Source organism: Anolis sagrei, chromosome Y (assembly GCF_037176765.1).
Source record: "Anolis sagrei isolate rAnoSag1 chromosome Y, rAnoSag1.mat, whole genome shotgun sequence".
NCBI lineage: Eukaryota > Metazoa > Chordata > Lepidosauria > Squamata > Dactyloidae > Anolis > Anolis sagrei.
The window spans coordinates 15,095,817-15,668,293 of NC_090035.1; the positions used below are offsets into that span (position 1 = coordinate 15,095,817).

At 42.4% G+C, this 572,477-nt stretch overlaps 15 protein-coding genes and 1 long non-coding RNA gene across 22 annotated transcripts in view; 7 read left to right on the forward strand and 9 right to left on the reverse strand.

Moving 5' to 3' along the window:
- The window catches only part of LOC137095309 (mismatch repair endonuclease PMS2-like), a 25,488-nt gene extending 129 nt beyond the window's left edge, over window positions 1-25,359 (reverse strand). Inside the window, exons 1-15 of the mRNA XM_067461781.1 lie at window positions 25,154-25,359; window positions 23,477-23,616; window positions 22,713-22,799; window positions 21,764-21,866; window positions 21,373-21,556; window positions 20,053-20,220; window positions 18,837-18,934; window positions 16,632-16,731; window positions 15,391-15,475; window positions 13,708-13,860; window positions 11,303-12,143; window positions 8,875-9,042; window positions 8,065-8,165; window positions 4,140-4,309; window positions 1-484 (exon numbers count right to left, since the gene is read on the reverse strand). The exon at window positions 1-484 is cut by the window's left edge and continues 129 nt beyond it. Of these exons, the coding sequence (XP_067317882.1) occupies window positions 341-484; window positions 4,140-4,309; window positions 8,065-8,165; window positions 8,875-9,042; window positions 11,303-12,143; window positions 13,708-13,860; window positions 15,391-15,475; window positions 16,632-16,731; window positions 18,837-18,934; window positions 20,053-20,220; window positions 21,373-21,556; window positions 21,764-21,866; window positions 22,713-22,799; window positions 23,477-23,616; window positions 25,154-25,170 (2,559 nt within the window). The 5' untranslated portion in view covers window positions 25,171-25,359 and the 3' untranslated portion in view covers window positions 1-340. The remainder of the gene's footprint in view (window positions 485-4,139; window positions 4,310-8,064; window positions 8,166-8,874; window positions 9,043-11,302; window positions 12,144-13,707; window positions 13,861-15,390; window positions 15,476-16,631; window positions 16,732-18,836; window positions 18,935-20,052; window positions 20,221-21,372; window positions 21,557-21,763; window positions 21,867-22,712; window positions 22,800-23,476; window positions 23,617-25,153) is intronic.
- A 4,954-nt stretch (window positions 25,360-30,313) lies between these two features.
- On the forward strand, window positions 30,314-35,715 carry LOC132782031 (aminoacyl tRNA synthase complex-interacting multifunctional protein 2). 2 transcript variants are annotated; one of them, XM_060786672.2, is made up of 4 exons: window positions 30,314-30,565; window positions 33,002-33,208; window positions 33,964-34,195; window positions 35,201-35,715. In XM_060786672.2, exons 1-4 carry the CDS (start codon window positions 30,413-30,415, stop codon window positions 35,584-35,586), a joined length of 978 nt encoding a protein of 325 aa, XP_060642655.2. In that variant the 5' UTR covers window positions 30,314-30,412; the 3' UTR covers window positions 35,587-35,715. The 2 variants fall into 2 exon arrangements, with proteins under 2 accessions (XP_060642655.2, XP_060642656.2); XM_060786673.2 differs by having other exon boundaries at window positions 30,315-30,427.
- Window positions 31,699-33,038, reverse strand: LOC137095453 (uncharacterized). Its single transcript, XR_010908847.1, has 2 exons — window positions 32,900-33,038; window positions 31,699-32,203 (listed from the first exon to the last, which is right to left on the reverse strand). It is a non-coding gene; the product is annotated as an uncharacterized lncRNA (long non-coding RNA).
- A 130-nt stretch (window positions 35,716-35,845) lies between the features above and the next one.
- Window positions 35,846-62,378, reverse strand: LOC132782030 (eukaryotic translation initiation factor 2-alpha kinase 1). The gene is given in 17 exon segments (XM_060786671.2): window positions 35,846-36,045; window positions 36,849-37,082; window positions 37,881-37,960; window positions 38,076-38,196; window positions 42,449-42,555; window positions 44,155-44,263; window positions 44,809-45,088; window positions 45,585-45,642; window positions 46,022-46,121; window positions 46,494-46,574; window positions 49,955-50,054; window positions 50,785-50,816; window positions 54,690-54,826; window positions 57,452-57,610; window positions 62,126-62,248; window positions 62,251-62,329; window positions 62,331-62,378. Coding segments are annotated over 17 exon segments (1,980 nt in total). The 3' UTR covers window positions 35,846-35,913.
- Window positions 39,935-41,623, forward strand: LOC137095452 (ankyrin repeat domain-containing protein 61-like). Its single transcript, XM_067462131.1, has 2 exons — window positions 39,935-40,030; window positions 40,684-41,623. Exons 1-2 carry the CDS (start codon window positions 39,951-39,953, stop codon window positions 41,570-41,572), a joined length of 969 nt encoding a protein of 322 aa, XP_067318232.1. The 5' UTR covers window positions 39,935-39,950; the 3' UTR covers window positions 41,573-41,623.
- Window positions 62,379-73,920: 11,542 nt separating the features above from the next.
- LOC137094710 (ubiquitin carboxyl-terminal hydrolase 42-like) lies at window positions 73,921-115,151 on the forward strand. 2 transcript variants are annotated; one of them, XM_067461303.1, is made up of 17 exons: window positions 73,921-74,069; window positions 85,363-85,612; window positions 86,642-86,842; window positions 87,447-87,557; window positions 88,305-88,407; window positions 88,521-88,588; window positions 88,994-89,064; window positions 90,324-90,406; window positions 91,689-91,800; window positions 92,722-92,862; window positions 95,963-96,063; window positions 97,448-97,601; window positions 99,669-100,415; window positions 102,433-102,524; window positions 104,770-106,053; window positions 110,883-111,205; window positions 113,661-115,151. In XM_067461303.1, exons 2-17 carry the CDS (start codon window positions 85,372-85,374, stop codon window positions 113,711-113,713), a joined length of 3,885 nt encoding a protein of 1,294 aa, XP_067317404.1. In that variant the 5' UTR covers window positions 73,921-74,069; window positions 85,363-85,371; the 3' UTR covers window positions 113,714-115,151. The 2 variants fall into 2 exon arrangements, with proteins under 2 accessions (XP_067317404.1, XP_060642652.2); XM_060786669.2 differs by having other exon boundaries at window positions 110,883-111,201.
- A 1,445-nt stretch (window positions 115,152-116,596) lies between these two features.
- Window positions 116,597-264,743, reverse strand: LOC132782028 (cytohesin-3). Of its 2 annotated transcripts, none has more exons than XM_067461305.1 (13): window positions 264,620-264,743; window positions 166,884-166,966; window positions 165,984-166,048; window positions 163,601-163,667; window positions 157,495-157,613; window positions 150,839-150,919; window positions 149,363-149,475; window positions 145,970-146,118; window positions 141,953-142,064; window positions 125,200-125,276; window positions 125,033-125,104; window positions 122,047-122,201; window positions 116,597-120,101 (listed from the first exon to the last, which is right to left on the reverse strand). In XM_067461305.1, the coding sequence occupies exons 1-13, from the start codon at window positions 264,648-264,650 to the stop codon at window positions 120,029-120,031; spliced, it is 1,197 nt and encodes a 398-aa protein (XP_067317406.1). In that variant the 5' UTR covers window positions 264,651-264,743; the 3' UTR covers window positions 116,597-120,028. The 2 variants fall into 2 exon arrangements, with proteins under 2 accessions (XP_067317406.1, XP_060642650.1); XM_060786667.2 differs by lacking the exon at window positions 264,620-264,743 and adding an exon at window positions 206,135-206,265.
- LOC137095084 (nuclear envelope pore membrane protein POM 121-like) lies at window positions 215,617-242,002 on the forward strand. Its single transcript, XM_067461304.1, has 12 exons — window positions 215,617-215,963; window positions 225,191-225,310; window positions 227,603-227,776; window positions 228,286-228,447; window positions 235,287-235,457; window positions 237,393-237,467; window positions 237,571-237,697; window positions 239,242-239,321; window positions 239,535-239,572; window positions 239,660-239,781; window positions 239,901-240,057; window positions 240,311-242,002. The coding sequence occupies exons 1-12, from the start codon at window positions 215,650-215,652 to the stop codon at window positions 241,786-241,788; spliced, it is 3,018 nt and encodes a 1,005-aa protein (XP_067317405.1). The 5' UTR covers window positions 215,617-215,649; the 3' UTR covers window positions 241,789-242,002.
- Window positions 264,744-272,806: 8,063 nt separating the features above from the next.
- Window positions 272,807-299,880, forward strand: LOC132782027 (nuclear envelope pore membrane protein POM 121C-like). Its single transcript, XM_067462120.1, has 12 exons — window positions 272,807-273,258; window positions 283,946-284,065; window positions 286,362-286,535; window positions 287,045-287,206; window positions 288,836-289,006; window positions 290,938-291,012; window positions 291,116-291,242; window positions 297,528-297,607; window positions 297,826-297,863; window positions 297,951-298,072; window positions 298,192-298,348; window positions 298,602-299,880. The coding sequence occupies exons 1-12, from the start codon at window positions 272,945-272,947 to the stop codon at window positions 299,663-299,665; spliced, it is 2,604 nt and encodes an 867-aa protein (XP_067318221.1). The 5' UTR covers window positions 272,807-272,944; the 3' UTR covers window positions 299,666-299,880.
- Window positions 299,881-301,969: 2,089 nt separating this feature from the next.
- On the reverse strand, window positions 301,970-328,140 carry LOC137095444 (cyclin-dependent kinase 4 inhibitor D-like). Its single transcript, XM_067462121.1, has 5 exons — window positions 328,053-328,140; window positions 314,785-314,885; window positions 305,828-305,987; window positions 304,717-304,897; window positions 301,970-302,219 (listed from the first exon to the last, which is right to left on the reverse strand). The coding sequence occupies exons 3-5, from the start codon at window positions 305,828-305,830 to the stop codon at window positions 302,050-302,052; spliced, it is 354 nt and encodes a 117-aa protein (XP_067318222.1). The 5' UTR covers window positions 305,831-305,987; window positions 314,785-314,885; window positions 328,053-328,140; the 3' UTR covers window positions 301,970-302,049.
- Window positions 328,141-336,956: 8,816 nt separating this feature from the next.
- LOC137095291 (nuclear envelope pore membrane protein POM 121C-like) lies at window positions 336,957-364,519 on the forward strand. The gene is made up of 12 exons (XM_067461750.1): window positions 336,957-337,270; window positions 346,513-346,632; window positions 348,929-349,102; window positions 349,612-349,773; window positions 351,403-351,573; window positions 353,505-353,579; window positions 353,683-353,809; window positions 360,095-360,174; window positions 360,393-360,430; window positions 360,518-360,639; window positions 360,759-360,915; window positions 361,169-364,519. The coding sequence occupies exons 1-12, from the start codon at window positions 336,957-336,959 to the stop codon at window positions 363,274-363,276; spliced, it is 3,648 nt and encodes a 1,215-aa protein (XP_067317851.1). The 3' UTR covers window positions 363,277-364,519.
- Window positions 364,520-365,566: 1,047 nt separating this feature from the next.
- LOC132782024 (small integral membrane protein 10-like protein 3) lies at window positions 365,567-393,263 on the reverse strand. Of its 4 annotated transcripts, XM_067461680.1 has the most exons (6): window positions 393,036-393,123; window positions 385,396-386,297; window positions 380,538-380,638; window positions 369,367-369,526; window positions 368,255-368,435; window positions 365,567-365,816 (listed from the first exon to the last, which is right to left on the reverse strand). In XM_067461680.1, the coding sequence occupies exons 2-6, from the start codon at window positions 386,218-386,220 to the stop codon at window positions 365,647-365,649; spliced, it is 1,437 nt and encodes a 478-aa protein (XP_067317781.1). In that variant the 5' UTR covers window positions 386,221-386,297; window positions 393,036-393,123; the 3' UTR covers window positions 365,567-365,646. The 4 variants fall into 4 exon arrangements, with proteins under 4 accessions (XP_067317781.1, XP_067317782.1, XP_067317783.1 ...); XM_067461681.1 differs by lacking the exons at window positions 365,567-365,816; window positions 369,367-369,526 and having other exon boundaries at window positions 368,327-368,435; XM_067461682.1 differs by lacking the exons at window positions 365,567-365,816; window positions 368,255-368,435; window positions 369,367-369,526 and adding an exon at window positions 370,341-370,790.
- A 5,533-nt stretch (window positions 393,264-398,796) lies between these two features.
- Window positions 398,797-429,402, forward strand: LOC132782023 (ras-related C3 botulinum toxin substrate 1). The gene is made up of 6 exons (XM_060786662.2): window positions 398,797-399,050; window positions 414,002-414,073; window positions 415,429-415,546; window positions 423,786-423,848; window positions 426,002-426,161; window positions 427,765-429,402. The coding sequence occupies exons 1-6, from the start codon at window positions 399,016-399,018 to the stop codon at window positions 427,893-427,895; spliced, it is 579 nt and encodes a 192-aa protein (XP_060642645.1). The 5' UTR covers window positions 398,797-399,015; the 3' UTR covers window positions 427,896-429,402.
- A 1,680-nt stretch (window positions 429,403-431,082) lies between these two features.
- Window positions 431,083-465,060, reverse strand: LOC137095154 (diacylglycerol lipase-beta-like). Its single transcript, XM_067461472.1, has 16 exons — window positions 464,850-465,060; window positions 461,499-461,626; window positions 457,718-457,869; window positions 456,516-456,690; window positions 455,444-455,705; window positions 448,702-448,827; window positions 447,382-447,509; window positions 445,714-445,840; window positions 443,833-443,916; window positions 443,028-443,105; window positions 441,986-442,066; window positions 441,747-441,874; window positions 440,735-440,803; window positions 440,567-440,639; window positions 437,172-437,425; window positions 431,083-432,893 (listed from the first exon to the last, which is right to left on the reverse strand). The coding sequence occupies exons 2-16, from the start codon at window positions 461,591-461,593 to the stop codon at window positions 432,698-432,700; spliced, it is 2,028 nt and encodes a 675-aa protein (XP_067317573.1). The 5' UTR covers window positions 461,594-461,626; window positions 464,850-465,060; the 3' UTR covers window positions 431,083-432,697.
- Window positions 465,061-468,015: 2,955 nt separating this feature from the next.
- Window positions 468,016-488,068, reverse strand: LOC137095196 (ER lumen protein-retaining receptor 2). The gene is made up of 5 exons (XM_067461576.1): window positions 487,850-488,068; window positions 479,580-479,680; window positions 474,898-475,056; window positions 471,964-472,216; window positions 468,016-469,133 (listed from the first exon to the last, which is right to left on the reverse strand). Exons 1-5 carry the CDS (start codon window positions 487,938-487,940, stop codon window positions 469,099-469,101), a joined length of 639 nt encoding a protein of 212 aa, XP_067317677.1. The 5' UTR covers window positions 487,941-488,068; the 3' UTR covers window positions 468,016-469,098.
- A 17,960-nt stretch (window positions 488,069-506,028) lies between these two features.
- OTOA (otoancorin) lies at window positions 506,029-563,334 on the reverse strand. Its single transcript, XM_067461751.1, has 25 exons — window positions 563,278-563,334; window positions 563,047-563,178; window positions 561,493-561,728; window positions 559,365-559,468; window positions 559,010-559,110; window positions 557,562-557,701; window positions 554,725-554,848; window positions 552,940-553,155; window positions 548,968-549,135; window positions 547,736-547,876; window positions 547,009-547,064; window positions 546,065-546,182; window positions 544,079-544,152; window positions 542,742-542,877; window positions 541,857-542,044; window positions 539,738-539,831; window positions 539,180-539,312; window positions 533,173-533,360; window positions 530,496-530,651; window positions 524,426-524,568; window positions 523,076-523,212; window positions 518,671-518,768; window positions 512,339-512,531; window positions 506,549-506,635; window positions 506,029-506,307 (listed from the first exon to the last, which is right to left on the reverse strand). Exons 1-24 carry the CDS (start codon window positions 563,332-563,334, stop codon window positions 506,550-506,552), a joined length of 3,219 nt encoding a protein of 1,072 aa, XP_067317852.1. The 3' UTR covers window positions 506,029-506,307; window position 506,549.
- Between the last annotated feature and the right edge of the window lie 9,143 nt (window positions 563,335-572,477).

A 572,477-nucleotide genomic window follows, 5' to 3' on the forward strand; every position in this document is an offset into this window, starting at 1 on the left:
CTTTTTCTGCCCTCCTCACCTCTAAATCGAATATAATCACCCCTTAACTTCCCTGTTCTCACTAATGGAGCCAGCAAAAAGCAACCTTTACTGTGGATGCCATTTCAATCCATTGCACATAATAAAAAGGGGACAGCAAAATCACATTTTCCCCAAAAGTATAAACACAACCAAGGAAAACGACTTTGCATCTTTGCTGCCGACATGATACCATCTTGAGCCACCGCTTAGTCAGAATTACGAGTTTCATGATCAACCAGGATTCCAAAAAAACATTCAGAATGGCTTTCGGAATAAAGAAAATGGCTATGTTTCAAAACGAAACGGAGAAAGCTTGTTGTTATTCTTGCGAAATCAAGTCCAAATTGGCGATATGCCTGATTGTAGGCCTTCCATGGGGACAGTTCCAAGGATGCTCAATCTCACCCATGTGGACGATCAATTTCTTCATTTCCTTCGCATTAAGTGCTGTTCCAACCATCACCTGAGGAAGGAAAAGCAGTGAGGACAAGGGCCCAGGAATTCTTTGATCTATGATGTGATCTATATATATAAATTTGTTAGGGGCATCCAACGAGGAAACAAAACTCAAAAAACCCCCAACGAAACTTAACCAAAATTCCCATGCCCATAACACAACCCACAAGGTACAAACATATCTACTCAAAATGAAAAACAACACAACAACACACTCACAAAACGGCAAAACAACAAAACTCAAAAATCCCCCAACGAAACTTAACCAAAATCCCTGTGCCCATAACACAACCCACAAGGTACAAACATATCTACTCAAAATGAAAAACAACACAACAACACACTCACAAAACGGCAAAACAACAAAACTCAAAAATCTCCCAACGAAACTTAACCAAAATCCCCATGCCCATAACACAACCCACAAGGTACAAACATACCTACTCAAAATGAAAAACAACACAACAACACACTCACAAAACGGCAAAACAACAAAACTCAAAAATCCCCCAACGAAACTTAACCAACATTCCCGTGCCCATAACACAACCCACAAGGTACAAACATATCTACTCAAAATGAAAAACAACACAACACACTCACAAAATGGCAAAACAACTGAGCATGCGCATTGGCGCCTAGCCGCAAGTTCCATCGCGCGCGCACATGGCCTTCCAGCCAACGTTCCCTCTGTGGAAACCATGCCCACTCCAAGCCCCGCCGCGCCGCTTCCCGCACACACACACACCCTGCCGCACACACACATGCAACCCCACGCTCCATCACTCCCCCCGCCGCCGCACACACACACGCAACCCCACGCTCCATCACTCCCCCCACCGCCGCACACACACGCAACCCTACTCCCCCCGCCGCCGCACACACACACGCAACCCCAGGCTCCATCACTCCCCCCGCCGCCGCACACACACACGCAACCCCACGCTCCATCACTCCCCTGCCCCAATCTTACCTCCTTTTACTTCAGGCCACCTCCAAACCCCACCCCGCCCCTTCCCGCCCTGTCAAAATCTAGGAAAGACAGGAAGGAAGGAAAGAAGGAAGAAAGAGAAAGGGAGGTAAAGAAAAAGGGGGAAGGAAGGAAAGTTAGAGGAAGAAGAAAAGGAAAGGAAAGGAAAGATGGAAGGAAAGAAAAGAGAGACAGCAGAAGAGAAAGAAAAAGGGGGAAGGAAGGAAAGAGATAGAGAAAGAAGAGGAGAAGGAAAGATGGGAAGGAAGGAAGGAAGGAAGGAAGGAAGGAGGGAGGGAGGGAAGGAGGGAGGGAGGGAGGGAGGGAGGGAGGGAAAGAAGGAGAGAAAGAGGAAAGATTGGCCACAGCAACACGTGGCGGATAAAGGTTGTTATTTCTATTATTATTATGATGATGCTATTGTTCCTATGAGACCCTTTTAGGGGGAATGGGAGAGGTGTCAGGTCCCAGAGGCAATGCATTGCATTATTGTTATTGTTATGATGGTGGTGAAATAAAAGGAAATAAAAAGTGAAAGAAGGAAGCAAACAGGGAGGGAAGAAAGGCAAAGGAAGAAAGGGGGAGGGAATGAAGGAAAGAGAGAAGGATGAAACCAAGTAGTGAAAGAAGGAAAGAAAGAAAGAGGTAGAGAAGGAAGAAAGGAGAGAAAGGGGGAGGAAAAGGGGGAAGGAATAGGTAGGTACCTCTCTTTCATAATAGTCCAGATATCTACCTCAACTTTGATAAGTTTTACTATAGGCCACAGCAACGCGTGGCAGGGCACAGCTAGTACTATATATACAGTTATTTACTCTTAAAAGGAATGCACTTTGATCCGGGATCTTGGTCTCTGGTCTCCTTCCCTATACAAAACTTAATTCTTGAACATAGAATACAAAATTGTCAGAGGAAAGGCTTCCAGTTAATTGGAACAGTGTTTGGACTTCCAAACATTTTGGACTTCAGCTCCCACAATTCCCGACTCTTGGTCAAGGCAGCAAAGACTTTTGGGTGTTAAAATGCAAAGAGAACTAGGCATCAAACATAGGAATAGGCTCTGTAAATGACTCTGGGCATTTGACTAAACTATTAATACAATTTAGAAAGTATCCATTCTATTCCTAATGAACATACCCTATTAACTCAAATCTAATGCTCACCTTTTTAGGTTAAATGACCTTGCCCAAATTAAGGTACACATTAGATTCGCTTTTCATACGGGGCCGCAGATGGCACAATGGGTTAAACCCTTGTCCTGCTGAACTCCTGACCTGAAGGTCGGCAGTTCTACTCCGCGAGATAGGGTGAGCTCCCGCTGTTAGCCCTAGCTCCTGCCAACCTTGCAGTTCAAAAACATGCAGATGTGAGTAGATCAATAGGTACTGCTTTGGCGGGAGAAGGCAAAAAAGACGCTCCATGCAGTAATCCCAGCCCACACAACCAGGAGGTGTCTATGGACAACACAGGCTCCTCAGTTTGGAAATGGAGAAGAGCACCTCTCCCAGAGCCGGAGATAAGCATCACCTCCAGAGCCGGAAATGAAAGGAGAAGCCTTTGCCTTTGTCTGTGTATTTATGTCTTGTTGTATTTCATTGTAACAAGGCATTGAATGTTTGACTGTGCCTGTTTATAGGCTGCAATCCACTCTGAATCTCCTCGGGGGAAAGGGAGGAATATAAATTATTATTATTATTATTATTATTATTATTATTATTATTATTATCACCTTAGTGCTAAGCCAAAGCAAAAGGGGAAGCTGCTTCAGAAGCGCCTACTGAAGGAATATCATCTCTGATTTAATAGTCATGGTTCAATGCTATGCAATCCTGGGATTCATCATTTCATGAGGCATCAGCATCCTTCGGCAGAGAAGCCTTAATACCCCCAGGACTCCACAGCATTGAGCCAAGTCAATTAAAGTGAATTAATTCTACAGCATGGATACATCCCGGGCTTTAGCACAGTGGGTTAAAACTGCCAGCTGCAGAAAATCTTGCCAATTGAAAGGTTGACAGTTCAAGCCTGGGTTGAGGTGAGCTCCCAACTGTCAGCCAAGCTCCTGCTCACCTAGCAGTTCAAAAACAGTAATGTGAGTAGATAAATAGGTACTGCTTTGGCGGGGAGGTAATAATAAGTACCCATGCTGACATGCTGACAATTCAATTGGGAGAGCATCTGAAAACAAAAAAGCTCCTTGGCATGGAACATGGAGAGATAGCTGGAGTCGAGCAAAATCTCCAGATGCCGGAGATGGAAAAAGATGGGAAGCCTTTACCTCTGTTTATGTACTGTCTGTCTTTGTTAATTGTATAATGACAGTGAATGTTTACCGTATATGTGTACTGTAATCTGCCCTGAGTCCCCTTGGAGAGATATGGTGGAATATAAATGAAATATATTATTATTATTATTATTATTATTATTATTATTATTATTATTATTATCCTAAGGTTTTATATTCAATTGCTAGAAGGTTTGATGTTCTAATAGTTTTGTTTTGAAAGAAGGAATCACAAGCAGGCAGCAACAGTAATGCACACCTTTTGGGGCCAAATTACAATGAGCGCACTTTCTGCCGCTGTGTATTACATTCGGCAGCAATTTTTTTTGGTTTTGAAAATTTGGGTATGGCTTAGATTCAATGATCCATTAGACTCAAGCAAATACTGTCTAAAGCTAATCCAATACTTACAGACTTTCGACAAGCTCTAGAAGCAAACATCTGCCTGACTCTGGAAGGCCTGCACATCACTCCCGGGCTGTCACTCAACATGAAGATCAACTCCTCTATATCTTGGGGACCAAATGTCCAGTTTTTGCTCATTGGCAGAGAAATGAGTTTTACTCTTTGGGTTACAGGAGCTGAAAGGGTTCATGACAATTTGAAAATTCATGTTACATTTACCAACATACATGTTAACTTTTGACATTTCTATTAAATACAATATTTCCTACTTGCAATCTAAATCCTGAAGGTATTCATACCTAGCTCTTTAGCAAAAGGTACCCAAACTAACATGGTGAGTACAAAGTTGTGTGTTATGGGTATGATGCTCAGGCTTATCACAGCGGGTTAAATCCCTAAGTTACAGAAAATCCTGCCAATTCAAGCCCAGGTCAGGGTGAGCACCTGTCGTCATCCCCAGCTCCCTGCCCACCTAGCAGATTGAAAACAGAAATGTGAGTACATAAATAGGAACCACTTTTAAGTGGCGATTTGATCAGGAAGACGTCTAAGGATGACAAAGCTCCTTGGTATGGAAAGTGGAGTGACAGTATCTTCCTCTCCCATGTCCAGAGTCAAGCCTCCAGATGCCGGAAATGGAAAATATCTGAAAAGCCTAAAATTCTGTTTATGTATTGTCTGTCCTTGTTAATTGTATAATGGCACTGAATGTTTGAAGGATAAATGTTCTGTAATCCGCCCTAAGTCCCCTCAGGGAGATAGAGCAAAATATAAATAAAGTATATTATTTTTATCAAGAGGACTGTTTTGAATTTCAAATATATTTTTTAAATCGTTTCATTTTTACTTTGGTTTCACGGTTCTTGGTAATTCTGTTATTTAATTAAATCTCTTAATTAATTAATTCTGTTATTTAAATCTGTTAAAACTGCTGTGCAAAATGATCTATCAAGAGCACAGCACCAGCATTCATATCAGATTGTCCTAACAGTCTAAGACAGTGGTTCTCAACCTGTGGGTCCCCAGATGTTTTGGCCTTCAACTCCCAGAAATCCTAACAACTGGTAAACTAACTGGGATTTCTGGGAGTTGTAGGCCAAAACACCTGGGGACCCAATAGTTGAGAACCACTGCTTTAGACTATGGACTGCTGATTATGAGAAAGATGCCCTGTATTATCTGCACAGAGAAACTACTTCAAATTCTATCTGTAACTGGATTGATAAGCAATATACCTGCATACTGAATACATGAAGTTTGTGAATAAACCAACTATGTTACTTTTAAAGAAGTCTGCTTATCTCTTGAGAGCATGATTTAAATCAATATGTTTTAAGGAAGAGTAGACGTTTTTCTACTGAAACTCTTCTACCCCCCCCCCCCCCCAGATGTGTGTGTGTGTTTTTGTGGATTGGCATATCTTTGACCCTAACAGTTCAAAGAGATATCTAGGTAGCACACTACTGAGCTGCTGAGCTTGTTGCCTGAAAGTTCACAAGTTTCAAATCAGGGGAGCGGCATGAGCTTCCGCTGTCAGCCCCAGCTTCTGCCAACCTAGCAGTTCGAAAACATGCAAATGTGAGTAGATCAATAGGTACCGCTCCAGTGGGAAGGTAACGGTGCTCCATGTAGTCATGCCGGCCACATGACCTTGGAGGTGTCTACAGACAACGCCGGCTCTTCGGCTTGGAAATGGAGATGAGCACCACACCCCAGAGTCGGACTCAACTGGACTTACTGTCATGGGAAAACCTTTACCTTAACCTTATATCAGTTTAACAGCTGAGAAACCTAATTGCCTTGCATGAATACTAGTGGATATTTGCCATTAGGGAGAAGGCTGGCTCAAGCAAGTTTTTAACTCTTCTCAGGGAGATTTCTGATTTTCCCAAAAAGGTTATGGCAGAGGTTCTCAACCTGCGAGTCCCCAAATGTTTTGGCCTTCAACTCCCAGAAATCCTAACAGCTGGTAAACTGGCTGGGATTTCTGGGAGTTGTAGGGCAAAACACATGGGGACCCACAGGTTGAGAACCACTGGTTTGAGAAGAATTTTGTTCATGAAGTCAGTACAAACAGGGAGCAAAAAGGGTTTCACTTCCTCTTCTGTAGAACCGCATTGCCCAAAATAGATGTTTCACTGCCCAACCCCTCCTGAGATGAACCAAGTCTTTTCAAAAAGCGTTTGCATATCTCTTTGAAGTACAAGTTAGAAGTGAAAGGAGAGAGAAAGGAGAGAGAAAAAAGTAGAAGGAAGTACAATTCTTGTAGCACATAAAGTTGTTCTCAAGGTCAGGTGTTACTCATCAGCAAAGGATTCACTCCTTCATGCTGTGTTTCCTCCATACACCTAATAATATAACTAATGGACAAACAACATGTAATGCTTGCATTATGCCTTACCTGAATGCTGGCTACTTTTCCAATTCTAGCCTTTACAGATTCGAATGTATTAATTGCCCTCCAATTTTATTAAAAAGTTAACAGAAGGGCAAAAAAAAGTCCTATAGTTCCTTTCTCAAAAGTTGCTTTCTCAGGGCCCTTCCACACAGCCATGTAACTCAGAATATCAAGGCAGAAAATCCCACAATATCTGCCATATATCTCAGTTCAAAGCACATAAAGTGGGATATTATTCAACTGTGTGGAAGCAGCCTCCGAAAATGACTAGCAGACAAGCGACTAAAGCCCCATCTAGCTCAGGAAATACAGACAATTCACTACAGGAGAGATGATGAGAATTGACAAGACTTGAATAATTCAGAAATCAACAGAAAACCTGCCATTTTGGAGCATATAAAAATTGAGTCCACAGCAGACAAGATCACTCTGCTGGCTGTTGTATTGGATCACACATCAGACACTTCCCGAATGTCTAAGTCTGTGTGATGTATCGGCAAATGATGCGTGCAGATCCCAGTAAGGTGGCCTTCTGCAGCTGGCAGATGGTAATTTTGTCAGCGCCGATTGTGTTTAAGTGCAGGCCAAGGTCTTTAGGCACTGCACCGTGTGCTAATCACCACTGGGTTCACCTTGACTGGCTATTATTATTATTATTATTATTATTATTATTATTATTAGCATCCCTTGATTTTGGTATCTGTGAGGGATTTTGAAGCCTAGTGGGATATCTAGGGACAGCTATACTGCTATTTACAGTGCGTAGCAATTCTACTTGAAAGTTTCAAAATTAAAGCTTTTATAAGGCAAGACACCTGGCTTATTGTCCATGCCATCCCTAGAGCTTGCTAGTCCTCTTGCCTCATTAACTTTAATGGGTTTGATAAAGTTTTTCTGTGTGTTGCCTTGACATAATATCCCACACTGAGGAAGATAGGGTTGACTTTTCCCCTTGAAATCATCCTCTGAAAGACTTTCCAGTTCCATTAGGCTTGTCTGAATACATCTGTAGGAAGAGAGATTATGGCTCTTTCGATGCTGCCATATAATCCAGTTTATCAAAGCAGAAAATCCACATTATCTGCTTTGAAATGGATTATGTGAGTCTACACTGCCATATAATCCAGTTCAACGCAGATAATCTGGATTTTATCATTACATGTAGTCTGCCCATTGTTACTGTGCTTGTGTATATTGTGATTTTTATATTGTTATGTATTCATATGTTTTATGATGTTATTCTTTATTGTTTGTGTTTTCGGTTGTGTTTTGGTTTTTCTTTATTGTAATTGTCATTTGGGCTTGGCCTCATGTAAGCTGCTCCAAGTCCCCATCGGGGAGATGGTGGCAGGGTATAAAGATTATTATTAATTATTATTATTATTATTATTATTATTATTATTATATGGCAGTATAGAAGAGGCAGATGGGCAAAAGGTCTCAGATACTGGAACATTGAATCACAACGTGACTCATACTCTACTTGCATTAAAGTAAATCAATAAATGGTACGAATTTTAGAGTGGAACTCACCATCTTCATCAATGACAAAATCAAATCCATTTTTTCTGAAGATTTCCATGTTTTCTATCAAGATACTTTCATTTACAGCAGTTAAATTCAGATTCTGAGGCCTGGAAAAGTCCAAGAGACCAAACAGTGCAGAAACTTAGTGAGACAAGACTACTGCTATTGTCTATATTTGTTCTGGGAGGAATTCATCTGATTTGTTTGATTTTTATATATCTACTAACTTGGATATGAGTTAGTCCCATAACTCCCTCTAGCATGTTTGGGTGCCGACCAATTCCTCTCTGTTTGCTGTGCACCATAGGAAAGGGTTAAGGGAGAGTCGGGGGAATGCAAATTCCACACCAATGGAGAGAGAAAGGAACACTGGGATGCCTGGGGCAAAGGAAACACATAAAATCTAGGATGAAATTGTCTCCGTCTGAAAGCCTTCACTTCAGTAGTGGGCAGTATGGGGTTTGTGGAGGACACTGACAGGACTCTTGTCCATGTTCATGGCACTCACTATAACCTGCCATGTCAGTGGAGGGAGGGCCTTCGGTGTCTCCTCACAGGTGGGAGCTATAGCTCTTTGTGGAATTGGGAGCCTGTCTGTGAAAGTGGACACCCTGGCTGCATACATTTAATGTGTTTCCTTTACCCCAGACATCCCAGTGTTCCTTTCTCTCTCCATTCGTGTGGAATTTGCATGGCACACACATTTTCACCTTTATTATGTGTACAGATATATCAGAGGCTATGTAAAAATTGCTCAAGTGGAAAGGGATCATGAGTGGGAAAAGTGTAAGAAGCCCTGTCCTTTAACACACTTACGAGATGAGTCTCTGTCCCTGCAGAACCGTGTGCTCTTGCAATTGCTCAAAATTGTATTTCTCATCAGAAGCATGTTGATCAATGATGAAGAGGTCGGAGTTCAGCTTGGCTACGATAAATCCCAAATTGAACTGGCCAATGATTTCCATTTTAGCAAACATCTCTTTACTGTATACAAAGAGAAAACAAAAAACACAAAATAATGCAAGTTCTGCAGTTCTAGAATAATGTTAAATAAAAAAGTATGAATCCTAACAATCTTCCCTGTTACCCTGAAAACAATATTCCCTGTTACCACCGAGCCCCCGGTGGCTCAGTGGGTTAAATCCCTGTGCCGGCAGGACTGAAGACCAACAGATCGCAGATTCGAATCCGGGGAGAGGCGGATCAGCTCCCTCTATCAGCTCCAGCTCCTCATGTGGGGACATGAGAGAAGCCTCCCACAAGGATGATAAAAACATCAAATCATCCAGGTGTCCCCTGGGCAACATCCTTGCAGACGGCCAATTCTCTCACACCAGAAGCTACTTGCTCCTGACATGACAAAAAACAAACAAACAAACAAAAAACCAGAAAATAAGACATCCCCTGAAAATAAGACCTAGTAGAGGTCTTTGCTGAATTGCTAAATATAAGGCCTCCTCCAAAAGTAAGACCTAGCAAAGTTTTTTGTTGGGAAGCATGCTCCCCCTGGTGGCCGGAAGCTGCAATACTGTCTCTGCTGTACAAGTGGTCCAGAAACTGCTGTGGGAGATGATTGCAGTCTCTGGACAGTGTATGGGAGCCAGCTACTTCACAGCCCTGATCATGCTCTCAAGAGAGCAAAAATAGTCTTTGTTAAATAACACACTTGGTTTACTCACAAACTTCATGTATTCAACATACAGGTACTTTGCATATAAATCCAGTTACAGATAGGATTTGAAACAGTTTCTCTATGTAGATAACACAGGACATCTTTCTTATAATAAACAGTCCATAGTCTAAATCATCTCTCTGTTCTGAGAATCTAATATAGTCTCTGTCTAGTCTGAAAGTCCAATGGAGTCTCCACAGCAGCGTTTTTCAACCTGGGGGTCAGGACCAATAGGTGGGGGGTCGTGAGGGGGTGTCAGAGGGGTTGCCAAAGACCATTAGAAAGCACAGTATTTTCTGTTGGTCTTGGGGTTCTGTGTAGGAAGTTTGGCCCAATTCTATCATTGGTAGGGTTCAGAATGCTCTTTGATTGTAGGTGAACTATAATCCCAGCAACTACAATTCCCAAATGTCAAGGTCTATGTTCCTCAAACTCCACCTGTATTTACATTGGGGCATATTTAGTCTTCGTGCCAAGTTTGGTCCAAATCAAGTCCACAGTGCTCTCTGGATGTAGGTGAACTACAACTCTAAAACTCAAAGTCAATGACCACCAATCCCTTCCAGTTTTTTCTGTTGGTCACGGGAGTTCTGTGTGCCAAGATTGGTTTAATTCCATTGTTGGTGGAGTTCAGAATGCTCTTTTATTGTAGGTGAACTATAAATCCCAGCAACTGCAACTCCCAAATGGTAAAATCTCACACACCCCGCCCCCGCAACCAACCTCACCAGTATTCAAATTTGGGCATATTGGGTATTTGTGCCTAATTTGGTCCAGTGTATGAAAATACATCCTGCATATCAGATATTTACATTACGATTCATAAGAGTAGCAAAATTACAGTTATGAAGTAGCAACGAAAATAATTTTATGTAGTTCACCTACATCCAAAGAGCACTGTGGACTCAAACAATGATAGATCTGTACCAAACTTGGCAGAAATACTCAATATGACCTAATATGAACAGTGGCGCAGTTTGGGGAAAGTAGACTTATCATTTGGGAGTTGTCGTTTCTGGGATTTATAGTTCACCTACAACCAAAAAGCATTGTGAACGCCATTAACAATAGAATTGGGCCGAACTTCCTACACAGAACCCCCCATGACTGTGTTTTTTGATGATCTTTGGCGACTCCTCTGATACCCCCTTGTGACCCCTCCAGGGGTCCCGACCCCCAGGTTGAGAAACACTGATCTAGGGCAAGTATCCTCAGAGGTTAAGATCTCACAACCTCTGAGGATGCCTGCCATAGATGTAGGCAAAACATCAGGAGAGAATGCTTCTAGAACATGCCCATATAGCCCGAAAAACCTACAACAACCCAATACAGTAAGCATTTATAGACCTAACAAATAAATAATGGAGGCTTGAAGAAGATTGCTATTTCCAACACTATGATGCTATGATTCTGTTTTGAGATGAACTATGTAATAATAATAATAATAATAATAATAACATATGGCGGTGAAGACCCATATAATCCAATTCAATGCACTTAAACTGCATTCTACAACTGCATTCGATGGTAGTGTAAATGGTGCCAGAGAAACGAAAAGGCAAAAACAAATACCTTATCTCTTTTCTCAATTCATCCTCCGCTGTTTTATTTTCTCCTGGATTAATTTTGGCCCTAAATTTTCTGTAATGCAGGACTTCAGCTTTCTTCTCCTGCTGCACAATGAGTTTCTTTACTCTGTCCCTTAAGACGTTCAGAGAAAACTCCAGCGGCACCGTCCTCCTTGCCATTTCCACTGGGATGTCACATTGGGAAAGCAGCTCAGACATCTGAATGTCTTTTGTTTCCAAGGGAGAGGGGCTGATCTTCAAGCGCTTCACTTTAGGGGAATATCTGGGGATTTGTTGGGGCGACCCACTCCTATCCCTTTGGTCCGTGCCACATTCTGCTCTTGAGATAGGCCCATTCCTTTCAAGGCCTTCTCTTTGAGCGCCTTCGTCATGAAGTCGGGATTCTTCACCAAAAGAACTCGATGAGCTTTCACTATTGAAATGGTTCCCAATTGCTAGAGACCTTGAACCCATCTCTGATCCTGCCAAGGCACTATCGCCACCAGAATATGGACTTTCTGCCAATTTCTTGACTTTTCCATCAATGACGTCAGGCCTGCTTAAATCCACCACCTTTCCACTCCTGTCTACTTTCTCGGAGCCAGTTTCCTTATCTGGTGAATTCAAAACACTAAAAAACGTTGGGAGTTTTCGTTGTCCGTGAGAAGGGGACGGCAGATTGGGATTTTCAGTGGATTTTTTCACAGCGTAAAGGGAAAACGTTTCCCTAAGTCTGGCAGCCGTCACAGCGATTTTTGCATTTCCACTCCGATTCTGAGACAAGGAATCCCGTGTTTCCAAGGGAGGTGATTCCGCGTCATTTCGAAAAGTAGTTTTAAAGTTCCCTAAGAAAGCGTAAGGAAAAGGAGCAGTTTTAAGTAGTGATGAAAATTCCAAGTTTTAGCAACATAACAACTCTAATAACGCATACTCTCGTTACAGAAAGAAGAAGCAGAAGTCAGAAAACTGCCATAGACTGTGGCAATCCAGAGCTTGAGCATCTGAGGAGGAAAATGAAGGGGCCTGAGGCTGTTAGGAATCATGGGAGTTAAAGTCCAAAACACCTGGAGGAAGGGCCCAAGTTTGCCCATGCCTGCGTTAAACCAACTCCTTATGAGATAGAGAAGTATACATAAACAGTAATACTAAAATGCATGGGGATACAAGGGAGCCTCTGGTGGCGCAGTGGGTTAAACCGCTGAGCTGCTGAACTTGCTGACCGAAAGGTCACAGGTTCAAATCCGGGGAGTGGGGTGAGCTCTCACAGTTAGCCTTAGCTTATTTTTTTGTTTGTTTGTTTATTTATTTAGTTGTTTACAGTATTTCTATTCCGCCCTTCTCACCCCGCAGGGGACACAGGATGGATTACAATGTACATATACATGGCAAACATTCAATGCCATAGACACACAACATATATACACACACAGAGGCCATTTAACATTCCAGCTTCATGAGGGTATTCTGGCCAGGAGGGGAGCTGTTGCATCACCATCCATTTGAGACACCAATGGATTACTTCCTCATTCTTTGCATGCTTGCTGGAGATTTTTATGGTGTCGTAAATTAGTAAAATTAGCCTCCCTGCATATTTCCTGACAGTCGCAACTGTCTTTCAGGCTGCAATGGTCAACAGTGAGCTACACAATGGTCAGAAGCTCAGTCCGACCCAGGCTGGCTTTAAACTCATGACCTTTCAGTCAGTAGTGATTTAATGCAGTTGACTCCCAGCCAGCTGCACCACAGTCCCAGTGCCAATCTAGTAGTTCGAAAATATGCAAATGTGAGTAGATCAATGGGTACCGCTTTGGCGGGAAGGTAACGGCGCTCCATGCAGTCATGCCGGCCCATGACTTTGGAGGTGTCTATGGACAACAACGGCTCTTCGGCTTAGAAATGGAGGTGAGCACCAACCCTCAGAGTTGGACACAACTGGACATAATGTCAGGGGAAAACCTTACCTTACCTATGGGTTTACAACGTATCCCATGTAAATCTTGCATTTATATATATATATTTAAATGTATGATTTCTTGCTCATTTCATTTAGACTCATTACATTCAGGTGAAACATCTACAGACTACAGACTTCTGTGTACAACACACAGTTTGGGAAGCTCTGGTCTAGAACATTACTTATTATTATTTATTTATTTCGGACATTTGTATCCCGTCCGATCTCAACCTCCGCAGAGGGACTCAGGGCGGCTAACAACCAGCACACCATGGTGCTCACAACCAAAAGCATATACAATTTAAATAAAAACAATATAAAAACATTGAAACAGTTGCCGATTTAACTCATCGTCCTAAAACATCCTACACTTGGGCCACCAACCAGTTAGCAAAATACATTAAAAAGCCTCAGTATTCACAGGAAGGTTGGTAAATGGCTGTTGTCATTCTTACCTTCAGCATCTATCAACTTCTGATTGAGGACCATTTTGTTCACATCACTGCCAAACATTCCCATCAATGAAGTTTTCAGAATGGCCAGCAACAGCTTTTCCTCTTGCAGAAGTATTTGCCTTTTGTCAGGTGTGACATTGATGTCAACAGAGTCTAAATAAATCAAATGGTTTAAAAAAAATCAATGTCACAGAATGTCTACATATCTGTTGTTCTAAAAATCATCTTTAAGGGTTTTGTGTGTGTGTCAGGAGTGACTTGAGAAACTTCAAGTCATTTCTGGTGTGAGAGAATTGGCTGTCTGCAAAGACATTGCCCTGGGAATTCCCAGATGTTTTGATGTTTTATCATCCTTGTGGGAGGCTTCTCTCATGTCCCGCATGGGAAGCTGGAGCTGACAGAGGGAGCTCATCCACGCTCTCCCCAGGGTTCAGCCCAAAGCTTTGTAATATTCTTCCCAGGGGAGAGAGAGAGATACTTCCATCAAAACATTTTGAAATTACATTCACATGAAGCAGGGGTTTTGCTTACTCTCTATTTACCCCTTAGGCTCAGTGGATGTTTAATCTCTATGTCATGTCAGGAAAGTCTGGTTTCTATTAGGGTGGTGAAATTAGTTCCTACTGTTTCTACCATTTCTTTTGTGTCTTTTGTTTTTTTGGAAGCACAAAACAGGAAGCCCCCTCCCCATACGAAAATCTGCTTGGCACAAAAGCCTGCACGCCCCGCCATACATGCACTTTTGTTGAGTGTGGCGTGGCATGTGTGATGGGGCTAGCAGGCCCGGAGCATACCTGCAGCCGAGCTCCAGGCCTGCCTACCTGCACTCTCCGCCACGTACGCACTCTCTTTCCAAGGCAAGGGGGCAAGCTCGAATGCACACGAACACAGGCTTTCATGTCAAGCAGATTTTTATGTGGGGAGGGGGCTTCCTGTTTTGTGCTTCCAAAGAAACAGAAGACACGAAAGAAATGGTAGAAACAGTAGGAACGAATTTCACACACATAATAATAATAATACTTTATTTATATCCCAGCACCATCTCCTCAAGGGGACTCAGGGCAGCATACATGAGGCCACACCCAGCAATACAGTAAAACAATATAACACAGGAACACAGCATAAAATAAGAAAATAATAAACAACATAAGATACAAAAACCAATATAAATAAACAGAGCAACAATATAAAATCTGAACATTAAAACACAGAAAATTGATCACAGTGGGCAGGGCCAATTGCAAAGATTAAAATTTAAAACACTGCATGAGAGGGCAATGTAATGTATCAGGACAGGCAATCTGGCAGATAAGGTGGAGTTTAATTGCACTAACAGGTCAAATAAAGTACTTCTGAGGGCATTTTATGCAGAGTTTGGTCAGGGATTATTGACCTGAGGATGCTTGCCATAGATGCAGGTGAAATGTCAGGAGAGAATGCTTCTAGAACATGGCCATACAGCCCAAAAAGCCTACAACAACTCAGTGATTCCGGCCATGAAAGCCTTCGACAATACTTCTTAGTAGAAATAGGAATCAATTAATACAGGTTTACTCTGGGTTGTTGCGAGTTTTCCGGGCGAATCTGAGGTCGTGTTCGGATGCCAAAAACATATTTTGACAAATCAGACTTACATTTTTTTTTCATGAAACTCAGTTTTGTATAGAAATACAATTGACTCACCCGAGTCTGCACAGATGTTAAGAACTACAAACGGATACTGATGTCTGTTGTACATGTGATACACTTCATTCACAAGTTTGGAAACCTGTCCAAGAACAAAAATGCTATCACACAAAGATATTTGTACTCGTTATAATTATGGCTGTATTTAAAATAATCTTATTTTTTTTATTTTTTTATTTATTTATTTATTTCAAACATTTATATTCCACTCTTCTCACCCTGAAGGGTACTCAGGGCAAAGGACAACATATAAACAGCAAAAATTCAATGCTGGGACATAAATAAACAATAGATATACATAAACACTAAAACCAATTCCTTCCACTTTAAAACAATTGTTTAAAACCATCTCAGATCAGCCATACTGGATCCTATTGTTGCCTTACTGCACTGTCCCAAAGTCTTGATCTCACATCCAAGTTTTCACCATCTTTCTGAAGCACAGGAGGGAAGAGGCTGATCTAATCTTCCCAGAAAGGGAGTTCCAAAGCCGAGGGGCAATCACTGAGAAGGCCCTCTCTCTTGTCCCCGCCAATTGCGCCTGTGCTGGACCAAAAGCAGGCCTCCCTGGAAGATCTTAATCTCCACGGTGGTTCATAGAGGGAGATGCGTTCAGACAGATAAACTGGTAAAAAGGTTAAAAGTGCTGGCTTTGATCTATAAAATCCATTTAGGACTTTATAGGCCAAAGCCAGCACTTTTATGCAAATGGCAGAATGTAAACTATGGGCTCAATGCTAGAGGAAAATGTAAAACAATATGTCATTAAGAGAACTTTAAGGAAAGAATGCAGGGTGTGCTGTCTTTTATGTGGTTAAACAGGTTTTAAAAGGTTTTATTGCTTTAACTATGTATGCCAGACACATGACTTTGGAGGTGTCTATAGACAACGCCAGCTCTTCAGTAGAAATGGAGATGAGCACCAACCCCAGAGCTGGACTCTACCAAACTTAATGTCAAGGCGAAACCTTTACCTTTACTATCTATTTTTTAATAAGGCCTGTGTTCAATTCTACTTCAATGTTTGAATTTTGGTTTAAATATTGAATGATTTTTACATCACACAGTCCTAGAGTCACTTTTAGCCCCTTTGATTCGCCGATACATCACACAGTCCTAGAGTCTTGGGAAGTGTCTGACGTGTGATCCAATACAATAACCAGCATAGTGATCTTGTTTGCTGTGTCCTAATCTTGTTGTGTTTCTAATAATAATAATAATAATAATAATAATAATACCTTAGTTGGATCACATGGCCGCTGATTAATAAAGAAGAACTGCCGGTCTGTGGTGCTCCTCCCAATGCCATGATCACAACGGGAGACAAACCCTGTGATGCTGTTCAAAGTTCAAAACGTAAAGAAGAAAATCAGAAGAAAAGGAGGAAAAGCTATGGCAAGAATAATAATAAAAAGAATACTTCTTGGCCAAAGCATTCCGATTCCAAGATCTAAATTAATCAAGGTTTTTGACACATAGACAGTGGAGTGTATGGGGACATAGAACATTAGACCCTTTCTAGTGTATAGAAAGGTTAATAATAATAATAATAATAATAATAATAATAATAATAATACACTTTATTTATAACCCGCCACCATCTCCCCAAAGGGGAGTCAGGGCGGCTTACATGAGGCCAAGCCCTAAATAATACAACATAATAAACACACAGTAAGTAGAAAACTGAGAAATATTCTGGTATACTTTTTACAAAGCCGAAATGCAGTTTTAATGAGCTGAATGGAAAATGCTTCAGGTGCAAAGTAAAGACTTTCTGTATATATTTCAGATTTCAATATTAATGTAAAAATACGTAGCATGATTTTACATAGTAAAGTAAAGACAAATATCACTTAACTAAAATAAAAATTAAATATTATATAACCAGAAAAATAAAATAAGATGTAAACACTAAACTAATCTGGGAATCTGCTATTGCAACACATTCAATGAAGTGTTTAAAACCAGTATTAAAAAAGATTAGGACTAAGTATGTTCCAGTCTACTTGGAATACATGAAGCTCATTCCAGAAGTGTGTTTAAGAACTGGTATGCAATGCGGAAACTGGGCCTTTATGCCAAGTTCTAAAGCAGTGGTTCCCAACCTTTTTTTTGACCAGGGGCCACTCTCCAACAATTGTACCAAAAGGGTCAACTTTAGATTTGGTTTGCTTATTTGTAGTGCTTATTCAGAAAACTGCATTGGATAGACCACATCAGCTCTAGTTTCTGACACAGAACATATGCCACCCAGTAGTCACCATCTGCTCGCCCACAGAAAATCATATTTAATAATGTAGAGCTGATATGATAGTAATTATCTTATGTATGTAGTCAGCCTCTTCGCTCCCAACATCCCCATTGCCATAGTACTATATGAGGGTTTCACGAGACCAGTTGCTCTCATTGCCGCGTAGTTTTGAGGCAACCGTCTAGTAACGGTGAGGCTGCAGACCATATGTTCGTTCTTGCAGACCACAGGTGGTGCACGGACCACAGGTTGGGAACCATTGCTCTAAGGAAACAGGCATTCTCAGACACTTATACATACAGTTTTTAAAAATCTATATATTTATTAGTGTCATCACTATAATGATTTTGTTTATTGGAAAGTTTATTTTATTTTATTTTACTTATTTTTCTTTCATGTCATTTTGATAATGTTGTTGTTGTATGCTGTGTATGCTTTGATTTTATTGCTGTATTATGTTGTCCGGGCTTGGCCCCATGTAAGCCGCTCCGAGTCCCCATTGGGGAGATGGTGGCGGGATAGAAATAAAGTTTACTAATATTATTATTAAGCAATATAAATATTATATATATTTAGAAAGATTATTATTTCCTCATGTGACTTACATCGGGATACGCTTCATGTATGGACATAAAAAAATTAAATTATGTCCATAAAGTTCACAGCATAAACTCTGCCACAATGAGTCCAGAAAAAATTCCTATAATATTCATTCTTTTGATGCCAATGCTCTGGAGCCCCCGGTGACGCAGTGGGTTAAACCCCTGTGCCGACAGGACCGAAGACCAATAGGTCGCAGGTTCAAATCTGGAGAGAGGCAGATGAGCTCCCTCTATCAAGTCCAGCTCCTCATGTGGGGACATGAGAGAAGCCTCCCACAAGGATGATAAAAACATCAAATCATCTGGGCGTCCCCTGGGCAACGTCCTTGCAGACTGCCAATTTTCTCACACCAGAAGCAACTTGCAGTTTCTCAAGTTGCTCCTGACACAACAAAAAAAAGCCAATGCCCTTAAAATGCAGGGAATTAACCCTGAAAACTGAATCCTCCAATCATCTTTCCAGAGAAATATTTTAGCAGAACAGAAATGGCCAGTGTGCCACATCCAGGTCTTTCACCCTGTGCACTTTTCACTTAAGCCTCACTGCTGTCCTCCAGGCTAAAAGGCAGGACATACAATCTTCTACTTACGTATAAAGCCTAGTGGGAATATCAGCAGGATTCAGACCATATTCCTCACAGATATCATCACTAGGAGGCAGCTGAACAAATGGGATCAGGCTTTGCACCTACACAAGCAAAGGTAAGACTTTATTTATGCCTTTTATTATTTCAATTTTGTACCTTTCTGCCATGCTGAATCACACTACTATTTGTTCTGAACTCCTGTCTTTTCTTTCTGTATCATATCCCCTTTGTCTATAGTGCATTCAATGCTAAATTTTGGAAAATCAGGGTAACAAAAGACATTACTAATTCTATCTCTGAATAACAAACAGTGGCATCAATGGAATATATATAGATGTATACAATTTTACACCATAATCCATCAAGGGGTGCACCGTAAGTAACAGAAATTAATTCAAAAAGCACAAGATCCAGACAAATAGTATTCAGAACACAGTTCTTCACAAAGGACACACATGTCTGGAGACATACTGTAAGAGTATATCTCTTCGCTGCTGTGATGAGACTCATGCTTCCTTTTCCTTTATACAAGATAGTTTGCCGAAATGCAAACAGGGGACTTCCAGACAGGAAACAATCAGGGCCAGGAAGAAGCCAGGCTTTGAAGCTGTAAAGCCATTCAATGCTTATCAAGGCACCCAATCGTAACATTTACACTTGCCTCAAACAGACAAGAGTTCTTTCTCCCACCCTGGACATTCTACAGATATATAAACCCCACTTTCCTAGTTTCCAACAGACCTCACAACCTCTGAGGATGCCTGCCATAGATATGGAAGAAATGTCAGAAGAGAGTGCTTCTGGGACATGGACATACAGCCCAGAAAACGCACAGCAATCCAGTGATTCCCGCCATGAAAGCCTTTGACAACACATTTCTATTATCCTTCTGAAAACTAGCTAACGGCAGTTAAGCAAATTAAAGATTTCTTAAATTCATGCAATGCAATCTTCTTCATATTGAACGGTTTACATTTATGACTATAGGTTTCTAAAATTGAAAATCTGAGATGCCACAGCTCCCACGAAGATTCAGATCCATTCTTGAGATTTGTTTTTCCAGCAATGTTTTTTTCCAAAGAGAGAAAACTAAGTTCCCAAAAATTATTCCAATCTAAACATTAATGCTTATGTTTAATTAAATTCTAAGAACTATGGTAATGCAGAGGCAATTTTCCACCAACCATGACCTCTCAAAAAGTAACAATAGTGACAATACCTGCTTTTGCCCAAATACTGCTCCAATGTTTTCTTTTACTTTAGAGTTCCCGTTAGTGCATACAACAGGTTGCTTCTTCCCTTGACCAACCTGGTTGGTGCAAGTAATTCGAACTCCTGTTGAAATGATGCAATAGGCTTGCAATACCTGAACCATTTTTGCATACTCCTGGGGAAAATAAGCATAAAAGCATTGTTGTTTAAGGACTGCATCATGACAATCAAAAATACTATGCAACCAGGAATTACACAACTGTAAGTCCTTTTTACCCTATTGTGCAAGAAGAGGTGCTCCATATCCCAATAAGTAATGGTTTCTTCCCAGCTGCACAGTGGTTTTACACACTGCCAGTGTCAAACAGGATTGCAGTCACTTGAATTACTTTACCTCTTATATCAGGCATGGGCAAACTTGGGCCCTCCAGGTGTTTTGGACTTCAATTCCCACAATTCCTAACAGCTTTAGGCCCTTTCCTTTTCCCCCTCAGCTGCTTAAGCGGCACCTGGAAGGCCCAAATTTGCCCATGCCTGTATTATATGGTCTTGCTGGTGATGTAATAGACTTTAACATAATAATAAAGATCAATTTCTAAGGCAGGCTTCTATACAACAAAATTTTAATAGGATTCCTTTCTGGGAAGACCCTCCTCTCACTCCCACCACTGTCACAAGCACGGTTGGTGGGGAATGAGAGAGAGGGCCTTCTCAGTGGTGGCCCTCCGCCTCTGGAATGCCCTTTCTAGAGAAATAATACAGGCCCATCCCTCCCCTCCTTTTGTAAGAGCTTGAAGACCTGGTGGTTTAAACAAGCCTTTGAGAACGACTAGTTCTAGCTCAGCCCCAGATACTCTTGAATATGGCCATATCTTTTTCTGCCAGTTATGCAGGTCACTTCCTCCTATTAGGCCCCGGAAATGGACAGCCATAGACTACACCTATTATTGTTGTTGCCTGCTATAGCATTGCACCTAATTTCCTGGGCCCTCTAGAAATTGCACTAGCCTCAGCCCGGCCTTTTTAAATTGCCTTGAACAGGCAGGATTATTTTAAATATATATGTGCTATTGTGATTTTTTAATGCTTATATTGGCTTGTTAGTTTTATGTTTATGTTGTTTACTCTGTATGTATATTGATTATGTTACTAAGAAACCATTCTGCGTCCCTCAGGGAGATAGAGCGGTATATAAATAAAGTTTTGTTGTTGTTGTTAACTAGAGATGGCATCATGTCTCAATGCTAGAACAGAGGCAAAATGTTATGCTAAATGCCGGTGCCTAATTCGGCTGCCTGGAAGGCAGCTGCAATTCAACTAGCCTTACCTTCTTTATGTTGCGCTGAAATTCTTTATGCCGCACTGGCAATGTATGGAACAACTGCTGCACACTGACCGTTGTCCCTTGTTGACGGGGATAAGGGACCTTCAGGGTGATTTTCCCGCTGTGATCAAACACCAGGCGTGTTCCAACCTTTGCGGACATGTGACAGGTGAAAATGGAAACATCGCTGGAAGGAGGATAGGCATTTTCATTACCAGTAAATCAAAACTAAGAAAAAAAGTTAAATACAGATGTACAACAACACTGAGTTTTAAAACTCTGCTTTTCTTGTCCTTTTAACATGGCTTTCCATTCTCCTCCAGTAGTTCTAACAAAGGCATAAGGCTTACAAATACTTTATCTATTGCTTTGCCTTTCTAGAGAAGCATCTTACCTTAATGCACATAGAGAACTCAGCGCTTCACCTCGAAAGCCAAACGTTTCGACATTTATGAGGTCAGAGAAATCTTGTATCTTGGATGTATGATGTTTTAGAGCTGGAAGTTAAAACAAGAAATAGGGAATGTGTTTAGATTGCAGTTACTGGGTTGCTGTAAGTTTTCCGGGCTGTAGGGCCATGTTCCAGAGGCATTATCTCCTGACGTTTCACCCACATCTATGGTAGACATCCTCAGAGGTTGTGAGGTCTATTGGAAACTAAGCAAGTGAGGTTTATATATCTGTGGAAGAATGTCCAGGGTGGGAGAAAGAACTCTTGTCTGCTTGAGGCACGTGTGAATGTTGCAAATGGCTACCTTGATTAGCATTGAATGGCTCTGCACCTTCAAAGCCTTGCTGGTTGCTGCTGACTACCATTATTCCACAGCACTGGATTTACTGCCTCTGGTTAATAGGAATTCCAGTCCTGTAACATCTGGCGGACCACCTATTCCTCCCTCCCGTTTTAATGGTTTTATGGAATCCCTCTCTTTAGATTTAGAATAATTATGCATTACAGTAGGGCCTTGGTATCCACTGAGGTTTGGATCTAGGACCACCCATGGATAGTAAAATCCATAGATGCTTGAGCTCTATTATATTCAATGGCTTGATAAAATGGCAAAATAAAGGTTTGCTTTCGGGAATTTTAAACATTATTTTCAAGCTGTGAATGGCTGAATCCGTGGATACAGAGGGCCAACTGTACTTACTGAAAATGTGGTAATGCAGCTTTCCTTCTGCTCATTCTGATGATAATAATAATAATAATAATAATAATAATAATAATAATAATAATAATAATTTTTATTATTTATTTATATCCCACTTTTCTCCTTCATGGGACCCAAAGCAGCTGGGAAAATGAACTGATCTGCAGACCGAAGACATTAAACACGACTTACTTAAGCCAGCAAAGTTTTCCTCTTCGACACCACAACCGTTATCAGAAACTTCAATGAGATCTGTTCCATAATCTTTCAGCTTTACTTCTACAAAACATAAAGAATTTCAATTTTTAAAAAGTTAGAAGGCATCTGTAAACATACCTCTGTTGTTGACAATATGGTGGCAACTGAAAGCTTTTAAAAATTCAGCTTCACTTTTAGAATAATATCATAGGGGCAGCATTTTATTGGGGGGCAATACCCTTATATTTCTCCCTCCTTGCAGCCTTGTAGGTGTAGTTTGTCAGATATGAGGCCATAGCTCCCACTGGATCCAACTAGTCCAGTTATGTCCAACTCTGGGGGTTGGTGCTCATCCCCATTTCTAAGTCGAAGAGCCGGCATTGTCCGTAGACACCTCCAAGGTCATGTGGCCGGCATAACTGCATGGGCGCCGTTACCATTCCACCAAAGCTGTGCCTATTGCTCTACTCACATTTGCATGTTTTCAAACTGCTAGGTTGACAGAAGCTGGGGCTAACAGCAGGAGCTCACCTCACTCCCCGGATTCGAACCTGCAACCTTTCGCTCAGCAAGTTCAGCAGCTCAGCGCTTTAACCCACTGCACCACTGGGGGCTCCCACTGATTGTTGCGATCTTTAAAAATAGACCTAATATTATGCTATACCATAAAATACATTTTGTGTTGAATATTGAAATACAGTCATGATAAACAAGATTTCCTTTTAAAGCAAAGATTTCAAAATGACCCACAAACTTACCCACAGTCGTAGCACCAGCATCTATGCTATTTTCCACCAGCTCTTTCACCGCTGTACATAGATTCAGCACTACTTGTCCGGAGCAAATCTGGTGAACCGATCTACGGTCTATTGGCTTAATGGCTTTAGCAAACTCTGCCCTTTAAGCAAAAGCATGAACAGAGTTACGTTTCCAAGGTTGGCGAGACACAGAAGTAACAGGGTTAGAACTTTATCAAAGAAAACATGGTATGAGAGTTGGCAGACATACCCTCCTGACTTTCTGAAAAAAATTAAAGACCTGGATCTTTGAGCAAGCTTGTGAGAATGCAGCGGAATAGATAACATGGAACTATGAATTATGAACATAGAATGGCCAGACGATGTTACTGGATAATGTTTTTAACAGGACGACACCGATGACTATATGCTTTAACGGTTTTTATTTATGTTTTATATTATGTTTTTAATGGCACTTTTATGAATACCTGACATCGAATTGTGCCAATCTGTAACCCGCCTTGAGTCGCCGTATGGCTGAGAAAGGCGGGCTATAAATATAGTAAATAAATAAATAAACAAACAAACATTTTATGCAGCTGGCTTCTGCTAAAATCTTGCCGAAATGTGCATGATTTGCATTCATCTTATTCAAGCAGAAGAAACAAAAAATATCTAAATAGATTACCTCCCAGAACCTATCAATCACAGATCATCTGTAATTGGGTGAAATAAAAGGTATCCAATATATACAATATATACTATCGATATAAATAATAATGTAATGTTCATTTGTGGGATTGACATAACTCAAAAAACACTGGACAAATTGCCGCCAAATTTGGCCACAAGACACCTACTAACCCAAGGAGTGACCGTCACTCAAATTTTTTTGATGTTGTCATTTGGGAGTTGTAGTTGCTGGGATTTATAGTTAATCTACAATCAAAGAACATTCTGAACTCCACCAATGATGGAATTGAATCAAACGTGGTACACAGTACTCCCATAACCAACAGAAAACACTAGAAGGGTTTAGTGAGCATTGACCTTGAGTTTGGGAGTTGTAGTTCACCTACATCCAGAGAGGACTGTAGACTCAAACAATGATGGATGTGGACCAAACTTGGCATGAATATTCCATATGCCCAAATATGAACACAGATGGAGTTTGGGGAAAATAGACCTTGAAAATAGGAAGTAGCAGTTACTGGGATTTATAGTTCACCTACAAAGAGCATGCTGAACCCCACCAACGACAGAATTGAGGCAAACCTCCCACACAGAACCCCCATGACCAACAGAAAATACTTAAGGCCATCTAGTCCAACTCCCTTCACAAGGGCAAGAAAACGTAATCAAAACTTTCCTGACAAAAAGCCATCCAGCCATAGATATAGATAGATATATATGATTCACACACACAGATAAAGTATCATAGATAAAGAAGGACAATGATATGTTGCATGTTCCAGAGTAGTCAACCGAAGCAATCTCCACATCAACACTGACAAAGAAAGAGCAAGAAATAGTGTTTACCCACAAGCAGAAAGACATTACATATATTAGCAACCAACACTTTCTCATTACTTTATTTTCCAGATCAACAGACTGGGCCACAGCAACGCCTGCCAGGGTATGGCTAGTATATAAATTATAGATGCAGACATACAATACACACAACCACAATAACATTACCTTGGAGCAATCTCCATGATGTTGTTGGCTGTGACCAAGGGCTACAAGAAAGGGATTTCTGCCTTTTTCCCCACTTTGAAAAGAGAGTTGAATTTAAATATGCAAATTTTATGCAAATGAGCAACACTCATGCCATCTCTGCCCATCTCTGGAACTGTCTGTCCCTTCTGCAGTTCATTCTGCGACCTCCCAGTCTTCCCCCAGCAGCCCCGCCCACAACCTTTACGTCACTCCTTTTCCTCCAATCATCTTTGAAGGCTCCGGAATGTTGCTCTTCCATTGGCTGGTATGACCCACCAATGGAAGGAGAGCATAGGGTGAAGCTTCTATATAGATCCTATATCATGGGAGTAAAGAAAACAAAACCAGAAAGGGCGGGAAATAGATACTTTGACTTCCGGTTTGTTGTATAGCTAAACTTGTCAAGGAAATAGGGGGAAATATAGCTGTATAAGAACTATACAATGATGTATTGATTGCTTTAATCTATATTTAAATTAAATATACTACATATACTTAATTATGTATTTAAGTTAAATATACTAAATATAATTTATGCAATGCTTTTGCTATGAAATAAAATAAATGTATACTTATGTGTCATTTGTTTTTTAACTGATGGCATATATTGTGTTTTGATGTTTTTGTTCACTGCCTTGATCCAGGAAGAAAGGCAGGTAAGAAATAATAATAATAATATACAAAAATGTGTCATTTTACTTTGCAGCTAAACTTGCAAACTGGCTCTTTTCGTGACAATTTGGTCAGAACTTGTTAAGGAAATTATTGAACTGTGAATATAGTTCTACTCATCAATATTGATCATCTTCAATAAATATATGAATTATAGGGATTGTCATTTGTAATGAAATGGTATAAAATGTATTTAAAAAATTGATAAAAATATTGATCTTTTTCTTCCTAGCGTTTTCCCCACGAATTTGCAGGGTCCACTTGTTTGCTTCTTGTTCTCCACTTCATCCTATTGGTTACGTCTCTCATTGTGAGTCTTGCTTCAGCCATGCTGCGCATCAAACGATTGAGCCGACACATTTTAGCTCTGCCATGTGGCCTGGCACCTGCAACTTCCATATTCAGTGTGGTTTTAGCCACGGAACCGTCATCACTTCGTTCCACATGTCCAAACCATCTCAGACGGGATTCCTTCATCTTCAATATTACAGTAATGTCAGTCTATTATTAATCTTAACATATAAGTAAAGGTAAAGGTTTACCCTTGACATTAAGTCTTGTCAAGTCCGACTCTGGGGGTTGGTGCACATCTTCATTTCTAAGCCGAAGAACCAGTGTTGTCCACAGATGCCTCCTAGGTCACATGGCTGGCATGACTGCATGGAGTGCCATAATCTTCCCACCTGAGTGGTACCTATTGATCTACTCATATTTGCATATTTTCGAACTGCTAAGTTGGCAGGAGCTGGGGCTTACAGCAGGAGCTCACCCCGCTCCATGGATTCAAAAGGCTGACCTTTCGGTCAGCAATTTCTGCAGCTCAGAGGTTTAACCCACTGTGCCACCGTGCCCCCAATATTAACACATCATCATCCTCACTACCTCTGAGAATGCTTGCCATAGATGCAGGCGAAACGTCAGGAGAGAATGCCTCTAGACCAGGGGTCCTCAAACTAAGGCCCGGGGGCCGGATGCGGCCCCCAAGGTCATTTAGCTGGCCCTCGCTCAGGGTCAACCTAAGTCTGAAACTACTTAAAAGCACACAACAACAACAATCCTATCTCATCGGCCAAAAACAGGCCCACATTTCCCATTGAAATACTAATAAGTTTATATTTATTAACATTGTTCCTCATTTTAATTATTGTATTGTTTTTAAGTGTTTTTTGCACTACAAATAAGATATGTGTATAGGAATTCATTCATGTTTTTTTTTCAAATTATAATCCGGCCCTCCAACAGTTTGAGGGACTGTGACCTGGCCCTCTGTTTAAAAAGTTTGTGGACCCCTGCTCTAGACCATGGCCATATAGCCCGAAAAAACCTACAACAACCCATCATTTATTTGTTTACCATATTTATATACCACTATTCTCAGCCCGAGGGTGACCCAGGGCAGTTTACAAATGGCACAATTCGATGCCCGCAATAACATAAAAACAATTAAAACATTTAACATAAGTAAAATTCAATAAAATAATAAAACCAATAAAATATTAATTATATGATTAATATTAATAATATTGAAGATCTATGGGTTTTCTAATGATTATTATTTCAATGCTTGTCATGCGACACAACATGGAATGTAACTGACACCATCAGACAAGTATTTTCAGGTTGTCAAGCTGAATTATTCCTAAATATACCCTCATCCTGGCTTGATTTTAAGTCTATGTGTCAGTCTAGCATTTTCAGGGTGTCACGCTTAAATAACAATGGTTAATTATATAGCAAAGGTGGATAAATTATATAACAGTGATGTTTTTAAAATTGTTTTTAATTTTTAAATTGATTTGTTTTGTTGCTTTGTTGGTTTAATAGATTTATGTGTTTAATTATTTTAAATTTGTGAGTAGTTGTTATCATTTGCTATAGATGTTTTATTTGTTCATTTTGTATTGTTTTATGGCATTGAATGTTTATTGGAAACCGCCCTGAGTCCCCTTGAGGAGATAGGGTGGGTTATAAATAAAGTTATTATTGTTATTATTATTATTATTATTATTATTATTATAAATATTACTAAGAACTAGTTTTCTGAGATCTACAGAGATACTTGCAGGAACATCTCAGCAAGCGAGAGTCCAAAGGCGGCAGGTTAAAACCCGGAACCTCAAGCCATGGCTGATACCGAATGAGAGACTCCTCCCTGGGCACACAGAAGACTGGATGACTTGGAAGGTGCAGAACAGGCTGTGCTCTGGCACCACAAGATTCAGAGCAAACCTTAAGAAATGGGGCCACAAAGTGGAGTCCATGACATGCGAGTGCGGAGAAGGGGAAACCACAGATCACATATTACAATGCAGCCTGAGCCCTGCCGCATGCACAATGGAAGACAGTGGCCAGCTACTGATCAAAAGACATTTACCGTAGGTTTTTCAGGCTATATGGCCATGTTCTAGAAGCATTCTCTCCTGACCTTTCGCCTGCATCTATGGCAATCATAGTATTATAGAATCATAGAGTTGGAAGAGAGCTCATGGACCATCCAGTTCAACCCCCTGTCAAGAAGCGGGAAAATTGCATTCAAGCACCCCCGACAGATGGCCATCCAGCCTCTGTTTAAAAGCTTCGAAAGAAGGAGCCTCTACCACACTCTGGGGTAGAGAGTTCCACTGATGAACAGCTCTCACAGCCAGGAAGGTCTTCCTAATGTTCAGATGGAATCTCCTTTCTTGTAGTTTGAAGCCATTGTTCCTCAGAGGTTAACCTCACAACCTCTGAGGATGCTTGCCATAGATGCAGGCAAAATGTCAGGAGAGAATGCTTCTAGAACATGGCCATATACTCCGAAAAACCTACAACAACCTAGTGATTCCAGCCATGGAAACTTTCGACAATACAAAGGACATTTAGTATAATGCCAAGTTTTTATATTTTGTGTTTTTTAAAAATATATTACAACTTGGTCTGCTTCTGATACAATAAATAAAATATTATTATTATTTGAAACACAACAAAATGAGTCCCTAGCAGACACTCTGCTGGCTGTTGTATTGGATCACACGTTGGACACTTCCCAAGTGTCTAGGTCTGTGTGATGTATCGGTGAATAACGCCTGCAGATCCCAGTAAGGTGGCCTTCTGCAGCTGGCAGATGTTAATTTTGTCAGCGCCGATTGTGTTTAAGTGCAGGCCAAGGTCTTTAGGCACTGCACCCAGTGTGCCAATCACCACTGGGACCACCTTTACTGGCTTGTGACAGTCTTTGCAGTTCAATCTTTAAATCCTCATATCGTGTCAGCTTTTCCAGTTGTTTATTATTATTATTATTATACCCTCAGCCTTGCTTGACTTTAAGTCTATGTGTCAGTTTATCTTTAAATCATATCGTGTCAGCTTCTCCAGTTGTTGTTATTGGGTTGTTGTAGGTTTTTCCGGGCTATATGGCCATGTTCTGGAGGCAATTTTTCTCCTGACGTTTCGCCTGCATCTGTGGCAAGCATCCTCAGAGGTAGTGAGGTCTGTTGGAACTAGGAAAAATGGGTTTGTTTGCTGGGGCTAGCTGTGAATGTTTCAGCTGATCACCTTGATTTGCATTCAATGGCTTGGAAGCGCCTGGGGGGAATCTTTTGTTGAGAGTGATTTCATGTGCCTGTTTGTTTCCCCTCTGTTGTTTTGCTGCTGTAATTTTTGAGTTTTTTAATACTGGTAGCCAGATTTTGTTCATTTTTGTTCATTTGTTGTTATTATTATTATTACTATTATTATTAATATACCCTCATCCTCACTTGACTTTAAGTCTATGTGTCAGTCTATCTTTAAATCCTCATATCGTGTCAGCTTTTCCAGATGTTTTATTATTATTATTATTATTATTATTAATAATAATAATAATAATATACCCTCATCCTCGCTTGATTTTAAGTCTATGTGTCAGTCTATTTTTCATGCCTCTATAGTTTCTCCTTGCATCAGCTTTCCCTCAAGGTAGAACGAGATTCAAGAGGAATCCCCGCCAATATACCCTCATCCTCGCTTGACTTTAAGTCTATGTGTCAGTCTATTTTTCATGCCTCTATAGTTTCTCCTTGCATCAGCTTTCCCTCAAGGTAGAACGAGATTCAAGAGGAATCCCCGCCAATATACCCTCATCCTCGCTTGACTTTAAGTCTATGTGTCAGTCTATTTTTTCATGCCTCTATAGTTTCCCCTTGCATCAGCTTTCCCTCAAGGTAGAACGAGATACAAGAGGAATCCCCGCCTTTTCCACTCAGATCGACCAATAGGGAGAAGCCTAGCCCCCCGAATGACCAATGGGAGAAGAGGGGCGGGGCTGCGTAAGGGATGGCGGGCTGTGGGCCTCTCCTCCAATCGGCTTTAACCGCAAGATAGACTGAGGGAGAAAAGGAAACCCCGCCTTTTCCATCCAGTCGACCAATAGAACAAACTCTAGTCTCGAACTGACCAATAGGAGGAGAGGGGCGGGGCTGCGGAGGGGCGGGCTCTGGGCCTCTCCTCCAATCGGCAAGGCGGGGCGTGAGGGCCCTCCTCGTGGAAGTCAGTCGGGTGGGAGAGCGAGCACGCGCTGGCGGAGTGCTCGCCGCCTGTGCTCTTCCGATGCCGATGTACAAGGTGAGGCCCTTCCAGGGCGGGCCGGGCTCCGCGGTGCCGCCCGAGCACCTCCCCACTTGCATGTACCGCCTCGGCAGCGTCCACCGGGAGCCCAAGGCCGGCTCCTCGGCCTCCTCTCCCTTGCCGCAGGCGGAGCAGGTAGGAAGCAGGCCTCGGCCTTGGACGGGCCCCCCTCCCTCCCTCCCTCCCTCCCTCGCCTTCGTGGCGCTTTCGCTTTCAGTCCAGAGGCGGCCGTTCTGTGGCCTGTGTTTCTGTCTCCTTTGTAAACTAGGAGGGTGTTTTGTATACCTTTCATTTAATTGATGCAGATGGGTGCCTATATGTACCATATATGTGTGTGTGTACACGTGTATATGTATAGATATGTATAGGTAGATAAATTAACCTTCCCGATGCTATTCAAAAAACTACAAATGCACAATATAATGGTATAGTGCAATATAGTAATATTTAATACTGATAATGTACTATGCTAATAATATAATACATTGTATGTATATATATATAAATCTTGTAAGCCGCTCTGAGTCCTCTTCGGGGTGAGAAGGGCAGCATATAAATGTCGTAAATATAAATAAATAAATAAAACACAGAAATACACAAATACATACACACATGCACATCTATCTATCTATATGCAAACACACATATATACACAAATATATATACACACACACACTAGCCGTCCCCTGCCACACGTTGCTGTGGCCCAGTCCATGTATATGTTTTGTGTGTGTGTTTATATGTGTTTATGTTTGTGTATATATTTGTGTATATATGTGTGTTTGCATAGATATAGGTATATAGATGGGTGTATATGTGTGTATATATTTATGTATTTCTGTGCTTATATTATTTATTTACGACATTTATATGCCGCCGTTCTCATCCCAAAGGGGACTCAGAGCAGCTTACGAGACACACACACACACACAATATATTTTTGTGTATATATGTGTGTGTCTGTATGTGTATGAGTGTATGTGTATATATAGTTTTTGGGGGGGGGGGTTTAAGTCCGTTCTGCTGGGTTTTTGGTGTGTGTTTTAGGGATGGTGGACACTCATTGGCCTGATAGGTGTATTGTGTTCAAATTTGGTGTTAATTCCTCCAGTGGTTTTTTAGTTAGGTTAATCTCACAAACCAACATTACATTTTTATTTATATAGATATATAGATATATACACATACACACACACACACGGGTGGGTCAAAAGGTTTTGCCTCCTATGTTATGAATGAACATATAACAGCAGAAGTTGTACATATCATAGCCTGAACTGTTTGTTTATTTATTTCCTATATTTATACCCCACCCTTTTTCCCCCCAAAGGGGGATTCAGGGCGTCCTAACAAAAGCATCATACGATGCTAGCATCATAAAAACAACCACAGTACAATCAAAATATTAAAAATTAAAATAATTAAGACACATCCATTAAAACTGAAATCCAAAAAACCAGTCCGGGTCAATTCATTGCCGTAAGTTGTGTGATCTTCTTCCACATGCTGCCCACTGATCAAACGCTTGGTCCCATAACCAGGTATTGGTTTTCCTTCTAAAAGACAAGAGGGAGGTGGCCAATCCGATATCTCTAGGGAGGGCATTCCATAGGCTGGGGGCCACTGCTGAGAAGGCCCTGTCTCTCGTCCCCATCAACCGTGTTTGCGATAGTGGTCGGATCGAGAAGGGCCTCTCTTGAAGATCTTAAACTTTGTGATGGTTCGTGGCAAGAGATATGTTTGGACAGGTATCAGGCCATCACTCATAAAACACTGAAAAACACAGCAGAAGAGACTTTTAAAAAACCCAAAAAAATACATTACAATGCATGCGCAAAACCACATATATACACAAACACTTATATACACACATATACAGACTGGGCCACAGCAACACGTGGCAGTAGACTGGTAGTATATGTGTGTATGTGTATGTGTATGGCTGGAGTCACACTTTAAAAATGTACCTGTTCCAACTTGCATGCAAATTCAAATTCAGAACCTCTTGTTTGCAACTTGGGAATGCCCTGTATGTATACATTTAGAAGCTATACTTCAGTGAGAAATATGAATATATGGTCTGAAAGAGCTAGGTTGAATCAAGCAAGATCTGGTGTGAATTCTTCAAGAAATTATCTGGCTCGTTGACATTAAAACATATAGAAATCTAGCAAAAAGGTTTGATCTTCTTAATTGCATTCCTTTGGTAACACCCAGCTTTGAGGCAACTATATTGTTTAAAGCAGGCATGGGCAAACTCAACCCTCCAGGTGTTTTGAAGTCCAAAACACCTGAAAGACCGCAGTTAGCCGGTGATTGTTAATAGTAGTGTTAATGGTTGGGCTTATAATTTTAGTGAATAGCATCAACAGTTCAGAAGCAAGAATTCCTTATCTCTTTGATTAAAAGATGTAACATAAAACTAGACTTTCCTAGTGGATGTAAAACTTTAACTGCATCCTGACTTACCTATATTTGTTTGGTATATATCGACAGCAATTCTTCATGCCTTTATACACTATGGTGGCTGCAGTCTGAATTGAGTGAATGATAATCTAAATCTTAATTTAGGATGAAATTGATCCGTCCCTTCAAGCTCTTGAATCCCGCCAGGAAGAGATCTTAAAGCGTTTGTATGAATTGAAGGCAGCTGTGGATAGTCTCTCCAAGATGATCCAAACACCAGATGCAGATTTTGATGCTACAAACATAATCCAGGCAGATGAACATGTTCCTTTAACGGCCAGTTCTGCAGACCTGGATAATTTACTTGGAAAGGCAAGTCCAGATTAACCTTGTCGTGGGAGAGCATTTCCTGTCTAGTGAGTGGATTAGCTGGGTAGAAGCTTCTGTGTGAAGTAACGAGGCTTTGACATTCTAGGAAATTTTCAAATGTTTAGCATTTTGCTCACTCCCAGGCTGCCTGCTTCTGCTAAGTGACAGGTGTTTTTAAAGCAAGTGTCATTGTTTTGCTCCTTTATAGAATATTGTCACTTTATAAATTAAATTGCTAGTTTGAATTCTAAAAATCCAGCATTGAATGTGATAAATGGGTTGTGTCAAGACACAAGTGAATTGAATGACTCTTAGCTAATTTATTGACACAGTGAGAGGTCCAAATTCAATATTAAGCAGATATTAATAATAACAATAATGCCTAAAATTGGATTAAGCATGTGGATGGCTAGGGAGGGAGGAACATATCAAAAGCCTTCAATTTAAAACATATTCCTTTGGCTGTATCTGTCTCTTTAACAATTACTTCGAAGTTTTTAATAATAATAATAATATCTTTATACCCTGTCCTATGGAGAGCAGATATGTGAATGGTTTATGAACTCATGTTTTGCCAGTAGTAAAGATATGTCCCTTCCTACAGTAGTAATTGCACTATTATCATGAGAAATTACATATATAGTGCATTCTCCCTCTATATATACATATACATGTATATGTATATGTATATATAGAGAGGAAAAGCCTAAAATTCTGAAGGTTAAACAGTTTATTAATCATCCCTTCTTTTGATGCAGGACTATAGTGCACTAAAGGATATTGTGATTAATGCAAACCCATCACACCCTCCACTATCACTGTTAGTACTTCACAGCTTGCTGTGTGAGAGCTACAAAGTACTGTCAGCTGTCCATACACACTCATCTGTGAAGAGTGTGCCAGAGAATCTCCTGAAATGTTTTGGTGACCAGGCTAAGAAGCAATCACGTCACGAATACCAATTGGGCTTTACACTCATTTGGAAAGATGGTAAGTCTGACCCATTGGAAAAGAGGGGGATATTTATTAGTAACAGGCAGAAGGAACTCCTGCTCTTGATACTACAAGTAAACTATTTGCACCACTTCATTCAACTTGTTACTATTAACATAATTTGCAAACTTGATGACTGACTGAAATGGCAAGAAAGATAGATCAGGCTCTGGTTATGAATACTTTTAAAGAAAACATTACAGAGTTTTTGGTCTGCACAGTACATTTTTATATCATGCTCAAAATGAATGGAACAGACTTTGTCAAAGACCCTTTGCAACCAGATGTCTGCAACATAAAGAGCATTTTTGATAGGTTATACTGCGTAATTCAAATGGATTTGTTTTAATTGCCAAATTGTTTAGTTATTTTAAATCTTTAAATTGTTTTCAAAGTATTCTAAAATGATTTATCTGTACATGGGATAGAGCAGGCATGGGCAAAGTTCGGCTCTCCAGGTGTTTTGGACTCCAACTCCCACAATTCCTAACAGCCTACCGGCTCTTAGGAATTGTGGGAGTTGAAGTCCAAAGCACCTGGAGGGCTGAACTTTGCCCATGCCTGGGATAGAGGATAGGATGTAAATATTTTAATAAAATGCTGCATTCTTTTCTGCTAGAATCAGCATTCTCAGCTGTCCACAGCAGTTTTGGAACCAAGGTGACAATATGAGTCTGTACATACATCTTTCCAGGAATAGTTTCTAAAAGATTGGAAGCACTGGATTTGTTAATGAGATTGTATGACAGGGATGGAAATCATGGAGCTGTCTGGATTTTGTAATTTAGCCCATGGTGAACAATGCTGGGAGTTGTAGTCCTTCACTGTAGTCCTTCCCACCTGTTTTATGGAACAGTCGCACAAAAATACCTTAAGTAGACATTGATTTAAGCTTTCGTAGTTACCTAGGACTGCATAGATACAGTAACAATACATTATAAGCATATTTATCTGCTCCTTTGAAGCATTTCCTTTTGTCTAACGTTTTCATTATAATTTCAGTGTCAAAACCCCAGATGAAGTTCCGCATTCAAACTATGTGTCCCATTGAAGGAGAAGGAAACATTGCTAGGTTCTTGTTCTCCTTACTTGGTCAGAAGCACAATGCCGTTACAGCAACTCTGATCGATAGCTGGGTCGATACAGCCATCTTCCAACTGCAGGAAGGAAGCAGTAAAGAAAAGGCAGCCGTTTTGCGATCCATGAATGCAGCCCTTGGCAAGGCCTCCTGGCTGGTGGGAAACGAACTAACCTTAGCCGACATCGTGGCCTGGTGTGCAATTCAGACAACGGGGAGCACAAATGCTGTTCCACCTAATGTCCAAAACTGGCTGAAATCTTGTGAAAATCTGGCAGCTTTCAATTCTGCTCTCAAGTTACTGAAGTAAACCTGTCCGGTAAAAAGGGAGACAAGTTCGAGTATTTTCTACATCTTATTGTGGCTGTGACAGTGTGTGAAGTTTAAGACAGTAACTGTGAAATGTCTTAATGATGCTAATAAATTCATCAGAATTGCCTTTTGTGACTGTATTTTCAGTTTGTATTTTGAATCCTCACCTAAGTGGCCTCAGGGTTCATTCATTTAATGCGAAATATGACTTCTGTCTTCTTCGTGACCCAGACAAAATGACAGACATATGCACAAAATTGTGTGAGAGTTTTTATATAAAAATTAGAACATCTTTCAAAGCACCATATAAATATAGTTATCTGGTTTAAACAGGAGAGCCAAGTTCCTGACTTCTGTGTCTTTCCTCTTTCTCTTGCAGCAATAGCTGGACTCTTTCTTTAAGCAACCTGATTTCTTCTTCTTGCTGTATTACTTTCTGTTGCAGACTGCAAATAACCTAAAGATGAAGAATACAATGATTATATTTTATATCCTGAAGAGCGCCATATCTTAATATCAGACACTTTCTCCATAAAAGTCAGCATGCCAGGATTGTTTTATATAAGTCTAATTATGTACCCGTGGCAGGTGTTTTCAGTTAAATTACACTTACTGCCCCCAAAGGCATTTTTGTCAAATGCTAGTACTATGGTAACTACTAGTAGTTATTGACAAAAGTCAAAGTTCACACAAATACAAAGAAAATTATTCTCTAATTCCATTATGCTGTTTTGATCTTTTCCTTCCCATAGCTTCCTCAATTCGGAATTAAGCTAAATTAAGATGAATGTGTGATATCAAAGAACTGATAGTGAAGAAAGAAATTAAAGCTCTACTACCAACATGTCCACAATCCAGTATCATATAGGAGAAAGGCTATTTTCCTTTTGTAAAATCATGCAAGGAGGTGTTTTTATGTCACTATTTAAACTGACATCCCCCCCAATCTGATATGTGCAACTGACTGCCTGATGTACAGGCTTCTCTAGTTCTAGACTCCATGACAGCTGCAGATCCCTCCAACTATTCTTAACTGTATATAAAATGCCAGATGGTATACTGTTACAAGAAATTCTAGTTAGTTATTAGAAACAAGGTCATGAAGTAGTCAGTTTTATACAGTATCAGATATCAATGCTGTGTCTGATAGCACTTTCTACAAGACTGTAAATTAAACAAGTATATTGACAGCTGCTAAGAAGATTTAATTTGCATACAAGAATGAACTCTCAACTTATGCAAAAATAACTAAAAACATACATTTGCTGTGTTATGGAATAGTTCGCTTTCAAGAAGTTGAGCAGCAGTTGGTCTGTTTGAAGATTTGAGGCTGGTTAGCAGCTTAATGTATTTGGTCTGTACTGGCCATTTACTGCTAAAAGAGAGGGGAATGTTGCTATTCCTTAAGTCCATCAAAACTTTAGTTCTCTCCATTTCAGTTCCAAATGGCTGGAAAAGCTCAAACAGGATGACACCCAAGCTGTACATATCTGACTAGAGGCAGAAAAGAGAGGAGTTCAGTATTATCATAAAATAATGTCTAAAACTAAAGAAAAGGTTGTTCACAGCATATTAAGTACTGAAAATAGCTTCAGTTTAATTATAATACAATGAAAAATATGGGCTCTGCTAAATTTTGAAATCATTTGTGAAGATAGTATTTTAACTATAATTATTTGGGATTACATATATGAATGGATACTATACAAAGCTGACATTGTCACTGTATTGGCAAATAAGGAAGGAGACACTTGTTCCTTCCCTGGGAGGGAGTTCCTAATTGGCATGTAATTACCCAAATGGCTGCACTACACTTTTGTTTCCCCTTTCCAACATTTACTTTGACCAGCCTTTTGAACATGTATGCTGAAAGATAACAGTTATGCTTTCAACATAACAGAAGTACAGTAGAGTCTTGCTTATCCAACCTTCGCTCATCCAACATTCTGTTTTGTCCAATGCAGTCTGCCTCCTGCCCGGATATTGCAATTTTTCAATACACTGCGATATTTTGGGGCTAAATTTGTAAACACAGCAATTATTACATAACACTACAGTGTACTGAACTGCTTTTTCTGTCAATTTGTTGAAAAACATCTTTTGGTGCTTAATTGGTAAAATCATAACATAATTTGACGTTTAATAGGCGTTTCCTTAGTCCCACCTCATTATCCACCATTTTCACTTTTCCAACGTTCTGTCGGCCCGTTTATTTTGGATAAGCAAGACTACTGTACTGCAATTGAGATCACTTGAAGAAATGATATCTCAACTAGATTTAGGTTATTCTACCTTAACGTCATAGTGAGAACCTTCTAGTTGTTCGGGTGAAGCATACAAGCAAGTGCCAACTCCAGATGTATGCATTAGTTCTGTGCAAAGAAACAACAAAGGGACAATTTCAGGTTTACATTAAGAAAAGTATTAACCTGAAGCAGTATCATCTGAAACATTAATTTCCAATTCAAACCAAATCTTTGAAATTACCCGTTCTCTTCTTTGCACTTAGCAAGTGGATTGGATCTTCTTGTATAATGTCTCTACAGGCCAGCCCAAAGTCACCTATTTTCACATGGTAGTCAGATCCTTGTAGAAAGATATTTCTGGGCTGTAAAAGCAGGAGCTCTGGGTTAGTTGTTTCAGAAAATTTTGGCAATTTTTTACAACAAGAAATGCAAGCATTTTCCAGTCTCATGAAGGCATTTCCACCTATCTGCAAAAGCATGTTGGCTGCAAAAAGCAAAGGTAAAAGGTAAAGGTTGTCCCCTGACATTAAGTCCAGTCTGGGGTGTGGTGCTCATCTCCATTTCTAAGCCAAAGAGCCAGTGTTGTCCAGACACCTCCAAGGTCATGTGGCCGGCATGACTGCACGGAGCACCGTTACCTTCCCGCCAGAGCGGTACCTATTGATCTACTCAAATTTGCATGTTTTCGAACTGCTAGGTTGGCAGAAGCTCACTCCGCTCCCCAAAATCGAACCTGTGACCTTTCGGTGAACAAGCTCAGTAGCTCAGCGCTTTAACCCACTGTGCCACCGGGGGCTCCAGCAAAACTAAAAGCAAAACTAAACCACAAATCAGGAAATTATGTAAAAAAGACTTTTCTACACAGGTATTTCCTAGGTCCAAATAAGGTGTCATCCCTGCCAAGGCAGGAGAACCACTCAATCATCCAATTCAGGGTAGAAAATGTGTGACCGTACAGAAGCTGGACTACAACTCCCATTAGCCCTAGATAGCATCGCTGATGGTACAAGATGAAAAGTAATAGCCAAACATCTTGAAAGTTACACATTCCCTATTATTACTTTCATTGGTTCTAGAACTAGACACTGCATCATCACAAATAACTGCCGGTCCAAGCCCAGAATTCTGGACTTCATTTTCCTCAGACAAAGGATTCACAGTGAGGCATTTTCTCTCCTAAGATGGGCAATCTGACTGGAGGCTCCTTCAGGCAGAACAACAAGGTACCAGACAGAAATAACAAAAGCCATAATGACTAATGTCATGTTTCAAAATTCAGCCTATCAGCTTATTAGTTTCAGGGTCTACTTCTAAATGACCAGCATCAAAGTACCACAACTAGTTGTAGAGAGAGTTAATTTTGCTAAATCATACTAAATTCTTGTGAACGCATCCCTCTGTATATCAAAAATGTCAACTATATTTTGATAAAAACATCAAATCCAAGTGGTCAGTTTTTGCCAAATATTTGTCCCATCAGTTGATGTGAACAACCCCAGATCTAGAAATAGACAAAATTAAGGACAAATCGGAACTGAAAGTATCTCATGTTTCCAATTTTAATTCTGCTGCTCTTTCAGGTTACTATAGCTGTCCCCCCATATCATTGGTAGACTTCTTTTTTTTTTTGTGATTTGATTATTCACAGGTTTGTAGCTGCCACTTCCTCTTCACAATCACCTGGCCCTCCAACAGTATCTGCTAGATTTTAAACTGGCAGCCTTTCCATCTTGACCCACTCCTTTTCCACTCAATCCTCTCCTCCCAAACTCTGGTCCTTCCAAAAGACCCAGCCAGATTTTAAACTCCTATGTCTCCAGCTCTAGATTCTAAATATATAAAAATAATCAGAATACATCTAAAATTTAAGCTTTTGAAAACCATTTTTCAACCAACATATTTCTATGTCCACAGAACTATAAAGGCTTTGAATTGAGTCACATTTTATTTCAACTTCACAAAGAACTACAATTCAATTCAAGGGTTTCAGCTCGGGAAACTAACCCAATAAGATTATCACAGTCCTGCAAACATGTAAGAAAAACCATTGAGCAAGAACTTGCAAACCTAAACTTGTTTTTCATTATTATTTTAATTTCTTTCCTCTCTGGGATGAATGGCACAATCAAAGCTGACAAAGAAACCACGTGGAAGATGGATGAAACAAAATACACAGAATGAAGATCCTGAAATGAGGTAGTGTTTAATCAAAACTATAAAAGGCACTGGAATTCAGATCGGGTGGAAGACAAAAGAAAATCCCAAGGCCCTCAAACCCAGGATTGCGGCTTCATTCGCCCAGTATTTTGTGCTGTGCCTGGAACAGATTTAAAATGTATTTGGCATATCTTGCACTCCTATAACATACACCCCAAAGGGTATAATATAATTGCCTAGTAGAAAATGTTAACAACAGAGGTTCCCAACCTTTAGTCATCCAGGTGTTTGGGATTTAGCTCCCAGAATCCCTGATCACTGGCCAAAGTAGTTTAGACTTCTGGGAGCTGAAGTCCCAAACACCTGGATTAATAGAGTAACACTGGGCAATTCCATGAAAGAAAACTACTCCTGTTTACTAAAGGGGTAACGCTTAAAGGCGCATAAGAGGAAGAGATTGTCAATAGTACTGGATTGATATTTTACTGCAGGCCTCTTCAACCTGTGGCCCTTTCACGTGCCAGATTGAAGAGATCTGCCTGACAGGCTTTCCCCAATGATAAGGTGAGGAGGCTGTCTTCTAGATCAAATATCCCCAACCTAGTGCCATTCAGGGATGCTAACACATTGTAGCGCAGGAGAAATAGAAACTGCACATATGTCACCATCTACTTCTATCACTATCCACACAGTCGAGAGACAACGGGATGTTCTTCAAGCAAGCATCAAAGAACTGAGGAAAGCAATAATAAAGTTGCACTTCACCTCAAACTAAAGGAAGACTTCAACAAGACGAGGCCTCTGTTCCCTCCCCCTGACTACCATCCTCTTCATTTAGCAATCGTCACTGGATATCCTCACATCATACCAGGTTTGCTAAAGCGTGGGGCACAAATAAATGACAGAGATATGGCAGGACGAACTGCTCTCCATCTGGCATCCGAAGTGCTCAACCTAGAGGCGATGACACTTTTACTCCGCTGCGGAGCCAACGTAAACCTCATAACCCCTGCCACAAGAGAAACAGCACTCCATTTAGCAGTCCGGTCTTCCTCTTGCAAAGCCGGGATCATCTTAGCGGCAGGTAGCAAGTGTGTTGAGTTGCTGTTGTTTAATGGAGCAAACATACACATGAAAGACTGGAAAGGACAAGAAGCTATTCACAAAGCTTGTCGAAATGGCAGAGAAGATATCATTAAGCTTTTGTTCAATTATGGGGCGGATGTGAACTCTTTAACCCCAGAAGAGGAGTCTCCACTGTTTCTGTTCCTTGAAAAACCAAGCAATTTAAGGAAGCTAAATGTGCTGAGGGAGCTACTACGCCTAACCTATCCTTTGAAATTAATGAACTCCAAGGGCCATCTCCCCAAAGCGCTGTACAATCCCAGCTGTGAGCTACTGCATGACCTGCTCAGGGATATGGCTGCGCAAGTCTGGTCCTTGCAGGACATCTGCAAATTCAATGTCAGGAAAGTATATAGAGGAACCATGAAATGCTGGCTAAAAGGGATGATTCCGGCCCAGTTGTGGAACTCCATATATATTCGTCAAGAATATTCATATGCTTCAAAAATGAAATGATTAATTTACTTGAGGCCCAACATTCATTTTGGAACATCATTAAATGAGAAGACCAGAAACGGAGCTCCACTATGCTAGCTAAATAAATGAATGTAGAATTGCCTGCGCTTTCTCAATGAGTCCTAATTCTCTTGAATATTTCAGTAGTGTTTATTTACATAAAATAGTGAAGTAGTCCTACAACAAGACCACCGTGTTTAGAGATACATACAGGTACATTTTCATGAAAAAAGACAAGTTTTGTCTTTACTATGAAGGTACAGATGGTGACAATAACTATAATAACAATAAGATATAACAGAGCTTCAAGCAAGCATCAAAGAACTGAGGAAAGCAATAATAAAGTTGCACTTTATTTTTATAACAACAATAAGATATAACAGAGCTTATGTGAAGTTTGGAGTTATTTCTTGAGGGAAAAAAAGGAAATAAAGACATGGACAAACCTGTAACTGTAAAAGCAGCGACATGGTTCTAATTAGAAAGGATTGAACAAGAATATTCTATACAAAAGTATTCTAAATGTTAGTAGATCAACAGGTACCACTCTGGCGGGAAGGTAATGGCACTCCATGCATTCATGCATGCCACATGACCTTGGTGGCGTCTATGGACAACGTCAGCTCTTTGGCTTAGAAATGGAGATGAGCACCACACCCCAGAGTTGGACACGACTAGATTTAATGTCAGATGAAAGTTTTACCTTTACTATTCTATACCTTTCCTGGATCTAAGCCAGTATATTTAATCTTTATTTTATATATTTCAACTAGCATCTTAATTTTTAATTCACTGTAGAATGTGGGAACTGATTTCTCTTTACGAAGAAAGTTAAAGAGCCACAGTCTTCTGTCTGAAAAGTGTATTTTAACTTACTTTAATATCCCGGTGCATGATTTCCATACTGTGGATATAATACACTCCTTCAAGTAGCTCTTGGAAGATTTTTAATGTCCCTTGATTGTCTACGTGGTGATAAGGACCTTTAAAATGCAAGTAGTTATTGTTTTTCAATATGCAAAAACAATACAGAGCATCTGTCTATGTTAACAAACATATTCTATCCATGTTTAATAAGATATGACAGGTGAGCCTTTCAAGAAAATGTCAGTCTAGATTGGTCCAGTTCATGTTTCCTGTCAAAACAAGACTTAAACAGAAACTAATTTTATGAAATGTGAAGTTAAATAAAAGTGAAATAAAGAAGCAGATGAAATGGAAATAAAAAAGAAATGAGGTATATAAGTCAATACTCTAACTTAAGTGAATAATATATGCAGGACCTAGTGAAAGAGTTAAAGAATCAAAGAAATTAAGTTTGAATAATTCATTACAATGTGTCAATCTTACTTCTTTCATTTTTATTTAGGGAACGGGACCATATAATTCATGTTAAAATCATAGAGTTGGAAGAGACTACAGGGGCCATCCAGTCCAACCCCATTTTGCCATTAAAAAAAACAATGAAAGCCCTCCTGGCAGATGGCCATTCAACCTCCGCTTAAAAACCTCCAGAGAAAAAAACTCTAGTGGATTCCCAGGCAGCATATTCCACTGTTGAGCAGCTCTTACTGTCAGGAAGTTCATTCCAATGTTTTCCTGCCATCTGCATCCAGACTCATTTTACCAACAGCTTTTCTGTTCCATCTCAAACAGCCACTTAAAACCTCTGCAGTCATGATGTATGATCAATACTCATTAGATTATTCTGTGAAAGCAGGAGGCCTTAAGGATTTGTTGCACTATGCCCAGATCCAATTAATTTTTTCCAGTTATTCAAAGAGCTATCTATTTGAACAAAAAATTATGTTTAGATGGTCAAACAAATTTGGGAGGTAAATACTTGCATAACTGCAGGTAGGAAATACCATGTTTTTGGAGACATTCCCTTTTGCTTCAAGAAATGCCTTTTAAATATGGCACCTGCTCAAACAAAAATGAACTTCACCTTAAGGATAAGCACGCTCCCCTCTTCTTTAGAAAGACTTCCTTTCATATATAACTTCTTGAATTATTCAAAATGTTTTTGATCCATTAATCTGATAATAGACTTTCGATTTAGAAAGCGTCATTAACCAGCGATCTTTTTATTAATCTGGACAGGAAAGGATCGCAAGAGTTTTAGATTGCTGTGCAGCAGCAAATGCAGAAAACATCTAGTGGTCACATCAGGCAGACAGGCAACTCGAGATATACAGGTTGATCTCTGGGTGATTCACAGTAGATCTGCAAGGAGTTCAGACTCACAGTTGTTAAAACAGATGACTCTCTAACCGTCCATCCTACATTGTATGGATGAAGTTAAATTTAGGTAGCCAAGAATGTTTCTTTTTATGAATATACCTCTGTTCAGTTCCAATATTCAAAACAGATACTCAAGTTCAAAAATCCGTAACTAAATTGGCATGTTTTGCACATGAGTTTCAGGGTTCTACTGCAAGTAAAGTAGATCCCATAAAAATGGCACTTCTTTCTGCCCTGGAAAATAATGATCATTTAGATACAAATTCTACCATCAGAAGCGGAAAATAACATTTCAAAATCATGGCAATCTATTTAAAAAAAAAAAGTTTAAAGCTTACTGGAAGCATCCTCTGCTTTGAAACAGCTTTGATTTCGGTCGGCAATCCAGTCCCACAATGATATTTCACACAGCTGCATCTGTATGTGAAGCATCAGATGATACTCCATCTGAAAAGGAAGAATTAATAAAGGTTCTCTCAATGTGCTACATGTATATCCACCTAGGGCTGTATCCAATATGGTCTTTGTGCCTTCCAAAATCCTATGCCTCCTGCATCACTCTCCAATGCACAAAATCTCTTAATGTGGAGAACTGGACAAAAGCTTTTTAGTGCCATAGAAGGTTACCAGAGGGAACCACCTAAAAATCCTGGCACAGTTAATAGATAAGTATTTAAGGCATGGTACAAGGCATGTTCTGTAGCCCTGGCAGCTGCCCCACAAATTTCAGGCTACTCTGGGGCTCTATAATATCCCACCACAGATGCCATCTTATCAAGCAGAAGCAATGACACATCAAACCCAATTCAGAGCAAATTTTATTTAACACTGTTTCTGGGTGGCAGATGCTTGGCATTTTAAAACCAGAATGGGTTAACAGAACTGTCAGTTTTGACCAAAGACCTAAATCACCAGATGCTACCCGATCTTGGGGCTAAGCAGGTCCCGCCCCAGGCTGTTTGGAAACAAATCTGCTTACGTTCTGTATTTACCTCACACTGCTGCAGCAAAGAAACCCCTTTCTGGGATGATTGTTCATCACTGTAAGAATCATTTGTGCTCATGTTGTGTCGATCCTGATCACGGTGAGGCACAACCGATGCAGGGGTTTCACTGTATTTTAAAACACCAGAACTGTCATTTGAGCAGCTGTTTTTGTGCGATTTGTGTACAGCGTTTCTTTCAGAATTTCCATCAACAGAATCTTCAGGGTTGAGGTCGGCAAAGACAATGGAACTGCTGTCTTCCATATCCTGATCACAGCATGGATCTCTGCAAAAAATATGAGGGTGATCCTCAAACAGTTGCAGAAGTCCTTAAAAAAAAGTCTTCAACTCCCCTAAACCCTTTCACTAAAGTGTAATTTAACTGAGCTCACAGAATCCTCACTATTTGGAGAAAGAATTGAGACGAATAGGAAGACTTTCCACACTTGTGGGTTTAGCTTTTTCAGATTTAATATGTTCTGTCTAGTAATCTCTAGCTCTCCCATAGTGACTCTACGCTCAACTTTCACTGGAAGGTTTCAATTCATAGATTTTGACAGACAAAATAAACAGCCTCTACTTTTTTGTTAATACTATTTATGGAAACATTTGCTATTAATCGAGCATTGTGAAATACTTATCTTCTTCAATCTCCTAATTAAAAACAAAGATAAAAGACTTTGTTCTTCAGTATTACAATTCCAATTGTAATATTAATACCAATTCTCTGATATTTTTGAACATTCTAAAGAGCAATTTGATAACATATATGGAATACATACACAGAACTTCCTTGCTCAGAACACACTTTGAGTGATGGCAGATTTAGGTTTGGTTCACCTATAATTGAATGAGAAACATTACATTTTACTTTACAACATACCCCTACATTCATTTCTCCAACCTCAAAAGATGATGATGATGATGATGATTATTATTATTATTATTATTAATCGACTTTAAAAATGTATAGGAAATTAAAATACTAATACATTAAACTTCAAAAATTAATGTTATCTTCCCTAAAAAAAATTAAGGTAGCCACCCCCGAGTCCCTTCAGAGAGATAGGGCGGAATATAAATAAAGTGTATTATTTAGTCATGGCAGTTAAAGTGATTCTGCAGTGTAGATGCAACCTGGGATGCACTACATATTAACTCCTGCATGGAAGGGTACAAGTGACACACAGAAGCCATAACGTTGATATGCTATATTCACCTTTCATGCATGTCGGTTGAACATGCTCCATCCATGCAGTGTGGTAACCTACAATGTTTGGGTGCTGTAGCCCAGCCAACACTTTCACTTCCCGTAATACCTTAAAAAAGACCAAACACAACATACTGAATGCACTGGACTACCCAGCATTTAACATATTTCTAACAGTTCAGAAACTGGTACCGAAATAAAAGAAGAGGTACCCCACTTTTAAACCAATAAAAGTATAATTCTTGTGGTAAAGAGTCAAAGCGCAAGTCAAAGGACTTGCTTTCCATGCTGCTGACCCCAGAGTCAATTCTTGATGTCTCCAGGCTAAAGATCAGGTGGAAGATTTGGCAAGGTTATAGTAGGAACCTCTAGGGTAGATGGATAAATAATCCAATATAGAATAAGGCAGGTTCCGTTCATGTAACAAAAAAAGACTTCTTTTGATTCAGAGGATGTGAATGGTTGAGGCATGCATACATACCTTCATGCAGTCTCTTTTGGTGGCCTTCTTAATAAGAATCTTTTTAATTGCATAGAATTGACCATCAAGCTTGTTTCGGACCTGAAAATAGATTGCCCGCATGCCAATTAACATCAAATTTAAATAAAAATTAGCTAAATGATGTTCCATATGCACCTCCACTCTATATCACTTTTGTCCACTCACGATACTACAAAATGATTCCCTGAGCACTAATACAAAGAAAGGTGGGATAACAATGGAAGGAAACATAAGGCAAACTTACAGGCAGGTTTATCACCAAGAGAAGTCTTTTGGCTTCACCTTCTGCTTTTAACTCACCCACTGAAAACTCAGATTATTATCACAGCTGCAAACCGGGATAGTTGCTAAACAAGTGTAATATCCAAAACTTGTCCCAAGCAAGCTGATTTCATCCTTGTTTTATGAACAATACTTCTCAGCACAGTGGGCCCCACCCACTGTGCTGGACACACATTGGACTTGGTTTTCTGCCAGGGATGGGAGCAAGGTGGCGGTGTGGAGGAGTTGTCTATCTCTCCGTTGCCATGGACCGACCACTTCCTGATTGGATTTAGGCTCACTGCGCCCCCTAACCTCCGCAAGGGTGGAGGACCCATTAGGATGGTCCGCCCCAGGAGGCTAATGGATCCGAGTGGATTCCTGACGGCTCTTGGGGAGTTTCCCGCCACCGCGGTAGGTGATCATGTCGAGGCCTTGGTCGCTCTCTGGAATGGGGAGATGACCAGGGCTATTGACAAGATCGCTCCGGAACGTCCCCTCTCGAGTAACCGAGCTAAACCAGCCCCTTGGTTCACTGAGGAGCTGGCAGCGATGAAGCGAAAGAAGAGGGTTCTAGAGAGCGTGTGGCGCTCAGACCCAAGCGAGTCAAACCGAACACGGTTTGTGTCCTTTTTAAGGGCATATGCCGCGGCAATAAAAGCCGCAAAGAAAACTTTCTTTGCGGCCACTATTGCGTCTGCAAAAAACCGTCCGGCGGAGCTGTTCCGGGTTGTCAGAGGTCTTTTAACTCCCCCCACTTCAGGTGGGAGCCCTGACAATTCGGCAGCGCGCTGTGAAGCATTTGCTCGGTTCTTTGCAGACAAAGTCGCTTTGATCCGCTCTGGGCTGGACACCACATTAGATGCAGTCTCTGCGGATGTGACACAAGCACCTGCTTGTCCGATTTTGTTGGATTCTTTTCAGTTTGTGAAACCCGAGGATGTGGACAAGGTACTTGGAGGAATGAGACCCACCACGTCCATCCTAGACCCCTGCCCATCCTGGCTTCTGAAGGAGGCCAGAGGGGGATTGGCCGAGTGGGTAACGGTGGTGGTTAATGCCTCCCTTCGGGAAGGCAAGATTCCAGCGAGCCTAAAACAGGCTGTTATAAAGCCGCTGTTGAAGAAACCATCACTTGACCCCACTAAATTGGACAACTTTCGGCCTGTTTCCAATCTTCCCTTCTTGGGCAAAGTCATGGAAAGCGTGGTGGCCTCACAACTCCAGGTATTCTTGAGAGACACGGATTATCTGGATCCGGCACAGTCTGGTTTCAGACCGGGACATGGTACCGAGACGGTCTTGGTCGCCTTAGTGGATGATCTGCGCCAGGAGCTAGACAGGGGGAGTGTGTCCCTGTTGGTGCTCCTGGACCTCTCAGCGGCCTTCGATACCGTCGACCACGGTATTCTTCTGGGGCGCCTTGCAGAGATGGGTCTTGGGGGTACTGCTCTGCAGTGGCTCCGGTCATTTCTGGAGGGTCGTACTCAGAAGGTGTTGCTGGGGGACTCCTGTTCAACGCCACAGCCGTTGACCTGTGGCGTTCCTCAGGGTTCCATCTTGTCCCCCTTGCTGTTTAACATCTACATGAAGCCGCTGGGTGAGATCATCCGGAGTTTCGGGGTGCGGTGTCACCTGTACGCAGATGACGTCCAACTCTGTCACTCCTTCCCACCTGCTACTAAGGAGGCTGTCGAAGTCCTGAACCGGTGCCTGGCCGCTGTAATGGTCTGGATGAGGGCGAACAAACTGAAACTAAATCCAGACAAGACAGAGGTACTCCTGGTCAGTCGCAAGGCCGAACAGGGTATAGGGTTACAGCCTGTGCTGGACGGGGTCGCACTCCCCTTGAAGGCGCAGGTTCGCAGCTTGGGTGTGACCCTGGACTCATCGCTGAGCCTGGAGCCTCAGGTTTCAGCGGTGACCAGGGGAGCATTTGCACAGCTTCGGCTCGTGCGCCAGCTGCGCCCGTATCTTGGGAAGTCTGACTTGGCCACGGTGGTACATGCTTTGGTCACATCCCGCCTCGACTACTGCAACGCTCTCTACGTGGGGCTGCCCTTGAAAACGGCCCGGAAGCTTCAGCTAGTCCAACGCGCGGCAGCCATGTTGTTAACGGGAGCTGGACGCAGAGAGCATACAACGCCCCTGCTGTCCCAGCTCCACTGGCTGCCGATTCGCTACCGGGCCCAATTTAAGGTGCTGGTGTTATCCTACAAAGCCCTAAACGGTTCCGGCCCAAAATACCTTGCAGACCGCATCTCGGCCTACAAGCCCACGAGGGCCTTGAGATCATCCGGGGAGGCCCTTCTCTCGGTCCCGCCTGCCTCACAGGCACGTCTGGCGGGGACGAGAGAGCGGGCCTTCTCGGTGGTGGCCCCCCGGCTGTGGAACACTCTCCCGGTTGAAGTTAGACAGGCGCCCTCCTTGATGGCCTTTCGTAGGGGCCTGAAAACATGGCTCTTCGAGCAGGCCTTCAACTGAGTGTATCTTGAAATGACACTGGAATGAACTAGGACTATGAATTTTGGCTATGACCCCAGGACTTGACGAAGCGGATTTTTAGTATAAGTATATGTTATGTTGTATTGTCTGGTTTGTACTGTCTTGATTTATTGTACACTGTCCTTTTCTGTTGCTGTTCACCGCCCCGAGTCGCCCTCGGGCTGAGAGGGGCGGTCAATAAGTGCAAGAAATAAATAAATAAATAAATAATAAATTAATTTAGTGATTGGTTTGAAATTAGTTTATTCTGTATGGAATTAAGTCTATTTATACTCTTTATCTCAAAATGTCTCCAATATGAAATCCAGCCACAATACAGAGGGAAATACCTCCTTAATGATACAATTTTCATAGAAACATTAAAGAGGAAGAATCATAAGATGGCTAGGATGATGTGTGGTCAAACCAATCAGAAAAATATTATATAGAGAATTCTTTAGTCGAAGTGATCATGAAGATCAATGCCATGAATATTTGTTTAAAATGCTGTTTTAAGAAAACATACTATTAGGTAACTTACTCTGCAATCCTGTACAAATCTATCAAGAAGTAAATTGCCACTAAATTCAGTATGCATATCCTCAAATGATAAGGTGCAGGATTGTAATCCTACTTGTTCTTCATTTTAATGTAAATAGTTCTTATTAAGTTGCTGATATAGAGCATTAAAATACCTTGTACACTGTTCCATATCCTCCTTTTCCAAGTCTTGAAATCTCATCAAATTCATTAATGTAGCGAGAAGTCTGTGCTTCAAAAAGAATACTTTCCCTACTATAAAAAATAGACAAATTCAAAAATTTAAAGTCCTGAAAAAGACCCTTCTTTTAAAAGACTTTTACATTGTTTAGTACAGACAAATCATAGACACAGGTATGACATTACTAGATGCCAGAGACATGTTTTTATGTAAGATACACATTGACTTGTCTGATAAATAGCACCACTACAAGTCTCTACATTGAAATAGTAGTAATTCCCAAACATCTACATATATGGACTATCTATCCAAAACTCAGGAAGTTCTGCAGAATTAGTCAACGTCTTGACTCTCATGAGATATCACTATCCTTGTCAAAACAAGCTCACTAAGAACATGACAAAAAACAAAGCATGGTTTTGAATCCTGGTTTATTCTCAATACATAGTTGAAAGAAAATATAGTTCCCTGAATTCAGAACACCACAGGCAATTCTGCTATGTTTAAAACAAAAAATGAAGCTTTCAGTATTATCTTGGGATGCCCTGACATTTCTACAGCTTGGTACCTAACATTAAATTACTTTTTGTTCCAAGCCTAATACTAATTTGCATTTTATAACTGTGAAACAGAAAAGCTGATAATTATCTTAAATATATGCACCGGAAATAAGCCTTGCTGAGTTCAACAGATCCAATTTCTGAATAAAAAGACTAAACAACACATACAGTTGTCATAGTTTTCTGTTTATAACCTTTTAGAGTTTATAACTTCAATCTTGGTTATAGTTCTTTGATCTCTTACCTGTTTGTGCATGGATTGCCATTACCAAACTCCTGCGAAACATAACAAAAAGGAAACATTTCATAAAACAAATTGCTAAATAATGTATATGAATGATGTAGCACATGCAGTATATTTTAAAACAGCTACTTGTTTCCTCCTCTAGCAAAACTAAAATGAAACTGAAATCAAAGAAATGTCAGCCTTAAGCTTTGCTCATTTTTGTTTATATTTACATAAAATCTAGAATGTCCCAATACTCACTCTTCCAACCATATATCCTCTGTCTATTCCCCACTCCTCCAGTCCATTCTGTGAAGTGAAGGAGCAAGCTGGAATGCCGATTTTGTTTTCTCTAAACCTATACAATTTCACTCAATTTATAAACACATCTGTGAACTCCTACTGAGCAGGCCTGTAGCGAGGGGGTGGTTTTAGGGGTTCAAACTCCCCCCCCCCGAAATATTTCAGATTTTTTTAAAAAAAAACCTGGTTTACTCATGAATTTTAACTGGTTAACCAAATCCCCATGCTAAGTCTATGAGATGCAAAAAATTAAGAGTCCCCCCAAATATTGACAATTTATTCACACTGTCATTACTTGCAGCAATAGCCGATGTAGTGAAGCAACCAAGTTGGGAGTGTGTGTCTGTTGAATGCTCTCATGCTGCCAGACTTGGTGAGGTGGTTGACAGGGGCGGAGCTGCAGGCTATTGAAAGTTGCTCTGCCCCCTCCTGTGCTCTTTGCTTCAGCGTGAGCTAGGAGGCAGGTTTCAACCCCCCCCCCCCCTGAAATTTTCAACCCTCCCCGAAATTTTCAAACCCCCAGCCCCGAAATTTTCAACCCCCCTCCCGAAATTGTCAACCTTCCCCGAAATTTTTTTCTGGCTACGGCCCTGCTACTGAGTGCATTAATATCTGTCCAGACAAGACCAACAATATTAAAATGGATAATCTTTATAGCTCTCTCACCAAAGCATGGTCAGGGAAATCTAACTATAATTCTATAAGTCTTGTTTAATTTAAAGTCAAACAAGAGGAAGCAATGATGGGATTCATGGAGCAGCTATCTCAGCGGCAAAAAACACAGCAGGGCAGGGGCCAGTCATGTTATCTTGGGAGAGTACTGTTGATTCCAACCTGTCTTCTGGTTTCAATAATCAAAATAGCAATGGTAACACTCTTCTTGGGTTGAAAATTATGCTGCTCAAAACCAGCGTGTGAACAGGAAATCAATTACTATTCTGGATTTGATTCTGGGTGAGCATGTAGATCAGGCTCATATGACAGAGACATGATTGAATACAGCAGCCTTGCCAGCCATAATAACTTGTGCAGCAACCAAGGCTCGCGGGGGCGGGGGCGGGGGCAGGAATCCTATCACGATTCCCTCCCAATCTCAGCCTTAAGGGTTTAAGGGTGTGAATGTGAGAGTGGCAGCCAGGACAGAATAAGATTTCTGTCAGTTTACTGCCCATTCTGTTGCTTCTGTCCTGAGCTTGCCAGGGTAATCTCAGGGTTGATGTTGGAGTGCTCTTCAGTTTTGGTTCTGGGGGATTTCAACACCTCTTATGGCAGTAACGGCTCAGGACTTCCTCCCTTCTGTGGGAGAAGACAAAGGCATGTCTGGCTACACTCTGGATCTTGTTTTCCATGCCCAGTGAAGTGATGGGGATTTAGGAGTGGACAAATGTTCTATTGTTCCATTATCATGAACACTATCTGATGACATCAAGACTTTCTGGGAGCCAAGGCCTTTGCAAAGGTGGAGGACCTATTAAGACAATCCATCCCAAAAATGGATAAGATTCAGAAAGGTTCCTTGGTGGCTCTTGGGGACTTTCCTTTTGCCTTGGCAGGCAATTCTCAGGAATTGTGAAATGACAAGATAATGGATCTGCTCGCTCTTGAGCTTCTCCTCTCAAGAACTGAAGCAATCTTATTCTTTGGGAAATTAGCAGCAATGAATCAATTGAGACAAGAACAATGTTGACAGCGATATTAATAATCCAACAGAGCCTAGGCCACAGCCTACTTAAAGGCCTATTTTATGACTGTAGGTTTTTTTTAAAAAAAGTTCTCTACCACTACTGAAACTGTTAAAGGCCATTCAGTGTAATAGTTTTGACTGATCTCCTACATCTTGGCCCACAAGAGGAACAGAGAAGAATACAGACTGTGCAGGAGTGCTCTACTTCACAAATAGCATTGCTCAAATTTGTTCTGTTACTATAGTTAATCCAGGTTCAGCAGAGGTAACCTTGGCTCCTACTATGCAAGAAACAGCAGGGCTCTCAACAATCTTCTCCACAAGTGATGGGGCTGCCCCCAAATTAGATTTCTGAAGGAAAACTTTCCAAGTGATCAGCAAAATTATGAACCTAATCCCAAAATCAGGCTTCTGTCCCTATAAATCACATTTGTGTCACAATATACGCCACATTACAACACAAGAAACTAATTGAATTTTTGTGTCTCACAGCAATTGCTTTTCAATTGAAATCTTTACATAATTTTTCAGTGAACACATAAATGATGAGAATTTGGAACATTCCTGTAACGACGCCATCAGTTGAAGGGATGTTACTGATTTGTCAGGGTCTCCTACAACTTGTAATGAATCTACAAAATCGGTAACACAGTCACTAGCCTGTAATATGTTGTTTATCTTCCTTTGATGTGTAGCGCAGCTTGACTCAAAAGTATACAAAACAGAGACTTGGATTTAAGAGAAACTGTAATAAGTTTATTGAAGTATGGAAGTTTAATGGTTTCAATGTTTCTTAACTCCTAGAGGTACATTTCTTTAGTGGTTACATTTATAACCTTTCATAAAACAACTCTTAAGAGGACAGTTCTTTCCACTAGACAGGTTTTAAACTTTATTTATTCCCTGCAGTTCTCTGACCACAGACTATTTAAAATGCCTGCTCTTGCCAAGTGGCAGTTGGCTCCTCCCCTTTTTCCATGGCAACCCATCTCAGAGTGAGCTGAGCTGGCTATCATCCCCCTAGTTATGCTATTTTAAATACTTACCCCTTTAAACACCTATCTATAATTATACATGACTGTAGGTTAAAATTCACACTTCACCACAATTCCCTTGACAGAAAAACTATTTTTTTTATATTCATGACAGATAAGATGACCAGACAGATATAAGCTTTTAAAATATCAGTATTGTAAAAGATTTTGTTGCCCCCTGGGACACTTGCAGGATTATATTATAACAAGAAACCCTGTGACTTCTGCATAATCCACATTGGCAACCTGTAACAGGTGTCTGATGTAAGTAATTAACAAAATGTATGTGCCAGTTGCTAGCTATTAGGTTTTAAAAAATAATATTTGTGATCCTATCATTACCCAAAAACAAGAACTCTAGTTTATGTACATTTGTCAATCACCATTTGTATTAGCTGTTACTTCTCATCCTGGTGTGTTTCTCAACTGACGGATTATGATAACAGCCATTTTTCTATCTCCAGAGATTACTGAACCACAGGGATGAGAATGAATTTATGAGACGGAGCTATGAGAAAAAGGAGAAGGAAAGTAAGACAACTGTGCTGAACTATGTTTTACCCCTTTCGTGTTCAAAAATTAAAAACACACTTTCAGTTCAAAGCTGTAGCTGGAACAATTCATCATGGAATATGGTGTCCAAATGACCTGCAACATATTCTCCTCCCATGAAAGCGGCATTCCAGTACCATAAAATCAAAGTGTCAGAACACAGAGGAGGAATACTAATACAACAAAATTATCACATCTCCAGCATCCTGTAGCTTGTATATTAAAGCAAATCTGAAAAGATCTGAAATCTTATGGTTTGTATATTAAAGCAAACCTAGAAAGGTCTGAAATTCTATTCCATTTTTACTAATACTGACAAGTACAGAAAAAGGTAAGACAGGTAAGCTTACCTCATTTAGTATTTGTTTGTTCGCTGCTTTCATTAATGCGGCAATGGCCCTATTATGCTGCAGTCTCAGACTACTAAATTCTTCACATACAGCAAAATCAGATAGCAAGCGCATTTGAGTAAATGTCTTACACAGTACTGTAGAAACAAGATTAAAACACAAATACTTTAGAGAGGAAGGAAAAAACTTTTAGGTAACACTGAGACTCTTAAAAGCGCCATTATTTTTATGTCCTGATGCTTCAGAAATCGCTATTATTTTATGTGAAGGCTATCTTTAAGGGTGAAACTCTCATACATTAAAAAAGGTATTAAACACCTTGTAATACACAGGCAATAATAATAATTCATTAATTCAACCTCAAAATATTAAAATCTAGTGAGTAATAGCAGAAGGGGGGAAAACTAAAGAAAGTCTGTAAGGGTTTTCTAAATGCTTGTCACAATGAGGCCTGACATCTGCTAATATATTCCCAAAATGGAGACCAGCCATCAAAAGGATCAATAGTTTCAACAACTGATGCTACATAATAGATAATTGGAAATTGAACTGGCTTGATATTGACACAAAGTATTGCTGGCTATCAAAACAAATGTTAATAGATTATATATTGACCTTGGGAACTCCAGAGGTTACTATTAATACACCAAAGCTTTCAAAATGTATGTGTTTTATTTAACTGTTTGACTTTGTGTGTGTGTGTGTTTTTTCTTCACTATGCTGACCTGCTGGGCTGGGGAAAAGGCAAGGTGTAAGACCAGGCTGCTGGGAAGGACTTGCAGCCATTTCCGCTTGGCTGAAACTAGAAGGGAGATTCCAGGGTTCTTTCTGACAATGCACCCTTGTCTCTTCCTTTTCCCTTCAACTGCTGATATAGGACGGTTGCTCTGGATGGGTCTTCAGGGAGAAAGGAGGAGACTGCCGATTTGCTTTTTGAAGCTCCAAGATCCCCAACCAGGAGCTCTAGCTCCTTGGAAACCCATGGAGAACAATTACCCTAGGACTGAGGAGGTAGAGAACTAATAGGCAGGGGAAGCAAAGAAGAACATTGCCAGAATGCTGCCCAGGAAACACTTCCCATCATGAGACATGCAGAGGGGGCTTTACGTTTTTTCTAGCAGCCTGGTCTTGCACTTTTGCAAGGAGGATGTATGTGAACACAGGGTCCAAAGCAATTCCCCATATGGAGGAAGAACTGATGAAACTTGCTGTTTCGACACTCTGAAACGGTAGTACTGTACTGTCCTTTTTAAAATGTTAAATGTGTTTGGGGGCGGGGTAAGAAATGTGTGGTTTCCTCACTTTCATGGGGGTTTTGCACACCAAATCCCCGAATATGGAAAACCAGTTGTATACACATCAGGGACAAGGAGATGCACTGCCTAATCTTGAGAGTGGTACATGCACTCTGCATTCATCATTTTTGTCTCACACGCACCCAACCCTCCTTCCCACCAACACACATGCTTGCCAAAAATTGGGCAACTGTATACGAAGAAATCTAAAGGATACAACTGACTATTGATATTTTAGGATATTGGAGGGGGGGTTAAGCCTCTTTTAGACTAACGAGGATTTCCTTCAAAACCAGAAGGTTCCAGGGACATAACTAACAATTTGCAAACATGGGTATGATAATATAAAAAGTTTTGGGGCATCTTTTCTGTGTTTTTTAAAGGAATCAAATGACATTTAATAGCATTAATGGTGTTTTAAAGGAACGTAATGGCAGTACCACTTGAAGTAGAAAAAGCAATTTATCAATAAGCTTATGTCGGCAATTAATATAAACAAGATTATCATGGCTTGGGCAAGCAACCCAAGGTTAACCTCTTTATTCAGTAAAGTAATATAGTTCTTTATCAGTCTTCCTTGGAAGACATACCTATGATATATTTTTTTTTTAAAAAAAAAACCTACCACTATTTGGAATGCAACAGTTAAACTTTAGGGGAGATATCGTAAACATGGCTGCAATGTATGCTAAAGCAGTTAAACTGGATTCCTTTCTTGCCAAAACAGATTCTTCCCCATTAAGGTTCCAGATAATTTATCTTCCTTGAAAATGCATATTCAGGGCATATGTGAGGATAACTGGTTGTAATTAAAGAAGCCAATAAATGTTAGCGCTGTTATTGCCATTAATATTAACATTCAAGTATCAACACAAGCCGTTATAAAGTAAAACATGGCAATGTGCATATGGATCATTAAATCATCTGAGAGCGATGCTTCTACATGTTAACAATCATAGGATGCTGGGGATCACACACATAGCAAGAACTACCACTGAATGTTAACACCACATTTTGCCTTATGTGTTCCTGTGGCAGCGTTCTTTTGTTTGGGTTGATAAAAAATAATCTAGCATTATTTCAAGACAGCCAACGTGTACATCCTGGATCCCTTTATCACCAGTATCTACAACTGAGAAATCAACTTTAAACAATAGCTATATCCAAGGAGAGAATTCCTAGAAAATAAACCATTTTCACAATATGGTTAAACACAGACAAAGTGAAGTATACAGAAAAGTATAGTGACCATTCCAGGTGCAATCTGGATCATGTCAACTTGGAAGTAAACCCACTGCATTCAATGATGTTACTCCTTTGAAACTATGCCTAAGATTGCACCCTAATATTCTTACTTAATAAAGAGTATAATAAAATACAAAGATACCAGTGCCTGTCTTCAGTCTTATACTTCAGACACTGATAAGCATATCTGTACTAAGAAGCACAAGTAAAACTCTTACTAACATTGAAACAGGCGTCTAGAGCGCGTAGGATCTTGTGCGTAGATGTGGCAAAGATGTTCTAGTAGAGAAACAAGGAGTAGCTGGTTGGCAAATGATGATGTGATGTTCATTATCTTTTGAGAACCATTTAAACCTCGAAGCTCTGTAGGCCAATCAGAATCTGAAAATGAATGGGCAAAAATTGAAGCAGAAAATAATCAAATTGAAGAGACAGAAACACTGTGAAATTAAAGCAACGGTGTCCCAATATTTATTCTCCCCTACAGAACACGAGCAGACATAACTTCCAGACAGATGCTTGAGGAAATTTCTATGTTCACATAAATCCTTTTTTAAAAAAAAAAAACCCTTTAGAACCTATATTATGAAGAGATTGAGATAAATAAATAATACTTCGCTTATATACTGCAATTCTCAGCCCAAGGGCGACTCATTGCGGTGTAATGATCCAACAAGATATTCTGTGGACATAGAAATAACTGTTTGTATAGGGGAATGGAGTGTCCTCAAATAGAGCACGATTGAGTGGTCAACTGGTTCCCTAACTGGCCCTCCACACACTAACATTTTAGTTACAGATTCCACTTTTTAAGTGCAGTACATAGCAGAATTCTGCCTTCAACATGTAACAACAGTATTCAAGAGCAGCTTCTATTTAAGAATCAGCCTAGCTAAAGATGATAAATAACTTTGGAAGTAACTAAGTGGTTGAAAGAAAAGTCAATACAGGAATCCATTCATCCCTCTGCATCCAGCATAAATATTCAGTAGGAAACTGTAAGAGAAAGGCAGTCTCCACTCCAAATCTGCAGCACTGGACATTCTATTTTTTTCCCTTTAAAGTGCAAGTTTGTAAATTTCAAACAGCCTTCTAGAATGAGGAAAGTATAATATGACTGAAAGCCTCACCATCAGGGAGCAGTTAGCTATTATCCCTGTCTATTGTTCTGTTTCTTTTTTGCTTTGTTTCTGTATAATGTATCACCTCATTTTAAATGGGCACAGCATTAGAATTAAAAATAACATAGTTGGCTTCCATGTAATGCAAGGGGGGTGAGAATTATGTGACCTTCCAATTATCAAAAAGCAATCTCCAGTGTTCCTTCCAACATTTATTTGGCATGGAATACTGGGAATTCTTGTTCAACAGCTGAAGAGTCCCATGATTCCAATCCAAGTCTAATTTTAAAAAAAAAGAAACTGATGCAACAATACAGTACCCTAAAGCCCTGGAAAGAAAGCCATAAAACAGAATGGAAGAAATGATGAAACATCCCCATGCTTCTCTGTCTGAAGGTAAAGAAAACTGATGCAACTACATAACTCTTTGGTTATATAAATCCCTCTATTCTGAACACTGAGACTGTTAAACAATCTAGTTTGACTAGCAGCATGGAGCAGCATAAACAACATATCAGAACCTGTGAAAAACTCAAAAAAATATTCAAATATATCTGACCATTACATGTCCTAATGCTACCCTTCCGAACTGTTTAGGGCTTTATAGATGACTTGCACCTTGAATTTGGCTCAGCAACTTATCGCCAGCCAATGAAGCTGTTTTAATAGGGGCATTGTATGCTTCCCTATAGTTTGCTCCAGTAAGGAGCCTGGCTGCTGCCCATTGTACCAGTTGAAACTTCCGGGCCATCTTTAAGGTCAGCCCCACGTAGAGCGCATTGCAACAGTCCAGTCTGGATTTAACCAAGATGTGGACCACCCTGGCCAAGTCAGACTTCACAAGGTATGGTCACAGGTGGCGCACAAATTCAAGTTGTGCAAAGGCCCTCCTGGCCACCGCTGACACCTGAGCAAAAAGCGACAGCGTTGAGTCCAGGAGGACCCCCAAGCTATGGACCTGCACCTTCAGGGGGAGTGCAACCCCATCCAGCACAGGTTGCCACCCAATACCCCTCTATCTTGTCTGGATTAAGCTTCAACCTGTTAGCCCTCTAAAGTCTTCTTTAAAAATAACATCTCAGGTTTATTAACAAAGTTCTTGTATATATTCAGCATACTAATCCACAGTCCAATGTCTTTAAGCATATAGATATAGTCCAAACTACAGGGTGAGGCAGCATAACTTCCTTTTTTTAAAATGCGCGCCATTCAGTCAGTTGAAGACGTAGTGGAGCGCTAGTGGTCTCGTTTGAGAGGCGGGAGTATAAAGTTTTGTCCTGACACAGTTCAGTTGCCATCATGCGTTGGAACAGTGAGGAATGTGCTTTTGCCGTTGAGGCCTACTTTTCGAGCGGATTTGGAGTGGCCGGCCCACTCTCCAGATTTGGCCCCTTGTGATTATTTTCTATGGTTTTTTTTTTTTTAATCCTGTGTTTATGTGATCCGTCCAAGGATCCTTCAAGATTTGAAGACCAACATCCAGGAAGAAATTGCCAACATAATGCCTGCTATGCTGGAAAGAGTCATGACAAACGTCAGAAATCAGTTTACTCAGTGTATGGAGAATGGGGGATATCACCTACCTAATTTGATCTTCAAAACTACATAAAACAAAACTTTAGGTATGTACCTACATTATAAAAAAATAAAAAAATTCTGATTCATACAATGGGTTTTATTAAGTTTTGAAAAAAGGAAGTTATGCTCCCTCACCCTGTACATGGCTATCATGTCTCCTCTCAACCTTCTCTTCTTCAGGCTAAACATGCCCAGCTCTTTAAGCCACTCCTCATAGGCCTTGTTCTCCAGACCCTTAATCACTTTAGTCGCCCTCCTCTGGACACATTCCAGCTTGTCAACATCTCTCTTCAATTGTGATGCCTAGAATTGGACACAATATTCCAGGTGTGGTCTATGCTATTCCATAGTCTAATGTCTTTAAACATATAGATGTAGTCCAAACTGTATAACTGCACTCACTGAAGTTGAAAAGAGATAAACTGAATCCACCGCCGTTGAGGTCTAAAAGCTTACTGTATGACAAAAATTGAGTCCTGTGTCTGAAGCCCCTCCCACACCAAAGAGGTATAGTCAAACTGGCAAACCAAAATGTACGTATAATATAGGTTAAAATCAACAACAACAACAACAAGGCTCTGGTATAAACCAGTACAACAACAACAAGGCTCTGGTATAAACCAATACAGGTGGTCCCAGTGGTCATCGGCACACTGGGTGCTGTGCCAAAAGATCTCAGCTGGCATTTGGAAACAATAAACACCGGCAAAATCACGATCTGTCAACTGTAAAAGGCCACCTTATTTGGATCTGCGTGCATCATTCTAAAATACATCACACAGTCCTAGACGCTTGGGAAGTGTTCGACTTGTGATTTTGTGATACGAAATCCAGCATATAGATCTCGTTTGATGTGACATACTGTGCTTTTGTGTCAATAATAATAATCTTTATTTATAACCCGCCTCCATCTCCCCAATGGGGACTCGGGGTGGCTAATATGAGGCCAAGCCCAAAATAATACAACACAATTAGACAAAAAATAACAGAAAAAAACATCATAACAATATATATAAAACAACAGATAAAATAACAGATTTATTTATTTATCGTGTCATCAGCAACCATACCATTGTGTTACAATTCTAACAGAACAAAACAAACAAACAGATTAAAAAAAACAAAAAAACCCCCACAAATTTTGCAAACTTGGTAGCTGATTAAATGTCCTTTGACCAGTATCTGGCCACTTGGAGTGCCTCTGGTGTTGCCGCAAGAAGGTCCTCCATTGTGCATGTGGCAGGGCTCAGGTTGCATTGCAGCAGGTGGTCTGTGGTTTGTTCTTCTCCGCACTCGCATGCCGAGGATTCCACCCTGTAGCCCCATTTCTTAAGATTGGCTCTGCACCTCGTGGTGCCAGAGCGCAGTCTGTTCAGCGCCTTCCAAGTTGCCCAGTCTTCTGTGTGCCCAGGGGGGAGTCTCTCATCTGGTATCACCCATGGATTGAGGTGCTGGGTTTGGGCCTGCCACTTTTGGACTCTTGCTTGCTGGGGTGTTCCAGCGAGTGTCTCTGTAGATCTAAGAAAACTATGTCTTGATTTAAGTCGTTGACGTGTTGGCTGATACCCAAACAGGGGATGAGCTGGAGATGTCTCTGCCTTGGTCCTTTCACTATTGGCTGCCACTTCCCGGCGGATGTCAGGTGGTGCAATACCGGCTAAGCAGTGTAATTTCTCCAGTGGTGTAGGGCGCAGACACCCTGTGATAATGCGGCATGTCTCATTAAGAGCCACATCTACTGTTTTAGCATGGTGAGATGTGTTCCACACTGGGCATGCGTACTTAGCAGCAGAGTCGCATTGCGCAAGGGCAGATGTCTTCACAAATAACAGATAAATATTATACACATTTATAAACAGTTAGTGGAGGCTTGGAAGGTTGCGATTTCCAACAGAAAATTGCCAGAAGCACTTAAACACTTTGGCACTTTAACACTGCATCCATTTATTTTCTAACTTCTGTTTTCCAAACACAGGCCTCCCAGGTGTTTTGAACTTCAATTCCCAGAATCCTTGCTCATTGGCCAAAGCAGCTGAGGCTTCTGGGAGTTGAAGTCCCCAGCACCTGGAGGCCTAGTGTTTGGCATCGTCACCCTAACTAACTGCGAAGGCCATTCCCAACAGAGCTGGTTATGGCCTTATGAAACCAAAGCATTTCCAAGGTGGTTGCCCCGCCCCTTCATTCGACCCAAACGCACCGTCGAACTGCGGGCCCGCGGCCTGGTCGTCGGGGAACTCCAAAGCCGGGGGTGGCGAGGCATTTTCGGCTCCCCGGGGCCGCCTCTGGCCCCCTTTCCCTCGCCACATGGCGACCAACGTCTCCTCTGAGGCCCTGCAGGTCCCACTGAGGGAAGGTGAAGCAGACCGCGCAGGCGCAGACGAGGCACAGGTTCTTCGTTGGAGGGAAAACAGGGCCAATGGCGCCCCCACAGGCCGTTGAGGGAAGCACATGCTGCCCCTTCCACTTAATAAAAGCTGAATAAAATCCCATATTATTTGTTTTGAACTGGAATATGTGGCAGTGTGGACTCAAGACAACCCAGTTCAAAGCAGATATTGTGGGATTTTCTGCTTTGATATTCTGAGTTATATGGCTGTGTCGAAGAAGGGCCCTAATTGTCTTCCCTCAGAACAAAGGCCCCGTCTGTTTTGCCATAGTATGCCTTTGAAACTGCATTATGTGGTCAGTGTGGACTCATATCATGCGGTGTGCCGTTACACCCAGACGCTTTATAAAACAAACTAAGATGTGCTGTTCCTATGTCTGGGCGAACCGCTGGGGCTTTCTGGAGAAAATTGAGATAATAAAAACTGGAGTCCACTGCAAGGTCTAAACATCAAATAGGGGGATATTTATTTCAACAGTTGTTCTCAATACAATTGTTCTCTCAATAGTCAAACTTATCTCACTATACTTAATTAAATACTCCTCCATTCAATAGTTCTCAATTGTACTTAATTCTCAATAGCTCAATATTTATTTATTCTCAGTAGTAGGTAGTTGGTAGTTTTTGCGGTCGTTTTCTCTGGGCTGCCCTATTTGGCCCTCAGCACATCCAAAAGGCTTCTATGGAACTGAACAGGGTAGGGAGACTCCAAGAAGGAAAACTCTCCCCAGGAAAAAGGGCGGCCTCTAAGAGCTGCCCCCTAGGCCAATCACTGCAAAGAGTTTGCAGGCTGGTTCCCCTTTTTCCCGCCTTTGGCTGCAACTCCAGGACTTGCAAAGCTGCAGAAGCTTCTAAAAGAAAGGGCAAAGGCAGCCGAATCAAACAACCAAAAAAGGCAATAAACCCAGTCTCCTGGGAGACGGAACATGCGGTTTAAACTCTACACTGACATTGTAAGGATTACAATGTCCCGAGTAGATTACTGCAACGCACTCTACGTGGGGTTGCCTTTGAAGACTGTTCGGAAACTTCAATTAGTCCAGTGGCCGGCAGCTAGATTACTCACCGGAGCATCATACAGGGTCCCAAATCCACTTAATGTTTTGGTTTGGGTGCCTTTTTTGATGTATCTATTATGTTGTTTGTTATCACCCATTTAGGGACGTATGGTGAACCTGCCGCCATCACCCCTTGGGACCCCCGGGAAACCGACAGGCCATTTTGGTCCTTGATGAGATGGGATCTGGGGATCTTTGGGCATCAATGAGATGGTGGCAGCGATGTTATGGCAGCAGGGAGCCAGCTGGGCTCCATGTTGAGTTTTGGGGTGCAAAAAGGGTGGAGAGTTTAGCGGAGCAAAAGTGAGATAGCCATTAGTTTTAGAATTAGCCTAGGAGAAGAATGGCACCGATTTTGGAGTGATCCGTTGACCCACGGATACGGGGGCCCGATGGGTTCAGAGTAATGCAGTTTTGGCCTCCCCGGGATGCAAGAATCACATCCTGGGCAGGCTGGCAGCTGTCTGCAGCCGGAGAGAGAGAAAGTTCATGCAGAGAATAGTTGGAAGCATTGAAGGACACAAAGTAACACTATAGAGAGGAAAAAGTTACAATTAATTGATACTTTATTGGGGGAATTTGTTACAATGTTAGGTAGGGGAGGAAAGTGAAACAGAAAGAGAGTCTTGGGTTGAAGCTGTTGCTGTGGCCACATTCTCATGGAGGCTGGCCCAAGCGGGCAACTGAGAACTGCGGAACTCCCTGCTGCAGCTCAGATCAGCTTGAAGGCAGGGGGTTCTGGGTTGTTCCTTCTCATTACTTTCCGGATAACCCTCGTACATTATTGTATACTGCTTTCTTCTCACAATGAGACTCAGGTCTCTTCCACAAAGCTGTATAAAATCCACATTGACTGGATTATATGGCAGTGTGGACTCAGTTAATCCAGTTCAAAACAGATAACTGGGAGAGCAGTGAAAGAGCAAAATAAATTTTAATCTGCCTTCTCTCTGGTTGCATCTACAGTGACCACTTATGCCCCTTCCACATAGCTGAATAAAAACCCACATTATCTGCTTTGAACTGGAATATATGGCAATGTAGACTCAGATAACTCAGATCAAAGCAGATACTGTGGGATTTTCCACTTTGATTAATGTATAAATATGTGAGGGAAAGTCATAGGGAGGAGGGAGCAAGCTTGTTTTTTGCTGCCCTGGAGACTAGGACGCGGAACAATGCCTTCAAACTATAGGAAAGGCAATTCCATCTGAATATGAGGAAGAACTTCCTAACTGTGAGAGCTGTTCAGCAGTGGAACTCTCTGCCCCAGGGCCCTTCCACACAGCTCTATATCCTGGAATATCATGGCAGGAAATACCACAATATGTGCTTTGAACTGGGTTATCTGAGTCCACACTCAGATAATGTAAGATTTTCTGCCTGGATATTCTGAGATATAGGGCTGTGAGAAAGGACCCCCAGTTCTAAGCAGATATTGTGGGATTTTCTGCTATGATATTCCAGGATATAGAGCTGTGTGGAAGGGCCCTGGGGCAGAGAGTTCCACTGCTGAACAGCTCTCACAGTTAGGAAGTTCTTCCTCATATTCAGATGGAATCGCCTTTCCTATAGTTTGAAGGCATTGTTCTGCGTTCTAGTCTCTAGGGCAGCAAAAAACAAGCTTGCTCCCTCCTCCCTATGACTTTCCCTCACAGATTTATACATTAATAACACATTAATTAATCATGTTATTAAAATTTATTACTGCTTCTTACAGTGTTATCTTATATGTGTACAAAAACATGTTCTGTTAGATTAGAATGCGACTTCCTCCTAGGCTTAATGACTTCATTGTGAACATTATATTTCTGGAGGTCCACTCTGTAGCCAAGAAAGTAAATATAGCAACAGCCTTTTTTCTTGTAAAATCTCACCAATATTTTGCCCAGTAGCCATCTGTTTAATTAACAGGAGCCCCAATTTGCAGAATATTACGTTTTTAAAAAAACGAGCAAATATTAAACATAAAGGTAGCGAACTAGAACGTATCCTTTCCAGGTCCAAGTAATTGAACATTTCTGCTTGGAGTGTCTATCTTTCCATTATATGTTCTTTCAAAAAGCAGTATGGATGCTTCTGCTTCCCTTGATGTTTTCTGCTCAGTGTGGGTTTCTTTGACTTTCAACAGAGGCCTTTCTTCCCCCGTCAAAACTTTTCAGCTTTCAAAGCTTGTGCATGCTGAGTGCTATTTTTAGATAGTTGGAATTGCGAGGATTTGGAAGATCTAATTTCTCTGTATTCACCAGGTACCATTCCAGGGCTCAAAATCTTGACCCTTTTCCTATTAGTGATATACTTCTGAAGTAGCCATACAATTGGATGCCGCCCATTGAACTACTTCAGGAGGGCATCATTTCCTTGTGCTACTCATCAAACAATCTCTCTCTCCTCTCTCCACCTTTTCCATAACCTTGTGGTTTAGCAGTGACCTTGCTGAAATATCTATTCTGATTCCTCCTGCAAAACTGAAAAATGTTTCAGGGAAAAGATTTCCCTTACTGAAGAAGAGGGGAAATTATACTGCATCTCTGCATTACTAACTTTTTAAAATAAAATCACTAGCCTTCCCTTGCCACGTGTTGCTGTGGTGCAGTCTGTGCTTTGTGTGTGTGTATATATGTGTTTGCGTAGATGTGGTTTTGTGCATGCGTTGTTATGTAATTTGTGATTTTTGGCTTTTTAAGTCTCTTCTGCTATGTTTTTCAATGTTTTATATGAGTGATGGTCACTCCTTGGCCTGAGAGGTGTATTGTGTCCAAATTTGGTGTCAATTCGTCCAGTGGTTTTTGAGTTATGTTAATTCCACAAATGAACATTATATTTTTATTTATATAGATTATTTAAAATTCCCAAGCATATTAAATGTTTCAACAACAGTAATGTGTACAGAACAAAAAAAAAAGGAAAGAGTGCTAACCCCATTATCTGCAGAGGAGGATCTATCTATCTATCTATCTATCTACATAATAAAAGTGAAAATATGTATGTGTGGGGCTAGGGTGCCCACTTACTCAGTCTCCCACTTACTCAAACAGCTTTGATCCCCACCCATCTGGCACCACCAAAGACCCCTCCCTCCAATTACATTGCAGGTTATAGCAAGCACTGTGAACATATACACAAACACAAGACTGCCCACCACCCAAATTAATGCTTTCATACAGGGACACTTTAATCCTAGATTTTATGTGCTTCCTCCACCACAGACATCTCAGTCTTTCTGACTCTCAACACTGGTGTGGAATTTGCATGATCCCGCCCCCTGCCTCTCCCTTAACACTTTCCTATTATTTCCTATGGCACACAGCCAGCAGAGCAGAATTGATCATCAACTGAACATACTAGAAGGGTTTGGAAGCCTGATTCAACATGATGGAAGTTGTTGTTCACCCTGCATCAGGACAGAGCACTGTGACCCCCACCAGCAATGGACTAGGACCAAATTTGACACACAGAACCCCCATGACCAACGAAAAATACTGGAGAGGTTCGGGGGCAACTGACCTTCAGCTATAGGAGTTATAGCTCACATCCAGAGAGCATTATGAACCCAAAGAACAATACATCTGGACCAAACTTGGCACATATGCCCAATAAGCCCAAATGTAAAAAATTGCCCTTGACATTTGGGAGTTGTAGGTACTGGGATTTAAAGTTCACCTGCAAGAAAAGAGCACTCTGAACCCCACCAAAGATGGATCTGGACCTAACTTGGCACACATAACCCCCATGGCCCAAAAAATACTGGAAGGCTTTTGGGGGGGGGGGAGACTTCACTTTGATTTGTGGGAGTTGTAGTTCACCTACATCCAGAGAGCTCTGTGAACCCAAATGGTGACCAAACTTGGCACACATACCCAATACACCTAAATTTTAATACTGCAGGGGGGGAGGGTTTGGGAAAGGTTTACCTTTATTTCTGGGAATTGTAGTTCACCTACAACCAGAGAAACAATTAACCCCATCAACGATGGACCTGGATCAAACAGAACCCCCATGATCAATTGAACCTACTGGAGAGGTTTGAGTGGACTGACCCACCATGGTGGAAGCTGTAGTTCATCCTGTAGCCAGAGACCACACAGACCCCACCGATTATGCATCTAGAGAGCAAACTTGCCCAACATGACAAACTTTAAGCACTGATGGAGTTTGAGGGGGCATGATGTGAGTTGTAGTTCACCCACAACCTTATGCAGCACCAAAACATTGCAATGTATTGAAATAGATGAGATCTGGGTGGGAGACAAACTGCGTTGGATAATACAGAACGTTGGATGAGCAAAAGTTGGATAAGTGAGATTCTATTGTACATTATTATTTAATTATTACCTGGAACTTTACTACTAAATCGCCATCTACCTTTCACCTGAAAAGATTATTAATTTAAATACAATGCAAGATCATGACATTGACTGATAAATTATAAACAAGAGAGTTGCCACTTTTAATCCTGTTACTAATACCATTAACATCTATATAAATAAAAATGTAATGTTTGTTTATGGGATTAATATAACTCAAAAACCAGTGGGCCAATTGACACCAAATTTGAACAGCATACACCTAACAACCCAATGTATGTACTTCACTCAAACATTTTGATTTTGTCATTTGGGAGTTGTAGTTGCTAGGATTTATAGTTCGCCTTCAATCAAAGAGCATTCTGAACTCCACCAATTATGGCATTGAACCAAACGTGGCATACAGGACTCCCATGACCAACAGAAAACACTAGAAGGGTTTGATGGGCATTGACCTTGAGTTTCGGACTTGTAGTTCACCTACATCCAGAGAGCACTGTGGACTCAAACGATGATGGATCTGGACCAAACTCTACACAAATGTTCAATATGCCCAAATGTGAACAATGGTGGAGTTTGGGGAAAATATAATCTTAACATTTGGGAGTTGTAGTTGCTGGGATTTATAGTTCACCTACAATCACAGAGCATTCTGAATCCCACCAACGATAGAAATGGGCCAAACCTCCCACACAGAACCCCCATGTGGGCCACAGCAACGCGTGGCAGGGGATGGCTAGTTCCTAATAAATTACAATATTATCATTGTCACTAACTATTAATTTATACAAACATTTACTAATACTAATAATAATTATACTTAGGTAATAGTAATTATTAGCTACTATAATTTGTTGTTAATTCGTTCAGTCGTTTCCGACTCTTCGTGACCTCATGGACCAGCCTACGCCAGAACTCCTTGTTGGTTGTCACCACTCCCAGTTCCTTCAAGGTCAATCCAGTAACTTAAAGGATACCATCCATCCATTTTGCCCTTGGTCGGCCCCTCTTCCTTTTTCCTTCCATTTTCCCCAGCATCATTGTCTTCTCTAAGCTTTGCTGTCTTCTCATGATGTGGCCAAAGTACTTCATCTTGGCCTCTACTATTCTTCCTTCCAATGAGCAGTCAGGCTTTATTTCCTGGAGGATGGACTGGTTGGATCTTCTTGCTGTCCAAGGCACTCTCAGAACTTTCCTCCAACACCACAGCTCAAAAGCATCTATCTTCCTTCACTCAGCTATTATAATAATTTTGTAATTTATTTATTTTGTGTCAAAAGCATTACATAAATAGATAGGTTTAAAACTGATAAAGGGATTACAAGCTACTAAATAGATTTAGACCAAAAATGGGCAACAGTGTCCGCACTGTCTGTAGCTTTACAAAGTTCTTCCTCTGTGCATAAGGCAGGGCATAGTGGGCAATGATACAGATGCAGAGTTGTTTGTTCTGCTCCACAATCACACAAGGTGGAGGATTCTTCTAAGTTGTGCCATTTTGCTAGGTTGTCTTTTGAGCTTCCCACTCTGCTTCTAAGTCAGTTCAGGGATGCTTTTATGGATTTAACCTGAATGGTTTTGAATATTAATAACATTGAATGCGGTTTGAATATTTGGGTATGTTAAGTTGTATATACTATAATGCTTTTAATTGTGAGCCGCTTTGGGCCCTTCCACACAGCCATATAACCCTGAATATCAAGGCAGATAATCCACAATATCTGCTTTGAACTGGGTTATCAGAGTCCACACTGCCATATATTCCAGTTCAAAGCAGATAATGTTGGTTTTTTTTCCAGCTGTGTGGAAGGGCCTTGCGTATGGAGAGAAAAAGTAGGATATATTTTATTAATTATTTATTTACAGCATTTTTATCCCACTCTTTTCAGCCCGAAAGCAACTCAGGGTTGCGCATAGCTTGGCAACAATTAAGATGCCATAAACATACATACATACATATCAATTAAAAACATTTAATCTTTATAAATAAAATTGTAATGTTCATTTGTGGGATTAACAGAACCCAAAAACCACGGGACGAATTGACAGCAAATTTGGACACAAGACACCTAACAGGCCAAAGTATGTCCTTCACTCATAAAAACACTGAAAAACACAACAGAAGGGACTTTAAAAGCCCCCAAAAAGCTAAATGACAATATAGAAAAAAGGGAAGAAAGAGGGAGGGAAGGGGAGAAAAGAAAGAAAAGAAAGAGAGAGGGAAAGAAAGAAGGAAAGGGAGAAGGAAGCATGGAAGCAAAGAGGTAGAGAAGGAAGAAAGGAGAGAAAGAGGGAGGGAAAGAAAAAGGGGGAAGGAAGGAAAGTTAGAGAAGGAAGGAAGGAAAGAGGGAGAGAAAGAAGGGGGGAAGATGTAGAGAAAGAGGGAGGGAAGGAAAGAAGGAAAGAGAGAAGGAAGAAAAGAGAGTCAGAAGAGAAAGAAAAGGGGGAAAGAAGGAAAGAGATAGAGAAGGAAGGAAGAAGAGAAGAAAAAATGGGAAGGAAGGAAAGAGGGAGTGAAGGAAGGTGGGAAAGAAGGAGAGAAACAGGGAAGGTTGGCCACAACAAAGCGTGGCGGGTACAGCTAGCCTATCTAAATAAAAATGTAATGTTAATTTGTGGGATTAACAAAACCCAAAAACTACAGGACGAATTGACACCAAATTTGGACACAAGACACCTAACAACCCAATGTATGTCCTTCACTAAAAAAAAAATTGATGTTGTCATTTGGGAGTTGTAGTTGCTGGGATTTATAGTTCACCTACAATCAAAGAGCATTCTGAACCCCACCAATGATGGAATTCAACCAAACTTGGCACACAGTTCTCTCACAACCAACAGAGAATACTGGAAGGGTTTGGTGGGCAGTGTCCTTTGGTTTTGGAGTTGTAGTTCACCTCCATCCAGAGATCACTGTGGACTCAAACAATTTATTTGTTGTGTCAGGACAATCAGTGAAATTATATTACATTTATAACAGAACAAAGCAAACAAACAGACAAAATACAAAATTTGTGAGTTTGGTAGTTGATTAAATGTCCTTTGACCAGTATCTGGCCACTTGGAGTGCTTCTGGTGTTGCTGCAATAAGGTCCTCCATTGTGCATGTGGCAGGGCTCAGGGTGATTGCAGCAGGTGGTCAGTGGTTTGCTCCTCTCCACACTCGCATGTCGAGGATTCCACTTTGTAGCCCCATTTCTGAAGGTTGACTCTGCATCTCGTGGTGCCAGAGCGCCTTCCAAGTCACCCAGTCCTCTGTGTGCCCAGGGGGGAGTCTCTCATTTGCTATCAGCCATTGGTTGAGGTTCTTGGTTTGAGCCTGCCACTTTTGGACTCTCGCTTGCTGAGGTGTTCCAGCGAGTGTCTCTGTAGATCTTAGAAAACTATTTCTAGATTTAAGTCGTTGATGTGCTGGTGATATCGAGCTCTTTTGTGGGGGTCTCCCAGCGGGAGAGATCCCTGAAGACTGCTAAAGGGGTCCATTGACCTCGGTGAGCAGCCAGCGAAAGCCAATCCAAAGAACGAAAAAATATTAAAAATTAATCTCACCGGAGGCTGAAGAGGTTCAGTGACCGAGGCGTTTATTTCTGCGATTCAGCTGAAAAGGATGCGATTGCAGTGATCATTCACATACAAGCATGATTTTACAGAATTTTCCAAGCATTTTATAGGGTTCAGACAAAAGGAAACATTTTCAAAAATCCCGCCCGCCCTCCGCCGGCCGGCTTCGCTCTGATTGGCTGGTCATGGAACAGCTGGGAGGAGGCTTGGCGGCGCGCCTCACCTCCTGTCCAATCAGCGGGCTCTGCCGCCTCTAGGGGGCCAATCAGTGCCTTCCTAGCGCCTCCGAAGATGGACCAATCGGCAGCCAGGAGGTGGGACGAAGCCTGACAAAGGCTGAGGAAATGACAGCCTTTGGGGCATCTGTCAGCTGGAATGTGTGGCTTTGTCTTTGCACGGCGGGGTGTTAGATAGAAGAACAATGAGTTTCCTGGCCTGTGATGGGATTTGGGAGGAAGTATGGAAAGAAACTTTCGGCGGCATTTGGACCTCAAAAGGGGGATCAACAAAATACCTGAAAATGATTTAATCAGTCTTTTCTTCCTGAGTTTCTGTTGACTCCCCCTCCCCTAACTGTCTGCTCTGAAAGTCAGGACCTGGAGGAAATCATCAGCGCGGCCCATGCAAATGTAAACAAGGACAATTTTCGGGAGGATAGAGGAGTTCCTCTTTACAGCAATAATCCCTAGGTCACATTCCTTTTGGGGCAAGGGTCAAAAGGGGAAAGGCGGGAAAGGGGGCCAGAGTACATCCCATATGATATTTCATTATATACATTACATATATTTCATATATTTCATGAGCAAAATCCCATCCCCATCCCCAGCAAAGTTTATTAAAATAGTTGATTCATTTTATTATCAGGAGAAATTCATAGTCTTCTTGATGAAGGCGCATGGAGGCTGAGGCTGCTTGTTCTTTAAGGCAAGCCAGGTCTGAAGTTTGTGTCCAAAGATGCAGCAGGAAAACAGTCCGGGACGTGGGGGCAGAAAGTCAATAAGAGAGGGCAAAGGAGTCCGAAGAGGATTTCCGGGTTGTGTTTGATGGGGCAACGTCCTTTAGAGAACTACATCTCCCTGGTCAGAGGCTGGGACCCATGCCTGGCCGCCTCTCCGGGGCTCCTACGGGCGGCCGCCGTGGGTCCCTGATTGCTGGATTCAAATGGGAGTGAGCGCTGCCACGGAGAAGCGAAAAACCCGGCCAAATTGACAATCAGCTGTTTCTCTGCAAGATAAAATACTCAAACAAAACCAATTTATTCCTGGGTGTAGGAGCCCAAAACAGAAAAAAGGAGATAGCAGTTAGTCTTAAGATTAGTTGCAGAAAAATATAAAATTGGAACGGCGGTGATCCGCCATTTTATGTATTTTCGCGGATAAGGGGGTCTGTAATGGCGATTTCCGTATCCGCGGTTTAAACGGACGCCCGGAGGCGTCTCCCGTGGGCTCACGGCTCTCCGGAGCCCGGAAAAAGGTTTATTTTAGTGTTTGTTACAATTGGAGCCAGGAAAGATACAAAAGTATCAAGCGGAGAGAGGAAAAGTTGCAAGTTTCAAGTACCTTTATTAGGGAAATGATACAAAGTAAAAGGAAGGCTGGCTGCTGGGGCACATTTCATCTGTTGGTCCCAAAACTTGGTCCAGGAACTGCGGAACTCTCCGCTGCGGTTCACACCAATGTGAAGGCGGGGCTCCCCGCTGCGCTCGGGCTCACTGGCTGATACCCAAACAGGGGATGAGCCGGAGATGTCTCTGCCTTGGTCCTTTCACTATTGGCTGCTACTTCCCAGCGGATGTCAGGTGGTGCAATACCGGCTAAGCAGTGTAATTTCTCCAGTGGTGTAGGACTCCTCAGCTCCTCCTCATTTTCAGCCATCAAAGTGGGACCATCTGCATATCTAAGGGATACCTTTAAGGGAGAGAAAATGGTGTGCCCGGGGGGGGGGGGGGGAGAGTCTCTCATTTGCTATCAGCCATTGATTGAGGTTCTGGGTTTGAGCCTGCCACTTTTGGACTCTCACTTGCTGAGGCGTTCCAGCGAGTGTCTCTGTAGATCTTAGAAAACTATTTCTAGATTTAAGTTGTTGACGTTGACTCAAACAATGATGGATCTGGACCAAACTCGGCACAAATACTCAATATGCCCAAATGTGAACACTGGTGGAGTTTGCGGGAAATAGAATCTTGACATTTGGGAGTTGTAGTTGCTGGGATTTATAGTTCACCTTCAATCACAGAGCATTCTGAACCCCACCAACGATAGAATTGGGCCAAACCTCCATATATATATGTCTCACTGTAACAGGTATGGGCAAGCTTGGGCCCTCCAGGTGTTTTGGACTTCAACTCCCACAATTCCTAACAGCCTCAGGCCCCTTCCTTTTCACCCTCACGCTTAAGCGGCTGAGGGTGAAAAGGAAGGGGCCTGAGGCTGTTAGGAATTGTGGGAGTTGAAGTCCAAAACACCTGGAGGGCCGAAGCTGGGCCATGGCTCCTCTTGAGGAGAAGGCGGGTTGGGATTGGCGGCAGCAGCTGACTTCCTGTTCCTTCCACGAGGCCGCGCCTGCGCCGTCGCGTCACCCGGCGAGAACCGCCTGGCCCTTTGCGCATGCGCCCTCAGCCACGCCCCCTCCCCGCTTGGGCTGCAGTCCGTCCCCGCAGCGCCCCCTGCCGTCCGCCCGGGGAGCGCGCAGGGGCGGTGCTGGTCCCTGCGTGACCCGGAGCCCGCTTCGCCTTTCCCGGCTTCGCAGCGGGGGCCCCGGATGCTGGGACGTCATTGTTCCCCGACGCGGCGGAAAAGGCAGCCGGCAGCAGACACAGCGCCGAGCCAGGTAAGCAGCGGGGGCGCCGCCGCTCAGGCCGAGGCCCAGGCGTGAGGGAGGCCTCGGGAGAGACAATGGCGGGAGGCGAGAGAGCGAGCGAGGCCTGCTTCCAAGCAAGGCCCAGCCCACGCCGGCCGTTAGCCTGGAGCCCTCAGACCCCTCAGGCCCGGAACGTGCCTGCCCTCCTCCTTCCCCACTCACCTCGAGGCCTACTTAACTCCAGCATCCCTCTTCCCACACCTTGAGGAGGATTTTGATCTTTTCTCCCCCTTCATCTTACAGATTTACATACCTATACATACATATAGTCGACTCTCAGTTAACTGACACCCGTAGGTGCCCGTTGCTTGAGCGTTCACTGTTCAAAATAGACCCACATGTGTCAAACTATAGAATCCGAGCCCATTTTTCTGGTCCTCCAGATGCTGAAATATTTTTATTTATTTACTAGCGTTGCTGTGGCCCACTCTAGTGGTCATGGGGGTTCTGTGTGGGAGGTTTGGCCCAATTCCATCGTTGGTGGGGTTCAGAATGCTCTGCGATTGTAGGTGAACTATAAATCCCAGCAATTACAACTCACAAATGTCAAGATTCTATTTCCCCCCAAATTCCATCAGTGTTCGCATTTGGGCATATTGAGTCTTCGTGTAGAGTTTGGTCCAGATCCATCATTGTTTGAGTCCACAACGCTCTCTGGATGTAGGTGAACTACAACTCCAAATGCAAAGGACACTGCCCACCAAACCCTTCCAGTGTTTTCTGTTGGTCATAGGAGAACTGGGTGCCAAGTTTGGTTCAATTCCATTGTTGGTGGGGTTCAGAATGCTCTTTGATTGTAGGTGAACTGGAAATCCCAGCAACTACAACTCCCAAATGTCAAGATTCTATTTTCCCCAAACTCCACCAGTGTTCACATTTGGGCATATTGAGTCTTCGTGTAGAGTTTGGTCCAGATCCATCATAGTTTGAGTCCACAACGCTCTCTGGATGTAGGTGAACTACAACTCCAAAAGCAAAGGACACTGCCCACCAAACCCTTCTACTATTTTCTGTTGGTCATGAGAGAACTGTGTGCCAGGTTTGGTTCAATTCCATCATTGGTGGGGTTCAGAATGCTCTTTGATTGTAGGTGAACTATACATCCCAACAACTACAACTCCCAAATTACAAAATCAGTTTTTTTTAGTGAAGGACATACATTGAGTTGTTAGGTGTCTTGTGTCCAAATTTGGTGTCAATTTATCCATGGTTTTTGAGTTCTGTTAATCCCACAAATGAACATTACATTTTTATTTATATAGATTTACAGTATTTCTATTCCGCCCTTCTCACCCTGCAGGGTACTCAGGGTGGATTACAATGCACATACACATGGCAAACATTCAGTGCCATTAGACATACAACATATAGAGACAGAGGCAATTTAACATTCCAGCTTTCCGGCTTCATGAGGGTATGCTCATGAAGCCACTTCTTGGACACTTAGAGCTTGATGGAGTACTTCCTCATTCTTCCGAATGCTGCTGGAAGGTTTTATGGCGTCCTAAATTAGTTAAATTAGCCTCCCAACATAAAGCAGTACCTAAATTTCCTACTTGACAGATGCAACTGTCTTTCGGGCTGCATAGGTCAACAGCAAGCTAGACTATTAATGGTTAGGAGCTCCCTCTGTTCCGGGCTGGCTTTGAACTCATGACCAGTAGAGATTTAATGTAGCTGGCTACTAACTAGCTGCGCCACAGTCCAAAATGAATAAGTCTATAATTAGGAATTTTAACTTAACCTTAAACCATAAAATCCCTTTTGAAATTGCATTATATAAGCATAGCCTCCATTAAGGTAGTTAACATGCATTATATTGAGCCCTTTCAATATGAGTCTATGCCAGACATGGGCAAACTTGGGCCCTCCAGGCGCTCCAGACCCCAACTCCCACAATTCCCAACAGTGCTAGGCCCCTTCCCCCTCCCCACTCTTAGGCCCCTTTTATTCCACATAGCTGAATAAAATCCCACATTACCTGCTTTGAACTGGGATATATGGCAGTGTGGACTCAAACCCCTTCCAGACAGTCCTATAACCCAGAATACCAAGGCAGAACATCCCACAATATCTGCATTGAACTGGGTTATCTGAACTGGGTTATCTGAGGGCCTTTCCAGACAAGCTCTATATCCCAGGATCTGATCTCAGTTTTTGTTTGTTTATTTATTTATTTCAAACATTTGTACCCCATCCTTCTCCACCTCCAATTCGATGCCAAAACACATACAAACACAGTATAACATGATATCACACACTAGCTGTCCCCTACCACGCGTTGCTGTGGCCCAGTCTGTTGATCTGGAAGATAAAGTAATGAGAAAGTGCTGGTTTCTCATATATATAATTTCTTTATGCTTGTGGGTAAACAATATTTCTTGTTGTTTCTTTGTAAGTGTTGATGTGGATATTGTCTGGTTTGCCTACTCTGGAACATGCAACATATCATTGGTTTTCTTTAGGGGTCTCTTTCAAATCTATGATACTATATATCTGTGCGTGTGAATCATATATATCTATCTCTATATATGGCTAGATGGCTCTTTGTCAGGAGGGCTTTGATTACGTTTTTTTGCCCTGTTGAAGGGAGTTGGATTAGATGACCTTAAGTACACTTGCTGGAACACCTCAGCAAGCAAGAGTCCAAAAGTGGCAGGCTCAAACCAAGAAACTCAATTAGTGGCTAATACCAAATGAGAGATTGTCTGGTTTGCCTACTCTGGGACATGCAACATATAATTGTACTTCTTTAGGGGTTCCATTCAAATCTATGATACGATATCTGTCATAGATATATGTGTGTGTGCGTGAATCATATCTATCTATATCTATGGCTAGATGGCTCTTTGTCAGGAGAGATGGAGCTGACCTAACTTCACTGGGGAGCGTATTCCACAATTGGGGGGCCACTGCCAAGAAGTTCCTGTCTCTCGTTCCTGCCAAATTATCCAGCACTGGGGACTCATATAATCCAGTTTAATGCATAAGACCTGTCATGAGATCCTGGGGCCCCTCCACACAGCCCTATATCCCAGAATACCAAGGCAGAAAATCCCACATTATCAGAGTGTGGACTCAGAAAATCCAGTTCAAAGTAAATATTGTGGGATTTTCAGCCTTGATATTCTGGGATATAGGGCTGTGTGGAAGGGCCCTGAGATATAGGGCTGGTTTGGAAGGGTCCTGAGTCCACACTGTCATATATTCCAGTTCAAAGCATTTAATGTGGGATTTTATTCAGCAGTGTGGAAGGAGCCTCAGATAACCCAGTTCAAAGCAGATGTTGTGGGATTTTTTTTTTTTTTGCCTAAAAAGGGGATTTGTTTAGTGTTTCATCTACACTTTATATACCTAGCCTGGAAGTAATTGTATAGAATACACAATATTTTGTCCACAGAAGTAAAGTCTATGTACACTGAACTATCAGAAAATGAAGGTGGCACTATCTCAGCCATGCATGTGACACTTATGGATGTGAGGGTGTTTTAGATTTCAGAGTTCCAGATAAAGGATGGTTAACATGTACCCATATGTCATGTCCACATTCTGCTCCCTCTCCCCTCTATTTGTAAGGGTATTTTCACTTTCCTTTCCTCTGTGTATGTCCCCCCCCCTTGCTGTGGAAGGGGATTTGCTTGGGAAGTCTGTTGTCATTCCTTTACAATGTGAACTTCCCAGTGCTTGGTTGCCATGGACACTGCCTCTCAAACGAAGGATTCCTTTGCAGTCCCTTCTTCTCTTCCCTCCTTCTGTGGCAGAATTGGGCCTTGATGTGGCAGGGATGAGAATTAGCAGCAGCTAGCACTTGTGCCTTCTCCACTGTCTCTTGGCCTGAAGCTGAAACAGCCACCCTTTTCCTCTCCTGTTTGGCTCTTACTCCAGTTCAGCTGCAGAAACTATTGCTTTATTTGAGCAGCTGTCCTCATCTCCCATATGGATGCTCTTTTCCCTGAATGGACGCTGGCTGCTTGACCTGTTGACATCCAGGCTGTGTTGCTCTGTGTTTTGCGTGAGTGATATTATAGCACCAACACAATAGATATATTCCTGGCTAGCAGAGTTGGCTATCAATATGCCTGTTTCTTATAGAATCCATCTTCCCAAGTGAGGAATGTACCAAATGCTGTTGCCTTCCAGTACTGTTCATTTCTAGGGGCAAAGGAAGCAAATATTCATAGAGGTTGTGCTTTTTGTGCATACTGGCTAGCCTACCACTCCCCCCCCCCCCCACCTTTCAAAGGTCGTATTTAGGCTGTGCTGATGCTGACGTTATACTCTGTTTAACCATAAATGATGTTACAAACACCACAGTATCTTAAAATCACATTTAAAACAGGAAGAGCCTCTTTTGCAAATAAATTCCTTAAATTGGAAGATAGTGGAATAGATTATTTTAAGAAGACCAGTTAGTTGTAAAATAGTATCCTGCAATTAAGTTGAAAGGTTCAGGTATGAAGCCTGCAATAGAGAATTCAAGGACAGAAGCTTGGTATAATACCCTAAATTCTCATCTGCTGAGAATAGAAGTAGAGGATGGTGGGGAAAGATTCTGAATGTAAAGGTGCAATGTGCAAGCCCCCCTGTCCATTTACCTAGAAAACACAAAAACTTTATCTGGATGGGGGAATATGTCTCCCCTCAGATATTCCCTCACAGTCCCTGCCAGTAATGGTGGACAATAATAATAATAATAATAATAATAATAATAATAATAATGTTATCCCCGCTCCATCTCCCCCAAGGGGACTCGGTGCAGCTTACATGAGGCCACGCCCATCAGTACATTACACAAACAATATAACACGAGAACATAATAAAACCAAAAAATAAAATACATAAATGCAAAACAATATAATAGCAACAACAATATAAAATCAGACATTAAAACACAAAAGATTTCACTGGGCAGGGCCAAATTCAGGATAAAATTATAAAAATTTAAAACACTGGGAGATAGGACAATGTCAAACATCAGGAGGGGGGTCCGGGGATGAAGAAGGATTTAATTGCACGAACCATAAATAAAGTGCTACTGAGGTCATTTAGTGCAAAGCTTTTGGTCAGGGAGCACCTTACGTTCAATCACTGAAGGCACATTGAAATAACCAAGTTTTCAGATTCTTCCTGAAGATTGCCAGCATAGGGGCTTGCCTAATGTCTTTGGGAAGTGAGTTCCAGAGTCGAGGGAATAACATGATGGGAATTGTAATCAAAACTCTCTTGAGGGATATAGATTATTTCCCCTCTTGTTAGAGAGAACAAAGGGGCTGGCTGAGAAGAGTTCATGCAAGTATGGGCAATTCATGGTTCTCCAAATATATTTAGGCTGTCTCTGTGTTTTCTAGGTAAATGGATGGGGGAGGGGGGCTTGTTTTTTTATTATTATTATTCAGGGAACAGGAAGTTTGACCTTTGTTTCCTTCCTGTTGTTAAACATGGCTCTCTTGGGCCCAAACTGGGAATGTGGGAGTTGTACTCCATTGGTCCTGTTTTAACTGGAGATGTCAGTGATTGAAGGCTCAATCTTCTGAATTAAGACCATACACTATTTTTTTTGGGGGGGGGGGGGATTAGGATCTTTTTGTTGGAAAGGAGTAGCTGTTGAAGTATAATCTCAAACTCCTGACCTTGACTGCCACAGTTGGATCTGGAGCATCCCTTTTCATAGGTTAGGTAATGATTGTGAATGTTTGCAATATCTCCCATGTATGTAGCTTGACTCACTTTCCTGGAGTTACCTAGAGCTATGTAGGTGTCTAATTTTCTCCTCTTTGGTTGTGACATGCTGTATTTTACGTTAGGAGGATTACACTATACATTGTAGGATAGTTCTGCTTTGTAAGTAATAGGTTAGCAAGGCAATCGTTGTCAGTGCTGGAGAGTAGACTAAAATATTCAGAGTCTGTTTCCACTTCTTCTGTGAGAACATTGTGTATGAGTGTCAGCGTTAAATAATGGTTGGCATACTTATTTGAGGACTGAAGAAAACTCCCCAGCAGCTGCATGATTTTCTGTGTCTGATTTTTGGTTAGACATAACTTCTCAGTCTAATATAAATCACACTGTAGACCAGTGGTTCCCAACCTGTGGCCCGCAAGAACTAAAATACGGTCCACAACCTCACTGTAACTTAAACAGTTGCAACGAGAGCGACTGGTCTTGCTAAACCCTCTTATAGTGCCGAGGCTTATTAAATATGGTTTTCTGTGGGTGAGCGGATAGCGACTACTGGCTGGAATATGTTCTGTATCAGAAACTAGGGCTGATGTGGTCTATCCAATGCTGTTTTCTGAATCAGCACCCCAAATAACCAAACCGAATCTAAAGTTAATCAAAAACTGATTCATAACACCTTTGGTACTAATGTTGGAGAGTGGCCCCTGGTCAAGTAGTTCCTGGTGAAGTGGTCCTTGGTCAAAAAATAGGTTTGGAACCACTGCTGTAGACATTTTGTAAGAATATAATGAGAGGATGGAGTGTCTTTGAGGGAGAACACAGCTTTGAATTCAAAAGCAGGAAGTGAGCACATAAATGTAATAAATAAATATTCCAGTGTGTTCTACATTAGAAACAGGTAGTTTATAGTAATATGTAAATACAACACTTTATTTATTTATTTATTTATTTATGGCATTTATATGCCGCCCTTCTCACCCCAAAGAGGACTCAGAGCGGCTTACAAGATCTATATACATACAATATATTATATTATTAACAGAGTACAATATCAGTATTAAATATTACTATATTGTACTATACCATGATATTGTAATATTATTAGTAATACTACATGTAATATAAATATATAATAATATATTATATTATTATTATATTGCATTACATTATAATGTTATAAATATTATATGTATGTACAATATATTATATTATATTTTAGTCCCTTCTGCTGAATTTGCAAATAGAGTATACATTGGACTGTAGCCTTTCATTCATTTAATTGTATTTCTTGCCATTCATTCATTTGCATGGGTCTTGCTTAAGGAAAATAGTTCAGACGGCTGAAAAGAGTGGATGATATATTTGCTTGATGCCAGATGCCACTTACTGAGGGATGTCAGATACTTCTTTTTCTTATCACATTGGCAAGGTGTTTGACAACGTTCTGAAGAGAGAGTGCTTGCATAAATGCTGCAGTACAGCTAACATGATGTCCTGTTTCTTTTTGTTTTGTGGCATTTTCCTGTTTGCCTTTGATTTATTACTGTCACATTTCAAAAGTGGTGATGAAACATTTTCATTTTGTAGAGGAGGAAAGAGGGAAAAAAAACCTCTTCACGCACACCCATCCATTCTTTGAAGTTACTCTTTTGTCTGGGTTCACATCTGTGTTGGTTGTTGAATTATCTTATCTGAATAGCTGACAGTTCAGTGTTGGTTTTTTTTATTACTAGATTTGCTCCAGGTACTTTGAGGTTTAGGTACTTGAGTTGTGGTTTACTGTTGTCCAAATGAATTATGGCTGCTACATTTTTAGCTTTCTCCAAACGTATAAGATTTGCAAGTGAAATCTTTCCCTGTAATTGTGTAATTGATTTCTTTGTATGAGAACTTCTTGACTCTTCAGTCCACCTCCTTCACTCTCCTTTGCACATTGTACCTTTTGCTGATTAATGAGAGAGAGTGAGTTATATTTAAGACCTCCTCTGCTTCCATTGCTATTCAAATTAAGACCAAACAGGCACAAGCAGGAAATGAGTAAATACTCAGGCATGTTTAGTGTCAGTGCAGAGACGGTTTCCTTATGTTATTGGGCAATTACGGCGATTTGAGCCCTATAATTCTAACAGGAAACATTATTTAACAAGGACATTGGAGAGCTGATAGTTTTTGAGAACACTGAAGGATGTTACGTTTGGTTGATTTAATCTTCTGTGTGTGAAATGCTTCCACTGTTCTCCATTGCAGACTAGCAGTGATGATATTGCTAAGGGTGTCATTGTTGATTGGAGGCCGAGAGGTTAAGAGTTTCCTGGTGTCCAAGTATTGAGAATTACTACAGTAAAAGGCATGGCATCAGATATGCCCCAACACTGGCAGTCTTTAGGAGGAGCCTGAAAACGTGGTTGTTCCAGTGTGCCTTCCCAGAATAAGGAAAACTCTTAGCAATATGTCCTCAAATGCACTTTATTGATTTAGGATTGTCTGCGCACCCTCATCTTTCTTTGAAAACCCTATCCTAGTTATACCCTACCTTGTTCATGCCCAGCATTATTTTTAAATTTTAATTATTACATTTGGCCCGGCCATAGGTTTTAAATGCTTGTATGTTATTATTATTGTTTATTGTGTATTTTTTGTTTATGAGATTTATTTTAACTGTTTTGTATTGATTATTTGTTATTGCCTTTGTTGCGGGCTTGGCCTCATGTAAACCACACCAAGTCCCTTGGGGAGATGGTAGTACAAATAAAGTTGTATTATTATTATTATTATTATTATTATTATTATGGCACCTCCGTCATTTGACCAAAAAACACATTTGCCTGGGATTTCTTTGTCCGCTGAATGCTCCCTGTCTCCATTTCCATCCTTACTCCATGAGTCATCTGCATTGAATTTGTGTGTGTGTGTATTTGTGGGGCGACTTGAGAAACTGCAAGTCGCTTTTGGTGTGAGAGAATTGGCTGTCTGCAAGGATGTTGCCCAGGGGACGCCCTGATGTTTTTGATGTTTTACCACCCTTGTGGGAGGCTTCTCTCATGTCTACATGGGGAGCTGGAGCTGACAGAGGGAGCTCATCCATGCCCTCCCCAGATTTGAACCTCTGACCTGTCAGTCTTCAGCCTATTGCGCCACTGGATGATGGGGCCGTGTTTGTGTGTGACTCACTTTGCCATTTTGGGAAGCAAGAAACCATTGCTTACGTCTACATCTGAACTGCAGGATAGCCCTCCTTGTACCTGTGTTGTTTCTTCCAGCCTGGAGAAATACGGCACTGATAAATATAGTCTGCACTGTAACTTTAGTGGGCCAGTAATCTTTTCTCACCAAAAGTGAAAGTGCTGCAAACTGATAAGTGTAGCCCTACATTTCTCTGGGCAGCAAGACTTTTGGAGTTATGTCAACCTAGTTAAGCCAGAAAAAGTAGAGGTGCAAAGATAGCACTGCAAGTTGTGCAGACAATTCCTATGCCACTTATGCTCTTCTGTGCTGTGGCAGCTTTACCTCCATTCCTAATTTTCACATTGATTCCAGAGGGAAAGCCATAAATATCTGCTAAACTAGGGGTGGGAATTGTGCAGTCTGATACTGGGAACAGCATGATTCTCGCCTCTGTATACACTTCCCAACCTTCCCAGGTTGTGGCAGTGCTGTGTATTGCTGTGATTGGGAAGAACAGAAGGAAGCATTCAGATAGAACAGGCATGGGAAAACTTTGACCCTCCAGGTGTTTTGGACTCCAACTCCCAGAATTCCTAGCAGCCTCAGGCCCCTTCCTTTTCCCCCTCAGCCGCTTAAGCGGCTGAGGGGGAAAAGGAAAGGGCCTGAGGCTGCTAGGAATTCTGGGAGTTGGAGTCCAAAACATCTGGAGGGTCAAAGTTTGCCCATGCCTGTGATAGGACAATAGGTGAACCTCTGAGGTATACTTACATTAATGCAGGACTGCACCTGTATCCACAGGAGTTACGTTGTTGGGTTTCATGTGGATATGCAAAAGTGTGGATAATAGCAAACACTATTGAAGTAAAGGACTTTTGGCCCAAGAATACCATGGGGTCACTTTGGAGGGCATAGAAAACGGCTAGAAAATACATATTTTGTCACATATGGGTGAATGAAACTGCGGAGATTACTCCTGTGGGTATGGTGGTCACTCTGTACCTTATTAATTTTATTTAATAATTTGATCTAGTCTCAAGTAAACATGGTGCTTTACTCTTTGGTCTCAAGCTTCTTAACCTTCATCTGTTTCTAATAAACTGAATAAAATATATTATTGGAAATGGAAATTTATAAAACTACACTGATTCATAGAGCCTCCAGTGGCGCAGTGGGTTAAACCGCTGAGCTGCCGAACTTGCTGATTGAAAGCTTGCATGTTCGAATCCGGGGCGTGGCGTGACCTCCCGCTGTTAGGTACAGCTTCTGCCAACTTAGCAGTTCAAAAACATGCAAATGTGAGATCAATGGGTACCGCTCGGGTGGGAAAGTAACGATGCTCCATGCAGTCATGCCAGCCATGACCTTGAAGGTGTCTACGGACAATGCCAGCTCTTTGGCTTAGAAATTGAGATGAGCACCAACCCCCAGAGTCGGACAAAACTAAACTTAATGTCCGGGGAAAACCTTTACCTTTATCTATTCTGATTCACTGTATAGGAAAGATTGGGCATCTAAACATATTATGTTTATGCCGAGTGAGGAAGAAAACGAAATATATATTTTAGTTAGAAAATAGCAAAGTGTGTAAGTGAGCAGCTAAGCTGAAATGTGCTGGTCTAGGTGCATCTTTAGGCTTTTCTAATGAACATGGCAACTGTAGCTCTTTTTTGTATCATTGATCAATTTAGTTTCTCTGTGTTGAATCCTTGTAATGACTAGAGAAAGCTGTTGAATACTCTTGAACATTAGACCCTTCCTGCATCTGACCAGACACAGCTCAATAGTCCTGCACGCTGCCTCTGAAACTGGGGATAATGCATGTCCATTATGTCTCCTCTCTATAAATGTATCAAATCCCCTTTTAAAGATGTCTGTGTTGCTGGCCACCACTTGTAGAGATCTTTTCTCATTTCCTTTAGACAAAATGCAGCTTCTCTTCAAGTTGTTTACACCTGTCAAAATCATTTAACACCTCAGAAGCTTTTTCCAAAAAGTTGTATGCTATCCAAGAGTATTTCAAGATGATACTTGCCCATTCAGGCAGAAAGAAAACAGTTGCTGTTTTTTTTTAAAACTTATGTTTGTACATAATACATCAGTTGATAGAACATAATCACTTTAGGGTTGTGCCAAATGGATTTTCTTTATATTTCCATTACCATATGTCGTTATGTTCTCAAGGAGAGCGTATATGTTTTCGCTAAACAAAAATATTAACATTCCAAATGGGGTGAGATTTTGGGGGGAGAAATGCATGGTGACTGGCAAATGTACTCTTCTCCTTTTCTCATTTCCTTGGTGAATTTTCTTTTAATAGGAAAAAGAAGCATATTGTATTACTGAAGGTGAACTGAACTCTCTTCTAGCCATGCCATTTGTCAAACTGATGTTTCTCCCCCCCCCCCCTTTTGTTTCTCAGAGATGAACAATGACCATAGTTGACAAGACGTCTGAGTCCTCAAAGCCTTCGGCTTCTGAGAAGCAGCCTCTCAGCTCCGTGGCACCAGCTTCTGGAGATATGGACTCAGGCTCTGCAGGATGGGGTGCTGTGTCTTCTTCTCTGGAAGCGCCAAAACACAAAATCACGTTGGGACCAGTACCGGGAGCTGCTGTATATTCTAATTCATCTGTACCTGATAAATCCAAGGCCTCCGCTCAGAAAGATTTGTGTAAGCATTACTGTTTTCGTTTATTAAAGAGAAAACACTCCTGCTTTCGTTATATCATTGGGTTGTCATTGTGTGCATTCAAGTAATTTCTGACTTAGGGCAACCCTAAGGACAACATATTATTACTAGGGAAGGGGGAGGGGTGTTGGCAAAAATTGTTCAGAAGGGAGGCTGAGAGAGAGCAGCTTTCCCAAGGTCACATTTCAGGCAAAGTTTCCAGTCTATTCAATTTTTTAAATTAGGAAATAAAATCTATATAAATAAAAATGTAATGTTCGTTTGTGGGATTAACATAACTCAAAAACCAATGGATGAACTGACACGAAATTTGGACACTATACCCCTAACAGACCAACGAGTGACCATCACTCATAACCCCCCCCCCAAAAAAAGCAGAAAGGACTTAAAAAACCCCCAAAATTAAATGACAAAACCCAATGATGATACAGAAAAAAGGGAAGGAAGGGGAGAAAGAAAGAAAAAAAGAAAGAAAGAGAAGGAGGGAGGGCAAGAAAGAAGAAAAGAGAGAAGGAAGCATGGAAGCAAAGAGTGAAGGAAGTAAGGAAAGAGGTAGAGAAGGAAGAAAGACAGAAAGAAAAAAGAAGAAGAGAAAGAGGGAAGGCAAGAAAGAAAAGAGAGAAGGAAGCAAGGAAGGAAAGAGAGAAAGAAGTAGGAAAAGAGAAAGGGGGAAGGAAGGAAAGAGGTAGAGAAGGAAGGAAGGAGAGAAAAAAAGAAAAAAGAGGAGAAAGGGGAGAGGGGGCGAAGGAAGGAGGGAAAGGAGAGAAAGAGGGGAGAAAGGAAAGAAGGAAAGAGAAGGAAGGATGGAAGCAAAAAGAGAAGGAAGGAAAGAGGTAGAGAAGAAAGAAAGGAGAGAGGGAGCAAAGGAAGGAGGGAAAGAAGGGGAGAAAGATGGAGGGAAGGTTGGCCACAGCAATGCATGGTGTGTACAGCTAGTTCACTATATTTTTTTAAGTCTTTGAGTCGTTATACTTGTCATTATTTTAATTACTCTACTGTTCTCTTTGGCAGCGATTGGTGATGGCATCGCAGCACCCCAGAAGGTCCTTTTCCCAGCAGATAAGATCAGCTTAAAATGGCAAAAAATGCACAGAGTTGGAGCTGGTCTCCAAAACCTGGGCAACACGTGCTTCCTGAACTCAGCTTTGCAGTGTCTGACCTACACCCCTCCACTCGCCAACTATATGCTTTCTCATGAACACTCCAAAACATGTGAGTATATTTTGATAGTTGTTACATTTCTCTAAATATGTCAATAAAAAGCTGTTCCCTAGCAGGCACTATCCAAATATGTTGCTGGCTGGCAATGATGTGAGTTGCATTCTCATACATTTGGCAGCCAACTGGTTGGGAAAGGCTGGTGTTGAAGTTGAGAAAGGAATAGGCTGATTTGAGAAACCTTATTCCTTGTGTTCAGTTTATAAAAGAAATTATCAAAATCTTCCTCTACATCAGTGGTTCTCAACCTGTGGGCCCTAGATGTTTTGGCCTTCAACTCCCAGGTGTTTTGGCCTACAACTCCCAGAAATCCCAGCCAGTTTACCAGCTGTTAGGATTTCTGGGAGTTGAAGGCCAAAACATCTGGGGACCCACAGGTTGAGAACCACTGCTCTAGAGTTATAGTCTCATGCGGAATCAGATATTAATGGACTCTTAGCAAGAATACATCTTGCAACAGTAAATAATTTTATTTATTTATTTAATTCTGCTTTTTCTCCCATGGGTGGGATTCAAAATGGCGAACAGCAGTTAAAACAACAGAAATTACATGACACAAAAAACACAATATCATTCTAATTTGCCTTTCTCTCCACAGGTCATGAGCAAGGATTTTGCATGATGTGCACCATGCAGAGTCACATCACCCAGGCCCTTTCGAATTCCGGCAACGTTATCAAGCCAATGCCTGTCATAAATGACCTTCGACGTAAGCTTGTTTATCAGCTTTGACATGTAGTGCATGCAATATGGTTTGCTCCAAATTAGGCCTGCAAACACAATAACCCTTCACCCCCAGCCAGACCTGTCCTGTGACCTCTGTGTTGGGCCCTTTCCTGTTTGGGTAGTTCCTAGAAAGCAATAAATGCAGGAACTAAGCTATACTTTGAAGGGCATCATAGGTGGCTGGTGTGATGAATTCGGTATAGTAAGTCCTAAGGTATGCGGGTTTGATCTCCTTATAGGATGAGGAAGTCATGCCCTGGAGCCAAATTCAGACCTCCTCGGATTCCTACTTGGCCCTAAAGGGTTCCCTAGGTGAACATGTCCCTTTCCAGTTATAAAACTGTTGGGTTTCCTAGTCTCCACGCATGTTTTTCCTCATTTTAAAAGGCTGAAATGCTTTAAGCTAAAATAGACTGGTGTTTTTGGCTCCACCTTTTTGCCTTTGGCAATCCTCCATGTGCTCATCTCACGTTTTTATATGTTTCAATGTGCTTTACTTTTAATTTTAAATTTGGACTTAAACGTATTTTAATTGTATGTTGCACAAAGGCATTGTATAATATATGTAAAGCCGCCTTGAGTCCCCTTTGAGGTAGAGAAAGGTGGGATATAAATAGAGTAAATAAATAAATAACCTGAAATTGAATGTGGGAAACAGGTTCCCCATCTTGCTAAAAACATAAAAAAATAACTTAACTGTCTTGGTATAACAGTCGTTTTTGCTTCTTAGGGATAGCAAAACATTTCCGTTTTGGCAATCAGGAAGACGCACACGAATTTCTACGGTACACTGTTGATGCTATGCAGAAAGCATGTTTGAATGGTAGCAACAAGTAAGTTGTAAACACATTAATATCATTATTCCTATCCCTCCAACTATTTGTTTCTCTGTTATTTCAAGTATGTTTTGACTTCTCATTCATCTTCCTACTTTTACAATTTTCAGATTGGACAGACATACTCAGGCTACCACATTCATTCACCAAATATTTGGAGGGTATCTAAGATCTAGAGGTATGTCCCAAAATTGCTTTTAGGGTTTTTGTTGTAATGTTTACTTATGTTTTCGTTAAATATGTCTTATTGGATTGTTTTATTTTTAATCACAGTGCTTAATTCTTTGTCATAAGCTCACTGTTATTACTGTTGCTTTATTGTGTATTATTTTGATATGTTTGTACTCACCTCAGGCACTGAATGCTTGCCTTTTTGAATGTGTAAACATGAGTCCTTTTGGAGAGAGAGGGAGGTCTAGAAATAAAGTATTATTATAATTATAATTATAATTATAATTATAATTATTATTATTATAAAATAATCCAAATTCTGTCTGTTTTCAAAATTTATCAGGATGCTGTAAGTTCAAGTTTTTATTTTGTCATACTATGCTTATAGTATTATTTTTTCTTTGAATTCCAGTAAAATGCATGAACTGCAAAGGAGTTTCAGATACATTCGATCCTTATTTGGATATCACGCTAGAGATAAAGGTATGCTGATTGTGGGCAATTTTAATGCAGCTCTTCTACCACAGTGGAGTGATTTGGAGGGAGGGTGAGGTTTATACATAAAACACTTCATTGAAACAAATATTACCATGCATTTTATTTTCCAATCCAGAATATGGAAATGCTGCCAGATCATGAGCATGATCAATAAGCCACTGACAGACCAATCCTGCATGAATTTGTCTAATTCCGTCTAACCTTACGGGTGTCACCACATCATGTGACAGTGAATTCCATACATTTAATTATGCATTCTATGAAGAAATGCTTTAACTCAGGTGATTTCCAAAGGATTAGTTGTGTTTGTCAGTTGCAGCTAAACCAAAGTGCAGTGTCACCTTTTGAAAATATATATATATATCTGAAATTGCAGCCAGCCCTCCGCATTCACTGGGGTAAGGGGCACAGGATCCCACGAAAATAGAAAAAATACAAATAAAAATTGCTCTTCTTTCTATCACTCCAGGAATCTTGCAGACCTTCAGCATGACTCTATGATCAACTTCCAATAGAGGTTGACCATAGAGTTGCCCTGGAGGATCTAGAGCAGTGGTGTCAAACTGCGGTGTTTTGGACTCCCTGGATTCCAGCCCATTGGACAAGCTGGCTAAGGCTTCTGGGAGTTGGAGGCCCAAACATCTGGAGGGCCAGGGGTTTGACACCTCTGATCTGGAGATTCCTCGAAATAGCATTTTGATCATATCCATGAATAATAATATCTGCAAAAGTCAAACCCACTAATGTGAAGGGCTGACTGTACTCCGAAGTTTGTGTTATAGTAAATGTGTTGGTCTTAAAGGTGCCACTGGACTGTTCACTGTTTCAGGCAGCATGTGTCCTGGAAAAATAAAAACATGCTATGCCTATGACTAAAATAGAGATGGTTAATTTGCAACTCTACAGATGTTTCTGGATTGCAGCAGCCATCATCCCTCACCACTGGCTCTGCCAACTAGAGTTCATGGGTGTTGTAATCCAACAACTGATGGAGAGCTGCAAGTTGCACATCCCTGATTTATTACTGTGAATATGGGTTTACAAAATTTGTGGCTTGGTACAAGTGGAATGTGTTTGGTTCTTGTTTTGAAATCCCGATGCGCTGATTTAAAGCACTTGGTATGTGGAAGGGATCTCCATGTAATGAGTCAGCAGATCTTAGAGCTGTTGTTAAAGCGAGTATGTTTATTTATTGATGTGTGATGTGTGATACTCAATTCAGTTTTCTTTTCCTCTCATTTTAGTCTGCTCAAAGTATCAATAAAGCTCTGGAGCAGTTTGTCAAACCAGAACAGCTTGATGGTGAAAATGCCTATAAATGTAGCAAGTAAGAAGAATATTACTTTCTATCTCTATTAAAAGAAAAACCTGGATGGGTTTCTATGTCTTGCAGTTGGCCTTCCATATCCATGGATTCAAACATCCACTGCTTGAATTCCTTATATCCCCCCCCCCCCACATTCCCACCCACAAACCCAAACCTTGATTTTGCCATTTTCATAAGGAATAGCAGATACTAAGGGCTTATTGTGTTATGTAATAAATGCTCTTTTGGATGATATATCTAAAATAAAAAAGACCAGCCAGATTTCTAAACCTTATATGTGTATAATACAAAAATCCAAACCTTAATGGTATGACCCATTCTTGACAAATAAATGAGACATGGAGTGAGTTGCAAAAATAATTGTTTTCTGTTTGCTTGGGAGAGTTAACCCATTAGAACAGCGTTTCTGAACCTGGGGGTTGAGACCCCTGGGGGGGGGGGGAGGTCGTAAGGGAGTATCAGGGGTCACCAAAGACCATCGGAAAACATCATGGGGGTTCTCTGTGGGAAGTTTAGCCCAATTCTATTGCTGTGGGATTCAGAATGCTCTGTGATTGTAGGTGAAGTATAAATCCCAGCAACTACAACTAAATGTCAAGGTCTATTTTCCCCAAACTCCACCAGTGTTCACATTTGGGCATACTGAGTATCCATGCCTAGTTTGGTCCAAATCCATCATTGATTGAGTCTGTAGTTCTTTCTGGATGTAGCTGAACTATAACTCCAAAACATAAGATCAGTGTCCACCAAATCCTTCCAGTTTTTCTGTTCGTCATGGGAGTTCTGTGTGCCAAGTATGGTTCAATTCCATCCTTGGTGGAGTTCAGAATGCTATTTGATTGTAGGTGAACTATAAGTCCCAGCAGCTACAACTCCCAAATGACAAAATCAACCCACTCCCAACCCCACCAGTATTCAAATTTGGGCATATCAGATATTTGTGCCAATTCCGGTCCAGTGAATGGAAATACATCCTGCATATCAGATATTTACATTACGATTCACAACAGTAGAAAAATTACAGTTATGAAGTACGTAGCAACGAAAATACTTCTATGGTTGAGAGTTACCACAACATGAGGAACTGTATTAAAGGGTCGCAGCATTAGGAAGGTTGAGAACCACTGTTTTAGAATCAGCTATTTTGAACTGACATTATTTATTTATGACCGCTGGCATGTATACTAATGACAAATCACTGTGTAGACTGTAGAAAGAAAAATAAATGCAAAAGAAAATAATCCCGAAAGATGAAGAGGTTGTTCTCTGTGTAATGTTTTAGGTGTAAAAAAATGGTCCCTGCATCAAAGCGGTTTACTGTACATCGAGCCTCAAATGTCCTCACCTTGTCCCTGAAGCGATTTGCAAATTTCAGCGGTGGCAAAATTACGAAGGTAACAGTGTGCTACAGTTGTACCTCAATGACATGTTGTAGTGCTACATATGAATGTTAAAGCATGTTACAATCAACGTACTGAAAACGAATTTAAGCATCATCTCGGCTTTGAAGCTTCAAGGCCATTTGATGCTAATCAAGGTGGCCAACTGCCATTCGATGCTAATCAAGGTAGCCAACTGCAAAGACAAGAGTTCTTTCTCCCATTCTGGACATTCCACAGATATATAAACCCCATTTGCCTTGTTTCCAACAGATCTCACAACCTCTGAGGATGCCTGCCATAGATGTGGGTGAAACGTTAGGAGAGAATGCTTCTGGAACTTGGCCATACAGCCTGGAAAACTCACAACAACCCAATAGTATAAAAAGATTTAAAAATAAATCATATTTATGATAGGAGCATTGAACGCAACTAGCAACAATGTCCATTTATTATCTTTTCTTTCATTCTTGTTTTTGTTGTTCATCTGCTCTATGAGCAAGTGTTATGTATTATTTGAGTTAAAGTCCTTGGGCAGCTAAGTTGCAATCTTTGCTCTTTGTTTAGTACTTCATCTCCCAGAATCCTCTGCCAGCATGGCCAAGTATGACAGATTCCAGGAACTCAAGTCCAGAACATCTAAAGGGCCAAAGATTAGAAACCCCTTATATAGAACTTCTGGAAATGTAATTTTTTATAATGGCTTCTTTTTATGTATATGTTATTGGTTTGCATCTATTTTAATATACTGTTAATTTTGTTAATTGAATAGTTACTTTTTAATATCTCCCATTTATGATATTTTACACTTTATAATTTTTATGTCAAATAGAGACATACTTTTAAAGGATTTGTATTTTTAAACAGATGGTAAATGAATGATTTGTCCTACTGAAGTATTTCCCAAAAAATGCAAGTATTTTTTTTTCTCTTTAGGAGGTAAAATATCCTGAGTATTTGGATATTCGGCCGTATATGTCCCAGCCAAATGGAGAGCCAATTATTTATGCATTGTATGCCGTTCTGGTCCACACTGGCTTCAGCTGTCATGCAGGACACTACTACTGTTACATTAAAGTTAGTATACCTTTAATTTCCCCCTTCATTTATTCAATATTTTCTATGTGTAGCCTCTCTACGAAGTATTCAAGGCTTTGTAAGGTTGATGACTTGCCATCTTCAGAATATTGATTCAAGTGGAGAATAGTACAGAGACAGCAAACAATAATTGGATCCAGCTGTTTAGTGTTTTCAAGTTGTCCATGACTTATTACAACCCTAAGGTGAACTTATCACCAGGTTTTCTTGGGATGAATGGTTCAGATAGAGTTGCTATTGCCTTTTTCTGAGGCTCAGTGAATGTGGCTTGTTCAAGGCCACACAGTGGGTTTTCATGGCTGAGTGGGGATTCGAACCTGGTTTCTCAGAGTCCTCTATACAATATTGGTTTAGTTTCTAGCATACCATATAAAACTATGTGATAGTAGAATTCATTCCTGACTTCTTGGAATGAAGGGACTAAATGGTTGTCGCTCCCTTGCAGCCTAGCAATCTTGCAACCACCTCCTCCCACAAGTAGAACCAAACAAAATGACTGCTAACAGAGACACTTCTGGGAGACACATGGAAGTTAGCCCCACTGTCTAGGTTTTTAGAAAGTTACCACATAGAGCTGCCTCTCGCCCACACCTCCCCCCTTCATTTTGTTAGTGCTGTCTTTACTATAAAGCAGTGGTTCCCAACCTTTTTTTTAACTAGGGTCCACTTGGACAGGGACCACTCTCCAACATTAGTATCAAAAGGGTTATGAATCAGTTTTTGGTCAACTCCAGATTCAGTTTGGTTATTTGGGGTGCTGATTCAGAAAATTGCTTTGGATAGACCACACCAGCTCTAGTTTCTGGTACAGAACATATGCCATCCAGTAGTCACAATCTGCTCGCCCACAGAAAACCATATTTAATAATCCAGAAGCAGTATAAAAACAACCACACATAGTATAATATAAAACAAATATGTAACAATCATTTGTGGTCTGAGTAGTGCACAGTTCTGAGCTCAATTCAAAATTGGTAAGAGAGGAAGAAATAACATGGAAAGAACAGGTACAGATTTTAGGAACTCACCTATTTAATTAACTGAGGTATACCTGAGCAAACAAAATCTTCTAAGTCAGGTTTTGCTGCAGACAGGTTTTCCTGGACTTGGGGTATCCTACATGGATAAATGCTTAGAGAGAGATGAGGTTGGGGTTCTTTGGCTTTAGTGTCACCTGATTTGTGAAGGCCTCAATCGAGTGCAAGTTCACCCACCCACCAGTTAGCTGGTTTAAACCCATAGCTATATTGATTTGCAAGCTGCCGAGTCCTCCTACTTCTCTAAAATAGAATTACGTGGAAGACTGACTCTCTTCCTATGACAATCTCGTCCTGTTTTTGTAAACGGTTTTTAACTAATCTGTTAAGCAAGATACTTGTTATCTTGCCTTCTTTCACTACTTGCTCTGTAGTGATAATTTCATTGTCTTCTCCCACTAGAGGGCAGTTCATCTTGCTTCTGATTGCTTTCTTCAGAACATCAAGGCATTTTCTTTCTAATGTTCACAACCCTACTGGATGTTTAGAATTCTAAGCACATTGGATTGTTGTGAAATGTTAGCCATAATAATAATAATAATAATAGTTATTATTATTATTATTATTATTATTTAAAGATCAAACTGCAAAGACTCTGGCACAAGCCAGTAAAGGTGGTCCCAGTGGGCGCAGTGCCTAAAGACCTTGGCCTGCACTTAAACACAATCGGCACTGACATCATTACCATCTGCCAGCTGCAGAAGGCCACCTTACTGAGCCCCCCTAGGGGTGAGAAAAGCAGTATATAAGTACTGTAAATAAATAAATTAAAAAATCTGCACACATTATTCACTGATACATCACACAGTCCTAGACACTTGGGAAGTGTCCGACGTGTGATCCAATACAACAGCCAGCAGAGTGATTTTGTTTGCTGTGGACTCATCTTGTTGTGTTCCAAATAATAATAATAATAATAATAATAATAATAATAATAATATAAGAATTATATATTTATATTACATGCAATATTACTAATAATATTACAGTATAGTGGTGTAGTACAATATAGTAATATATAATACTAATATTGTGCTGTGCTAATAATATAATATATTGTATATACAAATAATATTGATAATATTATAATATAATAGAATATAATAATAATAATACTACAGTATAATAAATTATATATTTCATATTATTTGTAGTACAATATGGGGATGTATGGTACTAATATTGTGCTATGCTGATGATATAATATATAATATAACTTGTAAGCCTCTCTGAGTCCCCTTCGGGGTGAGAAGGGCTTCATATAAATGTTGTAAATAAATAAATAAATAAATACATTTTATTTATTACCCACCTCTCCTGATGACTCAAGGTAAGTTGCAACACATTTAAAAACATGTGAACATAAAACAATACAATACATTGCATAGATTAAAACACACGCACATATAATATAATGCAGAAGGGGAAAACGTTATCTGTTTCTTTAGTATTGGGTTTCAGCAATTTTCGTTTGACCTTTCCAAGGATCCCTTTGTTTTGCACAACCCTCCAAACTCCAGTAGCAGAAATTCCTTGTGTGATTCAGTGATAAAAATAGCACCAGAGATGTCTAGCTGAATAAGCCTGAATGCACTTGCTTTGTTCAGCTCCCCATGCAGATCATCCATGAAGATAGTTTCAGTCTACAAACCAAACAAATAACTAGATTGGGATGTTTCCAAAGAAGGACTAGAAACCATGCGATCCAGCAGATGATGTTGGTTTATGCTGACCATGATTGATGAGAGCTGCATTGTGACAGCATCTGGAGAGCCAAATGATCCCTACTCCAGATCTAGAATTCACTTTGAATTCAGCTGAATAAAAATCAGAAAACCACAGTTTTGTAATCAGTTAAGTAATACCAAAAGACTAGGCCAAGATTGTTGAGAGTGAGTTCCTCATCGGTTCTCTCTCACACACCACATTAACTCTCTAGTCTTCTATATCTTCTAAAAGGGTATATCATAACCAGTATCATGTTTTGCTCCTAAGGAATAATAAATTTGCAGATATAATGACTTCTTTTTTCCCTATTATAGGCCAGTAATGGGCAGTGGTATCAGATGAATGACTCCACGGTTTCAAACAGTGACATCAGAACGGTATTGAATCAGCAAGCCTATGTGCTTTTTTATATCAGGTAATATCAAATATTCCTAATGGTGCTTTCCTTTATACACTGTCTTTCTATAATTTCAGCAGGCAAAGTGGGGGGGGGGGGGGGGGGGGGAGAGACTATGGTAATAAAACAGCAAAAAGTCTTGAGGCAGTTTATGCATTTACAGGTTTTATTTGGCATAGCCTTTACCCTTTGTAAATGTACATCTGATTGAAGTGGGTTTAAGTGGACATGTATGAAAGCTGATGATAAACAAGCATGGGCAAATTTTCTAACTTGGTGCTGCATTCTAGGAGGACTGGCTGCCCGGGGATGGAAGGAAGGGAAGAAAGATGGGAAAAGAGAAGGAAGGACAGACGATAGGGAGGAAGGGAAGGATGGAAGGAGAAAGAGGGAGGGAAAGGAGGGAGGTAAGGAGGAAGGAAATACAAAAGGGAAGGAAGGGTGGAACAAAGGAAGGGAAGGAGGGGGAAGGGAAAAGGGAAGGAAGAAAGGAAGAGAAGAGTGGAATAAAGGAAGGAAGTGAAGGATAAAGGAAAGAGAAGGAAGGAAAGACAAAAGGAAAAGAAGGAAGGAAGGAGAAAGAGGGAGGAAAGAGGACAGGAAGGATGAAAAAGTGGGAAGGAAGGGAAGGAAGGAAGAAGGAAAGACAAAAGGGAGGAAAGGATGAAAGGATGGAAGGAAGGAAGGGAAGAGAAAAGGAAGGACGAAAGGTTGGAAGGGAATAGAGGGAGGGAGAAAGAGGGAGGGGAGGAGGAGAGAAGGAAAAAATACAAAAAGGAAGGAAAGAGAAAGAGGGAGAGAGGGAAGGAAGGATCAAAGGACGAAAGGGTGGAAGGTGAGAAAGGGAAGGAAGGAGGAAGGAGTGATAGGACGGTGAGAGAGGAGGGCCTGTGAAAAGAGCCCAAGGGACCGTATCCGGCCCCCAGGCCTGGATTTGCCCATACCTGCTTTAAGGTGCCATGAGATTATCTTGTTTTACTGTCTCACATCACATAACAACATGAGCCTACTACTAATTGAATCTAAAAAGTAAAAGGGACTTAGCCATGTATTAAATCCATAGTCTTTTTTCCTTACTGCCTTTTGTCACTGTAAAAGAAAAGAGTTAGTGGTGTAGCCTTAGAGTCATTAATTGGGTGTTGTGGTACCAGAATGATGAGTTTTGATAGGGATGAAACCTAGTTTCAGATCTTCTTTGTAGTAGTCTAGCTTTCCTTGTTGCTGTAAAGTGAAAACCCCACTTCACAACTCTTGGAGAAAAGGGTAGGATCCAAATGTGACACATTGAATATACCATTCTAGAAAACAAGATTGAATCATGTACAATAAGTACAAGGTTGTGCAAAAAGCTCAATGAAGAGGCTCAGTTAAGAAATTGTGTCTTTTTAATGTATTTCTTTAGGTCCCATGACATGAAAAATGGCGGCGAACACATTCATTCTGCTCACACTCCAGGGCAGTCTTCTCCCCGGCCGGTCATTAATCAGCGAGTGGTCAATAATAAACAGACTTCCCCAGGATTTATTGGGCCACAGCTCCCTCCTCACATGATTAAGGTAATTCTTTCTTGTGGAGATTGACATAACGTATGCTGGTTAAGAGAGCAGGTGTTTATTGAAGGCTTCAGTTTCTAAAATTGCATTATTGCAACTGCTACTCGTTGCAACATTGATGGAAAGCAGCAACACCTGGATGTATAGGTGATAAATCTGTTGTATATCTATCTGTGCTTTAATGAAAGCATTTGATATATCCAGTCCCCAACCTTCCTTTAATCAAGGATGTTCTGACTGCAAGGATACTTCTGCCTAAGGCAACTGCATTCTTCAGTGTAGTCATCCTCAGGCTACGAGGGATCGCCTAAGCAAGGAAGCTTCATCCAAAGGAGGAGATGCATTCAGAAGATCACATCTTGGTTTGGATTCCAAATGTATGGATATAGCCTTGCGATGGTGATAGAACTAAGCCACTATGACTTCTTAAACAAAGGAACCACAATTTCCTACTTTAAAGCTAGTGAACATAGCTTTGTTTTCAACCCACAAAGATTACATTGCTCTCTGGCAGCCATAGATCGCAAAAATACAACCACAGGGTACTCAAGAAACGAAGGATAAGCCCCCCCCCCCCCCCCCCAAAATACATTGGCATTTAATTTTTTTTTTTTTTTTTTTTTTTTTTTTGCATATGATATGGGGGTGGGAGTAGCTGATGACACTATTGCTGCTAGCTAGATAGACTCAGTTCTAGTTAGGAATAGTTTGCATGGATTTTCCTTTGAAAGTGTCTTAAACTTGAGTGAATGGTATAATATGTTACACTTACTTTGTACAAGTTGCTGTCTACATACAGATCTAGACATGTTCCAGTATTTCTGAATGTATATTTTCTGATTATGTATGAGATTATGTCAAATAATTAATTTAAAAAATATTAAAATATTTAAGAAAAAGAAAGAAAGAAATAGGATACAAATGTTATATAGTATGTTAATTTATAAGGTTAATCTAAAAAAGGATTAATATGTAAAAGAAAACAATCCTCATGGTGGTGGGAACTATAAATGTTGTGTATGTATTAAAATAAACATATATAATTTAAAAAAGAAGAAGAAAGAAATGAAGGATAGGATTGTGACTATACTGAAAAATGCAGTTGCCTTATGGGAAGTATTTGCCATGGAGCAGAAGTAGCAATCAATTGCCATTAATTAACAAGGAAGAAAATAGTCCCATTGGCTTTGAAGAGGCCTTGCTTCTTCCACCACATTCCTGACTCAACAACATTGAGGTGTCCATTACGTCATCGTGGAGGAGCCGTAGGATGCTCACAAATCTGTCAGGGCACTCGATTTTTTTAGAGGATGGTCCAGAGAGCACTGCGATTCACTGTGTGGAATACCTTTACAAGGTCAATGAATGCCATGTACAGAGGTTGGTTTTGTTACATGCATTTTTCTTGGAGCTGTCATGCAGTGAAGATCATGTCCACCGTTCCTCTGGAGGGGCATTCTGGGATTCTGGGAGGGTGTCTTCTGAGACAGGTCAAAGGCGGTTTGCAAGGATTCTTGCAAGGATTTTCCCAGCAGAAGTTAGAAGGGATGTTTCCCATTGTGGTCCCTATGAATCGCACATATGGTACTTTCTGTGCCTGTGCAGAATAGCTTCGGAACCTTCTAGACATTTATTAAACATTTTGGCGGTAGCCCTGCCCATTGTCCCCTTGCAAGCATATATAGCCAGTGGGAGGGGCTACTGTCTCCAGTTCTCTTCATCCGCCGCTTCAGTAGCAGCTCAAGAACCTTTGCTCAGACCAGCTTTCCTGTGTGTTTGACTCGGACTGCCTTGACTTACTCTATTCTCATTCACCCTTTGAGCCTCGACTTGGACTGTTTTGACCCCTTCTGCCTTCTTCAATCCTAGCATCACACCTAGTTCTAGTTTGTAAATCCAGAAAATGTGATAAACCACGGTGAAGAAATCTTAACCCTTGTCAGTAGCATTTCTGAATAAAGTAAATATGGGAGAAGTGAGCTGAGAATAAGCAAAACTACTAAATGTTTTGAAATGTTAGTTGTTACACTTTCGTACACTTTCGTAATGGTTGTTCTCTTATTATTGCAGACGTCCAATCATCTGAATGGAACGGGATCCCTAAAAGAGCCTGCCAGCAGTTCTGCGATTGCTAGCAATGCCACCCTCAGCAGGCCGTCTTCTGCCCCTCCGGCCACATCCATCCCAAACTGGACAATAAACAGGCCCGCCACTGCTACCGCGCCTGACCCTTCCAAAAAGCAAAAAATAACCATCAGTATTCACAACAACAAGCTGCCTGGTCGCCAAAGTGTCTCTCATGCCAGCTGTACCTTGGACAACCTCAACAAGCCAGCCCCGTCCTCAACCATTTCCAACCCTTCTGCCGTGCAATCTACCTCAAGTGCGTCGACAGCATTGGCTGCTACCCAGGTCCCCAAACAGACAGCTCCTAGCGAACCGTCTTCCAAGCTGGTAGTGAACGGCAAGTCCAAACTCAGCCCGAGCATGCTGGTCCCTTATGGGGCTGAGTCTTCGGAAGACTCTGACGAGGAATTGAAAGGACTCGTGAAGGAGAACGGCCACTCCAAACCTTTCAATGGCATTTCGAGTGAAAAGGCATCCGCTGTGTTAGAGAGCTCCTGTTCATCATTTCACAATCCTGAGAAGGAGGTACCGCCACATGAGCCATCCAAAAATATTACAGTCGTCTTTTCCATTAGTCTGAATGATTCCCCTAAACAAAATGGACAAATATGCAATGATTCCATTTGCCAAGCAAAGCCTGTGAAATCGTCAGAAAACCCATTCTCCAAAACGAATGGATTGCCTGGAAAAGTGAGTCCATTCCCACTCTGGTTTCTGTGATTCATTGGAGTTGTGACACTAGTTCCTAGCCATCGATAACACAGATTTCATGGTCCCAGCGTGTGGTCTTGGAAACCACACGATGCAGCAGTTTTGTTGGAGTTAATCAGATTTGTGTCTGATCTGATTTGTGTTAAATAGGAGAGTGCCTGGGAGGGAAGCTTCCATTCCATCTTGGACGAGAGAGTGCCATGGCAAAAAGGCATGGATATAAAAACAAATTAAAGCCACGCTCCTCTCTAGCTGTGCCTGCTCTAGACCACATTCCCACTTCCTTCTTTTGTCATTCTTGACCCAGGGTAAACTAATACCGATGGTTAACATCTATCCAATTCTGTCACAACTAGAGTTTGAAATCCACCTCAGCGCTGGCTACAGTTGAGCATTGGCCTGGTGGAGGGAATTAAGTTAGTCAGAGAACGAGTTAGTCAGGCTGGAAGTGGAGTGAGCATCCCTCAGGTTGGTTTCCAGTTTCTAAACCACCATGGAATCTCCCTCAGAGTTATGGCTTATCAGCCCAACAGATAAAAACCTGCAGGTGTTTAGGACTTTAAATATCTTGGCCAGTGCCCTGAATTCATATTAGAAGCATATTGGCAGTTCCCTTTAAAATAGATGTTTTTGAAGGGTGTTCCTGTTAATAATCTATCTACTGCCCCTGCATTACCTGGTGGGCCACGAGCCCTAAAATATATTCCGTGGCTGGAGGTGTGTTCCATGGTTGGAGGAGAGCGAGAGAGAGAAGAAAGGAAGGAAGGAAGCCAGTGCCGTTGCCCTCACCTTTTCATTACTTCCCCAGTGCCGTTGGAGTAGAGCAAGAGAAAGAAGAGTCCCCCAAGTAACTTGGAGGGAGCTAAATATTAATTATTATTAGCTCCCTTTGCCACACATCAGTTGTAATGGGAAAGCAGCCCTTTGTAAGACCCTGCTTAGTCCCCCGTAGAATAATAATAATAGTAATAATAATAATAATAATAATAATTATTATTATTATTAAAGCCAATAGAGACAGTTTCTTGGGTCTCACGCTCCACTTTTTGATTTTTTTTCAACTTCAGCCCCTTCTTTTTTTGACACAAGTGTTAACAAAATCCACTAATAATAACATAGCCCAACCAGAAAACCTTTTTTTCTTGGTGCCTTCATTTTTAGGTCTTTTCTTGGAATTATTTGGGGTGCCAATTCAGAAAATTGCCTTGGATAGACCACATCAGCTCTAGATTATTAAATATGGTTTTCTTTGGGCGAGCAGATGGCGACTACTGGATGGCATATGTTCTGTATCAGAAACTAGAGCTGATGTGGTCTGTCCAGTGCAATGTTCTGAATCAGCACCCCAATAACCAAACTGAATCTAAAGTTGACCAAAAACTGATTCGTAACCCTTTTGGTACTTATGTTGGAGAGTAGTCCTTGGTCAAAGTGGTCCCTGGAAAAAAAAAAAGGTTGGGAACCACTGCTGTAAAGGGAAGCCCCATGATGCAATGCATGTATAAGTCTAATTGGGAACCTAGTGGTACATATACTATTGTAGGTACGTTATTTGTCATCACAAAAGGCCATAGCTGGCAGGTCACTCAAAGCTGATACTCTCAGCCATTGAGTTGATCTGGTCTTTTGCTGCCATGAGAGGCTTTGTTGATACTCCTGGGTTATGCACCTTCTTCTTGGGGTGGATTCAGCCCTATCTTTGGCAGCCATTTACCCAGTTCCCAAATCTGGGAACTACCAATCCTCAGTGTCCGTACTGTTGGGAATCAGTTCCAATTTATCGCATTTTGTGTTAAGTGTCTTCCAGCCAGATGATGTCTTCTCCTTCATTAAGGCAATACGTTTTTATTCCGATAGTAATGCTGGACCACACAGCTGGTTTTATCTGCTGCCCATCTTCAGAGGGCAATTGTGTACTGTAATTCCGACCAGGCTCCAGAGTCTTCTTTGGTCTTTTCATTCTAGGTGCTAATCTTTCTCCGTTTCTAATTAACAGGGTGCGCCCACAGGTTTGACGCCAGTTCCTGAAGACAGGATCTTAGACTCTTTCAGATACAATCAACTGAAACCCTTTTCAGGAGACATAAGGTAAAAAAAACAACATCCATGCCTTTTCTGAATTAATTTCCTTGTATTATCTCTTAGATGTTCATCAGGGCTTCAGAATGCTTTTAGGAAGTTGTCACATTAGTGCAGTGGTTCCCAACCTATGGGCTTCCAGGTGTTGGACTTCAGCTACCACCATTCCTAACAGCTGGAAAGCTGGCTGGGATTTCTGGGAGTTGGAGTCCAAAACACCTGGAGGCCCAAAGGTTGGGAATCACTGACCTTTATTAATGCAAGTATACCTCAGAGGTTTACCTATTGTTCTGTCTGCATGCTTACTTCTTTCCTCCTCAGTCATAGCAATACACTGTACTGCCACAACCTGGGAAGGTTGGGAAGTGTATGTATAGATGAGAATCATGCTGTTCCTGGTGTCGGACTACACAATTCCCACCCCTAGTTTAACAGATGCCATATTCATGGCTTTCTCTCTGGAATCGATGTGAAAATTAGGAATGGAGATAAAGCTGCCACAACACAGAATATCCTGAGTGGCAGAGGAATTGTCTGCACGACTTGCACTACTGTCTTTGCGCTTCTACTTTTTCTGGCTTAAATATGTTGACATAGCTTCAAAAATCCTGCCTCCCAGAGAAATGTAGGCCTACACTTGATCAGCTTGTAGTGCTTTCAGTTTTGGTAAGAAAAGATTACTGGCCCACTAAAGCTACAGTGCAGACTATGTTTATCAGTGCTGTATTTCTCCAGGCTGGAAGAAACAACAGAGGCACAAGGAGGGCTACACTGCAGTTCAGATGTGGACATGAGCAATGGTTTCTTGCTCTCCAGAATGGCAAAGTGGGTCACCTACAAACAGGGCTCCATCATCCAATGCAGATGATCCATGGGGTAGGGATTTAAGTGGAGACAGGGGTCATTCAGTGGACAAGGAAATCCCAAACAAATGTGTTTGTTGATCGACTGATGGAGGTGCCACGCCTTTTACAGTAGTAATCCTCAATACTTGGACATCAGGAAATGCTTAAGTTGAAGCCCAAAACGTATTCTAGTCTTGCTTATGCCATGTAGGGAAAGGAGAGAGAAACGGTCTGTGCAAAATGATAGCACATTTCAGTTTATTAAAGCCTTCCCCAGCCTAGCACTCTCCCTATGTGCTGGATCGCAACTTGTGCCATCATCTCGAGAGTAACAGATGGGAGAAGGGCAGTCTGCTAGATACTGCATATCCCCCTTTTCTTTCACTTTTGATTTCTATGGAGCTATAAACTGCCCTAAGTCCCCTAGAGGAGATAGAGCAGCATATAAATAAAGTATTATTATTAGAGTTTTTGCCACCGCGGCGCTCTGAGGCACTTTCCCTCCCCAGTCCTCCCTCCCTCCCTTTAGCCTTGAAGGGCCTTTCCTTCCTTTCCTTCACTTTATTTTAAGTTTATAAAGACTTAAAATAGTGTACAACTACTAACATAATGTATAAATATTAAAATAAATATAGCATCCCTATATCAGTGTTTTTCACTTATTGCAGGAGGTCCTGGAACATAACCCCCACAATAAGTGAGGGAACACTGAATTATTATTATTATTATTATTATTATTATTATTATTATCTATTTATTTATTTGATGTTATTTATTTATTTACAGCTTTTGTATTCCGCCCTTCTCACCCCACATGGAACTCAGGGCGGATTACAGTGTACACATATATGGCAAACATTCAATGCCAATTTTGACATACAACATATACAGACATAGACAGAGGCTATTTAACTTTTTCTGGCCGCCAGGGGAGTGGTCGCTTTCATCGTCCATCTGTGACACTGATGAAGTACTTCCGCATTCCCTGCACACTTTTTGCTGGAGTGCTTGCTGGAGTCTTTTTTTTTAATGGCCTCATAAATTAGTTAATTTAGCCTCCCCACACTTTAAGGTGGTACCTAATTTTCCTACTTGACAGATGCAACTGTCTTTCAGGTTGCAAAGGTTGATAACAGGGTACACAATTGGTTGGAAACTCACTCCAACCCGGGCTGGCTTCGAACTCATTACCTTTTGGTCAGAGTGATCTTAATGCAGCTGACACTCAGCCAGCTGCGCCACAATCCCGGTGTTAAATTTTTGCCTCTACTGCTACATTGCTAGAAATATTCAAAGTCAAAATTATAGCTGTCAATCAGGAGGTGAAGAAGGTGTGTTTTCAAATCTGTCTCACTGCATTTTTTTTTTCTGGCCAGTTCCTAATCTCTCTCGTGCTCTCTTCTTTGCAGTGCTAGTGGAACAGAAAAGCCCTTGGAAGAGGGTGGCTCTTCTGAAGAGGTCCCCTGTCCCCTCAGCAATGATGTCCAGAATCTGTTAACCCCTTCGGACCCTGAAATCACTTCTACCACAGAAGACCCCTGCGAAAGGGTTCCTTCCCAAACAGACGGCGTGCCTCTTGAGAGCCTTGGGCAGCACAGCCTTCCTTCCATCCCCCTGGGAGCGAAAGAGGACTTGCCTGGAGAAAGTAAGGTGGAGGACCACGCAGAAAAGACGAGAGGACCAAAAGAAGGGAAGGCAACTTGGGAAAAGAGCTCCGAAGCTGCCGGGGGAAACGCCGAGGCAGCAGAAAAAGGGCCACAGAGCCCTCTTTTACGGACTGACAGTGAATGTAGTTCTCTAAAGCTTGTCGCTCTGAACGTGGCAGACAAGTGCCAGGAAACGCAGGACAATGTGAAAATGTACGCGGATGCCTCGCCTACTGAAAACTCCTGCACTTTGAGGCCAAATGTGGTTGGGGAGAGTTCAAAGGATGACCAAGGAGAGAATAGTGAACCGTTTAAAGGAAACATGGACAGGCAGGAACTGAGATCCCATTCCCCCTTCAGGGAGAAAGTTTGCACCTCCAGGAAAACTGACAAAGAGCACTATCGTTCCAAAAGGAAGCACTCGGAAAGCGAGGAGGAGGCCGAGGCGACAGGAGGAGCATCTTCCCGGAGCCAGGCGGAGGGGCACCACAACAAGAAAAGGTGTTCCTACAGCAAGGAGAGAGCGAGGCCACAGGAGCACTATTGGCGCGAGCATTACAATACGAACTATTACAGGTTCCCATGCAGCCCGGATCCCGGGAGGAATTTTGGGAAATACCCCCCTTATAGATCACACAGCCGAGGGAAAACAGAGTCTGAAAGGAGCAGACATTGTTACGAACGGTCGTGGAGTCGAGAGCGATATTATCCGGATACGCCCAGGAGATGGGAAGGCTGTCGATCTTACGATTACTTTTATCCTTCCCACGTCCCCAGGTACAATCAGGATAAAAAATTCACAGACTATAACAAGTCGAGTCATGTTTACAATAGCCCCTATAAGTATGATTATCACAAAAGCAGATGGACTCATGACCAGGAAAGGAAGAGGAAATGCCAGAGTCCCGAGGGGAGCCAGGGCACCCCGGAGAAGAGGCCCCAAAAGACCGTGCAGAGTGAATCTCTGGGTGAGCAGAAAGGGCGGAAACACAAGAAGTCCAAGAAGAAGAAGAAGTTGAAAGACAAACACAGAGAAAGAGATCACAGGTTAGTGGCATAGCTGGGAGCGGGGAAACCGGCATCTAGAAAGGGTTCTCGGGCCACTGTGGCTTATGAATCCCCTCCGGGAAGCGAGCCACTGCTGTACTGGTCTGTATGTTAGTTACTCTGCTGAACTACGGTTGCTTTTGGCCTGAATACCAGTGGGGTTTGGAGGGGATGGATTTTGTCGTTGTCTCATCAATGTTGGTCAGTGTTTCTCAAACTTCCTGATGCCGCGACCCCTTAATACAGTTCCTTATGTTGTGCTGACCACCAACCATAAAATTATTTTTGTTGCTATTTCACAATTGTAATTTTACTACTGTTATGAATTGTCATGTAAATATCTCATATGCAGGATGTTAGAGCTCTTGCTGGTGGCATGTAGCTTTTGTGGTCCCAGTTCACATCCACAGCAGAATGAGGCAGGGAAGTCAAGTGTTATTCTTGTTAACTGCAGTGATTTGCATAGACAGAAGCAATAACTAGGTTCTTGTGGGTTTTTTTGGGCTATAGGGCCATGTTCTAGAGGCATTTCTCCTGACGTTTCGCCTGCATCTATGGCAAGCATCCTCAGAGGTAGTGAGGTGGATGGTTGCCTCTGAGGATGCTTGCCATAGATGCAGGCGAAACGTCAGGAGAAATGCCTCTAGAACATGGCCCTATAGCCCGAAAAAACCCACAGGAACCTAGTGATTCCAGCCATGAAAGCCTTCGACAATACATAGAAGCAATAACTTTGGTAGAGTGCTTTGTTTTTTGTGGAGATAGATGCAGGTTCAGCTTTCGGCATCCCCATTGGAATGCATCAGGTAGAAGATGGTAGACCACCTGGCTATTTTTAATTGAGAACAAGCAAACTACAGAGTTAAATAATCTTGACCTTAGAAGAGGCACGGAGCTGTGTGATAGTGCATGAAAAAGGTCCTAGAATCCATCCCTTGTCATTTCCTGGAATACATTCCAGTCTGAGGCTTTGGGGAGCCTCTATCATTTGGTACTGAGTTGTTGTATAAGGAACAGTACTGCAAAATCCAGCAATAAAACAAAACAATACAGGAATACAGTTAATCAGCTGGCTGAGAAATGCGAAGAGAGGAAGAGTGGCTCTGAAAAGAAAGCAAGCGGAGAGGCTACTTGTGCTTCCCATAGGAAGATGTGCAGAAGATCTGGGGCGGATGCTGGGGCCTCTTCTGGTTATGCCAATCTGGTCTCTGCAAAAATTGGATCCTTAGCAGGGTCGTTTCAGCTGAGGAGAGGGATTGCTTTAGTGGATTGATGAAGTCAGTAGATCCTTGGACTGGGAGTGAATTAGCCTTACTTTGCAGACTGGGTTGAGATCTCATATGAACTGTGAACCAACTAAAAGGATATTACTTTTGGTTGTAGATCACCACTGCAGAACAAGAGAGTAGATGCAGAAGCATTTTATTTATTTATTTAATGTCAAAAGCATTGCGTAAATAAGTATAGTAAAGGTTTCCCCTGACATTTAAGTCTAATCATGTCCAACTCTGGGGGTTGGTGCTCATCTCCATTTCTAAGCTGAAGAGCCGGTGCTGTCTGTAGACACCTCCAAGGTCATGTGGCCAGCATGACCCCATGGAGTGCTGTTAGCTTCCTGCAGAAGCAGTACCTATTGATCTACTCACACTTGCATGTTTTCAAACTGCTAGATTGGCAGAAGCTGGGCCTAACAGCAGGATCTCACCCTGCTCCCTGGATTCAAACCACTAACCTTTCGCTCAGCAAGTTCAGCAGATCAGTGGTTTAACCCATTGCGCCACCTGGGGGCCTATAAATAAATATAGAACTGATAAAATAGAGGGAACACAGTTAAATAATTTTTGACCAAAAATAGGCAACAGCAACCACATTGTCTGTGGTTTTTCCTCTGTGCATGAGACAGGGCATTGTGGGCAAGCATACAGATGTGGAGTTGTTTGTTCTGCTCCAGTCACACAAGGTGAAGGATTCTTCTAGGTCGTGCCATTTTCCCATGTTGTCTTTTGATTTGCCCAGTCTGTTCAGGGACTTCCAAGTTGCCCAATCTTGGTTTGCCCCTGGAAGCAGACCCTCGTGGTGGGTCATTCATTTGGGATTTCCTGGTTTAGCTGCCCAGAGGGATACTCTTGCTGTTGCTGGGGGAACATATAGAGGAGTGGTGGTTCTCGTGAAGCTTTTCCTTGATTTGAGTCTACTGGGAGGAGGCTGATAACCATGCAGTGGGTGGCTTTCACAGTGTTCTACTTTATTTCTCTCAGTTAGCAGCAACTTCCCGTTGCACATTGGGGGGTAATGCCAGGTAGCTTGTAGAGTCTATCAACATGTGTAGGTTTAAGACATCCTGTGATTATTCTGCATGTTTCATTGAGTGCTATATTCACCTGCTTCGTGTGGGCAGAATTGTGCCAAACAGGGCAGGCATACTCAGCAGTCGAGTAAGGCAAGGCCAAGGCTGATGTTGTTATATTTTTGAGTCTGTACCCCAGGCACTATCAGTAAACTTCCATGGGATGCTATTGCGGGCAGCTATTTTGTGCTTGGTGTTCATACAGTTCTCCAAATGTTAGTGTGCATTCTAAGGTGATACTGAGATATTTAGGGTGGGAACAGTGTTTGAGCTCTTGGCCTTCCCGGGTAACTTTCAATTTCTTGTTGGCTTCACGGTTACGTAGGTGGAAAAAACACATTTTTTGTGCTTTATTGGTTTTATGGAAACATTGATCCTTACCTTGGCAGCAGTATCTAGGGGTCTTAGCAGGACACACGTTAAATATTCAGGTTGATGTGGCCACCAAAGAAAAAGCCAGTAAATTGCATCAACAGAAGTGGAGTTTACAGATCAAGAGAAAGAATAGCACCGCTCTGTTCTGGTTTGGTCAGATCTCACCTGGAGCATCACAGTTGAAGGAGATTTGACCAACTGGAATATGTCTGAAAGAGATAACCCAACATGGCAAATGGTCTGCAGAACAAGCCCTTTGAGGAGGAGCCGTTGAGAGCGTTGAGTGTTTTTAGCCTGGGGAAGATTGAGGGGTGATAGCCATTTTTAAATATCTGGACGGCTTTTTTTCCCTTTTTAATGTCACTTTGATAATGTTGTTGTTGTCTGTTGTATATATTTTGATTTTATTGCTGTATTATGTTGTCCGGGCTTGGCCCCATGTAAGCCACTCCGAGTCCTCATCGGGGAGATGGTGGCGGAGTAGAAATAAAGATTATTATTATTATTATTATTATTATTATTATTATTATTATTATTATTATGGGCTGTCTCTTACATTCTACTGCTCCAGAGAATAGGATCTGGATCAGTGAATTGAAATTATAAGGGAAAATATTCCGACCACACAATAGGAAGAAATTTGTGATGGCAAGAGTGGTTCTGCCAGGCAACCTGTCAGTGGGTGCAGCTGTAGAATCCTTAACTGGCAGCAAGTGCCAATGTTATGATTTGATGTTAACACTCTATGTTGTGGCTTTTTAGAATCCCAAAATGAGTTTATAGTGGTACAAAAGCATGTGTTCAGATCTATAGCAGAGGCTGACAAGCAGGTTATGTGACTCACAACAATATGAGTCATATTTCTTGCTATAGTCCCCCCTCTCCCTGTCAGCCTCTCTCTTTCAGAGCATTTAAGACTCCTAGGAAGTAGAGATGAGTAATAAAAGAGCTCCTGCCCTCAGGCTTACAAGACAAGGCACCAGTGGGAAAAGAAATGGGGAGGGAACCAAAATGAATAGGCCAATGTCTTCCCTGCCTTTGTGGTTCACCTTTAAAATCATCACATCACTACAAGTTGGAAGGCCAAACACATGGAATGCACATCCTCCTCCTCCTCCTCCTCATTTCCCCCCACTTGTGGGACTCCAGGCATCTTAAAAAGTAAAACAATTTTACATTAAAATAGGTAAGGTATTCTAATAAGCTGCACAGGAGTTTGCTGGCTGTTTAATACATACAGGACAAATCAGGAAATCATTAAAATGTACCTGACTCCAATGCATTGGAGTGGGAATGGCCATCACCTCTTATTCAAAAAAACCAAGACTAGAGCCTGGTGTCTAATGCCAGAAAATATTTAAAACAAAGTGCATCCCTCCAAGTGTGGTGGAGGCTCCTTCTTTGGAGGCTTTTAAACAGAGGCTGGATGGCCATCCGTTGGGGATGCTTTCAGTGCAGTTTTCCTACTTCTTGGCAGAATGAGGTTGGACTGGATGGCCCACGAGGTCTCTTCCAACTCTTATGATTCTATGAAATGTTGCTTAACTCTTAATTCCGAATCGTCCCTAGCAAGTATAGCCATTATTGAAGAATGATGGGAGTTGTAACCAATGTTCGAAGGGCCCTCCTATGACTTCTTCTCCTTGCATAACTACACCCAACAATTAGGATGATGGGATGATTTAGGAAGGATATAGGGTGAAAGGGATGCCTGTACACAAGCTCAGAAAGAATGCAATGGGACAAAAATAACAAGCAGGCCACACTCTCAACTTCAGAGAAAGTCAGTGGCAAACCCCCTTTGAAGAACTCTTGCCAGGAAAAACATAGGATAGAGTTTCTATGTAGGGAAGGGACATAAGGAAAAGCTAAGCTTAACTTATATGTACCAAGCTGACCTTGATGAGACCCAAAGAATGAAGTATAAATGCAAAAATAGGGAGCTAGGATGAAGCCATAGTGCATTTCTCACTTTTATGGCCCTGTCCCATATTTTGCAGTGGGGTAAACTGAAGTACTGTCTGCCACTTGCGCTGAGTCTGATGTTTGGAAAACAATGCTCTGCAGCATTGATTTTTCTTTTTTGACGCCTTTCTGCTTCTTCCAGGCATCGCCAGGATTCTGACCCGTCGGCATCCGGTTCTGAGGCTGAGGCTCACAGGCATAAACACAAGAAAAAGAAGAAGAAAAAGAAGAAGCGTACGAAGAAATCCGAAGACTGCAGTGAAACTCCAGTCTCTTCCCTTCCAAAGCCAACAAGCTTGGAAACCAAGAATCTCAAAACCTGGGAGGCGACACAGTCTTTTTTGGAGCCTTGTAGTAAGCATGGCAGGAGCCACCAGGATGGAGACACCGCTGTTTGCCAGAAAACAAAAAGTATAGAAGGCTGCAACAGAAATGGCTCCTCCCCTTCTACAGATCATAATGTAGGTAAGTGACTCAGAAGGAAACCCCACGAGGCATCCTGGGAATGGTTTTCTGTGTTCTCCCTCATTCAGATTCCTTATATTTATCAGTATTAGATTTATGTCCCTGCCTTAGGATTGCGCCAGAATTTGTTCCCAGGGTGTTGCTGCCAGGGTTGCGTCCGTAATGTCAGTCACAGCCTTCCACATTCCAAGCAAGGGCTGGGCATCCTTCATTCACCCCAGTGGATCATTCTCAGCAAAACCTGTTGCCGTTACTATCTAAAGTCAGTAAAACATTGGTAGGCACTGTACCAACAAACGATGGGCCTCACCCATAGGCTTACGGTGTAACAGACACAATGACAAAGGAAAAAAGAGATAGCAAGGGAACAGGTGAAGAAAATACTTTGGCAGTGATGCTTATGCTTACATAATATTTTTGTATGCTGGCCAGCTTGAACAAGAGATGGATGAGAACTTCATGTTTGAGAAGTTTGAGAAGTGTTTACCAAACATCTTCACAGTTGGTTTGCTGTAAATTTTTGGCAAGTAGGGATAACTGGAACTAGCCAAATGTAATCCTGGTGTTGTGTTGCAGGATTACGGTTGCCACATACGAGGGGCGTTCATTAAAGATTTCCCCTAACCCACTTCCTGTGGACTGAAAGCAATGAAACTTGGCACAGTTATGAGTCCTAGGTGACCTAGGGACACACTTCTCTCATCTTTTTAAGCAACTGTAAACACCTCGCTTGTAGAAGTCGACAGGTTGCTCCAAAAACCATGTTGTGACTTTAGAAATCAGAGTCTCGTCATCTGAAAAATGCATTCCCTTCAAAAATAACTGCATTATTGGAAAGACGTGGAAGTCTGATAGTGTGAGATGGGGTGAATAAGGATGGGGTAGAATTTCAAAAACATAGGAGCATGCTTCCATTTGGGCAACATGTGAGCTGTGAAGTGGTGCATTGTCTTGCAGAAGGCGGACACCTTTGGTGAGCATGCCACATTGTCTCTTGGTTTGAATGGCCTCCTGCAATTTCCACAACAGTGAAGTATAGTATGCCCCAGTGATCATGGTGCCATTTGCAAGGAAATCCATCCATCCTACTCCGTGCTGGTAAAAAAAACCCTGTGAGCATGACCTTGCCTGCCGAGAGTTGGGCACGTGCCTTCTTTGGAGGCAGTGAGTCAGGATGCTTCTATTGCATCGACTGGACTTTAGTCTCAAAATCATTGTGATGGGGCCAGTTTTCATCCTACGTGATCCGTCTGTTGAAAAACTCCTCCTGGTTTCCATGGCACATGTCAATAGAGCCTGAAAGCATTCAACTTGTTCCTACTTCTGGAAAGGTGTGACCAGCCGGGGGACCCCACGAGCGGATACCTTGTGCATGTGAAGATGGTCTTGGATGATTTTTTTTCCATGGACACCACACTAATCTTGACATTTTGGGCTAGGTGATGAATGTTTACACAGCGATTTTCCAAAATGGCGACCTCCACTTGCTGAATGGTGCGTCCATCAATAGCAGACCGGAGTCGCCCTGAAATTAGAGCTGTTTGCACCGAAGCCTGACCACATTGGAAGTTGTTTTTTTTTTTTGTGTCGTGTCTAGTGACCTGAGAAACTGCAAGTCGCTTCTGGTGTGAGAGAATTGGCCGTCTGCAAGGACGTTGCCCAGGGGACGCCCGGATGATTTATGATGTTTTATCATCCTTGTGGGAGACTTCTCTCATGTCCCTGCATGAGGAGCTGGAGCTGATAGAGGGAGCTCATCCGCCTCTCCCCAGATTCGAACCTGCGACCTGTTGGTCTTCAGTCCTGCCGGCACAGGGGTTTAACACATTGGAAGTGACAATGCCAGTTCTAGACTAAATCATAGGATGGAGAATCATCACCATGAACCTCTTTCATTTCATTTAACGTCTTTGGTGTCCGGCCTTTCAAGTCAAGGAACTTGAGGACTGCTGTGTATTCCACTGGGTCCATTCTCAAACCTCACATCACTTCAGCCCCTGTAAAATCAAGACTGTTATCAGTTCTGAGTTGTAAACTGGCACATAACCTATAGAGACTTATATCATTACACATGTGCAGTTTCAGCGTCCTATGATAAATACAAGTGGGTCAGGTGAAATCTTTAATGAAGCCCCTTGTAGAACTGCTTCTTTCCAGAAATATTGGGTTTTGCTGCTTGTTTCTGCCAAATTGCCCAGTGCGCATGGCTGATAATCTCATTTCAGTTTAGTTTGGATAAGAATTAGCTGTTTCGTATCTGATGCAGAATGTGAGGGTTTAAAACCATACTGCAGGATGTAAGGACAGATTTTCCCAGGATGAATAGAGACTGGTCAGAGAGAAAGGGCCCCAAATATCAGCTGGTCTCAGCTGCTGTTGCAGACTGTGGCATATGAGCCATAAGACTTCTATCAGGTCAGTCTCCAAAAATAACCTTATCTCCTTTGCCTTTCAGATCCAGAGTGTCCGCTGGAAGCCATTCCTCCACAGCTTGCAGGATATTTATAAACCGCAAAGCGATTAACTCTATAATTCATAATTGGTGCTTCAGAAATACTGTACAGGATTTTACCATGGAAACCCCCCCCCCACCTTTTTTTTTTAGTTTTTACTTTGAGACTTTTTTAAAAAATAACTGAAATCCAAAAAAACAAAAAAACTAAACACCGGGGAAACAAACAAGCAAACAAACAAAAGAAGATGGAAACTTTCTACAATGGGGCTGAATGCCGTGAAACTTTACCCTGTAAATGCAACCGTTAGGATTAATGCCCTGGGACAGAACATCTCAAATGCTGCTTCATTACAGACTCAGGTTGATTGTGTTCTTCATGTGCGATGGCTCCGCGTCTACATATCTGGTGCAAGGAGCGAGGAAACAACAGAATTATCAAGCTGCAATCGTCTTTATTTAATTTAAAGAATTGTTTTTTTAAAAAATCACACACAACTTAGGATTTTTGCAAGAGCTTCATCTGTTTTCTGTGATGTCTGCAACTAGAAACTCAACTTTGTTTCTTTCTTTCCCCCCGTTGGATTCCAGTCTCGGATTTTGCAAAGCGTGCTGTTTGGACTCTTGTTTTTGAATGTATCTCAGAACGTGTTCAAAGCCCCCTTTTTGCTGCTGCTCTGGATGGGGCCGCCTCCCTAGGAGGCCCTCAAAGGTCCCAAGGAGCTGCTGAATAGGGTTTGGATGGGGAGGCTTCTTGCCTTTCCCCAAAGGCCTTGGGACGGAGAGGGCTAGATGCTGGTCTCCCCGATTGCACTTCTTCCCCACTCTGCTCTTCCTGGCTCTTCAGCCAGGTTTCCCTTCACCATAGAAGGGTTTTTCTTTCTTCAAGTCATTGCCCCTTTTTGTGGCCTTCTGTGTTCCTCTCCATTCCCTCCATCTCCTTTGCTCCTTCCTAACCCCCCCCCCCCAACAGCTGTCCCTGGCTCCGTTGCGCTCTCTGGGCCCTCCTTCCGTTCCCAGGCTTTTGGGTGACGGCTGCTGCAGCTCCGAAGGCCTGACCCTGCCTCAGTCCGGCACCGGCCAGAAAGAGCTGCTCTCCCTCTCCCGTTGTTTTTAAATTTTGTTTTTATTATAATATTGTGATGTGATGGTTGTCTTGACGGATCTGAGTTTTCTGGTTCCTTTTTTTGTCCCTTCAAAGTTTCTAGTTTCAGACACATTCATACTGTGATTTAATTTTTTTTTAAAAAAATGATGAAACGCTATCAAACTGTGATACACTTAATTCACTGGTCCTGCATCAGGAGACGGAGTGGGGAAAACTGTATTAAATACAGTTCATCTGAATAATCTGTCTGGTTTATACAAGCTGTGTTGTTCAGAGGTGTCTCAAGTTTGATCTTTGTTTTTTTAAAGATAAAAGCACTTGCCCCACTTGTAAATATGGCATGTAAAATTTATATAGTATATAAATACAGCAAGTCAAAAAAGGTTTCCCGGTGTGTACTGTACACTTTCCTTTCTGCCTCAATTACCTGACTGGAGCTCATTTCTGTATACAAACACCTTGGCAGCGACATGTTTGACTCCATCCACATTTCACAGGCTCTTAGGTTTGGTCAGAAAGTGGTGACATTTGGATTTAAACCAATGATATGTATATCAAAAATCTTACATGTTGATGAGTCAATTAAGGATTTAGATCAGTGGTTCCCAATCTTTTTTGGGCCAGGGACCACTTTGACCAGGAACCACTCTCCAACATTAGTATCACAAGGGTTACGAATCAGTTTTTGGTCAACTTTAGATTTGGTTTGGTTATTTGGGGTGATGATTCAGAAAACTCCATTGGATAGACTACATCAGCTCTAGTTTCTGATACAGAACATATGCCATCCAGTAGTTGCCATCCGCTCGCCCACAAAAAATCTTATTTCATAATCTAGGACTGAAGTGGTAGTAGTAATTTTTCGTAGGTAGTCAGCCTCTCCCCTCCCAACATCCCTGTTCCCTCGGCACTAGTAACGGTGAGACTGTGGACCATATTTTCGTTCTTGGGGACCACAGGTTGGGAACCACTGATTTAGATTCTTGGATAACTATATGATGGTGTGTGTGCTTTCGTCTGTGGGGAACATACATTTTTGGTACAGTGAGGACATTCAGGGATGCAACTGTGCCACATGTCAATCAGGTTCTAGGTTGTGGGAGTATGATTTCAAAGCCCTCAAGGTTTTTCCTAATATACAATGAATGCACTGCAATATGCCCCTCTATATGTTGATAACCTGCTGCTTGTATCCTTTAGAGGAGATCTGGAATTTGATAAAGGTGAAGGGCTACAGCAAAGGTCTCCAAACTATGGTCTGTGGGCCAGATGCAGCCCCCCAGGGTCCTTTTATTTGGCCCCCTGCCCTAAACTTTAGACTTAGTGTTACCTTAAGTCTGAAATGACGTGAAGGCACACAACAACCATCCTAATTAACTTGACTCTCTCATCAACCAAAAGCAGGCCCACACTTCCCATTGAAAGACTGGGAAGTTTATGTCATTTAAAACAGTAATTTTAAATATTTATTTTATTTATTTTCTATATTTATACCCCGCTCTTGCCCCCGAAGGTAGACTCAATATTGTATTGTACCACTTCAGGTTGTGGCAGAACAATAGTATTTTGGAGAAGAGAGTCCTCCAAAATTACGGTAACACACAAAAGGCCTCTGAACAAATCTTGCCAAGAAAACTCCCCGAGAAGGTCACCATAGAACCGAACCTACTTGAAGGCACATGCGTGACCCAATGTTCTCACATTGTGGGCTGCTCCAGGAAATAGAGTCCTACAGTGAAAGTCACAAAAGGATTTTATCCCAAGATACATACTAAGACACCTGTAGCTCTGCGACTCTTCAAGCATTTGGGTGGTGTTTATAAAAATCCACTTTTGTAGAATGTATACTTTTATTTCTGAGAAGGGAGTCTCCGTGAAGTCTTTTCTTCAATCAATGCTCGCTGACGATGTAAAGCAGCCACACGAGAGGACTTCCACACATAGATATTGGTGTAACATAGATAACAGACTATTTCATGCAATTCGTTAGCGTACAAGATTAACAAATCTTCCAAGTTCAAATAATACACAGATGTACAGTATATACATTATAGCTTACATTTAAATGTCAATATAAGAAACATTCTCCAAGAAAAATACACACAAAGAGAGAAGTGGTGAGCCACTTGTTAGGTTTGCAGCATCTGGGCTTCAGAGGGCCAAGGCAAAGGCAGCCGTGGCCTCCTTCATACGTCGGGAGCAGAGGCTTCCTGAGCCATAGCCAGGGCTGGCCTTGGGGCCAAGGTCCAACTAGGAGATAGAGATGGGGGACAGGGCCAAATGTAACTCCCATTGTCACTCACCTTTGGCTGCACCAGCTCAGATGAGGGAGAACCCAACACTGAGATATGGCCATCTCCAGCCACCAGAAAGAAAGGGGGAATCGTACGGTGTTCATTGGATCTTGGTCTTGTAGACAGTCATATTAAAGGCAAGGCAATGTTACGGTCTCGCCAGATCCAACCCTTTCCTTTCGACTGCCACATTAGAAAGTTATGTATGTACTACGTTTTTTCAAAAATAAGAATTTATTTTAAAAATACGAAGTATTCTAAAAGTTTTTTTTAATTTTGTACCACACACTTCCATGCCGTCCAAAAACAAATCGTTGTGACAAGCACGTTGATCTCTTCCTCCCTCTCTTCTCGGGTTCAGCACTTGCCAGGCCAGCTGAGCTCAAAGTGCTTTACAACGTGCCCCTTCAAAACCCAGAGTCTGCAAGGTTTAAATAGTAACTTTGGAGAAAAGGCAGCCCGGTCTAGAACTGCTCTACTCTCATTGTGAGAAGAGATCAGAGGGAATGATGGGCTGACTCTTCTGGAGAAGTACAACCCACTCTGGAAAGTATGTTATGGATTCAGAAGAGGTCCTCTCCCTCGCTTCTTCCCACTTTAGGGAAGTGTTAGACTGCCTTTTTTATCTACTGGAGTGGTTCTCAACCTGTGGGTCCCCAGATGTTTTGGCCTTCAACCCCCAGAAATCCTAACAGCTGGTAAACTGGGATTTCTGGGAGTTGTTGGCCAAAACACCTGGGGACCCACAAGTTGAGAGCCACTGATCTACTGAATCTGGCCCTCATTGTAGGGTAACCTAGAAGTAGCTATATCTTCCTGTATAACTCCTTCAGCAGGACCCCAATAACTCTGCCATATTGGTGGCCAGAATAATCAAACTAGTCCCTGTGACCAAAGGGGAGCGCGGAGTAGGGAATTTTACCTCTTCATAAAAGTAGTACCTTAAGCAATCAAAAACCATTTCTCTGGTTTGAATCCCTGCTAATACTGTCACATACAAACATCAGCAGGCTTTCTATATACAGCTAGACAAAGAGCTACTCTTCCATTTAGCAAAAAGCTTCTGAGCACCAGACTTAGTTTGCATGCTCTGCACTGATGAGATTTTTCAGTGGGTGAGTTAGAAGCAGCAGTAATTGAGTTGTTGAAGGTTTTCATTTCCGGAATCACTGGGTAGTTGTGTGTTTTCCGGGCTGTCTGGCCATGTTACAGAAGCATTCTCTCCTGACGTTTCACCCACATCTATGACAGGTATCCTCAAACGTTGGCTCTGAGAATGCCTGCCACAAATGTGAGCAAAACGTCAAGAGAGAATGCTTCTGGGACATGGCCATACAGCCCGGAAAACCCATAGCAACTATGGCCATGTTCCAGAAGCATTCTCTCCTGATGTTTCACTCACATCTATGGCAGGTATCCTCAGATGCATGTCATAGATGTGGGCAAATCGTCAGGAGAGAATCCTTCTGGGACATGGCCATACAGCCCAAAAACTCACAGCAACTATGGCCATGTTCCAGAAGCATTCCCTCCTGACGTTTCACTCACATTTATGGCAGGCATCCTCAGAGGTTGCCTCCAAGGATGCCTGCCATTGATATGGGCAAAATGTCAAGAGAGAATGCTTCCGGGACATGGCCATACAGCAATGCAGCATGGCCATACAGCATGGCCATACAGCAATGCAACAGTAATTCTTCCCACATTCACGTTTGTCTAACATAATTCCTTGCCTCATGTTTTGGAAAGATCGGGACAAAAGCACTAATACTTTTTCCATGAAGGTTACTTTTGAATGACCAGAGTTGTGGGGTAAAATCCTACATCAGTATCTGCGATTGCAAAAAGGTAGATTATTGGCCAAAATGGATGAGCTCTCTCTACTCCACCGGACTCTACATCTTGGATGTGCCTCAGAAATTGACAGGAGAGGGTTCAGGGAAGGCAAAGTGCCACACAAAAACACACAAGGCAAAAGGATCAAAGAAAAGGAAAGCACTTGTAAAAAGACCCTACACCTTTCAGATGTATAACAGGTCACTCTTCATTAGCAAAATACTGGATTCTTCCTCTTTCTGACTTACAACACATTTAAATATTTACAGTGGGGAAAGGAGGGTAAGATCCCAAGGGGATAGAAAATTAAACCTGTAAATGGCAATAAAAGAGGAGAAAATTAAAGCTGGTTGTTTGCGAAAAATAACTCTGTGGCCATCTGCACAAATGGGCAGAAAAAGGTTGTTAAAGCAATGTTGTCTTCACAAAACAATATAAAACAGTGACTGACACCTGACATAACTCAGATTTGGAAGACATTTCAGGTTAACATCTGGAGAAGGGCAATAACACATTTCCAAGGCATCTAAGAACTCAAGATGAGCCGTAGCAATGCTTCCGAAATGCATGTTTATGACCTTTTTCGTCTTCGGGAGCTTCATGCTTTCAGTCCATGGCCAGATGTTTATGAGAAGGAGGTCTGTTAATCATATAGCTGCCAGACTAGCAGATTCTAAATGAAGTGCTGCAGGCTGGATGTGAGCTGTATGCAAAAACCATCCAGGCCCAAAAGGCTTCTGTGTTGCAAAGGCTAAGGAGAATTTTAGCAAAGGAGAGCAAAAGACATCTGCAATCATGGAAGGAAAAGGGACTCGCTCTGCTTGTTGGGAAGGCCAGACTCAGCAATCCTGGGCAAAGGCCCCACAGGGCAGGAGGGAGAGATCGCACACCCAGGTTCAACAACACAAAAAACAGCACACACTTCCTTCCAAAGTGTAAAGTTCATCTATAGATCAGTCCGTGAACTTGAAGCTTCTTCCAGCGTCTCATGGAATATTAATGAACGCTCACAGACTCCATATAAGCTGCAGGAAAGTGGCAACACTTCTAATACAAATCTTGTTTTCTGTGAACTTTACCTTGGCTTTATGATGCATTAGCAATTTGGCTTAGGTGGGTCCACAGGATTAGCGTTATTTTTTGTTAGCAATTCTTCTCTTCCTGGTCGCCAACATGTCATAAAAAGGGTCCTTGCTGATGCTTGCCCTAACAAGAAAAGAGACCGCCATTAGTTGTCAGCTTGCACACTTGTTAGCGCACTCTACGGACCTTATCATATTGTGATATCCTCCATTTAGATCAGTAAGGTTAAAGTAAAGTTTTCCCCTGACATTAAGTCTAGTCGTGTCCGACTCTGAGGGGTGGTGCTCATCTCTATTTCTAAGCTGAAGAGCCGGCGTTGTCCGTAGACACCTCCAAGGTCATGACTGAATGGTGCACCGTTACATTCCCGCAGAAGCTGTACCTATTGATCTAATCATATTTGCATGTTTTCAAACTGCTAGGTTGACCGAAGCTGGGGCTGACAGCAGAAGCTTACGCTGCTCCCTGGATTCGAGTCTGTGACATTTTGGCCAACAAGTTGTGCAGCTCAGCAGTTTAACCCACTGTGCCACCGGGGGCTAACTAGGTATTTTTAATTACAAAAATGTGAGTCAAGTATTAAAAGGGTTAAATGGATGCAACAACTCATCAAAAACTGTGCCTGTAGCTTAATAGGCCTCTGGGTTAGTTTGCTTCAGCGGAAGAAAGGTCTTAGTATGCAAGAAGACCTCACAGTGTAAGGTAGGCCTCAGTCTGTGAGAGAAGCCACTGTGTGAGGTAGGCCTTCATTTGTGAGGGTTTGCATGTTTTCGAACTACTAGGTTCTTGTTAATAGTACAACCATATTATTTTACTATACAGACAAGCCTCCTGTGGAAGAGATAACATTGATCTGATTTTGTTCTTTTTATCACTTTTGGCTGCTGGTGATGGGTCACATTGCTGCTGATAAGTTATTCTGCTGTTCATTGATAAGGAGGGTCTTTTGTTAATAAGCCCACTCATCCAACACTATCTTCAGTATTACTCTTCCCTTGGTTACGAGTTGGTGTTCCCTGCTCATAATGTGATATCAAAACCAGAGACCAGATGGCACAGATGGGATTGGAAATACTCTTCCTTCCAGTACAAAAACGGCTCCATGGGTTATGGCCGGCCTCATAAAATTCACAATAATTTACACTTCCCAACTAATGTGAAATAAGGTACAGGCATTTTAAAGCCAGAATTTTAGTGATATTCAATGGAATAACCTCTCTATGTGTTTTCAGGGGTTTTGTGGAAAGAGGTATTCCACATCTTGCATAGTAAAGGTAAAGGTTTTCCCTGACATTGTCCAGTCATACCTGATTCTGGGGATTGGTGCTCACCTCCATTTTTTAAGCCAAAGAGCCAGCATTGTCCATAGACACATCCAAGGTCATGTGGCTGGCATGACTGCATGGAACACCGTTACCTTCCCGCTGGAGCGGTAACTATTGTTCTACTCACATTTGCATGTTTTTGAACTGCTAGGTTGGCAGAAACTGGGGCTAATAGTGGGAGCTCATGCTGCTCCTCGGATTCGAACCTGCGACCTTTCAGTCAGCAAGTTTAGCAGCTCAGCGCTTTAACCCACTGCATCACTGGGGGCTCCATCTTGCATAAGTGCAATGGATCTTTGCCTCCCTAGATAATGATCCCTGGGCACTAACTGTCTTCTCTTTGACCCTTTTCCCACCCGATGCCTGTACTTATTTTCTTATTTTGCATTCCTTCTATCTGTTGGTGGAAAAGAAGAACTCAATAAATGTACAATGTTTTTAAACACTCAAAAATATTTCAGAAGTCAATTTTCAATTCGCCATCAAAATATTGCTCCCTTCTCTTTTGCTGATGAAATGGAAAATAATTCTTTATTAATTGGGTACAGACTTCCTACAGATAGTCATTAGGCCAGATGGCCCTCGTAGCTTGTGTTTGCGACTGATTCACGGTGCACTAAACACAAGGAAATGTGGAGTGGAGTGCCAGGAAGTGGCCAGAAAGCCCAGGATGGGAGCCTTTAATCCGGGATGCAACAGGTTTTGTGGGTCACCTGACAATTCTGCTTTAAAGAAGGACTCACTTGATGGATTTGATCCACTCTTCCTTCTCTTCTGGAGTGGGAGCAGATATCCTGTACACCACATGGTTGCCTTCGACCACTCTGCCATCGGCTTCTGTCTTGCAGGCTTTAATGACTTGCCCTTTATGGCTGGGGTTATACAGTTCAAAACAATTCTGGGGAAGAGAGAACAAGCTGGTATTGATTGACAGGGCAAAAGATGTCTTGCACCAATATCACAAGTTAGTACACACAGACCCAAAGATACAAACATCCGATTTGCATCCAACTCCGAGTTAAGAACAGAGGTGAGACAATAGGAAGAGAAATCCCTTCCTCAGAAGGGAAACCCACTCCTGAAAGGCTTATCATGGGGAAAAGGGGTCTCTACTGAAGCTTTATCATCAATCCTTGTTTCCACAACAAGCCAAATTTTAGAAAATCCAATTATCACATGGACAGAAAGTGAGGGGAAATCTTCTGTACAGGTACACAGACAGCAAAACAAACCCCACAGAGGTGTTAAGCCTTCCCTATGCTATCCAAAGCACGCACACACACATATATACACACACACTCACACTCATAGAGGACAGCCTGTATGTTCGTGTATAAGTCAAGGGCAGGTTTTGGGATCAACATTATGGATTTTCATATGACCCATGGATAAATCGAGGGTCATTCCACAACGAGGTGAAAGCATCAATTCCGACTAAGGATCAGCCAACGCTGATCAAAAAGGCTGTTGTAGGTTTTTTGGGCTATATGGCCATGTTCTAGAGCATTCTCTCCTGATGTTTCGCCTGCATCTATGGCAAGCATGCACAGAGGTTGTGAGGTTGTGAGGTCTCTGAGGATGCTTGCCATAGATGCAGGCAAAACATCAAGAGAGAATGCTTCTAGAACGTGGCCATATAGCCCGAAAAATCTACAACAACCCAGTGATTCCAGCCATGAAAGCCTTTGACAATACACTGATCAAAAAGGCCAGAAGCACTGTGCAGGGATTGATTGACTGGTTGGGAATTTTGAGACCCCTTTTCTTTATTCCACTGAGACACCAAAGCATTTTATGTTTGAGAAAATATGCCGTAATTTGATTATCTTGAAGCAACTGCTATTTTAATGTAATTTTTCTTGTCCCATATTATTTATTATTATTATTAACTTTATTTATACCCCGCAAAATCTCCCGAAGGACTTGATGGGGCTTACAAAGGCCAAGGCCGCCAACAACAACAACATACAATACACAATAAAACTCATAAGCAAATAATAAAACATCAAGCAAACAATAAAACAATAAAACAATGACACCATGACGCAATTAAAAACCTAGAGGCTGGGCCAAATGTAATGGACAAAATTTAAAAGCGCTGAGCCTGACAGGTAATATGTAGAGGTATTTGGAGGTAGGTGCAATGTGCAGATAATCCTGAATCTCTAACAAAGTGCATTTGGGACTTGATGCCAGGAGTTTCCTATTCTGGAAAGGCACACTGGAACAGCCAGGTCTTCAGGCTCTTCCTAAAGACAGCCGACGTTGGGGCTTGTCTGATGCCCTTGGGGAGAGAGTTCCAGAGTCGGGGGGCCACCACAGAAAAGGCCCTGTCCCTCGTCTCCACCAAGCACGCCTGCGACGCAGGTAGGACCATGAGCAGGGCCTCCCCAGATGATCAGAGGGAGCGTGCGGGTTCGTAAACGGAGATGTGGTCACGCAGGTAGGCAGGTCCCAAACCGTTTAGGGCTTTGTAGGTGAGTACCTGCACCTTGAATTGGGACCGGAAAATGAACGGCAGCCAATGGAGCTCCTTGAACAGGAGGGTTGACCTCTCCCTGTAAGGAGCACCAGTTAACATCCTGGCCGTCGCCACTGGACTAGCTGAAATTTCTGAGCCGTTTTCAAGGGCAGCCCCACGTAGAACGCATTACAGTAGTCCAATCTAGAGTAGTCCATATAGCTTGTACTGATCAGGAGTTCCTGACTCCATATTTGTATTGTTTTTTTTTTACCCTTTTAGTGCATTTTTAGACTGTTAAGCAGAAAGGGGGAGGGAGGGGGGCTTTTAGAAAACTTCAAATGAATACCCTCCTCACTTTTTGAATATTTCTTTAAATACTCAATGATGCAGATGCTGGTGTTTTACAATATCTCCGCCATATTCCTAACTCCATCAGGCTTCTCTGAAGGCATGAGTCCCTCTTGGGGGGAGAAAGGTGGGGTAAAAGTGTATGAAATTAATTAATTAATTAATTAATACAGTGGTTCTCAACCTTCCTAATGCTGCGACCCCTGAATACAGTTCCTCATGTTGTGTTGACCCCCAACCATAAAATTATTTTCATTGCTACTTCATAACTGTAATTTTGCTACTTTTATGAATCGTAATGTAAATATCTGATATGCAGGATGTAGTTTCATTCACTGGACTACATTTGGCATAAATTTGAATCCTGGTGGGGTCGTCATTTGGGAGTTGTAGTTGATGGGATTTATAGTTCACCTACAATCAAAGAGCATTCTGAACTCCACCAAAGATGGAATTGAACCAAACTTGGCACACAGAACTCCCATGACCAACAGAAAAAAACTGGAAGGGTTTGGTGGGCATTAACCTTGAGTTTGGGAGTTGTAGTTCACCTACATCCAGAGAGCACTGTGGCCTCAAACAGTGATGGATCTGGACCAAAATTGGCACAAATACTCAATATGCCCAAATATGAACACTGGTGGAGTTTGGGGAAAATAGACTTGACGTTTGGGAGTTGTAGTTGCTGGGATTTATAGTTCACCTACAATCAAAAAGCATTCTGAACCCCACTGATGATAGAATTGGGCCAAATTTCCCACACAAGAACCCCCATGACCAACAGAATAAATAAATATCCTATGTTTTCTGTGTTTCCCGACCCCCAGGTTGAGAAACACTGTCTTACTATGAGACTATTGTGGACTTGGGAAGCTTGCCTTCCTTTTGACAGAGCTTAACAAAGGAGAAAGCCTTACTGGTTTTCTCGGATCCTCCACTTCTCGTATGCTGAGGTTTTCCAAGGGTATAATCCCTCTGGGCTCCTTGTCCTAGAGGTTAATGAAAGATAACATTGAGTATACACTTTTGAGTTGTTTGGAACTAGGAGCAAAGGGAATTATGATTTGCAATACAACATACTCACTGTTGTGTATTCAAAATAATACAGGCAATTATCTGTCAGTATAAACCACCTCCTTTTCCACGTTTTCACTCTTCCGCCTGCAAGACACAAGGCATACTCCAGTTATATCAGCTCCGTTCCAAAGCCCCACGGATTGGGCAAAAAGGTTAGGTTGGTTACCTTGTTACTTCATTAAATGGTTAAGGCTCGTCAAAAAAGATGGTTTAGGTGGAAAACAGACATTTGAACCAAGGTTAAATGAACACAGGGGTTACTGGAAATGACATGTTGAGTCTAAGACGGTTTTAAAAGGTGATGCTCATCCTTTTTGGGTTCTTCCAGACACACGGTTCCTAGTGCCAGCAATAAAGGAGAAAGGTGGCTACCCAATAAAAGATTCAGCAGCAGTCTTCAGCCGAACGGTGAGATTACAAAACTTTCACATCAATAATGTGAAACCTTGTCTCCTGCGCTATGGTAATAACAGATGTGCCTGGCGGGGACGAGAGACAGGGCCTTCTCGGCTGTGGCCCCCTGCCTATGGAACACACTCCCAAATGAAGTAAGATCTGCTCCCTCCATCCTGGCTTTTAGAAAAAAATTAAAATCATGGTTTTGGGACCAGGCCTTTGGGCAGTAGAAGTAAATATATGCAGCATTTCAGAAAGACAATGACTGGAACGGCAATTTGACGGAAGAGACTGTTTTATTGTTTTAATGATTGTTTTATTGCTCATGGATGTATTTTTAATTTAATTTATGTCTAATTGTAGTGTATAATTGTAACTGTTTGTACTGGCATTGAATTTTTGCCATTACTTACGTGTAAACCGCTTTGAGTCCCCCTTGGGGTGAGAAAAGCGGTATACAAATACTGTAAATAAATAATATAATATAATGTAATATATTGTATATACATATAATATTTATAATATTATAATGTAATGCAATATAATAATACTAATAATAATAATAATGATATAATTATATATTTATATTACATGTAATATTACTAATAATATTACAATATAATCATATAGTACAATATAGTAATATATAATATTGATATTGTACTATGCTAATAATATAATATATTGTGTGTGTGTGTGTGAGTGTGTATACACACACACACACACACACACACACATTGTAAGCTGCTCTGAGTCCCCTTCGGGGCGAGAAGGACAGCATTTAAATGTAAATAAATACATAATTTTTTTCTATCTACCCAATGTTCCACTCATCCCCACATCACTATGCTCAAGACCTCATCTTTGTCATAAGAAAGATAAAAAAGATCAATTTTCTACAGTCCAAACTCATTCTCAGAACAGGCTCAGACAATCTCCCAAAAGCCCTGTTTCAGGAGAGACAGGAGGTAGAACATTTGGACATTCATCTCGGTAATACCCTCTTGCATTGTTGACTATCCCAGGTGCTACATGGATGATGTGATCCACTCCTTTACTTCAGGTGTAGAGCATGTCACCTTCGGAACAAGCCGAATCTGGAACCATTCATATTTGCCCTGGAGACTAGGACTCAATGGGGAAATGGGTTCAAATGACAGGAAAGGAGACTCCAGCTGAACATTAAGACTTCAGCAGTCACCAGCCAAACCCTCTCCAATGCCAGAAATACAGTTTAATGGTGTAACATTAGAAAATGTTGACCATTTCCACTACCTTGGCAGCCACCTCTGCACAAAAGTCAACATTGACACTGAAATGCAACACCGCCTGAGCTCTGCGAGCGCAGCATTTTTACGAATGAAGCAGGGTGTGTTTGAGGACCGGGACATCCGTAGGGATACCAAGGTGCTTGTTTATAAAGCTATTGCCCTCCCAATCCTGCTATATGCCTGCGAGTCTTACTGTCTACAGACGTCACATGCAACGCCTGGAATGATTCCATCAGTGCTGCCTCCGAAAAATCCTGCAAATCTCTTGGGAAGACAAGTGGACAAATGCCAACGTGCTGGAAGAAGCATTGAAGAGATGGTCCTCCACCATCAACCCCGCTGGACCGGCCACATTGTCCAGATGCCCGACCACCATCTCCCAAAGCAGTTGCTCTACTCTGAACTCAAGAACAGAAAACAGAATGTTGTTGGGCAGGAAAAGAGATTTAAAAATGGGCTCAAAGCCAACCTTAAGAACTCTGGCATAGACACTGAGAACTGGGAAGCCCTGGCCCTTGAACGCTCCAGCTGGAGGTCAGCTGTGACCAGCAGTGCTGTAGAATTTGAAAAAAGCACAAATGGAGGACGAAAGAGAGAAATGTGTCAAGAGGAAGGCGCATCAAGACAACCCCAACCAGGACCACCTTCCACCTGGAAACCAATGCCCTCACTGCAGGAGAAGATGCAGATCAAGAATAGGGCTCCACAGTCACCTATGGACTGACCAATACACTGATCTTGGAAGACTATCCTACTTGGACAATGAGGGATTGCCTAAGAAGAAGATTAAGATGAACTTCATGACAATAAGAAGGAACATGAAAGGCACTGCAGACTAACTACTTCATCACACTAGAGAATTAATCCATTTTAAATCTGGTTGCTGCCTCCTACAGAATTTGGGGTTTGTAGTTTAGGGAGGCGCCTTTAACAGCCTCATTAAACTACAAACCCCATGATTCTGCAGAAGGCAGAAACCGGATATAAAGTGGATTTATTCTCTAGTGTGATGAGGTTCTAATTCAACCTGAGAAGTCAGCCATAGCAGAGGGCCTGATGAACCAACCTGGACACAGCATATTATTTGAGAACACAGAAATGCTGGACCGCTCTCACAACCACCATATCAGAGACGCCATTGAAATCCATATGCATGTGGACAATTTCAACACAAACCATGAAAATGAACAAAATCTGGCTATCAGTATTGAAAAACTCTAAAATCAAGACAGTAAATAAAGAGCAACACTCAAAAGGCAGGGCCAGCTAACACCTCCAAACAAAGGATTTTCCCAGGCAGCAATCAGCCAGGCTGTGAAGCTATAAGACCATTAAATGCTAATCAATGTGGCCAATTGCAACATTCACACTTGCCTCAAGCAGACAAGATTTTTACCCCACCCTAAACATTCCACAGATACAGAAACTTCACTTGCGGAGTTTCCAATAGATTCCCTCAACCTCTGAGGATGTCTGCTATAGATGTGGGTGAAATGTCAGGAGAGAATGCTTCTGGAACATGGCCATACAGCCCAGAAAATTCACAACAACCCACGAGGTCTTGAAAAAGCCCACATTTCTGGAAAGGCGAAAGGAAACACAGCACAGATGGCGATCAGCTAGAAACGGCAAGGTAATTGGGAGCCACCCTAGCACCTCCTGCATGGGGAATTCAGGGCTGTAAATCAGAAGTGTTAGCTTTTGCTGGTAACAAACAACTCTGATGCTGATGTCTTCGCTCCAATTGTACCTGCTTCAAGTCTGCTTCTAAGGATTTAGTAATCATTGGCCGTTGTCTGATGTAAGACTGCTGTTTCTTTTGGACTTTATCAGAGACTTTAGTTTTGTGTCTGCATTAAGGCTTCCTTGCTTTCTTTTGCATTTTTCAACTGCATTTGCTGTTCTTTTGTGTTTGCTGAAGTAAAGCATTTTTCTTTTACTTTCAACGTTGTATTAAGGCTGTTCTTGAAGGGCAAATCAGGACACTTGACTTTCCAATAGACCCCCTCAACCTCTGAGGATGCCTGCAATAGTTATGGTCAAAACATCAGGAGAGAATGCTTCTGGAACATGGCCATACAGCCCAAAAAATTCACAACAACCCAGAAGAATAGATGTTCAATAGTGGAGTCTCGTGGAGGCTCCTTCTTTGGAAGCTCTTAAACAAAGGCTGCATGGCCATATGTTGTGAGGGATTAGGTTGTGTCTTCCCTGCCTGGAAGAAGGTGGTTGGGACTGGATGGCCCTTGGGGTCTCTTCTAACTCTATACTTCTATGAGTGAGAGAAAGGTATTGATACATACAAGACACAGCTTGAGACACTGATTTCCATAACCGTCTTTGGAGAGTGAGAAAGATCACAGATACCGGTCTTAATATGTGTTTTCTACTTAACTTCTCTATTCAAATAAAAACACAAAGGAAATACATGTCTAGCATGGCTTTTCCACAACGGCTATCCAACCCCAACAAACACCCACATTTTCACATTTGGGTAGACTGCTGGCCAGAACAGAGGAAACTCCTAATTTGAAGTCCAAAACAATAACATAAAACTGTGGCTACAGCGATACTCTCTGCTACATGCATTTAACACCCTTCCCTGAATGCGTATGTGTCTGCAACCATCTGTCAATGTATGGCAACCCCATGAATTCTATAGGGTTTTCTTAACCAAGATATTCCCAGAAGTGGTTTTGACGGCTCCTTCCTCTAAAATGTTGCACACAACACCTGGTATTCCTTGGCACTTTTCCATCCAGGCACTAACCAGGGCTGACCCTGCTTAGCTTCCAAGATGAGACAGAATCTGATGCCTTTGGGGTATTAAAACCCTCTGTTTTTCCTAGTTACTGCTTTACTCATCCACTCCATAGAGGCTTCTCCTCTGACATTTCAAAACAGCTGCTTTTGCCTGTCTGCCAAAAAAGGAAAAATGATATTCTCCAACTCAGAAAAGCTCTCACCGTACTTAAGACAATGTAGGTCTACTGAAGTCAATAGCAATTAAAATACCGAGTTAGTTATTGGGCTAAGTGAGAGCACTGAACCTCCAACGGGAATTCAGCTACCCAGTGACATTTCCCTTTACTCACCAAATTTTTAACTTAAACGCTCAGTTAACTATTTAGAAAATAGGGTTGAGATATTCCAAAGAACTGCACACATAGCAAAAAATAAGAGCTGTAGAAGTAAACTATGTTCAATTTTTTATTGAAGGCTTTCATGGATGGAATCACTAGGCTGCTGTGAGTTTTCAGGCTGTCTGGCCATGTTCCAGAAGCATTCTCTCCTGACGTTTCGCCCACATCTATGGCAGGCATGCTCAGAGATTGTGAGGTCTGCTGGAAACTAGGCAAGTGAGGTTTATATGTCTGTGGAATAATGTCCAGAGTGGGAGAAAGAATTCTTGTCTGTTTGAGGCAAGTGTGAATGTTGCTGCTGGCCACATGCTTGTGGTCAGAAATAGGAAACCATGAAAATGAACTAAATCTAGCTACCGGTATTTTGAAAAACCCCCAAAATTAGGATAGTAAAGGAAGAACACTAAAAAAACAGGGGAATTCCAGAGAGGAAACAATCGGGGCCAGCTTTGTTGTTGTGTATTCGTTCAGTCGCTTCCAACTCTTTGTGACTTCATGGACCAGCCCACGCCAGAGCTCCCTGTTGGCCGTCACAACCCCCAGTTCCTTCAGAGTCAAGCCAGTCACTTCAAGGATAAAGGATACCAGGGCCAGCTAACACCTCCCAAAAAAAGGGATGCCTCCAGGTAGGAAGAAGCCATACTTCAAATCTGCAAGGCCATTAAATGCTAATCACAGAATTGTAGAGTCGGACGAGGCCCCAAGGGTCATCTAATCCAACTCCCTTCTGCTATCTAAACCTTCATCCAATTGCAACATTCATACTTGCATTTAATAGACAAGAATTTGTTATCCCGCCCTGGACATTATTCCATAGGTATATAAACCACACTTGCCTAGTTTCCAGCAGACCTCACAACCTCTGAGGATGCCTGCCATAGATGTGGTTGAAACGTCAGGAGAGAATGCTTCTGGAACATGGCCATAAAGCCTGGAAAACTCACAGAAACCCTATGTTCAATTTCTTACTTTCTCCAATGACAGAAATCAAGGACAACTTCAGAGGGAGATGAAAATTTTTCATTGGGTTGTTGTAGGTTTTTCGGGCTAAATGGTCATGTTCTAGAAGCATTCTCTCCTGACGTTTCGCCTGCATCTATGGCAAGTATCCTCAGAGGCTGTGAGGTCTGAGGACCTCACAACCTCTGAGGATGCTTGCCATAGATGCAGGTGAAAAATTAGGAGAGAATGCTTCTAAAACATGGTCATATATCCCAAAAAACCTACAACAACCCAGTGATTCCAGCCATGAAAGCCTTCGACAATACAGAATTTTCATTGCTCTCATGTTTTCCTTTACCCATATCAATATCACAGAATTGTAGAGGTGGACGAGCCCCCAAGGGCCATCTAATCCAACCTCCTTCTGCTATCTAAACCTCATCCAAGTCACTGATAAAGCACTAGGCCCAGACAGAGCCCTCTTTATGGCACTCCACCAGTCACTTCTTTCCAGGATGAAGAGGAACCATTGGGGAGAAGAACCCTTTGAGTTTGGTCACTCAACCAATTACAAATCCACCCAACAGGAGTATTATCGAGCCCACATTTTACTCATTTGTTTGCAAGACAATCATGGGGGACTCTGCTATGCCTTTGGATCTGTTCTATGAACTGCTAATCAAGAGTTGAAGCACCACAGCAAGCAGAAATATGTACCAAATAAAATAATAATAATAATAATAATTATTATTATTATTATTTATACTCCGCCACCATCTCCGGAAAGGGGACTCGGGGCAGCTAACATGAGGCCAAGCCCAAAGATACAATACAGCAAAATAAAATGCAGACAACAAAAAATTACATCAAAATAAAATACGTACAATAGCAAAATAAAATAAATAAAACAAATTAACACAATATCAAATTGAAGAGAATACAGCCTTCCTCCATATTAACCAAGTACATGCAGTCCCTGAGTTACAAACATCTGGCTTACAAACGACTCATAGTTAAGTTCAGGGGTGAGACAACAAGAATTGAGAGAAATCTACATCTTGTTCACAACTTGGGGATTGCCTGTGGCTCAATTGTTATGCAGGAAATGACGTCGGAAATGTATATCCTTCCTTGCGCCACTATAAAAAGTTCTCTTTCTTCAAGCCGTAAGGGGAAAAACGGAAGAGATATGATTTTTGATGTTATCAATACGCAGGCCTGGTTTCTCTGCAGTTAAAGAGATTTCGAGTTGCATCATCCATTACTTTGCGATTAAATCTCATTAGCCTTCACTCTCAGTCAGGCTGATCTTGTTACTAAACAATACTTTGAACATCAGGCGCTCATTAAAGATATGGTTCACCCGAGGATTAATCATCTTAAATCAATCACGTTGCTCAAATCAAGGCAGGGGCATAAAAAGCACTTGCAGCTTCTACTTGGTCCAGAAAGGTTTGCATGCATGTGCTTGTCATTAGGGGGGGAAAGGCCCTCTGAAACTACGGAACAATTGCAGGAATGTGTTTTGCATCCTGGAGTTTTTGATCTACAGATCTGCAATGTAAACTCACAAAATGTTGTTGAAGGTATTGTTGAAAGCTTTCATGGCTGGAATCACTGGGATGTTGTATGCTTTTCGGGTTGTATGGCCATGTTCCAGAAGCATTCTCTCCTGATATTTTGACCACATCTATGGAAGGCATCCTCAGAGGTTGAGGGGTCTGTTGGAAACTAAAGCTTGCCCATGCCTGATCTAGAACCTCCTTATATTGTTATCTGGCTGAAAGCTGCAGGGAACCTACTGCATTGGGTGGCATACACAGCGAGAACTGGAGGTCAGCTGTGACTAGCAGTGCTGCAGAATTCAAAGAAGCACAAATGGAGGGCAAAAGGGAGAATCAGGCCAAGAGGAAGGCGTGTCAAGCCAACCCTGATCGGGACCACCTTCCACCTGGAAACTGATGTTCTCACTGCGGGAGAACATGCAGATCAAGAATAGGGCTCCACAGCCACCTACGAACCCACCACCAAAACACCAAACTTGGAGGACCATCATCCTTGGGCTATGAGGGATCACCTAACTACGTAAATAAGTAAAGATGATGGGGCATTTATTATCACCGGATGGATTTTCAATGATCAAGTGGCTTTGTTTCACTGGCCTAAATACTACTTGCAACTGCACTGAATAGATCCACTAAATAAACTGGCAAATAGTAAATTTATTGTTTATTTGCAATATTTGTAGCCTGCCTTTCTCAGCCATACCGCGACTCAAGGTGGGTTACAGATTGGCATAATTCGATGCCAGCCATTCATAAAAGTGCAATTAAAAACAGTCAACATTACAATATAAAACATAAAGCCAGTGCTTATGTAAATCCCAGTGATTCAGTAGGTCTAGTCAGATGGAATAAATGCCACTGGGAGGGTGAGAGCAATTTGACTTAAGAGTGTAGCTACACTGTAGAATTAATGCAGTCTGACACCATTTGAACTGCCATGACTTAATGCTATAGAATCCTAGGAGTTGTAGTTTTCCAAGGTTTGTAACTGGATCTGCTAAAAAAGCTGGTGCCTCACCGACTACAGACACCGTGTTTCCACAGCACTGAGTTATGGCAGTCAAAGTGGTGACAAACTGAATTAATTCCAGTATAGATGCACTCTTATTGCAGCTGGTTAATGAAAGAAGCGGAAAGGTGAGATCTCATCCTTCAAAATGTTCACCCATCAGTGTTTATTTACTATGAAAAGCATAGCCGGAACTCCCACAACAGTGTTCATGATACCTGCCATAATGGTACGTTTATGTGTGTAGTTGTATTACAATCGCTGCCACCTCTCCTTGGCCAATCCTGGCCACATTTCACAAAGCTTCCAATTTATGCAGATTTTTTTTCCATGTCAGAAGCGACTTGAGAAACTGCAAGTCGCTTCTGGTGTGAGAGAATTGGCTGTCTGCAAGGATGTTGCCCAGGAGATGCCTGGATTTTCCATTATGTTATTTCGCACTGATTATTTTACATGAATGTTTTATTTATTTTATTGTGATGTTATTTTTGTTGTTCATATTTTATTTTGCTGTAATGTATCGCTGGGCTTGGCCTCATGTAAGGTGCTCTGAGTCCCCTTTGGGGAGATGGTGGCGGGGTATAAATAAAGTTTATTATTATCATCATCATCATCATCATCATCATCATCATCCTGTGGGAAGCTTCTCTCATGTTCCCGCATGGGATGCTGGAGCTGATAGACAGGAGCTCACTCCATCTCGCAAATTCGAACAGCCGACCTTCAGGTCAGCAGTTCAGCCAGCACAAAGATTAAACCCATTGCACCACTGCAGTTCCTTCCTTTATGCAGATGGAAATAAATAGTACCACCAAACCACAAGTGGGTTGCTGGTCTACCAGCCACATGGTTGACATTGTTGATCTCTACCAACAGAATGGATGTTGCTCCACAGAAGGACATTGTTGCTCCCTCTTAGGACTCAAGGTGGTAAGTTGAAACATTCACACCTAGCTCCAACAGACAAGAGCTCTTTGTCCCACCCTGGTCATTCCACAGATATATAAACCCAATTTTCCTAGTTCCAACAGACCTCACAACCACTGAGGATGCAGGTGAAACATCAGGAGATAATGCCTCTAGAACATGGCCATATAGCCCGAAAATACCTACAACAGTCCAGTGATTCCGACCATGAAAGCCTTCAACAATACAATGTAGGCAAAGCTTAAACAAGCATAATTGTGGATGATGACATTGGCTCAGATACAACTTTCCCCAACCTGGTGTCCTAAAGTTTATTGGATTGCAGCTCCATCACATTTTCATCAGGTGGGGAGATGCTGCCAGATTAGAAGACTTCAGAGAAGGCAAAAACAGAACCAGATATTAACCTATTTACCTCCTGAGCAATAGAGGAAATAATTAAAGCCAGACCTTTGTTATTTACAACAAATTCTTGAGTACTAGACGGTTTAGCTGAGCAGCTGCCAGCAGACTCTTGTTATTGGAAGAAGAATAAATACAGACCAGAAGACTCACATCCTGGGATCTGTCGCCTGTAAAATCTTTGTCCAGCTGTAAAGTCTGCTAGGAAGGACACGGAGGAGGGATCTTATTTCAACCACCGCCTCCTCAATTTGCCCACAATTAATCCTTATGCAATGCCTTAAAAGTAGCCCAAAGTAAACTCGTGTCTGAATCTGTTACAGAGATCTTGGGTTAGCTTTCTTTGCCAATAGTTTACTCGCAAGACACACTTTTTCAATTGCCACACTTTCCAGAGGCAGCTGGTCTTAAGTGCATTGACACAGCTCTGAATAAACATATGCATGAATTCAAAAGTTCTCTGCAAGTTTTGGAAGTTCAAGAGGTCTGTTTGCTGGTATGATAAATTCAGCCTCATTTTAAAATTAGGATGTTAGCGTCAGAAATATTAAAAATTAACTAAAAGGTAAAGGTTTTCCCCTGACATTAAGTCTAGTCGTGTCCGACTCTGGAGGTTGGTGCTCATCTCCATTTCTAAGCTGAAGAGCTGGCGTTGTCTGTAGACGTCTCCAAGGTTATGTGGTGAGCATGACTGCATGGAGCGCTGTTACCTTCCTGCCGGAGCAGTACCTACTGATCTACTCACATTTGCATGTTTTCGAACTGCTAGGTTGACAGAAGTTGGGGCAGACAGCGGAAGCTCATGCAGCTCCCCGGATTCAAACTTGCGACCTTTCAGTCAACAAGTTGTGCAGCGCCGGCTGTTTAACTGACTGCGCCACTGGGAGCTAACTAGGGTTAAATGGATGTAATGGCTCATCATAAGCTGCAGTTCTATATAAGAAGGTGTGCCTGTAGCTTAGTAGGCCTCCGTGTTAGTTTGCCTCAGTGGGAGAAAGTTCTCAGTCTGTGAGAAGACCTCACAGTGTGAGGTGGGCCTCAGTCTGTGTGAGAAGCCTCTGTGTGATTGAGGTAGGTCTTAGCCTGCGAGAAGGCCTCATAGTATGAGAAACCCTGGTGTGAGAAGCTTCTGTGAGTGGAAGACCCTGGTTGAAGGCCTCGTGTGTAAAGCTACTATGTGAAGCTCCAGTGTGAAGGCTGCTGTGTGTATAAACCTACTGTGTGAAATTCCTGTGTAAATTTGGTGTGAGAAGAGGTTCTGTGAGAGCAAAGCTTTTTATCTGCATGAGAAAGAAGCCCAGCATGGAAGCAAAGAAGGAAGTAGAAAGAACTTTATTTGTGTTATGGAAATCTTACTCTTGTAAATAGTGCAACCATATTATTTTACTACAAAGAAAATCCTTCTAAGGAAGATGTAACACTGGTCTCTGTGTTTTTCTTCTTTTTATTACTTTGGGCTACTGGTGCTTGATCACGCTGCTGGTAATGTTACTCTGCTGTACATTCATGGGGAGGGTCGTTTGTTAATAAGCCCACTCACCCAACAGTTAGGAAAGGAGCTCAGGCCTCCCTCCCAACATTGAAGTTACCAAGGTTTTGAGATCGCAAAAAAATATTTTCCAGATACAGAGAAGACTGGAACAAAATTCAGCACTGCATTCCTCCTCTGTGTTTATGCCTTAACATTATGGATTATGAGGATAACAACAATTCAGTTAATGCAAACAGACCTCAGAAGAGGGAGTGAGACCAGAAGTGGATGAACATCCTGGGATGGCTTAGAAATGCATTATGGTTATTTTTATTTAAAAGACCTGTAGTATATTTAAAAAGTGAAGGACTACTCCCAGATGCCTTCAGGAGTAGCAAGTCACTTCTTTTGTTGCTGGCCAAAAAATAACAACAACAACAAAACACTTCTGTTGGGAAGTTTGGGGCTCCAAGAGATGCAAGAATGGCTTGGCAACCTGTATGGAGATCTTGAGATACACTGTGAACATCTTTGCTTTAAGGTGATGGTTTTCAAACTATGCTCCTCCAGATGTTTTGGACTTCAGCTCCCACAATTCCTAACAACTGGTAAACTGGCTGGGATTTCTGGGAATTGAAGTCCAAAACACCTGGAGGAGAACAGATTGAGAAACACTGCTTTAAGGAATCAGGAATTGTAGAAGAATGAATAAACAGAGAGATTATTTTATCCCCTGATTCCTAATATGGCTGGGAAGCCACTTGCAAAAAGTTGTTTGGTAAATTGATGTATAGGCATTCCCCAAGGTACAAACATCTGACTTACAAACAGTTAAGAACGGAGGTGAGACGACAGGAAAAAGCCCAGTTTTCCAAAATCCAATTCTTACAGGGACAGAAAGTGAGGTGAAATCTTCTCAACGGGGGCAGAGACAGCAAAGGAAACACTACAGGGCTGTTAACTTTTCCCTATTCTGTGCAAAACTTTTGTGTAATATATACATATACAAATGCATACACACACAAACACGCCTGGAGTTACAGTTTACAAAGTACCTGTTGCTATTTACAAACAAATTCAACTTAAGAATAACCTAAAGAACCTATCCTGTTCATAACTTGGGGACTGCCTGTATATACATCTTTTTTTCTTCCTCCCACCATTAGCAAGGAGAACACTAATTAATTCCAAGGTATCAGCAACTTCTGTTCACTTGCTAGGGGGCCTTATTTTTGCAAATAAGGGAGCAAATCCACGTTCTGGCTTCCCAAGAACTGGTATGTCAAGATCCCTGACAAGATCATGTAGAGAGCAAGGACTGCAACCCATACTGCCACTGAAAACATTTGGAAGATAGGGAGCAAGAAATTCTGGAAAGACTGTGAAGGCAAAACCGCCTTAGCCTGAAGAAAATACAAAACCGCCTTAGCCTGAAGAGACTCTGTAGCTTTCTGGAAGCATGAAATACTCCCCCCATTCCTTGCTAAATCCATGGCTCACCTGTATTCCTGAAGCAAACCTCCATTCCCTCTTTCCCCAACCTTAACAGAAAAGTACAGGCAGTCCCCAAGTTATGAACAAGATAAGTTCGTTAAACACACACACACTAGCCGTCCCCTGCCATGCGTTGCTGTGGCCCAGTCTGTGTATATGTGTTTTGTGTGTGTATATATGTGAATATGTATGCCTATATATTTGTGTACTCCAGCAAAGGATCACTGCCTTGTCGTGGCGCTGGAGCTTGAGCACCTCAATGATGTCATGAACGAAACCGTGAAGGGCCACCCAAGACAGGACGGTCGTGGCAGAGAGGTCAGACCAAACGTGATCCCTGGGGAAGGCAATGGCAAACCACCCCAGTATCCTTGCCAAGAAAACTAAATGGACCAGTACAGGCTGTGACAGACTTTGTATTTCTAGGTGCAAAGATTACTGCAGATGCAGACTGTGGCCAGGAAATCAGAAGACGCTTACTTCTTGGGAGGAGAGCAATGTCCAATCTCGATAAAATAGTAAAGAGTAGAGACATCAGACTGGCAACAAAGATCCGCATAGTCAAAGCCATGGTATTCCCTGTAGTAACCTATGGATGTGAGAGCTGGACCTTAGGGAAGGCTGAGCGAAGGAAGATAGATGCTTTTGAGCTGTGGTGCTGGAGGAAAGTTCTGAGAGTGCCTTGGACTGCGAGAAGATCCAACCAGTCCATCCTCCAGGAAATAAAGCCCAGCTGCTCACTAGAGGGAAGGATACTAGAGACAAAGTTGAAGTACTTTGGCCACATCATGAGGAGACAGCAAAGCCTAGAGAAGACAATTATGCTGGGGAAAGTGGAAGGTAAAAGGAAGAGGGGCCGACCAAGGGCAAGATGGATGGATGGCATCCTTGAAGTGACTGGACTGACCTTGAAGGAGCTGGGGGTGGTGACAGCTGACAGGGAGCTCTGGCGTGGGCTGGTCCATGAGGTCACGAAGAGTCGGAGACGACTGAATGAACAACAACAACTTTTGTGTATATATTTGAGTCACCTAAGGGCTGAGAAGGGTACTATACAAATATAGTAAACAAACAAACAAACAAATAAATAAATACAATATGTGTTTTTGCATATATGTGTGTGTGTGTGTGCCTGTGTTGTAATGTATTTTTTGTGGGTTTTTTTGCTTTTAAAATCTCTTCTGCTGTGTTTTTCAGTGTTTTTATGAGTGATGGTCACTCGTTGGCCTGATACATGTATTTTATCCAAATTTGGTGTCAATTTGTCCAGTGGTTTTTGAGTTATGTTAATCCCACAAATGAACATTACATTTTTAGTTATATAGATATATAGTTTTGAATAGCATAGGGAAGGGTGGGCATCCCTGTAGTGTTTCCCTTTGAGTCTGTGCCCCTGTTCACAATATTTCACCTCACTTTCTAGCCTTGTGACAATTGAATTTTGAAAAAAATGTCTTGTTGTGGAATCAGATTGGTGATAAAGTTTTTCCCCATGATAACTCTTCTAGGAGTGGATTTCCCTTCCAAGGGGCAGATTTCTCTCACTTCCTGTTGTCTCACATCTGTTCTTCACTATGAGTTGTTTATAAGTCAGATGTTTGTAACCCGGGGACTGCCTGTAGTTCCAAGGATGAAACACAGGCAGGGACCTATGTGGCCAGTGAGATTATAACTGGCCACTGCCATGTCAAGCTGTACACACACGGCTCTCCATCTTCTTTCTTTAGCACTAACTCTCCAGAGTCTCTGGTTTACGTACTGTATGTCTGCTCAACACAGTGCTGTTGCAATTCCCTCTGCTGCTGCTTCTGCTGTGCTGTGCTCCCTGATCCAAGACATGCAGACACAGAGAATCTGTCATCTTTGCTGGAGCAAGGAAGGGCAGCACAAATCGCTTTCGAATGTGGCCTCCCTTGGGCTCCCAGTGAAGGAAAGCAACAATGGTCATGGCAGAGCGCAGGCGAGAGGCGGGTGGGCAATTGCCCCCTCAATAATCACCTGCAAACAAGGTATACACAAGGAGAATACAAACAACAGGTTGACAGCCAATTCCACAATTCAAAAGGTGCAAAAGAAGGGTTCCTCTGCTGCCCACTTTAATGCAACAGCCACCAGCTGCCCTTGAGATCAATTGAAGTTAGGCCTCTAAATCAGCAATCATGAATAATGCGACACTGATGATGTTGTTTTTATTGCTTTTGTGATGTTTTATATTGTTTACTGTTTTTAATCTATATTATGTTTTATGTATACTGATTTGTTGGAAACTGCCTTGAGTCGCCAATTGGCTGAGAAAGGTGGTATACAAATACAGTAAGTAAATAAATAAATAAATCAGCAATCAGAATGTCTGATCAAACAAGCTACATTGGATCTCATCGAGGACATATTTAGACGGAAGAGTCTACAACCTCTTGGCTTTATGATATAGGTGAAGTAGAAATGCCTACTGAATATGGGAAGATGGCTCTGACATTCTGATATACAACCCTTCCTTCAAGAAGGCAATCTTTCCAAAGCATTCCCAAACTATGTTGTCGAAGGCTTTCATAGCCGGAGTCACTGGCTTGCTGTGAGTTTCCCAGGCTGTATGACCACGTTCCAGAAGCATTCTCTCCAATGATGGAATTGAACCAAAGGTGACACAAGGACTCCCATGACCAACAAAAAAACACTAGAAGGGTTCGGTGGGCATTGACCTTGAGTTTGGGAGTTGTAGTTCACCTACACCAGAGACCACTCAAACAATGATGGATCTGAACCAAACTTGGCACAAATATTCCATATGCCCAAATATGAACATAGATAGCATTAGGGGGAAATAGACATTGACATTTGGGAGTTATAGTTACTGGGATTTATAGTTCACCTACAATCAAAGAGCATTCTGAACCCCACAAACGACGGAATTGGGGTAAATTTCCCACACAGAACCCCCATGACCAACAGAAAATACTTAAGGCCATTCAGTCCAACTCTCTTCACCAGGGCAAGAAAATCTAATCAAAGACCTCCTAACAAAGAGCCATCCAGCCATAGATATAGATAGATATATATGATTCACACACACACACAGATGTAATATCATAGATTTGAAAGGGACCCCTAAAGAAGGACAATGATATGTTACATGCTCCAGAGTAGGCAAACCAGACAATCTCCACATCAACACTGACAAAGAAACAACAAGAAATACTGTTTATCCACAAGCATAAAGAAATTACATAGATTAGAAACAATTACTTTATTTTCCAGATCACCAGACTGGGACACAGCAATGCATGGCAGGGGACGGCTAGTACATAATATGAGGAAATAAAGTACATCACACCTGGCTACTAATTCCACAGAGTCAAAGATTTGCCAAACCAGGGCTGAACGTCAACGAATGTGAAGTATTTGGAGCACCTGAAGAAACAGTGATTGTTTGGGAATATTATAGACATGATTGGAAATCCATTGGCTTCACCCATCTCAAGTTAGTGTTATTAAATGACAAGCAGGGTAATCCCACAAATGCTAAAATGAAGGAAAGTGAGCAAAACAGGAGGAGGAAGGGGGAAAATAAGGAAAGAACAAGCAACAGAAGAAGAGAGGGGCTAGAAAGCCATCAGGTACGTACCTCCTAATGCAGAATAAGCAGAGACAGCCAGTCACAGAACAGAAAGGTGATAGGTCATAGGCCAAAAGGAAAACAAGAAGGCACATTTAAACCACTCATTTAAAAAATCATAGCCAAAAGTCACACCAACAGAAATTCACAAATATGGGAGTGAACCTAAAGACACACAGGAATAACCTTTGGAACAGACTGGAGCACTTCATTTGTGTTTGGAAGAGAGAGAAATCTCATGAAATACTTTATCACAGTAGTCTTTGGAATGGTCAAAAGTAAACATAAAGGTTATCTATTTGTCTTTGGTATTTCTGTAAAAGACAGAGATCCATTTTTACTGACAGGTTTAGCCACACAAAATTGCAAATTAGGAAGAGGTACAAAAATAATACAAAAATTACTTGGCGACATTTTGATCAGAAATAAACAGGAATCCCAATGCATTGGATTTTCACAAAAGCAGGATCAGGGGACAAAGCACAGGTGAATATAGAAGGCAAAAGGGAAATTATCCATCTACTGACCTAATTTCAGCAGCCAGCCTTCTCGGTCTGGGTTAAAAAACGTATGGGTCAAATCGTTCCCATCATCTTCTGGAATTTTAAAAGGCTCGTTTTTAATGCTTTCATATAAATTCTGAAAGAAAATGAGGAAAAGTTTAACCTCAGTGCTGGGAAGGCAAGAGATGGTTAATAGATTCTGTTGAAAGTTCTCAAAGAGACAGTGCTTTTCAGAGCAACAATCTGAATGACTGGGTTGTTGTAGGTTTTTCGGGCTGTATTGCCATGTTCTAGAAGCATTCTCTCCTGATGTTTCGCCTGCATCTATGGCTTAGAGGTCTGTTGGAAACTAGGAAAATAGGGTTTATATATCTGTGGAAAGTCCAGGGTGGGAGAAAGAACTCTTGTTTGTTGGAAGCAGATGTGAATGTTGCCACTGGCCACATCTTGTGGACAGAAAAAAGGCAACCATGAAAACAAAATCTGGCTACCAGTATTTAAAAAACTCCAAAACATAGTTAAGAAAGAACAACACTAAAAAAATTGGGAATTTCAGAGAGGAAGTAATCAGGGCCAGCTAACACCTCCCAACAAAGGAGGTCTCCAGGTAGGGAGCAGCCAGGCTTTGAAGCTGCAAGGCCATTCAACGCTTATCAAGGCCATTCAACGTAACATTCACACTTGCATTCAACAGACAATAATTCATTCTCCCACCTTGGACATTCCACAGGTATATAAACCCCACTTGCCTAGTTTCCAGCAGACTTCACAACCTCTGAGGATGCCTGCCATAGATGTGGGCAAAACGTCAGGAGATAATGCTTCTGGAACATGGCCATACAGCCCGGAAAACTCGAAGAACTCTTGTGTGTTGGAGGCAAGTGTGAATGTTTCAATTGGTTACCTTGATTAGCATTTGATGGCCTGACAGTTTTTAGATGTCGCTTGTTACCGCCTGGGGGAATTCTTTGTTGAGAGGTGATTAGCTGTTCCTGATTGTTTCTTCTCTGAAGCTCCCCTGTGTTTGAGTTTTGTTCTTTATTTACTGTTATAATTTTAGAAGTTTTTAAAATTGGTGGCCAGATTTTGTTCATTTTCATGGTTTCTTCCTGTCAAAAGCTTTCATAGCTGGAATCACTGGGTTGTTGTAGGGTTTTTTGGGCTATACGGTCATGTTCTAAGCATAAAAACACGAACCTCAGCTCAACAAGCTCCAGAAAGTTCACTTAATTTAAAATTCAAAGATTAGATTAAAAAAATAGGAGATAATGCCTCTAGAACAGGGGTCCTCAAACTTTTTAAACAGAGGGCCAGGTCACAGTCCCTCAAACTGTTGGCGGGCCGGATTATAATTTGAAAAAAACATGATTGAATTCCTATGCACACTGCACATATTTTATTTGTAGTGTAAAAAAACACTTAAAAATAATACAATGAAGAACAATTTTAACAAATATAAACTTATTAGTATTTCAATGGGAAATGAGGGCCTGGTTTTGGCTGATGAAATAGGTTTGTTGTTGTTGTTATTGTGTGCTTTCAGGTCATTTCAGACTTAGGTTGACTCTGAACAAGGGCCAGGTAAATGACCTGGAGGGCCGTATCCAGCCCATGGGCCATAGTTTGGGGACCCCTGCTCTAGAACATGGCCATATAGCCCAAAAAAACCTACAACAACCCAGTTCTTCCTTTCTGTTGAAATTGTTCAAGGTGGTCAATTGAAACATTCACATCCAGCTCCAACAAACAAGAGTTCTTTCTCGCACTCTGGACTTTCCACAGATATATAAGCCCTATTTTCCTAGTTTCCAACAGACCTCACAACCTCTGAGGATGCCTGCCATGCAGGCAAAATGTCAGGAGAGAATGCTTCTAGAACATGGCCATACAGCCCGAAAAACCTACAACAACCCAGTGATTCCAGCCATGAAAGCCTTCGACAATAATCTGAATGACTGTTTGCGCAAGCATTTTTCACTTTTCTTAGGCAGGAAGTACAAATATTTGCCTGATGATGCGTGATTTGCTCAACAGGCAGTTACACAGCACTTAAAAGGAAAGCATGGTTTGGATCACAGTCTGCAAACATGTCTGGTCGTTCAAAACACTCCAGGATCACACAGAAACCAAACGGATGCGTGGAATTCTCCGTGTTCCAAGAGCCTACGTTACAGAATGTTAAACAAAAAGATCTCTTCTAAAAATAAAGCATCCCCTTTGAAGAGCTGCAGGAAGATGCATCCATGCATAAGGCACACATCTTCTCCATCATAAAAGACTGATAAGCATCTCTCCAGATTGAGAAGGAAAAAAAATGCAAAACCACAGAACATCCGTTGCAACAGTAGGACAGAGACATGTCTCAGGATCTTATCAAGGTATGTTTTAAATCTCATTTCATTTGCATCCTGAGACGTCTCCTTTCCTTTGTGCGCTCCTATGTGTGGCCTTTGTTTTTTCATGTGTAGGTTCCAAATGTGAAGGTTATTAAACTATTTTGTGTCAAAAGCATTGCACAATTAAAGAAAGGTATAAAACTAATAAAAATAGAGGGTTTAACGCGCTGCGCCACTGGGGGCATATTAGGGCAGTATTTTAGGTAAATAACATGAATTATAATCTTAGTATAATTCTTTTGGGACTACATGGGGAGCTGTAAGCATCCCGCAGAAGCAGTACCTATTGATCTACTCATATCTGCATGTTTCTGAACTGCTAGGTTGGCAGAAGTTGGGGCTAACAGTGGGAGCTCAACTTGCTCCCCAGATCTGAACTGTCGACCTTTTGGTACGCAAGTTCAGAAGCTCAGTGGTTTAACCTGCTGTGCCACCAAGGGGCCCCTTGCATGTACAAGTTATGTTCAAATGTATAAAACATAGCAAGAATGTAGGACTATAAAAAGGGTGAAACAGCAGTTGAACCTTAATAGGTGCCACTCACTCACAGCCTGGCTGACTGATCGAGAGTTCCTTTGGGGTGGGCTTTGGGGTTTTTCTTACCCAGGACGCATATGGGAACTGATAAATCTTGTTAGATGGCAAAGAGAGAGATTGGGGGGCATTTGGGGGGGGGGGGGTTCAGGATGCACATGGGAACTGCCAAGACTGGACTGTGTGACTGTTGTTCCTTCAGGAGGAAGAAGAAGAGCGCGTCTGGGGTGGATTTTGGGGTGGATTTTGGGGGAGGAATGTGAGAACTAATAACATTTGGGGCAAGAGAGAGACAGACCCTTTTGCAGTGGTTTTGAGGGTCTTTCTTGTCCAGGATGCACATGGGAGCTGATAAAGCTTCAGAAGGAAGAATGAGAAAGAATATGGGAAACGACAAAACTTGAGGAAGAAAAAGGCCAAACGTCTTTTTGGGGTGGGTTTTGGGGGGCAAATGTGAGAACGGATAACATTTGGGGGGAAGAGAGAGACTTACTAATTGTATAACAGCATTGAATGTCATGGCACAGTGGGTTAAACCCCTGTGCCGGCAGGACTGAAGACTGACAGGTCGCAGGTTCAAATCCGGGGAGAGCGCGGATGAGCCCACTCTATCAGCTTCAGCTCCTTATGTGGGGACATGAGAGAAGCCTCCAAAAAGGATGGTAAAACATAAAAAAAACATCTGGGTGTCTCCTGGACAACGTCCTTGCAGACGGCCAATTCTCTCACACCAGAAGCGACTTGCAGTTTCTCAAGTCGCTCCTGACACGACAAAATTGAATGTTTGCTATATATGTGTTCTGTAATCCACCGAGTCTCCTCGGGGAGATAGAGCAGAATATAAATAAAGTATATTATTATTATTATTATTATTACTATTATTATTATGTTTATTATTATTTTAAATGGAGAAGAAAATGTGAATGAGTCTATGGGCCTTGAAAGATGGATCATTGTTGCTGTTATTGCTGCAGAAATGCACTGCCACATGAGAAATATCCTACGATGCTGGTTCCCATAGGGATCAGTGCCAGAACTGACACATGAATTCCCTGAGCAAACATCAAAGCAACAAGTCAGCAGCACACTGGCCACTTTAAAAGCAGCTTACCCGTAGTAATTCTTCTGGGAGGTCCCCGCCTTCATTAATGCCTCGATTCATAGATATAAATCGTTCTACTGTTGGTTTGTCTCTTACATTGTGATTGTGAAGGCTAGTGTTTAACATAATGATTGCAAAAGAGAGCACGTAGCATGTATCTGAAATGCAACATTAAAGTACATTGATTAGTCTTGGATGATCATTATAAAACCAGGCGACAACTGGTTATGAGTAAATATGCAAAGTCAGGAGATGCACTTGCGTATCCCTTAACCCTCCAACAAAGTCAAAATCTATATGCTGGATCCAAAAAGTTCAAGGGAAGAGAAAGTCAGATTGAAAATTTACAGGAAGTTGTTGTTTTAGAATTGGATGTAAAGAAGACTTAGAAATTATTCTCAACTTCCTGTAACATTAGCGAAACATCATTCAAAGGCATATTAAATGTGAGATGAACATCCTATTCAAGTCTTCTCTTGAAAAGAAGACCATGAGTTGGTCTGGATCCAATGACAAAGTTTCCAAAGTTAGGAGGAACAAGTGCCTGAGGTAAAAGTATAAGTTTCCCCCTGACATTAAGTTTAGTCGTGTCCAACTCTGAGGATTGGTGCTCATCACCATTTCTAAGCCAAAGAGCCAGCGTTGTCCGTAGACACCTCCAAGGTCATGTGGCCAGCATGACTTCATGGAGTGCTGTTGTCTTCCCGCCAGAGCTGTACCTATTGATCTAATCACATTTGAATGTCTTCGAACTGCTAGGTTGGCAGAAGCTGGGGCTGACAGTGGAAGCTCACGCTGTTTCCCAGATTTGATCCTGCGACCTTTCAGTCAGCAAGTTCAACAGCTCAGCAAGTGCCTGAACATGGTGCTTTTCATTGATTGGTGCTATATTTTTATGAGTTAATTTACCTAATATTTGTAATCTGGAAACAATGTGGTTTAAGTGATCGAAAGGACTCCTGGGTGACGTTTGAATCCCTGCTCGGTCATGGAAACCTAATGGATAACCTTGGGCAGATCACTCTCTCCCAGGAGCCCTGGTGATGCAATGGGTTAAACCCTTGTACCAGCAGGACTGCTGACCAAAAGGTAGGTGGTTCGAATCCAAAAAGTGTTTTTTTCTTTCTTTTTTCTTTGTGTCAGGAATCATAGAATCATAAGAGTTGGAAGAGACCTTGTGGGCCATCCAGTCCAACCTCATTCTGCCAAGAAGCAGGAAAATCGCATTCAAAGCACTCCTGACAGATAGCCATCCAGCCTCTGTTTAAAAGCATCCAAAGAAGGAGCCTCCTCCACCACACTCCAGGGCAGAGTTCCACTGTTGAACAGCTCCTAGAGTCAGGAAGTTCTTCCTAATGTTCAGGTGGAATCTCCTTTCCTGTAGTTTGAAGCCATTGTTCCACATCCTAGTCTCTAGGGCAGCAGAAAACAAGCTTGCTCCCTCCTCCCTATGACTTCCTCTCACATATTTACACATGGCTATCATGTCTCCTCTCAGCCTTCTCTTGTGCAGGCTAAACATGTTCGGCTCTTTAAGCCGCTCCTCATAGGGCTTGTTCTTCAGATCCTTGATCATTTTAGTCACCCTTCTTTGGACACATTCCAGCTTGTCAACATCTCCCTTAAATTGCGGTACCCAAAGCTGGACACAATGTGATTCCAGGTGTGGTCTGACCAAGGCAGAATAGGGAGGGATCTAGACATTGTTAGCTCATGTTTTCAATTATTTTTATTGAAGATTTTCAGGGATAATTTATTTTATTTATTTATTTATTTATTTATTTATTATTTGCACTTGTTAACCGCCACTCTCAGCCCGAGGGCGACTCGTGGCGGTGTATAAAACATAGAACATAGAAAAGACAACAGTTTACAATAGATCAAGACCATAACACAACATCTTACGAATACACAACTAATTAAACTAAAAATCCGCTTCGTCTTGTTTGGGGTCATAATCAATCTCATAGTCATGGTCCATTCCGGTGGTCATTCCAAAAACATAGCACTTAGTTGAAGGCCTTTTCGAAGAGCCAGGTTTTCAGGCCCTTGCGGAAGGCCATGAGGGAAGGCGCCTGTCTTATTTCAGCAGGGAGGGAGTTCCATAGCCGGGGGGCCACCACCGAGAAGGCCCGTTCTCTCGTCCCCGCCAGGCGTGCCTGAGAGGCAGGCGGGACCGAGAGGAGGGCCTCCCCAGATGATCTCAAGGTCCTCGTGGGCTCGTAGGCCGAGATGCGGTTCTCAAGGTATTTTGGGCCGGAACCGTTTAGGGCTTTGTAGGATAACACCAGCACCTTAAATTGGGCCCGGTAGCAAATCGGCAGCCAGTGGAGCTGGGACAGCAAGGGCGTTGTGTGCTCCCTGCGTCCCGCTCCGGTTAACAACATGGCTGCCGCGCGCTGGACTAGCTGGAGCTTCCGGGCCGTCTTCAAGGGCAGCCCCACGTAGAGAGCGTTGCAGTAGTCAAGGCGGGATGTGACCAAAGCGTGTACCACCGTGGATAAACATTAAAAGGAAGAAGGTCAAGAAAGGGGAGGTGATTGAGTTCGGATTTGGGGTGGAATCAGGATTTGGATAGTGGTACAGGTTGGGATAGGGAATCGAGTTGGGGTTTGGGGGGGGGGAATCAAGGGAGGGGTGGGAGGGAAAATAAAAACAAAAAAGAAACAAGAAAATAGAAAAATAGAAAAATGCAAAAAATACCAAAATGAAAAATGAAAAATGACAAATAAAAAAGGGGAGGAGAATGTAGTAAACTTCCATTCTTCCTTATAACTATTGAAGAAAAAAACACTTAAGATTTCCTTTCTTCTTCCTTTCATGTTTAACTTGTTGTCCATGAGGACTCCATGATCTTGTTCATGCATACTGCTCCCCTCATGAGAAGCTGGAGCTGACAATTGAGAGCTCACCCCGCTCAATTGGGACCTTTTGGGATAAGTGGGGTGAGCTCCCATCTGTCAGCTCCAGATTCCCATGAGGGGACATGAGAGAAACTTCCTACAAGGATGGTAAAACATCTGGGCGTCCCCTGCGCAACGTCCTTGGAGATGGCCAATTCTCTCACACCAGAAGCGACTTGCAGTTTCTCAAGTCGCTCTGATCGGAAAGAAAGAAAACACTCTCCCAGCTTCAGAGGAAGGCAAAAAAACCCTGAACAAATGTAGTTATTAAAACCCTACAACAGGGTTGCTGTAAGTCAGAAGACTGGAAGGGATACAGCAAATGTGTAAGCTGTCTTATAATATGAAGCTCTCTTGAGCAACTTCATCCTATGACTCCTCCTCATTGCCACAGCTCTGAGAATAAGGTTGTTACCAGTTTCATGCTTACTTTCTATAATTAATTTGTACCTGACTTTAGTGAGGAATAAACATGAGTGGGAGTCTCATCATTACTAACCTGTAGACTGGAATACTCCAGGGTTACAAAGGCAATAACGTGAAGCAAAAGCTTCCATCATACGATCAATTTTTTGAGCCTCTCCTGGAAGCCGGAAACTCCACAGGAACTGCCTGTAAAGATAGACAAGAAACTGCTCGAGTATCTTATCCTAAAACACATCTTTATCCAAAATTATGTAAAATACAGAAATGGTAGTATAGCACCACATTTCACAATTAGAGGTTTATTGTTTCAAATGTGTTGTAGACCAAAACACTAGCCTAGAGCTTCAAGCATTGCTTGCTGAGTCTATAAACAAAATCCCTTTCTTATCTCTCTACAGAGATTCTACAAATAATGTGTAAAATTGTCTTTAATTAAGGCAAAGCAAAGCAGCTTTTTCAAATCACAGCAGCACACTTCTTTTGAAATACATGCACCCATAGCAGCTATTAAATAAGATATTGTCTTTTTATTTATTTACAGTATAAATATATTCCGCCCTTCTCACCCCGCAGGGGACTCAGGGCGGATTACAATGTACATATACATGGCAAACATTCAATACCATAGACACACAACATATATAGACAGACACAGAGGCAATTTAACATTCCAACTTTTCATGAGGGCATTCTGGCCACCAGGGGAGCCGTCGCTTCACCATCCATTTGTGACACTGATGAAGTACTTCCTCATTCTTTGCAGACTTGCTGGAGATTTTTATGGCATCGTAAATTAGTTAAATTAGCCTCCCCGCGTAGGCGGTACCTAAATTTCCTACTTGACAGATGCAACTGTCTATCGGCTGCAAAGGTCGACAGCAAGCTACACAAATTAGTCAGACACTCACTCTGACCCGGGCTGGCTTTGAACTCATGACCTTTCAGTCAGTAGTGATCTTAATGCAGCTGACTGCCAGCCAGCTGCGCCACAGTCTCGGTAACTATGTCAACGTAGTTAAGAAAGGAGGGGCAATTCAAGCAACGTTCAGCACATTCAAGATCAATAAAAGATTTAAGCAAATGGAATTTGTTTATTACAGTCTACCTGAGTTTAGCTACCTCATTTTAAAATGAGAATGAATTGTCCCTCTTCTGATGCTGATGTATGTGACACATTTTGCTTTGCTACATCACCACCAGTTTGTGCACACTGCCATTGAGGAAACTTTACAGTTTTGAGTAAATTATGTCTGCCTTAGAGCCGCGGTGGCGCAAGTTAAACCCTTGTGCCGCCTGAAGGTCCATGAGATGGGGTAAGCTCCTGGCTGTCAGCTCCAGCTTTCCATGCAAGGATACGAGAAGGATGGTAACATATCAGGGCACCCCTGGGCAACGTCTCTGCAGACAACCAATTCTCTCACACCAATACAGTTTCTCAAGTTGCTTATGACATGATTAAAAAGAAAGTCTGCTTGACACAATACATATTCATAACATTTAAAAATAACCAAATATTCAGGAAATCTTTCGGCTGTTCTTATTAACTCACCTTAAGGCTTGTACAAGGTTAAGATCCGCAAACTCATGGAGTTCAACAAAAGCCTGAAGTACTTTAATATTAAAGTCATCCCTGTGAAACAAAACAAAACAAAACAAAACAAAAAGAAGTAAACTGGTGGTAACTTTTTATTTTAATATTCAAAATCATTTATATTTTAGCCTATATATTTCCAAGGCAGGACCTATCAATCATAAGTCTTACTTAATTCTACCCTGTCTCCCAGTTGCCTAGCTGGTACATACTGAGGTTAAGTAAATAATTTATTCTAAATAATTTATTCAAAATGAGTAATAACACAAAAAAGGCGCATTTAATGAATTGATTTTTCCAACCGTGAGGTACTCAACATATTTATGCTTGTGATATGTAGACAATATGCAAACAGTCACCAAAAGTCCCCAAAAAGTTTCTGCATTTTCAGTGTAGAAAAACCCGTTCTGGAGGTGAAATGGTAGTCAGATTGAGCCAAATAAGAGCTAGATTCTTTGTAATCACTGTTAAGAGTAGACAAAAGCCAAGAAGCAACTTGCATCTGAATACAATTTTCTTTATTCATTTAAGGCAGTGGGCGAGCAGATTGCAACTACTGGATGACATATGTTCTATATCAGAAATTAGATTTGATATGGTCTATCCAATGCAATTTTCCGAATCAGCACTCCAAATAACCAAACCAAATTTTAAGTTGACCAAAAACTGATTTGTAACTCTTTTGGTACTAATATTGGGGAGTGGTCCCTGGTTTAAAAAAAAAAGGTTGGGAACCACTGATTTAAGGAATGTCTGTATATATGCAACCCTTAAGACTACAAACTGAAAAATTAGAATGCTAAAGTACAGGACGAAGCTGTCATATTTTCAGTTTTAATAATGAGATTTAGAAACTTTGCCTTCTTTACGCCAAACCTGGAAATCTCCAGATCTAAGTGAAGCCAAAGGCTTTTTAAACCATATATTTACAGCTATGCAGCAGTACATCACAGATAAATTTAATAGGTTTGAAGTGTTACATTTCTTCTCCTGGAAATGTGCAAGACTCTTACAAAATAGACAGTAATGAAGCATGAGCTATACTAGATGATACACATATTTTGATTTTTACAAAGGGAAAAAGGTAGATTATAATATAACTAACACTATTATTCTGACTAGGCAACATTCTGAATTTTTGCAGCATTAGCACACATTGGTATGAATGGCTGCAATCCTCAGGGTGCGCTTGAAACACATCATTAAATTAAAATGTTGTAGATCAACTTCCATCTCAACAAGAAGTAGGTGGATTTATTTGGCAAAGACTTTGCCTCCATGATATCACCTCCTAAGTGAAACAAAACAAATCTTTTCCAGTATATTAATTAACACAATGAAACCCCTAATCATTAAATAGGATATGACTGTGTTTTTGATGTATAAATACTACAAGAATCCGTGCCAACGAGAAACAAGTAGATCAGCATGCCAAAGGAAGTGTTTTTGTTCCCAAAAGAATTATACTAAGGTAATAATTCACGTTATTTACCTAATATGCTCCCTAATATGCCCCCAGTGGTGCAGCACTGAGCTACTGAACTTGCTGACAGAAAGGTCGGTGGTTTGAATCTGAGGAGTGGGATGAGCTCCCGCTGTTAGCCCCAGCTTCTGCCAACCTGGCAGTTCGAAAACATGCAAGTGTGAGTAGATGAATAGGTACCACTTCTGCAGGAAGGTAACAGTGCTCAATGCAGTCATGTCAGCCACATGACCTTGGAGGTATCTACGGACAATGCCGGCTCTTCAACTTAGAAATATTGATGAGCACCACCCTCAGAGTTGGACTCAACTAGGCTCAATGTCAAGGGGAAACCTTTACCTTTACTCAAAAATAATCTTTTGGGGAATACCTATATGTTTTCTCTTTGTTCTATAATACACTTGCTCTTCCTCTCTTCTCTCCTTTCTCTTTCCCAGTCACATCACAGGGGGCCACTTCACCTAGCAGCACCCAATCCACTCTGATCCTTCTCTTTCCTTCAGCTCTGGCTCTAAAAGCAATGGCTTATTTAATTCAAACCACTCAATTATTTTAAGTAAATTAATGAAGAGTCTATGTGCCAAGTTTGGTCCAGATCCATCAAACCATGGAGGAACCCTTGGGGTACAAACGTACATCAATACATTCATAAGTACTCTGGCACATTCATTTGGAAAATGGAAACGAACAGTGAACACCTGATAGTTGGGGAGATCCCTTTAGAAAGAAACATCTGCTTCAGCAGCAGAACATGCATTTATTAAACTTCCTCAGCTGGAATTTCCCATGTAATACAATCAAATTATATTTCTACATATAGACCAGTATACTTCCCCCTTGTAAACTTATACTCCCCAAAGACAGGTGGACACAAAGGAATGTGTCTTAGATATATTCTTAGCACACATATAGGCATTTAACCAATGGAAGACATGACAGGAAAGAGAATGGAAAATTCCTAGACATTGCTAAAGTTAATACCCCCACTTGGTTAAAATTTCAGAGATGACGTATCGCAATAATAAGCTTTGTTGAACAAAAGAATGAATTCAGCAGGACTTACTTCCATGTAAGTATGGAAGTGCATGTGAACTAGACAAATGGATTAGATCCCAAAAGCAATATAACATGCATCTAAAAGAGAGTAACTGTGCATAACTGTAGCAATGTGGACTCAGAAGATCGCCAGCTGTACAAACTATTTAAAACTTGGCTATATGACTTCTGTGGGCAGTAATCCTGCGAGTAGCAAACATGCATGGAACTATATATTTGGACTTTCTAGCTAAAATATATTCCAAAAAGCAGACCTTGGTTAGCCATCACTTAGTCTACAGTTTTTCAATGCTGAATATGAACAATTCTATTGCCCAGTTTATATTAAATAATTTTGAAAACTTGTCGTGCATTCAAGAAGAGCTCTTTATTTCTGCAATTTTATGAATGCAACCGAGTTTGTCCCATATTCTTGTCTCTTAAAAGCATTACATCACAACAGGGCATCTGGTCTCTATTAAAGAAATTTCAAAGCTTGCCAAAGTCTGTACTATTTTGAGGCACTTAAAGGGGAGGCTGTGTTTGTGGGCCGAGCTGAAAACTGTGTGCCGACCAGGGAATCTAGTCGAAATTGGAGAAAAAAGTTCTCAAGACAGCTTAACTCTGCAAATATTCTTCTATTCTTTCTAAGCTATTTTCCTCATTGAGGGGGTTAGAACTGTGACTGTGGTTTAACAGGGCTTTGTTTTGGGCATCCTCAGGTTGGCAGCACACATGTCTTTGTTGATAATGTCCAGGGTTGTAGCCAGAAAAAGATTTCGGGGAGGACTGACAATTTTGGGGGGGGGGGGTTGAAAATGTTGGGGGGGGGAGTTTTGAAAATGTTGGGGGGGGGGGTTGAAAATGTTGGGGGGGGGGGAGTTGAAAACTGCCTCCTAGCTCACGCTGAAGCAAAGAGCACAGTAGGGGCAGAGCAGCCTTCAATAGCCTGCAGCTCCGCCCCTGTCAACCACCTCCACCCAGTCCGGCCTCCTTAATGAGAGCATTCAACACCCCCCACCCCAACTTGGTTGCTTCGCTATATCGGGTATTGCTCCAAGTAATGACAGTGTGGATAAATTGTCAATATTTGCTTGAGATAGTGCTTGCAGTTCTGGAGGGACTCTTCATTTTTTGCATCTCATAAAATTAGCATGGGGATTTGGCTAGCCAGTTAAAATTCATGAGTAAACCAGCTTTATTTTTTTTAACCTCTAAGATTTTGGGGGGAGGGGGGGTTGAACCCCTAACCCCCCCCCCCTCACTACACGCCTGATAATGTCCATCCATCTTTTCTTTGGCCATCCACCTGGTCGTCGTCCTGCAATCTCCAAATGCAGTGATGTTTTTGCAACTGATGTTGATTCTCTTCTCATGACATGGCCGTACCACCATAGTCTTGCTTCCTGCATTTTCTTGCTGATCGCTTTTATTCCTAGTCTTTGACAGATGTCACCATCTGGCACATGGTCAAGAAGTGTCAAGCCAAGCATCCATCTCAGCATTTTAATTTCCATTGTGTTAAGGGCTTGTTCATGTCACTCTGCCCCATAAAGGACTACTGTGTGAACAACTCTAGGTATTGTGTCACCATCTATGGAGACCAGTGACTCTAGATATTTAAACTGGGTGCCCTTCTTTAGTGCTTGTCCATTAATTCAAATTGTTTTTCCAGTTTGGAGGTCAGATTCCAGATACTCAGATACTCTGTGTATGTTCAGTTGAAGTCCATTTTCACTCAGTCTATCACTCCTTGTTGTTGGAGAGCTGCATGTGTTTGGTAGCCAAGTGCTATGTCATCTGCATATAGGAGTGTCCAGGGATGCATAGTTTGCAAATTTGCTGTAGCCGTGTCCATGCAGAGTATGAATAGTAGTGGTGAGAGTGATGTTGAAGGGTGGTGAAATCCCCTCAGGGCAGCAGACCATACTTCTTGTATTATTGTATAGTAGCTTTATCCATGTTACATAGTCTTCTGATATTCTATGTCACTGTAGTGCTCGCCAGATCAGGTCATGGATAACCTGATCAAATGCCTTTTTGAGATCAAGGAACACAAAGTGCAGTGGTTCCCCCCCAATGTTTTTCCATGAGTAACCAGGCAGTATATAGAAGTCATTGATTTTTATAGTTTTAAATTGTTTTTATATTAATTTTATTATGAGATTTAACCTGTTTTAAATGATGTATTTATATGTGTTCAGTATCTAATTGCCGCTGCCCTGAGTCGCCTTCAGGCTGAAAGGGGTGGGATAAAAGTGTAGTAAATAAACAAATAAACAAATTGCATCTATTGTGCCAAAAAGTGGAATCTTCACTCCACAGCTTAAACACTTCTTGAAAAAAAATCTTCAGGGCCATAAAATCCCAGAGAGAAGAAGGAATGATGAACTGATGAAGTGCCAAAACACAATTTCCTCTATGGTACTGACTGACAAGAAACTAGATGTTAACAGGAACACATGACTTCTATGAATGCAGTCGAGGAAGGAGTGGGATTGCTGCCAAAATGCAGATCTAGAAATTTCTGAATATCTCCACCGAGGTCCAGAATGACAGGTATGTGTGACTCAGGGACCACAAAAAAGAAATACTATTAATAAGTAGGCGATACCCTTGCTTATAACTAATAATTATAGCATAAACTCACTGAATACATGAGATTTATTTAAGACTCTCCATCTGATTAAATGAGCCTGTTCCAGTTGGGACTACGAATAGACTTTAGGCCTGTGGAATCAACTGCATCCTAAGATTAGCAATGGCTTTTCTCTCGTCTCTGTAATTCTGAAAATGCAGTTTGTTGGGTGGGTGGGTAGGAATACCCACGTCCAGAGACGTTCTTTCCAGTTGTTTTAAACCTGCTTTAAAGCCTTGGAGGAAGATGCAAGGAGAGAATAGTGGAGCTTCGGAAGACTTCCACTGTGTAGTTTTTGAATTGCTTAAAGCAATTTAAATATTATAATTATATATTTTATATTAAATGTAATATTACTAATAATATTACAGTATAATGTTATAGTACAATGTAATATATAATATTAATATTGTGCTATGATAATAATATAATATATTGTATTTACTTTTTACTTGTAACCTGATCAAATGCCTTTTTGAGATCAAGGAACACAGTGCAGTGGTTTCTTTCCCCCCCAATGTTTTTCCATGAGTAACCAGGCAGTATATAGAAGTCATTGATTTTTATTGTTTTAAATTGTTTTTATATGAATTTTATTATGTGATTTAACGTGTTTTAAATGATATATTTATATGTGTCAGCATCTAATTGCCGCTGCTCTGAGTCCCCTTCAGGGTGAGAAGGCGGCATATAAATGTCGTAAATAAATAAATAAGTAATAATAATATATGTTTATGAGATCATACGAGCTGTGTTGAAGCATATGTCTGGCACATGGAAGGTCCCATGATCAATTAGAAGGAGCACAGAGGAGATGGTGAGCATAGCCAGCATGGCACTATCTTATTTAGTCATTATTCTTTTAAACAGCCCCTAAACCAAACTTGTATGGATGGTTTACCACCATAATGCACTTGTGGATCAATACAGGAAAGAGATAACTAAATAGATGAGAGAAGGATCATAATTCTATGGTTCATCCATAGAATCCATAGAATGCTTAGCATTGCCAATTTGGAAGGTCAGGTACCAAGGAATGCGGAGGTCCCAACCTAAGCCAGTGGTTCTCAACCTATAGGTCCCCAGGCGTTTTGGCCTACAACTCCCAGAAATCCCAGCCAGTTTACCAGCTATTAGGATTTCTCGGAGCTGAAGGCCAACACGTCCAGGGACCCACAGGTTGAGAACCACTGAGCTAAGCAAAGAATACTGGGTTAGATGATCAAATGGTCTGTCCTAATACTAGAGCTTTCTAGAGAAAGAAATATGAGGATTTCATAAACTACAAAACCTATAATTCTATAGTATGGAGCTAGAACAGTCAAAGTGGCATCAAACTACTATAACTGTATAGCACAGACACATTCATACCCAAGGAAGAAGAGAACAAAATGGAACAAAGCAAGGCTCCCCACATCCTGTTTAACATCATACGAACTAGGTTTGGTGTCTGCTTACCTTTCGCCAAGATAATCTCCAATGACCGTTTTATTTAGCCCTTCTCCTTTATAAAGGAATTGTGCAATGTCTTCAGCCGTATTCTGCAAGAGGTCATTTTCTATCAGAAACTGGATTCCCTAAATGAAGAAGGAGAATTCAGTATTTTTCCCCTTGCCCAATGTTTGTTGTTATGTGCATTCAAGTCAACTTCTGGTGACTATCTTAGGGTTCTCCTGGCAAAATTTATTCAGTTGCCATTTTGTGGTTGATGGAAAATTCCTGAACAAGGTAATCCCCAGGTAAAAGGGAATTTCAACTCTTGCCCTAGTTCAAAATTCAAACGACTCCACCATTACTCAACCTGATTGTCAGTCCCAAGTAGATAGAAATAATGGAACATTCCTAGATCTTGATTTACCAAGTTGATTCAATGGATGGACCCTTGTTGGGACTAGAAGTTAGGTCATATCATGGAAATACTAGGAAACAAGCTATCTTATAGTAAGAGCTTGCACACAATTGACAAATACAGCATTATATTGTGTTTGGCGCAGCAAAGCCTCATTCACAGATGATGGCCAACTAGGGAGGGGGTGTCTGGCACAAGCAGCACAGCTAGAAAAGTCAAGCAGAAAAGCAATTACCCATTTCCTTGAACGTGGGAGTTCCAAGTTCGAGGCAAATGTGCAGGGCGCTTGTGCTGGAGACAGCCAAAATGAGTTCACTGACTACAACAGCCGCAAACACAGACATATAGACACCAGGCTGCCCTGTCTCTTCTGCTTCTCATTCAGAGGCAGAGACACAGAAGCTAATGTTGCCACTGACAAAGAACATTAAAGGGCAAGAGAATGATGATGATGATGATGATGATGATCCTGGGTTCATCACTGAGCCTGGAACCCCAGGTTTCGGCGGTGGCCAGGGGAGCTTTTGCACAGCTAAAACTCATGCACCAGCTGCGCCCGTATCTTGGGAAGTCTGATCTGGCCACGATGGTCCACGCTCTGGTTACATCCCGAATAGATTACTGCAACGCAGTCTACATGGGGCTGCCTTTGAAGACGGTTTGGAAACTTCAGCTAGTTCAACGGGCGGCAGCCAGATTACTAACTGGGGCAGCATACAGGGAGGATACCACCCCCCTGCTATGCCAGCTCCACTGGCTGCCGGTCCATCTCCGAGCCCAATTCAAAGTGCTGGTCTTGACCTATAAAGCTCTATACGGTTCTGGCCCAGCTTACTTGTTCAAATGCACCCACCCTTACGTCCCACCTCGTAATCTAAGATCATCCAGGGAGGCCCTGCTCTCGCTCCCGTCCACAGCACAGATGCATCTGGAGGGGACGAGAGACAGGGCCTTCTCGGCTGTGGCCCCCCGCCTATGAAGCACACTCCCAAATGATGTAAGATCTGCTCCCTCCCTCCTGGCTTACAGAAAGAAATTAAAATCATGGTTTTGGGAGCAGGCCTTTGGGCAGTAGAAGTAAATGTATGCAGCATTTCAGAAAGACAATGACTGGAACGGCGATTTGACGGAAGAGACTGTTTTATTGTTTTAATTATTATTTTATTACTTGTGGATGTAATGTTTTTAACTTGATTTATGTCTAATTGTAAAGTATAATTGTAATTGTTTGTACTGGCATTGAATTTTGCCATTACTTATGTGTAAACCGCTTTGAGTCCCCCTCGGGGTGAGAAAAGCGGTATACAAATACTGTAAATAAATAAATAAATAATAAAGTTCATAGAATCATAGAGTTGGAAGAGACTTCATGGGCCATCCAATCCAACCCCCTGCCTAGAAGCAGGAAAATTGCATTCAAAGCACCCCTGACAGATGGCCATCCAGCCTCTGTTTAAAAGCTTCCAAAGAAGGAGCATCTACCACACTCTGGGGCAGAGAGTTCCACTGCTGAACAGTTCTTCCTAATGTTCAGATGGAATCTCCTTTCTTGTAATTTGAAGCCATTGTTCCGCGTCCTAGTCTCCAGGGCAGCAGAAAACAAGTTCGCTCCCTCCTCCCTATGACTTCCTCTCATATATTTATGCATGGCCACCATGTCTCTTCTCAGCCTCTCTTCTTCAGGCTAAACATGTCCAGCTCTTTAAGCCATTCCTCATAGGGCTTGTTCTCTAGGCCCTTGATCATTTTAGTTGCCCTCCTCTGGACACATTCCAGCTTGTCAATATCTCTCTTCAGCAGAAGCTCACACTGCTCCCTGGATTTGAACCTGCAACCTTTCGGTCAACTAGCTCAGGAGCTCTGCGCTTTAACCCACTGCGCCACCGCGGGCTCCGTTCCTTTTTATATTTTTCCCTTATTTTTTAGTAATTGTTAAGATACAAGTAAAAACAGTTAACACTTGTGGTTTTGTTGAAGGTAATCATTAGAAAAATTCTAATAATAAATGAACTAGATACCGTATGTTATTATCTATTCCTTATGAGTCCTCAGATGCAAATTACAGAGTTAATCTGCTCATAATAGAATTGATGTTTGTACAGGCTAATGATCTGACAGACAGCTTGTTTTGGGAAATTTGACTAGAGAGAGAAGGAGATACCACCACATCATTAAAAAGCACATTATCAGATAAATCATTTATAATAATTGGAACCATGACAATCAACGCCAGCGTTATCTTCAACTGCATTTTAGTATCTTGACATTTACATGGGATTCAAAGTATAATGCATTGTACCATTATCTGAACATGTGCTTTTCTTTTGATAAGAATTACAGTCTGTTTGCCCTATTAAACATAGTGGCACTTATCTCTGAGTAAGACATATATCTATATACTCCAAACTAAAACATAGGATATGTATTATGGTAAGTCGTAAAGCCAGTAAAAGGAACTCTAGTTTCATTAGATTTTTTTAAAAAAAGAACAAACATAGAGGATGTTTGATAAGAATAAGAGTAACATATGGTGGTCTGGCTCTACATTCAAAAGGTAAGAACATGTTCTATACAAATTGCCTCAATTATTAATATTCTGTTGGGATATAAATGGTAAAGGCTTCCCCTTGCCTTTAAGTCTAGTTGGGTACGAGTCTGGGGAGTGGTGCTAATCTCCATTTCTAAGCTGATGAGCCAGCATTGTCCATAGACGCCTCTAAGGTCATGTGGCCAGCACGACTGTATGGAACATCATTACCCGAATTCGAACCACCGACCTTTTGGTCAGCAAGTTCAGCAGCTCAACCCCGCTGCACCACTGAGACACACAGCATAGTTTGAGTGTTGGACTATAGTTATGAAGATCTGGGTGGTTCTGTTGGGGTATAAAAGGTAAAGGATTCCCCTTGCCATTAAGTCTAGTCGTGTCTAAGTCTCTATTTCTAAGCCAAAGAGCCAGCATTGTCTATAGACGCCTCCAAGGTCATGTGGCCAGCACGACTGCATGGAACACCATTAGCTTCCCGCAGAAGCGGTACCTACTGATCTACGCACATTTGCATGCTTTTGAACTGCTTGGTTGGCAGAACCTCGCCTAGCAGGAGAAGCTTACCCCGCTCCCTGAATTCGAACCACCGACCTTTTGGTCAGCAAGTTCAGTGGTTTTGAGACACACGGTGTTCGATTATAGTTATGAATATCTGGGTTGTAATTCCTGTTTAGCCACAAATACACACTCTTTGAGCTTCAGAGGGAGGCAATGACAAAGCTGCTTTGAACAAATCTTGGGGGTTTGCCTTAGCACCACCATGAATCAGAAACTGCATGAAGGTACATAACAACAACAACGACCAGGTGGCTCAGTGTATTTTTAAAGACATTTAATTGGGATCTGCAGTGATTTTACTACTGATGTTGTAACTAATTTTAACCTTGAATAATAAGTTTCTAGTGTGGTCCTTTATTTTAAAAAACAAACAATGAAGGGTTGAAATGAGGCTTCAGATAGAAATAATAAAAACAAAATGGTTTTTGGCAAAATAAATGTATGTTTGGGCAACGCAGAGAGAGAGAGAGTTTATGGAAACAGCAGCAGCGGAAAACCATCCTGCCAAGCAAAGACAATGTGCTCAACAAATCCAACCTACTTTTATCATAAATGCCATTTAAACAGTCTGGGAGGCTATTTTGAGTCTGTGCAACAAATGTGCTTTATCCCCCTCCTCCTTGTTTCCATTCGCTTTCTCCTGGCCACTTTCTCTCTCTCTAAAGAGCCTGAAGACTGACAATCAGCCCCTCTTTGGAAATTACAAAGGGAGGAGGCACATTTTACTACCATGCATGCCAGCCATGTTTCCCCACATACTGGCAGCCATTAGCAGCTAAGGAACTCATTATAATCCTAACTCTCATACGTCAGCTCTATTTTCCCCATCTGCATGCTTCTAAAATTACTTTGTTTTTAATGCTTCCTGGATATTCAGCTGTTCCAAGAAAAAAAATTACCATCCTTCAAAACAAAGTAAGTAAACAGAAAACACTTGTTTTAACAAAAAGGCCAGCAAAATGATAATAGTCCTGCCCAAAGGGAACAAATGAGGAACAGGGAGTTAAGGAGGATTACATGTTTCATTTTCTCAAATCTGAACCTAAACTGAGCAGCTTTATTTGCTGTGCTTTCCAATAGGAAGAGTATTATGCACACAGATGGACAGAGTTATGAACAGTCCTAAAGCCAAACCCTCCAAAGCAGCTGCCTAGAAAAGCACAGGGCAAATGGAAAAACCCCTGACATGACAGCATCAGCCCCATCAAGGCAAATGATCAAAACATATATACAGCCCAGGCTTTGGGACTGACTGTTTTACCTAGGACTGCAAATGGTTTGATATTTTTCAGTTTTATATTATGCTGTATTTTGCAATTAATTTTTACTTGTCTATAAGCTACCTTGCATAGGTCCTACTCAAGTTTTTTACTGCTTGAGGTAAAGGATAAAATGCCACCCCTCTCCAATTGTATATATAAATGCCAACCAGACTAGGAACTGGAATACACTTCAACACTAAGTGACAGATTGTGTCGCCATGTTGGAGCACAAGGAGGTTTGTTCAAAGAGTGCACACAACCACCTTCCAACAGTGGGAATGGTGAGGATGCTTAAGAAAAATGGCTGTGAGGACTGCCACCCCATAACATGTGCCTCACTTTGTCTAATGGTATCACCAAAAGGTAGAATAGCCTGAAGAAATCATACAGCTATATAAAAATGTAATGTTAGTTTGTGGGATTAACGTAAGCCAAAAACCACTGGACAAACTGACACCAAATTTGGAAACAATAACACCTATCAGACCAGCGAGTGACCATCACTCATAAAAACACTGAAAAACACAGCAGAAGAGACTTAAAAAGCCAAAAAATAAAAAATACATTTACAACGCATGCACAAAACCACATATATATAAGCAAACACACATATATACACACATATACACACATATACTGTATATACTCGAGTATAAGCCAACCCGAATATAAGCCGAGGCACCTAATTTTACCACAAAAAACTGAGAAAACGGATTGACTTGAGTATAAGCCGAGGGTGGGAAGTGCAGCTGCTACAGGTAAATTGCAAAATAAAAATAGATACCCATTAAATTACATTAATTGAGGAATCAGTAGGTTATATATTTTTGAATATTTACAAAAATGGTAATTTAAGACAAGACTGTCCAACTCAGATTAAATGATTATTTACCTTCTTCAATGTAAATGTGCTTACGTATCCTTCCAATAATAATAGAGTAACATAATAAATGTAATAACAACAATAATAAAAAGAGTAAAATAATGAATGTAGCAATAACAACAATTATACAGTAAAATAATAAATGTATAATAATGAAGTAAAATTATAAATGTAATAATAATAAATATAATAAAATAATAAATGAAATGAAAATAATAATAACAGAGTAAAATAATAAATAACCTTGACTCGAGTATAAGCCGAGGGGGACCTTTTCAGTCTAAAAAAAGGGCTAAAAACTAGGCTTTTACTCGAGTATATACAGTATATATGTACACACACACAAGACACATATACACGGACTGGGCCACAGCAACAGCAACAGGTGGCAGGGGACAGCTAGTTAGTCAATAAGAAGCACAGTTTCTCAAGTGAGAAAAACAAACAAAACAAAACCACCCTACCTTCTTGGGATCCATGTTGAATTTTTTTCTTCCCATAGCAATTTGCTTATTTCTTTGGGTGGCTTTGCTGTTTTGAGGGTGATAGGAAAACAGAAGTTAAACATCTTGGATATTTAAATTTTACGCTTTTGTCATATGTTCATCGTTAGATAGCGAGAATGCAGAGGATGGCACAGCTAGGTATCCTACCTCAAAGGGAAAAAGAGATACATACCAGATAAAGTAATTCAAAGTAGCTTTTGTTTTATATCAGATGTTTATAAATTGTACTAAAATCCCCTGACACGTATTAGAGCAACAGAAAGATTAAGAAGAGGATAATGTTTATGGTTTCGACCCACAAACCAGTTAAACTAGATTATTTCAATCCAAGCCAATTGACAGCGTAATCTTTTGAGCCACTGCCCTGGCAAATAAGCGTTTGGAACTTCTGCTTTGCCAGCACATACTGTTGCAGTGGCTGAGCAGGACATCTGCCAATGAAGCCACAGGAGTCTCCTAAACTGTGCCACTTGTATCACACAAAAATGTTTTGCAGATCAGACATAAAGGGAAAAGATTGTGTGGAAGGCTGGGGATATCTGCACGGCATAACAAAGCAATAATTTATCATTTCATACCCATAAGTACCAGAGCAAAACACACAGTACTAGACAGAACACACTAATAAAAGTAAAGTGAACCCTTGGTATCTGCTGGGGTTTGGTTCCATTTAAGGTGGAATCAGGCGTCAAACAGGGATGTGTTATTGCCCCAACCTTATTTTCCATCTTCATCGCTATGATACTTCATCTTGTTGATGGGAAGCTTCCCACCAGAGTGGGAATCATCGGGCAGATGGCAAGCTATTTAACCTCAGCAGGCTAAAAGCCAAAACCAAGGTTACAACAACATCTGTTATAGAACTCCAATATGCCGATGACAACGCAATCTGTGTGCATTCAGAAGACGACCTACAAGCCACTCTAAACACTCATCTATCGCACAGACGACAAGCTATTTAACCTCAGCGGACTGAAAGCCAAAACCAAGGTCACAACAACATATGTTATAGAACTCCAATATGCTGATGACAACGTAGTCTGTGCACATTCAGAAGACCACCTACAAGCCACTCTAAACACCTTTGCAGAAGCATGCGAGAAGCTGAGCCTCTCATTGAACATTGAGAAAATCAAAGTGCTCTTTCAGCGGTCACCAGCCAATCCCTCTGCAATACCAGAAATATAACTGAATGGTGTAATGTTAGAAAATGTTGACCATTTCAGCTACCTTGGCAGCCACCTCTCCACAAAAGTCAACATTGACACTGAAATACAACACTGCCTGAGCTCTGCGAGTGCAGCATTTTTCCGAATGAAGCAGAGAGTGTTTAAGGATTGGGACATCTGTAGGGAGACCAAGGTGCCTGTTTATAAAGCCATTATCCTCCCAACGCTGCTATATGCCTGTGTAACGTGGACTGTCTACAGAAGTCACACTCAACTCCTGGAACGATTTCATCAGCGTTGCCTCTGAAAAAATCCTGCAAGTCTCTTGGTAAGAAAGGTGGACAAATCTCAGCATGCTGGTAGAAGCAAAGACTATCACCATTGAAGCAATGCTTCTATGCCATCAACTCCACTGGACTGGCCACTTTGTCCGAATGCCCGATCACTGTCTCCCAATTCAAGAATGGAAAACGGAATGTTGGTGGACAGGAAAAGAGATTTATAGATGAGCTTAAAGCTAAACTTAAAAACTATGGCATAGACACAGAGAACTGGGAAGCCCTGGCCCTTGAGCACTCTAACTGGAGGTCAGCTGTGACCAGCAGTGCTGTGGAATTTGAAGAGACACAAATGCGGGGCGAAAGGGAGAAGCATGCCAAGAGGATGAAGGCGCATCAAGCCAACCCTGACCGTGACCACCTTCCATCTGGAAACCGAAGCCCTCACTGTAGAAGAACATGCGGGTCAAGAACAGGGCTCCACAGTCACCTATGTATCCACTGCCAAGACACTACACTTGGAAGGCCATCATACTCAGGCAACGAGGGATCGCCTAAGTAAGTAAATAAGGTTCCAGGACCCATCATGGATGCCAAAATCCGTAGACCTTCAAGTCTCATTATCCACAATAGCATAGGAAAACCAGTGCTATATGGACATGTGGAGTAAACAAGTAACTAGACAATGGTATGTCAATTTCAATTAAGCTGTTAAGCTGCAGTGTGTCTCTTCTTCACCTCCAAAAGAGGCAAGACAGATAGTGTACTGGTGGCTATAAAGCCATGATTCTTCCAGGATCAAAAACAAAGAGGTTTCTGAAAAATCGTTTAAAAAGGTGTAAGGAACAAGATGCTACCTGTCCATAAAGGACACACACTGGAAATCAAGCTTACCTTTCCTCCACACTGGTTAGGTTATCGATTTCTGTCATAACCTCAGCAATTTCAAACTTTAACCGCTGTCAAAAATAGAGAAAAGTACAAATCAATATTGCTAGTTTTTCTAGCAAGGGCATAATTTTAAGATGACTATTACCTTAAAATTTAGCAATCATTAATGTAAAATTAAATTAAAAAATATATAGAGGACCCTATAAGATTGTAGAGAAGGAAGAAGCAGATGTAAAGTAAGAGTCTATGATATTTTTATATGTATTATTTAGATAGTAGACTGCGACCCCTTATCCGAAATACATTATCAGATAAATGATTATGGAACTATTAATAGATAGAAAGTATTGCACTGTATGCAACAAACACTTGCAAATGTATGTCTACTTAAATAAAATAAAATTTTAAAAAATTAGCAATCATATACAACCTAACACAAATATCTGCTCCAGTCTATCTACTTAAATTATTTTATTATATACTAGCCGCCCCCTGCCATGCGTTGCTGTGGCCCAGTCTGTGTATATGTGTTTTGTGAGTGTATATATGTGTGTATATATTTGTGTATGTGTATATATGTGGTTTTGCACATGCGTTGTAAAGTATTTTTAATTTTTTGGGCTTTTTAAGTCTCTTCTGCTGTGTTTTTCTGTGTTTTTATGAGTGATGGTCACTCGTTGTGTTCAAATTTGGTGTCAATTCATCCAGTGATTTTTGAGTTATGTAAATCCCACAAATGAACATTACATTTTTATTTATATACATGTGTCATGTCAATAACATTATCTTAACAGCAATTTGCATTTTAAACCTATGTCAATGTAACACAACTCAGCACATGGAGAAATGTGGTACCATTATTTGTAGTAGGAGAAATATTCTTTATTTAAGAAATACAATTACCTCTATATCATCAATTAGTTCTTTTTTTCTGCGTCGAATGTTTAAAAGCTCTTCCCTCTCCTCTACAGAAAGGTCACTGGGCACTAAGGGAAAAGAATATACACACAATTATATATAATTGATTTAGACTCTGTTCTACAAGAAAAAACCACATTCGCACCAACAGGGTTTATGTCAATGCAACACAGATGACATTCACAGCAACTAACCTTTAGCAAAATAGCAGTGTAAGTACATAGAACTATGAATTAATTAACAAATGCAGTGATCTCTTAAGGCTTGGAGGAAAGTCATGAGCAATTCTCCCACTACGAAAGGCAAAGTACATTTCATTTTATTCTGTGCTAGCTTGAGTTCCCAGCGTTGTCGGGGTTATTTGAAAAAGGCAATTTTTATTGTACAAAATGCATAAGGTCGTAATTTAACTACAACTGACATAATGGCAGGTTAACCCCAAGAAATTCCATCAGTACTTTGTTATGTTATGTTGGGCTAGTTTGCTCTAGATGCATCATCGATGGGGTTCAGTGTGGTCTCTGGCTGTATGGTAAACTACAACTCCCATTATGGTGAGTCAGTCCCCTCAAACCCCTCCAATAGGTTGAGTTAGTCATGGGCAGTGGTTCTCAATCTTCCTAACGCCATGACCCCTTAATACAATTTCTCATGTTGTGACGATGCCCAACCATAATTTTGCTACTGTGATGAATTGTAATATAAATATCTGAAATGCAGGATATTTTTTCATTCACAAGACCAAATTTGGCACAAATACCTGATATGCCCAAATTTGAATACTGGTTAGGTTGGGGGGCAGGACTGATTTTATCATTTGGGAGTACTTGCTGAGATTTATAGTTAACCTACAATCAGAGAGCATTCTGAACTCCACCAACAATAGCATTGGGTCAAACTTCCAGAAATATGTGTTTTCTGATGGTGTTTGGAGACCCCTCTGAAATCCCCTTGTGACCCCCCCCCCCAGGAGTCCCGACCCCATGACCATAACACTGGTCATGGGGGTTCTGCGTGCCAAGTTTGGTCCAGGTCCATCATCGGTGGAGGTCACAGTTTCCCTGGTTGTGGGTAACTACAACTTCCAGAAAGGAAGGTCAGTTCCCCTCAAACCCCTCCAGTAATCAAATTTCATCATATCAGGTATGTGTGCCAAGTGTGGTTCTGATCCATCTGTGTTTGGGTTCACAGTGCTCTCTAAATGTAGGTGAACTACAACTCCCCCAAATCAAGGTGAATTTCTCCCTAAGACCTCCAGTATGTTTTTGCTGGTCATGGGGGCCTTGTGTGCCAAGTTTGGTCCAATTCCATCTTTGGTGAAGGTTTAGAATGCAGGTGAACTATAAATCCCAGTGCTTACAAACTCCAAAATTACCAGGCTAATTCCTCTCAAAACCCACCAGTATTCAAATTTGGGCATATTGGGTATGCATGTCTAATTTGGTCCAGAGTCATCATTGTTTGGGTTCATAGTGCACTCTGGATGTAGTTGAACTACAACTCCTATAAATTCCTCTAAAGACCGCCAGTATTTTTTCTTGGTCGTAGGGGTTCTTGTGTGCCAAGTTAGTTTCAGGTCCATCATTGGTGGAGTTCAGAGTGCTCTTAGATTGCAGGTGAACTATACATCCCAGGACCTACAACTCCTATAAATCATGGTGAATTCTCCCCAAACCTCTCTTGTATGTTCAGTTACTGATCAAGTCCTCTGTTTGCAGTGTGCCATAAAAAAGAAGAAAGGTTTATGAGAGAGGCAGTGGGTGGAGTCATGCAAATTTAACACCAATGGAGAGAGTAAGAAACATTGGGGTGTCAGTGCTGGAGGAAAAGCAGAAAATCTAGGATGAAACTGTCCCCGTATGAAAGCCTTCACTTGGGTGATGGGCAGTATGGTGTGTGTGGAAGAGATTGACAGGGCTCTTGTACATGTTTATAGTGCTTCCTATAACCCACAATGTCATTGGAGGGAGGGCCATTGGTGTTTTCTGAGTAGTGGGAGTTATAGCTATTTGTGAGAGTGGGAGCCTGTCTGTGGAAGTGGGCACCCTAGCCACACATACATACATATCTTCACTTCTATTATGTGTATAGATTGTGTTCATATTACACTTATTATTCCAGAAATAAGGAAATACTGGAACATTCCTTCATCTTAATTCTATTATCACTCTGTTTTATATCCAACGCATAAGTTTTCCATTTAAGCTATTGCTAAAGAAACTAGAAACTGTTGTTAATTAGAGAAAATTTGGTTTGATTATTCCCATTGCAAAAGGGAGAGTAAAGAGGCTGCAAGTGTGGGTAAGAGGATCATACATATATATCATATGAATTAGAGTAGGAATTCTGTTGGTATGCATGACTAAACCACAGTTTAATATTATATGCACATGACTGTTCCTTTGGCCCCGGCCCCTGGCTCCTGTCTGAAAGGAAATGAAAACCATTTTCTCCATTTTAATTAACTACCATTTGCTTGGAGCTATGGCTATTTTTAAACATCATTATCAGACAACAAAACTTCACATAGCACATGGTTTGCTTTGACAAACTATAGTTAAAACCAAACATTGCGAGAAACCATCATTAGTTAGAAATATCTGCTTTGAAGTGGATTATCTGAGTTCACATTGCCATATAATCCAGTTCAATGTGCATTTTGTACAGCTGTGAGGGGCCTTAGAGTCACCCTAAGTCTGAAATAGCTTGAAGGCACACAACAACAACAATCCCAATTAATTTGACTATCTCATCAGCCAAAAGCATGCTCACACTTCCTAGTAAAATAATTGTAAGTGTATGTTGGTCAAAATCGTTCTTCATTTTAAATGTAGCATTTTATCGAAGGCTTTCATGGCCAGAATCACTGGGTTGCTGTGACTCTTCCGGGCTGTATGGCCATGTTCCAGAAGCATTCTCTCCTGACATTTCGCCCACATCTATGGCAGGCATCCTCAGAGGTTGTGAGGTCTGTTGGAAACTAGGCAAGTGAAGTTAATATATCTGTGGAATAATGTCCAAGGTGGAAGAAAGAATGCTTGTCCATTTAGAGGCAAGTGGGAATGTTGCTTTTAGTCACCTTGAATCAAGGAACATGAAAGGCAGACTAGATCTGACCATAACGTGAATTGCAGACTAGTTCAACCAGAGAAGTCAGCCATAGCAGAGCACTTGATGAACCAACCTGGACACTGCATGTTATTTGAGAACACAGAAATGCTGGCCCTCTCTAACAATGTCAGACTACACAGAGAAGCCACTGAAATTCACAAGCATGTGGACAATTTCAACAGAAAGGAGGGACCCCATGAAAATGAACAAAATCTAATTACCAGTATTTTAAAAAAACCTCTAAAATCAGAACAGTAAATAAAGAACAACACTCAGAAAATAGGGGAATTCTAGACATGAAACAATCAAGACCAGCTAACACCTCCCAACAAAGGAAGCAGCCAGGCTTTGAAACTGCAAGGCTAATCAAAGTGGCCAATTGCAACATTCACACCTACTTCAAACAGACAAGTGTTCTTTCTCCCACCCTGGACCTTCCACAGATATATAAACCCCACTTGCCTAGTTTCCACCAGACCTCACAACCTCTGAGAATGCCTGCTATAGATGTGAGCAAAATGTCAGGAGAGAATGCTTCTGGAACATGGCCATACAGCCCGGAAAACTCGCAGCAACCTAAATATAATGTTGTTCCTTAATGGATTTTTGGACTACAAATAAGGTATGTGAAGAATGCATAGGAATTTGTTCACTGGCCCTGCCCATCGTGATCGACTATTCTGACTTTATTTTGTATTGCGTGCTTATCTTATATCGCTTTATTATATTTTATCAATGTATTGTTTTATGTTGATGTATTTGTTGGGCTTGGCCTTATGGCCTTGGGGAGATGGTGATGGGTTATAAATAAAGTTTTATTTTATTATTATTTATGTTTTTCTTCACCTGTACTCTACCCACCCAACAGTCTGAGGGACCTTGAACTGGCCCTCGAATTTAAAAGTTGAGGATCCTTGGAATAAAGTATATAGATATCTGAAACTTTGGATAATTGCAAACCCTATATTTTGACTATACTTAGACTGGAACCATACTCTAGAACTTCACTGGAGGTCTTAAAGAAAACTATTGACACTTATGGGAGGGATATATATTTTTGAAGTGTGTTTAAGTGAAACTATGAGTATCAAATCTATGGATAAGGGAGTTATACTATACTTCTTAAAATAATACACATTGGCACAGCGTTCCACACAGGAATCTAACCTCAAGCATACATTATATTCTAGCTCCCAAACTGCTGCCAACCTTATTGTGGTCCAATTCATACCAGCAGGAAGTATTTCAGAGGAAAGGTCAAGGATGTTATTTTAGAAAAGGAACCGGCGATTTCCTGCACTTGGCAATAAGCTGTTTCAGTCCAAATGACCAAATAGATGAAGCATACCATGATGTTGACATGATGTTACATAAGGAGTTTCCATTTCTTTTAGTGCCAGAACTCACAACAAGTTATTTAATAGGATAAACGTAGTACAGTTAAACCCCTTTTTATTTTCATTCAGATTTCAAACCAGAAAACCACAAAAATCTTGAAAGTATTTGATTTTTATTCAGTGGCAGACTGAACTCTTCACAGTGTTTTTCGGGCTATATGGCCATGTTCCAGTAGCATTCTCTCCTGACATTTCACCTGCATCAATGGCAGGCATCCTCAAAGAGTTGTTCTGAGGTTTATTGCAAATGAGGTGTGTGTGTGTGTATCTGTGGAATGTCCAGAATGGGAGAAAGAACTCTTGTCTGTTTGAAGCAAGCGTGAATGTTGCAATTAGCCAACTTGATTAGCATTGAGTAGCTTTGCAGCCACAAAGCCTGGCTGTTGCTGCCTGGAGGTATCCCTTGTTTGGGAGGTAGTCTTATTTGGGTTTTAAATCATAATTATCTACATAATTATGATTTAATTATGTAGCCCCTGGTGGCGCAGTGGGTTAAACCCTTGTGCCAGCAGGACTGAAGACCGACAGGTTGCAGGATGAACTCATTCTGTCAGTTCCAGCTCCCCATGCAGAGACATGAGAGAAGCCTCCCACAAAGATGGTAAAACATCCGGGCATCCCCTGGGCAATGTCCTTGCAGACGGCCAATTCTCTCACACCAGAAGTGACTTGCAGTTTCTCAAGTCGCTCCTGACACACACACAAAATTATCTACATATGAGAAAATTAGAAGGACTAACTTAAGAGCAAATTACTTGCGGACACTTTTTAAAAGCTGCTAAAAGCTCCCTAAACCATTTTGCCTTATGATTACTTCTTCCCCCCTCCCCCAAATGAACTTTCACCAGCAGAAGCACCTTACAAACAACACATACAGTTCAGGATGTGATACATGCACTGTTTTGCGTATAAATTTTTTAAAAAGGTGGGTTGTAATGAAACTCAGTCTCTGCTAAAAAAAATCTGGAGAAGAAGATCTTGTTCCAAGGCAGCATATTTCCCTCCCAAATAGTTCTCACCATCAGGAAGTCCTTCCTAATATTTGTTACAGGATCAAGTATGTGTGTGTTAAAGAAAACCTTATGCTGTTAATTATTATGTGCAGCTGCTAATGTAGGTCAACTAGTAAGTTTGGACCACATCGGGTGGGATATAACTGTATAGTTTTTAGAATACAGTTCAGCTTTTGCTCTGAGGAGCCTTTGCTCAGGTATTTTGCTCAACCATTTTCTACTGCTCTCTCATTTGGATGAAGATGAAGAAGCCTTATTCTGTATTGCTTACAAAGACTTTGTAAGTTTGTTGCACTGTTTGTAACACTGCAAGTTTATGTTTTAACTCTACTGATAAGAGTCAGGTTCTTCTGTTCTTTTTCCTCTTGCCTGGGTGCAATGTTATTGTGTCTTCTGCATTGGTCTTGACTGAGATACGCTTAGCGCAACAATATTTACGTGGAATCTTTTTTTCTTGCAACTTGAATCCATTGATCTGTGTCCTACTTTCTAGAGCAGCAGAAAACAAACTTGTGCCTCCTCCACAATGTGGCATCTTTCAAGATGGTTTTGAGGTTGGTGAAAGGAGAGTGGCAGCATATTCCATTGTCTTGACCACTCCTTGTAGTATTTCCAAGTTTTGTTTCGCCTGGACAGAAAGGTTGGCTCTCATTCTTTCTCTCTTATTTATCTCTTGTGTATAAGCCATATCTGAAGGCGGTAGTACAGCAAACACAGAAACGTTCCACTTCAACATATGCAGAACTAATCTTGCTTGAAGTAACCTTCAAAAGCATCAGAGGGTACAGTCTGAAATCTTAATGTTGCAATGCCTAACAATAGATAAACCCTTAAACTACAGCAATTTTAAGATAAAACAGAATGTTTTAAAAACGTACATCTAGGCAGGTTTGTTTAAAATCTGTCAATAATACGAGGATGCTCCTGTGTATCACTATCTGCAATCTTCAAAACCCTGAAACTAGAAAAAAGTATCTGCTGCCTAATGTAATGCACAGTGGCAAAAAGTGCACTCTTTATCATTTGGCCAAAAGTGGTTGTCTATTTAGAATTTCTTCCTTTAAAACAAAAAGAACACCAAAGTTTCCAGCAACAAAAAGGAAGATCTTGGGGTGCATCTATGCTGTAGAACAGAGGTACTCAACCTGTGGATCCCCAGGTGTTTTGGCCCACAACTCCCAGCTGTGAGGATTTCTGGGAGTTGAAGGCCAAAACATTTGGGGACCCAAAAATTGGGAACCACTGCTATAGAATGAATCCACTTTAGTTGCCTTGGTTCAATGCTATTGAGTCATTGGGGCTGCAGTTTTACAAGGCCTTGGGCACAGTTTTACAAGGTTTAGCACAGCAATTATAAGATATATCAACCTAAAGGTTGCAAGTTTGAAGCCCCGGGTTGGCGTGAGCTGCCAACTGTCAGCCTAGTTCATTGTTTACCTAAGCAATTCGAAAACAGCTTCAGCTGTGATTAGAGAAATTAGGTACCAATAAAAGCGGGAGAGATGTTTTACGACACCATAAAAAAAGAAGATCAGAAAACGCTGGGTGACCAAAAGGAAGGAGGAAGTCCTGACACCTCTTCCGTCAAAGAGGATAGAACAACAGCATCCCCTGGACTCGAGCCCAACCTTCCATGACACCAAAAGCAGTTGGACACTGAGTCGAAACAAACCATCTCCTTCTGTTCTGTCTGTCTGTGTATTGTGTATACAAAGCAACATTGAATGTTTACCATGTATGTGTACTGTGATCCGCCCTGAGCCCCCTTCAGGGTGAGAAGGGCGGAATATAAATAATGTGTTGTTGTTGTTGTTGTTATATTATTATTCTCCTCTGCTAAAGAATGCTGATACCTCACCAGACTACAAGTCCCAGGATCGCATTGCATTGAGTCTTGTCCATTAAATTAGAGAGGATGTCCCTGAGATTGGAGCCTGAGGTGCAGCTCCTGAAACAGCTTCCTCCTTTAGCTCAGCACTAACATCACTGTATTATGCAAATCTAATGTGCACCCTTATTTGGTGAGGTAATAGACACAGAACACTTTGTAATATAGATGTGGTCATTTCCACCACTACCCCACTATTTCTAGCTGCTATTTCTTCTAGCAAATCTCATGATATTTTGGGTCAGCTTGAACGTATGCCCATTTGGAAGTTAATACCTACTTTAAACACAAACCTGACCAGTCCATTCTTCTGTATCTGTTCTCTCCTGCCTACTGTATCTTTCCGACCCTAATTAAAATAATAAATTTTATTTCTAACCCCCACTCTCTCCCCAGAGGGACACAGGGGAGACAAAAACAAAAATGGCAAAATTCAATGCCATAAACAAAAAGTATGTAATATACACATATTGTTATTGTTTATTCATTCAGTCGCTTCCGACTCTTCGTGACCTCATGGACCAACCCACGCCAGAACTCTCTGTCAGCTGTGGCCAACTCCAGTTCCTTCAAAGTCAAGCCAGTCACTTCAAGGATACCATCCATCCATCTTGCCCTTGGTTATTATTGGTTATTAGAACACAATTGGACAACTTTGGTAAAGATATAAACTAATCAGTTAGGTAACTCAGATAGTAAAATTAGGCAATTAAGCAATTAAGGCAATTAATTCTGTATAAAACAGAAAATAGAAAATTCCTTCTCGCTACACACTAGTGAGCGGAAATGGGTTTTTAAAGTTTTCCTACAGGAGAGGAGTGAGGGGCTGTTCTAATTTCCTGGGAGTTCTAGATGGAAGGGGCGGCTACGGAGAAGGCCCCCTCTCTTGTTCCCACCAGCCGCACTTGAGACGGGGGTGGGACCAAGAGGAGGGCCCCTTCCAATGATCCTAAGGTCTGAACAGGATTGTAGATGGGAATGCGGGTAATCAAATAGTCTGGGCCTGAACACTCAAAAAGGCATGTCCTTTTTACTTAAACATGGGAATCTCCAGCTTCCATAAAAACATTCATACCCAAAGCTGCAACCAATTGCAAAAAAAGCTTAAGAATTCACAAAATGTTCTAGAATAGCAGACTTCTAGTCAAGATTTGATTGTAGGATACTAATTTTTACAATTAATGCAACCCCAACTCAGTCATTCAACAAACTAGTCCGACTTCTTTACTCACAACACTCAGCTCAGTCATTATGCAACAGTCATATTGCAACACCAATAGAGCAAACTATAATTTATAGCCCAATCTCATAAATCAGTGTCACACAAAGCTAATTTTCTGGGCTCCCCAACATGGTTTATAGTGGGATCAACTCTTACCACTTGCTTTTTAACTACTAAAGACTTCTAAGGAAACCATGTGTTTATAATCCTCAGCAGAGCCAGCAATGCTATACACAGATTCCTTTCTCAAAGAGGAAGGCAGGAAGTCATGTATGGAACAGGCTCCACAGACTCTTTGGACGAGAGCCACAGGGTACAGATGCTGCTAGTTAACAAAAGACTTGATATACATGGTCTATTTTTGTGAAGTTCTCAGAAATCCCCTCCAGGCAGGCATCTCGTATTTTACTTTCAACCTCTGAATGCTCAGACTGAGAGCACAATTTGTAATATGGAAAACCTCCAAGGTGCACCACTACAATATATTCATATTCTCCCCCTTCTATTTGTTTTAGCCATCCCCACATCCACATATTTTCAACCTAATTCATGGTGTTACATAATTAAAGCTTCCTCTTAACCTTTTTGAAAACTTTCCACGCCTCATTCAGGATTGGCAGGCTTGTTATCGGATGCCTCAAAGGGTAGAACTAGAAATGCTGTGGTGGTTCGGAGTTTGAGAAGGCTCGTTTTCAATCCAACTTTAGAAGGAACATCTTGACAGTAAGAAATGTTTGGCAACAGAACCAATTGCCTTGAAGAGGCATCCTTCTCTAGATGTCTATGGACAGCTACCTGCTAGAGATACTCTGGATGGAGTTCCTGCATTGGGTATGCTTTAGACCTGAGGTGCCATCCAACTCTATCTATCTATCTATCTATCTATCTATCTATCTATCTATCCCATCCATCCATCCATCCATCCATCCATCTCTATCTATCTATCTATCTATCTAAATGCTCTGTTCGTTTTGAGTGACATCATCACTTAAAATCTGCTGGATGAATTGCCGCCAAATTTGGTCACAAAATACCTACTAACCCAAGGAGTGACTATCACTCAAAAATTGGTTTTGTCATTTGGGAGTTGTAGTTGCTGGGACGTATAGTTCACCTACAATCAAAGAACATTCTGAACTCCACCAATGATGGAATTGAACCAAACTTGGCACACAGAAATCCCATGACCAACAGAAAGCACTAGAAGGGTTGGTGGAGTTGTGAGTTTTGGAGTTGTAGTTCACATACATCCAGAGAGCAATGTGGACTCAAACAATGATGGATCTGGACCAAACTTGGCACAAATACTCCATATGCCCAAATATGAACACAGATGGAGTTTGGGGGAAATAGACCTTGACATTTGGGAGTTGTAGTTACTGGGATTTATAGTTCACCTACAATCAAAGAGTATTCTGAACGCCACCAACGACAGAATTGGGCCCAACTTCCCACACAGAACCCCTGTGACCAACACTGTGTTTTCTGATGGTATTTGGCGACCCTTCTGACACCCCCTTAGAAACTTGCTCTTCCTCTTTTCTTTCTTTTCCATTTAACCAGACTGAGCCACAGCAACATGTGGCTAGGTACAGCTACTGATTCTATAATATACATAATTCTATAATGAATACAGCACATACCTAGTTCTTCCAACTCATTAAAGACTGGTGGGACATGAAGGGAAAGATCATAATTTGCTTTTTTTTAAAAAATGACTTCATCAGTAAAACAATTTCCTTGAAAAGCATTTTCATGTTGTTTATGTCTTTAACATAGAGGTAAACAAGCCCTGAACTTAGAAGTTCCTTTCAACTCCTTACTTACGTCAATGACGGCAATATTAAAGTATTGAAAATATGTATTTAAGCAAATTGAATACATGCTTTCTATTCCCATCTACCTTTTTGCATCATGTTTTCAAACCTGTTACCAAGCATTTTTTTAAATCAGTGTGCTTTGTTGATTTTTCCCACAATGAATGGCGCACTATGGACATAAACGCATATTCAAAACATAATGAATGGACAGGAAAAAAATCCACACACATTCCCAAGTGACACCATTGAGGAAGTTATGCCTTTCACAAAGTTTATGTAAATGGACACACCCTGAGCTTGTAATATGTAGGCAACATTCCAGGTACAGTCTTTTAAAAAAGAGCCTCAAGCTATTTGTGTAATTTCAGATCATCAAAATATTGTCTGTCCAATAATCGTTTGCATTGTGATTGACAAGTTCTATATTAAAACTATCTCATAGTTTAACATTCCAAAGATGTGTGCAGTTCCACTTCTCCCCAGAGCCTCAGAATGATTCATAAGAAATAAAGAAAACTTGGTTTCCAGTTTTATTGTAGCTTGCGCTTGTTTCTGCTAACAACAACAACAACTATTATTATTATTATTATTATTATTATTATTATTATTATTATAGTTAGCCGTTATCAGGACCTCAAAATCGAACTGCAAAGGCTCTGGCATAAACCAGTACAGGTGGTCCCAATGGTCATTGGCATACTGGGTGCCATGCCAAAATATCTCAGCCGGCATTTGGAAACCATAAACATTGACAAAATCACGATCTGTCAACTGCAAAAGGCCATCTTACTTGGATCTGCGCGCATCGTTCGAAAATATATCGCACAGTTCTAGATGCTTGGGAAGTGTTCGATTTGTGATTTTGTGATGCGAAATCCAGCATATATATCTCATTTGCTGTGACATACTGTGTTTTTGTGTCAGTATAATAATATTTATTTATTTGACTAGTCATATGACCATTTCAAAATACAACATGAATAAAAGATAAGGCAAAAAGGAGAGGACAGCAGCAGCTGACCTTGTATTTGCTAACTATAGTTAAGATTAGTTATTATTTATATTTTGGCAACATGATAATCAGTGGTTAGTCCAAAATTGAAGCTTCCAACATCTCCACAGAGACCCAGGAGGAGAAAAGGAGAGTTACATGTGAACCTAAGGGACTGTTTTCATAACTCTAAATTGTACTTAGTAGTACTTTCAAATTTAGACCAATTCTGTGATAAATGATTCAAAAAAATACTGAATCTGGATATAGCTATGTTCTTAGTTGCATCTAAAATGAACTACTGCAATGCATTCTACATAGGGCTGCCTTTGAAGACAGCTTGGAAACTGCAGTTAGTGCAAAAGTTGACAGCCAGATTGTTAACTGGGGCTAGTTATAGGGAGCATACCATGCCACTATTAAAGCGGGCCCACTGACTACTTACTGACAAGCTTCCTGGCCCAATTCAAAGTGCAGATTATTACCTATAAAGCCCTTTACACTTTGGGTCCAACCTCTCTTCAATACTGCATCTCATTCTATGAACTGGCACAAAGATCTGCTGCGGAGACCCTCTTCTCGAGCCCACTCTGTCTCAAGCACAGTTGGTGGGGGCGAGAGAGGGGGCCTTCTCGGTGGTGGCCCCCCAAGCGTTGGAATGCCCTCCCTAGAAATTAGGTTAGCCCTCACTCTCCAAGTTTTCTGATCAAACCTGAAAACATGGCTCTTTAAACAGGTCTTCGACCATGATTAGAATCTTAATTCTTAAACTTGAAGGATTAATTTCACTTTGATTGCACTTTATGGGATTGATACTTGAATACAGCCTATTTTATATCCGCAGCCACTGCTGTGTTTCACTGGATTTTAAAATAAGGGTTTATATGATGTGTTATAGAAAACTGTTGTAAATTTAAATGGTCATTTTTTATACGCTCGCGTACTGTTGCGTTTTATGTGTGTTACATTTTTCAATGCATTTGCGAGCTGCCCCGAGATGGTGGTGGGATATAAAGTTTTTTTAAATTATTATTATTTATTCTCTATCTGTCTCTTGAAAAACAGAAGCCAAATTATGTATGTACAGGTAATCCCCAAATTACTCTGTAGGTTTGCTTTTAAGTTGAATTTGTGTGTAAGTCAGAACAGGTACATTTTAAGTGTAGCTCTAGTCAAATATATATGTTAGCTTTGGATAGCATTGGGATAGCACCCCTGTCATGTTTTCTTTGCTGGGCCCATGTTCAAAAGATTTCACCTCATTTTCTGTCCCTGTGATAATTGGATTTTGGGAAAGTTGGCTTCTTTTGGAAACAAAGATTGATGATAAAGCTTCAGTGGAGACACTCCATGATAATAATTCTTCCAGGGGTTATTTCCCTTCTGGGTGACAGATTTCTCTCACATCCTGTTGTCTCACTCCAGTTCTTAACTAAGAGTCATTTGTAAGTCAAATGTTTGTAAGTCGAGGACTGCCTATACATACTCTTAGGAATTAGAGAAGTTGATTGAGAAAGTCGTAATTCAAGGTATCTCCTATTTATAAACATTTGTTTTATATTTCTGTGCTGTGTTTACTAAGTGGCACTTAAATCTTTGTCAGGCTTTAAAAGTAGGACTCTGGAGAGCAGGATCCATATCCTCCTTCAGCCACGGAAACCCATTAGGCAAATCACTCTCTCTCAGCTTCAGAGGAAAGCAAACCTTCTCTGAACAAATCTTACCCAAAAAATCCTGTGATGGGTTCACCTAAGCATCACTATAAGTCAGAAAGAATGTGTAGACATACAGCAACAAATAAAAAGCATATAAGTGCTAGCTTTAGCATATAAAGCTCTAAACCGGGCATCCTCAAACTGCGGCCCTTCAGTTTAAGGATACCTGCCCTAAATGGTTCCGGCCCAGCTTACCTGTCTGAACGTATCTCTCCCTATGAACCAACTAAGAATTTAAGATCATCTGGGGCGGCCCTGCTCTCGATCCCACCTTCTTCACAGGCATGTCTGGCAGGGACCAGAGACAGGGCCTTCACAGTAGTGGCCCCTCGGCTGTGGAACCTCCTCCCTAGGGATATTAGATAAGCCCCCCTCCCTTCTGACCTTCCGGAAAAAAAGTAAAAACCTGGCTCTTTGAACGAGTCTTTGGAAATGCAGTGCAATAGACAAACACGGAATTATGTAAGTCTGAAACATGGAACGGCTTAGATGATGCTACTGGAAAATGAGATTAACAGGGCGACATTGGCTATTATATGTTTTAAATGGTTTTTATATTGTTTTTATGTTGTTTTAAATGTTTTCATTGTATATTGTGGAGTGTTATGGCATCAAATGGCTGCTAATTAGTAAGCCGCCTTGAGTTGCCTTTGGGCTTGAGAAAGAAGGGATAAAAATATCGTAAATAATAAATAAATATTTTAGCAACCAAAACATAAAGTGGCAGCATGGGCAAATAAGCAAGAAACTGTACTGTGCATCTCACTTCAAGAGATACTGATAATATAATGGGTATTATGGGAAGAGGGAAGGGTTTACTTAATTCATTGGAATGAATAAGAAATATTATGGGAAAGGGCCTCTGCAAATGCACCACCTAGGAGCTCAGAGTAATAACAAGGAGGTCCTTTCCCATATTGTTCCTTATTCATTCTGCAATGGGGGCAGTTCTCATGGTTCCATTGTGCAATAAGTTGCACAAGAATTTGTATAAGCTCGCTTCACCTATTTCTACTCATGCTGCAGCACATGAGGAGAGAGCAGTAGTCCTGCAACTCTGTGCCAAATCCATCTCATATTAAAATCCATCACACAGAAGACTGTTGTGAAGAAAAACTTGAAATACAACAGAGACATGCCAGAAAATACCGAACTGTCTTCTAAAATGAAACATCATGATAGAACAATGTCCATATAGAAAAGAAAATGGAAAGGGAAATAAAGGAAATGCTTTGGTCCTGTGCCAAGCTTTCTCTCTTGAGGAAAACAGGAAAAAATAAAACTCAAATGTTCCCATGTCCAAACATGTAAGATATGATCACCCCAAATGAATTTTTCATACTGAAGAGGAAGTGGGGAGATAAGCAATAAAGTGATCTTTTTCATCCAACTCCAACATCAAATGTCTTTGAGAGTGCCTAGAAGGGGTTGCTTCCTTCAAAAAGAAAGCAAAGAGTCAAAGAAAAATGAAGTAAGGGCATTGCAGCTATGAAACAGAAAAATACCATATGACAATGTAAACAATGACCAATAAATTAACAGTATACAGATGACACTGTGAACCACCCTGAGTCCCCTTCGGGGTTGAGAAGAGCATTATACAAATACTGCAAATTAACAAATAAATAAATAGAGTGAGCCCCCAAGTTACTAACAAAGTAAGTTGAATTTGTACTTAAGTTGGAACAGGTACTTTTTAAGCTTTGGGTAGCATAGGGAAGTGTTAAGACCCCTTTGGTGTTCAATGTGCTGTCAAAGGCTTTCATGGCTGCAATCACTGCGTTGTTGTAGGTTTTTTGGGCTGCGTGGCCACGTTCTAGAAGCATTCTCTCCTGGAATTCATCTTTTGGCTGATGCTGATATGTAGGTGAAACACTTCCTTGTCTGTCTTTGCGAGTTCTTTGCAGATGGTGTGAATTCTCTCTCGTATGAGATTGCGTTCCAGACAGCATAGATGAGCCTGTGGTGTTTTGAAGTTCTTTTGGCTGCGAGAAATTGTGGGATAGTATCTGTGTCTCTGCAGCATAGAAGGAAAGTCAGAGAGCACAGGAGATGTGCTTTCCTGGTCCTTAGTTTTTTTCCAATTTTTGTACGTCTTGAAGCAGTTTTTCCCCATAGAGATGTTCAATGTATTGTCGAAGGCTTTCATGGCTGCAATCACTGGGTTGTTATAGGTTTTTCGGGCTGTATGACCATGTTCTAGAACAGTGGTTCTCAACCTGGGGTCCCCAGATGGTTTTGGCCTTCAGCTCCCAGAAATCCTAACAGCTGGTAAACTGGCTGGGATTTCTGGGAGTTGACCAAAAACATCTGGGGACCCCAGGTTGAGAACCACTGTTCTAGAAGCATGGCCAATGCTCCTAGAAGCATGTCCTAATGATTCTAGAAGCATGTTCTAGAAGCATTAGGAGAGAATGCTCCTAGAACATGGCCATACAGCCCAAAAAACCTACAACCACCTGTGGTGTTCATTTTTCTGCCTGTGCCCCTGTTCAGAATATTTCACCTCACTTTCCGTCCCTGTGATGATTAGATTTGAAAAACTTGACTTGTTATGGAAACAAGAATTGGGGATAAAGCTTCAGTGGAGACCCTTTTTTCCATTATGGTAACTCTTTCAGGAGTGGATTTCCCTTCCAAGTGATAGATTTCTCTCACTTCCTATTGTCTTACCCCTTTTTTTCTTATCTATGAGTTGTTTGTAACTCATGGGAAATGTAGCTGCTGCATTTCCCACCCTTAGCTTATACTTGAGTCAATACGTTTTCCCAATTTTTTTGTGGTAAAATTGTGCCTTGGCTTATATTTGGGTCGGCTTATACTTGAGTATGTACAGTATGTGACATTTTATGATCTGTATTTTAAAGGAAAAATACTTTCAGCACAATCCTATTCTAAATCCAAGTGAAACTTGTAGGCTTTGTTGTTTAATTATTTCAATGTGTGAGTCGAAGAATATATTTGAAATACAAGCACTGGATGTACTGTTGCTTTTCCCAAACATTTTCACACCGCATCGTTTCTTTCCCACCCTACCCTTTTCCTTCACTGGATTTTTACACAATGACTAAGACTTGACCACTATCAGATCATACACTCACACACATGGAAAAACCACCCTTACAGCTGGATCCTGTGTTATTCCCAGATGTAGAATGACTATGTGGTACATTCACGAGAGCCAAGCAAGAAGTGGAAGAATTTTTACATCCTAATAAATTAATTTCTCCAACATGGAACCGAAGAGTTTGTGTTTTGACTCTCATCAACTCTTTCCTGAATTTAAGCTTCAAAATGCTGAAAGAACTTTTTTTTTAAAAAAGTAACAACAATAATGACTACAGAATGCCAAAAGGAAATAATCAGTTCCATATGGACTTTTAAATTTAGCACAATGAATGAATATGTGTGCCAAGTCCACCCACCATCAGCTCCACAGGCTGCTGAGAATTATGTTTTATTCATTTTGATTACCAATTCCTTTCAACCTCTCAGAACAATACATGGAATTTGATCAGCCCTTTAACACAAGTTTAAAAACAACACCTTAATTATTCTCCAAAGGTACACAAATATGGTCACATGTAGTAATAGACTAAGAGTGGGGTTTTTTGGCCATCATTGCATTAATAATATCTCTTTTTTTAAACATTCATTCATATGTCATTGTGAGAGAGCCTATTTACATATCCTGAGTATCCATGAGTATAACCCACATAAAATCATAAACAATTTCCTGGAAAGTTGAAAACCCTCCAAAGGTTGCTAAATGGCATAGGGAATGATGGGAGTTACAATCCCACAACATGGAGGATGTTCCTCAGCCCCGATCTCTAGTCTCAACAAATTAACTTGCTGAGACAGTGACTCATGCAGCATTGATAGAAGGGGGATGATACATCCTCTCACACAGATGTTAGGAATAGAGATGGACAGATTCATCTGTTTCTCATCTGTGCTATTTTTGCATGTGTTCATTCCTAAGACTCATTCCATTCTGCTTCTGTGTTCACTTGGGTTTTAAAAAAACTCTGTAAAATATATTTTTAATACATTTTATGTGGAATTTTGTATGTTTTCTATCTGCAAAAATACATTTTTGTGGTATTTTGTATGTTCCGACACTCATTGAACACGCCATACCTCCCTCTTGCTCCAAGGGCTTGGCACTAGGTAGAACATGTGGAACATGGGATTCAGAAAGAGCACGTGGCACAGCATTCTTCCTGCTGCTAGCAAGTATTGCTTGAAAGCTTTACCATGTAAAAACACAGCATAAAAGGTTACCAGTGCCCACAACTCATGGCAGTGATCTCCAGGTTGCTGGGGGGAATATGGCAGGAGGCTTCTTGCCCATACATGGACTTTCCACAGGCATCTGTCTCACTGGCCACTGTGAGAAATAGGATTCTGGAGTAGATAAGGCCCTTCTTATGTTCTGACTAGAGAAGCTGAATGTGTCAGGTGGTACACCTTACGGAGTGAAAAAGGCAAAAAAACTACTTGTTCTTCAGGTTGCTATGAGTTTTCCAGGCTGTATGGCCATGTTCTAGAAGCATTCTCTCCTGACGTTTCACCCACATCTATGGCAGGCATAGATGTGGGCGAAACATCAGGAGAGAGTGCTTCTGGAACATTTGTTTATTTATTTAAAACATTTATATTCTGCCCTTCTCATCCCAAAGGGGACTCAGTACGGAGCACAACACATATACGGCAAACATTCAGTGCCAGCGCAAAAACAAACTATAAACATACATAAACACTAAAATCAGTTATCTTCACGTTAAAATCAACTGTTTAAAACTGTCTCAAATAATCCATATTGAATCAAATTGGCTAGGAAGTTTCCTATTACTGCCTTATTGTACTGTCCCAAATGCTTGGTCCGTGGTCATACATAGCGATACAACCTGGAAAACTCACAGCGACCCAGTGATTCCAGTCATGAAAGCTCTCGACAACACACTTGTTCTTCTCTAATACCCTGACAGCACAAGGACTCTGTTATGAGGATTAAAGCACTTATCCGCCCCACAAATGAAGCATCCACCAGCCTCTTAGCTGTTCAAGATTTTGGCCTTAAGGAGAGTTTCCTCTCCAGTCATTTTTATATACTCTTACGCATTCACTCTCAATCATAGTAATTCCAGATGAGGTATATCTATATTTCAACCTCTCCAATAATGTCTAATTCAGAGTTTCTCAAACTGTGCTCCTCCAGATGTTTAGGACTTCAGCTCCCACAATTCCTAACACTTGGTGAACTGGCTGAGATTTTTGGGAGCTGAAGTCCAAAAGGAGGAGCACAGTTTGAGAAACACTGGTCTAATTCATTATCCTTCATCACACCTAATGCCAACATTAAAAAAAAACCCCAATCACTTAAATCTGCTTTAGAGAGAACAACAATGATGATAAAAATGACTGTTCAGAATTTTGAAATGTTTACATATTTTAATGAAACAAACTGTCCCCTTCTTTGACAAAGATGTAGACCCTTGTGCTGAACAAATGGAAACGTACAACGCAAACTCTGCAATGCACTCTACTTCCTAACAGCCAGCATCTGTTAATGTTTAGTTCTGCAAATGTGTTGCTATGGAACAAGAGAAGCAGCAACCAGAACTTCCTCTATGGCAAGCTATATCCCACGTTCTTACTAGAAGTACATTTTCCTAGTTACAGTCCCAAAACGTTTCTTAATTCACTTCAGGAAAAGTTAATCTGGCTAATTCTACTACAAAGTTGGACAAGATGGAACAACTACTCTGGCAGCTATGCTAGGATCAAGACTTACACACATATATTAGGGTCCTTTCACACTAGCACTATTATTTATTTATTTATTTATTTATTTATTTACCTTACTTATATACCGCTGTTCTCAGCCCGAAGGCGACTCACAGCGGTTCACAACAAATACGAACAGCAAAAATTCAGTGCTACAGTATAGAAACAGTTAACAACCTAACACATTACACAATTAATAAACAGTTACTACAATACCCATTCACTGTCGTCTCGTCATCAAAAACATGTTCCAGATTCGTCATCCATTGTTCCATTCCAGTGTTCATTAACCAATCATTGCACCAATTATTCGAACGCCTGCTCAAACAGCCAGGTCTTCACTTTTTTGCGGAATACCATTAGAGATGGTGCTAGTCTAATGTCCGTAGGAAGGGCGTTCCACAGCCGAGGAGCCACTACCGAGAAGGCCCTATCTCTCGTCCCCGCCAGCCGAGCTTGAGAAGCAGGCGGGATCGAGAGGAGGGTCTCCCCGGAAGATCTCAAAGTCCTGGTGGGTTCATAGGCAGTACCTGTTGATCTACTAACATTTGCATGTTTTCAAACTGCTAGGTTGGCAAAAGCTGGTGCTAAGAGCAGAAGCTCACCCCACCCCCCGGATTCGAACCGCCAACCTTTCGGTCAGCAAGGTCAGCTGCTCAGAAGTTTAGCCCACTGCACCACCAGGGGCTCCAACTATATGAGAATAATAATAATAATAATAAAAGTTACAGAGAATGAATATGTCAAACTCCTCTGGGACTTCCGGATTCAGACAGACAGAGTTTTGGAGCACAATACTCCCGACCTCACAGTCGTGTTAAAAAACTAAGTATGGATCGTCGATGTCGCAATCCCAGGTGACAGCAGAATTGCAGAGAAACAACTGGAAAAGCTGACATGATATGAGGATTTAAAGATCGAACTGCAAAGACTCTGGCACAAGCCAGTCAAGGTGGTCCCAGTGGTGATCGGCACACTGGGTGCAGTGCCTAAAGACCTTGGCCTGCACTTAAACACAATCGGCGCTGACAAAATTACCATCTGCCAGCTGTAGAAGGCCACCTTACTGGGATCTGCACGCATTATTTGCCAATACATCACACAATCCTAGACACTTGGGGAGTGTCCGACATGTGAGCCAATTCAACAGTCTGCAGAGTGTCTGTTGTGGATTCATCTTGTGTATCAAAATAAAATAATAATAATAATAATAATAATAATAATAATAATAATAGTAATTCTCCCTTCCTTTCTAGCAGAAGGGGGTGGTTTAATCTACTGTGCCACCAGAGGCTCTGCCTGAAAAGTTGCACTGGCACTTTCAGATTCCTATATTTTCTTCTAAGATGGGAAAGCATTACCTTTCTTTTTCTCCTTAATGTAAGCAGGCAAGGCAAAGAACCTGAAGAAGACCTCTGAGTACATAATGGAACCTCTCTAGCAAAACTAATGGATATGTTTTTTTTAAAAAAAAATAGATGCATATTCTGTTCGAAGCAGAAATCTACCTGGCCTGCTTAAGGAGGCTCTTTAAGGCAGGTTTGTATACAAGTAGGGCTCTGAAACATCACATGCCCCATTTCCTCTCTAGCCACAGGGAGGCAAAGGCAAGTCCTTTTCGTGTGAACTTTCAAAACACCACAGCTGAGCATTTCACAAGGCAGCCTGTCTGCCAGAATAAGGCCTTTCCTCCACAGAGCCAGGGCAAAGATCAGCATCTCTTCCAAATGTCGCCTGAGTATTTTCAGTTACTCCAGCTGCGTCGAACTTGTCCTCTTCCAGGTGCCCTAGCCTCGTATCGCAAAAAGAGATTAAACGAACAATTTTTCAATGGTGGAATGCTATGGAGTAATTTATACAAATAAATAATCTGATTAGATAGTGGCTAGGGACAGGGAACAAAGCACACAATCCTACCAGAAGATGAAGCGAGGAAGCAGATGCTAGAGGGATAGCATGAAAAGCTCATACATGAAAGAACGTCCTTTACATTCAGATCTGTGCTGCAATGTTAAATTTATAAACAATCCCTTTGAGCTATTTCTAGACATATGATTGCTCTAAATGCAGAAGTCACAATTAGACCACCAGATGGTTTGCAATGGCCTAAGTTCTGTACATTTTACAACAGCAACACTTTACACATACATATACTGCTAACCTATTTCAACTCAAACTAAAACACAGACATGTGCTTTTCACCTTAAGAACAGACAAGCATCCCGAGCTCTGAGGATTACCTGGGAAGGAATCCCACTGGAGCATTGCAGCGCACCCAAATACCTGGGAGTCACTCTGGACCGTGCTCTGACCTACAAGAAGCACTGCCTGAATATCAAGCAAAAGGTGGGTGCTAGAAACAATATCATACGAAAGCTGACTGGCACAACCTGGGGATCACAACCAGACACAGTGAAGACATCTGCCTTTGCGCTATGCTACTCTGCTGCTGAGTATGCATGCCCAGTGTGGAACACATCTCACCACGCTAAAACAGTGGATGTGGCTCTTAATGAGGCATGCCACATTATCACGGGGTGTCTGCGCCCCACACCACTGGAGAAATTACACTGTTTAGCTGGTATTGCACCACCTGACATCCTCCGGGAAGTAGCAGCCAATAGTGAAAGGACCAAGGCAGTGACATCTCCAGCTCATCCCTTGTTGGGTACCAGCCAGCACGTCAATGACTTAAATCAAGAAATAGTTTTCTAAGATCTACAGATACACTCGCTGGAACACCCCAGCAAGTGCAAAAGTGGCAGGCTCAAACCCAGAACCTCAATCAATGGCTGATACCAAATGAGAGACTCCCTCCTGGGCACACAGAAGACTGGGCGACTTGGAAGGCGCTGAACAGACTGCGCTCTGGCACCACGAGATGCAGAGCCAAACTTAAGAAATGGGGGCACAAAGTGGAATCCACGACATGCGAGTGTGGAGAAGAGCAAACCACTCACCACCTGCTGCAATGCAACCTGAGCCCTGCCACATGCACAATGGAGGTCCTTCTTGCAGCAACACCAGAGGCACTCCAAGTGGCCAGATACTGGTCAAAGGACATTTAATCCAGTACCAAGTTTGAAAACTTTGTGTTTTGTCTGTCTGTTTGTTTGTTTTGTTAAAAATGTAATACAAATGTCTGGTTGCTCCTGACACGATAAATAAATAAATAAATAAAACTCAAACTAACTCTTCACTGATATAGTAGTTGCTTTTTCAGAGAAGCACTCAGGTAGGAGGCAACTTGTGACTCTCCATGTGTTCCAGCTCCCATGTGCTCATAATACAAATCCCCTTTGCGAAAAGCCAATCTTCAAAAGCAAGTTAACCTAATTCAGTGCATATCAGTAAAATGTTTAGCTTCCAGTTTAATTACATGTGTTAAGAAAAATAATCAAACCAATACTAGCTGAGCTACCAGGCTTTTACATATAGATTCAGTTGGAAGAGACTGCATGGGCCATCCAGTCCAACCCCCTCCAGAAAAGCACAATCAAAGCACCCTCAACAGATGACCACCCAGTCTCTGTTTAAAAGCCTTGAAAAAGGAGCTTCCATCAGACTCCGAGACAGAGAGTGCCACTGTTGAACACCTCTTCTTGTGGTCAGGAAGTTCTTCCTAAGGTTCAGGTGGAATATCTTTTCTAGTCTTTTGAACCCATTGCTCCTAGTCTTCAGGACAGCAGATAAAGTACTGCTCCTTCTTCCTTATGACATCCTTTCAGACATTTAAACATGGATCTCATGTCTCCTCTCAACCTTCTCTTCTTCAGCTAAACAGACAGAGCTCTTTAAGATGCTTCTCAGAAGGATTCATGGTCTCCAGACCTTTGATAATTTTAGTCATGCTCCTTTGGACACCGTCCAGCTTGGTCACACATTCACCAAACTCCATACAATTAATAAAGAAATATCAAAGTTATATTGAAGACATTGCAAAAAAGGCACAGGCAGTACCATCCAACTTACACACAACTCATTGTTGGGAATAATAAATAATAATAATAAACTTTATTTATACCCCACCACCGTCTCCCCAAAAGGGACTCGGGATGGCTAACATGAGGCCAAACCCAAAGATACAATATAACAAAATAAAGTGCAAAATACAACAACAAAAATTACATCACAATAAAGTACTTACAGTGGCAAAATAAAGTAAACAAAGCAAAATAGTGTAATAGAAAATCAAACACAATGGGCAGGCCAAATGGATAAGATAAAATGATAAAACCCTGGATGAGGTAGGAGTAGAAAAAGTGTATTTGAGCCCAAAAAGGGTGAATAGTACAGTTAGGCCTTCAATTTAGGACGGGGGAAAGTGCATCATAAGGACAACACTGTAGATGGAACAGACAGAAATGGGATGAATGGTCACTTTCCAACGGTACTAATTGCTGGGTACTAATCTTGTTGTTATTGGGTCCCCAGGTGGTATAGAGGGTTAAACCGCTGAGCTGCTGAACTCAGAATGCGGCTGAGGTAAAAAGGAAGTGAGAAAAATCTGCCCCTCAGAAGGAAAATTCACTCTTGAAAGAGTTATGATGAAAAAAGATATCACCACTGAAGCTTTATCACTAATTCCTGGTCCCACAACAAGTTTTTTTTTTCTTTCAAAACCAGCCAGAAAGTGCAGTGAAATCTTTTGATCAGGGGGGCAGACAGCAAAACAAAGGGTTGTAAACCCTTCCCTATGCTACCCAAAGCTAAAAAAAAATCAATATTTTTGGCTGGAGTTACACTTTAAAAATGTACCTGTTCCGACTTACATTCAAATTCAACTTAAGAACAAACCTATAGAATGTGTCTTGTTCATAACTTGGAGGGTGCCTACAACTGGAATCATGTGTGGTTAACTTGTCAAAAATATGCTGATTTGGAGAGGATGTATTAGGATGGGTAAATCAAATCTTGAGCCAAAATGTCTCCTCTAGAGAGGAACTGTTATTAATTTCTACATTTGGAAGTTAAAATTAAATATGATTAAAGATTTATAGCACTAAGGTTAACAAAGGTAAGAAATAGGTAACGCTTGGAAAACATTAGAAAATTTCTCAGTGAAAAAGTGGTCAAATAGGATGTGGCCTATTGCTCTTTCAGAAATATTAATAAACTAAGAAGAGTAGCAAGAGGGGACATAAAAGAAAACTTTGATTACGTAGTTGCCATTTATTGCTTACATTACTCAAGGCAATAATGGATTTAAACCTCCTCTGAATCAAGGAGGATTTTGGAAAAGCAAGTATTAAAGGTCACGATTAACATACAGATAACATGCAGAGAGACCGCTAACAAACATCAGGTGCTATAGACTACATTTCAGAGGAAGAGACTAACAACACCATCTCTGAGTATTCGTTGCTTGAGAAAACCCTACGAAATTCAAGTGGTCACCATATCATGTGACTTGAAGGCCGATACCCACAATTATCTGGAAGACAAGTCATTTGTAAGTTGACAAAGAAAAGATTCATGGCTTTGTCATCTGAGAGAAGGGTAGAGAAAAGGGATGGAAAGAGAAAAAAGTGTTAATTATGATATCTTTATAGGTGGAGGAACTGCTATGTGTACTGGGATTTAAATTTTGGGTGGAAATAAAATCTTAAAATGAAAAAAAATGTTCAGAAAACAGATACATTAAGATAGGCTGCTGTCAATCCACTCTATTATTGTAAATTATACAGCTATTAGTCTAGCAAAGTACTATTAATCTTTTGTATTTGTTGCCACAATGTTAGCTGGGAAAAAGTGATTTTTCCCTACAAACAACTAGACCGAAAACGTATGAGCTGACAATGCTACACATGAATCAGCTGGTAGTTATTAGATAAGCAGACAAATGTCAGCATACTGGAAGAAGGAAAGACCACTATCATTGTAGCGATGCTCCTATGCCATCAACTCCACTGGACTGGTCACATTGTCCGAATGCCCGATCACAGTCTCCCGAAGCAGTTACTATACTCCCAACTCAAGAATGGGAATCATAATGTTGGTGGACTTAAAGATTTAAAGATGGGCTTAAAGCCAATCTTAAAAACTATGGCATAGACACTGAGAACTGGGAAGCCTTGGACCTTGAGTGCTCTAACTGGAGATCAGCTGTGACCAGCAGTGCTGTGGAATTTGAAGAGGCACGAATGGAGGGTGAAAGGAAGAAACGTGCCAAGAGAATGAAGGCACATCACCCTGACTGGGACCACCTTCCACCTGGAAACCAATGCCCTCACTGTAGAAGAACATGCAGGTCACAAATAGGGCTCCACTGTCACCTACGGACCCACCGCCAAGATACTACACTTGTAGGACCATCATCCGTGGGCTATGAGGGATTGTAAGTAAATAAGTTATTACTTGATATTATGCTAGATTGTCAGAGAAGACAAATAAATATACATGGGACCTTTGGGACATCCAATATAACGCTTTACATGAACTGAAGATCTGAAGATCAGAATATTAGGATATATTGTCAAAGGGTTTCATGTGAAGTCACAACCTCTGAGGATGCCTGCTATAGATACAGGCGAAACGTCAGGAGAGAATGCTTCTAGAACATGGTGATGCAGCCCTAAAAATCTACAACCCAGTATTAGGATAGTTTGGTAGCCTTAAGCATTTTCCTATAGACAAATAAAGAAGCGGAACAAATCAGATGTGATCTGACTACAATTTGCTCTCTCTCAACAAAGCTTCGCCATTACTATTGTGACCTGTGGCAATGGAGGGAAAACATACATGGCGATGTCCATCCAGTGGAAAAAGGCATCTTCACGCAACATGGTGTGACAAGTCCTAGAACAGTGTATTCTTTACAGATACGACCAGATTCACCACCAGTGTCCACTAATGTCTGGAGATTGGTTTCTGTATCCTGGGATGAAGCATCCACTCATGGTATTGATCCAACACCCTTTGGAGAATACCCACTAAAAATCATCCTCTCGAGGAAGATGGATCGCTGATACGATTATATTGCGTTCATTGCATCAGTCCTATAGGGACTAGGTCAGCTGGAGAAGCATGGTAGATTATGTGCCTCTGTTTACTGAAGGATATACATGATTGTAGTTGTTGGTCACCAACAACAACACCTTGCATTGAAGTAGAGACTCAAATGCATGAAATGCCTTCTTTGGGTGTTGTCCAAACCACACAGATTCCATATCCATTAGCTTATAGAAGGCCTCAATCTTTTTAGGAGGAGGAGGAACAGAAGCTGGAGTTGCCCAAGATTTACAAATTACTTTAAGCAGATAAAAGAGCCTAGGCAAGGAAGCAAGGATAGAAGTTTGAGACTGAAATCTGTGAAAGACTAATCTTAAAAAACTAGGAAAAACTATATAAAGCAAAAGAAAACATTCTCACATTGTGTTGTCAAGCTCTAAGCTATTTCAAATAGCTACACTACCAGAAGCCACTTTCCAATGGTGCCAGATCTTTACAGAAATGGAGGGAAATACCCATAAAATATGATGCTAACATCAATTAGGTCCTTAATCATTTTTAAGCCTCTTCAATGTGCTCAGTTTCCCCCCCAAACAACAAGCTACTCTTGTAAGTAGGAAATATATGTTCCACATTGTCCCGAATGTGCTTCTTGCCACAGAAATATAATGATCTAATAACCACCACTTTTACTGGATGCCAAAAGCATCCACGGGAAAACACACACAGAGAGCAAACAATACAAAGTACATTCCTTTCCTGCACAGAGATTATCTCTATGTTGGGAAAATATATGTGAGACTAACTTCAACCTATGCACAGTGTTCTGACACATGTTCTCTTAGATAAGAATATTGCATACCAAGGATGGGAAAGTGTGTTCAACCTGAGGGACAAATTCAATTTCTGAGAAGCCCTCCCCAGAGTACTGTAGTAGCAGTGAGGGGCAAAGACCAAAGGAGAAGAGCAAAAATGCCAGTCTGTTGAATCTTAAAGCTCTTGCGGGAAATAACTAAGCATCAGATGGGGGATTTTAAACTTTTAGAATTAGGAAAACATGCAGCAAAGCCAGGAAACCACAAAATGCTATGAAAAAGAGGGCATGGCCATCTAGGCAAGCAGATGAATGTAATTTAGGACTCTAATAGACTTAACTCAATGCTCTAAATTCCCCCTAATGTAGAATACAGACATGGGAATGAATGGGTTTGTGGGCATCCCACAACTACCACAAGACTATACATTGCAACCCTATCCCTGGCCACATTGACCTACAGACCACTGCAAGTGGCATTTCTTTCCCACAGTGCAGGAAATACATCTCTTGGCAGCCTTGTCTCTCCACTCCACCCTCTGAAAAGAAAACACTGAAATGTAAATCCTTACTCTTTGCTCAACCTGTTTAATAATTCAAATCTTCCGGAAGTGTCACCAAGGTCCTTCCCTATTCTGTCGCCTTCTCCTTTCAAGATCAGATGTGCAATGCATCCTACTGGATGCATCATTGGGATAGGCAATTTCAGCCTGAAACAGCACCAATATTTTAAATAATCTCCAAAAAAAGGGAATTAAATAAATGAAACACAGATGTTCACAAAGAAACCCAGCAAGTATGTTTTTACTTCATAGCAACTAAACAGGTCAAGCCATTTCCTCCCTCAGAGAAGTCTCATGGGACCACAGAAACACAAGAAGAAGGAAATACAGCTGTCCAGCAGTCTGCAGGGCAAATATTTTACACAACCAAAAACTGAATAGGATAACAGAAAAGATCCAAGTAACACTACGAGGATGAGTAATGACTGTCACAGAAGAACAAATCAAAAGACCATCCAAGCTGCAAGGAGAATCATTCAGAAATAAGAGATGCCAAAATGAAAGCTGCCAATGCAACTTTTTCTTGATCCAGTGATTATGTGTGCATTTTACATTAGGCTCCAATTACACAATCACTCATTATTATTGGAGGATGTCTGTCTAATTCAAATGAAGCGTTTATAATTGTCAGTGGATGATGCGGTTGTTAAATCTCCTTCATCCTCCACCTGAACACCCACATGCCTCCTAAGTTCTATTACATTTAAATCTTGCTGTATGACCACTTTACAAGTCATCTGGCTGAATGCCTTTCTGTTGGCATCAATGCTTCCTGGGAAACACCCCGAACTTAATTCTCCTCCCTAGGATAGCACAATTCTCCAGTTGGTCAATGGAACATATTTTCTTTGAAGCAGCAAAAAAAGAAAGAACAGCAGGAGGAAATGTTGACATTTATACTGAACCGTCCGTCCTCTGCCACGCGTTGCTGTGGCCCAGTCTGTGTATTGTATGTGTACATATGTGCAAATGTGTGTGTATATATTTGTGTATATAAGCCTATTTGTGTATATATGTGGTTTTGCACATGCATTGTGATTTTTTTGTTTTTTTATGGCTTTTAAGTCTCTTCCACTGTGTTTTTCAGTGTTTTTATGAGTGATGGTCACTCGCTGGCCTGATACGTGTATTGTGTCCAAATTTGGTGTCAATTTGTCCAGTGGTTTTTGAGTTATGTTAATCCCACAAATGAACATTACATTTATATTGATTGAAATGCAGATACTCGTTTTCCTACTAGAAATGGGTGAACCACATCCAGATTGTACAATAGATACTTATTAAACCTAAAAATCTTGCAATAGTAAACATTTTATCAATACATATATTATCAAATATAGTAAAAATGTATTGTCGAAGGCTTTCATGGCCGGAATCACTGGGTTGTTGTAGGTTTTTTTTGGGCTACATGGCCATGGTCTAGAGGCATTCCATAGATGCAGGCGAAACGTCAGGAGAGAATGCCTCTAGACCATGGCCATATAGCCCCAAAAAACCTACAACCACCTATGGTAAAAATGTTTGACCCCATTGTTTTTACCACTTTTACAATTTTTAGGTCAGTCTCTATTTGTTGATGAAGACACATTTTCTCAATTTCAAAACTATGAAACCAAAATCTGTATTGTTTGTAAGATGTATTTACAGGGCAGCAATATAAGTCATGGGCTAAAATAACACAACAATTGTGTAACATCTTTGCTTTAGGCTTTCAGATTTGCCAGATCTTATATTTTATATCCAACTCTGAAGTCAAACTAACTAAAATTAACCAAATTTAGGTCACTAATATTTCAAAACAGATTTAGAGTTGCTGGAGTAAATCTTCTCCATCTTGATTTACAAATTCAATGCATATTGTAACACAATGGGTGCAGAACAGGACTAAGGGGAAAAAAGCTAGGCTTAATAAATGAAGATTATTCATGGCACTCGTTCTGGAAATCCTCATTAAAATTCACTTCAGATAAATGCACAAACAATGGTTTAAAGCAGTGGTTCCCAACCTGTGGTCTGTGAACTACCAGTGGTCCTCAAGAACTAAAATATGGTCCGCAGTCTCACCAATACTACACCATTGCAACAATAGTCTCTCTTATAATGCCAAGGGAATTGTGATGTTAAGAGGGGAGAGGCAGACTACCCAGAAAGGTGTGACAACAAGCCTCCTGACTGCAGCTTTTCCTCCTTCTCCCTCCCCCTGAGTGGAGCTGTTCCTGGAAGCGGGGACAGTTTGGTGTCTTCATTTTTAGGCCTGTTCCTGGGCTTATTTGGGGTGCTGGTTCAGAAAACTGCATTGGATAGACCACATCAGCTCTAGATTACTAAATGTGGTTTTCAGTGGGTGAGCAGATAGCAACTAGTGGATGGCATATGTTCTATATCAGAAACTAGAGCTGATGTGGTCTATCCAATGCAGTTTTCTGAATCAGCACCCCAAATAACCAAACTGAATCTAAAGTTGACCAAAAACTGATTCGTAACCCTTTTGGTACTAATGACAGTGCATGGACCTTGATCAAAAAAAGTTGGGAACCACTGATTTAAAATTATTAATCTGTGATTTATAGTACTCTATTGGAACTCAGTTATATAAATAAGCAAATATATATGAAGTGTTGGATAAATTGTAATGCTGCAAATACATTATTTCACACGTGATGTTGTCCAAAAGTCCAAACATGGAGGTTTTAAATGAAAAAATTACAATTAAAGATATTATTCTTTTGCCAACAATTGGTGTTGATGTTAATTAATGTTTAAGTTTCTAATATTTCAAATAATCACAGGATTTCAGAACTAGAAGAGATTGCAAGGGCCTTCTACTGCAGCCCCTTGAGATTATCAAATTAATTAAGTAACCTTTCAAACAAAATCATAGAAATATCTGTTTTGTTTTGTAGTTTTGGGGCAATTGTAACTCTCAGAATCCCTCAGACAATACTATGCCATATGCAGTTTGCTTTCTTTCATGCAGACATCTATCTTCTGTCACAGAAAACAGAAAGACTAAGCTCCTGAGTCACTGCAAAAATTAATAGATGACATTACAACTCTTTATATCCAACAACAGTTTCTGTGGCTGCTTTTAAAATATTCAGTTTTAAAAAAAAACTCAAGAACAGAAAATCCTTCTCAACAGTGCAAAAAAGAACATCCTGATAACACAGTCTATTCATAAACAGAACTCTTATTTATTAGGAAAAGAGAAAGGCAGCTTATAAAGCAGCTACAGTTTGGAAGCTTATTTCAAGAAAAGAAGCAATAAATCAAGCACAACTTGTATGCAAGCTATATTATATGATGAATTTGTATTCAAGGGAGCTCTTGCTTTTAAACTCAGAATGGCATTCTATCATCAAAACAAAGTCTTACTATTTTAATGATAAAGCTTACTGATATTGAAAGGACACACAGAATCTATGACCAAAGCTACTAGCAACCAAGATTATCAGAGAATCACAGAGTTGGATGAGACCAACAAGGGCCATTCAGTCCTACCCCTCTTTTGCCATGTAGGAACACACAATCCCATCAGCAGAAGCTATAGAAACGTAGGAGAATGTTAGCCAACCAACAGAGAAATCAGTGTCATCTCTAAAACTAAGTGCAAAGTCCCTTCTAATCAGAACATAAGAGAAAATGAAAACCCAGTTGCATGCTTCAAGAATTATGCTATACATCTTTCCAGCAACCAAGCTGGAAAGTAAAGTTAAAAGGCACATAGCTCTCACAGGGAACTTTCACGAGAGAAATTGGCATCACTGCTGTGTAGCAGGAAGTCAGCGGAAGCAAACGAGCAGAGCTGGTCATCAGTAGCTCATTGACTGACATTGTGATGAAGGTTAGAGATGAGCGCCCTCATTCTGTTTCCCCCCCAAGTGTGAAGTTTGCACTATAATACGCTACCTAAATGCCAAGGGTATGAACGCTGCTGCGATTCATCATGAGATAGTTTCAGTTTACGAAGAGAACATAATGTTAAGACAGCATGTAGCAAAATAGGTATGGAATTTCAATTGCAGAAGGACGGAAATTCACAATGAATACAGAAGTGGACGGTAATCCGTTGTAACCGATGACGTGCCTAAAAAAGGCGGCGGGAGACTTCTATCACACAGGCATCAGAAAACCCGTCCCACAGATGACAAAATGTATTGAAATGAATGGTAATTATGTGGAAATATAATGTAATACCTATGCTATAATCCATGTAAATTTTATTAAAATATATTCATTCCTTGTATTTTAAAAAAATCTTGTAACCTTACTTTCCGGATACCCCTTGTACAGTGCAAACTTTGCACTTGAAGGGGAATGGAATAACGAAGCTCATCTCTAACCTTCACCACAATGCCAGTCGATGAGCTACTGACGACCGGCACTGCTCATTTGCTTCTGCTAGCATTCTGCTACACAACAGTGATACCATCTTCTCCTGTGAAAATTCCCCATGAAAACTACATGCCTTGTAATCTTACTTTCCGGATAACCCTCATACATCTGTTAAAATGCTGCCTATGTAGCAAACATATAAGGAAGCTCAAAAACTCTGGAAAAAGTTCGAGAAAGTTTAACAAGCCTTGCTATCTATTCCAAAGATTTTTGTTCAATACGTACATTGGTTCGTAACAACATTTACAAATTAATATTATACTGGAACTCATTCAGGCCTCCAAAAAAAGATCTTTAGCAGCAGGGAACAGACACAAAGGGTTCTCTTCTCTACTGTCCCTTATCATTCATAGTTGACACGAAAATGCACTGGCAAGGGAGCATTCATGCAAGACTGAGATAAAAGAGGAGACAGTCTCAAGGGCACCAAATTCTTTGTTTAAATTAGATAAGCAGCATCATACATAAAGTCTATTATTTATAAACATAAGCTACACCCTATTTTTAAAAATGCCTGACATGCAAAATCTCAACTTGCTCCTTTTGCCTACTTATCCAACTTTTCATGGTTATAATACTGTGTAATATGTGTTTTCTTCTCCTAGAATGTGTAAGAAATCTTTGCTTTACTTAAAGTAATTGCCTTAACATCTCCTGCTAACTGAACAAGCTAAGGAAATACTTGCTGGGAAATTTTAATGGTAGCACTGCTTGTTTATGGGATGCCTTCCTGCAACATGTCACTGATTCATCTTAGCCTTTTTTTTTTCTCCCTCCTGTGAAGATAAAAACACCACACCCACCCAGCTTCTTATTCCTGGACCTGAAGTAGCAGCCATAATACTACTATTACTCATACCACATTTAAAGAGCGCATATTTGTATAATAAATACAATAATCAAAACAGAACAAACTTTATTCTCAACACTGAAATTATACCTTACATTTGCATATGTTACAGCTGAGAAATTCTGTGATTTTTATCACCTGCTAACCCTAGGGTTAACCCACACAAATCCTCCCAAACACATGTGAAATAGCTCAATCTCTTTTCCATTCAAATTATGCCTACATTATCACACAGCAGCCTGAAAGACCACACATACTGTAGCTAAGGATACCATCAGTTGTGCATCTTGGCTATTAACGAGATGTGTTTACAAGCACGGAGGCAAATGGCTATGGAAACTGTATGCCTGCTGGAACTGGATTAGCCACTACTCAGCCATTCCTGCTGCACCTTCCCTAAGACAGCAATACTCCCCATGTCCAACTATGCAAAAATCCCATCGTAATTAATTTTCCTGTTGCATAGTTTTCAGCAAATTATATGCTGAATTTCAAGCAAGAAGATATTGCAGCAGCATAAAGAACACAGAATTATTTCACTGTGTCAGGGAAAAAAGAACCAAAAATTTGCTGTCAACTACAAAACATCACTGGCATGAATCAAGTGTTTGAATCAACTCTCTACGCATCTCCATGTAGCTTCGAATGTTCCCAAGACAATCTCTCTTCCTTTCTATGAGATCTTTATACTCAGGCTTCGTCTTGCATTAATACACCCCCTTTTCTAACCATTGACACAACCCTTAAACACTATGCATTCATTTAAACAGTTGACCTTTCAATCAACTTAAAGCGAGGAGGGGGAAATTCACAAATTAATGGGTAGACCACAACACAGAGTTCTCTATTGTCCTCTCGATGAATGAGGCAGTCCTAATAAGATCAGCAAAGGCAGGAGTTAGCAAAGGCAGGCAGTGCTTCTATTGCCTTGTCAGAAAAACCAACCTCAGTCCCGCTCCCGATCCTAAAAGGCACAAATGAATACGCAAAAAGGCAATCTGTGGGTGGTAATGTGGGCACAGAGTTAAAGGCAGATGAATGGGAATTGTGTGTATTTGGAGTACAGGGAAAATACTATGGGAGAAACACATGCAAGGGGAGGGTGCTGTGAACGGCAACAAACAGGAGAAGGCTTGGAAGGGATACCTGAAGCCAGGAAGGCATTTGACTCAACAGGATGGTGAACATATAGGAGAACGGCTTGAGTTGCTATGTGAGAATGTGAAATGACAGCTGTGCACAGAAGCAATGTGCAAGTCTTCAGAGAAATCTTGTTAATCACATCTTTGAAACCAGAGATTATTCAGCAGTCCCCAAGTTACGAACAAGGTTTGTTCTTAAGCTGAATTTGTATGCAAGTTGGAACAGATACATTTCAAAGTGTAATTCCAACTTATCCATCTATCTATCCATCCATGCTTTGGACAGCATGGGGAAGGGTTAATACCCCTGTGGTGTTCGCTTTACTGTCTGTGCCCTAACTTGGGAGATTTCACCACTTTCTCTCCTTGTGATCACTGGATTTTGAAAAAATGGCTTGTTGTGGAATCACAGATAGAAGGAATTAAATATGTTGATGGTGCGACCTTGAACACATTTACCTACATGGAAACCCCATAGGACACAGTGGCACTGACTTGTGAGATTTTAGGGTACATATATTGTATTATAAGAATAACAAGAGCCCAAGAGTGCTGCAATGGGTTAAACCCTTGTGCCAGTTGAACAGCTGACCTTAAGGTCAGTGGTTCAAATCTGCGAGATGGGGTGAGCTTTCATCTGTCAGCTCCAGCTTCCCATGCAGGGACATGAGAGAAGCCTCCCACAGGATGGTGACACAAGATGATTTGGGAGATTACACAGTACTTTCTGTCTCTGTGATCATTGGTTTTTGAAAATATGGCTTGTTATGGAAACAAGGATTGGAGGTACAGCTTTTTCCCCATCATAATAACTTCCAGAAGTGAATTTCCCTTCCAAGGGATAGATTTCTCTCACTTTCTGTTGTCTAACCGAGCTCTGAGGATGACCTGGGAAGGAATCCCACTGGAGCATTGCAGCACACCCAAATACCTGGGAGTCACTCTGGATCGTGCTCTGACCCACAAGAAGCACTGCCTGAATATCAAGCAAAAGGTGGGCACTAGAAACAATATCATACGAAAGTTGACTGGCACAACCTGGGGATCACAACCAGACACAGTGAAGACATCTGCCTTGCGCTATGCTACTCTGCTGCTGAGTACGCATGCCCAGTGTGGAACATATCTCACCACACTAAAACAGCAGATGTGGCTTTTAATGAGACATGCCGCATTATCACCACTGGAGAAATTACACTGTTTTGCCGGTATCGCACCACCTGACATCTGCTAGGAAGTAGCAGCCAATAGTGAAAGGACCAAGGCAGTGACATCTCCAGCCCATCCCCTATTTGGGTATCACCCAGCACATCAACGACTTAAATCAAGAAATGGTTTTCTAAGATCTACAGAAACACTAGCTGGAACACCTCAGCAAGCGAGAGTCCAAAAGTGGCAGGCACAAACCCAGAACCTCAATCAATGGCTGATACCAAATGAGAGATTCCCCCCTGGGCACACAGAAAACTGGGCGACTTGGAAGGCGCTGAATAGACTGCGCTCTGGCACCAAGAGACGCAGAGCCAGTCTTAAGAAATGGGGCTGCAAAGTGGAATCCACAACATGCAAGTGTGGAGAAGAGCAAACCACTGACCATCTGCTACAGTGCAACCTGAGTCCTGATACATGCACAATGGAGAACCTTCTTGCAGCAACACCAGAGACACTCCAAGTGGCCAGATACTGGTCAAAGAACATTTAATCAACTACCAAGCTTGCAAACTTTGTGTTTTGTTTGTTTGTTTAAAAAAATGCAGTACAACTGTTTGGTCTGCTCCTGACATTATAAATAAATAAAATAAATGTTGTCTAACCCCTGTTCTTGATGGAGCCACTGTGGCAAAATGGGTTAAACCCTTGTGTCAGCTGAACTGCTAACCTTAAGGTGGATGGTTCGAATCCGCAAGACAAGGTGAGCTCCTGTCTGTCAGCTCCAGCTTCCCATGTGGGGACATGAGAGAAGCCTCCCACAGGATGATAACACATCTGGGTGTCCCCTGGGCAATGTCCTTGCAGACTGCCAATTCTCACACACCAGAAGCAACTTGCAGTTTCTCAAGTTGCTTCTCACACAATTCAAAAAAACTTGTTCTTAACTAGAAGTCATTTGTAAGCCTGATGTTTGTAACTCGGGGACTTCCTGTACAGACATTCAGGGAACACACCGGCAGAGAATACCATCATGCCTGTGTTGGTAAAGGGGAGAAGACAAAATACTATATAGAAATCAAAGAAGGAATGGGAGGACTTTTTCTCTGGGATGTCACTTGCTACAGGTTGCTTGCTAAACACGAAGTTGTGTCCACTGCAGCTAGCTTAAAGAGTTTTCTCCTACAGGTTTGCTTTAAAACACACACACAGAGCTATCCAGATCAAACTCAACTATCACAACATGTAGAAAAACTGGAGCTTGAGAAGGAACAAGGCTCAAGAAAAACAGAGCAAAGATTGCATGTCGTTTTAATCACGGAAAGGTTTGATCCAACAGGACTCGGGCTCCTTGTTGTCAGTTTTCTAGGTGATACATTTCCGCTAAAGGGGTCCATTGCATTCCAGATTTCAAGGCACTCAGGCTTAGGGGTGTAGCCAAGATGGACTTTAATCCTTACAAGAAACTGCAAGTACAAAAAACAAGGCAATCCTCGGAAAACAAGGGTGTGGAGCCATGCAATCGTTACGGGATCAGAAGTCCAGCAAGAAAGGCAAAAGCCGCCGGAGAGAGCCAGAACCCAGTCTTCTAATCCATCCCTGTCAACTCAATTCTCCTCCAGTTCAAAATATGCTTCATCAACATGGCACGGGGAAGGATTGATGGAATGAGGATTAAAAATGTCCTAACTTAGTCTGCAACAGGCAAAAAGGAGTAAAAACAACAATCGCAGAGCATTTTGTGTTCTCAGAAAGATTAACAAGTGGTATTTAGCACAAGCCTCTGCACAAAAGTGTCCCCCAAAAATGCATTCATCTTTTAACACAGTCTGGGGAAAACTTCGGCCCTCCAGGTGTCTTGGACTCCAACTTCCACAATTCCTAACCGGCTGTTAGGGGTTGGTGCTCATCTCCATTTCTAAGCCAAAGAGCCAGCGTTGTCCATAGACACCTCCTAGGACATGTGGCCGGCATGACCGCATGGAGCGCTGTTACCTTCCCGCAGGAGCTGAATGTATTGATCTACTCACATTTACATGTTTTCAAACTGTTAGAACTGCAGAAGCTGGGCTAACAGCAGGAGCTCACCCCACTCCCCGGATCTGAACCACCAACCTTTTGATCAGCAAGGTCAGCAGCTCAGCGATTTAACCCGCTGTGCCACCGGGGGTTCCATTAGTATAGTAAAATATAATAATGTCCATCCTACACAAGATGGATTATAAATGCATTCACCTAACAGGCAAATTATCATCATTGCTATTACTAGCGGTTAAAACAGGCACGGACAAACTTTTGGACTTCAACTACCACAACAAGGGTAATCAAATTGAAACTGAATCAAGATAAGACATAAGAACTACTGGCCTCATGTAGGATGCATATTATTATATTATACTATCACTACTATACTGCAATTATTATATATAATTATTATATTTTTCTCACCCTGAAGGGGACTCAGAGCGGCTTACGAGATATATAAACATACAATATATTAAATTATTTGCATAGTACAATATCAGTACTATATATTATTATATTGTACTACACCATTATATTGTAATATTATTAGTAATGTTACATGTAATATAAAATATATAATTATAATATTGTATTATTAGTAGTATTATATTGTATTATATTATAATATTATAAATATTATATGTATATACATTACATTATATTATATTATTAGTAAAGCATAGTACAATACCAGTATTGTATATTACTATATTGCACTACACCATTATATTGTAATATGGAGCCCCCGGTGGTGCAGTGGGTTAAACCCCTGTGCTGGCAGGACTGAAGACCAACAGATTGCAGGTTCGAATCTGGGGAGAGGCGGATGAGCTCCCTCTATCAGCTCCAGCTCCTCATGCGGGGACATGAGAGAAGCCTCCCACAAGGATGATAAAAACATCAAAATCATCCGGGCATCCCCTGGGCAACGTCCTTGCAGACGGCCAATTCTCTCACACCAGAAGCGACTTGCAGTTTCTCAAGTCGCTCTTGACACGACAAAAAATATATTACATGTAATATAAAATATATAATTATAATATTGTATTATTAGTAGTATTATAGTGTATTACATTATAATATTATAAATATTATATATATTACATTATATTATATTATAATACTAGTAAAGTATAGTACAATACCAGTATTATATATTACTATATTGTACTACACCATTATATTGTAATATTATTACATGTAATATAAAATATATAATTATACTAATATATTATTAGTAGTAGTATTATATTGCATTACATCCTAATATTATAATTATATGTATATACATTATATTATATTGTAATATTAGTAATATTACATGTAACATAAAATATAGCCATGTATAAATATGTGAGAGGAAGCCACAGGGAGGAGGGAGCAAGCTTGTTTTCTGCTTCCCAGGAGACTAGGACGCGGAACAATGGCTTCAAACTACAAGAGAGGAGATTCCATCTGAACATGAGGAAGAACTTCCTGACTGTGAGAGCCGTTCAGCAATGGAACTCTCTGCCCCGGAGTGTGGTGGAGGCTCCTTCTTTGGAAGCTTTTAAGCAGGGGCTGGATGGCCATCTGCTAGGGGTGATTTGAATGCAATATTCCTGCTTCTTGGCAGGGGGTTGGATTGGATGGCCCATGAGGTCTCTTCCAACTCTTTGATTCTATGATATATAATTACAATAATGTATTATTTTATTAGTATTATATTGCATTACATTATAATATTATAAATATTATATATACAATACATTATATTACATTATATTATTAGTAAAGCATAGTACAATACCAGTATTATATATTACTATATTGTACTACACCATTATATTGCAATATTATTAGTAATGTCACATGTAATATAAAATATATAATTATGGTGTATTATTATATTATAAATTATATTATTATTATTATAAATATTACATGTATATACAATATATTATATTCTTAGTCAAGCACAGGAGACAAGATGGAACTGTCTTCAACTGTAGCAGTAATATAAGTTGTGAAAATATAATATATAATAGACTATATTACAGCATTATCAATATTATATCTAATATATTAGCATTATTATCTGACAATGTTATTATTTCTATATATTGAGGGGCTCCCAGGCAGTTTTGGGCAAACTTGGGCCCTCCAGGTGTTTTGGACTTCAACTCCCACAATTCCTAACAGCCTCAGGCCCTTTCCTTTTGCCCCTCAGCCGCTTAAGCGGCTGAGGGGCAAAAGGAAGGGGCCTGAGGCTGTTAGGAATTGTGGGAGTTGAAGTCCAAAACACCTGGAGGGCCCAAGTTTGCCCACGCCTGTTCAAGAGGAAGGTTTTAGCCAGGGATACACCAAGAGAGGAGAAAAGGAATTGCCCTCTGCACATGCTCAGGGGCAGGCACTCACCGCTGCCCCCTCCTCCTCCGCCGCCTTCCTCGTCCATGTCTGGCCGTGCTGAGCGTGCGTCCTCCTCTCCTGCCTTCCGCCGCGTCTCTGTCCTTCTCCTCAGAGCCTCCGACGAAGACTCTGCTTTTGGCCCCGCCCCTCCTCACGTGACCCGCCCCCCGAAAGCATAAACACGCCCCTCATTATAGCCAGCCTATCAGAGGAGGAGGAGTAAAGAGCGGGAAGGACCCCATTCGGCCAAGAAGCAGGAAAATTGCATTCACATCTCCCCCGACAGGTGGCCATCCAGCCTCTGTTTCAAAGCCTCCACCACACTCCAGGGCAGAGAGTTCCACTGCTGAACAGCTCTGACAGTCAGGAAGTTCTTCCTCATGTTCAGATGGAATCTCCTTTCCTGTAATTTGAACCCATTGCTCCTAGTCTCCAATGCAGCAGAAAACAAGCTTGCTCCCTCCTCCCAATGACTTCCTATCACATATTTATAGAATCATCCAGTCCAACCCCCTGCCAAGAAGCAGGAATATTGCATTCAAGTCACCCCTGACAAATGGCCATCCAGCCCCTGTTTAAAAGCTTCCAAAGAAGGAGCCTCCACCACACCCCGGGGCAGAGAGTTCCACTGCTGAACGGCTCTCACAGTCAGGAAGTTCTTCCTCATGAGCCTGGGAAAATCTCTTGCTGGGAGGTGTTAATCTGTGCCTGGTTGTTTCCTCTCTGTTGTTTTGCTGTTGTAATTTTAGAGTTTTTTAATACTGGTAGCCAGATTTTGTTCATTTTCATGGTCTCCTCCTTTCTGTTGAAATTGTCCACATGCTTGTGGATTTCAATGGCTTCTCTGTGTAGCCTGACATGGTGGTTGTTGGTGTGGTCCAGCATTTCTGTGTTCTCAAATAATATGCTGTGTCCAGGCTGGTTCATCAGGTGCTCTGCTATGGCTGACTTCTCTGGTTGAAGTAGTCTGCAGTGCCTTTCATGTTCCTTGATGCGTGTCTAGGCGCTGCGTTTGGTGGTCCCTATGTAGACTTGTCCACAGCTGCATGGTATACGGTAGACTCCTGCAGAGGTGAGAGGATCCCTCTTGTCCTTTGCTGAGCTTGCTAGTGTTGTGAATAGGAATGTAAATATCTGATACGCAGGATGTATTTTAATTCACTGGAGCAAATATGGACCAACAACAACAATTTTTATTTATGTGCTGTGGACTCGGCCTCATGTAAGCCGCACCGAGTCCCTTGGGGAGATGGTAGCGGGGTACAAATAAAGTTTATTATTATTATTATTATTATTATTATTATTATTGATTAGCCAGTTGGCCTTATAAAAAACAGAGCGCAGACACAACATACAACATACGTCTGGAACAAATATTTATTTATTTACAGTATTTATACTCCGCCCTTCTTACCCTGCAGGGTACTCAGGGCAGATTACAATGTACATATACATGACAAACGTTCAATGCCATAGACACACAACATATATAGAGAGACACACAGAGGCTATTTAACATTCCAGCTTTTTCATTAGAGTATTCTGGCCACCAGGGGAGCTGTTGCTTCATCGTCCATTTGTGACACTGATGGAGTACTTCCTCATTCTTTTTGCTTGCTTGCTGGAGATTTTATGACGTTGTAAATTAGTTAAATTCCACCCTTCTTACCCCGCAGGGTACTCAGGGCAGATGGCATTGAATGACAAACATTCAATGCCATAGACACACAACATATATAGACAGACACACAGAGGCTATTTTACTTTTCCAGATTTCATGGGGGTATTCTGGCCACCAGGGGAGCTGTTGCTTCACCGTCCATTTGTGACACTGATGGACTGCTTCCTCATTCTTTTTGCTTGCTTGCTGGAGATTTTATGGCATCGTAAATTAGTTAAATTAGCCTCCCCGCATAAGCGGTACCTAAATTTCCTATTTGACAGATGCAACTGTCTTTCGGGCTGCAAAGGTCGACAGCAAGCTACACACAATAGTAAGTAAAGTTTATTACGCTCGATAACCAGATCACAGCATGGGGATCCGTACATTCACATCAAACCCAAGGGGTTACACACTTCAAACTTAATCAAGTTTTAAAATTTAAGCTAAAAACCAATACTAGTAGTTATTAAAACCTAACTCAACCTACACAATAGTCAGAAGCTCACTCTGACCGGGGCTGGTTTCGAACTCATGACCTTTTTTGGTCAGTAGTGATCTTAATGCAGCTGATTCCCAGCCAGCTGTGCCACAGTCCCGGTGCATTTAATTGGATTATATGGCAGTGTGGACTCAGATATCCCAATTTAAATCATATATTGTGGATTATCTGCCTTGATATTTTGGATTATATGCTTCTTTAAAAGGGCCCTTGATAGTAAAAAGAAAAAAACCCCAAACAAAACACCCAATAGATATGATAAATTAACACTTTCTGCTGATTGATGTAGTGAATCTCTTCCAATGGTAGAACTGGAACAAAACAAAGTTTTCCTTCCAAAATTACAACATGATAAAAGACCCAGGATCCTTCCACACAGTCCTATATCCCAGAATATCAAGGCAGAAAATCACACATTATCTGAGTATGGACTCAGATAACCCAGTTCAAAGTAGATATTGTGGGATTTTTTGCCATTATATTCTGGGATATAGAGCTGTGTGGAAGGGCCCCCAATGCAGTGGGAAAAGGAGAATGTAAAGTAAACAAAAGCATCCATCACCTCCTTCACTGAATCACTTTGCATCCCCATCCTGCCAGTTGCTTACACTTAGAAGCCAAACACACAGAGATCTTGATTCTCGTTTTCAGGTCCTATGGTTTGTTGTAATGTTAGAGAAAACTTTAGGTAAAGGTTGACATTAAGTCCAGTTGTGTCCAACTCTGGGGGTTGGTGCTCATCTGAATTTCTAGCTGAAGAGCCAGCATTGCCCATAGACACCTCCTAAGTCATGTGGCCAGCATGACTTAATAGAGCACTGTTACCTTCCCGCCGGAGACAGGGCCTTTTGTGTGGTGGCACCCAGGCTATGGAACTCTCTCCAAATTGAGATCAGATCTGCCCCCTCCCTCCTGACCTTCAGGAAGCTAGTGAAATCCTGGCTATGGAACAAGGCATTCCCAGAATGATGGCGGAGACTGGCAATTGACTAAAGTTATCGACCACATATGCGGACTGAGTTGGACATTATTTTATGTTGACGAACTGGCTTTTATGTATTTCAGTCTATATGTATTTTAATTTATTGTTGATTTACAATGTTTTAGATTGTATTGTTAGGATTGAATCCTTGCTTTTAGACAGTCTGAGTCCCTCTACGTAGAGAAGATTGGGATACAAACATTTTAAATAAATAAATAATATTTATCTACTCACATTTGCATGTTTTCGAACTGCTAGGTTGGCAGAAGCTGGGGTTAACAGCGGGAGCTCACTCCGTTCCCCAGATTCAAACCTGCAACATTTCAGTCAGCAAGTTCAGCAGCTCAGTGCTCTGACCCACGTTACCTAAAGTTAGAGAGAATTGGCCTAGGGTTGGAAACAACATTCTGACATTTGTAAGATGTGAAAAGCTAGAGGCTGGTTTGTCCTTAAAACACACAGGAAAATACAGTACTTCCAAGAGTAGAAAAATACAGCCCTCTTCTCTACCTCCATTCAGTGATTCTTTTTATATTTGCAAAGCTTACAAAACCCTGCAGTGAGATGTGCTTGTGTTTAAGGCCCCAGCCATTACTTTTTCCTCCTCCTCCCATTTGCTAGTTTTCTGCTCCTGACTCCAAGCAGTGAATCAGTCTTTAATTCCCTGTGAGCCATGCACAGTACTCATAGATTGGAATGAGACTTATCCTCTTAGTTTCATCCCCAGCCCTAATACTTTCTGTACTTTGAAAAACCTCAGGCTTCCCAACAATAGGCGGATACCTCCCTTTACTGTGTATACAGGGCTGTTTGGACTATATGAAAACTTATATTCAGTCAACATACAGCTATTACAGAATATGATTCTGAGCAAGAGAGCCCTGAGTGCTTTAACTTCTTATATTTTAGACCAGTGGTTCTCAACCTTCCTAATGCTGCGACCCCTTAATACAGTTCATCATGTTGCGATGACCCCCAACCATAAAAATATTTTGTTGCAATTTTGTAATTTAAGCTACTGTTCGGAATTGTAATGTAAATATCTGATATACAGGATTTATTTTCATTAATTTGACCAAATTTGGCACAAATACCTTATATGCCCAAATATGAATACTGATAGGGTTGGGGGAATGGATTGATTTTGTCATTTGGGAGTTATAGTTGCTGGGATTTATAATTCACCTACAACCAAAGAGCATTTTTTAACTCCACCAACGATGGAATTGAACCAAACTTGGCACACAGAACTCCCATGACCAACAGAAAAGATTGGAAGGGTTTGGTGGGCATTGACCTTGAGTTTTGGAGTTGTAGTTCACCTACATCCAGAGAGCACTGTATACTCAAACAATGATGGATCTGGACCAAACTTGGCACAAATTCTCAATATGCTTAAATGTGAACACTTGTGTAGTTTGAGGAAAACAGACCTTGACATTTGGGAGTTGTAGTTGCTGGGATTTATAGTTCACCTATCATTAAAGAGCAATTATAGAATTGGGTCAGACTTCCCACACAGAACTCCCATGACCAATATAAAATACTGTGCTTTCTGATGGTCTTTGTTGACCCTTTTGACACCCCCTCGCAACACTCCCCCAGGGGTCCCAACCCCCAGGTAGAGAAACGTTTTAGACGGTCTTCTTCTGCATCTTTTCCAGGATCTTCTTCAAACATAGCTGGAGTAGATTTGGGCCATGGAATCCATGTTAATTCTTCCACAATGTAGGACAAACATCAATACATGAAGATAAACATGAGAGAAATTTGGTTTTTCAGCATACAATTATAATTATCATCGGGCATAAGGAAATACATAGTGACCAACATATATGATGGAAATTAATATATGGAACTTATTGCAGAAGTTTAAATCCTTCCAAATTCTTGTAAATGTAGAACACATCGGTGACCTAGATTCTAGGACCTAGAATCAAAACTGGGTTGATTTTTCACTTCAGATTTCCATTTAAAGTCACATGTTATTCATCCCCTCTGATGTGTCATGGAAACATAGTGATAAAGTATGGTACTCTTAATGTTTGAAGTATGAAAACATAAAAATAGCTGTTTTCAAGAGACTCCCCCTACTATGAAAAGAGCTTCTCCAATCGGATTACAAAACTAGAAACACTGACTTTGTGCATTTTTAAATAGACTATAATCTCTTTTATCTGTTTTTCATCAGTAATTGATCTGGGTGAAATTTAAGACTCTTCAGAAGCAAAGTGGGTCATTTTTCTCTCTTTAGCAGATAGGCCTTAGTACTTAGTGGCGTATCAACATCAACTGCATAAAACTTTTATAATTTGTGTCCCAATGCTTAAGAAAAGGTCATTTATACTCCTTTCCACCTGCTGCTAAGGAGGCTGCTCAGATCCCGAACCAGTGCCTGGCTGCTGATGAGGGCAAACAAATAGAAATTGAATCCAGACAAGACAGAGGTACTCCTGGTCAGTCGCAAGGCCAAACAGGATAGAGGGTTACAGTCTGTGCTGGACAGGCTCCCACTCCTCATGAAGGTGCAGGTTCGCAGTTTGGGAGTTCTCCTGGACTCATCACTAAGCCTGGAACCCCAGGTCTCAGCGGTGGCCAGGGGAGCCTTCGCACAATTAAAACTTGTGCACCAGTCGTGCCCATATCTTGGGAAGTCAGACTTGGCCACGGTGGTCCACGCTCTGGTTACATCTCACATAGACTACTGCAACGCACTCTATGTAGGGTTGCCCCTGAAGACTGTTCAGAAGCTTAAAGTAGTACAACAGGCAGTAGCCCGATTGCTAACCAAAGCGGCGTATAGGGAACGTACAACACCCTTGTTTTGTCAGCTCCACTGGCTGTCAATTTGCTTCCAAGCACAGTTCAAAGTGCTGGCTTTAGCCTATAAATCCCTAAATGGTTCCGGTCCAGCTTACCTGTTTGAACGTATCTCCCTTTATGATCCAGAACTATTAAGATCTTCTGGAAAGGGTCTGCTCTCGGTCCCACCCTCATCGCAGGTGCGGTTGGCGGGGAAGACAGACAGGACCTTCTCATTAGCGGTGGCCCCACGGCAGTGGAACTCCCTCCCTAGTGATATCAGAACAGTCCCCTCGCTCTTAAGCTTCAGAAAGTAACTTAAGACCTAGCTATTTAAGCAAGCCTTTGGGGATTAATATGTTGCATAAGTATGACGGAAGAACTGCAGAGCATGGCAGGAACGAGAGACAGGGCCTTCTCGGTAGTGGCCCTGCAGCTCTGGAACTCCTTCCCTAGTGACATCAGAACAGCCCCCTCGCTCTTAAGCTTCAGAAATAATCTTAAGACCTAGCTATTTAAGCAAGCCTTCCATCATACTTATGATCCATAAGTATGATGGAAAAACAGCAAAGTAATTAGTTCAATGTTTACAAAGTTCAGTTGATGAAAGACCTTTGATATGTTTTATATGTTTTAATCATTTGGAATATTATTTTAATGGATATGTATATGTTTTTACAGTTTTATAATATTGTTTTACTGATATTGTTATTGTCTGAATCTGGCATTTAATTATTGCTACAGTTTGTAAGCTGCCCTGAGTCCCCCTTCGTGGATGAGAAGGGAGGCGTATAAGTATAGTAAATAAATAATTATACTACTACAGCTAGGTTCTTCCAGCCAACATTGGATAGAGAAAGTAGAGACTTGTGTACCCTTAAGAGGAGCTTTCCAAACTGTGTGTCACAACATGTTAAGTGTGCTGCCTGCAGTGTGTAGCTGTGTCACATGGACATAACAAGACATGCATGGGGTTACCATAAATCCACAGGTGGCTTGAAGGCACATATACCCGCACACTCTAAAAAGTGCATTATTCCCCACATTTTTGCTTTTTCATCCGAGTTAAGAAGTGGCAATTTCTCTAACACACATCTACACACCTAAACAGTCACAAAAACCACATCGCCAAGACTGGAGAGCAATACCAGAGCTTTAACGATAATTAAAGTCCTTTTCTCGTCTCCCTCCTCACCCATCAGGTCCTTCAGGCAAAACCTTGGCAACAGTCTTATTAAAGCTAATTGAGACAGTCAGACTCGTAATACCGCAAGAAGAACTGGCTTTCATTAATTAGCCAGATGTCTCGATGTCGGAGGAAGTACATTGGCAATTTAACAAGCCTACTTTTACACAATGTTGTAAAGAGCAAATACAACTTCTGAGGATAGATCTTTCAAAGCACTGTGAAAATAATAAACATAAAATATACATGTTGAGTTGCTACTTCACCACGGCAATATAAATCCAGGGCTTAGTTTCCGGTAAACATTTAAAATGATATTGAAGGCTCATTAAGCATCCATAAAGAGAATAAAACATTAATTCATAGCACCGAATATGTACACAACATAAACACAGCCAATGTTCTCTACAGAGTTTGAAAAAGTTGGCTTTTAAATGGATTGCTCTTAAATTTATTTGAGAGTCCAGGCATGATCATCCCAAAAAGGTAAAATCTCAAAGATCCATTTGTGTTAGTGTATCAGTGTTATTTAAGTATTTACAGTATTTATATTCTGCCCTCCTCACCCTGAAGTGGACTCAGAATGGATCACAGAACACATATACGGCAAACAGTCAATGCCATTATACACTGATAAGACAGACAACTTGTACATAGATAGAGGTGTATATATAGGCTTTCCCATCTTCGGCATCTTGGAGGCCTGTGCTGTGTTCCAGCCACAAGGGGTGCTGTCGCTCCATCTTCCCCTGCCGAAGAGCTTTGTTCATAAACTTCTTCCTTGATGAAATCACTGACATTTTTCTGGCATTTCCTTATGGGCGCCTTAAATATCTCCGCACTTAAGTGGTACCTATTTATCTACTCACATTGCTGTTTTTGAAACTGCTAGGTAGGCAGAAGCTGGGCTAAAGTCCTTTTGGTTGACAAGATTTAGTTCAGCTGGTGGTTAACCTGCTGTGCAAAAGCCCGGCCTTTTATAAGAATGAAAGCGGAGCACAATAATAATAAAATAATAATAAAACTTTATTTTTATACCACTTTATCTCCCCAAGGGGACTCAGGGCAGTTTTCAAATCGTAAAAACACAAGAACATACAAAGTAAGCAAAAACGTAAGCACAAAAATTATCAACACAACACTTTTACACCTTATTCTTTGTGTCAGGATTAACTGTTAAGGCCAGGATTTCAAAAAGGACGTGGACAATTTGGGATTGCTGGGCTAGTGCAAAGTAAGCCATAGGGGGGCAGGGGAATTGGTAAAGTACATAACCAGACTCAACAATAGTGATAATGAGGCCTGTAGCTGTTCATTTCCTGAGCCTGACTGGGGTAAAGGGCCAGATTCTAACTAGTGGCCAGGGGTTGAAGCTTGTATTACTCATTCTCAAAGGCCTGGTGAAACCACCACGTCGTCAAGCTTTTATGAAAAGAGGAGAGGGATGGTGCCTGTCTTATTTCCCTGGGGAGGACGTTCCAGAGGTGGGGGGCCACCACTGAGAAGGGCCTCGCCGGTGGATCTTAGAGTACACGCTGGTTCGTAAAGGGAGATGCAATGACAAAGATAAGCGGGACCTGAACCATTTAGAGATTTATAACCCATTATTTCCCATTCCTTTTTGTTTCAGATTTGTTTTTGATTAAATGCTAATCAAGGTGGTCTGTTGAAACAGTCACACCTAGCTCCAACAGACAAGAGTTCTTTGTCCCACCCTGGCCATTCCACAGATATATAAACCCTTTTTCCTAGTTCCAACAGACCTCACTACCTCTGAGGATGCTTGCCATAGATGCAGGCGAAACATCAGGAGTAAATGCCTTTAGAACATGGCCATACAGCCCGAAAAAACCTACAACAAATCAGTGATTCTGGCCATGAAAGCCTTCGACAATAGCAAGAAATACTGTTTACCCACAAGCATAAAGAAATTCCATACATTAGAAACCAACACTTTCTCATTACGTTATTTTCCAGATCACCAGACTGGGCCACAGCAATGTGTGGCAGGGGACAGCTAGTAATAATAATAATAATAATAATAATAATAACAACAACAACAACACACTCTTTCCAGCAATTCCTTTCCGTTCTGGGGAGCCTGAGCCACTTGGTCCCTGGCAAGCCCCGCCCCTTAACTCCTCAGCCAATCATTCTCCTTTCCTGGAAGCTCCGCCCCCTTTGTTTTCAAAGGACGCACCCTTTGAATTCATTTTTCCTTGGATAGCCCCGCCCAATGTAGCTGCTCAGGACACGCCCCTTTCGGCCATTGGTTCCCGTTCGGGGAGCCCCGCCCCCTGGCTCCTCAGCCAATCAATCTCTGTGGGAAGCCCCGCCCCCTCTGTTTCCAACGGAAACGCGCCTAGAATTCTCCTCAGGCTGAGCGAGAGCGATGGAGCTGGGCTGGTTTTCGTCCTGGCTGCCCTCGAGGCCGCTGCCCCCCATCGCCGCGCGGTTCGGCATGCCTGGCTACGTGGTCGAGGCGCCTTGGAGGCGTGCTCGGCGGCGGCGCTGGGTCGGGCTTGGGAAGCGGTGCCTAGCCGGCGGCGCGGCCTTTGGGGCCTTTGGGGCAGGGCTGGTGCTGCTCCTCCTCCTCCTCCTCCTCGGCCTGCTCCTCCCCCTCTGGGGCCTCTCCCTCCTCGTCCTGGCGGGCGGCGGGGCCGGAGCCTGGCAGGTCGCCAAGAAGATCAAAGGCCAGGCGCCGGGGTGAGCGGCCCGCCCTTTCCCGGACTCCATTTCCCAGAAGCCCTCCGGGAATTGGAGTCCAAGACAGTTCTGAAGGAAACCAAACTTGGAATTCTGGGAGTTGAAGTCCAAAGCACCTGGAAGGCTCAATTTTAGTGGATTCCTTCGAATACAAAACTCCAACTGACAAAATATAACTGCAGTTCCATGGCTGCGCTCCTCCCCCCTCCCAGATCCTTAAAGGCACAGGCAATAAACTATAGCTTCTGGAACAGGATATGTATATGTATGTAGTTCTATCTTTCTATCCAACTAGCTAGCTTTCTGTCTTCCTTCCTAACTGAATCCTCGAGTTGGAAGGGATCCCAAAGGGCATCCAATTCAACCCTATGTATGTATTAGGCCTGTTCAATACATGGCTCTAAATCAGGGGTCCACAAACTTTTTAAACAGAGGGCCAGGTCACAGTTCCTCAAACTGTTGAAGGGCCGGATTATAATTTGAAAAAAAACATGAATGAATTCCTATGTATACCACATATCTTATTTGTAGTGCAAAAATCACTTTAAAACAGTACAATAATTAAAATGAAGAACAATTTAACTAATATAAACTCATTAGTATCTCAATGGGAAGTGTGGACCTGCTTTTGGCTCATGAGATAGGATTATTGTTGTTGTGTGCTTTCAAGTCGTTTCAGACTTAGGTTGACCCTGAGTGAGGGCCGGGTAAATTACCTTGGAGGGCCGTATCTGGCCCCCGGGCCTTAGTTTGAGGACCCCTGCTCTAAATGGTTCTAAAGGACTTACAAAACTAAAGTTCTGGTGGTGAAAATTTCCGAACTCTAACAAAACTCTCAAAATTTCATTATAAATGGCAGTTCCTAATTGGTTCTATCATAAAAATCGCCAATAATGAAATAATAATTAAATTTTGAAAGAGTTCTAAAATTTTCACCACCAGAACTTTGGTTTTGTAAGTACTTTAGAACCATTTAGAACCCTGCATTAATAAATAAATAATAATAATAATAATCCTTTATTTATACCCCGCTAAAATCTCCCGAAGGACTCGGTGCGGCTTACAAGAGGCCGAGGCCCAATACATCAGTAAAACAACAGCATAACAAATACAACAATAAACTCATAAAACAAAGCAATAAACATTAAAACAATGGCAATACACATTAGACAATAACACCACTACACATTTAAAAACTAAGGCTGGGCCAAATGTAATGATTAAAATTTTTAAAAATGCTGGACATGACCAGGTGAAATGGATAGGTTTTTGGAGATAAGTGCAGTATGCAGACAATCTTAAATCTCTAGTAAAGTGCATTTGGGACATGATGCTTGGAGTTATCTATTCTGGGAAGGCACAGGCCTAATATGTATGTATCTTTTTTTTTATTTATGACATTTATATGCCGCCCTTCTCACCCTAAAGGGGACTCAGAGCAGCTTATAAGATATATGTACATACAATCTATATAAATAAAAATTAGTTTTGTTTGTGGGATTGACATAACTAAAAAACCACAGGGCGAATTGACACCAAATTTGGACACAGTGCACCTTTCAGGCCAATGAGTGACTATCACTCATAAAAACATTGAAAAACACAGTGGAAGAGACTTAAAAGCCAAAAAAAATAAATAATATACTACAATGCATGCGCAAAATCACATATATACACAAACACACATATAGACACACACATATACGCATATACACAGACAAAACATACACAGAATATACACAAACACATATATACTCATATACACAAATATATACACACACATATACGCATATACACACACACATATATACTCATACACAAATATACACACATAAATGCGTATATACACACACAAAACACATACACAATATACAGAAATATATATATATATATATATACACAAATATATACACGCACATATATGCATATATACACACACAATACACATATACACAGAAAGGGAGAAGGAAGGTGGGAAAAAAGAGGGAAAGAAGGAGAGAAGGAAAGAAAGGTAGAGAAGGAAGGAGAGAAGGAAATAAAAAAGTGAAATAAGGAAGGAATGAGAGAGGGAAGGATAGAACCAAAGAGCAAAGGAAGAGGGGAAAGACACAGATAGAGAAGGAAGAAAGAAGAAGGAAAAGAAAAAGAAGGAAGGAAAGAGAGAAAGAGGGAGGGAAGATTGGCCACAGCAATGAGTGGCGGGTACAGTTAGTCTATATAAATAAAAATGTAATGTTCGTATGTGGGATTAACATGACTCAAAAACCACTAGGCGAATTGACACCAAATTTGGACACAATAAACCTATTAGGCCAATGAGTGACCATCACCCATTAACACACACACACACACCCAAAAGCAGCAGAAAGGTCTTAACAACCCCAAAAAGCTAAATGACAATACAGATGTAGATACCCGGCTTACTAACCGTGGAGCTCTTGCTCTGCAGGGAGAAGGGATGAACCTCTCTCAAGCCCAACTCTTTTCCAGCCTATGTCTAGAGCGAAGGAATGAAGGAGAAAAAAGGGGAAGGAAAGAGGAAAAGAAAGAGGGAATGAAGGAAAAAAGCAGAGAAGCAAGCAAGGAATGAAAGAGGTAGAGAACTAAGGAAGGAGAGAATAAGGGAGGAAAAGAAAAAGGGGTATGCAGGAAAGAGGTAGAGAAGAAAGGAAGGAGGGAAGGAAAGAAAAAAGAGAAGGAAGAAAAGAGAGAGGGACGGAAGGAAAGATAAACAGAGGGAGGGAAGGAAGGAAGGAAAGAGAGAAGAAAGGATGGAACCAAAGAGCAAAGGAAGGAAGGAGGTAGAGAAGGAAGAAAGGAGAAGGGAAAGAGGAAGGGAAAGAAAAGGGGGAAGGAAGGAAGGAAGGAGAGAAAGAAAGAAAAGGAGAGAAAGGGAAGGTTGGCCACAGCAACGCGTGGCAGGTACAGCTAGTGTATTACATTATTAACATAGTGCAATATCAGTATTATATATTACTATATTGTACTACACCATTATATTGTAATATTATTAGTAATATTACATGTAATATCAAATATATAATGATAATATTGTATTATTATTAGAAGTATTATATTGTCTTACATTATAATATTATAAATATTATATGTACATACAATATATTATTTATTTACGACATTTATATACCGCCCTTCTCACGCCGAAGGGGACTCAGAGCGGTTTACAAGATATATATACATACAATATATTATTAGCATAGTACAATATCAGTATTAGCGTAACAGAGTCCTTGTGACCCTGGAGAAGGTAGGTAGTGGTAGGCTCCTTGGCAGTCCCCCTGGTCCTAAGGTCCTGCTGATTAATGCCAGATCCGTTAATGGTAAGACTGCGGCCATCCAGGACTTGATCCTGGATGAGAGGGCGGATCTGGCATGCATCACCGAGACCTGGCTGGACGAGCTGGGGGGAGTAAATCTCTCTCAGCTGTGCCCACCAGGTTTCGGAGTGCATCAGCAGGCCAGACAAGGGGGGCGGGGAGGAGGGGTCGCAGTAGTCTTTCGGCAATCCATCGCCGTGATCAGATGCGCTGTTCCGCAGGCTTCTGGGTTCGAGTGTGTCCATTTGAAAGTGGGGAGCCGTGACAGTGTGGGGTTCCTGCTGGTGTACCGCCCACCCCGCGACCCAGCAGCCTCCCTGTCTGAGCTAGCGGAGGTGGTCTCCAATTCGGCCTTGGCTTCCCAGCGCCTTGTGGTGTTGGGAGATTTTAACATCCACGCTGAGACCACCCTATCTGCCGCAGCTCAGGACTTTATGGCCACCATGACGGCCATAGGACTGTCACAAATAATATCCGGTCCCACTCATCAAGCTGGACATACTCTTGACCTTGTTTTCGTGGCGGACAACGAAATGATTAGAGTGGAAGATCAAAACATCCTTCCGGTGTCATGGTCTGATCATTATCTGATCACTTTTAGACTTGCTGCGACTCTTAACCTCCGCAGGGGTGGAGGACAGATTAAAATGGTCCGCCCCAGGAGACTGATGGATCCGGATGGATTCCTGAGGAATCTTGGGGTTCTTCCTGCCTTGGAGCCTGGCGATTCTATTGACGCCTTGGTAACTCTCTATAATGGGGAGATGTCCAGGGCGCTAGATATGATCGCACCCGAACGCCCCATCTCGTTGCGTCGTGACAGGCCATCTCCCTGGTTCACCGGGGAGCTGACTGTGATGAAGCATACGAGAAGGGGGCTAGAGCGCAAATGGAGGAAATCTCGGGACGTCTCTGATCGAGCACGGGCTAAAGTCTCTCTTAAGACATACTCCGTGGCAATACGGGCGGCCAGGAAATCATTCACGATCACCCGTATAGCGTCTGCAGCAAACAGATCATCGGAGCTGTTTCGGGTCGTGGGGGAACTCCTCCACCCACCTGTGGTGGAGGAGCTCACTGATGACCCAGCAGCTCGGTGTCGCGATTTCGCACACCATTTTGCAGATAAAGTCGCTCAGATACGTCTCGAGCTCGACTCCACTTCCATCGCAGTGCCAGAGGAGGTGACGGAGGCACCTGCTTGTCCATCTTTGTGGGATTCTTTTAGGCTTGTTCTTCCTGAAACTGTAGAGGAGGTTCTTGGGGCTGTGAGGGCGACCACCTCACCTCTAGACCCATGCCCATCTTGGCTCATTAAATCAGCCAGGGAGGGGTTGGTTGATTGGTTTGTGTTGATTATCAATGCATCGTTGGAGCAAGGGATTTTTCCATCTAACCTGAAACAGGCTGTGGTTCGTCCACTTCTCAAAAAAGCTTCCCTTGACTCCACGGTGCTGAGTAATTACAGGCCAATCTCCAACCTCCCTTTTCTGGGTAAGGTGCTGGAGCGGGTGGCCCCCTTCTGCTCCAGAGCTTTTTAGACGATACCAACTACCTAGATCGGTCACAGTCTGGTTTCAGGCCTGGTCATGGCACCGAGACAGCCTTGGTCGCCTTGGTGGATGACCTCCGCAGAGAGCTGGACAGGGGGAGTGTGACTCTGCTGGTTCTCTTGGACATCTCAGCGGCTTTCGATACCATCGATCATGGTATCCTTCTGGGTCGTCTCTCTGGGATGGGCCTTGGGGGCACGGTTTTGTCGTGGCTCCGGTCCTTCCTGGAGGGACGCACCCAGATGGTGAAGCTGGGAGACGCCTGCTCTGACCCCTGGCCTTTGACCTGTGGGGTCCCGCAAGGCTCTATCTTGTCGCCCATGCTCTTCAACATCTACATGAAACCGCTGGGAGAGGTCATCCGGAGTTTTGGAGTTGGGTGCCATCTTTATGCGGATGACACACAACTCTACTACTCCTTTCCACCTAATTCCAAGGAGGCTTCTCGGGTGCTGGACGAGTGCCTGGCCGCTGTGTCGATCTGGATGAGGAAGAACAAGCTGAAGATCAATCCCGACAAGACAGAGGTCCTCCTGGTCGATCGTAAACCGGATCGGGGTATAGGGTGGCAACCTGTGTTGGACGGGGTTACACTCCCCCTGAAGCCACAGGTCCGCAGTTTGGGTGTCCTCCTGGATTCTTCGCTTACACTTGAGGCTCAGGTGTCGGCGGTATCCGGGAGGGCCTTTGCACAACTGAGACTTGTGCGCCAGCTGCGACCGTACCTCGTGAAGGCAGATCTGGCCGGGGTGGTCCACGCCTTGGTCACCTCTAGAATGGACTACTGCAATGCGCTCTACGTGGGGCTGCCCTTGAAGACGGCGCGGAAACTTCAATTGGTCCAGCGGGCAGCAGCCAGGATGTTAACCGGGGCCCATTATCAAGAGAGGTCTACCCCTCTGTTTAAGGAGCTCCACTGGCTGCCATTTATTTTCCAAGCCCAATTCAAGGTGCAGGTGCTCACCTACAAAGCCCTGAACGGTTTGGGACCACCCTACCTGCGTGACCGCATCTCCATCTACGAACCCACACGCTCACTCCGATCATCTGGGGAGGCCCTGCTCGTGATCCCACCCACGTCGCAAGCGCGTTTGGTGGGGACACGGGACAGGGCCTTCTCTGTGGCGGCCCCCCGACTTTGGAATGCCCTTCCAAAAGATCTCCGACAGGCCCCTACTTTAGCAGTTTTCAGAAGGAACCTAAAAACCTGGCTGTTCCGATGTGCCTTCCCAGATTAGGAATTTCCCCCTTCCCAAGTCCTAGAAGCACTTTAGCACAACCGATGTTACTGCACACCGCACCTTTTAATTCATGTTCCTCCAGCCATCTCAGCATTTTAACCCCTGTACCCCATTGCGCCGGCCGAACCAGTTTTAATTGTGTCCTGAGGTAGTTGTTGTTGTTATTTTGCTTGATTGTGTTATGTTCTATTGTATTGTGTTTTGAGGCTCTGGCCTGTGTACGCCGCATCGAGTCCTGCGGGAGATGCTAGCGAGGTACAAATAAAGTTAATAAATAAATAAATAATAAATATTATATATTACTATATTGTACTATACCATAATATTGTAATATTATTAGTAATATTACATGTAATATAAATATATATAATTATAATATCATATTAGTAGTAGTAGTAGTATATGTATATACAATATATTATATTACATTATATTATTCTATATTATTAGCATGGCACAGGAGACAAGGTGGAATGGTCCCCCGGCCCCTCTCTTCACTCTGGCACAGTGCAACGGTTGGTGCTGGGGGGAAGGGTCCCCAAATGATGACATATGCAGGAGACAAGATGGAACTGTCCCCTGCCCTTCCCACTCTCCACTGTGGCCCAGAGCGGCAGTTGGTGTTGGGAAGGGGTCCCCAACTGATGACATATGCAGGAGACAAGATGGAACTGTCCCCTGGCCCCCTTCTTATTATAATTATTATTCAGATAAATAAAGATTATCATTATAATTAGCAATTAGTAATTTTAATATAATTATTATTCTAATTATATTCTAATTATTATAATTATTCGTATAAATAAAGATGATCATAATGATAATGATAACTGAACAATAAACAATCAAAAACACATTAGTTAAGACACAGTTCAAACACAAGCCAAATACCCGAGTGCATCTATAAAACAAAGACCTCATCCACATTAAGGGGATGTTACTAATAATTTTCAAAGGCCTATCTACCTATCTTTCTGTCTATCTATTCATATATCTGTCTCTCTGTCTATCTATATATCTATTCAGCTAGCTGTCTGTCTGTCTGTCTGTCTCATTGACTCCTAGAGTGAGAAGGGACCCCAAAGGTCATCCAGTCCAACTCTATGTATGTATGTATCTCTGTCTGTCTGTCGATCTATCTACTCAGCTATCTATCTATCTATCTATCTATCTATCTACTAGCTGTACCCGCCACACGTTACTGTGGCCAACCTTCTCTCCCTCTTTTTCTCCTTCCTTCCCTCTTTCCTTCCTTTCCTCTTTTTCTTTCCCCATCTCTCTTCTTTCTTCCATCTCTACCTGTTTCTTTCCTTCCTTCCTTTGCTCTTTGGTTATATACTTCCTTCCTTCCCTATCTTTTGTTCCTTCTCTCCTTCCTTCCCTCTCTTTTTCCTTTCACTTTTTTATTTCCTTTTCTCCTTCCTTGCTTCTCTTTCTTTCTTTCCTTCTTTCCCTCCCTGCTTCTCTCCTTCCTTCCTTCCCTCTTTCCCTCCTTCTCTCGTTACTTCTTGACTGTTCCTTCCATTTAATGTTGTATTTATATCTTACATAGAAAGAAAGAAAGAAAGGAAGGAAGGAAGAAGGAAGGAAGGAGGGACATGAAGGAAGGAAAAAGGAAGGGAGGGAGGGAAAGAAGGGAAGGAAGGAAAAGAAAGAAGGAGGGACAGGGAGGGAGGGAGGAGAAGGAAGGAAGGAAGGAAGGAAGGAAGGAGGGAAAGAAAGGAGGGAAAGAAAGGAGGGAGGGAGGGAAGGAAATGAAGAAAGGAAAAGAAGAAGGAAAGGGAGGGAGGGAGGGAGGAAAAGAAGGAAAGGAAGAAGGAAGAAGGGACAGGAAGGAAGGGAAGGAGGGAAAGAAGGAAAGGAAGGAGAAGGAAAGAAGAAAAGGAAAGGAAGGAAGGAAAGGGAGCAAAGAAGGAAGGGATGGAGAGAAGGAAGGTCTTTCATTCAAGCACCGTGGACCTTCCCCACCCCCTCCTCCTCCTCCTCCCCCTCCTCCCCCCCCCCTTCTTCCTTACTGCTGTTGGCACTCAGCCGCCCTTTCCTCTTCCAACAGGGAAAGGAGGAGGAGACTGCCCTTCTGACAGGAGGGAAAGAGAAGGGGCTGCATGCGGCAAGCCTCCACCTCCACTCCACTCGCTTGTGTGTGTGTGTGGGGGGGGGGGGGCGTGCACGTGCGCCTGGCTTTAACAGCTGGCTGTTTCCCCTCGAGGAGGAGGGGGCGTGGCCATGGGTCTCTGTAGACATGCAGTTTCTCCTTTGTGGACATGCAGTTTAGAAATCCTTTCTGCTTTTGGTTTTCGTTGTTTTTTGAGTGGAGAACATACATTGGGCTGTTAGGGACATAGTGTCCAAATTTGGTGTCAACTGCCCCAGTGGTTTCTGAGTTCTGTGAATAGCACAAACGAGCATTACATTTTTATTTATATAGATGTATCAAGGAGCTCCCACTGACACAATGGGTTAAACCCCTGTGCTGGCAGGACTGCTGACCTAAAGGTCGACAGTTAGAATCTGGGCAGCAGGGTGAGCTACCTTCTGTCAGCTCCAGCTTCTCATGCAGGGACACGAGAGAAACCTTCCATAGAATTGTAACACATCTGAGTGTCCCCTGGGCGACGTCCTTACAGGCAGCCAATTCTATCACACCAGAAGTGACGTGCGGTTTCTTAAGTCACTCCAGACATGAAATTTGATGGTGCCTCATGAGACCCTGTTGGGGGCCATAGGGCTGGCCCCTGACCACCTGCTGCTGCTGCTTCTTCCTTCTGTGTCCCCTTCCTTAACTCCTTCCCTCTTTCTCAGGAACCCTCCGAACCCTCTGTGGGCCCCTCCTCAAAGGACCCCTTTGAGGGATGAATCCAGGACTTGCAATTGGGGCAGCAGCCAGGTCCTCTTCGGCCAATCAAGATCCTGTATGTGAGTCTCCTCCGCAGGGCAATCAAAGCCCTCCTGACAGATGGTCATCCAGCCTCGTAGACATTAGGAAAGCCCTGATCAAAGCCTTCTCGACATAAGGCCACAGGACTTCCCGAGACTCCCAAGAAAGCAGTGTGCTTGACCCTCTCATGCAGCTCCTTTCTTCTGCCCCTTTCCAGGCACATGGCGTACTATCTGTCCTACATCCAGAACGACTACCAGCAGAACAGTATGATCACAAGTGCCTACAAATGGGACCGCTACCAGACTCACATGGGCTACTCTTCCTCCTCCGCCTTGTAAGTCTCCTCCACCGGGCAGCCTCTCCCTCCGCTCCTTGGCCCCTGGGGTCTGGCTTCTTACCTGGTGGGCAAAGGCAAGAGACCAAACCCCTTCTTAAACTGCAAAGAATGGGTGACACCTTGCTTGACAACAGTCCATGTGAAAAAGATCTTGCAGCAGCTCCAAAGGCCAATGGGATTCTTTTCTTGCCCCTTTGGCTACCTCCACTGACCTCTGACTTCTTCCTGTGTGGCCTTCCCTCCTGTCCCTTATCAATGGAAATGAGGCCAATCCCCTTCTTAAAAGGCAAAGATGCAGAATGGGTGACACCTGGCTCGACAACAATCCGTGTGAAAAATATTGGAGCTGAACATGAGTCCCAACAGAGTTTTGCGCCGCACCAAACTTGGCACAATAAGAAACCGTTATAAATGGGTCCCCCAAAGGCCATCCAGTCCAATTCCCTTCTTTCTGCCCAACGGGAAAAAAACCATCAAAGCCCTTCTGACAGATGGTGATCCAGCCTCATAGACATTAGTGCAGGCATGGACAAACTTGGGTCCTCCCTCCAGGTTCTTCCAGAAGAGCTTCTGGCAGAGCAGGATGCCCTCAGGTTCCTATGGATGGGACAGCAACCAGGGCCTCTATGGTTGCTGTTACTTCTCCTCCTTGTAAGTTTCCTCCGCTGGGCAGCCTCCCCCTCCACTCCTTGGCCCCTAGGGTCTGGCATCTTACTTGGGTGAAGACGAGAGGCCAATCCCTTTCTTAAACTGCAAAGAAACAGAATGGGTGACACCTGGCTCGACACAGTCCATGTGAAAACGATCTTGGAGCTGAACATAAACCAAGGGTGTGATGCAACAGCTCCAAAGGCCAATAGGATTCTTTTCCTGTCCCTTTGGCCACCTCCACTGACTGCAGACTTCTCCCTTTGTGGCCTTCCCTCCTGCCCCTTATCAATGGAAATGAGGCCATCCTCCTTCTGAAAATGCAAAGATACAAAATGGGTGACTCCTGGCTCGACAACAGTCCATGTGAAAGAGATCTTGGAGCTGAACGTGAGCCCAGAGTGTGAGGCAGCAAGTCCAAAGGCCAATGGGATTCCTTTTCCTTCCCCTTTGCATTAACCACAGGGCCACCTTCTCGCCGAACCTTGTGGGGGAAGCGGTCACCTCGCCCTCCCAGATAGGCTTTAGAGGGAGCAGGGGCCTCCTGGAGGACTTCAATGCTGTCATGCCTGAGCGCCGCAGTGTGCCCTGGACCAGCTCGGCCACAAGCCACCTCTTGGGCCACCCGCCCTCCTCTCCCTCATAAGTCTCCTATCATATTGGTAGCCATGGTAGATCAGTCCCCACAAACCCCTCCAGTAGGTTCAGTTGGTCATAGGGGTTATGTGTGCCAAGTTTGGTCTAGGTCCATCCTCAGTGATGCTCACAGTGTCTCTGGTTGTAAGTGAACTACAACTCCCAAAAATGAAGGTCAGTTCCCCCCAAAGCCCTCCTGTATTTGAAAGGTTAGAGGTTCAAAATCCAGGAGTGGGGTGAGCACCTGCTATTAGACCCAGCTTCTGCTAACTTAGCAGTTCGAAAACATGGAAACATGATTAGATGAGTAGTACTGCTTCTGTGGGAAGATTTTTTTCTTAATTTTTTTTATTGATTTATCACATTTATTACATACTATTGCATTTTGTACATCAACCTTTTTAACATGTTGTTTTATTGTTTTGCTTTGATAATTCCCCTCCTTTTCTCTTTTTTCCTTTTTTTCACCACAGTGCTCCCCTCCACCCATCTCAAGCCACCATTCTTACATTTCATCTGTCCAAAATTTCATTTCTTCTTGTGACGGTAATTTTCCTTCCTTATTTTTTAATCCATTTACCACAAATCTTCCCCATACAGCATCAAAATCGCTTTGTTTCCATGTACCTTTTTTAATCTTTAATATACATGTCAATTTATCATTTGTTGCTATTTTCCATGCTTCCTTATACCACTCCTCTATTTGTACATTCATTTCTTTTTTCCAATTCCTTGCTATGAGCAGTCTTGCTATAGTTAATAAGTTTGTTATCGCTTCTTTATCCTCCTTTTTCACTGTGGGAAGATAAGGGCACTCCATGCAGTCTTGACAGTGGCCACATGGCCTCGGAGGTGTCTACGGACAATGCCGGCTCTTCGGCTTATAAATGGAGGTCCCAGAGTTGGACCGACTAGGTTTAATGTCAGGGGGAACTTTTACCTTTACTTATGTATATCTATACGTGTCTTCTTTTGTGGCTTTCCCCCTCTGATTCCACTTTGCAGGGATTCAAGGACCACTTTGCCAGCAAACTGCACGGTGGAAACAAACACCTTGGGCTCCTGGAACAGCTGGGTCCAGAAGGACTTTACTCCCACCGTGGCCCAGAGGCACTGGGAAGCCAAGTTCCACAACTCTCCCTACTTCTCCTCCTCCACCACCACCTCCACCTCTTCTCTGTGAGTCTCCCTCCGGGACCTGAAGAAGGGATTGGGAAGGGAAGGGATGAAAGGAGGGAGGGAAGAAAGGAAGAAAAGGAAGGTGTGTGGCAAAAAGCAGGAGAAGAAGGAAGGAAAGAAAAAGAGGAAAGGAAGCAGTGAAGAGAAAGGAAGAAAGGATGAAGGGAGGGAAGGAAAGAAGGGAAGAAAGAAAAGAGAGGGAGAATGGGTGGAATGAAGAGAGAGAAGAGGAAGAAAAGGCACTAAGAGAGAGGGAAGGAAAAGAAAAGAGGGGAAAGAAAGAAAGAGTAGATGAATAGGTACTGCTTTTGTGGGAAGGTAAGGGCGCTCCATGCAGTCATGCCAGTGGCCACATGGCCTCAGAGGTGTCTATGGAAAACGCCGGCTCTTCGGCTTAGAAATGGAGATCCTGACTAGGCTTAATGTTAGGGGAAACTTTTACCTTTACTTATATATATACCTATATGGTTCTTCCTGTGTGGCCTTCCCCCTCTGATTCCACTTTGCAGGGGTTCAAGGACCACTTCGCCAGCACACTGCATGGTGGAAACAAACATCCCGGGCTCCTGGATCAGCTGGGTCATGAAGGACTTCACTCCCACTGTGGCCCAGAGGCACTGGGAGGCTGCTGACTCTCCCTACTTCAACTCTTCCTCCTCCTCTTCCTCTCTGTGAGTCTCTCTCCGGGGCCTGAAGAAGGGATTGGAGAGGGGAGGGAAGGGAAGGGAAGGAATGAAAGGAAGAGAAGGAAGGAAGGAAGATGTGTGACAAAAAGCAGGGGAAGAAGGAAGTAGAAGAAGAAAGGAAGCTGTGCTGTCGCACGCTGGGCCTGTACATTAGACCGTACACAGGACATAAATTCTCTGTGCCCAACGGGACGCCGGGGCTGCCTCAGAATAAAGGCCCTTAGATTCCCCCAAACAGAGTCTTTAGAATGCTTAAAGTAAGTCCAACAAAGTTCTTTTATTAAGGAACAAACAGGAACAAACAGGTACTTTAACGGTTTTCTTTACAGTCTATAGGCTCTTTCAATCTTGTCCACTAGGAACAGGCACTGTCTCCTTAACTGTAGCTAACCGATGGGGAAATCCTAGCTTCTAATCTGGGCAGTCTGTACTTGCCTCTGTTGACGTGGAGCCCCTGCACCCGGTACCAACTGCGTCTGGCTTCCGCGAGTGACTTGCCTCAACAGAGCTTTGTAGACCTCCAGGGAAAAAGAAGGAGTTCAGGTTGCTGTGATGGCCGGCTGGAGTCCCTCAGCCAAGCTGTGGCTGTATGTCTCCTGGCCAAGCCGTAGGGCTGTATAACCCCGGCCAAGCTGTAAAAGACGAAGCTTTTCTACAGGAGCCACTTCGTTCTATGTCCTGTGCGCAAGGCTTCTCTGTGGGAACTAACTCAAAATGGCTTTTTTCCCTCCAAAACTCAAAAAGGGGCGGGATCAGGGAACCTAACTATAACTGGCAGGTGGCTTACCCTATAAATGTAAATTATAACAGGAAACCCCCTGCTACAAATCCCAAGCATGGGATTGCACACAAACATGCAAACACAGCAAATAAATCTGTAGCTCCTGGAACAGCTGTTCCAGAACACTCCTGGCCTAGATTTCTCAATGATGAGAAATCTACACTATAATAAACGGACCAAAACATCGTGAGTCAAATTCTTATACTTTAGAAACATAGCATTTAAAGTCTTTCTATACAAACCAATCATACGTTCCCACACACACCCCATGTGAGACGCATGCAGTACATTAAACAATCATGAAACCTTTTCTGTACTCAAATACCTATTGACACTGGGGTCCTATCTGGGGGCACTTTTAACTTAGGGATGGTGGCATCAGATGGAGCAATCTCGGCCCTGGCCCTAACAAAACCCAAAGAGCAAGAACTAGAGCCTTTTTGTCTGGCATAAGCCACAGCTGTGATAGCTTTCTCCAAAGCGTCGCAAAAGACATGGAGTTCGGTGTGCAAGCTCTGTAAAGGGCTCCTGGCCGTGAGTTGGCGTGGGATGCTCAGATGGTGTAAATCTTGAGCCTGAACGATTTGCTGTTTGGTCTTGGGATCACGCTGTATCTTGCGTCTCAAAGACGGCAGTCTCTTCTTTGCTACCTGTCTGTTGGGAGGCAGGGTAAGCCAGTCTGCTTTGAAGGGCAAAGGGGCGATCCAATTCCCTTCCTCGCTGAGAGTGACCTCGGAGTTCATGATGTTCAGGAACTCTTGTTCATCTCGGGAGAGCGCAGTGTTCTCGTCGTCCTGGGATACATCGCAGATGGATGAAAACTCAGATGAAACTCCTTGGCAGCAAACAGAAATGTGGCTGAGGCAACTCTGCATGAGGGTGACTCTGCCACAGCTGAGGGTGTTTGGCTGATCTGGACACAGAGAAGACGGAGGATGCATTTTGTCGACACATACAGGCCCCTGTATGGTCCATCCTAATGGAGTCTTCTGTGCCAAAGGTGCACCAGGAGGACCTCTCTTTTCAGCTCGGATGCTCATCAAGCTGGGGCAGTTGGATCCAATGAGCAGGACTATGTCGATACCCAGCTCAAAGGGTGGAATGAGGTCCTGTAGTCCTTTTAGGTGGGGATGCGCTTGCATCATCTCTCTGGTAGCAATCTGGTCCTTATTGCGTGGGATGGACGCACACTCAATAAGGTCAGGTAACTCAAAACAAATGTCTTTGCCACATGGCGAAATGATAAATCTAGACGCAACGCGGCCCTGTCTTCGTTGTTTGCCTGTACAAGTGGAAATACAATAGTCAATAGTCTTTGCCTGCCCCTTAAAGATCTTGAAGAAGTCAGGGGTGGCCAGGGAACCGTCGCTTTGGTTGTCAAGGGCCACGTACATTTTCTTCTTCATCCAAGGCTTGCTGGCAGGAAAAACCTCTGCCAAACAAATAGGGTGGCAAATCCTAGTCTTCTTTGGGCTGCCGCACAACTGTGTGCAGGCCACAGAGGGTGCCTCAGTGCCCGATGAAGGTCCAGCTGAATCTTCTGTGGAGCGTTGACTGGTGGTCCCGCTCTTGACCTTGGAGGGCACGAAATCCTTGTCATGCATGGCTGAGCAATGCTTTTCGGATTGGCACACCTCACACTTTACCTTTTCTTTGCATGACTTTGACTGGTGGGGAGTTGCACCGCAGCACCTGAAGCAGATCCTGGACTTTTTGAGGATCTCGACCTTGTCTGCGTGAGGCTTCTTGGCAAACTCCCTGCAGTCGGCCAAACTGTGGGGCTTTGCATGCAGTGGGCACAAAACATCCTCGGGCGTCATCTTGGTGTCAGCTGGAGATGAGTTGGTCTCCGTGGACTTGACGGCGATGCTTCTCTCGGTGCCACTGTCCTTTGCAGGTTTCCGGGCTCTTTGATGTGCCTATCCGACCTTGGAGTCCCATAAAGAGTTGGAAATCCCGTCTGTGGGTCGTTGAACTGCATGGCAGCATTTGTGACGAAGTCCACAAGATTGGTGAACGGTGGGTAGACCTGATGGTTGGCCTGCTTGAATCTGAAGACTTTTCTGCCCCACTCTTCTTGTAAGGAGAATGGCAGCTTCTGGATGATGGCAGTTTGGGACAAGTGTTGGTCCAGGCAGGCAAACCCTGGAAGATGTGGGTTTCCCTTGGCAGACTGAAGCTCAGTCAATAAGTCTGACAAGTCCCAAAGCTGTTCAAAGTCTTTTGGTTTGAGCACTGGGAACTTATGAAGTCTGTCCATCAGTGAGGCTTCAATTTGGGTGCTGGTCCCGTAGCGCTGATCAAGCCTTCTCCATGCAGTGTCCAAAGCTCTATCTGGTTGGTCGATGAGAGCCGAGAAAATCCTTCTCACCTGCTGAGCCGATACTGGACCAAGCCAGGCGATCAAAAGAGTCAATTGTTCCTCAGAGGAGAGTCTTAAACTCTGAATGGCTCGCTGAAAAGTCTTTTTCCAAAGTAGGAAATCTTCTGGCCGGTCAGAGAATTTCTCCACACCTTTGTCCCTCAAATCTTTTCTTGGTTTTCCTAAACAAAGACTCAAGCTGCAACTGAGGAGTCTGAAGGAACGGAAGGGGTGTTTGGTCAGGGGTAAAGGTGAAGTTCTTCTGAAATGTCGAAGGTCCATTCCAAGGAACACCTGTAGCCTCAGGAATGGGCGACACTCTGATTTCTGGGCTAGGCTTTGGTACCTGAGTTGATGGCTGTGGGCTCCTGGCCCTGAATTGCTCGACCAGCCTGTGTGGCGCGATGTCACTGTCCGCATGCACCAGGTTGCCATCTTGGAAACCAACGTGGGCTGGCAGAAGAGGCGTGGTTGGAGGTGTTGGCAAACGTTTGACATTTTCTTGAGACAATTCTCCTTGCAGCGCCTTTGCCAAGATGTTGGCACGGACCCTCTTCTGTGCTGCCTCCTGCTGGATGCGCGACAACTTTAGCTTCGCCTCTAACTCGGCTTGCGCCTGCTTCTGCTTTGTCTCTAACTCTAGTTGAGCCCGCTCGAAGTTCAGGCCTAGGTCTGCCGCTGCTGCCTCAGCTTCAGCTTCAAGAATTTTTTGCTGCAATTCCATCCGCTTGGCTTCTTTGTTGTAAAGGGCAGTCATCGATGAAGAGCTGCTTCTGGAGACAGACGATCCTGACATGGAGCCATGTCTGCTGCTATGCTTCCTGCTGGTGTGGCTGTGCTTGCTTTGGCCAGAAGCACCTCCCTGACTGCTCTGCACACTTAAAGCCTTTGGGGAATGCTTAAGCGGCTCTGGGATCACGCTGCCAACGGGCGAAGCTTGACCATCTTTGTCCCTTCTGGGGGAGGGATTAAAGTCAGCTGCATAAAACAAATGAGCATAGCTAGCCTCCCTAGTCTTAACACGGTTCAAAAACTGGATTGCCCTACAATCTGCATCCTGGTTATTTATTCTACTAAGCAACTGAGTGATGTCATCAACTAAAACTCTCCACTTATTAATCAAAATCTTAAGCTCTGCCTCAATGTCCTGGGATTTCTCCAAATCCTCAGAACGCTGGCTGTCGAGGTCAACAATAGAAAGCCATACACTTTCAAGCTTATCTGTAAGCAAAGATTCCTGCTGTAAAAGCGCATATAAGGCTTTGTGCGATGGGTGTCTAGAACCCTGGGAACGGAGGCTATAAGCTTTACCTTCAGACTTTGGGGAACCTGAGATGCCAGCCATGACAGCAAATTGCCCACACAGTATAGAAATGCAATCACAATAACAAATAATGTCAGTATAGTAATAATCCAGTCAATAGAGCAGTGCAATATGTCAATGCAATTACAAAGCAGTCAGTGTAAGAATGCAGATATAACAGATAAAACAAGCAATATATCAAAGCAATAATGCGCACACACAAATGGCTTATCACTTTAAAGCAATGCAGTTAGGACAGAGCAAGCAATTCAATCAATGCAGTTGCAAACACACTCAAAACCTTATAACTTTAAAGCAGAGAATAAACACAGCAGATGCAATAATTCAGATGCACATTGAACTCTTGCTGAAAGGCTGCAAAAAGCCAAAGGCGATTGCAAAAAACCCTTTCCAGGAATCTGGAAGCCAAGCACCAAAGGCTTCTGCAGAGCTGAGCTTCAAAAAGGGCGGGAAAAGCTTGCTCCTGCTGGAAACTGTAGCAGGACCTAGCAGAGCTTGCTATGTAGATACTTTAGAAAGGACGAGAAGAATGTTGCAATTCCATGCAGACCTGCAATGCAAAAACTGGAGGAGAAATGTAGCAACTTGCAAACTGAGTAGATCTTTAAAATGGTGGGATGAGAGCTGAAGCAAAGAAGGAGGCTGCCAGCCCCTCCCTTCTGGTCTTCCAAAATGGCCGAAAATGAAGAGACGCAGACAGATGGGCTCCTCTTCAAGATGGCCGAAACTCCTCAGACACACAGATGGATGGATCCAGGTAATGAAGACTTGAAATGGCTTGTACAGGCTTCTTAAACACTGTTCTGTAGCTGTAAAGTCTTTTTCTCTATTCCCGGGTAGCAGAAGCCACCAGCTCCGTCTTTTACTGTGCTGTCGCACGCTGGGCCTGTACATTAGACCGTACACAGGACATAAATTCTCTGTGCCCAACGGGACGCCGGGGCTGCCTCAGAATAAAGGCCCTTAGATTCCCCCAAACAGAGTCTTTAGAATGCTTAAAGTAAGTCCAACAAAGTTCTTTTATTAAGGAACAAACAGGAACAAACAGGTACTTTAACGGTTTTCTTTACAGTCTATAGGCTCTTTCAATCTTGTCCACTAGGAACAGGCACTGTCTCCTTAACTGTAGCTAACCGATGGGGAAATCCTAGTTTCTAATCTGGGCAGTCTGTACTTGCCTCTGTTGACGTGGAGCCCCTGCACCCGGTACCAACTGCGTCTGGCTTCCGCGAGTGACTTGCCTCAACAGAGCTTTGTAGACCTCCAGGGAAAAAGAAGGAGTTCAGGTTGCTGTGATGGCCGGCTGGAGTCCCTCAGCCAAGCTGTGGCTGTATGTCTCCTGGCCAAGCCGTAGGGCTGTATAACCCAGGCCAAGCTGTAAAAGACGAAGCTTTTCTACAGGAGCCACTTCGTTCTATGTCCTGTGCGCAAGGCTTCTCTGTGGGAACTAACTCAAAATGGCTTTTTTCCCTCCAAAACTCAAAAAGGGGCGGGATCAGGGAACCTAACTATAACTGGCAGGTGGCTTACCCTATAAATGTAAATTATAACAGGAAACCCCCTGCTACAAATCCCAAGCATGGGATTGCACACAAACATGCAAACACAGCAAATAAATCTGTAGCTCCTGGAACAGCTGTTCCAGAACAGAAGCAGTAAAAAGAAAGGAAGAAAGGAAGAAGGAAGGAAAGAAAAAAGAGAAGGAAGAGGAGAAAGGAAAGGAAGAAGGAACAAAGGGAGGGAAGGAAAGACAGGAAGAGAAAGAAGGAATAAAAGGAAAGTGTGACAAAAATCAGGAGAAAATGGAAGGAAAGAAAAAGGGAAGGGGAGAAAGTAAGGGAGGGAAGAAAGGAAGAGAAAGCGGAAAAGGAAGGTGTGTGACAAAAAACAGGAGAGGAAAGAAAAGGAAGGAAGCAAAGAAGAGAAGAAAAAGACGAAGGGAGGGAAGGAAAGAAGAGAAGGAATGAAGAGTAAAGAGTGGAAGATATGGGACAGAAAGGCCTTTTGTAAGCCACTCTGAGTCCCCCTTAGGGGGTTGAGAAGGGCGGGGTAGAAGCACTCCAAATAAATAAATAAAATAAAGGGAAGGAAGAGAAAAGAGGGAGAATGTATTATGAGAGAAAGCAAGGTAAGGAAAAAAAAGAGAGAGGAGAGGAAAGGAAGAAAGGGATAAAGTGGAAAAGAAGAGGAAGAAAAGAGGGACAAGATGTATGAGGGAAAGAAAGGATGAACTGAGACGGAGGAGGTGTATGAGGGAAAGGAAGGGAGGAAAGGAAGAAAAGGAAGGGAAGGGGAAGAGGAGCAGGGAAACCCAGGCTTCCGCCTTTCAGCTCTACTTCCTGTCTCCTTCCGGTCAGTTTGGACCAAAGGTCTTCTCGTTTGACACTGACTCCCGCCGAGAGCCCCACTCCGGATCCATGTGCGAGGGAGATGGTGGTCCAGGCTCTCCAGGAAAAGGAGAGGCCAGAGAAGAGGAAAGCAGAGGGAACGGATCTGGAGCTTAATCACTACGGAAGGGAAAAGAGGAGGTGAGAAGGAGCCAATATCTGTGTCAAGAAAGATTGCATAGAATCCTAGAGCCTTCCCGACAGATGCCCATCCCGCCTCTGCTTGAAAAATTCCAGAGAAGGAGACACCACCAGACTCCCAGGCAGTGGTATTTTCCACTGTCTTATTGTTTAGATGGTCTTCCTTTTTATGGCACCATAAAAGGAATTCCAGAAAAATGTCAGCGATCAAAGGAAGGGGGAAGTCTGTGATCAAGGGCTCTTTGACATAGAGAATGGAGTGAGAGCACCTCCCGGTGGCCAGAATTCAGCACAACCTCCAGGACGCCGAAGTTGGGAAAATGCGAACATAATACCTCTATCTGTTTATTTATTTACACCATTTAAATTCTGCCCTTCTCACCCCGAAGGGGACTCAGGGCAGATCACAGAACACATACACAGCCAACATTCAACGCCATTGAACGGACAGGACAGACAACAGATAGAGGTATATGTCAGTATTTTTTGCAAATTCGGCATCCTGGAGGTTATGCTCGAGTCAAGCACTGAAAGGGTTAAATGGATGCAGTGACTCAGAGAAACTGCAGTTCAATATAAGCAGGTGTGCCTATTGTTTAGTAACGCCTCAGTTTGTGAGAGCTCTCAGTGTGAGAGAAGCCTCTCTGTGTGAGAAAACACCTCAGTGGGAGAAGTGTGAAGTAGGCCTCAGAGTGTGAGATAGGCCTAGATATGAGAAGGCCTCGTGTGGGAAGCTTCAGCGTGAAGGCTGAACTTTATTTGTGTCAAGAGTCTGCTATTTCGTTTTTTTTATGGCGCTGTAAGATACCTCCCTGCCTAATTTCTCTACTCACAGCTGTTTTCAAACTGCTTATTTCAGTGTTTCTCAACCTGGGGGTTGGGACCCTTGCGGGATGATGAGGGGGGTTACAGAGGGGTCGCGAAAGACCATCAGAAAACATATTTCTGATGATCTTAGGAGCTCCTTTGGCAGAGAAGGCTGAGGATCTCTCTGCCTATCCTTCTCTTCCTTTTTGGAAACAGATGGCGAAACCTCCCACCAAAAGCCCTCCTGCACTGTGATTGGCTGGCCTCTCAGCCGAGGAGAGGGCTGTTTCTGAGACTCCAAGCAGGGAGGGGAGAGCAGGTGTGCTTGGCACATGGCAGTATGGTGCGTGGGAGAGCATGCAAGGCTGGAGGGAGGCTCAGGCCAGGGAGTCCCTTCAAGGCATGGGGGTTTTGTGTGGGAAGTTTGGTTCAATTCCATCATTGGTGGAGTTTGGAGTGCTCTTGGATTGTAAGTGAACTATAAATCCCAACAACTACAACTCCAAAATATCAAGGTCTTATTTCCCCCCAAACTCCACCAGTCTTTGCATTTGGGCATATTGCCAAGTTTGGTCCAGATCCATCATTGTTTGAATCCATAGTGCTCTCTGGATGTAGGTGAACTACAACTCCAAAACTCAAGGTCAATGCCCATATAACCCTTCCTGTATTTTCTGTTGGTCATGGGAGTTCTGTGTGCCAACTTTGGTTCAATTCCATCATTGGCAGATTACTCTTTGATTGTAGGATAAATATAAATCCCATCAACTACAACTTCCAAATGACAAAATCAATACCACCCCCCACCCCCCCACTCCACCAGTATTCAAATTTGGGCATTTTGAGTATTTGTGCCAAATTTGGTCCAGTGAATGAAAATACATTTGCATGTTAGATATTTGCATGACAATTCATAACAGTTTCAAAATTAGAGTTAGGAAGTAGCAACAAAAATCATTTTATGGTTGGGGGTCGCCACAACATGAGGAACTGCATTAAGAGGTCGCGGCATTAGTTATGAAGGAATGTGATGGATGGATGAATGAAATTGTGTCATGTGGTCGTACGACATTATTTCTAGTGTCATGTGATCTCTTCCAAATCCTATTATTCTATTATTCCTCACAGTCGCTATGAGAGTGCAGAAAGTGGGTCCAGTCAAGTCCCGGCGTCCGGTGGAGCCCCGGCATCCATTGTGCCCCAGTGAGTGCCAAGCATTGTGGGGACTTTGTGGCAAAATTGTGGGGGGAGGGGTCTCTGTTGAGAGACGAGGCCAATGCTCTCCCTCCTCCCCCTTCTTTCCTAGGCCTGGCACTCTGGACACCCTCCCTGGCCACAAGAGAGCCTTCAAGAGGAAACACTGCTCTTCTCCATTGTCAACCAGCTCCACCGAGAGCATCTCTTATGGGATCCCCCAGATATTCAAGGCCAAGGTGGGTGGTACTTCGTGTCAAAACTGTTTGTTTGGCTGTTAATGGAGTTCATTTATACCTAGGACAAAAAATATCTGGCCTTTTTGTTATAAGTCCTGTCAGAAATAGTAAAAATTAACTAGCTGTGTTAATTTTTCCAAACACGTGAGTCAAGCACTGAAAGGATTAAATGGATGCAAAGAAGCTGTAGTTCAATATAAGCAGATGTGCCTGTTGCTTAATAACGCATCAGACTGTGAGAGAAAATTGCTGGAAGAAACATTAACAACCTCAGATATGCAGATGACACCACTCTGATGGCCGAAAGTGAGGAGGAGCTGAGGAGCCTTCTAATCAAGGTGAAAGAAGAAAGTGCAAAGCTGGGTTGCAGCTAAACATCAAAAAAACCAAGATTATGGCAACAAGAATGATTGACAACTGGAAAATAGAGGGAGAAAATGTGGAGGCCGTGACAGACTTTGCATTTCTGGGCGCAAAGATTACTGCAGATGCAGACTGTGGCCAGGAGATCAGAAGACGCTTCCTTCTTGGGAGGAGAGCAATGTCCAGTCTCGATAAAATAGTGAAGAGTAGAGACATCAGACTGGCAACAAAGATCCGCCTAGTCAAAGCCATGGTATTCCCTGTAGTAACCTACGGATGTGAGAGCTGGACCTTAGGGAAGGCTGAGCGAAGGAAGATCGATGCTTTTGAACTGTGGTGTTGGAGGAAAGTGCTGAGAGTGCCTTGGACTGCAAGAAGATCCAACCAATCCATCCTCCAGGAAATAAAGCCTGGCTGCTCATTGGAGGGAAGGATAGTAGAGGCAAAGATGAAGTACTTTGGCCACATCATGAGGAGACAGCAAAGCCTAGAGAAGACAATCATGCTGGGGAAAGTGGAAGGCAAAAGGAAGAGGGGCCGACCAAGGGCAAGATGGATGGATGGCATCCTTGAAGTGACTGGACTGGCCTTGAAGGAGCTGGGGGTGGTGACAGCCGACAGGGAGCTCTGGTGTGGGCTGGTCCATGAGGTCACGAAGAGTCGGAGACGACTGAACGAATGAACAACAACAACTGTGAGAGAAGCCTCTCTGTGTGAGAGAATGCCTCAGTGGGAGAATAGGCCTCAGAATGTGAAGTAGGCCTCAGTGTGCGGTAGGTCTCAATATGAGAAGGCCTGGTGTGATAAGCTCCAGTGTGAAGGCTGAACTTTATTTGTGTTATGGAAACCTTGTTGTTGTAAACAGCGCAACTGTATTATATAACTACAAAGAAAAGAGATGTAACATTGGTCTGTGTTTTTGTTTCTGTTCTTTTTCTCACTTTGGGCTACTGGTGCTGGGTCACACTGCTGCTGATAAGTTACTCTGCTGTATATTTATGGGGAGGGTCTTTTGTTAATAAGCCCACTTGTCCAACAAGGACTTTTAAAAATCTCCTTTTGGGGGTCTTGGTTGTAATTGCAAATGCAATGCCTGCTGGCTTATTACCAGAAGGAGCCTATTGGATCAAGGGCTTCTTTGGGAGAATGCGAAGGGCCTCCTTTTGTTTTCTTTCTTCCAGGGGGGGAAGAAGACTCTGAAGAGCACACATGGGCAGGACAATTTGAGCAAAGAGCCGAGCTGTTCGCAGAGCAGTCACTTGTAAGTGCTGCATGTTAGGTGGGCGCTTTCTTTCTCCATTCCTGTTCTGATTGCTTTGAGGAGACTGGGAGGAAGAGGCTGTTCTCTGGAAGCAGAGCATGATAGTTTATGTTGCTCTCGCCTCATTGACGGGGGTTTATAGTGAGGGGGTGGGGGAAGAGCCTGCAGCCACCAACCCAACCCAACAGAGAGCTTCATTTTGCCTTCCTGCAGGGAGAATGGCCCCCACAGGACCATGCAGGTGAAAATGGGTAAGTTGGAGGCGCGGTAGGGAGGAAGGAGGCAGGTTTTTCCTTCTAGGAGTCTTTTCCCAGCCAAACCTGGCATCTTTTCCCAAGATGTTGTGGAGACGCCCCGCCAAGAAGCATCCAACCTCCAGGCCCCAGCCTTGTGCCCCGACAGCCCAAAGTGGATGAGTGTTTCCTTTGTCAGGATCAATCCAAACGAGCCATCAAAACTGGTGAGCCGTTCCTGTCCTCAAAGGCCCTCCCTCCACCGTGGTGCTGCCAGTTCCCTGGCTGGCATGATGGCCTTCTTTGGTGGGAGGAAGGAGGCCCTCACCTGCCTCTTTCTTGGCAGACTCCCGAACTAGAGGCACTTTCCGAAGCCATGAAGGTGCGTGCCGAGGCCGAGAAAGCAGCCAGACTGCAGCAGGAGGACCACAGTGTTTGCACGGAGCAGACAAGTCAGGGAGGAGCTCCTCCTTCCCCACAGCCAGGCCCGAGCTGGCCAGCGGGTGTGTCATTAATACTTTTATTCTGTTTTCAGTGAGACAGAGTATTAAGCACTTTAGCGCAGCAGGTTAATCCCCAGCTGCAGCTGCAGTAAATCTTGCCAGCCGAAAGGTTGACAGTTTGGAGCCGGGACAGGGTGAGCTCCCGTTGAGCAGCAGTCGACGGGGACGGAACAACGGGCAGAAGATGTCCAGGCAAGGGTGGTGATTCCAGACGGTTTGATGAAAGAGACATCTCTGCTTTGCCTTCCTCAAGGTCCGGATTCAATGCCTGTCGTATTTGGCTCGGGAGTCCCTTTGAGCCATGAAGAGTTGCTGCCCCCTGTGACTGAGACGGAGGTCGCCAGATCCGGCCTTCCTCAAGGTCCGGATCCGATGCCTGTCGTATTTGGCTCAGGAGTCCCTTTGAGCCATGAAGAGTTGCTGCCCCCTGTGACTGAGACGGAGGTCGCCAGATCCGGCCTTCCTCAAGGTCCGGATCCAATGCCTGTCATATTTGGCTCGGGAGTCCCTTTGAGCCATGAAGAGTTGCTGCCCCCTGTGACTGAGACGGAGGTCGCCACATCCGGCCTTCCTCAAGGTCCGGATCCGATGCCTGTCATATTTGGCTCGGGAGTCCCTTTGAGCCATGAAGAGTTGCTGCCCCCTGTGACTGAGATGGAGGTCGCCACATCCGGCCTTCCTCAAGGTCCGGATCCAATGCCTGTCATATTTGGCTCGGGAGTCCCTTTGAGCCATGAAGAGTTGCTGCCCCCTGTGACTGAGATGGAGGTCGCCACATCCGGCCTTCCTCAAGGTCCGGATCCGATGCCTGTCATTTTTGGCTCAGGAGTCCCTTTTAGCCATGAAGAATTGCTGCCCCCTGTGACTGAGATGGAGGTCGACGGGCCCAGCTCCTCGTCCGTTGCTGCTCCTCAGCTTCCTTCTCCAAGCGCCACCCCGAGCAGCGGCGGAGGGGGTTTCGTAGCTAAGACCCCCATCAAATATTCCCGCTCAGTGCTGCGTCCCGCCACCCTCGCCGCTCCCACTCCCAGTAATAGGCAGGCCCAACTGACCCCCAGTAGTGGGCCCCTTCAGACATCTGCCGGTCCCACCCAGGGGCCTGTGGAGTTGGGCAGCCCCTTTGGCTTTCCAGCCTCCGGATCCAGCACCAGCTCCTCGTCCGTTGCTGCTCCTCAGCTTCCTTCTCCAAGCGCCGCCCCGAGCAGCGGCGGAGGGGGTTTCGTAGCTAAGACCCCCATCAAATATTCCCGCTCAGTGCTGCGTCCCGCCACCCTCGCCGCTCCCACTCCCAGTAATAGGCAGGCCCAACTGACCCCCAGTAGTGGGCCCCTTCAGACATCTGCCGGTCCCACCCAGGGGCCTGTGGAGTTGGGCAGCCCCTTTGGCTTTCCAGCCTCCGGATCCAGCACCAGCTCCTCGTCCGTTGCTGCTCCTCAGCTTCCTTCTCCAAGTGCCGCCCCGAGCAGCGGCGGAGGGGGTTTCGTAGCTAAGACCCCCATCAAATATTCCCGCTCAGTGCTGCGTCCCGCCACCCTCGCCGCTCCCACTCCCAGTAATAGGCAGGCCCAACTGACCCCCAGTAGTGGGCCCCTTCAGACATCTGCCGGTCCCACCCAGGGGCCTGTGGAGTTGGGCAGCCCCTTTGGCTTTCCAGCCTCCGGATCCAGCACCAGCGGGGCCTTGCAGGCCGCATACAGCCTCCCCAGGCCCTCGGGCTCCTTTCACTTCTAGGTGGGCACCCCAACAGCTAGCGGAGGAAGGGCCTTGGGCAACTAAGCAGATTTGGAACCACCGATGGGTCCCTCCTGCCGCCTCTGATGAACCTGGTGGCAGCGCTCCCCAGGATGCCTCCTCTTTCTCTTCCTCCAGCGGCCTCAGCTTCAGCCTCACCTTCAGCATCCCAGACCCAGATGGCATTACAAGGTGGTGAGTCCTTGGTTATTCAGGCTGGAAGGGGGGGGGGGGTTGTAATTGTTGCCCGTCCAACACGACACTGGACACCTACAATACTAACAACAGGGACTCAAAGGGTGAAGGCAAGGAACTATTGGTTTTGGAGCGCCTGGTGGCGCTGTGGGTTAAACCGCTGAGCTGCTTAACTTGCTGACCGAAAGGTTGCAGGCTTGAATACGGGGAGTGGGGTGAGCTCCCACTGTAAGCCCCAGCTTCTGCCAACCTAGCAGTTTGAAAATATGCAAATGTGAGTAGATCAATGGGCACTGCTCCAGCAGGAAGATAATGGCGCTCCGTGCTGTCATGCCAGTGGCCATGTGACCTTGGAGGTGTTTACAGACAACGCTGGCTCTTCGGCTTAGAAATGGAGATGAGCGCCTGAGTCCCAGAATCGGACACAACTGGACTTAATGTCAGGGGGAAACCTTTTAGCTTTACCTACTAACTATTGGTTCAGAAATTGAATTGAAACGGCTTATCCAAACGTGGATCTCAACGGCAGGCACGTCTTGCTTCCAGTATTCCCTGGTAGTCCCTGATCTAAAGTGCCGCCCTTTCCTCAGGCCAAGGGGCAGACAAAATGACTGACCCAAACTCCCCCCTCATAGAACTAACATAAAAGTAACTACTCTGAAGAAGCCTGACAAAAGGAACTGGGACTTGAACATTTCCATCACATTATAGTTTTGCTTATAATTGATATAAACGCATCACTTACTGATTTATTCATCTATCCACCCTCTCTCTTTCAATATACATGCTTCTCCCCCCACCCCCAATAATAACTCTTCAAGTGGATTTCCTTCCTTGTAACTAGGAATCTGATGTCTGTAACTGGAAACCTGCACTTAGGCCAGGTTAATGCAGGGGGCTAAGATGACTGCTGCTCACACCTCTGCTATTCGCAAAGACCATCGCTGACCAGCATCTCTTTCCATAGGTCCCTCACCGTTGACATTTTCGATTGGAGCCAGGGCCAAGTTGGGGGCCCAGCAGCAGCTCCAGGCTCAGAGGCACCACCCCAGGAGAAAATGACCGCCAATGGGTCGGGATTCTGTTGAGAGACTGCCAACTGGCATGCCTGCCAATCAAAACCCCACCCTGTTCTCATTGGAACTGTCTAGGGCGCCTTGTCCTTAGATCTGCGAATGTCACTGTGAATATATATATAGTATTTATATAGTATTTAAGAGCATTTAAAACCAATATTTAGAAATTGAGCAAGCAGTTTGTTTCAGGGTCAGCGGGAGCGCTATATTTGTTTACTTGTTTGTTTGAGAGCAAAGGGAGAGCCTTGGGAAGGAGGGAGGGATAATGGATCTTGGATTTCGATTGGATATATTTCTTTACTTGTTTGTTTGTTTGTTTGTAAGTTAGAGGAAAGCCTTGGGAGGGAGGGAGGTGGTTATGGATTTCGATTAGATATCTTTGTTTACTTGTTTGTTTGTTTGTGATTAAGGGGGGCCAAGGGAGGGAGGGAGAGTTGATATTTATTTATGCAGATACTTTTTTTGTCTATATTTATACCTTTGTAACTAATAAAGAATAGAGGTTATTTGAACCTGCTTTGGTGTGGCTGCTTGGTTTTTTGGCCTCCAGATCAAGCGTCCGACTCTGTCCGAAGTTGGTTTGACCAACTGGCCAAGGAATAATGATGATGATGATGATGATGATGATGATAATTGCAACCCTTTTGGTACTAATGTTAGAGAGTGGTCAGTGGTCAAAGTGGTCTCTGGCCAAGTGGTCCCTGGTCCAAGTGGTCCCTAGTCAAAAAAAAGGTTGGGAACCACCTAGATGGAAGAGAGTAGACAGAATATGCAAACATCTCTGCAAATCTGAAGCTTTGACTCCACTTCATGAACCCCTTTGACTCCACTTCACTGCTGGTCTTCATTCACCCCAGCCTGTGTCTGTTGCTGCCCTCAAACTCGGCATGCAAAAGCAGGAGGGCAAGAAAATCAGAAACCAATGCATTTGAAATGGGAATGGAGTAAGTAGCTTAAGCTGCACTGCTGTAAAAAAAAATACCACCCTTTTAATAACGAAAGCACTAGAACTTCCCAGATTTGAGGAACACGTATTTAATAAAAAATGAGAATGGTTACATTAAAATAAACTCTACAGAATTTTCATTAGTAAAGCAGATCAGGCAAACAGTTTATTTTCAAGCTTAAATTTCCTCACATGCATTTTTATAAGGCCCGTTATAGTTTCATTACCAAACATTTCTGCAAGTTGCAATGGTGTTAATCCTCCCATTGGACTTTGTACATCAGCGGTGGCATTCAGCAATAAATAGCAAATTCCCAGGTGCCCTGAAACAAAGAAAGTGAGAGAGGGACAGATTTATTAACTTTTCAAATATTTTATGAAATAATAGGGTTTCCAAACGCCTTTTGATCCATCTAACATAGAGGTGGGCAATGTACAGTTCTAGGGCCTAGGGATTCTAGAGACGTCAAGGAACACAAAGACATCCTTCAGGGGTAAGAGCAAACCACATCTGAGTATTCCTTGGCCAAGAAAACTCTATGAAGTTCACAGGGTCACCATAAGTCGACAGGTGATTTGAAGGTACTTACATTACATAAAATAGCCAGCCTATTTGCAATGCAGCCTTCTTTATCTATAAAGTCAACTTTTCTAGTTTTCTGAAAAGTAAAATCCAGAAAAAATGGCTACATCTTCATCCAACATAATTCGCTGCACAGCTCAGATCCCCAACCCTTTATTCAACTCTTCTCTAACTGTAGATTTTATCTATTTGGCTAGCAAACTTTGAAGGAGCTGGGGGTGGTGACGGCCGACAGGGAGCTCTGGCGTGGGCTGGTCCATGAGGTCACGAAGAGTCGGAGACAACTGAACGAATGAACAACAACAGCAAACTTTCTTAATAACTTCCTAATTAGTTAGACAACAGATGCACAGATTGGAAGTTACTAAGTACCATAATTCAAGTATACCATTGAGACTTAAAACGCAACAACAGAACGCACCTTAATTATTATAGGTTTTTCTTTTAACACCCTTTGAGGGATATCAGTACAAAGGCGAAAAGATCTCTTCTGGCTTTATTATCATTACAGGCCATTATGAGGTCTAAGGCAGGACTGCAAGAACAGGGTATTGAAGGTACCGCTCCAACAGGAAGGTAACGGCGCTCCATGCAGTCATGCCAGTGGCCACGTGACCTTGGAGGTGTCTACGGCTTAGAAATGGAGATGAGCACCATACCCCAGATTCGGACGCAACTGGACTTAATGTCAGGGGAAAACCTTTACCTTTACTAGTCTAACTGATATTGCTTGAAATGGGGGTTTGACTTTCGCTACCAAGATTAATTGCTGACATATTTCAATCACTGGACATTCCTCTTCTTCCCTTTTACAATTACAGTGTATAGATAGCACAAAAGTGGTACAGCTTCAAATCACTAAAGCATTACAACTATACAAAAAAACTATTTCAAAATTAGAAACTGAATATAGAAATGCTGTGCAAGATTGTGAATGTAGATATTAGGGAGGAGCAAATGCCAGGAGGTGTTGAGTTTAATCCCGCATCAAGTGGGAGAAAAAAGTAACATGCTGATCAGGGATAATGGTAAAATCCAGTATAATCAACAACAAACAAGAGCAAAAAATTGGTATATTTGGGGCAAGAGTGAATGTGGGAATAGAACCAACCATCACAAAGCATTCCATTCCGAAACGGAATAGCCAGATATTTACCAGAACTGTTGGGGAGTCCAGAAGAGCCCCAAATGCCTCAAGCTACTTCATCACACTAGAGAAAAAATCCACTTAAAATCCGGTTTCTGCCTCCTGCAGAATTCTGGGGTTTGTAGTTTAGGGAGGAGGTTTTAACAGCCCCAATAAACTACAAACCCCAGAATTCTGCAGGAGTCAGAAACCGGATTTTAAGTGGATTTTTTCTCTCTAGTGTGATGAATTGTTACACTACATCCGTGGCTGTGTGCTATTGAATATTCTGCAAAATGGTTAATTATCCTTGCCCAATAATAATAATAATAATAATAATAATAATAATAATCTTTATTTATACCCCGCCACCACTGGGGCGGCTAACATGAGGCTGAGCCCAAAAATAATGCAAAAAAATAATATACAAAACAATAGAAAATTGAATATAACAAAATACATAATGCAACAAAATAAAATAGACAATGCAAAATAACATAATAAAATCAATCACAAAGGGCATTGGTCTTATCAGATAAAATACCTTGATACTGATATGCATAGGCCCCCCATCAGGAAAAAGCCAGAATATACATTGAATAAATAAATAAATTTTCCGTGAAGTGACAAAGATCCAGCATAATAAAAAATACTTGATTTCCCAAAGTATTGCCCCTGCAGTCAGAATTGTGCCCCCTCAAAAACACATTGATTGTATCCCATTGAAGAGCTCTATCAACTTGTCTAATCTGGCTTTTAAAAAAAGGTGATGGTGCAATTTATACACTCTTTTGTTACTGTAAACCTAAAGTGTTGGCCTAATATGTAATCTGTTAAAATATTTATATTCCAGCATTCTGCCAAACAACCAACCTCCAATAAAGGAGACTAAATGCACAATAACACAGGAAGATCTTTTTGCAAGCAAGGGGTGATTTTAAAAGCTCTGGAGAAGTAAGGATGAAACATGTCCATGACCCAGGGCCTGGGGTTAAATAACCTATTGGCAAGTAAAATCAGTGAAACAAAATGGTCCAAAATATTACCATAAACAATAGCAAAATGTAGAGGCGTCGCTCCATCACACTGTGGATTTTGGACATTCACATTAATACCAGGGTAATGCAAAAGCAAAGAGACGAGGTGCATTTTCCCAGTGTTTACAGCAGCATGAAGAGGTGTGTTTCCATTTTCTGCTGCTTGGTTTACATCAGGTATGGGAAATGCCTAGAGGAAGAGAGGGAAGAGAGAAAGGGACAAAGCAAGAAATACATACAATGTTGTTCCTTTACTTGCTACTAAACCCCCTCCATGGGTTTCTACATAATTCCACTCCCATTATTCTGTTTTTTTTAAAAAAAATCATGTCAGAAGTGGCTTGAGAAACTGCAAGTTGCTTCTGGTGTGAGAGAATTGGCTGTCTGCAAGGATGTTGTCCAGGGGACGCCCGGATGTGTTACCATCCTGTGGGAGGCTTCTCTCATGTCCCCGCATGGGAAGCTGGAACTGACAGACGGGAGCTCACCCCATCTTGCAGATTCGAACCACCAACCTTAAGGTCAGCAGTTCAGCGGGCACAAGGGTTTAACCCTTTCGCCACCGTGGCTCCAGCAAGAACAGAGGTTAGACAACAGGAAGTGAGAGAAATCTATCCCTCGGAAGGAAAATTCACTTCTGGAAGTTATTATCATGGGGAAAAGGTGTCTCCACTGAAGCTGTACCACCAATCTGTGATTCCACAATAAGACATTTTTACAAAATACAATGATTACAGAGGCAGAAAGTGCAGCGAAATCTTCCAAATCATCCTGTGTTACCATCCTGTGAGAGGCTTCTCTCATGTCCCTCCATGGGAAGCTGGAGCTAACAGATGGGAGCTCACCCTGTCTCGCAGATACGAACCACTGACCTTCAGGTTGGCTGTTCAGCTGGCACAAGGGTTTAACCCATTGCATCACAGCAGCTCCTATTATTCTTTGGTGATTATATAATACAATATACGTACCCTAAAGTCTCACAAGTCAGTGCCACTGTGTCCTATGGGGTTTACATGCAGGTAAATGTGTTCAAGGTTGCAGCACTAACACGTTTAATTCCTTCTAACTTAGTAACATTAGCAGAGATCGAAAAGAGGAAATAGAACAAAATCTACACTACTGACCATTTCCAGGAAATAATCCAAAATCTTAGACTGATCATATATAGTGGCTAAAAATAAAAGGTTTCTGTTTTTCCCATCCACAACACCAGGGTCCAGCTTCTGGCTTCTAACAAGATAATCCAAGACATCTGGGTATCCCAGCTGAACTGCCTGCAGAGCTCTGAGGAGGAAAAAAAGCCAATATGCCAACAGTTAACCCTGAATGGAACAGAATGACAAAAACCAAAAGACTTTGCATAATTGACTTTTGTAAACAGACTCATTGGCAACAGCCATATACATTTCAGTAAAAGAAGTGCACTCTATTTTTTAGAATATTTGTGGAGTATCTTTTATCAAACCAATGACTATGTGGTCAAATTATACCTATCAAAGAATGGCGTGAATCAACAGCAGCCTGTAAAAAATATATTGGACCAATGCTGCCACACAGATCTGCAGAGATAAAACTGGATGAGATAGAATAATAAAGTTCGAAGAGACCATATGGGCCATCTAATCCAATTCTCTGCCATGCAGGAAAAGCACAAAGCACCCCCGACAGATGGCCACCCAGCCTCTGTTTAAAAGCCTCTAGAGAAGGAGCTTCCATCACACGCTGAGGCAGAGAGTTCCACAGTTGAACAGCTCTGCAAGCTGTTTACCTCTCCTGTCAAGGAGAGTTTGGCTCCATCTGGAACAGGTTGTTGTTATGTAATTTCAAATAATAATCATCTTCTTGCAACCTCAAGCAATCATTTTTGTTGTCAAGGTTTATTCAGAGGTGGTTTGCGGTTGCCTTCCTCAGGGAAGAATGCAGCTTCCCCAAGACCATCCAGTGGGATTCCATGGAAATTCAATGCCTGGGCTTCCAGAGTCCTTATCTCAAATCTCCATGCCAGCTTTCTCATCTAGAATAGGCTTAATCTAGAACAGACTCCACATCCAGTTCACCAGGATAACCACATACCAGCAGGATATCACTCTTGTTGCGTTTCAGCTTCAGTTCAATGGCCCTTACCATTATCATCTCCTTCAGTCAATGAAGATTTCAGAGGGTCCTCAAGAACACATCAATATGGAATAAGCACTATTTCCCAGCAAAGCAGGCTCCACTTGTCCTTTGCTTATTAGTCTGGTGTTCTAGCTGTGATTGCATCAGCCAAATGTGTCAAAAAGCTTTGGACGTGGCTCAAAAACATGCTCAACATCCTCATTTGGAATAATAAGCTCTTAGAACTGGTTCTATCATGAAGCAAACTGTTTCGTTCAACATGGCTCTATCATATTTAGCTTTCCTCTGAATCCTTCTTTGAGAGTCAAGCTGTGCAAGAACTTTACCATTATCTTTAATGGTCTCACTGTAGATGAAATGATCAGGAAAGCTCCCAGGTGCCTCTGAGGATTGCTGAAGCCTTAGTGCCCGACCACCGTTTCCCAAAGCAGTTGCTCTACTCCGAACTCAAGAACAGAAAACAGAATGTTGTTGGGAAGGAAAAGAGATTTAAAGATGGGCTCAAAGCCAACCTTAAAAACTCTGGCATAGACACTGAGAACTGGGAAGCCCTGGCCCTTGAGCGTTCTAACTGGAGGTCAGCTGTGACCAGCAGTGATGCAGAATTTGAAGAGGCACGAATGGAGGGCGAAAGAAAGAAATGTGCCAAGAGGAAGGTTCGTCAAGCCAACCCTGACCAGGACCACCTTCCACCTGGAAACCAATGCCCTCACTGCAGAAGAAAATGCAGATCAAGAATAGGGCTCCACAGTCACCTAAGGACCCATGGCCAGTACACTGATCTTGGATGACAATCCTACTCAGACTATGAGGGATCGCCTAAGTAAGTAAGTACCACAGCCATTTTTAAGACCCTTTCTCCATACTCAAACAAATTCAACAAAAAAACCCCCATTATTCTGAAGGAGAGACATACACATTTAGAAGCTTCTCAGAAGCATAATTTTCTGTTTGCACAAGGTGTGCACTCTTGTGCATGCCTTGTTTAAGCCTGGACATGCAGGACTTCCAGCTTCTACTACCCAGACTGGGCAGTATGTGGCATCCACAGAGCAGGCAAGGCCAAGTAAGGTTTGGGCGGAACTGATACAATCTGTCAAACTTGCCCATTGGCATCTGACTACAATTCCAAGATCTTTACTCAGAAGCTAAGAATACCAAGGACAGTGAGACCAAAACCCTTGGTCAGAAGAAGCCCTAATCTAACTAGAATTGGACTGAGATAACTTGCTGTGACTGGTCACAGTCATAATTATCAAGTCTTTCTAAGGCTTAAAGGTACCAAGTATCAGTTTAGAAGAGGCATTTTTTTCCTCCCACATAATGGACAAGAGACCTTTCAAGAAAGGACACTCATCTTAAAGGCACGACATCATGTCTGATCTTAGACACACACACACAAAACATGTGTGTGCATCTTCTAAAAAGAAAAGCAGTATCCAAATAATTATTTTTACTCACACACAAATCAATCCATTCTTAAACTGATCAAGTCAAATTTCTTGGTGCTGGCAACAGAGTTCCTCCCATTTTGCACCTGAGAATCAGACAAAATAACCTTGGCTGCAATGCAGCACCTCGGATGCAGTTCCCTAATAGAGTTCTCCACGAACAGAGGAAATCTTTCTGACATGCAGGGTATTTTTGGTCACAATAAACAGCAAGAAGCCTCCATCCGCAGTCAGCTCTGGTGTGTTCCCCAGACACCTAGCTCAGCCTTTCTTTAACAGCACATCATCTTTTCTCTGGTGGGATATGATGCAAGCTTATGAGAAGACCGAGCAACATCTGGGGGTGGTAAATAGGCTTGTGCCAGTTGCAGAATGCAAAGGAAGCTCTGTTTTCCAGCTTTTGTGAATCCAAAGAATAAAAAAATTAGAAAGTGTCCTGGGAGGGCACACACTGGTCAAACCGTTAAGAGAATGTCCGTTGCTAAAATATGCTAAAATTTAATGAGCTCTGTAGGCGGACTCAAATACTAAAACACTGGCATTTGGGCGAACTACATCAGACTAAATAGCCTCTTTGTCAGATTAATGGAATATTCAAACAAATACTAATTTGGTCTTTCAGATGTTCAACTCTCAAGAGACCCAAGTGAGCATGACAAATGAATAGCGATACTGAGTTGGAAGTCCCAAACATTGAGAATCTGTGATATCAGTTATAAATCGGCAGCTTGGCAGAAGAAGAACCAGAGTAATTTGTTAATTTGCTTATTCAGGAAATCGTTGTGTAGCTTTCTTTTGGTCCTGATAATCTCTAATCTGTCAAGCATAAACTGAGAATGGGGGTGATCTTGGAATATAATTCCTACAATCCATTGTTATTGGCCTCAGTAACCAGAGTTGATGAGATCTGGAATCCAACAAATTTTGGAGGGCCACTATTTTATCACTTCAGTTGATTAATTTTACGTGTTACGAAACCCAGATGAAAGAAACAGAGCCCCCTTATCTGTTGCTACGAAGTCCTTTTTTGTTATAATTTTCTAGAATAACAAGTGGCAATAACATAGCTAAAATTAAGATGCAAGGAAGCTGATGGCAAAGTTTGTGCATTTCATTAATATCATCTTCAGTACTCATATAATTGTATTAACTAGCCATCCCCTGCCATGCGTTGCTGTGGCCCAGTCTGTGTATATGTGTTTTGTAGGTGTATATATTGTGTACATGTGTATATATGTGTGTGTTTGTGTATATATGTGGTTTTGTGGATGTGTTGTAATGTATTTTTTGTTTTTTGGCTTTTGAATTCTCTTCTGCTGTTTTTATGAGTGGTCACTTGTTGGCCTAATAGGTCTGTTGTGTCCAAATTTGGTGTCAATTTGTCCAGTGGTTTTTGAGTTATGTTAATCCCACAAACAAACATTACATTTTTATTTATATAGATTACATATACATTCCTCCTTTCTTTCCTCAAGGTGGCAAATCTGACTCCCTGCCCCTCAATTGACAATAATCCTATGAGGCAAGTCAAACTGAAGATGTGTGACTACTCCAGGATCACCAAGCAAGTTTTATAGTTTACTGGGGACTTGAAACTTGATTTTCCAGCTTAATACCTCTAGCCACAAGATCATATTGGATGCATGACCACATTGGGAGATCATAGCATGTTTGAGATCTTTTGTTTATTCGTTCAGTTACTTCTGACTCTTTGTGACCTCATGGACCAGCCCACAGCAGAGATCCCTGTCGACCATAGCCACCCCCAGCTCCTTCACGGCCAAGCCAGTTACTTCCAGGATACCATCCATCCATCTTGCCCTTGGTCGGCCCCTCTTCCTTTTTCCTTCCATTTTCTCCAGCAACATTATCTTCTCCAAGCTTTCCTGTCTTCTCATTATGTGGCCCAAGTACTTCATCTTCGCCTCTAATATCCTTCCCTCCAGTGAGCAGCTGGGCATTATTTCCTGGAGTATGGACAGGTTTGATCTTCTTGCGGTCCAAGGCACTCACAGAATTTTCCTGTTTGAGATCTTACATTGTCAAGTATTGTGTAAGACATCTTCAAGAGATCTCAGTAAACAATGTCATTGGTGAGTCTCTGGCTATGGAGCAGAAAGTGTCGCTTCTCTGATCCTCTCTACTTTCCATCAGGAATGAGGTGGCCAAAGGAAGGGATTATTGCAGTGCAAGAGTGAGTTGGAGGACATTATGAGTATTGTGGAGGGAGGAGGACAACAATTTAAGCATTAAGGTAGACTTCTAGTTCTGCATTTCCCTAATAGGAGGCTGGCCTATTCATGGTAAACTGAAATAGTAATTCCTGTTTGGCGGGTTTTTTTCCAGATACAAAGGAAAAAGGAAGCAGATTTGGGACAAATGAGAGTGACAACTGCAAGATAGCATCACCTGGAATGCCACAAAATCATGTAAGGGATCGCCTAAGTAAGTGTTTCAAGAAGACAATTGCACAAAGCTTTATTTGGAAGCACCCGAATCAGTAGTTCCCCTCCCGATATTATTGGACTGTAAAACTCATCAGCCTTAGTACTATCAATGTTGAGCCAGCATTTAACTACTACTGAAAATCTACATGGTTTCTACCCTCATGCAGCTCTCACATGGCCATGCCTCTTTGACAACACTGACCTTGCGCCATAGATTTTGCAAGCCCTGGTCACACTCACTATCTGAATGTCCAATGTTACATGAAAGCAGAAGGGAAAATCAGAAGGAAAGCGATTATTGTGTCTAGTTATGACAGAGAAGTTTGAAGAATGACAAAAGTGGGAAACAAGATAGAAAAAGGCAAGCTTGTTTAGGGTTCACCAAGATTTTATTTCTTTCTTCTTTTCAATGCAGTTTATCTTTAAAAAATAACACCCAGTGGCACAAATATGTGGTTTCCACTTCTCATACATCGTGCTAATCATTCTAATAGTGAGAGAAAGGTTTTGGATTGAGATATATTTTCAGGTGACATTGGGATGTTGGGAAACTGAAAGACATTTTTTTAAAGAACCAAATACTGAAATAGACTTCAAACTTTTGACCTCTATCTCCCTCCTGTGGTGCAAGCAGGCAATTCCCAGACCAGTTTCAAATAACTGTACATTCCTATTTGCTATTGCTTGACTGAATTGAAAAATGCAACTGTTAATATAGTTTCCCATGACATATAAATGTTGACCACATTTGCACAGCAAAACAAACCATGGTGTGGTTTGCTAAGATTTGACATGTTATGAAATACAAATCTTTATCTGCTAACAAAACATTTTTTCCAGCAATTACAAAACACAATCTGAATCCATGGTTAATGGTGGGCTTACAAAGTACAGCTTGTGAACAAACCCACAACTATGGTTTGTTTCTTATTCTACTCAGTCAGAAACATAGGCTGGCAAGAGAGACAGGAGCAGAACAAATCAAAAGACAAGCCACAGGCAAACATACAGTATGTTTAATATATTGTGGAAGGCTTTCATGGTCGGAATTGCAGGGTTGTTGTGAGTTTTCCGGGCTGTATGGAACATGGCCATACATAGCTTCTGCAACATGGCCATACAGCTCAGAAAACTCACAACAATACAGTATGTTTGTCAGTCTGTCATGCAATTTGTGATATAAGCAAATAACACAAACCATGGATTATCAAGACGTGCAAATGTTGCCACTGAAATGGAAGAGCAGAGTTCACCCAGAGCTAGAATAAACAAGGTTCTTTCACAGATTTAATTGACATGAATTAAGGAAGTTGCTGGCTCTTGGCTCTGCATCCTTCAGGAGGTGCCGAGAGAGGGGAAGACACACATAGTTTTGTAGCACATAATAGACAATGTTATGTTAGTAACTTCTGTAGTACATTTAAGAAGTAAGCAGAGCTAGTGAATGTTTTTGAGAGGTTGTCTACACCACCGAAATAATCCGCTGTAATTCAAATCATTTTGTCCTGGCTTTACCTCATTAGAGCCATGCCTATCCATAACATAGCACACTAAAGTTATATTGATGTCCTTGCTCCAAATTTGAATGAGCACCACTTTATTTTCCCCTTCTCCCCCAAAGTGATTTTCCATTGCTTGCCTTTCTGATCAGGTCCACTTGTGATGCTACCTTCCAAAGCAAACTGCTTCCTGACAGAGTCCTACTGGTGATGCACTTGCTTTGACATCAGAGTGAGGTGTTCAGCCATGCAATCCTTGGCAAGGAGGCAGCCCAATCGATGCCTCTTTCTTGATCTCATGGCTGGGCACCTTGTTTTTAAGAAAGCAACTTCCTTAGCACGGCTCTGTTGCTCAGTTGTTTGGCCAGGAAGGCAGCAGGCATGTAAAATAATAACAACAAAAAGGGTAAGGCTTCCCTTTGACATTAAGTCCAGTCGAGTCAGACTCTGGGGGGTGGTGCTCATCTCCATTTCTAAGCCGAAGAGAGTCAGTGTTGTCCGCAGGCGCCTCCAAGGTCATGTGACTGGCGTGACTGCACGGAGCCGTACCTATTGATCTATTCACATTTGCATGTTTTCGAACTGCTAGGTTGGCAGAAGCTGGGGCTAACAGCGGGAGCTCACTCCACTTCCCAGATTCGAACCGCTGACCTTTCAATCAGCAAGTTCAGCAGCTCAGAGGTTGAACCTGCTGTGCCACCAGGGACTCCTAATAATGACAACAACAACAACAACATTTTTATTTATATCCCACCCCCTCTCCCGGAAGGGACTCAGGGCGGCTTACAGCAAGTAATTTACAACAATGCAAAAAAAAAATACAAAAAATGGCAATGTTTGTTATCCAGCAATGTGTCCTGCCCTGATCTAGATGGAAACAATTAGCAAAACATAGCAAATGACCACATTTATGGAGCAAGAGCTGAATTGTGGATTACTGTATTAAAGACTAAAAGAAATGCTTTCACTGTTGAAGGGGTTGCCTGTCATGTGTCAGGATCAAGGCAAGTATGATTTTTTTAAAAAAAAAAAATAATCAGTGTAGACAAGCTCTCAGTTACATATGGCAAAGTAGCTTCAGTCTCATGCACCTTATAGTGATTAAGATATGCTGACTTCAGAAGCATTAACAACTATCAATGAAATGTAAAAAATCTGTTTTTCTACTTCCTGGAGTATATAATTTTTTATAGAAAAGAGAAAACCTTACAAGTGAAATTAGCGATGAAAATTAAAACATTTATAGTGTATTTTGACTTTTAGTGTTACCCACAAAATTGAGTACAGGCACATAATTACTTCAAGGTTATATGAAAGTATTAATTTGCAGATAATGTCCACAATGTCCAACAAAAGTCACACCTTGTGCAGGATCTGTAGAAAAGAATGGATCCTAATGAATGTGCCTAGTGGTTTCATAAAGCAATGCAATATTTGCATCAGTTCTAGTCTTACACACAAACACCTAAGTAAGGAAAACATAATACTTATCAGTTTCCTTTTCTAATCTAAAGTATGCTTACCTTTCTTTAACCACTTCATTGGATTGCTTTTTATTGGCAGAAACAGAACTCTTGTCAGGTTGTTCAGCAGACTGCTGGGTATGGACCAATGTCTTATAGAACTGAATTTTAAAAAGCATGACATTTAGTGAGCAATCTTATATCTTAATTCCAATTTTGTCAATACTTTGGAAATATACGCTTTTTAAGAAAATAGAACCATTTAATGCTTTTGTATCATTTTATATAATGCAAGCCTCTTCGTCTTAAATTATATGCAGGCCTGCTAAGGAAACATTTTGGTTTATTTTCATATAATCTTCACTTGACAGTTCAAGACATTTTATTTTTAAAAAATACATACACAAACGTTCCAAAAGGATAAGGTGCTGACTCTGCAAGTACAATGTTATAATCTAATCTATAACTTAAAGTGAAACATCTGAAATTTTGTTGCTGAGTTTTTTCACATATTCTTGGGGGGGGGGGGGGGAGCAAAGGCAGTCGGACTTCTGAATAATGTTTGCTTGTTTATTTCTCATATGAGATTAAATTAAGGCGAGAATCCTATGTATGCACAAAATGGAAGCAAACCTAGCTGAATACTTCATCTCATGTAATGGTAAGCCAGAATGTCACGTAATCCTAGGGTACATTTAAATTGCCCACTTAATATGAAAGGACTCCAGATAAGTTCCAGGACACTCAAACGAGCTCTTCCAGGGTAAGATGGGACAAAGCCACCTAAACACAGTCTTGACTTGTTAGCCAAAGTTGGGAGTAATTTCAATTCTGGATGCTGAATTTGGAGCATCCCCGGACTTAGGGTCCACTGCTGTCCCGTGTTTTGTGGGCTGTCCTGGCCCAGGGACACAGAAAGACATTTACTGTCCCTTCCCATTCTCCATGTTGTCAGCAGTAACATTGGCCAGAGCGATGGGGCAATCAGGGAAGGGAAGGACAGAGCAGGGAGCAATGCCTCCATTCCCTTTGTTGACCCAGCCAAGGTCACATCAGGCATCAGCCAACTCAGTTTGGTGCCATTGGGCAATCAGGACTCCTCTCTCCCACTTCCCCAGTGGTTGGGCCCATTGGTAGATCTACTCCAACTTTACAGTTCATAAGAAGTTTATCAATGCATGCTGATGCACAGCTACAATCTGACTCCAGCTTCTAGTGGGAGAGCCAGTATGGTGTTTGGACCATGACTCTGGAGATGTGGTTCAAATCTTTGCTCAGCCATGAATTCTTGCTTGGTGACTTTGGGCAAGTCACATTCTCTCAGCCTTAGAAGATGAAGGCAAACATACTTTGAATGCCTTCAAATCATTTCCGACTTACTTACTCCTTATCATTCATAGTTGACACGAAAATGCACTGGCAAGGGAGCATTCATGCAAGACTGAGATAAAAGAGGAGACAGTCTCAAGGGCACCAAATTCTTTGTTTAAATTAGATAAGCAGCATCATACATAAAGTCTATTATTTATAAGCATAAGCTACACCCTATTTTTAAAAATGCCTGACATGCAAAATCTCAACTTGCTCCTTTTGCCTACATATCCAACCTTTCATGGCTATAATACTGTGTAATATGTGTTTTCTTCTCCTAGAATGTGTAAGAAATCTTTGCTTTACTTAAAGTAATTGCCTTAACATCTCCTGCTAACTGAACAAGCTAAGGAAATACTTGCTGGGAAATTTTAATGGTAGCACTGCTTGTTTATGGGATGCCTTCCTGCAACATGTCACTGATTCATCTTAGCCTTTTTTTTTCTCCCTCCTGTGAGCTTCTTATTCCTGGTCCTGAAGTAGCAGCCATAATACTACTATTACTCATACCACATTTAAAGAGCGCATATTTGTATAATAAATACAATAATCAAAACAGAACAAACTTTATTCTCAACACTGAAATTATACCTTACATTTGCATATGTTACAGCTGAGAAATTCTGTGATTTTTATCACCTGCTAACCCTAGGGTTAACCCACACAAATCCTCCCAAACACATGTGAAATAGCTCAATCTCTTTTCCATTCAAATTATGCCTACATTATCACACAGCAGCCTGAAAGACCACACATACTGTAGCTAAGGATACCATCAGTTGTGCATCTTGGCTATTAACGAGATGTGTTTACAAGCACGGAGGCAAATGGCTATGGAAACTGTATGCCTGCTGGAACTGGATTAGCCACTACTCAGCCATTCCTGCTGCACCTTCCCTAAGACAGCAATACTCCCCATGTCCAACTATGCAAAAATCCCATCGTAATTAATTTTCCTGTTGCATAGTTTTCAGCAAATTATATGCTGAATTTCAAGCAAGAAGATATTGCAGCAGCATAAATAACACAGAATTATTTCACTGTGTCAGGGAAAAAAGAACCAAAAATTTGCTGTCAACTACAAAACATCACTGGCATGAATCAAGTGTTTGAATCAACTCTCTACGCATCTCCATGTAGCTTCGAATGTTCCCAAGACAATCTTTTTCATTTCTATGCGATCTTTATACTCAGGCTTCGTCTTGCATTAATACACTCCCTTTTCTAACCATTGACACAACCCTTAAACACTATGCATTCATTTAAACAGTTGACCTTTCAATCAAGTTCAAACGAGGAGGGGGAAATTCACAAATTAATGGGTAGACCACAACACAGAGTTCTCTATTGTCCTCTCGGATGAATGAGGCAGTCCTAATAAGATCAGCAAACGCAGGAACCGCTTCTATTGCCTTGTCAGAAAGACCAACCTTGCTCCTCCTTCAACAACACTTCTTTTTGTGCAGCAAGCAGTAGCCCGAGCACTACTCATTACTTATGATGCCCACTTCTCTCAGTCCCGCTCCCAATCCTAAAAGGCACAAATTAATACGCAAAACGGCAATCTGTGGGTGGTAATGTGGGCACAGAGTTAAAGGCAGATGAATGGGAATTGTGTGTATTTGGAGTACAGGGAAAATACTATGGGAGAAACACATGCAAGGGGAGGGTGCTGTGAACGGCAACAAACAGGAGAAGGCTTGGAAGGGATACCTGAAGCCAGGAAGGCATTTGACTCAACAGGATGGTGAACATATAGGAGAACGGCTTGAGTTGCTACGTGAGAATGTGAAATGACAGCTGTGCACAGAAGCAATGTGCAAGTCTTCAGATAAATCTTGTTAATCACATCTTTGAAACACAGAGATTATTCAGCAGTCCCCAAGTTACGAACAAGGTTTGTTCTTAAGTTGAATTTGTATGCAAGTTGGAACAGATACATTTCAAAGTGTAATTCCAACTTATCCATCTATCTATCCATCCATGCTTTAGACAGCATGGGGAAGGGTTAACACCCTTGTGGTGTTCGCTTTACTGTCTGTACCCTGACTTGGGAGATTTCACCACTTTCTCTCCTTGTGATCATTGGATTTTGAAAAAATTGCTTCTTGTGGAATCACAGATAGAAGAAATTAAATATGTTAATGGTGCAACCTTGAACACATTTGCCTGCATGTAAACCCCATAGGATACAGTGGCACTGACTTGTGAGACTTTAGGGTACATTGTATTATAAGAATAACAAGAGGCCAAGAGTGGTGCAATGGGTTAAACCCTTGTGCCAGCTAAACAGCTGACCTTAAGGCCAGTGGTTCAAATCTGCGAGATGGGGTGAGCTTTCATCTGTCAGCTCCAGCTTCCCATGCAGGGACATGAGAGAAGCCTCCCATAGGATGGTAACACAAGATGATTTGGGAGATTACACCGTACTTTCTGTCTCTGTGATCATTGGTTTTTGAAAAAATGGCTTGTTATGGAAACAAGGATTGGAGGTACAGCTTCAGTGGAGACACCTTTTCCCCATCATAATAACTTCCAGAAGTGAATTTCCCTTCCAAGGGATAGATTTCTCTCACTTTCTGTTGTCTAACCGAGCTCTGAGGATGACCTGGGAAGGAATCCCACTGGAGCATTGCAGCACACCCAAATACCTGGGAGTAACTCTGGATCGTGCCCTGACCCACAAGAAGCACTGCCTGAATATCAAGCAAAAAGTGGGCACTAGAAACAATATCATACGAAATTTGACTGGCACAAACTTGGGGATCACAACCAGACACAGTGAAGACATCTGCCCTTGCGCTATGTTACTCTGCTGCTGAGTATCCATGCCCAGTGTGGAACATATCTCACCACACTAAAACAGCAGATGTGGCTTTTAATGAGACATGCCGCATTATCACCACTAGAGAAATTACACTGTTTTGCCGGTATCGCACCACCTGACATCCGCTAGGAAGTAGCAGCCAATAGTGAAAGGACCAAGGCAGTGACATCTCCAGCCCATCCCCTATTTGGGTATCAGCCAGCACATCAACGACTTAAATCAAGAAATGGTTTTCTAAGATCTGCAGAAACACTATCTGGAACACCTCAGCAAGCGAGAGTCCAAAAGTGGCAGGCACAAACCCAGAACCTCAATCAATGGCTGATACCAAATGAGAGACTCCCTCCTGGGCACACAGAAAACTGGGCGACTTGGAAGGCACTGAATAGACTGCGCTCTGGCACCACGAGACGCAGAGCCAGCCTTAAGAAATGGGGCTACAAAGTGGAATCCACAACATGCGAGTGTGGAGAAGAGCAAACCACTGACCATCTGCTACAGTGCAACCTGAGTCCTGATACATGCGCAATGGAGGACCTTCTTGCAGCAACACCAGAGACACTCCAAGTGGCCAGATACTGGTCAAAGGACATTTAATCAACTACCAAGCTTGCAAACTTTGTGTTTTGTTTGTTTGTTTAAAAAAATGCAGTAAAACTGTTTGGTCTGCTCCTGACATGATAAATAAATAAATAAATAAAATGTTGTCTAACCCCTGTTCTTGACGGAGCCGCTGTGGCAAAATGGGTTAAACCCTTGTGTCAGCTGAACTGCTAACCTTAAGGTTGATGGTTCGAATCTGCAAGACAGGGTGAGCTCCCATCTGTCAGATCCAGCTTCCCATGCGGGGACATGAGAGAAGCCTCCCACAGGATGATAACACATCTGGGTGTCCCCTGGGCAACGTCCTTGCAGACTGCCAGTTTTCTTACACCAGAAGCAACTTGCAGCTTCTCAAGTTGCTTCTCACACAATTAAAAAAACCTTGTTCTTAACTATAAGTCATTTGTAAGCCGGATGTTTGTAACTCGGGGATTTCCTGTACAGACATTCAGGGAACACACCAGCAGAGATACTATCATACCTGTGTTGGTAAAGGGGAGAAGATAAAATACTATATAGAAATCAAAGAAGGGATGGGAGACTTTTTCTCTGGGATGTCACTTGCTACAGGTTGCTTGCTAAACACTAAGTTGTGTCCACTGCAGCTAGCTTAAAGAGTTTTCTCCTACAGGTTTGCTTTAAAACACACACACAGAGCTATCCAGATCAAACTCAACTATCACAACATGTAGAAAAACTGGAGGTTGAGAAGGAACAAGGCTCAAGAAAAACAGAGCAAAGATTGCATGTCGTTTTGATCACAGAAAGGTTTGATCCAACAGGACTCGGGCTCCTTGTTGTCAGTTTTCTAGGGGATCCATTTCTACTAAAGGGGTCCACTACATTCCAGATTTTAAGGCACTCAGGCTTAGGGGTGTAGCCAAGATGGACTTTAATCCTTACAAGAAACTGCAAGTACAAAAAACAAGGCAATCCTCGGAAAACAAGGGTGTGGACCCATGCAATCGTTACGGGATCAGAAGTCCAGCAAGAAAGGCAAAAGCCGCCGGAGAGAGCCAGAACCCAGTCTTCTAATCCATCCCTGTCAACTCAATTCTCCTCCAGTTCAAAATATGCTTCATCAACATGGCACGGGGAAGGATTGATGGAAAGAGGATTAAAAATGTCCTAACTTAGTCTGTCACAGTCAAAAAGAAGTAAAAACAACCATCACAGAGCATTTTGTGTTCTCAGAAAGATTAACAAGTGGTATTTAGCACAAGCCTCTGCACAAAAGTGTCCCCCAAAAATGCATTCATCTTTTAACACAGTCTGGGGAAAACTTCGGCCCTCCAGGTGTCTTGGACTCCAACTTCCACAATTCCTAACCGGCTGTTAGGGGTTGGTGCTCATCTCCATTTCTAAGCCAAAGAGCCAGCGTTGTCCATAGACACCTCCTAGGACATGTGGCCGGCATGACCGCATGGAGCGCTGTTACCTTCCCGCAGGAGCTGAATGTATTGATCTACTCACATTTACATGTTTTCGAACTGTTAGAACTGCAGAAGCTGGGCTAACAGCAGGAGCTCACCCCACTCCCCGGATCTGAACCACCAACCTTTTGATCAGCAAGTTCAGCAGCTCAGCGATTTAACCCGCTGTGACACCGGGGGTTCCATTAGTATAGTAAAATATAATAATGTCCATCCTACACAAGATGGATTATAAATGCATTCACCTACCAGGCAAATTATCATCATTGCTATTACTAGCGGTTAAAACAGGCACGGACAAACTTTTGGACTTCAACTACCACAACAAGGGTAATCAAATTGAAACTGAATCAAGATAAGACATAAGAACTACTGGCCTCATGTAGGATGCATATTATTATATTATACTACACTACTATACTGCAATTATTATATATAATTATTATATTTTTCTCACCCTGAAGGGGACTCAGAGCGGCTTACGATATATATAAACATACAATATATTAAATTATTTGCATAGTACAATATCAGTACTATATATTATTATATTGTACTACACCATTATATTGTAATATTATTAGTAATGTTACATGTAATATAAAATATATAATTATAATATTGTATTATTAGTAGTATTATATTGTATTATATTATAATATTATAAATATTATATGTATATACAATACATTATATTATATTATTAGTAAAGCATAGTACAATACCAGTATTATATATTACTATATTGCACTACACCATTATATTGTAATATGGAGCCCCCGGTGGTGCAGTGGGTTAAACCCCTGTGCTGGCAGGACTGAAGACCAACAGGTTGCAGGTTCGAATCTGGGGAGAGGCGAATGAGCTCCCTCTATCAGCTCCAGCTCCTCATGCGGGGACATGAGAGAAGCCTCCCACAAGGATGATAAAAACATCAAAATCATCCAGGCGTCCCCTGGGCAATGTCGTTGCAGACGGCCAATTCTCTCACACCAGAAGCGACTTGCAGTTTCTCAAGTCGCTCGTGACACGACAAAAAAAATATTACATGTAATATAAAATATATAATTATAATAATGTATTATTTTATTAGTATTATATTGCATTACATTCTAATATTATAAATATTATATATATAATACATTATATTATATTATAATACTAGTAAAGTATAGTACAATACCAGTATTATATATTACTATATTGTACTACACCATTATATTGTAATATTATTAGTAATATTAAATATAATATAAAATATATAATTATAATATTGTATTATTAGTAGTGTTATAGTGTATTACATTATAATATTATAAATATTATATATATTACATTATATTATATTATAATACTAGTAAAGTATAGTACAATACCAGTATTATATATTACTATATTGTACTACACCATTATATTGTAATATTATTACATGTAATATAAAATATATAATTATACTAATATATTAGTAGTAGTAGTATTATATTGCATTACATCTTAATATTATAATTATATGTATATACATTATATTATATTGTAATATTAGTAATATTACATGTAACATAAAATATAGCCATGTATAAATATGTGAGAGGAAGTCGTAGGGAGGAGGGAGCAAGCTTGTTTTCTGCTTCCCTGGAGACTAGGACGCGGAACAATGGCTTCAAACTACAAGAGAGGAGATTCCATCTGAACATTAGGAAGAACTTCCTGACTGCGAGAGCCGTTCAACAGTGGAACTCTCTGCCCCGGAGTGTGGTGGAGGCTCCTTCTTTGGAAGCTTTTAAACAGAGGCTGGATGGCCATCTGTCGGGGGTGATTTGAATGCAATATTCCTGCTTCTTGGCAGAATGGGGTTGGACTGGATGGCCCATGAGGTCTCTTCCAACTCTTTGATTCTATGATTCTATGATATATAATTATAATAATGTATTATTTTATTAGTATTATATTGCATTACATTCTAATATTATAAATATTATATATACAATACATTATATTACATTATATTATTAGTAAAGCATAGTACAATACCAGTATTATATATTACTATATTGTACTACACCATTATATTGCAATATTATTAGTAATGTCACATGTAATATAAAATATATAATTATGTTGTATTATTATATTATAAATTATATTATTACTATTATTATAAATATTACATGTATATACAATATATTATATTCTTAGTAAAGCACAGGAGGCAAGATGGAACTGTCTTCAACTGTAGCGGTAATATAATATAATATAAGTTGTGGAAATATAATATATAATAGACTAAATTACAGCATTATCAATATTATATCTAATATATTAGCACTATTATCTGACAATGTTATTATTTCTATATATTGAGGGGCTCCCAGGCAGTTATGGGCAAACTTGGGCCCTCCAGGTGTTTTGGACTTCAACTCCCACAATTCCTAACAGCCTCAGGCCCTTTCCTTTTGCCCCTCAGCCGCTTAAGCGGCTGAGGGGCAAAAGGAAGGGGCCTGAGGCTGTTAGGAATTGTGGGAGTTGAAGTCCAAAACACCTGGAGGGCCCAAGTTTGCCCACGCCTGTTCAAGAGGAAGGTTTTAGCCAGGGATACACCAAGAGAGGAGAAAAGGAATTGCCCTCTGCATATGCTCAGGGGCAGGCAGGCACTCACCGCTGCCCCCTCCGCCGCCTTCCTCGTCCATGTCTGGCCGTGCTGAGCGTGCGTCCTCCTCGCCTGCCTTCCGCCGCGTCTCTGTCCTTCTCCTCAGAGCCTCCGACGAAGACTCTGCTTTTGGCCCCGCCCCTCCTCACGTGACCCGCCCCCGAAAGCATAAACACGCCCCCTCATTATAGCCAGCCTATCAGAGGAGGAGGAGTAAAGAGCGGGAAGGACCCCATTCGGCCAAGAAGCAGGAAAATTGCATTCACAGCTCCCCCGACAGGTGGCCACCCAGCCTCTGTTTCAAAGCCTCCACCACACTCCAGGGCAGAGAGTTCCACTGCTGAACAGCTCTGACAGTCAGGAAGTTCTTCCTCATGTTCAGATGGAATCTCCTTTCTTGTAGTTTGAACCCATTGCTCCTAGTCTCCAATGCAGCAGAAAACAAGCTTGCTCCCTCCTCCCAATGACTTCATATCACATATTTATAGAATCATCCAGTCCAACCCCCTGCCAAGAAGCAGGAATATTGCATTCAAATCACCCCTGACAGATGGCCATCCAGCCCCTGTTTAAAAGCTTCCAAAGAAGGAGCCTCCACCACACCTCGGGGCAGAGAGTTCCACTGCTGAAGGGCTCTCGCGGTCAGGAAGTTCTTCCTCACGTTCAGATGGAATTTCCTCTCTTGTAGTTTGAAGCCATTGCTCCTAGTCTCAAATGTCTATCATGTCTCCTCTCAGCCTTTTCTTCTTCAGGCTAAACATGCCCAGCTCTTTAAGCCGCTCCTCATAGAGCTTGTTCTCCAGACCCTTGATAATTTTAGTCACCCTTCTCTGAACACCTTCAGTGTCTCAACATCTCCCTTCAATTGTGGTGCTCAGAATTGGACACAGTATCCCAGATGTGGTCTAACCAAGGCAGAATAGAGTATGGGTAGCATACTCTGGATCTAGATCAGTGTTTCTCAACCTTCTTAAACCCGCGACCCCTTAATACAGTTCCTCATGTTGTGGTGACCCCCAGCCATAAAATTATTTTGTTGCTACTTCATAACTGTAATCTTGCTACTGTTGTGAATAGGAATGTAAATATTTGATATGCAGGGTATATTTTCATTCTAGGAATAGGAATGTAAATATCTGATATGCAGGATGTATTTTCATTCAGTGATTGGTTGGCACCTCTACAGCTGGGAGGAGGCTCGGCCACCTCCCAAGCACCTGAGCCAGAAAATACAGAAAATATACCCACTTGTCCCTCCCCCCTGTGTCCCATAGGGAAATTGATAAGAGCCTTGATCATAGCTCAATATATGTCCATAGTTCATTATGGGGCATCCATTGATGAAAGCATGTTCTTAGAGAGGGGGAAAAGTCCTGATGTGGGGCAAAAAGGTTCAAAAATCATAAGGAGAGGTTCGGTGATTCCACTGAGCCAAGATATGAAGTCCTGCATTGCTGAGGCTGAAGCTTGTCCTTTAGTTCTTGGAGAACTATAACTCCTTCCAAGGGCTGGAACCAGGAGTCAGTTCCACTCCCCAACAGCCTCATGGGGTGACCACATCAAGTCCCCAGGTTCTGGGGCTCCAGAAGGATGAAGAAGCAGCAATGGCGGGCGCAGCGCAGCAGCAAGAAGGTTCAGTTTGACAATCAGCTGTTTTCCTTTTAAATGTTATTACTGAAAATGAAAAGGTTATTCCTCGAGTGCAGAAGCCCGAAATGCAAAAAGGGAGACAGCAGATAGTGTTAGAATTTAGCTAGGAAAAATATGGCACCAAAATGGAGTTGTTTCGTCAACTCGCGGATACGGGGACCTGAGGGGAACCTGAGGGGTTTCCGTATCTGCGGTTTGAATAAACACAGATTGGGCCTCCCTGGGACACCTGGAAGGCATCCCAGGCGGGCTGGCGGCTGCCCGTGGCCCGGAAAAAGGTAAATTCATGCATTTCAGTAAAAGGACACAATGTATCACTATGAAGGGGTGAAGGTTACAATTCAATTAGTCTTTATTTAGGGTAATGTTACAATGTTTGGGCTGGGGAAAGAAGCGAAAGGAGAGAGCTCAAGGTTACAAAGAGTCCCTGGTTGAGGCTGCTGCTGGGGCACATTTCATCAGCGCTGGCCCAACAGAGCATCCAGAAACTGCGGAACTCCCTGCAGCTGGTCAGAACAGCTGGAAAACAGGGCTCTGGGCGAACTTGCATCACCAGCATGACTTCATGGAGCGTTGTTACCTTCCCGCCGGAGTGGTATCTATTTATCTACTTATATTTGCATGTTTTCAAACTGCTAGGTTGACAGAAGCTGGAGCTAACAGCGGGAGCTCACCCCGTTCCCCAGATTCAAACCTGTGACCTTTCAGTCAGCAAGTTCAGTTAAAAGTTAAAACACACACAGAAAAATACAGTGCTTCCAAGAGTAGAAAAATACAACCCTCTTCTCTACCTCCATTCCCTGATTCTTTTATATTTGCAAAGCTTACAAAACCCTGCAGTGGGATGTGCTTGTGTTTAAGGCCCCAGCCATTGCTTTACTTTTCTCCTCTTCCCATTTGCTAGTTTTCTGCTCCTGACTCCAAGCAGTGAATCAGTCTTTAATTCCCTGTGAGCCATGCACAGTACTCATAGATTGGAATGAGACTTATCCTCTTAGTTTCATTCCCAGCCCTAATACTTTCTGTACTTTGAAAAACCTGGGGCTTTCAAACAGTATGCAGACACCTCCCTTTACTGTGTATACAGTGCTGTTTGGGCTAAATAAAAACTTATATTCAGTCAACATACAGCTTTTACAGAATATGATTCTGAGCAAGAGAGCCCTGAGTGCTTTAACTTCTTATATTTTAGACCAGTGGTTCTCAACCTTCCTAATGCTACGACCCCTTAATACAGTTCCTCATGTTGCGATGACCCCCAACCATAAAAATATTTTGTTGCAATTTTGTAATTTAAGCTACTGTTCGGAATTGTAATGTAAATATCTGATATACAGGATTTATTTTCATTAATTTGACCAAATTTGGCACAAATACCTTATATGCCCAAATATGAATACTGATGGGGTTGGGGGAATGGATTGATTTTGTCATTTGGGATTTATAGTTGCTGGGATTTATAGCTCTCCTACAATCAAAGAGCATTCTGAACTCCACCAATGATGGAATTGAACCAAACTTGGCACACAGAACTCCCATGACCAACTGAAAAGATTGGAAGGGTTTGGTGGGCATTGACCTTGAGTTTGGGAGTTGTAGTTCACCTACATCCAGAGAGCACTGTATACTCAAACAATGATGGATCTGGACCAAACTTGGCACAAATCCTCAATATGCTTAAATGTGAACACTTGTGTAGTTTGAGGAAAACAGACCTTGACATTTGGGAGTTGTAGTTGTTGCTAGGATTTATAGTTCACCTACCATTAAAGAGCATTCTGAACCCCACCAACGATAGAATTGGGCCAAACTTCCCACACAGAACTCCCATGACCAACAGAAAATACTGTGCTTTCTGATGGTATTTGGCGACCCCTTTGACACCCCTCACGACCCTCCCCCCTCCAGGGGTCCCAACCCCCAGGTAGAGAAACGTTGTTTTAGACAGTCTTCTTTTGCATGTTTTCCAGGATCTTCTTGAAACATAGCTGGAGTAGATTTGGGCTACGGAATCAATGTTCATTCTTCCACAATGTAGGGCAAACATCAATAAATGAAGATAAACATGAGAGAAATGTGGTTTTTCCAGCATACAATGATAATTTATCGTCAGGCATAAGGAAATACATAGTGACCAACATATATGATGGAAATTAATATATGGAACTTATTGCAAAAGTTTAAATCCTTCCAAATTCTTGTAAATGTAGGACGCATCGGTGACCTAGATTCTAGGACCTAGAATCAAAACTGGGTTGATTTTTTACTTCAGATTTCCATTTAAAGTCACATGTTATTCATCCCCTCTGATGTGTCATGGAAACATAGTGATAAAGTATGGTACTCTTAATGTTTGAAGTATGAAAACATAAAAATAGCTGTTTTCAAGAGGCTCCCCCTACTATGAAAAGAGCTTCTCCAATCGGATTACAAAACTAGAAACACTGACTTTGTGCATTTTTAAATAGACTATAATCTCTTTTATCTGTTTTTCATCAGTAATTGATCTGGGTGAAATTTAAGACTCTTCAGAAGCAAAGTGGGTCATTTTTCTCTCTTTAGCAGATAGGCCTTAGTACTTAGTGGCGTATCAACATCAGCTGCATAAAACTTTTATCATTTGTGTCCCAATGCTTAAGAAAAGGTCATTTATACTCCTTTCCACCTGCTGCTAAGGAGGCTGCTCAGATCCCGAACCAGTGCCTGGCTGCTGATGAGGGCAAACAAATAGAAATTGAATCCAGACAAGACAGAGGTACTCCTGGTCAGTCGCAAGGCCAAACAGGATATAGGGTTACAGCCTGTGCTGGACAGGCTCCCACTCCTCATGAAGGTGCAGGTTCGCAGTTTGGGAGTTCTCCTGGACTCATCACTAAGCCTGGAACCCCAGGTCTCAGCGGTGGCCAGGGGAGCCTTCGCACAATTAAAACTTGTGCACCAGTCGTGCCCATATCTTGGGAAGTCAGACTTGGCCACGGTGGTCCATGTTCTGGTTACATCTCGCATAGACCACTGCAACACACTCTACGTAGGGTTGCCCCTGAAGACTGTTCAGAAGCTTAAAGTAGTACAACAGGCAGTAGCCCGATTGCTAACCAAAGCGGCGTATAGGGAACGTACAACACCCGTTACATCTGCTCCACTGGCTGCCAATTTGCTTCCAAGCACAGTTCAAAGTGCTGGCTTTAGCCTATAAATCTCTAAATGGTTGTGGTCCAGCTTACCTGTTTGAACATATCTCCCTTTATGATCCAGAACTATTAAGATCTTCTGGAAAGGGTCTGCTCTCGGTCCCACCCTCATCGCAGGTGCGGTTGGCGGGGAAGACAGACAGGACCTTCTCATTAGCGGTGGCCCCACAGCAGTGGAACTCCCTCCCTAGTGATATCAGAACAGTCCCCTCGCTCTTAAGCTTCAGAAAGTAACTTAAGACCTAGCTATTTAAGCAAGCCTTTGGGGATTAATATGTTGCATAAGCATGACGGAAGAACTGCAAAGCATGGTGGGGATAAGAGACGGGGCCTTCTCGGTGGTGGCCCTGCAGCTGTGTAACTCTCTCCCCAGTGACATAAGAACAGCCCCCTCACTCTTAAGCTTCAGAATCTTAAGACCTAGCTATTTAAGCAAGCCTTTTGGGATTAATATGATCCATAAGCATAATGGAAGAACAGCAAAGCAATTGGTTCAATGTTTACAAAGCTCAGTTGGTGCTAGACTTTTGATATGTTTGATAAGTTTTAATCATTTGAAACACTATTTTCATTGATATGTATATGTTTTTTAGAGTTTTATAATATTGTGTGTTTTACTGATATTGTTATTGTCTGAATCTGGTATTGAATGACTGCTATAGTTTGTAAGCTGCTGAGTTCCCCCTTGTGGGTGAGAAGGGAGGTGTACAAGTATAGTAAATAAATAATAAATTATACTACTACAGCCAGGTTCCTCCAGCCAGCATTGGATAGAGACTTGTCTACCCTAAAGCAGCTTTCCAAACTGTGTGTCACAACATGTTAAGTGTGCTGCCTGCAGTGTGTAGCTGTGTCACATGAACGTAACAAGACACGCATGGGGTTACCATAAATCCACAGGTGGCTTGGAGGCACGTATACCCACACACTCTAAAAAGTGCATTATCCCCCACATTCTTGCTTTTTCATCTGTGTAAAGAAGTGGCAATTTTTCTAACACACATCTACACACCTATACAGTCACAAAAACCGCATCGCCAGGACTGGAGAGCAATACCAGAGCTTTAACGATAATTAAAGTCCTTTTCTCGTCTCCCTCCTCACCCATCAGGTCCTTCAGGCAAAACCTTGGCAACAGTCTTATTAAAGCTAATTGAGACAGTCAGACTCGTAATATTGCAAGAAGAACTGGCTTTCATTAATTAGCCAGATGTCTCGATGTCGGAGGAAGTACATTGGCAATTTAACAAGCCTACTTTTACACAATGTTGTAAAGAGCAAATACAACTTCTGAGGATAGATCTTTCAAAGCACTGTGAAAATAATAAACATAAAATATACATGTTGAGTTGCTACTTCACCACGGCAATATAAATCCAGGGCTTAGTTTCCGGTAAACATTTAAAATGATATTGAAGGCTCATTAAGCATCCATAAAGAGAATAAAACATTAATTCATCGCACCGAATATGTACACAACATAAACACAGCCAATGTTCTCTACAGAGTTTGAAAAAGTTGGCTTTTAAATTGATTGCTCTTAAATTTATTTGAGAGTCCAGGAATGATAATCCCAAAAAGGTAAATGCTAAAAGATCAATTTGTGTTAGTGCATCAGTGTTATTTAATTATTAACAGTATTTATATTCTGCCCTCCTCACCCTGAAGAGAACTCAGAACGGATCACAGAACACATATAGGAAAACAGTCAATGCCATTATACACTGACAAGACAGACAACTTGTACATAGATAGAGGTGTATATATAAGCTTTCCCATCTTCGGCATCTTGGAGGCTTGTGCTGTGTTCCAGCCACAAGGGGTGCTGTCGCTCCATCTTCCCCTGCCGAAGAGCTTTGTTCATAAACTTCTTCCTTGATGAAATCACTGACATTTTTCTGGCATTTCCTTATGGGCGCCTTAAATATCTCCGCACTTAAGTGGTACCTATTTATCTACTCACATTGCTGTTTTTGAAACTGCTAGGTAGGCAGAAGCTGGGCTAAAGTCCTTTTGGTTGACAAGATTTAGTTCAGCTGGTGGTTAACCTGCTATGCAAAAGCCCGGCCTTTTATAAGAATGAAAGCGAAGCACAATAATAATAAAATAATAATAAAACTTTATTTTTATACCACTTTATCTCCCCAAGGGGACTCAGGGCAGTTTTCAAATCGTAAAAACACAAGAACATACAAAGTAAGCAAAAACGTAAGCACAAAAATTATCAACACAACACTTTTACACCTTATTCTTTGTGTCAGGATTAACTGTTAAGGCCAGGATTTCAAAAAGGACGTGGACAATTTGGGATTGCTGGGCTAATGCAAAGTAAGCCATAGGGGGGCAGGGGAATTGGTAAAGTACATAACCAGACTCAACAATAGTGATAATGAGGCCTGTAGCTGTTCATTTCCTGAGCCTGACTGGGGTAAAGGGCCAGATTCTAACTAGTGGCCAGGGGTTGAAGCTTGTATTACTCATTCTCAAAGGCCTGGTGAAACCACCACGTCGTCAAGCTTTTATGAAAAGAGGAGAGGGATGGTGCCTGTCTTATTTCCCTGGGGAGGACGTTCCAGAGGTGGGGGGCCACCACTGAGAAGGGCCTCCCCGGTGGATCTTAGAGTACACGCTGGTTCGTAAAGGGAGATGCAATGACAAAGATAAGCGGGACCTGAACCATTTAGAGATTTATAACCCATTATTTCCCATTCCTTTTTGTTTCAGATTTGTTTTTGATTAAATGCTAATCAAGGTGGTCTGTTGAAACATTCACACCTAGCTCCAACAGACAAGAGTTCTTTGTCCCACCCTGGCCATTCCACGGATATATAAACCCTTTTTCCTAGTTTCAACAGACCTCACTACCTCTGAGGATGCTTGCCATAGATGCAGGCGAAACATCAGGAGTAAATGCCTTTAGAACATGGCCATACAGCCCGAAAAAACCTACAACAAATCAGTGATTCTGGCCATGAAAGCCTTCGACAATAGCAAGAAATACTGTTTACCCACAAGCATAAAGAAATTCCATACATTAGAAACCAACACTTTCTCATTACGTTATTTTCCAGATCACCAGACTGGGCCACAGCAATGTGTGGCAGGGGACAGCTAGTAATAATAATAATAATAATAATAATAACAACAACAACAACAACAACAACACACTCTTTCCAGCAATTCCTTTCCGTTCTGGGGAGCCTGAGCCACTTGGTCCCTGGCAAGCCCCGCCCCTTAACTCCTCAGCCAATCATTCTCCTTTCCTGGAAGCTCCGCCCCCTTTGTTTTCAAAGGACGCACCCTTTGAATTCATTTTTCCTTGGATAGCCCCGCCCAATGTAGCTGCTCAGGACACGCCCCTTTCGGCCATTGGTTCCCGTTCTGGGGAGCCCCGCCCCCTGGCTCCTCAGCCAATCAATCTCTGTGGGAAGCCCCGCCCCCTCTGTTTCCAACGGAAACGCGCCTAGAATTCTCCTCAGGCTGAGCGAGAGCGATGGAGCTGGGCTGGTTTTCGTCCTGGCTGCCCTCGAGGCCGCTGCCCCCCATCGCCGCGCGGTTCGGCATGCCTGGCTACGTGGTCGAGGCGCCTTGGAGGCGTGCTCGGCGGCGGCGCTGGGTCGGGCTTGGGAAGCGGTGCCTAGCCGGCGGCGCGGCCTTTGGGGCCTTTGGGGCAGGGCTGGTGCTGCTCCTCCTCCTCCTCCTCCTCGGCCTGCTCCTCCCCCTCTGGGGCCTCTCCCTCCTCGTCCTGGCGGGCGGCGGGGCCGGAGCCTGGCAGGTCGCCAAGAAGATCAAAGGCCAGGCGCCGGGGTGAGCGGCCCGCCCTTTCCCGGACTCCATTTCCCAGAAGCCCTCCGGGAATTGGAGTCCAAGACAGTTCTGAAGGAAACCAAACTTGGAATTCTGGGAGTTGAAGTCCAAAGCACCTGGAAGGCTCAATTTTAGTGGATTCCTTCGAATACAAAACTTCAACTGACAAAATATAACTGCAGTTCCATGGCTGCGCTCCTCCCCCCTCCCAGATCCTTAAAGGCACAGGCAATAAACTATAGCTTCTGGAACAGGATATGCATATGTATATGTAGTTCTATCTTTCTATCCAACTAGCTAGCTTTCTGTCTTCCTTCCTAACTGAATCCTCGAGTTGGAAGGGATCCCAAAGGGCATCCAATTCAACCCTATGTATGTATTAGGCCTGTTCAATGCATGGCTCTAAATCAGGGGTCCACAAACTTTTTAAACAGAGGGCCAGGTCACAGTTCCTCAAACTGTTGAAGGGCCGGATTATAATTTGAAAAAAAACATGAATGAATTCCTATGTATACCACATATCTTATTTGTAGTGCAAAAATCACTTTAAAACAGTACAATAATTAAAATGAAGAACAATTTAACTAATATAAACTCATTAGTATCTCAATGGGAAGTGTGGACCTGCTTTTGGCTCATGAGATAGGATTATTGTTGTTGTTGTGTGCTTTCAAGTCGTTTCAGACTTAGGTTGACCCTGAGCGAGGGCCGGGTAAATGACCTTGGAGGGCCGTATCTGGCCCCCGGGCCTTAGTTTGAGGACCCCTGCTCTAAATGGTTCTAAAGGACTTACAAAACTAAAGTTCTGGTGGTGAAAATTTCCAAACTCTAACAAAACTCTCAAAATTTCATTATAAATGGCAGTTCCTAATTGGTTCTATCATAAAAATCGCCAATAATGAAATAATAATTAAATTTTGAAAGAGTTCTAAAATTTTCACCACCAGAACTTTGGTTTTGTAAGTACTTTAGAACCATTTAGAACCCTGCATTAATAAATAATAATAATAATAATAATAATAATAATAATCCTTTATTTATACCCCGCTAAAATCTCCCGAAGGACTCGGTGCGGCTTACAAGAGGCCGAGGCCCAATACATCAGTAAAACAACAGCATAACAAATACAACAATAAACTCATAAAACAAAGCAATAAACATTAAAACAATGGCAATACACATTAGACAATAACACCACTACACATTTAAAAACTAAGGCTGGGCCAAATGTAATGATTAAAATTTTTAAAAATGCTGGACATGACCAGGTGAAATGGATAGGTTTTTGGAGATAAGTGCAGTATGCAGACAATCTTAAATCTCTAGTAAAGTGCATTTGGGACATGATGCTTGGAGTTATCTATTCTGGGAAGGCACAGGCCTAATATGTATGTATCTTTTTTTTTATTTATGACATTTATATGCCGCCCTTCTCACCCTAAAGGGGACTCAGAGCAGCTTATAAGATATATGTACATACAATCTATATAAATAAAAATTAGTTTTGTTTGTAGGATTGACATAACTAAAAAACCACAGGGCGAATTGACACCAAATTTGGACACAGTGCACCTTTCAGGCCAATGAGTGACTATCACTCATAAAAACATTGAAAAACACAGTGGAAGAGACTTAAAAGCCAAAAAAATAAATAATATACTACAATGCATGCGCAAAATCACATATATACACAAACACACATATAGACACACACATATACGCATATACACAGACAAAACATACACAGAATATACGCAAACACATATATACTCATATACACAAATATATACACACACATATACGCACACACACATATATACTCATACACAAATATACACACATAAATGCGTATATACACACACAAAACACATACACAATATACAGAAATATATATATATATACACAAATATATACACGCACATATATGCATATATACACACACAATACACATATACACAGAAAGGGAGAAGGAAGGTGGGAAAAAAGAGGGAAAGAAGGAGAGAAGGAAAGAAAGGTAGAGAAGGAAGGAGAGAAGGAAATAAAAAAGTGAAATAAGGAAGGAATGAGAGAGGGAAGGATAGAACCAAAGAGCAAAGGAAGAGGGGAAAGACACAGATAGAGAAGGAAGAAAGAAGAAGGAAAAGAAAAAGAAGGAAGGAAAGAGAGAAAGAGGGAGGGAAGATTGGCCACAGCAATGAGTGGCGGGTACAGTTAGTCTATATAAATAAAAATGTAATGTTCGTATGTGGGATTAACATGACTCAAAAACCACTAGGCGAATTGACACCAAATTTGGACACAATAAACCTATTAGGCCAATGAGTGACCATCACCCATTAACACACACACACACACCCAAAAGCAGCAGAAAGGTCTTAACAACCCCAAAAAGCTAAATGACAATACAGATGTAGATACCCGGCTTATTAACCGTGGAGCTCTTGCTCTGCAGGGAGAAGGGATGAACCTCTCTCAAGCCCAACTCTTTTCCAGCCTATGTCTAGAGCGAAGGAATGAAGGAGAAAAAAGGGGAAGGAAAGAGGAAAAGAAAGAGGGAATGAAGGAAAAAAGCAGAGAAGCAAGCAAGGAATGAAAGAGGTAGAGAACTAAGGAAGGAGAGAATAAGGGAGGAAAAGAAAAAGGGGGTATGCAGGAAAGAGGTAGAGAAGAAAGGAAGGAGGGAAGGAAAGAAAAAAGAGAAGGAAGAAAAGAGAGAGGGACGGAAGGAAAGATAAACAGAGGGAGGGAAGGAAGGAAGGAAAGAGAGAAGAAAGGATGGAACCAAAGAGCAAAGGAAGAGGGGAAAGACACAGATAGAGAAGGAAGAAAGAAGAAGGAAAAGAAAAAGAAGGAAGGAAAGAGAGAAAGAGGGAGGGAAGATTGGCCACAGCAATGAGTGGCGGGTACAGTTAGTCTATATAAATAAAAATGTAATGTTCGTATGTGGGATTAACATGACTCAAAAACCACTAGGCGAATTGACACCAAATTTGGACACAATAAACCTATTAGGCCAATGAGTGACCATCACCCATTAACACACACACACACACCCAAAAGCAGCAGAAAGGTCTTAACAACCCCAAAAAGCTAAATGACAATACAGATGTAGATACCCGGCTTACTAACCGTGGAGCTCTTGCTCTGCAGGGAGAAGGGATGAACCTCTCTCAAGCCCAACTCTTTTCCAGCCTATGTCTAGAGCGAAGGAATGAAGGAGAAAAAAGGGGAAGGAAAGAGGAAAAGAAAGAGGGAATGAAGGAAAAAAGCAGAGAAGCAAGCAAGGAATGAAAGAGGTAGAGAACTAAGGAAGGAGAGAATAAGGGAGGAAAAGAAAAAGGGGGTATGCAGGAAAGAGGTAGAGAAGAAAGGAAGGAGGGAAGGAAAGAAAAAAGAGAAGGAAGAAAAGAGAGAGGGACGGAAGGAAAGATAAACAGAGGGAGGGAAGGAAGGAAGGAAAGAGAGAAGAAAGGATGGAACCAAAGAGCAAAGGAAGAGGGGAAAGACACAGATAGAGAAGGAAGAAAGAAGAAGGAAAAGAAAAAGAAGGAAGGAAAGAGAGAAAGAGGGAGGGAAGATTGGCCACAGCAATGAGTGGCGGGTACAGTTAGTCTATATAAATAAAAATGTAATGTTCGTATGTGGGATTAACATGACTCAAAAACCACTAGGCGAATTGACACCAAATTTGGACACAATAAACCTATTAGGCCAATGAGTGACCATCACCCATTAACACACACACACACACCCAAAAGCAGCAGAAAGGTCTTAACAACCCCAAAAAGCTAAATGACAATACAGATGTAGATACCCGGCTTACTAACCGTGGAGCTCTTGCTCTGCAGGGAGAAGGGATGAACCTCTCTCAAGCCCAACTCTTTTCCAGCCTATGTCTAGAGCGAAGGAATGAAGGAGAAAAAGGGGGAAGGAAAGAGGAAAAGAAAGAGGGAATGAAGGAAAAAAGCAGAGAAGCAAGCAAGGAATGAAAGAGGTAGAGAACTAAGGAAGGAGAGAATAAGGGAGGAAAAGAAAAAGGGGGTATGCAGGAAAGAGGTAGAGAAGAAAGGAAGGAGGGAAGGAAAGAAAAAAGAGAAGGAAGAAAAGAGAGAGGGACGGAAGGAAAGATAAACAGAGGGAGGGAAGGAAGGAAGGAAAGAGAGAAGAAAGGATGGAACCAAAGAGCAAAGGAAGGAAGGAGGTAGAGAAGGAAGAAAGGAGAAGGGAAAGAGGAAGGGAAAGAAAAGGGGGAAGGAAGGAAGGAAGGAGAGAAAGAAAGAAAAGGAGAGAAAGGGAAGGTTGGCCACAGCAACGCGTGGCAGGTACAGCTAGTGTATTACATTATTAACATAGTGCAATATCAGTATTGTATATTACTATATTGTACTACACCATTATATTGTAATATTATTAGTAATATTACATGTAATATCAAATATATAATGATAATATTGTATTATTATTAGAAGTATTATATTGTCTTACATTATAATATTATAAATATTATATGTACATACAATATATTATTTATTTACGACATTTATATACCGCCCTTCTCACGCCGAAGGGGACTCAGAGCGGTTTACAAGATATATATACATACAATATATTATTAGCATAGTACAATATCAGTATTAGCGTAACAGAGTCCTTGCGACCCTGGAGAAGGTAGGTAGTGGTAGGCTCCTTGGCAGTCCCCCTGGTCCTAAGGTCCTGCTGATTAATGCCAGATCCGTTAATGGTAAGACTGCGGCCATCCAGGACTTGATCCTGGATGAGAGGGCGGATCTGGCATGCATCACCGAGACCTGGCTGGACGAGCTGGGGGGAGTAAATCTCTCTCAGCTGTGCCCACCAGGTTTCGGAGTGCATCAGCAGGCCAGACAAGGGGGGCGGGGAGGAGGGGTCGCAGTAGTCTTTCGGCAATCCATCGCCGTGATCAGATGCGCTGTTCCGCAGGCTTCTGGGTTCGAGTGTGTCCATTTGAAAGTGGGGAGCCGTGACAGTGTGGGGTTCCTGCTGGTGTACCGCCCACCCCGCGACCCAGCAGCCTCCCTGTCTAAGCTAGCGGAGGTGGTCTCCAATTCGGCCTTGGCTTCCCAGCGCCTTGTGGTGTTGGGAGATTTTAACATCCACGCTGAGACCACCCTATCTGCCGCAGCTCAGGACTTTATGGCCACCATGACGGCCATAGGACTGTCACAAATAATATCCGGTCCCACTCATCAAGCTGGACATACTCTTGACCTTGTTTTCGTGGCGGACAACGAAATGATTAGAGTGGAAGATCAAAACATCCTTCCGGTGTCATGGTCTGATCATTATCTGATCACTTTTAGACTTGCTGCGACTCTTAACCTCCGCAGGGGTGGAGGACAGATTAAAATGGTCCGCCCCAGGAGACTGATGGATCCGGACGGATTCCTGAGGAATCTTGGGGTTCTTCCTGCCTTGGAGCCTGGCGATTCTATCGACGCCTTGGTAACTCTCTATAATGGGGAGATGTCCAGGGCGCTAGATATGATCGCACCCGAACGCCCCATCTCGTTGCGTCGTGACAGGCCATCTCCCTGGTTCACCGGGGAGCTGACTGTGATGAAGCATACGAGAAGGGGGCTAGAGCGCAAATGGAGGAAATCTCGGGACGTCTCTGATCGAGCACGGGCTAAAGTCTCTCTTAAGACATACTCCGTGGCAATACGGGCGGCCAGGAAATCATTCACGATCACCCGTATAGCGTCTGCAGCAAACAGATCATCGGAGCTGTTTCGGGTCGTGGGGGAACTCCTCCACCCACCTGTGGTGGAGGAGCTCACTGATGACCCAGCAGCTCGGTGTCGCGATTTCGCACACCATTTTGCAGATAAAGTCGCTCAGATACGTCTCGAGCTCGACTCCACTTCCATCGCAGTGCCAGAGGAGTTGACGGAGGCACCTGCTTGTCCATCTTTGTGGGATTCTTTTAGGCTTGTTCTTCCTGAAACTGTAGAGGAGGTTCTTGGGGCTGTGAGGGCGACCACCTCACCTCTAGACCCATGCCCATCTTGGCTCATTAAATCAGCCAGGGAGGGGTTGGTTGATTGGTTTGTGTTGATTATCAATGCATCGTTGGAGCAAGGGATTTTTCCATCTAACCTGAAACAGGCTGTGGTTCGTCCACTTCTCAAAAAAGCTTCCCTTGACTCCACGGTGCTGAGTAATTACAGGCCAATCTCCAACCTCCCTTTTCTGGGTAAGGTGCTGGAGCGGGTGGTCGCCTCCCAGCTCCAGAGCTTTTTAGACGATACCAACTACCTAGATCAGTCACAGTCTGGTTTCAGGCCTGGTCATGGCACCGAGACAGCCTTGGTCGCCTTGGTGGATGACCTCCGCAGAGAGCTGGACAGGGGGAGTGTGACTCTGCTGGTTCTCTTGGACATCTCAGCGGCTTTCGATACCATCGATCATGGTATCCTTCTGGGTCGTCTCTCTGGGATGGGCCTTGGGGGCACGGTTTTGTCGTGGCTCCGGTCCTTCCTGGAGGGACGCACCCAGATGGTGAAGCTGGGAGACGCCTGCTCGGACCCCTGGCCTTTGACCTGTGGGGTCCCGCAAGGCTCTATCTTGTCGCCCATGCTCTTCAACATCTACATGAAACCGCTGGGAGAGGTCATCCGGAGTTTTGGAGTTGGGTGCCATCTTTATGCGGATGACACACAACTCTACTACTCCTTTCCACCTAATTCCAAGGAGGCTTCTCGGGTGCTGGACGAGTGCCTGGCCGCTATGTCGATCTGGATGAGGAAGAACAAGCTGAAGATCAATCCCGACAAGACAGAGGTCCTCCTGGTCGATCGTAAACCGGATCGGGGTATAGGGTGGCAACCTGTGTTGGACGGGGTTACACTCCCCCTGAAGCCACAGGTCCGCAGTTTGGGTGTCCTCTTGGATTCTTCGCTTACACTTGAGGCTCAGGTGTCGGTGGTATCCGGGAGGGCCTTTGCACAACTGAGACTTGTGCGCCAGCTGCGACCGTACCTCGTGAAGGCAGATCTGGCCGGGGTGGTCTACGCCTTGGTCACCTCTAGAATGGATTACTGCAATGTGCTCTACGTGGGGCTGCCCTTGAAGACGGCGCGGAAACTTCAATTGGTCCAGCGGGCAGCAGCCAGGATGTTAACCGGGGCCCATTATCAAGAGAGGTCTACCCCTCTGTTTAAGGAGCTCCACTGGCTGCCATTTATTTTCCGAGCCCAATTCAAGGTGCAGGTGCTCACCTACAAAGCCCTGAACGGTTTGGGACCACCCTACCTGCGTGACCGCATCTCCATCTACGAACCCACACGCTCACTCCGATCATCTGGGGAGGCCCTGCTCGTGATCCCACCCACGTCGCAAGCGCGTTTGGTGGGGACACGGGACAGGGCCTTCTCTGTGGCGGCCCCCCGACTTTGGAATGCCCTTCCAAAAGATCTCCGACAGGCCCCTACTTTAGCAGTTTTCAGAAGGAACCTAAAAACCTGGCTGTTCCGATGTGCCTTCCCAGATTAGGAATTTCCCCCTTCCCAAGTCCTAGAAGCACTTTAGCACAACCGATGTTATTGCACACCGCACCTTTTAATTCATGTTCCTCCAGCCATCTCAGCATTTTAACCCCTGTACCCCATTGCGCCGGCCGAACCAGTTTTAATTGTGTCCTGAGGTAGTCGTTGTTGTTATTTTGCTTGATTGTTTTGATTTGCTTTGTTTATTATTGTGTTATGTTCTATTGTATTGTGTTTTGAGGCTCTGGCCTGTGTACGCCGCATCGAGTCCTGCGGGAGATGCTAGCGAGGTACAAATAAAGTTAATAAATAAATAAATAAATAATAAATATTATATATTACTATATTGTACTATACCATAATATTGTAATATTATTAGTAATATTACATGTAATATAAATATATATAATTATAATATCATATTAGTAGTAGTAGTATTATATGTATATACAATATATTATATTACATTATATTATTCTATATTATTAGCATGGCACAGGAGACAAGGTGGAATGGTCCCCCGGCCCCTCTCTTCACTCTGGCACAGTGCAACGGTTGGTGCTGGGGGGAAGGGTCCCCAAATGATGAAATATGCAGGAGACAAGATGGAACTGTCCCCTGCCCTTCCCACTCTTCACTGTGGCCCAGAGCGGCAGTTGGTGTTGGGAAGGGGTCCCCAACTGATGACATATGCAGGAGACAAGATGGAACTGTCCCCTGGCCCCCTTCTTATTATAATTATTATTCAGATAAATAAAGATTATCATTATAATTAGCAATTAGTAATTTTAATATAATTATTATTCTAATTATATTCTAATTATTATAATTATTCGTATAAATAAAGATGATCATAATGATAATGATAACTGAACAATAAACAATCAAAAACACATTAGTTAAGACACAGTTCAAACACAAGCCAAATACCCGAGTGCATCTATAAAACAAAGACCTCATCCACATTAAGGGGATGTTACTAATAATTTTCAAAGGCCTATCTACCTATCTTTCTGTCTATCTATTCATATATCTGTCTCTCTGTCTATCTATATATCTATTCAGCTAGCTGTCTGTCTGTCTGTCTGTCTCATTGACTCCTAGAGTGAGAAGGGACCCCAAAGGTCATCCAGTCCAACTCTATGTATGTATGTATGTATCTCTGTCTGTCTGTCGATCTACTCAGCTATCTATCTATCTATCTATCTATCTATCTATCTACTAGCTGTACCCGCCACACGTTACTGTGGCCAACCTTCTCTCCCTCTTTTTCTCCTTCCTTCCCTGTTTCCTTCCTTTCCTCTTTTTCTTTCCCCATCTCTCTTCTTTCTTCCATCTCTACCTGTTTCTTTCCTTCCTTTCTTTGCTCTTTGGTTATATACTTCCTTCCTTCCCTATCTTTTGTTCCTTCTCTCCTTCCTTCCCTCTCTTTTTCCTTTCACTTTTTTATTTCCTTTTCTCCTTCCTTGCTTCTCTTTCTTTCTTTCCTTCTTTCCCTCCCTGTTTCTCTCCTTCCTTCCTTCCCTCTTTCCCTCCTTCTCTCGTTACTTCTTGACTGTTCCTTCCATTTAATGTTGTATTTATATCTTACATAGAAAGAAAGAAAGAAAGAAAGAAAGAAAGAAAGGAAGAAGGAAGGAAGGAGGGACATGAAGGAAGGAAAAAGGAAGGGAGGGAGGGAAAGAAGGGAAGGAAGGAAAAGAAAGAAGGAGGGACAGGGAGGGAGGGAGGAGAAGGAAGGAAGGAAGGAAGGAAGGAAGGAAGGAAGGAAGGAAGGAAGGAAGGAAAGAAAGGAGGGAAAGAAAGGAGGGAGGGAGGGAAGGAAATGAAGAAAGGGAAAGAAGAAGGAAAGGGAGGGAGGGAGGAAGGAAGGAAAAGAAGGAAAGGAAGAAGGAAGAAGGGACAGGAAGGAAGGGAAGGAGGGAAAGAAGGAAAGGAAGGAGAAGGAAAGAAGAAAAGGAAAGGAAGGAAGGAAAGGGAGCAAAGAAGGAAGGGATGGAGAGAAGGAAGGTCTTTCATTCAAGCACCGTGGACCTTCCCCGCCCCCTCCTCCTCCTCCTCCCCCTCCTCCCCCCCCTTCTTCCTTACTGCTGTTGGCACTCAGCCGCCCTTTCCTCTTCCAACAGGGAAAGGAGGAGGAGACTGCCCTTCTGACAGGAGGGAAAGAGAAGGGGCTGCATGCGGCAAGCCTCCACCTCCACTCCACTCGCTTGTGTGTGTGTGTGTGTGGGGGGGTGCACGTGCGCCTGGCTTTAACAGCTGGCTGTTTCCCCTCGAGGAGGAGGGGGCGTGGCCATGGGTCTCTGTAGACATGCAGTTTCTCCTTTGTGGACATGCAGTTTAGAAATCCTTTCTGCTTTTGGTTTTCGTTGTTTTTTGAGTGGAGAACATACATTGGGCTGTTAGGGACATAGTGTCCAAATTTGGTGTCAACTGCCCCAGTGGTTTCTGAGTTCTGTGAATAGCACAAACGAGCATTACATTTTTATTTATATAGATGTATCAAGGAGCTCCCACTGACACAATGGGTTAAACCCCTGTGCTGGCAGGACTGCTGACCTAAAGGTCGACAGTTAGAATCTGGGCAGCAGGGTGAGCTACCTTCTGTCAGCTCCAGCTTCTCATGCAGGGACACGAGAGAAACCTTCCATAGAATTGTAACACATCTGAGTGTCCCCTGGGCGACGTCCTTACAGGCAGCCAATTCTATCACACCAGAAGTGACGTGCGGTTTCTTAAGTCACTCCAGACATGAAATTTGATGGTGCCTCATGAGACCCTGTTGGGGGCCATAGAGCTGGCCCCTGACCACCTGCTGCTGCTGCTTCTTCCTTCTGTGTCCCCTTCCTTAACTCCTTCCCTCTTTCTCAGGAACCCTCCGAACCCTCTGTGGGCCCCTCCTCAAAGGACCCCTTTGAGGGATGAATCCAGGACTTGCAATTGGGGCAGCAGCCAGGTCCTCTTCGGCCAATCAAGATCCTGTATGTGAGTCTCCTCCGCAGGGCAATCAAAGCCCTCCTGACAGATGGTCATCCAGCCTCGTAGACATTAGGAAAGCCCTGATCAAAGCCTTCTCGACATAAGGCCACAGGACTTCCCGAGACTCCCAAGAAAGCAGTGTGCTTGACCCTCTCATGCAGCTCCTTTCTTCTGTCCCTTTCCAGGCACATGGCGTACTATCTGTCCTACATCCAGAACGACTACCAGCAGAACAGTATGATCACAAGTGCCTACAAATGGGACCGCTACCAGACTCACATGGGCTACTCTTCCTCCTCCGCCTTGTAAGTCTCCTCCACCGGGCAGCCTCTCCCTCCGCTCCTTGGCCCCTGGGGTCTGGCTTCTTACCTGGTGGGCAAAGGCAAGAGACCAAACCCCTTCTTAAACTGCAAAGAATGGGTGACACCTTGCTTGACAACAGTCCATGTGAAAAAGATCTTGCAGCAGCTCCAAAGGCCAATGGGATTCTTTTCTTGCCCCTTTGGCTACCTCCACTGACCTCTGACTTCTTCCTGTGTGGCCTTCCCTCCTGTCCCTTATCAATGGAAATGAGGCCAATCCCCTTCTTAAAAGGCAAAGATGCAGAATGGGTGACACCTGGCTCGACAACAATCCGTGTGAAAAATATTGGAGCTGAACATGAGTCCCAACAGAGTTTTGCGCCGCACCAAACTTGGCACAATAAGAAACCGTTATAAATGGGTCCCCCAAAGGCCATCCAGTCCAATTCCCTTCTTTCTGCCCAACGGGAAAAAAACCATCAAAGCCCTTCTGACAGATGGTGATCCAGCCTCATAGACATTAGTGCAGGCATGGACAAACTTGGGTCCTCCCTCCAGGTTCTTCCAGAAGAGCTTCTGGCAGAGCAGGATGCCCTCAGGTTCCTATGGATGGGACAGCAACCAGGGCCTCTATGGTTGCTGTTACTTCTCCTCCTTGTAAGTTTCCTCCGCTGGGCAGCCTCCCCCTCCACTCCTTGGCCCCTAGGGTCTGGCATCTTACTTGGGTGAAGACGAGAGGCCAATCCCTTTCTTAAACTGCAAAGAAACAGAATGGGTGACACCTGGCTCGACACAGTCCATGTGAAAACGATCTTGGAGCTGAACATAAACCAAGGGTGTGATGCAACAGCTCCAAAGGCCAATAGGATTCTTTTCCTGTCCCTTTGGCCACCTCCACTGACTGCAGACTTCTCCCTTTGTGGCCTTCCCTCCTGCCCCTTATCAATGGAAATGAGGCCATCCTCCTTCTGAAAATGCAAAGATACAAAATGGGTGACTCCTGGCTCGACAACAGTCCATGTGAAAGAGATCTTGGAGCTGAACGTGAGCCCAGAGTGTGAGGCAGCAAGTCCAAAGGCCAATGGGATTCCTTTTCCTTCCCCTTTGCATTAACCACAGGGCCACCTTCTCGCCGAACCTTGTGGGGGAAGCGGTCACCTCGCCCTCCCAGATAGGCTTTAGAGGGAGCAGGGGCCTCCTGGAGGACTTCAATGCTGTCATGCCTGAGCGCCGCAGTGTGCCCTGGACCAGCTCGGCCACAAGCCACCTCTTGGGCCACCCGCCCTCCTCTCCCTCATAAGTCTCCTCCTATCATATTGGTAGCCATGGTAGATCAGTCCCCACAAACCCCTCCAGTAGGTTCAGTTGGTCATAGGGGTTATGTGTGCCAAGTTTGGTCTAGGTCCATTCTCAGTGATGCTCACAGTGTCTCTGGTTGTAAGTGAACTACAACTCCCAAAAATGAAGGTCAGTTCCCCCCAAAGCCCTCCTGTATTTGAAAGGTTAGAGGTTCAAAATCCAGGAGTGGGGTGAGCACCTGCTATTAGACCCAGCTTCTGCTAACTTAGCAGTTCGAAAACATGGAAACATGATTAGATGAGTAGTACTGCTTCTGTGGGAAGATTTTTTTCTTAATTTTTTTTTATTGATTTATCACATTTATTACATACTATTGCATTTTGTACATCAACCTCTTTAACATGTTGTTTTATTGTTTTGCTTTGATAATTCCCCTCCTTTTCTCTTATTTCCTTTTTTTCACCACAGTGCTCCCCTCCACCCGTCTCAAGCCACCATTCTTACATTTCATCTGTCCAAAATTTCATTTCTTCTTGTGACGGTAATTTTCCTTCCTTATTTTTTAATCCATTTACCACAAATCTTCCCCATACAGCATCAAAATCGCTTTGTTTCCATGTACCTTTTTTAATCTTTAATATACATGTCAATTTATCATTTGTTGCTATTTTCCATGCTTCCTTATACCACTCCTCTATTTGTACATTCATTTCTTTTTTCCAATTCCTTGCTATGAGCAGTCTTGCTATAGTTAATAAGTTTGTTATCGCTTCTTTATCCTCCTTTTTCACTGTGGGAAGATAAGGGCACTCCATGCAGTCTTGACAGTGGCCACATGGCCTCGGAGGTGTCTACGGACAATGCCGGCTCTTCGGCTTATAAATGGAGGTCCCAGAGTTGGACCGACTAGGTTTAATGTCAGGGGGAACTTTTACCTTTACTTATGTATATCTATACGTGTCTTCTTTTGTGGCTTTCCCCCTCTGATTCCACTTTGCAGGGATTCAAGGACCACTTTGCCAGCAAACTGCACGGTGGAAACAAACACCTTGGGCTCCTGGAACAGCTGGGTCCAGAAGGACTTTACTCCCACCGTGGCCCAGAGGCACTGGGAAGCCAAGTTCCACAACTCTCCCTACTTCTCCTCCTCCACCACCACCTCCACCTCTTCTCTGTGAGTCTCCCTCCGGGACCTGAAGAAGGGATTGGGAAGGGAAGGGATGAAAGGAGGGAGGGAAGAAAGGAAGAAAAGGAAGGTGTGTGGCAAAAAGCAGGAGAAGAAGGAAGGAAAGAAAAAGAGGAAAGGAAGCAGTGAAGAGAAAGGAAGAAAGGATGAAGGGAGGGAAGGAAAGAAGGGAAGAAAGAAAAGAGAGGGAGAATGGGTGGAATGAAGAGAGAGAAGAGGAAGAAAAGGCACTAAGAGAGAGGGAAGGAAAAGAAAAGAGGGGAAAGAAAGAAAGAGTAGATGAATAGGTACTGCTTTTGTGGGAAGGTAAGGGCGCTCCATGCAGTCATGCCAGTGGCCACATGGCCTCAGAGGTGTCTATGGAAAACGCCGGCTCTTCGGCTTAGAAATGGAGATCCTGACTAGGCTTAATGTTAGGGGAAACTTTTACCTTTACTTATATATATACCTATATGGTTCTTCCTGTGTGGCCTTCCCCCTCTGATTCCACTTTGCAGGGGTTCAAGGACCACTTCGCCAGCACACTGCATGGTGGAAACAAACATCCCGGGCTCCTGGATCAGCTGGGTCGTGAAGGACTTCACTCCCACTGTGGCCCAGAGGCACTGGGAGGCTGCTGACTCTCCCTACTTCAACTCTTCCTCCTCCTCTTCCTCTCTGTGAGTCTCTCTCCGGGGCCTGAAGAAGGGATTGGAGAGGGGAGGGAAGGGAAGGGAAGGAATGAAAGGAAGAGAAGGAAGGAAGGAAGATGTGTGACAAAAAGCAGGGGAAGAAGGAAGTAGAAGAAGAAAGGAAGCTGTGCTGTCGCACGCTGGGCCTGTACATTAGACCGTACACAGGACATAAATTCTCTGTGCCCAATGGGACGCCGGGGCTGCCTCAGAATAAAGGCCCTTAGATTCCCCCAAACAGAGTCTTTAGAATGCTTAAAGTAAGTCCAACAAAGTTCTTTTATTAAGGAACAAACAGGAACAAACAGGTACTTTAACGGTTTTCTTTACAGTCTATAGGCTCTTTCAATCTTGTCCACTAGGAACAGGCACTGTCTCCTTAACTGTAGCTAACCGATGGGGAAATCCTAGCTTCTAATCTGGGCAGTCTGTACTTGCCTCTGTTGACGTGGAGCCCCTGCACCCGGTACCAACTGCGTCTGGCTTCCGCGAGTGACTTGCCTCAACAGAGCTTTGTAGACCTCCAGGGAAAAAGAAGGAGTTCAGGTTGCTGTGATGGCCGGCTGGAGTCCCTCAGCCAAGCTGTGGCTGTATGTCTCCTGGCCAAGCCGTAGGGCTGTATAACCCCGGCCAAGCTGTAAAAGACGAAGCTTTTCTACAGGAGCCACTTCGTTCTATGTCCTGTGCGCAAGGCTTCTCTGTGGGAACTAACTCAAAATGGCTTTTTTCCCTCCAAAACTCAAAAAGGGGCGGGATCAGGGAACCTAACTATAACTGGCAGGTGGCTTACCCTATAAATGTAAATTATAACAGGAAACCCCCTGCTACAAATCCCAAGCATGGGATTGCACACAAACATGCAAACACAGCAAATAAATCTGTAGCTCCTGGAACAGCTGTTCCAGAACAGAAGCAGTAAAAAGAAAGGAAGAAAGGAAGAAGGAAGGAAAGAAAAAAGAGAAGGAAGAGGAGAAAGGAAAGGAAGAAGGAACAAAGGGAGGGAAGGAAAGACAGGAAGAGAAAGAAGGAATAAAAGGAAAGTGTGACAAAAATCAGGAGAAAATGGAAGGAAAGAAAAAGGGAAGGGGAGAAAGTAAGGGAGGGAAGAAAGGAAGAGAAAGCGGAAAAGGAAGGTGTGTGACAAAAAACAGGAGAGGAAAGAAAAGGAAGGAAGCAAAGAAGAGAAGAAAAAGACGAAGGGAGGGAAGGAAAGAAGAGAAGGAATGAAGAGTAAAGAGTGGAAGATATGGGACAGAAAGGCCTTTTGTAAGCCACTCTGAGTCCCCCTTAGGGGGTTGAGAAGGGCGGGGTAGAAGCACTCCAAATAAATAAATAAAATAAAGGGAAGGAAGAGAAAAGAGGGAGAATGTATTATGAGAGAAAGCAAGGTAAGGAAAAAAAAGAGAGAGGAGAGGAAAGGAAGAAAGGGATAAAGTGGAAAAGAAGAGGAAGAAAAGAGGGACAAGATGTATGAGGGAAAGAAAGGATGAACTGAGACGGAGGAGGTGTATGAGGGAAAGGAAGGGAGGAAAGGAAGAAAAGGAAGGGAAGGGGAAGAGGAGCAGGGAAACCCAGGCTTCCGCCTTTCAGCTCTACTTCCTGTCTCCTTCCGGTCAGTTTGGACCAAAGGTCTTCTCGTTTGACACTGACTCCCGCCGAGAGCCCCACTCCGGATCCATGTGCGAGGGAGATGGTGGTCCAGGCTCTCCAGGAAAAGGAGAGGCCAGAGAAGAGGAAAGCAGAGGGAACGGATCTGGAGCTTAATCACTACGGAAGGGAAAAGAGGAGGTGAGAAGGAGCCAATATCTGTGTCAAGAAAGATTGCATAGAATCCTAGAGCCTTCCCGACAGATGCCCATCCCGCCTCTGCTTGAAAAATTCCAGAGAAGGAGACACCACCAGACTCCCAGGCAGCGGTATTTTCCACTGTCTTATTGTTTAGATGGTCTTCCTTTTTATGGCACCATAAAAGGAATTCCAGAAAAATGTCAGCGATCAAAGGAAGGGGGAAGTCTGTGATCAAGGGCTCTTTGACATAGAGAATGGAGTGAGAGCACCTCCCGGTGGCCAGAATTCAGCACAACCTCCAGGACGCCGAAGTTGGGAAAATGCGAACATAATACCTCTATCTGTTTATTTATTTACACCATTTAAATTCTGCCCTTCTCACCCCGAAGGGGACTCAGGGCAGATCACAGAACACATACACAGCCAACATTCAACGCCATTGAACGGACAGGACAGACAACAGATAGAGGTATATGTCAGTATTTTTTGCAAATTCGGCATCCTGGAGGTTATGCTCGAGTCAAGCACTGAAAGGGTTAAATGGATGCAGTGACTCAGAGAAACTGCAGTTCAATATAAGCAGGTGTGCCTGTTGTTTAGTAACGCCTCAGTTTGTGAGAGCTCTCAGTGTGAGAGAAGCCTCTCTGTGTGAGAAAACACCTCAGTGGGAGAAGTGTGAAGTAGGCCTCAGAGTGTGAGATAGGCCTAGATATGAGAAGGCCTCGTGTGGGAAGCTTCAGCGTGAAGGCTGAACTTTATTTGTGTCAAGAGTCTGCTATTTCGTTTTTTTTATGGCGCTGTAAGATACCTCCCTGCCTAATTTCTCTACTCACAGCTGTTTTCAAACTGCTTATTTCAGTGTTTCTCAACCTGGGGGTTGGGACCCTTGCGGGATGATGAGGGGGGTTACAGAGGGGTCGCGAAAGACCATCAGAAAACATATTTCTGATGATCTTAGGAGCTCCTTTGGCAGAGAAGGCTGAGGATCTCTCTGCCTATCCTTCTCTTCCTTTTTGGAAACAGATGGCGAAACCTCCCACCAAAAGCCCTCCTGCACTGTGATTGGCTGGCCTCTCAGCCGAGGAGAGGGCTGTTTCTGAGACTCCAAGCAGGGAGGGGAGAGCAGGTGTGCTTGGCACATGGCAGTATGGTGCGTGGGAGAGCATGCAAGGCTGGAGGGAGGCTCAGGCCAGGGAGTCCCTTCAAGGCATGGGGGTTTTGTGTGGGAAGTTTGGTTCAATTCCATCATTGGTGGAGTTTGGAGTGCTCTTGGATTGTAAGTGAACTATAAATCCCAACAACTACAACTCCAAAATATCAAGGTCTTATTTCCCCCCAAACTCCACCAGTCTTTGCATTTGGGCATATTGCCAAGTTTGGTCCAGATCCATCATTGTTTGAATCCATAGTGCTCTCTGGATGTAGGTGAACTACAACTCCAAAACTCAAGGTCAATGCCCATATAACCCTTCCTGTATTTTCTGTTGGTCATGGGAGTTCTGTGTGCCAACTTTGGTTCAATTCCATCATTGGCAGATTACTCTTTGATTGTAGGCTAAATATAAATCCCATCAACTACAACTTCCAAATGACAAAATCAATACCACCACCCCCCCACTCCACCAGTATTCAAATTTGGGCATTTTGAGTATTTGTGCCAAATTTGGTCCAGTGAATGAAAATACATTTGCATGTTAGATATTTGCATGACAATTCATAACAGTTTCAAAATTAGAGTTAGGAAGTAGCAACAAAAATCATTTTATGGTTGGGGGTCGCCACAACATGAGGAACTGCATTAAGAGGTCGCGGCATTAGTTATGAAGGAATGTGATGGATGGATGAATGAAATTGTGTCATGTGGTCGTACGACATTATTTCTAGTGTCATGTGATCTCTTCCAAATCCTATTATTCTATTATTCCTCACAGTCGCTATGAGAGTGCAGAAAGTGGGTCCAGTCAAGTCCCGGCGTCCGGTGGAGCCCCGGCATCCATTGTGCCCCAGTGAGTGCCAAGCATTGTGGGGACTTTGTGGCAAAATTGTGGGGGGAGGGGTCTCTGTTGAGAGACGAGGCCAATGCTCTCCCTCCTCCCCCTTCTTTCCTAGGCCTGGCACTCTGGACACCCTCCCTGGCCACAAGAGAGCCTTCAAGAGGAAACACTGCTCTTCTCCATTGTCAACCAGCTCCACCGAGAGCATCTCTTATGGGATCCCCCAGATATTCAAGGCCAAGGTGGGTGGTACTTCGTGTCAAAACTGTTTGTTTGGCCGTTAATGGAGTTCATTTATACCTAGGACAAAAAATATCTGGCCTTTTTGTTATAAGTCCTGTCAGAAATAGTAAAAATTAACTAGCTGTGTTAATTTTTCCAAACACGTGAGTCAAGCACTGAAAGTGAAATGGCAGGGAAATAGGTTTTGAGGAAAGGAGAGATAATGACCAAGAGACATCCTTTCGGGAGATCAGAAAAGAACGACTTTATTTCCAGCTGGCGACTCTGGTGTGGACTCATGTCCCAAAAGTAAAACCAGAGCCCCGAAACAGGCGTGGACGATGGCTTTTATAAGTTTCAGACTCAAGTAGACAAAGAACATACGTCTTCATACAATCATCATCATCCCTACGTCATCCTGGCATCATAAGAATATCAGGTTCCCCCTCCAACATGCAAAAAGCATGTCTCTGTGTCTTGCTGAAACCAGAGCAAGCATGGAGTGTTCCTCCTCCCTCTTGGCTGTGCTTACAGTCATCCATCAAAGAGGCCCTCTGACAGGTCAAGAGGCTTCTTACTTAGAGGGGGCCTTCTCGTACCAGCCCGTGTCTTATCTCTCTTCTGGAATGCATACCCCCCCTTCCTCTTCAGCCCCTTTTGGAGACAAGCCGCTTGCTTGCCTGTCAGCTACACAGAGGGAACTAGATTTTCCTATACATTTAAAGTACATATGATTTTTATGCATAAATCAATCAATAAATATCTATTTTTCCAATATCTCCTCATCAATTCCCCCCTTTAGGTGCTTTTAAGACTTTTTTCTGGTATTATTATTATTTCTTTCCAGTCTAAATAAGTCTAAATGCACCTACTTAACTTCTGTTTTGAGAGCAATTTCCTTCCTTTATTCAAAAGCATTTACCTGGGGGTGTTTTCACAACCTGAATTAATCTATGTTGCAACCATTGAAAAGACTAGGAGAATTTAAGACTCAATGGTCTGACTTTTGGTCTTATAAGACTAGAGTAGCCAAACTATAGCTTCCTTATTAATCAAAGGCAGACAGAAATGAAAATTTTACAACTGACTCATAATGCTAATATATCCCAAGTTAGCATTTCTCCTATTATTGATCAAACATACATTTTGGCATGCTTATTGAACCAGTTACCAATTCACAAAATTGACACATAAATAAACACATATATTACCCACAAAGTTCTCATTCTTCTGGAATCTGGCCGTACGTTGAGTAACCGTTCCTGTGGGTTACAGTAAGGCCTAGCTCCGTCTTCTTTCCTCTCCAGTTGTGGGTCTGACAGTGCGTAGAGCTTAGTCGCTTCCAGGTTATAGACTTAAGCTGCAGTGTCTAGCCCAGTTTTCTCATCCTTCAGCAGGTGCAGATCTGACAGTACGCAGGGCAAGAGCTTCCGGGTTGTCTTGCAGTAATGTCTAGTCTGAATCTTCTTTCTGCCACCTTTCTCCATTTGGTTAGAACAACCACAATCCTGTGTTGATTTAAGCTTTAGTGGGTGTTTTGAATCTAGAATAGCTTGCTAACTGGGAGCAGTTAGACTCAATTCTACTCCAAGGGAGCAAGGTTTGATTTCTGCTACCTTAACTGCACTAGGTGATGTAAAAATCACCACATAAGGACCTTTTCATTTGAGTTGCAAAGTTTCTCATTACCACTCTTTAACCCACACCTCATCCCCTGGCTTACACAAACATTAGGGGTTAGGTGTGTGTGTGTCCTGAACTCATTAAGCATTTGCCTTAACTCTTACAGCATTTTCCCAAAGCAACCATTTTCTGTCTCTTTGCCTGGGCCCTTCTCATTCTATTCCCCTTGTGACCTTGGGAATGAAGGAGGAGCCTCTCATACAACATTGCAAAAGAAGACAGTCTAATGGTTCTGTTGGAAATGCCTCTAATATGTACCACTGTTACAACTATGGCTTCAAAGTGTACATTTACACAATGCTGAGTACCTGTGGGCTGGCAGTGCCCCTGACACTGAGTGTTTTTGGCACAGGTATGACACCTAGCTGAAGCTGCCATTGTCAAGAAAGTGAAGACAATCTATGTTTAACTGTCTTTCTAAGAGCTTAGCTAGTGTCATTTTCCTGAAATGACTCATGAGTTCCTTTTACTACTTTTCATGCCATGGTTCTGGGGACAATTATTCTTCCATCTGAAAAGAGCTCACCAACCAATAGAGTTAGCTAAGTCTATTGCACCATTGTCCTGGGCCCATTGCTGTTCTTCTTAATTATAGGTAGGCTGCACACTGGGATTGGGCAAGGGGAGAAGGGTAGCCACCTGAAGGGGTCTGGCGGCGGCTTCTTTGGCTGCTGCATCTGCCCTTCGGTTCCCTTGTGCTACCGGATCTTGCCCTGGTTGATGTCCCTTACAGTGCATCACAGCTACTTGCTTTGGGGCCCATACAGCTTCTAGGAGATGTAATATCTCTTCTGCATGTTTGACTGGTTGGCATGCTGCAGTTAAAAGTCCTCTTTCTTTGTAAAGCACACCATGGACATGTAGTACTGAAAGTACTGAAAATACATGCTCTGTATCAGTGTATATGTTAAGCTGAACTTCTTACAATGAAACATCAGCCAAGTCAGGACAACTGGCATAAATTGTGTCCATTTTTCAATACATCTATGATGTTCCTTTTGCAGGAGGGTAGCAAGTTTAAAAGGTAGAGCATTGCTGAACCTTTAATGTAAGGATTCACAACAGTGCCTGATGTTTTTGCATTCTTGAGGTGCTAAGCATTTGGTTTCTTTGAGTTCTAAAAGTCTATGGTTTGAGTTAAATGCCTGTTGCTACATCTTCCTTCTCAGCAACATAACAAGTGAAGGATTTAGTTACTTCAGGGTGCTGTCCTCAACGCAGACATTATTTGCTGAAAGGCAGCATTTTACTCTTGTGTCCACTGGAAGGGCTCTCTTTCACCCCCCTTTGTAACTTGACACAAGCCTTTGCTAATTACTTCCGAGAGATCCAAATTTCACAGAACTTTGCTGCACCTATGACTTGTATTTGACTTGCTTCCTTGTATTATGGGTTAAGATTTGGCAGATGGCTTGCTTCCACTCCTATGACCCTCTTTTATCTGGAATCCTAAATATTTTACTTCAGTTTTTGCACGGCTGGGTCTAGGAATTGGAGTGTTTTCTTCAGACTGACTGACAGGCTCCTGGAATCAGCTGTACTATTTCTGGAGGTATGCATTTGGCTATTCCGGGGGGCTGTTTTCTGGCCATACCTCAGGAGTTTCAAACTTTCTCCTATTCATTTTTCTCTGAGCCTCTTTAAAACTACTAGCAGCCTCCACCATGGGATAGGTGAGGTGCAAAAAGCTTATAGCATGTCTTTCCCCAGCAATTGAACTGGGCAGTTAGGCATATATAGAGAAAACTGATGGTAACTTCCTCTTTCTTTCTTTCTTTCTTTCTTTCCTTTTTTTTTTTTTTTTTTTTTTTTTAAGGAAAGGATGTAGGCACTGATCTCCAGTGGCTCCCATGAGCTTTATGGCTTTCTGGGTTATAGGACCACTGGGGTGGTAGTCTGATTTTTTTCTGCTCTTATGTCTACCAAAAATGATTTTTCTTCTTCTTTGGGATCCTAAGGTTAGAACTCTTGACTGACTTGAGTCTTCTGCCTTCTTCATTGGGGGCATTTGGCCAATCCAATGAATTTTCTTCCTAAGCTGCTTCTGTGACTCTTGATAGAAGGGCAGCTCTCTGGGTCTTCCTAGCTGCTCCTGGTAGCCTTTTTCTCTTCCTCTCATCATCTGGGAAGTTTCTCATTCAATGTCCATGATTCTTACAGTTCAGACATTGATTCGGCTCAAGAAGCTGTCCTCTTTTCTAGCTCATACTTCACCCTCTGCTTCGCCCTCTTTTTATTTGCTTCCATTCCCTTAATGCCGCTGATAAGCAAATGGCTTGAGCCTTCATTTGTCACTGCTTATCTTCTCCTTTTAATCTCTATTCGCAACCACTCAGTTAGCTACGTCTGTTAGAAATGAGTGGCTGTGGACTCAGGCGGCATAGAATCTGGGTCATCTATATCATCTGATAGGGAAGGATTCGGGTATCTTTTATGTAGGGACACGGTGGTGTTGGAGGGCTATACTGGCTTCTTGCTGCTGCTGCTGGAGGGCTGATTTGCAGGACTTCTGCGGATCTCCCATCATCTCAGTAGAGTAGGGAGGTTAGGCATTTCTTAATCAAAAGAGTGGGACAGGAGATTTGATCTCATTTATTCCTGCCCAAAATCTAGTTTTGCAAAACTTTTCTCAAAATCTGCTAACATGTACCCTAGCAGGGATTTAAGCTTGCTTCTTTATGACCATCACATGTTTTAGACAAACAGACAACTAATACACAAAAGAGGGGAAAAGGTATGTGGGACCTAACCACACAGCATCTGATTTCAGACAAACAAACATTGATTCATTCAATTCATTCATACAACATACAACATTGATTCATTCATACAGACAATCAATCATACAACAATGTACCTAGGCTTTTCCCAACCTTTTTTCTTTTTTTCCCTCTCTAGGCAGTTGGTTTCCCTTTCTGGCACACCCAAAAATCCCAAAAAGTCTACTCGGGACTGCCTTTTCCAGGTTAATTACTCCTGGGTTGGTCACTAGCAAACACAGCTATGACCTGTCCTGACGTCTACACTCCTCTAAATGTTCTTTTTTCACATTCATACTGTCTTATCTCTCTTCTGGAATGCATACCCCCTTCCTCTTCAGCCCCTTTTGGAGACAAGCCGCTTGCTTGCCTGTCAGCTACACAGAGGGAACTAGATTTTCCTATACATTTAAAGTACATATGATTTTTATGCATAAATCAATCAATAAATATCTATTTTTCCAATATCTCCTCATCAAAAGGATTAAATGGATGCAGAGAAGCTGTAGTTCAATATAAGCAGATGTGCCTGTTGCTTAATAACGCATCAGACTGTGAGAGAAAATTGCTGGAAGAAACATTAACAACCTCAGATATGCAGATGACACCACTCTGATGGCCGAAAGTGAGGAGGAGCTGAGGAGCCTTCTAATCAAGGTGAAAGAAGAAAGTGCAAAGCTGGGTTGCAGCTAAACATAAAAAAAACCAAGATTATGGCAACAAGAATGATTGACAACTGGAAAATAGAGGGAGAAAATGTGGAGGCCGTGACAGACTTTGCATTTCTAGGCGCAAAGATTACTGCAGATGCAGACTGTGGCCAGGAGATCAGAAGACGCTTACTTCTTGGGAGGACAGCAATGTCCAGTCTCGATAAAATAGTAAAGAGTAGAGACATCAGACTGGCAACAAAGATCCGCCTCGTCAAAGCCATGTTATTCCCTGTAGTAACCTACGGATGTGAGAGCTGGACCTTAGGGAAGGCTGAGCGAAGGAAGATCGATGCTTTTGAACTGTGGTGTTGGAGGAAAGTTCTGAGAGTGCCTTGGACTGCGAGAAGATCCAACCAGTCCATCCTCCAGGAAATAAAGCCCGGCTGCTCATTGGAGGGAAGGATAGTAGAGGCAAAGATGAAGTACTTTGGCCACATCATGAGGAGACAGCAAAGCCTAGAGAAGACAATCATGCTGGGGAAAGTGGAAGGCAAAAGGAAGAGGGGCCGACCAAGGGCAAGATGGATGGATGGCATCCTTGAAGTGACTGGACTGGCCTTGAAGGAGCTGGGGGTGGTGACAGCCGACAGGGAGCTCTGGTGTGGGCTGGTCCATGAGGTCACGAAGAGTCGGAGATGACTGAACGAATGAACAACAACAACTGTGAGAGAAGCCTCTCTGTGTGAGAGAATGCCTCAGTGGGAGAATAGGCCTCAGAGTGTGAAGTAGGCCTCAGTGTGCGGTAGGTCTCAATATGAGAAGGCCTGGTGTGATAAGCTCCAGTGTGAAGGCTGAACTTTATTTGTGTTATGGAAACCTTGTTGTTGTAAACAGCGCAACTGTATTATATAACTACAAAGAAAAGAGATGTAACATTGGTCTGTGTTTTTGTTTCTGTTCTTTTTCTCACTTTGGGCTACTGGTGCTGGGTCACACTGCTGCTGATAAGTTACTCTGCTGTATATTTATGGGGAGGGTCTTTTGTTAATAAGCCCACTTGTCCAACAAGTACTTTTAAAAATCTCCTTTTGGGGGTCTTGGTTGTAATTGCAAATGCAATGCCTGCTGGCTTATTACCAGAAGGAGCCTATTGGATCAAGGGCTTCTTTGGGAGAATGCGAAGGGCCTCCTTTTGTTTTCTTTCTTCCAGGGGGGGAAGAAGACTCTGAAGAGCACACATGGGCAGGACAATTTGAGCAAAGAGCCGAGCTGTTCGCAGAGCAGTCACTTGTAAGTGCTGCATGTTAGGTGGGCGCTTTCTTTCTCCATTCCTGTTCCGATTGCTTTGAGGAGGCTGGGAGAAAGAGGCTGTTCTCTGGAAGCAGAGCATGATAGTTTATGTTGCTCTCGCCTCATTGACGGGGGTTTATAGTGAGGGGGTGGGGGAAGAGCCTGCAGCCACCAACCCAACCCAACCCAACAGAGAGCTTCATTTTGCCTTCCTGCAGGGAGAATGGCCCCCACAGGACCATGCAGGTGAAAATGGGTAAGTTGGAGGCGCGGTAGGGAGGAAGGAGGCAGGTTTTTCCTTCTAGGAGTCTTTTCCCAGCCAAACCTGGCATCTTTTCCCAAGATGTTGTGGAGACGCCCCGCCAAGAAGCATCCAACCTCCAGGCCCCAGCCTTGTGCCCCGACAGCCCAAAGTGGATGAGTGTTTCCTTTGTCAGGATCAATCCAAACGAGCCATCAAAACTGGTGAGCCGTTCCTGTCCTCAAAGGCCCTCCCTCCACCGTGGTGCTGCCAGTTCCCTGGCTGGCATGATGGCCTTCTTTGGTGGGAGGAAGGAGGCCCTCACCTGCCTCTTTCTTGGCAGACTCCCGAACTACAGGCACTTTCCGAAGCCATGAAGGTGCGTGCCGAGGCCGAGAAAGCAGCCAGACTGCAGCAGGAGGACCACAGTGTTTGCACGGAGCAGACAAGTCAGGGAGGAGCTCCTCCTTCCCCACAGCCAGGCCCGAGCTGGCCAGCGGGTGTGTCATTAATACTTTTATTCTGTTTTCAGTGAGACAGAGTATTAAGCACTTTAGCGCAGCAGGTTAATCCCCAGCTGCAGCTGCAGTAAATCTTGCCAGCCGAAAGGTTGACAGTTTGGAGCCGGGACAGGGTGAGCTCCCGTTGAGCAGCAGTCGACGGGGACGGAACAACGGGCAGAAGATGTCCAGGCAAGGGTGGTGATTCCAGACGGTTTGATGAAAGAGACATCTCTGCTTTGCCTTCCTCAAGGTCCGGATTCAATGCCTGTCGTATTTGGCTCGGGAGTCCCTTTGAGCCATGAAGAGTTGCTGCCCCCTGTGACTGAGACGGAGGTCGCCAGATCCGGCCTTCCTCAAGGTCCGGATCCGATGCCTGTCGTATTTGGCTCAGGAGTCCCTTTGAGCCATGAAGAGTTGCTGCCCCCTGTGACTGAGACGGAGGTCGCCAGATCCGGCCTTCCTCAAGGTCCGGATCCAATGCCTGTCATATTTGGCTCGGGAGTCCCTTTGAGCCATGAAGAGTTGCTGCCCCCTGTGACTAAGACGGAGGTCGCCAGATCCGGCCTTCCTCAAGGTCCAGATCCGATGCCTGTCGTATTTGGCTCAGGAGTCCCTTTGAGCCATGAAGAGTTGCTGCCCCCTGTCACTGAGACGGAGGTCGCCAGATCCGGCCTTCCTCAAGGTCCGGATCCAATGCCTGTCATATTTGGCTCGGGAGTCCCTTTGAGCCATGAAGAGTTGCTGCCCCCTGTGACTGAGATGGAGGTCGCCAGATCCGGCCTTCCTCAAGGTCTGGATCCGATGCCTGTCGTATTTGGCTCAGGAGTCCCTTGTAACCATGAAGAGTTGCTGCCCCCTGTGACTGAGATGGAGGTCGCCACATCCGGCCTTCCTCAAGGTCCGGATCCGATGCCTGTCATATTTGGCTCAGGAGTCCCTTTTAGCCATGAAGAATTGCTGCCCCCTGTGACTGAGATGGAGGTCGACGGGCCCAGCTCCTCGTCCGTTGCTGCTCCTCAGCTTCCTTCTCCAAGCGCCGCCCCGAGCAGCGGCGGAGGGGGTTTCGTAGCTAAGACCCCCATCAAATATTCCCGCTCAGTGCTGCGTCCCGCCACCCTCGCCGCTCCCACTCCCAGTAATAGGCAGGCCCAACTGACCCCCAGTAGTGGGCCCCTTCAGACATCTGCCGGTCCCACCCAGGGGCCTGTGGAGTTGGGCAGCCCCTTTGGCTTTCCAGCCTCCGGATCCAGCACCAGCGGGGCCTTGCAGGCCGCATACAGCCTCCCCAGGCCCTCGGGCTCCTTTCACTTCTAGGTGGGCACCCCAACAGCTAGCGGAGGAAGGGCCTTGGGCAACTAAGCAGATTTGGAACCACCGATGGGTCCCTCCTGCCGCCTCTGATGAACCTGGTGGGCAGCGCTCCCCAGGATGCCTCCTCTTTCTCTTCCTCCAGCGGCCTCAGCTTCAGCCTCACCTTCAGCATCCCAGACCCAGATGGCATTACAAGGTGGTGAGTCCTTGGTTATTCAGGCTGGAAGGGGGGGGGGGGGTTGTAATTGTTGCCCGTCCAACACGACACTGGACACCTACAATACTAACAACAGGGACTCAAAGGGTGAAGGCAAGGAACTATTGGTTTTGGAGCGCCTGGTGGCGCTGTGGGTTAAACCGCTGAGCTGCTTAACTTGCTGACCGAAAGGTTGCAGGCTTGAATACGGGGAGTGGGGTGAGCTCCCACTGTAAGCCCCAGCTTCTGCCAACCTAGCAGTTTGAAAATATGCAAATGTGAGTAGATCAATGGGCACTGCTCCAGCAGGAAGATAATGGCGCTCCGTGCTGTCATGCCAGTGGCCATGTGACCTTGGAGGTGTTTACAGACAACGCTGGCTCTTCGGCTTAGAAATGGAGATGAGCGCCTGAGTCCCAGAATCGGACACAACTGGACTTAATGTCAGGGGGAAACCTTTTAGCTTTACCTACTAACTATTGGTTCAGAAATTGAATTGAAACGGCTTATCCAAACGTGGATCTCAACGGCAGGCACGTCTTGCTTCCAGTATTCCCTGGTAGTCCCTGATCTAAAGTGCCGCCCTTTCCTCAGGCCAAGGGGCAGACAAAATGGCTGACCCAAACTCCCCCCTCATAGAACTAACATAAAAGTAACTACTCTGAAGAAGCCTGACAAAAGGAACTGGGACTTGAACATTTCCATCACATTATAGTTTTGCTTATAATTGATATAAACGCATCAGTTACTGATTTATTCATCTATCCACCCTCTCTCTTTCAATATACATGCTTTTCCCCCCACCCCCAATAATAACTCTTCAAGTGGATTTCCTTCCTTGTAACTAGGAATCTGATGTCTGTAACTGGAAACCTGCACTTAGGCCAGGTTAATGCAGGGGGCTAAGATGACTGCTGCTCACACCTCTGCTATTCGCAAAGACCATCGCTGACCAGCATCTCTTTCCATAGGTCCCTCACCGTTGACATTTTCGATTGGAGCCAGGGCCAAGTTGGGGGCCCAGCAGCAGCTCCAGGCTTGGAGGCACCACCCCAGGAGAAAATGACCGCCAATGGGTCGGGATTCTGTTGAGAGACTGCCAACTGGCATGCCTGCCAATCAAAACCCCACCCTGTTCTCATTGGAACTGTCTAGGGCGCCTTGTCCTTAGATCTGCGAATGTCACTGTGAATATATATATAGTATTTATATAGTATTTAAGAGCATTTAAAACCAATATTTAGAAATTGAGCAAGCAGTTTGTTTCAGGGTCAGCGGGAGCGCTATATTTGTTTACTTGTTTGTTTGAGAGCAAAGGGAGAGCCTTGGGAAGGAGGGAGGGATAATGGATCTTGGATTTCGATTGGATATATTTCTTTACTTGTTTGTTTGTTTGTTTGTAAGTTAGAGGAAAGCCTTGGGAGGGAGGGAGGTGGTTATGGATTTCGATTAGATATCTTTGTTTACTTGTTTGTTTGTTTGTGATTAAGGGGGGCCAAGGGAGGGAGGGAGAGTTGATATTTATTTATGCAGATACTTTTTTTGTCTATATTTATACCTTTGTAACTAATAAAGAATAGAGGTTATTTGAACCTGCTTTGGTGTGGCTGCTTGGTTTTTTGGCCTCCAGATCAAGCGTCTGACTCTGTCCGAAGTTGGTTTGACCAACTGGCCAAGGAATAATGATGATGATGATGATGATGATGATGATGATGATGATGATAATTGCAACCCTTTTGGTACTAATGTTAGAGAGTGGTCAGTGGTCAAAGTGGTCTCTGGCCAAGTGGTCCCTGGTCCAAGTGGTCCCTAGTCAAAAAAAAGGTTGGGAACCACCTAGATGGAAGAGAGTAGACAGAATATGCAAACATCTCTGCAAATCTGAAGCTTTGACTCCACTTCATGAACCCCTTTGACTCCACTTCACTGCTGGTCTTCATTCACCCCAGCCTGTGTCTGTTGCTGCCCTCAAACTCGGCATGCAAAAGCAGGAGGGCAAGAAAATCAGAAACCAATGCATTTGAAATGGGAATGGAGTAAGTAGCTTAAGCTGCACTGCTGTAAAAAAAAATACCACCCTTTTAATAACGAAAGCACTAGAACTTCCCAGATTTGAGGAACACGTATTTAATAAAAAATGAGAATGGTTACATTAAAATAAACTCTACAGAATTTTCATTAGTAAAGCAGATCAGGCAAACAGTTTATTTTCAAGCTTAAATTTCCTCACATGCATTTTTATAAGGCCCGTTATAGTTTCATTACCAAACATTTCTGCAAGTTGCAATGGTGTTAATCCTCCCATTGGACTTTGTACATCAGCGGTGGCATTCAGCAATAAATAGCAAATTCCCAGGTGCCCTGAAACAAAGAAAGTGAGAGAGGGACAGATTTATTAACTTTTCAAATATTTTATGAAATAATAGGGTTTCCAAACGCCTTTTGATCCATCTAACATAGAGGTGGGCAATGTACAGTTCTAGGGCCTAGGGATTCTAGAGACGTCAAGGAACACAAAGACATCCTTCAGGGGTAAGAGCAAACCACATCTGAGTATTCCTTGGCCAAGAAAACTCTATGAAGTTCACAGGGTCACCATAAGTCGACAGGTGATTTGAAGGTACTTACATTACATAAAATAGCCAGCCTATTTGCAATGCAGCCTTCTTTATCTATAAAGTCAACTTTTCTAGTTTTCTGAAAAGTAAAATCCAGAAAAAATGGCTACATCTTCATCCAACATAATTCGCTGCACAGCTCAGATCCCCAACCCTTTATTCAACTCTTCTCTAACTGTAGATTTTATCTATTTGGCTAGCAAACTTTGAAGGAGCTGGGGGTGGTGACGGCCGACAGGGAGCTCTGGCGTGGGCTGGTCCATGAGGTCACGAAGAGTCGGAGACAACTGAACGAATGAACAACAACAGCAAACTTTCTTAATAACTTCCTAATTAGTTAGACAACAGATGCACAGATTGGAAGTTACTAAGTACCATAATTCAAGTATACCATTGAGACTTAAAACGCAACAACAGAACGCACCTTAATTATTATAGGTTTTTCTTTTAACACCCTTTGAGGGATATCAGTACAAAGGCGAAAAGATCTCTTCTGGCTTTATTATCATTACAGGCCATTATGAGGACTAAGGCAGGACTGCAAGAACAGGGTATTGAAGGTACCGCTCCAACAGGAAGGTAACGGCGCTCCATGCAGTCATGCCAGTGGCCACGTGACCTTGGAGGTGTCTACGGCTTAGAAATGGAGATGAGCACCATACCCCAGATTCGGACGCAACTGGACTTAATGTCAGGGGAAAACCTTTACCTTTACTAGTCTAACTGATATTGCTTGAAATGGGGGTTTGACTTTCGCTACCAAGATTAATTGCTGACATCATATTTCAATCACTGGACATTCCTCTTCTTCCCTTTTACAATTACAGTGTATAGATAGCACAAAAGTGGTACAGCTTCAAATCACTAAAGCATTACAACTATACAAAAAAACTATTTCAAAATTAGAAACTGAATATAGAAATGCTGTGCAAGATTGTGAATGTAGATATTAGGGAGGAGCAAATGCCAGGAGGTGTTGAGTTTAATCCCGCATCAAGTGGGAGAAAAAAGTAACATGCTGATCAGGGATAATGGTAAAATCCAGTATAATCAACAACAAACAAGAGCAAAAAATTGGTATATTTGGGGCAAGAGTGAATGTGGGAATAGAACCAACCATCACAAAGCATTACAGTGCGTAAAAATTCCGAAATGGAATAGCCAGATATTTACCAGAACTGTTGGGGAGTCCAGAAGAGCCCCAAATGCCTCAAGCTACTTCATCACACTAGAGAAAAAATCCACTTAAAATCCGGTTTCTGCCTCCTGCAGAATTCTGGGGTTTGTAGTTTAGGGAGGAGGTTTTAACAGCCCCAATAAACTACAAACCCCAGAATTCTGCAGGAGTCAGAAACCGGATTTTAAGTGGATTTTTTCTCTCTAGTGTGATGAATTGTTACACTACATCCGTGGCTGTGTGCTATTGAATATTCTGCAAAATGGTTAATTATCCTTGCCCAATAATAATAATAATAATAATAATAATAATAATAATAATCTTTATTTATACCCCGCCACCACTGGGGCAGCTAACATGAGGCTGAGCCCAAAAATAATGCAAAAAAATAATATACAAAACAATAGAAAATTGAATATAACAAAATACATAATGCAACAAAATAAAATAGACAATGCAAAATAACATAATAAAATCAATCACAAAGGGCATTGGTCTTATCAGATAAAATACCTTGATACTGATATGCATAGGCCCCCCATCAGGAAAAAGCCAGAATATACATTGAATAAATAAATAAATTTTCCGTGAAGTGACAAAGATCCAGCATAATAAAAAATACTTGATTTCCCAAAGTATTGCCCCTGCAGTCAGAATTGAGGCTTCTCTCATGTCCCCGCATGGGAAGCTGGAACTGACAGACGGGAGCTCACCCCATCTTGCAGATTGATTGTATCCCATTGAAGAGCTCTATCAACTTGTCTAATCTGGCTTTTTAAAAAGGCGATGGTGCAATTTATACACTCTTTTGTTACTGTAAACCTAAAGTGTTGGCCTAATATGTAATCTGTTAAAATATTTATATTCCAGCATTCTGCCTAACAACCAACCTCCAATAAAGGAGACTAAATGCACAATAACACAGGAAGATCTTTTTGCAAGCAAGGGGTGATTTTAAAAGCTCTGGAAAAGTAAGGATGAAACATGTCCATGACCCGGGGCCTGGGGTTAAATAACCTATTGGCAAGTAAAATCAGTGAAACAAAATGGTCCAAAATATTACCATAAACAATAGCAAAATGTAGAGGCGTCGCTCCATCACACTGTGGATTTTGGACATTCACATTAATACCAGGGTAATGCAAAAGCAAAGAGACGAGGTGCATTTTCCCAGTGTTTACAGCAGCATGAAGAGGTGTGTTTCCATTTTCTGCTGCTTGGTTTACATCAGGTATAGGAAATGCCTAGAGGAAGAGAGGGAAGAGAGAAAGGGACAAAGCAAGAAATACATACAATGTTGTTCCTTTACTCGCTACTAAACCCCCTCCTTGGGTTTCTACATAATTCCACTCCCATTATTCTGGTTTTCTTTAAATCATGTCAGAAGTGGCTTGAGAAACTACAAGTTGCTTCTGGTGTGAGAGAATTGGCTGTCTGCAAGGATGTTGTCCAGGGGATGCCCGGATGTGTTACCATCCTGTGGGAGGCTTCTCTCATGTCCCCGCATGGGAAGCTGGAACTGACAGACGGGAACTCACCCCATCTTGCAGATTCGAACCACCAACCTTAAGGTCAGCAGTTCAGCGGGCACAGGGGTTTAACCCTTTCGCCACCGTGGCTCCAGCAAGAACAGAGGTTAGACAACAGGAAGTGAGAGAAATCTATCCCTCGGAAGGAAAATTCACTTCTGGAAGTTATTATCATGGGGAAAAGGTGTCTCCACTGAAGCTGTACCACCAATCTGTGATTCCACAATAAGACATTTTTACAAAATACAATGATTACAGAGGCAGAAAGTGCAGCGAAATCTTCCAAATCATCCTGTGTTACCATCCTGTGAGAGGCTTCTCTCATGTCCCTCCATGGGAAGCTGGAGCTAACAGATGGGAGCTCACCCTGTCTCGCAGATACGAACCACTGACCTTCAGGTTGGCTGTTCAGCTGGCACAAGGGTTTAACCCATTGCATCACAGCAGCTCCTATTATTCTTTGGTGATTATATAATACAATATACGTACCCTAAAGTCTCACAAGTCAGTGCCACTGTGTCCTATGGGGTTTACATGTAGGTAAATGTGTTCAAGGTTGCAGCACTAACACGTTTAATTCCTTCTAACTTAGTAACATTAGCAGAGATCGAAAAGAGGAAATAGAACAAAATCTACACTACTGACCATTTCCAGGAAATAATCCAAAATCTTAGACTGATCATATATAGTGGCTAAAAATAAAAGGTTTCTGTTTTTCCCATCCACAACACCAGGGTCCAGCTTCTGGCTTCTAACAAGATAATCCAAGACATCTGGGTATCCCAGCTGAACTGCCTGGAGAGCTCTGAGGAGAAAAAAAGCCAATATGCCAACAGTTAACCCTGAATGGAACAGAATGACAAAAACCAAAAGACTTTGCATAATTGACTTTTGTAAACAGACTCATTGGCAACGGCCATATACATTTCAGTAAAAGAAGTGCACTCTATTTTTTAGAATATTTGTGGAGTATCTTTTATCAAACCAATGACTATGTGGTCAAATTATACCTATCAAAGAATGGCATGAATCAACAGCAGCCTGTGAAAAATATATTGGACCAATGCTGCCACACAGATCTGCAGAGATAAAACTGGATGAGATAGAATAATAAAGTTCGAAGAGACCATATGGGCCATCTAATCCAATTCTCTGCCATGCAGGAAAAGCACAAAGCACCCCCGACAGATGGCCACCCAGCCTCTGTTTAAAAGCCTCTAGAGAAGGAGCTTCCATCACACGCTGAGGCAGAGAGTTCCACAGTTGAACAGCTCTGCAAGCTGTTTACCTCTCCTGTCAAGGAGAGTTTGGCTCCATCTGGAACAGGTTGTTGTTATGTAATTTCAAATAATCATCATCTTCTTGCAACCTCAAGCAATGGTTTTTGTTGTCAAGGTTTATTCAGAGGTGGTTTGCAGTTGCCTTCCTCAGGGGCTGCAAGAATGCAGCTTCCCCAAGACCATCCAGTGGGATTCCATGGAAATTCAATGCCTGGGCTTCCAGAGTCCTTATCTCAAATCTCCATGCCAGCTTTCTCATCTAGAATAGGCTTAATCTAGAACAGACTCCACATCCAGTTCACCAGGATAACCACATACCAGCAGGATATCACTCTTGTTGCGTTTCAGCTTCAGTTCAATGGCCCTTACCATTATCATCTCCTTCAGTCAATGCAGATTTCAGAGGGCCCTCAAGAACACATCAATATGGAATAAGCACTATTTCCCAGCAAAGCAGGCTCCACTTGTCCTTTGCTTATTAGTCTGGTGTTCTAGCTGTGATTGCATCAGCCAAATGTGTCAAAAAGCTTTGGACGTGGCTCAAAAACATGCTCAACATCCTCATTTGGAATAATAAGCTCTTAGAACTGGTTCTATCATGAAGCAAACTGTTTCGTTCAACATGGCTCTTTCATATTTAGCTTTCCTCTGAATCCTTCTTTGAGAGTCAAGCTGTGCAAGAACTTTACCATTATCTTTAATGGTCTCACTGTAGATGAAATGATCAGGAAAGCTCCCAGGTGCCTCTGAGGATTGCTGAAGCCTTAGTGCCCGACCACCGTTTCCCAAAGCAGTTGCTCTACTCCGAACTCAAGAACAGAAAACAGAATGTTGGTGGGAAGGAAAAGAGATTTAAAGATGGGCTCAAAGCCAACCTTAAAAACTCTGGCATAGTCACTGAGAACTGGGAAGCCCTGGCCCTTGAGCGTTCTAACTGGAGGTCAGCTGTGACCAGCAGTGCTGCAGAATTTGAAGAGGCACGAATGGAGGGCGAAAGAAAGAAATGTGCCAAGAGGAAGGTTCGTCAAGCCAACCCTGACCAGGACCACCTTCCACCTGGAAACCAATGCCCTCACTGCAGAAGAAAATGCAGATCAAGAATAGGGCTCCACAGTCACCTAAGGACCCATGGCCAGTACACTGATCTTGGATGACAATCCTACTCAGACTATGAGGGATCGCCTAAGTAAGTAAGTACCACAGCCATTTTTAAGACCCTTTCTCCATACTCAAACAAATTCAACAAAAAAACCCCCATTATTCTGAAGGAGAGACATACACATTTAGAAGCTTCTCAGAAGCATAATTTTCTGTTTGCACAAGGTGTGCACTCTTGTGCATGCCTTGTTTAAGCCTGGACATGCAGGACTTCCAGCTTCTACTACCCAGACTGGGCAGTATGTGGCATCCACAGAGCAGGCAAGGCCAAGTAAGGTTTGGGCGGAACTGATACAATCTGTCAAACTTGCCCATTGGCATCTGACTACAATTCCAAGATCTTTACTCAGAAGCTAAGAATACCAAGGACAGTGAGACCAAAACCCTTGGTCAGAAGAAGCCCTAATCTAACTAGAATTGGACTGAGATAACTTGCTGTGACTGGTCACAGTCATAATTATCAAGTCTTTCTAAGGCTTAAAGGTACCAAGTATCAGTTTAGAAGAGGCATTTTTTTCCTCCCACATAATGGACAAGAGACCTTTCAAGAAAGGACACTCATCTTAAAGGCACGACATCATGTCTGATCTTAGACACACACACACAAAACATGTGTGTGCATCTTCTAAAAAGAAAAGCAGTATCCAAATAATTATTTTTACTCACACACAAATCAATCCATTCTTAAACTGATCAAGTCAAATTTCTTGGTGCTGGCAACAGAGTTCCTCCCATTTTGCACCTGAGAATCAGACAAAATAACCTTGGCTGCAATGCAGCACCTCGGATGCAGTTCCCTAATAGAGTTCTCCACGAACAGAGGAAATCTTTCTGACATGCAGGGTATTTTTGGTCACAATAAACAGCAAGAAGCCTCCATCCGCAGTCAGCTCTGGTGTGTTCCCGACACCTAGCTCAGCCTTTCTTTAACAGCACATCATCTTTTCTCTGGTGGGATATGATGCAAGCTTATGAGAAGACCGAGCAACATCTGGGGGTGGTAAATAGGCTTGTGCCAGTTGCAGAATGCAAAGGAAGCTCTGTTTTCCAGCTTTTGTGAATCCAAAGAATAAAAAAATTAGAAAGTGTCCTGGGAGGGCACACACTGGTCAAACCGTTAAGAGAATGTCCGTTGCTAAAATATGCTAAAATTTAATGAGCTCTGTAGGCGGACTCAAATACTAAAACACTGGCATTTGGGCGAACTACATCAGACTAAATAGCCTCTTTGTCAGATTAATGGAATATTCAAACAAATACTAATTTGGTCTTTCAGATGTTCAACTCTCAAGAGACCCAAGTGAGCATGACAAATGAATAGCGATACTGAGTTGGAAGTCCCAAACATTGAGAATCTGTGATATCAGTTATAAATCGGCAGCTTGGCAGAAGAAGAACCAGAGTAATTTGTTAATTTGCTTATTCAGGAAATCGTTGTGTAGCTTTCTTTTGGTCCTGATAATCTCTAATCTGTCAAGCATAAACTGAGAATGGGGGTGATCTTGGAATATAATTCCTACAATCCATTGTTATTGGCCTCAGTAACCAGAGTTTTAATCCATCTAAAACACAGACATGCGCCTTTCACCTTAAGAACAGACAAGCATCCCGAGCTCTGAGAATTACCTGGGAAGGAATCCCACTGGAGCATTGCAGCACACCCAAATACCTGGGAGTCACTTTGGACCGTGCCCTGACCTACAAGAAGCACTGCCTGAACATCAAACAAAAAGTGGGCGCTAGAAACAACATCATACGAAAGCTGACTGGCACAACCTGGGGATCACAACCAGATACAGTGAAGACATCTGCCCTTGCGCTATGCTACTCTGCTGCTGAGTATGCATGCCCAGTGTGGAACACATCTCACCACACTAAAACAGTAGATGTGGCTCTTAACGAGACATGCCGCATTATCACAGGGTGTCTGCGACCCACACCACTGGAGAAATTACACTGCTTAGCCGGTATTGCACCACCTGACATCCGCCGGGAAGTAGCAGCCAATAGTGAAAGGACCAAGGCAGAGACATCTCCAGCTCATCCCCTGTTTGGGTATCAGCCAGCACGTCAACGACTTAAATCAAGACATAGTTTTCTTAGATCTACAGAGACACTCGCTGGAACACCCCAGCAAGCGAGAGTCCAAAAGTAGCAGGCCCAAACCCAGCACCTCAATTCATGGGTGATACCAGATGAGAGACTCCCCCCTGGGCACTCAGAAGACTGGGCGACTTGGAAGGCGCTGAACAGATTGCGCTCTGGCACCACGAGATGCAGAGCCAATCTTAAGAAATGGGGCTACAGGGTGGAATCCTCGGCATGCGAGTGCGGAGAAGAACAAACCACTGACCACCTGCTGCAATGCACCCTGAGCCCTGCCACATGCACGATGGAGGACCTTCTTGCGGCAACCCCAGAGGCACTCCAAGTGGCCAGATACTGGTCAAAGGACATTTAACCAAATACCAAATTTGCAAAATCTGTATGGTTTTTTTTTCTTTCTTTCTTCTTTTTCCTTTTCTTTTTAATCTCTGTGTTTGTTTTGCTCTGTTAGAATTGTAATACAATGGTTGCTGATGACACGATAAATAAATACCAGAGTTGATGAGATCTGGAATCCAACAAATTTTGGAGGGCCACTATTTTATCACTTCAGTTGATTAATTTTACGTGTTACGAAACCCAGATGAAAGAAACAGAGCCCCCTTATCTGTTGCTACGAAGTCCTTTTTTGTTATAATTTTCTAGAATAACAAGTGGCAATAACATAGCTAAAATTAAGATGCAAGGAAGCTGATGGCAAAGTTTGTGCATTTCATTAATATCATCTTCAGTACTCATATAATTGTATTAACTAGCCATCCCCTGCCATGCGTTGCTGTGGCCCAGTCTGTGTATATGTGTTTTGTAGGTGTATATATTGTGTACATGTGTATATATGTGTGTGTTTGTGTATATATGTGGTTTTGTGGATGTGTTGTAATGTATTTTTTGTTTTTTGGCTTTTGAATTCTCTTCTGCTGTTTTTATGAGTGGTCACTTGTTGGCCTAATAGGTGTGTTGTGTCCAAATTTGGTGTCAATTTGTCCAGTGGTTTTTGAGTTATGTTAATCCCACAAACAAACATTACATTTTTATTTATATAGATTACATATACATTCCTCCTTTCTTTCCTCAAGGTGGCAAATCTGACTCCCTGCCCCTCAATTGACAATAATCCTATGAGGCAAGTCAAACTGAAGATGTGTGACTACTCCAGGATCACCAAGCAAGTTTTATAGTTTACTGGGAACTTGAAACTTGATTTTCCAGCTTAATACCTCTAGCCACAAGATCATATTGGATGCATGACCACATTGGGAGATCATAGCATGTTTGAGATCTTTTGTTTATTCGTTCAGTTACTTCTGACTCTTTGTGACCTCATGGACCAGCCCACAGCAGAGATCCCTGTCGACCATAGCCACCCCCAGCTCCTTCACGGCCAAGCCAGTTACTTCCAGGATACCATCCATCCATCTTGCCCTTGGTCGGCCCCTCTTCCTTTTTCCTTCCATTTTCTCCAGCAACATTATCTTCTCCAAGCTTTCCTGTCTTCTCATTATGTGGCCCAAGTACTTCATCTTCGCCTCTAATATCCTTCCCTCCAGTGAGCAGCTGGGCATTCTTTCCTGGAGTATGGACAGGTTTGATCTTCTTGCGGTCCAAGGCACTCACAGAATTTTCCTGTTTGAGATCTTACATTGTCAAGTATTGTGTAAGACATCTTCAAGAGATCTCAGTAAACAATGTCATTGGTGAGTCTCTGGCTATGGAGCAGAAAGTGTCGCTTCTCTGATCCTCTCTACTTTCCATCAGGAATGAGGTGGCCAAAGGAAGGGATTATTGCAGTGCAAGAGTGAGTTGGAGGACATTATGAGTATTGTGGAGGGAGGAGGACAACAATTTAAGCATTAAGGTAGACTTCTAGTTCTGCATTTCCCTAATAGGAGGCTGGCCTATTCATGGTAAACTGAAATAGTAATTCCTGTTTGGCGGTTTTTTTTCCAGATACAAAGGAAAAAGGAAGCAGATTTGGGACAAATGAGAGTGACAACTGCAAGATAGCATCACCTGGAATGCCACAAAATCATGTAAGGGATCGCCTAAGTAAGTGTTTCAAGAAGACAATTGCACAAAGCTTTATTTGGAAGCACCCGAATCAGTAGTTCCCCTCCCGATATTATTGGACTGTAAAACTCATCAGCCTTAGTACTCTCAATGTTGAGCCAGCATTTAACTACTACTGAAAATCTACATGGTTTCTACCCTCATGCAGCTCTCACATGGCCATGCCTCTTTGACAACACTGACCTTGCGCCATAGATTTTGCAAGCCCTGGTCACACTCACTATCTGAATGTCCAATGTTACATGAAAGCAGAAGGGAAAATCAGAAGGAAAGCGATTATTGTGTCTAGTTATGACAGAGAAGTTTGAAGAATGACAAAAGTGGGAAACAAGATAGAAAAAGGCAAGCTTGTTTAGGGTTCACCAAGATTTTATTTCTTTCTTCTTTTCAATGCAGTTTATCTTTAAAAAATAACACCCAGTGGCACAAATATGTGGTTTCCACTTCTCATACATCGTGCTAATCATTCTAATAGTGAGAGAAAGGTTTTGGATTGAGATATATTTTCAGGTGACATTGGGATGTTGGGAAACTGAAAGACATTTTTTTAAAGAACCAAATACTGAAATAGACTTCAAACCTTTGACCTCTATCTCCCTCCTGTGGTGCAAGCAGGCAATTCCCAGACCAGTTTCAAATAACTGTACATTCCTATTTGCTATTGCTTGACTGAATTGAAAAATGCAACTGTTAATATAGTTTCCCATGACATATAAATGTTGACCACATTTGCACAGCAAAACAAACCATGGTGTGGTTTGCTAAGATTTGACATGTTATGAAATACAAATCTTTATCTGCTAACAAAACATTTTTTCCAGCAATTACAAAACACAATCTGAATCCATGGTTAATGGTGGGCTTACAAAGTACAGCTTGTGAACAAACCCACAACTATGGTTTGTTTCTTATTCTACTCAGTCAGAAACATAGGCTGGCAAGAGAGACAGGAGCAGAACAAATCAAAAGACAAGCCACAGGCAAACATACAGTATGTTTAATATATTGTGGAAGGCTTTCATGGTCGGAATTGCAGGGTTGTTGTGAGTTTTCCGGGCTGTATGGAACATGGCCATACATAGCTTCTGCAACATGGCCATACAGCTCAGAACACTCACAACAATACAGTATGTTTGTCAGTCTGTCATGCAATTTGTGATATAAGCAAATAACACAAACCATGGATTATCAAGACGTGCAAATGTTGCCACTGAAATGGAAGAGCAGAGTTCACCCAGAGCTAGAATAAACAAGGTTCTTTCACAGATTTAATTGACATGAATTAAGGAAGTTGCTGGCTCTTGGCTCTGCATCCTTCAGGAGGTGTCGAGGGAGGGGAAGACACACATAGTTTTGTAGCACATAATAGACAATGTTATGTTAGTAACTTCTGTAGTACATTTAAGAAGTAAGCAGAGCTAGTGAATGTTTTTGAGAGGTTGTCTACACCACTGAAATAATCCGCTGTAATTCAAATCATTTTGTCCTGGCTTTACCTCATTAGAGCCATGCCTATCCATAACATAGCACACTAAAGTTATATTGATGTCCTTGCTCCAAATTTGAATGAGCACCACTTTATTTTCCCCTTCTCCCCCAAAGTGATTTTCCATTGCTTGCCTTTCTGATCAGGTCCACTTGTGATGCTACCTTCCAAAGCAAACTGCTTCCTGACAGAGTCCTACTGGTGATGCACTTGCTTTGACATCAGAGTGAGGTGTTCAGCCATGCAATCCTTGGCAAGGAGGCAGCCCAATCGATGCCTCTTTCTTGATCTCATGGCTGGGCACCTTGTTTTTAAGAAAGCGACTTCCTTAGCACGGCTCTGTTGCTTGGCCAGGAAGGCAGCAGGCATGTAAAATAATAACAACAAAAAGGGTAAGGCTTCCCTTTGACATTAAGTCCAGTCGAGTCAGACTCTGGGGGGTGGTGCTCATCTCCATTTCTAAGCCGAAGAGAGTCAGTGTTGTCCGCAGGCGCCTCCAAGGTCATGTGACTGGCGTGACTGCACGGAGCCGTACCTATTGATCTATTCACATTTGCATGTTTTCGAACTGCTAGGTTGGCAGAAGCTGGGGCTAACAGCGGGAGCTCACTCCACTTCCCAGATTCGAACCGCTGACCTTTCAATCAGCAAGTTCAGCAGCTCAGAGGTTGAACCTGCTGTGCCACCAGGGACTCCTAATAATGACAACAACAACAACATTTTTATTTATATCCCACCCCCTCTCCCGGAAGGGACTCAGGGCGGCTTACAGCAAGTAATTTACAACAATGCAAAAAAAAAATACAAAAAATGGCAATGTTTGTTATCCAGCAATGTGTCCTGCCCTGATCTAGATGGAAACAATTAGCAAAACATAGCAAATGACCACATTTATGGAGCAAGAGCTGAATTGTGGATTACTGTATTAAAGACTAAAAGAAATGCTTTCACTGTTGAAGGGGTTGCCTGTCATGTGTCAGGATCAAGGCAAGTATGATTTTTTTTAAAAAAAAAAAAATAATCAGTGTAGACAAGCTCTCAGTTACATATGGCAAAGTAGCTTCAGTCTCATGCACCTTATAGTGATTAAGATATGCTGACTTCAGAAGCATTAACAACTATCAATGAAATGTAAAAAATCTGTTTTTCTACTTCCTGGAGTATATAATTTTTTATAGAAAAGAGAAAACCTTACAAGTGAAATTAGCGATGAAAATTAAAACATTTATAGTGTATTTTGACTTTTAGTGTTACCCACAAAATTGAGTACAGGCACATAATTACTTCGTTATATGAAAGTATTAATTTGCAGATAATGTCCACAATGTCCAACAAAAGTCACACCTTGTGCAGGATCTGTAGAAAAGAATGGATCCTAATGAATGTGCCTAGTGGTTTCATAAAGCAATGCAATATTTGCATCAGTTCTAGTCTTACACACAAACACCTAAGTAAGGAAAACATAATACTTATCAGTTTCCTTTTCTAATCTAAAGTATGCTTACCTTTCTTTAACCACTTCATTGGATTGCTTTTTATTGGCAGAAACAGAACTCTTGTCAGGTTGTTCAGCAGACTGCTGGGTATGGACCAATGTCTTATAGAACTGAATTTTAAAAAGCATGACATTTAGTGAGCAATCTTATATCTTAATTCCAATTTTGTCAATACTTTGGAAATATACGCTTTTTAAGAAAATACAACCATTTAATGCTTTTGTATCATTTTATATAATGCAAGCCTCTTCGTCTTAAATTATATGCAGGCCTGCTAAGGAAGCATTTTGGTTTATTTTCATATAATCTTCACTTGACAGTTCAAGACATTTTATTTTTAAAAAATACATACACAAACGTTCCAAAAGGATAAGGTGCTGACTCTGCAAGTACAATGTTATAATCTAATCTATAACTTAAAGTGAAACATCTGAAATTTTGTTGCTGAGTTTCTTCACATATTCTTGGGGGGGGGGGGGGGAGCAAAGGCAGTCGGACTTCTGAATAATGTTTGCTTGTTTATTTCTCATATGAGATTAAATTAAGGCGAGAATCCTATGTATGCACAAAATGGAAGCAAACCTAGCTGAATACTTCATCTCATGTAATGGTAAGCCAGAATGTCACGTAATCCTAGGGTACATTTAAATTGCCCACTTAATATGAAAGGACTCCAGATAAGTTCCAGGACACTCAAACGAGCTCTTCCAGGGTAAGATGGGACAAAGCCACCTAAACACAGTCTTGACTTGTTAGCCAAAGTTGGGAGTAATTTCAATTCTGGATGCTGAATTTGGAGCATCCCCGGACTTAGGGTCCACTGCTGTCCCGTGTTTTGTGGGCTGTCCTGGCCCAGGGACACAGAAATGTCAGAGTTTAGACTCTCTAGTCTGGCGCAGCAAGCGTGTAGTTTTAAAAATAAACAAGCTCAGGCAGCATTTTTTTAAGAGAGCTTTATTAAAGCATCTATTGCATAGGAACTATATTTTGGAACTAAAAAACATGGCGACGGATACACAGTATAATGCAGGCAGGCAAAAGATAAACATTCTGTCCTTTAAGCTGGGTAACTCCTTTTTTCTTCCCTGGGCGAAGGAATTTCTGTTATCTCTGTCTCAAGGTTCTTTCTCTCTCTGCCTCTTAATAACAATTCTAACACTCAGCTGAATCCATCTTTGAAATGCAAACTAATACATTGTAATACATTATAATATTAATACAAACACATTGAAAACATACATATATATGAAATACCTATAACCACTCTGACAATTCCCCCTCTTTTTTAATGTGTTATAATTTCTCTATTATATACATCTATGTGGTTTGTATAATAGTAACTTTTTGACTTTTGACTCTCAACTTTAATATTCACTTATTCTCGCTCTTTAACTTTATTTTTTACTCTTATATATTTGTTTATTATTTTAACTTTTGCAATAACTTTATCAAACATTTGTTTTTCTTAACTTTTTTTAGCAATCTAATAACATTTTTATTATATATAATCATATCTTTGTTTGTTTTTGTTATATCTTAAACACATATAAGACTTTTTTTATATTATTCTGTTTTGTTTTATTGTAACTTTTTTATATACAGTAACTTTTTTTCATTATATAACACATTTTTGTAAACTTATAATGTCTTAGTATATATAATCATGTCTCCATATAATTCTGTATTTTTTTTATATATCAACTCTATATCATTATTGTTCTTTATTTTATAATGTCTCTTTGTGATTTTATAATCTCTTTAATATATATAATTATTCTTTTTTATTATTTTTTATTATATATCATTTTTTAGTATATATCATTTTTACGTTTTTTTTTAAAGTATATCATAGCTATTTAATATATCATATCTTTAATATAACTATTATTTTTTGTTATTTTAATGTTTTAATAACCATTACCTTTATTAATCATTTTATAATAATTGTAACCTTTTATATTCTATAACTTTATACCACATGATTTGACTTTTTAGTCTCAATATATCAATATAACAATATAGGGGAATAAATGTATCATAAAAATCTTAGCAATATATATAGCAAAACTATAAAAAACATAAAACACATTGTATCTTTTGCAAAGGCACCTATGTTTTTTAGTTAAACATAGTTTTAAACATCTTGTACTATTATATTTTTGACAATCTAAACCAATTTATAACAAACTCATTTTATTTCAAAACATTTTGGTATTTGTTGGTTTTAGAAATCACTATCATCCCAGCTATAATCTTTTTTTATTGCAACTGTATCTACGCCCCCAGTGGCTGAATTATGGTACTGTATGTATTTCACTGTATCTCTCTCATTTACGACACCAACTTGCTTTGTAACCACCGGCTCTTTAGGTTTCTGTTTAACTTGCAAACTCTTTTTTTCAGGTGTTTTTGTCATTTTTCTTCTATTTTTTGGTGATTCTGTTTTTGACTTGTATGTGGCTTCTCTTTTCTTTGAATGTGTATCTCTTTCTGTCAACTCTTGTATCCTCTGTATCACTTCTGTATATTGTTTAGCTATTTTTTCACTCTTTGTCTGTGTGTGTGTTCTTGACTCATGTCTCTTTTTTACTTTTGTGTCTGTGGCAACACTCCTTTTCTTTTTATGAGTATCTGGCTCAATCTTTATCTCTTGTTTTTGTTTTTGTTTAACCTGTATATCTGGTGCAACTCTATTTTTCTCTCTCTTTGTGGGTAAACCATGTAAATTCTCTTTGTTAGTGTGTATGTCTTTTCAGTCTCTCAATCTTTGAAAATATGTCACTCTAGCTAACTTGACTGTTTGTGGTGAACTCAAAAATTTTAGATAATTTTTATAATAGCCTATGAAAAACATCTCACGATAACGGTTGCGTTTGTTTTTCTCATTTACAGATAATAACACATTTGCACAGTGTCCAAAGATTTTCATGTGTCTGAAACTTGGTGTATAGCCATATAACTTACGAAAAGGAATATCATCCAACACCTGATCTCATAAACGATTCATTATATAATTAGCTGTGTGAATTGCTTCTGGCCAGTAAACATTTTCAATCTTTGAGTCTTTGAAAATATATGTTTTCATTTTATTTATATATTTCATTCTTTTATCTGTAATTTCTTCCTCATTTTTAAACTGACTCATTTCAATGACTTTAATTCCTTCTGACTTTATAAACTGTTTTAACTCATCTTTATACACTTCAGCTCTTTTATCAATATATAGCATCTCTAGTTGTATATCGAAAACATTTTTAACCATTTTTAACCAATTTCCGAGCTTTTCAGTGGCCTCTGACAAATCTTTCAAGAAATATACAAAAGAAAATTTAGATAATCTCTCTACTATCAACATAGTAAATCTAGAATTTGCACCACTTTGTTGGTAAGGTCCTGCAATACTAATGTGTCCTATTTGGAAAAGTCTCTCAGCTCTAATTTTGGACTTCTTGTAACACTTAATTGGTTGTCTTTTTATCTCACTGCAGATTGTACATTTTAAATCAAAATAACATTTTTTAAGCTCATATTTTGGACACAAATTTAAAGTTTTCTTCAAGACTTTTATATCAGCATGCCCCATAATCCTATGGAGTAAATGTATGCACCTGTCATGTTGAATCTCATTTTTAACACATTGCACTTGTATATTTTTATTGCTCTCTGTCTGATTTAATTTTTCAAACATTAAGTATATTTTATCTTTTTTTACACCCTTGGCAATCAAGGCACCCTTGGGGTCAAAAATATAACAATAAATTCCCTTGAACTTTATTTGATAATTATGTTTAGTCAAAGTTGCTATACTTAACAGATTAGTTCTCATTTTTGGTACATACAATACTTTCTTCCAACAAACATTAAGACAAGGGATATAACAAGTACCAAACTTTTCAAACATGAGATAAGACCCATCAGCCATTGTTATCATACTCCCCTGGGTATATTGGGTGCAATTAAAATTACGTAGAGAATTCGAAATATGATGCGTCACACCCGAATCCAAAATCCATCTGTCTCTTTTGATGTCATCCAGTTCTCCTACAGCAGCAACCATGATCCTCGCTTTTTCGGCTTGACTTGAGCTATTTCTCTCATAATAGCCCCCTCTGGACTGGTATCTTCTCTCCACACAATTCCGAGCATAATGTCCAATTTTATTGCAGTTGAAACACCTCCGGCCAGCCTGGGCAAATTCTTTGGAAAGCTCCGCTTCTCTGGCTGCAGCTGACACCACACAAGAATTTATCTTTCTGCTGCTGCTTCTCTGTTCATCCTCACAGCAACTGGTCTCGGCTCCATATCTCCCACAGGCCGTTTCACTGAGTTGAAACTTCCTCTCTTTGCAATCTCTTTTGTAATGTCCTCGTTTGTTGCAAAAATAACACCGATGACGGTCTGCACATCTCACCAACGATTCATCACATCCATCACTCCGTCCGTCATTCTCATAAGTTAGTTGGAACTTTGAAAAAGCCATTTTGTAACCTCCGGAATCCCGGATTTAATCCCAGCTGTAAGAAAAACAGCTTCTGGCAGTTTTATGGCTTGGCAGATTCCAACATCAATCACCTCCTTAATCACTCAATTGGCCCAGCGCGCCCCGCTGCGTATCTTCTTTCAAAACTCAGCCTCGTTACTCACCGCAGGCTGCAATCTTTGTCATCAACTCACACTGAATAGCCACGGCAAAATTCTCTCTTTTGCTCCGTCAGGCTGTTTCAGTTCCCATGTTCCGTCAGCCTCTTCTGTCAACTGGGTTGCAATTCAGGGCTCCGGCAGCATGCTTACAGGTCTGCTCCTTGGTATTCTTATCATCCGTAAATCAGGTCATCAGGGCGTAATTCTGGGCGTAATTCCGGGCCCATAACCAATGTCAGAGTTCAGACTCTCCAGTCTGGCGCAGCAAGCGTGTAGTTTTAAAAATAAACAAGCTCAGGCAGCATTCTTCTAAGAGAGCTTTATTAAAGCATCTACTGCATAGGAACTACATTTTGGAACTAAAAAACATGGCGACGGATACACAGTATAATGCAGGCAGGCAAAAGATAAACATTCTGTCCTTTAAGCTGGGTAACTCCTTTTTTCTTCCCTGGGCGAAGGAATTTCTGTTATCTCTGTCTCAAGGTTCTTTCTCTCTCTGCCTCTTAATAACAATTCTAACACTCAGCTAAATCCATCTTTAAAATACAAACTAATACATTATAATACATTATAATATTAATACAAACACATTAAAAACATACATATATATAAAATACCTATAACCACTCTGACAAGAAAGACATTTACTGTCCCTTCCCATTCTCCATGTTGTCAGCAGTAACATTGGCCAGAGCGATGGGGCAATCAGGGAAGGGAAGGACAGAGCAGGGAGCAATGCCTCCATTCCCTTTGTTGACCCAGCCAAGGTCACATCAGGCATCAGCCAACTCAGTTTGGTGCCATTGGGCAATCAGGACTCCTCTCTCCCACTTCCCCAGTGGTTGGGCCCATTGGTAGATCTACTCCAACTTTACAGTTCATAAGAAGTTTATCAATGCATGCTGATGCACAGCTACAATCTGACTCCAGCTTCTAGTGGGAGAGCCAGTATGGTGTTTGGACCATGACTCTGGAGATGTGGTTCAAATCTTTGCTCAGCCATGAATTCTTGCTTGGTGACTTTGGGCAAGTCACATTCTCTCAGCCTTAGAAGATGAAGGCAAACATACTTTGAATGCCTTCAAATCATTTCCGACTTACTTACTCCTTATCATTCATAGTTGACACGAAAATGCACTGGCAAGGGAGCATTCATGCAAGACTGAGATAAAAGAGGAGACAGTCTCAAGGGCACCAAATTCTTTGTTTAAATTAGATAAGCAGCATCATACATAAAGTCTATTATTTATAAGCATAAGCTACACCCTATTTTTAAAAATGCCTGACATGCAAAATCTCAACTTGCTCCTTTTGCCTACATATCCAACCTTTCATGGCTATAATACTGTGTAATATGTGTTTTCTTCTCCTAGAATGTGTAAGAAATCTTTGCTTTACTTAAAGTAATTGCCTTAACATCTCCTGCTAACTGAACAAGCTAAGGAAATACTTGCTGGGAAATTTTAATGGTAGCACTGCTTGTTTATGGGATGCCTTCCTGCAACATGTCACTGATTCATCTTAGCCTTTTTTTTTCTCCCTCCTGTGAAGATAAACACACCACACCCAACCAGCTTCTTAATCCTGGACCTGAAGTAGCAGCCATAATACTACTATTACTCATACCACATTTAAAGAGCGCATATTTGTATAATAAATACAATAATCAAAACAGAACAAACTTTATTCTCAACACTGAAATTATACCTTACATTTGCATATGTTACAGCTGAGAAATTCTGTGATTTTTATCACCTGCTAACCCTAGGGTTAACCCACACAAATCCTCCCAAACACATGTGAAATAGCTCAATCTCTTTTCCATTCAAATTATGCCTACATTATCACACAGCAGCCTGAAAGACCACACATACTGTAGCTAAGGATACCATCAGTTGTGCATCTTGGCTATTAACGAGATGTGTTTACAAGCACGGAGGCAAATGGCTATGGAAACTGTATGCCTGTTGGAACTGGATTAGCCACTACTCAGCCATTCCTGCTGCACCTTCCCTAAGACAGCAATACTCCCCATGTCCAACTATGCAAAAATCCCATCGTAATTAATTTTCCTGTTGCATAGTTTTCAGCAAATTATATGCTGAATTTCAAGCAAGAAGATATTGCAGCAGCATAAATAACACAGAATTATTTCACTGTGTCAGGGAAAAAAGAACCAAAAATTTGCTGTCAACTACAAAACATCACTGGCATGAATCAAGTGTTTGAATCAACTCTCTACGCATCTCCATGTAGCTTCGAATGTTCCCAAGACAATCTTTTTCATTTCTATGAGATCTTTATACTCAGGCTTCGTCTTGCATTAATACACTCCCTTTTCTAACCATTGACACAACCCTTAAACACTATGCATTCATTTAAACAGTTGACCTTTCAATCAAGTTCAAACGAGGAGGGGGAAATTCACAAATTAATGGGTAGACCACAACACAGAGTTCTCTATTGTCCTCTCGGATGAATGAGGCAGTCCTAATAAGATCAGCAAACGCAGGCAGCGCTTCTATTGCCTTGTCAGAAAGACCAACCTTGCTCCTCCTTCAACAACACTTCTTTTTGTGCAGCAAGCAGTAGCCCGAGCACTACTCATTACTTATGATGCCCACTTCTCTCAGTCCCGCTCCGGATCCTAAAAGGCACAAATGAATACGCAAAAAGGCAATCTGTGGGTGGTAATGTGGGCACAGAGTTAAAGGCAGATGAATGGGAGTTGTGTGTATTTGGAGTACAGGGAAAATACTATGGGAGAAACACATGCAAGGGGAGGGTGCTGTGAACGGCAACAAACAGGAGAAGGCTTGGAAGGGATACCTGAAGCCAGGAAGGCATTTGACTCAACAGGATGGTGAACATATAGGAGAACGGCTTGAGTTGCTACGTGAGAATGTGAAATGACAGCTGTGCACAGAAGCAATGTGCAAGTCTTCAGAGAAATCTTGTTAATCACATCTTTGAAACCAGAGATTATTCAGCAGTCCCCAAGTTACGAACAAGGTTTGTTCTTAAGCTGAATTTGTATGCAAGTTGGAACAGATACATTTCAAAGTGTAATTCCAACTTATCCATCTATCTATCCATCCATGCTTTGGACAGCATGGGGAAGGGTTAACACCCCTGTGGTGTTCGCTTTACTGTCTGTGCCCTGACTTGGGAGATTTCACCACTTTCTCTCCTTGTGATCACTGGATTTTGAAAAAATAGCTTGTTGTGGAATCACAGATAGAAGGAATTAAATATGTTGATGGTGCAACCTTGAACACATTTACCTGCATGGAAACCCCATAGGACACAGTGGCACTGACTTGTGAGATTTTAGGGTACATATATTGTATTATAAGAATAACAAGAGCCCAAGAGTGCTGCAATGGGTTAAACCCTTGTGCCAGCTGAACAGCTGACCTTAAGGTCAGTGGTTCAAATCTGTGAGATGGGATGAGCTTTCATCTATCAGCTCCAGCTTCCCATGCAGGGACATGAGAGAAGCCTCCCACAGGATGGTGACACAAGATGATTTGGGAGATTACACAGTACTTTCTGTCTCTGTGATCATTGGTTTTTGAAAAAATGGCTTGTTATGGAAACAAGGATTGGAGGTACAGCTTCAGTGGAGACACCTTTTCCCCATCATAATAACTTCCAGAAGTGAATTTCCCTTCCAAGAGATAGATTTCTCTCACTTTCTGTTGTCTAACCGAGCTCTGAGGATGACCTGGGAAGGAATCCCATTGGAACATTGCAGCACACCCAAATACCTGGGAGTCACTCTGGATCGTGCCCTGACCCACAAGAAGCACTGCCTGAATATCAAGCAAAAAGTGGGCACTAGAAACAATATCATACGGAATTTGACTGGCACAAACTTGGGGATCACAACCAGACACAGTGAAGACATCTGCCCTTGCGCTATGTTACTCTGCTGCTGAATATGCATGCCCAGTGTGGAACATATCTCACCACACTAAAACAGCAGATGTGGCTTTTAATGAGACATGCCGCATTATCACCACTAGAGAAATTACACTGTTTTGCCGGTATCGCACCACCTGACATCCGCTAGGAAGTAGCAGCCGATAGTGAAAGGACCAAGGCAGTGACATCTCCAGCCCATCCCCTATTTGAGTATCAGCCGGCACATCAACGACTTAAATCAAGAAATGGTTTTCTAAGATCTACAGAAACACTATCTGGAACACCTCAGCAAGCGAGAGTCCAAAAGTGGCAGGCACAAACCCAGAACCTCAATCAATGGCTGATACCAAATGAGAGACTCCCTCCTGGGCACACAGAAAACTGGGCGACTTGGAAGGCACTGAATAGACTGCACTCTGGCACCACGAGATGCAGAGCCAGCCTTAAGAAATGGGGCTACAAAGTGGAAGCCACAACATGCGAGTGTGGAGAAGAGCAAACCACTGACCATCTGCTACAGTGCAACCTGAGTCCTGATACATGCGCAATGGAGGACCTTCTTGCAGCAACACCAGAGACACTCCAAGTGGCCAGATACTGGTCAAAGGACATTTAATCAACTACCAAGCTTGCAAACTTTGTGTTTTGTTTGTTTGTTTAAAAAAATGCAGTACAACTGTTTGGTCTGCTCCTGACATGATAAATAAATAAATAAATAAAATGTTGTCTAACCCCTGTTCTTGACGGAGCCGCTGTGGCAAAATGGGTTAAACCCTTGTGTCAGCTGAACTGCTAACCTTAGGGTTGATGGTTCGAATCCGCAAGATAGGGTGAGCTCCCGTCTGTCAGCTCCAGCTTCCCATGCGGGGACATGAGAGAAGCCTCCCACAGGATGATAACACATCTGGGTGTCCCCTGGGCAATGTTCTTGCAGACTGCCAGTTCTCACACACCAGAAGCAACTTGCAGTTTCTCAAGTTGCTTCTCACACAATAAAAAAAAACGTGTTCTTAACTAGAAGTCATTTGTAAGCCAGATGTTTGTAACTCGGGGACTTCCTGTACAGACATTCAGGGAACACACCGGCAGAGAATACCATCATGCCTGTGTTGGTAAAGGGGAGAAGATAAAATACTATATAGAAATCAAAGAAGGGATGGGAGACTTTTTCTCTGGGATGTCACTTGCTACATGTTGCTTGCTAAACACTAAGTTGTGTCCACTGCAGCTAGCTTAAAGAGTTTTCTCCTACAGGTTTGCTTTAAAACACACACACAGAGCTATCCAGATCAAACTCAACTATCACAACATGTAGAAAAATTGGAGCTTGAGAAGGAACAAGGCACAAGAAAAACAGAGCAAAGATTGCATGTCGTTTTAATCACGGAAAGGTTTGATCCAACAGGACTCGGGCTCCCTGTTGTCAGTTTTCTAGGGGATACATTTCCGCTAAAGGGGTCCACTACATTCCAGATTTCAAGGCACTCAGGCTTAGGGGTGTAGCCAAGATGGACTTTAATCCTTACAAGAAACTGCAAGTACAAAAAACAAGGCAATCCTCGGAAAACAAGGGTGTGGACCCATGCAATCGTTACGGGATCAAAAGTCCAGCAAGAAAGGCAAAAGCCGCCGGAGAGAGCCAGAATCCAGTCTTCTAATCCATCCCTGTCAACTCAATTCTCCTCCAGTTCAAAATATGCTTCATCAACATGGCACGGGGAAGGATTGATGGAAAGAGGATTAAAAATGTCCTAACTTAGTCTGTCACAGTCAAAAAGGAGTAAAAACAACCATCACAGAGCATTTTGTGTTCTCAGAAAGATTAACAAGTGGTATTTAACACAAGCCTCTGCACAAAGGTGTCCCCCAAAATGCATACATCTTTTAACACAGCCTGGGGAAAACTTCGGCCCTCCAGGTGTCTTGGACTCCAACTTCCACAATTCCTAACCGGCTGTTAGGGGTTGGTGCTCATCTCCATTTCTAAGCCAAAGAGCCGGCGTTGTCCATAGACACCTCCTAGGACATGTGGCCGGCATGACCGCATGGAGCGCTGTTACCTTCCCGCAGGAGCTGAATGTATTGATCTACTCACATTTACATGTTTTCGAACTGTTAGAACTGCAGAAGCTGGGCTAACAGCAGGAGCTCACCCCACTCCCCAGATCTGAACCACCAACCTTTTGATCAGCAAGTTCAGCAGCTCAGCGATTTAACCCGCTGTGCCACCGGGGGTTCCATTAGTATAGTAAAATATAATAATGTCCATCCTACACAAGATGGATTATAAATGCATTCACCTACCAGCAAATTATCATCATTGCTATTACTAGCGGTTAAAACAGGCACGGACAAACTTTTGGACTTCAACTACCACAACAAGGGTAATCAAACTGAAACTGAATCAAGATAAGACAGAAGAACTACTGGCCTCATGTAGGATGGATATTATTATATTATACTACACTAATATACTGCAATTATTATATATAATTATTATATTTTTCTCACCCTGAAGGGGACTCAGAGCGGCTTACGATATATATAAACATACAATATATTAAATTATTTGCATAGTACAATATCAGTACTATATATTATTATATTGTACTACACCATTATATTGTAATATAATTAGTAATGTTACATGTAATATAAAATATATAATTATAATATTGTATTATTAGTAGTATTATATTGTATTATATTATAATATTATAAATATTATATGTATATACAATACATTATATTATATTATTAGTAAAGCATAGTACAATACCAGTATTATATATTACTATATTGCACTACACCATTATATTGTAATATGGAGCCCCCGGTGGTGCAGTGGGTTAAACCCCTGTGCTGGCAGGACTGAAGACCAACAGGTTGCAGGTTCGAATCTGGGGAGAGGCGAATGAACTCCCTCTATCAGCTCCAGCTCCTCAAGCGGGGACATGACAGAAGCCTCCCACAAGGATGATAAAAACATCAAAATCATCCAGGTGTCCCCTGGGCAATGTCCTTGCAGACGGCCAATTCTCTCACACCAGAAGCGACTTGCAGTTTCTCAAGTCACTCGTGACACGACAAAAAAATATTACATGTAATATAAAATATATAATTATAATAATGTATTATTTTATTAGTATTATATTGCATTACAATCTAATATTATAAATATTATATATATAATACATTATATTATATTATAATACTAGTAAAGTATTGTACAATACCAGTATTATATATTACTATATTGTACTACACCATTATATTGTAATATTATTAGTAATATTAAATATAATATAAAATATATAATTATAATATTGTATTATTAGTAGTATTATAGTGTATTACATTATAATATTATAAATATTATATATATTACATTATATTATATTATAATACTAGTAAAGTATAGTACAATACCAGTATTATATATTACTATATTGTACTACACCATTATATTGTAATATTATTACATGTAATATAAAATATATAATTATACTAATATATTATTAGTAGTAGTATTATATTGCATTACATCCTAATATTATAATTATATGTATATACATTATATTATATTGTAATATTAGTAATATTACATGTAACATAAAATATAGCCATGTATAAATATGTGAGAGGAAGCCACAGGGAAGAGGGAGCAAGCTTGTTTTCTGCTTCCCAGGAGACTAGGACGCGGAACAATGGCTTCGAACTACAAGAGAGGAGATTCCATCTGAACATTAGGAAGAACTTCCTGACTGCGAGAGCCGTTCAACAGTGGAACTCTCTGCCCCGGAGTGTGGTGGAGGCTCCTTCTTTGGAAGCTTTTAAACAGAGGCTGGATGGCCATCTGTCGGGGGTGATTTGAATGCAATATTCCTGCTTCTTGGCAGGGGGTTGGACTGGATGGCCCATGAGGTCTCTTCCAACTCTTTGATTCTATGATTCTATGATATATAATTATAATAATGTATTATTTTATTAGTATTATATTGCATTACATTCTAATATTATAAATATTATATATACAATACATTATATTACATTATATTATTAGTAAAGCATAGTACAATACCAGTATTATATATTACTATATTGTACTACACCATTATATTGTAATCTTATTAGTAATGTCACATGTAATATAAAATATATAATTATGTTGTATTATTATATTATAAATTATATTATTACTATTATTATAAATATTACATGTATATACAATATATTATATTCTTAGTAAAGCACAGGAGGCAAGATGGAACTGTCTTCAACTGTAGCGGTAATATAATATAATATAAGTTGTGGAAATATAATATATAATAGACTAAATTACAGCATTATCAATATTATATCTAATATATTAGCATTATTATCTGACAATGTTATTATTTCTATATATTGAGGGGCTCCCAGGCAGTTTTGGGCAAACTTGGGCCCTCCAGGTGTTTTGGACTTCAACTCCCACAATTCCTAACAGCCTCAGGCCCTTTCCTTTTGCCCCTCAGCCGCTTAAGCGGCTGAGGGGCAAAAGGAAGGGGCCTGAGGCTGTTAGGAATTGTGGGAGTTGAAGTCCAAAACACCTGGAGGGCCCAAGTTTGCCCACGCCTGTTCAAGAGGAAGGTTTTAGCCAGGGATACACCAAGAGAGGAGAAAAGGAATTGCCCTCTGCATATGCTCAGGGGCAGGCAGGCACTCACCGCTGCCCCCTCCGCCGCCTTCCTCGTCCATGTCTGGCCGTGCTGAGCGTGCGTCCTCCTCGCCTGCCTTCCGCCGCGTCTCTGTCCTTCTCCTCAGAGCCTCCGACGAAGACTCTGCTTTTGGCCCCGCCCCTCCTCACGTGACCCGCCCCCGAAAGCATAAACACGCCCCCTCATTATAGCCAGCCTATCAGAGGAGGAGGAGTAAAGAGCGGGAAGGACCCCATTCGGCCAAGAAGCAGGAAAATTGCATTCACAGCTCCCCCGACAGGTGGCCATCCAGCCTCTGTTTCAAAGCCTCCACCACACTCTAGGGCAGAGAGTTCCACTGCTGAACAGCTCTCACAGTCAGGAAGTTCTTCCTCATGTTCAGATGGAATTTCCTTTCCTGTAATTTGAACCCATTGCTCCTAGTCTCAAATGCAGCAGAAAACAAGCTTGCTCCCTCCTCCCAATGACTTCCTATCACATATTTATAGAATCATCCAGTCCAACCCCCTGCCAAGAAGCAGGAATATTGCATTCAAATCACTCCTGACAGATGGCCATCCAGCCCCTGTTTAAAAGCTTCCAAAGAAGGAGCCTCCACCACACCCTGGGGCAGAGAGTTCCACTGCTGAATGGCTCTCACAGTCAGGAAGTTCTTCCTCACGTTCAGATGGAATTTCCTCTCTTGTAGTTTGAAGCCATTGCTCCTAGTCTCAAATGTCTATCATGTCTCCTCTCAGCCTTTTCTTCTTCAGGCTAAACATGGCCAGCTCTTTAAGCCGCTCCTCATAGGGCTTGTTCTCCAGACCCTTGATCATTTTAGTCACCCTCCTCTGAACACCTTCAGTGTCTCAACGTCTCCCTTCAATTGTGGTGCTCAGAATTGGACACAGTATCCCAGATGTGGTCTAACCAAGGCAGAATAGAGTATGGGTAGCATACTCTGGATCTAGACCAGTGGTTTACAACCTTCTTAAACCCGCGACCCCTTAATACAGTTCCTCATGTTGTGGTGACGTTCAGCCATAAAATTCTTTTGTTGCTACTTTATAACTGTAATCTTGCTACTGTTGTGAATAGGAATGTAAATATCTGATATGCAGGATGTATTTTCATTCAGTGATTGGCTGGCACCTCTACAGCTGGGAGGAGGCTCGGCCGCCTCCCAAGCACCTGAGCCAATCACTGAGCTTCTGTCGCCTCAGCGTCTCGGCGAATCAGGGGAGAGGGAGGCAGGACAAGGGAAAACAATGCATTCTTAAATGGATTATGAAGATTAGGAAATGTCCAAGTGACTGGCGAGTCCTGAAGGCCTACGAGCCAGCCTTATTATTGTCCTTGAATGCCTGCAGTAACCACTGCTGTTTGCCAATCCTGCCATAATCCGGATTTTCTTCAGTGCTGAGACATAGAAACAATGGGGGAACTTTGGTGGATGTTTTCAATGAGAGAGAGGTTGAATGGGTGACAGATTAGGACGAGGTGCGGCTTTCTGAAGGCCTCCTCCATCCTATTGAGATATAATCAAAATTGCCAAATGGCCGCTCCCTCTAGGGGCCAAATTCCGAGCCCAGAGGTCACAATCCTTTGTTATTGTCCATGCAAAGAGTGTCTTTTGATAAGGGTCTTTTCAACTGGTAATTTCATTCCTTCTGGGATCATGGAGGGGTGGCTGCCTTGTTTTTTTTATACATTTTTCAATAAAGAGGAATGGGGCAAAAAGGTCAGGAAAGGGTCAGATACACAGGGACAACTATAAGAATATAGAAATCATGATACAGAAAATATACCCACTTGTTCCTCCCCCCTGTGTCCCATAGGGAAATTGATAAGAGCCTTGATCATAGCTCAATATATGTCCATAGTTCATTATGGGGCATCCATTGATGAAAGCATGTCCTTAGAGAGGGGGAAAAGTCTTGATGCGGGGCAAAAAGGTTCAAAAATCATAAGGAAAGGTTCGGTGATTCCACTGAGCCAAGATATGAAGTCCTGCATTGCTGAGGCTGAAGCTTGTCCTTTGGTCCTTGGAGAACTATAACTCCTTCCAAGGGTTGGAACCAGGTGTCAGTTCCACTCCCCGACAGCTTCATGGGGTGACCGCATCAAGTCCCCGGGTCCTGGGGCTCCAGAAGGACAAAGAAGCATCAATGGCGGGAGCAGCCAAGAAGGCTGTTTGACAATCAGCTGTTTTCCTTTTAAATTTTATTATTGAAAATAAAAAGGTTATTCCCCGAGCGCAGAAGCCCAAAATGCAAAAAGCGAGACAGCAGATAGTGTTAGAATTTAGCTAGGAAAAATATGGCACCAAAATGGAGTTGTTTCGTCAACTTGCGGATACGGGAACCTGAGGGGTTTCCGTATCTGCGGTTTGAATAAACACAGATTGGGCCTCCCTGGGACACCTGGAAGGCATCCCAGGCGGGCTGGCGGCTGCCCGTGGCCCGGAAAAAGGTAAATTCATGCATTTCAGTCAAAGGACACAATGTATCATTATGAAGAGGTGAAGGTTACAATTCAATTAGTCTTTATTTAGGGTAATGTTACAATGTTTGGGCTGGGGAAAGAAGCGAAAGGAGAGAGCTCAAGGTTACAAAGAATCCCTGGTTGAGGCTGCTGCTGGGGCACATTTCATCAGCACTGGCCCAACGGAGCATCCAGAAACTGCAGAACTCCCTGCAGCTGGTCAGATCAACTGGAAAACAAGGGTCTGGGGCGAACTCGGCATCACCAGGATGACTTAATGGAGCGCTGTTACCTTCCCGCCGGAGCGGTACCTATTGATCTACTCACATTTGCATGTTTTCAAACTGCTAGGTTGACAGAAGCTGGGGCTAACAGCAGGAGCTCACCCTATTCCCCAGATTCAAACCTGCGACCTTTTTGTCAACAAGTTCAGTTAAAAGTTAAAACACAAAGAGGAAAATACAGTGCTTCCAAGAGTAGAAAAATACAGCCCTCTTCTCTACCTCCATTCCCTGATTCTTTTATATTTGCAAAGCTTACAAAACCATGCAGTGGGGTGTGCTTGTGTTTAAGGCCCCAGCCATTGCTTTACTTTTCTCCTCTTCCCATTTGCTGGTTTTCTGCTCCTGACCCCAAGCAGTGAATCAGTCTTTAATTCCCTGTGAGCCATGCACAGTACTCATGGATTGGAATGAGAGTTATCCTCTTAGTTTCATCCCCAGCCCTAATACTTTCTGTACTTTGAAAAACCTCAGGCTTTCCAACAGTATGCGGATACCTCCCTTTACTGTGTATATACAGTGCTGTTTGGACTAAATAAAAACTTATATTCAGTCAACATACAGCTATTACAAAATATGATTCTGAGCAAGAGAGCCCCGAGTGCTTTAACTTCTTATACCTTTTACACCAGTGGGTCTCAACCTTCCTAATGCCGCGACCCCTTAATACAGTTCCTCATGTTGTGATGACCATAAACAATATTTTTGTTGCAACTTCATAACTGGAATTTAAGCTACTGTTCTGAATTGTAATGTAAATATCTGATATACAGGATTTATTTTTATTCACTTGACCAAATTTGGCACAAATACCTGATACGCCCAAATATGAATACTGGTGGAGTTGTAGGGACTGATTGATTTTGTCATTTGGGAGTTGTAGTTGCTGGGATTTATAGCTCACCTACAATCAAAGAGCATTCTGAACTCCACCAATGATGGAATTGAACCAAACTTGGCACACAGAACTCCCATGACCAACAGAAAAGATTGGAAGGGTTTGGTGGGCATTGACCTTGAGTTTTGGAGTTGTAGTTCACCTACATCCAGAGAGCACTGTATACTCAAACAATGATGGATCTGGACCAAACTTGGCACAAATTCTCAATATGCTTAAATGTGAACACTTGTGTAGTTTGAGGAAAACAGACCTTGACATTTGGGAGTTGTAGTTGCTGGGATTTATAGTTCACCTACCATTAAAGAGCAATTATAGAATTGGGTCAGACTTCCCACACAGAACTCCCATGACCAATATAAAATACTGTGCTTTCTGATGGTCTTTGTTGACCCTTTTGACACCCCCTCGCAACACTCCCCCAGGGGTCCCAACCCTCAGGTAGAGAAACGTTTTAGACGGTCTTCTTCTGCATCTTTTCCAGGATCTTCTTGAAACATAGCTGGAGTAGATTTGGGCCATGGAATCAATGTTCATTCTTCCACAATGTAGGGCAAACATCAATACATGAAGATAAACATGAGAGAAGTTTGGTTTTTCAGCATACAATTATAATTATCATCGGGCATAAGGAAATACATAGTGACCAACATATATGATGGAAATTAATATATGGAACTTATTGCAAAAGTTTAAATCCTTCCAAATTCTTGTAAATGTAGAACACATCGGTGACCTAGATTCTAGGACCTAGAATCAAAACTGGGTTGATTTTTCACTTCAGATTTCCATTTAAAGTCACATGTTATTCATCCCCTCTGATGTGTCATGGAAACATAGTGATAAAGTATGGTACTCTTAATGTTTGAAGTATGAAAACATAAAAATAGCTGTTTTCAAGAGGCTCCCCCTACTATGAAAAGAGCTTCTCCAATCGGATTACAAAACTAGAAACACTGACTTTGTGCATTTTTAAATAGACTATAATCTCTTTTATCTGTTTTTCATCAGTAATTGATCTGGGTGAAATTTAAGACTCTTCAGAAGCAAAGTGGGTCATTTTTCTCTCTTTAGCAGATAGGCCTTAGTACTTAGTGGCGTATCAACATCAGCTGCATAAAACTTTTATCATTTGTGTCCCAATGCTTAAGAAAAGGTCATTTATACTCCTTTCCACCTGCTGCTAAGGAGGCTGCTCAGATCCCGAACCAGTGCCTGGCTGCTGATGAGGGCAAACAAATAGAAATTGAATCCAGACAAGACAGAGGTACTCCTGGTCAGTCGCAAGGCCAAACAGGATATAGGGTTACAGCCTGTGCTGGACAGGGTCCCACTCCTCATGAAGGTGCAGGTTCGCAGTTTGGGAGTTCTCCTGGACTCATCGCTAAGCCTGGAACCCCAGGTCTCAGCGGTGGCCAGGGGAGCCTTCGCACAATTAAAACTTGTGCACCAGTCGTGCCCATATCTTGGGAAGTCAGACTTGGCCACGGTGGTCCACGCTCTGGTTACATCTCGCATAGACTACTGCAACGCACTCTATGTAGGGTTGCCCCTGAAGACTGTTCAGAAGCTTAAAGTAGTACAACAGGCAGTAGCCCGATTGCTAACCAAAGTGGCGTATAGGGAACGTACAACACCCGTTACATCTGCTCCACTGGCTGCCATTTTGCTTCCAAGCACAGTTCAAAGTGCTGGCTTTAGCCTATAAATCTCTAAATGGTTGTGGTCCAGCTTACCTGTTTGAACATATCTCCCTTTATGATCCAGAACTATTAAGATCTTCTGGAAAGGGTCTGCTCTCGGTCCCACCCTCATCGCAGGTGCGGTTGGCGGGGAAGACAGACAGGACCTTCTTATTAGTGGTGGCCCCACGGCAGTGGAACTCCCTCCCTAGTGATATCAGAACAGTCCCCTCGCTCTTAAGCTTCAGAAAGTAACTTAAGACCTAGCTATTTAAGCAAGCCTTTGGGGATTAATATGTTGCATAAGTATGACGGAAGAACTGCAGAGCATGGCAGGAACGAGAGACAGGGCCTTCTCGGTAGTGGCCCTGCAGCTCTGGAACTCCTTCCCTAGTGACATCAGAACAGCCCCCTCGCTCTTAAGCTTCAGAAATAATCTTAAGACCTAGCTATTTAAGCAAGCCTTCCATCATACTTATGATCCATAAGTATGATGGAAAAACAGCAAAGTAATTAGTTCAATGTTTACAAAGTTCAGTTGATGAAAGACCTTTGATATGTTTTATATGTTTTAATCATTTGGAATATTATTTTAATGGATATGTATATGTTTTTACAGTTTTATAATATTGTTTTACTGATATTGTTATTGTCTGAATCTGGCATTTAATTATTGCTACAGTTTGTAAGCTGCCCTGAGTCCCCCTTCGTGGATGAGAAGGGAGGCGTATAAGTATAGTAAATAAATAATTATACTACTACAGCTAGGTTCTTCCAGCCAACATTGGATAGAGAAAGTAGAGACTTGTGTACCCTTAAGAGGAGCTTTCCAAACTGTGTGTCACAACATGTTAAGTGTGCTGCCTGCAGTGTGTAGCTGTGTCACATGGACATAACAAGACATGCATGGGGTTACCATAAATCCACAGGTGGCTTGAAGGCACATATACCCGCACACTCTAAAAAGTGCATTATCCCCCACATTCTTGCTTTTTCATCCGAGTTAAGAAGTGGCAATTTCTCTAACACACATCTACACACCTAAACAGTCACAAAACCACATCACCAAGACTGGAGAGCAATACCAGAGCTTTAACGATAATTAAAGTCCTTTTCTCGTCTCCCTCCTCACCCATCAGGTCCTTCAGGCAAAACCTTGGCAACAGTCTTATTAAAGCTAATTGAGACAGTCAGACTCGTAATACCGCAAGAAGAACTGGCTTTCATTAATTAGCCAGATGTCTCGATGTCGGAGGAAGTACATTGGCAATTTAACAAGCCTACTTTTACACAATGTTGTAAAGAGCAAATACAACTTCTGAGGATAGATCTTTCAAAGCACTGTGAAAATAATAAACATAAAATATACATGTTGAGTTGCTACTTCACCACGGCAATATAAATCCAGGGCTTAGTTTCCGGTAAACATTTAAAATGATATTGAAGGCTCATTAAGCATCCATAAAGAGAATAAAACATTAATTCATCGCACCGAATATGTACACAACATAAACACAGCCAATGTTCTCTACAGAGTTTGAAAAAGTTGGCTTTTAAATGGATTGCTCTTAAATTTATTTGAGAGTCCAGGCATGATCATCCCAAAAAGGTAAAATCTCAAAGATCCATTTGTGTTAGCGTATCAGTGTTATTTAAGTATTTACAGTATTTTCTGCCCTCCTCACCCTGAAGGGGACTCAGAATGGATCACAGAACACATATACGGCAAACAGTCAATGCCATTATACACTGACAAGACAGACAACTTGTACATAGATAGAGGTGTATATATAGGCTTTCCCATCTTCGGCATCTTGGAGGCTTGTGCTGTGTTCCAGCCACAAGGGATGCTGTCGCTCCATCTCCCCCCCCCCCCCCCCCAAAAAGAGCTTTGTTTGTAAACTTCCTCCTTGATCAAATCCCTGACATTTTTCTGGCATTTCCTTATGGGTGCCTTAAATATCTCCGCACTTAAGTGGTACCTATTTATCTACTCACATTGCTGTTTTTGAAACTGCTAGGTAGGCAGAAGCTGGGCTAAAGTCCTTTTGATTGACAAGATTTAGTTCAGCTGGTGGTTAACTTGCTGTGCAAAAGCCTGGCCTTTTATAAGAATGAAGGCGGAGCACAATAATAATAATAATAATAATAATAATATAATAAAACTTTATTTTTATACCACTTTATCTCCCCAAGGGGACTCGGGGCAGTTTTCAAATCATAAAAACACAAGAATATACAAAGTAAGCAAAAACGTAAGCACAAAAATTATCAACACAACACTTTTACACCTTATTCTTTGTGTCAGGATTAACTGTTAAGGCCAGGATTTCAAAAAGGATGTGGGCAATTTGGGATGGCTGGGCTAGTGCAAAGTAAGCCATAGGGGGGCAGGGGAATTGGTAAAGTACATAACCAGACTCAACAATAGTGATAATGAGGCTGTAGCTGTTCATTTCCTGAGCCTGACCGGGGTAAAGGGCCAGATTCTAACTAGTGGCCAGGGGCTGAAGCTTGTATTACTCATTCTCAAAGGCCTGGTGAAACCACCACATCTTCAAGCTTTTACGAAAAGAGGAGAGGGATGGTGCCTGTCTTATTTCCCTAGGAAGGACGTTCCAGAGGTGGGGGGCCACTACTGAGAAGGCCCTCTCCCTCGTCCCCACCAACCACACTGATGACGGTGGCGGGAGCAAGAGAAGGGCCTCCCCGGTGGATCTTAAAGTACGCGCTGGTTCGTAAAGGGAGATGCAATCACAAAGATAAGCGGGGCCTGAACCATTTAGAGATTTATAACCCATTATTTCCCATTCCTTTTTGTTTCAGATTTGTTTTTGATTAAATGCTAATCAAGGTGGTCTGTTGAAACATTCACACCTAGCTCCAACAGACAAGAGTTCTTTGTCCCACCCTGGCCATTCCACGGATATATAAACCGTTTTATCTAGTTCCAACAGACCTCACTACCTCTGAGGATGCTTGCCATAGATGCAGGCGAAACATCAGGAGAGAATGCCTTTAGAACATGGCCATACAGCCCGAAAAAACCTACAACAAATCAGTGATTCTGGCCATGAAAGCCTTCGACAATAGCAAGAAATACTGTTTACCCACAAGCATAAAGAAATTCCATACATTAGAAACCAACACTTTCTCATTACGTTATTTTCCAGATCACCAGACTGGGCCACAGCAATGTGTGGCAGGGGACAGCTAGTAATAATAATAATAATAACAACAACAACAACAACAACAACAACACACTCTTTCCAGCAATTCCTTTCCGTTCTGGGGAGCCTGAGCCACTTGGTCCCTGGCAAGCCCCGCCCCTTAACTCCTCAGCCAATCATTCTCCTTTCCTGGAAGCTCCGCCCCCTTTGTTTTCAAAGGACGCACCCTTTGAATTCATTTTTCCTTGGATAGCCCCGCCCAATGTAGCTGCTCAGGACACGCCCCTTTCGGCCATTGGTTCCCGTTCTGGGGAGCCCCGCCCCCTGGCTCCTCAGCCAATCAATCTCTGTGGGAAGCCCCGCCCCCTCTGTTTCCAACGGAAACGCGCCTAGAATTCTCCTCAGGCTGAGCGAGAGCGATGGAGCTGGGCTGGTTTTCGTCCTGGCTGCCCTCGAGGCCGCTGCCCCCCATCGCCGCGCGGTTCGGCATGCCTGGCTACGTGGTCGAGGCGCCTTGGAGGCGTGCTCGGCGGCGGCGCTGGGTCAGGCTTGGGAAGCGGTGCCTAGCCGGCGGCGCGGCCTTTGGGGCCTTTGGGGCAGGGCTGGTGCTGCTCCTCCTCCTCCTCCTCCTCGGCCTGCTCCTCCCCCTCTGGGGCCTCTCCCTCCTCGTCCTGGCGGGCGGCGGGGCCGGAGCCTGGCAGGTCGCCAAGAAGATCAAAGGCCAGGCGCCGGGGTGAGCGGCCCGCCCTTTCCCGGACTCCATTTCCCAGAAGCCCTCCGGGAATTGGAGTCCAAGACAGTTCTGAAGGAAACCAAACTTGGAATTCTGGGAGTTGAAGTCCAAAGCACCTGGAAGGCTCAATTTTAGTGGATTCCTTCGAATACAAAACTCCAACTGACAAAATATAACTGCAGTTCCATGGCTGCGCTCCTCCCCCCTCCCAGATCCTTAAAGGCACAGGCAATAAACTATAGCTTCTGGAACAGGATATGTATATGTATATGTAGTTCTATCTTTCTATCCAACTAGCTAGCTTTCTGTCTTCCTTCCTAACTGAATCCTCGAGTTGGAAGGGATCCCAAAGGGCATCCAATTCAACCCTATGTATGTATTAGGCCTGTTCAATACATGGCTCTAAATCAGGGGTCCACAAACTTTTTAAACAGAGGGCCAGGTCACAGTTCCTCAAACTGTTGAAGGGCCGGATTATAATTTGAAAAAAAACATGAATGAATTCCTATGTATACCACATATCTTATTTGTAGTGCAAAAATCACTTTAAAACAGTACAATAATTAAAATGAAGAACAATTTAACTAATATAAACTCATTAGTATCTCAATGGGAAGTGTGGACCTGCTTTTGGCTCATGAGATAGGATTATTGTTGTTGTTGTGTGCTTTCAAGTCGTTTCAGACTTAGGTTGACCCTGAGCGAGGGCCGGGTAAATGACCTTGGAGGGCCGTATCTGGCCCCCGGGCCTTAGTTTGAGGACCCCTGCTCTAAATGGTTCTAAAGGACTTACAAAACTAAAGTTCTGGTGGTCAAAATTTCCGAACTCTAACAAAACTCTCAAAATTTCATTATAAATGGCAGTTCCTAATTGGTTCTATCATAAAAATCGCCAATAATGAAATAATAATTAAATTTTGAAAGAGTTCTAAAATTTTCACCACCAGAACTTTGGTTTTGTAAGTACTTTAGAACCATTTAGAACCCTGCATTAATAAATAATAATAATAATAATAATCCTTTATTTATACCCCGCTAAAATCTCCCGAAGGACTCGGTGCGGCTTACAAGAGGCCGAGGCCCAATACATCAGTAAAACAACAGCATAACAAATACAACAATAAACTCATAAAACAAAGCAATAAACATTAAAACAATGGCAATACACATTAGACAATAACACCACTACACATTTAAAAACTAAGGCTGGGCCAAATGTAATGACCAGGTGAAATGGATAGGTTTTTGGAGATAAGTGCAGTATGCAGACAATCTTAAATCTCTAGTAAAGTGCATTTGGGACATGATGCTTGGAGTTATCTATTCTGGGAAGGCACAGGCCTAATATGTATGTATCTTTTTTTTAATTTATGACATTTATATGCCGCCCTTCTCACCCTAAAGGGGACTCAGAGCAGCTTATAAGATATATGTACATACAATCTGTATAAATAAAAATTAGTTTTGTTTGTGGGATTGACATAACTAAAAAACCACAGGGCGAATTGACACCAAATTTGGACACAGTGCACCTTTCAGGCCAATGAGTGACTATCACTCATAAAAACATTGAAAAACACAGTGGAAGAGACTTAAAAGCCAAAAAAATAAATAATATACTACAATGCATGCGCAAAATCACATATATACACAAACACACATATAGACACACACATATACGCATATACACAGACAAAACATACACAGAATATACACAAACACATATATACTCATATACACAAATATATACACACACATATACGCACACACACATATATACTCATACACAAATATACACACATAAATGCGTATATACACACACAAAACACATACACAATATACAGAAATATATATATATATATATATATATATATATACACACAAATATATACACGCACATATATGCATATATACACACACAATACACATATACACAGAAAGGGAGAAGGAAGGTGGGAAAAAAGAGGGAAAGAAGGAGAGAAGGAAAGAAAGGTAGAGAAGGAAGGAGAGAAGGAAATAAAAAAGTGAAATAAGGAAGGAATGAGAGAGGGAAGGATAGAACCAAAGAGCAAAGGAAGAGGGGAAAGACACAGATAGAGAAGGAAGAAAGAAGAAGGAAAAGAAAAAGAAGGAAGGAAAGAGAGAAAGAGGGAGGGAAGATTGGCCACAGCAATGAGTGGCGGGTACAGTTAGTCTATATAAATAAAAATGTAATGTTCGTATGTGGGATTAACATGACTCAAAAACCACTAGGCGAATTGACACCAAATTTGGACACAATAAACCTATTAGGCCAATGAGTGACCATCACCCATTAACACACACACACACACCCAAAAGCAGCAGAAAGGTCTTAACAACCCCAAAAAGCTAAATGACAATACAGATGTAGATACCCGGCTTACTAACCGTGGAGCTCTTGCTCTGCAGGGAGAAGGGATGAACCTCTCTCAAGCCCAACTCTTTTCCAGCCTATGTCTAGAGCGAAGGAATGAAGGAGAAAAAAGGGGAAGGAAAGAGGAAAAGAAAGAGGGAATGAAGGAAAAAAGCAGAGAAGCAAGCAAGGAATGAAAGAGGTAGAGAACTAAGGAAGGAGAGAATAAGGGAGGAAAAGAAAAAGGGGGTATGCAGGAAAGAGGTAGAGAAGAAAGGAAGGAGGGAAGGAAAGAAAAAAGAGAAGGAAGAAAAGAGAGAGGGACGGAAGGAAAGATAAACAGAGGGAGGGAAGGAAGGAAGGAAAGAGAGAAGAAAGGATGGAACCAAAGAGCAAAGGAAGGAAGGAGGTAGAGAAGGAAGAAAGAAGGGAAAGAGGAAGGGAAAGAAAAGGGGGAAGGAAGGAAGGAAGGAGAGAAAGAAAGAAAAGGAGAGAAAGGGAAGGTTGGCCACAGCAACGCGTGGCAGGTACAGCTAGTGTATTACATTATTAACATAGTGCAATATCAGTATTATATATTACTATATTGTACTACACCATTATATTGTAATATTATTAGTAATATTACATGTAATATCAAATATATAATGATAATATTGTATTATTATTAGAAGTATTATATTGTCTTACATTGTAATATTATAAATATTATATGTACATACAATATATTATTTATTTACGACATTTATATACCGCCCTTCTCATGCCGAAGGGGACTCAGAGCGGTTTACAAGATATATATACATACAATATATTATTAGCATAGTACAATATCAGTATTAGCGTAACAGAGTCCTTGCGACCCTGGAGAAGGTAGGTAGTGGTAGGCTCCTTGGCAGTCCCCCTGGTCCTAAGGTCCTGCTGATTAATGCCAGATCCGTTAATGGTAAGACTGCGGCCATCCAGGACTTGATCCTGGATGAGAGGGCGGATCTGGCATGCATCACCGAGACCTGGCTGGACGAGCTGGGGGGAGTAAATCTCTCTCAGCTGTGCCCACCAGGTTTCGGAGTGCATCAGCAGGCCAGACAAGGGGGGCGGGGAGGAGGGGTCGCAGTAGTCTTTCGGCAATCCATCGCCGTGATCAGATGCGCTGTTCCGCAGGCTTCTGGGTTCGAGTGTGTCCATTTGAAAGTGGGGAGCCGTGACAGTGTGGGGTTCCTGCTGGTGTACCGCCCACCCCGCGACCCAGCAGCCTCCCTGTCTGAGCTAGCGGAGGTGGTCTCCAATTCGGCCTTGGCTTCCCAGCGCCTTGTGGTGTTGGGAGATTTTAACATCCACGCTGAGACCACCCTATCTGCCGCAGCTCAGGACTTTATGGCCACCATGACGGCCATAGGACTGTCACAAATAATATCCGGTCCCACTCATCAAGCTGGACATACTCTTGACCTTGTTTTCGTGGCGGACAACGAAATGATTAGAGTGGAAGATCAAAACATCCTTCCGGTGTCATGGTCTGATCATTATCTGATCACTTTTAGACTTGCTGCGACTCTTAACCTCCGCAGGGGTGGAGGACAGATTAAAATGGTCCGCCCCAGGAGACTGATGGATCCGGACGGATTCCTGAGGAATCTTGGGGTTCTTCCTGCCTTGGAGCCTGGCGATTCTATCGACGCCTTGGTAACTATAATGGGGAGATGTCCAGGGCGCTAGATATGATTGCACCCGAACGCCCCATCTCGTTGCGTCGTGACAGGCCATCTCCCTGGTTCACCGGGGAGCTGACTGTGATGAAGCATACGAGAAGGGGGCTAGAGCGCAAATGGAGGAAATCTCGGGACGTCTCTGATCGAGCACGGGCTAAAGTCTCTCTTAAGACATACTCCGTGGCAATACGGGCGGCCAGGAAATCATTCACGATCACCCGTATAGCGTCTGCAGCAAACAGATCATCGGAGCTGTTTCGGGTCGTGGGGGAACTCCTCCACCCACCTGTGGTGGAGGAGCTCACTGATGACCCAGCAGCTCGGTGTCGCGATTTCGCACACCATTTTGCGGATAAAGTCGCTCAGATACGTCTCGAGCTCGACTCCACTTCCATCGCAGTGCCAGAGGAGGTGACGGAGGCACCTGCTTGTCCATCTTTGTGGGATTCTTTTAGGCTTGTTCTTCCTGAAACTGTAGAGGAGGTTCTTGGGGCTGTGAGGGCGACCACCTCACCTCTAGACCCATGCCCATCTTGGCTCATTAAATCAGCCAGGGAGGGGTTGGTTGATTGGTTTGTGTTGATTATCAATGCATCGTTGGAGCAAGGGATTTTTCCATCTAACCTGAAACAGGCTGTGGTTCGTCCACTTCTCAAAAAAGCTTCCCTTGACTCCACGGTGCTGAGTAATTACAGGCCAATCTCCAACCTCCCTTTTCTGGGTAAGGTGCTGGAGCGGGTGGTCGCCTCCCAGCTCCAGAGCTTTTTAGACGATACCAACTACCTAGATCAGTCACACTCTGGTTTCAGGCCTGGTCATGGCACCGAGACAGCCTTGGTCGCCTTGGTGGATGACCTCCGCAGAGAGCTGGACAGGGGGAGTGTGACTCTGCTGGTTCTCTTGGACATCTCAGCGGCTTTCGATACCATCGATCATGGTATCCTTCTGGGTCGTCTCTCTGGGATGGGCCTTGGGGGCACGGTTTTGTCGTGGCTCCGGTCCTTCCTGGAGGGACGCACCCAGATGGTGAAGCTGGGAGACGCCTGCTCGGACCCCTGGCCTTTGACCTGTGGGGTCCCGCAAGGCTCTATCTTGTCGCCCATGCTCTTCAACATCTACATGAAACCGCTGGGAGAGGTCATCCGGAGTTTTGGAGTTGGGTGCCATCTTTATGCGGATGACACACAACTCTACTACTCCTTTCCACCTAATTCCAAGGAGGCTTCTCGGGTGCTGGACGAGTGCCTGGCCGTTGTGTCGATCTGGATGAGGAAGAACAAGCTGAAGATCAATCCCGACAAGACAGAGGTCCTCCTGGTCGATCGTAAACTGGATCGGGGTATAGGGTGGCAACCTGTGTTGGACGGGGTTACACTCCCCCTGAAGCCACAGGTCCGCAGTTTGGGTGTCCTCTTGGATTCTTCGCTTACACTTGAGGCTCAGGTGTCGGTGGTATCCGGGAGGGCCTTTGCACAACTGAGACTTGTGCGCCAGCTGCGACCGTACCTCGTGAAGGCAGATCTGGCCGGGGTGGTCTACGCCTTGGTCACCTCTAGAATGGATTACTGCAATGTGCTCTACGTGGGGCTGCCCTTGAAGACGGCGCGGAAACTTCAATTGGTCCAGCGGGCAGCAGCCAGGATGTTAACCGGGGCCCATTATCAAGAGAGGTCTACCCCTCTGTTTAAGGAGCTCCACTGGCTGCCATTTATTTTCCGAGCCCAATTCAAGGTGCAGGTGCTCACCTACAAAGCCCTGAACGGTTTGGGACCACCCTACCTGCGTGACCGCATCTCCATCTACGAACCCACACGCTCACTCCGATCATCTGGGGAGGCCCTGCTCGTGATCCCACCCACGTCGCAAGCGCGTTTGGTGGGGACACGGGACAGGGCCTTCTCTGTGGCGGCCCCCCGACTTTGGAATGCCCTTCCAAAAGATCTCCGACAGGCCCCTACTTTAGCAGTTTTCAGAAGGAACCTAAAAACCTGGCTGTTCCGATGTGCCTTCCCAGATTAGGAATTTCCCCCTTCCCAAGTCCTAGAAGCACTTTAGCACAACCGATGTTATTGCACACCGCACCTTTTAATTCATGTTCCTCCAGCCATCTCAGCATTTTAACCCCTGTACCCCATTGCGCCGGCCGAACCAGTTTTAATTGTGTCCTGAGGTAGTCGTTGTTGTTATTTTGCTTGATTGTTTTGATTTGCTTTGTTTATTATTGTGTTATGTTCTATTGTATTGTGTTTTGAGGCTCTGGCCTGTGTACGCCGCATCGAGTCCTGCGGGAGATGCTAGCGAGGTACAAATAAAGTTAATAAATAAATAAATAATAAATATTATATATTACTATATTGTACTATACCATAATATTGTAATATTATTAGTAATATTACATGTAATATAAATATATATAATTATAATATCATATTAGTAGTAGTAGTATTATATGTATATACAATATATTATATTACATTATATTATTCTATATTATTAGCATGGCACAGGAGACAAGGTGGAATGGTCCCCCGGCCCCTCTCTTCACTCTGGCACAGTGCAACGGTTGGTGCTGGGGGGAAGGGTCCCCAAATGATGAAATATGCAGGAGACAAGATGGAACTGTCCCCTGCCCTTCCCACTCTTCACTGTGGCCCAGAGCGGCAGTTGGTGTTGGGAAGGGGTCCCCAACTGATGACATATGCAGGAGACAAGATGGAACTGTCCCCTGGCCCCCTTCTTATTATAATTATTATTCAGATAAATAAAGATTATCATTATAATTAGCAATTAGTAATTTTAATATAATTATTATTCTAATTATATTCTAATTATTATAATTATTCGTATAAATAAAGATGATCATAATGATAATGATAACTGAACAATAAACAATCAAAAACACATTAGTTAAGACACAGTTCAAACACAAGCCAAATACCCGAGTGCATCTATAAAACAAAGACCTCATCCACATTAAGGGGATGTTACTAATAATTTTCAAAGGCCTATCTACCTATCTTTCTGTCTATCTATTCATATATCTGTCTCTCTGTCTATCTATATATCTATTCAGCTAGCTGTCTGTCTGTCTGTCTGTCTCATTGACTCCTAGAGTGAGAAGGGACCCCAAAGGTCATCCAGTCCAACTCTATGTATGTATGTATGTATCTCTGTCTGTCTGTCGATCTACTCAGCTATCTATCTATCTATCTATCTATCTATCTATCTACTAGCTGTACCCGCCACACGTTACTGTGGCCAACCTTCTCTCCCTCTTTTTCTCCTTCCTTCCCTGTTTCCTTCCTTTCCTCTTTTTCTTTCCCCATCTCTCTTCTTTCTTCCATCTCTACCTGTTTCTTTCCTTCCTTTCTTTGCTCTTTGGTTATATACTTCCTTCCTTCCCTATCTTTTGTTCCTTCTCTCCTTCCTTCCCTCTCTTTTTCCTTTCACTTTTTTATTTCCTTTTCTCCTTCCTTGCTTCTCTTTCTTTCTTTCCTTCTTTCCCTCCCTGTTTCTCTCCTTCCTTCCCTCTTTCCCTCCTTCTCTCGTTACTTCTTGACTGTTCCATCCATTTAATGTTGTATTTATATCTTACATAGAAAGAAAGAAAGAAAGAAAGGAAGAAGGAAGGAAGGAGGGACATGAAGGAAGGAAAAAGGAAGGGAGGGAGGGAAAGAAGGGAAGGAAGGAAAAGAAAGAAGGAGGGACAGGGAGGGAGGGAGGAGAAGGAAGGAAGGAAGGAAGGAAGGAAGGAAGGAAGGAAGGAAGGAAGGAAGGAAAGAAAGGAGGGAAAGAAAGGAGGGAGGGAGGGAAGGAAATGAAGAAAGGGAAAGAAGAAGGAAAGGGAGGGAGGGAGGAAGGAAGGAAAAGAAGGAAAGGAAGAAGGAAGAAGGGACAGGAAGGAAGGGAAGGAGGGAAAGAAGGAAAGGAAGGAGAAGGAAAGAAGAAAAGGAAAGGAAGGAAGGAAAGGGAGCAAAGAAGGAAGGGATGGAGAGAAGGAAGGTCTTTCATTCAAGCACCGTGGACCTTCCCCGCCCCCTCCTCCTCCTCCTCCCCCTCCTCCCCCCCCTTCTTCCTTACTGCTGTTGGCACTCAGCCGCCCTTTCCTCTTCCAACAGGGAAAGGAGGAGGAGACTGCCCTTCTGACAGGAGGGAAAGAGAAGGGGCTGCATGCGGCAAGCCTCCACCTCCACTCCACTCGCTTGTGTGTGTGTGTGTGTGGGGGGGTGCACGTGCGCCTGGCTTTAACAGCTGGCTGTTTCCCCTCGAGGAGGAGGGGGCGTGGCCATGGGTCTCTGTAGACATGCAGTTTCTCCTTTGTGGACATGCAGTTTAGAAATCCTTTCTGCTTTTGGTTTTCGTTGTTTTTTGAGTGGAGAACATACATTGGGCTGTTAGGGACATAGTGTCCAAATTTGGTGTCAACTGCCCCAGTGGTTTCTGAGTTCTGTGAATAGCACAAACGAGCATTACATTTTTATTTATATAGATGTATCAAGGAGCTCCCACTGACACAATGGGTTAAACCCCTGTGCTGGCAGGACTGCTGACCTAAAGGTCGACAGTTAGAATCTGGGCAGCAGGGTGAGCTACCTTCTGTCAGCTCCAGCTTCTCATGCAGGGACACGAGAGAAACCTTCCATAGAATTGTAACACATCTGAGTGTCCCCTGGGCGACGTCCTTACAGGCAGCCAATTCTATCACACCAGAAGTGACGTGCGGTTTCTTAAGTCACTCCAGACATGAAATTTGATGGTGCCTCATGAGACCCTGTTGGGGGCCATAGGGCTGGCCCCTGACCACCTGCTGCTGCTGCTTCTTCCTTCTGTGTCCCCTTCCTTAACTCCTTCCCTCTTTCTCAGGAACCCTCCGAACCCTCTGTGGGCCCCTCCTCAAAGGACCCCTTTGAGGGATGAATCCAGGACTTGCAATTGGGGCAGCAGCCAGGTCCTCTTCGGCCAATCAAGATCCTGTATGTGAGTCTCCTCCGCAGGGCAATCAAAGCCCTCCTGACAGATGGTCATCCAGCCTCGTAGACATTAGGAAAGCCCTGATCAAAGCCTTCTCGACATAAGGCCACAGGACTTCCCGAGACTCCCAAGAAAGCAGTGTGCTTGACCCTCTCATGCAGCTCCTTTCTTCTGTCCCTTTCCAGGCACATGGCGTACTATCTGTCCTACATCCAGAACGACTACCAGCAGAACAGTATGATCACAAGTGCCTACAAATGGGACCGCTACCAGACTCACATGGGCTACTCTTCCTCCTCCGCCTTGTAAGTCTCCTCCACCGGGCAGCCTCTCCCTCCGCTCCTTGGCCCCTGGGGTCTGGCTTCTTACCTGGTGGGCAAAGGCAAGAGACCAAACCCCTTCTTAAACTGCAAAGAATGGGTGACACCTTGCTTGACAACAGTCCATGTGAAAAAGATCTTGCAGCAGCTCCAAAGGCCAATGGGATTCTTTTCTTGCCCCTTTGGCTACCTCCACTGACCTCTGACTTCTTCCTGTGTGGCCTTCCCTCCTGTCCCTTATCAATGGAAATGAGGCCAATCCCCTTCTTAAAAGGCAAAGATGCAGAATGGGTGACACCTGGCTCGACAACAATCCGTGTGAAAAATATTGGAGCTGAACATGAGTCCCAACAGAGTTTTGCGCCGCACCAAACTTGGCACAATAAGAAACCGTTATAAATGGGTCCCCCAAAGGCCATCCAGTCCAATTCCCTTCTTTCTGCCCAACGGGAAAAAAACCATCAAAGCCCTTCTGACAGATGGTGATCCAGCCTCATAGACATTAGTGCAGGCATGGACAAACTTGGGTCCTCCCTCCAGGTTCTTCCAGAAGAGCTTCTGGCAGAGCAGGATGCCCTCAGGTTCCTATGGATGGGACAGCAACCAGGGCCTCTATGGTTGCTGTTACTTCTCCTCCTTGTAAGTTTCCTCCGCTGGGCAGCCTCCCCCTCCACTCCTTGGCCCCTAGGGTCTGGCATCTTACTTGGGTGAAGACGAGAGGCCAATCCCTTTCTTAAACTGCAAAGAAACAGAATGGGTGACACCTGGCTCGACACAGTCCATGTGAAAACGATCTTGGAGCTGAACATAAACCAAGGGTGTGATGCAACAGCTCCAAAGGCCAATAGGATTCTTTTCCTGTCCCTTTGGCCACCTCCACTGACTGCAGACTTCTCCCTTTGTGGCCTTCCCTCCTGCCCCTTATCAATGGAAATGAGGCCATCCTCCTTCTGAAAATGCAAAGATACAAAATGGGTGACTCCTGGCTCGACAACAGTCCATGTGAAAGAGATCTTGGAGCTGAACGTGAGCCCAGAGTGTGAGGCAGCAAGTCCAAAGGCCAATGGGATTCCTTTTCCTTCCCCTTTGCATTAACCACAGGGCCACCTTCTCGCCGAACCTTGTGGGGGAAGCGGTCACCTCGCCCTCCCAGATAGGCTTTAGAGGGAGCAGGGGCCTCCTGGAGGACTTCAATGCTGTCATGCCTGAGCGCCGCAGTGTGCCCTGGACCAGCTCGGCCACAAGCCACCTCTTGGGCCACCCGCCCTCCTCTCCCTCATAAGTCTCCTCCTATCATATTGGTAGCCATGGTAGATCAGTCCCCACAAACCCCTCCAGTAGGTTCAGTTGGTCATAGGGGTTATGTGTGCCAAGTTTGGTCTAGGTCCATTCTCAGTGATGCTCACAGTGTCTCTGGTTGTAAGTGAACTACAACTCCCAAAAATGAAGGTCAGTTCCCCCCAAAGCCCTCCTGTATTTGAAAGGTTAGAGGTTCAAAATCCAGGAGTGGGGTGAGCACCTGCTATTAGACCCAGCTTCTGCTAACTTAGCAGTTCGAAAACATGGAAACATGATTAGATGAGTAGTACTGCTTCTGTGGGAAGATTTTTTTCTTAATTTTTTTTTATTGATTTATCACATTTATTACATACTATTGCATTTTGTACATCAACCTCTTTAACATGTTGTTTTATTGTTTTGCTTTGATAATTCCCCTCCTTTTCTCTTATTTCCTTTTTTTCACCACAGTGCTCCCCTCCACCCGTCTCAAGCCACCATTCTTACATTTCATCTGTCCAAAATTTCATTTCTTCTTGTGACGGTAATTTTCCTTCCTTATTTTTTAATCCATTTACCACAAATCTTCCCCATACAGCATCAAAATCGCTTTGTTTCCATGTACCTTTTTTAATCTTTAATATACATGTCAATTTATCATTTGTTGCTATTTTCCATGCTTCCTTATACCACTCCTCTATTTGTACATTCATTTCTTTTTTCCAATTCCTTGCTATGAGCAGTCTTGCTATAGTTAATAAGTTTGTTATCGCTTCTTTATCCTCCTTTTTCACTGTGGGAAGATAAGGGCACTCCATGCAGTCTTGACAGTGGCCACATGGCCTCGGAGGTGTCTACGGACAATGCCGGCTCTTCGGCTTATAAATGGAGGTCCCAGAGTTGGACCGACTAGGTTTAATGTCAGGGGGAACTTTTACCTTTACTTATGTATATCTATACGTGTCTTCTTTTGTGGCTTTCCCCCTCTGATTCCACTTTGCAGGGATTCAAGGACCACTTTGCCAGCAAACTGCACGGTGGAAACAAACACCTTGGGCTCCTGGAACAGCTGGGTCCAGAAGGACTTTACTCCCACCGTGGCCCAGAGGCACTGGGAAGCCAAGTTCCACAACTCTCCCTACTTCTCCTCCTCCACCACCACCTCCACCTCTTCTCTGTGAGTCTCCCTCCGGGACCTGAAGAAGGGATTGGGAAGGGAAGGGATGAAAGGAGGGAGGGAAGAAAGGAAGAAAAGGAAGGTGTGTGGCAAAAAGCAGGAGAAGAAGGAAGGAAAGAAAAAGAGGAAAGGAAGCAGTGAAGAGAAAGGAAGAAAGGATGAAGGGAGGGAAGGAAAGAAGGGAAGAAAGAAAAGAGAGGGAGAATGGGTGGAATGAAGAGAGAGAAGAGGAAGAAAAGGCACTAAGAGAGAGGGAAGGAAAAGAAAAGAGGGGAAAGAAAGAAAGAGTAGATGAATAGGTACTGCTTTTGTGGGAAGGTAAGGGCGCTCCATGCAGTCATGCCAGTGGCCACATGGCCTCAGAGGTGTCTATGGAAAACGCCGGCTCTTCGGCTTAGAAATGGAGATCCTGACTAGGCTTAATGTTAGGGGAAACTTTTACCTTTACTTATATATATACCTATATGGTTCTTCCTGTGTGGCCTTCCCCCTCTGATTCCACTTTGCAGGGGTTCAAGGACCACTTCGCCAGCACACTGCATGGTGGAAACAAACATCCCGGGCTCCTGGATCAGCTGGGTCGTGAAGGACTTCACTCCCACTGTGGCCCAGAGGCACTGGGAGGCTGCTGACTCTCCCTACTTCAACTCTTCCTCCTCCTCTTCCTCTCTGTGAGTCTCTCTCCGGGGCCTGAAGAAGGGATTGGAGAGGGGAGGGAAGGGAAGGGAAGGAATGAAAGGAAGAGAAGGAAGGAAGGAAGATGTGTGACAAAAAGCAGGGGAAGAAGGAAGTAGAAGAAGAAAGGAAGCTGTGCTGTCGCACGCTGGGCCTGTACATTAGACCGTACACAGGACATAAATTCTCTGTGCCCAATGGGACGCCGGGGCTGCCTCAGAATAAAGGCCCTTAGATTCCCCCAAACAGAGTCTTTAGAATGCTTAAAGTAAGTCCAACAAAGTTCTTTTATTAAGGAACAAACAGGAACAAACAGGTACTTTAACGGTTTTCTTTACAGTCTATAGGCTCTTTCAATCTTGTCCACTAGGAACAGGCACTGTCTCCTTAACTGTAGCTAACCGATGGGGAAATCCTAGCTTCTAATCTGGGCAGTCTGTACTTGCCTCTGTTGACGTGGAGCCCCTGCACCCGGTACCAACTGCGTCTGGCTTCCGCGAGTGACTTGCCTCAACAGAGCTTTGTAGACCTCCAGGGAAAAAGAAGGAGTTCAGGTTGCTGTGATGGCCGGCTGGAGTCCCTCAGCCAAGCTGTGGCTGTATGTCTCCTGGCCAAGCCGTAGGGCTGTATAACCCCGGCCAAGCTGTAAAAGACGAAGCTTTTCTACAGGAGCCACTTCGTTCTATGTCCTGTGCGCAAGGCTTCTCTGTGGGAACTAACTCAAAATGGCTTTTTTCCCTCCAAAACTCAAAAAGGGGCGGGATCAGGGAACCTAACTATAACTGGCAGGTGGCTTACCCTATAAATGTAAATTATAACAGGAAACCCCCTGCTACAAATCCCAAGCATGGGATTGCACACAAACATGCAAACACAGCAAATAAATCTGTAGCTCCTGGAACAGCTGTTCCAGAACAGAAGCAGTAAAAAGAAAGGAAGAAAGGAAGAAGGAAGGAAAGAAAAAAGAGAAGGAAGAGGAGAAAGGAAAGGAAGAAGGAACAAAGGGAGGGAAGGAAAGACAGGAAGAGAAAGAAGGAATAAAAGGAAAGTGTGACAAAAATCAGGAGAAAATGGAAGGAAAGAAAAAGGGAAGGGGAGAAAGTAAGGGAGGGAAGAAAGGAAGAGAAAGCGGAAAAGGAAGGTGTGTGACAAAAAACAGGAGAGGAAAGAAAAGGAAGGAAGCAAAGAAGAGAAGAAAAAGACGAAGGGAGGGAAGGAAAGAAGAGAAGGAATGAAGAGTAAAGAGTGGAAGATATGGGACAGAAAGGCCTTTTGTAAGCCACTCTGAGTCCCCCTTAGGGGGTTGAGAAGGGCGGGGTAGAAGCACTCCAAATAAATAAATAAAATAAAGGGAAGGAAGAGAAAAGAGGGAGAATGTATTATGAGAGAAAGCAAGGTAAGGAAAAAAAAGAGAGAGGAGAGGAAAGGAAGAAAGGGATAAAGTGGAAAAGAAGAGGAAGAAAAGAGGGACAAGATGTATGAGGGAAAGAAAGGATGAACTGAGACGGAGGAGGTGTATGAGGGAAAGGAAGGGAGGAAAGGAAGAAAAGGAAGGGAAGGGGAAGAGGAGCAGGGAAACCCAGGCTTCCGCCTTTCAGCTCTACTTCCTGTCTCCTTCCGGTCAGTTTGGACCAAAGGTCTTCTCGTTTGACACTGACTCCCGCCGAGAGCCCCACTCCGGATCCATGTGCGAGGGAGATGGTGGTCCAGGCTCTCCAGGAAAAGGAGAGGCCAGAGAAGAGGAAAGCAGAGGGAACGGATCTGGAGCTTAATCACTACGGAAGGGAAAAGAGGAGGTGAGAAGGAGCCAATATCTGTGTCAAGAAAGATTGCATAGAATCCTAGAGCCTTCCCGACAGATGCCCATCCCGCCTCTGCTTGAAAAATTCCAGAGAAGGAGACACCACCAGACTCCCAGGCAGCGGTATTTTCCACTGTCTTATTGTTTAGATGGTCTTCCTTTTTATGGCACCATAAAAGGAATTCCAGAAAAATGTCAGCGATCAAAGGAAGGGGGAAGTCTGTGATCAAGGGCTCTTTGACATAGAGAATGGAGTGAGAGCACCTCCCGGTGGCCAGAATTCAGCACAACCTCCAGGACGCCGAAGTTGGGAAAATGCGAACATAATACCTCTATCTGTTTATTTATTTACACCATTTAAATTCTGCCCTTCTCACCCCGAAGGGGACTCAGGGCAGATCACAGAACACATACACAGCCAACATTCAACGCCATTGAACGGACAGGACAGACAACAGATAGAGGTATATGTCAGTATTTTTTGCAAATTCGGCATCCTGGAGGTTATGCTCGAGTCAAGCACTGAAAGGGTTAAATGGATGCAGTGACTCAGAGAAACTGCAGTTCAATATAAGCAGGTGTGCCTGTTGTTTAGTAACGCCTCAGTTTGTGAGAGCTCTCAGTGTGAGAGAAGCCTCTCTGTGTGAGAAAACACCTCAGTGGGAGAAGTGTGAAGTAGGCCTCAGAGTGTGAGATAGGCCTAGATATGAGAAGGCCTCGTGTGGGAAGCTTCAGCGTGAAGGCTGAACTTTATTTGTGTCAAGAGTCTGCTATTTCGTTTTTTTTATGGCGCTGTAAGATACCTCCCTGCCTAATTTCTCTACTCACAGCTGTTTTCAAACTGCTTATTTCAGTGTTTCTCAACCTGGGGGTTGGGACCCTTGCGGGATGATGAGGGGGGTTACAGAGGGGTCGCGAAAGACCATCAGAAAACATATTTCTGATGATCTTAGGAGCTCCTTTGGCAGAGAAGGCTGAGGATCTCTCTGCCTATCCTTCTCTTCCTTTTTGGAAACAGATGGCGAAACCTCCCACCAAAAGCCCTCCTGCACTGTGATTGGCTGGCCTCTCAGCCGAGGAGAGGGCTGTTTCTGAGACTCCAAGCAGGGAGGGGAGAGCAGGTGTGCTTGGCACATGGCAGTATGGTGCGTGGGAGAGCATGCAAGGCTGGAGGGAGGCTCAGGCCAGGGAGTCCCTTCAAGGCATGGGGGTTTTGTGTGGGAAGTTTGGTTCAATTCCATCATTGGTGGAGTTTGGAGTGCTCTTGGATTGTAAGTGAACTATAAATCCCAACAACTACAACTCCAAAATATCAAGGTCTTATTTCCCCCCAAACTCCACCAGTCTTTGCATTTGGGCATATTGCCAAGTTTGGTCCAGATCCATCATTGTTTGAATCCATAGTGCTCTCTGGATGTAGGTGAACTACAACTCCAAAACTCAAGGTCAATGCCCATATAACCCTTCCTGTATTTTCTGTTGGTCATGGGAGTTCTGTGTGCCAACTTTGGTTCAATTCCATCATTGGCAGATTACTCTTTGATTGTAGGCTAAATATAAATCCCATCAACTACAACTTCCAAATGACAAAATCAATACCACCACCCCCCCACTCCACCAGTATTCAAATTTGGGCATTTTGAGTATTTGTGCCAAATTTGGTCCAGTGAATGAAAATACATTTGCATGTTAGATATTTGCATGACAATTCATAACAGTTTCAAAATTAGAGTTAGGAAGTAGCAACAAAAATCATTTTATGGTTGGGGGTCGCCACAACATGAGGAACTGCATTAAGAGGTCGCGGCATTAGTTATGAAGGAATGTGATGGATGGATGAATGAAATTGTGTCATGTGGTCGTACGACATTATTTCTAGTGTCATGTGATCTCTTCCAAATCCTATTATTCTATTATTCCTCACAGTCGCTATGAGAGTGCAGAAAGTGGGTCCAGTCAAGTCCCGGCGTCCGGTGGAGCCCCGGCATCCATTGTGCCCCAGTGAGTGCCAAGCATTGTGGGGACTTTGTGGCAAAATTGTGGGGGGAGGGGTCTCTGTTGAGAGACGAGGCCAATGCTCTCCCTCCTCCCCCTTCTTTCCTAGGCCTGGCACTCTGGACACCCTCCCTGGCCACAAGAGAGCCTTCAAGAGGAAACACTGCTCTTCTCCATTGTCAACCAGCTCCACCGAGAGCATCTCTTATGGGATCCCCCAGATATTCAAGGCCAAGGTGGGTGGTACTTCGTGTCAAAACTGTTTGTTTGGCCGTTAATGGAGTTCATTTATACCTAGGACAAAAAATATCTGGCCTTTTTGTTATAAGTCCTGTCAGAAATAGTAAAAATTAACTAGCTGTGTTAATTTTTCCAAACACGTGAGTCAAGCACTGAAAGTGAAATGGCAGGGAAATAGGTTTTGAGGAAAGGAGAGATAATGACCAAGAGACATCCTTTCGGGAGATCAGAAAAGAACGACTTTATTTCCAGCTGGCGACTCTGGTGTGGACTCATGTCCCAAAAGTAAAACCAGAGCCCCGAAACAGGCGTGGACGATGGCTTTTATAAGTTTCAGACTCAAGTAGACAAAGAACATACGTCTTCATACAATCATCATCATCCCTACGTCATCCTGGCATCATAAGAATATCAGGTTCCCCCTCCAACATGCAAAAAGCATGTCTCTGTGTCTTGCTGAAACCAGAGCAAGCATGGAGTGTTCCTCCTCCCTCTTGGCTGTGCTTACAGTCATCCATCAAAGAGGCCCTCTGACAGGTCAAGAGGCTTCTTACTTAGAGGGGGCCTTCTCGTACCAGCCCGTGTCTTATCTCTCTTCTGGAATGCATACCCCCCCTTCCTCTTCAGCCCCTTTTGGAGACAAGCCGCTTGCTTGCCTGTCAGCTACACAGAGGGAACTAGATTTTCCTATACATTTAAAGTACATATGATTTTTATGCATAAATCAATCAATAAATATCTATTTTTCCAATATCTCCTCATCAATTCCCCCCTTTAGGTGCTTTTAAGACTTTTTTCTGGTATTATTATTATTTCTTTCCAGTCTAAATAAGTCTAAATGCACCTACTTAACTTCTGTTTTGAGAGCAATTTCCTTCCTTTATTCAAAAGCATTTACCTGGGGGTGTTTTCACAACCTGAATTAATCTATGTTGCAACCATTGAAAAGACTAGGAGAATTTAAGACTCAATGGTCTGACTTTTGGTCTTATAAGACTAGAGTAGCCAAACTATAGCTTCCTTATTAATCAAAGGCAGACAGAAATGAAAATTTTACAACTGACTCATAATGCTAATATATCCCAAGTTAGCATTTCTCCTATTATTGATCAAACATACATTTTGGCATGCTTATTGAACCAGTTACCAATTCACAAAATTGACACATAAATAAACACATATATTACCCACAAAGTTCTCATTCTTCTGGAATCTGGCCGTACGTTGAGTAACCGTTCCTGTGGGTTACAGTAAGGCCTAGCTCCGTCTTCTTTCCTCTCCAGTTGTGGGTCTGACAGTGCGTAGAGCTTAGTCGCTTCCAGGTTATAGACTTAAGCTGCAGTGTCTAGCCCAGTTTTCTCATCCTTCAGCAGGTGCAGATCTGACAGTACGCAGGGCAAGAGCTTCCGGGTTGTCTTGCAGTAATGTCTAGTCTGAATCTTCTTTCTGCCACCTTTCTCCATTTGGTTAGAACAACCACAATCCTGTGTTGATTTAAGCTTTAGTGGGTGTTTTGAATCTAGAATAGCTTGCTAACTGGGAGCAGTTAGACTCAATTCTACTCCAAGGGAGCAAGGTTTGATTTCTGCTACCTTAACTGCACTAGGTGATGTAAAAATCACCACATAAGGACCTTTTCATTTGAGTTGCAAAGTTTCTCATTACCACTCTTTAACCCACACCTCATCCCCTGGCTTACACAAACATTAGGGGTTAGGTGTGTGTGTGTCCTGAACTCATTAAGCATTTGCCTTAACTCTTACAGCATTTTCCCAAAGCAACCATTTTCTGTCTCTTTGCCTGGGCCCTTCTCATTCTATTCCCCTTGTGACCTTGGGAATGAAGGAGGAGCCTCTCATACAACATTGCAAAAGAAGACAGTCTAATGGTTCTGTTGGAAATGCCTCTAATATGTACCACTGTTACAACTATGGCTTCAAAGTGTACATTTACACAATGCTGAGTACCTGTGGGCTGGCAGTGCCCCTGACACTGAGTGTTTTTGGCACAGGTATGACACCTAGCTGAAGCTGCCATTGTCAAGAAAGTGAAGACAATCTATGTTTAACTGTCTTTCTAAGAGCTTAGCTAGTGTCATTTTCCTGAAATGACTCATGAGTTCCTTTTACTACTTTTCATGCCATGGTTCTGGGGACAATTATTCTTCCATCTGAAAAGAGCTCACCAACCAATAGAGTTAGCTAAGTCTATTGCACCATTGTCCTGGGCCCATTGCTGTTCTTCTTAATTATAGGTAGGCTGCACACTGGGATTGGGCAAGGGGAGAAGGGTAGCCACCTGAAGGGGTCTGGCGGCGGCTTCTTTGGCTGCTGCATCTGCCCTTCGGTTCCCTTGTGCTACCGGATCTTGCCCTGGTTGATGTCCCTTACAGTGCATCACAGCTACTTGCTTTGGGGCCCATACAGCTTCTAGGAGATGTAATATCTCTTCTGCATGTTTGACTGGTTGGCATGCTGCAGTTAAAAGTCCTCTTTCTTTGTAAAGCACACCATGGACATGTAGTACTGAAAGTACTGAAAATACATGCTCTGTATCAGTGTATATGTTAAGCTGAACTTCTTACAATGAAACATCAGCCAAGTCAGGACAACTGGCATAAATTGTGTCCATTTTTCAATACATCTATGATGTTCCTTTTGCAGGAGGGTAGCAAGTTTAAAAGGTAGAGCATTGCTGAACCTTTAATGTAAGGATTCACAACAGTGCCTGATGTTTTTGCATTCTTGAGGTGCTAAGCATTTGGTTTCTTTGAGTTCTAAAAGTCTATGGTTTGAGTTAAATGCCTGTTGCTACATCTTCCTTCTCAGCAACATAACAAGTGAAGGATTTAGTTACTTCAGGGTGCTGTCCTCAACGCAGACATTATTTGCTGAAAGGCAGCATTTTACTCTTGTGTCCACTGGAAGGGCTCTCTTTCACCCCCCTTTGTAACTTGACACAAGCCTTTGCTAATTACTTCCGAGAGATCCAAATTTCACAGAACTTTGCTGCACCTATGACTTGTATTTGACTTGCTTCCTTGTATTATGGGTTAAGATTTGGCAGATGGCTTGCTTCCACTCCTATGACCCTCTTTTATCTGGAATCCTAAATATTTTACTTCAGTTTTTGCACGGCTGGGTCTAGGAATTGGAGTGTTTTCTTCAGACTGACTGACAGGCTCCTGGAATCAGCTGTACTATTTCTGGAGGTATGCATTTGGCTATTCCGGGGGGCTGTTTTCTGGCCATACCTCAGGAGTTTCAAACTTTCTCCTATTCATTTTTCTCTGAGCCTCTTTAAAACTACTAGCAGCCTCCACCATGGGATAGGTGAGGTGCAAAAAGCTTATAGCATGTCTTTCCCCAGCAATTGAACTGGGCAGTTAGGCATATATAGAGAAAACTGATGGTAACTTCCTCTTTCTTTCTTTCTTTCTTTCTTTCCTTTTTTTTTTTTTTTTTTTTTTTTTAAGGAAAGGATGTAGGCACTGATCTCCAGTGGCTCCCATGAGCTTTATGGCTTTCTGGGTTATAGGACCACTGGGGTGGTAGTCTGATTTTTTTCTGCTCTTATGTCTACCAAAAATGATTTTTCTTCTTCTTTGGGATCCTAAGGTTAGAACTCTTGACTGACTTGAGTCTTCTGCCTTCTTCATTGGGGGCATTTGGCCAATCCAATGAATTTTCTTCCTAAGCTGCTTCTGTGACTCTTGATAGAAGGGCAGCTCTCTGGGTCTTCCTAGCTGCTCCTGGTAGCCTTTTTCTCTTCCTCTCATCATCTGGGAAGTTTCTCATTCAATGTCCATGATTCTTACAGTTCAGACATTGATTCGGCTCAAGAAGCTGTCCTCTTTTCTAGCTCATACTTCACCCTCTGCTTCGCCCTCTTTTTATTTGCTTCCATTCCCTTAATGCCGCTGATAAGCAAATGGCTTGAGCCTTCATTTGTCACTGCTTATCTTCTCCTTTTAATCTCTATTCGCAACCACTCAGTTAGCTACGTCTGTTAGAAATGAGTGGCTGTGGACTCAGGCGGCATAGAATCTGGGTCATCTATATCATCTGATAGGGAAGGATTCGGGTATCTTTTATGTAGGGACACGGTGGTGTTGGAGGGCTATACTGGCTTCTTGCTGCTGCTGCTGGAGGGCTGATTTGCAGGACTTCTGCGGATCTCCCATCATCTCAGTAGAGTAGGGAGGTTAGGCATTTCTTAATCAAAAGAGTGGGACAGGAGATTTGATCTCATTTATTCCTGCCCAAAATCTAGTTTTGCAAAACTTTTCTCAAAATCTGCTAACATGTACCCTAGCAGGGATTTAAGCTTGCTTCTTTATGACCATCACATGTTTTAGACAAACAGACAACTAATACACAAAAGAGGGGAAAAGGTATGTGGGACCTAACCACACAGCATCTGATTTCAGACAAACAAACATTGATTCATTCAATTCATTCATACAACATACAACATTGATTCATTCATACAGACAATCAATCATACAACAATGTACCTAGGCTTTTCCCAACCTTTTTTCTTTTTTTCCCTCTCTAGGCAGTTGGTTTCCCTTTCTGGCACACCCAAAAATCCCAAAAAGTCTACTCGGGACTGCCTTTTCCAGGTTAATTACTCCTGGGTTGGTCACTAGCAAACACAGCTATGACCTGTCCTGACGTCTACACTCCTCTAAATGTTCTTTTTTCACATTCATACTGTCTTATCTCTCTTCTGGAATGCATACCCCCTTCCTCTTCAGCCCCTTTTGGAGACAAGCCGCTTGCTTGCCTGTCAGCTACACAGAGGGAACTAGATTTTCCTATACATTTAAAGTACATATGATTTTTATGCATAAATCAATCAATAAATATCTATTTTTCCAATATCTCCTCATCAAAAGGATTAAATGGATGCAGAGAAGCTGTAGTTCAATATAAGCAGATGTGCCTGTTGCTTAATAACGCATCAGACTGTGAGAGAAAATTGCTGGAAGAAACATTAACAACCTCAGATATGCAGATGACACCACTCTGATGGCCGAAAGTGAGGAGGAGCTGAGGAGCCTTCTAATCAAGGTGAAAGAAGAAAGTGCAAAGCTGGGTTGCAGCTAAACATAAAAAAAACCAAGATTATGGCAACAAGAATGATTGACAACTGGAAAATAGAGGGAGAAAATGTGGAGGCCGTGACAGACTTTGCATTTCTAGGCGCAAAGATTACTGCAGATGCAGACTGTGGCCAGGAGATCAGAAGACGCTTACTTCTTGGGAGGACAGCAATGTCCAGTCTCGATAAAATAGTAAAGAGTAGAGACATCAGACTGGCAACAAAGATCCGCCTCGTCAAAGCCATGTTATTCCCTGTAGTAACCTACGGATGTGAGAGCTGGACCTTAGGGAAGGCTGAGCGAAGGAAGATCGATGCTTTTGAACTGTGGTGTTGGAGGAAAGTTCTGAGAGTGCCTTGGACTGCGAGAAGATCCAACCAGTCCATCCTCCAGGAAATAAAGCCCGGCTGCTCATTGGAGGGAAGGATAGTAGAGGCAAAGATGAAGTACTTTGGCCACATCATGAGGAGACAGCAAAGCCTAGAGAAGACAATCATGCTGGGGAAAGTGGAAGGCAAAAGGAAGAGGGGCCGACCAAGGGCAAGATGGATGGATGGCATCCTTGAAGTGACTGGACTGGCCTTGAAGGAGCTGGGGGTGGTGACAGCCGACAGGGAGCTCTGGTGTGGGCTGGTCCATGAGGTCACGAAGAGTCGGAGATGACTGAACGAATGAACAACAACAACTGTGAGAGAAGCCTCTCTGTGTGAGAGAATGCCTCAGTGGGAGAATAGGCCTCAGAGTGTGAAGTAGGCCTCAGTGTGCGGTAGGTCTCAATATGAGAAGGCCTGGTGTGATAAGCTCCAGTGTGAAGGCTGAACTTTATTTGTGTTATGGAAACCTTGTTGTTGTAAACAGCGCAACTGTATTATATAACTACAAAGAAAAGAGATGTAACATTGGTCTGTGTTTTTGTTTCTGTTCTTTTTCTCACTTTGGGCTACTGGTGCTGGGTCACACTGCTGCTGATAAGTTACTCTGCTGTATATTTATGGGGAGGGTCTTTTGTTAATAAGCCCACTTGTCCAACAAGGACTTTTAAAAATCTCCTTTTGGGGGTCTTGGTTGTAATTGCAAATGCAATGCCTGCTGGCTTATTACCAGAAGGAGCCTATTGGATCAAGGGCTTCTTTGGGAGAATGCGAAGGGCCTCCTTTTGTTTTCTTTCTTCCAGGGGGGGAAGAAGACTCTGAAGAGCACACATGGGCAGGACAATTTGAGCAAAGAGCCGAGCTGTTCGCAGAGCAGTCACTTGTAAGTGCTGCATGTTAGGTGGGCGCTTTCTTTCTCCATTCCTGTTCCGATTGCTTTGAGGAGGCTGGGAGAAAGAGGCTGTTCTCTGGAAGCAGAGCATGATAGTTTATGTTGCTCTCGCCTCATTGACGGGGGTTTATAGTGAGGGGGTGGGGGAAGAGCCTGCAGCCACCAACCCAACCCAACCCAACAGAGAGCTTCATTTTGCCTTCCTGCAGGGAGAATGGCCCCCACAGGACCATGCAGGTGAAAATGGGTAAGTTGGAGGCGCGGTAGGGAGGAAGGAGGCAGGTTTTTCCTTCTAGGAGTCTTTTCCCAGCCAAACCTGGCATCTTTTCCCAAGATGTTGTGGAGACGCCCCGCCAAGAAGCATCCAACCTCCAGGCCCCAGCCTTGTGCCCCGACAGCCCAAAGTGGATGAGTGTTTCCTTTGTCAGGATCAATCCAAACGAGCCATCAAAACTGGTGAGCCGTTCCTGTCCTCAAAGGCCCTCCCTCCACCGTGGTGCTGCCAGTTCCCTGGCTGGCATGATGGCCTTCTTTGGTGGGAGGAAGGAGGCCCTCACCTGCCTCTTTCTTGGCAGACTCCCGAACTACAGGCACTTTCCGAAGCCATGAAGGTGCGTGCCGAGGCCGAGAAAGCAGCCAGACTGCAGCAGGAGGACCACAGTGTTTGCACGGAGCAGACAAGTCAGGGAGGAGCTCCTCCTTCCCCACAGCCAGGCCCGAGCTGGCCAGCGGGTGTGTCATTAATACTTTTATTCTGTTTTCAGTGAGACAGAGTATTAAGCACTTTAGCGCAGCAGGTTAATCCCCAGCTGCAGCTGCAGTAAATCTTGCCAGCCGAAAGGTTGACAGTTTGGAGCCGGGACAGGGTGAGCTCCCGTTGAGCAGCAGTCGACGGGGACGGAACAACGGGCAGAAGATGTCCAGGCAAGGGTGGTGATTCCAGACGGTTTGATGAAAGAGACATCTCTGCTTTGCCTTCCTCAAGGTCCGGATTCAATGCCTGTCGTATTTGGCTCGGGAGTCCCTTTGAGCCATGAAGAGTTGCTGCCCCCTGTGACTGAGACGGAGGTCGCCAGATCCGGCCTTCCTCAAGGTCCGGATCCGATGCCTGTCGTATTTGGCTCAGGAGTCCCTTTGAGCCATGAAGAGTTGCTGCCCCCTGTGACTGAGACGGAGGTCGCCAGATCCGGCCTTCCTCAAGGTCCGGATCCAATGCCTGTCATATCTGGCTCGGGAGTCCCTTTGAGCCATGAAGAGTTGCTGCCCCCTGTGACTGAGACGGAGGTCGCCAGATCCGGCCTTCCTCAAGGTCCAGATCCGATGCCTGTCGTATTTGGCTCAGGAGTCCCTTTGAGCCATGAAGAGTTGCTGCCCCCTGTCACTGAGACGGAGGTCGCCAGATCCGGCCTTCCACAAGGTCCGGATCCAATGCCTGTCATATTTGGCTCGGGAGTCCCTTTGAGCCATGAAGAGTTGCTGCCCCCTGTGACTGAGATGGAGGTCGCCACATCCGGCCTTCCTCAAGGTCTGGATCCGATGCCTGTCGTATTTGGCTCAGGAGTCCCTTGTAACCATGAAGAGTTGCTGCCCCCTGTGACTGAGATGGAGGTCGCCACATCCGGCCTTCCTCAAGGTCCGGATCCGATGCCTGTCATATTTGGCTCAGGAGTCCCTTTTAGCCATGAAGAATTGCTGCCCCCTGTGACTGAGATGGAGGTCGACGGGCCCAGCTCCTCGTCCGTTGCTGCTCCTCAGCTTCCTTCTCCAAGCGCCGCCCCGAGCAGCGGCGGAGGGGGTTTCGTAGCTAAGACCCCCATCAAATATTCCCGCTCAGTGCTGCGTCCCGCCACCCTCGCCGCTCCCACTCCCAGTAATAGGCAGGCCCAACTGACCCCCAGTAGTGGGCCCCTTCAGACATCTGCCGGTCCCACCCAGGGGCCTGTGGAGTTGGGCAGCCCCTTTGGCTTTCCAGCCTCCGGATCCAGCACCAGCTCCTCGTCCGTTGCTGCTCCTCAGCTTCCTTCTCCAAGCGCCGCCCCGAGCAGCGGCGGAGGGGGTTTCGTAGCTAAGACCCCCATCAAATATTCCCGCTCAGTGCTGCGTCCCGCCACCCTCGCCGCTCCCACTCCCAGTAATAGGCAGGCCCAACTGACCCCCAGTAGTGGGCCCCTTCAGACATCTGCCGGTCCCACCCAGGGGCCTGTGGAGTTGGGCAGCCCCTTTGGCTTTCCAGCCTCCGGATCCAGCACCAGCTCCTCGTCCGTTGCTGCTCCTCAGCTTCCTTCTCCAAGCGCCGCCCCGAGCAGCGGCGGAGGGGGTTTCGTAGCTAAGACCCCCATCAAATATTCCCGCTCAGTGCTGCGTCCCGCCACCCTCGCCGCTCCCACTCCCAGAAATAGGCAGGCCCAACTGACCCCCAGTAGTGGGCCCCTTCAGACATCTGCCGGTCCCACCCAGGGGCCTGTGGAGTTGGGCAGCCCCTTTGGCTTTCCAGCCTCCGGATCCAGCACCAGCTCCTCGTCCGTTGCTGCTCCTCAGCTTCCTTCTCCAAGCGCCGCCCCGAGCAGCGGCGGAGGGGGTTTCGTAGCTAAGACCCCCATCAAATATTCCCGCTCAGTGCTGCGTCCCGCCACCCTCGCCGCTCCCACTCCCAGAAATAGGCAGGCCCAACTGACCCCCAGTAGTGGGCCCCTTCAGACATCTGCCGGTCCCACCCAGGGGCCTGTGGAGTTGGGCAGCCCCTTTGGCTTTCCAGCCTCCGGATCCAGCACCAGCTCCTCGTCCGTTGCTGCTCCTCAGCTTCCTTCTCCAAGCGCCGCCCCGAGCAGCGGCGGAGGGGGTTTCGTAGCTAAGACCCCCATCAAATATTCCCGCTCAGTGCTGCGTCCCGCCACCCTCGCCGCTCCCACTCCCAGTAATAGGCAGGCCCAACTGACCCCCAGTAGTGGGCCCCTTCAGACATCTGCCGGTCCCACCCAGGGGCCTGTGGAGTTGGGCAGCCCCTTTGGCTTTCCAGCCTCCGGATCCAGCACCAGCGGGGCCTTGCAGGCCGCATACAGCCTCCCCAGGCCCTCGGGCTCCTTTCACTTCTAGGTGGGCACCCCAACAGCTAGCGGAGGAAGGGCCTTGGGCAACTAAGCAGATTTGGAACCACCGATGGGTCCCTCCTGCCGCCTCTGATGAACCTGGTGGCAGCGCTCCCCAGGATGCCTCCTCTTTCTCTTCCTCCAGCGGCCTCAGCTTCAGCCTCACCTTCAGCATCCCAGACCCAGATGGCATTACAAGGTGGTGAGTCCTTGGTTATTCAGGCTGGAAGGGGGGGGGGTTGTAATTGTTGCCCGTCCAACACGACACTGGACACCTACAATACTAACAACAGGGACTCAAAGGGTGAAGGCAAGGAACTATTGGTTTTGGAGCGCCTGGTGGCGCTGTGGGTTAAACCGCTGAGCTGCTTAACTTGCTGACCGAAAGGTTGCAGGCTTGAATACGGGGAGTGGGGTGAGCTCCCACTGTAAGCCCCAGCTTCTGCCAACCTAGCAGTTTGAAAATATGCAAATGTGAGTAGATCAATGGGCACTGCTCCAGCAGGAAGATAATGGCGCTCCATGCTGTCATGCCAGTGGCCATGTGACCTTGGAGGTGTTTACAGACAACGCTGGCTCTTCGGCTTAGAAATGGAGATGAGCGCCTGAGTCCCAGAATCGGACACAACTGGACTTAATGTCAGGGGGAAACCTTTTAGCTTTACCTACTAACTATTGGTTCAGAAATTGAATTGAAACGGCTTATCCAAACGTGGATCTCAACGGCAGGCACGTCTTGCTTCCAGTATTCCCTGGTAGTCCCTGATCTAAAGTGCCGCCCTTTCCTCAGGCCAAGGGGCAGACAAAATGGCTGACCCAAACTCCCCCCTCATAGAACTAACATAAAAGTAACTACTCTGAAGAAGCCTGACAAAAGGAACTGGGACTTGAACATTTCCATCACATTATAGTTTTGCTTATAATTGATATAAACGCATCACTTACTGATTTATTCATCTATCCACCCTCTCTCTTTCAATATACATGCTTCTCCCCCCACCCCCAATAATAACTCTTCAAGTGGATTTCCTTCCTTGTAACTAGGAATCTGATGTCTGTAACTGGAAACCTGCACTTAGGCCAGGTTAATGCAGGGGGCTAAGATGACTGCTGCTCACACCTCTGCTATTCGCAAAGACCATCGCTGACCAGCATCTCTTTCCATAGGTCCCTCACCGTTGACATTTTCGATTGGAGCCAGGGCCAAGTTGGGGGCCCAGCAGCAGCTCCAGGCTCGGAGGCACCACCCCAGGAGAAAATGACCGCCAATGGGTCGGGATTCTGTTGAGAGACTGCCAACTGGCATGCCTGCCAATCAAAACCCCACCCTGTTCTCATTGGAACTGTCTAGGGCGCCTTGTCCTTAGATCTGCGAATGTCACTGTGAATATATATATAGTATTTATATAGTATTTAAGAGCATTTAAAACCAATATTTAGAAATTGAGCAAGCAGTTTGTTTCAGGGTCAGCGGGAGCGCTATATTTGTTTACTTGTTTGTTTGAGAGCAAAGGGAGAGCCTTGGGAAGGAGGGAGGGATAATGGATCTTGGATTTCGATTGGATATATTTCTTTACTTGTTTGTTTGTTTGTTTGTAAGTTAGAGGAAAGCCTTGGGAGGGAGGGAGGTGGTTATGGATTTCGATTAGATATCTTTGTTTACTTGTTTGTTTGTTTGTGATTAAGGGGGGCCAAGGGAGGGAGGGAGAGTTGATATTTATTTATGCAGATACTTTTTTTGTCTATATTTATACCTTTGTAACTAATAAAGAATAGAGGTTATTTGAACCTGCTTTGGTGTGGCTGCTTGGTTTTTTGGCCTCCAGATCAAGCGTCCGACTCTGTCCGAAGTTGGTTTGACCAACTGGCCAAGGAATAATGATGATGATGATGATGATGATGATGATGATAATTGCAACCCTTTTGGTACTAATGTTAGAGAGTGGTCAGTGGTCAAAGTGGTCTCTGGCCAAGTGGTCCCTGGTCCAAGTGGTCCCTAGTCAAAAAAAAGGTTGGGAACCACCTAGATGGAAGAGAGTAGACAGAATATGCAAACATCTCTGCAAATCTGAAGCTTTGACTCCACTTCATGAACCCCTTTGACTCCACTTCACTGCTGGTCTTCATTCACCCCAGCCTGTGTCTGTTGCTGCCCTCAAACTCGGCATGCAAAAGCAGGAGGGCAAGAAAATCAGAAACCAATGCATTTGAAATGGGAATGGAGTAAGTAGCTTAAGCTGCACTGCTGTAAAAAAAATACCACCCTTTTAATAACGAAAGCACTAGAACTTCCCAGATTTGAGGAACACGTATTTAATAAAAAATGAGAATGGTTACATTAAAATAAACTCTACAGAATTTTCATTAGTAAAGCAGATCAGGCAAACAGTTTATTTTCAAGCTTAAATTTCCTCACATGCATTTTTATAAGGCCCGTTATAGTTTCATTGCCAAACATTTCTGCAAGTTGCAATGGTGTTAATCCTCCCATTGGACTTTGTACATCAGCGGTGGCATTCAGCAATAAATAGCAAATTCCCAGGTGCCCTGAAACAAAGAAAGTGAGAGAGGGACAGATTTATTAACTTTTCAAATATTTTATGAAATAATAGGGTTTCCAAACGCCTTTTGATCCATCTAACATAGAGGTGGGCAATGTACAGTTCTAGGGCCTAGGGATTCTAGAGACGTCAAGGAACACAAAGACATCCTTCAGGGGTAAGAGCAAACCACATCTGAGTATTTCTTGGCCAAGAAAACTCTATGAAGTTCACAGGGTCACCATAAGTCGACAGGTGATTTGAAGGTACTTACATTACATAAAATAGCCAGCCTATTTGCAATGCAGCCTTCTTTATCTATAAAGTCAACTTTTCTAGTTTTCTGAAAAGTAAAATCCAGAAAAAATGGCTACATCTTCATCCAACATAATTCGCTGCACAGCTCAGATCCCCAACCCTTTATTCAACTCTTCTCTAACGGTAGATTTTATCTATTTGGCTAGCAAACTTTGAAGGAGCTGGGGGTGGTGACGGCCGACAGGGAGCTCTGGCGTGGGCTGGTCCATGAGGTCACGAAGAGTCGGAGACAACTGAACGAATGAACAACAACAGCAAACTTTCTTAATAACTTCCTAATTAGTTAGACAACAGATGCACAGATTGGAAGTTACTAAGTACCATAATTCAAGTATACCATTGAGACTTAAAACACAACAACAGAACGCACCTTAATTATTATAGGTTTTTCTTTTAACACCCTTTGAGGGATATCAGTACAAAGGCGAAAAGATCTCTTCTGGCTTTATTATCATTACAGGCCATTATGAGGTCTAAGGCAGGACTGCAAGAACAGGGTATTGAAGGTACCGCTCCAACAGGAAGGTAACGGCGCTCCATGCAGTCATGCCAGTGGCCACGTGACCTTGGAGGTGTCTACGGCTTAGAAATGGAGATGAGCACCATACCCCAGATTCGGACGCAACTGGACTTAATGTCAGGGGAAAACCTTTACCTTTACTAGTCTAACTGATATTGCTTGAAATGGGGGTTTGACTTTCGCTACCAAGATTAATCGCTGACATCATATTTCAATCACTGGACATTCCTCTTCTTCCCTTTTACAATTACAGTGTATAGATAGCACAAAAGTGGTACAGCTTCAAATCACTAAAGCATTACAACTATACAAAAAAACTATTTCAAAATTAGAAACTGAATATAGAAATGCTGTGCAAGATTGTGAATGTAGATATTAGGGAGGAGCAAATGCCAGGAGGTGTTGAGTTTAATCCCGCATCAAGTGGGAGAAAAAAGTAACATGCTGATCAGGGATAATGGTAAAATCCAGTATAATCAACAACAAACAAGAGCAAAAAATTGGTATATTTGGGGCAAGAGTGAATGTGGGAATAGAACCAACCATCACAAAGCATTCCATTCCGAAATGGAATAGCCAGATATTTACCAGAACTGTTGGGGAGTCCAGAAGAGCCCCAAATGCCTCAAGCTACTTCATCACACTAGAGAAAAAATCCACTTAAAATCCGGTTTCTGCCTCCTGCAGAATTCTGGGGTTTGTAGTTTAGGGAGGAGGTTTTAACAGCCCCAATAAACTACAAACCCCAGAATTCTGCAGGAGTCAGAAACCGGATTTTAAGTGGATTTTTTCTCTCTAGTGTGATGAATTGTTACACTACATCCGTGGCTGTATGCTATTGAATATTCTGCAAAATGGTTAATTATCCTTGCCCAATAATAATAATAATAATAATAATAATAATAATAATAATCTTTATTTATACCCCGCCACCACTGGGGCAGCTAACATGAGGCTGAGCCCAAAAATAATGCAAAAAAATAATATACAAAACAATAGAAAATTGAATATAACAAAATACATAATGCAACAAAATAAAATAGACAATGCAAAATAACATAATAAAATCAATCACAAAGGGCATTGGTCTTATCAGATAAAATACCTTGATACTGATATGCATAGGCCCCCCATCAGGAAAAAGCCAGAATATACATTGAATAAATAAATAAATTTTCCGTGAAGTGACAAAGATCCAGCATAATAAAAAATACTTGATTTCCCAAAGTATTGCCCCTGCAGTCAGAATTGTGCCCCCTCAAAAACACATTGATTGTATCCCATTGAAGAGCTCTATCAACTTGTCTAATCTGGCTTTTAAAAAAAGGTGATGGTGCAATTTATACACTCTTTTGTTACTGTAAACCTAAAGTGTTGGCCTAATATGTAATCTGTTAAAATATTTATATTCCAGCATTCTGCCTAACAACCAACCTCCAATAAAGGAGACTAAATGCACAATAACACAGGAAGATCTTTTTGCAAGCAAGGGGTGATTTTAAAAGCTCTGGAGAAGTAAGGATGAAACATGTCCATGACCCAGGGCCTGGGGTTAAATAACCTATTGGCAAGTAAAATCAGTGAAACAAAATGGTCCAAAATATTACCATAAACAATAGCAAAATGTAGAGGCGTCGCTCCATCACACTGTGGATTTTGGACATTCACATTAATGCCAGGATAATGCAAAAGCAAAGAGACGAGGTGCATTTTCCCAGTGTTTACAGCAGCATGAAGAGGTGTGTTTCCATTTTCTGCTGCTTGGTTTACATCAGGTATGGGAAATGCCTAGAGGAAGAGAAGGAAGAGAAAGGAACAAAGCAAAAAATACATACAACATTGTTCCTTTACTTGCTACTAAACCCCCTCCATGGGTTTCTACATAATTCCACTCCCATTATTCTGTTTTTTTAAAAAAAATCATGTCAGAAGTGGCTTGAGAAACTGCAAGTTGCTTCTGGTGTGAGAGAATTGGCTGTCTGCAAGGATGTTGTCCAGGGGACGCCCGGATGTGTTACCATCCTGTGGGAGGCTTCTCTCATGTCCCCGCATGGGAAGCTGGAACTGACAGACGGGAGCTCACCCCATCTTGCAGATTCGAACCACCAACCTTAAGGTCAGCAGTTCAGCGGGCACAAGGGTTCAACCCTTTCGCCACCGTGGCTCCAGCAAGAACAGAGGTTAGACAACAGGAAGTGAGAGAAATCTATCCCTCGGAAGGAAAATTCACTTCTGGAAGTTATTATCATGGGGAAAAGGTGTCTCCACTGAAGCTGTACCACCAATCTGTGATTCCACAATAAGACATTTTTACAAAATACAATGATTACAGAGGCAGAAAGTGCAGCGAAATCTTCCAAATCATCCTGTGTTACCATCCTGTGAGAGGCTTCTCTCATGTCCCTCCATGGGAAGCTGGAGCTAACAGATGGGAGCTCACCCTGTCTCGCAGATACGAACCACTGACCTTCAGGTTGGCTGTTCAGCTGGCACAAGGGTTTAACCCATTGCATCACAGCAGCTCCTATTATTCTTTGGTGATTATATAATACAATATACGTACCCTAAAGTCTCACAAGTCAGTGCCACTGTGTCCTATGGGGTTTACATGCAGGTAAATGTGTTCAAGGTTGCAGCACTAACACGTTTAATTCCTTCTAACTTAGTAACATTAGCAGAGATCGAAAAGAGGAAATAGAACAAAATCTACACTACTGACCATTTCCAGGAAATAATCCAAAATCTTAGATTGATCATATATAGTGGCTAAAAATAAAAGGTTTCTGTTTTTCCCATCCACAACACCAGGGTCCAGCTTCTGGCTTCTAACAAGGTAATCCAAGACATCCGGGTATCCCAGCTGAACTGCCTGCAGAGCTCTGAGGAGGAAAAAAAAAAGCCAATATGCCAACAGTTACCCCTGAATGGAACAGAATGACTAAAACCAAAAAACTTTGCATAATTGACTTTTGTAAACAGACTCATTGGCAATGGCCATATACATTTCAGTAAAAGAAGTGCACTCTATTTTTTAGAATATTTGTGGAGTATCTTTTATCAAACCAATGACTATGTGGTCAAATTATACCTATCAAAGAATGGCATGAATCAACAGCAGCCTGTGAAAAATATATTGGACCAATGCTGCCACACAGATCTGCAGAGATAAAACTGGATGATATAGAATAATAAAATTCGAAGAGACCATATGGGCCATCTAATCCAATTCTCTGCCATGCAGGAAAAGCACAAAGCACCCCCGACAGATGGCCACCCAGCCTCTGTTTAAAAGCCTCTAGAGAAGGAGCTTCCATCACACGCTGAGGCAGAGAGTTCCACAGTTGAACAGCTCTGCAAGCTGTTTACCTCTCCTGTCAAGGAGAGTTTGGCTCCATCTGGAACAGGTTGTTGTTATGTAATTTCAAATAATAATCATCTTCTTGCAACCTCAAGCAATCATTTTTGTTGTCAAGGTTTATTCAGAGGTGGTTTGCGGTTGCCTTCCTCAGGGGCTGCAAGAATGCGGCTTACCCAAGACCATTCATTGTCTGGGCTTCCAGAGTCATCTCAAATCTCCATGCCAGCTTTCTCATCTAGAATAAGCTTCATCTAGAACAGACTCCACACCCAGTTCACCAGGATAACCACATATCAGCAGGATATCACTCTTGTTGCGTTTCAGCTTCAGTTCAATGGCCCTTACCATTATCATCTCCTTCATTCAATGCAGATTTCAGAGGGTCCTCAAGAACACATCAATATGGAATAAGCACTATTTCCCAGCAAAGCAGGCTCCACTTGTCCTTTGCTTACTAGTCTGGTGTTCTAGCTGTGATTGCATCAGCCAAATGTGTCAAAAAGCTTTGGACGTGGCTCAAAAACATGCTCAACATCCTCATTTGGAATAAGAAGCTCTTAGAACAGGTTCTATCTTGAAGCAAACTGTTTCGTTCAACATGGCTCTATCATATTTAGCTTTCCTCTGAATCCCTCTTTGAGAGTCAAGCTGTGCAAGAACTTTACCATTATCTTTAATGGTCTCACTGTAGATGAAATGATCAGGAAAGCTCCCAGGTGCCTCTGAGGATTGCTGAAGCCTTAGTGCCCGACCACCGTTTCCCAAAGCAGTTGCTCTACTCCGAACTCAAGAACAGAAAACAGAATGTTGGTGGGAAGGAAAAGAGATTTAAAGATGGGCTCAAAGCCAACCTTAAAAACTCTGGCATAGTCACTGAGAACTGGGAAGCCCTGGCCGTTGAGCGTTCTAACTGGAGGTCAGCTGTGACCAGCAGTGCTGCAGAATTTGAAGAGGCACGAATGGAGGGCTAAAGAAAGAAACGTGCCAAGAGGAAGGTTCGTCAAGCCAACCCTGACCAGGACCACCTTCCACCTGGAAACCAATGCCCTCACTGCAGAAGAAGATGCAGGGCTCCACGGTCACCTACGGACCCATGGCCAGTACACTGATCTTGGATGACAATCCTACTCAGACTATGAGGGATCACCTAAGTAAGTAAGTACCACAGCCATTTTTAAGACCCTTTCTCCATACTCAAACAAATTCAACAAAAAAAAACACCATTATTCTGAAGGAGAGACATACACATTTAGAAGCTTCTCAGCAGCATAATTTTCTGTTTGCACAAGGTGTGCATGCCTTGTTTAAACCTGGACATCCAGCTTCTACTACCCAGACTGGGCAGTATGTGGCATCCACAGAGCAGGCAAGGCCAAGTAAGGTTTGGGCGGAACTGACACAATCTTGCCCATTGGCATCTGACTACAATTCCAAGATCTTTACTCAGAAGCTAAGAATACCAAGGACAGTGAGACCAAAACTCTTGGTCAGAAGAAGCCCTAATCTAACTAGAATTGGACTGAGATAACCTGCTGTGACTGGTCACAGTCACAATTATCAAGTCTTTCTAAGGCTTAAAGGTACCAAGTATCAGTTTAGAAGAGGCATTTTTTCCTCCCACATAATGGACAAGAGACCTCTCGAGAAAGGACACTCATCTTAAAGGCACCACATCATGTCTGATCTTAGACACACACACACAAAACATGTGTGTGCATCTTCTAAAAAGAAAATCAGTATCCAAATAATCATTTTTACTCACACGCAAATCAATCCATTCTTAAACTGATCAAGTCAGATTTCTTGGTGCTGGCAACAGAGTTCCTCCCATTTTGCACCTGAGAATCAGACAAAGTAACCTTGGCTGCAATGCAGCAACTCGGATGCAGTTCCCTAATAGAGTTCACCACGAACAGAGGAAATCTTTCTGAACATGCAGGGTATTTTTGGTCACAATAAACAGCAAGAAGCCTCCATCCGCAGTCAGCTCTGGTGTGTTCCCCAGACACCTAGCTCAGCCTTTCTTTAACAGCACATCATCTTTTCTCTGGTGGGATATTATGCAAGCTTATGAGAAGACCGAGCAACATCTGGGGGTGGTAAATAGGCTTGTGCCAGTTGCAGAATGCAAAGGAAGCTCTGTTTTCTATCTTTTGTGACTCTCCAAAGAATAAAAAATTAGAAAGTGTCCTGGGAGGGCACACACTGGTCAAACCGTTAAGAGAATGCCCGTTGCTAAAATATGCTAAAATTTAATGAGCTCTGTAGGCGGACTCAAATACTAAAACACTGGCATTTGGGTGAACTACATCAGACTAACTCCAGCAAAGGATCACCGCCTTGTCGGGGCGCTGGAGCTTGAGCACCTCAATGATGTCATGAGCGAAACCGTGAAGGGCCACCCAAGACGGGACGGTCGTGGCAGAGAGGTCAGACCAAGCGTGATCCCTGGGGAAGGCAACGGCAAACCACCCCAGTATCCTTGCCAAGAAAACTAAATGGACCAGTACAACCAGAGATATGTCGGTATGCCATTGGAAGATGGGACTCCCAGGTCGGAAGATGGCCAAAATGCTACTGGGGAGGAGCAGAGGATAAGTTCAACTAGCCCCAGATGTGATGACGCAGCTAGCTCAAAGCCGAAAGGAAGGCTAGCGGCCGACGGTACTGGAGGTGAACGACGAATCCGATGCTCTAAAGATCAACACACCATAGGAACCTGGAATGTAAGATCTATGAGCCAGGGCAAATTGGATGTTGTTATTGGTGAGATGTCAAGACTAAAGATAGACATTCTGGGGATCAGCGAACTGAAATGGACTGGAATGGGCCACTTCACATCAGATGACCACCAGATCTACTACTGCGGACAAGAGGAACATCGAAGAAATGGAGTAGCCTTCATAATTAATAAGAAATTCGCTAAAGCGGTGCTTGGATACAACCCAAAAAATGACAGAATGATCTCAATTCGAGTGCAAGGAAAGCCTTTCAACATCACAGTGATCCAAATATACGCCCCAACCACAGCTGCTGAAGAAGCAGAAGTAGATCAGTTCTATGAGGATCTGCAGGAACTACTGGATAATACACCAAAAAGAGACATTATTTTCATTACAGGAGACTGGAATGCCAAGGTGGGAAGTCAAATGACAACAGGGATCACAGGCAAGCATGGTCTGGGAGAACAAAATGAAGCGGGACGCAGGTTGATAGAATTTTGCCAGGAAAACTCGCTGTGTATAACGAATACTCTCTTCCAACAACCTAAAAGACGGCTTTATACATGGACCTCACCAGATGGTCAACACCGAAATCAGATTGACTACATTCTTTGCAGTCAAAGGTGGCGGACATCCATCCAGTCGGTGAAAACAAGACCTGGGGCTGACTGTAGCTCAGATCACGAACTTCTTATTGCCCAATTTAGAATAAAACTAAAGAGTTCAGGGAAAATACACAGACCAGTTAGATATGATCTCACTAACATTCCTAGCGAATATACAGTGGAAGTGAAGAACAGATTTGAAGGACTAGATTTAGCAAACAGAGTCCCAGAAGAACTATGGACAGAAGTCCGCAACATTGTTCAGGAGGCGGCAACAAAGTACGTTCCAAAGAAAAAGAAAACCAAGAAGGCAAAATGGTTGTCTGCTGAGACACTGGAAGTAGCCCAAGAAAGGAGGAAAGCAAAAGGAAACAGGGATAAGGGGAGATATGCCCAGTTAAATGCGCAATTCCAGAGGTTAGCCAGAAGAGATAAGGAACTATTTTTAAATAAGCAATGCATGGAAGTGGAAGAAGACAACAGAATAGGAAGGACAAGAGACCTCTTCCAGAAAATTAGAAACATTGGAGGTAAATTTCAGGCAAAAATTGGTATGATAAGAAACAAAGATGGCAGGGACCTAACAGAAGCTGAAGAGATCAAGAGAAGGTGGCGAGACTATACAGAAGATCTGTATAGGAAGGATAACAATATCGAGGATAGCTTTGACGGTATGGTGAATGAATTAGAACCAGACATCCTGAGGAGTGAGGTTGAATGGGCCTTAAGAAGCATTGCTAACAACAAGGCAGCAGGAGATGATGGGATCCCAGCTGAACTGTTTAAAATCTTAAAAGATGATGGTGTCAAGGTGATGCATGCCATTTGCCAGCAAATATGGAAAACACAAGAATGGCCATCAGACTGGAAAAAATCAACTTATATCCCCATACCAAAAAAGGGAAATGCGAAAGACTGCTCAAACTTCCGTACAGTGGCCCTTATTTCTCATGCCAGTAAGGTAATGCTCAAGATCCTGCAAGGAAGACTCCAGCAATACATGGAGCGAGAGTTGCCAGATGTTCAAGCTGGGTTTAGAAAAGGCAGAGGAACCAGAGACCAGATTGCCAATATCCGCTGGATAATGGAGAAAGGCAGGGAGTTTCAGAAAAACATCTGCTTCTGCTTCATTGACTATTCTAAAGCCTTTGACTGTGTGGATCATAATAAATTGTGGCAAGTTCTTAGTGGGATGGGCATACCAAGCCACCTTGTCTCTCTCCTGAGGAATCTGTACAAGGACCAAGTAGCAACAGTCAGAACTGACCACGGAACAACAGACTGGTTCAAGATTGGGAAAGGCGTACGGCAAGGCTGCATACTCTCACCCAACCTTTTTAACTTGTATGCAGAACACATCATGCGATGTGCGGGGCTGGATGTATGCAAAGCTGGGGTGAAAATTGCTGGAAGAAACATTAACAACCTCAGATATGCAGATGACACCACTCTGATGGCCGAAAGCGAGGAGGAGCTGAGGAGCCTTCTAATCAAGGTGAAAGAAGAAAGCGCAAAAGCTGGGTTGCAGCTAAACGTCAAAAAAACCAAGATTATGGCAACAAGAATGATTGACAACTGGAAAATAGAGGGAGAAACCGTGGAGGCCGTGACAGACTTTGTATTTCTAGGTGCAAAGATTACTGCAGACGCAGACTGTGGCCAGGAAATCAGAAGACGCTTACTTCTTGGGAGGAGAGCAATGTTCAGTCTCAATAAAATAGTGAAGAGTAGAGACATCAGACTGGCAACAAAGATCCGCCTAGTCAAAGCCATGGTATTCCCTGTAGTAACCTACGGATGTGAGAGCTGGACCTTAGGGAAGGCTGAGCGAAGGAAGATCGATGCTTTTGAGCTGTGGTGTTGGAGGAAAGTGCTGAGAGTCCCTTGGACTGCGAGAAGATCCAACCAGTCCATCCTCCAGGAAATAAAGCCCGACTGCTCACTGGAGGGAAAGATACTAGAGACAAAGTTGAAGTACTTTGGCCACATCATGAGGAGACAGGAAAGCCTAGAGAAGACAATGATGCTGGGGAAAGTGGAAGGCAAAAGGAAGAGGGGCCGACCAAGGGCAAGATGGATGGATGGCATCCTTGAAGTGACTGGACTGACCTTGAGGGAGCTGGGGGTGGTAACGGCCGACAGGGAGCTCTGGCGTAGGCTGGTCCATGAGGTCACGAAGAGTCGGAGACGACTGAACGAATGAACAACAACATCAGACTAAATAGCCTCTTTGTCAGATTAATGGAATATTCAAACAAATACTAATTTGGTCTTTCAGATGTTCAACTCTCAGAGATTCAAGTGAGCATGGCAAATGAATAGCGATACAGAAGTCCCAAACATTGAGAATCTGTGATATCCGCTATAAATCGGCAGCTTGGCAGAAGAAGAACCAGAATAATTTGTTAATCTGTTTATTCAGGAAATCGTTGTGTAGCTTTCTGTTGGTCCTGATAATCTCTAATCTGTCAAGCATAAACTGAGAATGGGGGTGATTTTGAAATCTAATTCCTATAATCCATTGTTATTGGCCTCAGTAACCAGAGTTGATGTGAGCTGGAGTCCAACAAATTTTGGAGTGCCACAATTTTATCACTTCAGTTGATGAATTTTATGTGCTATGAAGCCCAGATAAAAGGTACAGAGCCCCCTTATCTGTTGCTACGTAGTCTTTTGTTATAATTTTCTAGAAGAACAAGTGGCCATAACATAGCTAAAATTAAGATGCAAGGAAGCTGATGGCAAAGTTTGTGCATTTCATTAATATCCTCATGAGTTGCTCATATAATTTTATTTATTAACTAGCCATCCCCTGCCATGCGTTGCTGTGGCCCAGTCTGTCTTTTGTATGTGTGCATTTGTGTACATGTGTATATATGTGTGTTTGTGCATGCGATGTAATGTTTTTTTTTGGATTTTTAAGTCTCTTCTGCTGTGTTTTTATGAGTGATGGTCACTTGTTGACCTGATAGGTGTGTTGTGTCCAAATTTGGTGTCAATTTGTCCAGAGGTTTTTGAGTTATGTTAATCCCACAAACAAACATTACATTTTTATTTATATAGATTACATATACATTCCTCCTTTCTTTCCTGAAGGTGGCAAATCTGACTCCCTGCCCCTCAATTGACAATAATCCTATGAGGCAAGTCAAACTGAAGAAGTGTGACTACTCCAGGATCACCAAGCAAGTTTTATGGTTTACTGGGGACTTGAAACTTGATTTTCCAGCTTAATACCTCTAGCCACAAGATCATATTGGATGTATGACCACATTGGGAGATCATAGCATGCTTGAGATCTTTTGTTGTTTATTAGTTCAGTTACTTCTGACTCTTTGTGACCTCATGGACCAGCCCACAGCAGAGATCCCTGTCGACCATAGCCACCCCCAGCTCCTTCAAGGCCAAGCCAGTTACTTCCAGGATACCATCCATCTTGCCCTTGGTCGGCCCCTCTTCCTTTTTCCTTCCATTTTCTCCAGCAACATTATCTTCTCCAAGCTTTCCTGTCTTCTCATTATGTGGCCAAAGTACTTCATCTTCGCCTCTAATATCCTTCCCTCCAGTGAGCAGCTGGGCATTATTTCCTGGAGTATGGACTGGTTTGATCTTCTTGCGGTCCAAGGCACTCACAGAATTTTCCCGTTTGAGATCTTACATTATCAAGTATTGTGTAAGACATCTTCAAGAGATCTCAGCAAACAATGTCATTGGCGAGTCTCTGGCTATGAAGCAGAAAGTGTCGCTTCTCTGATCCTCTCTACTTTCCATCAGGAATGAGGTGGCCAAAGGAAGGGATTATTGCAGTGCAAGAGTGAGTTGGAGGACATTATGAGTATTGTGGAGGGAGGAGGACAACAATTTAAGCATTAAGGTAGACTTCTAGTTCTGTATTTCCCTAATAGGAGGCTAGCCTATTCATAGTAAACTGAAATAGTAATTCCTGTTTGGCGGTTTTTTTTCCAGATACAAAGGAAAAAGGAAGCAGATTTGGGACAAATGAGAGTGACAACTGCAAGATAGCATCACCTGGAATGCCACAAAATCATGTAAGGGATCGCCTAAGTAAGTGTTTCAAGAAGACAATTGCACAAAGCTTTATTTGGAAGCACCCGAATCAGTAGTTCCCCTCCCGATAGTATTGGACTGTAAAACTCATCAGCCTTAGTACTATCAATGTTGAGCCAGCATTTAACTACTACTGGAAATCTACATGTTTTCTACCCTCATGCAGCTCTCACATGGCCATGCCTCTTTGACATCATTGACCTTGCGCCATAGATTTTGCAAGCCCTGGTCACACTCACTATCTGAATGTCCCATGTTACATGAAAGCAGAAGGGAAAATCAGAAGGAAAGAGATTATTGTGTCTAGTTATTATGACAGAGAAGTTTGAAGAATGACAAAGGTGGGAAACAAGATAGAAAAAGGCAAGCTTGTTTAGGGTTCACCAAGATTTTATTTCTTTCTTCTTTTCAATGCAGTTTATCTTTAAAAAATAACACCCAGTGGCACAAATATGTGGTTTCCACTTCTCATACATCGTGCTAATCATTCTAATAGTGAGAGAAAGGTTTTGGATTGAGATATATTTTCAGGTGACATTGGGATGTTGGGAAACTGAAAGACATTTTTTTAAAGAACCAAATACTGAAACAGACTTCAAACTTTTGACCTCTATCTCCCTCCTGTGGTGCAAGTAGGCAATTTCCAGACCAGTTTCAAATAACTGTACATTCCTATTTGCTATTGCTTGACTGAACTGAAAAATGCAACTGTTAATATAGTTTCCCATGACATATAAATGTTGACCACATTTGCACAGCAAAACAAACCATGGTGTGGTTTGCTAAGATTTGACATGTTATGAAATACAAATCTTTATCTGCTAACAAAACATTTTTTTCCAGCACTCACAAAACACAATCTGAATCCATAGTTAATGGTGGGCGTACAAAGTACAGCTTGTGAACAAACCCACAACTATGGCTTGTTTCTTATTCTACTCAGTCAGAAACATAGGCTGGCAAGAGAGACAGGAGCAGAACAAATCAAAAGACAAGCCACAGGCAAACATACAGTATGTTTAATATATTGTGGAAGGCTTTTATGGTCGGAATCGCAGGGTTGTTGTGAGTTTTCCGGGCTGTATGGAACATGGCCATACATAGCTTCTGCAACATGGCCATACAGCTCAGAAAACTCACAACAATACAGTATGTTTGTCAGTCTGTCATGCAATTTGTGATATAAGCAAATAACACAAACCATGGATTATCAAGACGTGCAAATGTTGCCACTGAAATGGAAGAGCAGAGTTCACCCAGAGCTAGAATAAACAAGGTTCTTTCACAGATTTAATTGACATGAATTAAGGAAGTTGCTGGCTCTTGGCTCTGCATCCTTCAGGAGGTGTCGAGGGAGGGGAAGACATACATAGTTTTGTAGCACATAATAGACAATGTTATGTTAGTAACTTCTGTAGTACATTTAAGAAGTAAGCAGAGCTAGTGAATGTTTTTGAGAGGTTGTCTACACCACCGAAATAATCCGCTGTAATTCAAATCAAATCAAAACATTTATTTCGGTCATTGACCAGCACAGGAAATAGTGTCACATTTCCTTACAAACCTGGCATGTTTGGTACATTAAAAATATAAATACAAATATATAAATATAAATAATTCAAATCATTTTGTCCTGGCTTTACCTCATTAGAGCCATGCCTATCCATAATATACCACACTAAAGTTATATTGATGTCCTTGCTCCGAATTTGAATGAGCACCACTTTATTTTCCCCTTCTCCTCCAAAGTGATTTTCCATTGCTTGCCTTTCTGATCAGATCCACTTGTGATGCTACCTTCCAAAGCAAACAGCTTCCTGACAGAGTCCTACTGGTGATGCACCTGCTTTGACATCAGAATGAGGTGTTCAGCCATGCAATCCTTGGCGAGGAGGCAGCCCAATCGATGCCTCTTTCTTGATCTCATGGCTGGGCACCTTGTTTTTAAGAAAGTGACTTCCTTAGCACGGCTCTGTTGCTCAGTTGTTTGGCCAGGAAGGCAGCGGGCATGTAAAATAATAACAGCAAAAAGGGTAAGGATTCCCCTTGACATTAAGTCCAGTCGAGTCAGACTCTGGGGGGGTGATGCTCATCTCCATTTCTAAGCCGAAGAGAGTCAGTGTTGTCTGCAGACGCCTCCAAGGTCATGTGACTGGCGTGACTGCACGGAGCCGTACCTATTGATCTATTCACATTTGCATGTTTTCGAACTGCTAGGTTGGCAGAAGCTGGGGCTAACAGTGGGAGCTCACCCCACTTCCCAGATTCGAACCGCTGACCTTTCAATCAGCAAGTTCAGCAGCTCAGAGGTTCAACCTGCTGTGCCACCAGGGACTCCTAATAATGACAACAACAACATTTTTATTTATATCCCACCCCCTCTCAGGGACTCAGGGCGGCTTACAGCAAGTAATTTACAACAATGCAAAAAAAAAAATACAAAAAATGGCAATGTTTGTTATCCAGCAATGTGTCCTGCCCTGATCTAGATGGAAACAATTAGCAAAACATAGCAAATGACCAGATTTATGGAGCAAGAACTGAATTGTGGATTACTGTATTAAAGACTAAAAGAAATGCTTTCACTGTTGAAGGGGTTGCCTGTCATGTGTCAGGATCAAGGCAAGTATGATTTTTTTTAAAAAAAAAAATCAGTGTAGACAAGCTCTCAGTTACATATGGCAAAGTAGCTTCAGTCTCATGCACCTTATAGTGATTAAGATATGCTGACTTCAGAAGCATCAACTATCAATGAAATGTAAAAAATCTCAGTTTTTCTACTTCCTGGAGTATATAATTTTTTATAGAAAAGAAAAAAACCTTACAAGTGAAATTAGTGATGAAAATTAAAACATTGATAGTGTATTTTGACTTTTAGTGTTACACACAAAATTGAGTACAGGCACATAATTACTTCAAGGTTATATGAAAGTATTAATTTGCAGATAATGTCCACAATACAACAAAAGTCACACCTTGTGCAGGATCTGTAGAAAAGAATGGATCCTAATGAATGTGCCTAGTGGTTTCATAAAGCAATGCAATATTTGCATCAGTTCTAGTCTTTCACACAAACACCTAAGTAAGGAAAACATAATACTTATCAGTTTCCTTTTCTAATCTAAAGTATGCTTACCTTTCTTTAACCACTTCATTGGATTGCTTTTTATTGGCAGAAACAGAACTCTTGTCAGGTTGTTCAGAAGACTGCTGGGTATGGACCAATGTCTTATAGAACTGAATTTTAAAAAGCATGACATTTAGTGAGCAATCTTATATCTTAATTCCAATTTTGTCAATACTTTGGAAATATACGCTTTTTAAGAAAATAGAACCATTTAATGCTTTTGTATCATTTTATATAATGCAAGCCTCTTCGTCTTAAATTATATGCAGGCCTGCTAAGGAAGCATTTTGGTTTATTTTCATATAATCTTCACTTGACAGTTCAAGACATTTTATTTTAAAAAATACATACACAAACGTTCCAAAAGGATAAGGTGCTGACTCTGCAAGTACAATGCTATAATCTAATCCATAACTTAATTAAAGTGAAACATCTGAAATTTTGTTGCTGAGTTTCTTCACATATTCTTGGGGGGGGGGGGGTGAGCAAAGGCAGTCGGACTTCTGAATAATGTTTGCTTGTTTATTTCTCGTATGAAGATGCCTTTCCTGCTGAGATGAAATTAAGGCGAGAATCCTATGTATGCACAAAATGGAAGCAAACCTAGCTGAATACTTCATCTCATGTAATGGTAAGCCAGAATGTCACGTAATCCTAGGGCATATTTAAATTGCCCACTTAAATATGAAAGGACCCCAGATAAGTTCCAGGACACTCAAACGAGCTCTTCCAGGGTAAGGTGGGACAAAGCCACCTAAACACAGTCTTGACTTGTTAGCCAAAGTTGGGGGTACTTCCAATTCTGGCCCAAAATTTGGAGTATCCTCGGACTTAGGGTCCACTGCTGTCCCGTGATTCCTGGGCTGTCCTGGCCCAGGGACACAGAAATACATTTACTGTCCCTTCCCATTCTCCATGTTGTCAGCAGTAACATTGGCCAGAGAGATGGGGCAATCAGGGAAGGGAAGGACAGAGCAGGGAGCAATGCCACCTTTCCCTTTGTTGACCCAGCCAAGGTCACAGCAGGCATCAGCCAACTCAGTTTGGTGCCATTGGGCAATCAGGACTCCTCTCTCCCACTTCCGCAGTGGTTGGGCCTATTGGTAGATCTACTCCAACTTTACAGTTCATAAGAAGTCTATCAATGCATGCTAATGCACAGCTACAATTTGACTCCAGCTTCTAGTGGGAGAGCCAGTATGGTGTTTGGACCATGACTCTGGAGATGTGGTTCAAATCCTTGCTCAGCCATGAATACTTGCTTGGTGACTTTGGGCAAGTCACATTCTCTCAGCCTCAGAAGATGAAGGCAAACATACTTTGAATGCCTTCAAATCATTTCCAACTTACAGCGACACTATCATTCTGAATAAATCTCTCCAAGGTGACAGGGTCACCATAAGTTAGAAATGATGAAGGCATTCAACAACTAGAGAGATGACTACATATTATTTATTAATTGCACATTCCATCTTCAAGGTAACAATTAACTGATCATGAAGCAAAGGGTTGGTGTTAAGTCTAAAACAGGATTCTGGATATGTCACTCTTCTAATATGACAGGATTTGAAGGTGAACACCCAAAGAACCTGGAGACCTGGTTGAGATCAACCATAAACTTTTGTCTCCCAACTGGTTTCTATTTATTTCAGCATCAGCCATTGGTGTGAAAAGGCTGTGGGAAAAGTGAATAAGACAGTGTTTATGAACCGTAAACCAGGATGCTGGCTTACTATCATATCCAAACAAACTGCTAAAGCAGGCATCCTCAACTGTGGCCCTCCAGTTGTTTTGGCCTTCAACTCCCAGAATTCCTGACAATTGAACAAGTTCGTTAGGGCTTCTGGCAGTAGGAGGCCCAAACAGCTGGAGGGCCGCAGTTTGAGGATGCCTGTGTTGAAGCAGCTTGCACAAGATCAGGTTAAATATAGCACTTCCCTTAAATTCTTCAGCTTAAAAGTGATGTTAAGTGATACTGTCACTAATTTCAACAAATTCATTTCCATTCAGCTCTACTGGAATATTTCAATTACCTTTCAAGTGTTTAATCATCAAATTCAAGTCAAGGGTACAGTTTGCATTAAAATACATCAAATCCATTCATCAAGACACTTTTCAAAGAAATGCTATAAAGTTACATATGTAAATACACACAAATTTTAAGCAAGACCAAGTGAGTCACTGCAAGCATACCCAACAGTGTTCAAATCCATTTCAATATGAAGACAGGTGTGCTGTGTAGCACTGTTTTTCAAGAAAAAGAAACTCAAGTCCCTTGTCTTGCAGAACAAATTGTGTCATTCACTGGATTCCAGTCCTAATAATTCATTGCACGGATCTTTAAAAGCTGATGCAGCTCAAATTATATTTTTCACAGCAAAACACAAAAGACAAAGAGCCACCTCATTTTCCCCAAATGCTTGAAGACAGAACTTTGGAATACATGATTCCTCGATGTTGTAGTTTCTAATTTCCAAACATTCTGCTGTTCCCATAATTCCTCCCACTTCCGAGAAATCATGGGAACAGTAGATGACCAACATCTGCAGGTCCACAGGTCCCCCAGTTCTGATTTGAGAGGTAAATATTCCCATTGACTCCTGCAGTTTAGGTCTCAGTCTTCAGAGGTTTTGTCAAATACATATGTATAATTTAACACAACAAGCACACAGGTTCTTTCAAGCAGAGATGCCATTCAGGGAGAGAAGAGGTGCTTCAACTGACATCCAATACTGTAAACTACATGTGATTATTCTTTAGAAGCACTTATGCCACACTTATGAAGAGGCACGCAAGAACAGCAGACACTGAAAGCTGATATTTTCTGCTTTTACTCTAGAATATAAAATAAACAGGCCCATCTCTGGAATCTTAACCCCAGACCTCTACTGAAACTGACAAAGGTGTGTCTTCTTAAGCAATACCTAATGCATCATGATGATGTATCTGTTTGTGAATATTAAATGATTTAACATCAAGTTATAAAGTGTTACGTTTTACAGAAAACAGGATTATGTGATCACGCCTCCAGCATGTTACGAGATGTTTCTTGAATATTCTTCAGAAAGAAATTATTTAGTGAAGACAGTTAATAAAATTGTTAGCATCTACACAGTAAGCAGAAATGAGATTTCCAGTTAATTTTACGATCTCAGCTCTATTAAGGAATAGTGCTTGGAAGGGTTATTTTTAGGAACCACCATTCCCAGAATTTCCAAATCATCATGGCCAATAGTCGTAGTGGCTGGAGAATTCTGGAATTTGTGATTCAAACAAGTGACTTCTTCCAAGTAAGTTTTGTTAATCTTCCTTTGCCTTGTTCTTATTTATATACGTAACGCATAGAAAATTGCTATATTGACCTTCTGGACGTATGTTCATCTGGGAATGGGCTTTCCTGATTGCAATAGATTTTCAAGCATGCATACTGGGACTGTAGAATTATAAATATCTGCAACTGAACAAACACAGGAGAGCAGTGGTTCTCAACCTGTGGGTCCCCAGGTGTTTTGGCCTACAACTCCAAGAAATCCCAGCCAGGTAACCAGCTGCTATGATTTCTGGGAGTTGAAGGCCAAAACATCTGGGATCCACGGGTTGAGAACCACTGCAGTAGAGGAACAAATTGCAAATATAAAATTTATAACTGTGATCTATAAAGACACATGCCTTGACCTCTAGATAGCCCCCTATGCAAAAGTACATGATACAAGTATAGAAACCTTTCATAGTTCTTAAATACCAAGCTCCTTTTAAAATCATCACTTTGTGAGTGCATTCAGGGTCAAATATATGTTCATGCTAAAAATACTGTTGCTGTTATAGACAGCTTTCTTATACAGCTAATTCAGTTGTCACTACAACCATGATCTGTAATGCAGAGTACAGGAAAACAACAGGTGTACAGGTTTCTTTCTTTTACTTTTTCTCTAGAAGAGCTACTGGAGATTCTCAAACATTGATCTCTCAGAGCCTAGATAACAGACCAAACCATGTTTTTGAGGTGATGGAAGAACAAATAATTTCATTTTCTCCGTTTGAAACCAGGTTCAAACTATGGCTTCAGAATTTGGGTTTGGCAAACCATGGTCTGTCAGAATGTGAAGTTGTTACCACTAAACAATCTCACAGTGTAAACAAAGAGAACTACATTTAGAAAGGTATTCTAATGGCCCTTCAACAACAGCCAAAATCAGAGATACATGTCATGTTTATAAGTTCCTGAATTACTTCAGGAATTGTAATGTATACTCACAGTAACATGCACAACAGGGTTGCACAGAACAAAAAGCAGGAATTTGGTGGTTTTCTTATCATGTGTACATATGGTGGAAATATGTACTAACATCACATGCATGAAACAGATCACACTACTGCAACACTCAAACACATCCCTGTAATATGACGTATATTCTATGTTCATTCAGAAGTGATTCTACAGAGAGGGGAATCTATGGCCCCACAGATGATTCAGACTTACCCATCCAGTCAAGCCATTGGGAAAAAATATGGTGGCTACTGGTGAAACCGCCTCAAGGGCCATAAGCTCCCACCTAATGATAGCAGGATGGGGCCCTGAAGACTGTTTTCCACCAGTTCTGTAGCCCCCTTTTTATCCAAAAGGCTTGAAAATAAACCAAAATAATTTCCATAATATTCTACAGCTAAAAAAGTACTCTGACATTTCACTGTAATGTTAACTTGGTAATGCTATTCAATCTCAATTGTCAAGGTTCTTAATAAAAACACACTACCAAATTAAAATTATTGAAGCACTTCATCTTGGCACCAGATCGATTTTAAAACAACCTTGCAGGGAATACAGAAAACAATCATCATTAGCATTTCTGAACTAGTGTGCTTTTACCTTCACTATTGCGTGCCAAAGACTGGCGAGTGCAAATGCTCGTATAGCTAGCAACCACTGAGTAATCTGAGGGTTCTTGATTGTGTACTGTATGTTTGAAAGCATTTCCTTATATCCAGATGCATCTACTGAAGACATGAGGTTTAAGTAGTCAAGAAAAATGAATGCATTCTGGTTGTTCACAAGTCCCATGGGATATTCACTGAGCGAAGCAGCAAGAATAGAGTTCAACTCGGAAGGCTGGATTTCCTTAGAGTCTGGTCCCTCAAGAAATGAAAGGCGAACTTCATCCTCGATAACTCCCATTTCCAGCTCCAACAGTTGTTGTTTTTGATTGAACTGGAGCTCAGACAGCCAGAAATGTGCAAAGTGAACAAAGTTGTCTCCAGAGCAACTCCATTCCCCCATTTCACTAATGAGGTTGTGGGCTGTCTCCAGCCAGCCCGCCACTGCAGTACTATCAAAACTATTGAAGAGCTTCTCAAATATATCTTTTTCTGGGGGGAAAAGAACACCAAGTGATTCCTTGGATGAAGCAGCTCCGTTTGTCCCTCCAATCTGATGGGGTGATAGTTTTTTGCCAATATGGGGCAGCGGGGCAGCTTTAAAAAGAGAACAGTTCCTGATCTTGAGAGAGAAGAACTCCTTTTGCAAATGATTATTATCCACTTGAGAGCTTTTCACTAATGAACAGATATCTGGAAGACGAATGATCTCATTCTGTTGACTCAGGGCATTTTGATGCAGCTGCTGATGTCCTAAATCATCTTCCTGTTCCATATTAAAAGAGATATGCATCATTCGCCTGTCCTCCAAGTTCTGCATTGTATTGAACCACAGTATATGGTAGAAAGCCTTTTAGTTGCAGCATGAATTATGAGTTAATGAATCTCAATATGAACCTGAAAAAGAGCATAAACATACAATAATATATTAATATAAACATTATTACTAGGTCCATAAAATGGGAGTCCATAATTGTAATCCATGTATTTTCATATGCAAGCAAGAATATGATGCAAACCTACAAGACGTTGGATATTGCTTATGGTATTTTCTTATTTGGAAGGAATTGTGTATGCTATGTTACTTATCAGCTGATGGTTATGTTTCTCAATATGGCGCCCCCAGTGGTGCACTGGGTTAAACTCTTGTGCCGGCAGGACAGAAGGCCGACAGGTCAGAGGTTCGAATCTGGCGACAGCACAGATGAGCTCCCTCTGTCAGCTCCAGCACCCCATGCAGAGACATGAGAGAAGTGTCCCCTAGACAAATGTCCTTGCAGATGGCCAATTCTCTCACACTAAAAGCGACTTGCAGTTTCTGACACACACACAAAAATTGAATACAGTATACATTTAGTCCTAAAAAAATATGGATCGCATACTGATCTAAAAATTGGAAATTACTAGGAAAAAGAATTTTAAATTGACCAATCTGCCTTTGAACACACTATGATGATCTTACTAGTTGATCATTTGCAGTAAATTTTCACTTTACCTAAATTGCTCATGATGTTTTTCTGAGAACTGAAAAAAATGGTCTGTTTCTAAAGTAATGCTGAAGTAGTTTACTTTTAATGTGGTAAGCAGAAGTCATCAATAGCAGCAAACATTGCCTTCTCCATCATTGCTTTGACAAGATTGCATTCTCATTTTAACTTTTGTAAAATAAGATTTTAGCTTAATTTAATTTAAATGGGACAGAAGGAGAACACATTTTTTCTTCCAGATGCTGATTAATTACTACTTATATCACACTTCACAGCTGAACAGCTTTGGCTGGGTCTCATAATAATTTCAGAGTTACCAGCTACCTATTTTGAACAATAGTTTGCTGAAATAAGACAGGTTTGTTAATTAAGTCAGCCACTAGGAGCATCTCTGTTTTAGATAGGAAAGTGGTGTATCCTTTTTATTATAAATCGGGTTGTTGAGCTAATATCTATAGCCACAGTAGCCACCATTTCACATACAAAGACCCACCCTTAAGAAAGAATATCTATATAAAACTTTCAATCTTCACAACTAAATAAATATGAGATACTCATTTTGAAGCTGCGGGTGTTGAATTCATGTTGTTACTATCTGCTACAATAACCCTATTGAGTAATCCATTACCACCATCTAAGTAGAAAGATTTAAGACTATTCTTCTGTTCTAGCATACCTTACTTTCTTTTTAGAAGTGGAGCTCTGCAACTTACTTTTGTCCTTTACTTAAGTGAAGGATGTTTCCCCAACAAACCTGACACCAGAATTTTTGTTACGTAACAATAGCTTACTTTAACCAATAAGATCCTGGTAGGTGATCTGTGATGTCACAATCTTAACTCAAATAGAATATAGGAGTACTCTCATTTTTAAAAGGGGCTTGCTGCTGGAGATAATGATATTTATTTCTATAGTGTTTTTTCCAATTCGAGGTTGATTTATAAATGAATATATATGGTACTTGTCTGCAAGAAGAAAACAGGGAGGGCACCAGTCTAACTTCCCAGAAAATATAGGATAAACAGAAAATCTGGGATCAGATCCTGGGATATAGGGCCTGTCTGGAAGGGTCCTAAGTAGGCCCTCTCCCATGTTCATGTTAGATGTACTTGTGAAGGTGATAGAACATAAAAAGGGCTTCCCAAGCAGATTTCAAAGCATGGGCTAGTTCATAAATAATATTTCCATCCTTCAAATAACCTAGGCTTGAGCATATAGGAATTTATAGGTGAAAACCAGCGCTTTAAATTGCTCAGAATCGAACTGGCAGGCAATGGAGCTGTTGCAACAATGGAGTTTTGTGTTCCCTGTAGTTAAGTCCAGGATAGCAATACGGTTGCAACTCTTTGGGCAATTGAGGTTTTTGAACCTTCTTCAAAGGCATGTCCACAAACAGTTTGCTACATTGTATTGTCGAATTGTATTGAAAATGAACAAAATCTGGCTACTAGTATTTTAAAAACTCCAAAATTAGAACAGCTCAACAACAGAGAGGAAACAAACAAGGACATCTAATCACCACTCAACAAAGGATTGCTCCAGGCACTGCAAGGCAATCAAATGCTAATCAAGGCGATCAGTTGAAACATTTACACCTGGCTCCAGCAGACAAGAGTCCTTTTTCCCACCCTGGTCATTCCACAGATATATAAACCCTTTTTCCTAGTTCCAATAGACCTCACTACCTCTGAGGATGCTTGCCATAGATGCAGGTGAAACGTCAGGAGAAAATGCCTTTAGAACATGGCCATGTAGCCCAAAAAAACCTACAACAACCCAGTTTGTTACATTAATTCAATTGGGATGAAACAGAGTCATATATCAATGTGATCAGATCTGATGTCTCAGGGAACAGATGCAGTTGGAGGACAATATTTAACTGTGCAAACGCACTCCTAGCCACTGCTGGAACCTGAGCTTAGGTGCACACTGAAGTATTATCCCATCCAGGACAGGCTGAATACCTATTCCCTGATCTCTTTCAAGGTAACCTGGGGCACCTCTAGTCTTGTTTGGATTAAGTTTCAGTTGTTCACTCTCATCCAGTGCATTGCCAGTTCGCTACTGAGCACAATTCAAAGTGCTGGCTTTGGCCTATAAAGCCCTAAACAGCTTCGGCCCAGTTTACCTGTCCGAACGCATCTCCCTCTATGAACCACCGCGGGATTCAGATCTCCTCCTGGGGAGGCCCTGCTCTTGGTCCCGTCACAGGCGCGATTGGCAGGGACGAGAGAGTGGACTTCTCAGTGATTTCCTCTCAGCTTTGGAACTCCCTCCCTGGCAAGATTAGATCAGCCCCCTCCCTCCTCCAGAAAGATGATAAAAACTTGACTGTGGGGCTAAGCCTTTGGGACAGTGCAATAAGGCAATAATAGGAAACTCTATCCTGCTCATAGCCCAAAAACCAGGTTGAAATGGATCCAGAACTCATCTCATCCAAAAAAGAATGCTAATTAGGGTAACCCAAATTGTGAGAGTCTGTTAACAAAATGGAAGCCTCCTCATTGATGCAGAAGTTGCCTGTAGCCAGATGTTTCCGTTCTCCCTCACAGGCCCTCTTTATAAATTATTTATAAATTATTTATAGAGGACATGCCTCCCCAAAGACAGAAGTCACCTGCAGCCTGATCTTTCTTCACAGATCAGAAGACAAAGTGTTAACTTTTTTTAAAAATGTAAAAGATAGTAGTCACTGTAGCCCAGACCTAGGCAAACTTGGGCCCTCCGGGTGTTTTGGACTTCAACTCCCACAATCCCTAATAGCTAGTGGGCTAGGTTGCTGTGAGTTTTCCAGGCTGTATGGCCATGTACCAGAAGTATTCTCTCCTGACTCTTCACCTTCATCTATGGCAGGCATCCTCAGAAGTTGTGAGGTATGTTGGAAACTAGGCAAGTGAGGTTTATATATCCTTGGAATGTCCAGAGTGGGGGAAAGAACTCTTGTCTGCTTGAGGCAAGTGTGAATGTTGCAATTGGACATCTTGATAAGCACTGAATGGTCTTGCAGCTTCAAAGCCTGGTTGCTTCCTGCATGGGGGAATCCTTTGTTGGGAGGTATTAGCTGGCCCTGATAAATTCTTGTCTAGAATTCCTCTGGTTTTTTTTAGTGTTGCTCTTTATTTACTGTTTTGATTCTAGAGTTTTTAAATACTGGTAGCCAGATTTTGTTCATTTTATTCCTCCTTTCTGTTGAAGTTGTCCACACGCTTCTTGTGGATTTCAATGACTCCTCTGTGTAGTCTGACATGGTGGTTGTCAGAGTGGTCCAGCATTTCTGTATTCTCAAATAATGTGTTGTGTCCATGTTGGTTCATCAGGTGCTCTACTATGGCTGACCTCTCTGGTTGAATCTGCAGTGCCTTTCATGTTTTGATTCGTGATTGTGCAATACTACATTTGATGGTCCCTATGTAGACTTGTCCACAGGTGCATGGTATATGGAAGACTCCTGCAGAAGTGAGAGGATCCCTCTTCCTCTTGTCCTTTGCTGAATGTAGCATTTGTTGGATTTTCTTAGTGGATCTGTAAATAGTTTGTAGATTGTGTTTCTTCATCAGCTTCCCTATGCAGTCAGTGCTTCCCTTGATGTATGGTAACAACACTTTTCCTCTGGGTGGATCTTTGTCTTTACTCTCATGGCTTGTTCTTGGTCTTGCAGCTATTCTGATGTCTGTGGAGGAGTGTCCATTGGCCTGTAGAGCCTATTTTAGGCAGTTCAGTTCATTTAGGAGGTGAGGTTTGCAGATTCCTTTTACCCGGTCTGTCAGGGCTTTAATTGTGCTTCTTTTTTTACTTTGGTGATGGTTGGAGTTTTTATGTAGGTATCTATGTGTGTGTGTGTGTATGTTTTCTGTAAACTATGTGACCTAATTGTTGATCTGGTTTGTGGATGACTAGGACATCTAGAAATGGCAGTTTTCCTTCATTTTTCCCCCACGGTGAATTAGATGATTGGGTGGATGCTGTTATTTACAAAGGATTCAGTAATAGTATGATAGCTGGTACCCAGGCCTCATGGCATTATGCTGTTTCCTGAACAGCGGATGTGAATAAGGGAAGGGTCATGTGTCCAACCACGTGGTTGCACAGGGGACAGAGTGAGACACAGAGGCACTGTGGTTTAGAAGGCAGTGCATAATTGGTTTAGAAGAAAAGGATAGAAAGGAGGGGAGAAATTTGAGAAGTGTTTACAAGTGTTGTAAAATGGAAGTAATCCAGTTGTTTGGGAACAACTTGGAAGCTTTTAATAATGTTTTGAGGCAGATTCCTAATTTCTATCCTGTTTAAGGTCTTCCCAAACTGTTTCCGAAACCGTGGTTTATCATTTCTCTATAAAGAACTAACATTCGTTCACTGTTATCCCTCTCCTCCCTTCAGTGTTATGTGTTTCCAAAACCGTTGTTTTATCACTTCTCAATAAAGAACTAAAATTAGTTCACTGTTATTTCTGTGTTAAATTTCTTTACTGGTATAGTTCCACGGATTCTGTGGCGGTTTGCTTGTCCCGCCTCCACTACATTACTTCACTGGTATCCTTCCGTCCCTACATTCCGCAATCAGCGTTCCCGAAGCGGCACTCTGGAGACAGCGTAACGCCATGAGACCTGGGTACCAGCTATCATATTATCACCAAGGCTTCCCCCAGACAGTAAGAAGCCACACTTTGAAAACCGCTAGGCCATTAAATGCTAATCAAGATGGCCAACTGAAACATTCTCACCTACCTCCAACAGACAAGAGTTATTTCTCCCACCCTGGACATTCTTACTTAGGCGATCCCTCGTTGTCTGAGTAGGATTAGTGGATCTGTAGGTGACTGTGGAGCCCAATTCTTAATCTCTATCTTCTCCCGCAGTGAGGGCATTGGTTTCCAGGTGGAAGCCGGTCCCGGTCAGGGTTGGCTTGAAGCGCCTTCCTCTTGGCACGTTTCTCTCTTTCGTCCTCCATTTGTGCCTCTTCAAATTCTACAGCACTGCTGGTCACAGCTGACCTCCAGCCGGAGCGCTCAAGGGCCAGGGCTTCCCAGTTCTCAGTGTCTATGCCAGTTTTTAAGGTTGGCTTTGAGCCCATCTTTAAATCTCTTTTCTTCCCACCAACATCCTGTTTTCCGTTCCTGAGTTCAGAGTAGAGCAACTGCTTTGGGCATCCGTACAACATGGCCAGTCCAGCGGAGTTGATGGCGGAGGACCAATGCTTCAATGCTGGTCGTCTTTGCTTCTTCCAGCACGCTGACGTTTGTCCGCCTGTCTTCCCAAGAGATTTGCAGGATTTTTCGGAGGCAGCACTGATGGAATCGTTCCAGGAGTTGCATGTGACGTCTGTAGACAGTCCACATCTCGCAGGCGTATAGCAGGGTTGGGAGGACAATAGCTTTATAGACAAACACCTTGATCTCCCTATGGATGTCCCGGTCCTCTAACACTCTCTGCTTCATTCGGAAAAATGCTGCACTTGCAGAGCTCAGGAGGTGTTGTATTTCAGTGTCAATGTTGACTTTTGTGGAGAGGTGGCTGCCAAGGTAGCGGAAATGGTCAACATTTTCTAATGTTACACCATTAAGCTGCGTTTCTGGCATTGGAGGGGGATTGGCTGGTGCCACTGGGTTGATACCAGTACAGTTCTAGGGCCGAGGGATTCTAGAAAGGTCGAGGACTACAAAGACGTCCTTCAGGGGTTATTTATTTATTATTTATCGTGTCACACAACCGAACCAGACACTGTGTCTGGTTGTGATCCCCAGGTTGTGCCAGTCAGCTTTCGTACGATATTGTTTCTAGCGCCCAGTTTTTGTTTGATGTTCAGGCAGTGCTTCTTGTAGGTCAGAGCCTGCCTACCTCTGAGGATGCCTGCCATAGATGCAGGCGAAACGTCAGGAGAGAATGCTTCTGGAAGATGGCCATACAGATCAAAAACTTGGCTGTTGGGAATTGTGGGAGTTAAAATCCAAAATACCAAGAGGGCCCAAGTTGGCCCAGGCCTGGTTCATGCCTTTTTTTTTGTTCCTCAGGCGAATCTTGAGTGTCCACTAAAGAAATAAAGACAGGCCTCTTCCCCATCAGAGACCTCAAGGCCGAACTCTAGCGAGGCTCGTCTCCCTCCGGGTAGGCCTCGAAGGCGGCGGCCCCGCCCCTCTCCCCTCTCCGCTCACCTGGAGCCGGACGTTGAGCATCATGGAGGCCACGACGTAGAGGTAAGGGAAGTTGATGCGGAGCTTCCAGGCCAAGTCGAAGAAGATGAGCAGCGTCCGCGTGAGGCCCTTGCAGAAGACCCCGTAGGAGCGCGCGGCCACGGACTGGGAGAGCCGGGCGGACAGCGCGGAGAAGAGCGCCGCCGCCGCCACCGCAGCCATCGACGCGCCGCCCAAGCCCCGCCCCCCGCAGGAGCCCGGATGTCAACGCAAGGAGCAGCAGCAGCAGCAGCACCAGGAGGAGGGAGAGAAGGAAAACAACAAGGGAGGAAGGAAGGGGGCGCTCGCGGGCTAGAAACGTCGGTTCCGCAAACTCGCCTGGTTGACGTCACCGCGCACGTCCCGCCCCCCAGCCTGCGTCTTGACCAATCGCTGCTTCGCTTTCCTCCAAATGGTACCGCCCCCAGTTTGGCGCCTAAAGTTTTCTTTCCCCTTGAAGCACGTGTCGCTTCTATGAATTGGCCCATTTGTAGCTTATTATTATTAATAATAATAATATTAATATTAATAAGAAGAATTATAATAATATATTACTCGCCTTAGGCTGGGTTCCAATAAAAAAAAAGAAAAATAATAATTTTATACCCGCTCCTCCTGATAGCTTGAGGCAGGTTACATCAGTCATAATAATAATAACAATAATGTACCCGCTGCTCCTGATAACTTTAGGCAGATTACAACAAAGTCATAATAATCATAATAATAATTTATTACCTAACTCCTGATAGCTTGAGGCAGGTTACAACAGTCATAATAATAATAATAATAATAATAATTTATTACCCACCTCTCCTGATAACTGTAGGCAGTTTACAACAGTCATAATAACCATTATAATAATTTATTACCTGCCTCTCCAGATAACTTGAGGCATTTTATAAAAGTCATAATAATAATAATAATAATAACAACAACAATAATTTATTACCCACCTCTCCTGAAAACTTGAGACAGGTTACAACAAAGTTATAATAATAATAATAATAATAATAATAATAACAATAACAACAACAACAACAACCATGTATTACCCACCTTTCCTGATAACTTGAGATAGGTAACAAAATAATAATAATAATAACTATTATTATTATTATTATTATTATTATTATTATTTGAAACACAACAAGATGAGTCCACAGCAGACACTCTGCTGGCTGTTGAATTGGATCACACGTCGGACCCTTCCCAAGTGTCTAGGACTGTGTGATGAATCGGCGAATAATGCATGCAGATCCCAGTAAGGTGGCCTTCAGCAGCTGGCAGATGGTAATTTTGTCAGCGCAAATTGTGTTTAAGTGCAAGCCAAGATCTTTAGGCACTGCACCCAGTGTGCTGATCACCACTGGGACCACCTTGACTAGCTTGTGCCAGAGTCTTTGCAATTCAATCTTTAAATCCTCATATCGTGTCAGCTTTTCCAGTTGTTTCTCTGCAATCCTGCTGTCACCTGGGATTGCAACATCGACAATCCATATTTTGTTTTTTAACACGATTGTGGGGTCAGGAGTATTATGCTCCAAAACGCTGTCTGTCTGAATCTGGAAGTCCCAGAGGAGTTTGGAGTGTTCATTCTCTGTAACTTTTTCAAGATTGTGATCCCACCAGTTCTTTGTCGCAGGCAGATGGTATTTGTGGCACAAGTTCCAATGGATCATCTGAGCAATGGTGTTATGCCTCTACTTGTAGTCTGTCTGCGCCATCTTCTTGCAGCAGCTGAGGATTAGATCTATTGTTATTATATATTATTATATATTAATTATTAATATTATTAATACTATTAATAATTAACAATAACTAATAATAATGTATATATTTATTATTATTATTACTATTATTTATTACTTGCTTCTCCTGATAACTTAAGGCAGGTTACAACAGTAATAATAATAATAATAATAATAATAATAATAATTTATTACCCACCTCTCCTGATACCTTGAGGCAGGTTACATAATAATAATAATAATAATAATAATACACTGGCAGATTATGTGAAAAGCTGTCAAGAACCAGCATTGATGGAAGTCAATTGTAGAAAACTGAGTAAAGCGCAAAAGACAAAGAGTGTATACCGTAATAATACAATGCAGAGCTGAAAAGAAAACTGGCAAAAGAAGGTTCTCCAGGAACAGTTCCTGGGAAAAACTGAGAGCAAAATGGACAAAGAAAAAACATGAATGTGGCTCACAAATTTAAGTTTGAAAAAGAAGATGGAGGGCCTGATTCTTCCAGCCCAAGAACAAGACATCAGAACTGGAAATTAAAAGTCAACAACAGATTCCAAGTACAGATTCTGCAAGGAAGCAGGCAAAACGATGGATCACATACTCTGCTGCTGCAAGAAGATTGCGTAGATGGACTACAAGCAGAGGCATAACACCATTGCTCAGATGATCTATCAGATGATCCACAAAAGCACAAAAAGAGGCTCACAGCCAAGCTGTAAATAATATCCCATTTAAAGTCCAGTCACCAAGTTACTGCATATGTTGCCTAAGGTTTGCTTTTTCCTTTTAATTTGTGTCTTTCTACATAAAGAACAGTGGCTGGCACCTTTAGGGCTTTTTAAAAAACTGAGCTTTTGTGATATCAGTTCACTTTTTCAGAGGCATTGATGGAAAACAGTCTTGCAGCCACAAGGGCTTTAGCACAGCGACAGGGCTTTTGGGATAGATTAGAGTGGAAACAGGTGGTAAAATATAAAGATAAAAGTTTCCCCTGGCATTAAGTCTAGTCATGTTCGACTCTGGGGGGTGGTGCTCATTTCCATTTCTAAGCTGAAGAGCCAGCATTGTCCGTAGACACCACCTAGGTCATGTGGCCAGCATGACTGCATGGAGTGTCGTTACCTTCCCGCAGAAGCGTTACCTATTAATCTACTCACAGTTGCATGCTTTCGAACTGCTAGGTTGGCAGAAGCTAGGGCTAACAGCAGGAGCTCACTCCACTCCCTGGATTTGATCCACCAACCTTTTGGTCAGCAGGTTCAACTACCTGGCAGTTTAACTCAATGTGCCACCAGGGGAAACAGATGGAGCTTTATACAAATTGCTTTTAAAAATAATAACCCATTATTATGCAATATGTTAAGTAATAACGATACTACTCTCCCAACATTTGCAGAACTGATATCCAGGGTTTCACTTCATGATTTCACTTACCATATTCACTTGGGGGCTTCTGTACGAGCTGTTGATCCCAATGAAAACACTAGCCGACACACATTTTGGTGCCTCAAGTATTAGTCTTGTTTGGTATATTTGCCCTGCTGAGTCCCAAAATTGCACCAGTTTTCCCTTTTCAGCTCTAGTTTTTGAGATACAGTGAAACCTCGACTTAAGAGTGTCCCAACTTAAGAGCATTTTGAGTTAAGAAATCGCAAAGTTGGAAGAGACTCCAGAGAACGACAGTCATGCAGATGTTCAGGTCAGAAGAAAAATGCATACCATACTTTAAAAAATAAAGTTTTAATGACAGAACCAGGCAATGTTTGTGGTTTTTGTGTATTTTAAATAATTCTAATGGTTTTTAATTCTGGGTTCCTGTGAGTTTTCGGGGCAGTATGTTCCAGAAACATTATCTCCTGATGTCCTGAAGTTAATGCTTCTGGAACATGGCCATACAGCCCAGAAAACTCACAGCAACCCAGTGATTCTGGCCATGAAAGCCTTTGACAACACATTTTAAATTCTATTTTTAAGTAGTTCTAGATTTAATTCTGTTTTCGTGTTTATAGTCTTTAAGTTTTCAATTTAATATTGCATTGTTTTTTCGCACTGTTTACTTAGTACTATTTAAGAAAACAAAACAAAACAAAAAATAAAAAGGGTGGGGGTGTTATATTAATCACCAGGAGTATTGCTGCTCTGATCTTTTATAGTCTCTGTTGTTCTGTCTCAAATTTTCCAGAATGACATCAGCATGAGTCTTCTTGCACTCTACACCCACATACAGTAATTATGCTGCTCTCCTGCCAAGATACACAATACAAAGCCAATATAAAACTGAACTTCCTCCTTCATATCTAAGCACAGTGGTTGCTATGCCAAATCCCGTGGAGCCCGGGCTTCAGATCAGATTTAATATGCATAACAGTAGCAATCAATATGTGGCCCTCTAGATTAGAGTTTTCCAAACTTTTAATATTAGTGATACACTTTTTACATGTGCATCCTTTCGCGACACAGTAATTCAGTTTCACTGACAAACTGGAGTTTAAACCAACCCTTTCTAAGAGTTTAATGCAATAGATAGATAAATAAATCTATATAAATAAAAATGTAAATGTCTGTTCGTAAATGACCTCAAATCTCCCAAAATATTTCACCGATTGTTTTGAAATTTGGACACAACATAGCATTAAAACAGGCGAATGTTTTTATGCTGTTGCATACCTACTATTATATAGATGTCACACCTATGACAGGTAAAAACATGCTTGGCGTCAAAACAGTGCCATCTACTGGACGTCCAAAGCAAAATATTGTGAAGCGACCTCTTCAGGGCTGGAGCCGCCATTAGGGATCCGCGGCCTGGTTGCCCCACATCGAGCCTGCCTTCCTCCCTCTGGAGCAGAAGCAGGAGAAGAAGAGTGGGAAAAGGGCGGCGGGGCAGGTAGGGAAGTCCAGGCCAGGGAGAGGGGCAGGGCAAGGGCCCAGGGGAGGGAGGCAATTAGGTAGGACCAACCTAAGCTTTGGGCTCCCGTAGTCTCATGCCCTGTCCAGCCTTGCCTTGCACCGCCTCACACCCGTGTCTCCAGGAAGACGGGAGGCTCAAAAGAAAGGAAGGATTAAATGGTAGGCTTGACTCTCCTGAAAGCCATCTGTGCTTGGTGCTTGGCTCTCCTCCTGATTCGCTTCACCCTTCCCCTGCCTCGGGGTCAGAAGGAAAGAAGGATTGAATTGTAGGGAGAGATAGTTAGGAAGGAAGGGAAGAGTTTATATAGACCAGTATCATTGTTATTATCGGTATCATATACACCGGTATTATTATTATATAGATATGGGCCAGTATTATTGTTATTTACACCACTATTATTATTTTTCAGACAATGGAACAACAATATTATATACCCATATTCAATACCATATACTAATTTAGCTGTCCGAACACATCTCCCCCTATGAACCATCGCAGAGATTAAGTTCCTCTGGGGAGGCCCTACTCTCCGTCCCGCCATTGTCACAGGTGCGATTGGTGGGGATGAGACAGGGCCTTCTCGGTGATTGCCCCCCACCTATGGAACTCCCTTCCTGGTGAGATTAGATCGGCCCCCTCTCTCCTGTCCTTCAGAAGGATGGTCAAAACTTGGCTGTGGGACCAAGCTTTTGGGGCAGTGCAATAAGGTAGTGATAGAAAACCACCAGGCCTATTTAGATTTGATGCAGATGACCAAGACGGTTTTAAACAGTGCATTTTAATATTTTGATAAATGTTTTTAATGTTTATGCATATTCATATGAATTCTTGTCCTGGCATTGAATGTTTGCCATGTATATGCTGTGCTCTGCCTCCCCCCGAACATTCCTGGCACAGAAAACGCACGGAGGCCGATTTCTTCCGAACATTGACGAACGCCGCCTAAGGCCAGGATCGGCCTGAACGGAGGAGAGGCGATGGCTTCCGGATCTGTCCGACCTTTTCCGAAGGCCTTCGTCGAGAGGGCGGGGCTTAAACGAAGGGGAACCGAGCGCTCACGAAGCTCCCTCGCCCCTCCTCGGCGGAGTTTGAATCGCAGCCTGGAAGACTAGGCCGGAAAGTGGGGCTCGAGTCCGGAAGTGAGCGGGGCGGCCGCTTCCTGTTTCCTGTCGGGCGCCACACTCCTCCGCCTCGCGTTTAGGGTGGTGGCCGTTCCCTCAGCAGGGCTCTCGGCGGTTATTTTCCCCCCTCAGCTGAGGCCCACACGCTTTTCGACGAAGCCTGACAGAGAGCCGCCCCGATGCAGGCCATCAAGTGTGTGGTGGTGGGAGACGGGTAAGGGCCTTCTCTTTTCTTCTCCACTCGAGCTGGGTGGCCATCTGTCGGGGTTGCTTTGATTGTGCTTTCTCAGCATGGCAGAATAGGGTTGGACTAGATGACCCTTGGGGTCTCTTCCAACTCTCTGGTTCTCCCATTGAGAAAAAGGAGGGGATTATTGTTATGATTATTGGTTGAGTTTCTCCACAGTGCTTGAGGCCAAAAGTGTTTTGGATTTCGGATTTTCCCCATACTTTGGCCCCTTCCTCTCAGCTGAATAAAATCCCACGTTTCCTGCTTTGAACTGCGTTATATGGCAGTGTGGACTCGGAAAACCCAGTTCAAAGTAGATATTATGGGATTTTCTGTCTTTATAATTTGGGGTTATGTGGTTGTATGGTAAGGCCCATTGTTGTTTTATTATGGAACAATTGTAACTGAACTTTTACAGTAGGATATGGATGTATGGAAAGGCCTTTTGTTGTTTCATTATGGAACAAGTGTAGCTGTACTTTTACAGTAGGCATGGGCCCTCCAGATGTTTTGGACTTCAGCTCCCACAATTCCTAACAGCCACTTAGGCAGAAAAAATGTAATGCAAAGATATAGAATGGGGGACGCTTAGCTTGAGAGCAGTATGTGTGAAAAAGATCTTGGGGTCCTCGTGGACAACAAGTTAAACATGAGCAATGATGTGATGTGGCGGAAAAAAAAGCCAATGGGATTTTGGCCTGCATCAATAGGAGTCTAGTGTCTAGATCAGGGGTCCTCAAACTGAGGCCCGGGGGCCAGATACGGCCCTCGCTCAGGATCAACCTAAGTCTGGAATGACTTGAAAGCACACAACAACAACAACAACCCTACTTCATCAGTCAAAAGCAGATCCACACTTCCCATTGAAACACTGATACATTTATATTTGTTAAAAATGGTCTTCATTTTAATTATTGTATTGTTTTAAAGTGTTTTTTGCACTACAAATAAAATATGTGCAGCGTGAATAGGAATTCATTCATTTTTTTTCCTTTCAAATTATAATCCGGCCCTCCAACAGTTTGAGGGACTGTGACCTGGCCCTCTGTTTAAAAAGTTTGAGGACCCCTGGTCTAGATTCAGGGAAGTCATGCTTCCCTCTATTCTGCCTTAGTTAGACCACACCTGGAATATTGTGTCCAGAGGAGGGTGACTAAAATGATCAAGGGTCTGGAGAACAAGCCCTATGAGGAGTGGCTTAAGGAGCTGTACATGTTTAGCCTGAAGAAGAGAAGGCTGAGAGGAGACATGATAGCCATGTATAAATGCATGAGAGGAAGTCATAGGAAGGAGGGAGCAAGCTTGTTTTCTTCTGCCCTGGAGACCAGGACACGGAACAATGGCTTCAAACTACAAGAAAGCAGATTCCATATGAACATTAGGAAGAACTTCTTGACTGTGAGAGCCGTTCAGCAGTGGAACTCTCTGCCCCGGAGTGTGGTGGAGGCTCCTTCTTTGGAAGCTTTTAAACAAAGGCTGGATGGCCATCTGTCGGGGGTGCTTTGAATGCAATTTTCCTGGTTCTTGGCCAGGGGTTGGACTAGATGGCCCATGAGGTCTCTTCCAACTTTATGATTCTACGTCCAAAACACCCGGAGGGCCCAAATTTGCCCATGCCTGTTTTACAGCTTTTATGTCATTCATTCCAGTAGCTGGGGCTTGGAATACTTGTCCTCCATTCTCATTAGTACATATGTCAAGAAGAGCGTCTGGTTTTGAAAATTATTTCTCTTTATAGATTTCCTCACAGTATGTAAGTTTGTGTATATATACAAGCAGTCCCCAAATTACGAATAGGATCGATTCTATGGTTTTGTTCTTAAGTTGAAATTTGTATGCAAGTTCGGAACAGGGAAATTTTAAAGCAGGCCTAGGAAAATTTGGGCCCTCCATGTGTTTTGGACTTCAACTCCCACAATTTGCTGTTAGGAATTGTGGGAGTTGAAGTCCAAAACACATGGAGGGCCCAAGTTTGGCCAGGCCTGCTTTAAAGTAACTCCAGCCAAATATATGTACACATTAGCTTTGGATTGCATAGGGGTTAGCACCCCTGTGCCATTTCTTTACTATCTGAGCTCTGTTCAAAAGATTTCCCCTCTCTTTCTGTTCCTCTGAGAATTGGATTTTGAAAAAAAAAATTGGATTGGAGATAAAGCTTGAGTGGAAACCCCTTTTCGCCATGATAATAACTTCCAGGAGTGGATTTCCCTTCTTAAAGGTAGATTTCGCCCACTTTCTGTTGTCTCAGACCCCATCTTAACTAGGAGTTGTTTGTAAGTAAGTGTACTTGCCCTCCCACATTTGTGGAGGGAGGGGGACAGAAGTCTTCAGGGGTCTGTTTTCATATTGCATCCAACAATTCATATTCATATTGCATCCAGCAATGCCCGTGTTAAGTCTTTTATAATGATAAATATAATAAGTAGCAATTGTTTATTTTGGGGTTTTATGAATGGTTTCATTAGAAAATTTGGAAAGATCTGAGTGAAGGATAACTCCCATCATCCTGGGTCAATTTCCCCAAACACTGCCAGTATTCAGAGTTGGTCATGTGTGCCAGGTGAGGTCCAGATCCATCATCCGTTTGGTTCATGGTGCTCTCAGGATGTGGGTGAACTATAACTCCCAAAATTCAAGGTTGATTCCCCCCAAACTCCACCAGTATTCATTCTGTGTGCCAAGTGTGGTACAGATCCGTTTCTGGCTGCAGTCACAGAGTCTCTGGATGCGGGGTGAACTGAAACTCCCAAAATCCAAGACCAACCCCCCCCCCCCAAACCCCTCCAGTATTTTCTGCTAGTCATTGGGGCAGGGGTGTTTGTGTGCCAAGTGTGGCCCAGGTCAGTCGTTGGTGGGCGTCACAGGCCTCTCTGGAAGTGAGAGCCAATAGGAAGCCCGCAAACATATGCCACCCATATACACACACATACATCCAGTTTTAATAGATAGATAAGATATAGATCAGTGGTTCTCAACCTGTGGGTCCCCAGATGTTTTGGCCTTCAACTCCCAGAAACCCTAACAGCTGGTAAACTGGCTGGGATTTCTGGGAGTTGTAGGCCAAAACACCTGGGGACCCACAGGTTGAGAACCACTGATATAGATGATACTATTCTATAGTGAATAAACAACAAAAAGTAAAGCAAGTTATTAAATATTGAAACCCCTTTGGGATTTTTGTTCCATTCTGTACATAATGAGATATCCTGGAGATGGGACCCAAGTCTAAATGCAAAATTTAGTTATTTTTATATTCACCTTCCAATCATAGCCTGAAGGTCATTTTATACACAGTATTTTAAATCTTTTAAAACAAAGTGTTTGAAGCATCAGAAAGTGAAGGTGCTGCTATTTCACTCTCCCAGGTGGAGCGTTTTGGAATTCCAGATAAGTGATGCTCAAGCTGTGTTATCATTTTATGATTTTCCCCCAATAAAAGGAATCAAGAGGTCTGGCAATGTATGTATAACTGTTCAAATTAAAAACAACATAAAAACCAAGGTGAAAAAAAAAATCTTTAAATGCCCCCCCTCCCCATGAAGTTTGTTTAGCTCTATAGAGGTGTATATGGTTGCTTCTTCGTGGAATGTAAATTTTTCACATTTGATTGCATGTGCCTATAAGGCATTTGTGACAGTCACGATTTCTCTCCTTTTTAACATTCAGAGGACCGCTTTGGAGTGGATTAAGTGAGAGGGAAGGGGCCATCCAAGGCTGCTCCTGTTCATGACTCAGTAGAGACTGAGACTCCCAAGCCTTAGTCCAACACTTTAGCCATTTTGTTCATTAAATCCACCTAAACTGCTTTTCCTCATTGCCGGGAAAAGACAGAAAGGAGAAGCCATTCTTCCTCTATCCTAATTTTTAGTTGCTTTGTTTACACCTTCTGAGAATGTAAAAGTATTACTTTACTTCTCCTTTTTCAGTCTTTTAAATTTTATTTATGTACTGATCAATTGTGGATCAAGTCAAATTCTCACCAGTGTGTTCAGGAGCACTTCTTTCTGGTTAGTATGTTTAGGATTCGATCTTCAGCTGTCCCCTGCATGGGCAAGGCCCTAGGAAGTCTGTCTGTAGTCTTGAGTAAACATGTGCATGTCTTCAAAGTTTGCCACACCCATTTAGTTTCCTTTACACCATCCCTATGTCTTAGTTCAGACATTCTCAGTCTGCAGCCCTCCAGCTGTTTGGGCCTCGAACTCCCTAATTTTCTGACCAATTAACAGGTTGACTAGGACTTCTGGGAGTTGGAGGCCCATACAGCTAGAGGACCACACTTTGAGAATGCTTGTCTTGATTTTCCCTAATGCTGCTTTATTTATGTACTCATTGCATATCCTCTCTTAAGGAGTTTTATCCCCACCCCAAGTTGCTTCTATTAGGACAAACTTCTTTTTGTTTATTTCAAGTTTTAGAAGTACCATTATTGGGGTGGTGGGGGTGGTGGTGAAAAACCTGGAAACAAAATCCAAAATAAATTAGGAATCAAAATTCAACTCAATTGCAAGATCTATATTTCAGTCTCAACAACAGCAGGTCTAGACATTTGACTTAGGACTCTTCATGTTGAATCAATCACAGACCAAGGACAGGCTATGCTGTTGGGCATCTTCTCCATATAGAAACTACAGTTGTTTGTTTGTTAACTTGGGCTGAGCTGGTTGACATGTGAGGAAAAGACTGCAATAATTCAGTGGTGACTCTGGAATTGGTGATAAAAGGGAAAGATAACTGAGAATGGAAGGGAAGTCTGGTGTGTATATGTGTTAACAACAAGAGAGTGGGGTGGTTTATGTGAAAGAAGAGAATCTCTGAAAAGACAAACAAGGACAATAAGACCAAATATTGGTTATTTCAAGTGTGTAAGTGAAGAAATCATGACCATATAGAAACTGAAAAGGCATGGTGTATATAGAGTTACTAGCAAAAGAAATTATGACTCCAAAATATAGTGGATGGTATTGTTTTTAAACCTGCTGTGGTATTAGTGTAAAACCTCTGTTCTCTTTTGAGGTTAACAAAGGAAACCCACTTCCGAAACCATACTGTTAAACCTATTTATCAGGAAGTCATCAAATTGTATTCATTGGCCTGAGCTTTAAAAGTTTTTTGTTTTACTCAGAAGTAAGTCAGGTTTCTTGTTCAGACTTCTTTGGGATATTAAGTTACTGGTCTGTGCTATCTTATCAGTTAAGATATTAGGTATAGCCAAAGCATTTACTTACAAATTATTTAAACTACTGGTTTTCTCTCTGTCTCTAAAAAGCTTGTAAATGTTGTATATTTGAATAGTAAATAGTTTGCACAGTTTTAGCTTTTAGAACATAGTTGATTCCCCCCCCCCCCCTCTCAAAATAGTAGCATTCTCTTAAGGAATATAACTTTGAGAAATCCCTAAGCACCTGGTCATCCAGATACCTAAACTTATAATGGCTTTTTCCCTACCTCTGGCTAGTACCTTACCTATGATTCTAGTTCTCAAGAATTTGAAATATTTTTCCAGCCATGCCTCTATTGACTTTTGATTTTCTTTTAACGTACGTGGAGGAGCAGAACATATTCCAGAGTTTACATTCATGCACATTCAAGGAAAGAAAGAAAAAAAACTCATCTCCCATCTTGTTGTGGTTGCACTCTTGGTTTCCTATGAATAAAGCTTTCAGAAGGAGCCACTTGTGAAGAGCAGAGTGACTGTAATTTCTAGTCAGAGGAACGTGAATCTTGTTTCTTGGTATACTTTGCTTGTGTACTGCAAATTCCCTGTGTGGATATAGCGTAATGTACTTTTACTATGGAATCACTAACAGTGAAAGTCAGGCCACTCAGGGCCCTTCCAAACAGGCCCTATATCCCAGGTTTTTTGTTTATCCCAGATTATCTGGCAGTGCTGACTCATATAATCCAGTTTGAAGCAGAAAACTTGGGATCAGATCCTGGGATATAGTGCCTGTCTGGAAAGGCCCTCACAGTCAGGCTCAGAGGAGCACTTCTCACCACAGAGTAGGAGCAGGTCATTTAGGTAGCAGAAAGGGGAGAATCTGAAGTCAGTTCAGAGAAACCTGGTGGATCAGATTAGAGGCCTGTCTAGTTGCACTTACTCTTTCTCTCAGTGGTCAATTAGATACTATTGTAAAACGTACAAGTGTGATCTCAGGATAGTAGCTATCATCTGCTTTGTTCCTCAGTGACAGGTATTCAAAGTAATGATAATTGAGGTAGTATAGGATGAGAAAGATTCTCTTGCCTTCCATGAATTGGGAGTAATTCTATTGCAAATTTCAGTTTGCTTGGTCTACCTATATTTTTTGGTAAGGAAATTACGTACATGGGTTTGCTTTGATCGTTGTTTGCAAAAGAGTAGCGTTTATCTTTCCTTAATTTCTTACCACTCATTTTCATATAGATGACTCAGAGTCTAAGTCACTAAGACTGCATGGATCTGCATGTGTATTTATATTTCTTATCCTACCTTCCATTATGTGGAGCTCAAGCTCAAGCCGCTCCGAGCCCCAGGGGAGTGGCGGCATATAAGTTCAAATAATAAATAAATAAATAAATAAATAAGACAGTTCACACAGTTCTTCCCTTCCCATTTTATTGTTTCAGCAGTCCTCAGCATTGTGTTGAGATTTCATCTCAGGGTTCTTCAGTCTAATTCAACAATAATATGTCATACTATTATGCCCCCTCCCTTATTAATTTTGAAATGCAACAGGAATTTGGACTTCAGTAGTTAAATGGCATTGTTACATCTGTCTCTATAGAGAGGTAATGTTCTTAAAGCCATTTTAATAAAGATGCAACTCATCAGTATACTTTCAGGTGCACTCAGATCTGGCATGTGGTTTGTTACAGAATATACTGAACAGTGCATACTATTATAACACCCTCTAAATTTTAGTTCTTGGAAAAAGGTCTGTTGGCATAATCTCAGTGCCATTTTCTTTCTTCTGAACAGACCTCAGAAAAGCATTGAGGGTCAGCTGGAAAACTAGACCGGCTTTATGGCCTTAGATTTTAAAAAACCCACAGAAATAAAAATCCCGAGATACCTGATTATAACTAAGCATCATAACAAATTTGTGTAGCTTCTTTAAAAATTTCAAACTATGTAATGTTTTGGTCCTGATATTACAGAGGAATTGAAAAATGTTTTGAGTAATCCATAGAGATTTCGTTTTTATGTCAATACAGTGTTATTCTCTCTGATAATCTCAAGACAAGTATGGCATTCAATTCTGAAATTGCTGATAAAGAATCTGGAGGTTGATAATGGAACTGATGTAGACCATTATGGTATTAAGCTAATAAACTGCCCCTTTCAAGAAATGTATTTAATATGTGCTAAGACTCGTACAGTTTTCAAGTGTTGTGTAGGCTGAAAGAATGGCTACACCCATAGGTTTAGCACAATTTGTTCTGATGACTTGTTATGGAAGCTGATTCCATGCAAAGAAATCTGGGGTCACAAAGGTTTAAAGATATGAACATTCCCTAATTTATTGTCGAAGGGTTTCATGGTCAGAATCATTGAGTTGCTATGGGCTTTCTGGGCTGTATGGCCATGTTCCTGAAGCATTCTCTCCTGATGCTTGGCCCACATCTATGGCAGGTATCCTCAGAGGTTGTGAGGTCAATTGGAAACTAGGCAAGTGGGGTTTATATATCTGTCGAATGTCCAGGGTAGGAGAAATAATTATTATCTGCTGCAGGCAAGTGTGAATATTGAAATTAGCATTAAATGGCCTTGTACCTTCAAAGCCTGGCTGCTTTCTGCCTGGGGAATCCTTTGTTGGGAGGTGTTAGCTGGCCCTGATTGTTTCCTGTCTGTGATTCTTTATTTATGTTCTGAGTTTAGAGTATGAACAGAAAGGAGGAAAACATTAAAATGAACAAAATCTGACTAACAGACAAAATTCTAAAATCAGGACAGTAAACAAAGAGCGACACTCAAAAACAGGGGAATTCCAGACAGGAAACAACCAGGGTCAGCTAACAAAGGATTCCCCCAGGCGGGAAGCAGCCAGGATTTGAAGCTGCAATACCATTCAGTGCTAATCAAGGTGGCCAATACAAATTTCACACTTGCCTCCAGCAGGCAAGAGTTCTTTCTCCCGCCCTGGACATTATTCCACAGATATATAAACCCTGCTTGCCTAGTTTCCAACAGACATCACAACCTCTAAGGAATGCCTGCCATAGATGTGGGCCAAATGTCAGGAGAGAATGCCTCTGGAACATAGCCATACAGCCCGGAAAATTCACAGCAATCCACATTACCTAATGTTTTAAAAGCCTACTTATTGCCAATAACAGTGTATGCCTAAGAATGAGTTTATGAGCTACAATATACATAGAAGTATAAACCGATATGATACATTTTAATCTTATGCGTTTATTTTATTTTATTTACAGAATAGGTTTAGTAGAAAAGGAAGTTGCTTTTTATAACTGTCTGGTCCTACTTTCAACGTTGGCAGTTAGACTAGACAGGAAAGATCAGGCAGAATGGAACTGTAACAACCACTCACCTATTCTGTTTGTGGTAATTCTTCCATAATTTGAATAGTTACATGCCTGGCATTATTATCTTGTTACTTAGAGAGACCTTGGCCTTAACTGAATGTTTTCAGAGCTTTTTGTGTATTTGAATGGAATGAATTGTTACAGAGCCTGGGATGATTAAACTATTTTGAAGTTGAGTTTCTGTACAGAACTGATTCACAGGGCACAAAGCCAGAAAGCTGAGAAGGCAGGAAGCCTAGAATGGAAGAATTTTACAATGGAGGCTTGTGGGACTTGCTCGTTCTTGTTGGCGTTTCCTTGCTTTAGTGCTGTGTTCCACAAACCAGAGCCCTCCAGATTTGTGACTATGATTTCTCTAAAAAAGTGACAGAACCTATAAACCTCAGAAGTTCTGCATTACAACAAAGTTCCTGGAGAGGGGTGGGAGATTGGTTCCTTGGTACACAGTAGATAAGTCCTGGCCTAAAATGTTGTTCATAAATGGAAGGGGTAATTTCATAAAAAAGACAAAATAACATATCCCATAATCTAACTTTTTGAAATTTTCCCCCAAGAAATCTCCAGAGCAAATGGCTCAACTGTACTTTTTGGAGAAGGGGAATAGGGTTGCTCCCCTCAGAAGACTCCCCCCCCCTTTTAAGCCTACAGCTATAGAAAATATTTATTGGGTCTAATGTGGAACTATACCTCATAGGTATTTCCTGGATTACAAATTCTTTTTTTTTTAGTTTTTTTTAATTGTATAATATATAGAAACATACAATCTTTGAAAACAACATTCAAAATACCAGTATTTTCCCCAATCCCACCACCACCACAACCCCCCCCCCCCCAACCCAGGAACAATTAAGTACTTTTGCTGTGTTTATTACAATTGTTCAATCATGGGAATAGTCTTATTTAACACCGTATATTTATCTTTCCCCTTTATTCTGTAAATGAGACCCTTCCATTTTACTTCCCATGTCCTTCTGCTTTGACCCGTCATATAGTAACTTTTCCTTTCACTAATATAATCTTGGGGAAGGTAATCAGCTAGATATTTATACCAAGTTTTTACATCCCATTTCTTGTGGTCCTTCCAGCCCAGGGCCACTGAGGCTTTGATTGCCTCTATCATGTGTTTTATTATTTCCTCACTTTCTTTATTTTCCCCTTTACTTTCCAATTTCTGGGTGAAAAATTGAGTCTTGTTCCATTCTATATTTATCCCTAGTAGCTCCTACATTTCCTTCCTGATTATTTCATGGAACTTTTGGATTTTTTTCGCATTCCCATCACATGTGGGTGTTTGTTCCTATTTTTCAGCAGTTGTGCCAACATAATTTTGGGCACGTTTTCATAATATGCGCCAATTGCACGGGAGTTCTGTACCATTTTGTCAGTATTTTCCGTTGCATTTCTTTAATCTTTAGATGTTTTATTTTATTGATTGAACTCATCTAAATTTGAAGTATCTGGATTACAAATTCGAAGTATCTGAATACATTTGGTAGCCTCCATCTCTGTTGTATCGTTTACCAATGTCTGATAAAATATGTAATCTTTAGGAATTTTCTAGGTATTTCAGCAAAACGTTTTAGTATTCTTGGGCCCAGAGTTCTTCATTTCAATAAGTCTCTCCATTATTGGCTGTTTCACATATCCACACAAGGTCTGGGGACATATGAAGGCCGTACTTAACTTCCTGTTCCATAAGATTGTTTATCTCCAAATAACTTGTTTTGTTTTGTTGTTCTATTCTCAGCCTATAGTTTTTTTCTGTGCAAAACCTAAGAAACACATGAAGGTAGTACAGAATATAGTATTGTGTAGCCTTTTCTGGGTTTGGGGAGTATTGTAGTTTTGCTTGTGAAAAATTATGCATTTCTGCTTTAAAGCCTACAGTTCTATGTGCAGTTGTTTGGAATAAGTGCTGCTTAAATAGCAGTGTGTTATTAATGAGTAAACAAGCTTTCAATTGTTTTGTAAATTTAAAAATGCCTATACACATCTCTATGCCCATAAAATGAATGGTATGGTGAATGGAATGGTATGGAGCCCCTGGTGGTGCAGTGGGTTAAACCACTAAGCTGCTGAACTTGCTGACCAAAAGGTTGCAGGTTTGAATCTGGGAGCAGCGTGAGCTCCTGTTGTTAGCCCCAGCTTCTGTCAACGTAGCAGTTCGAAAACATGCAAATGCGAGTAGATCAATAAGTACTGCTTCCGCGGGAAAGTAACAGCGCTCCATGCAGTCATGCCAGCCACATGACCTTGGAGGTGTCTACAGGCAACGCTGGCTCTTCGGCTTAGAAATGGAGATAAGCACCAATCCCCAGAGTTGGACACGACTGGACTTAATGTCAGGGGAATACTTTTTTACTATGGTAAAGAATCAAAATGTTCAAATTTGAAAAGAAAGTAAATGGGTATATAACAACAACAACACTTTATTTATACGCCACTGCCATTTCCCATTGGCACTCGGGGCAGCTTGCAAAATAGCACACAGAGAAGCCACACATAAAATACATAATACATAAAATAAAATGCATCAACATGAAAACAATAATAACATTACAAAAACCAGGTATATAAATTGGATAAAACAACCTCTATTAAAATAGAATCAGTTAAATGATCCATGTAATCAATATAGCAGCCCAGCTGAATGCACAGAATGTAGATATAAAGTGCTAAGTGATTGGCAATCGGTTCTGGTTACTGCCTAAATGTTATCAATTGCCTGCTGGGAAAAACAAGTTTTTAACTCTTTCCTAAAGTGTTGTAGTGTAGGGGCAGTTTACTGGGGAGGGTGTTCCAGACTGGGGGGGGGGGGGCTACCACTTAGAAGGCCCTCTCCCTTGTCTCCACCAACTGCTCCAAAGACAGAGGTGGGACCAAGAGTGGGGGGCTTCTCTGGCAGATCTTAGAGGGGAGATGCTGTCAGGCTGGACCTGAAGCATGTAGGGCTTTATAGGTGATAAACTGAACAATTGAATTGGGACTGGAAACTTATTGACATCCGGTGGAGCTGTTTCAATAGAGGCATGGTATGCTCCCTATAATTATTAATACCCCCATCCCATTTTGCCATTCCTAAAACAACTTTTTCCCCCTGTGGCTACAGAACTTAAAGAAATTGTACTTCTTCCATTCTTGTCTGGGACATTGGAAAGTAAAGCCCTTGGTTGCCTTGAAGTCCTGAAATGCTGAGTTCAGAATTTCCAAAGGGGAGGGTCAATTGATGAAAGGCTTGGCAATGTTGTGGGCCAGTTATTACTGGATAAGTGGGTGGGGTAACAATGAGCTAACAAACCTAACTTCCTTAATAGTTTTGTGGTAACGAGTTTCTTAGTAGAGATTAAAAGTCTGAACCTAAAGGTGCATATTTCTTCTTGTCTGACGCAAACATGAAGAAATGTAGCTCTGTCAGTCCATGGTAGAATGATAGAAATGTACACTAGAAAACATGCAGTGATTCATAAGTTTTTAAAAAGTTGGGAGATAATTTTATAGAGGCCACTATAATGTTGCAAAAGGAGGGCATACTGCAAAGTGATATGAACTTGGAAGTTCTCAAAGGCTTCCTTAAGTAAGATGGAAAATAAAGATTTTATTGATGTTGAAGTTTTTATATTGTAATTGTGTTTTGGGTGGCATTGAATTTTGCCTTGTGAACCGCCTCGAGTTGCCAGAAGGCTGAGAAGCGGTATACAAATACAGCAAATAAATAAATAAATAAATAGTCATACTTCAGTGTTTCTCAACCTAGGGTCGGAACCTCTGGGGGAGGTCGCAGGGGTTTTTTAGAGGTGTCTCCAAAAACCACGAGAAAACACATATTTCTGATGGTCTTAGGAACCCCTTTGGCAGAGAAGGCTGATGATCTCTCTGTTTGTCCTTCTCTTCCTTTTTTGGAAACGGACAGCAAATCCTCCCACCAAAAGCCCTCCTACTTCTGTGAATGTCCAGCTTCTCAGCTGGCCTCTCAGCCAAAGGGAGGGCTGTTTGTGAGATTCCAAGCGGGGAGGGAGAGCAGGCATGCTTGGCTGATAGCAGTGTGTGCACGGGCAAGGGAGAGCGTGTGAGGCTGGAGGGAGGCTTGCGTCAGTGAGTCCCCTCAAGGCAGGGGGAAAAGCATCCATGTGATGTGGGACTGAGAGTGGCCCAGCAGCATTTACAAGACAATCTATAACAGTAGCAAAAATGCAGTTATGAAGTAGCAACAAAAATAATTTTATGGTTGAGGGTCATCACAACATGAGGATCTGTATTAAGGGGTTGCGGCATTAGGAAGGTTGAAAAATACTGTCATACTGTTTGGACTTCATTTTTCATGTGCATGTTGTTTGGTGTGAAGAAGAAAAATTGCTGAAACACATCAAACAATTCTAGCCTTCTAGGATTAAACTTGTCCTGCATTTCATTAGGGTGGAGGTGGGGGTGCAGTTAGAGTTTCATGGTTAGAGTTTTGACGGTGAAGTGCTGTCTGGACAGGTCTGTTATACTCCTTCAAATGCATGGAACAGCCATAACAGGCTTTTCAAGGAATGCTAAGTTACATAGCCACACCTTACAATACCTGTGCTCACTACCAATGTCAGTATGCTGAATGCTTACATAGTGGCTTTCATTTTCAACTTTCTTTGCAGACTGTGTGATTACAGGAATAATCAGTCCTTTGGAAGGCAGTGAGCGCATGACTCTGGCTAAGGATGCAATCCTGGAGGTGTGATTGCAAGTTTAAAGTCCTGGTCTTGAGTTTATATTGCTAAATAGTCTTGCGAAATCATCGTAAGCTGCTACTTCCTCTAAGATCTGCTAGAGCTATTTAATATCTCCAGAGCTAAGGCTCCCCTCTATCCAGACATACCCCATCGTAGCCAGCTAGAGGCATCTGAAAAGCCCACAGACAGCATGAGAAGGCACCAGTTAAGATAGTGGTTCTCAACCTTCCTAATGCCATGACCACTTAATACAGTTCCTCACGTTGTGGTGACCCCCAACCATAAAATTATTTTCATTGCTACGTCGTAACTCTAATTTTGCTACCGTTATGAATCGTAATGTAAATATCTGATATGCAGATGTATTTTCAGTCACTGGACCAACTTTGGCACAAATACCTGATGCCCAAATTTGAATACTGGTGAGGTTAGGGCAGGATTGATTTTGTCATTTGGGAGTTGCTGGAATTTATAGTTCACCTACAATGAAAGAGCATTCTGCACTCCACCAACGATGGAATTGAACCAAACTTGGCATACAGAACTCCCATGACCAACAGAAAATACTGGAAGGGTCTGGTGGGCATTGACTTTGAGTTTTGGAGTTGTAGTTCACCTACATTCAGAGAGCACTGTGAACTCAAACAATGATGGATCTGGACCAAACTTTTCACGAATACTCAATATACGCAAATGTGAACACTGGTGGAGTTTGGGGGAAATAGGCCTTGACATTTGGGAGTTGTAGTTGCTGGCATTTATAGTTAATCTACAATCAAAGAGCATTCTGAACCCTACCAACGATGGAATTGGTCCAAACTTCCATACAGAACCCCCATGACCAACAGAAAATACTGTGTTTTCTGATGGTCTTTGGTGACCCCTTCTGACACTCCTTGCAACCCCCGCCAGTGGTCCCAACACCCATGTTCAGAAACTCTGAGTTAAGACCTTAAACCACAATCCTAGCTGATTCTGAATCTAGATGTTATAGTTTCACGTTCATGTAACAGGAAAATTTCTGGTACATCTGAGGAAGGGAGAATCTATGTCTTGTGGGAGTACAAAGGTTATTAAACCGAAACATGATCATTGGGAGACATCATACAGTGTTTTGAACTTGGGGAAATTCTGTTCCTGGCTAACAGCTACTGTCAGGGACCTTTTGTAGATATCTCTTAATATCTTTTTAAGAGAATATAAATCCACATTTCCCATACCATTTTTTGAGAAGCATTTTGAAAACTGGATGAAGAATAAAGGAAAGAAGAGGCAGCTGATGACAACTGGTTCCCACAAAGTGTGAACTGAAACAGGTCCTTTGTCTTGAGTAATGTCTGTTCATTTGGTAGCAAGAGTGAGGAGATCAAATTATTGTTAGGAGACCTTGAAAACTCAGGTGCCTGCCACTCAAGCTCTGCAAATGAATCACTGGGTCTAATTACTTTCAGCTTTTGATGTAATTTCTGTAACACTTCCCAATGTGGAAAATGTTAGGCCTCTGTTTTCATGACAACTAAGTGAAGGTTTAATTTGGGAGATAACACGTCACCCAATAAGTACAAAATTAATTTATCTTGGTTGAAGACAAATTGCTTCATGTAATATCAGATGTTGATGCATAACAATCTGTGCTGAAAGACTTAGTTGTTATTCTATTATGTCAATGTGTTCTTATTGGGATTTTTTTTTCTCTTACAGTGCTGTAGGTAAAACATGCCTACTCATCAGTTATACAACCAATGCATTTCCTGGAGAATATATCCCCACAGTGTGAGTAACTTATTTTCTTTAAATATAATCCCTTTCAATATCTGAAGCTAGGGTTCACATCTCTACCATGGAAAGCCAATGGGTGATCTTGAGCCAGTCACACTCTCTCAGCTTCAGAGGGAAGCAGAGGCAAATCCCCCCCCCCCCCAACAACTCCTGTGATAGGTTGCCACGCAGCACCACCACTAAAAGAAATTATAAACTGCACAGAGCAGTTTATGAAAACCTTAGGAAAATGCAAGTTGATTTAATCTAGCACCCAAAAATGAGGGGCCATACCAGATCTCCAGATAATTTTTTTATTGTGTCAGGAGTGACTTGAGTATTTGAAGTCACTTCTGGTGTGAGAGAATTGGCTGTCTGCAGAGATGTTGTCCAGGGGACTCCTGGTTGTGTTACCATCCTGTGGGAGGCTTCTCTCATGTCCCTGCATGGGAAGCTGGAGCTGATAGATGGGAGCTCACCCTGTCTTGCAGATTTGAACTGCTGACCTTCAGGGCAGCAGTTCAGCCAGCGCAAGGGTTTAACCCATTGTGCCACTTTGGCTCTGGATAATGGGGTGAACATAACATAAGGGGTTTTGTTAATGTGACTTCAGTATTATAGCTTTGGCTCAGGACAGATCCCAGCATTAACCAAAAGTCTACTCCAAAATTTTTCTTCTGTGTTTTGCAGCTGGTTTTGGGTGTGATGCCAGGGAAGTTTTTAAAAAAGGAAACTGCTGCTCCAGGCAGCAGTCTGGCACGTGCTTTGTGTATTTTTGTTCTCCTTTTTAAATTATGAGGCCTGGTGGCTGCAGAAATTCTGTTGAGAGCCACAAGTGGGCAGGGGGCTGCCTTTTTCTTTCTCCCTGCTGCATTGGATATTCCACAACTGAGCCAACTTATTATTTATTTATTTACTACGTTTATATACTGCCCCTCTCAGCCCAAGGGCGACTCGGAGCGGTCAACAATAGGCAACAATTCGATGCCGGTGCAGTTACAACAAATTAAAACAATCATAAATACTTTAAAATACTAACAGCAATATAAAAACATAAAAATCATACACAGCATTTAAAAACATTGTCAAAGCGTCTCCATCTCAAATCATCGTTCAGTTGCGTCATCAGTTGTCCATAATATCATATATCTATGCCATATTTGGAAAGGGCTGTTTGAAAAGCCAGGTTTTCACCATTTTTCAAAAGGACAGGAGGGAGGGAGCTGATCTTATCTCTCTAGGCAAGGTGTTCCACAGTTCCCAATACTTTGGAAAAACTCCTGAATTTCACTGGCTTTCTAGTTTTTAGCAGTGTATTTCACAGAAAAAACTATTAAAGAATTCACTGACTCTTCCGTCTTGTCCTTTAGCTTCGACAACTATTCAGCAAATGTGATGGTTGATGGAAAGCCGGTCAATCTGGGCTTGTGGGACACAGCTGGGCAAGAAGACTATGACAGACTACGCCCATTATCCTATCCACAAACAGTAAGATTTTATAGTGGAAGACCTGAAATATGTTGGTGGGTGACGGGGGCTTCAGGCGGCAGATTTGCAGATTGGGGGTGCTTCCAGTTTAGTTTCATATGTGTTGATCCAGTATGCTAGACTTTACAAACTAGATACAAATGGGGATGATCCTTGTTCGTATAAGTCACAGACCCAGGTACGGAGTACCTTTCAGTCTATAGTGTTGGATCTCTGCACTTCCAGACCAGGCTTTTGTAATCCCCCGTCAAGAACAATTCCAGGTGTAATGACCTTGCAAAGTCAGCCCAGTGAAGAGGTCAGTAGGGGTAGGGTAAGGTCATGACATCTGAAAAAACAATCCTTTCAGGTATATTTCTGTGCTGCTACCCAATCACGAAATTAACTGTATATTATTTTGTCTGTGCCAGAGTGCTGTGGTTTAGCCACCACAACGTAAGCAGCTGTACTGCACAAGTATGCCTCTCATTTGTTTCTGTGGGGCCCTTGCAGTCATTTGACACAAGATTTCTCACTTTTTAACATGCCATGATGTAATTGTAAACCTCCCTCAATACAGCTGCTTTCTGCTGCCTTGCTTCCTTTTCATCTCAGTTGTATGTGTCACGCTTCTAACACGAAAGCTTACTCATCTGGCATTCATTAGTTGCTCCCAGAAGGATGGGGTGGGGAAAGAAATGGAGGCAGCACTGTTTGCTTCCCTTGGAGCTCTGCATTTGCTCCTTGGCTGAGCTCAGTGATTTTTAATAGATTTTTAATTCAGGGATATGTCTGTTGAACCAGAGAGATTACACTGTGTTGCCCAAACGATGTCCATCTGCACCTCACTCAGAATATACCAGAAGAATGTCACAGTGAAATAATGGAGCGAGGGCACAGACTGGATTGGCCAGCGAGCCCTCGATGAGAGGTCAGCATCTCCACTAAAAAGGCAGCCTTTGTTTGCGCTTGCTTGTCAGGCACAGTCTGACACTATCTTTGCAGAGCGCTGGTGCTGATCAGCTCTTCACTGGGGTGCAAGGGATGAATTGTGACAGAAGAGCTCATTGAAATGAAAATGTGGGCTGTAGCTCTGCAGCGGGTTCATTTGGATCCTTTAGGATGGTAACAATTGGCGCAAGTGTATTGTGTGCTGCGAATGGAATTGCCATGTACTACCCTCTGCTCATTCTTGGGCATTGGGCAAGGGAGGAAGGATGCAGTCGATTCTTAAATTCAGCACCTACTGCAACTCAGCTCTTCAAAACCTATTTTTTCAAAAATACAGATTAGCCAATTAATGCCGTGCTTTGAGTTAACCTCTCCCTCTAGACATGATGATTGACAGTTTTATTTCAAGTAAAATCTTTATTATATAGTCAGGTTTTTTAAATGACGTTTCATCACAAATAGGTAAAGTAAAAAAAATTACAATGGCACCCAGAATAAAAGCAATCAGTAGAACAAACAGGATGCATATATCAACAATCAATACACTTGGAAACTTTTTTATAGTTAACATTACATGCTATCTGTGCAGTTCCAGCAAGAATTGCAGGTCCAAAGAAAACATGTTCCTTTGTTACACTGTATCATCAGAATTGGATCCCACTTAACGGATTCAGTTAATTGCCCCCTCTTTTTGATTATTTGTCACATGGAGTAAGATTCAAGTATGAAAATTTTTGGGTTGTTATTGTTTTTTGCCTGGAATTTCCATTTTTGAGTGTTGCTGATTGTTTCTTGCCTGGATTTCCCCTGTTTTTGAGTGTGGTTCTTTATTTACTGTTAGGATTTTTTTTTAAATTAAATACTGGTAGCCAGATTTTATTCATTTTCATGGTTTCTTCCTTTCTGTTGAAATTGTCCACATGCTTGTGGATTTCAACCAACCTGAACACAGCATATTATTTGAGAACACAGAAATGCTGGACCGCTTTAACAATTACCATGTCAGACAATATAGAGAAGCAATTTAAATCCACAAGCACATGGACAATTTCAACAGAAAGGAAGAAATCATGAAAATGAACAAAATCTGGCTACCAGTATTAATAAACTCTAAAATCGTAACAGTACATAAAAACAGGGGAATTCCAGGCAAGCTAATCACTTCCCAAGAAAGGATTCCCCCAGGCAGTAAGAAGCCAGACTTTGAAAACTGCTAGGTCATTAAATGCTAATCAAGGTGACCAATGGTTACATTCACACCTAGCTCCAACAGACAAGAGTTCTTTCTGTGGACATCATTCCACAGATATATAAACCCAATTTTCCTAGTTTCCAACAAACCTCTGAGGATGCCTGCCATAGATGCAGGCAAAATGCCAGGAGAGAATGCTTCTGGAACATAGCCATACAGCCTAGAAAACTCACAACAACCCAGTGATTCCGGCCATGAAAGCCTTCGACAAATACATGATTTTTTAAAAAAACTTATCTCATTTAATAATAGTCTAGGAACGTAGGTTATAATTTTACTTTTAAAATCCCCTGAAAGCTGAAAGGTTGAAGCTGTTTCTGTACGGTGGCTTTTTCCTGATTTGGTATGCAGACTATTTTATACTTACCTTTCCTGGGAATCTATTTCTGATCCTTGTATTTGCTTGCTGACACTATGAAAAGGACATTTTCACCCCAGGTCTTAGAGTGGGGGATTGGCAATGTTATATTACTCTTTCTGAGAGAACTGCCGGAAAAGCCAGAAAGAAAATTTAAAAAAAGCTTCCTTTGTTCCTTAAGAAACTCCAGTGTGACTCATCTGGGGCAAACACCGAGCAATGAGGAAAACGCACACCTCAAACATTAAGCCCCAACAAAAGGAAATCCGTCACTGTTTTTATGTCCGTCCAGCTCTGATTGCTGACCTGTTCTCTTAATGGGTCAAAAGCAAATGAAAATCTTTGCTGCGGCAGCTTAGAGTCCAAGAGATCTTTTCAAGTTTAAAATTGCCAAAAGAGCTATGGGTTCTACAAATCTAAAGCATTTTCTATCTTTAGTAAGCAAAAATAAAGCGCTTTCTAAACATGCCCATGCAAACCCCGTGATTTCAGGGGAAGAATATTGAATTGCTTGGGGCCAAATGTGCTTCGGCAAGAACATTGCACCCCTCTGGCTATCCATGAAGTTTGTGCTCTTAATTTACAGTACAGTAGTGTTTAAACTGGCTTGGTTGAAATCTCTGCAGACTTCCTGTTCAATATGTTGCAGAAAAATACTAGCTGGTATAAGCTCTTAGAACTTTTGAAGGACTAGCTTCTAGTTCAGTGTTTCTCAACCTGGGGTCGGGACCTCTGGAGGGGTCACGAGGGGGTTTCAGAGGGGTCACCAAAGACCATCGGAAAATATTTATTTCTGATAGTCTTAGGAACCAGGCTGAAGATCTCTCTGCCTGTCCTTCGCGTCCTTTTTGGAAACAGACAGCAAATCCTCCCACCAAAAGCCCTCCTCCACTGTGATTGGCCGTCTTCTCAGCCAAGGGGAGGGCTGTTTCTTAGACTCCAAGCCGGGAGGGGAGGGCAGGTGTGTTCGGCACATGGCAGCATGGTGCACATGCCCAAGCGAGGGAGAGTGTGCAAGCTGGAGGGAGGCTCACGCAAGATAGTTCCTTCAAGGCATGGGGGTTCTGTGTGGGAAGTTTGGCCCAATTCTATCGTTGGTGGGGTTCGGAATGCTCTTTGATTGTAGGTGAACAATAAATCCCAGCAACTACAACTCCCAAATGTCAAGGCCTATTTTCCCCCAAACTCCACCAGTGTTCACATTCGGACATATTGAGTAGTCGTGCCAAGTTTGTTTCAGATCCATCATTGTTTGAGTCCACAGTGCTCTCTGGATGTAGGTGAACTACAACTTCAAAACTCAATGCCCACCAAACCCTTCCAGTATTTTCTGTTGGTCATGGGGGTTCTGTGTGCCAAGTTTGGTTCAATTCCATCTTTGGTGGAGTTCAGAATACTCTTTGGTTGTAGGTGAACTATAAATCCCAGCAACTACAACTCCCAAATGACAAAATCAATCCCCGCCCCCCACCCCACCAGTATTTAAATTTAGCTACGAGGGTTGAATAAAAAGGAATGTTCCACCTTTGTAACTCCTCAACAGATGACAGTACTGGTATGCGGCAGGTATTGGTTTGTTCAGTAGACTCTCCTCTACAGTTCTGTTTTGCCGGAATGCCTTAGCATTGAACGGTTGTGTTGTTAAAGTGTGAACTATGGAACCCTGCACAAACGGTTGGTTAATGTGACTTAAGCAACGTGCAGTCATTGAATTCTTGACAGCAGAAGGTGTCATCTCAGTATCTTTAAACTTACTTGCCCAATGATGCACAGTACTCACATCAACATAATCACCATAATCTCTGATGAATCTCCTTTGGGGTGACATCTTCTGCTGTCAAGAATTCAATGACTGCACAATTTTTAAGTCACATTGACCAACTGCCTGTGCAGGGTTCCATACTTCACACTTTAACAACACAACCGTTCAATGCTAAGGTATTCTGCCAAAATGGAACTGTAGAGGAGAGTCTACTGAACAAGCCAGTACTTGCTGCATACCAGTACTGCCATCTGTTGAGGATTTATGAAGGTGGAGGCATTACTTTTCATCCAACCCTCGTATTTGTGCCAAATGTGGTTCAGTGAATGAAAATACATCCTGTATATCAGATATTTACATGACAATTCATAACAGAAGCAAAATTTCAGTTATGAAGTAGCAATGCGAATAATGTTATGGTTAGAGAGGTCACCACAACACGAGGAACTTTATTAAGGGGTCGCGGCATTAGGATGGTTGAGAAACACTGTTCTAATTCATGGGAGTTGAGTTCTCTATTCGTATTGATCCCAAAATGGTTGCTCAAGAAGGAATTAGGCTAGCATACTTACCCCAGGCAGGCGAACATCCTATAAGTAGGGAAAAGTTATGAAAACTCTCAGTGGTGCGGTTTCCCTTCCCACATTTCTGAAGGAGGGTTGCACCATGTGATTCAGTGTAAGTGTAGTAAATGATGGACAAAGCCCTGATTTGTTTCCTTTTTCAAGCCTCTCATAACCTTAACCGAAGTTGTTTCATGCTATTACTAGGTTGAAGGAACCAATGGTAAGGATTTAACTCCCAGGGTGAAACGGCAAGAGCTCTGCGTATGTAACACTTTCAACCATTAAGCTCCAAGCTCTTTCATCTTTCTTTTTTCGGCTTCTGCTTCTGCTGCCGTTAAACTGGCTTCCCGTAGTCTGGTGCAGGAATGGGCCAACTTGGGCTCTCCAGATGGTTTGGACTGCAACTCCCACCAGGGGCCTGAGGCTGTTAGGAATGGTGGGAGTTGCAGTCCAAACCATCTGGAGGGCCCAAGTTGGCCCATGCCTGGTCTAGTGCCTTCATGTTGTCATATGGATTCAAGCAGCCCTTGTAAAAGTCTTCGAGATTAGGCTTTTATTGTCCAAAGTCCAATTATCTGAAATATTTCAGGCAATCTTCTCTTTTTTCCTGGATGGGGAAACCACAGAAGAGCCTGGTGGAAGGTGGCCACGGTGCGGCCAGAGGCACTTCATCACTGGCAAGCGGAATAGTCGCAGGGGGCTATGGGACCACAGGGATGCCAGGCGCTGCTCTTTGCTGCATGGATGACTATTGTTGCCAGGGCTTAGCTGCGAAGGGATCCAAGGGCTGATCTAACAGAAAGGCTGGAGCTACAACCCAATCAACTAACACTCTTAAACACCACTGATTCTTTAATGACTGATCTGCACGTCACAAAATCTAGGTATAGGTATGGCGGAGACTAAAGGAGAAAATGCCAATTTCCTAGTGATTAGAGCTGAGGGACCTGAGTAATGCAGAGGGTCACTGTTTTGGCCCCTTGGAAACGGGCCCAGAAGACTACAGGTATTTATTTACTACGTTTGAATGCCACCCTTCTCAGCCCTCAGGCGACTCAGGGCAGTTTACAGCGGCAATGATTCGATGCCCCAAAATACCGTAAAACATTTTAAAACATCAGCACATAATAAAAACCAGAACAAGAATATTAAAAACATAAATCTTATCTTCTTATACCAACTGGAAAACTCCCCAAGTCATGATATGGAACTGGATAAGCCTGTCAGGAATTGAACAACTAAGGGGCCTGTGTTGTGCTTTTTGTGTGTGTTGTGTGTCAGGAGCAACTTGAGAAACTGCAAGTCGCTTCTGGTGTGAAAGAATTGGCTGTCTGAAATTACTACAAGAAAGGAGATTCCACCTGAACATTAGGAAGAACTTCCTGTGAGAGCTGTTCAGTAGTGGAAAACTCTGCCCCGGAGTGTGGTGAAGGCTTCTTCTTTGGAGGCTTTTAAGCAGAGGCTGGATAGCCATCTTTCAGGGGTGCTTTGACTGCAATTTTCCTGCTTCTTGGCAGGGGTTGGACTGGCTGGCCCATGAGGTCTCTTCCAACTCTATGATTCTATATGGGGGGCGCCCATATATTTTACCATCTTGTGGGAGGCTTCTCTCATGTCTCCGCATGGGAAGCTGGAACTGACAGACGGAAGCTCACCCTGCTCCCCAGGTTCGAACTGCTGCTCTTTTGGTCAGCTGTCCTGCCAACACAAGGATTTAAACTAGGGGTCCTCAAACTTTTTAAACAGAGGGCCAGATCACAGTCCCTCAAACTGTTGGAGGGCCGGATTATAATTTGAAAAAAACATGAATTCCTATGCACACTGCACATATCTTATTTGTAGTGCAAAAACACTTAAAACAACACAATAATTAAAATGAAGAACAATTTTAACCAATATAAACGTATTAGTATTTCAATGGGAAGTGTGGGCCTGCTTTTTGCTGATGAGATAGGATTGTTGTTGTGTGCTTTCAAGTCACTTCAGACTTAGGTTGACCCTGAGCGACGGCCGGGGAAATGACCTTGGTGGGCCGTATCCGGCCCTCGGGCCTTAGTTTGAGGACCCCTGGTTTAAACCATTGTGCTCCCGGGGAAATAGTAATGCAGTTCATGATTCAGTTCAGTAGCATGCATAAGCAGTGATGAGTTTGAGTGTTTTCCTGACAAAAGTGTGTGAGGACCTTCACGGAAGAGGCAGAATTCTCTCTTCCAGACTTTCTGTCTCTGATGATTTTGAATAGCATTCTGTTCGTTCATTGTATCATAAAGCGGATTTGTGGCATCGTAGCTGCTGGGGATTAATCTCTATGTCATGACCCCCAAAAAACTGCCTTGGCAGCCTCCTGATTGAAATTTGTCTTGATATGTTGGGAACTCATTCCTGAAGTGTGTTACTAGTCAATGGGTGTCTTGGCACCTCATAACTGGGAGAGGAAGCCCGACATCATGTCCCAGCACTTCCATCTCCAGTGCCTCTGAAATCCTTCCATTGGGGTGATGCCAGACTGAAAAGGTCATTTTGTTGAGGGGAAGGGTGCATTATCAATTGAATTATAGTTATGATGTCAATCTTGACCTTAATTTTGAAAAGGTGCATTCAGTTATCTGATTCTTCCATCTTGAGTGCAAGCTGAGCATCTCTGCTACTCAAAGTCTATATAACTTGTCCCAATACAATAGTGCAGAATGGCATTAAGAGTATCTAGTCTGAAGGGGAACTTTCCTATTAATTTCCTTGATGGTTGCTCTCCTCATTGAAAAGAGCTGCGTTGTCTGCTCTTTTAAGCCAAAGTCCACCTCCTCACATTTTTCCTGGTCTGCAAGGGAGAGAATAGGCTCATAAAGGTACTGATGGTGCTATAACTGGAGACCAGTGAGAGCCAAAACATGTCACATTCATGTTTTTTGTAAACTGAGATCACCCTCTTAAAAGTGAATATAAGGAAAGATACAAACGTGCTTCCAGGTAAGTGTACTTATTGTGCTCCAAGACTGTACAAAAGCCACATTTTTATCTGTGTTGGCAAGGAGTGCCCAAATGAACAACAGTTTCACAATTTGGATCTGATGACAAAAAGGATGGCAGCGCAAGAGGACCTGCTTCCGAGGTCAAAATGTTGTGTCTGTGAAGCTAATTTGGTCATCAGTTCCTCCAGTTTTGTGTGTCTTGACACCATTATCACCTGGAAATGCAGGCAGATGAGGTTTTGAGGTGTTTTTTTTTTTTTTTTTTGCCACCAACCTCAGTGTGCTTTTCTTTTTTGTTACTGGAAATCTCTGTAACTGGGACGAGGAGGCTGATAATAAAAAAACAATTAAGCCACGGATGTAACTGCTGGAAACTAAGACTCTTAAAATACTGTTTTACAGGATGTCTTCTTAATTTGCTTTTCCCTTGTGAGCCCTGCATCCTTTGAAAATGTCCGTGCAAAGGTGAGTGGAAAACCAGCACTTCTTTAATTCTTTAGGCAGTATTTCCCAAAATGTTTTAACTTGTCTTTCTTCCAGTAATAGGATAAATAAATTCTTTTAAGTACTGGAATGAAAGCAGCAAAATTTTGCTTTCTAAAATGAGGGTTCTTGAATAATCCACCATGATTTGTTTTCAAATATACTGCAATGTATCTGATTGCAATGTTGCTCGAGAATTGCACTCAGAAAAAATAAACCTTCCAGAAGTTCTGCTAATTGAACTTCTCTTTTGCATTGCTACTTTATACAAAAGTTGCGCCCGTGTTTGCTTGACTTCCTGTTCCTTCTCCATTCTTTTGTGTCGTATCTACTAAACGATAAAGTGCAGGCAAGGATTGTGTGGGTTAACCTTTGCACACAACCAGAATACTTTACAGCCATAAATAAATACAGTCCTTCCCGATTCCTAGCTCAAGTCCTGGAGGAAAGGAGCGGCTGCCTCTCCGTCAAGCAGTTCTCAGAGAAAAGAGGGACGTGTGTTCCAGGCCTGCAGCTGGGCACTGGAGACTGGGCTTCTGTCCTGTGTGTTGGAAACAAGGGCATGATTCACACTCCGGGTTTTATGTGTTGGGTACTGATCAGCTGGTAGGCAGTTCATGAGCGCCTAAGGCTTCTTTGAAAGATGCACGCTGTTTTCCCAAAACTTGAAAATAATTATCCCATTTGTTTTTTAAGTTTTGCATCGAATACATTCTTGCACTTGTAGGCAATCCCTGAGTTAAATAGGTTCTTTAGGTTTGTCCTTGAAATTGTATATAAGTCAGAACAACAACATTTTAAAGTGTAACTCCAGGCAAATATATAGAGAGGGGGGGAGCAAGCTAGCTTTGGGGAGATAAGATGGGGTATAAATAAAGTATGATTATTATATTATATTTTGGAGCCTCCGGTGGCGCAGTGAGTTAAACCACTGAGCTGCTGAACTTGTCTAGCAAAAGGTTGGTGGTTTGAATCAGGGTAGCAGCAGCTTCTGCCAACCTAGCAGTTCGAAAACATGCAAATGTGAGTGATTGATAGGTATCGCTCTGGTGGGAAGGTAGTGGCACTCCATGCAATCATGCTGGCTACATGATCTTGGAGGTGTCTTCGGACAATGCCGACTCTTTGGCTTAGAAATGGAGATGAGCACCACCACCTAGAATCGGACATGACTGGACTCAATGTCAGGGGAAAATCTTTCCCTTTTATATATAGCTAGCTTTGGGGAGATAGGGCGAGTTATAAAGTATTATTATTATTATTACTTTATTATTATTATTATTATTATTATTATTATTATTATTATTATTATTATGGCTCATGGGGAAGGATTAACACCCCTGCAGCGTTTCTTTTGCTGTCTGTGCTCTTGTTCAGAAGAATTCACCTCACTTTCTGCCCTTGTAATAATTAGATTTTGAAAAATGTGGCTTGTTACGGAAACAAAGATTGGGGTAAAGCTTTAGTGGAGACACTTTTTCCCTTTGATAACTTCTTCAGGAGTGAATTTCCCTTCCAAGGGAAAGATTCCCCTCACTTCCTGTTTGTTCTTAACTATAAATAGTTTGTAGCTCAGATGTTTGTAACTCGGGGACTGCCTGTATTTTTAATAACATATAATATAATAATAACTCTATTTTTGTATCCCACCTCCCATCTCCCTGAAGGGAATCGGGGCGGCTTACATATGGCACAATATGCCTAAAATAACGCATAATATAAACACACAATACAATAATTTAAGATCAAAACAGCCCCCAATACCTAGGATGAGAACTGTCATAAAACACGGCCAACTGTAAACAGGAACAAAGGAATAGGATAGTGCAAGTTGTAGCTCATGAACTAGGACATGGGACGAAAGTGCAATGCTCTGTCATTAACTGCAGACCGAAGATAGGCAGGGCTCGATCCATTTAGGGCTTTGTAGGTGATGACCTGCACTGTGAATTGGGACTGGAAACTTATCGGTAACCAGTGGAGCTGTTTCAATAGGGTCAGCGTTCGCTCCCTATAATTAGCTCCAGTTTGCAATCTTTAAGAACAGTTTCTGTCTTACTGTATTATGTTCCTGATTATTTTAGTAATTTCAAACTCACTAATAAGTATGATAAATTCCTTCATGTTCTCCGCAGTGGTATCCAGAGGTGCGGCACCATTGCCCCAACACCCCAATCATACTGGTGGGGACCAAACTTGATCTCAGAGATGACAAGGACACGATTGAAAAACTCAAGGAGAAGAAGCTGACTCCCATCACCTACCCACAAGGCCTTGCTATGGCAAAAGAGATTGGTAAGCCAGTTGCAGGGCTGTAGGAATTGGGTCAGGCTGGAGAGGGATTTCAGACTCAGTTCGGATAGAATCCTACAGTTGGAAGAGACCCCAAGGGCCATCCAGTCCAGCCCCCTCTGCTATGCAGGGGCAGACAATCAAAACACCCCTGACAGATGGCTATTCCAGCTTGTCAGTATCCCCCGGTAGCGCAGTGGGTTAAATCCTTGTGCCGTTGGAACTGAAGACCGACAGGTCGGAGGTTCGAATCCAGGGAGAGCGTGGGTGAGCTCCCTTTGTCAACTCCAGCTCCCCATGTGGGGACATGAGAGAAGCCTCCCACAAGGATGGTAAAACATCAAAACATCCGGGCGTCCCCTGGGCAATGTCCTTGCAGACGGCCAATTCTCTCACACTAGAAACGATTTGCAGTTTCTCAAGCCACTCCTGACATGAAAAATAGTAGTATTCTTCTGGAGACACTATTCCAAGTGAGGGCTGATCAAGCAGAATGGAGCAGGACTATGACTTATACTATTTACGCAGGCTAGAATCACATTGCCTATTTTAGCCGCTGTGGATTTTAGCTTTGGATTTATGTTCAACTTGTCCACATAAGACTCATGGGTCCCTTTCACATGGATTGTTATCGAATCAAGTGCAACCCATCCTATATCTCTGCATTTCACTTGTATTGCCCCAATGTCCTACTGTAAATTTCTCCCTACTGAAAATCATTTTGTTTCTTTTGGCCCAACTCTAAATCTGTTGTGGTAATTTAGGATCCTAATGCTATCCTCTGGAGTATTAGTTATCCCTTCCTGTGTGACACAGGGAGCACCCGTTGGCACAGTGGGTTAAACCGCTGAACTTGCCGACCTTCTGTATTCACAGACCTTGACCATTTGCAGCTTGAAAATATTCTAAAACAGGAACCTTTGTATAAGGTACACTGTTTTACTATAAGAGCCCCCTGTGACGCAGTGGGTTAAACTGCTGAGCTGCTGAACTTGCTGACCGAAAGGTCGGCGGTTCGAATCCAGGGAGTGGGGTGAGCTCCTGCTGTTAGCTCCAGCTTCTGCCAACCTATCAGTTCGAAAACATGCAAATGTGAGTAGATTAATAGGTACTGCTTTGGTGGTAAGACAATGGTGCTCCATGCAGTCATGCCGTCCACGTGACCTAGGAGGTGTCTACGTACAATGCCAGCTCTTTGGCTTAGAAATTGAGATGAGCACCACCATCCCGAGTTGGACACGATTTGATTTAATGTCAGGGGAAACCTTTACCTTTTATTTATGGCTAGCTTTGGGGAGATAGGGCGGGTTATAAATAAAGTATTATTATTACATTATTATTATTATTGAATCACATGGGGAAGGGTGTGTATTAAAACCTGTAATGTTTGTTTTGCTGTCTGTTCTCCTGTTCAGAAGAGTTCGCCTCACTTTCTGCCCCTCTGATGATTAGATTTTGAAAAATGTGGCTTATTATGGAAACAAGGATTGGTCACCACCCTCCAGAGTCGACCACGACTGGACTTAATATCTAGGGGAAACCTTTACCTGTACTTCCTGTTTGGTCTCATTTGCCAGTGTGATGAGCATGCCTTCTCTTTGTGCAGGTGCTGTAAAATACCTAGAATGCTCGGCCCTGACGCAGCGGGGCCTCAAGACGGTCTTTGACGAAGCCATCCGGGCCGTGCTCTGCCCTCCTCCCGTAAAGAAGCGGAAGAGAAAATGCCTGCTGCTGTAATGATGCCCCCGACCCCTTCTCCGAACCTTCTGTGCTTTGCTTGGAACAATGGAGCATTCACATCAATGCCAAGTTCTTCTGTTTTTAAAAAAATTAATTCTCTTCCATCAATTTTTTTCAACTTGTCATCAATTTCCTATGCCCCTTTGTTTAAGAGGTTAGATTCTTCTTTCTTCTACTAAAGAGATCCTAAAAAAAAAGACAAACCTATATAAAAGCCTTATTTTCTTTCCATGTCCTTTTTGCTCAGATTAATCAAGTGTTGCCAAATTACCTGCTCATTACTATGTTGCATTGTTGTGCTTTGTTCTATGGAGCACAAAACCTGTTTTTTAAAAGTCAAACAGGTGTCTTTAAAGATACTAATGTTTATTAGGAATTGCAGAACTTTATAGTTTTTTTTTCCAGATATCGTATCAGTAGGAAAACGCTGCTGTTTCAGTGCATTCACATTCAACCGATGATCGTAGTCTCCCTTTCTCATGCCTGAGCAAATGCAATAATTGACAACATCCAGGTTCCACTATTTTTGAGGGGAGGAAAAAAAAACCCTTTTTTGCTTCTATGGACTGTAACTAAACTGTTTTTCCTTGAAGTGTATTGTCTTCCTTGACAGCAGCGTATTGTTTGGATGGATGAAAAGTTATCTTGTTCAAGGGAGATTTCCCAACAGTATTTTGACACTGTAAAGATCAATTTACACTACATTGTCAACGCCTAGTTCAATCAAATGCATTTCTCTCGTGTGTATTAAAACCAGTAAAACAAAACCCTCGGTTGCAGCAAAACAATAGATGAAGAGAGGGCTGGTGTTTTTATAGATCACTTGTTTGCATTTCCCAGTAGGGCATTCATTTACTACCATTTTGAACTGGTCATTCCCTCCCACCCTCTTGCTATTATATAGATGCTTTTATTCTGGAAATCTCTTCCTTCTGAGCAATATAACGTGTATTTTAGAACCTGAGTATATTTGCATTTTTTTTGTAGACTAGAGTATTCCAGCATAGCCTTGTTTCTGTCTTGTTTCCCTCCTTCTACTTTGATATTCCTGCTTTGGAGAGGCTTTTCTTTTCAGTTGTCTGGTGACTTGGTGTAAAAATCATGTGCAGCAGATATACCACTCCTAGTAACTTTTTTTATATGTATATTTCACACCACCTTAATGACCTTTCTCTAATGTCACCATTTGCCAGGTGTTCTGACGCTGTAACTTTACTAATGCTGACAATTGCCCTCTTAACCTCACCATGAACATGTATTTCCTGTTGGTTGATCTAGTTGCGGTAATTGGGTCTGTAACGTAGTGCTAACTAATCATGTTCCCGACATCCCAGAGGCTGGCAAGAACACACTGAATGACGACAACCTGTCGACTACTACTAGAACAAACAAACATTAAAAAAATGCGAGTTTGCAAGATTATGAAGTTTTTACATTGATCTTTTTGGTAATGCAATTTAGCAGTATGTTTTGCATGTATGACTTAATAAATTCTTGAATCACACTCATGGTGGAACTTGGATTTCTAACGTTCTGTTGATGTATGGCCTGTATCCCTATAGATCAGGGGTCCACAAACTTTTTAAACAGAGGGCCAGGTCACAGTCCCTCAAACTGTTGGAGGGTCGGATTATAATTTGGGGAAAAAAATGAATGAATTCCTATGCACACTGCACATATCTTATAAACAATACAATAATTAAAATGAAGAACAACATTAACAAATATAAACTTATTAGTATTTCAATGGGAATTGTGGGCCTGCTTTTGGCTGATGAGATAGGATTGTTGTTGTTGCTGTGTGCTTTCAAGTCGTTTCAGACTTAGGTTGATCCTGAGCGAGGGCCGGGTAAATGACCTTGGGGGCTGTATCCGGCCCCCGGGCCTTAGTTTGAGGACCCCTGCTATAGATGATGCTGGTGAAGCTTTGTTAGGATAGTTTGTCAGTATTTGACCTCAATTGGGGGGAAAAGGTTGGGCTCCGCGTAGTTCTTGTGTATAGCTGACTTTTTGTATTCAATGGCTCTTGGAATCAAATCCCTGCGGATTTGATTCCAAGATATGGAATTGGAGTGGATCCTTTGGCAAGCATTTTGTAGGCTAGAGCACTACTTCTTAAAGCACTACTTCTCCAAATGGGGGCCCTTTTGCGCAATGTTGGGGTCCCAAAGATTTTGGCATCAGTAAATGTTTTCTGAGAGACACCTAGTGGCCTCCTTGCCCATAGGCCCCTATGGCCAACCTCCCCATAGAACAGGCATGGGCAAACATTCTAACTTGGGAGCTGCATACAAACACTCCCTGCTAGGAGAAGGAAGGAAAGAGAGAAGGACAAAAGGGTGGAAGGGATGGAAGGAGAAAGAGGGAGAGAGGCAAGGAGGGAGGAAAGAGGAAAGGAAGGAAAGAGAAAAGGATGAAAGGGAGGAAGGGAAGGATGGAAGGAAGGAAGAAAAGAGAAGGAAGGAGAGACAAAGGGGAAGGTTAAAAAGGTGGAAGGGAAGGATGGAAGGAGAAAGAGGGAGGTAAGGAGGAAGGAAAGGAAGGAGTCACAAAAAGGAAAAGGTTAAGAAGCCCTGGGCTAGAGAAGAGGGGTTGCTTAATTCTGGGTTTGCCTTTAAAGGAACACACTATTCCAAACTTGGCTTACCTTAAATAACTAACTCTCCTTCAGAAAGGAAGCGTTGACATTCCAAATTTTTTCTAAGACCTTACCTGACTAGAATCTGGGTTAGACTGCAGCCGGGAGAAGTCGTTCATTTTTAGCGCAACACACAGGATTTTGCAACACAGGCTAGAAAAGGCATGGGTAAACTTAGGCCCTCTGGGTGTTTTGGAGTTCAACTCCCACAATTCCTAACAGCCTCAGGCCCCTTCCTGAGGCTGTTAGGAATTGTGGGAGTTGAACTCCAAAACACCCAGAGGACCTAAGTTTATCCATGCCTGGGCTAGAAGGAACTTGCCTACTTTCTTTGAAACTTAATGTATTAAAAGCATTAGCCAGAACTCCAATTCTGCATTTTCTTGAGAATTTCTCTCAAAAGTGTTCAAGAGGAGCCAGCATGCAATTGGGAACCCCCTTTGCCCCCCAAAATGATACTTCAAGGGACAGGGTTGAAGAGAGAAGCGTTCTGCCAGGAATAACAGGCTCATGATCATCATCTTGATTTTCAAAACAGAAACAAGGTCGTATGAAAATTTTATCACACCATAGTTCCAACACTACCACAAAATGGCTTAGTCTCAGTAATAAATAACCTTCATTGTTTCCTGTACACACACACACATTTTCACTGTACAAGGGTGTGAAATGCTTTTACAACCAAGGTTTTGATCAGACCAGTGTTTCTGAACCTGGAAGTTGCGACCTCTGGGGGGGGGGGGGGTGATGAGGGTTATCAGAGGGGTCACCAAAGACCATCCGAAAACACAGTATTTTCTGTTGATCATGGGGTTCTGTGTGGAAATTTTGGCCCAATTCTATCATTGGTTGGATTCAGAATGCTGTTTGATTGTAGGTGAACTATAAATCCTAGCAATTACAACTCCCAAATGTCAAGGTCTGTTTTCCCCAAACTCTACCACTTGGGGCATATTGAGTATTCGTGCCAAGTTTGGTCCAGATCCATCATTGTTTGAGTCCACAGTGCTCTCTGGATGTAGGTGAACTACAACTCCCAAACTCAAGGTCAATACCAACCAAACCCTTCCCAGTATTTTCTGTTGGCCATGGGAGTTCTGTGTGCCAAGTTTGGTTCAATTTCATCATTGGTGGAGTTCAGAATGCTCTTTGATTGTAGGTCAACTATAAATCCCAACAACTCCCAAATGGCAAAATCAATCCCCCTCAACCCCACCAGAATTCAAATTCGGGCGTATCGGAGTTTTGTGCCAAATTTGGTTCAATGAATGAAAATACATCCTGCATATTGGATATTTTCATTATTATTCATAACAGTAGTAAAATTACAGTTATGAAGTAGCAATGAAAATAATTTGATGGTTGGGAGTCATCACAACATGAGGAACTGTAAGAAGGGGTCGTGGCATAAGGAAGGTTGAGAAACACTGGATTAGACTAAGCTGCTCGGACAACTCTTCGGGATTTTCCTCACGAAACATGTCCTTGCTTAGAATATGGGGTTTCAACCCTTTAAAAATTAAATATGTATTTATCAGGGCTGAAAACCTGTAAACAAAGAGAACAAATATTGCATATGTATCCCAAGTATTCGTTAAGCAGGAAAGTAAACCAAATATTTCTGACATCCATGGTAGTGCAATGAAAGGCGCAAAGCCCAGCTCACCTTGCTGGGACCTTTGTGTCTATCCAGGCAGTCGATAAGAGTTGTCTTGAAGTTAAATGTTCATTTCCTGCTAGTGGTTTTTATTTCCGAGTTGACAAGTGCTTCTTAAACCTGCAGGTCTGTCCAGTTCTATCAGGCAAGCACAAATGAAAGGAGGCCCATTGCCTTCCGCGTCACTACTATCCCAAAGCGAAGTCCACCGTAGTCACTCTCTTCTATCTCCCTGCTCATCAAATTCACTCCTGCAGAGCTCTGGATTATGCTTAAAATCCACGATTGGCTCCTTTGCTCCAGTGAAACCGAAGGGTGCCACCTTCAAAATGACATGATACATTAAACAGCCCAGAATGACGGCCGCAGCGTGAAGTGTGTTGTGTGCTCATCATCCAGGAGTTATAAAAACAGCATCAACCTCTATGCCAGGCATGATTTCAGGACAGAGGGGCTGCTGCTCTTGCAAACAGATACATGGCCGCTGTTTCCCTAAGTCTACAGTTATACAATGTTCACGGAGGAGTCTCCTTGTGCTTGACAGGAAAGGAAAGACGTGTTGGCTTGAATAAGACTGTCGAGGGCTTTGAGGACGACATCCGGCATGTGATCCGTCAACATCTTGGGGCTGATTAAAATGTTACCAAAGGCAGTTTCTTTTGACCAGTTGGCAGTGTACCTGACGTCTGAAGAGCACCACCTGCAAAAAGGGACAAGAGGTGTAAGATGTGAGCATCTCTTTCACATCATCATCATTATCATCATTATATACACAACAAGATCACTCTGCTGGCTTTTGTATTGGATCACATGCCTGACACTTCCCAAGTGTCTACGACTGTGTGATGTATCGGCGAATAATGCGTGCAGATCTGAGTAGGGTGGCCTTTTGCAGCCGGCATATGGTAATTTTTTCAGATTTTTTAAGTGCAGGCCAAGGTCTTTAGGCACTACACCCAGTGCACCAATCCCCACCTTGACTGGCTTGAACAAGATCACTATGCTGGCTTTTGTATTCGATCACACATTGGACACTTCACTCTCTAGGACTGTGTGATGTATCGGCGAATAATGCCTGCAGATCTGAGTAGGGTGGCCTTTTGCAGCTGACAGGTGGTAATTGTGCCAGCACCGACTGTTTTTAAGTGCACCCAGTGTATCAATCCCCACCTTGACTGGCTTGAGCAAGATCGCTATGCTGGCTTTTGTATTCAATCAAACATTGGACACTTCACTCTCTAGGACTGTGTGATGTATCGGCAAATAAAGCGTGCAGATCTGAGTAGGGTGGCCTTTTGCAGCTGACAGATGGTAATTTTTTCAACACTGATTGTTTTTAAGTGCAGGCCAAGGTCTTTAGGCACTGCACCCAGTATGCCAATCACCACTGGGATCATTTTGACTGGCTTGTGCCACAGTCTTTGCAGTTCGATCTTCAAATCCTCATATCATGTCAGCTTTTCTTCTTGTCAATTTGCTGTTGCCTGGGATTAAAACACTGATAACCCACACTTTTTTTTACTTATTATTATTATTATTATTATTAATAATAATAATAATAATATTAATATGATTCTGATGTATATTTATATATTTATATCCTGCTTGCTTTTTCTACAAAAGAGACTCAAAGTGGCTTACAGTAAACCAAAGAAAATACAATTTAAAACCTAAAAGTATACAAACATAAAAATAGAATTAAATATTCGTGCTCTTAAAAAGTAAATAGTTAAAATCCCTAAAGACTTTCAGTTCAGTGCAGCAAGAAGCATTTACCTACCTATTCTATGGTAAGGGCTCACTACATACAAGTGCTCTTGAAAGGCCACCATATCAATCCCCAAACTCTTCACTGCTCTGTGTTGCCTAAACCGATTTGTCTCCAGCTGGGAAAATGTACCTCTCTGCCTGGGAGATTATGAGGGTTTTGGTCCAAAAGACATATTTCACTTCATACTGAATCTAGAACACTCGACTCATACTCACATAACTCTTTGTCTACCTTCCAATTTGAAGATTATGAATATCTTCAGATTTGGACCAAGTCCATATTCTTGCCTTCTTACCTCCCCATTGTCATGGCTTAGCCTCCAATCTAATGAGGAATACTTGGCTACTGCTTTGTGACACAGAACAGTATTATTCGGCTGTCAAAATGTACAAAAAATATTTTTGTCAAAGGGATCAATACAAATTGATGCAAATTAATGGTTTGAGGTACTTGCTTAAGTACTAGTTTAAAAAGTAACCAATATAAAACATCTCTGTTTACTATTAATAAAAAAATCCTGTATAAATATGTGAAGAGAAGTCATAGGGAGGAAGGAGCAGGCTTCCTTTCTTATGCCCTGGAGACTAGGATGCAGAACAATGGCTTCAAACTACAGGAAATAAAGGAGATTCCACCTGAACATGAGGAAGAACTTCCTAACTCTGAGAGCTGTTCAGCAGTGGAACTCTCTGCCCCAGAGTGTGGTGGCGGCTCCTCCCTTGGAGGCTTTTAAACAGGCTGGATGGCCATCTGTCAGGGGTGCTTTGGTAGTGATTTTCCTGCTTTTTGACAGGAAGGAAATAGAGTTAGAAGAGATGACCCACAAGGTCTCTTCCAAACTTTCTAACTGTGAGAGCTGTTCAGCAGTGGTGGTGTAGGCTTTTAAACGGAAGCTGGATGGCCATCTGTCAGGAGTGCTTTGAATGTGATTTTCCTGCTTCTTGGCAGGGGTTGGACTGGATGGCCCACAAGGTGTCTTCTAGCTCTATGACACTATGATTCTATGCAGTTTCAATATAAAAAATAAATATAATATTCTCCATAATATCATATTCATATCTGCTTCAATTTTTTTTAGGTTGGACTAGCACATTTATTACCATCTAGTTTTCAGTTTTCTATTAAAAGAGTGCATTTCCTGCCAGGGCAGACAGGAAAGGGAAGTTTGGAAATCACAGAGAGAGAGAGAGAGAGAGAGAGAGAGAGAAAACTGATCTCTCTCGAAGACCATCACGAATTTTGCCTGGTTTCCAGCATGAATTGTGACCACAGCCTGCAACAGGCAGGTTAACAAGTCAATGCCAGGGTCACTTCCTTGAGGACAGAAAGTGCCTTAGAAGAGAGTCATGTCTGCTGTCTCAGCGATGTGAAATAATAGCCTCAAGTGGACAATCACTCTCTGGAATGTTTTCTTGATGCCAAAGAGAGGCCAAAAGTATCTTGTGCTAGCAAACACGGTTCTTAAAATAGAAGCAGTTTTACGAAATCGACAGAAAATTGAGACAGGGAAGTAGCAACGGTTTTGCTACACATAACAAACATAGAATCATAGAATCCTAGAGTTGGAAGAGACCTCATGGGCCATCCAGTCCAACCCCATTCTACTTGTCACAATCCCCATTGACTAAAAAGTGGTTTATAAATATTTTTTAAAAACCCCAATGTTTTGAATATGTAAACAACTAGGTACTTATGTATTCTCGAAGGCATTCAAGGCTGGAATCACTGGGTTGCTATGAGTTTTCTGGGAGGTATGGCCATGTTCCGGAAGCATTCTCTCCTGATGTTTTGCCCACATCTATGGCGGCATCCTCAGAGGTTGTGAGGTCTGTTGGAAACTAGGGGGTTTATATATCTGAGGAATAATGTCCAGGGTGGAAGAAAGAACTCTTGTCTGTTTGAGGCAGGCATGAATGTTGCAATCGGCCAGTTTAGCACTGAATGTCCTTGCAGTTTCAAGATCTGCCTGCTTCCTGCCTGGGGGAATCCTTTGTTGGGAATCCACAAGCATGTGGACAATTTCAATAGAAAGGAGGAAACTATGATAATGAACAAAATCTGGGTTGTTGCAGGGTTTTTTTGGACTATATGACCATGTTCTAGAGGCATTTTCTCCTGACATTTCATCCTCAGAGGTAGTGAGGACTACCTCTGAGGATGCTTGCCATAGATGCAGGCAAAACATCAGGAGAAAATGCCTCCAGAATATGGCCATATAGCCCGAAAAAACCCTGCAACAACCCAGTGAAAGCCTTTGACAATACATTGAACAAAATCTGGCTACCAATATTTTAAAAAACTCTAAAATCAAAAGATTAAATAAAGAACAACACTAAAAAAAAAAAAAGGGAATTCCAGACAAGAAACAATCAGGGCCAGCTAATCACCTTCCAACAAAGGACTTCCCTGGGCAGGAAGCAGCCAGACCCTGAAATTGCAAGGCCATTCAATGCTAATCAAGGTGGCCAATTGCAACAATCAGGGCCAGCTAATCACCTTCCAACAAAGGACTTCCCTGGACAGGAAGCAGCCAGACTCTGAAATTGCAAGGTCATTCAATGCTATTCAAGGTGACCAATTGCAACATTCACATCTGCTTCAAACAGGCATTCCACAGATATACAAACCCCACTTTCCTAGTTTCCAACAGATCTCAAAACCTCTGAGGATGCCTGCCATAGATGCAGGTGAAATGTCAGGAGAGAATGCTTCTGGAACACGGCCAGACAGCCCGGAAAACTCACAGCAATCCAGACTAGGTTCTTAGTGCTTCTTCAGATGATTTGCCCACTGAGCCAAGGAAAACTGCTTAAATATTCAAAACAACAAGGCATTTGGTAGCATGTGAAGAGAGAAAGAGGGAAGTGAAGAGAGAAAGGAGGGGAAGCGAAACAGACTGGAGAGCTCAAAAGTGGAAGCCAAGCGAGACATAAAGGGCGGCTGTGGTTTTTTAGCACACGTGGCAGGATTTGAAATACTATGGGACCTTTTTCTGTATGGACAAAATGCTTGAGATGGATATGCTTCCAAACCCAGAATACTGTTCCTTTGTCTTGAGCATCCCTGCTTCTCTGACCCTTTTCTGATGGCCAACACACATCCATGCTCTCTTCATTGTTCCAACCGTTGTTAAACATATTTGAACTTCCTTGAAGGCAAAATGATAATTCAGGGGTCAAAAGAGGAGCAGGATGCCTAGCAGTTTACCTTCTTGTGCTGTTTTCCTCCACAATGTGAATGATTCTCCCAGGGAGAAACAGGTGAGGATACTGCGGAGGAGAGTTTAAAGGTGAGTCGTCATCCAGGCTGTTGTAAGAAGGTGACCGGTGGACCATGAGGCTCTCTTCGGCCAGGAGAGGCTGGGCCAAAGCCAACTCATTCCGGCCGTCCAGTTCGGTGGGAAAGTTATCCGGTTCCCCTCCAAACACTTCGTACCAACAGCCATGCAGCAAGATCTGGTACTGTGTGGCAACAAAAGGGAACAAAGAGAACAGATGGGAAGTGGTGAAACCATTTGTCTATGTGGGATCACATCCAAATCAGGAAGAACACTAGTACCCACAACAATTCTGCTCCATTCTTCCAAGACATACAGGGTCGAAGTAAGCTCCCAATCATTAATAGTCTAGCTTGCTGTTGACCTCTGCAGCCCGAAAGACAGTTGGATCTGTCAGGTAGGAAATTTAGGTACCGCTTAATGCGGGAAGGGCAATTTAAGTAATTTATGACACCATAAAACCTTCCAGCAGTGTGCAGAAGAATGAGGAAGTACTCCATCAAGAGACCTGGTGTCACAAGTGGACGGTGAACCGGCAGCTCCCCCTGTGGCCGGAACCAAGCATACCCTCATGAAGTTGGAAAAAGCTGGAATGTTAAATTGCCTCTGTGTCTGTCTATATATTTTCTTGTCCTACCTCATCCAGGGTTTTATCATTTTACCTCGTCCATTTGGCCCGCCCATTCTGTTTGATTTTATATTGTGTTAACTTTCTTTCTTTATTTTATTTTGCTACTGTACATATTTTGATGTAATTTTGTTGTCTGCATCTTGTATTTTATTTTGCTGTATTGCACTTTTGGGCTTGGCCTTTTGTTACCCGCCCCAAGTCCCCTTTTATTAATTTTATTGTTATATTATTATTATTATTATTATTATTATTATTATTATTACTATTATTAAGGACACAACAAGATGAGTCCACAGCAAACAAGATCACTCTGCTGGCTGTTGTACTGGATCACACATCGTACAGTAGCTAGGATTCTGTGATGTATTGGCGAATAATGCGTGCAGATCCCAGTAAGGTGGCCTTCTGCAGCTGGCAGATGGTAATCTTGTCAGTGCATATTGTATTTAAGTGCAGGCCAAGGTCTTTAGGCACTGCATCCAGTGTGCCGATCACCACTGGGACCACCTTTACTTGTTTGTGCCAGAGTCTTTGCAGTTCAATGGCCCCCCGGCTTTGGAATGCCCTCCCTACTGAAATAAGATCAGCCACCTCGCTAATGGCATTTCGGAAAAAACTGAAAACTTGGATGTTCGAGCAAGTTTTCAACTAATTCCGATGTGATGATGTTTTGATCATGGACTAGCAATCAAGGATAACGAATTGGATTACGACTTTAACTATGAGATGTTCCGGTCTGTATTGGTGGCCCAATACTATGTATGTATATGTATTTATTTTATATTTTATTTTATATTTTTAAAGTGAATATTGTATTTTTAAATATGTTGTAAACCGCAATGAGTCGCCGCACAGGCTGAGATATTAGCGGTATACAAGTGTACTAAATAATTATTATTATTATTATTATTATTATGTCTAAATGGCCCTGAATGTTTGCCATGTATATGTGCATTATAATCTGCCCTGAGTCTCCTGCAGGGTGAGAAAGGCAGAATATAAATACTGTAAACAAACAAACAAACAGTGATGACGGTCCTTCAAAAATTCCCTGCCTACAGGATGTACCTCAGATCAAAAAGCGAAATCTCAAGACAAGTCACTAGTGATGAAGAGTCGTCTAGGCGACGTCCAAGGCAGCCAAGGTGGCAAAGTCCACAAGTCTCATGGAGGAAAGGGGAGTCAGATCAATTTTTCTCATGAATCGATCCAGGATTTACACTCCTATCCCTGACCTATTCTGCTCCATGAAAAACAGAGTTCAAAGTGTGTTGTCAAAGGCTTTCATGGCCAGAATTACTGAGTTGTTTTTAGGGCTTGAGATCTGCTGGGAGATGGGAAGATGTGGAAGGAATTGTGTGTGGAGCTAAAGCACAGGGAGGCTCTGGACCATTTGCACTATACTTGCAAAACCACAACTTCCTCATCACAAGGACCAAGTAACAGACACAGCCATACTTAAACTCCTTATTTACCATTTCCTTTCTGCTGAACCCTTTTTTGAAAAAGAAAACGGCAGAAATCCAAGTTTGACAGGGTTAAATTCATGAGTTGACAACTTGGTACAAAATACACTTCTTTACAAATGGAACTAACGGCATATGATTTAAAACCGCAGTGTTCAAACTTTGGTCCTCCAGTTGTTTTGGACTTCGGTTCCCAGAATTCCTGACTATTGGATAAGTTGGGAGTTGGAGTTCGAAATTTCTGGAGGGCCACAGGTTGTAGGCTACAATTTTAAAACTTTTTGTCCTTTTAGGCAATGTTTCTCAGATTTTAGCCTTCCAGATGTTTTTCAAAGCATTAATTTTATTTACATCCATATATTCTGATATGTGGAGCCCTGGTGATGCAGAGGGTTAAGCTGCTGAGCTGCTGAAATTGCTGACCAAAAGTTTGGCAGTTGGAATCTGTGGAGCGGGGTGAGCTCCAGCTGTTAGCCCCAACTTCTGTCAACCTAGCAGTTTGAAAACATGCAAACAGGCAGGAAGGTAACAGCTCTCCGTGCAGTCATGATGACCACATGACCTTGGAGAGGTGTCTACAGACAACGCAGGGTCTTTGGCTTAGAAATGGAGATGAGCATCACCCCACAGAGTCGGACACGATTAGACTTAATATCAAGGGGAAACCTTTATCTTTTTTCTGATATGCCAAACTCTAATGGGCTTATAACATGAATTCAAACTATTATTTATTTATGACATTTATATACCGCCCTTCTCACCCCGAAGGGTGAGAACGGCTTACAAGATATATATACATACAATATATTATATTACTAGCATAGTACAGTATTAGTAATAAATATTACTACATTGTACTACACCATTATATTGTAATATTATTAGTAATATTACATGTAATATAAATATATAATATCATATTATTAGTAGTATTATATTGTATTACATTATAATATTATAAATATTATATGTATATACAATATATTATATTATATTATTATAATATTGTATTACATTATAATAATATAAATATTATATGTATATATAATATATAACATTACATTACATTACATTACATTATATTATTAGCATAGCACTACATACTATATACAGCAAGGGAAATGTCAAAAAAGATGTACGAAAAAGTGAGAAGCCAGAGCTGGGTAACCAAGCCCTGCTTCAATGCCTCACCGTGGCAAAACACCTGTGGTTTTCTTTCAGTGTTTACCTTGGGTCTGTTACAGTTGGCCACGATTCTAATGATCCTTCTCTTCAGGTCTTCCATGTTGGGCATACTTAGCCTAGAATGCAGAAAGGGCAAAAGCAGTGCTCAGGTTCTCCACCAAAGAGGACTCGTTTCAAGTTAGGTCACACAACAAAACATGTACAGCCTTACCTTGGAACAACGTCTTTTCCAAGAATGATTGAAATAATGAACTGCTTAGAGTAGTCCGCAAGTGATTTACTTAAAAAGAAAAAAGGAGAAACAACACAACCAAGTAAATTGATAGGAGGCTTTGTTTGAGCATGTAAGAAATCAGTTAGTGTGTGTGTGTAAAATAAGATGCATAAAGCTGATTGGTCAGGCTATGCCTGGGGAGATGGCTGAGCCTGGGACTTTTGGATACCGTTACATTTTTCAGGCTTGAGCTATGCAGGTTCTGGCAGAGCAGCAGAGAGAAGCACAGAGAGTGGAGTGTGCTCTTGCTTAATGAGCTGCTGGAGGAAGATTCTCTCCACATGGACAAAGAAAGACCATTTTAAATCTCTCTAAAAGGACATTATGTGAGTCGATGTAACTTTTTTTTTCATGTCAGGAGCGACTTGAGAAACTGCAAATTATTTCTGGTGTGAGAGAATAGGCTGTCTGCAAAGACGTTGCCCAGAGAATTCCCAGATGTTCTGATGTTTTACCATCCTTGTGGGAGGCTTCTCTCATGTCCCCGCATGAGGAGCCAGAGCTGACAGGAGGAGCTCATCCGCACTCTCCTTGGATTCGAACCTGCAACCTGTCGGTCTTCAGTCCTGCCGGCGCAAGGGTTTAACCCATTGCACCATTGGGGGCTCCTACTGATCACATGATTGTATTAATGTTTTTCTGAACTACGAAGAATAAACTACTTGTTCTTTACTGTTTATTTGCGTGGCATATTTTCTTTCTCTGGCAAGGCAGTGTGTGGGCTGATCAAAAGTGAACGACACATTATTTTCATTTCTTCACAGGCTTCAGTAACTAAAATACTCATTAATCTTTTACAAGGGCTATAATTTATTGAGTAAATTTTTCAACCATTTTCTCCTGACATATGCACAACTTCATTAAATTAAGCAAGCTCAATTTAACGAATTGTGGATCTCTCCGTGGATTTCTGTTTTTGAACCAAGATAAACAACTGTTTACGATTTACCTCAACAGACCTCCTGGTGGAGAAAAAGCATAACACTTCAGGTTTGGGAAAGCGTTTTTGAGCATGATCGCCAAGATGGAGGCCGTTCCTCCTCCTAAACTGTGCCCCACGACAACCAGTTTATATTCCTAGAGATGGGAGGAGAAAAAGAAAAGAAAGAACCATGGTAGACATCCACACAAAATCATCATCTCTTTTTATCAGGACTATGCTATGACATCTGCAAGGTCACAACTTACAGGAGCGATGGTGAAGGCTTGGTTCAAAATGCCATCATTGATTAGTCTCTGGTAAATGTAGTTGGCAGCCTGGGTGATTCCCTAGGAGGCAAGAGTGTGAGACGTCACAAGCGGTTTCATCAGTTGACAAAGCTGGTGAAGGTCCTCCATTCTCAAGACATAAATATGATGGGTTGCTGTGAGTTTTCCGGGCAGTATGGCCATGTTCCAGAAGCATTCTCTCCTGGCATTTCACCCACATCTATGGCAGGCATCCTCAGAGGTTGTGAGGTCTGTTGGAAACTAGGCAAGGGGGGTTTATATATCTGTGGGATAATGTCCAAGGTGGGAGAAAGAACTCTTGTCTTGTTGAAGGCTTTCATGGCCAGAATCACTGGGTTGTTGTAGGTTTTCCGGGCTATATGGCCATGTTCTAGAGGCATTTTCTCCTGATGTGTGAGGATGCTTGCCATAGATGCAGGTGAAACGTCAGGAGAAAATGCCTCTAGAACGTGGTCATATAGTCCGGAACACCTACAACAACCCAACTCTTGTCTGTTGGAGGCAAGTGTGAATGTTGCAATTGGCCACCTTGATTAGCATTGAATAGCCTTGCAGCTTCAAGGCCTGTATTCGCTGGCCAATCAAGCAGATTTAAGATGTGACTGAAAGGAATATGGGATGGGCTTTCTCAGTTTGTGGCATCCAAACCACGGAACCTACTGACCCCATGCGATGTAATTGCCTCCCTTTTTCTGTCCTTTTTGTCCAGAGATGGACAAAATGTAATAAACCTCCCCATCTGCCTCTTTATTTTTTCTGTCTTATTTTTTGTTTTAATCTTGGATGATATTTCCCTTGAGTTTTTTTGTTTTCGGAAGGAAAGGAAGGGAATGTTTTTTTTAATGAGGCTGTACACAGGGCATTGCATCCTTGGCTGGATCTCATATTTTACTATTTCTTAAACCATGAGCTGTAACTTCGATCCCACAGTAATTTCTTATTTCACTTTAAAGCATTCATTTTTCCCAAGTCAAAACCCAAGAATATATTACTTGCTGACCTTATGTACCAGACCATTTTCCAGGACATCTTCTAAAGTTAAATTTTCACAATCTGCTGACAGGTCTGTGAGGACGTCCTGGAGATAAAACAAAGGAAGCAAAGGTCAAGCATTTTCATTGCTTGACAGACACCTCAACTGCAACAGTCTGCTGTCAACAGTTATCTTTCCAGAGATTAAATAATCTGTCATCAGAAGACAGGATTTTAACAGCAAGGTATTCTCTGGGAGGAAGTTTAATAAATAAGAAAGTAAGTAATATATATGTAATAGTTTCCACAAGTAACTGAATTATAATATAATAATAATAATAATACTTTATTTGTATTCCGTCCTATTTCCCCGAGGGGACTCAGAGCAGATTACAGCATACACAGACATAAAGGCAAACATTCAATGCCTAGAAACAACAAAACATAGATAAAGGTAATGGCTTCCCCTTCTGGCTCTGAAGAGTGGTGCTCATCTCCATTTCTAAGCCAAAGAGCCGGCTATGTCCATAGACACCTCAATGTCATGTGGCCGGCATGACTGCATGGAGTGCCATTACTTTCCTGCAGAAGTGGTACATATTGATCTACTCACATTTGCATGTTTTCGAACGGCTAGATTGGCAGAAGGTGGGGCTAACGGTGGGGGATCACACCATCCTGTGGATTTGAACTGCCAAATTTCCGGTCAGGAAGTTCAACAGCTTAGTAGTTTAACCCATTGCGCAAATGATTACTTATCATTTTTTTCACTAGCAAACATCTATCTAAAACAATAAGTGCAAAGGAATATAAAACATGCAAATAAATACTACCTCAAATGACAAGGTTCCTCTCACAGCTACGACAATGGCCTCTTTTTTGTGATCCAAAGCTACGAAGAACGGTATCTCATAAATCTGGAAACAGAAGGAACATGATATAAATGCCTGGCAGATAACACTAATGGTCTTTTTAGCATAGTACTACATGACATGGTGCCACTTAGTACCATTTAAGATGGATGGTTTATATGCTGAAACAATGTCCTCCTGCTACCATCAAAGAAGAGGCACCTTGATCCTACAAGTCATGCTGTGTTGATCCCATTATTTATTTACAGTACTAGCTGTCCCCTGCCACGCATTGCTGTGGCCCAGTCTGTGTATATGTGCTTTGTGTATGTGTATATATTTATGTATATGTGTATATATGTGTATTTGCATTTATATATGTGTATTTGCATTTATATATGTGGTTTTGCACATGTGTTGTAATGTGTGTGTGTATATATATATATATATATATATATATATATTGCTTTTTAAGTCTCTTCTGCTGTATTTTTCAGTGTTTTTGTGAGTGATGGTCACTCGTTGACCTGATACGTGTATTGCATCCAAATTTGGTGTCCATTCATACAGTGGTTTTTGAGTTATATTAATCCCACAAACAAACATTACATTTTTATTTATATAGATTTATATTCCGCCTGTCTCTCCCCGAAAGGGACTCAGGGCGTATCACAGAACACATATGCAGCAAACATTCAATGCTGTTATACACTGACAAAACAGACAACTATACATAGATAGAGGTATATATAGGATTTCCCATCTTCGGCATCTTGGAGGCTTGAGCTTGTTTCCGGCCACCAGGGGTGCTGTCACTACATCTTCTCTGCCAAAGAGCTTTGTTTGTAAACGTCCTCCTTGATCGAATTGCAGGCATTTTCTAGCATTTCCTTATGGGTGCCTTAAATACCTCCCTGCTTTAAGTGGTACATATTTATGTACTCACATTTTACTTCCAAACTGCTAGGTAGGCAGAAGCTGGGCTAAAGGCCAAAAGTTCACCCTGAGCTGGCTTCGAACTTTCAACCTTTTGATCGGCAAGATTTACTGCGGCTGGTGGTTAACCTGCAGTGCTAAAGCCCGACAGATAACACGAATGGTCTTTTTAGCATAGCACTATATGACGTGGTGCCATTTACTACCACTTAAGATGCTGAAATATATGCTGAAATAACATCCTCCTGCTATCACCAAAGCAGAGGCAGCCTTGATCCTACAAGATTCTCTGGACAAACTGGAATGTGTCCAGAGGAGGGCGACTAAAATGATCAAGGGTCTGGAGAACAAGCTCTATGAGGAGCAGCTTAAGGAGCTAGGCATGTTTAGCCTGAAGAAGAGAAGGTTGAGAGGAGATATGATAGCCATGTATAAATATGTGAGAGGAAGTCACAGGGAGGAGGGAGCAAGCTTGTTTTCTGCTGCCCTGGAGACTAGGATGCGGAACAATGGCTTCAAACTACAAGAGAGGAGATTCCATCTGCACATTAGAAAGAACTTCCTGACTGTGAGAACCATTCAGTAGTGGAACTCCCTGCCCTGGAATGTGGTGGAGGCTCCTTTTTTGGAAGCTTTGAAACAGTGGCTGGGTGGCCATCTGTCGGGGGTGCTTTGAATACAATATTCCTGCTTCTTGGCAGAATGGGGTTGGACTGGATGGCCCATGAGGTCTCTTCCAACTCTTTGATTCTATGATTCTAAGAGCCATGCTGCGTTGATCCCATTACTCCCCAGGAGAAAACGGATGTTTCAAGCTTGAAATGTTTCACAGACATTCTGCTTTGGTCAAATGGCTTACATCAAAGTCCCAGAGAGATCAGAGTACAAGCAGGATGTTTCTAAGAAGGAACTTGCTAGAATGTTTACCTTATTGTGAAAGCTTATGTGAATGAAATCTCTGTATTGCAGCCCCGTCATTTTTAAGATGGATCCAAAATGCATGTTGAAACGGTCATCACCAATGATATCAGTCTCTACTGGGCTCCTTCTGCAGCTTAGAAGGGGAAAACGAGACGTGAAAAAAATCAAAACATTATAGAAAAGAGCAGCCTTGTATTATATGAAGAAGAAAAAAGAATCAGTGACTACATCCTAGAAATTCCTTATTTCTCTGTTAAGAGAAAAAGGCACAATAGCAACAACAACATCTACTTAATGGCACTGAAATTATTTTTTAAAGAAAACCTTAACTCTTTTCTCATACCCCCATAAACAAGTTATGAATCTAAACACATATTGTATATACTTGAGTATAAGCCGACCAGATTATAAGGCGAGGCACCTAATTTTACCACAAAAATAACTGGGAAAACGTATTGACTCAAGTATAAGCCGAGGGTGGGAAATGCAGCAGCTACGGGTAACTTTCAAAATAAAAATAAATACCAATAAAATGACATTAATTGAGGCATTTGTAGGTTAAATGGTTTTGAATATTAACCATACATACAATTGTAATTTAAGATAAGACTGTCCAACTCTGATTAAACCATTATTCTAACCTTCTTCAATGTAAATGTGCTTACGTATCCTTCCAATAATAATAGAGTAATATAATAAATGTAATTTTAAAAATAGAGTAAAATAATGGAAATGTAACCACAGTAATAAAAGAGTAAAATAATAAATGTAATAATAACAATAATAAATAGAGTAAAATAATGGAAATGTAACCACAGTAATAATAGAGTAAAATAATGAATGTATTAACAATAATAAATAGAGTATAGAGTAAAATAATAAATGTAATAATAATAATAATAATAATAAATAGAGTAAAATAATGGAAATGTATCCACAGTAATAAAAGAGTAAAATAATAAATGTAATAATAATAATAGAGTAAAATAATGAATGTAATAATAAAAATAATCAGTGTAAAATAATAAATGCAATAATAACAATAGTAGAGAAAAATAATAAATGTAATAATAATAATAGAGTAAAATAATGTAAATGTAATAATTATAATAACAAATAGAGTAAAATAATAAATGTAATAAAAATAATAATAACAGAATAAAATAATAGGTAACCTTGACTCGAGTATAAGACGAGAGGAGCTTTTTCAGCCTAAAAAACGGCTAAAAAACTAAGCTTATACTTGAGTATATATGGTACTTTGAAATTGGATTTCATCTGCTGAATTATGGAAAATGAATTCTAGCAGGCAAATCCTCAAACAGATCCTTTTCAAATGTTAAATGTGTTATTGCTCAACGGGTTTCTACATTCAACATTAATAGTAACGTTTTATGTAGTTTAATATATTTGTTTGATGGTTTTATTGGTTTTGACTATGTGTCTTTAATATTTCTATGTTTAATTCTATATTAATGTTTATATGTGTTAGGTTTTAATTCACACATTGTGGTGGTTTTCAGTGTTAGCTGCTTTGAGTCTCTTTTGGCAGAGAAAAGGTGGGGTAAAAATATCAATAACATAAAAGTTACTGCTACTAATACGAATAATAATAATAATAATAATAATAATAACAACAACTTGCTATACTTTTTAATGTGTAGGCCAACCTACCAGTCACCTTTAAGCTTACAGAGTCCTGTAAAAGGGTTTGTCATGATATAGTAGGGCCAACCATAGGTAGCCGCAGCAAACTTCATATAATGAGCAGCATTTTCCAGTTCTTCATCCAAATCATTTGCCTGGGAAATGGAGACAAAATTCAATCTGTAGCAGCCTGTCGTTTCTGGTACAAAATCAGTCTGTTAAGTCAACAACGTGTCCATAAAAATGCTAGAATAAGTGTGAAAATCCTGCAGGCCAAATCCAGCCCACCCTGTCCTTTTATGCGGCCCTCCTCCAGATTCCTGTCTTCCTCATGATTCGACCTCATGACTAGAGCAAGTGGGAGTTGGGATACAGGAACATCTGGGAGGCTGCAGTGTGTTCTGTTTAGTCAAGAAAGGGCGGTCCAGTGCTTGTGTATAAGATAAGATAAAGGTCAAGGGTTCTCCTTGACATTAAGTCTAGTTGTGTCCAACTCTGGGGATTGGTACTCATCTCCATTTCTAAGCCTGAGCCGGGGTTGTCCATAGACTCCTCCAAGATCATGTGGCTGGCATGACTGCATGGAGCACTGTTACCTTCCCGCTGGAGTGGTACCTATTGATCTACTCACATTTGCATGTTTTTGAACTGCTAGGTTGGCAGAAGCTGGGGCTATCAACGGGAGCTCACCCTATCCCCCTTTTGGTCAGCAAGTTCAGTAGCTCAGCAGTTTAACCCACTATGCCACCGAACAGTCATATAACCCAGAAATCAAGGCAGATAATCAAAAATATCTGCTTTGAATTGGGTTATCTGAGCCCACACTGTCATATAACCCAGTTCAAGGTGGATGTTATATAGATGTGTGGAAGGGGCCTCTGTTTTCTGAAGCAACAGATGCTGGGAGGCAACAGGAACTGGGAGGAAAGAGTTCGCCATCCCAGGAACTGGGAGGAAAGAGTTGCTTTCATGTGAGTGAATGGAACCTTTTTTTTTTGTTGTGTCAGGAGTGACTTGAGAAACTGCAAGTTGCTTCTGGTGTGAGAGAACTGGCCGTCTGCAAGGACGTTGCCCAGGGGATGTCTGGATGATTTGATGTTTTTATCATCCTTGTGGGAGGGCCTCTCTCATGTCCCTGCATGAGGAGCTGGAGCTGATAGAGGGAGCTCATCCACCGCTCCCCGGATTTGAACCTGTGACCTGTCGATCTTCAGTCCTGCCAGCACAGGGGTTTAACCCACTATGCCACTGGGGGCTGTCTCATCATTAATATTGGAGGATTCAACAGTTCATCCCAGTGGGCTTTTACACAGGCAAAATGCCTGGAGATGGTCCTGAGAAACGTACCACAGGAGACAGTGGCGACTGGGTGAGAACATCATCAGGCTCTTTAGGACAGTTTTCCACTTTATCTTGCTCCTGGTGAAGCAGGGTCAGGCCTGCTGCCACATCGCTAGGCACCAAGTCAGTGTCCTGAAGAGAAAAAAAGAAACACATTACAGTAGGATTTGGGGAGGGGGGGGGGGGTTCAATGCATTCTGTGCAGCTTCTTGGAGAGGAAAGATAAGAACTGGGTTGCTCAAGCCTCCACTGTCATTCCTCAACTGTCATTCTTTTAAATTGCATTCTAAACAAGAAAAGACAGAAGGGCACAGAAGAGACTCCATCTTGTCTTCTGCCTGTATCATCACTAGAGGCCTCGCCCCCTTCTGGCTCCAAGGGCTGCTCTAGCCAGAGCAAAGACAGAAGGGCACAGAAGAGACTCCATCTTGTCTTCTGCCTGTATCATCACTAGAGGCCTCGCCCCCTTCTGGCTCCAAGGGCTGCTCTAGCCAGAGCAAAGACAGAAGGGCACAGAAGAGACTCCATCTTGTCTTCTGCCTGTATCATCACTAGAGGCCTCGCCCCCTTCTGGCTCCAAGAGCTGCTCTAGCCAGAGCAAAGACAGAAGGGCACAGAAGAGACTCCATCTTGTCTTCTGCCTGTATCATCACTAGAGGCCTCGCCCCCTTCTGGCTCCAAGGGCTGCTCTAGCCAGAGCAAAGACAGAAGGGCACAGAAGAGACTCCATCTTGTCTTCTGCCTGTATCATCACTAGAGGCCTCGCTCCCTTCTGGCTCCTTCTGGCTCCAAGGGCTGCTCTAGCCAGAGCAAAGACAGAAGGGCACAGAAGAGACTCCATCTTGTCTTCTGCCTGTATCATCACTAGAGGCCTCGCCCCCTTCTGGCTCCAAGGGCTGCTCTAGCCAGAGCAAAGACAGAAGGGCACAGAAGAGACTCCATCTTGTCTTCTGCCTGTATCATCACTAGAGGCCTCGCCCCCTTCTGGCTCCAAGGGCTGCTCTAGCCAGAGCAAAGACAGAAGGGCACAGAAGAGACTCCATCTTGTCTTCTGCCTGTATCATCACTAGAGGCCTCGCCCCCTTCTGGCTCCAAGGGCTGCTCTAGCCAGAGCAAAGACAGAAGGGCACAGAAGAGACTCCATCTTGTCTTCTGCCTGTATCATCACTAGAGGCCTCGCTCCCTTCTGGCTCCTTCTGGCTCCAAGGGCTGCTCTAGCCAGAGCAAAGACAGAAGGGCACAGAAGAGACTCCATCTTGTCTTCTGCCTGTATCATCACTAGAGGCCTCGCCCCCTTCTGGCTCCAAGGGCTGCTCTAGCCAGAGCAAAGACAGAAGGGCACAGAAGAGACTCCATCTTGTCTTCTGCCTGTATCATCACTAGAGGCCTCGCCCCCTTCTGGCTCCAAGGGCTGCTCTAGCCAGAGCAAAGACAGAAGGGCACAGAAGAGACTCCATCTTGTCTTCTGCCTGTATCATCACTAGAGGCCTCGCTCCCTTCTGGCTCCTTCTGGCTCCAAGGGCTGCTCTAGCCAGAGCAAAGACAGAAGGGCACAGAAGAGACTCCATCTTGTCTTCTGCCTGTATCATCACTAGAGGCCTCGCTCCCTTCTGGCTCCTTCTGGCTCCAAGGGCTGCTCTAGCCAGAGCAAAGACAGAAGGGCACAGAAGAGACTCCATCTTGTTTTCTGCCTGTATCATCACTAGAGGCCTCGCTCCCTTCTGGCTCCTTCTGGCTCCAAGGGCTGCTCTAGCCAGAGCAAAGACAGAAGGGCACAGAAGAGACTCCATCTTGTCTTCTGCCTGTATCATCACTAGAGGCCTCGCTCCCTTCTGGCTCCTTCTGGCTCCAAGGGCTGCTCTAGCCAGAGCAAAGACAGAAGGGCACAGAAGAGACTCCATCTTGTCTTCTGCCTGTATCATCACTAGAGGCCTCGCTCCCTTCTGGCTCCTTCTGGCTCCAAGGGCTGCTCTAGCCAGAGCAAAGACAGAAGGGCACAGAAGAGACTCCATCTTGTCTTCTGCCTGTATCATCACTAGAGGCCTCGCCCCCTTCTGGCTCCAAGGGCTGCTCTAGCCAGAGCAAAGACAGAAGGGCACAGAAGAGACTCCATCTTGTCTTCTGCCTGTATCATCACTAGAGGCCTCGCCCCCTTCTGGCTCCAAGGGCTGCTCTAGCCAGAGCAAAGACAGAAGGGCACAGAAGAGACTCCATCTTGTCTTCTGCCTGTATCATCACTAGAGGCCTCGCCCCCTTCTGGCTCCAAGGGCTGCTCTAGCCAGAGCAAAGACAGAAGGGCACAGAAGAGACTCCATCTTGTCTTCTGCCTGTATCATCACTAGAGGCCTCGCTCCCTTCTGGCTCCTTCTGGCTCCAAGGGCTGCTCTAGCCAGAGCAAAGACAGAAGGGCACAGAAGAGACTCCATCTTGTCTTCTGCCTGTATCATCACTAGAGGCCTCGCCCCCTTCTGGCTCCAAGGGCTGCTCTAGCCAGAGCAAAGACATAAGGGAACAGAAGGCACTTCCATCTTGTCTATAATTTACTATTCTTATTGTTAGTTAATTGTGAAAGGGGCAGGGGACAAAGCGAGCTGGAGATCTTGGGAAATGATAGAACACGGGTGGGGGGAGATAAAGGGAACAGAAGACCATGGCAAGTTGAGATCCCAACAAAGCAAATTGCCAACAATTAAATACATATTGAGATTCTGGATATGGAATGCGGCATGGAGGAGGTGGGGTGTTGCGCCAGCCCAGGGGCCCCCATAGAAGTGGTGGTGGGGAAGGGGAGATGTGGGAAAAGGAGACCATTAATTCGGCCTAGGGATCGTGTAACAACATTAGTGATTCCAAACCGGTCTCCTGATATGGTAAAATGGTGTAACCAGGATGGCGGTCCCTCTGGATTGAAGGTGGTGCTGTTGAACGCCAGATCTGTCAATGGAAAAACAACTTTCATCCAAGACTTAATCCTGGATGAGCGGGCAGATCTGGCGTGCATCACGGAGACCTGGTTGGACGAAGCGGGAGGCGTGAATTTGACCCAGCTTTGCTCACCAGGTTTTTCCGTGCAGCACCAGCCGAGATCCGGAGGGCGGGGAGGCGGGGTCGCAGTTGTCTATAGAGATTCCATCCCTCTGACCAGGGGCCCCATCCCGCAGTCAACAAATTTTGAATGTGTCCACTTGAGGTTGGGTGACCGGGACAGAATAGGGATTCTGTTAGTGTACCGCCCACCTCGCTGCACTACAGTCTCCTTACCTGAGCTAGCGGGGGTGGTCTCAGGCCTGGCATTGGAATCCCAGCGGCTCCTTGTGCTGGGGGACTTCAATGTCCATGCCGAGGCGGCCCTTTCAGGAGCGGCTCAGGACTTCATGTCTGCCATGGCAACCATGGGGCTGTCCCAGCAAGTATCTGGCCCCACTCATAGTGCAGGACATACATTGGACTTGGTTTTCTGCCAGGGATGGGAGGAAGGTGGTGGGGTCGAGGAGCTGACCATCTCTCCGTTGCCATGGACCGACCACTTCCTGGTCAGATTTAGGCTCACTGCGCCCCCTAACCTCTGCAGAGGTGGAGGACCCATTAAGTTGGTCCGCCCCAGGAGGCTTATGGATCCGGATGGATTCCTGATGGCTCTTGGGAAGTTTCCCGCCGCCTCGGTAGGTGATCCTGTCGAGGCCCTGGTCACTCTCTGGAATGGGGAGATGACTAGGGCAATTGACACGATCGCTCCGGAACGTCCCCTCTCAAGTAGCAGAGCTAAACCAGCTCCCTGGTTCACCGAGGAGCTGGCAGTGATGAAGCGAAGGAAGAGGGAACTAGAGAGTGTGTGGCGTTCAGATCCGAGTGAGCCAAATCGAACACGGTTTGTGTCCTTTTTAAGGGCATATGCCGCGGCAATAAAAGCCGCAAAGAAGGCCTTCTTTGCGGCCACTATTGCGTCTGCAAAGAACCGTCCGGCTGAGCTGTTCCGAATTGTCAGAGGCCTTTTAAATCCCACCACTCAAGGTGGGAACCCTGACGATTCGACTTCTCGCTGTGAAGCTTTTGCTCAGTTCTTTACAGACAAAGTCGCTTTGATCCGTTCTGGTCTGGATACCATGTTAATGGCAGTCTCTGAGGATGTAACACGAGCACCTGCTTGTCCAGTTTTGATGGATTCATTTCAATTGGTGAAACCCGAGGATGTGGACAAGATACTTGGAGGAATGAGGCCAACCACATGCATCCTGGACCCCTGCCCATCCTGGCTTCTAAAGGAGGCCAGAAGGGGATTGGCTGAGTGGGTTAAGGTGGTGGTTAATGCTTCCCTTCGGGAAGGCAAGTTTCCAGCGAGCTTAAAACAAGCTATAATAAAACCGCTGTTGAAGAAACCATCACTGGACCCCACTAAATTCGACAACTATCGGCCAGTTTCCAATCTCCCCTTCTTGGGCAAAGTCTTGGAACGTGTGGTGGCCTCACAACTCCAGGTATTCTTGGTAGACACGGATTATCTAGACCCGGCACAGTCTGGCTTTAGGCCGGGACATGGTACCGAGACAGCCTTGGTCGCCTTAGTGGATGATCTGCGCCGGGAGCTCGACAGGGGGAGTGTGTCCCTGTTGGTGCTGCTCGACCTCTCAGCGGCCTTCGATACCGTCGACCACGGTATCCTTCTGGGACGCCTCGCAGGGATGGGTCTTGGAGGTACTGTTTTGCAGTGGCTCCGGTCATTCCTGGAGGATCGATCTCAGAAAGTGTTGTTGGGGGACACCTGTTCAACCCCACAACCATTGTCTTGTGGGGTTCCTCAGGGCTCAATATTGTCTCCCATGTTGTTTAACATCTACATGAAGCCGCTGGGGGAGATCATCCGGAGTTTCGGGGTACGGTGTCATCTGTACGCGGATGATGTCCAACTCTGTCACTCCTTTCCACCTGCTACTAAGGAGGCTGTCCAGGTCCTGAACCGGTGCCTGGCCGCTGTGACGGTCTGGATGAGGGCGAACAAATTGAAATTGAATCCAGACAAGACAGAGGTACTCCTGGTCAGTCGCAAGGCCGAACAGGGCATAGGGTTACAGCCTGTGTTGGATGGGGCCACACTCCCCCTGAAGACGCAGGTTCGCAGCTTGGGAGTGATCCTGGACTCATCGCTGAGCCTGGAACCCCAGGTTTCGGCGGTGACCAGGGGAGCATTTGCACAGCTAAAGCTTGTGCGCCAGCTGCGCCCATACCTTGGGAAGTCTGACTTGGCCACGGTAGTCCACGCTCTGGTTACATCCCGTTTAGACTACTGCAACGCTCTCTACGTGGGGTTGCCTTTGAAGACAGCTCGGAAGCTCCAACTAGTCCAACGCTCGGCAGCCATGATTTTAACAGGAGCGGAGCGCAGGGAGCATACAACCCCCCTGTTGCGCCAACTCCACTGGCTACCGATCTGCTACCGGGCTGAATTCAAAGTGCTGGCGTTGGCCTTTAAAGCCCTAAACGGTTCCGGCCCAAGCTACCTATCTGACTGCATCTCTGCCTATGAACCCACCAGGAGTTTGAGATCTTCCGGGGAGACCCTGCTCTCGATCCCGCCTGCTTCTCAAGCTCGGCTGGCGGGGACGAGAGATAGGGCCTTTTCTGTGGTGGTCCCCCGGCTTTGGAACACCCTCCCCATAGAGGTACGATCAGCCCCTTCGCTGATGGTGTTTCGGAAAAGATTGAAGACATGGATGTTTAAACAAGCATTTGGTTAATCCATTGTAACGAATTGTGATGACTAAGGATTGGTTATACACGGACGATGAATTTTGGATTACGATTCCAGTTATGAGATGCATAGGATCGTTATTGGTGGCCCAATAATTTGTACTGTATATGTGTTTTATGCTTTTAACTGAATATTGTTTTTAAATGTTGTAAACCGCAATGAGTCGCCGATTTAGGCTGAGATATTAGCGGTATACAAGTGCATTAATAAATAAATAAATAAATAAATAAACAGTCACTAAATCAGTCACATGATCTGCAGCCCCTCCCACTGCCTGAAATATACAGAGCTAATAAAACTGCAAACCAAAAAAGACATACACTTCAGGAAATTAACGAACACATTATAAACAGACAAAGCATTAAATAGAGGAGGCTTGAGAAGGTTGTTAGCTCCAACACCAATAGTTTTTGTGGGATATAATTTCCTTTTCCTGCCTGTTGCTTTTTGCTTCTCAAACTCTCAAAGAAGTCCTAACCAGAGCTAGGAAAATACTCTTAATGTGTGTATTAAAGGCTCCAAACAAATATAAACCTACATATGAAAAAAAATCCAGCAAAACAAGTTCTTCTGATCGTTTTTCACTGCAGAATTACTGTAGAAGAGAAATGCCTCTCAGGAACAGGGAAGAGAAGAGCTAGCCACTGTGTTTTAATTGGTGGTTTGGTCAACGTTTCTTAAATTGTGGGTCTCAACCTCAGTTTGAATCTGGGGGGTCGCAAAAAAAGTTCTGTAGTTTGACACCTAACAGCTGTTTTAGGCATTGACATGAATGAAGGCAAAACAATGAGTATATATTCTGTCACTTGAGGCTACAAAGCAAGTCATGGCATGAAAAATGTTGAAGGTGCTCTTATGTCCTGCAGTATCCAATATTCAGCCATGATTTAATTCCTTATGTTGAAACAAACAAGCACATCCATATCATTAGTATGCAAATTTGCTTTAAACTTGAATAAACAGTAAACAGAAGGTAAAAGAAAGAAAAAATGTCTTCCTTACTGCAAAGTAGCTTCGGAAAAGCTCTGCAATGCTTGTAAAAGCCACTCGGTGGTCATCGTCCTGCACGATGCAGCAACACAGCAACCGGATTCTTTTCTCCCAGACCCGAGTTGCTGTCTTCTTGACATTGTAAAAGAGTTGGTCCGACTGACTGCTCTCCAGGTTGCGGTTGGGGCAGTGAGCCACGTACAGCATCTTCTTCCCACCAAGAGGATCAAAGACAACCACAATGGCCACCACAGTGAAGACAATGATCACCCAGCTGCCAAGGAGAACAGACATCAGAGCCAGTCCAGAAAGACGTACAGGCAGTCCCTAAGTTACAAGCATCTGAATCATAGTTAAGAACAGGGGTGAGACAACAGGAAGTGAGAGAAATCTACTTCTCGGAAAGGAAATCCACTCCTGGAAGTGTTATTATCGAGGGGGAAAGGTGTCTCTACTGAAGCTTTCTCACCAGTTCTTGCTTCCAAAACATGACATTTTTTTTCAAAATCCAATTCTCAATGGGACAAAAAGTGAGGTGAAATCTTCTAAACAGGGGCACAGACAGCAAAACAAACATGCTGTGAACCCTTTCCTATGCCATCCAAAGCTTATATACATACGAGTATATATTTGGCTGGAATGACTTAAAAATGTACCTGTTCCGACTTACATACAAATTCAGCTTAAGAACAAACTTAAAGGACCTATCGTGTTCATAACTTGGGGATTGCCTATGCCAACCTTGAGCAAACTTTGGCCTTTCACGTATTTTGGACTTCAAATCCCACCATTCCTAACAGCCTACCAGTTGAAGTTGAAGTCCAAAACACAGGGAGGGCCGAAGTTTGCCCATGTCTGGCCTATACCCATATTTCATTGCATATTTCATCCCATAATAGTTGCACCCCCATTTTTTGGGTGCCAGGTTTTGGCACTCATGGGATGCTTTCTATAAAAGCCCAAAAATCCACGTGAAAGAAGTTTCAATAAATGAACTGAAATATCTGCACACTAGAAAGACGTTTTATGGAGCATCCGATGGCCATCTACCTTCACTTGAGCTCCGAGGAGGGAGTCTCCTTACCTGGCAATGACTGTTCCAAATATAGCGCTGATCATCGTCTTTTCACAGTTTATTCTGCCATCCGATACCCAGACAGCACCCACAACAGCCCAGACCAGTTCAGGCAAAAAAAGACCGAGGCGCAGGTACAGCAATTTTGGAAGAGACTTCCTTGGCCCAGGATTGGAAATTGTTCCTGAAAACAATGGTTGAAAGCTATTGCACCAGCTGCATTAACTAATACATCTAAACAGGATTAAAACACAATATGAAAAATGTGTTGTCGAAGGCTTTCATGGCCAGAATAACTGGGTTGCTGTGAGTTTTCCAGGCTGTATGACCATGTTCCAGAAGCATTCTCTCCTGATCAAATCAATTGGCCACCTTGATTAGCACTGAATTCAATGCTAATCAAGCTGCCAACTGCAACATTCACACTTGCCTCAAGCAGACAAGAGTTCTTTCTTCCACCCTGGACATTCCACAGATATATAAACCTCACTTGCCTAGTTTCCAACAGACCCCACAACCTTTGAAAATGCCTGCCATAGATGTGGGCGAAACGTCAGGAGAGAATGCTTCTGGAATATGGCCAGACAGTCCAGAAAATGCACAGCATCCCAGTGATTCTGGCCATGAAAGCCTTTGAAAACACATATGTTCCCTTTTTGGAACATGATCCCCACAATAAGAGATGTATTGCTACTGATATAACAATATACAAGCAAGCTGGTCATCTGTCTCCACAGATTCTGCATTCCTGGACATCCCCTTCCTCCCAAAAATCCTTAAAGGAAACTTTGACATTTCCATTTCATGACATTGTTGTATATAATGAGATTGAGCATCTATTGATATTGATTATTCATGGCTTCGGTTAATTTTCTCTCTCTATGAATCTCCAGGTCTACTAGTGTGGCTCTATGGTCAACATCCCCTGGGCATGCTGCGGGACCTAGACATTTCTATCTAGAGAGAACACCTTTCTAGAAGTCTCTGGCTCTCCACTGTAATTCCATGGTTAGTTTCCAGCAAAAGTTAACTCTAGAATCATGTTGGAAGATTCAGAAATTCCTAGAAAGGGATTCTCTCAGGTAGAATAATAAAGCTTCTTTCTTCTTGTTTTTTCACTGTCCATTGTAGTTTTTTTTTCTCTGTACAGTGAATGTGGAGAGCTGGCTGTAGTTTTACATAACCATAACATAATGTAAAATGCCTTTTACCTTGCATGCTGATGTACAAAATAGAAGATAGAGCACATATTACGGCTGCCAGGAGAATAAGGAGGACGAGAAGGTAACTGTGCAACAGCACTCCTCCATTGCAGTTAAATTGTCCTTTGTGAATAGCATACAACACCAAAATCCCAATCCACCTGCAGGAAAGACACAGAAAAATGCACACATCACCAGCTGAAGAATGTAGTTTCACATGAGAGACAAGCTCTCTGAAGAAAGCCTGGTACTCATATATAGGCCTTCCAGGATGCTGAGAACTTTATGGGAAGCCCTTCTTATAGTCCTGCCCCCCTCAAAGGCAGATCTTGGAGAAACATGAGAAAGAGCCTTCTTGGTGGCTGTTCCCATAAGGCTACAATGGCTCCCTCCTTCTTTCTTCTCTAGAGGCTGATGACGACATTTTTATTCCTTTTTTTATCATGTCAGGAGCGACTTGAGAATTTGGGGAGTGCAGGCAGGCTTGGAAAGCATGCGCACCTGCCAGTTCCTACAGCACTGCTCTTACTACTCTAAGAGCAGAAACAGCAGGTGCCAGGTAACAACGCACGCCGGGGAAGAAGAGACAGTGGGTGGAAAGCCCCCCCCCCCCCCATAATGGTCTGATTTTCAGGCCCTGAAACGAAACAACCCTCCCAATTTCAGGAGACTTACCAAAAACAGATCGGGGCCCCCTACAAAAGCTGAGACATGAAATGGGACAAGGTTTCCCCTGAATGCACATGTCTACTATGTAACAAAATTTGAAAAATTATCTGTTCCTGGTTTGCAAGTGTTATTTCCTGTTTGATACTTGCTTTGAAAGTAGTTGCTATACTCCAGACACTTTGTTTTTGTGGATGCCATAAACTATATTGTATTGATTGAGACTCAATGAGATATTCATTGAAAAACTATAGAAAAATGTGCTGCTAGATGTTCATCCCGCGAAAACAATTTTTTTGCCCTTTAATAAACTTTTGCCATGTTTTTATGATAGACGCAATTAGGAAATGACATTTATAACCCATGAACAAAAATTGTGTTATATATTGTAATCAGATTGGCTAATTCAAGCTACTCAAGTAATTGCCCCTTGGAAAGTATCACAGAAAATACCAGCAGAGTTGCACTAAGCAATTAACATTACACAACCAATTACAGTATTTAAGGAACAGAACTCATGGAGATCAAAGACCGTCTAACAAAACACATAATTCCACACAATAAAACCAAGCAGTCTGCAGGAAAATAGTCATTATCTTGCACCAGATTTGAATCCAGCAGCAAAGAACAATTCTGAAAAAAATACTTCCTTTTTGCATACAAAACTAACTCCTATTATCCCTAGGCCACCTTGAGTAAATAGGGAAAACAGAGTACAACTCTAATAAATATATACATAAGACAAATATTTTACTGGAGCTCCAGTTCTTTTTTCAAATTCCCGCTTTAATATCAGAGCTTTCTAATAAAGACTTTAAGCCATATTCTCTGCTTCTGCAGAAAGGAGCACTATGTAAAATTAACACAATACAGCCACCCCACTATTTGCATCATTTCTGAGGACAGTAAAAACACATGGAGGGTGGTTGTGGCTACGTAAGACTAAAGAGTAAGCAGCTTTGCTCTCAGCTTGAAGCTCTCAGTAAAAGTTGATTGTCAGCTGTGTGCCTTGCCTCAGAAGACCCATGGCTATAAGCTCAGAGGGGCCTGGATATAGGATTACCTGCGGCCTAATACTGCTCCAGTAACCTATCTTCAGCAGGGACTGAAAGCCAAGGGGGAAAACAACACAGTAGTGAATGTCCTGTTGTATTCCCACACTGTGTGGATCCACACATCCTGATAATCCAGACGGTAGCGGTCAAAGTCTGACATGTTTGCGCCTTTGAAAAGATACCATTCCCAAAACTACCCAGTCACTGACTAAGGAATGTCAGGAATCCTGATCCAAAATATTTTTAAAAATACAATTTGAACCAATTCCACAACAAACCATAATTTATAGACAATCACCCACCACAATAACAAGGCAAGGTTTGTTGATTCAACTACAGCTTATTTAAATCTGCTTCGGTTTGTTTTCATATCCAAAGCCAGATCCATTGCTTGCTTTCCCAAATATCCTTCTTGGACCACAAACAGGAGGAAAAAAAAACAAATTAAGCTGGGGAAAACAAACTGGTTTGTCTGGTCATTTCTTGGACAATTTACACCTAAGCAAGAAACTACTACTAACCTGGCTTAGTACGATTTATAAACATCCCCACTTGAATTTGAAGGACAGAACAAAGTAGTGGTCAGGGTCAAAAATAAAAGAATGTGACCCAAAACACCAGTATATTTAGTTTAAACCTCTAGTCACTAGCTAATGCTTGGGAGAGGCATTTGAGCATTTAGAATGGGTAAAAAATCCCAAACAGATTTGAGAAAACACCTAAGGAAGGGACATGGTCCTCTGAGCAAACCTACATTCAGATTTCATCCCGAGATTCCTCATCCCTGAGCTAGATACAGCTTTATATATTTACTTGCCAGGATGGCTATATGGAAGCTCAAGGGTGAACGAGAATATATTATTGAGTAATAGTTGCTGAGGAACAATGCTGGGTGTGGGCGAGTTCTAACTGTCTTCACATCTCTTTTGTTTGCTTCCTTAAGGCGTGTGGTTGACCAACAAGATGTCTGATGTCCTTGGCGTCAATCACAACTACTCCCATACGGCTTCTTATCTCTAATTTGCTCTATTGCAATTAGGATAAATCCTTAAGCCAAATCAATTTTGCATTCATAAAGTTTTGGACTCTTGCCATATTAACTGCTTCCATTTCTCAAAAGGCAGGAGCTCACTAATCATTTGAGTTCAGAATCGTACCACTCCAGAGAAGGCATGTGTTTATCCAATTTTATCATCACTTTTCCCAAAGAAAATGGAGAGTTACAGATTTGCAGCAATGCCAAAAATGTGATAGGTATCATTAGCTTTTCCTCAGGACTTCAGTATACAGATCCTCCAACTGCGCACACAAGTAGTTAAGAACTTAAAATGACTCACGCTGGATCAGAACAAAGCAAGATCTGGCCCATTCATACAACAGCCAACCAATATATCCCCAGTTCATGAGCAGGACATAAACAAAACACATCTTCTTGTGCCTGTTCCCTGGCAACTGGCATCATGAGGCATATAGAGTTAAACACTGGAGGCAAAATATAAACATCATGACTAGTAACCGCTGAAAGCCTTATCCCAAATACATTAATCTAATCCTCTTTAAAGGGGTTGCTGTCTCTTCCTATAGCTTAAGGAAGCAAACTCCAAGTCAGTCCTCTGTTAGATCATGTTTGAGAGATGAGACTTTAAGCAGCCTATATTAATTTTTTTAAAGGATGCAATTAAAACAGAAAGAAAAACAACTATCAAAACAGAATTATGTTAAAAGCACACCGTTCAAAATGAGGTCACTAAAAAATAAAACATCCAATTAGTGACAAACTCAATCCTTAGCAGCTAGCCAAGTGTTAAAGGTTTGACTCTTTCTCTTTTAATGCTTTTCTCTGTCCTTTTAGCTTGCTTACAGGTATACGGGGCAGTGATAGTATTAATGTTAATATTAGCCTTCGACAATACAATGTTAATACTACGTCTTCTGTCCTTTGCCCCAGCATCTGCTTTTAAACTGAATACCAAAGTTCACTATTGGTAAATATGTGGAGTTACGACAATGATTCATTTTTTTCCTGGATAGTACTCAGACCATTATAGACAATATAAGACAAATCTTACCAGATCATTCTGATGAAGAGCTCAAAGGCTCCTGGAAAGACAAAGTCATCACTGCCGATGGCCCAGCGCCTCCCAAACATGACCATCCCAGGCATCGTGGGGCCCCTCTAGATGCTCTTCCTTAATCCCTGCAGAAGAATTACATGAAAGCATGAAAAAATTACCAGCTTTTTATGCCAATCTGACCCAAACTTTATAAGATTCAAGGCATTGCTCCACTTCCCCCATCAATGAGGCAGACCTCAAACAACGCTTGACAACCTGACTCATCTCTTTCTGCTCCTATTAAAACTGGTTTTGTGAATCTTGTAAATCCACATGTTCAAAGCATCACATAGATTTTACAGGTCTAATTTGTCCTTCCTGCCTCCCTAAACCTTTAACTTCCATTTTATCTGTTCCCTCAAAACCTTCCATATATTTCTTCCACAACTGCCATCAAACTAAAAGTCTTAGTTTTACTACCACTTTGTTCTTGCTGATTTAAGGAGCAAGTGTACATACAACTTGTAATTCTCAAATAGAGAATGACATTTTATTGTTCTGTTTGTATTACTCCTCTTGCTCCTGGCAAGAACATAGGCGTTGGGGTGGCACTTGATGAATCTAAATTAATAATCCAGTTCAGTATTTGTCTTTGAGAACACCTTTGCCCATAGAAGAACCTTTGCTTTTGAAAACAGAAGCCATGATGTTTACGCCCTTTTGCCTAATAAAGGTAACACTACAATGTGGACTTTGAACCCAATCTACATACACAATAAAGTGAATGTTGAAGTCACTTAGAAAACCAAGGATTTGTTGTGATTCCATTAAAAAAGAGAAATAGGTCCTGTCTACATTGCCATATAATTCCATTTCTGAATCCAGATTATCTGAATTGAACTGGATTATATGGCTGATATAATCCAGTTCAAAGCAGATAATCTCTTAGATGTGACCACAATAGTGTACAGTATGATCCCTGTATCCCAGACATGAGCAAACTCGGGCCCTCAAGGTGTTTTGCACATCAACTCCCACAATTCCTAACAGCCTGTTAGAAATTGTGGGAGTTGAAATCCAAAACACCTGGAAGGACAAAGTTTGCCCATGCCTGCTGTATCCACAAAAGATATGTCCCCAGGTTTTACATGGAAACACATAGATTCATATAATCCACTGGTCCTGTGGATAAAATACTGAAACGTTGACAAAATCCACTACAATATTTTAAAAAGCAGCAAATTAAAAAAATACCCAATAAGACAAATCCACTGGATTTGAAGCACATTGTGTTAAGGAGCATCTACACCAGGGGTCCTCAAACTAAGGCCCAGGGGCCGGATACGGCCCTTCAACGTCATTTACCTGGCCCTCGCTCAGGGTCAACCTAAATCTGAAATGACTTGAAAGCACACAACAACAACAATCCTATCTCATCAGCCAAAAGCAGGTCCACACTTCCCATTGAAATACTAATCGCAGACCAGGACCAAATTTACTAGACAGACGACCCATGACCCACTTTATGTCCTGGTGCACTTTGGGGAAGGATGGACAATGAATGATGGGAGATGCAGTACCTCCACTCACTTCCAGAGACCACTGCGACCCACTATAATGACAGATCAGGAAAAACTTGGCACACAAAGCCCCCATGACCCACTCTACATCCTGGTGTGATTTGGGGAGGATGCACCATGGACGATGGGACTTCCAGTACCTTCACTCACTTCATGAGTCCATAGCAACCCACACCAATGACTGATCAAAAGCAAACTTGGCACACAGAACCTCCTTGACCTACTCTACATTCTGCTGACAGGACTTGCATATGGGAATTGTAGTTCATCTACACCCACTGAACCCAGCCAACATTGGTTCTAGACGAAACTTGGAGCACAGACAAACAATGCCTTTCTCAAATAACCCGGGCACCGCCGGGTCCCCAAGCTAGTAAGTTTATATTTGTTAAAACTGTTCTTCATTTTAATTATTGTATTGTTTTATAGTATTTTTTTGCATTACAAATAAGATATGTGCAGTGTGCATAGGAATTCATTCATGTTTTTTTTTCCAAATTATAATCCGGCCCTCCAACAGTTTGAGGAACTGTAACCTGGCCCTCTGTTTAAAAAGTTTGAGGACCCCCGATCTACACTGTCAACTTAACGCAGTTTGATGCCACTTTAACTTCCAAGGTTCGCTCCCTGCTCTGGAATCATAGAATCATAGATCTAGAAGAGACCTTGTGGACCATCCAGTCCAACCCCATTCTGCCAAGAAGCAGGAAAATCCCATTCAAAGCACCCCCGACAGATAGAATCATAGAATCATAGAATCAAAGAGTTGGAAGAGACCTCATGGGCCATCCAATCCAACCCTCTGCCAAGAAGCAGGAATATTGCATTCAAATCACCCCTGACAGATGGCCATCCAGCCTCTGTTTAAAAGCTTCCAAAGAAGGAGCCTCCACCACACTCCGGGGCAGAGAGTTCCACTGCTGAACGGCTCTCACAGTCAGGAAGTTCTTCCTCATGTTCAGATGGAATCTCCTCTCTTGTAGTTTGAAGCCATTGTTCCGCGTCCTAGTCTCCAGGGAAGCAGGAAACAAGCTTGCTCCCTCCTCCCTGTGGCTTCCTCTCACATATTTATACATGGCTATCATATCCCCTCTCAGCCTTCTCTTCTTCAGGCTAAACATGCCCAGCTCCTTAAGCCGCTCCTCACAGGGCTTGTTCTCCAGACCTTTTAACATTTTAGTCACTCTCCTCTGGACACATTCCAGCTTGTCAATATCTGGCCATCCAGCCTCTGTTTAAAAGCCTCCAAAGGAGGAGCCTCCACCACACTCCGGGGCAGAGAGTTCCACTGCTGAACAGCTCCCACAGTTAGGAAGTTCTTCCAAATGTTCAGGTGGAATCCCCTTTCCTGTAGTTTGAAGCCATTGTTCCATGTCCTAATGAAGGGGAGAGTGGTCACCAATTTGGTTCGATTGATGGCTGGGAGTGGTGGGCCTCTTCACTAGTCTCCAGGGCAGCAGAAAACAAGCCTGCTCCCTCCTTACTGATATATCTTATCATGTCTCCTCTCAGCCTTCTCTTCTGCAGGATAAACATGCCCAGCTCTTTAAGCCGCTCCTCATAGGGTTTGTTCTCCAAATCCTTGATCTCTTGAGCCACCCTCCTCTGGACATATTCCAGCTTAGAGTCAACAGTGCCCAAAATAGGACACAGTATTCTAAAATATATAGGCCGTCATGTTGTTGTCAGCTTCTGTCGCAGTGACGTCATTAGGGGGCGCGGGGGATGCGGAACGCATCCCCCGCGCCCCCTAATGACGTCACTGCGGCAAAAGCCCCCTCCTCACCTCAGAGCGCCCCCTGTTGGGCTTCCGAAATGCCGCCCGCTTCACCTGCCGCCGCGCGCCACCTGCCCCTCGCAGAAGCAAGTCACCTCCTCCTGCCCACATGACGTCACGACGCACGGCCCCGCCCCCTTACACCGCCTTCCTCTCACGCGCATGCGCACTACCAATCCTTGCGTCCCTCTCTCCGCCGGCTTGGAGCACAAACAGAATGAAAAGCCGGCGCATGCGCAGATAAGGAACCGGGGCCAAAGGTGTCATAGAGGTATAGCACTACAGGGCAGGGTTTAAAGACATTTCACTTCCGGTCCTCGTTCGAACCCTGAGTATGTCAAACAATGAGAGTTTCCTTTTCCTGTTTCCCCGCAATGGAGGAGGCAGGCGCCTACTGCTTTCGAGCGGAAACCGGACATGTTTATTGGGACTATTAAACCGCAACTCTTTGCCTTTCTGAGTGGTTTTCTCCAGGCGCACGCGCAGTGACAGATTTGTATGTGTATCTGCGACTCTTACCTGATGAAGCAGCCAAGGGAGCTTCCAAAGCTTGCATGTGGTCTGCTGTGCTTTGGAGTTGGCCCAGTAAAGTTATATATTATATATACAACTTTACTGAGATCCTTCTTTGGAGGTCTTTAAGCAGAGGTTGGATGGCCATCTGTCGGGGGTGCTTTGAATGGGATTTTCCTGCTTCTTGGTAGAATGGGGTTGGACTGGATGGCCCATGAGGTCTCTTCCAACTCTTTGATTCTATGATTCTAAGAGCCATGCTGCGTTGATCCCATTACTCCCCAGGAGAAAACGGACGTTTCAAGCTTGAAATGTTTCACAGACACGAGGTCTCTTCCAACTCTAGGATTCTATAATTCTATAATATGAATAATGTTGTAATATATTATATATACAACTTATGATATAGTACAATATATTATATACTAATAGTATAATATGCTGGTAGCGTATTATATATTGTACTATATTATAATATATTATTTTATATATATATTATAATAATATAGTAATGTAATATATTATGAAATAATGTAATATATATACAACTTATGATATAATACAATATATTATATACTAATAGTATAATATACTGGTAGTGTATTATATATTGTACTATATTATTATAATATATATAATTTTATATATAATAATATAGTAATGTAGTATATTATGTAATAATGTTGTAACATATTATATATACAATTTATGGTATATTACAATATATTATATACTAATAGTACAAGATAATTATATATAAGAATATAATTGTATATTATATATTACATGTAATATCAATAATATTGCAGTATAGCGGTCTAGTGCAATAATATATACTAATATTGTGCTCTGCTAATAATATATTAGATATAGGTAAAGGTAGTCCCCTGACATTTAAGTCGAGTCATGTCTGACTCTGGGGTGTGGTGCTCATCTCCATTTCTAAGCCGAAGAGCCAGCGTTGTCCGTAGACACCTCCAAGGTCATGTGGCCGGCATGACTGCATGGAGCGCCCTTACCTTCCCGCCGGAGCGGTACCTATTGATCTACTCACATTTGCATGTTTTCGAACTGCTAGGTTGGCAGAAGCTAGGGCTGACAGCGGAAGCTCACGCCGCTCCCCGGAATTGAACCTGCGACCTTTCAATCAACAAGCTCAGCAGCTCAGTGCTTTAACCTATTGCGCCATATTAATATGTGATACAATATTTTGTTGTTGTTCATTCGTTCAGTCACTTCCGACTCTTCATGACCTCATGGACCAGCCCATGCAAGAGCTACCTGTTGGTTGTCACCATCCCCAGCTCCTTGAGAGCAAAACAGTAACATATTTATTGTCTTTGGGAATTCTTTGGTGTGCTCCATTATCCAGTGACGTGTTTGCAATGTGAATCCTAAAGCCTCTTCTTTTCCTTGACCCAGCTGCATGTCCACCTAATATTTCTCACTCCACATATAGTAAAATAATAATAAAATAAACCTTAAATAATATATAAATGTAATAAATGCATGATATGAAATAGTAATATATTAAATAATATATACATATTTAATATTAAATAGTAATGTATTAAATAAATAAATATCCAATAAATACATAGAATCAAAGAGTTGGAAGAGACCTCATGGGCCATCCAGTCCAACCCCCTGCCAAGAAGCAGGAATATTGCATTATAGAATCAAAGAGTTGGAAGAGACCTCATGGGCCATCCAGTTATTATTATATTTAATAATAATAATAATTATTATTATTATTATATTTAATAATAATATCCTACTCTCTCTTAAAAGCAGGATATAAATACATTTAATAAGTAATTTCCAAGGCAGAATGCTATGTTCCTTCAAAATGTTGTTTACTGTGTTTTGACCTTTCATAATTTTGGAAAAGAATTTCTCTACCAAGCCTTTCTTTTGCCATTTCCTCCTACTGCCACTGCTGTTTTGAAATTTAGCAAAAACACCTTATTCATCCCTCTCTGTCAATGAATAAGAAATATGGTTTGTGTAGGTAACCATGAATCAGGCACCTCACACATTGAGGGATTTTGTATTTGAATACAAGCAAACGCTTACTTGTGAGGCAGACTGCCATGGGCCAAATAAACCTAAAAGGACACAAATTCAATTAACTTGTCAATTATTTCAGACTTTTGTCCAAACCTTCCAACTGCCAAGGATATATGCTCGTTTAAACCTTATAGACTAATTTTGCTCTTGCAGCTGTTGGTGCAGTGGGTTAAACCCTTATGCCGGCAGGACTGCTGACCGATTGGTTAGCAGTTCGAATCCTGGGAGAGCGGGTTGAGTTCCCTCTGTCAGTTCCAGACATCCATGTGGGGAGAGAAGAGAAGCCTCTCACAAGGATGGTAAAACATCAAACATCTGGGTGTCCCCTGAGCAATGCCTTGCAGACAGCCAATTCTCTCACACTTCACTTGCAGTTTCCCAAGTCAATCCTGACATGAAAAAAGCTGTTTCTATTACCATGAAATAACTCAAGACTTTAAAGCACAAGTGTTTTGAAGACTGTCTTTTTGGCAGATAAAAATTTCTGGCTTTTCTAGATATGATCAAATTTATTTTGAACGACGACACGTTTGAATGTGTCTTCTTCACAGGCTGCCACTAAGGGATAGTTCCACAACATCATCACAATGTATACCACTTCATAAAATGTTTATTTATTAAGGATGGTAACACAGTATAGGTCATGCAACAGCTCAGTAAAAAAAGAGAATCATGGAAAAAATGATAAGAATAGGACTTGGTGCTGCAGATTGAGGAATAGGTTTATAAAAACGATACTAGTGTTCAAAACTGGCACATCTAAAACTGGCTGAAAGCTGAACACGGACAGTAATTACTTGTAAAAGTGTTTGTATTTTTTAAAAAAGGTTAAAAATTGCCACCAACCGATTACTTCAATTGGACGACGATCACAGGTTTATCCCGACAGTTGCAACACAAAGATTGTTATTTGGGCTTGACACAGCCCTAAAAATGTGGAGCAATTTTGTTGTGAATAATAATAATAATAATAAAAACACTGTCTGACACCGAATCACAAAAGCAAGAAACTCTATAGTCAGAAAAACTTGCATTGGCACCAAATACTTTCAGACAAATGTTTTCGGGAGATAAAGAGAGGACAATATGCATTAGCAGACACTACAAGAGAATCGCTATTTTCAACGGGAGACTAAAGTCATATATGGAAACTTTCTGTTATATCTAGTCTGAGTTCAGTTGATACACATTGTTCAGCCTTTGGGGGTGCGAGGTGGGGGGGAAATAAATACAGTGGAATGAAATTTGAAATCAAAAGAATGGTTACCATCCATCAGTCAGCACACCGTCGCGTGCACCAAAATAAAGTTGGAATTTAAAAAGAACCCTTTGAAAATAAGGAAGTGTTTGCACTTATTCCTGGTCATAAACAACCCCACAAAACTTCACTTTTTTTTGGAGCTATTCCAATTGAAACTACACACTGAATTAAATTCACACAGTATTAAGTTTCTTTATGTAAAAAATCTTTATACATAGTAATAAAAAAAGATGAAGGCAAGATGCATCAAACAGAAGTCCGCTGGTTCTTCGTCGGTCCTTCAGAGCCTGGTGGCTGCTCTTGGCAGGAGAAGGAAGGAGACTCTCTGTCTCAAGCATCTTCACCTTCCGCTTGTGGTAAGGATTGTTCTGTCTAAGCACCCAGGACGAGGGGTGCCATGGTGGGCTTTGGCACTTATGCTGGCAAACTGAGCTTCTTTCCTTTGAGTACTAGGAGAGAGAATGGGAAAGGCCGTATTAAATCAGCAGAATCAGTCCATCTTATCATTATGCTATAAACAGTGCTGGGTTTTCAGAGTATCAAGAAAAGAAAGGTCCTTGAGCTCCACTAACAAAAGTCAAAGGATGTTTTGCATCAAAGTTATATTTGTTTGAACCAAAAAGGCCATGGATTGATAGGTCTTTACCAAACATGGCACACATACCCTTCATTGTCCCACTTTAAAAAGGTTCAATTACAAAACAAACAAACAAAAAACCCCACTTATTTCAGGGCCAGAGGCTTTAGAAATTAACAAAAGGGATGTCTGTATGCAGTGCTCACATCCAACCACAAGAGAACAGAATATAGAAAGGATTAGCTACTGGCCTCTAAATATGTTTGTATGTCAATAACCACTTTGAGCAGCTCTTGTAATTGCAGAAGTCAAACATGACTTGTATTAATGTATTGTTGAAAGCTTTAATGGCCAGAATCACTGGGTTGTTGCAGGTTTTTTCGGGCTATATGGCCATGTTCTAGAAGCATTCCTTCCTGAAGTTTCGCCTGCATCTATGGCAGGCATCCTCAGAGCTTGCCAGGAGAAAATGCTTCTAGAATATGGCCATAAAGCCCGAAAAACCTACAACCTAATTACTTGTTTTAATCTCTTGTTATCAGTATATATTAAATATTACAATTTCAAAATATTTTTCCCCCTTTCTTAAAATTCATACATCTTGTTTTGGCGCCCTCTATATTTCTCTACTGTTAAAAATGGTGGAAAGGTAAAGGTTTTCCCCTGACATTAAGTCCAATTTTGGGGACTGGTGCTCATCTCCATTTCTAAGCCAAAGAGCCGGTGTTGTCCATAGACACCTATAAGGCCATGTGGCCAGCATGACTGCATAGAGTCCGTTATCTTCCCACCTGAATGGTACCTATTGATCTACTTGCATTTGCATGTTTTCAAACTGCTAGGTTGGCAGAAGCTGGGACTAACACCAGGAGCTCACCCCATTCCTCAGATTCAAACCACCGGCCTTTCAGTCAGCAAGATCAGCAGTTCAGCAATTTAACCCGCTGCACCACCGGGGACTCAAAAAATTGTATAACTGAGATGCAAAATTTTATGACTGGTGCATCCACACTCTGTGCAACCAGGAAGTGCACACAAGAATTGCATTCTAGTGAAGCCAGTTAACAGGGATGACTCATTTCACCTCTCCATTCTAAATATATTCATCACTTGTTATAGTGAGCAATTCGTGCTTATGTTTTCCACAAAATCAGTGCACCCATACAGTTCCTTCTTTCAGGTGAGAAAATAATAGGCAACAGATAGCATACTAGCCCATCCCACTGTGTTCCTTTCAGATACCATTTCCGCTATCAGATTTTAACTCTGCCCATCAGTACAAATGTCAAGAGACTCGAAACCCTGAGCAAAATCAAAATCCTAAGTGAAGAAAACAAGCATCAGAGGCTACCACAGAGGCTAGACATTTTGCAACAATGATGTTTTGTCCTGGGTGTTCCTTTTATATACAGTATGAACTACTCCTATAAATAATCCAATGTTGACTATTTCATGACATTCATACCATACGAAGGGGAGCAGGGTGCATCTTCAGTACTGACTGAAATGAAGGCATACAAGAAAAAGTAACACAATATATAGGGAAAACATAAGGAGGCTCCCATACTGATAAATAAATGTAAGAATTGCTGAAAACAACAAGAGGCAGCCTGTTAGTAAGATACATCACTTTGTCCTAGGATATTAGCATGTACAAGGAAGCTGCATGCATGTACAATGAGGACATTAGCATCTGATGTATTTCATCTCCCACATTAAGAAAAACCAGAACAAACTGGAAAGAAAGTAGGAAGTCTCTACACTAACTCTCATTTTGAGGGTGATACTTTATGGTAAATTCCAACTGTGAACTTGTGTATTTAAATAGTCTGGCAACCTATGAATTTCATAGTGTTTTCATAGACAAGAAACACATGAAAGTTGTTTGCCATATCCTTCCTCCAAAATATAGCTGCCTCTGAAATATATCCTGCTATTTATTGGTGGTTCCCCATCCAAGTACCAACCAGGCCTCACCCTCTTGAGATTCCATAAAACCTGGTGGCTTCAGGGTATTTATGCTTGATGGTAATTTGCATAGAAATACATTTTAATATATGTATTTTACATAATGTTTTATGATTATGTGTTTTAACTATGCTGTGCCCTGCCTTGAGGGGAAGCAGGTAAGAAATTTATTATTATTATTATTAACACAAAAAGATGAGTCCACAGCAGACACTCTGCTGGCTGTTATATTGGATCACACATCGGACACTTCCCAAGTGTCTAGGACTGTGTGATGTATCGGCGATGGCCTTTTGCAGTTGGCAGATGGTAATTTTGTCAGCGCCAATTGTGTTTAAATGCAGGCCAAGGTCTTTAGGCACTGCACCCAGTGTGCCGATCACCACTGGGACCACCTTTACTGGTTTGTGCCAGAGTCTTTGCAGTTCGATTTTAAAATCCTCATATCGTGTTAGCTTTTCCAGTTGTTTCTCTGCAATCTTGCTGTTGCCTGGGATTGTGACATCGACGATCCATACTTTCTTTTTTAACACGATTGTGAGGTCAGGAGTATTGTGCTCCAAACTTCTGTCTGTCTAAATCCAGAAGTCCCAGAGGACTTTGGCTTATTATTATTATTATTATTATTATTATTATTACTACTACTACTACTACATACACTGTTAATTCTACTATTTAGCTCTACCTAAGACATCCAGAACTACATAACAGGAAGACTATACATCATGGCTTACCTTTTGTAACATACAAATAGAAGAAGTCACAGTACAGGATAGTCTGGACCACACCAGCCACAACTGCTATGAGATCAAAGAATCCCTCAAAGTAGTAGCGCCAGATCCAATTGATAAGGTACAAGGCACGGTACAGGCCCAAAAAGAAAAGGTAGTGAGTAGTGATGGTCTCTGCTTCCCCAGTTTTACTGATCATAAAAAGTTGGGGAAGAATAGCAACAGACTCCAAATAGATGGAGAAGGTCCACAAGATCTGGAAGAACAAAAGAATCATGTTCACGTGATACTATCTTTCATATATTTTATGCAAACATGCACATTCATTTACTTTGCTCTATAAGCAACACACTGCCATATTGAAATTCCCAACTCCTATGTGAAATCCCACATAAACCAGGAGAACAGAAAGACTTTTGTCTAATGTTGCAAAATGGAAAAAATCCAGCAGTTGCACATCAGTAGTACTACATGTCATGCTAAATACAAAAGATGGACTTACTCTACCACACAATACCAATTATCCACTTTGACAGTGCTGTAAACTAGTTCACAGTCTTAAGCAAAAGTGTTGGAACTAAGCTGAGCAGTGAAATAGCAGTGAACCCTACTTTGCCATTACTCCACAGTGATCATCCTCAACTTTGAGATAGTAAAAAAGGGAGAAATCTCTTAGTGAGAAGACTCATATTTAATAATCACAGCTGGGAAAATCCAAAGCCACCATTAATTAACGATAGAAGTAAGAAGTGTGTTAAGACTATCAGAAAGTTTTGAAATTTCACGATAACTTTAAATCAAGACAGATTTTTTGTTGTAAAAAGTTAAATTCTCCAGAGGACATGTCTCTGTGGAAATGCTGTCTGTTCTGGCAAGTATGAGATAGTTTGTAAGTGGTTTATTTGTTGTGTGCCTTTAAATCATTTCTGAATGTTGGTGCCTCAAAGGCAATCTTATTACATGATTCTCTTGAAGAGATTTGTTCGGGGGGGGGGGGGGGTTACTTTTGCCTTCATCTGAGGCTGAGAGAGAGTGATATATCCAAGGTCACCCAAACTGGTTTCTATGGCTGAGCAGGGATTCAAACCCTGTTCTGCAGAATCATAACCCAATGATCAAATATCTGCACTGTATTTTATCCCACTTATCAATGAAAACAATTGTTCAAAATGCTTAAGACATGAGGCTTTTATACAGCATTTTTGATTTGATGTTTGACCTTTTTACTCAACAGTGTGTAAGTATTTCTTTCCATATAATTAAACCCATATAAGTATTTCTTTGCATATAATTAAACCCATTTGGATAACAACATATATCCATTTACATATATGTAAATATGCTTGCTATGTGGCAGTATCATCTCTGTTTGCGGAGATCTAATGTAGTTCTATAACTGGTTTCTATTTACTTATTACAAAGTCAATCAATAGCTAGTCAAACAGTAACAATTCTCCCTGTCCCTTTGGTGTCGTTATGTATTCTGATCTTGTGGAAGAGAAGGCTAACAGGTATCATCATTGTCTAAGAAAGAAATAATAAATACTGCAGTATGGACTCATACACAGATCAGCTAAAAGAAGAGATGTTATTGCCTGTATTTTCCACTCCAAGTTTAAAAAGAAATACACATTAATGAAGGACCTGTAGTTCCTCTTACATTCTCTAGATGGCACCAAACACAGAGCAAGATCATTTTCTCACTGTTTCAAACAAACTCTGAAGGATGAAACTGAAATCCTAGGTCTTTTTGTCTAATTAAAAGTAAGATTACACTGTAATTCCATTAGTAATAACTGCACTTATGTTTCTGTATGGAATCTCTAGGTGCAAGTCAACCACTATAGAAATTGAAGAAATTGGAAGACCATGAAATACCTAGAAAGAATAGGTCCTCCAGTGCAGAAGTTAATCATAATTATTTTGATTTTTAATTAATATTTCTATGTTTTTTAAAGCTTTGTAGCACATATTGTTTTAACTATTTTGGTTTACCTTATATTGTAAGTCATTTTGGTTCCCACAGTGGATGAGAAGTGGGATATAAACAAATGAATTAATGAATGAACAAAGGTAAAGGAAGGAAGCCTTAACGCAGTGTTTCTCAACCTCGGGGTGGGGACCCCTGTGGGGGTCACGAGGGGGTGTCAGAGGGGTCGCCAAAAACCATCAGAAAACATAGTATTTTCTGTTGGTCATGGGGGTTCTGTGTGGGAATTTTGTTCCAATTCTATGATTGGTGGCGTTCAGAATGCTATTTCATTGTGGGTGAACTATAAATCCCAACAACTACAGCTCCCAAATGTCAAGGTCTATTTTCCCCAAACTCCACCAGTGCTCACATTTCGGCATATTGAGTATTTGTGCCTAGTTTGGTCCAGATCCACCATTGTTTGAGTCCACAGTGTTCTCTGGGTGTAGGTGAACTACAACTTCAAAAACTCAAGGACAATGTCCACCAGACCCTCCCAGTATTTTCTCTTGGTCATGGGAATTCTGTGTGCCAAGTTTGATTCAATTCTATCATTGATGGAGTTCAGAAGACTCTTTGATTTTAGATGAATTATACATCCCAGAACTCCAACATTCCCAAATGACAAAATAAATCACCCCCAACCCCACCAGTATTCAAATTTGGGCATATCAGGTATTTGGGAATTGAAAATACATCCTGCATATCAGATATTTACATGATTCATAATAGTAGCAAAATTATAGTTATGAAGTAGCAACAAAAATAATGTTATGGTTGGGGGTCACCACGACATGAGGAACTCTACTAAGGGGTCGCAGCATTAGGAAGGTTGAGAAACACTGCTAACCTTACAACTCTATATCAGTGAGTGATTAGAAGAGGGCAGAATTTTCTGCAAAGTACAGTTACCCTAGTTTTCTTTGTATCATTTCAGAACCAAACGCTTCATGTAAAACACTAACCTCTAGAGGAGAGAAGTCATGATTGACGAGAAAAGACAGGCCGCCAACGGGAACAACAAGAAACTCAATTCTGAATGTATCGTGGTTTCCATCATAAGTAGCCTTGAATTTCATGTAGATCAGGTAGACTGTGGCATACGAGCAAGCAATGTAGATTAGCTGAAAAGAAGACGCAATGGAGTTATCAAGCTTTTAATCTCTGCTTCCACCCCAAAACAGCATTTTATACATACAATACAGAACAAAAGGGATCTTTGTGGATTGTTCGAGTAACTTGTTCCATGCTCTGTCCCATTTGCTTGGTTCCATTCACCAGCATGTAGCACTGGCTACAACTGAATGTACAAATTTATTATCCATTTTCTTCTTATGATTGGCTATTTCATATTATATGGAAAAAGGTGACCTTCTCTTTCCATACCAACCCACGGATAAATTTTGGCTTTTTCAGATGTTTGAAAAAAGGCTAAGAACAAAGGTCTGGAGACCATGAATCCCTCTGAGGAGCGGTTTAAAGAGCTGGGTCTGTTTAGCCTCAGAAGAGAAGGCTGAGAGAAGGGGACACGAGAGCCATGTATAAATATTTGAAAGCATGTCAGAGGGAAGAGGGAGCATGCTCGTTTTCTGCGGCCCTGGAGACGATGGATTCAAATGAAATTCCAGATAAACATTAGGAAGAACCTCCTGACCATAAGAAGAGCTGTTCAGCAGTGGAACTTTCTGCCTCTGAATCCGGTGGAGGCTTTCTTCTTTGGAGGCTTTCAAACAGAGGCTGAATGGCCATCTGTCAGGGGTGCTTTGACTGTGCCTTTCCTGCATGGCAAGGGGTTGAACTCGATGGCCCATGTGGTATCTTCCAACTCTATGATTCCATGATCACACTTCAAATGTTATAGTTTGAAAAAAAACTCACAAAATTCAGACACTAATGAGCAAAGGAAGAGAACGTCCAGAGACTAAGACTGTAAATGAAAAGTCAGCTAGAGATAAAAACCACTTAAAAACACTACATTTGATGGCACAGGAAGACTCATTCATTCTGGACATGTTGGTTACCATTTGCAGTTTATATATTAACTTAAATACTTAAAACAATCCCCTGCTTCCTGAAGGACCAGGGTACTTCCAATCAAGTGTGATTTTAATCAATCACATACTGTGGCTTGATAATGAGCTAGAATACTCTGAAGTTTTCAAACCATATCATATGGCATCACTATCTGTACAACTATTGTTATTAGCAAGCATAAAATGTTTGAGCCATAGTACATTTATTCTTAGAAACCATAGAGCACATGTCCAGGCCTATAATCTAATACAAAAAAATAGAAGAGATGGGGATGGTAGAACAGCAATGGTAGTTAATAAATTATCTGGAGGGACAATGCCCATGATTAGAGAGTAATATTGTACTAGCTGTTCCAACTGCTGCTTTTTGGAGCCAGAATGAAGAATTTCAACCTTCCTGGAGGATTGCTTTCTTGTAAAATCAGGGCCAGGTTGCACTAGATGTTTTAATCTTTAAGATCCCTTCAACTTGAAAGCTGTTCCTGGTTCTTCCTTGTGACAGGCACAAAGTGTGTTTGGGCCACAACCTAAATTATCATCATAAGGCTGCTTTAGTATCTTGGAAAAGTATTTCAGAGGTAGTGAGCTGCCACATATCTTCCACATCACTTAATAATACTGATACTTTAAAAAGAAGAGATCCATTTGCTATTTTTGGATCTTCTGCAAACTTTGAAATGGAGGTTACCTTGAGGAAATTGGGTTTCATTACACTCAAGACAAAAAAAATACTGCAAACAGATTTAATTAAAAAAAGAATGAGTGACTTGCTCAAAGTCACAGAAATGGTAATAGCTGAAATCCAGGTCAATGTCAAAAGGAAGCAAGATCCTGCTAGACCACACTTCCTGTAATCTCTCACTCCTGATCATGCTGTCTGGGCAGATGGGAGTTTTAGGCTTACATCTACATACTCCCCACCCGACCCAGCCCATTAAGCCACAGTAGGTGCAGGCCAATATATGCATTTCTCAAGATTATCACCTGCAAATAACACTTATGGATTTACTAAGCCCAACGTAAGATCAGCATAAATTAGCATTGTTTCAGTAGTACTGAAGCAGGCACTCATATAAAGAAAGCAGCAATCAGATTAACAATAATGATACCAGAGAAAAATACTGAGAGCAATAGGATGACTACCAGACCAGTATCCATGGATGTCAAGATCCATTCTATACAATGGTGTAGTAAAATGGCTTTCCTTATATAAAATTATGAAATCAGGGGCTGCTTTTTTGGATTTTGAGGAGGGGGTACAATATTTTCAAGCTACAGATGATTGAATCTGTGGGACTGGATTTTCATAATCAAGAGCAAGGATGAAGGAAGGGGGAAAGGCATCAAGTTTGGCTCAATTGTTTTGCTTTTGCAAAAACAAGGGGAAACGGATTCGATGTATTTAATCTTGGGAAAAAAGATCTCAAAACTGTCTAATACCTGGGGAAACTGACTGTTCCTAAATCAAGGTTAGACAGAACCTAGGCTCACGGGATTCTGTTTTTATTAAACTAAAACCCTGTGGTCAATCAACTGGAGGCAAATGAAAAACAATAGCTCAGGCTGGCAAACCTACGCAAAATGGGTGCCTCTGAGCAAAGGCTTGGCCCAGGAATTTGTGATCTGTACCAGAACAGTCCTTTTATACCTCATCACCATGGGATCACAAAACTCTGAATAAGGTGTCTTTCAGTCTTTCATTCTTCTTATTTATTGTACTATGACCACTGGGTGTAGCCAATTAGACAGAGAACTTTGACTGTTACAAAATAAATGGACTAACAAACACTGATAAGCACATTTTGTCAGAGGCAAACAGACAGTTTGACTCAAGCTTCTCAGTACTTTTCAAAGCATCTGTATTTATCATGATTTGGAATGTGTTAAGCCTCCATCTGTACAGTTTTATAACCTCAGCAGCATAAAGCCTCACAAATTTTGACTGGGCTTGATGGGGTATTAAAAGCATTTTTAAAAGCATTTTCTCTCACCAAAATAATTTACAGACTACTCTCCACTTCCACTTTACTCAACCCACAAAGCACTATGTAATAAGCTTCACTGAACTAGAGATGTCCAATTGTAGGTCTCAAGTTGTTTCTAGACTGCAACTCACAACAATCCATCACCATGTGTTAGGCTAACTAGGAAGGCTGAGAACTGCAGTTCAAGATTGCATGGCAAGCCACAACTGCACAAAATATGTTAACAAAAGAGTACGGAATACTCCAACTAGCCCTAAAATTAGTATAGAAGACCGAACACCATTAGGCCAATAATGTTGAGCCTCTCATGAGACTGATTTTTTCACATATTATGGTAAAATTCAAATTAATTAAATAAGGGACATATACATTGGGGGGGGGGGGAGAGATGGGACAAAATGAGCTTGGCAGAAAGGATCGTCTTCTTTATTTTCCTGTGAAAGAAAGCTCGAGAGCAGAGCTTTCAGGTCCGAGTTGCCCTACTGTTGCTTTAACCTTGGCATCACTTTGTCTCTAAAATCTTTCACAGCTCAACTTTAAAAATGATAGAAAGTTGACAAACATAAAGTCTGGAAATTTTTACAAAGCAGACAGATGTCAACAAACAAGAAATTAAGTGCAGAATATGGAATTTTATTAGCAGCACCAGATGAAAATGGCATGCATATCTAAGAATGGCTCAATGTAGGTAAAGAACCACAGAAACAGAGGAGTTGAGTATACCACAATAAAACCCAATGACCAACTTGTATGAACAGCACAAGGATGGGTAGCTGTGACCTTTCAAATTGGTCAATTACTCCCATTAGCCTAGACAGCATAAGCAATGGTGAAAGATTATATTAAGATGCAGCTCAAACATATATGGGGCTTATGCCAACAACAAAACTACTAAAAGGTAACCCATGGTAATCATTTGGCCCTCAAAATGTTTTTGGACTACCAATCACAGCAGTCCTAGTCATCACTGGCAGCAGTGAGGAATTCTGGGAGCTGCATCCCAGCAACACTTGAAGGACATTAAGATTTCTCCCCTAGTATTGGTGGGGGAGAGGAGAGAAATTAAAGGAGGAATTTAATTTCACTCACCAAGGCAATATAACAAAGCATCTTAAAAACATTTTCCAAAAGATTCCAACCCTCTGCCAAGGGGGTGTTATGTGCCTTCAAGTCATTTGCAATTTATCATAACCATATTATGGGGTTTTTTTTTACAACATTTGTTCAGAGGGAGTTTGTCTTTGCATTTCTCTGAGGATGAGAGAGTGTGACTTGCCCAAAGTTCCATGAAGATGACCATGCATCAGAAATTGCTTAAAGACATTAAACAATACAAGCCAAGCAGATTATCCAGGTGTAAAATGAGAGAAATTTTCTAGCAGGAAATCACATATGGCTCAACATGCACACAGATAAGAAGAAGTTGAAGCATTTGTAGCATTTTAATATCATTCCTGTTGCTGCTTCTCATTCCATTTATTAACATTAATTTTAAAAGAAACGTGGCATGGCTTATTGTACACTTACTTTTTATCAGGAATGAAAGCCCTCATTTTAGTAGCCATTAATTAAATACATATTTGGGGGGGGGGGAATTACCCCACCCTTCTCTTATTCAATGAACCATACCTTCATAGAAGTGTTATAAAGTGAAATGAATGAAGTGAAGAGATCCAGATAACGAGTGGTGAAGACCAGTCCAAAAAGAAGCTGACTTTTCCCAGATATACCTAGATCAACAAAGAAAATATTATGAGAAAAGATATTTAAAAGCCAAACTGTGTAAACAAACACAATTAATTATAAAAGGGACTCTATGTTCCCAAAGGAAAGCAGAATGCTATGGGGCAAGTCTAAATTCGGCCATTGAAACAGTGGGCCCTAGTAGTGATGATTACTCTTGGATCTTGGGTGCAGTATAAAGGAGCATTATTGCTTGCAGAGTATCTTGCTATCCACCAATTCCACAAAGAGTTTATTTTGCTGAGCAGGAATCACTGTGGATTAAGGCTGACTATCAGTAAGGGGATCTGGCAGGATTTTTTCAAAATCAGCAATGGGAGTTTTGCCCATCTTATAATTATCACTGGGGATTTCACACCATCTTCAGAGAGCCAGCATTTTTTATGTAGGCTAAGGATCAAGGCACATAGAGAGCAGCTCTGTGCAAATGAACTTGCTTTATAAGAAGGCCTGAGATCCTCTGTTCTCAGTGCAGTAGGTGAAACTGATACATTCATATCCTCATGTCATTCTTCTCTAGCTTCCCATCCATTGTGTGAGGCCACATTACCTCTCTTCTGATGCTAAATAAAGGTGTGGTCTTTTCTAGTCAGCTCTCTTTCATTCATTCACTCACCTCCACCAGGCTCACAGTCATCTTACTAGTGAGACCCACTAGTCCTGATCCCAGTCTGTGAGAAATCCCCATGGAAACAGCTGCCAAGCCCTATGTCAGTCCACTTAACCCCAAGAACGCATCATCCATGGGGAGCTGCTTAAGAGGGACACTGTGGCTTGATGTTCTACCACTGGCCATTATCTAGTGCACACTGATATGCCTCAAACTTCCACTGATCTGTGTCAACAATTGAAGCTGTGTCAAACAAGCCATTAACAATCCCTTTCCCATGACAGCAAATTCTCCGGTCACATTTTTGTAAAGATTCTGTCTCACTGGGTGCAAAATAAAGATTGATTACAAATACATGCCTCATTACATTATCATAATGTGATGGCACATGCCCTCGTTTATTAGCTTTGTTCCACACAACTCAGTGGAAAACAAAACTTTCAAACCATATTTCAGTTTGATAAAAACTTAATTCTAAACACTCCTAGTTAGAGGAGAGGGGGATTATTGCAGCATCCCTCTTCTGCTAATTAAATGTCAGTATCAGCATTCCTTTCAATAAATATGATACAAGGAGAGAGAGGATGAGGAAGGGTAGAATCAAATCAGAGCCACATATCTAGCATTATGTAATAGTTATAATTACCAGGCAAGATAGCTAAGGGAGATACTTCTAAGACAAGAAGTACTAGGTAACAATTGTTCCCAGATGAATTGGCACAGTGTCCCTGCTGCCTCATCTCTCACACTGATTGTTTTAGAGTGACAGTAGTTGTTGGTAAGACACTGCTAATAAGACACCTAAAAGTGTAATTGTCCAATACCAAGGTGGAAAGGATATAAGTATGACTGATAGGAGTGATCCCATCCCATGTTCACATATTTCAGTTAATGCTACAGCTACCTTTGTTGCTTTTGTACACTACCAGGTACCTTGTATTTTCTTTCATTGAGCCCTTGAACAATCCAAACCCCTATCACTTTAACTTATTATAATATCCAGTTTCTTCATTGTAACGTTTATTCAAAGTGGGGAAAGTAACTGAAAGGAAGCGCAACTGTAACAATGTGTCCCATGGCAATTTTGTTTCTCCTAAATAGTTTCTCACTCAGAAAAGATTGTTGCTATGCAAAACAAATACATTTATCAGACTGTATAACTAAGTACCAGAGAAGGTTTAACTGCAAGCATCAAATCTGCATAATTGTGTAAGTTATCAACTTGTTCTAATGTCTCTATAACACAGATCCTATCTGTATGATGCCACATTCACAAAGCTGATACTGAATTCCAGGCTATTCTGCCATTTTTGAAAGGATTACATGTATTTTAGGGAATATATAGGTGTTAAGAATGTCCAGAATAAGGTCCATCTTTTTCTGGGCTTTCCAAGCATGAATATGACTGCACCCCAATTATAATCCTATACTTACTAAACAGCAAAAGCCAGACTTACATCTGAGCAAGAATGCCATCGGAACAGGTTGTAGGGATGTGGCTGTGTTCTGTAAATCATATAACCGTGTCTCCCTATACTAGGAACAATTAATTATAATCCTCAATTATTCGGCAAAAGATGCCTCCAATTTTTCAGATTCTGGTTGCTTATCTGCTGCAACACAAGTCTGCAGCTTTAAAAATCAGCTCCAGTAAAATACCGACTGATTAGTCAACTGTAACTTATCCATTTTGCCACCAGACAGCATTCTGTCTTCCTTACAGAATTAACTCTTCCAAGCAGAATTACAAACACCGGCCAGTTTAGAAAAGCCGTTTGACACTGGAACACTGTCCAACATCAAATCATCCACAAGGATGAACTGAAATGCTAAATAACTGAATTGTGACAAATTGGCTTTAAAAGGAATCAAAGTACAGAAGGGAAAATGACAGCAATGCTGGCAAAAAAAATTCTTTAAAACATTTAATAAATATCAATGAGGAACTGGCCTTTCTATTAAAAACAGGTACAAGAGTGCAGCAGGAACATAAGCCGTAAGAACATATCTCGGAGTCTGCCACACCTACAGTTAGCTGCCACGTCAGACTAGGCCAGGAATCCCAATTGAGAGCCTATTCTCCCAAGCCGGGATTCAGTCATTTGCTTCCAGTTTCAACTGCAATCGGTAATGCAAGTAAAGGAGTCTGCCAAGACTTTGAATCAAATTAGACTGCCGTTTAAGCTCTTCCAAAAGGAAGAAAGAAGTGAAGAATCAAAAAAGTTTACAAAGGCAGGCCCCAACAACTCAGGAGCATACTTTTGAGAAGTGCCAACTCTGCATGAGAATCTGCAACACTTCTGTTCAGCAGGATAACTTTGGCTATGCCATAACTCTCATTTTTTCCAAAATTATTTTTCTAAGACTATTGGCAAAGAATAGCAATGTCTTGATGAGGACAACACAGCTCCAGAATTTTAAAGCTGTAGCCTTACGAAAGCAAGCTAATGATTATCTTTGATTCAAAGTCCGTTCATACTATCTATGCACATCAGCTCCGTAAAGAATAAGATACAAGACAAACTGCAGAGAAAGAAGTATGCATACTTGCTTCATTTGTCTTAACACAGAAGAAAACAATGTTAGAGCACTACAGTATCTTTTGTGCTAGTATGTTACATCCCTATGTCTATTTAAAATATTTTCAAAGAATCAAAGGAGAGTTCTTGTGGGTTTTTTCAGGCTATATGGCCATGTTCTAGAGGCATTTCTCCTGACGTTTCGCCTGCATCTATGGCAAGCATCCTCAGAGGTGAGGTCAAAGGAGACCTAAATACCGAGTTAAACTGGGCCCCTTCCACACAACTGAATAAAATCCCACATTTTCTGCTTTGAACTGGAACATGTGGCAGTGTGGACTCAGATAACTCAGATAAGCAGATACTGTGGGATTTTCTGGCTTGATATTCTGGGTTATATGTCTGTATGGAAGGGCCCTGAGGCTTGCCTAGATTTTGACCCCTTTTCAAACTCAGCTTCAATTTCACCTGCAGTGCAGATCCTTGAACATAAGACTAACCAAATTCATTTTCCAATGAGTTAATTCATTCAGGATAAGTGTGAGTTTCTATTACAAGCATCTAAGAGCAAGGATCCTCTGAAGTGTACAAACTGTTTTATATTGAAACAATGGTCCCTTCCAGACAGGCCCTATATCCCAGGATCTGATCCCAGGTTTTCTGTTTATCCCAGATTATCTGGCAGTGTGGACTCATATACTCCATCTTAAAGCAGAAAACCTGGGATCAGATCCTGTCTAGAAGGGCCCAATGTTTCTGAGCACTGACATGCTTTCACAACAATTCCCTTATTTTCAAAAACTGCATCCAGTGGGGGAAAACTGGTATTTCTACAGACACCTTATTTTCCTCAATCTTCTTAAAAGACAAAGCTGTCAACTTCAACCTCTTTTCTAGTGTATCAAAGGCTGCAAAGTGATGATCTCCCTACTCTACAAATATATGGGTCACAGCACCCTGAAAGAAACATCTTTTCCCATTAAAAACCTAAATTCCAAGGTATTGTCGAAGCTTTCTCTGTGGAACTTGGGCGAGTTGCACATTTCCTCTTCTCACAACAAACAGAAGAGGGAGGTCAGGCCGAGGTGGACTGGCGAGACACAGGGCCCAAGGTCACCTATGTAGCTGAGCTGGAATCTGACACTCACCTGGCTGGTCCAGGTCCAACACTCTGCAGTTACATCACATTGACTGCCTCAACAGTACCCACAAAACCTCACCTAACAGAGACTCCCCTTTCTACATAATCTCTCAGGAATATCTTTCATGAAATTCACTCTTGGAAACTGGCATTTCTTACTACTACCTACTTATCAAAATAACCTTTCCCTAAAATTCCTACAAAGAAGTGAATGGACCGCTTTCTGTATGTGTGCCTTCAGATCGGCTGTTGGGTTTGGGTTACTTCAGTGTTTGCATAGGAAGGTTCAGGCCCCTTCTACACTGCCATATAACCTAGATTATCAAACCAGAGAATCTGCTTTGAACCAGATTATCTGAGTCTGCACTGCCACATAATCCAGTGCAAAGCAGATAATCTGGATTTTTATGGCAGTGTAGAAGGGGCTTCAGAGGTGGGCAATGATTAGGGCTGTAGCTGTGGTTTTCCCAGTTCCTTCTACTGAGAGACAGCTGATTGCCCCTGGAATTCTCTAAGTATTGACCATAGCTGAACATGCTTAGCTTTCGGGGTCAGATGGAATTGGGCGCCTTTAGGGCATCAAAATCTCCCCACAACTCTGGAACTCCCTTGCCCAGGGAAGTCAGAATGCCCCCCTCCCTGATGCCCTTCAAATGGCAGGTTAAACCCCCCCTTTTTTTTTACTCAGGCAGGCTTTTAAAGAAGGTGTTAAAGATCTAGTCAGGAGCGGATGTCTTTATATGATCTTAATGATGTTTAATACTTGTATATTTGAAGATTTTGAGATGTATTGCAGTGCTTTTAAGTTGAGACCTGCTTTGAATGTATACAGCTTCCCACTTGGGTGGCTCTAGAGCAGGCCTGGGCTACCTTTGGCCCTTTGGATGTTCTGGACTACAACTCCCACAATTCCTGGGAATTTCAGTCCAAAACACCCAGAGGTTCGAAGTTCACCCAGGCTGGCTGTAGAGAAAGGAGAGGGCCCCTATCTCCCACTTTGCCTGAAGGGAAGGCCTCAGGCCCCTTCCTTCTTCTTCTTAGGTGATCCCTCATAGTCCAAGGATGATGGTCCCCCAAGTGTAGGGTCTTGGAGGTGGGCCTGTAGGTGGCTGTGGAGCCCTATTGTTGATCTGCAAGTTCTCCCACAAACACAGCCCTTCCACCAGTCTTATATCCCAGAACATCAAGGCAGAAAACCCCACAATATCCGCTTTGAATTGGAATATATGGCAGTGTGGACTCAGATAACCCAGAAGATCCATGAGGAAGTTCCTTCAGGGGCAAACCAAGAATGGGCAACTTGGAAGTCCCTGAACAGACTCAGAAGTGGAGTGGGTAGAACAAAAGACAACCTGGAAATATGGCACTACCTAAAAGAATCCCACACTTTGTGTAACTGTGGAGCAGGACAGACAACTCAGCATCTGTATGCTTGTCCACTATGCCCTGCCTCATGTACAGAGGAAGAATTGTTGACGGCTACAGACAATACCATTGCTGTTGCCTGTTTTTGGTTCAAAAGATATTTAGCCACCTGCGCTCCTTCTATTTTTTATCGGTTTTATACTAATTTATGCAATGCTTTTGATATGAAATAAATAAATAAATAACCCAGCTCAAAGCAGATATTGTGGGATTTTCTGCCTTGATAGTCTGGGATATAGGGCTCCCAGACTGCTGGATCAAATCCTACATTATCTGCTGTGAACTGGAAGAGATAGCAGTGTGGACTCAGACAACCCAGGGCACTTCCATACAGTCCTATATGCCAGAATATCAAGGCAGGAAATTCCACATTATCTGAGTGTGGACTCAGAATAACCCAGCTCAAAGCAGATATTGTGGGGTTTTCTGCCTTGATATTCTGGGATATAGGGCTGTGTGGAAGGGCCCTGGGTTATCCGAGTGCACACTCAGATAATGTGGGGTTTTCTTCCTTGATATTGTGGGATATAGGGCTGTGTGGAAGGGCCCTCAGTTCAAAGCAAATATTCTGGGTTATAGAGCTGTGTGGAAGGGCTCTCAGATTCAAAAGAAATCAAATATACTCAGTTCTTGTGGGTTTTTTTCGGGCTATATGGCCATGTTCTAGGCATTTCTCCTGACGTTTCGCCTGCATCTATGGCAAGCATCCTCAGAGGTGAGGTCTGCTAGAGCTGGGAAAAAAGGGGTTTATATATCTGTGGAATGACCAGGGTGAGACAAAGGGCTTTTGTAAGTTGGGCTAGGTGTGAATCTTTCAACTGACCACCTTGATTAGCATACAATGGGCTGACTCTGCCTGGAGCAAACTCTTCTTGAAAGGTGACTAGATGTCCCCAGGCACAGTCAGCCCATTGTATGCTAATCAAGGTGGTCAGTTGAAAGATTCACACCTAGCCCAACTTACAAAAACCCTTTGTTTCACCCTGGTCATTCCACAGATATAAAAAGGTAAAGGTAGTCCCCTGACATTAAGTCCAGTCATGTCTGACTCTGGGGTGTGGTGCTCATCTCCATTTCTAAGCCAGAGTTGTCCGTAGACACCTCCAAGGTCATGTGGCCGGCATGACTGCATGGAGCGCTGTTACCTTCCCGCTATTGATCTACTCACATTTGCATGTTTTCGAACTGCTAGGTTGGCAGAAGCTAGGGCCGACAGCAGAAGCTCATGCCGCTCCCCGGAATCGAACCTGCGACCTTTCGATCAACAAGCTCAGCAGCTCAGTGCTTTAACCCACTGCGCCACCGGGGACCCCATATAAACCCCTTTTTTCCTAGTTCCAACAGACCTCACCTCTGAGGATAAAGCAGTTGTTCTTTGGCAGCTGACATGCCTTCGATGTTGATTGCGATTATTGTCATGGTTGGTCCTGAAAAGGACCGTTGGTTGTTTTGCTTCCTTGTTTGCATGCTTCAAGTCGTCTCCGGTTGCTTCTGGGTTGAGACATAGCTTTCTTAGAACTACAGAGACACTCGCTGGAACACCCCAGCAAGCGAGAGTCCAAAAGTGGCAGGCCCAAACCCAGCACCTCAATTCATGGGTGATACCAGATGAGAGACTCCCCCCTGGGCACTCAGAAGACTGGGCGACTTGGAAGGCGCTGAACAGATTGCGCTCTGGCACCACGAGATGCAGAGCCAATCTTAAGAAATGGGGCTACAGGGTGGAATCCTCGGCATGCGAGTGCGGAGAAGAACAAACCACTGACCACCTGCTGCAATGCACCCTGAGCCCTGCCACATGCACGATGGAGGACCTTCTTGCGGCAACCCCAGAGGCACTCCAAGTGGCCAGATACTGGTCAAAGGACATTTAACCAAATACCAAATTTACAAAATCTGTGTGGTTTTTTTTCTTTTTTTTTTCTTTTTCATTTTAATCTCTGTGTTTGTTTTGCTCTGTTAGAATTGTAAAACAATGGTTGCTGATGACACGATAAATAAATAAATACCTCTGAGGATGCTTGCCATAGATGCAGGCGAAACGTCAGGAGAAATGCCTCTAGAACATGGCCATATAGCCCGAAAATCCCCACAAGAACTGAGTGATTCCAGCCATGAAAGCCTTCGACAATACATTAAATCAAATACAGGTCGCAGAAAATGATAATGACAGGGAGAGGGCAGAATCCCCAGTCATTGCTCTTCCAGGCGTTTTGGACTACATCTCCCAGAATCCCTCGCAGTGAGCCAACCTAGATGGGGCTTCTGGGAGTTGAAGTCCCAAAGGCGGGGCACCGATTGGGAGACCTCTATGAGGAAGAGAACCTCACTGAAGGGGCAGAAACGTGCTAAAGGAAAGCAGGCCCACACCCTCCCCTTGCCTTCCCTCAGAGGAGCCTGAAAGAGAAGAGACAAGGCCGAGGCCTGCCCTCTGCCCTCACTCCCTCATTCCCTCACTCACCGGCGCAGGAGCGGGTCTTCCAGATCTTTAGGAGTAGGATGATGATGGCAGCCAAGTGGGAGAGGTCCCCGGTGAGGCGGAAGACGTTCATGGCGACCACGGCGGTTCGAACAGAGGAGCCGGCGAAGATGGCGAGCGCTCAGCGGGCACCGAGCGACGTGGCCCGGGGACGTGGCCAGAGACAGCCAGCGCGGGCGCGGGGCACGCCGGGAAAAGGCAGCAATTACCATACGGAGAGAGGGGAGGGCGGGGGGCGGGGCAAGGCAAGCCACGCCCACCCCTCGCCTTCCTTCGCCGCGGTTGGGCGAGGAAGGGAAAGCGCGCGCACGAGCCCTTCTCTTTCCGCGCAGGCGCACACGCCGTCCAGGCCGCGCCTCCTCTCCAGCAACGCGCATGCGCAATAGGGACAGCCTGAACTCCAGGGTTGTCTGCTCTCTGACTTGTGCATCTGGTCATAGAATCATAGAATCAAAGAGTTGGAAGAGACCTCATGGGCCATCCAGTCCAACCTCTTTCTGCCAAGAAGCAGGAATATTGCATTCAAATCACCCCTGACAGATGGCCATCCAGCCTCTGTTTAAAAGCTTCCAAAGAAGGAGCCTCCACCACACTCCGGGGCAGAGAGTTCCACTGCTGAACGGCACTCACACTCAGGAAGTTCTTCCTCATGTTCAGATAGAATCTCCTTTCATAGAATCATAGAATCAAAGAGTTGGAAGAGACCTCATGGGCCATCCAGTCCAACCCCATTCTGCCAAGAAGCAGCAATATTGCATTCAAATCACCCCTGACAGGTGGCCATCCAGCCACTGTTTAAAAGCTTCCAAAGAAGGAGCATCCACCACACTCCAGGGCAGAGAGTTCCACTGCTGAACGGCTCTCACACTCAGGAAGTTTTTCCTCATGTTCAGATGGAATCTCCTCTCTTGTAGTTTGAAGCCATTGTTCCATTGAGTCCTAGTCTCCAAGGAAGGAGAAAACAAGCTTGCTCCCTCCTCCCTGTGGCTTCCTCTCACATATTTATACATGGCTATTAAGCTTGGGTAACAATGGAAAAATTTGGTTCTAAACTCGTTTCGTTTTTAGGGGGGCCCTTGCGTTTCGTTTTTTTAAAGAATTCCGAAATTTTCCTTTAAAAAAGTTCAAAATATACGAAATTTCGTAAAATTACGAATCGATTCGTTAATGACGGACGCGATTGCGCAATATGCTAAAAAACCCTCCAAATGGGACAGGGGGAACTTCTGAAGCTTCCCTCTCCCTCTGTTGTTGACTGTTGGTGTGATAATTTGTTTTTTATCATTGATAAAACAAACAATAACTATAAAACTTGCACCAGACATACGGAAATAATTACGAAACAATACGAAATAAATTGGAAAAATTGTTTCGATTTTTAATTACTCCTCACGGTAGTCCTGCATGGCTCAATATTGGATCGTAAGCTAATTTAAATACGAATTAATAACGAATTACGAAATTAACGAACGAAACCGCCCAAGCCTAATGGCTATCATATCCCCTCTCAGCCTTCTCTTCTTCAGGCTAAACATGCCCAGCTCCTTTAGCCATTCCTCATAGGGCTTGTTCTCCAGACCTTTTATCATTTTAGTCGCTCTCCTCTGGACACATTCCAGCTTGTCAATATCTCTCTTGAATTGTGATGCCCAAAATTGGACACAATATTCCTGGTGTGGTCTAAACAAAGCAGAATAGAGGAGTAGCATTACTTCCCTAGATCTAGACACTATTCTCCTACTGATGCAGGCCAAAATCCTGCATTAATGCATTAACTGGTCCTGTCCAGTTAATGCATTTTGACACCACTTTCACTCCCGTGGCTTTTAATGCTATAGAATCATAGGGATTGGGGTCTCCTAAGGTATGCAGAACACATCATGCGATGTGCGGGGCTTGAGGAATGCAAAGCTGGGGTGAAAATTGCTGGAAGAAACATTAACAACCTCAGATATGCAGATGACACCACTCTGATGGCCGAAAGCGAGGAGGAGCTGAGGAGCCTTCTAATCAAGGTGAAAGAAGAAAGCGCAAAAGCCGGGTTGCAGCGAAACATCAAAAAAACCAAGATTATGGCAACAAGAATGATTGACAACTGGGAAATAGAGGGAGAAAATGTGGAGGCCGTGACAGACTTTGTATTTCTAGGTGCAAAGATTACTGCAGATGCAGACTGTGGCCAGGAAATCAGAAGACGCTTCCTTCTTGGGAGGAGAGCAATGTCCAGTCTCGATAAAATAGTAAAGAGCAGAGACATCAGATTGCCAACAAAGATCCGCCTAGTCAAAGCCATGGTATTCCCTGTAGTCACCTACGGATGTGAGAGCTGGACCTTAGGGAAGGCTGAGCGAAGGAAGATCGATGCTTTTGAACTGTGGTGCTGGAGGAAAGTGCTGAGAGTGCCTTGGACTGCGAGAAGATCCAACCAGTCCATCCTCCAGGAAATAAAGCCCGACTGCTCACTGGAGGGAAGGAGACTAGAGACAAAGTTGAAGTACTTTGGCCACATCGTGAGGAGACAGCAAAGCCTAGAGAAGACAATTATGCTGGGGAAGGTGGAAGGTAGAAGGAAGAGGGGCCGACCAAGGGCAAGATGGATGGATGGCATCCTTTAAGTGACTGGACTGACCTTGAAGGAGCTGGGGGTGGTGACGGCCGACAGGGAGCTCTGGCGTGGGCTGGTCCATGAGGTCACGAAGAGTCGGAGACGACTGAACAAATGAACAACAACAACAAAGGCACCAACACATAACGCTCTCTGGGCTATAGTGTCTATATGGTAAATACACAGCTAAGATGACTATGCAGTATGTACAGCTATGGTGACTATATGGTAAATACAGCTATGAAGGTCTATGAGGTATATGCTATAATGATGGTATGAAGATGCAGGACATCCGTAGGGATACCAAGGTGCTTGTCTATAAAGCTATTGTCCTCCCAACCCTGCTATATGCCTGCAAAACGTGAACTGTCAAACACTCTCTGCTTCATTTGGAAAATGCTTTACTTGCAGAGCTCAGGTGGTGTTGTATTTCGGTTACGATAGCTGTGCTGCCCTGCTAGAACCTCCAAACAAGCTCAAGGTCCATTTGTAGGGGTAATGATGGTGGCATCCTTGAAATCTGCTTTGATAATCTGGATTACATGGCAGTGTAGAAAGGGCCTAAGACACAGGAATGGATTCATATAGCAAGAAGAAAAATTCCACCTAAACATTACAAAGAACCTCCTGATATTAGGACCTGTTTTGGAATTTAGTGGAGTCTTCTCTGGAGGTTATAATCAGAAGCTGGATGGCCATCTGCTAGGAGTGTTTGATTGTGTGTTCCTTCGTGGAAGAAGGGGGTTGAACTGGATGGCCCTGATGTCGAGCACCCCACCCCCCCAAAATAAGGGATAGTGACTTATAGTTCTGCAAAGGGCAAGGGCACCAGACTACACAACAAGGGTTAAGTCTTGGTCACATTGCCAAGGCACTGACAACAATAAGGACCCCACGAGGCTTTTGGGAAATGGCTGGATCTTGGGATTTCTGCCCTTTGTGAGAGTTGTAGTTCCCAAGGACCGAGTGATGGAATTTGTTGCTCTTTTCGACTCAGCACCCATCTGTTGACCTCTGCCTGACAAAGGACTCTGCTGCATGAGTTTAGCCATTTGCCGCCCCCGTTTCCACAGACTTTCTGCCGGAGCATGGGATTTCTAGTTTCTTTTTGTTTCTTTCTAAATAAAAGCTCGATATTTTAATAAAATGAAGATGTGGGGTGGGAATGGGATTTCTTTTCATGGTCTTTATATGAAATAATACTACGTGAAATATAGTCTGTTTCCCGCCTTTCCCTTTGACTTTTGCCCCACAAAAAGTGACCAGGAACTGCTGCAAGGCTCGAGGGAAAATCACTGTCTCCCTCGAAACTCAATTGGTTGATTGATCCATCTACAAATACAAAAGCCATTAATTCTTATCCCGTCTTCTGAGCCTGTCTGGCGAGATAAGGAAGTTCATGAGATTTTGGAAAAGAAAATAATTAAAAATTACAAAGGGCAGCGTTGATCCCTTGAGGTCCGCAGCCCCATCTTGTTGTCTCTTCCCCCCCAAAAAACCCCATCATGGGCAGGAAGACCTTTGTTCGGGACTATCACACCTTGCCAGCCAAAAACAATGCCCCACATTCCAACCAGTCAGCAATCTGTAATCCCATCATTTCCCCCATTGTTTGCGATCGTCCCGCCTTCTCGCTCCTGATTCGTCCATCCTTGGGAGCGAGAGGAATGCGCTGATTGGCCCTCCAGAGGCGGAGAAGCACGCTGATTGGCTCAGGGGCAGGGCGGGCTGCCAAGCCTCCTCCCAGCTGTTCAACCATCAGCCAATCAGTGCAGAGCCGGCCGGCAAGGGGCGGGCGAGAATTTTGAAATGTTTTCCTTTGAATTTCGTCTATAAAAATGCTTGTAAAATGCCTATCCTTATGCTTGTGGTGGAATTATTCCTACAATGCATCTGATCTCAGCTGAATCGCTAATAAAGACACCTCGATTGCTGAACTTCTTCCGCTTTGGTGAGGATTTATTATTTTAAATATTTTTATCGCTGAAATTGGCCTTCTCTGGCCTCACCAAGGTTTATTAAGGACTCTCTTTGGTGCAGTCCTTAGGGATCTCTCTCTCAGGGAGATCCTCCTAAAAGCAGCTCGATATCAGCCCTTGAGGTCTCTTCCAACTCTATGCTCTTATTGGGTTCCCTTATAGATGCCATTCAGAGGAGGGAGAAAATTCCTCCTCTTTAGCTTTAAAAATACAATACTTTAAGTGGAAGCCAGCCACTTGTGGCCTTAATGTCATACAAAGGGATGTCTTTTACTTAAGGGTATACATTATTGTCTCTTTTATGATGTCCAGTTTGCTATTTGTCAGACAATATCATTTTACAGCCCAGCTATCTGTTGAGAGCATGGCTCGTGCCCATTCTTTTCACATCTGACTTCACAGTGCAAGATTTCCAGGACAATGGCATGTTGTTGTTGTTGTTGTTGTTGTTGTTGTAAGATTTGAGATTTCACAGAACCATTGAGATTGGAGGTGGGCATTATATAGACCTGCTTGACTTCTCCTGGCCAATCTGACCCTTATCACTATTTTGAATAATTGGACACTCTAGTTACATTCCACATTTCTGCATGAAGCAGCCGTCTCCCTTTTTTGCGAATTCATTATGCATTGGATGAAGAAGTATGTTTTTCCAGCAGTCTTGTATTCATTGTGGATCAATTTTGATGGATGACCCTAGGGTTTTAGTATGCGAGAGGTAGAGAACATTTTTCTATCTATGCATTTCCCCCCACACTAAGAATAATTTCATGTCACTTATTTAGAGCAGCCACATCTGGGAAAAGAGTATAACATACTCTGTAGTTTTACCTATCTCTAGCAGTTTTAAAAATAGTGTCAGTCAGAACTTCACCCGTCAAATTGGGAGAATGGCATAGTATAAACATAGGCAGCAATTGTCTCATACTTACATGAAGTAAATCCTATCGATATCAGCCTTCTGAATGGGCATGGGGCTATCTTGTTGATTGTACCATTGTGTATCACAAAGGTAAGACAAAGAACTGTGCTGTCTTACCTTACTTGAGAAGCTTGGATTGCCTCTTGTGTGTCTGTAAGAAGGTCCTCCATTGTTCATGTGACAGGACTCAGGCTACATTGTAGTAGGTGGTCTGTGGTTTGCTCTTCCCCACTCTCGCATGTTGTGGACTCCACTTTGTAGCCCCATTTCTTAAGGTTGACTCTGCATCGGGTGGTGCCAGTGAAGTAGAACATGACCCCCCCCCCCCCCCCAATTAGAGATAGTAACTTAGTTTGCTAAGGGCAAGGACACCAGACTGGATAATAAGGGTTAAGCCTTGGTCAATTTGGTGTGTATAATTTAATCAAGGCTTTGTGCCCTATTTTCATATGTTTACAGCAGAAGGTAACCAATTTATTACTGAAAATCATGCCATGAAAGTATTTGAATTTTTCCATCTGAGGCACACCTGGGCTCCTGATGGTCCCCCATCTCACAAACAAGGGACTCTCTTTCCCCATCATGGATATTTCCCTTTATGGACCTTCCTATGAATAATATGAACTATTGACACTGGGGGAAGGTAGTTGGGTTTACTCTCTGTGTTATGACTTCTATATTTTCAAATTTTCTCCTGTATTTCTATATTTCCCTTCATGTATTTGACTTTGCCCTGACCCTTTTGCCTCCTTCCCCTCTCCTTGGGGGAAATCTACAAGGAAGCTGCCCTGCCTCTGGAAAAGCAATTAGCAATCATGAAAAGACCCTTATCTTTGGACATTCTTTGCATGGACCATAATCAAGGAAATTCTTTTGACTTCGGATCTGGGCCATCTTAAGGGTTCCTGTCTGGCAGACTTTTTAATAATATAACAATGGGGGGAATATGACCTTAGGAAAGTCCTCTTTTCCTCCAAGCCGTTTCTCTTTCAAATCTTTCCACTAAGGACATTCACAAGTTTCCCCTTTGTGCCCTATCTGATTGTAAGAGGAAAACCTGGATTAAGCCATCAATGCTTATCACAGACCCATCTCAGGACAATAAAGTGGCTTCTCTGGAAGGTCGATCCCCAGCCTCGATATGCCTAAGGACATTAAAACTCCATAATCCATTCCAGAATGCATTGTCTCCCTTCACACCGCCTCCCTCCCTTCTGATTTGCTGGAGCGTCGAGATAGCAGGAGCCTTCTGATAGGCTCTGGTGCCCTGCGAAAGCCCTGCGATTGGCCCTGATACATGGGGGACGGCCAAACCTCCTCCCAGCTGTTTGCGCGTCAGCCAATCCCCTTCGAGCTGGGTGGGAGGGGGGAGTGGGAATTTTGAAACTCACAACTCTGTATTTTCTATAAAAATGGCCTTTATTTCTGTAACCACATGCTCTGCTTGGCGAATGATTGCTGCTCTGCATCCTTTTCAGCTGAATCGCAAATAAAACATCTCGGTGGCACTTCCTTCAACTTGGTGAGACCTTTTACTGGGAAAAATCAGGGATTGGGTGCTTCTCTCTGTCTCGCCAGGGAAAAGAACTCTTTGATGAGTCTAATTGGTCTCTGCCTCTTGGCAAAGACCCCCAAAAGTCTGTTCAGCACCTTCCAAGATGCCCAGTCTTCTGTGTGCCCAGGAGGGAGTTTCACATCCGGTCTCAGCCACTGATTGAGGTTCTGAGTTTTAGCCTGCCACTTTTGGGCTCTCGCTTGCTGAGGTGATCCTTCGAGTATCTCTGTAGATCTTAGGAAGCTATTTCTTGATTTAAGGCATTGTCTTGCTGGTTGAAACCCGAACAGAGGATGGGCTGGTGATGTCAATGCTTTGGTCCTTTCGTTACAGGCTGCTACTTCCCAATGGATGTCAGGTGGTGCAATACTGGCTAAACAGTATAATTTCTCCAGTGGTGTGAGGCATAGACATCCTGTGATAATGCAGCATGTCTCATTAAGAGCCACATCCACTGTTTAACGCAGTGAGATGTATTCCACACTGGGCATGCACTGATGCCTAGCAGCAAATAAATCCCAATTTTATCAATAGGAGCTGGAAATACCCCACAACGAAAGCTTCTCAATGGAATAAAAGTTTATCAACAGACAGACGTTTCAGTTCATGAATATAGAAGAGACTGAATACAGAACCATGGAACTACTTGATAACGCAATGGAATAATGACTTGACATGGAGACGCTCACGATAATGTTTTAAGGCTTTGTACGGTTTTTATATTTTTGTATCATACTAGCCGTCCCCTGCCACGCGTTGCTGTGGTCCAGTCTGTGTATTATGTATTTTGTGTGTATATATGTGTGTATATGTCTGTGTGTATGTGTATATATGTGTGTTTGCATATATTTATGTGGTTTTGTGCATGTGTTGTAATGTATTTTTTATTTTTTAGCTTTTTATGTCTCTTCTGCTGTGTTTTTCAGTGTTTTTATGAGTGATGGTCACTCATTGTTCTGATAGGTGTATTGTGTCCACATTTGGTGTCAATTTGTCCAGTGGTTTTTAAGTTACATTAATCCCACAAACTAACATTACATTTCTATTTATACAGACGCTATTGTTTTTAACAGAATTTTATGATTGTTTTACTTGTTATAATTGTTGAGGCATCGAATCATTGCCATTCTGTGAACTGCTCCGAATCGCCTCTGGGCTGAGAGATGTGGTATATAAATATGGTAAATAAATAAATAAATAAATAATCAATGAGACTGGGGTGTGCTTGGAATATATGCATACCTTAAACGGCTTTTCCGGATCCATTGTGAAAGGGTTAGACTGAGTTCACATGCCCAGGGGCTAGGTAATTTCCTAAAAGTTAACACAGTTATGGGGAGGAAGGAAACACAGCCCGCTTGGCTTTATCGAAGTGGCAGAACATAAAGAGACAACCAACCAGCATTGCGAGATTGCCTGGAAAATATTCATTCATAATTATTTAGAGTTTATTATTTAGGAGGTCTGCTTTCTCGATAACAGTCGGAAAAGATGAAGACTACATTACGGATGGATGGATTCAGTCAAAGAAGCCATGGTCTAGGGCAGGACTGGGCAAACTTGGGCCCTCCAGGTGTTTTGGACTTCAACTCCCACCATTCCTAACAGCCTCAGGCCCTTTCCTTTTCCCCCTCAGCCGCTTAAGCGGCTGAGGGGGAAAAGGAAGGGGCCTGAGGCTGTTAGGAATGGTGGGAGTTGAAGTCCAAAACACCTGGAGAGCCCAAGTTTGCCCAGGCCTGTTCTAGGTTCTGCAAGATCTTAACAGGGCTGTTAGTTCAAGCTGACTCAGTGGCAATTGCAAGCAATGAGTGGCTCATGGACCACATCCAGACAGAAATATCGACATTGAAAAAAGGACACATGTAGGAAAAGGAAGACATATGGTAACCTTATTTCCAAGTTCTGGTTACACAGCACATGATGTGGCCTTTCTCTCCAGCTGGCAAAGTGTTGCTGCAAGGACAGAGCTTTAAGCAGTAAGCGACGCCTATTACAAATGATCTATCCCAAATTAAAAAAGAATATTAGCCAAAAGAAACTTAAATCCACAACAAGACATGAACAGAGAGATGTAGGTAAATAAACTGAGCAGCAACATTTTTATCATGTGGAACAATAATATAAAATTTATTATATGCCATATCAGAAAAAAATCTTACAGTTTAAATTTTGTTGTTAATTTAAAAACACACAAAAAAAGAGATAAAACTATTCACATAAATTTCCCCTAAGATATATTCCACCAGGCAAAATAAAAATATGGAGAGAATTTGGAGACTTTTTAAAAAGCGAAAATGATTTAAATACTCTGTAGGCCACACGTTTAATTGCTAACAATAACCTACATTTGAAACATTCCCATCACAGACATGCTAATTCATTCTTTATCCCAGAGAAAAAAGACTTTGCAATTACGAAACAGACTACAAGTGTTTGCTTGCCTCTTTTCTAATGTCATGCTTATTCCTCATAACGAAAGATAGTGACAGAGAGTTTCTTTTAAATTTTTCAACACATAAAACGATTGCTTAGCATAACAAACATACTTGTTTCCAGAAGAGATTTACTTCTTCCAGAGCATAATACTACCTAATTGCTTCATTTTAAATGGCTGTGCATTTAGAGTCTAAAAAATATGCATATAGCTACCAAATAAGGATAGTGCGTAACCAAAATACCTCTGCTTTGCTTTGGTCAGGTCTCACCTGAATCCTGTGTCCAGTTCTGGGCACCACAATTTAAGATGGATATGGACAAGCTAGAGAAGGGCGACCAAGATGGTCAAAGATCCGGGTGCCATGAAACCCTATGAGGAGTGGCTCAAGGAGCTGGGTATGTTTAGCTTGGAAAAGCAAAGGTTAAGATAAGGCATGAGAGCCATGTTTCAATATTTGAAAGGACGTCATCTTGAAGATGGGGCAAGCTTCTACGAACCCACACAATCTCTTCAATCTTCCAGAGAGGCCCTTCTCTCGCTCCCACCTCCATCGCAAATGCGACTGGTGGGGACGAGAGGGAGGGTCTTCTCTGTAGTGGCCCCCCAGGTATGGAATTAGCTCCCCAGATATATTAGGCAAGCCCCCACTCTGGCAATTTTCAGGAGGAGCCTGAAAACTTGGCTGTTCCAATGTGCCTTCAATGATTGATTACATAATAATCTCTGACCAAACTCTGCATAAAATGCCCTCAGAAGCACTTTTTGTTGTTGTTGTTGTGCAATTAAATCCTACCTCATCCCCCGGAACCTCTCCCTGATATTTTACATTGCTCTATCTCCCAGTGTTTTAAAATTTTAATCCTTGAATTTGGCCCTGCCCATGGTGATCATTTTTAATGTCGTAATGTTTTAATTTTATATTTTTGTGTCACTTATATACATTGGTTTTGTATTTTAGGTTATTTTTTTCTGATTTTCTGTTGTGTTTTTCTGTTATATTGTGTATATTGCATCGATGGGCATGGCCTCATGTAAGCCGCCCCGAGTCCCCTTGGGGAGATGGTGGCAGGGTATAAATAAAGTATTATTATTATTATTATTATTATTATTATTATTATTATTTGCTGATTCTCTAGAGACTAGAGCATAGAGCTATGGATTCAGTAGTGCAGTCTTCTTCTTTGGAGGTATTTAAATACAGTCTTGATGGACATCTGTCAGAAGTGTTTTGATTATGTCTTCCTGCATGGCAAAATGGGGCTGGACTGAATGGCTCTTGCATTCTCTGGTGCTGAACAAGATGACACAGTAGCGCAATATGTGAACATTGCTGGAGTTTGGGGAAAATAGATCTTGTCATTTGGGAGTTGTAATTGCTGGGATTTATAGTTCACCAACAACCGAAGAGCATTCTGAGCCCCACCAATGATGAATTGGGCCAAACTTCCAGAACCTCCATAGCCAAGAGAAAATACTGTGTTTTCTGATGGTCTTTGGCGACCCCTCTGACACCCCCTCGCGACTCTCCAAGGAGTCTTGACCCCCAGGTTGAGAAACGCTGGTATAGATAATGAAGAACTATGCATCTCTCTTCAGGAGACAAATGTGTCATGCCATGTGATAGTCCTTCTGCAGAGCCTGTGTTCAGGGCAAGATGATAAAGAAAGGAGGTTTCCAGTTGGCAAGGAGGTCAAGCAAGACTGCATTTTATCACTCATTCTGTATGCCTTGTACACAGAATTGATATGTAATGTTGGATTAGATTCAAATGAAAAATGTGTGACCATCTGAGAAAGTACATCAACAAAGTAAAACATGCAGATGACACTATACTATTAGCAGGAAATAGAAAAGGCTTGGAATTATTAGTGAAGAAAGTCGAAGAGGGAAATGGAAATGCAGGGTTAAGAAAACAGAATAATGACTATGAATTATTTATATATATTGCAAGAAAGATTGTCCGTACTCAGTCAGTAATCATCAGAATGGGGACGTCAGGCTGGAAGGGAACTAGGGAAGATAATCAAGTCTTAAGATATATAATTGGTTACTAAAGTTAGGATTGTCCATGCCATCATATTTTCCATTTCTTTATATTGTAATTAAGGTTGGACAGTGAAGAAAGTTGAAATAGCAAAGCAGATAAATAGATGAGTCCAAGAACAAATCAAGCCTAAATTTCCCCTAGAAGACTAAACTAAAAAGGTCCTACTTGAGACATATGATATGATAGGACTCAATAGAAAATATGGTAACACGTTGATAAGCAGTAGGAAAAGAAGAAGATTGCAGTCTCAAAAAAGCCCCATCTTTGAGTTAGTAAGACTTGAGCCAGTTGATAATAGGGTAATTTGGAGGTCATTCATCTGTAGCGTCACCCTAAGCCTTAAACCTGACTGGAAGCCAATTGACAACAAGGTCAATCTTATAATGCAAAATGGCAGGGGACATGGACTTGAACGTGCAATTAATGCTTGCATATTTTACAATAACTGTTCCTAGTGAAGGTGAAAAAAATCTGGTTCATAGGTGTGGATCAATATGGCTGCTTGCATTTTATATGCTCTTTGGGGGCCTGGTTATAGGGCTTGTCTTGATGAGCCCCTGCACTTCAAGATTTATCACTACCTTCACCTAAAAGCTATTGACGTTCTTCCATGAATGTTTAATTTGATTGTGCCATGCCTCATTGGGAATCAATGGCCACCACTACATTGTGTAGCTTGGGCAATTAAGAAACTAGGAAATGCCACTTGAATGCATTGCTAGGACTCACAGCTACTGTGGTTCTTGGGATACGGTATATACCAAGGTTGGGGGGGGGGGGGGTAGGAGAGAAAGAAAAGATGAAGCAAAAAACACCAGCATTTTCAGACCATAGACCCAAATGGCTTCTCATTCAAAATAGCTTAATAGCCAGCCCATCATCTGTGGAAATGTTGGGAGACAGGTATATCAAAAGGGAATAAATTGCAAACTACAATTTCCAAGATTCCTTAGAGGAAGCAGTGACAAGGCTCTAAAACCAGTATGACTTTACAGTGCAGTCAATATTTATTTTTATTTTCTACATGTGGACGGAAGGCATAGTTGGGGTGTTTACTTTTAGGGAGGTGGATTTAGTTAATATTAATTCTTTGCAATGTTGTTTTACTACTGAGTCTATAGTATTGTAAAGATAATTATAATAAAAACTACAGTGCAATTAAAATCCTATGTACATTGTTACTTTTGGAGGTTCATAGAATCAGAGTTGGAAGAGACCGCATGAGCTATCTAGTCCAACTCCTTCTGCCAGGCAGGAAAAGCACAATCAAAGCACCCCTGATAGATGGGCATCCAGCCTCTGTTTCAAAACCTCCAAAGAAGGAGCTTCCACTGTACTCCAAGATAGAGAGATCCACTGCTGAACATCTCTCACAGTTACGAAGTTCATCCTATTTATTTAATTTTCGTTTGTTAAGTTATATTTCGTATTTATATGTTGGGTTGTATAAATTTTGTTAGTATGGATGTATTGTTGTTGTATTGGGGCATTGAATGTTTGCCGCTTATGTTTGGAATCCACCCCTGAGTCCCTTTGGGGAGATAGAGCGGAATATAAATAAAGTATTATTATTATTATTATTATTATTATTATTATTATTTGAAACACAACAAGATGAGTCCACAGCAGACACTCTGCTAGCTGTTGAACTGGATCACACGTCGAACACTTCCCAAGTGTCTAGGACTGTGTGATGTATTGGCAAATAATGTGTGCAGACCCCAGTAAGGTGTTCTTCTGCAGCTGGCAGATGGTTATTTTGTCAGCGCCGATTGTGTTTAAGTGGAGGCCAAGGTCTTTAGGCACTGCACCCAGTGTGCCAATCGCCACTGGGACCACCTTGACTGGTTTGTGCCAGAGTCTTTGCAGTTCGATCTTTAAATCCTCTTATCGTGTCAGCTTTTCCAGTTTGTTGTTCATTCGTTCAGTCGTCTCCGACTCTTCGTGACCTCATGGACCAGCCTACGCCAGAGTTCCCTGTCGGCCGTTACCACCCCCAGCTCCCTCAAGGTCAGTCCAGTCACTTCAAGGATGCCATCCATCCATCTTGCCCTTGGTCGGCCCCTCTTCCTTTTGCCTTCCACTTTCCCCAGCATAATTGTCTTCTCTAGGCTTTCCTGTCTCCTCATGATGTGGCCAAAGTACTTCAACTTTGTCTCTAGTATCTTTCCCTCCAGTGAACAGCCGGGCTTTATTTCCTGGAGGATGGACTGGTTGGATCTTCTCGCAGTCCAAGGCACTCTCAGCACTTTCCTCCAACACCACAGCTCGAAAGCATCGATCTTCCTTCGCTCAGCCTTCCCTAAGGTCCAGCTCTCACATCCGTAGGTTACTACAGGAAATACCATGGCTTTGAGTAGGCGGATCTTTGTTGCCAGTCTGATGTCTCTACTCTTTACTATTTTATCGAGATTGGACATTGCTCTCCTCCCAAGAAGTAAGCGTCTTCTGATTTCCTGGCCACAGTCTGCATCTGCAGTAATCTTTGCACCTAGAAATACAAAGTCTGTCACGGCCTCCACGGTTTCTCCCTCTATTTTCCAGTTGTCAATCATTCTTGTGGCCATAATCTTGGTTTTTTTGACGTTTAGCTGCAACCCGGCTTTTGCGCTTTCTTCTTTCACCTTGATTAGAAGGCTCCTCAGCTCCTCCTCACTTTCGGCCATCAGAGTGGTGTCATCTGCATATCTGAGGTTGTTAATGTTTCTTCCAGCAATTTTCACCCCGGCTTTGCATTCATCAAGCCCCGCACATCGCATGATGTGTTCTGCATACAAGTTAAAAAGGTTGGGTGAGAGGATGCAGCCTTGCCGTACGCCTTTCCCAATCTTGAACCAGTCTGTTGTTCCGTGGTCAGTTCTGACTGTTGCTACTTGGTCCTTGTACAGATTCCTCAGGAGAGAGACAAGGTGGCTTGGTATGCCCATCCCACCAAGAACTTGCCACAATTTATTATGATCCACACAGTCAAAGGCTTTAGAATAGTCAATGAAGCAGAAGTAGATGTTTTTCTGAAACTCCCTGCCTTTCTCCATTATCCAGCGGATATTGGCAATCTGGTCTCTGGTTCCTCTGCCTTTTCTAAACCCAGCTTGAACATCTGGCAACTCTCGTTCCATGTATTGCTGGAGTCTTCCTTGCAGGATCTTGAGCATTACCTTACTGGCATGAGAAATAAGGGCCACTGTACGGAAGTTGGAGCAGTCTTTCGCATTTCCCTTTTTTGGTATGGGGATATAAGTTGATTTTTTCCAGTCTGATGGCCATTCTTGTGTTTTCCATATTTGCTGGCAAATGGCATGCATCACCTTGACAGCATCATCTTTTAAGATTTTAAACAGTTCAGCTGGGATCCCATCATCTCCTGCTGCCTTGTTGTTAGCAATGCTTCTTAAGGCCCATTCAACCTCACTCCTCAGGATGTCTGGTTCTAATTCATTCACCACACCGTCAAAGCTATCCTCGATGTTGTTATCCTTCCTATACAGATCTTCTGTATAGTCTCGCCACCTTCTCTTGATCTCTTCAGCTTCTGTTAGGTCCTTGCCATCTTTGTTTCTTATCATACCAATTTTTGCCTGAAATTTACCTCCAATGTTTCTAATTTTCTGGAAGAGGTCTCTTGTCCTTCCTATTCTTTTCCAGTTGTTTCTCTTCAATCCTGCTGTCACCTGGGATTGCGACATCGATGATCCATATTTTGTTTTTTAACACGATTGTGAGGTCAGGAGTGTTGTGTTCCAGAACTCTGTCTGAATTCAAAAGTCCCAATTTTCAAGTGAAATTGATGGCGGGGGGGGGGGGGGGCTTCAACTGGTCTGCACTGCAGCGGAGAGTTCCGCAGTTCCTGGTTGTCACAATTGGAAGAAACGGGTGAAATGCGCTCCAGCGGGCAGTTCAATAATAAGACTGCACTCAGCCTCTTTTTGCTTTCCCTTCTCCCTACATTGTAGCATTCCCCTAATAAAGCACTTGAAACCTGTAACATTTAATCTTCCCGCTTGATACTTTTGTATCTTTCCTGCCTCAGACTAATTCAACATCAAAACAACCCCTTTTTTTGGCTCCGAAGGGCCGTGGGCCTGCGGGGAGGTGCCTCCAGGCACCCCCTGGACCAAGGATCTGTGTTCGCCCAATTCGCGGATACTGAAACCGCCATTTTGGACCCCAGTAACCACTAAAACAGTAATATGGCGGATCGGCGCCGTTCTAATTTTGTATTTTTCTGCCATTAATTCTAAGACTAACTGCTACCTTGCTTTCCTCATTTTTGGGCCCCTGCGCTCGGGGAATAATCGTTTTGTTTAAAGTATTATCATTAGACAGCAAACAGCTGATTGTCAATTTGACTGGGTTTTCCGCTCCTCCGCGGCAGTGCTCGCTCCCAATTGAATCCAGCAACCTGGGACCCACGGCGGTTGCCCGTAGGAGCCCCGGAGAGGGGGCCAGGCATGGGTCCCGGGCCCCGACCGGGGAGATACAGTTTCCCAAAGGACATTGCCCCCACCATCTGCAGTTTGGAAATCCTCTTCGGACTCTTTTGCCCTCACTTATTGACTTTCTGCCTTATTGCCTTGGACTGTTTTCCCTGCCATGCTTTTGGACACAAACCTCAGACCGGGCTTGCCTGGAAGGACAAGCAGCCTCAGCCTACGTGCGCCTTCACCAAGAAGATTATGGTTCCAACAAACATGAAATGCATTATTATTATTTTTAATAAACTTTGCTGGGATGGGGATGGGAATTCATTTATGAGATGTATGAAGTATATGAAGTATATAAGATGTATAGAGTGGGATATCATATGAAATGTACCCTGGCTCCTCTCCCCGCCTTTCCCTCTGAACTTCGCCCCAAAAAGGAATGTGACCTAAGATTACTGCTGAGAGGAAATCCTTTGTCCTCTCGAAACTGATCATATCTACATCTGCATGGGCCGCCGGTTTGGCCCTTCCTCAACTGGCTTTCAGAGCAGACAGCCTAGGGCGGGAAGGGTCAACAAACTTAGGAAGAAAGATTGATTAACTCAATTTATGGTGTTTGTTGATCCCCCTTGTATACAGGGCCCCTTTGTTTACAAGGCTCCGAGGTCCGAACACCATCAATAGCTCCTTCTTTCACCCTTTCATACTTCCTCCCAAATCCAATCATGGGCCGGGGGAAACCCATTGTTCCCCTTGTCTGCCACTCCACCGATAAGAACAAAGGCTCAGTAACAGCTGGCGGATGCCCCCTGGGCATCCCATTTCCCCATAACTGTCAAACTTCGTCCCGCCTCCTGGCTGCTGATTGGACCATCTTCGGAGGCGCTAGGAAGGCGCCGATTGGCCCCCTAGAGGTGGCAACGCTCGCTGATTGGTCGAGAGGCGGGACGTGCAGCCAAGCCTCCTCCCAGCTGTTCTGGGGCCAGCCAATCAGGACGAAGCCAGCCAGCAGAGGGCGGGCGGGATTTTCAAACTGTTTCTCCTTTGTTCTGACTGTATAAAAATGCCGGAAAATCTTTATGCTGTATGCTTGTATGTGAATGATCACTGCAATCGCATCCTTTTCAGCTGAATCGCAGAAATAAACGCTTCGATCACTGAACCTCTTCAGCCTCTGGTGGGATTAATTCTTAATATTTTTCGTTCTTTGGATTGGCTTTCGCTGGCTGCTCACCGAGGTTTAAAGACCCCTTTAGCGGTCTTCAGGGACCTCTCCCGCTGGGAGACCCTCCCAAAAGAGCTCGATATCAAAATCTCATTTCCTGTAGTTTGAACCCACTGCTGCACTGAGTCCTGGGCCTGTCCAGACAGTAACTTTATCCCAGGAGATTCCACAGCAAACAGGAAGATGGCCAAATACCATTGCCTGTAAATGAGGAAGCAATTGCTGCAAAAGGCAAAAAACATGAGATTTCCAGGTGCGGGAACATTGTGGTTTTGAGCTAAATATGTGGATTTTCGCATGTCTGTATGTCCCGGCAAATGGAAATCATGGGTTTTTTTAAATCTGGGTTTGTTCCCGGGTTTTAGATGTTTGTTCCTGATTGGTCGGTTCCTAAAAAGAAGGCAACACTTGAGTAGAAAACAAAAACTTTGTTTGTGTGTCAGAAACTTTATGAAACGTGTGGAGGACAAAGAACAAAACTTTTGCAGTGATTCACTGCAGTGATTCTCTGTATATCTGCATATCCACAGAAGTTGCCAGCAGAAGTCCTGCAGCAGCCATGTTGGCAGCCTCTGAATCTCGCAACAAAACATCATGTCTGGACAGCGGAGGCAGAAATCCTGGGAACAACAGTTCTGTATGTGGACCTCTTCTGCAGCCCCGGGATTTTTTGCCCCTGTTTAAAACCCATGATTTAGTGCTGTCTGGAAGTGCCCCATAGTCTCCAGGGCAGCAGAAAACAAGCTTGCTCCCTCCTCCTTATGACATCCTTTCACATATTTATACATGTCTATTATGTCTCCTGAACTCAGCAGAAGGTATTTGTGACTAAACATCATGCATAGGCTTGTACTGCATATTTAATCAAGGAATCTGGTTATCACTTATATATATATAGCCAATACTCTCTTTTGGGGGGAGGGGGTATATAGTAGCATTTATACAATATTGACAGAATCAAAAATGTTGCCAAACCAGCACTGCTAAAGAAAGAAACCCAAGTTAGCATATGAAGCATAGTGAATCATCAAAGGGCGTCCCTTGAATAAAAGATTTTTAAAGCATGCTTAAAAGCACAAAGACAATATCCATGATAAGTTGAAAACATGACGTGACATGGCAGGTTTAAAGTACAACAGGCAAAAAAACTGTTTTCAAAAGGAACATCTGCAGAATTATCAACCTTCATTGGGCCAGATAGTGTTCTGGAAGAACGCTTCTTCTTCAATTGACCACGGAAGGTCTCCTACAAGAGAATATAGATTTTGTTCAAAATAATGATGCTTTGGTCATGAAACACTCCTCCTATCCCAGTGTTTACTGTTAATATTAATCTTTTCTTTTCTTTTGTTGACGTTTGTTCCCTTGTCATTTGCTGGACCGCTTGCATATGAATGTGATAAACATGCAATGCACTACTACTGTACAGTACCTAACAAAATGTTTTAAAAAAGGGTTAAAAATGTTTTCAAATGTTTTGTGCTTACCCTAAACTGTGACAGTAGGTATGGATGCAGGATACCAGACGAATACAGCAAGTACCCAGAGACTTAAACGACATGAAAACGAAGCACCTAGGAAGGAGACAGCATCATGAATCAGCCACATTGGCAACTTGCTCATACGTCTGCTTCTGAATTGAGCCAAATGAGAAAGCTATGGCATAGACTCAAAAGATGCCATGACTCTCCCAGCAGCGCAAAGATGTGGCTGATGTGTATAGAATATTTTCTTAGGCTTCCATACTTTTTGCAGTATGCTATTTTCTATTCCAACAGGGCATTTCTGCTATGGTCTATTGCTCTAATTTGTACTTATAAGGCTGCTCTATTTATTTTAGACCAATTATCTATTGATCAGCCCTGACTCCTTAGATACCCATTCACACAACAGAATTACAGTGTTGATATTCTACTTTAACCATAATCTTTCCATCCCATGGAGTTATGGGACTTGTAGTTTGCTGGAGCTTTCTGGCTGAGAATTCTCAATGGCCCTCCCTAAATAGTCTTGGTCTTATAAAGGGATTCCTGAAATAGAGGCAAAATTCACACTGGCTGTAATGCATGACTGACACGTTGTTTAAATTATGAATCTTGGTTTTGTTCGTTTCCATAAATGTGAGAAAATTTCAATCTAAATTCACATCAGTTTATGAATATGGTCAAATTCAATTTTTCAAATTCCATATTGAAATGTATTTTTGTAAGATATTCATTTTATTGGCAGCCCATCACATCTGCTAGGGTTAGGGGTCCAGGATCCCCGTGAAAATTGAAAAAAACCATGAATAAAACCACATATTCCTTTTTGAAGCACTTCCCTTATTATAGGAACTGTGGTGGCATAATGGGTTAAACCCTTGTGCTGCTGAATTGCTGACCTGAAGGTTGGCTGAGTTCTAATATCCGTAAGTCCATGCAGCATTACTATAGTCCTTTCCAATTTCTGGTCGTCATTATCTTGTCAGTCTGCCAGATTACCCAAAGGCCTGGTCCCATATCCATGTTTTCAGCTTCCTTCTGAAGGAGAGGAGGGATGTTGATGATCTAATTTCCCCGGGGAGTTAATTCCACAGGCGAGGGGCCACCACCGAGAAGGCCCTGTCCCTCGTCCCCACCAGCCTCACTTGTGATAGAGGCGGGGCCGAGAGCAGGGCCTCCCCGAAGATCTTAAACTCCGAGGTGGGACATAGAAGGATATACGTTTGGACAGGTACACTGCTTCGTTTGGACAGGTACACTATATATATAGGGATAGGAGAGAGAGAGCACATTTCTGAATTGCATACACATTTTCCAAAATGTGCAATTTTCCCTTAATTTGTGCACAGTTTTGGCGCTATGAGTCACGCTGCAGAATTCTGAAAATTGTGCTCACATTAATTATTGATCTCTTTATCTAATTTATATGCTGCCCTTCTCCCAACATGGGACCCAAGGTGGCTCAGAACAAGGTTAAAGATAGTTAAAAAACTGAATTCAGGTTGACTTCTCCAGTCCGTATTTGTAAATTAACACTAAGAAAAAACAGAGGTGGTTAATTTGCTTTACATCCAAACATCAGCAGTGTTTCCTGGAGAAGACGGTGCACACCAAAAGGAAGCAATGTAGGCTCAGCTGGGAAAGCACGGAAGAGATAATGAAGTTCCCCTGTCATCTGGCAGCTGTTTTTGCTCAAGAGAAACCCAGAGGGAGAATTCGCTCCCAGGGAGAGAGCATCCCTGCAGAGTAAACGGGCCACTGAGTACTGTACAAGCAAATGTGATTAGCTTCTGTTTGTACCATCCCGGGGAATAGTTACCTGTGGCAATATAACATGTGTCAGATAGAGAGAATGCTGTCCTAAATCCTGTTGTTCTTCTGTCAATACACAATGTCTCCTTTATTTGCATTCAGAGATCTTTTGGCAGCCCAATAGCTCCTGCAAATAGGACTTGCTGTTCCAAGCTGTACCTTTATTTAATAATTGCTTTTAATTGTGTTTTTAATTTAATTCTGTTTGAGGAGTTCATCTTGTGTTGTGTTTTAACTGTATTCTTCTTTTATCTAATATTAATTGCCACCTGACTTGAGTCCCATGTTTGCGAGAAAGGCAAGATATAAATCCAATACATAAAAATACATAGGGACTTGAACAAAAGGGGGAAAATTCTTAATTTGAACATTTCCATTCCAGAGTACCTTGTACCCAACATTTTGCCTTTTGCCACTATCACAATGTATCAGTGCTTAACTGATTCAGTTCTTTTATGTGATTTACATGGGCGGCTAAAGATTAATTCTGAGCTGGAAATAAGGCAGCAGCAGTCCAGATGTTGTCTGACTGACAGGTCCAGTATTCATTGACATTGGCTCTGCTGAAGAAGGTTGATGGCGGCGGCAACATCTGGAGGATCCATGTGATCCCAATGCTTGGATTAAACTGGAATATATTTAAGTACCAAAGAGCTTTTTAAAAAGTGCAAAAGGGCTAAAAGAATTTCATTGTAACATGATGCTACATGCAATTGGGTTTCAGGCTCTTTCTGTTGAAAATAACAACCTTCTATAAGCCTCCTATTTGTTATTATGCATGTCATTCAGATTGCTTACTGTATTGCATATGCGTGTATTGGTATGCAGTTTTCCTGAACTCTATGTTGTGGGAAGGGCTGCAAATGATGTGATCAGATCTGGGACTGTTCAGGACTCAGACTCCATTATTTATTTATTTATTTATGTATTTATGTATTTATTTGACTTGTATACTGCTACTCCCAATTTGGCTCGGAGCAGTTTACAGCAGTAGAATAAAACAATACAACCAACTTTAAAATACAATAAAAACGAGAACAGACATAGTCCCGAGTTATTCACCCATCGAAAGCTTGTTGGAAAAGAAAGGTTTTACAGGCTTTCCGAAAAGCAAGTAGTTCTCGGATGGTTCGGGTTTCAACTGGCAAGGCATTCCATAAATAAGGGGCCACAATCGAGAAGGCTCTCTGCCTAGGAGAGGACAGATGATAAGTCCGGATGTTGGGGACTTCAAGCAAATTTTGGTCTTTGGACCAAAGTAATCTCTGGGGTTGGTAGGGGGATAAGCGGGCCCTTAGGTACGCCGGCCCCAGACCATATAAGGCCTTAAAGGTTAGTACCAGCACCTTGAAAGTAATCCAGTACTCAATCGGAAGCCAGTGCAGCTGTTGTAGAATTGGGGTGATATGACACCTCGCCGGCACTCCAGCAAGAAGACGAGCCACCACATTTTGCACCAGCTTCAGAAACTGCATGTGCCCCTGATGGTGTAGCAGGTTAAACCACTGAGCTGCTGAATTTGCTGAACGAAAGGTCAGCGGTTCGAATCCAGGGAGTGGGGTGAGCTCCAGCTGTTAGCTCCAGCTTCTGCCAGCCTAACAGTTCAATAGCATGCAAATGTGAGTAGATTAATAAGTACCACTTCAGACAGGAAAGTAACGGTGCTCCATGCAGTCATGTGGGCCACATGTCCTTGGAGGCATCTACAGATAATACCAACTTTTCAGCTTAGAATTGGAGATGAGCACCACCCCCCAGAGTCGGACACGACTAGACTTAATGTCAAAGGATAACCTTTACCTATGCTTTACAGAAGTCTGTCGGAACAGTATGCTTTCAGAAGTCAGTAGAAACAGACTCCTATTAGACTCGCAGAACAGAGATGCTTTAGACCAGGGGTCTTCAAACTAAGGCCTGGGGGCTGGATACGGCCCTCCAAGGCCATTTACCCGGCCCTCGCTCAGAGTCAACCTAAGTCTGAAAATACTTGAAAGCACACAACAACAACAACAATCCTATTGCATCAGCCAAAAGCAGGCCCACACTTCCCACTGAAATACTAATAAGTTTATATTTGTTTTAAAAAAAATTATTTTAATTATTGTATTTTTTTTTTTGCACTACAAATAATATATGTGCAGTGTGCACTGGAATTCATTCTTTTTTTCCCCTTTTTTTCAAATTATAATCCGGCCCTCCAACATTTTGAGAGACTGTCACCTGGCTCTCTGTTTAAAAAGTTTAGAAGGATGCCTTGTGTTATTTGCACAGATAAACCACTTTAAATCCTATATGTAACTGGACTGGAAGCAAAGTACCTGTATGCCGAATACATGAAGTTTGTGAGTAAACCAACTATGTTATTTTAATGAAGACTACTTTATTTAGTTATTTATCCCTTGAGAGCATGATATAAACCAATATGTTTTAAGGGAGAGTAGTTTTTGGGGGGGGGGGGGCACTGAAAGAAACACTTCTGAAACTCTGCTATATATATATTTTGTGCATTGGCATATCTTTGTTCCTAACAGTTCAAAGAGATATCTAGGTATATCAGTTTAACAGCTAAGAAACGTAATTGCCTTGCTTGAATACTAGTGGAAATTTACCACTATTTATTTGTATTGTCGAAGGCTTTCATGGCTGGAATCACTAGGTTCTTGTGGGTTTTTTCGGGCTATAGAGCCATGTTCTAGAGGCATTTCTCCTGACGTTTCGCCTGCATCTATGGCAAGCTTCCTCAGAGGTTGTGAGGTCTGTTGGAAGTAGGAAGTGAGGTCTGTCCTACTTCCAACAGACCTCACAACCTCTGAGGAAGCTTGCCATAGATGCAGGCGAAACGTCAGGAGAAATGCCTCTAGAACATGGCTCTATAGCCCGAAAAAACCCACAAGAACCACTATTTATTTATTTATTTATTTATTTGCGATATTTATAGCCTGCCTTTCTCAGTCATACGGTGACTCAAGACGGGTTACAGATTGGCACAATTCGATGCCAGGCATTCATAAAAGTGTCATTAAAAACAATCAACATTACAATATAAAACATATATAAAACCCGTTAAAATATATAATCACCGGTGTCATCCTGTTAAAAACGTTATCCAGTAACATTGTCTGACCATTCCATGTTCATCATTCATAGTTCTGTGTTATCTATTCTGCTCCATTCTCAAAAGTTTGCTCAAAAAGCCAGGTCTTTACTTTTTTTCGGAAAGTCAAGAGGGAGGGGGCCGATCTAATATCCCTGGGGAGGGAGTTCCATAGCTGTGGGGCCACCACTGAGAAGGCCCTGTCCTTCGTCTCTGCCAATCGCACTTGCGAGGCAGGCGGGATCAAGAGCAGGGTCTCCCCAGATGATCTTAAGCTCCTAGATGGTTCATAGGAGAAGATGCCACTAAGGAGAATGTTGACTCAAGCGGGCTTTTCATTCTTCTCAGGGAGATCATACTTCACGACAATTTTACACTGCCCTATCTCCCAGTGTTTTTAAAATTTAATTTTTTTATTTTTGAATTGGCCCTGCCCAGTGCAATTCCTTTGTGTTTTAATGTTTGATTTTATATTGCTGTATTTATATTGTCTATTATATTGGTTTTTACATTTTATGTATTTTATTTTCTGGTTTTGTTATGTTTTTGTGTAATATTGTGTTTATTGTACTGATGGGTGTGGCCTCATGTAAGCTGCCCTGAGTCCTCCGGGGGAGATGGAGCGGGGTATAAAGTTTTTTTTATGATTTCTGACAAGGTCATGCTTTTCCAAACGATTCGTTGTTTTCCAAAAAGGTTTTGAATATCCGTTTTCCAAAAGGTTATAGAGATTCCCATTTTCCAAAACTTTCCACCTCTGTGACTGTCCTTTCTAGTTAAAGTTCAATGAAATGTTACACAAGGAGCTTTACAATTTGATAAAACACATGTTTTATTGGTCCAAAAAAGTAACCCAATTAAATTTTTGGGGAATCACTTTAACTCACCACTTGGAACGGAGGTATATGTTGGTTTGATTGTACTTTCCCCAAACGGGGACTTGTTGGCGTTTGTTCTGGCTCCGTCCAGTGCCTGCTGAAGACTCTGAAGCTGCATCTCATTTAGGTGTCGGCGCTGTGGTTCTGTCACCATGGCTGCATTTGTGGGGCCAAGACTGGCTAATTGCTCAGGAGACAGCTCCTAGACAAATAAGACAGGGTGCTTTAGTATTCGTTACTATCCAGAGGTAAAGAAAGGAAGAAGCAAGAGATACACATGCTTGCACGTCCGCTTGTTATTCTCCTATAAATGCACTCACTAGTGCTATTTTGTACAGGCTTCCCCAACCTTTTATTGCCTCACTTGCTCACTAGTTCTTTCAATGCTTGCAAACTGCAAACAAGTTCTATTAACTTGACATGTGGAACATTGCTATTTCATCAGTTCTTCTTGCCCACAAAACTTACATGGGACTTCTAGTGCACACTTTTGCAATACCGTGGCTCATCTACAGAAATAATAGATCTCTGTTTTTTAAAAAAACACCCTTAAATGAATGGGAAACCTCTTTAAGTGTTATAATTTATCTAGAAATTGACCCTCTCCTCCTAGTTTGACATGAACAGATAGAGTTTAATGTATTGTCGAAGGCTTTCATGGCCGGAATCACTGGGTTGTTGTGGGTTTTTCCGGGCTATATGGCCATTTCTCAGGATCCTAGCTGTCCAGGCTTTCTAGCCAATCAGGGTATTTCAAATGACTGTCAAAGTGGATAAATGCCTCGTATTTCCCTCCTGACGTTTTGCCTGCATCTATGCTGTTTTGCTGTTGTGATTTTTGAGACTACACAGAGAAGCCATTGAAATCCACAAGCATGTGGACAATTTCAACAGAAAGGAAGAAACCATGAAAATGAACAAAACCTGGCTACCAGTATCAAAAATCACAACAGCAAAACAACAGAGGGGAAACAAACAGGAACATAAAATCACTCTCAACAAGGGATTCCCCCCGGGCACTTCCAAGCCACTGAATGTTAATCAAGGTGATCAGCTGAAACATTCACATCTAGCCCCAGCAGACAAAAGTCCTTTGTCTCACCCTGGTCATTCCACAGATATATAAACCCATTTTCCTAATTCCAACAGACCTCACTACCTCTGAGGATGCTTGCCACAGATGCAGGCGAAACATCAGGAGAAAAATTGCCTCCAGAACATGGCCATATAGCCCGGAAAAACCTACAACAACCCAGATAGAGTTTAATTTAAAAAATTATTTTTTTAAAAAAATTTATACCAGTTTTGCAACACTGAAAAACCGCTCCTCTACAACTCTGGAAAATGTATTGTCAAAGGCTTTCATGGCCAGAATCGCTGGCTTGTTATAGGTTTTTTCGGGCTATATGGCCATGTTCTAGAGGCATTCTCTCCTGACGTATCAAGGGACATGAAAGGTACTGCAGACTACTTCAACCAGAGAAGTCAGCCATAGCAGAGCACCTGAAGAACCAACCTGGACACAGCATATTATCTGAGAACACAGAAATGCTGGACCACTGTCACAACCACCATGTCAGACTACACAAAGAAGCCATTGAAATCCACAAGCATGTGGACAATTTCAACAAAAAGGAGGAAACCATGAAAATGAACAAAATCTGGCTACTAGTATTAAAATAACTCTAAAATAAAAACAGCAAAACAGCAGAGGGAAAACAATCAAGGACATCTAATTATTTCTCAACAAAAGATTGCTCCAGGCACTACTAGGCTATCAAATTCCATATCTCCCTTTGTTTATAAAATCAATCTTTATGAAATTGTATAAACTATATCAAATGAAATTAACCTTTAAAGTGTTACTAAAAGTCCAGATCTGTAGAACATTATGCCTTGGGACAGGAAATGGGCTAAAGCTGGCTAATGTAGGCAAGCCTGAAGGTGCCCAGGTGAACCAAAACTCCTTCCCATTGACAAATATCTTCCACTCTGATGTTTGTTGGGAAACTTCCTGGCTTCCATTGATGAGACTGGGGATATCGGCTGATACAGATCAGCAGACCTGTTGCAGGCAAAACCTGCCCATTATTCCATCAAGTGATCCCAATCACCCTTTGTGTTTTCCAAACTACCCCTTTATGTTTACCTAGGCTGAACAATGAGTCAATCATAGGCACATTTACATTTGACATCAACACTTTCCTGGTTTCACGCCCCTCAAAGGGACTTGGATTTTAAACCACCCAACTGCAACTTTTCCTTTTTCCTGCCATGGGGGAAAATCCTACAGTCAGGAGGCATTCAGGAGGAATCCCCAGACAATAGGAGAATGGATCCTAGCTGTGCTGGCTTTCTAGCCAATCAGGGTATTTCAAATGACTGTCAAAGTGGATAAATGCCTTGTATTTCCCTGTATGCTTTATGCCAGTTCTTTTGAGAGTACAGACTCTGTACTGACATCCTTTCTGGCCGAAAAGAATAAACTTCTGTTCGTTCGCCTTCATATTCGGTTCGTGACTTCATCTGGCATGTGGAGCATCTGGCATGCCGGACTACAGATTAGTGTTTTAGCAGTTAGCTGAAATTACTCAACAATCATACATTCAAAAGTATGAATATAATGTGTGTTATTTCATTTTTTCAGCAGGCAAAATGTATTTGCAAGCTGAAATTATCTGGGTCCCACTTTTCAACCTACTCCACTTTCTGACAGTGCTGCAGTCCCTAACTTGTCAGTTAAATGGGAGTTTATATAAAATTATACTTCTCGTGGTCAACCTTATTATGTATCATCTCTCTCTCCCTTATATGGCTTGGCAACTTGCTGATCCTCAGCAGAATTCAATTGCAGAAAAAAATAAGTAATTCTAGTCCTCATGAAATTAGAAATAAAATTATAAATTCCAATATTTCTCAATTATTAGCAAAACAAAATATGACAACAGAAATCTGGGAGACCCACCAAGAACTCTAGTTTGTTCTGCTCACTCTGTGACATAGCTTTTAGGTTTTTGGTCTTGCAGTTGTCCTTATTTTTATTTATTTTTTTAAAAAAGAAGAAATGAAATGTGGACTCTAAAAAGTGGGTGTGAAAGAGTTATTCAAAGTAATGGTGTTGCCCATCTATATAAATAAAAATGTAATGTTAGTTTGTGGGATTAACAGAACTCATAAACCACTGGACGAATTGACACCAAATTTGGACACAATACACTTAACAAAAAGATTTTGACTTTTGGGAGTTGTAGTTGCTGAGATTTATAGTTCACCTTCAATCAAATAGCACGATAGAATTGAACCAAACGTGGCACACTGGACTCCCATGACCAACAGAAAACACCAGAAAGGTTTGGTGAGCATTGACCTTGATTTTGGGAGTTGTAGTTCACCTCTAGCCAGAGAGCACCATGCATTCAAACAATGATGGATCTGGACCAAACTTGGCATGGATATCCCATATGCCCAAATATGAACACAGATGGAGTTTGGGGGAAATAGACCTTGACATTTGGGAGTTGTAGTTACTGGGATTTATAGTTCACCTATAATCAAAGAGCGTTCTGAACCCCACCAACAACAGAATTGGGGCAAACATCCCACACAGAACTCCCATGACTAATAGAAAATACTTAAGGCCATCCAGTCCAACTCCCTTCACCAGGGCAAGAAAACGTAATCAAAGCCCTCCTGACAAAGAGCCATCCAGCCATAGATATAGATAGATATATATGATTCACACACAGAGAGAGATATAATATCATAGATTTGAAAGGGACCCCTAAAGAAGAACAATAATATGTTACATGTCCCAGAGAAGGCAAACCAGACAATCTCTACATCAACACTCACAAAGAAACAAGAAGAAATACTGTTTACCCACAAGCATAAAAAATTTACAAATATTAGAAACCAACGCTTTCTCATTACTTTATTTTCCAGATAATCAGACTGGGCCACAGCAATCCGTGGCTGGGGACGGCTAGTTGCATAAATAAAACTACAAAAGGTACTAGTCCCCAGTGGCTGACAGCCACAGAAGCAGAATGGAGAAGTTTCAATTGCTGTTATTTTTCCTTAGATGTATTAACTAGAAAAGTAATCCAAAGAGACAATGGAGTGCTCTGATACCACTTATCTACCAAAGTCCTATCAAGTGCTTGTGGAAGTAATGCAGAAACTAGTTTTTGCAGGAATGACTAACTATGGCCTGAATTTTCTTGAGTTTAATGCTACATCGAATCTAACGCGCACTCCGATTTTCAAAACTGTGAAACAAAAAAAAAATTGCTGCCAAATGTAATGCACAGAGGCAAAAGGGATACTCTTTATAATTTGGCCCAAAAGGTATGCATTACAGTTGCTGCCTGCTTATAATTCCTTCTTTCAAAACAAAAGTGTTAGAATACCAAAGGTACCAACAGTGGAAAAGAAAATCTATGCTGCAGAATGAATCCACTTTAACTGCCCTGGCATGTAGTTTTACGAGATTTCTCTGCCAAAGAATGCTGATGCCACACCAAACTACAAATCCCAGGATTGCATAGCATTAAATCATGGACATTAAATTAGAGGTGGCATCCTTCAAACAGGAGCTCCAGGTGCCCTGGAAGCAGCTTCCCTTTCAGCTTTGGCTCCGCAATAAGATTACCATATCACGCAAATCTAATGCACACCCTAATTTTTGCAAGGTAATTTAGCCCCAAAAAGTTAGCGTTAGATTCGAGGAACTATGCTAATTAACAAAGAGAGACTGTATTTTCATCTGTGAAATGTCAGAGGGCTTTAATGGATAGTATATGTGGGTGGCCCCTTGCTCCCCCCCTAGGACAAAACACACAGAGTGGTGAGGAAAAAACACCTGCAACGTTCAGCCTCCAGTATATGATATTTTCTCCTCCGAGCAGTTTCTGTCCTATCCTTTCACATCAGCAACTCTAGGATCTGTCATCTATTTTTATCCACGCTTGCCAAAAGCCCTTCATAAACAAGGGGATGCCATAGATTGTCTCACTGTCATATCTTTCCTGCAAAAAAATAAATCTGCAGCGTGGAGTGTGGACACATCTTTAAGCCTCCTTTTATAACCAAACACTTATTATAATTGTACAATAATTATCTTTCCATGGAGAACAATAAAGGCAATTTGTCCAGCTGACAGCTACTGAAGTACTTCTGAGTAACTCTGAAAGATAACTAGGATTTTAAATCATCATTTCCCGCATGGAGATAGGCTTTTTCTACCTTTTAAATATAGAACAGGGACTGGCAACACATCATCATCCCTGGATCACTCCTAAAGAAGGAATTTAAGCACATACACACTCTTGGGAGCCTCCAGAAACAGACATTGTTTCCTAAAACAAGGTGTAGGCCAGGTTCTTGTGGTTTTTTTTGGGCTATAGGGCCATGTTCTAGAGGCATTTCTCCTGACGTTTCGCCTGCATCTATGGCAAGCATCCTCAGAGGTAGTGAGGTCTGTTGGAATTAGGACAATGGGTTTATATATCTGTGGAATGGCTGGGGTGGGGCAAAGAGCTCTTCTCTGCTGGAGCTAGATGTGAATGTTTCAACTGACCACCTTCATTAGCATTTGAAGGCCTGGCTGAGCCTGGGAAAATCTTTTGTTGAGAGGTGTTAAGATGTGCCTGGTTGTTTCCTCTCTGCTGTTTTGCTGTTGTAATTTTAGAGATTTTTAAATACTGGTAACACAAAAACAACTCTAAAATTACAACAGTAAAACAGCAGAGAGGAAACAACCAGGCACATCTTAACACCTCTCAACAAAAGATTTTCCCAGGCTCAGCCAGGCCTTCATATGCTAATGAAGGTGGTCAGTTGAAACATTCACGCCTAGCTCCAGCAGAGAAGAGCTCTTTGCCCCACCCCAGCCATTCCACAGATATATAAACCCACTGTCCTAATTCCAACAGACCTCACTACCTCTGAGGATGCTTGCCATAGATGCAGGCGAAACGTCAGGAGAAATGCCTCTAGAACATGGCCCTATAGCCCGAAAAAAACCACTAAGAACTTAGTGATTCCAGCCATGAAAGCCTTCGACAATACAAGGTGTAGGCCCTTCTACACTTTAACAATCAAGGCACTAAGGCTAAAGATCCGTTGAGCTGCTGAACTTGCTGACGGAAAAGTTAGTGGCTGCAGCAGGTTGCTTTTGCCTGAATACACTGGAAAATCAAGGTTCTATTCTGACTTCCTTCCCTGTGTCTTTCGTTATATTCAGGGATGGTGCAAACATATCCACAACTGCCATTTATTTAAAGCAAAGCAAATGTAATTTGGGGGGGGGGGGGGTTTAACTGGATTGACCACATACTTACTTTGAACATTTCATCAGGGATACATTTTATTGCTGTGGGGTGGAAATAAGGCATCAATTCTTTATTGACAGCTTTTAATTCTGTGTCATTTAAACCCACTGGAAAGGAAGAGAGAAAGAGAGAGAGATAGAGAGATGAGAGATCAGAAGAGCATCGGCACGTTAATTGGGAGACATTTGGGGCTGATGCACATTTCCGAGCCGCCTCCAGCTCCAGCCGATCAATATTTGATTGTAAAATGTTTTCAGTCACCGCTGGGAAATCAGGTCTTTAAGACAACAAGGAGAAGCTCCACAATTAAATGGGTGTTTGATGTGAAGCAACTATGGTAAAAGTGCACTTTATTAATCCAATGCTTGCTTTCCTTTGATCCTGTTTCAAAGCTGTCGTTTCCTTTTGCTATTCCCATCCCTTCAATTTCAGTGGGTAATAATCGGCACCTTGTTTGCACAGGAACATCACCAGTTCTATGCAGAAATAAGTATCTTGATCCATCATGGCATCTCTTACATTGGCTGATGACAAACAATCCAAGACAACATTAAGAAGATGTAACTTTAGGTGCATCTACAGTACAGACTTAATGGAGTTTGAGACCACCTGGGAGTTCTAATTTTACAAACTTCTCTGCCAAAGAGTGCTGTGTCCTCACCAAATTATAACTCCCAGCATTCCATGGTGTGCTGGTGCGGTTGTGCCAGAAGATTTGAATTTCCTTTTCTTGCACTGTTAGTTTGCATGAATCTATTTGGGCCATGCATTTTGCAATTGGGTAGCTTTCCCCAGGTTGCAGTCATAGGGCCAACAACCTATCAGTCATCAATAAAGCCTTTAGATCTGTCCCTTTCCCCAGGTTTGGAGGGAAAAGGGGACTTTTAGTTCAGTCTCACAGTTTGGAGCCTTACAGCAGGATGTGTGGGCTTTCTCTGTCCCACCTGCAAAAAGTTTCACTTCTTACAGCTTTGCTGGGGTTAAAGATCTAGCTCTACAGCCAGCTTTTGCTAGGGAAAAGGGAAAACCTCTACAGCTTTGCTGGTGAGTAAAGTTACAGTTCCACAGCTTTAGCTGGGGGAATACAGCCAGCTTTTGCTGGAAAATAAAGGAATGGTTCCACAGCCTTCGTGGGGCAAATCTACAGGACACCAGCTTGGCAGATCTACAGCAACCATTGCCTGGTAAGGGACCACTCAGGCTATCCATAATGCGGCTTGGAGCCGGGAGTTGGGGCCTCACGCCAGCAGGGTAAAGAAAGATTGCCCAAGGAGGGGTCGGAAGGTTCCCCTAAAGAAGATAGGAACAGTTTATCAAGCAGTTGCCTGTCCCTTGTTGGCAGATCAAGAAAGCTACTAGTTTTTCAAGATTATAAAGCATTTAATTCATTTGTTCAAAGATTTAAGCCTTAATAAAGAACTTTGTTGAACCTAGTTTGAGCCTCTACAGAACTTTGTGTTGGGAAACCTATGGGACCCCTTAGCTGAGGCACCCCGGCGTCCCATTGGGCATAAAGAAAGCACGTCCTGTAAACAGACATTGTCATAGGCCCAGTACGTGACAGCACACATAGCACTGAGCCAGGGTAGTGCTATGCAGCCCCCAGTGTCACAATGGGTTAAACCCTTGTGTCGGCTGAACTGGTCAATTGACAGGTTGGCAGTTTGAATCCAGGGAGCAGGGTAAGCTCCCGTCTGTCAAGCTCTAGCTTCCCGTGAGGGGACATGAGAGAAGCCTACCACAGGATGGTAAAACTTCAAACATCCGGGTGTCCCCTGGGCAACGTCCTTGCAGACGGCCAGTTCTCTCACACCAGAAGCTACTTGTAGTTTAGCAAGTCACTCCTGACACACACACACACACACACACACACACACACACACACACACACAAAAGCCAGGGCAGTTAAAGGGGTGTCAAACTCCATTAATTTTACAGTGCAGATCAGACATGAGCAAACTTTGGCCCTCCAGATGTTTTGGACATCCAACTTCCATAATTCATCATAGTCTACCGGCTGTAAGGAATTGTGGGAGCTGAAGTCCAAAACAAATGCCTGGTGTAGATGTGCCCTTAATGGAACTATATTTGAGTAGATGTTACTTTAGATTTCAGTCTTGGGGTAATGCAGATGCGTTATTAAGGCATCTAGATTCCCCAAAAGCCCCAAATCCTGTCTGATTCTGGAAGAAAAGTAAGTTTGGCCTTGGTTAGTATTTGGATGTGAGATCACCAAGGAATCCCAGATATTGAGGGCTATATTTCAAATGCAAAACCACATTGAGGGTTCCTTTGCCTTAAAAAAACCCTTTATGAAATGTATGAGATTGATATATGTCGACAGGCAAAACACACATATATGGCCCACATGGCTGAGGAATTCATTTACTGGGAATTCAGATGTGAACTGACCACATTTCCATCTCCTGATCAGTAAAGATGAATCATAATGTAATGTATTGTTTTGGTCTTGTATTTGTCTAGGTTTTGCTACACAGTTCCAAAATGGAAAATACTTAAAAACAGTTTTGGAAAATGTATGTATCAATTTTACACAAATGTAATTGGAATGTGATTAATATGTAAACAAGAGAACACAATGTAGGAATATTTGCCTATGGCATTAACATGGATCATTGACAAACCAATGTATCCATCTGTTTCTTCCCTCTCTAGATGACACAACTGAGCTCATGGATTTGAATGGATTTTAAAATGCTTAAATGCTGGATTAGGGCGTTGTTGATAGACACGAGGTGGTCATTGGAAAGGAGTAAGGCTTGGTAGCTGTCATATACCTGTAGACTTTAGTATACTGCCAGTCTTCCAAAATTATTGGAGTTGTAGGTATTGGGATTTATAGTTCATCTGCAACCAATGAGAACTCTGAACTCCACCAAAGATGGAATTGGACCACACTTGGCACACATAGCCTCCATGACCAGCAAAAAATACTGGATAGTCTTTGGGGAAAATTTACCTTTATTTGGGGGAGTTGTAGTTCACCTATATCCAGAGAGCACTGTGAACCCAAACACCAAGGGATCTGGACCAAACTTGGTACACAGGCCTGATGTGCCAAATTTAATTACTGGAGGGGTTTGGGGGAACTGACCTTCCTTTCTGGGAGTTGTAGTTTATTAATTATTATTATTATTCTAACATTATCAGGATTGGGTACACAGGACCCCCATTAAAAAGAAAAATCACAAATTTTAAATATATATATATTTAAAAATCTGAGATAACACTTCTCTAGGAATTTCTAGGTCCTCTAGCACTATTCTATGCTCAACATTCAGTACATTTGATTAAAATATAGTTCACCCACAACCAGAGAAATGGTGACCTCCACCAATGATGGACCTGGACCAAACTTAGCACACAGAACCCCCATGACTAACTCAACCTACTGGAGGGGTTTAAGGGGACTGACTCATCATATTGGGAATTGTAGTTTGCCCTACAGCCAGAGAGCACACTGAACCCCACCGATGATTCATCTAGAGCAAATTTGCCCAACATAACAAACTTTAAGCACTGATGGAGTTTTTTGGGGTTAACTTGGCATGATGTGAATTGTAGTTAACCCACAACTTTGTACATTTTGTACAATTAAAATGGACTCAAATAACCCGGGCAATGCCGACTAGGACACTAAGATCATCTGGGGAGGCCCTGCTCTCTGTCCCGCCTGCATCACAGGCGTGCTTGGCGGGGGTGAGAGACAGGGCCTTCTCAGTGGTGGCCCCTCGGCTGTGGAACGCCCTGCCTGCAGATATCAGATCAGCCCCCTCCCTGCTGGCATTTTGGAGGAAAGTGAAGACCTGGCTGTTCGAACAAGCATTTGATTAAACAGTGTAATTGAACATAGGAATACGGAAAAATGGATGATGAGACTGGATTCTGATTTTACTGTTGAGGCGCTAATGATTGTTATACTGACTTTTAATGATTTATGTTACAATTGTTTTTAATTGCCCTATACTTGTCTCGTGATGTTTTGTAACAATGTTGTTCACCGCTTTGAGTTGCCTGAGGGCTGAGAAAAGCGGTATAGAAATAAAGTAAGTAAGTAAATAAATAAAGTAAATAAATGCCGGATACTCAAGCTAGTATGATAACAACCACAACAACAACAACAATTCATATAGAGAAGATTTTAATCAAATCCATGAATAGTCAAACCTGCAAATGCCAAACCCTCAAATGTGGAGAACAGACTGTAATTTGTACACTAAGTTTACTAATGTCCTAGTTATTCTTGCAGTATTCTTATATCTAGAAGTCACATTGAAGGTTAGGCAATTAGGCAATTGAACAAAGGTTCAATAAATAGCATACTCGAGGGATAGAAAGGAGAATAGTGGTATTCTGACAAAGAGAAAAACAATTGTGATGGATGCTACCTTACCTGCGATGGTACCAATCTCCTGCAAGATAGATCTATCCCAGGTTGCAGCGATCCCAAACACAGACTCTGCTTTCTTTTTAAAACCTTCCAGGACAATTGGGCTACATGACAAAGAACCGATTCTTGCAACCACAGCACTATGAAAAGGGAGAAATATTCACATCCTGTAAAGTCTGGAAATGCATTGTATTGAAACCTTCTTACTGCTGTTGAAATTTGCCTTGATTGACACAATTTATGGATGAAGATGAAAAAACTTCAGAACACAAATAGAGTACGTGTTTCCCAAAGCTTTTCTGAGTATTTATATGAGCCTCTGAGTCTTCTATCTTCTCTTGTGAGTATGGAGAGATATGTCTCTAGATAATGTATTGTTGAAGGCTTTCATGGCTGGAATCACTTGGTTGCTGTGAGTTTTTCGGGCTGTATGGCCATGTTCCAGAAGAATTCTCTCCTGACGTTTCACCTACATCTATGGCAGGCATCCTCAGAGGTTGTGACGTCAGTTGGAAACTATGAAAGTGGGGTTTATATAACTGTGGAATAATGTCCAGGGTGGGAGAAAGAACTCTTGTCTGCTTGAGGGTTATGTGGCAGTGCGGACTCAGATAACCCAGTTCAAAGCAGATATTGTGGATTATCTGCCGTGATACACCGGGTTATATGGCTGTGTGGAAGGTCCCTGATACACCACAACTGCAACCACAGAATATTTTAATTTTATTGACAGCTATTCAAGAAGCTCGCACTAGCTTCTGATTGGCTGAAAAACCATTGGGCTAGAATCTGTGTCCTGAGTGGCTCAGGACTCTGTCGGACATCTTTGCTGGTTGGCTTTTCATGTGTTGGGAAATTCAATAAACTGTCATTGGAGCATTTGAAGTGTCAGTCCATTTAGTGGTCCACCTCTGAGAAGGTTGTGATCAGAAAGGAATACTGTGTGGTGTATTGTCGAAGGCTTTCATAGCTGGAATCACTGGGTTGTTGTAGGTTTTTTTGAGTTATATGGCCATGTTCTAGAGGCATTTTCTCCTGACGTTTCACCTGCATCTATGGCAAGCATCCTCGGAGGATGCTTGCCATAGATGCAGGTGAAACGTCAGAAAAAAATGCCTAGAACATGGCAATATAACCCCCCAAAAATCTACAACAACCCAGTACTGTGTGGCATTGGGAAATGAGTCTATGATGTGCTTAATGGGTTGGCTCTGGTTAACACAATATGGCTAGCCCAATGTACACAACAGATGCTTGAAGATGATGACCATATCAATAGGTGAGGTTGGTTTGGGGAATGGGTCAAACTGCATTAATTCAAATGAGTAGGCTACCCCTATGAAAATCTCATACCTGAATTCAATTGCATTTATGGCTGCAATCTCTGTAGTATTCAGTGCACACAGGCTGGCACCCAGTCCTGCCAAATCAAAGCTTTTCAAAGTGGTCATCACTTGGCCAGAGTCTTCCAGAAAACCATGTAAAATGGCCTGGGCCTGGGGAAAGGAATCAGCCAACAACAATATAACTGTTTACAATTAGATGAGAAAGAAACATGATTCTATATCAAACATGAAGTTATCTATAAACATGATTTTTCTGGAACTTCTAATCAGGAACATATCTTAGGATATATTTCACGTTATATATAATGGAAAAAGTAATGCACTACAAGTAACAATTTAACCTGTTAACTAATTGCTTTGTGGTAATGCTCCTCCTTATTTAAGAAATGAGGATTGTTATTGTTGTTGTTGTTGTTATTATTTATACATAACAAGATTAATACACAGCAAACAAGATCACTATGTTGGCTTTTGTATTTCATCACACGTTGGACACTTTCCAAGTGTCTAGGTTTGTGTGATGTATCGGTGAATAATGTGTCCAGATCAGAGTAGGGCAGCCTTTTGCAGTTGACAGATGGTAATTTTGTCAGCGTCGATTGTGTTTAATTGCAGGCTAAGGTATTTAGGCACTGCACCCAGTGTGCCGATCGCTACTGGGGCCACCCTGACAGGCTCGTGCCACGGTCTTTGCAGTTTTATTTTTAAATCATCATAATATTTAAGCTTCTCCAGTTGCTTCTCGTCAATTCTGCTGTCACCTGGGATTGCAACATCAATGATCTATACTTCTTTCCCCCCATGAATAATAATAATAATAATAATAATAATAATATGAAACACAACAAGATGAATCCACAGCAGACAAGATCACTTTCGTTCTTGTGGGTTTTTTCGGGCTATATGGCCATGTTCTAGAGGCATTTTCTAGAGGCCCGAAAAAACCCACAAGAACTGAGTGATTCCGGCCATGAAAGCCTTCGACAATACAAGATCACTTTGCTGGCTGTTGTATTGGATCATAGGTCGGACACTTCCCAAGTGTCTAGGACTGTTTGATGTATCGGCGAATAATGTGTGCAGATCCCAGTAAGATGGCCTTTTGCAGTTGGCAGATGGTAATTTTGTCAGCGCCAATTGTGTTTAAGTGCAGGCCAAGGTCTTTAGGCACTGCACCCAATGTACCAATCGCCACTGGGACCATCTTTATTGACTTGTGCCAGAGTCTTTGCAGTTCAATCTTTAAATCCTCGTATAGTGTCAGCTTTTCCAGTTGTTTCTCTTCAATCCTGCTGTTACCTGGGATTGCAACATCAATGATCCATACTTTGTTTTTTAACACGATAGTGAGGTCAGGAGTATTGTGCTCCAAAACTCTGTCTGTCTGAATTCGGAAGTCCCAGAGGAATTTAACGTGTTCATTTTCTGTAACTTCTTCCAGCTTGTGATCCCACCAGTTCTTTGTCACAAGCAGATGGTATTTGTGGCACAGGTTCCAATGAATCATCTGAGCAACGGTGTTATGCCTCTGCTTGTAGTCTGTTGCCGCAGTCTTCTTGCAGCAGTTGAGGATGTGATCTATTGTTTCGTCTGCTTCCTTGCAGAATCTTCATTTGGGGTCTGTCGTAGACTTTTCAGTTATGGCTTTGATGGCATTTGTTCTAATGGCTCTAATTTGTTCTAATAATAATCATCATCATCATCATCATCAAATATGTTCTTGTTATTATTATTTCTAGGGTAATATGCACTGTTCACTGATCAAGCATTGCTTTGGAAGGTGATATGGAAAGGTTTCCTCCTATTTTGCATTATTGAAAACCAATACTGAAAACCAATACTGAGGGAAGTGGACATCTGGATACTAAGAGTCTGAGGATTTTCTCTCTCTGTAATTTTGGCAGTCTGTACAGAACCAATAAACATAAAATTGGCCCTGGACCCTCAAAAATCACCCATTTCCAATTTATACAATTAGACAAGTACAGTAGAAATGGAATGAAATTCCACCCAAAATATGCTGCTTTAATTTTTTTAAAAAAAATCTAGTGCTCTCACAGAGAGCCGAATGGGCTTTAAAATCAATATATAATATAAAGCAACACCGCTCCCTGAGAACAAATTATCAGGCTAACATATGCCACCTCGAGCTCATTAGCCAAAAGGCAGCACAGAACACATTAACAATTGAAAGAAATAAATGAGTTCTTTCTCTCCAACACAAATGCGGTTTGGAATGGATTTTAGTCTAACACAATAAAAGGTTGACTAACTACAGCATATATGGCAGGTTTCTTTTTCAGGGCTTTTCATTCTGTTAGTCTATTAACTTCAAAGGACTTTCTGCAGTCACTTAAAAGGAGAATAAACAACATGCTTTAAGACAACAATACAAGAGGTCTACTGTGTAATGGCTTATTGTGAGTCTGCATCTTTGCCTCCTGAGTGGGATAATATTACAGCTTCAGGCAGGCCCGTAGCGAGGGGGGGGGGGGGTTAGGGGTTCAACCCCCCCCCCCCCCCCCGAAATGTTTCAGATTTTTTTAAAAAAACCTGGTTTACTCATGAATTTTAACTGGTTAACCCAATCCCCATGCTGCTAAGTCTATGAGATGCAAAAAATCAAGAGTCCCTCCAGAACTGCAAGCACTATCTCAAGCAAATATTAGCAATTTATTCACACTGTCATTACTTGCAGCAATATGAATAGCCGATGTAGTTGTTCTGGTACAGCTGTACCAGGAGCTCCAACTTTATTTGCTTTGTATTAAATGTTTGCTTGCAGTCCTAGGTTTCAGGGACTCTGCAGATAGATGGCTTCTTTGGTTGCAGTCATAGGCCAAGTCACTTGTCCATCATTGTTAAGTTTTGGTCCCGCCCCTTGCTCAGGGCAATTGGGAAGAGAAGAGAGCCATTTTTAGTTAGTCTCAGCAACATAAGCTTATGTATAGGATGTGTGCAAGCTTCCCCTGTACAAAAGCTTCAACCCTTAAGACCTTCCGGGGGAGAAAGGTCTTAAGAGTCTCCACAGAATTTCCAGGAAAACAGCCCTAAAGACCAAAGAACTCCAGCTGGAGAACATCTATTGCCTTGCTGGTAGGTCCACTCGGCATTCGAGACGCAGTTCGACCCGGTAGCGGAGCCCACATCAGTAAGGGTTAGATTACAGTCAGCCTGGGAGAAGTTAAAATGGGGATTTTTCTTTAAAGAAGAAGTTATTGAAGACAGTTGCCTGTCCTTCGTGGGCAAGATTAGGAATTCACCAGTTGCCTAAAAGCTTGGAATCATTTGCTTAACTTTACTGAAGACAAGAGAAGTTTCTGTTTGATTGTTCATTAATAAAATACTTTGTTGTACTTCTCAAGCCATCTTTAGGCCCCCTGGCTTCCTGCTGGGCAAAGGTTGCACATCCTGTTCTAAAGACAATTATTTACAGGCCCAACGCGCGACAGAACAGTACTGAAGCAACCAAGTTGGGGGGCGGGATGTTGAATGCTCTCATTAAAGAGGCCAGACTTGGTGGAGGTTTGTTGACAAGGGCGGAGCTGCAGGCTATTGAAGGCTGCTCTGCCCCCTGCTGTGCTCTTTGCTTCAGCGTGAGCTAGGAGGCAGGTTTCAATCCCCCCCCCCCGCGAAATTTTCAACCCCCCCCCCCCGAAAATTTAAACCCCTCCCGAATTTTTTTCTGGCTACGGCCCTGGCTTCAGGATAGCCATTCTGTTGTTAAGGCTGGCTAATATTCGGCTGTGTCTCATGGTTAGGAGATAATTGGAAGCTCTTGTATTTTTAATAGTTTTATGGTCTATTTAGGAGTTGACCAAGGGCAAGATGGGTGGATGGTATCCTTGAAGTGACTGGCTTGACCTTGAAGGAGCTGGGGGTGGTGACGGCCGACAGGGAGCTCTGGCGTGGCCTGGTTTATGAGGTCATGAAGAATCGGAAGAGACTGAATGAATGAACAACAACAATGGTCCATCAATATATTTTAACTATGTTGTATCCTGCCTCGAGCCTTGAATAGAGGCGGCTAAGAAATAAAATGATGGTGATGATGGTGACAAAGTGATGGTGACAATGCTGTTTCAATGAGTTCTGAACAAAATTCAGGAAAGTGATTTCTACACTGCAATATCGTTAAACCATCAGTCAACATGGTCAGTACAAGTTTTCACTGAGGATTGCAAGTTGTAGTCCAAAGAAATGATTCCCTGTTCCCATGTGAAGGGAGAGCAAAGAGAGATTTGTGTCTGTCTCTCTATTCCAGTGGTTCCCAACCTTTTGTTGACCAGGGACCACTTTGTCCAGGGATCACTCTCCAACATTAGTACCAAAAGAGTTACAAATTGTTTTTTGTTCAACTTGATTATTTGGGGTGCTAATTCAGAAAACAGCATTGGATAGACCGCATCAGCAGTTTCTCAAGTTGCTCCTGACACAAAAAAATCAGCTCTAGTTTCTGAAACAGAACATATGCCATCCAATAGTCACCATCTGCTCGCCCACAGAAAACCATATTTATTAAGCCTCGGAACTTTAAGAGGGTTTTGTGAGACCGGTCGCTCTTGTTGCAACGGTGTAGTAATGGTGAAGTTGTTGTTTATTTGTTCAGTCACTTCCGACTCTTCGTGATCTCATGAACCAGCCCATGCCAGAGCTCCCTGTTGGCTGTGGCCACCCCCAGCTCCTTCAAGGTCAAGCCAGGCACTTCAAAGATACCATCCACCCATCTTGCCCTTGGTCTGCCCCTCTTCCTTTTCCCTTACATTTCCCCCAGTATTATTGTCTTCTCCAAGCTTTCCTGTCTTCTCATTATGTTCTTTATTTATCGTGTCAGGAGCAAGCAGACATTTGTATTATATTTTTAACAAAACAAACAAACAAACAAACAAACAAACAGACACAGACAAAACACAAAGTTTGCAAGCTTGGTAGTTGATTAAATGTCCTTTGACCAGTATCTGGCCACTTGGAGTGCCTCTGGTGTTGCCGCAAGGAGGTCCTCCATTGTGCATGTGGCAGGGCTCAGGTTGCATTGCAGCAGGTGGTCAGTGGTTTGCTCTTCTCCACACTCGCATGTTGTGGATTCTACTTTGTAGACCCATTTCTTAAGGTTGGCTCTGCATCTCGTGGTGCCAGAGCGCAATCTGTTCAGCGCCTTCCAAGTCGCCCAGTTTTCTGTGTGCTCTCCACAAAAGTTAACATTGACACTGAAATACAACACTGCCTGAGCTGTGCGAGTGCAGCATTTTTCCGAAGGGATACCAAGGTGCTTGTTTATAAAGCCATTGTCCTCCCAACCCTGCTATACACTTGCGAAACGTGGACTGTCTACAGACGTCACATGCACCTCCTAGAACGATTCAATCAGCACTGCCTCCGAAAAATCCTGCAAATCTCTTGAGAAGACAAGCGGACAAATGTCAGCCTGCTTGAAGAAGCAAAGGCCACCAGCACTGAAGCAATGGTCCTCCGCCATCAACTCCGCTAGACCGGCCACGTTGTCTGGATGCCCGAGCACCGTCTCCCAAAGCAGTTGCTCTACTCCGAACTCAAGAACGGAAAACAGAATGTTGGAGGACAGGAAAAGAGATTTAAAGATGGGCTCAAAGCCAACCTTAAAAACTCTGGCATAGTCACTGAAAACTGGGAAGCCCTGGCCCTTGAGCGCTCCAGCTGGAGGTCAGCTGTGACCAGCAGTGCTGTGGAATTTGAAGAGGCACGAATGGAGGACCAAAGAGAGAAACGTGCCAAGAGGAAGGCGCATCAAGCCAACCCTGACCGGGACTGCCTGCTGGGCAAACTTGGGCCCTCCTCCAGGTGTTTTGGACTTCAACTCCCACAATTCCTAACAGCCAGTAGGCTGTTAGGAATTTTGGGAGTGAAGTCCAAAACACCTGGAGGACCCGAGTTTGCCCTTGCCTGCTGTACAATATAGAATACAATATTTTCTAGCAGACCAGTACTATTGACTAATCTGTGACCATCGAGGACTGATATGTATAGTTGGATGGGAAACCATTGTGAAAGATGGGAGGACCACCCCCAAGTTCCTTGCACCCAATCCCAGATCCACTTACCTGCGAAGGGTTCCATTCTGTCTGCTCACTAAGGGCAGCAATTGTATCAATTGAACTCAGATTCAGAGCTCCCATTTCAGTCTCGTTTAATGTGGTGGCAATGCGCCCGAGAGAAACTATGTGATAATTCTGCCAGCTTGTTAATGGGCCCCAGACCTTTAAAAACAATCATGAAATTAAGAATGAAATTAGTACTAGCATATACAGAAACACACATGTTACCATCTAGAAAGTATGACTGGGACTACATCCCATATTGCTTGTACCTAACGAAGTATTTGTATTGAAAGGGGCAATTAACACCCATTCCCTTCCCAAAAGATGTGCTCTGATGTAGTGGAAAGGTGCTAAAACCCATGATTTTAAGGTCCCTACTACACTGCCATATACCCCAAAATATCAAGGCAGAAAATCCCACAATATCTGCTTTGAACTGGGTTATCTGAGTCCACACTGCCATATATTCCAGTTCAAACCAAAAAATGTGGGATTTTATTCAGTGTGTGGAAGGGGTCACAGATTATCAAAATAGACAATGCACATTATCTGCTTTGAACTGGGTTATATGAGTCTACACTGCCATATAATCCAGTTCAAAACAGATAATCTGGGTTTTATTCAGCTGTGTGGAAGGGGTCACAGACTATCAAACTAGATAATGCATTTTATCTGCTTTGAACTGGGTTATATGAGTCTACACTGCCATTTAATCCAGTTCAAAGCAGATAATCTGGATTTTATATGACAGTGTAGTAGGCGCCATAGAATCTCTTAAATACACTATTAAATAATAAATTAATAAATCTGAGAGGATATGGGATTAAGGCTGTATCCTAAAGCAATGCAAAACAGAGCCTGGATGTCACCTTAAATGGCAGAGCCTGGATGTCACAGAAGGACATCTAAATAAACTTATTTTTTTCTTATTGTACCTTTCACTTTCAGATAAGGAGTGACATGTTTGTGGAATTTCTCTGTCTCGTGTGCCCAGTTAATTTAGCTCAGACATGGGCCAACTTCGGCCCTCCAGGTGTTTTGGACTTCAACACCCACAATTCCTAACAGCCTACCAGCTATTAGGAATTGTGGGAGTTGAAGTCCAAAACAGCTGGAGGGCCCAAGTTTGCCCATGCCTGATTTAGCTGGTTTTAGATGCTGTGATTTGGGGAGGAGTCGGGGCCTTCCACACAGCCCCAAACCCAGAATATCAAGGCAGATAATCCATAATATATTCTTGGAACTGGATTATCTGAGTCCACACTGCCATATAATCCAGTTCAATGTGGATTTAATACATCTGTGGAAAGGGCCTCTTTTGCTACTTGTTTGAGCATCAGATTGTCTTGGATTGTCCATTTGCTAGATTATGTGTTGAGTACTTTTCTACCAACTCACCTACCTACGACTTGGATTAGGGGTCAAGTCTAAAATGATAAAGAGGGGTGCAACCTTCCACTTTTTGAAATGAAGCCCTGCTTCCAATTATTTCAGAGTCACGGCTGTGCCTTGTGTTTTGAGCTTAGTCGTGTAGCTCTGCTAAAAATACCTGCTAGTCGAAGGATTACGCCTGGTTTAGCACATTACAGAAGTAAGTATGTATCTGCCAGATGAGCACAGTTGGCGGATGTTTAATCTTTATGGTAATTTCTCTGGGATGAAGAGTTCCCTCTCGGAGGAATGTTTAAAAAAGAAAATAGGAGTCGTTTCCCAGCTCATGACAGCAAAGCAACCGATCAATCTTGCTGTTAAGACCACAACAGCTTAATTTTGTTCTAACATTGCAGTGTTTGATCCTTGAGAACAGCGGTAGCCGTTTTCAGAATTGGGCTTTTTTATTGGAATGGGAGAAGAGAGAAGAGCTGTTAGTCTAGTCGTGGGCGAACTTTGGTCCTCTCGGTGTTTTGGACTTCAACTCCCACAATTCCTAACAGCCTCAGGCCCTTTCCTTTTCCCCGTCAGCCGCTTAAGCGGCTGAGGGGGAAAAGGAAAGGGCCTGAGGCTGTTAGGAATTGTGGAAGTTGAAGTCCAAAACACCCGGAAGGCCAAAGTTTCCCAATTCCTGGTCTATAAGTACTGGCCGGGAGTCAGCTGCATTAATATCACTACTGACCGAAAGGTCATGACTGCGAAGCCAGCCCGGGTCGGAGTGAGCGTCCGACCAAAATTGCGTAGCTTGTTGTCGACCTTTGCAGCCCAAAAGACAGTTGCATCTGTCAAGTAGGAAATGTAGGTACCACTTATGTGGGGAGGCCAATTTAACTGATTTATGAGGCCATAAAAATCTCCAGGAAGTATGCAAAGAATGAGGAAGTACTTCATCAGTGTCACAAATGGACGTTGAAGCGACAGCTCCCCTGGTGGCCAGAAGCTGGAATGTTAAATAGCCTCTGTATGTCTCTCTATATATGTTGTGTGTCTATGGCATTGAATGTTTGCCATGTATATGTACATTGTAAACCGCCCTGAGTCCCCTGAGAAGGGCAGAATATAAATACTGTAAATAAATAAATAAATAGGTTCAAGAGGGAACTAATGCTCTGTTCACCCCATATGCTTTTTATTCTCACCTGTCTCGCTCCATTGTAAATAGGGTTCTCTCATGTACATATTTAAAGAAGTTCTTTGGAATCTAGATTTTACCTTTCTCTCCCGAAACCCAGCCTCTATAGTTAGATACCTGCTTAGCTTTCTCTTTTAGCACAGTAAGCTGAGATGCACTGAAACTGCCCACGGAGCCAAGGAGTTCCACAGTCTTGCTGAACGTGCCTGGGTCCATGCAAAACAATTCCTGAACTGACCAAAACTTATTTGCTTCTGAAAGTTTTATAATCTCATCTGAGGACGGTGCTGCAACCTCTTCACAACCTAGAATGGGAGAAAATAGGATTTATGTCTGAATTGTTTACACAAGCAACATTTAAAAAAAATCACAATCATAGAATCAAAGAGTTGAAAGAGACCTCATGGGCCATCCAGTCCAACCCCCTGCCAAGAAGCAGGAATATTGCATTCAGAAATCCCCTGACAGATGGCCATCCAGCCTCTGTTTAAAAACTATCAGTTCCCACAGTCATTTTAAACAACAAAATCCAAAACCTGTAGCCAAGACATGTCCCACTGCAGGGCTGAGAACAACTCACAATGTTTGCTAGTAGACCAACTGGATATGCATAGGGGGAAATATTTATCCTCCAACTGATTTGGGAAGGATTGTTGTGGCTCAGCAAGTGGCAGGGGATTTTTCTGGTGGCCTTTCAGAGGATGAGGGTACAGAGTTGAAATGTGAAGAGTCTGCTAGTGATCAGAGGGATTTGCAGGCTGAGGAAGCTGTTGTTTGGGATTTCTCAGGTGGTTGCTTGTTCTCAGGCAACAGAAAGTGAAGATTCCAGTTCCCTTGTGAAATAGCCTATAGCTGAACGGGAGTTCTCCCATGAAGTCAGATTAGGTTTGAGAACAGAGGGAGTGAAGGACAGATTAATTAGACATTCTGAAAGAATCTGTGAGAAGTCCTTGAAGCCCAGATGTGTTCACCATGATCTCATGGCCTCTTGGTCTGTCTTAAATTAGGTGATGTTTACTCTGTCTCTCTTAGAGGAGACAAGTTGCCTTAAGAATGATGTTCCTGGGTTGTTGTAGGTTTTTCCGGGCTATATGGCCATGTTCTGGAGGCAATTTTTCTCCTGACGTTTCGCCTGCATCTATGGCAAGCATCCTCAGAGGTAGTGAGGTCTCACTACCTCTGGGGATGCTTGCCATAGATGCAGGCGAAACGTCAGGAGAAAAATTGCCTCCAGAACATGGCCATATAGCCCGGAAAAACCTACAACAACCCAGTGATCCCTGCCATGAAAGCCTTTGACAATGGTGTTCCTGTCTCGAGTCTCAAGTTTATGATTCAAGTTTCCTGGTTTTGCCTAGAAGGGTTTGCCGTGGGTAAAGTTCCTGTTTTCATGCTTACAGATTTATGCTTGGGATTTTGGCTCTCCTGTTTTCATGTACTTTGATATTTTTGGATTGCCGCTATTTCGTATTTTCAACTCTACTGCACTTTTGGGAAATGCCCTTTTCCCTTTGTACATGCTTTTCTTAATAAGCTTTAGTAGACAGCACTACTGGACTCTGGTGTGGCTGGGTGAAAAGGTGTCTCAAGGCGAGAGTGCAACAAGGATAATCCTGCTTAGTTCTGTGTCATAGCACTTTCTTAGATGCTTTAAAAATACCTCACTTTCTCCCTGTAGTCTTCTGCCTGTGCCAGTTGCTCCAAAGTGAGTTCAAACTCTGTACTCAATTAATTCAGGAGAGGAAAGAAAAAGGGGTTGAATTTGGTAAAAAACAAGCTGCTGTAGCCTCTCCTAACGTATGTGTTCTTCCTCATTAATAACATTTGCTATCTTGGCCACTTTCCGGTACTGCTTGGCTACACAGGTCACATTTTTCATCTATGAAATGTTGGATGGTCAAGAGCCAGTATATTGCGATATACTGGCAAATTGGCCCAAGGTTCACATAGCTCTTTGGGGATTTCATCCCAGATCTTCTCAGTAATCCTATAACATGCAAAAAGTCAGGCAGGTGGATGGTTATTCTTAGGGAGAAGGGGACTTGGCCACAATATTAGCAGAATGTGCCAGAATCAGTCCCTGACATCTCCATCTGCAAGGATCAGGAAACAGATAAATAATAATAATAATAATAATAATAATAATAATAATGATACCAATCAATGTTATTTATACTCCGCCAACATCTCCCCAAAGGGGATTCAGGGTGGATTACATTTCCACTTGAAATCCCAGAGTAAGAAACCCTGCAGGGAGGAATAAATTTGTGTGACATGGGGAAAGCCATCATGTTCAACTGTCCCTGAGAATGCAAAACCTTAGAGAAATGCTATTCTGCAGTTCTGCCTACAGGTCCCAGCAACCTTGGATTTGACCATCCTTTGAAATAAAATAGAATCACAGCTGCTGCTACAAAGCTGAGCTCTGTCAACAAAACAAATTACAGCAGGGATGTACCAAACAGATTTGTGCTCGGAACGGAAGCCAAAGGAAGGATTTATCTCAATCAAATCCACACAGAAACCAGCAAAACACCCTAACAAGATTGCATCCAGGAGCTCAACCGAGGGAGAGCTGAGAAACACACGCAAATGTCTTATCTTCTTCCCAAAGAATCCCATCAACACAAAATAGCTCAATTGTTTTACAAACAAAAGAAGAGTTGGAGACTAATTCCCAATTTGTAGTTTTCAAATCTCAAGAAGTATTGGACTCCATGGCCCAAAGGCCCTAAATTAGCATGGCCAATGCCAAAGAATTTTGGGAGCCGGAGTCCAAACCATCAAAAGAGGAAAAGTTAAGAATTACACTTATAATAGGGAATATTTAGCTAATATATGGATTTATTTATTTATTTATTTACTGTATTTGTATACCGCCTTTCTCAGTGACTCAAGGCAGTTTCCAACAAATCAGTATACATAAAACATAATATAGATAAAAACCATTAAACAGTATAAAACATCACAAAAGCAGTAAAAACAACATCATCAGCGTCTCATTATTCTCAAGCATTGTCCAGTTCCATTGTCAGGTCATTCGATTTCCTATTTTAGCTACTCAGTATTTGTAAACGCTTGCTCAAATAGTCATGTTTTAACTTGCCTCCGAAACGTCAAGAGGGAGGGAGCAGATCTGATCTCCCTAAGGAGGGCGTTCCATAGCCAAGGGGCCACCACTGAGAAGGCCCTGTCTCTCGTCCCTGCCAAACGTGCTTGTAACAAAGGCGGGACTGAGAGCAGGGCCTCCCCAGATGATCTTAAAGTCCTCAGTGGTTTGTAAGGGGAGATATGTTTGAACAGAACCAAATGTTAAGGGCGGTTTTTCTTCTTCTATAAATTCCAGAAAACATGAAATTAACTTCATAACTAACAGTGCAATTTAAACATCTTTGTGCTGAAAGAAGTCACGCTTTTCCTCCCGACAGCACTAAATCATGCATTTTAGTCAGGGGCAAAAAAAACAAAAAAACAAAACCCGGGACTTGAAAAGATGTCTGGATAGAGACCTGTTGATCCAGGGATTTCTACCTCCGTTGTCCACACTTGCTGCTTTGTCGCAGGATTTTGCAGCCCCCAAGATGGCTGTTGCAGGACTTCCACTCGAAATTTTGTTTGTTTTTTTTGTCGTGTCAGGAGCGACCTGAGAAATTGCAAGTCGCTTCTGGTGTGAGAGAATTGGCTGTCTGCAAGGACGTTGCCCAGGGGACGCCCAGATGATTTGATGTTTTTATCATCCTTGTGGGAGGCTTCTCCCACAAGGATGGGAGAAGCCTGAGGAGCTGGAGCTGACAGAGGGAGGTCATCCGCCTCTCCCCGGATTCAAACCTGCGACCTGTCGGTCTTCATCCTGCCGGCACAGAGGTTTAACCCACTGCGCCACTGGGGGCTCCTTAACTAAAGATGCAAACACGCAAACATGCGAATCATTGTATAAGTTCTGCAGGGCCATCTGTGCAGAGACGGTGTTTTTCCTGGATTATACATGTCTGTTCATCATTGCACTTAATGTGAAAAGATATACAAAGGGGCCACAACTTTGTCCTGGCCAGAGAAAATGTGCCTTCCACATGTTTTATGAAGTTTTTGGCACACAAATAAAGTTTTCACCTTCTACTCAACTGTCACCTTCTTTTTAGGAACTGACCAATCAGGAACAAATATCTAAAACCCAGGAACAAACCCAGATTTTTTTTAAAAAAAACCTGTGATTTCAGAGTGCAGGGACATACAGACATTCAAATATGTGGATTTTCGGCTCAGAACTGGGATATTCCTACACCTGAAAATCTCACATGTTTTGCTGTTCTTGTCTATTGCTTCCACGTTTACAGAGAATGGCGTTTGGTTACCCTCCTGTTTGTTGCAGGAGATCCTGGGGTAAAGGTAATATCTGGACAGGCCCTGTGGCATCTTCCGAGGGCCAGTGGGTCCAGCATTATTGCAGTTTCAATCAAGTAGAGTAAAGCAAAGTTCCATGCATTTCTATTTCTTATGAAGCCAGCTCTTCTAGTTTAAGCCCCTGAACGCAGGAGTTACAGAGAAAAATAACAGGAAAACACAGAGTGACAATATTTTAAATAACAGCACAGGCAACTTTAATCTGTTGTCACAATGCTAATGTGACAACAGATTAAAGAGAAATAATCTGTAGGCTCAAATTTACACAGACTTCCTCTTTTACTTATGCAGCTAGCAAAGAAACAAACCAAAGTTAAATTAAATCAATCAAAATAGTGATCCATAGGGTATTCTTAATGTTGTGCTTGGCAGGGACATCAATAATAAGTCTGTGCTCGTACCTTGGGAAGTCTGACTTGGCCATGGTAGTCCACGCTCTGGTTACATCCCATATAGACTACTGCAATATACTCTATGTGGGGTTGCCTTTGAAGACTGTCCGGAAGCTTCAAATAGTCCAATGAACGGCAGCCAGATTGCTAACAGGAGTGGCGCTCAGGGAGCGTACAACTCCTCTGTTGTGCCAGTTCCACTGACTGCCAGTTTGCTACTGGGCACAATTCAAAGTGCTGGCTTTAGCCTTTGAAGCCCTAAACGGTTCTGGCCCAACTCACATATCTGAATGCATCTCCCCTTATGAACCATCTAAGACCTTAAGATCATATGGGGAGGCCCTGCTCTCATTACCGCCTTTGTCTCAAGTACGTTTGGCGGAGACGAGAGACAGAGCCTTCTCGGTGGTGGCCCTTTGGCTGTGGAACACCCTCCCTATAGATATTAGATCAGCCACCTCCCTTTTAACATTCCAGAAAAAGTCAAGACGTTTCCAAATGCAGAGTTACTGACACAGGAAAATGGAACGACAACAATGAGACCGGACAACGTTCTTAACAACGTTTATATTTTATTGATATGGTTTTTTATATGTTATGTTTTTAATTGTATTTACGATATTGTAAGCATTAAATTTTACCCTGTTAACAGCCTTGAGTCGCCTGAGAAAGGCGGTATAGTAAATGCAGTAAGTAAGTAAACAAATAATAAGCCAAACAATGTGGCCTGCAGCAGAGTGTGGTCGTATGGAGTGCTCTTGATCCGAATTTCATTCCATTTGTGACCCTACACTTTGATATATCACCCTCTAAGCCAGGCAGAATTCTGGGGTTATTACAATACATTAACTGGTTGAGTGTGGGTCCTCTGCTCCCTTAGGTGCGCCATTACGACTCCATAAACAGAGCGTCAACATCAGAAACAGAATGAGCAATTGCAAGGTAATACTTATACATTGGAAGAAGCAGCACATACTGCTTTTGTAGCGGTTGTGTAGGAAACAGCTGAATCAACATACACTGATGTGTGACAAAGGATTAAGTGGAAAAATAATCTGTAGGCTCACATTTACATACTTTGCGTTTGGCTTGTTCTTTTAAGCAGGGAGCACAAAAAATTAAAATAAAATAACTGTTGCTACCCTCCTAGCATAGATTTCAGCAGATGTTTGGAAGGTTCACGATCCGATTTATTTCAGAAAGCAAAGACTTCCACGAATAGACCAAAACTACATTTTAGTTTTTCATTGTCTCAAAACACATTTAAGCTCAGCAAGATGAAGGAAGAAGTCAGATGGCCTACAGCACAAAGGCAGCGAAGAATTACTCACCAAGGGTTACGTTTGGCACACTCAATGGGGTGCTAGAGTTGCGAACACTTTCAAAATAAGCCAGCAAGAGCTCTTCAGAAGGAGGAACTGGTCCAGATTTCTTTGATGCTATATCTGATATGAAACCAGGAAACTTTGGTGGGGTGGAAGAGAGATAAAATGTTATTATTTAGAGATCATGATTGCTCTGATGAAAGGAGGTTCAGAAGTAATAAGATAAAAGGAGACAAACTGTGTTTTAGTTTTATTGGTAGAATAAAGATCAAGTAGTGCATTCCCTGTAAATAATTTATTTGTCATGATGTCCAAATTTTAGTGCCATGTTAGAGATTCCCCCTTTCTACTTCCATCATATAATTTCATTTTAGTTTTAAAAGGAAGGGAAAATGAAGTGAAGAACACTGGAAAAGGTTGAATAATGCAACACTGTACCATTTGGTTGCAATTCCCACTTAGAATTAATAAAATAGTTGGCATACCCATGCCTTGGGAGAAAGACAGGATATAAATCAATTCAATAGTATCAATTTAAAGCAGAAATACTAACTACAGAAATACCTTTTCCACAAGGATGCTCAAATCACTCCTTGGCAAAAGAGCTATAAATGGACCAATGTCTTGCGTTGTCTCAGCCGTCCAGTTTCTTGGGGAACTGAAAGAAATGTTTTGGAATACTATTTAAGTGAAGTAGTCCTAGAACAATGTTCAGATATCATAAGGCTCAATTGTACATATTACATTCGCATGTCCGAACAACAAATACAAGTTCCAGTAACTATTATCGCAGAGCTTTCCAACCATTTCATGTTGGTGGCACACTTTTTACACATGCATCTTTTTGCAACACAGTAATTCGGTTTTACTGGCAAATGAAAACTTAAATCATAGAATCATAGAATCAAAGAGTTGGAAGAGACCTCATGGGCCATCCAGTCCAACCCCCTGCCAAGAAGCAGGAATATTGCATTCAAATCCCCCCTGACAGATGGCCATCCAGCCTCTGTTTAAAAGCTTCCAAAGAAGGAGCCTCCACCACACTCCGGGGCAGAGAGTTCCACTGCTGAACGGCTCTCACAGTCAGGAAGTTCTTCCTCATGTTCAGATGGAATCTCCTCTCTTGTAGTTTGAAGCCATTGTTCCGCGTCCTAGTCTCCAGGGAAGCAGAAAACAAGCTTGCTCCCTCCTCCCTGTGACTTCCTCTCACATATTTATACATGGCTATCATATCTCCTCTCAGCCTTCTCTTCTTCAGGCTAAACATGCCCAGCTCCTTAAGCCGCTCCTCATAGGGCTTGTTCTCCAGACCCTTGATCATTTTAGTCGCCCTCCTCTGGACACATTCCAGCTTGTCAATATCTCTCTTGAATTGTGGTGCCCAGAATTGGACACAATATTCCAGATGTGGTCTAACCAAAGCAGAATAGAGGGGTAGCATTACTTCCCTAGATCTAGACACTATGCTCCTATTGATGCAGGCCAAAATCCCATTGGCTTTTTTTGCCGCCACATCACATTGTTGGCTCATGTTTAACTTGTTGTCCACGAGGACTCCGAGATCTTTTTCACACGTACTGCTCTCAAGCCAGGCACCCCCCATTCTGTTATAACCCAACCGGTTATAAGAGATATGGACAGATATGTGAACTATAATATCAAAACGTATGGGGCATAATATCGCTCGTGAAAGGCTTTATTTATATATTTAAAAATATGTGTTGTATTGCTTATTTCCCATAATGAGAGGTTTCTCATTATGTGTTGTCAAAGGCTTTCATGGTTGGAATCACTGGGTTGCTGAGAGTTTTCCAGGCTGTATGTTCCAGAAGCATTCTCTCCTGACGTTTCACTCACATATATGGCAGGCATCCTCAGAGGTTGTGAGGTCTGTTGGAAACTAGGCAAGTGAAGTTTATATATCTGTGGAATAATGTCCAGAGTGGGAGAAAGAACGCTTGTCTGCTTGAGGGAAGTTTGAATGTTGTAAATGGCCACCTTGATTAGCATTTAATGGCCTTGCAGCTTCAAAGCCTGGTTGACTGCTGCCTGGGGGAATCCTTTGTTGGGAGGTGCTAGCTGGCACTGATTGATTCTTGTCTGGAATTCTCCTACTTTTTGAGTGTTGCTCTTTATTTACAGTCTTGATTTTACTGTAAGGCCATTAAATGCGAATCAAGGTGGCTATTTGCAACATTCACACTTGCCTCCAACAGACAGGAGTTCCTTCTCCCACCCTGGACATTCCACCTCTCTTGCCTAGTTTCTGACAGACCTCACAACCTCTGAGGATGCCATAGATGTGAACAAAATGTCAAGAGAGTATGCTTCTGGAACATGGGCACACAGCCCGGAAAACTCATAGCAACCCAGTTTCTCATAATTTTTGCACAATACACCTACACACTATCACCATTTCATGTATGTGTTATGACACACTGTTTGGAAGGCTTATCTGACATGCTTGGGAACAGAAGAGTGTTGGATTTCAGATTTATGTATTGTGGGAAAACTGTATTTCCATGCACAACTAAAGGCTGGTGTGACAAAGTCCAAAAACACATACACAGACATATATTATCCTTGGTTATTATCAATTTAAGGCGGAATTTCTATGAAGACAGTGGTAAATTGGTTTTTCTCCCACTCCAATGAGTGTTGACCCCACAGATTATTCCCTTACCCATACAAATCAATGATCCAGTGTTTAATGTCCATCTCCTGTTCATGGCTGAGATGTTGGCATTGTTCATACTGTTGAAGGGCTGTGGCCACTGTCTCCAGTGACCCCACACAAATTAATGCTGGGGACAAATGGCAGATGAGGTTGCCAATCAAGTCAAGGTCATATTCATCAACGATAGAGCCATTCTGAAATAAAGAAGTCAAGAGTTAATATGTGAATGCCTAATGTGAGAGTTGTAGTTCACCTACATCCAGAGTGCACTGTGAACTCAACCAACAATGGATCTGGATCAAACTTTTCACAAATATTCCATATGCCCAAATATGAACACAGATGGAGTTTGGGGGAAATAGACCTTGACATTTGGGAGTTGTAGTTACTTGGATTTATAGTTCACCTACAATCAAAGAGTGTCCTGAACCCCACTAATGACAGAATTGGGGCAAACTTCCCAACCAGAACCCCCATGACCAACAAAAAATACTTAAGGCCATCCAGTCCAACTCCCTTCACCAGGGCAAGAAAACGTAATTAAAGCCCTCCCGACAAAGAGCCATCCAGCCATAGATATAGATATATATGATTCACATACACAGATATAGTATCATAGATTTGAAGGTAACCCCTAAAGAAGGACAATTATATGTTGCATGTTCCAGAGTAGGCAAACCAGACAATATCCACACCAATACTGACAAAGAAACAACAAGAAATGCATAAAGAAATTACATATATTAGAAACCAACATTTTCTCATTACTTTATTTTCCAGATCACCAGACTGGGCCACAGCAATGTCTGGCAGGGGACGGCTAGTATGTGTGTGTGTGTGTGTGTGTGTGTGTGTATATATATCTTTTAACAAAATAAAAATATTTCTAACCAGGCAGTCATGGACTTTTTGCAGAATTGCATTTTTCTTCTGTTCATTTAAAACGAGACGATCGAGTTCAATCTTCCTTAGGCTGCTGATGAAAGGGACACAGAGCGATCCCGTAATGGCTTCCAGATACTCAACACTAAAGGAAAGATTTATGACAACAGTTTTGTGAAGAAAAAGTGGGATTTCTGCAAAATACATCAGCTATAATGTATGGGAAAGGAGACAATTCCACACACAGTCCGTTCCTGCAATTTGGAGATAGTATTATTAATGTCTGTCCAGGGTTGTTGCAAAAATGATAATAAAATAATGTATGTAGAGCTCTCTGAATGCTTTAGACATTCTATACAGTTGTGCATTAACATTATTCAGTTCAAATGCATGCATTCTTGATTACTAAAGCAATATTTTTCTGACATTCATGGAACAAATGTAAGAAAATTGACTGGAAAAAAACACTGGCATTTCGGGGATCTATCATATTTAATTTTCATACTTCTATTAAAAAATGAAGTATAAAATTAAATTAAAAAGGTGTGCCGTCACACCCAGACACTATAAAATTAGAACTAAGATGTGCTTTTCTCTTTATCTGGGTGAACCGCTGGGGGTCTTTCTTTGAAGCAATAACTCAATCAAGATATGAACATCAACAAAATATTTATTTCCAAAGTCCTTGGCAGACTTGGCACAGCTTGATAAAGTTACAACACAAACAGTCAATTTGGGAAAACATAGAGATGTTCTTTCTTTCCCTTTTCTTCAATTACTGAGGTAACCTTTCTCCAAATGGTAGAAAAAATCCTGGGATCTTTCACCCTAACCCTGAGCTGCTATGGTTAGAAAGAACAGGTCTTCCCCTATCTAAGCACAAGGTTAGCTTTGGAGATGAAGCAATGCTCAATAGTACTCAATAACTATTTCTCTCTATTTCTCAATAAGCTTCTCTTTATCTCTCTCTCTATCTATAACTCAATCAGCTTCTCTGTCTAAATAACCCAATAACTCAATTGTACTCACAATGGCTTTTCAGAGCAACCTGTCTGACCAACAGCACATCTGAGGCTTTTTTCTCTACTGCAGGAGGCAGGGGAGATTCCAAAATGGAGATCTCAACCCCAGGAAAAAGGGCGGACTTCTAACCCAAAGAGATACTTTCTAAACCAATAACTGCAGAGGGCCTGCAGCCTGGCTTTCCAGACTCTGATACTGTATAACTTCCAGGGTGCTGCTGGGTCTGTAGCAACCCTGGGGAAATGCAAAGGAATGCTATCCCATGCAGCTAAAAGGCAACATAAACCATGCTCCTGGAAGACGGAACAAAAGGAATCACTTACGGAAGCAGTGCTAACAAGTAGGGAGGCGTGGATGTATTAGAGATGGTCCAGTATTTCCAAGCCATACAACTGATCTGCAAATAAGATATTTAAAAATCGTTTAATATAGTCACCATCTCTTAAACACCAGAAATAATAGCCTATTTTAAGGGGAAAAGAAGAGGAAGGGGAAAAGAAGAAAAGGAAATGTGGCAGCATTTTTAAGACTAACTGGTTCTTATTTTTGCACAAGTTTTCATAGTTATAAACATATGTCTTTGGATGCTGTAAGTGGATTTATGGCCCTCCCTCCAGGTGTTTTGGACTTCGACTCCCACAATTCCTAACAGCCTCAGGCTCCTTCCTATTCCCCCTCAGCCGCTTAAGCGGCTGAGGGGGAAAAGGAAAGGGCCTGAGGCTGTTAGGAATTGTGAGAGTTGAAGTCCAAAATACCTGGAGGGAGGGCCTAAGTTTGCCCATACCTGTTTTAGAACCAACCATAAATGAAGCTGTTTCCTGCAGTGAAAGGATTGGCCACCTGGGGGAGCTGTGGTTTATATCCACGAAAGCTCATGTGAAAATAAAAACCAATTCGTCTTAAAGGCACTGACACACTTTATTTTCTTTTTCCTCTCCCTTTCTTCCCTCCTTGTCATGTAAGATAACATGATAACACGACTACTTCTTTGAAAAGAGGTCCATTATTTTAAATAAATCAGATTTCTAAAAAGGGAAATACTTTATTTGGGAGGCCCAGGCAGTCTTCTAAAGGAAACCAGATGTGGAGCAGTGCAGTAAGGAGAATGAACTTTTATCTACTGACACATACTTGACTTTGCACCAGTAGTTCTCAACCTGGGGTCCCCAGATTTTTTTTGGCCTACAACTCCCAGAAATCCCAGCCAGTTTACCAGCTGTTAGGATTTCTGGGAGTTGAAGGCCAAAAACATCTCGGGACACAAAGGTTGAGAACCACTGCTTTACACCAAATATTCTTGTACTGAATGATTTTTTTATGTCAGGAGCAACTTGGGAAACTGCAAGTCGCTTCTAGTGTGAGAGAATTGGCTGTCTGAAAGGATGTTGCCCAGGGGATGTCCGGATGTTTTACCTGTCAGTGTGTAATTCATATATGATGTGTGTTTAAATGTAATTTTATGTAATAGGATTGTGATTGTAATAGAATTGTATTGCCAGGATGTGGTTTGACACAGAAGGGTTAAAAAAGCAAAGTAACAAGCTGTGAGAATGTGACCCTGAGTTCTTGCTCTGTGAAAGATTAGGGAGTGCCAGAGATAAACTTCCTTCCAGCTGCAGTTTGTATTAGTTACTATCTCTTTCGGTTTGTGTTTCTTCACGTCTGTCTGCTGATGGTGTATGTTGTCTATTTTGAGCTGCTTAAGTAAAGCTGAAAACCTGCTTTTACCGGAGACTCCAGAGTCCATTATTCTGAGCTTCTGCGATACTCTGCTACACGCTAACATTACCATCCTGTGGGAGGCTTCCCTCATGTCCCCGCATGAGAAGCTAGAGCTGACAGATGGGAGCTCACCCCACTCCACAGATTCAAACTGCTGACCTTTTGGTCAGCAGTCCTGTCAGCACAAGGGTTCAACCCATTGCGCCACCAGCATTCAATGATTATACCTCTGCTAGAAATATGAAGAATCAGAACCCAGCGATCTATCGGCTATGGGGCTGAGGCTGTTAGGAAATGTGGGAGCTGAAGTCCACAACACCTGGAGGGAGGGCCATAAACCCACTCACAGCATCCAAAGACATGTGTAGGACCATAAACCTACTTACAGCATCCAATGACAAAGATACTTACAGCGTCCAAAGACAGGAATTGTGGAAGTTGACGTCTAAAATTCTTGGAAGGCCCAAATTTATGCATGCCTGGTATAAAGGCATTTATCCATTGTGAAAATGTCAAGAGTCAACATCCCAGGCAGGACCTCTTGCCAACAAAATAGAAGAGAGACATGGTGCCATTTTGTGTATTACCTGATATGGTGAAAGCAGGTGGAGATTATTTTCAAAATATTTGAAAACATTGACAAAGGTGATGGCGCTCATTCTGTCGATTTGCCAGCATGTTATTCCTTTCACCATTTGGTCAATGCTGAATGGAAGAAGAAGACGGAGGAGGAGGAAAGATATGCAGTAAATATTTACAGGATTAACATCCAAGCATTCAAAATACCTTTTATTTCTCCAGATGTTTTTGACTTAAATTTATTTATTTATTTACTAGATTTCTACCCCGCCCTTCTCAACCCCCGAGGAGGGACTCAGAGAGGCTAACACTAGCAACAATTCAATGCTGCAATATCACAAAAACAACAATATAAAACCATAAAAACACAATAGATTAAAACATTAATTATACAAGCATAGCAGTTTCCATTATCATAACAAACATCATATGGTCCAAAGTGCTGTTGTGCCTGCTAGCCAAAAGACTGGTGCCAAAACCACGATTTCAGTTTTTTCCTAAAGGAAAGGAGGGGGACACCGATCTAATCTCGTTGGAGAGTGAATTCCACAAGCAGGGGGACACCACTGAGAAGGCCCTGTCCCTCATCCCCACTAGATGCGTTTTCAAGGCCGGTGGGACCGAGAGCAGGCCCTCCTCAGTGGATCTTAAACTACGAGGTGGAATGTAGAGGGAGATACGTTCAGACAAGTAAGCTGGGCTGAAGTTGTATAGGGCTTTAGCTCCCATAAGCCCCAACCAGCTTGACCAATAATCAGGAATTTTGGGAGCTGAAGGCTGAAAACTCAGGGAGGAACAAAGTTCAGAAACCAATCAGGAGTCTGGCATTGCTTTATGTGGGTAAATTCTGAGAATCTGAACCACTATTAAAAGAACAAGGAATGGATGTGCTATTTGACCACCAAACAAAGATTTAAATATATAGCACTCGACATCAAATCATCGCACGTACCTTAGGAGTTCAGAAAGAGTTGTCTTCTTTGATAATAATTCATATAGAAATAAGGCCTGAAATGAAATTAATATAGTAGTCTGCATGTGTAGGTATGCATATACCGCAAGGTAAAGGTAAAGGTTTCCCCTTGACATCAAGTCTAGTCGTGTCCACCTCTGGGGGGTGGTGCTCATCTCTATTTTCTAAGCCAAAAAAACTGGTGTTGTCCATAGACACATCCAAGATCATGTGGCCGGCATGACTGCATGGAGCCGTTACCATCCCGCTGAAGCGGTACCTATTGATCTATTCACATTTGTATGTTTTCGAACTGCTAGGTTGGCAGAAGCTGGGGCTAATAGCGGGAGCTCACCCCACTCCCCAGATTCGAACCAACAACCTTTTGGCCAGCAAGTTCAGCAGCTCAGATGTTTAACCTGCTGCACCACCATGTCTGCATAGAGCACCGTTACCATCCCACTGAAGCGGTACCTATTGATCTACTCACATTTGTATGTTTTCGAACTGCTAGGTTGGCAGAAGCTGGGGTTAATAGCAGGAGCTTACCCCGCTCCCCAGATTGCTCCCCAGATTTGAACCGACAACTTTTTGGTCAGCAAGTTCAGCAGCTCAGCTGTTTAACCCGCTGCACCACCAGGGACTCTTTTATCTACCCAACTAATGTTATGATTCTGTGACTCTCTTATCCACTGTGTCAACAAAGATCCAGCCAGACCTTATTTACCTGACTCGGCCTCAGTTCCTTTTCTTTTACTAGGGAAGAGTTGAATCCCTCTTCCGTCCACAAATCAAAAAGTGACAGCTCCTTAAAAAAGGGTCCTTGCACATCTGCCAACACGGATGATAGTTCTGTGGATGCAATAATCTACAGGAGGGAAGAACACCACAGTGTTACATCTATCATCTATCTATCCATCCATTCATCCTTCACTGCATATCTGGATTTGTCTATAAACAATGAATTTGTGCAAAGGCCAAAGGCAGTGATGAATATATTTATTTAGAAATACACTTCAAATCATCGAATCCTAGAGTTGGAAGAGACCTCATGGGCTATCCAGTCCAACCCCTTTCTGCCAAGAAGCAGGAATATTGCATTCAAAGCACCCCTGACAGATGGCCATCCAGCCTCTGTTTCAAAGCCTCCATAGAAGGAGTCTCCACCACACTCCGGGGCAGAGAGTTCCACTGCTGAACAGCTTTCACAGTTAAGAAGTTCTTCCAAATGTTTAGGTGGAATCTCCTTTCCTGTAGTTTGGAGCCATTGTTCCGCGTCCTAGTCTCCAGGATACCAGAAAGGAAGCCTGCTCCCTCCTCCCTGTGACTTCCCTTCACATATTTATCCATGGCTGGATGGCCATCTGTCAGGGGTGCTTTGAATGCAATATTCCTGCTTCTTGGCATGGGCTGCACTGGATGGCCCATGAGGTCTCTTCCAACTCTATGATCTATATAAATTCCAACTCTATGATCTATATAGATTCTATGATCTATATAAATAAAAATGTAATGTTCGTTTGAGGGATTAACATAACTCAAAAACCACTGGACGAATTGACACCAAATTTGGACACAAGACACCTCTCAGGCCAATGAGTGACCATCACTCATTTAAAAAACTGAAAAACACAGCAGAAGAGACTTAAAAAGCCAAAAAAGCAAAAAGACACTATAACGCATGCGCAAAACCATACACACACACACGTATATACACATAGACACAAATATATACATACATACATATATACACACACAAAACACATATACACAGACTGGGCCACAGCAACGTTGGCAGGGGATGGCTAGTGATCAATGAATAAGCTTTGCAAGAGGCCTTTCAATTTTGAGGCTGTAGAAAAGGTGGGACGCTGTCAAACAATGGCATGATAGGTAAAGAGGTTTGGGCATTGAGAAACCTCCAGACAGCTGGATTGGGATTTCGGGATGCTCACTTACCTTGCGGAGGATGCCTTGGCGTTGGGCTGGAGACAAATCGGAGGCGCGTTCAGCTAATGCTCCTCTGAGTAACTGAGACAGCTCTTTGGGGCTCATCCTGTGGAATGACTGAGTGCTTATCCCGGTCACCAAAGCACCCATCTGGCTGATATTATGGAGTGAGAGTATCTGCATGCGAGCAGATGACATATAAGATAGGAATGGCATATGAGCAGCAAGTGGCTAACGTGTTAGACAATAACACTTTTGCTCAATGCCTTTAGCCTCCTCCCTGAACCCTTTAATTTTTCCCATCCAATCCCCAATGTAGGCTTTACAAAGCTACAAGTAAACATCTGGCCATTTCTTTCTGTGTGATGAGTGCACTCCACTCATATCACTGAACCACCAGTTTTTTCCAGTCTTTCCAATGTGAGGAAATGTTGTCCAAATCTCAGCCATAAAACTCTTTGAATGACTCTCTCTCAGCCCAACTTATCCATCAATATAAAAATAGTGAGAAGTATGACCTTGAGCTTGGGAGAGGAAAGGCAAGATAAAAATGTAACAGTAATATTCATAGTAGTTATTTATCCATCAGAGTCTATCACCTCAGCAAGCGAGAGCCCAAAAGTGGCAGGCTCAAATCCAGAACCTTAATCAATGGCTGATACCAAATGAGAGACTCCCCCCTGGGCACACAGAAAATGGGTGACTTGGAAGGTGCTGAGCAGACTGTGCTCTGTCACCATGAGATGCAGAGCCAACCTTAAGAAATGGGGCTACAAAGTGGAATCCACGACATGCAAGTGCAGAGAAGAGCAAACCACAGACCACCTGCTGCAATGCAACCTGAGCCCTGCCACATGCACAATGGAGGACCTTCTTGCGGCAACACCAAAGGCACTCCAAGTGGCCAGCTACTGGTCAACAGACATTCAACAGAATATCAAGTCTGCAAACCTTGTGTTTTGTTGGTTTGTTTGTCTGTTTTTAATACAATACAACTGTTTTGGTTTGCTCCTGACACGATAAATCAATCAATCAATCAGAGTCTATGGATAGTTTCCATGCTGGATTTTCAAACATGCTCAAACTATTGTTGAAGGCTTTCATGGCCGGAATCACTAGGTTGTTGTGAGATTTCTGGGCTGTATGGCCATGTTCCAGAAGCATTCTCTCCTGACGTTTCGCCTGCATCTATGGCAGGCATCCTCAAAGATTGTGAGCTCTGCTGGACATTAGTACTCTTGACTGAGGTAGAGTGAATGTTTCAAGGTGGCCAACTGAAACATCAACATCAGACAACAATCAAGGCCAGCTAACACCTCCCAATAAAGGATTCCCCCAGGCAGGAAGCAGCCATGCTTTGAAGCTGCAATGCCATTCAGTGCTAATCAAGGTGGCCAATTGCAGCATTCACACTTGCCTCAAGCAGACAAGAGTTTTTTCTCCCATCCTGGACATTATTCCACAGATATATAAACCCCATTTTCCTAGTTTCCAACAGACCTCAAAACCTCTGAGAATGCCTGCCATAGATGCAGGCAAAACGTCAGGAGAGAATGCTTCTGGAACAAGGTCATATAGCCCAGAAAACTCACAACAACCCATGTTTTGCACAGCATGTGTTGTATCTGGAATAGTTTCTTCCCAATTCAAACTAAAACTGTTGGATGTGTTTCTGTGTATCATAAATCAAAGACTTCTGGGATACTTGTATTCCACATTATGTTTTTGTTTGTTTGTTAATGCAAGACAGAAAGCTAAGGAAAGTCAATCTAAACATATAGTCAAGATGATATAGTTAATAATACGATTCCACTGCAAATGCAAGAAAATCACAGTATCTATCTGTGCAAATGTCCTGAATCCATCTCCTTGGAGCCTGCAACCTGTAATAGTAGCCTCGAGCAGTTATTCATGATTGCAGAGCTACAGTGAGGCTTTTTGTGAGCCATGTTTTGGAGGAATTACTGTGTTCAAAGCTAGATTTGTAGCTCAAAACCCTGCTTTTATTTTAAACAGTTTTATTTGTGGTATTAATATCCAGCTTTTTCCTCAAAGGAGTTCTGCGCAGGAACCCTGCTGAGCCATCCCTTTATATCTTTATTATGAAATGAATGTGTTTAGGCTTAGAGAGATGAATGGCCCAAGCTTACCTGAAGCACACTTGCCTCATCTCTCCTGGAAAAGTTACTTTTTTTTTTTACTAAAGCTTTTGAAATCCCCTAGCTAAAGCCCGAATGTGATTGGAATCCTAAATAAGTATCTCTTCCCATTATTCAGGTACAACGTGTTAACTTTCTTTTTTTTGTAAAAGCAATCTTTAATAATAAAAATGTAATCTTCGTTTGTGGGATTAACATAACTCAAAAACCACTGGACAAATTGACACCAAATTTGTACAGCGCACACCTAACAAGCCAATGTATGTCCTTCACTCAATTTTTTTTTATTTTGTCATTTGGGAGTTGTAGTTGCTGGGATTTATAGTTTACCTACAATCAAAGAGCATTCTGAACTCCACCAACGATGGAATTGAACCAGATGGACTCCCATAAACAACAGAGAACACAAGAAGGGTTTGGTGGGGATTGACCTTGAGTTTGGGAGTTGTAGTTCACCTACATCCAGAGAGCACTGTGGACTCAAACAATGATGGATCTGGACCAAACTTAGCACAAATACTCAAATGTGAACATTGGTGGAGTTTAGGGAAAACAGACCTTGACATTTGGGAGTTGTAGTTGCTGGGATTTATAGTTTTCTTACAATCAATTAGCATTGTGGACTCCATCAACAATAGAACTGGGCCAAACTTCCCACACAGGACTCCCATGACCAACAGAAAATACTTAAGGCCATCCAGTCCAACTTCACCAGGGCAAGAAAATGTAATTAAAAGCCCTCCTGACAAAGAGTCATCCAGCCATAGATATTGTTAGATATGTATGATCCACACACATAGTATCATAGATTTGAAAGGGACCTCTAAAGAAGGACAATTCTATGTTGCATGTTCTAGAATAGGCAAACCAGACACTCTCCACATCAACACTGGCAAAGAAACAACAAGAAATACTGTTTACCCACAAGCATCAAGATATTACATATATTAGAAACCAACACTTTTTCATTATTTTATTTTCCAGATCACTAGACTGGGCCACAACAACGCGTGACAGGGGATGGCTAATCTATATAAATACAAATCTCATGTTCATTTGTGGGATTAACATAACTCTAAAACCACTGGACGAATAGACACGAAATTTGGACACAATGCACCTATCAGGCCAACGAGTGATCATCACTCATAAAAACCACTGAAAAACACAGCGGAAGGGAATTAAAAAGCCAAAAAAGCAAAAAGATGCTACAGTGCATGCACAAAACGACTCTCCCTGGCAAACAAAACACACAATAGCATATCCACACTCTCTTTCAGACTACAGTTCCCAGCATCCCCTAGATCAGGGGAAGAGGATGATCCAAATGCATTGCTTCCAAACTTTCTTCTTCTTGGATTTCTTTGAGCGCACCCCAATCCCTGCATATTTCCAATTTCCTATTCCTGGACTGCAACTCCCAGCAATCCTCCAGATAGAGAGATTAAACAGAGATAGATAGGTAGGTAGATAGATCGATCAGATGGACTGCTGGGTGTTGCAAATAGGTAGAGAAGGAAGAAAGGGGAGAAAGAGGAAGGAAGGGAAAGAAAAGGGGGGAGGAAGGGAAGAGGAAGAGAAGGAAGGAAGGAAGGAAGGAAGGAAGGAAGGAGAGAAAGAGGGAGGGAAAGTTGGCTAGAGCATCATGTGGCGGATACAGTAAAAAGTTGAAACAATATGGTGTATTTCAGTTCCTATATGGAACCAACTGCTTCACATTTAGCAGATTTGGTTAAAATGGGATTGTTGAACCAATATATTTGTTTGTATGAGCCCAATATTAAAGGTGTTTTACATTCCCTTGACAAAAATACCAATGTACCTTTTCATACATCAGATATTTCCTGGATAAAATCATGATTTGGCTTCTTGCCCATCCCGAAACCTGGTTTAATGTTGGGATTGCGTTGTGCACAGCCTCCGGGGAGAGAGATTCCAGCTGGCTGGGACTCAGTCCGACCACCGCGTCCGAGAGGGAGCCAAGGGACTCATTCAACGTCTGGTTTTGCAGGGCAAGGTCAAGCAGCTGGGATTTGAGCTGAAACCAGTTGGAGAAAGGGCTTTGAAGAACTGACGATGAAATGCTAAAAGGGATTCAGGGACACAGTTTGAAATGCAGGATGCTGTGGGGGGTTGCATCTTTGTGTGTGCATGCTTATATATGAATGGTCAAGATACTATAGCATTAGACAATAACAATGTTGGATCTCCAACATATTACTTACACCCCAGGATGCTACACATCCCAAGCTTGCGTTTTCATCCCCATCTGAACATTTTTTGATGTGCTGCATTTCAGGATACTAGCAAATTATGTTTGCAAAGGAATCTCCCAGTCATAGGGTACATCATAGTCAGATGGAAAGACTCCCCTCCCCTTGGGGTTCTATCATAACGGTGTGTCTTAATGCACCCTGTAACTGGGAGAATGCTGCAGACACCTGTCTTCAGTGCTTCCATCTGCAGTGGCTCAGAAATGCCATCATAGAATCATAGAAACTTAAGAGTTGGAAAGGACCTTCTGGGCCATCCAGTCCAACCCTCTTCCAAGAAGCAGGAAAATTGCATTCAAAGCACCCTCACCTCTGTATAAAAGACTCCAAAGAAGGTGCCTCCACCACACTCCGGGGCAGAGACTTCCACTGCTGAACAGCTCTCACAGTTAGGCAGTACTTCCTAATGTTCAGGTGGAATCTCCTTTCCTGTAGCTGAAGCCATTGTTCTGCGTCTGAGTCTTCAGGGCAGCAGAAGACAAGCCTGCTCCCGTCTCCCTATGACTTCCCCTCACATCTTTATCCATGGCCCTCATCATGTTTCCTCTCAGCCTTCTCTTCTGCAGGCTAAACATGCCCAACTCTTTAAGCTGCTCCTCATAGGGCTTATTCTCCAGACCCTTTATCATTTTAATCAGCCTCCTCTGGACACATCCCAGCTTGTCAACAACTCCCTTCAATTGCGGAGCCCAGAATTGGACCCCGCAATTCTGGGGTCCAATTCCAGGTGTGTTCTGACGAAGACAAAATAGAGGGGTAGCACGACTTCCCTGGATCTAGACACTAGACTCCTATTTATGCAGGCCAATATCCCATTGGCTTTTTAAGCTGCTGCATGACATTGTTGGCTCATGTTTAACTTGTTGTCCATGAGGATTCCTTTTTCAGACGCACTGCTGTCAAATCAGGCATCGTCCCCCATTCTGTATATTTGCATTTCATTTCTTTTGCCTAAGTGGATTATCTTGCATTTTTCACTGTTGAACTTCATTTGTTAGTTTTGGCCAATCATCTCTCTAATTTGTTAAGATTGTTTTGAATGCTACTCCTGTTTTCTGGAGTATTGGCTATCCCAATTTGATGTCCTCAACTAACTTTATGATCATCTAAGTCATTAATAAAGATGTTAAGCAGAATGGGTCCAGGACAGAACCCTGCTTATGGCACTCCAGTCGTCACTTCTTTCCAGGATGAAGAGGAAGTATTGTCCCCGTCCCCCCCACCACCACCAAATGAGCTGACGGGATGGGGGTGGGGGGCTCCAGTACCTCCAGTATCTCTCTACCAGACAAACATGACATGCCAGTGCTAGTAAGAGTGAACTCTACACCAACCTTCTGAATGTCAGCCTGGGACCCTCTTAGGTGGTTGCATTTAATCATCTGATGAAGTAAAACCCGAGCCACACTGGCATCCATCTGTTCCAGGTCATTGTAAAAACAAACCAACAAGCCCAATCTGTGTGAGAGAATGAAGAAGTCTGTTGTTTTTATTCAGCAGCAGCGACAATAATGCATTTTTTTCTTTACACACCTCTTTTAACAACTCGAGGTGGGGTACAACAAAATCAAAACTTAATTGGAGTTTCTGAACTTGATACAGGGGTAGACCAATGTACAGTGCATTACACAAGTTCAACTTTTAGCATCTTTATTTACACCATGCTGATTTCCCAAGGTAGGAGATAAAAATGATTTACAAATAAAAATGTCTAGAATTCCAAAGATTATACATCACTTACTTAGTTACATACATAATGTGTCCTGGTCCTAACCTCCCACTCTCCAAACTTACCTTAAGAGCCAGCAGGTACACTAAACAATGTAATTGTGTTGTCAAAGGCTTTCATGGCCGGAATCACTGGGTTGGTATGAGCTTTCCAGGCTATATGGCCATGTTCCAGAAGCATTCTCTCCTGACATTTCACCCACATCTATGACAGGCAACCTCAGAGGTTGTGAGGTCTGTTGGAAACTGGGCAAGTGAGGTTTATATATCTGTGGAATAATGTTCAGGGTGGGAGAAAGAACTCTTGTCTGCTTGAGACAAGTGTAAATGTTGCAACTGGCTGGTTTGATTAGCACTGAATGGCCTTGCAGTTTCAAAGCCTGGCTGATTCCTCCCAACAAAGGATTACCCCAGGCAGGAAGTAGCGAGGCTTTGAAGCTGCAGGGCCATTTACTGCTAATTGCAACATTCACACTTGCCTCAAACAGACAAGAGTTCTTTCTCTCACCCTGGATATCATTCCTGTTGTGGCTCAACCTGAGTATGGACTTTCTGAGCCTGAGTTTCCTCTTTCTGAGCCTGAGTTTCCTCAGGAGAAGGAGGATAATGGGTTACAGATTTCTGCATATGCCCCTGTTGTTGAGGCAGACAGTGTTGATTTTGAAGCACCTCAGTTTCCCAAGGAAAAGAATGTTGTTTTAGAAGACAGCCATGATTTGGATTCACAGGTGGAGGAGTCGACTGGTCCTTCTGTGAACTCAGGGCCTATCGATTCCCAGGCACAAGATAATGAGGGATCAGGCCTTGAAAGTAATGAGGATCTGTGTAGGGAGGACCGTTTGCAATTAAGGTTACGCTGAAACACCCGGCTTGCAAACAAGCGGGAACTTCGGGGGCAACGTAATGTTTTCATGCTAGCAAAACATAGTTAATGATCTGTTCGAAGACAACTCTTTGTCAGAGTATCTTCGCTCACACCCAGTGAACTTCCTTGAAATCCCCTCAGATTTCAGGGGAAAGCTGTTAGCTTTGGGATTTTGCTTTTGGATCTTCGTTCCTGGGACTTTGTCATGATGCCATGGATTCTGGTTTGACCAATGCTTGTGGATTATATTTGCTTTTGGACCTTGGAAGCTTTGCCTTGCATTTAAGTTCCTGTTTGAACTTTTGAACTTCAGCAACCTTATTTCTATGTTTTGATTTTACCTTTCTTCAATAAACTACAAAACCTACAGCCCTGGTGTGTGGTGTTGTTCTGAGCAAGGTGAATCTATCCTGAGTTGCAACAATTCCACAGATATATAAACCTCACTTGCCTAGTTTCCAGCAGACCTCACAACCTCTGAGATGTGGGCAAAATGTCAGGAGACAATGCTTCTGGAACATGGCCATACAGCCTGGAAAACTCACAGCAATCCAATGTAATTGTGTTCAGACAGCAACTAGGCTACAGGATGATGGCATTTCAATTGTTGCAGACTTACTCACTGACAGGATGGGGCTGGAAACATATTGTCCTGTACCTTCTGAACAAGACGTGTATTGCTCAGTGATACTCCTGCTCATTTTGGAAAGTTTAGGGAGATATTCCTACCAACTACAGCTGTGAAGATGTTTGGGCTGAAAGAAGGCCCTCTTCTGATGATCTCAAGGCCTGACAGAAAATGTTCCCCCTTAATACAACTGCATTTATTGCACAACTGGTATAGTGTGCAACAGACTAGGAGATTAAGAGAGCAATTATGTACACTGTTATTCGGGAACAAATTCCACTGAATATCAACAGAACTAATTTGTAAGTAGATGTGCATTGAATCAGAGTAACATCGGAAAACCTCCCCAGTTTGACTTTCTTCTTTGCCATGAAGTCATTCATTGGTTCCAGCACCTCCTCCAGGAATAAAGTAAGAATAATAATGCTGTCCTTCCTTTCCAGAATTGTTTTGAGGACCGGGATAATAAAATGCTTGAAATACACTTAGCATCATGCATGCTAAGTGTTATACAAGCTTATAGCAAATTATTCCGAGCCATATTACACATCCAGAAATAACACAATCCTTTTGGGAGTGCGCATTATCAGAATGGAAGATGGAATGGGCTTGCTTGAGCACTCTCCAAAAATAAAGGCATGACTTCATTAGCAGTGTTTAAAGGTAGTAGAGGTAAAGGTTTTCCCCTTCATTAAGTCCTGTCTTGTCCGACTCTGGTGTGGTGCTCATCTCCATTTCTAAGCCGAAGAGTTGGCGTTGTCCATAGACACCTCCTAGGTCATGAGGCCAGCATGACTGCATGTGCCGTTACCTTCCCGCCGGAGAAGTTCCTATTGACCTACTCACATTTGCATGTTCTCAAACTGTTTAAAACCTCTATTTTTTCTGATTTCCCAAACTCAACCAGCAAAAGGATTCTTAAAAATCTAATCTTGAATAATGGGACTTGCCTATAAAGTGTTGATGTGTTTTTCATATCAAATCCTGATGCGTTTATTCTTTCCAAGAAAGCCTGTGCGAGGTCCGGGGTGATATCATATACGGTATCGAGTTGCTTTGTTGCATTGTCATAACTGATGAACAATCTCATCTAATTGGCAAATAAAAGAGTGTGTTATTGGACAGGATCAGGATCAATTCAATTTAACTTACAAAATATGAATAGTAATGTAATATAGGAATTCAAATTAAATGATTATTCAAGTCACTAAACAGGTTGTTTGTCATAGGAGTTGTCAGTCGAAAGCACAACGAAGCATCCACGTCTTTAATTCCTTGCGGAATATGGTTAGGGAAGGTGCCAGCCTAATCTCCCTAGGGAGGGAGTTCCAGAGACCGGGGGGGGGGGGGGCCTTTCCCTCGTCTCCACCATCTGCACCTGAGACGGGGGGGAGGGGGGGTGGAGTGAGCAAAGAGTATCCCCGGAAGATCTTAAGGAACATGCATGCTCGTAAGGGAGGAGGGGGTCGGTCATGCAGATAGGCAGGTCCTGAACCGTTAGAACTTTATAGGTAACCACCTGCACCTTGAATTGGGACTGGAAACTTATCGGCAGCCAGTGGAGCTGTCTAAACAGGAGGGTTGACCATTCCCTGTAATTTGCTTCAATTAACAATTTGGCCGCCGACCTTTGCACCAGCTTTCACCTACCTAGAGATTTTCTCCAAACTTGCTGATAGTGGCTCTATAGTGCTGGTCAGTCTGTTTTGGCTGCCTAACTATTGAAGCTGGAAACTTGAGAGCTATATAAGCACTTTACAGGGATGTAGAATCAGTGGATATTCAGGTGTTGGGCTTCACCTGAACATGCACTGATTAATATGGCTATTTCCTTTTTTGAGCAGTAGTTCTTACATTCTGGGAGTAGTCCTTTATGAAAGTAAATTCCCTGACTTCTGAGCATCATGTTCTACAGAGTATTATTTATTTATTTATTGAGCTTTTTCTGAAATGCTAAAAGTGAAGAAGCCGATTTAATCTCCATAGGAAGGGCGTCCCATAGCTGAGGGGCCACCACTGAGAAGGCCCTGTCTCTCGTCCCCACCAGCCGTGTTTGTGATGATGGCAGGGACCGAGAGCAGGGCCTCTCTAGACGATCTTAAGGTCCTCGAAGGTTCATAAGGGGAGATGCATTCGGACAGGTAAGTTGGTCCATAACCGTTTAGGGCTTTATAGGCCAAGGCCAGCACTTTGAATTGTGCCCGGTAGCAGACTGGCAGCCAGTGGAGCTGGCGCAACAGGGGGGTTGTATGTTCCCTAAGAGCCGCTCCAGTTAGCAACCTGGCTGCCATCCGTTGGACCAGTTGAAGCTTCAAAGGCAACCCTATGTAGAGAGTGTTGCAGTAGTCTAATATAGTTTCCACGAACAATATCCTATTGTATACTTCAATTGACTTACTTCATAAGGGTAAATTTTCCAAATTTCTTCTAGTGGGAGATGAACCATATATCTTCCCAGAATCCACAGGTTTTCTGCACTCACCCATGAAGTGACATTTTCTGAATTGGGAGGAAAAACACGAAATGAAAACATTCATAAACAAGTATGGCAATACAATCTGAATTATGAACAAATATTAGTGAAATCTGCAAAGGCTGCAGTATGAAGCTTGACTAGAGGGTTGTATACAAAGTCATACCCTTTGCTGCTTTCCTGTCTCTGCCATTTCTTCTTTCCTCCCTTCCACGGCCTTAGAAAATAAATATGGTACGCTTTCTAAAAACTTCTGTTTGTTTACTGTTTCTTAACTTACCACTGATATTGTGGGATTTTTGTAGGATCTGCCTCATCCAGTCATATAGAGCCTTCTGTGAACTTGCTGTTATCCTGTCATACAGATCTCTGAATACTGATGATCTGAAATACAACAGAAGAGGGAGGCTATGGACTAATGGATGGATTAGCCACATTTGGTTTTCTAGTCAGGATGCTTAAGAAACTACCAAAACAATTAATCCATATAAATAAAAATGTAGTGTTCGTTTGTGGGATTAACATAACTCAAAAACCACTGGACAAATTGCCACCAGATTTGGCCACAAGACACCTACTAACCCAAGGAGTGACCATCAGTTCACCTACAATCAAAGAGGATTCTGAACCCCATCAACGATGGAATTGAAGCAAACTTGGCACATAGGACTCCGACAACCAACAGAACATTCTGGAAAGGTTTGGTGGGCAACCAAAAAGGAAAGGTTTGGTGAGTCTGGGAGTTGTAGTAGGTTTGGTGAGTCTGGGAGTTGTAGTTCACCTGCATCCAGAGAGCACTGTGGACTCAAACAATGAAGGATCTAGACCAAACTTGGCACAATTACTCCATATGCCCAAATGTGAACACTGGTGGAGTTTGGGGAAAATAGACCTTGACATTTGGGAGTTGTAGTTGGTGGGATGTATAGTTTACCAACAATCAAAGAGCATTCAGAACCCCACCAATGATAGAATTGGGCCAAACTTCCCACACAGAACCCCCACAAACAACAGAAAATACTGTATTTTCTTGTGGTCTTTGGCAACCCTTCTGACACCCCCTCGTGACCTCCCTCAGGTTTCCCGACGCCCAGGTTGAAAAATGCTGCCTAAAGGCCATCCAGTCCACCTCCCTTCACCAGGGCAAGAAAACATAATCAAAGCCCTCCTGATAAAGAGCCATCTAGACACAGATATAGATAGATAGATATGATTCACACACATATATACATATGTATATGATAGATATGTTGTTGTTCATTCGTTCAGTTGTCTCCGACTCTTCGTGACCTCATGGACCAGCCCACGCCAGAGCTCCCTGTCAGCCGTCACCACCCCCAGCTCCTTCAAGGTCAGTCCAGTCACTTCAAGGATGCCATCTATCCATCTTGCCCTTGGTCGGCCCCTCTTCCTTTTGCCTTCCACTTTCCCCAGCATAATTGTCTTCTCTAGGCTCTGCTGTCTCCTCATGATGTGGCCAAAGTACTTCAACTTTGTCTCTAGTATCCTTCTCTCCAGTGAGCAGCCGGGCTTTATTTCCTGGAGGATGGACTGGTTGGATCTTCTCGTAGTCCAAGGCACTCTCAGAACTTTCCTCCAACACCACAGTTCAAAAGCATCGATCTTCCTTCGCTCAGCCTTCCCTAAGGTCCAGCTTTCACATTCGTAGGTTACTACAGGGAATACCATGGCTTTGACTAGGCGGATCTTTGTTGCCAGTCTGATGTCTCTACTCTTTACTATTTTATCGAGACTGGACATTGCTCTCCTCCCAAGAAGTAAGCGTCTTCTGATTTCCTGGCCACAGTCTGCATCTGCAGTAATCTTTGCACCTAGAAATACCAAAGTCTGTCACGGCCTCCACATTTTCTCCCTCTATTTCCCAGTTGTCAATCATTCTTGTTGCCATAATCTTGGTTTTTTTATGTTTAGCTGCAACCCAGCTTTTGCGCTTTCTTCTTTCACCTTGATTAGAAGGCTCCTCAGCTCCTCCTCACTTTCGGCCATCAGAGTGGTGTCATCTGCATATCTGAGGTTGCTAATGTTTCTTCCAGCAATTTTTACCCCAGCTTTGCATTCATCAAGCCCCGCAGATATGGCAGATATAGTATCCTAGATTTGAAAGGGACTCCTAAAAAAGGACAATGATATGTTGCATGTTCCAGAGTAGGCAAACCAGGCAATCTCTACATCAACACTGACAAAGAGACAACAAGAAGCACTGCTTGCCTACAAGCATCAATAAATTACATATATTAGAAACCAACACTTTCTCGTTACTTTATTTTCCAGTTCACCAGACTGGGCCACAGCAACGCATGGCAGGGGACAGCTAGTGCTAAATAAAACTGAATATGCTTTCAAAATTGTCACCACCTTCAGTCATCAACAGTAAGAAATTAGCTTACAGGTTTCGAAAAGCATCTTCCTGAAGGTCTTTGGGGAGGTTTGGGATGGTGTGGACTTGGAGGTACATAACGGAAGATGCCCGGAGGATTTGGCTCAGGATGTCCACACATTCTGCAGAGCTCAAACTCAGAAAGCACCTCTCCAAAGTAGTAAGGAATAAGGTTCGGTTTCCTCCTGGACTTTGGAAAATTCTCTCTCTTATCCCAGCCAGGTCAATAACAATATTTCCCAACTCCTGCTGACACAAGTTATATATGAATTAGCAATTGTATCATTTCTACAAGTTCCTTTTTATAACTACTAGATTCTATTTTCCATTGGACGCTTGGGTTTTAGAAGATTTTGGTTGACATCCTGCATTGTCAGATGTAACGACAATAACAGAGTTCTGTCGTTATTGTTGCTTTTGATTATGTCATCATCACCCCTCCAAAAACTCTTATGATTTAGGATGGCAGTGGCTTGGAAACCCTTCAAAACAGTGTATTATGGGGGTAACTTTTAGTAGTTAATACCATAAATGTGAATAGCCATCAGTTACAGAGTTGAAAATGAAGTAATTTAACTCACAAACATCTTTAAACTTACTCACCCAACGACGCACAGTACTCACATCAACACAATCACCATAAACAGCTTGCATTCTCTGATGTCATCTTTGGGGTGACACCTTCTGCTGTCAAGAATTCAATGGCTGCACGTTGCTTAAATCACATTGACCGACCATTTGTGCAGGGTTCCATACTTCACACTTTAACAACACAACTGTTCAATGCTAAGGCTTCCCACCAAATTTGAACTGTAGAGGAGAGTCTACTGAACAAGCCAGTACCTGCCACATACTAGTACTGCCATCTGTTGAGGAGTTATGAAGGTGGAGGCATTACTTTTCATTCAACCCTCGTAGATGTGTTACCAACTGGAATTTTAGATTATCTGTGATTCTGATTCTATTCAAGAATCTAGAAATCAGCAAAGTATCAATGGTTTTCAAGAAGGACATTTTATTTATAATTGTGCTTTGATTATGCTTTCGATAGTAAATCAATTCGTCCATTTGAAACTGCTTTCACTATTGGAACCGTTGTAGTTTGCAGCACTGTTGTAATACTCTCTATGAATAATATAGTATACTGCATGGGATTATCTTCTCTTTCTTTTCCTTTTCAGAACAACCCTGTGAAACATATTATACTGAGAGATGAAGGCTGATCTAATGTTTCTAGAACGTTCCAAGGCAAAATGGGAATCTTGCTAGTACATGTTACATAGTAGGAGCACATAACTTTTGGCCCTCCAGATCCTTAGGATTACAACTCCCACCATGTTTTCCCATTGGGCTTGTTGGTTTTGATCTCCAAAAAAAAGAGAATTTAAAAAACCCATTGCTTCTATTATAGCGCATGCATTAAAAAGAAATTAATTATGCAGCGAGTCACTTTGTGTCTCAATTAAGAGATAAAACTAGAAAATAATAATAATAACATCAACAATAATAATTTGGAGCTAATGATATTACTATTTGGCATATACTGCAACCAAAAACAAGTTACCAAATACTTCTGCTTGTTGCCAAAGAGATATTTCATTGCGGTCTGGAAACGCTGAAGATTCATCTGTTGAAACTCAGACAGTAGCACTTTGGGGTTGTATAAGAGGTTATCCAGATAATTTTTAACAGAACTCTAAAAAAAAATAGGGTGGGAATGGGAGAACACAAGAGAAATTGCCATATTTATTTTCCTTCAATACAGGACAAGAAAACTTCCAAAACCACCAACTACCTTAGAGAACATCCACACTGCAGAATTATAGCAGTTTGACACCACTTTACCTGCCATGGCTCCATCCCATGGAATTCTGGAATCTGTAGTTTGTTGTGGCAACAGAGCTCTCTGACAGAGAAGAATAAATAACATGCAAGATGCTGTAGATCAGCCAGAGACTGATAGTTTAACTGATGATTTGACGAGGATTGTGGGCTTTTCTGTGGCACAAAGTGATGGGTTCTCAAGTCTTGGAAATTCGGGTCTGGAAATGATGGTTCTCTCTGTGAGAAAACTGGCTTGGAAAATGCAAGGCTTCAGTTAGAGGAGCCAGAAGGAGCAACAGCAGATAAGGAATCAAGTGAAGAGCTGAGTGCTAAGGAGGGTTCCCAGGAGAAACCATCTACAGCTACAGAGATCAACAAAAGTCTTCAGGCTGGAGGTTTAGCACAACTGGTAAATCACCAGCAATTATAAGATCTATCAACCGAAAGGTTGCAAGTCAGCTAGTCATTGTTTACCTAAAAATTAGAAAATAGCTTTAGCTGTAATTAGAGAAATTAGGTACTGCTAAAAGCAGGGGAAGTGTTTTACAATGCCATAAAGAAAGAAGATCAGAAAATGCTGGGTGACCAAAAGGAAGGAGGAAGTCCTGATGGCTCTTCGTCATAGATGATAGAGCAACAGCACCCCCTGGACTCAAGCCCACTCTTCCATGGCACCAAAAACAGCTGGACATTGAGTCGAAACAAACCACCCCCTTCTGTTCTGTCTGTCTATGTATTGTCTATACAAAGTGGCATTAAATGTTTGCATTGTATACGTACTGTGATCCATCCTGAGTCCCCTTTGGGGTGAGAAGGGCGGAATATAAATAAAGTGTTATTATTATTATTTACAAATCAAAGCTGAAAATAGATCACATCGGTCTGAGAGATTATGTGGGAAAGGTATGGAGAAAATTCACAGGAGACACAATGCTTTCATGGGTGTCTATTAAACAACGAGTTGTTTACTTTATGAGCAGTTTAGGCAATGCTGTGTTAGAGTGAGAAGCTAAGCCTAAATTCTTTAGGTCCTGATTCAAGTCAAGCCTTGGTTTTGGGTTTTAATATCCTGGAAGTTTTGCATATTCCTGTACATGTACTCCTGTTTTGTTTTGTTTTTTTACTAGTTATACCTTCTTGCTTGTGGATTTATGCTGTACCTGTGATTTCTGGCTGTTCCTGGACTTCATCATCTCTGGAACTTTATGAGACATTTGGATTGTTGTTTGGTTATCATCTGTTGCAAAACCTTTTTGGATTATATATCTTCCTTTCTGATTCTTGCTGTTTTATATGCTTTTTATATGTTTTACAATAAACTGTTGGTTTATATTCCTGGATTATTGTGTGGTGCAGTGGTAGGAGATGGCCCATAGGTGGCCTGGCGTGCAACACAAGACTACAAATCTCATAATTACATAGTATTGAGCATGGCAGTTAATATGGCATCAAACTGCTATAATTCTGCATCCAGATCAGCCAAAAATTGATGAATCATCTTTTAACACTGGACTTTCCAGAATCATAAAACTCTTTTTGTACTGGTACGGCTGTACCAGGAGCTCCAACTTCATTTTCTTTCTATTAAATGTCTGCATGCATTCCAAGGTTTCAGGCATTCTGCAAAGGTGACTTCCCTTGGTTTGCAATTATAGGGCCAATGCCCCATCAATCATTGTTAAGTTTTGGTTCTGCCCCTTTCCCCAGGGCCATGGGAGGAGAGGGAACCATTTTTAGTTCAGTCTTACAGAAGGAAATTAAGCTACAGGACGTGGACCAGCTCCACCTGCAGAAAAGCTTCATTTCCTACAGCTTCAGGGGAAATAGCTTCAGGGGAAATAGCTTCAGGGAGAAATAGTCCCAAAGTTCTGGCTGGGAACTTAGAGCCTCTCAGCCTTACAGCATTCGGGGGGGGGGGGGGGGGGGTTGCAGACCCAAAGAACTCCAGCTGGAGAATCTACAAAGCCTTGACTGGTAGGTCTACTCGGGACCCAAGAAGTAATTTGGAACCGGTAGTAGGACCCACATCAGCAAAGCCTAGATAGTAGATTGCCTGGGAGAGGTTAAAAAAGGGTTTTCCTTTTAAAAGAAAAGAAATCGTTCTCCAAGCCAGTTGCCTGTCCCTCGTGGACAAGACTAAGAAAGCCACCAGTCATTTATATGATTGTCGTTGAAGATTTAAGAAGTATTTGTTTAATTTGTTCAATAATACAGGACTTTGTTAAACCTTTCAAGCCCCTAAAGACTCTTCCAGAGGAAAATCCTTAGGGCCTCTCTATCAAGGCACCCTGGCTTCCCGCTGGGCACAAAGTGCATGTCCTGTTCAAAAGACAATTATTACAGGCCCAGCGTGTGACAGCACACCTTTGCTTGGGATGGATGCCTGGTTTTACGACAAACTTCAGGGAGATTTGCAGTCATGATGCCATAGTCATAAATGTGAATACAAAACAGTTATGGGGTTGAAAACCTAGCTCATTGCATAACTGGATGACAGGCAATTTTTTTAAAAAATGTACTTAAAAGAACTACCACTATTGATTGAAAGGACTTATGCATTATACTGCTTAGAATACCTTCTTCCTCTGCACACCCAACGCAAAACACTGTGGCACCAATAACAATTAGCATTCCATATATAAAAAATATTGCACTGATTGTCTATGCAATGGGACCGGCCCTCACACTGCCCTCCAATTACAGCGACTCCAAATAACAAAAACAATTAATAAAAAAACCCCAAAAACAGCCAATTATTTTAACACTATTCAACTCCTAATTGCTTCCCAACTGTATTGGAAAGTGGGTTGTTGTGAGTTTTCTAAGCTGTATGGCCATGTTCCAGAAATATTGGAAGATTTTAGGATCTATACAAACCTGCATGTTGCTATAAGTTATTATAATATTCTGAGCATCAAAGTATGCCAAGACTTTGTTAAGGAGTTCTGTTGTCCACATGTGAGTGCTATAAAAGAAAGAAGAAAAGGAAGGTAAGTATCTCCCGTGATTTATATTGCATGGATAATATTTCTACAATTACACGATTGCTCGGCATTACTAGATGCTTCAACTTTTATGTTTCTAAATCTTAGAGAAAGAAACAAATGCCACCAGGTGGTGTAAGTCGATAGTGCACACTGTATTTATAAAAACAGCATGGAACAGCTATTGGCGCTCTACGCAAATGCGTAACTTGCCTATTGCTTCAGCCGCCCCTGTTTGCATATTAAGCTTGCTGTAGCAACTGTAGCCAGGTATGGGCAAACGTGGACTCTCCAGGTGTTTTGGACTTCAACTCCCACAATTACTTACAGCCTTAGGCCCCTTCCTATTCCCCCTCAGCCGCTTAAGCCAATAATACAATGTTGTTGTTGTTGTTGTTGCAACATTATTTTACCAAACCTGATCTTGATTCCCTACTGTCTCCTATAGCTCTATTGCTCTCTAACTCCCATGCAAATTAAAAGATCATAAATTACCTTTGGTAATGAAGCATATCAAGGAAAGCTAAGGAAGAAAGACACACAAAGTGTTAATGTACACAGTCATACAACAGGACGGCGAGTTATAAGTAGGAAATTTGAACATCTTTACCATTGAGATAATTTCCAGCTGTAACTTCTTCCTAAAGAGGGAGAGAGAAGCAATGAATGCAATAATTCAAATATACTGAGAACATGAAATATTGCTAAAAAGATATAGTACTATAAAAAAATACTGACCACAATGCTTTGTAGTTGTGGTGACAGGTCTGAAAATAAATGTTTAAGATGGTGAATTCAAATAGTAAACATAGACACAGTTCATTCCTAGATAAGAATATGCTTTACAACAGGCATGGGAGAACTTGGGCCCTCCAGGTGTTTTGGACTCCAACTCCCACTGTTCTGGTACGGCTGTACCAGGAGCTCCCTTTTCCTTTCTTTGAGTGTTTGCATGTATTCCAAGGTTCCATGCATTTTGCAATAAGGTAGCTTCCCTTGGTTTGCAATTATGGGGCCAATGACCCATCAATCATCATTAGGTTCTTTAGTTCCGCCCCTTTTTCTGGGTTTAGGAGGGGGAACGGGGACCTCTAGTTCAGTTCACACAGAGAAGCCTTTTGTACAGGACGTGAATCAGTTCCACCTGCAGAAAGCTTCATCTTTTACAGCTTTTGCTGGGGGGATCCAGTCCTACAACTCCATAGCTTTTGTTGGGGGGATCCAGTCCCACAGCTTTACAGCTTTTTGCTGGGGGGAATTCAGTCCCACAGCTCTACAGAGAAGCATAGCTTTTGCTGGGGGATCCAGTCCCACAGCTTTACAGCCAGCCTTTGCTGGGAATTGAAGACCTTCTTTCCTCTTGGAAATCTACAAAAGGACTCTGTTTGGTAAGGACCACTCTTGGCAGCCATAACGCAATTTGGACCGGGTGTAGGGGCCCACGCTAACAGAGCCTAATACAGATTGCCCAGGTAGAGGTCAAGGACTTCCCTGATAGTAAAGAAACAGTTCATGAAGATAGTTGCCTGTCCCTTGTGGACAAGATTAAGAAAGCCACCAGTTGATTCAAATCCTTGTAGTACTTGTTTGATTTATTGAAGACCTAAGCAATAATAAAGAACTTTGTTAAACTTTCCAAGTTTCTAAAGGCTTTGTTTAGGGAAATCTATAGGGCTTCTAATCCGAGGCACCCCAGGCATCCCGTTGGGCATACAGAACAGGTCCTGTCTACAAACCTTTTCACAGGCCCAACACGTGACAGCACACCCACCATTCCTAACAGCCTCAGCCTTAAGCGGCTGAGGGGGGAAAGGAAAGGGCCTGAGGCTGTTAGGAATAGTGGGAGTTGAAGTCCAAAACACCTGGAAGACCAATGTTTGCCCATGCCTACTTTTCAATTGTCTTGGTTTTATTCTGCATTAAATATTCTCCTGCCAAAAAAATTTGATAATCAACATTATAGTGAATCTGGTACTTATTTTTCCCAAATAATACCCCATTTGTTTTGCTTGTATAGATTTCTTAATGCAGACATTTTGATGGCACTGAAAAAAAATTATCCTTACCTTGACCAATGTCCTGCTGTTTTGTAGCCTCAGCCTGACTCATTAAAACCAGCAAGAAACATATCCTTAGGTGTGGTGGCATTTCTCCTATTGTTTGCTGTAACTGAGAGAGAGTTAGATGATAAAAGAAAGGGAACAAGCAAAAACTTCCACCAAACTTTCAAATTTAAATAAATAATAATTGCACACTTTGCTTGGTTTAATGATATCACATATTTTTCTTGCCCGATTGTTTTAATTATGCATTTTGGTTACTTCTAAGTTTAATTCTGTTTTAATGTTTCTGTTCTGTAGGTTTTGTATTGTTTTTAGCACTGTTTACTGCTTTGAGTCTCTTTAAGAGGAAAAAAACAGTATAGAAGGAGACGAAGAAGAGGAGGAAGAAGAGGATGGAGGAGAAGGAAGAAAGGAAGAGAGAGAAAGAGATAGAATATTTGGGGATTTTTATTTAAACTTGTAGCACATTTAATGCCCTAGAATTATCCAATTCTTTTGCTTCCTGTAGTTAGTATATGTTAGTGATGTTATAGTAAGTTGAAGCAGGACCAAGTGTATGTGTGTGTTGAAGAAAAACCTTATGATGGTAATTATTATGTGCAGCTGGTAATGTAGGTCAACCAGCAAGCTTGGACCACATCCAATGGGGTATAACTGTATGGGTTTTTAGAATACAGTGGTGGAGAGCTTTTTCTCTGAGAAGGTCTATGCTCAAAGGCTGAGGAGCAGGTTGGAGAGAAGCTGTTATGCTGCTCTAAAGGAGGCTATGGTGAAATAGCTGTTTACTTGAGGTTTATGCAGAGGCGGCCTTAGGTAATTTTCAACGGTAAGCAAACAGTATTTTGCCCCCCCCCCCCAACCAATCATTGATATATATTTTCTGTTCGTCATGGGAGTTCTGTATGCCATATTTGTTTCAATTCCATTATTGGTGTTCAGAATGCTCTTTGATTTTAGGTGAACTATACATCCCAGTAACTACAACTCACATATGTCAAGGTCTATTTTCCTCCAAGAGCACCTCAAGAGCGCCCCTGGGCAAAATCAACTATACTGCAAATGCTTACTTTGCGTAATGGGTTGAGCTGCCCCTGGGTTTATGTTTTGCTCTCTCCTTTGACTTACGATGAAGATGCCTTATTTTGTGTTACTTATAAAGACTATGTAAGTTTCTTGCACTGTTTTTTGTATGCAACAATGCAAGTTTGTGTTTCATCTCTGCTATTAAGAGTCAAGATTTTTCTTTTCATTTTTACTCTTGTCTGTGTGACTTGTGTATGAGACGTGGCTAAGACCCGCTTGCTGCGCAACAAGTGATGCTTCTTATTAATCAGTTCTCTCAATTATCACATTTTGGACTTCATCCCTGTTTCTATGCACTTTAAAACCAGAATTCCGCAGAGGCAATCAGATGACACAAAGCTATTTCTGGGTGGGTTGCCCATGGGACCCCATTTTTAAAGTGCATGGAAACGGGGAGAGTTTGGAGTCTGGTATCTATCAACTCCAGTCATCTCTATGCGCTTAGAAGTGGGGAAACACGAGAATTTTCAGGTGTGATGGTAACTGTTGGAGTTCTCCATGTAATACCGTTTTATGACGTTTGCTTGTGGGCAGTAAGTGGACCATCCTCAAAATCCTGCCAGTTCAAGCCTGGCCCAAGGTGAGCAGAAGCTAGGGCTGACGGTGGGTGCTCACCCTGGACCAGGGTTGAACTGCCAACTTTTTGATTGGCAGATTTTGAGGATGGCCCACTTACCGTCCACAAGCAACCGTCATAAAACGGTATTACATGGAGAACTCCAATGTATTGGTATTACATGGAGCACTCACCGTCAGCCCTAACTTCTGCTCACTTAGCAGATTGAAAACTGAAATGTGAGTAGATAAATAGGTATCGCTTTAGGTTTGGAGGCAATAAGATGCATCCATAAGGACATTCGATTGGGAGAACATCTACGGATAACCAAGCTCCTTGACATGGAAGATGAAGCAATAGCATCCAGATGCCGGTAATGGAAAAAGAGGGGGAAAGGCTTAACCTTTGTTTATGTATTGTCTGTCCTTGTTAACTGTATAATGTCATTGAATGTTTACCATATGTGTTCTGTAATCTGCCCTGAGTCCTCGGGGAGATAGAGCAGACTATAAATAAAGTATATTATTATTAACTAAGGGTGCATCTACATTGTAGAATGAATGCAGTTTGACATCATTTTAATAGGTCATGGCTTTGGAATCCTTTCACTTGGCATCACATTAACTGTCATGACTTAATGCTATAGGATCATGGGAGTTGTGGTTTTACAAGGTCTATAGCCTTCTCTGTCAAAGGGGGTTGGCCCCTCACCAAATTACAACTCCAAGGATTCCGTAGCCTTGAGCCATGGCAGTTAAAATGGTGCCAAACTACATTAATTCTACCCAGAGTTTCCTATCGTTTCTACTGCTTAGCTAAGTGTGCTGTTGCGCGCTGGGTTCCTATAAAAGACTATAAACAGCACTTAATTTCTGTGAGCCCAACGGGATGCCAGGGTTGCCTCAGAGAGAGGTTTTTTGGGATTTTCCTGAAAAGATGGGCTTCAAAGTCTTTAAAGATGCAACAAAATCTTTATTACTGAACAAATAACAAGGCTTCAACGATTGGATTCAAAGTTTTCTTAATAAACTGTTGGCTTTCTCAATCTTGCCCCCAAGGGCAGGCAACTGTTCCTTCACTGTTGGGAAAATCCCCGACCTCTACCCTGGGCAATCTGTCTTCTCTGCTGTTGGCGTGGGGCCCCTACACCCGGTCCAATCTGCTTTATGGTTGCCGCGAAGGGCCCTTACCGAACAGAGACCTTTGCAGAACTTCCAGGAGGAGGAAGATGTTCAATTTCCAGTGATGGCTGGCTGAAGCGCTGTGGGACTGGATCCCTAGCAAGTAGGCTTGGGTAACCACGGAAAAATTTGGTTCTAAACTCATTTTGTTTTTAGGGGGCCCTTGTGTTTCGTTTTTTTTTTAATAATTCCGAAATTTTCCTTTTAAAAATTTCAAAATATACGAAATTTCGTATAATTATGAATCGAATCGTTAATGGCGGACGCAATTGCGCAATATGCTAAAAAAACCTCCAAATGGGACAGGGGGAACTTCTGAAGCTTCCCTCTCCCCCTGTTGTTGACTGTTGGTGTGATAACAACAACTATAAAACTTGCACCAGACATGCCAAAATAATTACGAAATAATTACGAAATAATTACAAAATAAAGTGAAAAAAATTTCGAATCTAATTTACTCCTCACACTATTCCTGCATGGCTCAATATTGGATCGTAAGCTAATTTAAATACGAATTAATAACAAATTACGAAATTAACGAACGAAACCGCCCAAGCCTACTAGCAAGAGAGCTGAGAGGCTGTATATCGCTGGCCAAGCTATGGGGCTATTTCTCCCCGGCCAAGCTGTAAATGATGAAGCCTTTTACAGGAGGTCCTGGTTTAAGTCCTGTAAGAAAGACTTGTCTGTGTGGACTGACCTAAAATGGCTCCTATTCCCTCCAAAACCCAAAAAAGGGGGCGGAACTAGGGAACCTAATGATAATTGACAGGACATTGACCCAATAACTGCAAAGTAAGGAAAGCCATCTAACTGCAAATGCATAGAACCTTAAAATACATACAACACTCAACAAATAGCAATACAAGCTGGAGCTCCTGGTACGGCCGTACCAGAACACTAAGTATATGACAAATTACATGATATACATATGGTGATATAGGATTATATTTAGTGCAAATAAATAATTAAGATGCCCAAAACAGTTTTGCCATTTAAAAAAAATTATAAACAGGCAAGCATTTGGTTTGAATGGTAAATGGGGAATAAAGTAACACCAACAATAGTGTGATTGAAGATTCAAAGCATTTGATCTTGGGAACAAGCTTGACTTTATGAGGCCCATCTCTCCTCACTGCGTGAAAAGCGACCTGTACTCCTCATTCAGCTCCTTCACAGAGAGTTCTCCAGTCATTTATAAGGATCCAGTTTCTCAAACAATGAACTTGGTTGTTTTTGTCTCTGCCTTTGCCCTATTCAGTTTACAAGGTGGTTTGCGGTTACACAGCAGGGCTCAACAAATC

Bases quoted from the DNA above. Each gene is read 5' to 3' on its own strand.
- LOC132782031 (XM_060786672.2), top strand. From the start codon at position 30,413: ATGCCGATGTACAAGGTGAGGCCCTTCCAGGGCGGGCCGGGCTCCGCG. The intron at 33,209-33,963 runs GCAAGTCCAGAT...CTTTTGATGCAG, and splicing joins TGGATAATTTACTTGGAAAG to GACTATAGTGCACTAAAGGA. The intron at 34,196-35,200 runs GTAAGTCTGACC...TTATAATTTCAG, and splicing joins TACACTCATTTGGAAAGATG to TGTCAAAACCCCAGATGAAG.
- LOC137095084 (XM_067461304.1), top strand. From the start codon at position 215,650: ATGGAGCTGGGCTGGTTTTCGTCCTGGCTGCCCTCGAGGCCGCTGCCC. The intron at 228,448-235,286 runs GTGAGTCTCTCT...CCTTCCGGTCAG, and splicing joins TCCTCCTCCTCTTCCTCTCT to TTTGGACCAAAGGTCTTCTC. The intron at 240,058-240,310 runs GTGTGTCATTAA...GCCTTCCTCAAG, and splicing joins AGGCCCGAGCTGGCCAGCGG to GTCCGGATTCAATGCCTGTC.
- LOC137095154 (XM_067461472.1), bottom strand. From the start codon at position 461,593: ATGCCTGGGATGGTCATGTTTGGGAGGCGCTGGGCCATCGGCAGTGAT. The intron at 455,706-456,515 runs GTAAGGAGACTC...TCTCCTTGGCAG, and splicing joins TTTGGAACAGTCATTGCCAG to CTGGGTGATCATTGTCTTCA. The intron at 440,804-441,746 runs GTAAATCGTAAA...TTTCTTTTTAAG, and splicing joins CCACCAGGAGGTCTGTTGAG to TAAATCACTTGCGGACTACT.
- LOC132782027 (XM_067462120.1), top strand. From the start codon at position 272,945: ATGGAGCTGGGCTGGTTTTCGTCCTGGCTGCCCTCGAGGCCGCTGCCC. The intron at 291,013-291,115 runs GTGAGTGCCAAG...CTTCTTTCCTAG, and splicing joins CCGGCATCCATTGTGCCCCA to GCCTGGCACTCTGGACACCC. The intron at 297,864-297,950 runs GTAAGTTGGAGG...TCTTTTCCCAAG, and splicing joins GACCATGCAGGTGAAAATGG to ATGTTGTGGAGACGCCCCGC.
- LOC137095196 (XM_067461576.1), bottom strand. From the start codon at position 487,940: ATGAACGTCTTCCGCCTCACCGGGGACCTCTCCCACTTGGCTGCCATC. The intron at 479,681-487,849 runs GTGAGTGAGGGA...TTGTTGATCTAG, and splicing joins GAAGACCCGCTCCTGCGCCG to GTATATCTGGGAAAAGTCAG. The intron at 469,134-471,963 runs GTAAGCCATGAT...TCTCTCTCCTAG, and splicing joins CTATTTGTATGTTACAAAAG to TACTCAAAGGAAAGAAGCTC.
- LOC132782028 (XM_060786667.2), bottom strand. From the start codon at position 206,171: ATGGACGAGGAAGGCGGCGGAGGAGGAGGGGGCAGCG. The intron at 163,668-165,983 runs GTAAGCTTGATT...CCCTCAAAACAG, and splicing joins CTAACCAGTGTGGAGGAAAG to CAAAGCCACCCAAAGAAATA. The intron at 157,614-163,600 runs GTAGGGTGGTTT...TTCTTCATTTAG, and splicing joins TCAACATGGATCCCAAGAAG to GGAATCCAGTTTCTGATAGA.
- OTOA (XM_067461751.1), bottom strand. From the start codon at position 563,334: ATGGCAGGTAAAGTGGTGTCAAACTGCTATAATTCTGCAGTGTGGATG. The intron at 549,136-552,939 runs GTACATTGGTAT...GCTCGCATGCAG, and splicing joins AATATCTGATGTATGAAAAG to ATACTCTCACTCCATAATAT. The intron at 539,313-539,737 runs GTATTTCTGTAG...ACCCCACCAAAG, and splicing joins TGAGCATCCTTGTGGAAAAG to TTTCCTGGTTTCATATCAGA.
- LOC137094710 (XM_060786669.2), top strand. From the start codon at position 85,372: ATGACCATAGTTGACAAGACGTCTGAGTCCTCAAAGCCTTCGGCTTCT. The intron at 91,801-92,721 runs GTAACAGTGTGC...TTTTCTCTTTAG, and splicing joins GCGGTGGCAAAATTACGAAG to GAGGTAAAATATCCTGAGTA. The intron at 102,525-104,769 runs GTAAAAAAAACA...TCTTCTTTGCAG, and splicing joins CCCTTTTCAGGAGACATAAG to TGCTAGTGGAACAGAAAAGC.
- LOC132782023 (XM_060786662.2), top strand. From the start codon at position 399,016: ATGCAGGCCATCAAGTGTGTGGTGGTGGGAGACGG. The intron at 414,074-415,428 runs GTGAGTAACTTA...CTTGTCCTTTAG, and splicing joins GGAGAATATATCCCCACAGT to CTTCGACAACTATTCAGCAA. The intron at 415,547-423,785 runs GTAAGATTTTAT...ACTGTTTTACAG, and splicing joins CATTATCCTATCCACAAACA to GATGTCTTCTTAATTTGCTT.
- LOC137095452 (XM_067462131.1), top strand. From the start codon at position 39,951: ATGGCACAATCAAAGCTGACAAAGAAACCACGTGGAAGATGGATGAAA. The intron at 40,031-40,683 runs GTAGTGTTTAAT...CTATCCACACAG, and splicing joins AATGAAGATCCTGAAATGAG to TCGAGAGACAACGGGATGTT.
- LOC137095291 (XM_067461750.1), top strand. From the start codon at position 336,957: ATGGAGCTGGGCTGGTTTTCGTCCTGGCTGCCCTCGAGGCCGCTGCCC. The intron at 353,580-353,682 runs GTGAGTGCCAAG...CTTCTTTCCTAG, and splicing joins CCGGCATCCATTGTGCCCCA to GCCTGGCACTCTGGACACCC. The intron at 360,175-360,392 runs GTAAGTGCTGCA...GCCTTCCTGCAG, and splicing joins TGTTCGCAGAGCAGTCACTT to GGAGAATGGCCCCCACAGGA.
- LOC137095444 (XM_067462121.1), bottom strand. The intron at 302,220-304,716 runs GTAATATTTTGG...TCTTTGTTTCAG, and splicing joins ACATTTTGCTATTGTTTATG to GGCACCTGGGAATTTGCTAT.
- LOC132782024 (XM_067461680.1), bottom strand. From the start codon at position 386,220: ATGCAGAACTTGGAGGACAGGCGAATGATGCATATCTCTTTTAATATG. The intron at 368,436-369,366 runs GTCAGTAGTGTA...CTCTTCCTCTAG, and splicing joins TGGATTATTTCCTGGAAATG to GCATTTCCCATACCTGATGT. The intron at 365,817-368,254 runs GTAATATTTTGG...TCTTTGTTTCAG, and splicing joins ACATTTTGCTATTGTTTATG to GGCACCTGGGAATTTGCTAT.